The sequence below is a fragment of the Taudactylus pleione genome, unplaced genomic scaffold (assembly GCF_031769625.1).
Source record: "Taudactylus pleione unplaced genomic scaffold, aTauple2 ptg000134l, whole genome shotgun sequence".
Lineage (NCBI taxonomy): Eukaryota > Metazoa > Chordata > Amphibia > Anura > Myobatrachidae > Taudactylus > Taudactylus pleione.
This window is the reverse complement of record NW_028284536.1, coordinates 945,001-1,512,500: the sequence shown is the minus strand read 5'-3', so window position 1 is coordinate 1,512,500 and position 567,500 is coordinate 945,001. Positions and strand designations below refer to the sequence as shown.

Genomic DNA, 567,500 nt, shown 5'->3' with positions numbered 1-567,500 from the left:
TGTAAACCCCAAAGTGCACTCCAAACTAAATAAAAAATAATTTTCTGTTTTTGTGAATTGTGTGCACTGTGGCCGCACGTGCATCAACAAAGTAGCACCAAACGTGCACCTGTGTCATAAGTAAAGGGATGGCTGGCTCATCTGTTAAAGGGTGGTGTAACCCCCAAAGTGCACTCCAAACAAAATAAAAAAATATTTTCTGTGTTTGAGAATTGTGTGCACTCTGGCTGCACGTGCATCAACAAAGGAGCAGTGCCAAGCGTGTGCCTGTGTCCCATAAGTAAAGGGCCGGCTGGCTTGTCCGTTAAAGGGTGCTGTAAAACCCCCAAAGTGCACTCCAAACTAAATAAAAAATTATTTTCTGTTTTTGTGAATTGTGTGCACTGTGGCCGCACGTGCATCAACAAAGTAGCACCAAACGTGCGCCTGTGTCATAAGTAAAGGGACAGCTGGCTCATCCATTAAAGGGTGGTGTAAACCCCAAAGTGCACGCCAAACTAAATAAAAAATAATTTTCTGTTTTTGTGAATTGTGTGCACTGTGGCCGCACGTGCATCAACAAAGTAGCACCAAACGTGCACCTGTGTCATAAGTAAAGGGAAGGCTGGCTCGTCTGTTAAAGGGTGGTGTAACCCACAAAGTGCACTCCAAACAAAATAAAAAAATGTTTTCTTTGTTTGTGAATTGTGTGCACTGTACGTGCATCAACAAAGGAGCAGTGCCAAGCGTGCGCCTGTGTCCCATAAGTCTGTTAAAGGGTGGTGTAACCCCCAAAGTGCACTACACAAAAAATAAACAATTCTTTTTTTTCTGTGTTTGTGCACATGCATAAACATAGCAGCAGCGCCAAGCGTGTGCGTGTGTCTTAAGTCAAGGGCCGGTTTTGACATCTGGTCCGGACTAAAGGACGTGCCAACAATTTCTGACATGTCTACTGTCACTGCATATGATGCTGTGCCCATTGACAGAATGGTGGAGGATTACATTGGTGACAGCATCCAAGTAGGCATGTCAGACAGTCCGTACTTCTACTGGCAGGAAAAAGAGGCAATTTGGAGGCCCTTGTACAAACTGGCTCTATTTAACCTGAGTTGCCCCCCCTCCATTGTGTACTCCGAAAGAGTGTTTAGTGCAGCCGGGAACCTTGTCAGCGAAAGGCGTTGAGGGTTGCTTCCACAAAATGTGGAGAAGATGATGTTCATAAAAATTAATTAGCAACTCTTCCAGGGAGACCAGCTTCCAGAACATACAGAGGGACCTGTGGTGGTGGATTCCAGCGGGGACGAATTAATACTCTGTGAGGATGAGGATGTACACAACACTGAAGAGGGTGAGGAATCAGTGGATGAGGAGGATGAGGATGACATCTTGTCTCCATAGAGCAAGTTTGTGCACGGACAGATTATTTGCCAGTTTGTTTAATGGGGGCCCAAACGAACAAATCATTTCAGCCACAGTCATGTGGCAGACCCTGGCGCTGAAATGATTGGTTTGTTAAAGTGTGCATGTCCTGTTCATACAACATAAGGGTGGGTGGGAGGGCCCAAGGACAATTCCATCTTGCACCTCTTTTTTTTCTTTGCATTCTGTACTGCTTGTGGCCTAGTTTTTCAAACTGCCATCCTGTCTGCCACTGCAGTGTCACTCCTAGATGGACCACGTGTTTGTGCCGCCCACTCGTGTCGCTTAGCATAGTCATCCAGCTACCTCGGTGCAACATTTTGGACATAAAAACACTATTGTGAGGTGTGAGGTGTTCAGAATAGACTGGAAATGAGTGTAAATTAAGGTTATTGAGGTTAATAATAGCATAGGAGCAGAAAAACCCACAAATTCTGTGATTTTAGCTGTTTTTATGCTTTTTTTTAAAAAATACAGATCCAAAACACAAAACCCAGAACACGGAAGGGTGCTTTGGCAAAACCAATCCAGGTCCAAAACACGAAGAAAGATCCTGATCCAAAACCAAAACACAAAACATGAAAAGTGGCCGGTGCACACCCCAAATATATATACATATATATATATATATATATATATATATATATAAATATATATATATATATTATATATAAATAATTCATAGTAGAGTGATCTTACTTTATTTAACATGTTGTATGTAATGTTGGTGCCTACCTGGTGATGCAGCACACTGAGCACAGAGATATTTGGCAGGCAGCCACCACCTCCCTCCACCATCCTCGTGTTTGGCAACTCGCCATTGGATACTGCCTGGCAGCCTGAGCCTGGCACTTTGCTGGCAGCCTGAGCCTGGGGCCATCAATCACTATTGACGGCTCCGCCTCCAACTCTACCGCAGCCCTCCTCCAGCCTCCTCACAGAGATCAATCACACCATGCAGTGTGGAGCAGGGCTGCCAGAAGGGCTGGAGGAGGAGCCATCAGTAGTGATTGACGGTCCCAGGCTCCGCAAAGGCTTCTGGGAGGAGTTGCTGCAGCTGAGCAGCTCCCCCTCAGCCATTTTTTTTTTAAAATTTACTTTATTAATCGTGTGCACTGTGCAGCTGCTGGATAAGCGATCGCGGGGATGGGGCTGCGGAGGCCAGGGGAAGGCAGGACAGTCAGTCAGTAAAGGAAGAGCTGAGTGGCCGCCAGCCACCAAAGGCACCGGCCCAGTGGGAACTGGCCCGGCGTCCCGGCGGCCCAATCCGCCCCTGGCCATCATTTGTACATCATGTTTTGGCCAGTTTTGTATCCTATTCTTCTCTTAGTAAATGTATTGATTCTTGGCCTGATGTTCTAAAGTGTACTAAAGATTTGGTTTCAGCCAGTGTTCCAGCAGTTTTGACTTTAGTAAATGGTATGTTTGCAAATCTGATGGAAAATTTACCAAACACACTAAATTGAACTTTAGTAATATTAACCCTTAGACTTAAGCCATGAAATCCGGTATCTGTTACAGTACCTACCAGGTACATATAAAGTCACAAGTTCTAAAAAAATAAAGATGAAATATTTAAATCAAGTATAAAATAAATTCAATTATAAATAATGGCCATTATACTATGAAAATGAAGATGTTGATAGAAGACGGTAATACACTATATTCAGTGCTATTTTTCAGCAGGAACCTGAACCTCTCATTAAGTATGATGTAATGTGTTGGGGATTTTTCATAAGATACATTTTATCTTAAAGTTCCTTCTGAGGCCTTCTTTACTAAATAATAATATACAGTATGTGTATATATATCATTGTTTTTCTATAGCTCCACCCCCAGTAGCTCTACCCCAGTTTCTAAATAAATTTTTCCAGAGAAATAGCCCTGATTATAATAAGTAACATTTAGTAGATCCTATATTACTGTTATTAGAAAAACAAGAGCAGAACATGGACTCACTGTAAATTAGCCTTTGTTGACAGTCACGTCTTCTGGTGATGGACCACACCAAAATGCCAAGCTTGGATTAATTCTAGTTTCCAAACCTTCCTGCCCCAGGGGATATCCATAAATCCTGTCTGTTTCTGACATCCGAGGAGTTTAGTGAAAACAATCAACGACTCTATACATTTTTATATCATCTCAATTACTTGAGGAATTTATTTTACCTATTGTGGGTGAAAATTTGGCATCATGCTATTTTTATTTAAACATATATTAAGTTGGGTGTTTTGTCTAAGAGTACCAAAATATGTTTTAGTATAAATTCCACCTCTGTGACCATTAGTATTTTTAACTCAAAGCTACCAAATGTATTCAGATTAGTCCCATAAATGTTCTCTTATCCCTACGTTCCTGCCCTTTTCCTGCTCTGTCCCAGTAACCCTGGACACTAGAGAGGAGCAGAGATGCAGCAAAATTCTGCATTTACAAATTTCACTGTGCAGGTGGCACCATCTTTACTGAGGAGATCAGCTGGTGAATGGTGCCAATGGCATTTTCACAGAGATATTGCACATGCTCAGTAGACGGTAACAGAATGCCGGAGTCTTCAGCCCGTGCGCAGAGTGTCCTTCTGAGCTCTACAGGCAAATTTCTATTTGCTGATATATTTTAGTTTATAAATAGAGTCCATTAATTCTGCTCTACAGTGGGGCTTAGGGTGACGAATGGAAATATAGCTACCACTACAAAGCAATCCCAGAGTGATACGTATTGCTGCTCAAGTTCATGAAATTGATTGTGCCTAGTAATACAATATATATTAGAGATGTGCGCGGACCCCCGTGTTTTGGTTTTGGTGTTAATTCATAATTGTTTTTTGGTTGTGGCAAAACCACCCTCATGTGTTTTGGTTCAGAATTGATTTTGGTTCAGTTTTGGATCCCTTTAAAATCAATGAAAATCAATTTTAAAAAAATCAACAAACCAGCTAAATCACGTCATTTGGACCTGTTTGCATGCAATCCAAAACCCCAGTTTTGGTTCCGATCTGACTGTAGAACTGATATGGGATCTGGTTTGTCTCAGAACCCCGAAGTGATTCTGAACTAGGACTTGATTCGACTTAGAAGTTCGGGTGTTTTTGTATTTCAGTAAAACCAAGCCACATATAATAATAATAAAATAATTTAACATTAATATCACTACTAATTATTAAAGTGTTGTGGTCTAGTGGATAATTACTAACACACTTATGCTTTACTGTCAGACATGCTCTGTTCTGTTGCATTTAGTAATATTATTACATGTACTTATGATGGGGTAAAAGTTCTCTTCCTGGTGATTATTACACAGATTTTGGCCACAGCATTTATTTTTTGGGTCATTGACTATGTGATCATTCCCCTCTGAGGAACTTGATCATATCAAAGAAACTCACTAGAGAACATTGTTGGAACTTTATAGAAACAGAGCATTTGGCATATTTAAACAAACATTGGGAGCTCCATCAGGCCAACTGGGGCTCCCCTGCCCACCTCAATCTCTAGACATTGGACCTCTAGACAATAGACTTCTACACATTGGGCCTGTAGACATTGGACCTGCAGACATTGGGCCAGTAGACATTAGACCTGTAGACATGGTGCCTGTAGACATTGGACCTCTAGACATTGGACCTAGCCGTGACTAGATGTGGATTCCTTGCAGCATGGCACTGTGAGTATACATACACTGAATGCTGGAGCATCTGCTTTCACACTACAGTCACCGATGACTCACAGATCCCAGATTATGGATTTTCCTTAAACTGCACAAGTCCACACACAGAGATAGTGACTGTAACTAATGCAGCAGTAACCAATCCATGCTGACCTATGCATCTGTATATACCTGCAATCATACAGTCATCCAATAGTTGTTGGTGGTCTGGGAGTCAGAAGGTGCAGCACTAAATAGTGGCTGCAATGAGCCAATTGCTGCATAAATCTGACTGCGTGTGCACTGACCTGGTAAGATACATTATTCATACGTGATATATTTCATGATTTACAGCTTGTAGATTGACTACATGGTTTGTTTATACTAGAGACCTGTTTTCTTTAATATCTACAGTACAATGTTGCTCCACAGACACCTTGCCCAAAATCTAGCCATATGGCCCAATTTCCCATGTCATGGACTCTGCCACTTAGCCAACTTAGCCACGTCTTGTGATTCTTCTTAATATTTGTTACTTTAAGCTGCAACTACATGTTGGTAGTTTATCCAATCGCTATTGGCGGTACAGCGTCTTAGCCGTGCTGACATCTCGTGCCAAATGTGGCAACAAAGTAAAGGTGTAAGAGGACAAATCTGTACATGTGGAATAATATGGAACTCATCAAAATCCACATACAGAGAATACAATGTTACCATTATGTAATGTACATGGTTATTGCAATTGCACAATGTGAATGCATTTTTTTAGCCATAAGTAGTTGTTTTATTGAATATATTGTTTATATGGTTATAGTCCCGGCTTCTTGCTTCAATTGAAATATTTTTAAGCAATATTGCGGAGTTTTAATGCTTCTTATTGCAGCCCTGGGAAACTGGGCTTAGTGACAATTCACACAAATGCCATTTGTTATATTTTTTGATTTATAATAGTTAATAATTATTACAATTATTTATGTCATTTAATTCCAGGGAGTCTCAATAATGATTTCAATCTCTTGAAGATTACATTATTTGGTTGTTAGTAAATTAATGTAGGTATTCACACAATTTTTTTTTCTTGTGTAGATATATATAAGGACATTTCTGTGTACACACAATCTGCAGAGCACACAATTATGAAACACAGGTGAGAACGTCCCTTCAGTCCAAGTGCAGATTTCTTTAGTTCATGTGTCACTCAGCATCAATCATTGCAGGGCCGTAACTAGGGTAGTGCCTCCTGTGCCATGGCACAGGGCACCGCAGGGCAGGGGGCGCTGTCCGTGTGCCTGTTTATTATCATTCTCACTTTTAGCTTCTTCTTCTTTTATCCCACAGCATCCCCTGGCCTCCGCTATCTCTTCCCTGCCCCCAGCATCTCCTGGCCTCCTCTATCTCTTCCCTGGCCCTTCCCCATATGTGCCTATTTAAGAAATGGGGCACCAAAAAGTCTAGTGATGGCTCTGGCTCATAGCTGAGTATACTTAGTCCAGAGGTATGTGAAGATCCAAAACACACAAGACACGCTCTGCAAGTGGACTTGTGTTCAAGTCTGCATTTGCCTCGATATTTGCTGCACCCTAACTTGACTTGGACTCTTCCTTCTGTTCCTTCCCAAACTATCCTTTAACATTGACTTCCCTAGTGACATATCCAGCATTCTGTCTGTCTGTCCCTGAGAAACCCTCACCTCTGTATCTTATCCATACACAGTGGGGTCTGTCAGTTCTTTCCACTATTTAATATTTCTACTTTGAAATAAAAATAAAAGTAAAATAAATCAGCTTTTGGGTATTAAGGACTTTAATCTTCAATCTCAAGTAGCTGAAATCATTGTTTATTTGGATTGTATAATAAAGTTTTTCAAATCTGAAGCGTCAAAAAGCAAAAAGGTAATTTGGAGATACTACTACTACTACTATTACTACTACTTAAACTACAATACTTATACTACTACTACTTCTACTTAAACTACAATACTTACACTACTACTACTACTACATCTAATTTCATTCAAACTACAATAGTTATACTGCTACTACTTCTTCTAAATCTACAATAACAATACTTATACTACTATTACTACTACTTCTACTACTACTACTACTACTACTACTAAAACTACAATACTTATACTACTACTACTTCAACTAAAACTACTAATTCTACTAAAACTACAATAATAATACTTATAATAATACTACTAATACTAATTCAACTACTACTACTACTTCTACTACAACTACTACCTTACTACAATACTTATACTACTACTGCTTATACTAAAACTACAATACTTATACTAGTACTACTACTAATACTTATACTAAAACTACAATACTTATACTTCTACTACTTCTCCTAAAACTACAAAACTTATACTACTACTACTACTACTACTACTATTATTACTATTTCTACTACAATACTTATACTACTACTACTACAGTTACTACAATACTTATGCTACAACTACTACTACTTCTACTAAAACTACAATACTAATAGTACTACTACTAAAACAATAATACTTATACTACAACTACTATTACTGCTTCTAATAAAAGCACAATTATTATACTACTACTACTATTATTACTACAATACTTATACTACTATTATTTCTACTAAAACTGCAATACTAATACTACTACTACTTCAACTAAAACTACAACACTTATAATACTACTACTACTACTACTACTACTACTACTACTAAAACTACAAAACTTATACTACTACTAATACTACTATTACTACTTCAACTAAAACTACAATACTAATACTATTAATACTTCTACTAAAACAACAAACTTATACTTCTACTGTTATTACTACTTCAACTAAAAAAACAATACTTCTACTACTACTTCTACTACTACTACTACTACTACTACTACTACTACTATTCTTCTGCTTCTAATAAAACCACAATACTAATACTACTACTAGTACTACTACTACATCTACTAAAATTACAATACTTTTACTACTATTACTACTACTACTACTTCTACTAAAACTTCAATACTTATACTTCTACTACTTCTACTAAATCTACAATACTACTACTACTTCTACTAAAACTACAAACTTTATACTACTACTTAAAACAACAATACAAATAATATTACTAATGCTACTACTACTAAAACTTCATTACTTATACTATTACTAATACTAGTACTACTACTACTACTAAAACTACAATACTTATTCTACTGCTACTACTGAAAACACAATACTTATACTACTACTACTACTATTACTACTACTAAAATGACAATATTTATACTACTACTACCACTAGTTATACTGCTGCTTTTACTACTACTACTAAAACTACAATATTTATACTACTACTACTACTATTTATACTAAAATTACAATACTTATACTACTACTACTTCTACTAATACTACAATACTTATACTACTACTTCGAAAAAAACTACAAAACTTATACTACTACTACTACTACTTCTACTAGTAATTCTACTAAACTACAATACTTATTCTAAAACTACTACTAATACCACAATACTTATTCAACTACTACTACTACTTCTATTAAAACTACAATACTTAAACTACTACTACTACTTTTACTCTTTTACTAAAACTTTAATAATTATAATATTACTACTACAACTAAAACTATAACTACAATACTTATAATACTAATAATACTTCTACTAAAACTACATCACTTATACTAATACTACTACTACTACTACTTCTACTAAAACTACAATACTAAATCCACTACTACTTCTACTAAAACTTCAATAATTATACTACTACTGCTACTACTACACTTACTACTAGTACTACTTCTACTAAAAATACAATACTAATACTACTACTACTACATCTACTTTAAATTACGATACTTATTCTGCTATTTCTACTACTATTACTACTACTACTTCTACTTAAACTACAATACTTACACTACTACTACTACATCTAATTTCATTCAAACTACAATAGTTATACTGCTACTACTTCTTCTAAATCTACAATAACAATACTTATACTACTATTACTACTACTTCTACTACTACTACTACTACTACTAAAACTACAATACTTATACTACTACTACTTCAACTAAAACTACTAATTCTACTAAAACTACAATAATAATACTTATAATAATACTACTAATACTAATTCAACTACTACTACTACTTCTACTACAACTACTACCTTACTACAATACTTATACTACTACTGCTTATACTAAAACTACAATACTTATACTAGTACTACTACTAATACTTATACTAAAACTACAATACTTATACTTCTACTACTTCTCCTAAAACTACAAAACTTATACTACTACTACTACTACTATTATTACTATTTCTACTACAATACTTATACTACTACTACTACAGTTACTACAATACTTATGCTACAACTACTACTACTTCTACTAAAACTACAATACTAATAGTACTACTACTAAAACAATAATACTTATACTACAACTACTATTACTGCTTCTAATAAAAGCACAATTATTATACTACTACTATTATTACTACAATACTTATACTACTATTATTTCTACTAAAACTGCAATACTAATACTACTACTACTTCAACTAAAACTACAACACTTATAATACTACTACTACTACTACTACTACTACTACTAAAACTACAAAACTTATACTACTACTAATACTACTATTACTACTTCAACTAAAACTACAATACTACTACTATTAATACTTCTACTAAAACAACAAACTTATACTTCTACTGTTATTACTACTTCAACTAAAAAAACAATACTTCTACTACTACTTCTACTACTACTACTACTACTACTACTACTACTACTACTACTATTCTTCTGCTTCTAATAAAACCACAATACTAATACTACTACTAGTACTACTACTACATCTACTAAAATTACAATACTTTTACTACTATTACTACTACTACTACTTCTACTAAAACTTCAATACTTATACTTCTACTACTTCTACTAAATCTACAATACTACTACTACTTCTACTAAAACTACAAACTTTATACTACTACTTAAAACAACAATACAAATAATATTACTAATGCTACTACTACTAAAACTTCATTACTTATACTATTACTAATACTAGTACTACTACTACTACTAAAACTACAATACTTATTCTACTGCTACTACTGAAAACACAATACTTATACTACTACTACTACTACTACTACTATTACTACTACTAAAATGACAATATTTATACTACTTCTACCACTAGTTATACTGCTACTTTTACTACTACTACTAAAACTACAATATTTATACTACTACTACTACTATTTATACTAAAATTACAATACTTATACTACTACTACTTCTACTAATACTACAATACTTATACTACTACTTCGAAAAAAACTACAAAACTTATACTACTACTACTACTACTTCTACTAGTAATTCTACTAAACTACAATACTTATTCTAAAACTACTACTAATACCACAATACTTATTCAACTACTACTACTACTTCTATTAAAACTACAATACTTAAACTACTACTACTACTTTTACTCTTTTACTAAAACTTTAATAATTATAATATTACTACTACAACTAAAACTATAACTACAATACTTATAATACTAATAATACTTCTACTAAAACTACATCACTTATACTAATACTACTACTACTACTACTACTACTACTTCTACTAAAACTACAATACTAAATCCACTACTACTTCTACTAAAACTTCAATAATTATACTACTACTGCTACTACTACACTTACTACTAGTACTACTTCTACTAAAAATACAATACTAATACTACTACTACTACATCTACTTTAAATTACGATACTTATTCTGCTATTTCTACTACTATTACTACTACTACTTTTACTAAAACTACAATACTTATACTACTTCTACTACTGCTACTACTATTACTATTTCTACTAAAACAGTAGTAGTAAATAGTAAATGGTAGTAAAAGTTATTAGTACTAAAAGCATCATTACTATTAATTGTATTAGCAGTAGAAGCAATAGCATCAGTATTAGCAGTAGTAGAAGTGGAACAAATAGCAGTAATAGTAGTAGTACTAGTAGTATCAGTAGTAAAAACAGCAGTAGCAGCAGTAGTAGCAATAGTAGTAGCAGTAGAACCACTGTCATCAGTAGTAGTAGAAGTATCATTAGTAGTAGTAGTAGTTGTAGTAGTAGTAGTAGTAGTAGTAGTAGTAGTATTTGTGGAAGTATTAGTAGTAGCAGCAGTAGTATTGCTAGTAGTAATAGTGGAAGTAGTAGAAGAAGTAGCAGTAGTAGTAGCAGTAGCAGAAGTAGTAGCATCAGTACTACTATTACCATTAGTAGTAGCAGTAGAAGCACTAGCATCAGTATTAGCAGTAGTAGAAGTGGAACTAATAGCAGTCGTAGAAGTAGTATCAGTAGTAAAAACAGTAGCAGCAGTAGTAGTATCAGTAGAAGTAGCAGTAGTAGTAGCAGAAGTAGCAACAGTAGTAGTCATAGTAGCAGTAGAGTAGTAATAGTGGTAGTTGTAGTAGTAGTAGTAGTAGTAATAGTTGTAGTAGTAGTATTGTTAGTAGTAGAATTAATGGTAGCAGTGGAAGCAGTAGCATCAGTAGTAGTAGAAGTAGTATTAGTAGCATTGTTACTAGTATTAGTAGTAGCAGTAGAAGCACTAGCATCAGTATTAGCAATAGTAGAAGTGGAATAATAGTAGTAGAAGTAGTATCAGTTATTAAAACAGCAGTATCAGCAGCAGTAATAGTAGTAGTAGAAGCAGTAGTATCAGTGATAGCATTAGTAGTAGTAGCACCCTTAATATCAGTAGTAGTAGTCTTAGTATCAGCAGTAGTAGTACTACTAGTAGTAGTAGAATAGTAGTAGTAGTAATATTTGTAGTAGTAGTGATAGTTGTGGAAGTAGTGGTAGTAGCAGTAGTAGTTGCAGTAGTAGTGGAAGTAGTAGTAGTAGTAGAAGTAGTAGAAGAAAAAGTAGTAACAGTAGTAGTTGCAGTAGCATCAGTACTAGTAGTAGCATTAGTATTAGCAGTAGAAGCACTAGCATCAATATTAGCAGTAGTAAACGTAGAAAATTTGCATTAACAGAAGTAGTAAAAACAGAAGTAATAGTAGTAGTAGAAAGAGTAGCAAGTAAAAGTAGTATCAGTTGTAGTCTGTAGTTGCAGCAGTAGCAGTAGTAGAAGTAGTAGTATTAGCAACAGTATTAGTGGTAGTAGTAGCACCCTTAATATCAGTAGTAGTAGTAGTAGTAGTAGTAGTAGTAATTGTAATAGTGGTATTTCTAGTAGTAGTAGTAGCAGTAGTATCAGTAATAGTAGAAGTAGTATCACTAGAAGTAACAGTAGTAGTAGAAGTTGTAGTAGTAGCAGTAGTAGTAGAAGTAGTACTAGTAGTAGTATTTTTGGAAGTAGTAGTAGCAGTAGTAGTAGCATCAGTACTAGTATTACCATTAGTAGTTGCAGTAGAAGCACTAGCATCAGTATTAGCAGTAGTAGAAGTGAAACTAATAGCAGTAGTAGAAGTAGAATCAGTAGGAAAAACAGCAGTAGCAGCAGTAGTAGTATTAGTAATAGTAGCAGAAGAAGTAGCATCAGTAGAAGTAGAAGTAGTATCAATAGATGTAGTAGTAGTAGACATAGTAGCAACAGTAGTAGTAGTAGTAGTAGTAGTAGTAGTAGTAGTAGAAGTAGTACTAGTAGTAGTAGTAGTAGTTGTGGAAGCAGTAGTAGCAGTTATGGTAGCAGTAGTTGCAGAAGTAGTAGTAGTAGTAGTTGCAGAAGTATTGGTATCAGTAGTATTAGCAATATCAGAAGTAGTAGTGGTAGTTGTAGTGCTAGTAGTAGTAGCATCAGTACTAGTATTAAAATTAGCAGTAGCAGTAGAAGCACTAGCATCAGTATTAGACAAATGCTAGTAGTCGCAGCAGTAGAAGTAGTAGTATTAGCAATAGTAGTAGTAGTAGCACCCTTAATATCAGCAGTAGTAGTAGAAGTAATAACAGTAGTAGTCTTAGTATTAGCAGCAGTAGTAGTAGTAGCCATATTTGTAGTTATAGTGGTAACTCTAATAGTAGTAGTAGTAGTATTAGTGGTAGTTGTGGAAGTAATAGTAGTAGCAGTAGCAGCTGCAGTAGTGGTAGTATTAGTAGTAGTACTAGTATTTGTGGAAGTAGTAGTAGTAGAAGTAGTAGTAGAAGTAGTAAAAGCACTAGCATCAGTATTAGTAGTAGTAGTATCAGTTGTAGTTGCAGAAGTAGTTGCAGTAGTAGCAGTAGTAGTAGAAGTAGTAGTATTAGTTACAGTATTTGTACTAGTAGTAGTAGCACCCTTAATATCAGCAGTAGTAGTAGAAGAAATAACAGTAGTAGTCTTAGTATTAGCAGCAGTAGTAGTAGTAGCCATAGTTGTAGTAATAGTTGTAACTCTAGTAGTAGTATTAGTGGTAGTTGTGGAAGTAAGAGTAGTACCAGTAGCAGCTGCAGTAGTGGTAGTATTAGTATTAGTAGTAGTACTAGTATTTGTGGAAGTAGTAGTAGTAGAAGTAATAGTATAAATAGTAGAAGCACTAGCATCAGTATTAGTAGTAGTAGTATTAGTTGTAGTTGCAGAAGTAGTTGCAGTAGTAGAAGTAGTATTATTAGCGACAGTATTTGTACTAGTAGTAGTAGCACCCTTAATATCAGTAGTACTAGTAATAGTGGTGTTTCTAGTAGTAGTAGTATTTGTGGAAGTATAAGTTGTAGCAACAGTAGTAGTAGTAGTTGTGGAAGTAGTAGTAGTAGCTGTAGTAGTAGTGGAACCATCACTATTAGTATTATCATTAGTAGTAGCATTATAATCACTAGCATCAGTATTAGCAGTAGTAGTAGTAAAACAGCAGAAGCATCAGTAGTAGTAAAAGTAGTATCAGTAGAAGTAGCAGAGGTAGTAGTAAAAGTAGTAGTAGTAGTAGAAGAAGAAGAAGAAGAAGAAGAAGAAGAAGAAGAAGAAGAAGAAGAAGAAGAAGAAGAAATAGTAGTAGTAGTATCAGTAGAAATAGCAGCATTGGTAGTAAAAGCAGTAGTAGTATCAGTATCTGTAGAAGTAGCCGTAGTAGTATAAGTAGTAGTAGCAGTATCAGCAGTATTGTTGTGGAAGTAGCAGTAGTAGTTGCAGTAGCAGTGGTAGTAGTAGTAGTAGTAGTAGTAATAGTTGTGGAAGTAGTAATAGTAGAAGTAGTAGTAGATATAGTAGTAGCAGTAGTTGTAGTAAAAACAGCAGTAATAGTAGCAGTAGAAGAATAGCATCAGTAGAAGAAAAAGTAGTATCAGTAGCAGAAGTAGTTGCAGCAGTAGCAGTAGTAGAAGTAGTAGTATTAACTACAGTATTTGTAGTAGTATTAGTAGCACCCTTAATATCAGTAGTAGTAGTAGTAATAGTGGTATTTGTAGTAGTAGTAGTAGTAGTAGCAGTATTTGTGGAAGTATAAGTAGTAGCAACAGTAGTGGTAGTAGTAGTAGTTGTGGAAGTAGTAGTAGTAGCTGTAGCAGTAGTGGTAGCAGCAGTTTTAGTGGTAGCAATGTTAGTAGTAGTAGTAATAGCAGTAGTATTAGCAGTAGTAATAATTGTAACCATAGTAGAGATAGTAGTAGAGTTTTAAGCTGCCATAATAGTAGTGGTGATAGTAGCATTCAACTATTATTAGCAGGAGCATTATAATGTAAGCAGTAGTAGCAGTAGTTTTTTTAAAAGCAGCAGTAATAGTCACAGTAGTAGTAGTAGTAATAGTAGTAGTAGTAGTAGTAGTAGTAGTAGTAGCAGTAGTAGCATCAGTAGTAGTAGCATTAATACAGTATTAATATTAGCAGCAGTATTATAATGTAAGTCTTAGTAACAGTAGTAATTGTAAATGTAGCAGAACTAGTAATAGTAGTAGCTGTAGTAGAAAGAGTAGTAGCAATAGCAGTAGTAGTAATAGCAGTAGTATTAGCAGTAATAGTAGTAGTAGCAGCATTAGTAGGAACATTAATTTAGTACAGTATAGTAGTAGTAGTAGCATCTGAAGCAGTAGTAGCATTAATACAGTATTACTGTTAGCAGCAGTATTATAATGTAAATAGTAGCAGTAGTAATAGCAAATATAGCATAACTAGTAGTAGTAGCAGCAGTAGTAGTAGTTATAATAGCAGTAGTAGTAATAGTAGTAGTATTAGTAGTAGTAGTAGTAGTAGTAGTAGTAGCATCAGTAATAGTAACATTAATATAGTATTAGTATTAGCAGCAGTATTATAATATTAAAAGTAGTAGCAGTAGTAATTGTAAGGGTAGCAGTAGTACAATTAATAGTTGTATTAGCAGTAGTATTAGTAGAAGAAGTAGTAGCAATAGTACCAGCATCATCAGCACTAGTAGTTGAAGCAGTAGTAGTAGTAGTAGTAATAATTACAGCAGTACTAGAAATAATAGTGTCTGAAGCTGTCTTTATAGTAGTAGTGCTGGTGGTAGTAGCAATTAAAATTGTATTAATTTTAGCAGAAGTATTATAATGTAAGTAGCAGTAACAGTAGTAATTGTAACAGTAGTAGTAGTAATAGTAGCAGTAGTAGTAGCATCAGTAGTAGCTGTATTAATATAGTAATAGCATTAGCAGCAGTATTATATTGTTAGTAGTAGTAGTATTTGTTAGGGTAGCAGAACTAGTAGTAGTAGTGGTAGTGGTGGTGGTAGCAGAAGAAGTATCTGTAGAAGCAGTATTGGCAGCAGTATTATAATGTAAGTAGTAGTATTAGTTTTTGTAAAAGCAGCAGTACTAGTCACAGTAGTAGTAGTAGTAGTAGTAGTAGTAGTAGAAGTAGAAGTATCAGCAGTAGTATTTGCAGTAGCATCAGTAGTAGTAGCTTTAATACAGTAATAATATTAGCAGCAGTATTATAATCTATGTAGTAGTAGCAGTTGTAATTGTAAATGTAGCAGAACTAATAACAGTAGAAGCAGTAGTAGTAAGAGTAGAAGAAATAACAGTAGTAGTAATAATAGCAGTAGTAGTAGTAGTAGTAGTAGTAGTAGTAGAAGTAGTGGTAACATCAGTAGTAGTAGCATTAATACAGTATTAATATTAGCAGCAGTATTATAATTTAATTAGTTGTAGCAATAGTAATTGTAAATGTAGCAGATCTTGAAATAGTAGTAGCAGTAGTAGTATGAGTAGTAGCAATAGCAGTAGTAGTAATGAAAGCAGTAGTATTAGCTGTAAAAGTAGTTGTAATTTTAGCAGAAGTATTATAATGTAAGTAGCAGTAACAGCAGTAATTGTAACAGTAGTAGTAGTAATAGTAGCAGTAGTAGTAGCATCAGTAGTAGCTGTATTAATATAGTAATAGCATTAGCAGCAGTATTATATTGTTAGTAGTAGTAGTATTTGTTAGGGTAGCAGAACTAGTAGTAGTAGTGGTAGTGGTGGTGGTAGCAGAAGAAGTATCTGTAGAAGCAGTATTGGCAGCAGTATTATAATGTAAGTAGTAGCATTAGTTTTTGTAAAAGCAGCAGTACTAGTCACAGTAGTAGTAGTAGTAGTAGTAGTAGTAGTAGTAGAAGTAGAAGTATCAGCAGTAGTATTTGCAGTAGCATCAGTAGTAGTAGCTTTAATACAGTAATAATATTAGCAGCAGTATTATAATCTATGTAGTAGTAGCAGTTGTAATTGTAAATGTAGCAGAACTAATAACAGTAGTAGCAGTAGTAGTAAGAGTAGAAGAAATAACAGTAGTAGTAATAATAGCAGTAGTAGTAGTAGTAGTAGTAGTAGTAGTAGTAGAAGTAGTGGTAACATCAGTAGTAGTAGCATTAATACAGTATTAATATTAGCAGCAGTATTATAATTTAATTAGTTGTAGCAATAGTAATTGTAAATGTAGCAGATCTTGAAATAGTAGTAGCAGTAGTAGTATGAGTAGTAGCAATAGCAGTAGTAGTAATGAAAGCAGTAGTATTAGCAGTAAAAGTAGTTGTAGTAGTAGCATTATTAGGAGCATTAATTTAGTATAGTATAGGAGCAGTAGTAGTAGCATTAATAAAAGCATCAGTACTAGTCACAGTAGTGGTGGTAGTAGTAGTAGTATTAGTAGTAGTAGCATTAGTAGGAGCATTAATTTAGTATAGTATAGTTGAAGTAGTAGTAGTAGTAGTAGTAGTAGAATCAGCAGTTGTATCATTAATACAGTATTAATATTAGCAGCAGTATTATAATGTAAGTAGTGGTAGCAGTAGTAATTGTAAATGTAGCAGAACTAGTAGTAGTAGCAGTAGCAGTAGTAAAACCAGTAGTATTAGCAGTAACAGTAGTAGTAGTAGTAGTAGTAGTAGTAGTAATAGTAGTAGCATTAATTTAGTTTAGTTCAATATCAGTGGTACTAGCATCAGTAGTAGTAGTAGTAGTAGTAGTAGTAGTAGTATTAGTAGCATTCATACAGTATTTGTAGCTTGAAATAGTAGTAGCAGTAGTAGTATGAGTAGTAGCAATAGCTGTAGTAGTAATGAAAGCAGTAGTATTAGCAGTAAAAGTAGTTGTAGTAGTAGCATTATTAGGAGCATTAATTTAGTATAGTATAGGAGCAGTTGTAGTAGCATTAATAAAAGAATCAGTACTAGTCACAGTAGTGGTGGTAGTAGTAGTATTAGTAGTAGTAGCATTAGTAGGAGCATTAATTTAGTATAGTATAGTTGAAGTAGTAGTAGTAGTAGTAGTAGTAGTAGTAGTAGTAGTAGTAGAATCAGCAGTTGTATCATTAATACAGTATTAATATTAGCAGCAGTATTATAATGTAAGTAGTGGTAGCAGTAGTAATTGTAAATGTAGCAGAACTAGTAGTAGTAGCAATAGCAGTAGTAAAACCAGTAGTATTAGCAGTAACAGTAGTAGTAGTAGTAGTAGTAGTAGTAGTAGTAGCATTAATTTAGTTTAGTACAATATCAGTGGTACTAGCATCAGTAGTAGTAGTAGTAGTAGTAGTAGTAGTAGTAGTAGTAGTAGTAGTAGCATTCATACAGTATTTTTATTAGTAGCAGTATTATAATGTAAGTAGTAGCAGTAGTAATTGTAAATGTAGCATTAGTTGTAGTAGTAGTAGCAGCTTCAGTAGTAGTAGTAACATTAGTAGTAGTAGTATTAGTAGTACTAGTAGTAGTAGTAGTATTATTAGTAGTAGTAGTAGTAGTAGAAGTAGTAGTAGTAACATCAGTAGTAGTAGCATTAATACAGTATTATTATTAGCAGCAGTATTATAATTTAAGTAGTAGTAGCAATAGTAATTTTAAATGTAGCAGAACTTGTAATAGTAGTAGCAGTAGTAGTTTGAGTAGTAGCAATAGCAGTAGTAATAATGAAAGCAGTAGTAATAGCAGTAAAAGTAGTTGTAGTAGTAGCATTATTAGGAGCATTAATTTAGTGTAGTATAGCAGCAGTAGTAGCATTAATAAAAGCAGCAGTACTGGTCACAGTAGTGGTGGTAGTAGTAGTATTAGTAGTAGTAGCATTAGTAGGATCATTAGTAGGAGCATTAGTTTAGTATAGTATAGTAGTAGTAGTAGTAGTACTAGCATCAGTAGTAGTAGTAGTAGTAGTAGTAGTAGTAGTAGTAGTATTAGTAGCAGTATCATACAGTATTAGTATTAGTAGCAGTATTATAATGTAAGTAGTAGCAGTAGTAATTGTAAATGTAGCAGTAGTAGTAGTAGTAGTAGTAGTAGTAGTAGCAGCATCAGTAGTAGTAACATTAATATAGTATTAGTATTAGCAGCAGTATTATAATATAAAAAGTAGTAGCAGCATTAGTAGTAGTAGTAGTAGTAGCAGCATCAGTAGAAGTAACATTAATATAGTATTAGTATTAGCAGCAGTATTATAATATAAAAAGTAGTAGCAGCAGTAATTGTAAGGGTAGTAGTAGTAGCAGTAGTAGTAGTAGTAGTAGTAGTAGTATTAGTAGCATTCATACAGTATTAGTATTAGTAGCAGTATTATAATGTAAGTAGTAGCAGTAGTAATTGTAAATGTAGCAGTAGTAGTAGTAGTAGTAGTAGTAGTAATAGTAGTAGCATTAATTTAGTTTAGTACAATATCAGTAGTAGTAGCATCAGTAGTAGTAGTAGTAGTAGTAGTAGTAGTAGTAGTAGTAGTAGTAGTAGTAGTATTAGTAGCATTCATACAGTATTAGTATTAGTAGCAGTATTATAATGTAAGTAGTAGCAGTAGTAATTGTAAATGTAGCAGTAGTAGTAGTAGTAGTAGTAGTAGTAGTAGTAGCATCAGTAGTAGTAACATTAATATAGTATTAGTATTAGCAGCAGTATTATAATATAAAAAGTAGCAGCAGCAGTAATTGTAAGGGTAGTAGTAGTAGCAGTAGTAGAATAAATAGTAGTATTAGCAGTAGTATTAGTAGAATTAGTAGCAATAATAGCAGCATCATCAGCAGTAGTAGTTGAAGTAGTAGTAGTAGTAGTAATAATTATAGCAGTAGTAGAAATAATAGTATTGGCTGAAGCTGTCTTTATAGTATTAGTGCTGGTGGTAGAAGCAATTAAAATTGTAATAATTTTAGCAGAAGTATTATAATGTAAATAGTAGTAACAGTAGTAATTGTAACAGTAGTAGTAGCAGTAGTAGTAGCATCAGTAGTAGCAGCATTAATATAGTATTACTAGTAGTAGTAGCAGCAGTCATACAGTATTCGTTTTAGCAGCAGTATTATAATGTAAGTAGTAGCAGTAGTAATTGTAAATGTAGCATAAGTAGTAGTAGTAGTAGCAGATATAATAATAGCAGTAGTAGTAGTAGTAGTAGTAGTAGTAGTAGTAACATCAGTAGTAGTAACATTGATATAGTATTAGTATTAGCAGCTGTATTATAATATAAAAAGTAGTAGTAGCAGTAGTAGAATAAATAGTAGTATTAGTAGAATTAGTAGCAATAATAGCAGCATCATCAGCAGTAGTAGTTGAAGTAGTAGTAGTAGTAGTAATAATTATAGCAGTAGTAGAAATTAATAGTAGTGGCTGAAGCTGTCTTTATAGTATTAGTGCTGGTGGTAGTAGCAATTAAAATTTTATTAATTTTAGCAGAAGTATTATAATGTAAATTGTAGTAATAGTAGTAATTGTAACAGTAGTATTAGCTGTAGAAGCAGTAGTAGTAGTAATAGTAGTAGCATCATTAATATAGTATTAGTATTAGCAGCAGAATAATATTGTAAGTAGTAGTAGTATTAGTATTTGTAAGGGTAGCAGAACTAGTAGTAGTAGGAAGAGTAGTAGTTGTAATAGTAGTAGCAGTAGTAGTAGTAGTAGTAGTGGTGGTAGCAGTAGTAGTAGTGGTGGTAGTAGAAAGTAGCAGTAGAAGTATCTGTAGTAGTAGTAACAGTAGTAGAAGCAGTATTGGCAGCAGTATTATAATGTAAGTAGTAGTAGCAGTAGAAATTGTAAGAGTAGTAATAGTAGTAGCAATAGTAGTAGTATTAGAAACAGAAGTAGTAGTATTAGTATTTGTAAGGGTAGCAGAACTAGTAGTAGTAGGAAGAGTAGTAGTTGTAATAGTAGTAGCAGTAGTAGTAGTAGTAGTGGTGGTAGCAGTAGTAGTAGTGGTGGTAGTAGAAAGTAGCAGTAGAAGTATCTGTAGTAGTAGTAACAGTAGTAGAAGCAGTATTGGCAGCAGTATTATAATGTAAGTAGTAGTAGCAGTAGAAATTGTAAGAGTAGTAATAGTAGTAGCAATAGTAGTAGTATTAGAAACAGAAGCAATAGTAGTAGTAATAGTCATAGCAGTAGTAGTAGCAGTAGTAGTAATAGTCATAGCAGTAGTAGTAGCAGTAGTAGTAGCAGTAGCAGCAGCAGTAGTGTTAGTAGTAGTAATAGTAGTATCAATAGTAGAAGTAGTAGCATCAGCAGTAGCAGTGGTATTACTAGTAGTATAAATAGTAATAGCAATAATAGCAGTAGTAGTAGTAGTAGTAGTAGTAGTAGTAATAGTAGTAGTAGTAGTAGTAGTAGTAGTAGTAGTAGTAGTAGTAGTAGTAGTAGTAGTAACAGTAGTAGTGGTGTTTGTAGTAGCAACAGCAGTAGTAGTAATAATAGTAGTAGTAATAGTAGTAGTAAAAGTAGCAGTAGTAGTATTGGTAACATTAACTGTAGTAGTAGTAGTAGTAGTAGTAGTAGTAGTAATTATGGCAGTAGTAGAAATAGTTTTAGTTGTTGAAGCTGTATTCATAGTAGTGGTGGCGGTATTAGCAAATATATAGTATTAGTAATAGCAGCAGTATTATAATGCTAGTAGTAGTAGCAGTAGTAATGGTAACAGTAGCAGTAATATAAGAACTAAAAGGAAATTTTTAGTTAAAGCTCTGCACTTTGCTTTGATAGACCCAGATGCTAAACAAGTTGTTAGTTGCCCTTGGTGTTTGGAACAGATAAAGCCCCAGGCCCAGATGGCTATAGTAAAAACTTTGTAAAAGTGTTTAAAGATATTGTGGCTCCTGCCTTAGTTCAGGTGTGTAATGAGGCCTTGGATAAGGGTTTCTTCCCACTGGAGATGTTGAAAGCACAAATTTTGGTGTTACCCTAGGTAACTACTTACTGTCTGATGGCATTAATTAACACAGATATTAAAATTCATGCAAATCTAAAGAGTTATCATTGGTTCTTAAACTTCAATAGACCTCCATATACACATCTGCTGTCAATGTCAGGTAGGTGTGCAAACCTTCACAAAATAGAATAAAATGTTTTATTGGCTGAGCTCTTGCATATGTAAATTTGTACATAAACTCCCAAAGTCTGTACTGTATGTTATAATAAAGTCACAATTGTTAATTTGTACAATGTTAAAGTAAAAACTGAAACATAAAATAATAATTTTGGTACATACAGGGAAAAAAGATAATTGTCAAATGACAGTTTCCGGCTGAATGGAGTGAGCGCATTACTCCCGGAGCTCTGCCGCTATCTCCGAACATAAAAGCTTTTTAAAAGGCTGTTATTACAGCCTCCAATGGGTTTCTTCTTTACCCCCGTACTCACCAGCATTCTCCCAATCTTTATGGAAAGATTCTTCTCTATGGTGAACGCAGCTACACAGCTCCAGCCCCGACTGCCCCATCAGGAGAAGCCCAGGGCTGAAAGAAATATGGCGCCGTACATGGACAGTGAAGCAGTTACTCCTGCACACACAAAAAAGCCATGGCTGGGGCTGCAGACAACCCACAGATATGCAGCCATTGATCAGTCTCTCCAGTCTCCTATAATGAAGTGGTAGATGCAAGTAAGTCTACCATGGCCCCTCTTCTAACACAAGATGTTAGTGACATCACCAGTCAACTACAGCAATTGTCTCATAGAGTGACAGACACAGTACACAGAATAGGCTCCCTTTCCCATCACATGGTAGATGTACAAGGCTCCATAATAAAAATGGAAAAGGAGAACTTACAGTGGAAAAATAAGCTTGATGACCTAGAAAATAGGTCTATAAGAAAATGTATAAGACTGGTAGGATTACCCAAATCAGTTAAAGGTCAGGCTCTGGCTCAATTTGTCAAAACCACCCTGCCTTCTCTATTAGTCATTGCCGATGAATGCAAAGATCTGATCATAGAACAGGTTCTTAGAGTGGGCCCCACTCCCCAGAACCACAGACGCCAGACCTAGAGTCATTTTTTTAAAGGCTTAAATTACATCCATAAGGTAGCATTCTGGAGTGCTTCACGAAAGAAATGAAACATCACCTGGGAAGGTTTTAAATTACATATTTTCCAATATTTTTTCAGTGGAGCTCACATGTGCTCGTAAAGCTTTCTCGCCTATCTGCTCATATCTGATAAAAGATCACAAGAAAATTGCATTGATCTATCCTGCTAAGCTTCGCCTCTTCGAAGATGATTCCTTCAAAGATTTCACATGCCCTGAAGATGCTCAAGCATACCTTATAAAGGCAGCACAAGAAAAGTCTATAGATATCACTGACCAGGTTTATGCTTCTCAAACATGAGTTCAAATATCGACTCTTCAGTAATCAGTTTCTAGTCATTTGCTAACTTACCTGCATATTGCTAGTAGATATTTGATGTCAATAATCTGATTGTATTAGATTCATATCCATAATGATATTTATATCACCTGTTTGATATTTCATAGGTGTTATAACTTTCAGCACAGTATTCTGCTTTGCTAGTTCTGAATATCCTTACCGGTTTATTACACTTCCTCCTTTATAAGTGGATCTGAAATTGTATCTTTGGTTTTTAATATAGAGTATGCACTTATTGATATTCACCCAGCCCCCTCCCTCTCCTGTCCCCTACACCATCAGGGCAATGCTTATAAGCTCCGTCCCAGGAAATTTTCTAATACTTATTACAATATATTATTTTTTGGTTCATCAGGAAGTTCTAAAGTTTAGGTATATATACCTACTCTGATACAGGGATGTTATTGTTTTTGCACATTTTATTGTTGTTTCCCCTGTCTAGTCTTGCTTGTCTCTTACCTCTTTGTTTCCTTCCTCCCCTCCTTTACGTACTTTTTACTTTTGAGCTCATATTCACTATACTTACAGTGAAGTATATGAAAATTTTTCAAAAGTATTAACCCACTCATGGTCCACAATGTCTCATTTGAACATATCCAAACTACATATGGATATAGTGTTTCTTCAGGAGACACACTTTACTACCTCTGAAACATGTAAGTTGCAAATGATGCAGTGGTCTCTTGTAGCTTCAGCGCCATATACTTCTAAAAAGAGAGGTGTCATTATATTGGCTAAAAGATCATTATAGTTACAAGTTTCTTCTGTTATTTCAGATCCTGAGGACAGATATGTGATTGCTGAGGTGTTGTTTAATATCAACATGCTCCAAATATTTACTCAAAATGATTTTTACAAAAAGTATTGGCTAAACTTATTGCAAATAGTCACTCAAGATTAATAGTGGGAGGAGATTTGAATCTGATTTCATCTAAATATCTTGACAGATCATCATCTTCTTTGCGATCGTCACCACTCCCTAACTTTGGGGTACCCATTTTTTCTTCTAGGCTTCAATTAATAGATGTCTGGAGAGCTTTAAATCCCACACAAAAAGAATATACATGTGACTCTAGTGCCAACAATATGTTCTCCAGAATAGACTATTTTTTAATTTCTAAATCTGTTTTCCCTGAGATTATAGAATCCCATATTGAACCTATTGTCATATCAGATCATGCATTGATTGGGGTTAGAGTTCACTTCCACACTGACAAAGTTCCATATAGATTATAGCAGTTTCCATCCCATCTTATTCATTCCATATATTTCAGAAATTGACTTGAAGCAGTCTGGGAGGATTTTCACACATATAATCAAGAATACGCTGAGTCCGATCCCCCTATGTTCTGGCAAGCTGCTAAGTCGGTACTAAGAAGTGCTATACTCTCTTATGTAGCTGATTTAAATAAAAAATATTCCTCGTCTTATATTTCTCTCCAAACCGCTCTCACTAACACTTATCGTGATTATCAAATGAACCCTTCCCCATATGAAATAACTCTATCAAATTGAAAAGACTCATTTTGAGGAATTCCTGCATGATATCGGTGATAAATATCTATTTGCTACTAACTATAAGTTCCATAAATTTGGAAACAAGTCAGGATGGATACTCACTAGTTTACTGAATGGCTCCCTCCCCTCTATGTCTGTACATCCACTTAAAACATCTTCTGGATTGCTTACGTCTTCTGACATTCAATTCTCGGATATCATGAGGGAAATCTATACATCATTATACGCTTCTCACAACCACCCTCAGGCACATGCTGACCCACTTATTACAATACATAATACTGCTTGGTCCATGCTTAGTTATCCACAAATTACTGTTGATGAAGCTGAAACTTTAATGGCTCCAATATCCCTGGAGTAAGTTCAAAAAGCAATTCAGAATCTGAAACCTGCAAAAGTTCCGGGCCCTGATGGCTTCGGAAATGACTTTTATTACTTACTTTCCCACAAAATTGCAGATACATTAGTATTAGTCTTTAATCAATTTGTTTCTGGTAAAGCTCTTCCCCTTTATTTTAATCACGCCATTATAAAGGTAATCCCAAAACCAGGTAGAGACCTTTCCTCCCTGGCATCCTATAGGCCAATATCCCTTTTGAACTCTGATTACAAATTACTACCAAAAATAATAGCTGAAAGGGTCAAATTGACCCTGCTGTTTATTATGCATCAACATCAAATAGGCTTCATAAGGTGTTGACATTACGTTCTGAATGTTCGCAGAGTTTTATCGGTCATTCAGCACATGCAACCCAGCAAAGACATTGACTCTAATCCTAATATTATCTTATCACTAGACGCTGAAAAGGCCTTTGACCTCATCACGTGGCCTCACTTATTTCACACGTTGGATCAATTTGGTTTTCCTTACATGTTTAGAAACTTAATCACATTACTTTACACCAATTCACAATCACAAATCTCTAGTAATGGTATTTTATCATCACCGTTCCACATTCAAAAAGGCACCAGACAGGGATGTCCACTTTCTCCGCTCTTATTCGCCATTGCCATAGAACCATTGGCAAATGCCTTTAGGTCTTCTGCTATATTCTCCGGTATTTCCATTAGAGAGGTAACCCTCAAAGTCGCCCTATTTGCAGATGACATGTTACTGTTACTGTTTGTCTCAAATCCGACCCAATCTCTTCAGAAATAATTGAGCTTATTACTTCATTTGGTTCATTTTTAAGCTACAAATTAACTTTTACAAGTCTGAAATTCTCCCTATCTCAGGTTCTTTGTCCTCCCTGGAAGACTTAATCTCAATAAACACTTTCAAACTAAATACATCTTTGATAAAATATCTAGTCATACAAATTCCATCAGTCTTAGTAGACTTGCATAAATTAAATTTTGCACCAGTTATTCCAAAAATATCTACGTTACTAGACAATTGGAAGAAGTTACCATTATCCCTATTGGGTCATATTGCTGTTGTTAAAATGGTGATCTTTCCAAAAATATTTTATCTTATTCAGATGCTCCCTATCAGTTTAACTAAGACAGATCTACATCATATAAATAGTGTGATCTCTAGATTTATTTGGCAGGGAAAAAGACCAAGAATTGCCATGGCAAAATTAACTCTATCTCGACAGAAAGGAGGAGTGGGTTATCCGGACCTACAGGCTTACTCACTTTCAGTTTTTTTCAGGTATATTATTGACTGGCTCCTTGAAAAAAGTGTATATATGGATTTAAAATGAGATATTGCACTATTCCACCCATATTCCCCAGCGGCATTGATACACCCAAAGAGACAATATATACCCACTAATTTCCTCTCACATATTTTTTTTACTGACACTTATTCCACCTGGAAAGTTATTAATAAAAAACTTCATAGGAAACATATTACATCACCCTATAGCCCTCTTTGGGGAAACCCATCATTCCCTCCCACTCTGTCTAATTCTACTTTCACAGTTTGGCGTGAGAAAGGTTTAAGCACTACATCCAAAGTCTTTGACCCAGGGGGGTTCTCTACTTAGATTTAATGAGCTTCAATGGATTTTCAGTCTACTGCACTCAAATTTTTACATGTATTTGCAGGCAAGACACTTCATCTCTTCCATTCCCCGGCCATGGATGTAACCACTTTAAGAGATCCTATTTGTTCACTGTTAATCACATCTCTCACTATTCCATACAAAACCAAAAATTTATATACTTCTCTTATAGATTTCTCTTTTGTCTCTTTGAGAGATAAAACATTGTCACTTTGGAGGTCAGACTGGTCCTCCCTAGACACTAATGTAGATCTGTTTAGGCATTACAATACTGCCCTTAAAATGCTTAAAATGCTACATTCCTCATATCTACAAGAGGTTCATATTCGTACAATCTTTAGAGCCTTCATTACCCCTTTACAAAGACATCACTTTTATACTTTCAGCACTGATGAATGCCTGAAGTGTCATGTTATATCAGCAGGTTTTATGCACTGCATGTGGGAATGCAGAAAGATTAAACAGTTCTTGCACAAATTACATAACTATTTGTCTTCAATCTGATCTTCCTCAGTAAACCCAGACCCTAAAGCATGCTTGTGGTCTAACTTTTCAAGCAGGACATTATATCCTAAAAGGAAACAATTAATCCCATTTCTTACTATAGTGGTGACATTTGTGAGGAGATATTATGTTACTGGACAAAAGTCTCTTCTCCATCCCTCTCTGAGTTAAGTTAAAACTACTCCAACTGTTATATTGGAGGAATAAGAACATTTTATTCCAAATGGTGTTTTTTCATTGAATCCTTAGATACTGATTCCCAGAACCATATTGTCAAAATCTTTGAATCCACAGACTGGTTCTTATATGGACAACTATTAGACAATTCATATACTGCTCCCTACTGATCCTTTATTAAACTGCAATATGTCTTGTTTGATCTTATAAAGTTTGATCTTATAAATTCCTCTGATGCCTCATGGCTAGTTCTAAGTATTGAGCACATAAAAGTAGTTTACTCTATTTCGATCCTTGCATTATAAATCTCCTTTCCTTATGTCTTCTTCCTTTATCATGTTCCCCCCTCTCTTATTTTATAAATTCTGTGTTTCAGCATTTATAGTGATTATTCATGTTCAATAGGTGATTGAAACCGGATATTCACACATTTGGTATTCCAATTGTAATTAGTCACCTCTGGTTCACATCGATTTTATATGACAGGTTTTGATTGACTTACAGACCTGTTTGCCCGAATTCTTAGGCATACGTATGTATTTCATTTTATGGAAGCAATGATGTCTGTATTCCTTTTGTACATTGAATAATTTTGTATCTTGTTTTGATGGTTTTAATATACATAACTGCTGTATAAGAAAATCTTAATAAAACAGATAAATCAAGCGCTGGGTACCTAGACTTCTTTTTGTTGACACAATGGGATCATGTATTAGAGCAATCACAAACCGTTATACTGGAATATTGGCTGCAGATAAAAATAATCCCAGTGGAGCACAAGAGAGTTATTTATGCTGTATGTTTAGCAATGAGCTTCTGGCTCTGGTTAACACAGGGATCCGCAATTGCAGCGTTAATCATCCATGTTACAATATCCAGTACTACATTTGTAGGATATATTGATACATTGTGAGCAATTATTAAAATCTTCTATTTTACTAAGTAAAGTCCTGAGTGTTCCACACACTATCACAGATCCAGTTGTGACTTGTGTGAGGTACACAGCAGGGATCCATGGACACTTAGCCGGAGTGTTATCACCAGGTGCCGGTGATCTTATGCTGTCAGACCATGGATGCAGATTTAGATCTGATTGGCACTTGATCAGTGGGTCCCCTAAAGTCTGGAAGCTGCTCTGTGCAGGGATTGTGTGTAAGAAATTGGGGAAGTCTCTGTATATTATAAAGAGTCAGCTTGTTACGCAGTGTGTGATCAATCCATCTGCACAAAAAAACTGATGATCTTTTAACCAGACTGCATAATGTATTTCAGTGTGTCATGCACCGGTGTATTTAATTGCTTGGATGAGCCCAGCATATGAGAGCAGCAATGCAATTAGTGTTTGTATAGGTGAAAATAAAGCAGGAATATATAAAGGATGAGTAGTTCCAGTAATGTCATATCCATTCTCTATCATCTGCCAGCCATCTTTATATCACTGGGACCTGCTTGCTGGAGTAGACACCATACATTTATCCATGAACAAGGAGAAATCAGTTACTGTAAGTGGAGAAATAAAAAATTGGCTCACAGCAAATGACAATGGTTCCCCTTCAGAGTGACCCAGAATGTGTCAACACTGGAATAGGGGGGAGAGCTGGGGGAATACAATGCAGGGACATGAACACGTCCAACCCAACAAGTAAAACCCCCCGCTCCTGTGACCTCACCGTGCCAATTATCTTGCTAGAGAACCACAAACTACCGCTGCATAGATCCTAGGTGGGCATGAACCAGAAGCAATCCCTACAACCCTTACCACAGGGGACCCATGTGTATCGAATATAAAGTACTAGATGCAGCACCTATTGTGTAAGTCACAATGAAATAATATCACATACCAGGTGCAGGGTGGATTATAGGGGCCACCATGTAATAATATCACGTACCAGGTGCAGGGCAGATTGTAGGGGCCACCATGTAATATCACGTACCAGTTGCAGGGCAGATTGTAGGTGCCAACGTGTAATAATATAATGGACCAGGTACAATGAGGGACTCACATTGTAATAATATATAGTGTACTAGGTGAAGGCACTGAGTGTAGTAGACACAGCATAATAATATAATATACTAGGTGCAGGCACTGAGTATAGGACACACAGTGCAGTAATATAATGTACCAGGTGCAGGCACAGTGTGTGGCAGTTAGCGAGAAATTATATATTGTACCATGTGTTGGCACTGAGTGTAGTAGACCCATCATAATAATATATTAAACCAGGTTTAGGCACTGAGTATAGTAGACACAGGGCCTGATTCAGACCTGCTCGTGAGCACTGAGCGCTCGCAAGTGGGTCGATGTTGGCCCAGTGCGCATGTGCATGACAGAGGCAGCTCCGTCGTGCGCATGCTCGAGACCCGGATAGTGGCTGTGGGCGGGCCAGGGGCATGGCTGTCTAGATGGAGGTGTTCCCATGTGAATGCCTACCATCTGGGGCCGGCCCCACTGACATCACAAGTGATGTCAGTGGGTGGACTTCTTGCTCTGTAAGAGCAAGAAGTCCATTGGGACTTGCAGCAATGAGACTCTACCACAAGGGTCTCGTCACAAGTCCGATGGTCACGATGGTCTTGACCATCACGAACATCATCTTGGCCACTCGCAGTAGCTGTGGGTGGTCACCCACAGCTATGCAAGCGGCCAGGAGGCCGTTCTAAAAATACAATAGGCGTGCACTGATTCAGAGTAAGCGCCCTGAAAGAGCATCTGGCTCTGAATCAAGCCCACAATGCAATACTATAATGCAACAGGTGCATGCACAGCGTGTGGCAGTCACCGTGCAATAGTATAATGTAAAAGTCATAGGCACTGAGTGTAGTTTAAGATGGAATGGAAAGGACTATTCCCAGAGTGACAAAAAAAGGGGGGGGGAGTTGATGCACCCCATTTTACAGTGACCAAGTCCATTTTTTGGAGCATGCGCCTTTGGTGCATGCCCATTTCACAGTACCTCTATATAAATGATCCAGGTGCAGGTGCATATTGTAGGAGTTACCATGTAACATAAAGTATATGAAAGCGGCACTAAGTGTAGTAAACCCCCTCTTCCTTAGACTTTATAAATACGTCCAGCAAACCGCTGCCATTACAGGGACACCCAAAAGATGGTGCCTGGCTCCCCTCAGTCACAAACATCACAACAGCTGCAAGGGAGCAATGGGGAAAAACTGCCTGGCAGCAGACCTTACTGCCCCCTGCAATACCCAGTTCCCGGGCAACATGATAACATGTTATCACAAAACACCCACCCCCTGGTACAATTCCAATGCTCCAGCAACCCACCATAATTAAAGGGCACCCACAAGATGGTCTTGGGTCTGTGTTAGTTGGACATGGTTAAAACCATTGATGGGCAAGTGGCTGGGACTGTAGGGAAAGGTGATTATTATGGCTGCAATGGGAGCCAACTCTGAACATCCACACTTGCTTGCAGCTAGGCCACACCACAGAGCCTGGTTTTTCTAGCAAGGAATACTTTATATGTTTCTCTGGTGTCCTATTTTACTTTTTAATCTAATACTCTCATTCCTACAGCTTACAGTTTTAACATTTTATTTGGACTGATAGATCTTTCCAGAAGAACTTGAAGAGATTTGCAGGTAGGGTCAAACCTAGTGCCCATAGCAGTGCCAACAATATTTCCCAAAAATGAATAGTTGATATTTTTTTAATGAGATCTATGTTTTTGAGCATAAAGTGTGTTAAAGATGAGTTATGCATGAAATTCCCAATGAATGATTATTGCTTTAAACATAGGGACATACTCATATGTACCCACAGCAGCTCCTACTCACAGGTTATTACATTTAGCCATTGATTATCTTGCACTGATGTACCCTCCAATTTTATTCTCACCTAGATGAATATTTTCCAGTTATCCATATCTGGGTATTGTCTTCTACGATATGTGTACTGACTTATTATCCTTATAGAATACCATTTTTATACAATTTCCTGTGTTTCCATGTTCATGGTATATTTTGTTTGTATGATATTTCAATGTACATAATTAAATACATTTGTTCCTCCCTTTTTCAAGCGTAAATTACTAGATCACATTTCTTTCATATCAACATTTAATCATGCATGAGGAACTTGTATATATTTTTATATCCATTACAAGCAATGAAGATTTGTAGATCAATCACATCTAAAAAAGAGACTATAAGTACATTTTCCTTGATATCTTTTTATTTATCTATCTATTTATAAATTTTAAAATGTATTTAGATTTTTTTTATTTTACAGGATGCATTACTTTAGTTCAAGAATTTTATTTTAATATGACATTTTACTTTTTTTTATTCTGTCACCATGATGCAGGATATAATATAAGAAGTTGAGGTAACCTTTTGTGCTATCAGAATTATCCACCTGTACCCTCTCTGATTATGCTTATGTAGAAATTTTAGTGACTTTCTTTGGTTTTAGTTTGAAGCTGCATTTTGGTGTATCATTTTTGCACATCTTCAAACCTTGCAATTTCCAGTCCATCTATAAACCTCAGAAAAACCTTGTGGTGATGATTATTTATTACTTGGATCTGGGGGGGGTTTGCATGTCTAAAGGTGAAGACCTAACAATCAGAGGATCATCATCTCTCTACAGGTAATTTCCAAACAAATATGTTTTACAGGTCATGATGATAATGAGTAGATGAGAACAGGAATTTACTGTGATGCATAAATGGGAGTCAATAACTCTGTAGCTATATATTCATGTAGATTACATATGAGATCCATCTGATTTAATTCATATTTGTATTATTTATTGTAAACACCTGTCAATTCATTTTGATAAATAAGAGAAAACTTAAAGACACAAATCTGCAGGATTTGAATCATGTTTAATAGCTGTGAGTAAAATAGAGAAGCAGTTTCTCTGCTGGACGATGCATTGCTGGTCTGCAGTCACAAATGATAAATGATGCAGCCTCCCATGGATTAAAGTGATAGATTATCCACCTGTATGTGTGATAAAAGAGATTGTGCAGCATTAGTCCCAGTACAGCATAAATACATATATTAATACATTCAATATAAATATGTTATACACATTATAACTCTCAGACTTAGGGTTGTATTCAATTAGCTGTGATAAGCCGTTTTCGGCTAAAAGTTCTCGCAGGTGACACTATTTTTCCAGGCGAAAACTTATCCCCGTATTCAATTCCAAAGACTTTTCACTGGTGCAGAAAATCAATGTATTCGAATAGATGAAAAAGAGATTTGCATATGAAACCCAGCGGAAAAAAGTGCAGAATTGGGGCTTCTGGTTCAAACTTGCGGGAAACATCCTGCACCCTTGGGACAGCTCCCTAAAGGTAAACTGTGTTAAATAAAGTAAAAAAACAAAAACATAAGAACACCCCAAAAAAGTACTTTCATTTTGGGGTTGAAAAAACAAAGTTGGGGGACAATCTTAAAAACTAGCGAAATAGACCCCAGGGGGGCCCCAAGTATTCCCCAGATGGGACTACTTATTTTCTGCAAAAAAACCTGCTAAATGCTATTCTTCACCACTTTTGCAAAGACGCTAATTAGCAGCTAATGATTGCATTTAAGTACCCCAAATACCTTCAGCAGGTCTATTCAGTGGTATCTACTGTATAGTGATCCCAATGTCAGTGCATCTTTTGGGGGGTGTTAAGCTGATTTCCCCTAATTTGACAGGACTTTTCACCAGGTCTGAATTTGCTGGGTCCCGTTTTCACCGAAAATTGCCATTTTCAAAATGAATATCGGGAAAATCAGGGATGAGCACGATTCTTTTTCACATGCAAAACCAGAGTTGTTGGCGAAAAGTCCAGCATGCAGAAAGAATGGGACTTTTCGCGGCTAATTGAATATGTCCCTTAGTGGAAAAAAAAGTTAATGAATAAATAGAAGAGACAATTGTGTGTATATTCAGTGGAATCACAAGGGGGGTAAGGGCCGCACCAAGGTTTCACCCACCCATGAATGACGCCAAAGTGCTGAATTCTCCTCAGTCACAGGACCAGGTGCTGTACTGTAGCATTGCCTATAGCACTTACTCCTGACACAGTGAGGGAGCCGGCAATGCACACAGGCTGGTCCCTGATTCAGTCTGCTTCTCCGAACCCCCAGAATGACTAAAATGAGGGATCAGGCAGATAGGCCACACCCTTATGCAGTAGACCATGCCCCATACCCACGAGACCATGCCCTCTTTTCCCTGGCGCTCCTCTCATGGGACCCATGGGTGAGTGATGCCACTGTAACACTCATAAAGCACTGAAGCCCGAGGGAGTACATGAAAGTGAAGTAAATATATATTGGAAAATTTAATAACTATGTATAATTTACATTATTAATGACAATCTAGCAAAGAATAACCAGTTAATATAATTCATAGGAGTCATGATGTTTATATAACTAAAGATGTGTAATAAAGTTTGCACACAGATAAGATATTTTGTAATTATCGTTAACATACTAAATAATATTAATTTCACATAACATCGTAACTGTGGTTTTAAAATGTTATTATGATGGATTATCATTTATTATATCATTATGTGGGCAACATTTATATAGCCATAAAGTTATAAATAAGAAACAACACAATCACCTAATCACTGGGAAACTCAAAAAATAATAAATGTTGCTAAATTGTAAAAGTATTATTCACTTGAATTTATATTAATCTATATTGCCGTATATTATAATGAATAAATAATATTAATATAATGAAATACTCAATTTGCCCAATAGTATATTAATAAAATAGTATTATCCCATTAGAGAATTATTAATGTCATTTACCTTATTCCATATGTAATGTTTGTCCTCATTATAAGAGTATTGTGGTTCCTCAGCATTTGATTCACATAATTTTAACCGACCCACAGATGTATTAACCATTATTAAGCTTTTAGTTGTTCCCTGAGGTCTAACAATGACCATCAGAACCAATGATTAGTAAATACACTGGCAGACCAATGGGTATTACTGGATGGCAAGGGGGTATTGATATGTAGGGTAAGGTCAGAGAGGGCACGTCTGGGGTGTACAGCAGATGGAATGGCATATGATGCTGAGTTGGGCTATGCAGAGGTCCATCTGATCTCTTACGCCTAGTACAGGGCTGGTGACAGTGTACGCTGATAATAATGACTGTCGGACAGATAGAGGCAGCGCAGTAACATAGATCAGAAGAACATGACAAATATTTGCATTTAGTTCCAGGCACACAGTGTATGCAAAATTACATCCAAATTCAAATGACCCCTATATCATCACATGCACAAACGTCCTGTAATCTGTCTATGATCCATTATAGTGATTACAATGTCTGTATACATGTATATTGCCTGTACTGGAGTGTGGGGAGATTTCCCTTTGTTACAAAGGACAAGGAGGTCAGCAAAAGAGACTAAGGTGGGTCTGAGTGTTCTGATTTATAACCTAAGTTCTGGATGGGACCAAGCGCACAGTAATTCATCATCAAGTCATTGGTATGTGACCTCCCTGCAAGTCTGTGTAGAACTTTGTGTTCTACTGTGTCCTACTGTGGTTATACACCAATAACATATTTTTGTATAAAACCTTTCACAGACCCTGTATGGGGGATGGGAGTCTGTGAGTAGGGAAAAAAAGATTGCCAGGCTTTTGTGTACTGCTAGGGCCAAATATTTATGTGTAAGTGTAATGTTGTGATTACTATATATGGCTGTCAGCCATCTGCGTATTGTAGGTAAATTGAAATCAATTGAATGATGACAGAGAAATATGTAAATTTGACTATGTACCTGGCATAGTCGCATGGGATGTTACTGCTTCCAGATGGGCTGTCTCAGACATTGCTACATCCCACACAACTGTGATCTCCTGAAATATTCCAAAGCTTGTGGAGGCTACATTATAAGGATGTCAGTTCAATGATGTAGAGATAGAACTTGTCAGTAGCAGCAGTTACCGGCCTACCTCCAACACTTAGCAGGACACTGATTTCTGGCCCTCCTAAACAGAATCCTTAACAAAACTCAAATGGGCTCAGCCTCAGACCAGAGATGACATAACACCTCTCTCAGGTGTTACCACTAACCTCCAGCACTGAGGGAACCACCCAGCAGTCAGCCACTATAATAGCAAACTCATTGCACTTCTCCAGAGCCTGAGTATTAGTTGTGTTCTATTTAGGTTCTCCCACTCCAGAACTATGCTCTCCAGTATAAGTTTCTTCCAGTGTTATTTATACTCTGGTGTACATTTTCCTTGACAGCAGCCCATGTATACCAGCATTTCCATCTGTGGTGTTCCCAGGCAAAGTCTCCATACCAGATAAGTACAGTATGTTGTTGCTTTCATGGTGGGAACCAACTACTTTGGGCCATGACCTGGGTCCACATTGAGTAAAACTCATATACTCTTGCAGGGATTCCTGGTGAGGTCTGGTGGGGGTCTAATTCCACCTTTTTGCATTTATCATCTGTTTGTGTAGTCTGATACACTCTGTCTGTTTTCAGATTGAGAGTTATTGCAATAAATTGTGTGTATCTCACTGCATGCTACACACCGTCCCTGCACTGCCAACACATCCGGTCTCTCACTACACATTACACACTGTTTTCTACATGCCAGCACAAACATGTAACTTGTGATATGTTACACACTGTCCAAACAGTGCAACCACTTCCATGTTCCTTATATGCACTGTACAAACAGTGGAGGTCTTAGACTCTGCACCAGGGTATTTTTTGCTCCGATTTGATCTGCTTGCTTTCATCATGTGTGTGTGTGTGTGTACTCTGATACACTTGCTCTCTGTTAGCAGCTCCAAAACTGCTGCAATATACTTTGTGTACTTCTTTGCACTTTGTACTATATACTGCTCCAACAGTGCCAGCATGTGCAGTGGCAAATGCAGGATCTCTAGAAGGGGGTTTCCAAATCCTTGATTTTAGATTGAGTTTGGCCAGTCCATGAAGAGGGCATAATTAGTTATTAACCAGCTTTAATAGGTGTCATACAAACCAGCAATCACAGTAATTAGCCATTTGATGCAGCAGTAGGGCCATCCTGCCTGAGCTGAATGTTTGTACTTTCGATGTGGGCACCATTCCTGAGCATTGTAGCATGTTTGGGGGAGCAAAACCTAGCACTGCCCTGGACATATATGTACATTTTGGGCTCTATAACAGTGCATCCCTAACAGTGCATGTTTTCCAGATCTCCAAGTTAGTGCACAGGTTTTTTATTACTGGCTGATACCTGTTAAAAGATCTACAGGTGGAAGAGCATGCAACACTAGTAAAATGCTATTATATTACTATTTCTACTGTAGTCATGGTGTGTGCTGGGGAGGGGGGTTTCCAGGCAGCTGGAAACCCCCCTGTGTTTGCCTATGACATTTGTGCCTCTTATTGTATGCATACATCTACCTTGCATGCTACATGCTTTCCAAATAGTGCAACCACTTCTGTATACCTAATTGCACACTACATACTGCTCAACCAGTACCAAACATTACATGTACCTTGTTGCATGCTACATGCTGTACAAACAGTGCAAACACATCCTTGTATCTTGTGGCACACTACCAAAATCCCACTATGTTATACACCTCAGGGTTACCACTTCTAGAAGTATCGCAACTATACCTATTTCTGTGTGTTCTCCTGTAGAAACAAAATCCCAAAGCTTCATATGACCGGAGTTTGAATTCCACCTTCATCTTATATATCTGATATTTTAATTTCTCTCTGGCTCCACTTTTTACAACCCCATTTGTTAAGTAAGGCCACCATACACTGTGCGATAAAGCAACCGATCTAATGGATTTGAACGATATCCCTGCTATATTGTTCCTTGTCTGGGTAAGATATCAGGCAGCGCATGCTCCCATGGGATAGTACATCACTCTTCCATATCTTTCTGCATGTTCACTTGATCTGGGGGAGCGATGTATGATCCAATGCAGCACAATGCAGGTGGGGGAGCAGTGGCAAACGCAGGATTTCCAGAGGGGGGACTCCAAATGCTAAATTTTAGAGCGAGTGTGGCCAGTCAATGAAGAGGGTAGAATTAGCACTTATCCAGCTATAATATGTGTCATACAAAGTGTATTGTGTGTCATAATTCCAGCATATACAGGATCATTGATTACAGTAACCCATTATATATGTCATACATAGTGTATTGTGTGTCATAATTCCAGCATATACAGGACCAGCGATCACAGTAACCCATTATATGTGTCATACATAGTGTATTGTGTGTCATAATTCCAGCATATACAGGACCAGCGATCACAGTAACCCATTATGTGTCATACATAGTGTATTGTGTGTCATAATTCCAGTATATACAGGACCAGTAATCACAGTAACCCATTATATGTGTCATACATAGTGTATTGTGTGTCATAATCCCAGCATATACAGGACTATTGCTAATTATTTCATTTGTGATACTGAGAAGAACATGCAGCACTAGTAACAATCTATTATTTTACTATTCCTATTGTGGTCATGGTGTGGGCTGGGGAGGGGGGTTTCCAGGCAGATGGAAACCCCCCCTACATTTGCCTTTGGGGAATGGAGTGCCGGCATATCAGGCGGTCGGCCACCAAATACCTCAGTATGTGTGGGGACCGCCCGATATGTTGGCTGTCGAATCAGCCAACGCAAATAAGGTGCATATTGCACCATGTATAGGGCCCTTTAGACTGCTAAACATACTGATTAACACACCCACCCACAGTACCAGGTGACGCAGTATGTAGTATTTGAAATCATATCTTTCAAAACCTGCAAACAGGCTTTGCCCTGCCATTGTGAAGGCTGCATTATAAGAAAGTAGAGATGAGCAGGTTCAGATCTCAGAGATCCGAACCCACCCGAATTTGAGGGATCCGGGGCAATCCGAGCGACGCTCAGATCTCCCTGCCTGCCCTGGCTCCCTCACCCGAGGCAAAACCTCATGACCCCGCTGTCGGGTCGCAAGGTTTTGTATTGAGCAGCCCTAACGATGATTGTCGACCCCGCTCTGCTGACACTGCTGTCACAGTAAGTGCACTATTGGTGTATCCAACCCAAATTGTCTGATTTCAGCTGTTTTCATGATTTTTTAAGAAAAAAATCCAGATCCATAACCAAAATACGAAAACAAAGCATGGAGGTGAGGTTTTGGCAAAACCAATCCAGATCTAAAACCAGGGGGGATCCATATCCAAAACCAAAACACGAGGGTCGGAGCACATCTCTATAAGAAAGTAACTCAAAAGGAAGTAGAGTTTCAGTTTTAGTTTAAACTGAATTTGTACTGATTGTTGCCCCCCTTTATTATCTAAACAAATGCAACAAATCCTCATGCATTATAGCTCCGGCATGCTGCTACTTACTGTAATTCTCACAACATCTCTTTGTAATATCACACATTGCCGGTAAACATTAAATATTGTTACTCATTTTGCAGGATGGAACCTTTGTTATTAATATTTTCTTGCCCTGTACTACTATCTGCAATACGCTGACTACTTTCAATATCTCTCCATACTGCCCCATTATTAGCTAACCCAGAGGTTCTCAAACTCGGCCCTCAGGACCCCAGACAGTTCACGTTTTCCAGGTCACTTAGCAGATGGACAGGTGTATTCATTACTAACTGACACATTTTAAATGATCCACAGGTGGAGCTAATTATGTCACATGTGATTCTGTGAAGAGACCTGGAAAATATGCACTGTTTGGGGTCCTGAGCAGGGGCTGACTGGTGAATTTTAGCCTGGGGGGCAAGCACACAGCACCAGCCCATGAGCAGTGACTCAACCTTCCCCGTCTCCCTAACTCTTAAGGTGCATACACACTAGACAATATGCTCCCTGAGCGAAATCGTCTAGTGTGTCCCCGGCAGGGTGTGCTCAATGTCGTTCATGACATTGAGCACACCCGCTGAACGATATCATTAACGATATCGTTCAGGGCCGGGCTCTCTCCCCCATTCCCCAACATGCAGCAACCAGACGATGTTGTTAAACCGATGAACGATAATGACGAACGACCCGCGGGAATGCGCGTCGTCGTTATCGTTCATCGTTTTTGTGTTAAAAATGGATGATAAAGTGGACGACTAAACGATAACTATATCGTTATCGTTCAGTCGTCCACTTTAATCGCCCAGTGTGTACGCACCATAACCCTCCCTCCCTGGTGCATAAACCTAACTTCCCCTCCCTGCGCTCGAAAAAGCATCACACTCCCCCCCTTATCTACACCACAGCACTAATTACACACTCCCCTCTCCTCCCTTATCAACACCCCAGCAGCAGTTATACACTCTCCCCTCCCCCTTACCAACACCCCAGCACCAGTTATACACTCTCCCCTCCCCCTTACCAACACCCCAGCACCAGTTATACACTCCCCCCTCCCCCTTACCAACACCCCAGAACCAGTTACACACTGCCCCCTCCCCAGCACCAGTTACACACTGCCCCCTCCCCAGCACCAGTTACACACTCTCCCCTCCCCCTTACCAACACCCCAGCACCAGTTATACACTCTCCCCTCCCCCTTACCAACACCCCAGCACCAGTTATACACTCCCCCCTCCCCCTTACCAACACCCCAGCACCAGTTACACACTGCCCCCTCCCCAGCACCAGTTACACACTGCCCCCTCCCCAGCACCAGTTACACACTGCCCCCTCCCCAACACCAGTTACACACTGCCCCCTCCCCAGCACCAGTTACACACTCCCCCATCCCCCTTACCAACATCCCAGCACCAGATACACACTCCCCCCTCCCCAACACCACATCACCAGCTACACACTCCCCAACACCCCAGCACTAGTTACACACTCCCCCCTCCCCAGCACCAGTTACACACTCCTCTCTCCCCCTTACCAACACCCCAGCACTAGTTACACACTCCCCAACACCCAAGCACTAGTTACACACTACCCCCTCCCCACCACCAGTTACACACTCCCCCCTCCCCTGAACCAGTTACACACTCCCCCCTCCCCAGCACCAGTTACACACTCCCCCCTCCCCAACACCACAGCACCAGTTACACACTCCCCCCTCCCCAACACCACAGCACCAGTTACACTCTCCCCCCTCCCCAACACCACATCACCAGTTACACATTCCCCCCTCCCCAACACCACAGCACCAGTTACACACTCCCCCCTCCCCAACACCACAGCACCAGTTACACACTCCCCCCTCCCCAACACCACATCACCAGTTACACACTCCCACCTCCCCAACACCACTGCACCAGTTACACACTCCCCCCTCCCCAACACCACAGCACCAGTTGCACACTCCCCCCAGCACCAGTTACATACTCCCCCCTCCCCAGCACCAGTTACATACTCCCCCCTCCCCAGCACCAGTTACACACTCCCCCCTCCCCAACACCACATCACCAGTTACACAATCCCCCCTCCCCAACACCACAGCACCAGTTACACACTCCCCCCTCCCCAACACCACAGCACCAGTTACACACTCCCCCCTCCCCAACACCACAGCACCAGTTACACACTCCCCCCTCCCCAACACCACAGCACCAGTTACACACTCCCCTCTCTCCCTTACCAACACCCCAGCACCAGTTACACACTCCCCCCTCCCCAACACCACTGCACAAGTTACACACTCCCCCCTCCCCAACACCACAGCACCAGTTACACACTCCCCCCACCCCAACACCACAGCACCAGTTACACACTCCCCTCTCCCCCTTACCAACACCCCAGCACCAGTTACACACTCCCCCCTCCCCAACACCACTGCACCAGTTACACACTCCCCCCTCCCCAACACCACAGCACCAGTTACACACTCCCCACTCCCCAACACCACAGCACCAGTTACACACTCCCCTCTCCCCCTTACCAACACCCCAGCACCAGTTACACACTCCCCCCTCCCCAACACCACAGCACCAGTTACACACTCCTGCCTCCCCAACACCACATCACCAGTTACACACCCCCCCCTCCCCAACACCACATCATCAGTTACACACTCCCCCGTCCCCAACACCACATCACCAGTTACACACTCCCCCCTCCCCAACACCACATCACCAGTTACACACTCCCCCCTCCCCAACACCACATCACCAGTTACACACTCCCCCCTCCCCAACACCACAGCACCAGTTACACACTCCCCCCTCCCCAACACCACAGCACCAGTTACACACTCCCCCCAGCACCAGTTACATACTCCCCCCCTCCCCAGCACCAGTTACATACTCCCCCCTCCCCAGCACCAGTTACACACTCCCCCCCTCCCCAACACCACATCACCAGTTACACACTCCCCCCTCCCCAACACGACAGCACCAGTTACACAGTCCCCCCTCCCCAACACCACAGCACCAGTTACACACTCCCCCCTCCCCAACACCACAGCACCAGTTACACACTCCCTTCTCCCCCTTACCAACACCCCAGCACCAGTTACACACTCCCCCCTCCCCAACACCACTGCACCAGTTACACACTCCCCCCTCCCCAACACCACAGCACCAGTTACACACTCCCCACTCCCCAACACCACAGCACCAGTTACACACTCCCCCCTCCCCAACACCACAGCACCAGTTACACACTCCCCCCTCCCCAACACCACAGCACCAGTTACACACTCCCCTGTCCCCAACACCACATCACCAGTTACACACTCCCCCCTCCCCAACACCACATCACCAGTTACACACTCCCCCCTCCCCAACACCACATCACCAGTTACACACTCCCCCCTCCCCAACACCACAGCACCAGTTACACACTCCCCTCTCCCCCTTACCAACCCCCCAGCACCAGTTACACACTCCCACCTCCCCAACACCACATCACCAGTTACACACTCCCCCCTCCCCAACACCACAGCACCAGTTACACACTCCCCCCTTACTAACACCAGCAGCATTTACAAACATCCCCCCTTAGCAGCACTATTTAAAAAAAAAAAACTTCCTTACCTGATGCCGGTGACTGCTGCTCTTCCAGTCCAAACACAACAATGCCCGGAGGCTGAGCCTGAGAAGCTCCACCTCCTTGAGCTCTGATGGGAGCTTCCTGGGCATGGCTGCTTTTTCTCCTGCTATATTGGGCAGGATGAACATTATGTGTAACTATTTATACATTGGGTATCCTGATAGTTGCTTTTCATTTTACCATTGTATGTCTTATTTCCATTTATTGCTTATCTTGCACATTTACTGTGATATAATTGGGTGCAATGTTTACCGAGGTAAAAAAAACCTTGTGCCCCCCCATGCCAAATTTTGGATTGTCACAGGTATGTGCGCTCTCGATCCTGTTATTATCCAAAAAAAAAAGTGGTTGCGGGGTCTTCAGAGTTGAAAACTCACTTATCCGGTGGTCTTAGGTATTCTTGTCAGCTTCTGGTGGCCTTCTCTCCATTCTGTCACTGGGAAAGAGGCTGCTGGGAGTCCCTTGGGCTGTTCATAAGCTCAGGGGGCAGCAGGGTGGTGCAAGGGCTGCTGGGAGACTTGTTCTGGTGGTGTGAGAAAAAAGACGCATACAAATGGGATGCAGTGATTTCTATAGTCCCATTTTCAGTCCCCTAATTGGAAAGCAAAATCCCATGGCTGCAGGAAAAACTCTGTGCTGCAGGTTATTTTAAATATCCCACCAACAATTGGATTCCCCCCATTGTACACTATGGAATGAACCTAAAATGGCTGTCTTGTCTGGTACTTGGGTGGGATAGTAAACAAATGATTTGATGAGTTGTCATGTTTTTCAGGCATTGCTTATTCTTCACAGAGTAATCCTATGTAGTCCACCTAAATGGCTGCCTCACCTGCATCCTTCATTGGTAGGAAGACTAACCCTTGGTGTAGCAAAAAAGCTGATTTTGTGTCCGCATGGGCATAACTGCACATGATTGCGTCAGCAGAATCCGTAACTTTCCCTTGTAAATGTATATGTACTGTTGTTTGTGTATAGGAAAAGCATTTTTTTTCTTAAAGAAGTGGGGTTTGATACAGAATAATGTCAATGTACATGTGTCTATCTGTAGGAAGGTGTATTTGTATAATGTCATGCTAAAGTCTAATGTTAGGTGTCAAAACCCTTATTGTAGTTCTTTGAAGCTGAGATGAATGGTAGAAGGGATTTCTTTCCCAAAGCATAATAAAACTTGGTCAACATGTATATCTCACATAAGATAAATGACCCTCAAAAGAACCAGCCATTTGATCAGGCTCTGTCAGGCTCCATTTGGAGTTAGCCAAACTCAAGAACTAGTCTGTGACTGGAGTCATTAAGAAGTCATTAAGAGCTTTGTGTATTGTTCCTGAACAGAGATCAAACCAGTATTGCTTATACCAGAGACACATTGTCTGCTAAGGGTGTGTATTTTTTCACCTTATTCCAGGGGTATGTTTATTGACATAAGCCTTGGAGCTAAACTTCAGAAAGGGCTGAAAGGTAATTAAAATAACCCCTGTCCAAATGAGAGAGAGACCCCAAACATCCAACTAGCTGGACAACCCTCTCTGAGTTGACAAGGGTTAAAATCACCTAAGGGAAGGGGGTCGGGGGTGCCTGGAGAAACAGGCATAAAACTGTAGCTGACTTCTGTGTCAATGTTCTTTTCTGAGGGGCTATCGTCAAAGGTACAGATTGAATCGGCGTTCGTAATTAGGGGCTGCCCTGTCCTTCAAATCATATAAGACACTGGTGGTTTGTTTTTCCCTTTATTTTATTTCTGAAAATGTAAGTAACTTGTATGCAACCTTTTATTTAATATTATTATAATCTTGTAAGTTTTTGTTACTAAGCTTTGAAGGTATTCTTGAATTAAAACATTTAATTCTAGTTCTGGAACTGTGTTTTTATGACCCAAATGCCTCATGTTTGGCATGTTACCTATGTTTAAATATTGATGTTGTGTGTACAGATGAGAGCAGAAGCTTGCCTTATGCTTTAGCATTAAATTGGTTTCCTGCTGGTGGCAGATACTAGAGATAATAACCTCAAGCGATGAGTTAACTGGTCTAAGTCACGGGCGGCAATTCTCAGATTGGCGTATCTGGATAGATCAGCTGGGGGGCCGTTACAATTGGTTAGCAGTGTTTGGATAATAATAAGTGTTTTATTTTTAGAAAAACTTAAGTTAATGAGGAAGTACTCTTAGAGAGGAACCCAAATTCAACAGTTACCAGAACTCATAGCTTATATTAGTAAAAATGTCACAATGTGAAAGCACTTTCTGTTTCCCATACCCTGTTATTTTATACTTTGGTGAGCAATGGCCACAAAGTACAAAAAGCTCAAAAAGGAAGAGCTGGTAACATGGTGTGTGCAGAAAGGTCTGGTCTGGATGGATCATTCTAAGAAGAGATTGATCCAGGATCTAATGGACTATGATGTCATCAGGATGTTTGTCAGTGCTGGAAAGGAGTGCATTGGTGGGGGCTACTGCATTAGCCTGGGATGTACCCGGTTTTACTTACTATGGGAAGTGATAGCAGAAAGTTGGACCCCTATGTTTACTCTTTTCTTACCTATCTGTCCATGGAGATGGCCAGAGCTGAGTGCCTTGCAGAGAGACAGAGAGTTCCATGGCAGATGGGAGTTCTGCAAAATACCAAGCTGAGGGAAAGAATGCATCAGCTGGAGCTACTGCAGAAGTCTGGGATGTACCCTGTTCTGGATTGTTACTTACTGTGGAAAGTAATAGAGTAACATCGGACACAGATGTGGTCTCTACTAGCAAATGGGCGAGAGATATGGAGTTTATCTCAAAGCTGGATCGATATCTAGACTCTGCTTTTAAGTACATGAAAGAGCCCAACCCAGCTATGGTACTGCAGCTTGTGGAGAGGTTCCATACTAAGGAGGCTGCAGAATGTAAGGCACCTATGGACCGGGAGGCTGCAGAGCATAAAGCGGTTCTGGACTGAGAAGACAAGGAGGCTGATCACAGGCTCCGTTTCGAGTTAGCCAAACTCAAGCACCAGTCTGCGACCAGAGTCATGAAAGCCGACAGACTACATACAAAGCATTTCCCTGTTTGAGAATTTGATGGTGAAAGCCCAGCAAATGCTAGCTGTGGTTTGGGCAATCAGACAGCCCTGGACATTATAACAGACACTAGACAGAAATCTGACCCCTCTGTTAATTCCAGGGAGACTGCAGGATGTGTGGCAGCTAGGGAGGCTGCAGATAGCCAATCCATTGCAGCACCAGTTGTTCAGGTTACGTGTTCTTTCCAAGACACCGAGGACTATTTTACCATGATGAGTATGGAGGAATTAGCTGATGAATGTCAGCTGCAAGGTCTCTCCTGCAGCAAAATGATTAGGCAGCTCAGGTGGGCACAAGATGAAGAATACAATGCCTTCAGCCCGTATCACAGGGTGATTCTGTATCTGGATCATAAGATGAGTTCTGCGGAACTGCTGGACCACATGGAGTATTGTTTTCACCTTGCTTTGGAAGTTGCAAAAGATTGGGGAAAGCTCGATACCCCATTCAGGCAATATCGGTGTCGCTGGGTGGATGCTGAAAGGAATTGCCTACAACAACTTCTTTCTCCAGCTGAAGAAGCAATGACTCAGCCTACAGGGGTGCCACTGTGCCCCATGAGGAAAAGGAAACCACACCAGAGTCAGCCACTATGGAATATGATACCGAGATATCACAGTGTGCTCTGCTGGGACAGGTTGTTAGTACGAGCAGCCTACGACCTCAGGCTGCACATAGATGGTGACTGGAGGAACCCACCGGGAAGAAGAAACGACCTGGAGGAGCTGTTCCATTGCCTTCTACTGGAACTATGACTCCTGTTTCAGCACCAGTGAAGCAGGTGGGGGGAAAACCGGTTTGGGCCACGGGCCACCAGTCTTGTGTATGTGATGATCCCAGGCACCTCAGTGCCAGTTGTTCAGTAAAGGAGAAGATGACACCCTCTCCTGCAGGGGCTTCACCAACAAAACCCATGCATGCTGTTTTGTATGCACAAGTGTCCCAGGAGGGTGTCAGCGAGAATCTGCAAGCCATGGTTATAGGAAAGCAGGTAACTGTGGGGCTATGCAACATGGGGACCGATTTTGACTTTAGTGCATCCCACATTATTGGACCTGGAGAACTTTTTTCCTAGAAAGACAATGGCGATACGGGAGGTCAGGGAAATCCACTCTGAAGTAGCCATGGCCCAGGTATACATGGACTGGGAAGTGGGCAGTGATTTCCGAGAGGTGGGTGTGTTGCCCCATGTACCCACCAATGTGTTATTTGGGACTGACCTAGGTCATTTGAGATCAATATATGAATGTGATGTACCCAATGCAATGTTGTCAGTTTTTCCCACTAACCTCATTCCTTCCCAGGTGGCAAGTGAGCCTGATAAAATAGCAATGTCTATGAGTAAGAGTGGGGCAATGATGCCATGTAATGATGAACATACTTGTGTTGATTTACAGGTACCCAAGGAAAATGCACTAGATCAGGTTAAGGTGGTTAATGCTGATACTGTGAGGAATGATGTCTGCTGAGCATGGTGTGTATTCTAATGGAATAGGGATATGTGGAGATGAGAAGTGGATAGGTTACCCCCACAACTATGTGGACTTATGCAAGGAACCCAATATAGGGTGGATTGATGAAGAAACCCCTAATGGTGATATGTTTAAGGAGAGTGCTGTCACACATATACGGCTGGGTTAGAAAGTAAAACTGTTTTTCCCCTGGTGCGAGAGTATCTGGACTTGGAAGAAGGGTGAGGCATTAGGGAGGAGAGGCATGTGCCTACTAATGTGTTGTCAGGGATAGATCTTTGGAAATCGTTGAATGTTCAAGATGAGTGTCCTTTTACCATGATGTGTGCTAATGCCACTTCTCCTCAGGTACCCGTGGATGCCCGTCCAGGCATAAGTAATGATACTAAGGAGAATGGTAATGGGTCTATGTTGATAAATGGCCTGTTAAAACCATTATGCTGTACTGTACTTTCCCCTGAGCTGGCAAAAAATTCTGTGAATGTCTGTGGTATAGGTGACAATGTGTTTGCTGGTAATAGTGTATCAGAGACAGGCAGTCAGAGTAGGAGCCAGGATGCAGTTGATGTGACACTGGGGGAGGTGTCAGTGGCCACTGAGGTCACACAGCCTCCCAGGATTTTTGATGGAGACCTATGTGACTTTGTAGATTCCCCCCTGATGCCACTCTTGCCATCAACTCACTCACACACACAAAAGCAAATCTCTGCCCACCTCTTAAGCCCTCTGTGAAAAGCTTAGCTATTCAGGTGGAACAGGGGTGTGTCTGCAGCACAGGGACAGGATAGGATTGGGTGTGAAACAGAGGTTGCTGTATGTCCCACTGTATGGGAAGAGACAGGACCTTCATTCACCATTGAGGCAGGCATCCCTAGAAGTATGAACAGGGATTTGTTAGCAACCACAGGTATACCAAAATTTGTGGCTGCTGACTCCCTAAAGTGGAGCTCATTAGACTGGTTACCATGGGTAATGAGGAGCCTGATATTGTAACTCATGTGCTAGACTCTACTCATAATAGTATGGAGATTGCCAGTCAAAACATAGGGACAGAGTAGTCTGATCTCCAAGACTTGATGTCTAAATCTTTAGTGAACTAGTTATGTTCCCCATATGTTTCTTATGGGTTATATAGGATTTCTTGAGTATCAGAAACAGCAGGCTGGCAAATGCTGCCTTATGCTGAGATGGTTCCTGAGGGCGGACACTTGTCCAGCCCCCTTGAGCTGCTAGACAAGGACATGCAGGTAATGATAGATGGTAATACCTTGGCCGACACTGCTAAGAAGGCTCTGTCAGAGTCTCAGTCTATAATCCTGGAATCCCCATCCCATGAGCCTGCAACCCAAGAGGACGATAACCACATTTGTAAAAATATGGTGTCTGGGTGTGCTGTCTATGCTGATATAGGTCCCAAGAAACAAGACATGGATGATATTTGCTCTCAGGTGCTATATGTGGAAATGGTAAACCCCAGTCCAGTGGAGACAGGACAGAGGGATAAAGACACCAGGTTCTGGGTGGGCTACAGGAGTCTGAGTAAGCCAACAGTGGTTAATGCCCACACCTTGCCCAGGATGGAGGAACTGTTAGCTCAGCCCATCCAGGCAGGGTAATGACAGATACCATTGTACAGCATGGGAGACTGTGGCATGAGGTGCCAACTGTTCCCCTGCTGATTTTAAAAAAGGGAAGTATAGCAAAAAAGTGGATTTTGCATCCACATGGGCATAACTACACATGATTGCATCAGAAGAATCTATAACTTTCCCTTGTAAATGTATATGTACAGCTGTTTGTGTATAGGAAAATTTATTTTTTTTCTTAAAGAAGTGGGGCCTGATAAAGAATAATGTCAATGTACATGTGTCTCTCTGTAGGAAGGTGTATTTGTATAATGTCATGCTAAAGTCTAATGTGAGGTGTCAAAACCATTAGTGTAGTTCTTTGAAGCTGAGATGAATGGTAGATGATATTTCCTTCCCATAGCATCATAAAACTTGGTCAACATGTATATCTCACATAAGATAAATGACCCTGGAAAGTACCAGTCATTTGACCAGGCTCTGCCAAAAAAAAGTAATTAAGAGCTGTGTGTATTGTTCCTGAACAGAGATCAAAATAGTATTGCTTATACCACAGACACATTGTCTGCTAAGGGTGTGTATTTTTTTACCTAAGTCCAGGGGTATGTTTATTGACATAAGCCTTGGAGCTAAACTTCAGAAAGGGCTAAAATGTAATTAAAATAACACCTGTCCGAATGAGAGAGAGAACCCAAAGATCCAATCAGCTGGGCAACCCTCTCTGAGGTGACAAGTGTTAATATCACCTCAGGGAGGGGGGTAGGGGGGTGCCTGGAGAAAAAGGCTTAAAACTGTAGCTGACTTCTGTGTTAGTGTTCATTTCTGACAACGTTGTTCATATAAGACAACGGTGGTTTGTTTTTCCCTTTATTTTATGTCTGAAATTGTAAGTAACTTGTGTGCTACCTTTTATTTAATATTATTATAATCTTGCAACTTTTTGTAACTAAGCTTTGAAGGTATTCATGAATTAAAACATTAATTCTAGTTCTGGAACTATGTTTTTATGACCCAAATGCCTCATGTTTGGCATGAAGGATATGTTTAAATATTGATAAGTTGTGTGTACAGGTGAGAGAAGAAGCTTGCCTTGCGCTTTAGCATTAAATTGGTCTTATGCTGGTGGCAGATACCAGAGTTAATAACCACCAGCGCTGAGTTAACTGGTAAAAGTCATGTGAGGCGAATCTCAGATTGGTGTCTCTGGAGAGATCGGACAGAGGTTACGTGACACTTGGAATTGGAAAACCCAAAATGGCTGCTTAACATTTTTATACATGGTTTAATATTTCCTGAATTCTGAACCTCTCTACTAAGTTACTTATATCTGTAAAGAACTTTAAGACCTTTTGGGGAAAAGCACTATGACATTTTTTTAGATATCATTTCAAATGGAATGATATTACACAAGCTATCTAGACTTCCAATGCACTTTTTCAAATTCCTTAAACCACTGTAATGATGGAGAAAATAGGCACAAGGGGTGAAATAATACATCTAGTCCTACAATGCACCTTCCCCCATCCTCAGATCACTGTGACCCATGTGGGAGGTAATGATGGAGAAAATAGGCTGCAGTGAGTTACATAATACATCTGGTCCTACAATGAACCTTCAGATCACTGTGACCCATGTGGGAGGAAATGATGGAGGAAATAGGCTGCAGTGGGTGATATAATACATCTAGTCCTACAATGCACCTTCCCCCTTCTTCACATCACTCTGACCCATGTGGGAGGTAATGATGGAGAAAATAGGCTGCAGTGAGTTACATAATACATCTGGTCCTACAATGCACCTTCAAGCATCCTCAGATCACTGTGACCCATGTGGGAGGTAATGATGGAGGAAATATTCTGCAGTGGGTGATATAATACTTCTGGTCCTACAATGCACCTTCCCCCTTCCTCACATCACTGTGAACCATGTGGGAGGTAATGATGGAGGAAATAGGCTGCAGTGGATGATATAATACATCTGATCCTACAATGCACTTTCCCCTTCCTCATATCACTGTGAACCATGTGGGAGGTAATGATGGAGGAAATAGGCTACACTGGGTGATATAATACATCTAGTCCTACAATGCACTTTCCACCATCCTCACATCACTGTGACCCATGTGGGAGGAAATGATAGAGGAAATAGGCTGCAGTGGGTGATATAATACATCTGGTCCTACAATGCACCTTCCCCCATCCTCATATCACTGTAACCCATGTGGGAGGTAATGATGGAGGAAATAGGCTGCAGTGGGTGATATAATACATCTGGTCCTACAATGCACCTTCCCCCATGCACACATCACTGTGACCCATGTGGGAGGTAATGATGGAGAAAATAGGCTGCAGTGAGTTACATAATACATCTGGTCCTACAATGAACCTTCAGATCACTGTGACCCATGTGGGAGGAAATGATGGAGGAAATAGGCTGCAGTGGGTGATATAATACATCTAGTCCTACAATGCACCTTCCCCCTTCTTCACATCACTCTGACCCATGTGGGAGGTAATGATGGAGGAAATAGGCTACAGTGGGTGATATAATACATCTAGTCCTACAATGCACTTTCCCCCTTCCTCACATCACTGTGACCCATGTGGGAGGTAATGATGGAGGAAATAGGCTGCAGTGGATGATATAATACATCTGATCCTACAATGCACCTTCCCCCATCCTCACATCACTGTGACCCATGTGGGAGGTAATGATGGAGAAAATAGGCTGCAGTGAGTTACATAATACATCTGGTCCTACAATGCACCTTCAAGCATCCTCAGATCACTGTGACCCATGTGGGAGGTAATGATGGAGGAAGTAGGCTGCAGTGGGTGATATAATACATCTGGTCCTACAATGCACCTTCCCCCATCTTCACATCACTCTGACCCATGTGGGAGGTAATGAAGGAGGAAATAGGCTACAGTGTGTGATATAATACATCTAGTCCTACAATGCACTTTCCCCCATCCTCACATCACTGTGACCCATGTCGGAGGAAATGATGGAGGAAATAGGCTGCAGTGGGTGATATAATACATCTAGTCCTACAATGCACCTTCCCCCTTCTTCACATCACTCTGACCCATGTGGGAGGTAATGATGGAGGAAATAGGCTACAGTGGGTGATATAATACATCTAGTCCTACAATGCACTTTCCACCATCCTCACATCACTTTGACCCATGTGGGAGGAAATGATGGAGGAAATAGGCTGCAGTGGGTGATATAATACATCTGGTCCTACAATGCACCTTCCCCCATGCACACATCACTGTGACCCATGTAGGATGTAATGATGGAGGAAATAGGCTGCAGTGAGTTACATAATACATCTGGTCATACAATGCACCTTCAAGCATCCTCAGATCACTGTGACCCATGTGGGAGGTAATGATGGAGGAAATAGGCTGCAGTGGATGATATAATACATCTGATCCTACAATGCACTTTCCCCTTCCTCATATCACTGTGAACCATGTGGGATGTAATGATGGAGGAAATAGGCTACAGTGGGTGATATAATACATCTGATATTACAATGCACCTTCCCCACTCCTCACATCACTGTCACCCATATGGGAGGTAATGATGGAGGAAATAGGCTGCAGTGGGTGATGTTTCATCTGATCCTACGTGTGGTAAACAATCCCACGTTGAACGATAAATCCTCCTGACACGTGACCCTGTATAGTCACACTCACGTGATCACTTGTTAGGTGGAATAAGAAAGTTATTTTCCTTACCACCTGTGACATGGGACCACACCGACTCAGGATCATGTATAGATGTGGGATTATGGATATGTAAATATCAAATCCTACTTAGGATTTGATAAAGACGCATATTATGGTGGTCCAAACTTTATATATATTATATGATCCACACGGAATGTCTAAGTTTATTGTTCAGCATTTACTTGACATGTGGAGGATGCTGGTTAACACTTTTTTTTCTCTGTATAACTTTATTGTTCACAAACAAGATGATGCTGTTATACAGCTGTAAACTCAGGGTTAGTTCCCTGTTCTTAAAGTTTTTAAAGTTCTGGTTTCTATTCATAGATATTATATGGTATAGTTTGAATAATTTCTTAGTCATTCAACTTGAAAAAGATGCCTGGAGTGCAACGAAACACGTAGAAAGAGTGATGTTAAAGAGTGTTTTAGTTGTGCATTACCAATCCTGCCCTAGTCCTGTATTATGTTACAGTGTTGGATCCCGGGTTTCATTTTCTTGGATGCCATATGTGACTATATACCACCCGGTATTGATACTTGCTACCTATTCTATTTATATTTTCTGTTTACCTTAGGGGTGAGCGGGTTCGGATTTCTGAAATCCGAGCCCCCCGATCCGAGGCCGATCCGAGTCAGGCTCGAATTTTCAAGCCTGACTCGGATCTGAAATCGAGGCAAAACGTCATCATCCCGCCTTCCGGGTCTCGCGGGTTTTGGATCCTATATAAGGTACCCGCGTCTGCGCCATTTTCTCACTCGGCTGTGGACAGTGAAGAGGGAGGGTGGGAGTTAGGGCTGTCTGGGCTGTGTAGTGTAGTGTTGTAGTGTAGTGTAGTGTAGTGCAGTGTAGTGTTGTGCTGTGCTGTGCAGCGCTGTGCTGCTGTTGTCCATAGGGGCTGTGTCCACTACTTCAAAGTCCATAGGGGCTGGCTGGACTGTGTTGTGCAGTCAGTTGTCCATAGGGGCTGTGTCCAATACAAAGTCCTGTACAGTGTCCCAGTCCTAAAGGGGTGCTGTAGTGTTGTCCATGGGGTGCTCTGTCCCTCAGGGGTGCTCCCCCTAGTGCTAAAAAAAAAAAAAAAAAAATTCTGTGTTTGCGAATTGTGTGCACTGTGGCTGCACGTGCATCAACAAAGGAGCATGCGCCTGTGTCCCATAAGTAAAAGGGCAGCTGGCTTGTCCGTTAAAAGGTGCTGTAACCCCCAAAGGGCACTCCAAACAAAATAAAAATATATATTTTTTTGTGTTTGTGAATTGTGTGCGCAGTAGCCGCACGTGCATCAACAAAGTAGTGCCAAGCGTGCGCCTGTGTCATAAGTAAAGGGCCGACTGGCTTGTCCGGTAAAGGGTGCTGTAACCCCCAAAGTACACTCCAAACAAAATAAAAAAATATTTTCTGTGTTTGTGAATTGTGTGCGCAGTAGCCGCACGTGCATCAACAAAGGAGCAGCGCCAAGCGTGCGCCTGTGTCCCATAAGTAAAGGGCCGGCTGGCTCATTTCTTAAAGGGTGGTGTAACCCACAAAGTGCACTAGTCTCCAACAAAAATAAAAAATTATTTTCTGTGTTTGTGTGCGCCTTAGCCGCACGTATATGTCAATATAACATAAATGGAGGACCAAACTTTCTCCGATAAAAATAAAATAGGGAAAGATCAAGAACCTCTTCCTCCTAGTGCTTAAGCTTCTGCCACTAGTCATGACATAGACGATAACATGCCATCAACGTCGTCTGCCAAGGCCGATGCCCAATGTCATAGTAGAGGGCACATACAATCCCAAATGACAAAGTTCAGGAAAATGACCTTGACAAAAACATTTAAATCATCTGAAGAGAAACATAAACTTGCCAATATGCCATTTACGACATGGAGTAGCAAAGAATGGCTAAGATCTTTCCCTATGTTCATGGCTAGTGGTTCAGCTTCACATGACGATGGAAGCCCTCCTCCCACTAAAAAAAATCAAATGAGTTAAGCTGGCAAAAGCACAGCGAAGAACTGTGCATTCTAAGTAGATATCACAAATCCCCAAGGAGAGTCCAAGTGTGGTGGTGGTTGCGATGCCTGACCTTCCCAGCACTGGATGGGTAGAGGTGGCTCTTTCCACCATTTGCACGCCCCCTGCAAGTGCTGAAAGGAGCACCCACAGTCCACTTGCTGATATGCAAATTGAAGATGTCACTGTTGAAGTACAACAGGATGAGGATACTGGTGTAGCTGGTGCTGAGGAGGAAGTTGGCGAGGAGGATTCTGATGGTTATGTGGTTTGTTTAAATCAGGCTCCAGGGGAGACAGTTGTTGTCCGTGGGATGAAAAAGCCCATCACGGTCATGCCTGGGCAGAAGACCAAACATTCCACCTCTTTGGTCTGGCAATATTTCTATCCAAATCCGGACAACAACTGTTTTGCCATATGTACCATATGTAAAGGTGGAATAAGTAGGGGTAGGGACGTTAACCACCTAGGAACATCCTCCCTTATACGGCACCTGCAGAGCGTTCATAAAAAGTTACTTTCAAGTACAGAAACTTTGGCTAAGACCGTAAGCAGTCCAGGGACACCTAAATCCCTTTGTCCTTTTGTATCCAAGCACCTGCAAACCACACCGTCAACTCCCTCCTCGTCAATTTCCTCCTTAGTTAGGATCGGAAGTAGTCCTGCAGGCCATGTCACTGGCATGACTGACTCTCCTATCCGGGATTCCTCCGGATGATCCTGCGTTGCTACACCTCCTGCTGCCGCTGCTGCTGTTGCTGCTGCTGGGAGTCGTTCATCATCCCAGAGAGGAAGTAGGAACACCACTACTTTTACTAAACAATTGACCCTCCAACAGTCCTTAGCGAGGAGGATGAAGTATGACAGCAGTCATCCTGAAGCAAAACGTATAACTGAGGCCTTGACTGCTATGTTGGTGTTAGACGTGCGTCCGGTATCTGCCATTAGTGCAGTGGGATTTAGACAATTGATGGAGGTAGTGTGTCCCCGGTTCCAAATCCCGTCTAGATTCCACTTCACTAGGCAGGCGATACCGAGACTGTGCAGAAACGTCAGAAAAAGTGTCCTCAGTGTCCTGAAAAATGCCATTGTACCCAATGTCCACTTAACCACGGACATGTGGACAAGTGGAACAGGGCAGACTAAGGACTATATGACTGTGACAGCCCACTGGGTAGATGTATCACGTTATGCAGCAACAGCAGCAGCATCACCAGTAGCAGCATCTCAGAAATGCCAGCTCGTTCCAAGGCAGGCTACGCTGTGTATCACCGGTTTCAGTAAGAGGCACACCGCCGACAACTTCTTAGAGAAACTCAGGGAAATCATCACCCAGTGGCTTACCCCACTTAGACTCTCCTGGGGATTTGTGATATCTGACAACACCACCAATATTGTGCAGGCATTACATCTGGGCAAATTCCAGCACATCCCATGTTTTGCTCATACAATAAACTTGGTGGTGCAGAATTTTCTGAAAAGCGACAGGGGCGTGCAGGAGACGCTTTGGATGGCCCGAAAAATTTCTGGCCACTTTTGCCATTCAGCGACTGCGTGCCGAAGACTGGAGCGCCTGCAAACACTCTTGATCCTGCCCCACCATCACCTGAAGCAAGAGGTTGTGACGCGGTGGAACTCAACCCTCTATATGCTTCAGAGGATGGAGGAGCAGCAAAAGGCCATTCAAGCCTATACATCAACCTATGACATAGGCAAAGGAGGAGGTATGCACCTGACTCAAGCGCAGTGGAGAATGATTTCCGTGTTGTGCAAGGTTCTCCAGCCCTTCGAACTTGCCACACGTAAAGTCAGTTCAGACACTGCCAGCTTGAGTCAGGTCAATCCCCTCATCAGGCTTTTGCAGAAGCAGCTGGAGAAAGTGAAGGAGGAGCTAAGACGGAGTGATTCCGCTCGGCATGTGGGACTTGTGGATGAAACCCTTCATTCGCTTTGCCAGGCTTCCAGGGTTGTCAATCTGTTGAAATCAGACCACTACATTTTGGCCACCGTGCTCGATCCTAAGTTTAAAGCCTATGTAGTGTCTCTCTTTCCGGCTGACACAAGCCTGCAGAGGTGCAAAGACCTGCTGGTGAACACACTGTCAGCTGAAGTGGAACGTGACACGTCAACCGCTCCTTCATCATTTTCTCCCGCAACTGGGACTGCCAGGAAAAAACTTATCTATCCTAAGTAACCCGCTGGTGGTGATGCAGGGCAGGCAGGAACAAGTTTGGACATCTGGTCCGGACTGAAGGACCTGGCAACAATTTCTGAAATGTCTACTGTCACTACATATGATACTGTCACCATTGACAGAATGGTGGAGGATTACATCGGTGACTGCATTCAAGTAGGCATGTCAGACAGTCCATACCTGTACTGGCAGGAAAAAGAGGCAATTTGGAGGCCCCTGTACAAACTGGCTCTATTTTACCTGAGTTGCCCCCCCTCCAGTGTGTACTCCGAAAGAGTGTTTAGTGCAGCCGGGAACCATGTCAGCGAAAGGCATAGGAGGTTGCTTCCACAAAATGTGGAGAAGATGATGTTCATAAAAATGAATTATCAACTCTTCCAGGGAGACCAGCCTCCAGAACGTACAGATGGACCTGTGGTGGTGGATTGCAGTGGGGACGTGTTAATACTCTGTGAGGATGAGGATGTACACAACACTGAAGAGGGTGAGGAATCGGTGGATGAGGAGGATGAGGACGACATCTTGCCTCCGTAGAGCCAGTTTGTGCAGGGACAGATTAATTGCCAGCTTGTTTTGTGGGGGCCCAAACGAACCAATCATTTCAGCAACAGCTGTGTGGCGGTCCCTGGCGCTGAAATTATTGCTTTGTTAAAGTGTGCATGTCCTGTTTATACAACATAAGGGTGGGTGGGAGGGCCCAAGGACAATTCCATCTTGCACCTCTTTTTTTTCTTTGCATTATGTACAGTTTGGGGCCTAGTTTTTCAAATTGCCATCCTGTCTGCCACTGCAGTATCACTCCTAGATGGGTCACGTGTTTGTGCCGCCCACTCGTGTCGCTTAGCATAGTCATCCAGCTACCTCGGTACAACCTTTTGGACATAAAAACACTAATGTGAGGTGTGAGGTGTTCAGAATAGACTGGAAATGAGTGGAAATTAAGGTTATTGAGGTTAATAATAGCATAGGAGCAGAAATACCAACACATTCTGTGATTTTAGCTGTTTTTATGCTTTTTTAAAAAAAAATACAGATCCAAAACACAAAACCCAGAACCCAAAACACGGAAGGGTGGTTTTGGCAAAACCAATCCAGATCCAAAACACGAAGAAAGATCCAGATCCAAAACCAAAACACAAAACACGAAAAGTGGCCGGTGCACACCCCTAGTTTAAATAAATGGATACTGTTTGATCTACACCATTAGTCTGTTTCTCTCCCTATATTTGATACCTTGAACCATACGGGGTTTGGAGAGACAAAGAAACCTTTATGTGTCTGCTGACAATTGTATATATGTAAGCAAACAAGTGAGTATATATATATATATATATATATATATATACTTTCATCATACACAAAGGGTGTATAATTATACCAGCTCAGAGTGCACCCGGCCTTCTAACATCAGACAGAAGCTTCTCCTATGGGAACACTCTTGATTGAACTTTCACATCATAAACACTTTGGTGTTTTCCCTGTAATTGTGTTTTGGAATTCAATACAGTATTTTTGTTTTAGTTCTTTTTTTCATGGTATTGAACTCGATGGATGACTTACACCATATATTAATCATTATTCATCATTACTAAACTTTCCCTGGAGGTAATTAGGTTTAGAACTCGTATAGAGTTCTACCTAATTACCAGAGGATTCATCATTCCTCTTCCCTATAACTATCTATTCCGGTACCTGTCATTTTTGCGATGACAGCTTTTCAGGAAATAGATAGTTATCCCTGTCTACACTACCTTACCGCAGCTGTAATTGTGCTGCGCATACGCTATCACATTCGTTAACCCAGCGCATGCGCAGCACTGCCTATACATGCGGTAAGTTTGTGTCCCCCCCTCTGCTCACCTGCCTCCCTCCCCCCCCGCTCACCCCCCCCTTCAGCACTTATCTGTCTGCACAGCAGTCTCCGGCTCCGTCCTGGTGGTCTGTCTGTCACATGGTCTCCCAGCAGACCACAGTACAGATGGGAAAAAGTTTTTTTTTTTTTTTCTAATCTTTATTGTGTTCTGCTGGGAGAACACAGTATCCAACCAGCCTCCGGAGCCAAAGGATGCACCAGAGCGCCGGTGGGAGACGTCAGGGGACTTGTCCAGCTGGAAGCAGATAAGTTTCACCTGCTATTCGCCACCTCGCAGTGGCGGATAGTACCTCCATCAAATTCCAAAAATTCATAATTTCCACATCACCATACTAATATATTAATGTACCCATACTAATGTACCAATATCCCCATACTAATGTACCCATACTAATGTACTAATGTACTAATGTATGGGGAGTGTGTAAATTAACGCAGGGGGACTTAGCAAGGAGATATCAGTGATATCTCCTGTGCTAAGTGGCTTCATGAATACTAAAATAACGTTATTTAAGGAAAATGTCCTTAAACGTTATATTAGTGTTGATGAATAGGCCCCTGTGTCAGAATTGTTTATAGTCTAGCACATAATTATAGGACAAACCATTTATTGTATGTACTGTATGTGTTTGTATTTGGTGAATCATTGTTGTCTTATCTGCTGCTGTGACCTTTTCTGTACTGTGATCCTGTATAAACATTATTATGTGACATAACGTAGCCCATTGGCCACAAAGGGTAAGATCATGTGAAGATAGCGTCAGCTACCGGGGCCAAAATCCAGAATGCCTTATGTAACAGAGCTTGGTAAATTTGGCATTTTAGCGTCATCATCACAATCCTTGCAATTGAAAATGGGGACCACAACATATATCTGTAATGTGTGATGTGGTCCCTGTACATACATCCTGGGGATACCTAATAATTGTGGGTATCCCCTGATAATGGATGTAGAGTAGTCTCACATTTGACAGTGACATATAATATTCATAAAGCACCAGATGCTCTACACTAGGTCTCTCTTCTATATTCCAGTCCCTGTAACTGGCCCATTACTATTATATTTTTGTTATTATCTTAAGTATAATTAAAAAATAAATATCACAGAGCTGCAATGTAGTACAATCTTTACATACAAATATTAACCTAAAATAATTCCATGATTAAATTAAAATTATTTTCTAGTTTATATTCATAACTGTGACAATTTTATGATTTTGGTAGATTTTTGCCCATAAATTCTCATTATTATGTAATTCGTACCTGGATGATAATAATAACAATGACATGTAAAATGAATGTATAGACCAGATTTTCCCAAACGTGGCCCTCAATGCACAGCAACAGTTCATGTTTTAGAGATTGTGATGGCTGAGCACAGGTGATAAATCAAACTAACTGAGGTACTAATTAAGTCACCTATGGTCATGCATGTATATCCTTAAAACCTGGACTGTTAGAGTGCCTTGAGGACCTTAAGGGAACCTCTATCATAGACCAAGGTACAACCTTCACTACTCCATTGAAATAAAGATAAAGTCATAAACACTGGTGGCTCTAGAGGTGGGGCTGCAGCACTGTCCAGAATCCAAATAGAGGAGCCCCACCAACTGTCACCTCAACTGCTGACAAACATCACTGGCAGTTGGTGAGGCTCCAATGTTTGAATTTTGGAACATGCTGCAGCCTCACCTCTAGAGCCACCACTGGTCATATACTAAGGAGGGGAAAAGATGCAAAGATACTTTTGTCAATCAAATTCTATAGATTTTTGACAGAGTTTCTTGAATTAATTAATAACAGAAGCTTTAGAGAAGATCTGATATACCCAAAGCATTTAGCGATAAATACCAACAATGGCAGGTAAGTCATGATTATTTTTCCTACACTATTTAATCCTAAATTCTGGACTATTTCCTTCATTGGATACAATGTAAATCAGTGCTGTTCTAATAGGTGCATATTGTGATAATTGGACATTGGGACTATCATACTGGATACAGAAGCAATTACAAAGTATTTCATATATTAGATTGGATATTAAGGGGGGAATTCAATTGAACATAATGAAAGTGATGTGCAGCACTGTAATGGGACATCAACTTTTCCCTCACACCCTAAAGTGGTGCAGGGTAATACTGGTGATGTCAGACCTACGGTATATGGCCAATATGTGCACAGTAATTTCTACACTATTACTAAGACTGCGGCATCTGCACCAAGTACACTGGGGAGGGGTAACATCACTATATGGTACTGTATAGACTTACCACATGATGGGCGCGGTGTGCCAGGTGGAGTATCTGTACCAGGGATCTTATCACCATTTAGGGTAACACACCAGCAGTATCCACTGCTTCCGCTACACTGCATAGGAAGGTAGTAGCCATTGTCATCACACTCAGGTATAACAGCTATTATCATTGGTGGCTTCTGTCCAAGTACACGGTCACGTTCCTTTGAGCAGGGTCCTATAAAAATATAATGTTTGGTCAATCTGCATTGTAATTGCTGGACAATACATAGGGTGAAGAGTAAAGCCTATGGGGTTTATTTATCTATTATTGTGTCTAGGTCCAGCAAATTATAATTATTTATTACCACATATCCTGGCAATAGGCAAATAATGATCACCAGCATTCAGCAAAACTCACATCCAGAGATCTGGGCACCATTACCATATAGAACAGGAAATGTAGAAACAACTTGAGTCCAATTTGACCTTTGAAAGAATCACATGGTATTGTGATGAAACGCATTAGTAGGGACGTTAGAACTATTGCAATATAGTTGCATTGATCTTCTTATAGGTTAAACATGTTCCGGATATTATGCTGAAGGTTCATCTGCTGTTTGCCTCAAAGTTGGGCTTTAGTTTTACTGCCCACTGGACGATATGCACCTTACGGGTGGAGATTGAGGCAGTGTATCCTTAACTGGACTACAGATAGCAACACCAGGTGTACTACAGACACCTCCGCTGGTGGTACAGTTTCTAAACAACTCTGGGGAGTGAATGTAAGGGGATCCCCCACACCAGACAGATATTTTTTCCTCCCAAAGAGTTGGAGCACAGACCAGTGATTCATAAGCCAGTAGTCATCTGTTATACCCAGATATCGAGCCTGAATGTTGGGGCCATTGCCGCTGGCTCTATCAGGATTTGTGAATATTATCTTATGTGGACTCTTGATTCGCAGGAGAGTCTGTAAGTAATGACTTATTTTCAATATATGACTATCATTTTGTGACTTTCACCTTCCATTACACACTCATCAAAGGAGGCTGACATACACCAGGCATTAATCACCTAAGTGGTTGGATGTATCATATACAGCCAGATATTTGTGGTATACCTTTAAAGTGGTGGCTTCTGGAACACCAGAAAGGAACCATTGAGTGATACATATTATATTTTGTAAGAGATCTGCAACAATCTTGTTACTATGTTTTTATATAAATTCCTATTGTTTAGTACACTGGTAATGTTATGTGCTTTTTTATATACACAATAGGTTTTTAAGGATTCATTCTCTTTATTTAAATACTAAGGTGAGGTTTTGCCAAAACCAATCCAGATCCAAAACCAAAACACGGAAGTCAGTGCATATCTCTAATTTTGGTATATTTACAACTTTGTTAATTGTCTTTTGAATTTGTTATTTTCCATCAATAATAATTTGAGGATGCACATACTATTCTGTTAAAATATTGTTGTTGAAATTTCAAATTAAGAACAAATTTGTATATATACTTTGCTGCAACCTTTATGTTTAACCCCTTTTAGTACAAGTTCCTACCATTAGGTACACAGTGCTGGGATTGTTGCTATTTGAGTCCAACTTTATAATGCTAAAAAATATTTTACTTAATAACCAAAATGACAGCAATAGATTGCAATTGAGATACTGTATATTCCAAGGACACAGTGTCAAATTAAAGAACTTATATTTTTGATGATAGAAATATAGTCATATCATACCAGCATCATTTATAGAGAAAGGTCACCGGCCACAGCACTAGACTCTAGATTGGCACTACTATGCTAAGCAGGGAAACTGTTTGACTTAGAATTGGTTCTATTATGCTGCACATTGAACGCTTAAGGTTACATATCAGAATATACAGCGCTAACCTTAGTACATGGATTGGGTGCCATTTTTTGTTTTGCAAAGACCCCCATGAGCGGTTTGGATTCCTATAAATCCGAACACACCAGAACTTCCGGGACCCGAGGCATCTGAGCAGCAGCTCGGACCTCCCTGTCTGCTTCATATGCCCACCTGAGCCAAGACCTGCTGTTGGATCTCTTGGGTTTGGCTTGGGCAACAATTTCAAAAGTCCCATTTAAATCAATGGGCTGACTGCTGATTGCCTGAGAGAGCCATCTTTCATGGCTCTCAGCCATTCATTGCTTCCTCATAGACTTCAATATGGTAAACAGACACAAGATGGTGGCCCCACCGCACTGCAGACACCACCACCTGCAGTGCTCATACTGCCAACACCCCCACAGTCCGAAGACATTTGGAGGATGGTCTGGTGTCAAGAAGGGCAGCAAAGAAGCCACTTCTCTCCAGGAAAAACATCAGGAACAGACTGATATTCTGCAAGTTATTTTCTCTGATGAATCCTCTTTCACATTTTTTGGGGCATCTGGAAAAACACTTGTCCGGAGAAGGAAAGGTTAGCGCTACCATCAGTCCTGTGTCATGCCAACAGGAAAACATCCTGAGACCATTCATGTGTGGGGTTGCTTCTCAGCCAAGGGAGTGGGATCACTCACAAGTTTGAATAAGAACACAGCCATGAATAAAGAATGGTACCAAAACATCCTCCAAGAGTAACTTCTCCCAACCATCCAAGTTGGTTTGGTGATGAACAATGCCTTTTCCAGCATGATGGAGCACCTTGCCATGAGGCAAAAGTGATAACTAAGTGGCTCGAGGAACAAAACATCAACATTTTGGGGCCATGGCCAGGAAACTTCCAGACCTTAATCCCATTGAGAACTTGTGGTCAAAACCCCACAAATTCTGACAAACTCCAAGCATTGATTAGGAAAGAATTGGTGGCCATCAGTCAGTATGTGGCCCTGAAGTTGATTGACAGCATGCCAGGGCCAATTGCAGAGGTCTTGAAAAAGAAGGGTCACACTGCAAATATTGACTTAATGTAATTATCAATAAAAGCCTTTGAAACTTAAGAAATGCTGTAATATTACCTTATTATACCATAGTAACATCTGACAAAAAGGTCTAATAACACTGAAGCAGCAAACTTTGTGAAAACCAATACTTGTGTCAGTCTCAAATATTTAGGCCATGGCTGTACATTAAAACATTGTCCCACATTATGTCTGAGATGGTGAAATACACTGTTGTGAAAAATATGTGAAAAACTGAGTTAGTAAAAAATATATCTTACAAATTATGTTCCAGGGGTTGCAAGTATACAAAGTAAAGGTAAGTACTCTCTTTTGTTTGGGGGACACATTCTACCTACATCACTATTTTAAAGTATAACCTTTATTAAATATTAAACCCAAATTTATACATTGTAAAAATGGGGTACAACAAACAACATATAGTATCGTCAAATGGCAAAAAATTATAACGTGGTCAGTTTCATCATGTACCATTCATTCAAAGATAATCTGTAATCATGGGGACCACTTGGTTCAGTCATTGAAATAATAATTGTAATAGGCCGAGGTGACAGCAGAACTGAAGTGTCTTAATCTGTATATCAGAGCAAGTTGCAAAGTTGCCAGAAGTTATTATTAGATTAAATGACATATATTTATTTATTTATTAACAGTTTCTTATATAGCGCAGCATATTCCGTTGCGCTTTACAATTGGAAACATTGATCGAACAAAACAGGGTAATAACAGACAGACATAGAGGTAAGAGGGCCCTGCTTGCAAGCTTACAATCTATAGGGAAATAGGCATTGATACACAAGGATAGGTGCTATATTTATTGCAATTTGGTCTGGCCAGAATGCAGGGTTTCTTGGTGGTCTGCATGATCCAGTCACACAGGAATGTTGGCAAAATGTCAGGAGTATGTGAAAGAAAGACAATATGTGAGGTTATGTGTGGACTGTGAGTGGGGATGTAATAAGACATGGAAGCTATAAAGGTTATGTGGTCGGTTCTGGAATCTGATAAGCTTGTCTGAAGAGGTGAGTTTTCAGGGAACGCTTGAAGGATTGAAGAGTAGAGGTAAGTCTTATTGTGTGTGGTAAGGCATCCAATAGAGTGGGTGCAGCCCGAAGAAAGTCCTGTAACCGTAAATGGGAGCAAGTAATGCGCGGGGATGAGAGACGCAGATCTTGTGCTGAGCGGAGAGGTCGGGTTGGGAGATATTTTGAGAGGAGTGAAGAGATGTATGTTGGTGTAATTCGGTTAATGGCCTTATGTGTAAGTAACAGTATTTTGTATTGAATACAGTAAAAAACTGGCAACCAATGGAGGGACTGACAGAGCGGGGCAGCAGACGATGAACGTTTGGCAAGGAATATAAGCCTTGCAGCTGCATTCATAATGGATTGTAATGGCGATAGCCTGTTTTTGGGAAGACCAGTAAAGAGACTATTGCAATAGTCAATGCGGAAAATAATGAGTGCATGGATTAGAGTTTTTGCAGTGTCTTGTGTGAGATATGGTCGAATTTTGTATATGTTTTTTAGATGTATGTAACATGATTTTGAGACAGATTGAATGTGGGGAACAAAGGACAGTTCAGAATCAAGGATGACACCAAGGCAGCGAGCTTGTGGGGTGGGGTGGACTGTTGAGTTATCAACAGTGATAAAGAGATCAGTTTGGTAACTGTTATTGGCTGGTGGAAATATAATTAATTCTGTTTTAGAAATATTAAGTTTCAGGTAGCGAGATGACATCCAAGATGAAATGGCAGAAATACATTCAGTGACATGGACCAATACAGATGGTGATAAATCTGGAGAGGATAGGTAGATTTGAGTATCATCCGCATACAGATAGTACTGAAATCCAAAAGAGCAGATTAGTTTGCCAAGATAGGTGGTACAGATTGAGAATAGCAAAGGACCTAAGACAGAGCCTTGCGGTACTCCAACTGATAGAGGTAGCGAAGAGGAGGCAGAATCAGAAAAACGAACAGAAAAAGAGCGATCAGATAGGTAGGAAGAGAACCAAGAAAGGGCTGTGTCCTTAAGACCAAGGGATTGTAATATATACGTTGTAATATATACTGTACATATCATTCAATCAAGGTGCTGATTCAGATAATATACAAAGGAAAATGCATAAGTCTGTGTGATTTCTCATAAAATCTCAATTATATGTATAATAGCAGAAATGCAAGCCCATATTAAACAGTAAAACATATGCAGAATGTAGTGAGAGTGGACATAAGATTTCCATGTATCATATCATATCAGGTATTAATGGTAAAGAAAGTATGAACAGATACCACTCACTAACAGTAAGGGGATAGGTGGCTGCTGTGTTCCATGTACATCATGTAGTGAATGGGACATGAGCGGACCAACCACATGTACTATGAGGGTACGATGCAGGAAATGGCATCTGCTGTTCTCCCCCAGCAGTTGTTAAGAAGAAGATGAGTAAGACAGCTCTGGAAGAACCAACTGTCTGCTCGGAGAAATCAAAATCACAAATTCCTGAGTGCAAGTGTGTCTGCGGTTGCCATGTGTGAGCCAGACCTTTCAAATAGTGTACTTGAGGATCATCCTTCCAACATTTGTGTGCCCTCTGTAAATGTGAGGAAGGGCAGTCAACATATTGCTGATGTAGTCATCAAGGATGCTTCTGTGGAATTTCACATGGAGGATGAGGAGGATAATTTGGTAGTTGCCGATAAGGATGATGAGGATGTTGATGATGAGGATGTTGATGATGAAAATGTTGATGCCAAGGATGTCATATTTGTAAGTAAGGCAACAGTTGTTGCATATGGTATGAAAAACACCATTATTGTCATGTCCAGGCAAAAGACAAAAAAATCCACTTCTCACATGTGGAATTATTTCCACCCAAATCCAGACAACAGTTGTCAAGCCATCTGTAACTGATGCCAAGCAAGAGTGAGTAGAAGTAAGGACCTTAACCATCTAGGAACCTCCTCCTTGTTACATCACTTGAAGCGCATTCATCAAATTCCAAAGTATATGCCGCCAAGTTCCAAAACTAAAAATGTAACAATCAATCCGGTGTCACCTACCTGCTCCCTCTCTGTGGGATCCAAGCACCCTCGATCTCCAACACCAACACATGCATCATCAACATCCTCATTCATCATCGGGAGTAGTCCTGCTGCATCCAATGTTGGTATTCCAAACATGATTGACTCCTCTCCTATCCGTGATTCCTCAGAAGGATCCTTCATGACTACGCCTGTTGTTGCTGCTGCTGCTATGAGTGGATCTTCATCCCAGAAGGGGACCAGGAGGAAGACTACTTGTATTACTGTAACCAAACAATTAACTGTCAAACAATCCTTTTCAATGGTAAACAAGTATGACAGCAGTTACCCAGTTACACAGTGGATAATTGATGCCATAACAGATATGCTGGTATTAAATGTGCATCCTGTATCTGCTATTTGCAGTGGGTTTTAGACAGTTAATTGAGGTCCTGTGTCCTCGCTACCAGATCCCTTCTAGATTCCACTTCACTAGAACAGCAATTCCCAGTCTGTACAAGGACATAAAAAAACCTTATTAATGTCCTCCAAAATGCCATTGTACCCACTGTAAACTTGACCACAGATATGTGGACAAGTGGGACAGGGCAAGCTAAAGATTACATGACTGTGACAGCCCACTGGGTAGGTGTATTGCCTACAAGAGCAACAGCAGCAGCAGCATCTACCAAATGCCAGCTGATACAGAGGCAGGCAACTCTGTGTATCACCAGTTTCATTAAGAGGCATACCACTGAGAACCTCTTTGAAAAACTCAGGGAAATCATTGCTAAATGGCTTACCCCACTTGGACTCTCCTCGGGATTTGTGATTTTTGACAATGCCACCAATACTGTGAGAGCATTACATGTGGGTGAATTCCAACACGTCCCATGTTTTGCTCACACAATTAATTTGGTGGTGCAACATTTCTTAAAAAATGACAAGGGTGTACAGGAGATGCTCTCGGTGGCCCAGAAAATTTCAGGACATTTTAGATATTTGGCAACTGCTTGTCGAAGATTACATGACCAGCAGATACTGTTGAAATTGCCCTGCCATCAGCTGGAGCAAGAGGTAGTAACTAGGTAGAATTGTATCCTCTATATGCTTCAGCAGATGGAGGAGCAGCCAAAAGACACCCAGGGCTACACAACGGCCTATGACATAGGCCGTGGAGCAGAACTGCACCTTACTCAAGCGCAGTGGAGAATAATTTCCGTGTTGTGCAAGGTCCTCAAACCCTTTGAACTTGACTAGACATGAAATTAGTTTAGACACTGCCAGCTTGAATCAGGTCATTCCCCTCATCAGACTTTTGCAAAAAAAGCTGGAGAAACTAAAGGAGGAGCTAAAATGGAGTGATTTCACTAAGTATTTTGGACTGGTGGATCAAGCCCTTGATTCGCTTTGCAAGGATCCAAGGGTCGTCAATCTCTTGAAATCAGATCAATATATTTTGGCGACCATGCTTGATCTTTGGTTTAAGTCATACCTGGTGTCTTTTTTTCCAATGGACATAAATCTGAAAAGATGCAAAGAGCTGTAGGTAAAAAAAATTCAGCTGAAGCGGCATGTGACCTGCAGTTCAGTTTTCTGCGGCTGCCACAAAAAAACAAAATTTTCCCTACAGAATCCCTGCTGGTCATGCAGATCAGTCATCAAAAAATGACATCTAGTCAGGCCTGAGAGAACTTCCTACTAATAGTGACATGTCTACCCTGACTGTGGACCTGATTCAGACCCGCTCACGAGCGCTTAGCGCTCGCAAGCGGGTCGATGGCCGAGCAGTGCATGCGCAAGCCCCAGAGTGAGCAAGAAATCACTCGCTCCAGTGCTTGTTTCCAAAAGGGGTGGCTGTTGATGTTGATCGACAGCTCACCCTGTTTAGTAGGTGGGTCGGGGGGGTGGCTGGCCAAATGGGGGCGTTCCCGAAGGGACATCTGCTGTTTGGGGACGGCCCACCGACATCATGAGTGATGTCAGTGGTGAGCATCTGGCTCTATTAGAGCTGGAAGCTCACTGAGGATTGCGGCAGATGAGACCCTACCACAAGGGTCTCGTCACAAGCCATCACCTGGCCGGGAGGCTGAACTGAAAAAAAAAATGCCCTTCAGACCTACGAGCGGGTCTGCATCAGGGCCAATGTCTGATACATCACAAATCCAAATAGGCATGTCAGACAGTCTCTTAAGACTCTTTCAGTACTGGCAAGAAAAAGAGGCAATTTGGAGGCCCAAACACAAACTGGCTTTTCATTACTTAAGATGTCCACCCTCCAATGTGTACTCTGAAAGAGTTTTCAGTGTAGCTGGCAACCTTGTTAGTGATCGGAGTAGGAGTTTACTTCCTCAAAATGTGGAAAAGATGATGTTCATTTAAATTAATTACAAATTCCACGAGGAATCCCTCTAAAAACAATTACATAAAAAAAAATACAGAGGTACCTATAGTGGATTCCAGCGGGGTTGAATGCATATTGTGTGAAGAAGAGGATGTACACACTGATGGGGATGATGATGATGATGATGATGATGAAGACATCTAATATTGTAATGTAAAGCCAGTTTGTGTATGGGGTCATTTCCATGTACACTGCACATTGGTAGCTTGTTTTATGGGGTCCAAACAAACCAATAATTTCAAACACAGGTGGCAATCCCTGTCACTGAAATGATTGGTTTGTTAAATTGTGAATGTCCTGTTTCAGATACAACAGAAGGGTGGGTGGGAGGGCCTAAGGACTATTCCATCTTGCACCTCTTTTCTCTGAATTATGTGCTGTTTGGGGCATTGCTGTCTGACATTTTGAATTTGAGTGTTTATGATTGTCCAGAAATTGTAATGGCCACACTCAGCAGCTCCTGTATGCCCCTTTCATTTTTTAAAAATGGCCACATGTTAGTGCCGCCCACTGCTGTCACTTAGTTTAGTCAGCTAGCTAGCTGGATGCAACATTTTGGCCCTAGGCCTAAACTAGACGAAAAAAATCAATATTGTGAGCTGTAAGGTGGTCAAAATTGACTGCAAATGACTGGATATAAATGTTATTAAGGTTAAAATTACTGTAGGAAAAACAGGCCCAAATTATGTGGTTTTACCTGTTTTTATCATTTGTGAAAAAATATCCAGTTCCAAAACCAAAACACACAAGGGTTTTTTTGCAAAAAAAGATTCAAAACACAAATGAGATACAGATCCAGATGTGCGCCGTACCCCATGATTTGGTTTTGGTTTTGGATATGGATCTACCCTGGTTTTGGATCTGGATTGGTTTTGCCAAAACCTCACCTCTGTGTTTTGTTTTCGTGTTTTGGTTTTGGATCTGGATTTTTTGTTAAAAATCATAAAAACAGCTAAAATCACATAAAATGAGCCTGTTTTTGTTCATACAGTATAATTAACCTCAATAACATTTATAACCAGTAATTTCCTATCAATTTTGACCACCTCACAATATTATTTGCTTCATCTAGGTAAGGCCAAAAGGTTGCATCCAGCTAGCTGGCTGACTAAGCTAAGTGACACAGTGGGTGGCACTAACATGTGGCAGTTCAGTTTCTAATATCCAACATGGAGTATGTTATACAGTGTGGGTTGGATACACCAATAGTGCACTTACTGTGACAGCAGTGTCGACAGAGCGGGATTGCAGGCAGTGTCCTCAGTACATGGAATGGCAGTGCTGCGGTGCTGACAGTGTCCTCAGTGAAGGGTACTGGTGATGTCAGCAGTGTGGGGGTGCCAGTGGTGTCTTAGTGAAGGTTTGCTGGCTGTGTCGGCAGTGCTTGGGGTGCCAGCAGTGTCTTTAGTGCAGGTTTGCTGGCTGTGTCGGCAGTGCGGGGGTGCCAGCACTGTCCTTATTGCAGTTTTCAGACTGTGTTGGCAGTGCAGAGTTGTTCTCAATGCAGGTTGCCGGCGGTGTTGACAGAGTGGGGGTGCCAGCGGTATCCTCAGTGCAGGTTTGATGACTCTGATGGCAGTGCAGGGATGCTGTTGGTGTCCTCTGTGTGGGAGGGTTTGTAGTGTCCTCAGTATGTTGGGCAGGAGTGCAGGAGTGTCGGCAGTAGTGGTATCGACAGCGGGGGTTTCTGCCAGTGGGGGTGCTGGCGGTGTCAGGCTGCGGGGGATGATGGGCACCATCTTCTTTTCTTCTTTTGTGCTGTTTTCAATTGGCTTAACGCTGATTGGCAGAGAGCTATGACATATGGCTCTCTCAGCCAATCAGCATTAAGCCCACAGAAAACAAAACCTTACGACTCGACAGAGGTGTCGCAAGGTTTTGCCTCTGGTCAGGGATCCGGGACAGGCAGGGAGATCCGAGCTGCTCTCATCTTGCCCCGGATCCCCAAAATTCAGGTGGGTTCAAATCTCTTAGATCCGAACCCGCTCATCTTTAATATATATATGTATGTATGTATGTGTGTGTGTGTATATATATATATTTTCTTCTATAACTCCACCCACAGTTCCTGAAGCTATATTTCCAGAAATATATTCCTACCCATATGGCAATCATTGTGACCACAAAGAAGGCACGCCCATGACATACCCATTTCATGCCTATTTATAGCAGATTGGTATCTCAGCTCTTGCAATTGAATCCATGGTCACAGTGTATTGCTTGAGACATTTTATTGTATGTTTGCACTTGGCCGATAATGGAGCTCATTCAGCACTGCAAGTAAGTTTATAATTATTATCTTTGCATGTGCAGAATCTATGCAGCGAATGTGCAGAACGACTTCTGGGTGATCTCAGGCAGCCCCTTCTATGCCTCTGCTTCACTTGCCTGATTGACAGACAGAGGCATTTAAGGGGTGGTGCATGTGCGGGCACTGACGGTATTCCCAGAATTTAGGGCATGTACACTCCATTTTCTGGGAGTGGCAAGGCCAGGGTCTGCGTACACAGACACAGTTTAATTGTCTTGCAAGCTGGCCAGCCTGAGTAATCATAAATGCAGCAAGGAGTAACACACAGTATAGGGAGTCTCATAGAGGGGGTGTGATACAGAGGGTGTCATGCAGAGGGTGTCATACAGGGGGTGTCATACACCTTCTATTGCATTTGCATATTAGCAAGGACGGAATGCAGAGCTGCCTGCATGTATACATCATATATCTATAGCCTGCGTGCATACATCATATATCTATATTTTGCGTGCATACATCATATATCTATAGCATGCGTGTATACATCATATATCTATAGCCTGCGTGCATACATCATATATCTATAGCCTGCGTGTTTACATCATATATCTATAGCCTGTGTGCATACATCATATATCTATAGCCTGCGTGCATACATCATATATCTATAGCCTGAGTGTATACATCATATATCTATAGCCTGCGTGCATACATCATATATCTATAGCCTGAGTGTATACATCACATATCTATAGCCTGCATACATACAGTACATCATAAATCTATAGCCTGCTTGCATACATCATATATCTATAGCCTGCGTGCATACATCATATATCTTTAGCCTGAGTGTATACATCATATATCTATAGCCTGCATGCATACATCATATATCTATAGCCTGAGTGTATACATCACATATCTATAGCCTGCATACATACAGTACATTATATATCTATAGCCTGCTTGCATACATCATATATCTATAGCCTGCGTGTATACATCATAAATCTATAGCCTGCATGTATACATCATAAATCTATAGCCTGTGTGTATACATCATATATCTGTAGCCTGCGTGTATCCATGGGAGGAGGTTGTGTGTGCTGTTGCTCCTACTCTACTGCCATGGCTGTGTGAGAGGGAGGTTCCCTTGCAGGCTTCCCCAGGAAGGATGCCTCTGCCTGGGGGAAGTGTTTAGGCAAGTGTGGTTGTGACCCTGGTGCAGCCTATATGGCTTATTTCTGCCGTTTATATTGGAAATATTTTATTCCCATTTAAAAATCCTGTGCAGTACTTGGCTGGAGAGGCACAGGACAAAGTGCTTATGCCAAGAAAACTTAGAACCCGGGTTCCTGTGGCAGCAGGTCAGCCCGGAGAAATGGACAGCGGTGGGGGGCCAAGCATGGTTACAGAAGACATACTGCAGCAGCCGGAGAAAGAGCCCTTATGCTTTGGAGTAGCAGGTGTGGGAGACCCGGCGGGCACGTCTTACCTGGCGGCCCCAGAGAAGAACAGGGAGCTGGGGTGATGCGGCTTCTGTCCTGGAGCACTCAGAGGCTGTGTTCTCGGCAGTGGAGGTGATTTCTGTGCGGGTGTCATCCATCCCAGCGGCGCTTCCCATGATGAGTAATGCTGCCGGCATCCTGTAGTCCCCACTCCTGGCTAATAATATTCCGTTGGTGACTGTGGGGTTCCCAGCTGCAGGGATCTCAGTGGAGGCTGAGCTGGTGGCTCCAGCAATAGTTCCGGCAGGCCCGCTATTAGCTGAAGGCGTCCAGGTAGGTGCCCAGCAGGTGTCTCAGGTTGCAGTGTATCCTGTCCCAGCGGCCTCTCTCATGGCTGGGAGCATCTCAGCAGGCACCGGGCAGGAGGTGAAGTGTTTGGCAGTTGATAAGAAACAGCAGCACAGGCAGTGGGTGTCCTGGATGATGCAGAGAGGAAAATGCTTACTCAAAGGGCCTTTGATCTAACAGCTTCCCAAAAATTGCCAGTGAGGGAACCCCTGAGTGAGGTAACTCAGGGTGGTGTGTCAGACCCCACTGGCAGTGAAGCAGGGGGAGCACTGTCACTGGATATAAGTGACAGTATGTTAGGTACTGCAGAGTCAGCCCCAGAGAGTGAAGAATGCAGCATGGAGGAGCTGCAGAGAGAGGCAAGGAGACTCTACTCAAAGTTCCATTATAAAATCAGTAAGAAGAATACCTGCTTTTCTGGGAGTGTCCTGTGGTGGAAAATTAGATTTTTACATTGACTACAGCATTGGAGAAAGTTAAAAAAAAATCTGGCTGAGATTAAAAGAATAAAAAAAGAAAGAAAAGATGCAGAGTCTGCTGGAATTTCAGCACCTCAGACAGTGGTTGATGCAAGTACAAATGTTTCTGCTGGACAGCAAATAAGTGAATCAGTTAGTAAAGCTGGGCCAAGCATGGTGAAGAAGGCCAGTATGGTGAATACTGAGTTGGAATTGCTTTGGTGGAAGGAGGGTGGTGATCCAGGAATTGGTGGTGAGACAGGCTACGAGGGTGGGAGGTGCGGTTCTCCATGGCGAGGCTGAGCTGCGGGAAAGTGTTGATTCATGAGGTACTGGGAACACGGTGGGTGTTGGTGCTGCATCCACTGTGCTGGTTGTCCCATGTGAATCAGGACCACCCGCAGTAGAGGCCGGTAACCTGACAGGGGGAGCAATTGGGGGCTGTTTCCAGGTTGCAGGAAGAGGTTACCGATTCAGAGATAGTGCTTGTGGTAGCACTAGTGGAAAGAAGCATGGAGGGGGGCCCCAGGGTTAGACCCGTTGCACCCGAGGTAGATATAGGGGTTCAGTCCTGTGAAGTGCAGGGCATGTTCGGTACAGGTAGCGGTTTGGTCAATTTGGAGCAAACAGCGCAGGGTATGTCTGTGCTGAATATGGAAAATATGTAATCTGAAAAGAGACTGGTTATTGAGACTATTTATGGAGATAATATGTCTGTCCCTATAAGGGCAACAGCAGCTGCTGAGGCAATCGCTAAGGACATGGCAGCAAGAGCTGAGAGGACTGGGAAAAATAGTATGGACAAATCTGTGCCAAGGATTGCTTCATATGCAAGTATGGTCTCCAGGCAGGGTGTAAAAGAAAATCCAACTACGAATGTGGCTACTGGGAGTGCTGGTAGTGTGGGAAAAAAGAAGGAATCTTGTACAGTTTAAGTGGGTGGGGAGATTTCTGAAAATGATTTTTGATGTTGGATTTTCTCCAAGTGATCTGTATGCCTGCATTCACCCATTCTGTGGAGTATGATTTAAGTTTCCTGGCATATCTAGGATTACAGGCCTTCTGGGTGAAGTTTCAGGCGTACAAAAATTCAGAGCCATAGAACAAATTTAAAGCAAACCTGGTTACAAGTCAGGACAAAGTGAAAGCCACTGTATTAGTTAGAAACGAATCATTACCACCTAAAGATGTCTCCCTCTGGCTGTCTAGGTATTGCGATGTGCAATCACACATGGTAAAGGCTGGCCATGAGATGGGAGTGTGGGGGGGAGTTTGGGAGGTATTAATTAATTTGCATCACTCAGATGCCGAGTTTGCGCATGTTCCCTCGGCTGTCTACATAGGATGAGACAGGGTGCAGTGTTTCTACCCTGGGCAGCCGAGGATGTATTTTAAGTGTAGAGACTTTAGGTATCTGAGTGGTGACTGTACCATGATTAAATGTTCACTCTGTGGGAAATTTGGTCATATTTCAAAGGAATGTCATGTTGTGAAATGCAATTTGTGTTGAGAAGAAGGGCACCCTTATAGTAGGTTCCCAGAAGCAAACCATAATTCAGAGCCCATGCAGCCTCAGCAAGAAAGAGGGGGAAGGATGGATAAGGGAAATTAAAGGAAAAGGGAAGTAGAGGTGGTAAGTGAGGAACAAAGCAGGAGGGTGGAGGAGGTGGGAAGGGAAGCGGTGGAGGAAGAGCCTTTTCAAAAAGTTAAAAGTGGGAAGAAAAAGAGGAGGAAAAGAGAAGATATGTCAGTCGTGCTATCAAACAAGTTTAATGTTTTTACGTTTGTTGAAGAAGGTGAGGTAGTAAGAGAGGGAGATTAATTGTTTTTGGTATCGGGGGTCAGCAGAAGGAATGCAAGGAGGATGGCAAAACAGTGAAGAGAGGTGTGATGATAAAGGGAACGGGAAAAAGAGGAAAGGGCCGGAACAGGAGGTAGAGATGTCACAAGAAGAGGATCACTAAGGTATGATATGGGATCTGGTTGGAACTGAGTTAATTGAAGATGTTTTAAAAATTGATGGGGTGGTAGAAAATGCGGTGGACGTTGTCAAGGATTAGAGATGGAGGAGGTGATTAATTCCCCAGTGGGATCAATAGTGGACTCTAGTCAGGTGGCGGGTGGTGTGGTTGTTGATATAAATATTGTATCAAATCACCCAGTTTTATGGCCTTCTGATGGTGGGGGGATTTGTCCCAGGAGTATACTGGAGGTTCCCTTGACTTCGGGTGTGGAAGTTGCTGGCCCATTGGGGGCTGCTATGCAGGGTTAAGTTTTCTTTTGATTGTGCATTTTTTGGTTAGAAGTTTCACGAGGAGAAGTAAAAGTAAGAAAGGTTGTGTTTCCTCTATAATCTATAAATATGGACCCCCAACCTATACGATGCACCACGATTAATGTGGCTTCCGTAGTTTCAGAACATGCTCGTGTGATGGCTTTTGATTTTTTCAACACAGTTGAGTTTGATTTTTTGTTTTTGCAGGAGACTAGGATTAGTAAATTGGATCTCCTTCACAAAGTGAAGCGTGAGTGGAGGAGGGGTCCTTCTTACTTGTCTCTTGCGGCCAAGCCGTACGGTTGGGTGGCAGTACTTTTTACTGTCATGGTAACTATATGCTAGATAACAGAATTGCAGACAGGCAGATGTATGATTTTGGATGTTAACATGAAGGGAAAGGACCTTAGGTTAATCAATATTTATGGTCCTCAGTCACAATCGGAGAGGTAATGTCTCTTTATGGAGATAAAACCTTATCTTTTTATGGTCCAGCAGGTTATTTTTGGTGGTGATTTTAATACCATAATTAGGCTGAAAGACAGAGGGGGCTAAAGGAGACCTCTGGGCTATGACTAACATTTTTTAGTTAGTATGGTTAGACAGACGGGTTTGGTGGATGTACATATTCATCACTCCCCAGACCTCACGGGTTTCACTTTCTTTAGTGGTAGTCATAGGTCTAGGATAGATAGGTTTTTTGTTAAGGAGACTTCTAAAACTTCAGCCCTAGGGGTGAAGTTGGTGGATTTCTCCGACCACAGTTTCTCTTAGTAACTTTGAATACCTCAGAAATACCTCAGAAAGGGCGGGGCCTTTAGCATTTGAACTCAGAGCTTCTGAAAGAAGGGAGAGTTAGGCAGTCTTTCAAGTTTTTCTTTCAATCTCAGGGGATGATTTTGGAGGCTGGTTGGAGTAGGTCTTGTAGCCAAAAGAAACTTAATCATTTCAAAGTGTCTACCATAGACTGAGAAAGAAATTAGATTTCTTGATCTCAAAGGAGGCAGACTGTGGGGAAATCTCCCGAGTGAAAGCTCAGATGAGAGAATTTCAAGGTTTTAGAAAGGGATTATGGTTCGTACCACTCACTAGATCCTTACCAGAGCTGTAAAGTATCAGTTGATGCCAAACATGTTAGAGGACCGGTTGACGAACAGAGTGCTCTTCGTAAGGATAAAAAATGCATTCTGGACATAGTGGTGTCCTACTATTCTGATCTGTTTTCTGAGTAAGCCACTGATTAGAGATGGAGAAAGGTCCTCCTCTGTGAAGTGGTGGCAGGTTCGAGAAGGTTGAGAAGGTTTTGCATACATCTGCCTGGAGGTGGCAGGTAACTGCGGTGGGTAGAGTTAAGTTTGTTAGCTAGTTATGTGATTTAGAATAGGTGATGTGTGTAATAAATCCTTGCTTAGTTTTTCTTTGTAGGGCTTAGATAATGTATGGTTAATTAGGTGATATTTGGTTTGGAGGGGGCATAATATGTGGTAATACTGTATGTGTACCTAAGTTTTTGTTGATGTTATGTATATAATATTATATATATTTTATATTTATGCAATGTATGTATTTTATGTTGCAAGTTTTAAAATAAATGAAGTATTATCATATATCTATAGCCTGCATGTATACATCATATCAATAGCCTGCGTGCATACAGTACATAATATCTATAGCCTGCATGTATATATCATATATCTATAGCCTGTGTGTATACATCATATATATATAGCCTGCATGCGTACATCATAGATCTATAGCCTGCTGCATGCTTACATTGTATCTATAGCCTGCATGTATACATCATATATCTATAGCCTGCATGCGTACATTATAGATCTACAGACTGCTGAATGCATAAATCGTATCTATAGCCTGCGTGCATACATCATATATCTATAGCCTGCATGTATACTTCATATATCTATAGCCTGCATGCATACATCATATATCTATAGCATGCATGCATACATCATATATCTATAGCCTTCGTGTATACTTCATATATCTATAGCCTGCATGCATACATCATATATCTATAGCCTGCATGTATACTTCATATATCTATAGCCTGCATGAATACTTCATATATCTATAGCCTGCGTGTATACTTCATATAGCTATAGCCTGCATGCATACATCATATATCTATAGCCTGCATGCATACATCACATTTCTATAGCCTGCATGTATACTTCATATATCTATAGCCTGCATGTATACTTCATATATCTATAGCCTGCGTATATACTTCATATATCTATAGCCTGCATGCATACATCATATATCTATAGCCTGCATGTATACATCATATATCTATACCCTGCATACATACATCATATATCTATAGCCTGCATGCATACATGGTATCTAATGCATGCATGCAGATCTGCAATTCCATCCTAAGCTAAATTAGCCCCTATATCACAGTAACAATCATGTGTGAATCAGGAATCGGGCTCAATGTTCCTCCATCACTGCATAGTATAAGCTATAATATATTTTTCAATTGTTTCTTTAACAAGTTAAAGCTGTTACATACTTATGTCATAGATTGCATTAACATGCTCTTTATGAAATTATTATTATTTTTTTAAATTAAGATAAGATTATTCATCTGAATTACTTAATTTATTTGATATTAGTAAGAAATTGGAACTTACAAGTATATATATATATATATATATATATATATATATATAGCATTTAATGTACAAAACTCATATGTCTTAAACAAATATAGTAACTAATTTTCTGTACTACGACTATGTTTTATGATTGCCTTCTAGAGATGTGATGATCACTTATAGGAAATTTTTCTAATATTACTAGTTATCCTGGGGTAGCATGTGGGATATCCTAGTGTTGTGTGTCTGCAATGGTCTAAGTGCAGGATCTTTGCTCAGTAACTCGCGAGGTCTCACACCCAAACCCAAAGCTGCCACATCAGTAACACAGGTAGGAATCTATACATGACTGAGCTTTCTTTCCACATTAATGATGTTCATTTACTTTGCTGGCTCCATGTAAATCAGTCCCCAAAGTAAATACGAGTGACAATGGCAATGTCAGTATGGTCTAATATTCCTCTGTGGCTGATGGATCTGCTATTTATGACATTTGGCAGAAATGATGTATATTGTCTATAACAATGTTGGAATGGAGATTTACCAGTCACCAAGATCTAAGTACAATAATAGAACAATAAATGATCTTCTCATTTCATACTCCCCCACCCCCTCACAAACTGAGCAGTGCATCATTTCCTTACATATAGAGTCCTATGAGACTATTGGGGCCCAATGTTCCTCCACGGAACAGTAATTGCAATATAATTGCTCCAATTTTAAGCCTCATAGCCTACAAAACAACTTGGGCAAGTATCCAAATGTCCTCCTGTAACAAAATAGAACAATAAAATTAATAAAACAAATCAACCATCACTAAGGAGAAGGAAAGGGTGGCAGGAAGATGTTAACCTGGTCCAAAATCAAAACCTGAAAAAACCTGTCTCTAGTACAACAACCAATAAAACTCTGAGGTTCAGGGGAGAATCAGGACCACAATGATATCGGTTAGTGGAAAACGTTCTCAAGGTAAACCTAAATAACTGTAAAAATGGCATTTAGGAAATGAAACTACAGGTAAGCTTATGGCTCAATGGATTTAATGTTTACAAATATTGGACTTCATGCAGAAATCCAGACAGTAGCAGCATTAGCAGTGGCCCCAATGTAATACACAGACCCCATAATCTCCAGGGTATAGTTCATGCAGCAGGATCTGAGCTCAAAAACCTAATAAAACTGAGAGACTATAACAGAGGAACCATCAAGATGCATCAACAATGCACCTTCACCAAGAGGACAAGACAAAAAGTATACCTAGGGCCAGGGGCATTTTAAGAGAGAAGTGGGCCCGTGTGCATTCCCCGTGCAGGGCCCCATCCTCTTTCCCCAATGGCCGGCAGAAGACTGATGCGGCTGGCCAGCCACCACAGAAGCATTAAACTCTGGGCACTAGAGTGTGCTCAGAGTACTGCGCATTCGCAGAACGCCGGAAAAATGGCCACGGTGGACATTTTGTGGTGTTCTGTGCAGCGCTGACACACGATGCAGGACCACACACAGGTGTGTTTTAAATAATATGGGTGTGTGGTGTGGGGCCCCCTGGACCCGGGGCCTGTGTGCCACGCACACCCTGCACCCATTATAGATACACCCCTGCCTAGGGTAGTGCCACTGGGCAGGTCCTGGAGTCAGCAAAGGGAGACGGAGGAACCCAGTCACACTGTCCCTTTAATAACTACATGAACCAGAAAGCTTCTAGTGAAGTTGTGCTGCCACAGTAACAAAGAAATACCAACAAGCCATTTGGACATAATTACCCTCAAATTCCCAGTAAAATAAAGACTCCAAATCTTGCAAATCAAAAAGTCTTCCCACTAATACCATGTGGCTTGGTATGTTCTAAGAATCACAGGGGCAATAGAAAACCCCCATATCACATTCTTCTGGCCAGATGATCTGTTAGCAGTTAGAAGAGCATTTGTCACTAACCACATCAGCATCAGAAGCAAGCTCTCTAATCATGTCCCACTGAAATTAAGAGAAGGAATCAGCAATGGAATTCTGCATGCCAGGATCGTGTAGGGTTACAAATATAATGTTACAGTCCACACTAGAAACACTAGCTGCACTAGGAGCCTAATAACCAGCAGTGAAGAGGAGCATCAATGGTTAATGGCCTGGACAACACCTAGGTTGTAACACCAACATATAAAACTTTTATTGTATATGCTCTTTCCCCACAATTCAAAAGCCATTATGATAAAGAACAGCTACAACAACAGAAGGTTCTTGGTGAGACTGCTGACCACCCATTCCTCGGGGCCAAGCAGTGGCTGACCAAGAGCATGCCTACCACGTCAGTGGAAAGCTGAAGCTGCAAGTTCGGTAAGGGCGAGATCAGAAACTAACACTGTTAAATTTGCATAAAAAGGTGTCCCACAATCTTAGGTGCCTCCATTTCTCAGAGGACAGCCTAATGAAATGGTGAATGTTCTGTACACCCATGGTAGCCCACTCAAGTTTGCAGCAAAATACCATACCCAATGGTATGATGCAACTTGTAAATTTGAACAACCCCAACAAAGATTGCTTCTGCTGGAGGGTGAGCTTAACCCCAGCCACAGACAGTAAGATATTATTCTCCATATGTAACCAGCAAGAGACAGTGTCAATCTCAATCGTGAGATATGAATAACAAAAACATGAACCCTCAGACATCTCCACTCTATAAGTGGCCCCAACAAGACACCCAGAGAGAAGAGTAATAATGCACAATAGTCAGGACCAGTGAGACCAACATAGACTCCATCCTTTAGTCAGAAGTCAAACTAGCCCTGAGAGAAAGTACGACGCTAGCAGTTAAAATACAACTTATGGGAAACTCAATTCTCTTATGTTATTCATTAAAAAATGTGGAAAATTAGATTTGTGAGGAATAAAAGGAATTGTTAGTAACAATCTCTAGACATATCATACTCTCCTGAGTTTGCAAAAAACGTATCATAAAAAAGATTGCACCATATTATGTAAATAAAACACCAGCCGACCAGTCACATCTTTCATTTAAATCTGGTAACATATGTTGTATTCTTGCTCTATGCTTCATTGTGTATGAATTGGAATAATCTCTGCAACTAAAGACTACATCATGGTAGGGGTGAGCGGGTTCGGATTTCTGAAATCCGAACCCCCCCGAGCCCCCCCGATCCGAGTCCGATCCGAGTCAGGCTCGACTTTTCCCGCCTGACTCAGATCTGAAATCGAGGCAAAACGTCATCATCCCACCTTCCGAGTCTCGCGGGTTTTGGATCCTATATAAGGTACCCGCGTCGGCGCCATTTTCTCACTCACCTGTGGACAGTGAAGAGGGAGGGTGGGAGTTAGGGCTGTGTAGTGTAGTGTAGTGTAGTGCTGCTGTTGTCCACTACTTCAAAGTCCATAGGGGCTGGCTGTGTTGTGCTGTGCTGCTGTTGTTAATAGGGGCTGTGTCCACTACTTCAAAGTCCATAGGGGCTGGCTGGACTGTGTTGTGCAGTAAGTTCTCCATAGGGGCTGTGTCCACTCCAAAGTCCTGTGCAGTGTCCCAGTCCTAAAGGAGTGCTGTAGTGTTGTCCAGGGGGTGCTCTGTCCATCAGGGGTGCTCCCCCCAAGTGCTAAAAAAATAATATATTTTCTGTGTTTGTGAATTGTGTGCGCAGTAGCCGCACGTGCATCAACAAAGTAGTGCCAAGCGTGCGCCTGTGTCATAAGTAAAGGGCCGGCTGGCTTGACCGTTAAAGGGTGCTGTAACCCCCGAAAGTACACTCCAGTCCAAACCAAAAAAAAATTATTTTCTGTGTTTGTGAATTGTGTGCGCAGTAGCCGCACATGCATCAACAAAGTAGTGCCAAGCGTGCGCCTGTGTCATAAGTAAAGGGCCGGATGGCTTGACCGTTAAAGGGTGCTGTAACCCCCAAAGTACACTCCAATCCAAACCAAAAAAAAAATTATTTTCTGTGTTTGTGAATTGTGTGCACAGTAGCCGCACGTGCATCAACAAAGTAGTGCCAAACGTGCGCCTGTGTCATAAGTAAAGGGCCGGCTGGCTTGACCGTTAAGGGTGCTGTAACCCCCGAAAGTACACTCCAGTCCAAACCAAAAAAAAAATTATTTTCTGTGTTTGTGAATTGTGTGCGCAGTAGCTGCACGTGCATCAACAAAGTAGTGCCAAGCGTGCGCCTGTGTCATAAGTAAAGGGCCGGCTGGCTTGACCGTTAAGGGTGCTGTAACCCCCGAAAGTACACTCCAGTCCAAACCAAAAAAAAAATTATTTTCTGTGTTTGTGAATTGTGTGCGCAGTAGCCGCACGTGCATCAACAAAGTAGTGCCAAGCGTGCGCCTGTGTCATAAGTAAAGGGCCGGCTGGCTTGACCGTTAAGGGTGCTGTAACCCCCGAAAGAACACTCCAGTCCAAACCTAAAAAAAAATTATTTTCTGTGTTTGTGAATTGTGTGCGCAGTAGCCGCACGTGCATCAACAAAGTAGTGCCAAGCGTGCGCCTGTGTCATAAGTAAAGGGCCGGCTGGCTTGACCGTTAAAGGGTGCTGTAACCCCCGAAAGTACACTCCAGTCCAAACCAAAAAAAAATTATTTTCTGTGTTTGTGAATTGTGTGCGCAGTAGCCGCACGTGCATCAACAAAGTAGTGCCAAGCGTGCGCCTGTGTCATAAGTAAAGGGCCGGCTGGCTTGACCGTTAAGGGTGCTGTAACCCCCGAAAGTACACTCCAGTCCAAACCTAAAAAAAAATTATTTTCTGTGTTTGTGAATTGTGTGCGCAGTAGCCGCACGTGCATCAACAAAGTAGTGCCAAGCGTGCGCCTGTGTCATAAGTAAAGGGCCGGCTGGTTTGACCGTTAAGGGTGCTGTAACCCCCGAAAGTACACTCCAGTCCAAACCAAAAAAAAAATTATTTTCTGTGTTTGTGAATTGTGTGCACTGTGGCTGCACGTGCATCAACAAAGGAGCAGCGCCAAGCGTGCGCCTGTGTCCCATAAGTAAAGAGCCGGCTGGCTCATTTCTTAAAGGGTGGTGTAACCCACAAAGTGCACTACTCTCCAGCAAAAATAAAATAATATTTTCTGTGTTTGTGTGCGCTTTAGCCGCACGTATATATATCAATATAACATAAATGGAGGACCAAACTTTCTCCGATAAAAATAAAATAGGGAAAGATCAAGAACCTCTTCCTCCTAGTGCTGTTGCTGCTGCTGGGAGTTGTTCATCATCCCAGAGAGGAAGTAGGAACATCACTACTTTTACTAAACAATTGACCCTCCAACAGTCCCTAGCGATGAGGATGAAGTACGACAGCAGTCATCCTGAAGCAAAACGTATAACTGAGGCCTTGACTGCTATGTTGGTGTTAGACGTGCGTCCGGTATCCGACATTAGTGCAGTGGGATTTAGACAATTGATGGAGGTAGTGTGTCCTCGGTTCCAAATCCCGTCTAGATTCCACCTGCGTCCTCAAAGCAGCAGCGACAAGCGTGCGTCTGTCTGTTAAAGGGTGGTGACACCCTCAAAGTGTGCTACACAAACAATTAAAATATTTTTTCTTTTTTTTCTGTCTTTGTGAATTGTGTGGGCTGTAGCCGCACCTGCATCCTTAAAGCAGCAGCGACAAGCGTGCGTCTGTCTGTTAAAGGGTGGTGACACCCTCAAAGTGTGCTACACAAACAATTAAAATATTGTTCTTTTTTCTGTCTTTGTGAATTGTGTGGGCTGTAGCCGCACCTGCATCCTTAAAGCAGCAGCGACAAGCGTGCGTCTGTCTGTTAAAGGGTGGTGACACCCTCAAAGTGTGCTACACAAACAATTAAAATATTGTTCTTTTTTCTGTCGTTGTGAATTGTGTGGGCTGTAGCCGCACCTGCATCCTTAAAGCAGCAGCGACAAGCGTGCGTCTGTCTGTTAAAGGGTGGTGACACCCTCAAAGTGTGCTACACAAACAATTAAAATATTGTTCTTTTTTTTTTGGTCTTTGTGAAATGTGTGGGCTGTAGCCGCACCTGCATCCTTAAAGCAGCAGCGACAAGCGTGCGTCTGTCTGTTAAAGGGTGGTGACACCCTCAAAGTGTTCTACACAAACAATTAAAATATTGTTCTTTTTTTTTCGGTCTTTGTGAAATGTGTGGGCTGTAGCCGAACCTGCATCCTTAAAGCAGCAGCGACAAGCGTGCGTCTGTCTGTTAAAGGGTGGTGTAACTCTCAAAGTGTTCCAAAAAATAAAAAACTATTTTTTTAATGTGTTTGTGACTTGTGTGCGATGTAGCCACACTTGCATCCTCAAAGCAGCAGCGACAAGCGTGCGTCTGTCTGTTAAAGGGTGGTGACACCCTCAAAGTGTGCTACACAAACAATTAAAATATTGTTCTTTTTTTTTTGGTCTTTGTGAAATGTGTGGGCTGTAGCCGCACCTGCATCCTTAAAGCAGCAGCGACAAGCATGTGTCTGTCTGTTAAAGGGTGGTGTAACTCTCAAAGTGCTCCAAAAAATAAAAAACTATTTTTTTAATGTGTTTGTGACTTGTGTGCGATGTAGCCGCACCTGCATCCTTAAAGCAGCAGCGACAAGCGTGCGTCTGTCTGTTAAAGGGTGGTGTAACCCTCAAAGTGTGCTCCACAAACAATAAAAATATTATTTATTTTTTTCTGTCTTTGTGAATTGTGTGGGCTGTAGCCGCACTTGAATCCTCAAAGCAGCAGCGACAAGCGTGCGTCTGTCTGTTAAAGGATTACATCGGTGACAGCATCCAAGTAGGCATGTCAGACAGTCCGTACCTGTACTGGCAGGAAAAAGAAGCAATTTGGAGGTCCCTGTACAAACTGGCTCTATTTTACCTGAGTTGCCCCCCCTCCAGTGTGTACTCCGAAAGAGTGTTTAGTGCAGCCGGGAACCTTGTCAGCGAAAGGCGTAGGAGGTTGCTTCCACAAAATGTGGAGAAGATGATGTTCATAAAATGAATTATCAACTCTTCCAGGGAGACCAGCCTCCAGAACGTACAGAGGGACCTGTGGTTCCAGCAGGGACGAATTAATACTCTGTGAGGATGAGGATGTACACACTGAAGAGGGTGAGGAATCGGTGGATGAGGAGGATGAGGATGACATCTTGCCTCCGTAGAGCCAGTTTGTGCAGGGACACATTAATTGCCAGCTTGTTTTGTGGGGGCCCAAACGAACCAATCATTTCAGCCACAGTTGTGTGGCAGACCCTGGCGCTGAAATGATTGATTTGTTAAAGTGTGCATGTCCTGTTTATACAACATAAGGGTGGGTGGGAGGGCCCAAGGACAATTCCATCTTGCACTTCTTTTTTTTCTTTGCATTATGTACAGTTTGGGGCCTAGTTTTTCTAACTGCCATCCTGTCTGCCACTGCAGTGTCACTCCTAGATGGGTCACGTGTTTGGGCCGCCCACTCGTGTCGCTTAGCATAGTCATCCAGCTACCTCGGTGCAACCTTTTGGACATGAAAACACTATTGTGAGGTGTGAGGTGTTCAGAATAGACTGGAAATGATTGGAAATTAAGGTTATTGAGGTTAATAATAGCATAGGAGCAGAGAAACCAACAAATTCTGTGATTTTAGCTGTTTTTATGCTTTTTTAAAAAAAAATACAGATCCAAAACACAAAACCCAGAACCCAAAACACGGAAGGGTGGTTTTGGCAAAACCAATCCAGATCCAAAACACGAAGAAAGATCCAGATCCAAAACCAAAACACAAAACACGAAAAGTGGCCGGTGCACACCCCTACATCATGGTGACTTTCTTATGATACACTTTGAATCGGGAGGTGGTCACAGGTATCCTAATTTCTAACTCAACTCCAGTAACCTACAGCAATTAGTCAACAATTAGCTTTCACTGGCTAGCAATAGCTTATACATGCCAATCCAACGTTTCCACTATCACTTGCAGGGGCGCCGAGAGGGGGGGGAGTGGTTACCTATTATTTGCCTGGGCTTGCTGGAGGGGCCCAACGGGGGCCCGGGTCAGGCGCCCGCTCCCTCTTACATCAAAGCAGCCAAGCACATGCTGCACTGGGAGAGTGCTCGCAGCTGCAAAGTAGCAGCCATAGCAGTCTCCTATGCCTGTGGGGAGAGCAATCACACTGATTACAACCCGCACTGGCTTTGCACCAGGCTGAGAGGATCACAGCGCAATTTTTGTTTTCTTTTTCCCAAGAGGGTGTGGCCATGCCTCCTCTGATTAGGCCATGCATCATTCTTTCCCCGAGGCCAGCGCTGCTGTCAGTGTCCCTGATCACTTGAAAATGCCACTGAAATAATGCTCTGGGGAGAGGTAATGTAAGGTTCCAGAGCTGCTAAGCCAGAGGTTCCCAAACCTCAAGGCCAGGGCATTATCTAGGGTGGTGCAACCAGTGCCACCACACAGGACACCGCAGGGCAGGGGGCACTATTTGGGCCTTTCAATTTTATATTTATAATCATTCTCACTTGTAGCTTGCTCTTATTTTATCCACAGCATCTCCTGGTCTCCCCTATCTCTTCCATAGCCCTTCCCCATGAGGCCATGGCCCTCTCTCAGGTGCACTATATTATGTCCCTATTTATCCCCAGCATCTCCTGGCCTCTCCTATCTCTTCCCTGGACCTTCCCCATGAGGCCATGGTCCTCTCTCAGGTGCACTATATTATGTCCCTATTTATGCCCAGCATCTCCTGGCCTCCCTTATCTCTTCCCTGGCCCTTCCCGATGAGGCCATGGCCCTTTCGCAGGTACAATATATTATGTCCCTATTTATCTCCTGGCCTTCTCTATCTCTTCCCTGGCCATTCCCCATGAGGCCATGGCCTTCTCTCAGGTGCACTATATTATGTCCCTATTTATCCCCAGCATCTCCTGGCCTCCCCTATCTCTTCCCTGGCCCTTCCCCATGAGGCCATGGCCCTCTCTCAGGTGCAATATATTTTGTCCCTATTTATCCCAAGCATCTCCTGGCCACTGTTATCTCTTCCCTGGCCCTTCCCCATGAGGCCATGGCCCTCTTTCAGGTGCACTATATTATGTCCTTATATATCCTTAGCATCTCCTGGCCTTCCCTGTCTCTTCCCTGGCCCTTCCCCATGAGGTCATGGCCCTCTCTCAGGTGCACAATATTATATCCCTATTTATCCCCAGCATCTCCTGGCCTCCCCTATCTCTTCCCTGGCCCTTCCCCATGAGGACATGGCCCTTTCTCAGGTGCACTATATTATGTCCTTATTTATCCCCAGCATCTCCTGGCCTCCCCTATCTCTTCCCTGGCCCTTCCCCATGAGGCCTTGGCCCTCTATCAGGTGCACAATATTATGTCCTTATTTATCCCCAGCATCTCCTGACCTCCCATATCTCTTCCCTGGCCCTTCTCCATGAGGCCATGGCCCTCTCTCAGGTGCACAATATTATGTCCCTATTTATCCCCAGCATCTCCTGGCCTCCCCTATCTCTTCCCTGGCCCTTCCCCATGAGGCATTGGCCCTCTCTCAGGTGCACAATAGTATGTCCCTATTTATCCCCAGCATCTCCTGGCCTCCCCTATCTCTTCCCTGGCCCTTCCCCATGAGGCCATGGCCCTCTCTCAGGTGCACAATATTATGTCCCTATTTATCCCCAGCATCTCCTGGCCTCCCCTATCTCTTCACTGGCCCTTCCCCATGAGACCATGGCCCTCTCTCAGGTGCACTATATTATGTCCCTATTTATCCCAGCATCTCCTGGCCTCCCCTATCTCTTTCCTGGCCCTTCCCCATGAGGCCATGGCCCTCTCTCAGGTCCACTATATTATGTTCCTATTTATCCCCAGCATCTGCTGGCTTTCCCTATATCTTTCCTAGCCCTTCTCCATGAGGCCATGCCCATTTTTTGGGTATTTGGTCCCTTTTTGAAAAATAGAGGGGCGCCAATGCTCTTGCAGGTATACGGCACTAAACAGTCTGGTTGCGGCTCTGCTCAACCATGGATATCTGTAACACCTGAATTGTTGGGGAGCCTTGAGGACCGCGATTGTGAAGCTCTGTGCTAAGCATCAATGCTGCCACGTGTTACCCACCACAAGGGCCAGGATGAGCAAGTCTGGGCTTTTAATATTAATCAACTGCTGTTGTTCTCTGCTTTATTACTACACAAGGAAGCCCTGAAAATGTTGCCCCTTTATCCTTCATATAAACACTGTGAACAACATGTACAGTTTTGTGCGCTAAATAAAAAATTATAATTTCTTAATCTTTATCACATTTTCCAATAATGTAAAAACATTAATAAAAACCCTCAGGTCTTCTCATTAGAGGAAGGGTCAGTTTGTTTGGTATCTTCACAGATATATAAAATAAATATCCTTGTTATTAAATGTAATGTGACATTTCTAGGACACTCCCAGGACGGTCAGTGACCACGTATTTTACTTACCAGCAGCTCCATACGCCGAGGTGACCACACAGCTCAGGATGAGGACCAGGAGGGCGCCGGTAACTGGGGACATGTCTGACTGCTGGAGAGGCGTCTGAGTGCCAGGTAGATGCTGGGTGTTTTATAGGGACAGAATAAGGAAGATGGAAGGGAGGAAGAGAGAACAGAAAATTCCCTTATGCAGATATAAAATATAATAATTACCTTTCTACTGAGTATATACAATGACCCAGATTTTATCCACATCTTACTGCATAGGTTTTAAAGGAAAATACAACAGATGTCAAACAACATTGCACAACTGGCATCACCCAGGGGATTGCGTGTCTGGGCCCGTCTGTGCCACCAAATGTGCCGGAACTATTCCTGGCTCTGATAAATCCCTAGACATGGAAATCTATATTTTGACCATACCCTTGTTTTTATCCACACACTATACAGAGGGTCCAGGAAAGTTACATGGTGCACTATGCCAACTACCAATCATAGATATAATGTATGGTCCAGCAATGATTAAATATCATTGGCCTGAATGTTCCTTGTCATTCTACAGTATGTCGTTTGTGTCTCCTTAATGTATAGCTCTATGTAATATGTCAGCTTAATAATAATAATAATAATAATAATAATAATAATAGTAATAATAATAATAATAATAATAATAATAATAATAATAATAATAATACCTGCATGCTTGGCAAAGAGAGAGGTGGTAATTGTATAAAAAATAGTCAGTACTTCACATGTGTGCTATGGTCATGACATACTGTACCTTTATACGGTGGAATGTCAGTACAGTGATTAGCATTGCTGTCTTGCAGCTTTGAACCTTAGGAATTGTATAAACTTAATGTAATAATACTATAAGCTTAGGAGCCCATTTATTAATGATCATATTTGCAATTCAATCTGGGCATAATATTACCACCCATGATGTGTGATGTGCGTTCCATCCCTGCGATGTGCGTTCCATCCCTGCGATGTGCGTGATTCCATCCCTGCAACGTGCGTTCCATTCCTGCGATGTGCGTTCCATCCCCGTGATGTGCGTTCCATCCCTGCAATGTGCGTTCCATCCCTGCGATGTGCGCAATTCCATCCCTGCGATGTGCGCGATTCCATCCCTGCGATGTGGGATTCCATCCCTGCGATTCCATCCCTGCGATGTGCGATTCCATCCCCGCGATGTGCGATTCCATCCCTGCGATGTGCGTTCCATCCCCGCGATGTGCGTTCCATCCCTGCGATTTGGCAGTATTGCATCCCCCATAGAAACCTATGTTGCGGCTGCTGGCGGGTATGGAGAGATCGCACCAAGTATCGGAGATATCTGCTGCCGTCCCTCTGTCATAAATATTTGCTGTTACCCAAAAAAACGGGTGTTTTCTAGGAATAAGCCACAAATATTTAATGATAAATGGGCCCCTTAATGTACTAATACTATTTAATGTACTATATATATAAACTTAATGTAATAATACTATAATCTTAATGTACTAATACCATATGGTTAATGTACTAATAGTATTAACTTAGGGCCTGATTCAGAGCCGGACGTTATTTGCAGTCGTTCGTTCAACAATAAGGGGTGGCTATTCAAATGAACCGTTCGCTCTTTGCGGTCTGTTGACGCCTCTATGTCTGAACGAGCGAACAAAACTTGCGGTTGTAATTTTGAAAAAGATGCCCCCTGGCCGCTCGCACCATACGTCATGTCCGCTATTTATTAGATTAATCGAGTACATCGAACAGCGTATGAACTGCTCGCTATTCTTGTGGTTGGTGTTTGCTACCACAAATTTGCGAGCAGTTCTGGCTATAAAATAACCCAGTGACGTGGTCAATGACGCTCCAGTATTAATTTTGCACACCCTTAAAACGCCCGTTTTGACCTTTAAGCACACCTGCGTTCTGATTTCCACTCCCCATTTTCAAGCACCTTCCCCTGTTACCACCCACATACGCCTCCTCCTGTCACTCAAATTAGCAGGCATTCGCTATTTAGCGAACAAACGATTTTCGGCCGCACTGACTGGTTCGCGCATGCGTATAACGATCCGTACGCATGTGCAGTTGGGCAAACATCGCTCGGAGCGAACGAGCGGCCGCTTTCGAGCGGCTCTGAATCAGGCCCTTAATGTATTAATACTAGTATTAACGTAATGTACTGCTTCTATAGGGCCTGATTCAGACCCTCTCGCGAGCGGCTGTCCGCTCGCAAGTGGGTCGATGTTCTGGACTGAGCATGCGCACGACGGAGGGAGCTCCGTCGTGCGCATGCGCCAGATGCGACGAGCGAAGGAAAGTCCTTCGCTCGTTGTGTCTGATCAAAGGGGGCGTGCTGTCGATGTTGATTGACAGCACGCCCCCTTTGGTAGGCGTGCCGGGGGCGTGCCACCCTGACGGGGGCGTTCCCATGGGAACGCCTCCCGTCAGAAGCCGGCCCACTGACATCACTAGAGATGTCAGTGGGAGTGATTTTTGCTCTGATAGAGCCAAAATCACTCCGGAGCTTGCGGTTGAAAACCTCAACCGCAGGCTCCGGCTCGCAGTTTCAATGGTCGCGATGGTCACGACCATCGCGGCCATCAAAATGCACGCTCGTATAGCCTGTGGGTGGTGACCCACAGCTATACGAGCGTCCAGGAGGACGCTCCATTTTCATGGAGGCCGGCCCTCATTCAGAGCGTGCGCTCTGCTCAGAGCGTACGGCTCTGAATGAGGGCCATAATCTTAATATACTAGTAATATAAACTTAACATATTAATACTGTAAGCTTAATGTAACTAACACTATTGGCTTAATGGACTAAAATAAAGAGACAGAGAGATAGGACCTCATTCAGAGTCAGTCATTGCGGCCGCACGGTCGTAAGGTAAAAGGGGCCGGATAAGCACTGAAACGCTCGCAAGTTGCATCATTAAGATGGGATCGTTAGCTGGACGAGCGAGAGGAGGATGCGGCCATAAGACTAAAAAAACGCCCCCTTCTCGTTCCCATTACACGTCATCTCCGGGCATATAAGGATTAATCGAGACCATCGGGAACCATCGGAGCTGGTCGTAGACCTTAAGGTTGACCATACCCTCTCTTAAGCACTACGATCAAGTCAGTATAAAAACCTCCCATGTCACATGTGCCATGACACTACTTTGTTAATTATGCACTCCCATAAATCGCCGTTTGCATAATTAGGCACGCCTGCGTTCAGATCTCCACTCCCTCGTTCACAAGCACCTTCCCCTGTTACCACCCACAAACGCCTCATCCTGTCACTCAAACTAACGACCTGGCCAAGTTGAAGGAGAGAGCAATTTCTGATCGTAATAGCTAGTATACGCGCATAGCAAATTTTACGCATGTGCAGTTTAGCGAACATCGGTGGCGTACGACCGTGCGGCCGCAACGACCGACTCTAAATGAGGTCCATAATCTTGGCAGAATTAGGTCAGCTATTTATTTAGTTATTATGTAATCAGTTAAACCTGTTTGGTGGGAAGGGAAGGACGCCCAGAACTGAGAAAAATCGAACAACAATATACAAATGCATTGTAGACTAATACCGCCCAAAGTGCCTATGTCAACACAAAATTAGGGAAACCAACTCCCCCTTCTAAACTTCATTACCCATCTTGTGAGGCAGGTGTCGCTGCTCCCATAAGGGTCATGAAGTTTAAAATATAGTCATGGAAGTGACTGAACCCCAAAATAATTAAAACTCTCGCCCGGCCTACTGTGCCGCCATTCTTTCCCACCCAAAATAGCCAAAAAATTTGAAACTACAAACAACTAAGAAACATGAAAGGGAGGGTGGGAAAGCTTCACCAACCAAAGGGCGGGGCCTGTGAGACACAGCTGTACCATAGGCTGGCACAACCATGTGATTGGCACCAGGGCCAACCCCCAGCCTTGTGGTTTAAGCCACTTCATGCATCTTCTGGCTTCAGTTCTTCTTTATCTTTACTCATATTGGGGGTTTATCTCTCTCCAAGCTTTTATGAATACCCCCCATAATTAGGTGTGCACAATGTGCTCCCCACACAAATGCCACCCAAATATGACACAGGGCACCCATATATAGCACAGAGCACCCGTATACGGCACAGAGCACCCATATAAGGCACAGAGCACCCGTATACGGCACAGAGCACCTGTATACGGCACAGAGCACCCATATACAGCACAGAGCACCCATATACAGCACAGGGCACCTTTCTTGCTTCCTCTGACTATCCCGAACCTCCCACACTCAGCTGAGACTCTTGGTACCTCATACTTTTTATTTGTTCCTGAAGGCTATGGGCCTGATTCAGAACAGCACGCAAACCACGGCCAATACCGATTTTAACATTGTTGAGTGATTGCTTACACTGCGCATACACAAAATATTCTGAACCCCCCCACAATGCATGTGGTATCAGAGGCCGAGAGACATCCTAGTGGGTGACTTGGAGGTTAACTGAAGTAAATGGAAAAAACCTGTCCTGTGGGCATTTTAGGGGAATGTTGCAGTTGTGTGAATGAAAGTAGCTGTGTCCTCAGATACAGAGCTGGAAACACTGCACCTGCCATAGGGTACTATAGGTGGAAGTGTTGATGGTGTACACCCTGGTGGATAGTCCAGAAACACCAGTGGTGTCACAGCATGTACAGGCGCTGTAAGTGGGCATGTCAGGGCTGGCTAATCCCGGTGCATGCTAGTATACTTTTTCCTTTGCCAGCAAAATGCTCAGATGTGACTGCATGAGGCTCTAACCTGTGCAGTGTACAGTGACCAGGAACCTCCGGGGAGATGATGTGGAGGTTACAGACACATTCAGTACTTGGAACACTTAGTAAATTGATGATAAATATGTGGATTTGAAGGATCGGTGTGCAGAGGACTGAATGTCGGCCTTATATGGGGCTTGTCTTGGGACAGTTCTCCAACTTGCATCCACCGGGATAACATTGAATGAACACAGCGATAACTCAGAATGTAATAATAACAAAGGGAACATTTAGCAGCTGTTCCATCAATTTCTGTCTCTATTTGCAGCTGTAGTGAGAGTTCTGGAGAAATACTCACAGATTATTGTATATAAGACGTACATGGTGAGGAGCCCTGGAGAAATCACTATTATAGGCAGAGGGGAAGCAGAGTACATCAGGACCTACAGACATGAGGAGCCCTGGAGAAATCACTATTATAGGCAGAGGGGGAGCAGAGTACATCAGGACCTACAGACATGAGGAGTCCTGGAGAAATCACTATTATAGGCAGAGGGGGAGCAGAGTACATCAGGACCTACAGACATGAGGAGTCCTGGAGAAATCACTATTATAGGCAGAGGGGGAGCAGAGTACATCAGGACCTACAGACATGAGGAGCCCGCGGTTATGCTGGTTGGAAGAAGGGGGTTCATTTAATTTGCTGGAATTTGTGGTATAATTCAGGAAGTGCTGGTACATCCATTACAATCCCCCCTCTATCTCCCTCATTGTACTAGGGGCATGGAAATAACAGTACAGGGCAATACTTATCATATAAAAATATATAATAATTCCAGTCACAAAAACAGATATTAATGTAAAGTGGACGTCCTATTCGGAGAGAAAGCTGCCTTTTCCAAGTTTGTACATATTATATAGCAGCAGCATAATGTCTAAGTTAAAGTTAAAAAAAAAAAATATTTGATAGTAAATATGTTCAAGGGTTGGGGCCTAAGGGGGAGATTTAATAAAGCTTGAAGAGAGATAACATTGGAGATAAATAGCCCCAACCAATCAGCTCCTAACTGTCACTTTACAGGCTGTGTTTGAAAAGTGACAGTTAGGAGCTGATTGGTTGGTGTTATTTTCCATGTTTATCTCTCTCCAAGCTTTATTACAACTCCCCCTAAGTGTGAGTAGCTAGATGAACGAATACAATATACAATATATGGAAAAGAGTTTGATGCACTGAACGTACAGGGTCTGACTATGATTTGAGAGAAAAGCAAATAACTTTGCACTAGGGGTGTGCACCGGCCACTTTTCGTGTTTTGTGTTTTGGTTTTGGATCTGGATCTTTCTTCGTGTTTTGGATCTGGATTGGTTTTGCCAAAACCACCCTTCCGTGTTTTGGGTTCTGGGTTTTGTGTTTTGGATCTGTATTTTTTTGAAAAAAAGCATAAAAACAGCTAAAATCACAGAATTTGTAGGTTTTTCTGCTCCTATGCTATTATTAACCTCAATAACCTTAATTTCCACTCATTTCCAGTCTATTCTGAACACCTCACACCTCACAATAGTGTTTTTATGTCCAAAAGGTTGCACCGAGGTAGCTGGATGACTATGCTAAGCGACACGAGTGGGCGGCACAAACACGTGACCCATCTAGGAGTGACACTGCAGTGGCAGGCAGGATGGCAGTTAGAAAAACTAGGCCCCAAACTGTACATAATGCAAAGAAAAAAAGAGGTGCAAGATGGAATTGTCCTTGGGCCCTCCCACCCACCCTTATGTTGTATAAACAGGACATGCACACTTTAACAAATCAATCATTTCAGCGCCAGGGTCTGCCACACAACTGTGGCTGAAATGATTGGTTCGTTTGGGCCCCCACAAAACAAGCTGGCAATTAATGTGTCCCTGCACAAACTGGCTCTACGGAGGCAAGATGTCATCCTCATCCTCCTCATCCACCGATTCCTCACCCTCTTCAGTGTGTACATCCTCATCCTCACAAAGTATTAACTCGTCCCCACTTGAATCCACCACCACAGGTCCCTCTGTACCTTCTGGAGGCTGGTCTCCCTGGAAGAGCTGATAATTCATTTTGATGAACATCATCTTCTCCACATTCTGTGGAAGCAACCTCCTACGCCTTTCGCTGACAAGGTTCCCGGCTGCACTAAACACTCTTTCGGAGTACACACTGGAGGGGGGGCAACTCAGGTAAAATAGAGCCAGTTTGTACAGGGGCCTCCAAATTGCCTCTTTTTCCTGCCAGTACAGGTATGGACTGTCTGACATGCCTACTTGGATGCTGTCACCGATGTAATCCTCCACCATTCTGTCAATGGTGACAGTATCATATGCAGTGACAGTAGACATGTCAGAAATTGTTGCCAGGTCCTTCAGTCCGGACCAGATGTCCAAACTTGGTCCTGCCTGCCCTGCATCACCGCCAGCGGGTTGCTTAGGATACCTAAGTTTTTTCCTGGCAGCCCCAGTTGCGGGAGAAAATGAAGAAGGAGCCGTTGACGTGTCACGTTCCGCTTCAGCTGACAGTGTGTTCACCAGCAGGTCTTTGCACCTCTGCAGGCTTGTGTCGGCCGGAAAGAGAGACACCACATAGGCTTTAAACCTAGGATCGAGCACGGTGGCCAAAATGTAGTGGTCTGATTTCAACAGATTGACCACCCTGGAATCCTGGCAAAGCGAATGAAGGGCTTCATCCACAAGTCCCACATGCCGAGCGGAATCGCTCCGTCTTAGCTCCTCCTTCACTTTCTCCAGCTGCTTCTGCAAAAGCCTGATGAGGGGAATGACCTGACTCAAGCTGGCAGTGTCTGAACTGACTTCACGTGTGGCAAGTTCGAAGGGCTGAAGAACCTTGCACAACACGGAAATCATTCTCCACTGCGCTTGAGTCAGGTGCATACCCCCTCCTTTGCCTATGTCATAGGTGGATGTATAGGCTTGTATGGTCTTTTGCTGCTCCTCCATCCTCTGAAGCATATAGAGGGTTGAGTTCCACCGCGTCACAACCTCTTGCTTCAGGTGATGGCGGGGCAGGTTCAAGAGTGTTTGCTGGCGCTCCAGTCTTCGGCACGCAGTCGCTGAATGGCGAAAGTGGCCAGAAATTTTTCGGGCCACCCAAAGCGTCTCCTGCACGCCCCTGTCGCTTTTCAGAAAATTCTGCACCACCAAGTTTATTGTGTGAGCAAAACATGGGACGTGCTGGAATTTGCCCAGATGTAATGCCCGCACAATATTGGTGGCGTTGTCAGATATCACAAATCCCCAGGAGAGTCTAAGTGGGGTAAGCCACTGGGCGATGATTTCCCTCAGTTTCTCTAAGAGGTTGTCGGCGGTGTGCCTCTTACTGAAACCGGTGATACACAGCGTAGCCTGCCTTGTAACGAGCTGGCGTTTCTGAGATGCTGCTACTGGTGACGCTGCTGCTGTTGCTGCGTAAGGTGATACATCTACCCAGTGGGCTGTCACAGTCATATAGTCCTTAGTCTGCCCTGTTCCACTTGTCCACATGTCCGTGGTTAAGTGGACATTGTGTACAACGGCATTTTTCAGGACACTGAGGACACTTTTTCTGACGTTTCTGTACAGTCTCGGTATCGCCTGCCTAGTGAAGTGGAATCTAGACGGGATTTGGAACCGGGGACACACTACCTCCATCAATTGTCTAAATCCCACTGCACTAATGGCGGATACCGGACGCACGTCTAACACCAACATAGCAGTCAAGGCCTCAGTTATACGTTTTGCTTCAGGATGACTGCTGTCGTACTTCATCCTCCTCGCTAAGGACTGTTGGAGGGTCAATTGTTTAGTAAAAGTAGTGGTGTTCCTACTTCCTCTCTGGGATGATGAACGACTCCCAGCAGCAGCAGCAACAGCAGCAGCGGCAGCAGTAGGCGTAGCAATGCAGGATCCTCCGGAGGAATCCCGGATAGGAGAGTCAGTCATGCCAGTGATATGGCCTGCAGGACTACTTCCGATCCTGACTAAGGAGGAAATTGACGAGGAGGGAGTTGACGGTGTGGTTTGCAGGCGCTTGGATACAACAGGACAACGGGATTTAGGTGTCCCTGGACTGCTTACGGTCTGAGCCAAAGTTTCTGAACTTGACAGTAACTTTTTATGAACGCGCTGCAGGTGCCGTATAAGGGAGGATGTTCCTAGGTGGTTGACGTCCCTACCCCTACTTATTTCACCTTTACATATGGTACATATGGCAAGACAGTTGTTGTCCGGATTTGGATAGAAATATTGCCAGACCAAAGAGGTGGAATGTTTGGTCTTCTGCCCAGGCATGACCGTGATGGGCTTTTTCATCCCACGGACAACAACTGTCTCCCCCGGAGCCTGATTTAAACAAACCACATCACCATCAGAATCCTCCTCGCCAACTTCCTCCTCAGCGCCAGCTACACCAGTATCCTCATCCTGTTGTACTTCAACAGTGACATCTTCAATTTGCATATCAGCAAGTGGACTGTGGGTGCTCCTTTCAGCACTTGCAGGGGGCGTGCAAATGGTGGAAAGAGCCACCTCTTCCCGTCCAGTGCTGGGAAGGTCAGGCATCGCAACCACCACCACACTTGGACTCTCTTTGGGGATTTGTGATATCTTCTTAGAAAGCACAGTTCTTCGCTGTGCTTTTGCCAGCTTAACTCTTTTGATTTTTTTAGTGGGAGGAGTGCTTCCATCGTCATGTGAAGCTGAACCACTAGTCATGAACATACTAGGGATCGACCTTAGCCGTTCCTTGCCACTCCGTGTCGTAAATGGCATATTGGCAAGTTTACGTTTCTCTTCAGCTGATTTAAATGTCTTTTTCAAGTTCATTTTCCTGAACTTTGCCATTTGGGATTGTATGTGCCCTCTACTATGACATTGGGCATCGGCCTTGGCAGACGACGTTGATGGCATGTTATCGTCTATGTCATGACTAGTGGCAGCAGCTTCAGCACTAGGAGGAAGTGGTTCTTGATCTTTCTCTATTTTATTTTTATCGGAGAAAGTTTGGTCCTCCATTTATGTTATATCGATTTGATATATACGTGCGGCTAAACACAGAAAATAAATTTTTTTTTGGTTCGGACTGGAGTGTACTTTGTGGGTTACAGCACCCTTTAACGGTCAAGCCAGCCGGCCCTTTACTTATGACACAGGCGCACTCTTGGCACTACTTTGTTGATGCACGTGCGGCTACTGCGCACACAATTCACAAACACAGAAAATAATTTTTTTTTGGTTTGGACTGGAGTGTACTTTGGGGGTTACAGCACCCTTTAACGGTCAAGCCAGCCGGCCCTTTACTTATGACACAGGCGCACGCTTGGCACTACTTTGTTGATGCACGTGCGGCTACTGCGCACACAATTCACAAACACAGAAAATAATTTTTTTTTAGGTTTGGACTGGAGTGTACTTTCGGGGGTTACAGCACCCTTAACGGTCAAGCCAGCCGGCCCTTTACTTATGACACAGGCGCACGCTTGGCACTACTTTGTTGATGCACGTGCCGCTACTGCGCACACAATTCACAAACACAGAAAATAATTTTTTTTTTGGTTTGGACTGGAGTGTACTTTCGGGGGTTACAGCACCCTTAACGGTCAAGCCAGCCGGCCCTTTACTTATGACACAGGCGCACGCTTGGCACTACTTTGTTGATGCACGTGCGGCTACTGCGCACACAATTCACAAACACAGAAAATAATTTTTTTTTTGGTTTGGACTGGAGTGTACTTTCGGGGGTTACAGCACCCTTAACGGTCAAGCCAGCCGGCCCTTTACTTATGACACAGGCGAACGCTTGACACTACTTTGTTGATGCACGTGCGGCTACTGCGCACACAATTCACAAACACAGAAAATAATTTTTTTTTGGTTTGGACTGGAGTGTACTTTCAGGGGTTACAGCACCCTTTAACGGTCAAGCCAGCCGGCCCTTTACTTATGACACAGGCGCACGCTTGGCACTACTTTGTTGATGCACGTGCGGCTACTGCGCACACAATTCACAAACACAGAAAATAATTTTTTTTTGGTTTGGACTGGAGTGTACTTTCGGGGGTTACAGCACCCTTTAACGGTCAAGCCAGCCGGCCCTTTACTTATGACACAGGGGCACTCTTGGCACTACTTTGTTGATGCACGTGCGGCTACTGCGCACACAATTCACAAACACAGAAAATAATTTTTTTTTAGGTTTGGACTGGAGTGTACTTTCGGGGGTTACAGCACCCTTAACGGTCAAGCCAGCCGGCCCTTTACTTATGACACAGGCGCACGCTTGGCACTACTTTGTTGATGCACGTGCGGCTACTGCGCACACAATTCACAAACACAGAAAATTATTTTTTTTTGGTTTGGACTGGAGTGTACTTTCGGGGGTTACAGCACCCTTTAACGGTCAAGCCAGCCGGCCCTTTACTTATGACACAGGCGCACGCTTGGCACTACTTTGTTGATGCACGTGCGGCTACTGCGCACACAATTCACAAACACAGAAAATATTTTTTTTTTTTGTTTGGACTGGAGTGTACTTTCGGGGGTTACAGCACCCTTAACGGTCAAGCCAGCCGGCCCTTTACTTATGACACAGGCGCACGCTTGGCACTACTTTGTTGATGCACGTGCGGCTACTGCGCACACAATTCACAAACACAGAAAATAATTTTTTTTTTGGTTTGGACTGGAGTGTACTTTCGGGGGTTACAGCACCCTTAACGGTCAAGCCAGCCGGCCCTTTACTTATGACACAGGCGCACGCTTGGCACTACTTTGTTGATGCACGTGCGGCTACTGCGCACACAATTCACAAACACAGAAAATATATTATTTTTTTAGCACTTGGGGGGAGCACCCCTGATGGACAGAGCACCCCCTGGACAACACTACAGCACCCCTTTAGGACTGGGACACTGCACAGGACTTTGGAGTGGACACAGCCCCTATGGAGAACTGACTGCACAACACAGTCCAGCCAGCCCCTATGGACTTTGAAGTAGTGGACACAGCCCCTATTAACAACAGCAGCACAGCACAACACAGCCAGCCCCTATGGACTTTGAAGTAGTGGACAACAGCAGCACTACACTACACTACACTACACAGCACTAACTCCCACCCTCCCTCTTCACTGTCCACAGCCGAGTGAGAAAATGGCGCCGACGCGGGTACCTTATATAGGATCCAAAACCCGCGAGACTCGGAAGGCGGGATGATGACGTTTTGCCTCGATGTCAGATCCGAGTCAGGCGGGAAAAGTCGAGCCTGACTCGGATCGGACTCGGATCGGGGGGGCTCGGGGGGGTTCGGATTTCAGAAATCCGAACCCGCTCACCCCTACTTTGCACCTTGATAAAACTGTGCTGCGCTGCAGGTGGGGCAGATGTGCAGAGACATTAAGATGTCAGAGCGAGGTGACCAAACTCATATCTAAATTGCAGTGTAACAATAAACTTTCCAGAATGTGTGGGCTACATGCAACAGCAGCCAGTATTTACAAATGCAAAAACATGTAAGTGTCAGCCTGGGCATTCCTCTACTTTGTGCGACAGACTGAGCAAACCCTGAGACCCCCACTTTCCATATCTTAGCAATGCTCAGCTGCACTGGTGAATCTGACCAAAGCACCATCAACTCTTTGGACAGCCCCTGTTTGGCGCACAGCCTCCCTTGTAACTTTGTCAAAGTATAACCACTGTGGCTGTGGTGGTATGAAAGAGAACATAGTGGCATACCACAACATGCCCATAACATAACCATGACACCTCCTCTTTTTGCGATCACTTTAGGCCACAGCCCAGATTCTGAAATGCCCACGGGTTCCACGGTATAGTGCTATATGTAATGACAAATCACTGTCATAGAACTGAATTGTGAAGCGCCGATTGGTTGAGGTCACTAGTTCCCATGCTCTTAGCCAATCAGTGCTTTCCCCATTCAGTCCAATGACAGTGACTGGGAATGACGTCATTATACGTAGCACTGTACAGACTGTACAGTGCTGTCTTTGGGGATTGGGTTTGCAGTTTGTTTTTATTTATAGACCATTTAATTACTAAATGCAGAGAAGTGGAGTCAATCCAAAGGTTTAAAGAAAAAGTTTTTTATTATTTTGATAAAGGATTCCAACCTTCTGTGAGAGAGTACTGTCTTTATTTTAATATTTTCTGTACACATTGGACTGCAGGTACCAACATACCCTTCACGTCCAGTCATGCTGGCACTGGTTGTTAATAGGGATGAGTGGGTTTGGTTCCTTGAGAACTGAACCCACCCGAATTTCGGGGATCTGGGGCAATCCGAAACGCCCCTTGGATCTCTCTTCCTGACTCGGATCCCTAATCGAGGCAAAACCTCTCGATCTTCTGTGTCGGATCTCAAGGTTTTGCCTCAAGCGGCCATTATTAAAAATGCTTTTGCCTTCAATGGGCAAAGCGCTGATTTGCTAACAGAGATGTCTGTCACGGCTCTCAGCCAATCAGCATTATGGTGGCCATTTGCATCTAGCATGGACCCGGGAGATGCTACATGCATCTTTGTGATTGACACAGACCTCGGACGGGTCAGTGAGACTCATATTTGCTGCTGTGTATTTCTATGACACAGATGCATGCATGGACCAGGAGATCTGTGCTTCTTGCATCTATGTCATTGACACAGAGCACTGACAGACCCATCAGTGCACCATAACACTGATTGGCTGGCACTGAAGTGCCACTCCTAGATAGGCCACGTACTTGTGCCACCCACTTGTGTCACTTAGCATAGTCATCCAGCTACCTCGGTGCAACCTTTTGGCCTAAAAACAATATTGTGAGTTGTGAGGTGTTCAGAATAGACTGGAAATGAGTGGAAATAAATGTTATTGAGGTCAATAGCATGGGAACAAAAAAAGTCCCATTTTATGTGATTTTAGCAGTTTTTTTTTATTTTTTAAGAAAAAGTCCAGATCCAAAACCAAAACCCGATACAAAACACGGAGGTGCGGTTTTGGCAAAACCAATCCAGATCCAAAACCAGGGGAGATCCAGGTTCAAAACCAAAAACCAAAACCAAAACACAGGGGTCGGCGCACATCTCTAGTTGTTACACAAGTGCTAATATGCCAGGCCAGCCTTGCTAGTACCTCTAGTCTCTCTGTAAAAAACAATATTATAATACATTTTTTACATAAACCCTGCAACCACCTCCCAGAGGGGTGCAGGGTAGTTCTAGAGGAGGGGTTACTCTTTTTTTGGTGGTTCCAGACTTCACAAGGAATTCCAGCCCTGGGTTGTCCAGTTTGTGGCTGGTTAATGTTACAGCAAGGCAGCCTAGGCTGTGTGTCTCCCTGCTATAGCATTATCCCCTCAGCTGGTTCAGCCCAGTGCTGGTTATTGGAATAATAGGGGCAACCCCACACAGATTTTCCCACTATGTTACAATACCAACCCCGACTGAGAGATCTGGAACTGGTTTCTGATTTGGGGATGGGACCCTATGCATTTTTTTATCCCTTTATTTTCTTTTTACCATAATGATGCCTGCACAGATCATACTGATTCCCCATACTCGCCTGTCACAGGCAAGTCAGGCAAGTCTATTGTTTGTGCAGGTTAGCCCTCATCAGGGGCGGATTGGGATGGAAAACCAGCCCGGGAAATTTATGGAAGCAGCACTAATGGGGGCGGGGTCTGTTGAGAGGCACGGGATCCCTCCTGATTCTGAGTTGGACACAGTTGCAGCTGTACTTACATATTCAAGTAATAACAGACAGCACTTAGTGACTTACAAAATTCACAACAGACTCAGGAGCCTATGTATTAAGCCATTTTTACATAAAATTATTTACAAGCTGCAGTTTCTGCATAATTTTACGTATTGATCTTATGTACTAATATCACAATGCAGGATACTTCACAGAAATCTCCTGCAAAGTGCTAATTAGCACTTCAGATCGCAATCCCCTTTAGTATCTAAGGGCCTGATTCATAGCCGCTCATAAGCGGCCGCTCGTTCGTTCCGAGCAATGTTTGCACAACTGTGCATGTGTACGGATCGTCATACGCTTGTGCGAACCAGTCAGTGCGGCCGAAAATCGTTTGTTCGCTAAATATCGAATGACTGCTATTTTGAGTGACAAGAGGAGGCGTATGTGGGTGGTAACAGGGGAAGGTGCTTGAAAACGGGGAGTGGAGATCAGAACGCAGGCGTGCTTAAAGGTCAAAACGGGCGTTTTATGGGTGTGCAGCGTCATTGACCACGTCACTGGATTATTTTATAGTCAGAGCTGCTCGCAAGATTGTGGTAGGAAAAAAACCAACCACAAGAATAGTGAGCAGTTCATACGCTGGTCGATGTACTCGATTAATCTAATAAATAGCGGACATGACGTAGGATGCGAGCGGCCAGGGGGCGTAGTTTTCCAAAAAACGACCGCAAGTTTTGTTCGCTCATTCAGACCTAGAGGCGTGAACAGACCGCAAATAGCGAACTGTTCATTTGAATAGCCACCCCTTTTTTCTGAACGAGCGAGCGCAAATAGCGTCCGGCTCTGAATCAGGCCCTATGATCTGACCCTTACAGTATGTACTAAACTCCAAAAAGCAAAGCTTTTCGGAGTTTAGCACCGGTATTTACACCATCTTCAGATGGTGGAAACTACTGTTTGTCTATGGTGTGTCCAGGGGCAAGAGAGACATCTTTCTACAGTATCACTCTCTCGCAGCCCCTGTCCGGCCCCGTGAGCTGACGCTGTGCGCATGTGCAGCGTCGGCTTTCCCCGGGAAAGTCTTTCACCTCAGTGGAAGACTTATCCAAAATAATGGGGAAATAACTCGTGGGGACAGCGGTTACCGCAACCGCTGTCCCTGCAAGTTCCCGGTAACACATAGCCAAGATATTTTCATTAAAAATTAAAAATTTAAATATTCCTGGTGAGTTGGAGCATTAATAATCACAGCAGAACTGCAATTATTAATACTAGGGGTGAGCGGATTCGGATTTCTGAAATCAGAACCCCCCCGAGCCCCCCGATCCGAGGCTGATCCGAGTCAGGCTCAACTTTTCCCGCCTGACTCGGATCTGAAATCGAGGCAAAACGTCATCATCCCACCTTCCGGGTCTCGCGGGTTTTGGATCCTATATAAGGTACCCGCGTCGGCGCCATTTTCTCACTCGGCTGTGGACAGTGAAGAGGGAGGGTGGGAGTTAGGGCTGGCTGGGCTGTGTAGTGTAGTGGAGTGTTGTAGTGTAGTGTAGTGCAGTGTAGTGTTGTGCTGTGCTGTGCTACACTGTGCTGCTGTTGTCCATAGAGGCTGTGTCCACTACTTCAAAGTCCATAGGGGCTGGCTGGACTGTGTTGTGCAGTCAGTTGTCCATAGGGGCTGTGTCCACTCCAAAGTCATGTGCAGTGTCCCAGTCCTAAAGGGGTGCTGTAGTGTTGTCCAGGGGGTGCTCTCTGTCAGGGGTGCTCCCCCCAAGTGCTAAAAAAAAAAATATTTTTTCTGTGTTTGTGAATTGTGTGCACTGTGGCTGCACGTGCATCAACAAAGAGCAGCGCCAAGCGTGCACCTGTGTCCCATAAGTAAAAGGCCAGCTGGCTTGTCCGTTAAAGGGTGCTGTAACCCCCAAAGGGCACTCCAAACAAAATAAAAAAATATTTTCTGTGTTTGTGAATTGTGTGCGCAGTAGCTGCACGTGCATCAACAAAGTAGTGCCAAGCGTGCGCCTGTGTCCCATAAGTAAAAGGCCAGCTGGCTTGTCCGTTAAAGGGTGCTGTAACCCCCAAAGGGCACTCCAAACAAAATAAAAAAATATTTTCTGTGTTTGTGAATTGTGTGCGCAGTAGCTGCACGTGCATCAACAAAGTAGTGCCAAGCGTGCGCCTGTGTCCCATAAGTAAAAGGCCAGTTGGTTTGTCCATTAAAGGGTGCTGTAACCCCCAAGGGCACTCCAAACAAAATAAAAAAATATATTTTTTTGTTTGTGAATTGTGTGCGCAGTAGCCGCACGTGCATCAACAAAATATTGCCAAGTGTGCGCCTGTGTCATAAGTAAAGGGCTGGCTGGCTTGTCCGCTAAAGGGTGCTGTAACCCCCAAAGTACACTGCAAACAAAATAAAAAAATATTTTCTGTGTTTGTGAATTGTGTGCGCAGTAGCCACACGTGCATCAACAAAATATTGCCAAGCGTGCGCCTGTGTCATAAGTAAAGGGCCAGCTGGCTTGTCCGCTAAAGGGTGCTGTAACCCTCAAAGTACACTCCAAACAAAATAAAAAAATATTTTCTGTGTTTGTGAATTGTGTGCGCAGTAGCCACACGTGCATCAACAAAGTAGTGCCAAGCGTGCGCCTGTGTCCCATAAATAAAGGGAGGGCTGGATTGACCGCTAAAGGGTGCTGTAACCCCCAAAGTACACTCCAAACAAAATAAAAAAATATTTTCTGTGTTTGTGAATTGTGTGCGCAGTAGCCGCACGTGCATCAACAAAGTAGTGCCAAGCGTGCGCCTGTGTCATAAGTAAAGGGCCAGCTGACTTGTCCATTAAAGGGTGCTGTAACCCCCAAAGTACATGCCGAACAAAATAAAAAAATATTTTCTGTGTTTGTGAATTGTGTGCGCAGTAGCCGCACGTGCATCAACAAAGTAGTGCCAAGTGTTCGCCTGTGTCCCATAAATAATGGGCCGGCTGGATTGACCGCTAAAGGGTGCTGTAACCCTCAAAGGGCACTCCAAACAAAATAAAAATATATATTTTTTTGTGTTTGTGAATTGTGTGCGCAGTAGCCGCACGTACATCAACAAAGTAGTGCCAAGCGTGGGCCTGTGTCCCATAAATAAAGGGCCGGCTGGATTGACCACTAAAGGGTGCTGTAACCCCCAAAGGGCACTCCAAACAAAATAAAAAAATAGATTTTTTTGTGTTTGTGAATTGTGTGCGCAGTAGCCGCACGTGCATCAACAAAGTAGTGCCAAGCGTGCACCTGTGTCATAAGTAAAGGTTCGGCTGGCTTGTCCATTAAAGAGTGCTGTAACCCCCAAAGTACACCACAAACAAAATAAAAAAATATTTTCTGTGTTTGTGAATTGTGTGCACTGTGGCTGCACGTGCATCAACAAAGGTGCAGCGCCAAGCGTGCGCCTGTGTCCCATAAGTAAAGGGCCGGCTGGCTCATTTCTTAAAGGGTGGTGTAACCCACAAAGTGCACTAGTCTCCAGCAAAAATAAAAAAATATTTTCTGTGTTTGTGTGCGCCTTAGCTGCACGTATATATCAATATAACATAAATGGAGGACCAAACTTTCTCCGATAAAAATAAAATAGGGAAAGATCAAGAACCACTTCCTCCTAGTGCTGAAGCTGCTGCCACTAGTCATGACATAGACGATAACATGCCATCAACGTCGTCTGCCAAGGCCGATGCCCAATGTCATAGTAGAAGCCACATACAATCCCAATTGACAAAGTTCAGGAAAATGACCTTGAAAAAAACATTTAAATCATCTGAAGAGAAAGGTAAACTTGCCAATATGCCATTTACGACACGGAGTGGCAAGGAATGGCTAAGGTCTTTCCCTATGTTCATGACTAGTGGTTCAGCTTCACATGACGATGGAAGCCCTCCTCCCACTAAAAAAATCAAACGAGTTAAGCTGGCAAAAGCACAGCGAAGAACTGTGTGTTCTAATAAGATATCACAAATCCCCAAGGAGAGTCCAAGTGTGGTGGTGGTTGCGATGCCTGAGCTTCCCAGTACTGGACGGGAAGAGGTGGCTCTTTTCACCATTTGCACGCCCCCTGCAAGTGCTGAAAGGAGCACCCACAGTCCACTTGCTGATATGCAAATTGATGATGTCACTGTTGAAGTACAACAGGATGAGGATACTGGTGTAGCTGGCACTTAGGAGGAAGTTGGCGAGGAGGATTCTGATGGTGATGTGGTTTGTTTAAATAAGGCTCCGGGGGAGACAGTTGTTGTCCGTGGGATGAAAAAGCCCATCACTGTCATGCCTTGGCAGAAGACCAAACATTCCACCTCTTTGGTCTGGCAATATTTCTATCCAAATCCGAACAACAACTGTCTTGCCATATGTACCATATGTAAAGGTGGAATAAGTAGGGGTAGGGACATTAACCACCTAGGAACATCCTCCCTTATACGGCACCTGCAGCACGTTCATAAAAAGTTACTGTCAAGTTCAGAAACTTTGGCTAAGATCGTAAGCAGTCCAGGGACACCTAAATCCCGTTGTCCTGTTGTATTCATGCGCCTGCAAACCACTCCATCAACTCCCTCCTCATCAATTTCCTCCTTAGTCAGGATCGGAAGTAGTCCTGCAGGCCAAGTCACTGGCATGACTGACTCTCCTATCCGGGATTCCTCCGGATGACCGTGCATTGCTATGCCTGCTGCTGCCGCTGCTGCTGTTGCTGCTGCTGGGAGTCATTCATCATCCCAGAGAGGAAGTAGGAACACCACTACTTTTACTAAACAATTGACCCTCCAACAGTCCTTAGCGAGGAGGATGAAGTATGACAGCAGTCATCCTGAAGCAAAACGTATAACTGAGGCCTTGACTGCTATGTTGGTGTTAGACGTGCGTCCGGTATCCGCCATTAGTGCAGTGGGATTTAAACAATTGATGGAGGTAGTGTGTCCCCAGTTCCAAATCCCATCTAGATTCCACTTCACTAGGCAGGCGATACCGAGACTGTACAGAAATGTCAGAAAAAGTGTCCTCAGTGTCCTGAAAAATGCCGTTGTACCCAATGTCCACTTAACCACGGACATGTGGACAAGTGGAACAGGGCAGATTAAGGACTATATGACTGTGACAGCCCACTGGGTAGATGTATCACCTTACGCAGCAACAGCAGCAGCGTCTCCAGTAGTAGCATCTCAGAAACGCCAGCTCATTCCAAGGCAGGCTACGCTGTGTATCACCGGTTTCAGTAAGAGGCACACCGCTGACAACCTCTTAGAGAAACTGAGGGAAATCATCGGCCAGTGGCTTACCCCACTTAGACTCTCCTGGGGATTTGTGATATCTGACAACGCCACCAATATTGTGCGGGCATTACATCTGGGCAAATTCCAGCACGTCCCATGTTTTGCTCACACAATAAACTTGGTGGTGCAGAATTTTCTGAAAAGCGACAGGGGCGTGCAGGAGATGCTTTGGGTGGCCCGAAAAATTTCTGGCCACTTTGGCCATTCAGCAACTGCGTGCCAAAGACTGAAGCGCCAGAAAACACTCTTGAACCTGCCCCGCCATCACTTGAAGCAAGAGGTTGTGACACGGTGGAACTCAACCCTCTATATGCTTCAGAGGATGGAGGAGCAGCAAAAGGTCATTCAAGCCTATACATCCACCTATGACATAGGAAAAGGAGGGAGTATGCACCTGACTCAAGCGCAGTGGAGAATGATTTCCGTGTTGTGCAAGGTTCTCCAGCCCTTCGAACTTGCCACACGTGAAGTCAGTTCAGACACTGCCAGCTTGAGTCAGGTCATTCCCTTCATCAGGCTTTTGCAAAAGCAGCTGGAGAAAGTGAAGGAGAAGCTAAGACGGAGCGATTCCGCTCGGCATGTGGGACTTGTGGATGAAGCCCTTCATTCGCTTTGCCAGGATTCCAGGGTGGTCAATATGTTGAAATCAGACCACTACATTTTGGCCACCATGCTTGATCCTAGGTTTAAAGCTTATGTGGTGTCTCTCTTTCCGGCTGACACAAGCCTGCAGAGGTTCAAAGACCTGATGGTGAACACACTGTCAGCTGAAGCGGAACGTGACACGTCAACAGCTCCTTCTTCATTTTCTCCCACAACTGGGGCTGCCAGGAAAAAACTTAGCTATCCTAAGCAACCCGCTGGCAGTGATACAGGGCAGGCAGGACCAAGTTTGGACATCTGGTCTGGACTGAAGGACCTGGCAACAATTTCTGACATGTCTACTGTCACTACATATGATACAGTCACCATTGACAGAATGGTGGAGGATTACATTGGTGACAGCATCCAAGTAGGCATGTCAGACAGTCCATACCTGTGCTGGCAGGAAAAAGAGGCAATTTGGAGGCCCCTGTACAAACTGGCTCTATTTTACCTGAGTTGCCCCCCCTCCAGTGTGTACTCCAAAAGAGTGTTTAGTGCAGCCGGGAACCTTGTCAGCGAAAGGCGTAGAGGTTGCTTCCACAAAATGTGGAGAAGATAATGTTCATAAAAATGAATTATCAACTCTTCCAGGGAGACCAGCCTCCAGAACGTACAGAAGGACCTGTGGTGGTGGATTGCAGTGGGGACGTGTTAATACTCTGTGAGGATGAGGATGTTCACAACACTGAAGAGGGTGAGGAATTGGTGGATGAGGAGGATGAGGACGACATCTTGCCTCCGTAGAGCCAGTTTGTGCAGGGACAGATTAATTGCCAGCTTGTTTAATGGGGGCCCAAACGAACCAATCATTTCAGCCACAGTCGTGTGGCTGACCCTGGTGCTGAAATGATTGGTTTGTTAAAGTGTGCATGTCCTGTTTATACAACATAATACCAAGGACAATTCCATCTTGCACCTCTTTTTTTTCTTTGCATTATGTACTGTTTGGGGCCTAGTTTTTCAAACTGCCATCCTGTCTGCCACTGCAGTGTCACTCCTAGATGGGCCACGTGTTTGTGCCGCCCACTCGTGTCGCTTAACATAGTCATCCAGCTACCTCGGTGCAACCTTTTGGACATAAAAACACTATTGTTAGGTATGACGTGTCCAGAAGAGACTGGAAATGAGTGGAAATTAAGGTTATTGATGTTAATAATAGCATAGGAGCAGAAAAACCCACAAATTCTGTGATTTTTAGCTGTTTTTATGCTTTTTTTAAAAAAAATACAGATCCAAAACACAAAACCCAAAACACGGAAGGGTGGTTTTGGCAAAACCAATCCAGATCCAAAATACGAAGAAAGATCCAGATGCAAAACCAAAACACAAAACACGAAAAATGGTCGATGCACACCCCTAATATATATATATATATATATATATATATAGTAGTGCAAATGAGACCAGCAGCACACTCTTGGTAGCAGCAACAATGAGGAGTGCAAACACACAATATGATATGTAATAAAGAAAGAAGGAGTCAGCACATCCATATCAATCCATAGAAAATGTATTAATCCAGTAGAGAACAAATGTCGAGGTTATTTGAGGGGCTTGTGAGCAAAGTCATAGCAATAGTTCATCATGGCACAAACAGCAGGCAATCATGAAAATACTCATCACAAGTCCTCCCTCCAGAGAGTAGCGCCCGACAGCCGTTTCGGTGTCAATCCGACACCTTCATCAAGGGCATATCATACAAACCACAACCCCTGCCTACATATACACCCAACAATCAAAGTAAAGCATACTCACCTGTACATAGACGCACAGCGGCGGGTCATGAGACCATAGCTCAGACACACGCCGGATATGCCGGAAGTGACGCTCCTGGACCGGAACTGGTCACAGGTAACCAAGACAACCTAACAACAACGCGAGCACCGGAAGTGACGATCCGAAAAACGGATCGAGTCACCAGTAACCAGGGCAACGCAACTCAATGAACAGTGTAAACTAAATTAATAATAAATAACTCCTTAGGTAATAGCTCAAATAAACACTGTCTACAAAGAGAGCACCAGTATAAAAGCGCCATGTACTCCAAAAGGTTGGTTACTCCAGCATATTGGTACGTAATGTAACGTAGCGAGCATGATCCACATCATTGGTGGGTGTATAATAGACAAAAAGATATTTACAAAAGAAACCCAAAGAAAAAAAGTAGAAAACCATAATACAAAAACAATAACAATACAATGAAAAAAAACAACAACAACATTTCCATAACAGCGAAACCACCAATATAGAGAGACTAAATAAAGTATACAAAAAACTATAAAAAACAACTCAATGACAGCCCCTCATTAAGTCCGTGCGGGGTCACAGTGTTAAGTCGACTAATCCAGAAACATTCACGTTGTAAAAGCAATTTATTACGATCTCCTCCTCTCCTTAATGGAGCAACATGGTCAATAGGAAAAAATAAAAAATCTTTCATAGTGTGACCATATGCTGCAAAGTGTCTCGCTACCGGAGGTGTATTAGCATCAACAGCCCGTAAAGCCTTCTTAATGGACGACCGGTGTAAGGCAATCCTCTCCTTAAGGAGCCTTATGGTTTTACCAACATAGAGCAATAGACAGGGGCACCTGATGAGATAGATAACGAAACGGCTGTCACAGTTCAGATGGTATCCAATATCATATGAAATGTTGGTACTTGGATTAATAAATTGTGCTCCAGTCTGAAGAAACGGGCAGTTCACACAACCATGACATTTGAAAACTCCATTCTTTTGTCGCAACCACGTATTAAGCTTCGTGGCTCCAATGTCGGTTTTAGCCACTGCATCTTTAACATTACTGCTACGTTTGTAGCAGAATAGAGGTTTTTCTTTACAGAGATGTCCTATGGTATCATCAGCTTGAATGATATGCCAATGCTGTAACACAGCAGAATCTGTACATGCATATGTACGAGAATCAACATATTTTTGCACATGAAGAGTTTTCTCAATATATACATTTTTTTGTACGCTATATTGATGACCTATTTTTTGTGTGGACTGGCAGTGTGAGCCTACTCACCGATTTTATTGATTCACTCAATACATTGGACACCAGTATCAGATTTACTTTATCTTACAGTGAAACCACCATTTGTTATTTGGATGTCTGTGTCTATAAATCTGGGGGCAGATTGTCAACTAGATTATTCAGGAAACCCACAGATAAAAACACGTTGTTACAGGCTGATAGCTTTCATCCTCTATCACTTAAAAAAGGACTTCCTCTATCACAACTACTGAGAGTTGTTCGGATTACTTCGGACATTACTGAGGTTCCCTTGGCACTACAACAGATGGGCAAGAGGTTCATAGACAGGGGTTACCCTATTAGTGAGATTCAAGAGGCCATTTCATATTGTGCAACTCTGACGCAGGACGAAGCATTGGTCAGCAGCAACCGTGGTGATCAGATTTCACGTATGGTTTTCACTTCCACTTATTCTATTGCGTCTAAGCGTATACGAGAAGCTGTGTTACAGCATTGGCATATCATTCAAGCTGATGATACCATAGGACATCTCTGTAAAGAAAAACCTCTATTCTGCTACAAACGTAGCAGTAATGTTAAAGATGCAGTGGCTAAAACCGACATTGGAGCCACGAAGCTTAATACGTGGTTGCGACAAAAGAATGGAGTTTTCAAATGTCATGGTTGTGTGAACTGCCCGTTTCTTCAGACTGGAGCACAATTTATTAATCCAAGTACCAACATTTCATATGATATTGGATACCATCTGAACTGTGACAGCCGTTTCGTTATCTATCTCATCAGGTGCCCCTGTCTATTGCTCTATGTTGGTAAAACCATAAGGCTCCTTAAGGAGAGGATTGCCTTACACCGGTCGTCCATTAAGAAGGCTTCACGGGCTGTTGATGCTAATACACCTCCGGTAGCGAGACACTTTGCAGCATATGGTCACACTATGAAAGATTTTTTATTTTTTCCTATTGACCATGTTGCTCCATTAAGGAGAGGAGGAGATCGTAATAAATTGCTTTTACAACGTGAATGTTTCTGGATTAGTCGACTTAACACTGTGACCCCGCACGGACTTAATGAGGGGCTGTCATTGAGTTGTTTTTTATAGTTTTTTGTATACTTTATTTAGTCTCTCTATATTGGTGGTTTCGCTGTTATGGAAATGTTGTTGTTGTTTTTTTTCATTGTATTGTTATTGTTTTTGTATTATGGTTTTCTACTTTTTTTCTTTGGGTTTCTTTTGTAAATATCTTTTTGTCTATTATACACCCACCAATGATGTGGATCATGCTCGCTATGTTACATTACGTACCAATATGCTGGAGTAACCAACCTTTTGGAGTACATGGCGCTTTTATACTGGTGCTCTCTTTGTAGACAGTGTTTATTTGAGCTATTACCTAAGGAGTTATTTATTATTAATTTAGTTTACACTGTTCATTGAGTTGCGTTGCCCTGGTTACTGGTGACTCGATCCGTTTTTCGGATCGTCACTTCCGGTGCTCGCGTTGTTGTTAGGTTGTCTTGGTTACCTGTGACCAGTTCCGGTCCAGGAGCGTCACTTCCGGCATATCCGGCGTGTGTCTGAGCTATGGTCTCATGACCCGCCGCTGTGCGTCTATGTACAGGTGAGTATGCTTTACTTTGATTGTTGGGTGTATATGTAGGCAGGGGTTGTGGTTTGTATGATATGCCCTTGATGAAGGTGTCGGATTGACACCGAAACGGCTGTCGGGCGCTACTCTCTGGAGGGAGGACTTGTGATGAGTATTTTCATGATTGCCTGCTGTTTGTGCCATGATGAACTATTGCTATGACTTTGCTCACAAGCCCCTCAAATAACCTCGACATTTGTTCTCTACTGGATTAATACATTTTCTATGGATTGATATGGATGTGCTGACTCCTTCTTTCTTTATATATATATATATATATATATATATATATATATATTATATATAAATAATACATAGTAGAGTGAACTTACTTTATATAACATGTTGTATATAATGTTGGTGCCTACCTGGTGATGCAGCACTCTGAGCACAGACAAATTTGGCAGGCAGCCACCACCTCCCTCCACCATCCTCGTGTTTGGCAACTCGCCATTGGATACTGCCTGGCAGCCTGAGCCTGGGGCCTATTGACTGCTCCGCCTCCAACTCTCAGCCCTCCTCCAGCCTCCTCACAGAGATCAATCACACCATGCAGTGTGGAGCAGGGGTGCCAGAAGGGCTGGAGGAGGAGCAGTCAGTAGTGATTGACGGTCCCAGGCTCCGCAAAGGCTTCTGGGAGGAGTTGCTGCAGCTGAGCATCTCCCCCGTCGGCCATTTTTTTTAAATTTATTTTATTAATCGTTTGAACTGTACATCTGCTGGATAAGCGATCTCGGGGATGGGGCTGCGGAGGCCAGGAGAAGGCAGGACAGTCAGTCAGTAAAGGAAGAGCTGAGTGGCCACCAGCCACCAAAGGCACCGGCCCAGCGGGAACTGGTCCGGCGTCCCGGCATCCCAATCCGCCCCTGGCCATCGTGTTTTGGCTACTTTTGTATCCTATTCTTCTCTAAGTAAATGTATTGATTCTTGGCCTGATGTTCTAAAGTGTAGTAAAGTTGTGGTTTCAGTCAGTGTTCCAGCAGTTTTGACTTTGGTAAATTTTCCATCAATTTTGCAAACATACCATTTACCAAACACACTAAATTGAACTTTAGTAAATGTAACCCTTAGACTTAAGCCATGAAATCCGGTATCTGTTACAGTACTTACCAGGTACATATAAAGTCACAAGTTCTAAAAAAATAAAGATGAAATATTTAAATCAAGTATAAAATAAATTCAATTATAAATAATGGCCATTATACTATGAAAATGAAGATGTTGATAGAAGACGGTAATACATTATATTCAGTATTTTTCAGCAGGAACAAGCAGGAACCTGAACCTCTCATTAAGTATGATGTAATGTGTTGGGGATTTTTCATAAGATACATTTTATCTTAAAGTTCCTTCTGAGGCCTTACTTACTAAATAATATTCAGTATGTGTGTATATATAATTGTTTTTCTATAGCTCCACACCCAGTAGCTCTACCCCAGTTTCTAAATCAATTTTTCTAGAGAAATAGCCCTGATTATTATAACTAACATTTAGTAGATCCTATATTACTGTTATTAGAAAAACAAGAGCATAACATGGACTCACTGTAAATTAGCCTTTGTTGGCAGTCACGTCTTCTGGTGATGGACCTTGTACAGAATAGACACAGGCTGAGTACACGAGTGTTGGCTGACCTTTATATTTACACCCCACCACACCAAAAAGCCATGCTTGGATTAATTCTAGTTTCCAAACCTTCCTGTCCCAGGGGATATCAATAAATCCTGTCTGTTTCTGACATCCGAGGAGTTTAGTGAAAACAAGCAACGACTCTATACATTTTTATATCATCTCAATTACTTGAGGAATTTATTTTACCTATTGTGGGTGAAAATTTGACATCATACTATTTTTATTTAAACATATATTAAGTTGGGTGTTTTGTCTAAGAGTACCAAAATATGTTTTAGTATAAATTCCACCTCTGTGACTATTAGTATTTTTAACTCAAAGCTACCAAATGTATTCAGATTAGTCCCATAAATGTTCTCTTATCCCTACGTTCCTGCCCTTTTCCTGCTCTGTCCCAGTAACCCTGGACACTAGAGAGGAGCAGAGATGCAGCAAAATTCTGCATTTACAAATTTCACTGTGCTGGTGGCACCATCTTTACTGAGGAGATCAGCTGGTGAATGGTGCCAATGGCATTTTCACAGAGATATTGCACATGCTCAGTAGACGGTAACAGAATGCCGGAGTCTTCAGCCCGTGTGCAGAGAGTCCTTCTGAGCTGTGGAGGCAAATTTGCATTTGCTGATATATTTTAGTTTATAAATGGAGTCCATTAATTCTGCTCTATAGTGGGGCTTAGGGACAAATAGACATAGAGCTACCACTACAAAGCATTCCCAGAGTGATACGTATTGCTGCTCAAGTTCATGAAATTGATTGTGCCTAGTACTACAATAAATATTAGAGATGTGCGCGGACCCCCGTGTTTTGGTTTTAATGCATAATCGTGTTTTGGTTCAGAATTGATTTTGGTTCAGTTTTGGATCCCTTTAAAACCAATGAAAAGCAATTTAAAAAAAAATCACTAAACCAGCTAAAATCACGTCATTTGGACCTGTGTACATGCAATCCAAAACCCCAGTTTTGGTTCCGATCTGACTACACAACTGATACAGGATCTGGTTTGACTCAGAACCCCGAAGTGATTCTGAACTAGGACTTGATTCGATTTGGAAGTTCGGGTGTTTTCATATTTCAGGAAAACCAAACTGCATATTACTAATAATAAAATAATTTAACATTAATATCCCTACTTATTACTAAAGTGTTGAGGTCTGGCTAATTACTAACAAACTTATGCTTTACTGTCAGACATGCTCAGTTCTGTTGCATTTAGTAATATTATTACATGTACTTATGATGGGGTAAATGTTCTCTTCCTGGTGATGATTACACAGATTGTGGCCACAGCATTTATTTTTTGGGTCATTAACGATGTGATCATTCCCCTCTGAGGAACTCGATCATATCAAAGAAACCCGCTAGGTACATTGTTGGAACCTTATACAAGCAGAGCATTTGGTATATTTAAACAAACATTGGATTCTCCATCAGGCCAACTGGGGCTCCCCTGCCCACCTCATTCTCTAGACATTTGACCTCTAGACATTGGATCTCAAGACATTAGACTTCTAGACATTGGACCTGTAGACATTGGGCCTGTAGACATTGGACCTGTAGACATTGGGCCTGTAGACATTGGGCCCATAGACATTGGGCCTGTAGACATTGGACCTGTAGACATTGGGCCTGTAGACATTGGACCTCTAGACATTGGGCCTGTAGACATTGGACCTCTAGACATTGGACCTAGCCATGACTAGATGTGGATTCCTTGCAGCATGGCACTGTGAGTATACATACACTGAATGCTGGAGCATCTGCTTTCACACTACAGTCACCGATGACTCACAAATCCCAGATCATGGATGTTTCTCAAGCTGCACAAGTCCACACACAGAGATAGTGACTGTAACTAATGCAGCAATAACCATTCCATGCTGATCTATGCATCTGTATATACCTGCAATCATACAGTCATCCAATAGTTGTTGGTGGTCTGGGAGTCAGAAGGTGCAGCACTAAATAGTGGCTGCAATGAGCCAATTGCTGCATAAATCTGACTGTGTGTGCACTGACCTGGTAAGATACATTATTCATACGTGATATATTTCATGATTTACAGTGTAGATTGACTACATGGTCTGTTTATACTAGAGACCTGTTTTCTTTAATATCTACAGTACAATGTTGCTCCACCGACAACTTTCCCAAAATCTAGCCATATGGCCCAATTTCCCATGCCATGGACTCTGCCACTTAGCCAACTTAGCCAACTTAGCCACGTCTTGTGATTCTTCTTAATATTTGTTACTTTAATCTGCAACTACATGTTGGTAGTTTATCCAATCGCTATTGGCGGTACAGCGTCTTAGCCGTGCTGACATCTCGTGCCAAATGTGGCAACAAAGTAAAGGTGTAAGAGGACAAATCTGTACATGTGGAATAATATGGAACTCATCAAAATCCACATACAGAGAATACAATGTTACCATTATGTAATGTACATGGTTATTGCAATTGCACAATGTGAATGCATTTTTTTAGCCATAAGTAGTTGCTTTATTGAATATATTGTTTATATGGTTATAGTCCCGGTTTGTTGCTTCAATTGAAATATTTTTCATCAATATTGAGGTATAATAATGCTTCTTATTGCAGCCCTGTGAAATTGGGCTAAGTGATATTTCACACAAATGTCATTTGTTATACAGTATTTTTTGATTTATAATAGATAATATTTATTACAATTGTTTATGTCATTTAATTCCAGGGTGTCTCAATAATGATTTAAATTTTTTGATGATTACATTAGTTGGTTGTCAGTAAATTAATGTAGGAATTCACACAATAATTTTTTTCATGAGTAGATATATAGTATAATGACATTCCTGCGTACACACAATCTGCAGAGTGCACAATTACGAAGCACGTGAGAACGCCTCTTCAGTCCAAGTGCAGATTTGTTTGGTTCATGTGTCCCTCAGCATCGGTCATAGCAGGGCCGTAACTATGGTGGTGTGACCAGTGCCATGACCCAGGGCACCACAGGGCAGGGGACGCTGTCAGTTTGCCTCTTTATTATCATTCTCACTTGTAGCTTCCTCTTCTATTATCCCCAGCATCTCCTGGCCTCCCCTATCTCTTGCCTGGCCCTTCCCCATGAGGCCATGGCCCTCTCTCAGGTGCACTATATTATGTCCTTATTTATCCTCAGCATCTCCTGGCCTCCCCTATCTCTTCCCTGGCCCTTCCCCATGAGGTCATGGCCCTCTCTTAGGTGCACTATATTATGTCCCTATTTATCCCCAGCATCTCCTGGCCTCCCCTATCTCTTCCCTGGCCCTTCCCCATGAGGCCATGGCCCTCTCTCAGGTGCACTATATTATGTCCTTATTTATCCTCAGCATCTCCTGGCCTCCCCTATCTCTTCCCTGGCCCTTCCCCATGAGGCCATGGCCCTCTCTTAGGTGCACTATATTATGTCCCTATTTATCCCCAGCATCTCCTGGCCTCCCCTATCTCTTCCCTGGCCCTTCCCCATGAGGCCATGGCCCTCTCTCAGGTGCACTATATTATGTTCCTATTTATCCCCAGCATCCCCTGGCCTCCCCTACCTCTTCGCTGGCCCTTCCCCATGAGGCCATGGCCCTCTCTTAGGTGCACTATATTATGTCCCTATTTATCCCCAGCATCTCCTGGCCTCCCCTATCTCTTCCCTGGCCCTTCCCCATGAGGCCATGGCCCTCTCTTAGGTGCACTATATTATGTCCCTATTTATCCCCAGCATCTCCTGGACTCCCCTATCTCTTCCCTGGCCCTTCCCCATGAGACCATGGCCCTCTCTCAGGTGCACTATATTATGTCCCTAGTTATCCCCAGCATCTCCTGGCCTCTCCTATCTCTTCCCTGGCCCTTCCCCATGAGGCCATGGCCCTCTCTCAGGTGCACTATATTATGTCCCTAGTTATCCCCAGCATCTCCTGGCCTCTCCTATCTCTTCCCTGGCCCTTCCCCATGAGACCATGGCCCTCTCTCAGGTGCACTATATTATGTCCCTATTTATCCCCAGTATCTCCTGGCCTCCCCTCTCTCTTCCCTGGCCCTTCCCCATGAGGCCATGGCCCTCTCTCAGGTGCACTATATTATGTCCCTATTTATCCCCAGCATCTCCTGGCCTCCCCTATCTCTTCCCTGGCCCTTCCCCATGAGGCCATGGCCCTCTCTCAGGTGCAGTATTTAATGTCCCTATTTATCCCCAGCATCTCCTGGCCTCCCCTATCTCTTCCCTGGCCCTTCCCCATGAGGCCATGGCCCTCTCTCAGGTGCACTATATTATGTCCCTATATATCCCCAGCATCTCCTGGCCTCCCCTATCTCTTCCCTTGCCCTTTCCCATGAGGCCATGGCCCTCCCTCAGGTGCACTATATTATGTCCCTATTTATCCCCAGCATCTCCTGGCCTCCCTTATCTCTTCCCTGGCCCTTTCCCATGAGTCCATGGCCCTCTCTCAGGTGCGCTATATTATGTCCCTATTTATACCCAGCATCTCCTGGCCTCCCCTATCTCTTCCCTGGCCCTTCCCCATGAGTCCATGGCCCTCTCTCAGGTGCGCTATATTATGTCCCTGTTTATCAACAGCATCTCCTGGCCTCCCCTATCTCTTCCCTGGCCCTTCCCCATGAAGCCATGGCCCTTTTTTGGGTGCATTATCTTATGTCCCTATTTAAAAATGGGTTTTGGGGACGCCAATGCTCTCTCAGGCAGACACCAAAAAGTCTAGTGACGGCTCTGACTCATAGCTGAGTATACTTAGTCCCATGGTACTGTATGTACAGAGCCAAAACACACAAGACACGCTCCACAAGTGTACTTATGTTCAACTCTGCATGCACCCCGATATTTAGTGCACCCTAACTTGCCTTGGACTCTTTTTTCTGTTCCTACCCAAACTTTCCTTTAACAATGACTTCCCTAATGACGTATCCAGCATTCCGTCTGTCTGTCCCTGAGAAACCCTCATCTCTGTATCTTATCCCTACACAGTGGGGTCTGTCAGTTCTTTCCACTATTTAATTTTTCTACTTTGATATAAAAATAAAAGTAAAATAAATCACCTTTTGGGTATTAAGGACTTTAATCTTCAATCTCAAGTAGCTGAAATCATTGTTTATTTGGATTGTGTAATAAAGTTTTTCAAATCTGAAGCGTCAAAAAGCAAAAAGGTCATTGCAGCTATGGATCAGTGATCACAGGCTAATGTGTCACATCATCTATTACCTACAGAAGGTTTAATGGGGACAATGAACAATGTATGGTACAAAACAAAGATGAAATTAAACAATGTATAAACTACTAATATTCCCATATTACATGACAGCTTCTGTAGGAGCATCTAGGACATCAGGTTCCTGTATCAGATCCTCATCTGAATATCGATTATCACAGCTCAAAAACTGATTCCTTTGGCCAGGACACTTGTTGTTGTCAGTCAGATAATACTCATACACCTGGGAAATCACAAATCATTAATCATTAAGGGCTCTATTTATTAACATTATTTTTACTAAAATAAAGTGAAAAGGGTTGTTTTGTGTTTTCACACCCTTTTCACATTATTTTAGTATCACCTATAGTTATTACTGGGCAAATGGAGTAGAATTTGGAAAATTCGACTCCAACCCCTAAGTATCACTTATTTTTAGTAAAGCAGATCGCATTTCCCATAACTGTAATGGGAAATGTGATCCGACCAGAGTTACTAAAAATAAATGTGAAAAAAATATCGGGGAAAGCCCTGTGATAATAACACCACCTGGAGGTGGCGTTATTCAGGATCCGCCCTGGTTACCGAACTCCTGCCCTGCTCTAACGGGATGAGCAGAACCGGGAGTCGGTCCCAGTAATCAGCTGTGTGGTCTAAACAGACCGCAAGCTGATTACTGTAAAAAAAAAGAAAAAAAAAATAGTAAAAAAAGAAATTACTTACCTGACTCCAGGGACCGATGATCAGGCCTCCGGTGATGACTCCCCTCTGGTCAGCTGGTCTCCCACAGTGCACTGCTGCCCGGTCATCAGGTGATCGGGCCCCAGTGCAGTATGGGAGATCACCTGACCGGAGGAATGGAGCATGCTGGTAAGTGTAAGTAAGGGGGGGGGGGGTCCGCGATCATGGGGGGTGGGGCTTAGTGCCAGGGGCGGGGCTTAGCACCGGTGGGGGGGTAGCAGCGGCGGTCAGTCAGCGCATGCGCGGGCACTTAATCACAGAATTTTCTGCGAAAATACCGTGATAAGGCTCCAAAGAGGATTCGCAGGGACAGAGCTTTATCACAAGCTCTGTCCCGGCAAGGGATTTGTGGTAAATCCCTGTGATATTGCCTGATTTCGCAATGCGAATTCACTCAGTAATATCACACTACAATCTGCATTACAAATGCGGATTGTAGTAAATAGAGCCCTAAGTATTCAAAGAAATCTAATTACTACCTCAGTGTTGATGGAATCTTATCCCATTCAGCTCTGGAGGTGTTTTGACAACAACATATACACATTTATTATATTGTTCTGGCTAAACTGTGAATAACTCTCATTATTTTCTGTAAATGAATCATGTTACTGTTGTGTCCACACACTGACCCTCATATAGCAGCATATGGGAAATGGGGGCCCCACAGACTGTTAGTAACTTCACCATTCATCCTGCTGTACTTCTTGTACAGAATGTGTATTTATTCCCATTGCTAATGCTACAATAATACAATGCATGAGGACCCTGGACCCTGGCATTGCATGTAGCACCTGTGTGCAACTCAGATACTAACCTGGGAAAACCGAAGAGAGACTATAACGAGTGAGCTGCGCCAATTATCACAGCACACATCATTGTGCTTAATCTGTGACTATATATAGAACCAACTCCATTGTGACAATAAATGCTAATCCAAAGCGCCCAGGACACTATAGGTGACATTGGATGCAGCTACGATGTGACACAGATGCTGACTTCAGAAATAAGTGGTTCCAGGCGCCATAGGGGTGTATGAGGACACAACTGTAATACCTTTTCCTGGAACTTTACTTTTGAAGCATATTAGAACAAATATAGAGAACACAGTAACACATGTTTAATAAATCAGCCCAGAGGTGTCGCTGTAACTGGATGATTGTTCCTTTAGATGACTTCATAAACCTTTGCGACTGTACCCTGTAAAAGTGAACGAGTCTTTCCTTCGCTCTTCATTCTCCCTGCATTGCGCTGAACGTCCATCTGATTTCCAGTGGTCTGCAATTCCCCATCTCAGGAACATTGTGCTCCATAGAAAGCAGTGCAGTACTGACATCAGGGAACCGTGACATGACCGCTTATACCTAGGGAATGTTCTTTCGCAGGTCTAGAGCAAACACAGGTTATTTACTAAAGGACAGGGTGCTGCTTAGCATGACTTATACAGACCTCTGCTAGTGACAGGATTATCTTCTGGACTATAAGAAGTGGATTGATAAGTCATTCCACTATGAATATAGAGAAAATGTTTTTACATAATGTTGTCACATAATCCTCCAGGGAGACCAATTATATCAGTTATCAACTCTTTAACTTCTGCCCTTTCCAAGTATGTGGATACATTCCCAGACCCTCCAACATGAACTATTCTATTAGGTACAAAATACTCTGTTCCTTGTCTTCCCTCTTAGGCCCGTATTCAATTTGAGGCGAAAAGTGCAGACTTTTTGCCTGCTTGACTTTTTGCCTCCTTCACCTGTTTTCCAGGTGGAAAAGTATTGCGTGTGTGCCCGCTATTCCCCATATTCAATTCCAAAGTAGGCGAAATCGGGAACAGGCAAAACTTTGATCGGCGAAAAAATACGGGAATTTTCTGGAAATAATTGTAGGACCCCCCTAAAGATGTCCAGACCTGGGGGATCACTATGGGTACCCCAATTTTTGCTTGCAAAAGAAAGTCAGGTTTTTAAATAGCGGCGGCAGGTGTTTTTTACCCGACTTTGAAGAACTGATGCAGAAGAGCACTTAGCTTTTTTTTTCATTTTTAAACGTGATCCCATCAAATTTGGAGTACCTGAAAATGGGTACTAGCATATTTTTTTTTAAATTCTGCAAAAAAGCACCTGCCGCTAATAGCCTATTCTAAAAAACACCTGCCGCATACTTACAGAACACCCCTGAACCTATTTCACTTTTTTTAATCATTGTTCATTTTTTTTTTTAAATAATTTTTTTGGGGTGTCCCGATATTTTTTTTTTACTTTTTTTGCACATTTAGTTTTAAGGGGCCATTCCCAAGGGTGCGGGCTATTTTTTTAAAGCCTGCACCCCTAAACCCCAATTCTGCACTTTTTTTCACCTGCTAAAGGGAAGTGAAATTTTATCCCTATTTTTTTCAATTGACTTATTGCACCATCTACGAAAAAAAAATGGGATTTTTTGGGAAATGTGCCTGGGACACCCTAAAGATGTCCAGACATAGGGGATCACTATGGGTACCCCCATTTTTGCCTGCTGAAGGAAGTTGGGGTTTGTAATAGCCGCAGCAGGTGCATATTTGCGGATATGAAGAAAGGGTGAAGAATAGCACTTAGTTTTTTTTTTTAAATAAATATTCCTATCAAGTTTGGGGTATATGAAAATGGGGGTAAGCATATTTTTAAGTTCCTAAAGTTAATTTAAAAAATTCTGCAAAAATGCACCTGCCGCTACTCTGCGCAATGAAGAAAACACCTGCCACATGCAAGGGTACCACTCTGGATTTAATTAGTCTATTCTGAAAGTGTTTTTTCATATTTTTTTTTACCCCAAAAAAGTTAATTTTTTGGGGGGGTCCCGATTTTTATTTTTTATTTTTTTTGACACAGTTTATTTTTAAATGACATTCCCAGGGGTGCAGGCTATTTTTTTTTTAAGCCTGCACCCCTAGACACCAATTCTGCACTTTTTTTTCGCCAGCTAAAGGCTGGCGAATATTTATCCCCATTTTTTTTACATTGACTTTTCACCCAGGCGAAAAGTCAATGTAATTGAATACGGGGATAATTGAAATAGACAAAAATGATGTCATTGGTGATAAATTATCGCCGATTCCGACATTTCGCCTCAAATTGAATACAGACCTTAATCTATGATTGCAGCCACCGGTTGTTACACACCTGTCTCATCAATTACCTAGTTCAACACAGGTGACTGCAATCATACATTAGGTGGGAAGTCCAGGAGCAGAGTGTTTTGTACCTAATGGAATGGGTCTTGTTGGAGGGTAGGCATTCGTCCAGGAATGATGATGTCCATGCAAGATGACGTTTTTCCTCTTTCTGAGTTCCGTTTTTTTTGAGGGAAAAATCCGAACTCGGCATGCAAACTCGAACCTATATGAGCCTGCACATCCCTAATTGTTATGGTAATTAATTTTGGTAAATTATACAGGGGGTTCTGCCTTGTGACAACCCATAAGAATATTTAACAAAAAAAGAGAAGATAGGGGTTGTCTTTGGTGGCGCACAAAACAATATTTATTATATTAACATGCTTTTCCAGGATCTAAATTTGCAAGTCTGAAGCTAAGCATCAACTTTACAATCTTCTGTCAGATATCTGTCCAATCTGGCTGGTTGAAATGAAAACCTGGTAATGTATGGGAGCAAATGACAGTTGATCATATGGTTTTAAACACTGAAAAAGTACAAAAAAAAATGTCAAATTGGTTAAAGTTGTGTGTTTTAACCAATTTGTCTGAATAACCATTTTTGGCTATTTTCCAGTTTGGGTGAGCAAATGGACGACTGTCATTTCCTCCCGTACATTACCAGGTTTTCATTTCAACCAGCCAGATTGGACAGATATCTGACAAAAAATTGTATAGTGGATGCCCAGCTTAAGTATATAAACTCTCTCAGTAAATTAATAACTATACACTACTGGGATCCAGTCGAGGCGGTGGCAGATTACAAGCAAACATTGTGATTATGGGATTGGCAGCTGTTATTGATGGAAAACATCCCATCCCATACATTCTGTATAGGGGTTATCGCCTTCTGATAGTGGGTCCCTCAACAGTCAGGAGTCAGTGGGAGGCCCTGGTAAGGAGATAGTGGTAGGCACTGTTAAGGAGTTTAGTGGGAGGCCCTGGTTAGGAGTCAGTGGGTGGCCCTGGTAAGGAGCTAGTGGGAGGCCCTGAATAGGAGTCAGTGGGAAGCCCTGGTAAGGAGTCAGTGTGAGGCCATGGTAAGGAGTCAGTGGCAGGCCTTGGTAAGGAGTCAGTGGGAGGCCATGGTAATGAGTCAATGAGAGGCCCTGGTAAGGTGTCAGTGAGAGGCTTTGGTAAGGAGTCAGTGGGAGGCCCTTGTAAGGTGTCAGTGGGATTCCCTGGTAAGGAGACAGTGGGAGGCCCTGGTAAGAAGATATTGAGAGGCTCTAGCAAAAAGTCAATGGGAGGCCCTGGTAAAGAGTCAGTTGGAGGCCCTGGTAAGAAGTAAGTGGGATGCCCTAGTAAGAAGTCATTTGGAGGCTCTGGTAAGAAGTCAGTGGGAGGCTCTGGTAAGTAGTCAGTGGGAGGCCCTAGTAAGAAGCTAGTGGGAGGCACTGGTAAGTATATAGTGGGAGGCCCTGGTAAGTAGTCAATGGGAGGCTCTGGTAAAGAGATAGTGTGAGGCCCTGGAAAGTATTCAATGGGAGGCCATGGTAAGGAGATAGTGGGAGGATCTGTTAAGGATATAGTGGGATGCCCTGGTAAGGAGATAGTGGTAGGCCCTGGTAAGAAGATAGTGAGAGGTTCTAGCAAATAGTCAATGGGAGGCCCTGGGATGGAGTCAGTGGGAGTCCCTGGTAAAAAGCCAGTGGGAGGCTCTGGTAAGAAGTCAGTGGGAGGCTCTGTTAAGAAGTCAGTGGGAGGCTCTAGTAAGTAGTCAATGGGAGGCCCTGGTCAGAAGCCAGTGGGGGGCCCTGGTAGTATATAGTGGGAGGCCCTGGTAAGTTGTCAGTGGGAGGCTCTGGTAAGGAGATAGTTTGAGGCCCTGGAAAGTAGTCAATGGGAGGCCATGGTAAGGAGATAGTGGGAGGATCTCGTAAGGAGATCATGGGATGCCCTGGTAAGGAGTCAGTGGGAGGCCCTTGTAAGGTGTCAGTGGGATTCCCTGGTAAGGAGACAGTGGGAGGCCCTGGTAAGAAGATAGTGAGAGGCTCTAAAAAAAAGTCAATGGGAGGCCCTGGTAAAGAGTCAGTTGGAGGCCCTGGTAAGGAGTCAGTGGGAGGCCCTGGTAAGAAGCAAGTGGGAGGCTCTGGTAACAAGTCAGTGGGAGGCTCTGTTAAGAAGTCAGTGGGAGGCCCTGGTAAGTATACAGTGGAGGCCCTGGTAGGTAGTTAATGGGAGTCTCTGGTAAGGAGATAGTGTGAGGCCCTGCAAAGTAGTCAATGGGAGGCCATGGTAAGGAGATAGTGGGAGGCCCTGGAAAGGAGATAGTGGGAGCACCCTGATAAGGAGTCAATGCGAGGCCCTGTAAGGAGTTTGTGGAGTCACTGGTTAGGTTTTAAGTGGGAGGCTCTGGTAAGGAGTCAGTGTTAGTCACAGGTTAGGAGTCGGTGGTTGAGCCCACTTATGAGTCAGCAGGAGTCCCTGGTTAGTGTTCAGTGGGAATCACTGTTTAGGAATCAGTATAAGAGTCTGGCGTGTGACCTTGTGGTTTATTTTCTTGCTTTGAAGCCTGTCTGTCACAGATATCAGAGTATAATAGTAATACAGGTTGAGTCTCCCATATCCAAAATGCTTGGGACCAGGGGTATTTTGGATATCAGAATATTCCGTATTTTGGAATATTTGCATAAAATAATGAAATATATTGGGAATGGGACCCTATTCTAAGAACAGAATGCATTTATGATTTATATACACCTTATACACACAGCCTGCAGGTCATTTTCTACTATATTTGTAATATTTTTGTGCATCAAAAAAGTTTGTGTACATACATGAAATTCATTTATGTTTCATATAAACCTTATACACACAGCCTGAAGGTAATGTTATACAATATTTGAAATAATTTGTGCTTTAGACAAAGTTTGTGTACTTTGAACCATCAAAAAGCAAAGGTTTCACTTTCTCAGTCATACTAAAAATATTCCGTATTTCGGAATATTCCGTATTTCGGAATATTTGGATATGGGAGACTCAACCTGTAATGTCAATTTCATCACTTACAGGGTCTGCACATTGCTGGCCACAGGTGTAATTGCAGCACTTCTGACTGCCAGGACAATGGACATCACCACTGCACTGAGTGGACACAGGAGGAGATCGGCACTAGGCATTTACTGCTACACACTTTCCAGCTTTACTTCTTCCTGCATAGACAGAAAGAAGTACAACTTTGCAGATGTGACCTGTAAATGGCACTTATCTCTGGTTAGCTTTCTCTTATACTCGTATTATCACAGAACTCCTCTAGAATGATAAAAACATTGCATAGTGTTGGACAGGTTTCCTATTTACGGTGGGATGTGCACAAAATGCATCTGAACCAGCTTTCTTATGATGATGTCTGTGCCCTGCTGGCAGCACAGGGTAGAGCAGCACTTCTTGTGCTTTGGACGGGTATTGATGCATTTTGCTACAGGTAGAGGGCAGGTCCCACATAAATCCTCATATATCTCACTGCTGCAACCATAGAAATAAGTTTCATCATTAAATATTATTAAAAGTCTCTTACAGCGACTAACAGCCCCCACTAACACTTGCGCTTTACATACAATGAATAAATACACTATCTGGGAGGTACATTTACTAATGGTCACTTTTGCAGACCAACCATAACCACATATCTACTGAAGACAAAACCTTTAGAACAGTTTAGAACATCAGATCTACAATCAATACTTTTACATATATGACTTTATAAACCAGAAATTTACTAATGGTTGGTATTAAAACCGACTGAAACCTGATATCTAACCCAACCTTTGAATAGAGCTGCCTGTGGCAGGTGAATTTGGGAGAAACACTGCACAGACCAGTATAATCTGTGCAGGCTTCAATAGATTAGAAAGTAAACAATTGGTAAAATTGAACAAAACAATTTGTATGGGGTCTTAACTAAATGCATAACCAGCCCCGGTTACTGGAAGATAGCGGGAAAAACTGTGTGGGGTTCCCCCAATTTTCCAATAGCCAGCACCAGGCATAAAATGCCAGGGGGATATTGCCTATAGCAGGTAGACCCACAGCATAGGGTCCCTCTGCCATTGCATTAAACAGCTCCAAACCAGTCACCTAAGGGCTGATTAATGTGATGGCAGCGGGACCCTGTGCTGTGTCCCCCTGCTATTGCATTACTCTTCCCAGCTGATTCAGCCTGGTGCTGGTTATTATAAAATAAGGGGAACTCCATGCCATTTCCACCTTTTTTCCAGTACAAGCCCAAGCTTCGAGGTCCAGGGCAGGTTACAGATTTCGGGGTGGGTGGGGAGTTGATACATTTTAAAAAAAAGTAACTCTTTTTCTATATTTTACCCTAATGAACTCTGCACAGATCATACTGATCTGTGCAGTGTCTCTATTTGGACGTTTTTGCCATCATGTTTGTACTGTACTTCAATGTGACATTGGTGTATAACTCAAAGATTAAAACTGATGGTATTTAGAGCAGCATCTTAATATAATTTTTTTAACATTAAAAGTAAACACTTATCTTGTATAATCAATCAATAATATATCTAAAAAATATAGAATGTGAGAAATATAAGAGGTCTGGCAAACCCAGGCCTCCTTCCATCCATGCAGATTGCATATAAGCATGTCCAATTCTAGGTATTCCAGTCAGAACCAAATGGATGAGTCGGTAATAGGGAGCAGACGTGGCCGCCTGCAAACAGCCACTGGGGGAGAAGAGGAGCAGCTGACAGCGGGTGCCGGGGATCTCCCAACTGCTGTCACATGCCAGCCAGGACTCCAGCATTGCCGGACCAGGTAAGAGCGACCTGGTTTTGGCGGCACTGTGACATTACCCCCTCTTCTAGGGGTGGGCACCAAACCAAACCAAATGGCTTGCAAGGGAACTTTTGATTAAACTTCCGAAGATGTTGGGGTGCACGAATATCTGAAGCCCTAACCCAACATTGCTCTTAAGGATCATATCCCTTCCAATCCACCATGAATTGAACTGCACCTCGGTATATTCTGGAATCTAGAATCTGTTTGACTTCATACTCCTCTTGGTGATCCACTGGAATTGCAGTAGGAGGGTTGCACTGTTTCGAATATCGATTAAGCACCAATGGTTTTAGGAGAAAGGTATCGAACATGTTGGGAACCCTAAGAGTACCAGGAAGTTTTAAATGAACAGCCACTGGATTGATGACCTGCAGAATCTGGAAGGGACCAATGAATCTAGGAGCAAACTTCATGGCGGGAACCTTTAATCGTAAGTGTTTAGTGGATAACCAGACTTTATCGCCAGAAGTCAGTACAGGACTCCTTTTCCTTTTCTTATCTGCCACCCACTTATACCTAGAAGCTTTACACAATTTTTTTTTCACCTCCCTCCAAATCCTGAAGAAGCGACTCGCTGTGCCACCAACAGCTGGGAGAGACACTGACTGAACAGGAGGTACTTCTGGTTTCACGCGATGTAGCCCATACTGAATGAAGAATGGAGAGTATCCCGATGACTCATGGTACAAATTATTGTGAGCGAATTCAGCCCATGGCAACAAGGAAACCCAATCGTCTTGATTAACAGAGACATATATCCGAATGAATTTTTCCAAATCCTGATTTACACACTCCGTTTGACCATTGCTCTGAGGATGGTACGCAGATGAAAAACTCAAGTTGAACCTGGAAGTAAATTGTACCCCACAATCTGAAATAATGTCTTTGGGGAACCCATGTAGCTTGAAGATTTCCTTTATAAATGCCTCAGCCAACTTTGGAGCTGATGGTAACCCTCTTAATGGGACAAAGTGAGTGACTTTGGAGAACCTGTCCACCACTACCCAGATTGTATTGAACCCCTGGCAGGAGGGCAGGTCTGTTATAAAGTCCATGGATATATGGGACCAAGGACAATCAGGTATTGGAAGTGGACATAAAGACCTTGAAGGAAGTTGAGTAGGCACCTTATGATGAGCACAGATAGCACAGGCTGCTGCAAAGTCCTTGATGTCATGACATAGTCAGCCACCAAAAACTCCTAAGAATCAGTTCCAAAGTTCTCCCCATTCCTGCATGACCAGGAAAACGAAAAGAATGGGCCCACTGGAGTAACTTAGACCAGAGTTCGGGTGCTACAAATGTTTTCCCTGGAGGAATTTTGACCTTAGTGACTACGACAAAGCACCCAGGATTTAAAATTGGTTTGTCTTCCTTTACTTCATCCTCCTGGGCCACATTGAATGCTCAAGACAGGGCTTTTACATTCTTGCAACCTTTACAATAGGTAATAACAAAGTTAAAACGGTCAAAAAACGGGGACCACCTGGACTGGCGAAAATTCAGGCAATGCGTAGTTTTGAGATAAGTGAGGTTTTTGTGATCTGTGTAGACTGTCCCCGGAAATTTTGCCCCATCCAGCAACTATCTCCACTCTTGCAACACTAGCTTAATAGCTAGTAATTCCTTATCCCCAACTGCATAATTTTTCTCTGGAGCAGAAAACTTACGAGAAAAGAACCCACAGGAGTACCATTTGCCCCACTCATCCTTCTGTAACAGTACTGCCCCAACTCCCACTGTGGAGGCATCCACCACCTAGAAGAAAGGCAGATCGCAGTCAGGTTGTCTTAGAATAGAGGATGACCTTAAGAACTATTTTAAAAGAACAAAGAACTCTTCAGCTGCGAAAGACCATCTCCGAGTATCTTGTCCTTTTTTGGTGAGTGCAGTAATTGGAGCTGCTATGACTGAGTAATTCTTAATGAACTGGTGATAGAAATTGCAGGATCCCAAGAAGCATTGTATTGCTTCCAACCCAACAGGGCAAGGCCAGTTAGTAATGGCAGCTAGCTTTGCAGGATCCATCTGAAGGCAGGATGCAGAAATAATGTATCTCAGAAACGTTAGCTCCATTTGCTCAAAGGAACTTTTTCCAAGTTTTCAAAACAGCTGGTTGGCCCGAAATCATGTCAGCACTTCACATACATGCAGGGGATGGCTTTTCACATCCTTTGAGAATATTAGGATATCTAGATACACCACAACATATTTATAGAGCAAATCCCTGAAGAAGTGATTCATATATTTTTGGAAGACAGCTGGAGCATTGCTTAACCCAAAAAGCATGACTAGGTACTCAAAGTGACCATCACGAGTATTGAAGGCTATCTTCCACTCATCTCCAGCCCAGATCCTGATCAAATTGTAGGCCCCGCGAAGACCTAGCTTGGTAAAAATCTATGCTCCTTTAATTCGATCGAAAAGTTCGGATATCAGAGGTAATGGAAACCGGTCTTCGATGGTAATAGCATTCAGACCCCGATAATCAATGCATGGTCTCAGGCCCCTGACCTTCTTTTTGACAAAGAATATACCAGCACCCATGGGTGATTTGGACTCTCTGATGAACCCATGTTCCAGATTCTCTTGGATATACTCAGTCACTGATTGGGACTCGGGAAGTGAAAGAGGAAAAGTTATTCCCCGAGGTGGCTCTTTCCCAGGTAATAGATCAATAGTACAATCCCAGTCTCTATGAGCAGTTAGTGCCTCAGCTGCCTTCTTACTAAACACATCTCGGACGGACCTGTATGAAGCTGGAAGCTGAACTTCAGGAGGGATGACTGAACTCCGAATTGCTCACTGGGGAGGTTTGACAGATGACAAACAGGAGCCATGGCATCAAGGACCCCATGCCAGAATTTGAGGTTCCTCCCAATCTAGCACAGGAGAATGTTTGCGAAGCCAAGGAAGACCCAGGATGACAGGACTCTTGGTTGATGGAAGTATGTAGAATGCTATTGATTCTCGATGGAGAGCCCCTACTTGCATGGTAACTTCTGTTGTCTGAGAGTGGATGGTCGCTGTAGGAAGTTTTTTCCCATCCACCCCAATGAAACTGAGACGTGTTTGAAGTGGCATAATAGGAATTCCCTGCTCTTGAACTTTCTTAGCTGTAATGAAGTTGCCATCGGCACCTGAGTACAGGAAAGCCCTAATGACTTCAGAGAACTTTGCCAGGACCAGGGTCACATTAATGGAGAAATGAGGAACTACACAGTTCTTTGGGGTGTGTTGAAATGTACCCAATCTGACCACCCCTCGATCAGTTAGGCCTTCTCATTTCCCAGACGTTTAGGATAGCCAGAGAGAAGGTAACCTGATTCACCACAATATAAACAAATGTTTTTAAACCTCCTTTCTCTCTCTGCGACAGGAAGTTGAGATTTCCCAACCTGCATGGGCTCTTCTGGAGGTTCCACTGGTGCCGTGAAACGTTGAGTGAGTATAAAGGTAAATCGACAAGACCCGGCTACACAGGGAAATCAAGTCATCCAAAGAAGTTTGCAGTTCCCTGGATGTGAGCAAATCTTTGATCTGATTGGACAAACGCTGCATGAAGGTGGCAACTAAAGCTTTGTTATTCCATCCCAATTCTGAAGCAAGGGTACGGAACTGCATAGCATATTGTCCTGTAGATTGATTGCCTTGTTTCAGCTGTAGGATAGCTGAACTTGACAGGGCTCATCGAAGACCCTCCGGAAAACCTTCAGGAACTCTGCACTATTGTTAACCAGAGGATCATTTCTTAACCATAAATGAGAGGCCCAAGCCAAGGCCTGACCGGACATCAACGAGATTACGTATGCCACTTTCATCCATTCTGACAGGAAATTTGCTGCTTGAACCTCAATTTGAATTGAGCACTGGTTCAGGAACCCTCGACTGTCATTTGGGTCCCCATTGTACTTCATGGGATTCGGAATGTGAAGTGGTGCAGAAGCGCTTGCAGCCTGTACAGTCACCGTAGGAGGTTGGACTGATTGTGACGGTGCTGGCTGAGCTGTACTGACTTGTTGCATTAAGGTCTGGAGACACTGCATAATCTGGGCTTGATCTTGATCTTGCTTCTCGACTCTAGCAAGTAGGTTCTCTAGTAAGTCTTGGGGCGATGGGTTACCAGCAGCATCCGTGTTTTTGGGCCAGAGCATTCTGTCACAAACTCACGGGTGGATTGTGGATGCTACCCATATTCAGGGAATTGGCTAGACCTATTCCTGAGGCGTGGAGTCTAATGTGCCAGCGGTTTTCTCCAGGGACCCTTGCTAGAAGGTATGGACTTGGCTGCGTCCGACACACAGGTCACGGCCCTCAGGTTAGGTTTCCTATTAAAGGTGCTGGCAACTTAGGGCCTGATTCAGAGCCGGACGCAATTAGCGCTCACTCGTCCAGAAAATAGGGGTGGCTATTCAAATGAACCGTTCGCTCTTTGCGGTCTGTTCACGCCTCTAGGTCTGAACAAGCGAACAAAACTTGCGGTCGTTTATTGGAAAACTACGCCCCCTGGCCGCTCGTATCCTACGTCATGTCCGCTATTTATTAGATTAATCGAGTACATCGACCAGCGTATGAACTGCTCACTATTCTTGTGTTTGGTTTTTGCTACCACAATCTTGCGAGCAGTTCTGGCTATAAAATAACCCAGTGACGTGGTCAATGACGCTGCTGTTTTAATTATGCACACCCATAAAACGCCCGTTTTGACCTTTAAGCACGCCTGCGTTCGGATCTCCACTCCCCGTTTTCAAGCACCTTCCCCTGTTACCACCCACATATGCCTCCTTCTGTCACTCAAATTTTCAGGCATTCGCTATTTTGCGAGCACATGAATTTCGACCGCACTGACTGGTTCGCGCATGCGTATAATGATCCGTACGCATGCGCAGTTGGGCAAACATCGCTCGGAGCGAACGAGAGGCTGCTTACGAGCGGCTCTGAATCAGGCCCTTAGTCAGTATACATCAGAATTGAACGTAGTCGACTAGCCGGGTCAGAACCAAATGAATAAGATGGTACCAGGGAGCAGACGTAAATGGGTCACAGGGAATAGCTGAGGTCAGAACCAGATATCAATGCAGAACCAGGGGTCAGGCAGAATCAGAGTCAGAAACACGCAAGAGGTCAGAACCAATAATCAGGATATGCACAGGAATGCTGGAGTATGGTAATGGAGCCTATACTCTGACACTGTAGTGCTCCCAGGAACTTCCTTATATAGGTCAAGGTTCAAATCTAGCCCCAATCAGCGCTTCCTATTATGGTGCCTGTCCCTTTAAATCTTTTAGCAGAGTGGCACAAGCGCTCCTAAGGAAGCCGCGGCCACCTGCACATAGCCACTGGGGGAGAAGACGATCAGCTGACAGCGGGTGCTGGGGATCTCCTGCCTGCTGTCACACGCCAGACAGTACTTCAACGTCGCCGGACCATGTAAGAGCGACCTGGATTCGGCAGCGCCGTGACAGAATCACACATAACTGATAACACCCATCTAATATTCATGACCGAAGAACGGCCCATGATGAAACCAGTCTGGTCCTGGTGAATAATAGATGGCAAAAATGTGTTTCATTCTGTCAGCTAATAGTTTGGTCAACAGTTTATAGTCCACGTTAAGTAAAGAAATTGGATGATAAGATCCAGGATCAGTAAGGTCCTTGCTAGGCTTTGGGATTACAATTAAAGTTGCAGAATTAATTGGGCATGTCACATGAATTTAATAACGTATTATACATTGACGTTAAGGTTGGGACTATGCGTGATTATAATATTTTGTATAGTTCTGATGGAAGGCCATCATGGCCAGGAGCTGTTCTCATTTTAAGACCTGAGATTGCTCCTGAAACCTCCAATTCTGTTTTAAGAGCTGTAATAAGAATGTTCTGAGATTCGGAGACCCGGAGGCAATCCCTCCCAAAAGCGTGTGTTAGGGGCAGTACTAAGAGTAATGATTTTCATAAAAAAATTTAAATCTGGGTATTAGAGTTGGTAATGCTGCCGTCCTGCATACGAAGAGGGTGACCATCATCATGGGAGGGTGCTGACTGTTCAACAGATTAGTGAGTAATCTGCCAGGTTTATTACCATGTCTATAAAATCTAAAATCTGACCTAGAGGAGTACTTAGATTCCATTTTAACAAAAATGCCTTAAAATACGCTTTTGGCTTCTGCATATTTAGTTTTAAGCTGTAATGTAGGATGAGCACGATAGGCTTGAAATGCATCAGTCAACATTTGCTGAGTTTGAAAGTAATCTATTTGCAGGTTTTTATACACGGACTAAGTGTAAGATTAGTGTAAGATTATAATCTCTCTCCGGACCACCGTTATTGAGGCCTGCCAGTGCCAGAAGAGGACAGGGTTAGCTGTGGCTGTGGATATATTATTAATCTTATATTCCTCCCAAGCAGCTTCCACTTTTTGCCTAAATTGAAATGAATGAGAAAGAGTAGAAGGGAAGTGCCAAGATCAGTACTGGCCCCCTCTCCAGACCAACACTCAACTCCAACCATACTACTGTGTGATCAGACTTTGCAATATGCCCCATAACCACTTGATATATTTTTGGCATTAAAGAATGAGAAAGCAACAAGTAGTCAATTTTGGACATATTACCACACGCTGCCAAGCGACATGAAAATCCTCTGTCCACTCTCCACATACAGTATCTAATCATTTCAGCCTGTGAGCTAATAAAGGTATGCTTCATTTAGAGGATTTTCCTCCACCCTTGCGCAGAAATTGTCTGTCTAGTTGAACAGATGATATTAAATGAAAGTCCCCAAACACAATAGGTGACATATCACTATAAGTGTAAGGAGAGCTAATAATGTCTAAAAAAGTGACTTAGAAAGATTATACATTTGGAGCATAAATGTTGCATTTTTTTCAATGTCGACATTGCATAATACATAATGACCCTCTGAGTCCATCACCGTGGATTTAACTTCTACAGGGATATTTTCCTTTACCATTATAACAACCCCTCTTACCTTAGAATTAAAGGGAGCTGCTCTTTCCATTTCAGAATATTAAGCTTAAGGTTTTCTTGATATGTTAAATGTGTTTCTTGCAGAAATGTGATGTCTACGTGTAATTTATTCAAGTAAATTAAAATATTTTTCCTCTTTTGTGGGGAATTAATACCTCCCACATTCCAAGAACCTATTTTTAAGCTTGTCATATCAATATAATGTTAAGCATTGTACAGTGAACAAGCCACTGTTGCTTTCTCTCAAATGGAGTACATGGTTGTGATACTATATGAGTGAGATATAAAAGGGTTAAGGTATACAAACATCCCCAAATATACAATGTGAACAAAAAAATGCAAAAGTAAAGACAAACAACAAACAATTGAGGGAGTTTTCCTCTGTGGAAATCCCTGTTTTGCATGAAGCAGAATTCTGGGCATGAGCAAGTTACAAATACATCCAGAGTTAGAGCCAAAACTCCAGGCCAGCCACACCCAAATACATATCATCAAATATCCAAAAGAGCTGATCTTAGCAGATATATTGAATAATATAAATGAATATAATATAATATAAATGAATAACTTGGAAGAACACATACTGAAGGTTAACACTATTCTTTAGTTAAAGAGAATAGGGAATGAGAGTCACGAGGTATTCAGATACATTTTATGATGCATAACTTCTGGGATCTGATTGTAAGCAGAAAACATAAAAGAGGTATTCAGGAAACAAAGAATGTAGTGTCAAAATCTATTCAGGGATCTGAAACATCAGTAATGTTTCCATGACTCTTCGCTTTGTCCAGGAGATAGGCTTCCGCATCCACCACAGACAAAAAATCCACAAAGCAGTAGCATTATATATATGGAGCTTTGCAGGAAAAAGAAGAACACATTTTTTGTTCTCCTGGATTAGTCACTGTCATAGCGGCAAAAACACTTTCCTAGCTTTCGTGAGATCAACTGAATAGCCCTGAAATAACAGAATCTTGTGGATCTCCCATATTATATTGCGATGTTTACGGGATGCTAACCAAATTGCTTCCTTATGTAAGAAATGTAATCAGCACTATGCATGGACACGAGTCTTCATGTGTTTTATAAACACCCATACTGTGGGCTCGTTCAATCACCAGGTCATACCACACATCTTTAAATGGTAACAGCTCAGGCAGTGTGTTACGAAGGAAATCAAAAAGTCTTGCACCTTTGACTGTTTCAGGTAAACCTATTAATCAGAGGATGTTCCTGCACAAACTACATTCAAAATCATCTAATTTGTTTCATATTTTGTAACTGGAATTAGGCTTGGTACACACCTAAAGATTTTCTGTCCAACCATCCAGCTAGTTGATTGGTTGGAATGAAAATCTAGTAAGGTATGAAAGCAAATGACAATCAGCAATTTGCTATTAAATGCCTGAAAATGGATAAAAACTGTTGTTTGAACAAATTGTTTAGATCAAACATTTAACAATCTTGTCTGACGCCATTTTCATCTGTTTTCTGGCATTTAGGAACAAATTACTGATCATCAGTTACTCCCATACATTACCAGATTTTCATTCCAACCAATCAACTAGTTGGATGGTTGGACAGAAAATCTTTACGTGTGTACCCAGCCTTAGTGTTTTCAGCAACAGCTTGCTTCATGTCTGAAACATCTTGAAATATTTCCCCCACATGCTGTTCACTATGCAAAATTCTTTGTGATAGTTGTGATAGTCGCTTTTTAATATTAGCAGTCTGTGCTTGTAATAAGGGACCCATGGCTGTTCTAATGGCATCTACCATATCCCCTTAAGTAACTAGAGCATCTGTAGTGAACAGTATCTGGTCTTCAGGGTCATTGGTGGGGGATCAGCAGCACAAGATGAGGCATCTGGGTCTGGACATGGAGAAGAGCCGGCACTTCCCGAGTCCCTCAAAACATCCTGGACTCAGTATGGCACCTCTCCCTCTCCAGATTCTGGCAGTTTTGCTTGGGTGGCATGAGGGGAGTGAAGTAACGCTTCATAAAGCAGAGGGTTAGCGATGTCAAATGGAGTGTCGGGCAGCTCTGTGTGGAGCCTAAAAAGCCTTATATGTGGCACTAATCGGGCGGGTGGCAGCAGAGCTGTGATCACAAGCTTCCATTCATACTGCAGCCAGAACTGGAAGTCAATTTTCTCTTTTTAAAATAAAACATTAAATTGTTGAGGGACCTCTAATGAGATATCTTATTGTTCATGTCTCATTTATTCACCAGTAACATCAGGAAGTAATTTAATTATTCAAACTGTAGATTTCTAATTTCTTATAAATAATAGTACAGAAATTTCTGGCGCAAAGGAATAGGATTAGAGCTGCCTGTTTCCAAACAGGGTTAACACCCTTTAACCCGAATATAAAATACACCAAACCAGAAAATTGAATGGAGACACTGGCGCTAAACCTTCACCACTAAGTATTCACAGAAATAACACTTCCCTTCTTTTGATTGTCTTCTCTTCCTTATTCCAATTGGAAGTGTTAAAAGATCATGTGTAGCTATGTCCCGTATATGAAAAATATCAAGACATAGAACCGCAACATAGTGCAATAAAATTACATTTTAATATATGAAAATAGCATTAAACAAATATATTCCAAGTTGGTAGATTTCCAACAAATATTAAACAGGGAATGAAATGGAGACTTTTACCAAATAGAGGTGGTATTCAGGCATATAGTTGGTAACAATCTGAGGGATATAGGTTCCGGACACCTCCACTCACTGCCTCTATCACCGGTGTTTGGTTGGGTCTCCACAATCACTTCTCCAAGATGCAGTCCTTCAGTCACCGACCAATGCGTATCGAGCCAAGCTCTTCCTCAGGGAATGTGACAGAATGGCTAGTTCCCCTCTTAAGAGCCGGTGTCTAAATTCAATTTTCTGGTTTGGTGTAGATTTCTAATGTTTTTACAGTGAGAAAAGGAGACAAACTCTACTCTAGCTGTAAGGAGAACAAGGGCCTGAGTCATATTCAATGGCAAACTCAGCACCATCTCATTTAAGCACTGAATGACGCCAATGCCTAAACATTGTATTCTGTATGTCAGTGGTTCCTAAACTCAGTCCTCATAACACCCTAACTGTACAGGTTTTATGGATATCCATGATTAAGCACAGATTAATAAATCAAATTGACTGAGGTACTAGTTCAGTCATCTGTGCCCAAGCATCCTTTAAACCTGCACCATTTGGGTGCCTTTGGGACTGAGATTGGAAACCCATGGTACATGAGGTAAGGGGAAGGGGAAACCAGATACCCTAAGCGCTGCTACCAGTATACAAAAAAATATTACATTAGAGGTAGATATACTCCACAATTGAATATTTAATATACAGTAGGTAATATTTACCAGAAATACAAATGATATATGTGGTATATTATAAATATCAGAACAGTTATTCTAGTGGTCATATACTAGTCAAGCTGGGTCAGCACAGTCTGAGATAATGAAGCTATCAGCTTCTCATTATATATTTGATTATAACCACAGTATCTCCTGTATACCCTCTCAGATCATCATGTTTACGATCTCATATTGTAATCCTATCATGGCAGCTGTTACATTTGCTTCATGATCGTAACATGCATGCCCAGAGTAAACCCTTTAGTGTTGAGCTTATTACATCATTATTGTTAAAACACGTGGAGCATAGTGAAATGCCAATGCGCATTTTGCTTGAGCTTTATCAAGGCTGTAACCAGATTGTCAGCAGGCACCTAGATTTTATACCCGAATTGGCCAATCATTGTCAATTTCCTCTCATGACGTAATCTTTGTATTGTTTCAATGTGTATCATCCTGTGTATTCCAATTGTAAGGATAGGGAAATAATATATTAGAGTAGTTAGTTTACATAGGTCACAATGTGATATGTTCTCCACCATATATATACACAGCATTAAAATATTGTATCCGCATGAATTTACTGATATCAATATGTAACATCCATTAATTTAACATATCTACAATACATAATTATAATAATATATGTTATTACATCAAACACATTATTTACAGGAATCCTACCAAATATGTATACACATATTTATTTATATTTTATATTTTTTCACATATATAACATTCACCTTGCACTTTTATCAAATTAATTTGGAACTGTATTATTTCGCATTGAGTTTTTGTTTCAGTGAGTTATATGTGTCTTTTTAATGAGTACTAATAAAAGTTATATTTTAGAATTTATTGGTCCAAGTGCACTGCCAGATAGACTTCTTTTCTTTCTCCTTTTTGTATTAATTATGAAGTCAGGCGGTGGCACATTCCAGTTAATCCAATGTAATATATGATCTAAATAGAAATTCGGATTATTGGACTCATCTACTATATATACACATATTGTGGGTACATTTGGGGTGTATAGTGTTCTGTGCAGAGACTAATTTTTGTGATTGGTCACTTAGTCTTTTTTGAAGAACCTTCACTTTTCCATGTTTCCTGCATGGTATCTACCCTTATATATACAATAAAATTGAAAGATTAATATATTTTTTATAAATATTTTTTCTTATATTTTTACAAGACACAGATACTTCCTGGGAAATATATTTATCTATTTATTTCTATTAGTTTTGATTCAACAATGGCAGCCTTTAGTCTCAATCCTGAACTTAGTAATAGGCAAAATAGATTGAATGAAGAAGTATTATCAGTATTTGGTGAACCATCTCTTATGGGGAAACCCTGGAAAAACACATGGAATGAGGATCTAATGGATTTTAAAAATCTACTAATTAAACAGACCAAAACATTCTGGAATAGAGCCACCTTTTATAACTATTTGAAGAACTATATGACTCCTAGGGGTTTGAGACCTAAGATCTTCCCAGCCTTTGAGCTGGATGAACAACTCCAACAAGAATGGGAGGGAACTCTGTTAAAATGTGCAACTGAATTAATACATGTTTTAATTAAACATGATAATAAGATGCTAGAGAAGCACACAATTGAGATTACCCAATTAGGAGAAAAATTAAAAGAACATGAAGGTTTGGATGATTTCCAAAAAAGCTACCAGAAATTAAAATCTGATGTGGATCAGTTTGAAAAAACCCTCATTGAAAGAAAACAACAGAAATTTTCCTGTGATAATAATGACTACACACATAATAACATCTTCCAAAGGAGAAATAATTACAAGGATAGGAGTAGAACTAGTAAATCATATGGAAATAAGCATGCTAATTATACTACATCAGAGAGAGATACATCAGAAAGCGAGATATCAGATGGTCCAGGAACCAAAACTAATCCATCTTGGTGGAAAGATTTTTTTAGGACAAGGAATGGATCTCCCAGAAAGGAATCCAGAGTTCCGTAAAAAATTAGACAAGGGAGGAAGAAGCAGAAAAAGATGAGAAAGAGAGGAATGGGAAATAGATCCACAAAGTAAATACAGGACATTCAGGAGGTACAGATTATCAATTTAACTGACAAATTATTTAATATCCATCATGTGAATATACTATCGAAGGGATTATCTTTCTCTCCTAGCCAAAATATGAATCGATTTGAAATAGAGAAAGATCTGAATCTTTTTGCTGGTAAATTGCTTTTAAATAAATTTTATTCAAACAAAAAATCCATTACTAGTGATTCCATGAAATCTACTCAAAATATGGATACTATTTGGAATAGGGAGGAAGAAGAAGCAATAAACAATTTGGAAGGACTTTTGGAAGAACAAAACACCATTATTACATATTCTGACAGAAGATCCACTTCTAATACTTTACGTAAAACATCAACCTTTTCTCCTAATACATATATCTGTCCACAAGTAAAAGTATATACAGACTTAGAGGGGTATTCAATATGAAACATTAACATCACTGTCGAAGATAACGTTTCATATCGGAGTTTTTTTCTGCATTAAGGTATGGTGTGCGCTCCCACTTATCCCCATATTCAATATAAAATTAACAAAAATGGGAAACTCCGAAGTTGGATTTGCGTAAAGTTATGAATTTTTCCTTAAAATAATTTGTATGCGATTGTTTGATTAAAATATTTTACATTTTATACTCAAGTATGATTTATAATATACATATTAAGTGTGATTAATTGAGCTCAGCCAATTTTGTTCCTATTAGCTTTTGAAGTAATTGCACAAATTCTTCTTTTTGGCAGCAGCCTTTCTTTACACTTCAGATCATATAGGAAGCGCTATTTTCTTCAGTTTTTTGTTTGTATCTTGATTACATTATTGTGTTTCTGTTGAAAAAGCTGCACCCTTCTGATCTGACAAACTGTTGTTTAATAATTTAAATATTTAAAGATAAATAATATCTGTATATATTGCTCGAATATGCAATTTGCTTGTTTTAACACTAAAAACAATAGGAAACCAGAAAATTTCAGATTACAGAACAAAGAATCATTAGATGATGACAGCAGATTATATGACCGGGAGTTTTTTAGACAATTCAACAAGATAGAGGATTTACTTAAAAAATATTCCAGACATTGGTGGGATTACACATCACTAACTCTATATTTAGAGAACAATATGATACCTAGAGGTCTTAGGATCCAGAAAACACCCTCGTTTACAGAGAATCCTGAATTTATAGACAAATGGAACTCTGCACTAGACAATTGTTCCCAAACACTTAAGCACATTTTAATTGAACACAGGAAAACACTAGTGCTAGAAATTGAAAAAGAACTTGAAATAACTAAAAAAGATCTTGAAAAATATAAAGATCATCCATTGTTCCATGAAAGAGACACACTTGTAAGCAAGGGAGTGCAAAAATTTGAAAATTAAATTACACAAACAAAAAATATCAAATATTTCAGAGACTCTACGGATTACAAAAACAATCAAATATACACATATAAGAAAATAAATAGACAGTCAGCCTCACAACAGGAACACTATTCAACTAATCATAACCAAAACAGAGCACGAACTTTTACACAGAAAGATCACCATACACCCAAACCAGCTATGGAGACAAAGGAACAATACTTTTTGAACAAACCCAACAACAGATATTCTAACCAGACCACTTTGAGTCCCTACAGATGGCAAGGAGCTAGACCAAAAAAATCCAATGTACACACCAATCACCAAAATCGCCCTTTTCAAAAATCAAATCATACAGATCTAAACCATCAAATAGAGGGACCTTTTTTCCAAAAAAATCGATACGAACCAATACAGTTACTCACACTGAAAAGATTAAGAGAAAGAGAAGGAGAGGAAACAGAGGAGGAGCTAAGACAAATAAGAAAAAATGCAAAAATACAAAAAGACCAAAAGGCATTTACAACTTATCATCCAAAACTCTTACGGACACTCAAATAAAATTATTGATGAAAGGGCTAAAATTTGCACCCTCAAATAGACCCAATCTATTTGAACTCTTTACAGAATTAAATCAATATGTCAGATGTCTATGTAGAAAGAGATTTTTTACTCTAAAAAAGATTAATCAAATGAAAACATCAGACGACTTACAACCTATCATATTAGATTCTACAGACGATCCTTATATTGATATTCTCAATACATTACTTTTAGAAAATTCTAGTCCAAATGATATACTTACTCCCGGGCCTATAACTATATACGACATTAACAATACTGAAAATCTACAGGTACAAAATAAATTCAAATGTAAATCAAGGTTCTTCCCTACAAGTAGTAAGAGTACTCAAATTGACAGATTTAACAAAACAACATTGGAGGAATTTAAAACTCTATGTACCCAAGAGGGGAGAAAAACCACTCTTTATTCGGACAATCTGTCTGGCCAAGAAAGATTAGCCCTCAAACAACTAATGTCGGATGAATCAATCATCACTAAGGCCGCCGACAAAGGTGGAGGGCTTATCATACAAGATAAAACAGATTATCTCAATGAAGCATATCGTCAATTAAAGAATCCAAACTTCTATAAAATATTAGAAAAAGATCCATCCTGTCAATTTCAAAAAGAACTGAGGTCACTCCTTTCTAGGTCATTAGGAGAGGGGGTGATATCCAGAGAAACATTTTATTTTCTGTTGCCCCTTCATCCAGTCACTGCCACTTATTACCACTTACCGAAAATCCATAAATCCATCACTAATCCCCCGGGACGCCCCATCATATCGGGCATAGGATCACTAACATCCAACTTATCATTTTATATTGACTCCCATCTCCAACCTTTAGCTCAGACTCTTAGATCACATATCAAAGATACCACCCAATTTCTAGAAATGATTCAATCTGTACACTGGTTACCTACGTACAAATTTCTCACATGCGATGTACAGGCGCTGTACACAAGCATCCCACACGAATTAGGTATAGAAGCTATAAACCATTTTTTACAGTTAAGCGATACTATGGACCACAATACCAAATTATTCATATTGGACAGCATTTCATTCATACTCACTCATAATCATTTTATTTTCAATGGCCAACATTTCCTTCAAACTTGCGGAACTGCAAAGGGGACCAGGTTTGCTCCGAGCTTCGCCAACCTATACATGGGTCTCCTCGAGGAGAGGCTCCTTTGGGGAGGTGGGTTCGGAGCAAACCTGGTCCTATATGGGAGGTACATAGATGACCTTTTTTCATATGGGACGGAGATGAGGAGTCAAGAGAACAGTTTGTAACACATCTTAATTTCAATCCTTTCCATCTCACATTTACCAGTGTATACAGTTCACTCTCTATCAATTTTCTGGATATCACCCTCTCCATAGTAAGTGGAGAGATCTCCACTTGCACCTTTCAAAAAGAAACTGATTCATATAATTTTATTCCGTTTAATAGCAATCATTATCGTAAATGGCTGCAAAATATACCTGCAGGACTGCTATGTCATATACATAGAAATTGTTCCAATAAAGAAGAATTTAAACAACATTCTAAGAAATTAATCAATGCATTTAAAGACAAAGGATATCCTGAATCCCTTTTAGAAAACTCTTATAAGAAAATTATCACCAATGACAGAAATTCATATTTTAATTTTCAACAAAATAAAGATATCGATAATAAATATCAGAATTATAATCATGCCATTAAGTTTATTGTTAGGTATAACTCAGCAGCCAAAAAAATCAAAACCATTATACACAACAACCAAAAGATCCTTATGGGTGATCCTCTATTAAAATTTGACATAAAAACAGGCACAAGAGTCATTTTCAAAAAAGCCAAAAACTTGGGAAACTTCTTAGCTCCGTCTTTTTTTAAACCCAATCGAGACAAAATAGGACAACATACGTGGTTAAATACAGACATCACGGGCACTTACAAAAGTGGTTCCAATAGATGTATCACATGTGATTACATCTCACATAGAACCAAAGATTATGTATCTACAGTAACCAAAGAAATCTTTCACATCAAGACATTCATAAATTGTAATTCCACATATGTAATATATCTCCTTCAATGTGAGTGCGGTGCACAGTACATCGGTCATACCACACGCAAATTGAAAGACAGACTATTAGAACACAGAAGGAATGTCATTAACAAGAAAACAGAACATTCCGTTTCAAGGCACTGCATTGAAAAACACCAAGGGGAATTCAAATGTATACAAATTATAGGTATAGAACACATAACAAGTACAGCTAGAGGAGGAGACAGATATTCTCGTCTTTGTCTTCGAGAAACCTACTGGATTCACAAAATGCGCACTCTATACCCTGAGGGTCTTAATGAGATGGCGGAGGTGGATTTTGATATATAGCCCCTGTTTCTACCGCAGTTCCCTGTGGGTTTTTGGGACCATTACATTACCACACCAGATCATCATCATAGGAAAAACTATTCCCTCTAATCAGTGACCTTATAATATAAACCTCATTTATGATTTTTCTATTATATTTATATTTTTACACCTCATAATTTGGATATACTCTGTGTAACCGACACAACAGATATTATGGAATATTATATTTTATTTTATTATTGTTGTCTCATCTAACTCTCATAATAATAAATATGTGAGAGATGATAAGAAACTGTATATATAAATGTTTGGATTATAAAAGTGTTCATTTATATAGCTATTTAGAGTTGGGATCAAGTAACCATACCTTAGAATAGAAATAAGACCAACTACAAGTCCTTCTTATACATATATTCCTATTTTTATTTATTTTTTACTATTCCTACCTTGTCTTTATAATTTGGTTTTATATCTTGCTTCTTATGAATTTATTTCATTTATTTATTTACTTATTCAATGGTTTCCATGATCTATAAACACGTAAGGGTTATGAGATCATAACACAAGCAAAAGAGCAAAATCGTTTATTTATTTGATAAAACAACATATTTGGATGATATAATCAGATGAAATAACTTAAGATCATCTTTACACATATAAAAATATGATCTCAGATAAGCTCTGATTTTCCAACAACCATTATGGACATAAAAGATTATAAACAACTCTTGCAATTGTGCAGGATATATGAAAGATCAAATTAAATGTACCTGATTGACATTGCTTGAACTTTCCAGCTGATAAAGATTCTCATTATACTAATTAAGAGAAACAGAATAAAAGGGTTAAATCCCTCTTTCCCAGCATGCTCCTGACGAAGGCGTGTAACACATGGAAACGCGTTGAGCAAACACAGCTGGACTCATGGCATCTGACTTTCCAAGCAAAAATCTTTTCACCCTGAGCAGACCAAACATCCAGACCATTTACAGTTCACCACCCTCTCCAATAGAGGGATTCCGGTCACCACACAAACCGGCACGAAGCCCTTATCGGGAACCACATCTATCCACTGTGACTGCAAGCACCCGCTCCCAAGTGAGTGTATAGCCAAGCCGGCCGGCGGCTCCATCAGCAGCTACACAATACCTGACACTGAACAGAGCAACACCACTGAGAGATCCCGTGTTGAAAGGGAGACAGTTCTCTATCCAATAACGGGCACATGAAGGTATATGCTGCAGCCACTGGGATATATACACAGCAATACACGTGGAATACTGACTTTTTTGATCTGAAGATCACAGACTGACGTACCAGCCAGGAATCGGGTGAGCTCACTGCATGTTGCAGAAACTTAGCAACAATATAACCAAACTGTTGCACATATTTAAAAAATTGCCACAGATACAGCTTATCCAAATATAAGAGGAACACTTGTTTTTCACCTGATACTAACCTAATCAGGAAAATTGACTACACCCATCAAATCTTTTTTCTTTTTTTCCGATATTAATTATATGTTTTATATATATATATATAAAAGGGTTCCACACAGGTATCATATATTTGTATGAGATTGTTTGATTAAAATATTTTACATTTTATACTCAAGTATGATTTATAATATACATATTAAGTGTGATTAATTGAGCGCAGCCAATTTTGTTCCTATTAGAAGATACACTTCTAATACTTTACGTAAAACATCAACCTTTTCTCCTAATACATATATCTGTCTACAAGTAAAAGTATATACAGACTTAGAGGGGTATTCAATATGAAACATTAACTTCACTGTCGAAGTTAACGTTTCATATCAGAGTTTTTTTCTGCGTTAAGGTATGGTGCGCACTCCCACTTATCCCCATATTCAATATAAAATTAACGAAAACGGGAAACTCCGAAGTTGGATTTGCGTAAAGTTATGAATTTTTCCTTAAAATAATTGTAAGACCCCCTAAAGTTGTAAAAACATGGGGGAACACTATGGGTACCCCCGTTTTAGCCTTTATTTGAAAGTCGGGGATTTAAATAGCCGCAGCAGGTGTTTTTTTCCCGACATTGAATAAGTGATGCAGAAGAGCACTTAGGTTATTTTTTTCCTTTCTTTAAGTGGTCCCATCAAATTTGGGGTACATGAAAATGGGTACTAGCATATTTTTAAGTCCCTAAAGTAATTTTTTTAAAATTCTGCATTTGTGCACCTGCCGCTATAATTCTATTCTAGAAAACATCTGCCGCATACTTGCAGAATAGCCCTGAACCTATTTCCCTATTGTTAAACAATTTTTTCCCATTTTTTTTTTCACCCCAATTTTTTAAATAATTTTTTGGGGTGTCCCTATTTTTTTTAAAACTTTTTTTGACACAGTTCTTTTTTACATGTCATTCCCAGGGGTGCAGGCTATTTTTTTTAAGCCTGCACCCCTAAACCCCAATTCTGCACTTTTTTTCGACACCTATTCAATGGTGAAAAGTTATCCCCATTTTTTTATCAAAGACTTTTCAAAACTGCGATAAGTCTTTGAAATTGAATAAGGTGTAAAAGTCAGACCTGCGATAATGACATCAAAAGTGTGATATTAACGCAAAAACGATGTTATCGCTCCCATTTTGAATACCCCAGATATTCTCAAATGATTAAGATTCTCTATATATCACAATTAATATGAATCAGAACTAAAACCTGACTTTAGATGAATGCAAAGCGATGAAAGAAATAGAAGAATGGGGAGATATTGAAATAAAACCTTCCGACAAAGGGGAAAATGTGGTTATCTGGAAGAAAGAGGACTACATAAAGGAAATTCAATGCCAAGTGAATGAGGCAGAATGCTACAAAAGATTGATTTTCAACCCTACAGCAAATTTTGGCAAGGAATATGAAAATATCATAAATATGGTGTATTTTAGGGGCACCATTTCAGAAATGGAATAGGAATATTTGAAGACATCTAATCCCAAAATTGCAACAATATATGCCCTACCAAAAGTGCATAAGAACAAAACCCATCAACCAGGGAGGACAATTGTCTCAGGAATTGGAAGCTTAAGTGAGAAGGAATGCACTTTTGTAGATTTTCATCTCAGGAAATATGTTGCAGAACTTCCATCATATGTCAGGGTTGGGATTGCAAACACTCTTCCGCAATCTATTGTGTGCTAACGTTTCTTGTATGTCAGACCTGCAATTCCAATCTGTTTTTTTTTTTTTTTTTACTGTTCTTCTCTTAAATTTTACTATTAAGTAAAATTCAAAGTATGATCCTCAAACCAGGTACCATCTTATGTACCTGTGATGTAGAGTCACTGTATACCAGCATCCATCACGATACAGGTATTAACACAGCCAACTATTTCCTTCAGATGGGACATGGAATGACTTTGGAGAATTTATTATTCAACTGTTAAAATTTATTTTGACGAAAAATTATTTTGTTTTTTATGAGAAGTTCTACCTACAACCCCGAGGTACAGCTATGGGGACTATGTGTGCTCCGACATATGCTAATCTGTATCTCGGGTGGTGGGAGAAAGAACACATTTTTTATTCCAACAGTTATATGTATACTGACCACATAACAGGCTGGTACAGATACATAGATGACATCCTCATCCTTTAGGAAGATGAGGATTACTTACTGAATGAATTCTTTGAAAGATTGAATCAGAATACATTTAATCTCACATTAACATTGGAGTTGAGTATGGAAAAGATTACTTTTTTGGATCAATTGAAATCACTGAAGAAGGAAGAATTACTACAGATATATATCATAAAAAAACAGCGACAAATAGTATCCTTCACTACAAGAGTTCACATCTCCCTGCAACTATTAAAGGGATACCCAAAGAGGAACTGTTCTGAACCAGAAACATACCATATAAGATTGAAACAACTACGTAATAGATTAAAACAATGCGGGCATAGCAACAAAACCATTAATGAAGGATACAAAAAAGCTGCAGATATTAAGAGGGAATCTCTAATCAATTCTCCCTGCAAATGTGGAACTCAAGAGGAAGGTTCTAAAATAAGATTTGTAAGCACTTATTTCAAGCAATGGAAAGAGATTCAGAAGATAATCCATAAACATATGAATATTCTAACCACAGACAATGACCTATATGAGGCCCTGGGAGACAGTATCAACATGAGTTGGCGGCGATCTCCCAATTTAAGGGACAAACTAGTACATAGTTACCATAGAAAAAGGAGACCTAAAATATTAATATTGGGCAGTCATAAATGTGGGAGTTGTAAAGCATGTAATTACATGACAAGAGCAAATTAATATATCGATAGATTCAATCAGACAAGGAAAATCAGACAATTCATCAATTGTAATACTCAGGGAGTAATCTATTGCCTAAAATGCCCATGTCAGAAAACATATACTGGAATTACATCAAGGCAACTAAAAAGGAGAATTCTGGAACATGTCTGCAACATTAGAAATGCTAGAATTGTTAAACAAAAATTTTCACAACTCACAAGCGTTGCAAGACATTTTCTTCAGGAACATGAAGGAAATCCTAAACATCTGGAGGCCTATGGAATCCTCAAAATCCAAATGGATCTCAGAGGTGGGGATATGAACAAGGAACTTCTAAAACAAGAGTCCAAATATATTTTCTTATTCAATAGTTTAGAATCACAGGGATTGAATGAAAATATTCAATATACAGTTTTTTTTATAAATATACTATAGGAGAAATTCCATAACAACTAGTGTTGTTTTCCTCTTCTTGTTCTTTTTGTCCTTCCCTTTTTTATATACTAAAATACTTCATCTAAAAAACAATTTTGATATCTACTTGTCATTATAGATATCTATTACTAAGTATGCTATATAATATATTTATACATTAAATATGTACTAGGAGAACTCTACATATATATTCTTCATATTTTTATACATGTATAGATGAACAAATTCACGTAGAATTGGTCTAACCTCATGATAGGACATTTTCATGACAATACAAAAGAATATTAATATATAATATGAACTAGACAATATATTGGTTTATGACAAATACCCTTCATAATTGGGGAATTTTTTAGTTTATTATGTAATTTATTTTATATATATATATATATATATATATATATACACAATATATAGATTCCTTTAATTTTATTATTGGCACAGTTAAACTTATTACAAATTTTAACTATACTTATCACCTCCTCTTTTTTCATATTTAAATTAATAATTTCACTTTAATCATATCATTTTCACATATAGGAGTCCACACACTGTAATTTTGACACAGAAAATATTATTATTTTAGCTCACTCATTGATTATATATTGTCTTATGATTTATTAATTCACATGGCACCTATTTCATTATGCAAGTTATATATTTTTCCATCACTGTAACACTACTTTGTTTCTCACAAACTTTTTTAAATTGATATTATAAAAAAATGTTTATTGTATAATTTTAACATAAAGGAGTTTCTTAAACTGTTTGCACATATCATATTAATAAATATTGAAATAATGTATTAAAATATAAATAAATATATGTATAAGTATTTGAAAGGATTCCTGTAAATAATGTGTTTGATGTAATAAAATATATTATAATAATTATACACTGTAGATATGTTAAAATAATGGATGTTACATATTGATATCAGTAAATTCATATGGATATAATTTTTTAATGGTGTGTTGTTGTATATATACATATATATATATATATATATATATATATATATATATATATATATATATATATACACAGGAAATCAGAAAACTCAGCACTCGCCATGTTGAAACACTCACAATAATGTATAAATAAATAAATAATGAGGTTTTAGTTCATGGATTGATCAAGCCTGCAGCCCACATCACGGGACCCCACTTCTCTGCAGGTCCTACACTATCTGTCACACTGATGGAAACCTGGTAGCTGCTATCACATAGTTTAAACTGAAAAAATGTTACCTGGTTTAAAGCTATGTGATAGCAGCTACCAGGTTTCCATCAGTGTGACAGACAATGTAGGACCTGCAGAGAAGAAGGGTCCCATGATGTATGCTGCAGACTTGAATGGTGAGTGCTGAGTTTTCTGATTTTATGTATTTAAGCAATGTGGTCACAAGCCACTTGTACCCCATTCCTGGGAATGGAGAGTGCAGATCTGCACCCCAAATCTCTGGGTTACGAGTGCAGTGGATTTCTGACTTTATATATATATATACATATATATTTGTTATTTTTGTGATCACATTTTCTCATGCACCTCTTTTAACTAGTTTAATGTAACTTGTGTCAGCTGTTTTCCTAGGTGCTTTGCAACAGGTGTGCTTGGTAACTGTCTCACGTTTAAAAGCAAAGTTGCTGTGAGCTTTAAACCTTGAAAGCATACCCTGAGTGTAACACTAATGTGATGGCTATGTCCATGTTATAATTCTGAGCAATAGAGTAGGGACTTGCGGTAGAGTGGGGTCCCGTGACGGGGGCTGCAAGCTTGAATGCATTGATCAATTCATGAACCAAAACCCCACTGTTTATTATGTTTATTATTATTATTGTTGTTAGTTATTATGGTGAGTGCAGAGCCCCTGTGATTTCTATAAGGCTGCCTCAACAGCCCAAAGGCTGCATCACACCCTTAGCCCTTGGCCATGACTAGTCAATGCAAACCAGCCCCCAATGCTGTCATCAGACATTATCTTGTTCAACTAACCCTGAATTCATAACATTGTCACCGGCCCTAAAAAAGGTTACAGAGGCTAATCATGGAACCCGGACAGAATGTGGCTCATATTTTGGCAGCCAAGATTTAGGCACTAACCCAGGAGGTCCAGGAACTTTCCTTCAAAGTTGAGGAGACACAGGCAGCAACCATCCACCCTGCAGCTTGTGAGCCCAAACTTAATCTGCCTGACCGTTTCTCTGGGAATAAAAATGACTTTGTAAATTTTAAGGAAAGCTGCAAGCTTTATTTCAAACTTAGGCCTCAATCATCGAGTTCCAAGGTCCAACGAGTTTGCATCATAATTTCCTTCCTGCAAGGGGACCCGCAGACTTGGGCATTCGGTCTCCTCTCTACTTCTGCAGCGCTTCAAACCATGGACTCCATTTTCTGAGCTCTCAGACTCCTTTACACTGACCCAGACAAGGCACCTCTGGCAGAAGCTAGCCTTTGGTCACTGAGACATATATATATATATATATATATATATATATATATATGGTGGAGAACATATCACATTGTGACCTTTGTAAACTAACTACTCTAAATATATTATTTCCCTATCCTTACAATTGAAATACACAGGATGACACACATTGAAACAAAACAAAGATTAAGTCATGAGGGGAAATTGACAATGATTGGCCAATTCAGGTATAAAATCTAGGCACCTGCTGACAATCTGGTTACAGCCTTGATAAAGTTCAAGCAAAATGCGCATTGGCATTTCACTATGCTCCACGTGTTTTAACAATAATGATGTAATAAGCTCATGAAGCAAATTTAACAGCTGCCATGATAGGATTACAATATGAGATCGTAAACATGATGATCTGAGAGGGTATCCAGGAGATACTGTGGTTATAATCAAATATATAAATCGAAGCTTATAGCTTCATTATCTCAGACTGTGCTGACCCAGCTTGAACAGTATATGACCACTAGAATAACTGTTCTGATATGTATAATATGCCACATATATCTCTTTAAAACTATGCTGATCAAGCCTGTTTGACATGCAATTATTAAAACAAATGTCTTAATATCTGTGATACACTCTATTTAACCCTGCTTTATACTGCTCTAGTGCTAAACTAAATCTATAAAATTGTAGGACACGAGCATATATAAATTAACAGTCTAGATCTATTTAAAAAAAAAAGATGGTCAGGAAAGAACAAACAACAGTTGTTTTATCTTCAACTAAAGACTTACATCACAGAGTGCATTTTGTAATAAATGATGATTGAAATGGGATGATTAATAAAGTGTGTTGTAATTATTTCTTGATACTTTTATTATGTTTTATTATAGGACATTTTGGAAAGTTTGAGATATTTAGAAATCGTAACAAGAGGCATAAGCAATGGGGGTGTTGACATGTAGTTAAATGGTCAAATGCTACAAGCTGTCTCCTAACTGAGCATGACTCATCTGACTCAAAAACATCACATATCTGTTATTGACTGCATGACTGATCAGCTGAAATAACTTCACTTCAAATCAAGAACTTATGGAATCATAATAATAACGTCATGTAGTAGAAGTCAGTGTCAAAGTGAAGTTATTATTGTGATTCCACAAGTTCTTGATTGGAAGTGAAATTATCTAATGTTTTTGTTTTTTTATTTATTGTATCCTTTATTTTATTTGATTATATCATTTGTTTAGATTGTTATGCTAACCCTTGACCTTTTAGGTCTAACAGAGTACAAGTGTTAGGATCTGCAGTTAAGCAGATCATATTGTTTGCAGTTTCCAGCCTTAGTTGCTACTGAGGCACTGCACTAATTACTGCCTGTCTGTGTTCAGTATCAGGTGTACACTAATTGATTCTCCTTTCTGTGCACAGCCCAGGTGCACATAGTCTGTCATTAAGGGAGGCTTCCTCTGGTTGGACCCTGTTTCTGTTAAATTCCAGCCAACCCTTCAGTCCATGCTGGTGATAGAGTTACTCGTGTTTCCAGTTTCCAGTCTCCTGTTTATCAGTCGAGTTCCAGAGACTAGTTCTATTGAGTCCAATCATAGCTGTTTGAACCATCCAGGCGGCTTGGTTCATATTCCACCAGTATGTGTTGCTTATGTCATCTAGGCAGCATGGTGCACTTCTTTACCCTGAAGCATCTGTCAACATCCGATGGCATTCCTGCATCAGGGGTATGCAATCCAGTATACCCATGTCAGTGTCAACCCAGCAGCACTGGTCACAAGTAAGCATCCCTAGTGCACAATCCAGTGCACCACTGCCAATGTCAACCCGGCAGCACTGGTCGCAACTCAGTGTCCACAATGTGCAATCCGGTGCACCATTGCCAGTGTCAACCTGGTGGCACTGGTCACAACTCACCACCCCAAGTGCATAATCTGGCACACCAATGCCAGTATCAACCCGGCGGCACTGGTCACAACTCAGCATCCCAAGTGTGTGTCCAGCGCACCACCACCAGTTTCCACCCAGCAACATTGGTACATCTCCATGTCTTTGTGCACATTTCATCAGAGACTCTTCAGTCCAAATGCTGCATCTCATACTTGGCCTTCAGGCCGCAGCTTGCCAAGGCAGACCAGCTCGCAAGGATGCTTTAGTAGCCCAATGGCTGTATCACCTCCTCGGCCCACAGGCCATGACTAGCAAAGGTAAACCAGCCCTCAAGGCTGCCTCAACAGCCAAAAGGCTGCATCACACCCTTAGCCCTTGGCCATGACTAGCCAATGCAAACCAGCCCCCAATGTTGTCATCAGACATTATCTTGTTCAACTAACCTTGAATTCATATCATAACCTTGAATTCATAACATTGTCACCGGCCCTAAAAAAGGTTACAGAGGCTAATCATGGAACCCGGACAGAATGTGGCTCATATTTTGGCAGCCAAGATTTAGGCACTAACCCAGGAGGTCCAGGAACTTTCCTTCAAAGTTGAGGAGACACAGGCAGCAACCATCCACCCTGCAGCTTGTGAGCCCAAACTTAATCTGCCTGACCGTTTCTCTGGGAATAAAAATGACTTTGTAAATTTTAAGGAAAGCTGCAAGCTTTATTTCAAACTTAGGCCTCAATCATCAAGTTCCAAGGTCCAACGAGTTTGCATCATAATTTCCTTCCTGCAAGGGGACCCGCAGACTTGGGCATTCGGTCTCCTCTCTACTTCTGCAGCGCTTCAAACCATGGACTCCATTTTCTGAACTCTCAGACTCCTTTACACTGACCCAGACAAGGCACCTCTGGCAGAAGCTAGCCTTTGGTCACTGAGACAGAAGAACCGGGCATTGCAGGATTATTGTACAGAGTTACGGAAGTGGACCATGGACTCTAGATGGAATGATCCTGCTCTGCGAAGTCAGTTCCGATCATAACCGACTACAGACATTCCGGTTCAATAGCTCTCCGCAAGCAATTTGGATAACCTAATGAGTCTGGCTATAAAGATTGACACCTCCGGCGAGCGCAGGCTGGAGAATAACCTACCATCTCAAGCTCCTCATTTTCCTCTTTGGTTTCCTTCTACTTAACAGGAGGAACCAATCCAGTTGGGAGCTTTCCTTCTACCTTCTGAAGAAAAATGGAGAAGGCACACACTGGGATTTTGCATGTATTGTGGAGGAAAAGGACATATGGCCCAATGCTGTCCTGTCAAGTCGAGAGAGGCAAGGTCTAGATGGTTGTGGAGAGTTACATCTAGGACTTGCATCCATCTCTCCATAAAATTCAGTCCTTTTCCCATCCTTGCTCAAATCTTTGTATGCTCAGGTCTCAGTCTCTGCCTTCATTGATAGCATGATTGAGCTGCAGAAAATATTATGGACCAGACATTCTTCGAGACCTTGGGTCTTTCTCCTGAACCACTGGATAATCTTGTCACTGTTGTTGGTCTCGATGGTAGGAATCTCTCTTCTGCTCCTATTTCCTTCTAGACACCACCCATACAATTGACCGTTGGTGCTCTTCATCAGGAAGTCCTCTCCTTTCTTCTCCTTCAGTGTCAGATGGCTCCCGTTGTACTGGGATTACCATGGTTAAAGAAACACAACCCACTCATCCAGTGGCAGCCTGGGAAGATTCTACAGTAGGATTCCCCCTGTTTTGTTCATTGTTTGTCTCGTCCTGTTCATCTTGCCGCAGTCATTTCTACTGAGACTCCCATGATTCTTCCTCCATATCGGACCTGACTGAGGTTTTTTATAAGAAGAAAGCCGATGTTCTACCACCTCATCACTTCTATGATTGTGCCATCAATCTATTACCTAATGCCAGACTCCCCAAGGGTAGGCTCTACACCTTATCAGTTCCTGAAAATAAGGATATGCAGGAATATATTCAGAACACCATGGAGAAGGGGTTAATTTGGCCATCCAAGTCCCCATTAGGTTCCAATTTCTTCTTTGTTCAAAAGAAAGATGGATCCCTCTGGCCCTGTGATGAGGGGTGTTTTTCCTTCTTTCTTTTTGTGCACACAGGCCATTGCCAGCTTGTTTAATCCCAATATATCTGAAGCAAATTATTCTATTTTTCATATAATAACTATCAGGTTATACACAACATAAATATATGAACTTTGCAAAGTGTTAACCAGAATTATATACCTTTTAAATCATTTGGATAGTTTCCTTTCATAAAGATAACGATGCACACAACGTGTTATAAGTAAAATGTTTTTATATATCAAATCAATCTTCATAAATCAATGCTTGTTAAAATACAATATAGATGATACAAGATGAGAGAGAGAGAGAGAGAGAAATGGTTGCTGAGAGTGTGAGTGGGGGTTGTTGTTAGGGCTCATATCCTATTGTTCAAACCGCATGGTCTCTGAACACAAACTCCATTTTGAATGTCATAAAAACCCTCAATGAAATCTCCCATAATGCCATAGTTAATTAAATATGCAAGCTGAATATCATATGCCAACACATCAGGCAAACACTTCACCATTTAATATTCCAACATGTACAACACAAGCTGATTCCAATATACAACAATACCATCCTACAACAGACCTCATCCAGTACCCACTAGACCGTGGGGAGGGGGAAGGGCCAAAGCACATGTTTTTCCATTGTTTGCAAGCCTCATGATCCCTAGGCAAACTGCATTATGAAAACTCACATTGAAAACTCCCATAATACACTCCATTTTGAAAATAAGAAAACTTGCATAATGGTGTAATTTCTGTAAATCATATATCCATTAATGATCATAATTATAATATCTATAGCAACCTATTTGTACTATGCAACACCAAAACTGGGTAGAATTATAACTATGATCACAAGACTAGTAATTCACAACTTCCATACTACAATATTTCAACCAGATTCCATTATATAATGTTTCAGAAAGTATAAACTACTAAACAGTGTACATTACTTATAAACTTAGTACAATGCAATTGACCACTACCGAGTTACGGGTTCCTTCATCACCAGCTGATATCAAACAATTATATATCTACAGATTGCAATATTTTACCCAATTTCCATCTTAATCTTAACTACACAATGTTACAGTCAGATCACAAGAATACAACACACACTAAACCTATCTCTCTCAGACAGTGCTATTGTTAAAGCACATGGTGGATCGTATGAACGAACTACAGTCTCCATTAAACACATGTGAATAGACAAAGAATACACCAAATCATCCACTGTATGCATTGCTACATATTCTACATTACAGAGTCACCCATATAGCTTGCTGTTAGTAATTCACTTCACTATTGAATGTTAACCCAGCCTTTTCCGAAACTACAAATCAAACGAGTTACACATATAGTCTACTACAGATTGATTACTACATAAATCACTACAAACTATCTATATAAGCTATAAACAGATCAAATCAAACTAGTTACAAATACCCATATAGGCTAACCACTGTACAGTTTACTTAGCCATATTCCAGGTGTATTTAGTTCCATCTTGGCAGTCTTCTGGGGAGAAGTCTACTGTCCTGTGTCTCCTTGCAAGAATGTGTGTTTCTCCAAGTGTGTGTGCCTGCATCTGTGTGAGATCCTTCCTTTGTCTCTGTGAGAACTTGGGCTATTGTTCTAAGCTTTCCTGTGTGAGGCTAGCTATCTGTGAACTGTGGCTATATGTAAACAAATGATAATTAGCTTGTATTGTGAGTTGGTTTCTGTGTTATCTCTAAGCTCTGGGAAAATCACATTTCATTTATATATTTTGGTTTTAACTATATAAGGAATTAATATTCTATATTTTGTGATTATTATACTATATGTTGATTTTTATATACACACTGTAACACCCTGCATAGACTTATGTGGTCTTAATAAAATCACTGTGAAGAATGCCTATCCTCTGCCTTTGATCTCTGTCCTTTTTGACCAGTTATGGGAGGAATCTATCTTTTCAAAGATTGATTTACACAGAGCCTACAATCTCATCCGCTTCTGCAAAGTAGATGAATGGAAGACAGTTTAAATACTCACTCGGGATATTTTGAGTATCTAGTTATGCCGTTTGGGCTGTCCATACTCCAGCGGTCTTCCAGGACTTTATCAACAAAGTAGTTTACTTGGATAATATCTTTATCTTTTCCAAATTCATGGATCAACATCGACAACATGTGAGACTGATACTGCGAAGACTCTTGGATAATAATCTTTATGCCAAACTGTAGAAATGTGAGTTTGAGGTGGAAGACATATCTTTTTTGGGTTAAATAATCTCCTCCACAGGGTTTCCATGGACCCAAATAAGGTGAAGCTGGTCTTAAATTGGGAGCAGACAATGTCCCTAAAGGCAATACAGACATTTCTTGGATTCTCAAACTATTATCACTGGTTCATTAAGTCCTACTCAACTATTGTCTCTCCCATCGTGGACTCGAATAAAAAAGGGGCAGATGTCTGTAATTGGCCTCCCAAAGCCATACAGGCATTCCCAGAAAGATTTGAAGGACAATAGTTACATCCATGTGCCTTTTTCTCATGGAAATTCCAGGCAGTGGAAAGGAATTACGACGTGGGCAATTATGAGCTTCTGGCCATCAAGTGGGCATTCGAGAATTGGCATCACTGGTTAGAGGGAGCTAACCATGTGGTATCTGTGTTAACAGATCATAAAAATCTGGCATATATCAAGTCTGCCAAAATGTTGAATGCCAGACAAGCATGATGTGCTCTGCTCTTCACCTGTTTCAATTGTATCATCTCCTTTTGGCCTGGGTCTAAGAATGTGAAGGCAGATGCCCTATCACATAGTTTTTCTGTGGAACATTGTCATATTGATGGAGAGGAGACCATCATTTCCTCTGCTCATATTCATTTCACCATGACAAGAACTTTGGCAGACTCGCTCAGGCAGTATCAATCAGAAGCTCCCCTGGAATTTCCCCATATCTTAATTTTTTTACTTGAAAATTCTCAAAATGCAGTCCTTAAGGATTTCCACTCATCCAAGGATGTGGGTCATCCAGGTGTCGCCAGGACTCTAGAACTTCTGTCACATTCTGTTTGGTCGCAGTCCATGCCTCAAGATGTTCGTGAGTTTGTGGCAGCCTGCAATGTCTGTGCTTAGAACAAAACTCTATGTACCTCCCCAGGGGAGCTGAGAGGGGGGGAGTGGGTACAGATTACCCGGGACCGGGCTTCCTGTGGGGCCCAGTGGGGGCCCGGGTTCGGTGCTGCTCCACCCCTCACAGCAGTCCAGCACACAGCATGTGCTGAGCTGCAGTTGGAGACTGCTCGTGGCTGCTGAGCAGCAGCCACAGCAGTCTCCTATGCCTGTGCGGGGGAGCGATCTCACTGATCATGCCCCCCTGGCTTTGCACCAGGCTGAGGGGGCTCAGGGCACACCCCCTCCACAGCGCTTTTTTTTTTTCTCGGCAAGGGGGAGTGGCCACACCTCCCGCGGTTAGGCCACACCCCCTATTACCGGGGACCGCCACGGCTTTTGGCGGGCCTGTACCTCCCTTGTGGGTCTGTTGTGTCCATTGCCTACTACTCTTAAACCATGGACACATATCACAATGGACTTTGTGGTGGATCTGCCAAACTCTGCTCATTGTACAGTCATCTGGACCATTGTCAACAGATTTTCAAAAATGGTGCATTTATTGATTTATTTATTAACAGTTTTTTATATAGCGCAGCATATTCCGTTGCGCTTTACAATTGGAAACATTGATAGAACAAAACAGGGTAATAACAGACAGACATAGAGGTAAGAGGGCCCTGCTTGCAAGCTTACAATCTATAGGGAAACAGGCATTGATACACAAGGATAGGTGCTATATATATTGCAATTTGGTCTGGCCAGAATGCAGAGTTTCTTGGTGGGCTGCATGATCCAGTCACACAGGAATGTCAGCAAAATGTCAGGAGTATGTGAAAGAAAGACAATATGTGAGGTTATGTGTGGACTGTGAGAGGGGATGTGATAAGACATGGAAGCTATGAAGGTTATGTGGTTGGTTCTGGAATCTGATAAGCTTGTCTGAAGAGGTGAGTTTTCAGGGAACGCTTGAAGGATTGAAGAGTAGAGGAAAGTCTTATTGTGTGTGGTAAGGCATTCCATAGAGTGGGTGCAGCCCGAAGAAAGTCCTGTAACCGTAAATGGGAGCAAGTAATGCGTGGGGATGAGAGACGCAGTTCTTGTGCTGAGCGAAGAGGTCGGGTTGGGAGATATTTTGAGATGAGTGAAGAGATGTATGTTGGTGTAATTCGGTTAATGGCCTTATGTGTAAGTAACAGTATTTTGTATTGAATACGGTAGAAAACCGGCAACCAATGGAGGGACTGACAGAGCGGGGCAGCAGACAATGAACATTTGGCAAGGAAGATTAGCCTCGCAGCTGCATTCATAATGGATTGTAATGGCGATAGCCTGTTTTTGGGAAGACCAGTAAGGAGACTATTGCAATAGTCAATGCGGGAAATAATGAGTGCATGGATTAGAGTTTTAGCAGTGTCTTGTGCGAGATATGGTCGAATTTTGTATATGTTTTTTAGATGTATGTAACATGATTTTGAGACAGATTGAATGTGGGGAACAAAGGACAATTCAGAATCAAGGATGACACCAAGGCAGCGAGCTTGTGGGGTGGGGTGGATTGCTGAGTTATCAACAGTGATAAAGAGATCAGATTGGTAACTGTTATTGGCTGGTGGAAATATAATTAATTCTGTTTTAGAAATATTAAGTTTCAGGTAGCGAGATGAGATCCAAGATGAAATGGCAGAAATACATTCAGTGACACGGACCAATACAGATGGTGATAAATCTGGAGAGGATAGGTAGATTTGAGTATCATCCGCATACAGATGGTACTGAAATCCAAAAGAGCGGATTAGTTTGCCAAGAGAGGTGGTTTAGATTGAGAATAGCAAAGGACCTAAGACAGAGCCTTGCGGTACTCCAACTGATAGAGGTAGCGAAGAGGAGGCAGAATCAGAAAAACGAACAGAAAAAGAGCGATCAGATAGGTAGGAAGAGAACCAAGAAAGGGCTGTGTCCTTAAGACCTAGGGATTGTAATGTTTGTACGAGAAGAGAGTGGTCAACAGTGTCAAAAGCAGCAGAGAGATCTAGAAGAATTAGAAGTGAGTAATGGCCTTTAGCCTTGGCAGTGACCAAATCATTTACTACCTTAGTCAGTGCTGTCTCTGTGGAGTGCTGGGAATGGAAGCCAGACTGAAGTGGGTCCAATAAGTTGTGGGTGTTAAGAAAGTGTGTGAGGCGGGTGTAGACAAGTCTCTCCAGTAGCTTGGAGGGGCATGGAAGCTGGGAGATAGGACGGTAATTAGAGAGAGTGCTAAGGTCAGAATTTTGTTTTTTCAGAATGGGAGTAATCACTGCATGCTTGAACAGTGATGGAAAGATGCCAGTAGAAAGAGAGAGATTACAGATTTTAGTTAGGGTTGGGATGAGCACAGGAGACAGAGCTTTACTAATTTGTGAGGGTATAGGATCTAGAGGAGAGGTAATAGAGTAGGAGGATGAGAAGAGTGTAGATACTTCATCTTCATTTGTGAGGTCAAATGAAGAGAATGTGCCAGAGGGTTCAGGTAGGGAATTGAGTAGGTCACTAGCTGAGGAAGAGAATAACATTTCATTTCGGATATTATCAATCTTGTCATTGAAATAGGAAGCAAGATCTTGTGCACAGATAGTAGCAGGTGGCTTGGGTGAGGGAGGGGTAAGAAGCAGTTTAAATGTATTAAAAAGTCGCTTGGGGTTAGAGGCTTGAGCAGAGATAAGAGATTGGAAATATATTTGCTTGGCACTGTCCAGAGCAGTACGATAAGAGTTGTAGATAGACTTATATGTGAGGAAGTCACTTGGAGTGCGAGACTTTCGCCACTGACGTTCTACTTTACGTGAGAGTTTTTGTAGATGCCTTGTAGGTGCATTTCATTTTTCTTAGCAAAGTACCCTCAGCCAAATAACTAGCAGTCCTTTTTGTTCAGCAGGTCTTTAGAACACTTCCTTTAGACATCGTTTCTGACCACAGTACCCAGTTTGTGGCTAGGTTCTTTTGTGCTGATCTGGGCAAAAAGGTCAACCATCTTCAAGATATCATCTGCAGGCCAATGAGCAGACAGAGCGGGCCAATCAATCTGTGGAGAAGTATATCCGTTGCTTCATTGTTAAGTGTCAGAACAACTTGGGGTCTCTCTTGCCATTTGCTGAGTTTCGAATAAAATAATTCTTGCCATTCCACCTCATCTATTTTTCAGTTTTTTTGCAAATTCGGAATTCATCTTAGGAGCAATTCTTTTGAAACTTCATCACACACAGTTTCTACATCTTCATCTGTTTCCTGGTTACGATCTGTCTGGAAGAATCTACATCAGTCTCTTCTGCAGGTGTCTGGTCATTCCAAGGTGTGGGCAGACAGATACTGTAGACCTTGTAGTCTGAAGGTGGGGGATATGGTTTGACTGTCTGCCAAAAACATCAATCTGTGCCAAAGATCACAAAAGTTGGGACCCAAGTTCATCGGGCCATTCAGAATTAATGCTCAAGTTTATCCTGTGGCTTTCTGTTTAAAGTTACCCCAGTCTCCCAGGATCAATAACACTTTCCACTATTCTCTTCTGAAGCCAGTTTTCCTCTCCACCAGATATTCTCCCAGATATTCAATTAGACCACCAACAGTTCTGATTAAGGGACGCCAAGAGTTTATTGGGGAGAAAATCCTGGACTCTAGAATTTCCAGAGGCTGTCTCCAGTTTCTTGTACACTGGGAAGGATATAGACCAGAGTGCTCCTGGATTCCGGAAAGATCATTGCTTGCTCCTGCCCTGAAGAGAAGGTACTTCTTGTAATTTCCAGATAAACCAGGGTTTAGGGATTCCTTAACCACTCATCAAGGGGGAGTACTGTTAGGATCTGCAGTTAAGCAGATCATATTGTTTGCAGTTTCCAGCTTTAGTTGCTACTGAGGCACTGCACTAATTACTGCCTGTCTGTGTTCAGTATCAGGTGCACACTAATTAATTCTCCTGTCTGTTCACAACCTAGGTGCAAACTAGTCTTTCATTAAGGGAGGGTTGCTCTGGTTAGGCCCTGTTTCTGTTAAACTCTAGCCAGCCTTCACTCCATGCTGTTGAAAGAGTTACTCATGCTTACGGTTTCCAGTCTCCTGTTTATCAGTCAAGTTCCAGAGCCTAGTTCTGTTTAGTCCATCCATTGCCATTTGTACCACCCATATGGCTGGGTCCATATTCCACCAGTACGTGCTGCTTGTGTCATCTAGGCAGCATAGTGTGCTTCCTTACTCTGAACCGTCTATCAACATCCGGTGGCATGTGTCAAATTGGCGACACCAGCTGCATGCCTGCATCAGGGGTATGCAATCCAGTGTACCCATGCCAGTGTCAATATGGCAAAACTGGTCTCAACTCAGCATTTCCAGTGTGCAATTTGGTGCACCATCACCAGTGTCAACTGGGTGGCACTGGTTACAACACAGCATCCCAAGTGCGCAATCTGGCACACCACCACCAGTGTCAACCCAGCTGCACTGGTCACAACTCAGCATCCCAAGTGTGCATCTGGCGCACCACCGCCAGTGTCAACCCAGCAACATTGGTACATCTCCATGTCTTTGTGCACATTTCATCAGAGACTCATCAGCCCAAAGGCTGCATCTCATCCTCGGTGCTCAGGCCACAGATAGCCAAGGCAGACCAGTCTTCAAGGCTGCTTCCTCCCCCCAAAGGCTGCATCATACTACGGCTCTCAGGCCACAACTAAGGCAAATCAGCCCTCAAGACTGCTTCCACAGCCCAAAGGCTGCGTCTCACCCACGGCCCATAGGCCACGACTAGCAAAGGAAGACCATCCCTCAAGGCTGTTTCACCAGCCCAATGGCTGCATCATACCCTGGGCCCTCAGGCCACAACTAGCAAAAGCAGATCAGCCCTCAAGGCTGCATCTCCTCCTCGGCCCACAGGCCATGACTAGCAAAGGATGTCAGCCCTCAAGGCTGCCTCAACAGCCCAAAGGCTGCATCATGCCCTTAGATCTTGGCCATGACCCTTCAATGCAAACCAGCTCCCAAGGCTGTCATCAGACATTATCTTATTCAACTAATCCTAAATTCATAACATTACCCTGAATTCATAACAACAAGAACCTATTACAGCTTTTCTTTATATTTTTTGGTGTTATTTTTATCAGTAAAGTTTTTTGCTTTGACCTATACTGTCCATTATTTTGTCAATTTATCATAGCACCCATTACCAGGACCATTCATATGAGAGTTTGAGAGGCACAATTTTCCTTATTTGTTTATTCAGTTTATTAAAGGGTACTGGAGTTCCTTCATCTGCATTTTTGCTGCCTACTTAGTACCCTTTATCTAGTGAGTGCTAGATGTATTTCTGATGTTGTTAATCCTATATATGTTTACAAGACCCATATTAAATACAACACAGTTCCTGAGGATTATTACACGATCTGTAATACTATTGATTTGTCTTAGTATTATTTAGAGATGAGCGGGTTCAGGTTTCCTGGAAACTGAACCCATACACAATTACTCAATCCGAGACAGGACTAGGATCTCCCCGCCATTTTTGGAAAAACTGCAAAAAGTCATCTTTCCAGTGTCAGATCTTGATGTATGTCCCTCCAGTGGTGATTTGGGCACCATTAGACACAGGACAGCTGGAGAGGTTCAAAAAGGCAAAGAATATAAATGAAATGTCCAGAGGTGGTGCACTAGAGAATCCTAATATTAAATAGTAAGGTTAATGATTTAACCACCTTAATGGTTAAAATCATTAACCTAACTATTTAATAGAAATATGTATCCCAAATTGGACTAACATAGATCAACACCATTCCAAGATGCTGATTTATCACAATAATCATCACTATGAGGTAAATACGAGTGAGACTCAGTGATTGATTGCTCTAGTCTTAGAACAATCAGTAGATCGGGGCTCTATTAAAGCTTCCAGCATGTATGTCACACATGCTCAGGAATGAACACAGACATCAGTCCTAATAGGAGTGGCAGGACTAACTGAGGTGGCCAGATATGATTGACTTAAGAAAACTGGTAGGTTCTTGATTGGCCAGACACTCAGGCGGTGTGATTTCATTAGACAGGATCGGATTGATACATGGCTTGCCTTTATAAAACCATAAGCGAAATGCCACATCGGTCCTGCGACGAGCATTGCTACTTCTTACCTTGTCTAAATGTGATATAATGTCTAATTGAGTATATGCCAGTAAAACATGGGAGGGCTTTAATGTGTAATGACAGCATGAGTCTGTGTTGAAGTGCTTAAGAGCTCATCTCTAATAAATAATATGAAAGGCTAAATATAGAATGAATATTCTCCTGCTTTATATACAGACAGAAGACTCTGACACACTGGTTAATTTAGCCACACACTTTCTCCCACTTATTCTTTTTCCAGTGAGAAAGATGATACCAAGTGGTTGTGAATAGAACACCTGGTGTAAGTTTGCATATATTTTTCCCAGAACACACTTCTACCAACGCAACAGGATACACATTCCCTTGTATAGCAGAAAGTGTAATGTTGGGTGAATATTATATATCACATTCCAGCCCTAATTAATGAGGATTAAGATGTGAAAACATTGATTATATTGAAAATACAAGGAATTCATTCTCACCATTAGGGTAACAGCAATTTGGTAGAACTACCCACTAACCATCTATGAACAACAATTGTGTGTATGAATAGATATGTTCATGTTACACTAATTAGTGGCTTCCTACACACTGAACTAAAAACATATAGATTTATGTTATTCTTAGGATCAAGGATTCAACATTGTAAGGAATTAGACAGGAACAGTTCAGTTTATTATAAAAATGCTTTTTGTATAACTATCAACTTTGAATACCATCTAATAAATACTGGATCATCTACCAAATGGCGTTATCGCTTAACATACACAATCTGCCAATAAGAAGCACTATGATTATTTCTTGACCAGTCAAAGAAGGTCTAATTTATTAATTAATGTGAGATACAGATATAATAACAAAGAAAATATAAGCAGCACTATAATGGTGTAAATGAATCACAGATACATATAAGTATAATACGTTATTTGTTAAAAAATATATAACATATTCTATTAAACAACCTATAATCATAAGCATCCTGTACAAAAACTTATTTGTAAACATACAGTGTAAATAAGAATGACATCATCCAGTGTGTGTAACAATCTGTGTGCTTTACACTGGTGGGATAGCAAGGGCGCTGCAACAATTTTAAACACATATTTCGTACTTTCTCACATTTTTTATATATTTTAACCTATTTTTGCTGTTTCTTTGTTATAATTTATATTTTTATCCAAGTAACAATAAAAGTTATGTTTTAATATTAGGATTCTCTAGTGCACCACCTCTGGACATTTCATTTATTTTCTTTGCCTTTTTGATATTCATATAAATATGTCCATGGTTGCACCCCCCTCTCTTTAATTATCGAAACAGATATTGTGGGGAATTTCAGAAATAAATATTAGACACTATAACTCTTATGCAACTTAATCACACCCATTTCAGCTGGAGAGGTTGTACGTTAGATACAGTAGGTGAAGTGAGAACCCACATGTCTCTTAGAATAATAGTGGCTAAGATAGTTTTTGATGTAGACAGTTAGTAAAAATGTTATTTTTTATTTTCTAAATTATTCATTTTTATAGTGCAGGAACATCTACAATATAATATTATTTACACTAGTGCATGACTTCTTGTTGTCAGTGTCATACTGGTGCTAACCTGTAAGAAACTCACAGCCCAGTGCAGTACTCAGTGCAGCATTAACTCTTTATTGGTGCACACTGGTGCCCACAATAAGTGATTTGCAGCAGTGTGTAAAAAATATAGAAAATAAAAAACAAAAAATGTTTTTTGTGTGTGTTCAAAAACCTTCAGTCTGTGATGAAGTGTTTAAGAAAACTAATGGTCAGTATGTCAAGTGCCACAGCCTTATCATCTTTGAAGATATATATTATGACAATCATTCAAAAGAACAGAAGGAGCAGCAATGAAGTACTAGCGCTGCAGCTGCCGCCACATGTCATGACGATACTAGTCCTTTAATGTCATCTACTAAAGCCCGTGCTCAAGGGCATAGAGGATTTAAGTAAGAGCATCTAAAATCAAAACAATATTTTACCTTGCTGAAAAAAACTTCACCTCTAAAAAGGGAAAGTTTCCTGCTAAAAAAACATAAAATTGCCAACATCCCAAGCACCACAAGGAAAGGCTCAGGCTTTGGCCTTTATTTGTGAGTGGTGGTTCTAAAACTGCTGTCAGTCACGCATCTTATTCTACCTTGAATGATGATTTAAAAAACATTCTCACTCAGAGTCTAGAAGAGGTGTCAAACAAATGAAAACAGATAAATCAGTCCTAAAAAAAATCACTACAGCAGAAGAACAAAATGTGTGTTAGAAATGTCACAAATCCCTGAAGAGAGTCTAAGGGTGTCCACAAGTGCTATGTTTGAGCCCGAAATTTGTGAAATAAGACACATAAACAATCCTTCTTCCACCATTTCTGCACCCTCTGCTTATATAGGGATGAGCAGCACAAGTTTAGATGCTGACATTGAGGATGCTACTGAGTAAGTGCAACAGGATGAGGGGTATTTGTGTAGTTGATGCCAATAATGAGGATGTTGAGGATGAGGATCTTGTTTGTGTAAGTCAGGCATCAGTCAAAGCCGGTCTTGCCCATGATAAGAAAAAGGACATTGTCTTGCCTGGGTATACGAGCACAAAACACACCTTTTTTGTGTTGAATAATTTTTACCCAAATTCTGACAAGTTTTAAGCCATCTGTAGAGTTTGTAAAGCCAAGGTAGAGGTAGGGACGTTTGCACCACATTCCTTAAAAGTTTTTGCAATATCTGAAAAGTTGGCTAAAAAGATGATAACAACAAACAGACCAACATCACCTAGCTCCCTTCTCTTAGCTAGATCCCAGCACCTGCAATCTCCTCTGCCAACACCTTCTTTATCAATATCCTCACTAATGATCGGAGGTAGTGCTGCATCCAATTTATTATTTATTATTATTTATCCTTAGGATTCTTCTAAGGAATACTGAATAGGGGAGCTATTCAGGATTCCTTAGAATAATCCTTGAGTGTTAGACCTGTTGCTGAGGATGGATATTCATCCCAGAAGGGAAACAATAATACTAAAACCAGTTTAAAAAAACAATTGACTGTTAAACAATCCTTTCAAAGAGGAAGCAAGAATGACAGCTGTCACCCAGTTGCACAGCAGATTATTAAAGCCAAGAAAGCTACTGTATGCTAGTATTAGGTCTGCATCCAATATCTGCCATTAATATATCTGGTTTTAGACAGTTAATTGAGGTCCTGTGTCCCCACTACCAAATTCTGATTTGGTTCCACTTTACTAATTCCTATCCTGTACCAAGATGTTAAAAAAAACAAATTCTGGGCATACAAATGACATTGTACTCACAGATATGTGGACAATCCGTACTGGCCAAAGAAAAGATTACATGAATGTGAGAGCCCACTGGGTGAGTATCACCTTCAGCAGCAGCAGCAGTAGGCAACTCAAAACTCCAGCTTATTCCCAGGCAGGCTTCACTCTGTATCACAGGCTTCACTCAGTGGCATACCAGTGTTAACATGTTAGAAAACTGAAGGATTGCTATAGCAAAATAGATTACCCCACTAAGACTATCCTCAGGGTTTGTCATTTCTGATAATGCCACAAATATTGTGAAAGGATTAGAGCTGGGTGAATGAGAACACATCCCATGTTTTACTTACACAATCAACTTGATGGTGCAGAATTTATTAAATAAAATGACAGGTGCCCACCATTTTAAGTGATATGTTTATTACTCAAGATCTCATTATTATAACTAGATTTAATTCATATTCTACACAAGGTTATGTATACAGGTCTGAAATTGTGTCTTTGTTCTTCTACCCTCCACAATTTGTTAATGTATATTATTGATACTTGTATATTGCTGAAATATATGTTCTCCTTATACCATGTCACTTATATTTTATTGATGCTGTGCTATTGTTCAATTAAAATATTTTTGGGGGATTGGTGGATTTTGCCATATTTGCAGCTCTGCAGTGCAGCTGTTCATCTTCTTGGCTTCATAAGCTTTGTCAGGGATCCTAAGCTTTTAAAGTTTATTTATTATTTATTTATTACCAGTTATTTATATAGCACACACATATCCACAGTGCTTTACAGAGAATATTTGGCCATTCACATCAGTCCCTGCCCCAGTGGAGCTTACAATCTATATTCCCTAACACACGCTCACACACATACACACTAGGATTAATTTTTGCTGGGAGCCAATTAACCTACCAATATATTTTTGGATTGTGGGAGGAAACCGGAGGACCCCCACGCAAGCACAGGGAGAATATACAAACTTTGCGCAGTTCGGGGCGTGGTGGGAATTGAATCCACAACCTCAGTGCTGTGAGGCAGTAACGCTAACCATTACACCATCTGTGCTGCCCAAAGTTGGATTCTTTTTTGTTTAAAAAATTTTTTTCAAATTAGTAATAGATTAGAACAATAATAAAAATGTTGGTCTATGCAAAAAAGACCATCCCCTATACCCCAATAATAATTTATTTTTTTTATTCCAAAAATGTTAATGTAACTTAAAAATTAAATATTCCTTCCTTTACCTGCCTTCCACTACATACATAATTCCATTAAACCTCTTATCTACTTCTTTATTAATGAAAACATTCTTTGTTTCAACTTTCTGTGGGGTCATATAGTTGATTAAACTGCCATCCTGTTTTACACTGCAGTGCCTCTAGGTTACTAAGCCAGCTACTGTAGCTTGGTGCTGTTTCACTAAATTGGATGAAAATAATGTTTTGTTGTCTAAGGTGTTCAGAATTTACTAGAAATGAGTGGAAATTATTGTGATTGAGGTTAATAATACTGTAAGAACAAAACAGGTGCAAATTACTGTAAGTGATTTTATCTTTTTTAGAATTTTTGTTTAAAAAAAGATCAAAACCAAAACATGTAATGAATTAGATCGAAAAACAAAAAAATTGGGATTGGCTCATATACCTATTATTATTACTAGATATGATGAACATATTGCACTGTTTCTGTATATTATTACTAGACCTATGGTGCTGTATTAGTGATTAAGTATTGTTACTATGCCTATAAAACAATTAATGTTGCTATCATGGATTATTTCTGATCTCAAAATAAAATCAGATAAATACTGTATATAAAGTAATTGACAAAAGTCTGAGCACACCAGTATATTTTAAGGAATTTTCAATTTAACTGCACAGTAATGAAATAAAACCTGTTTTATTGGCTTTGTTTACAAAATAAACAACTGTTTGAACAATAAGAGAACAAAAAAATACTTATTTTGACTTTTAGGCAGTTTTTTTAGGTTGTTTTAGGTAGTCTGCTTTCATTGAAGTGATGACCCTTAGCTCTGATAAGCACTTTGCATATCCTTGGCATCCTATTTACAATTTTTTCCAGCTTTTGACTCTAGCCGCTTTGAAGAGCCTCCCAGAGGCCCTCAGTGTTGGTTGGCATCTGTTTTCGTACTTCCCTGTCTAGTTCTTCCCACAAAAGCTCAGTGGGTGAAACATCTGGTGATTTTGATGGCCATTCCAATTTTGTTACGACTTGAGCATCTTGTTTCTTTTGCAAATCATTAGTACACAACTTAAACGTATGTTTTGGATCATTCTGACTCACAATTCACCTTCCAAAGGGAATCGCATGACGCACTCATATGTTGTGGTACACCTTTTGATCCATTATTCCGTCGATTCTGACTAAGTCACCAACTTGTTTGCCCGTGAAACATCCCCAAACCATCACATTGCCTCCTCCATGCTTAACTGTTGGCCCTACACAGTTTTGGAGAAAGCGCTCACCTGGACGACGATGCACAAAAGCCCAACGATGCGAGCCAAAAAGTACAAATTTCGATTTGTCGGTCCAAAGTACCCTCTTCCACTGTTCTTCAGTCCAATCCTTATGCTTCTTAGCCTATTCGTACCTTTTTGCTATGTTTTTTAGCACATAGAAGTGGTTTTCTTACCGCAACCCTACCACTAAAGCCATATTCCTGCAAGCGCCTGGCCACAATCCTAGCGGACACAGGCTGGGAATGACTTTTCCGCAACTTCCTTCCTATTTCCAGAGTGGTCAAACATCTGTTACGCTTGTTAGTAGTCACAATGAAGTTGTCCTCACAAATAGTTTGTCACAATCCTGGCTAGTTTTTACCTTTTGTGACTTACCTCTGCCAGCTGCTCCATGGATCTGTGTTTGTAATTCTCCTGGGACATCTGCTCTGGCTGAATCATGCTGGCTGTAACATCTCTGTGTGTGTAGACTGCTCTCCCCCCACACTGATTAAACACCTGGACCCTGCTCTGTCTGTGAGCATTGCTAGTCTTAATTGGAATCACAGGTGTGGTCCTGTTTCTCAAGGGCTGCAGAGATGAATACTCCCTCTGCATGCTGTGCCTTGCTCCACTCTGAATGCCACTGCCAGACCACCTGTCTGTATCCACCAATCGCTGCCAGACTCTAGGTATATAGATCCTCCTCTAATAGCACTCAGTGCTTGAACATCGTGTTACATTCCGTGGTGTACTGCTTGTGCTATAGCTGTTCCTCTGTGTGCCAGTATGTCCCAGGCTCCTGCTGGTTCCTAGACCAGTGCTATCCGTAAGCCAGCTGCATTCAGCTATCCACGCTACCAGACTCTCACCTACGGCTCCCAGGCCGCTCCACGTAGCTTCCACGCTACCAGCTTCTCCACACGGCTCCTAGGCCGCACCAAGTAGCTTCCACGCTAATATCTCTCACTCACGGTTCCCAGGCCGCACCAAGTAGCTTTCACGCTACCATCTCTCACCCACGGCTTCCAGGCCACACCAAGTAGCATCCACGCTACAAGCATCTACCCACAGCTATCCAGCCGCTCCCCAAAGCCATCCAGCTACCAACGTCTACCCACAGCTATCCAGCCACTCCACATAGCCACTCAGCTACCAGCGTCTGCCCACGGCTATCCAGCCGCTCCACGTAGCCACTCAGCTACCAGCGTCTACCCACGGCTATCCAGCCACTCCACGTAGCCACCCAGCGACCAGCGTCTACCCACGGCTATCCAGCCGCTCCACGTAGCCACCCAGCTACCAGCGTCTGCCCACGGCTATCCAGCTGCTCCACGTAGCCACCCAGCTTCCAGCATCTACCCACGGCTATCCAGCCGCTCCACGTAGCTATCCAGCCGCTAGCATCTACCCATGGCTATCCAGCCGCTCCACGTAGCCACCCAGCTACCAGCATCTACCCACGGCTAACCAGCCGCTCCACGTAGCCATCCAGATACCAGTCTTCCTGCCGGTCCCAGTCCGGTTCCTCCAAGCCCACTCACCTCACGGCTCGTTTGCTGCACCAAGTAGCTTCCGTGCTACCATCCATCTGCAGGCTCATCTACTGGTACCCCGACCAGCTCAGTCAGCCTACCTGCCGGTCCCAGTCCGGTCCCTCCAAGTTCCTTCTGGTCTCATTCCAACGTCTCCAGTTTCCAGTTCCAGTCACTCATCACCAAAGGCAGTTCTCACTGCTACCCACTTCTTATAATAAAGAGCTATTTATGTTAACCATGGTTCCAGTCCAGCCGGCCTCCAGTGATTCCAGCTCATCACCTGATACAGGTAACTCGCTAGCACCAACTGTGACAGTATGTTCAAGCCTAACGATGGTAGCGGATCAAGCACTTAATCCTGGATCAAGTGCTTTCCGTAACCTAATCACTCGTTTGGATTCACAGGAGGCGGTACAGCATCAAGAACTACAGCTTCTGCAAATTCTGACTAACCGGCTAGATGATACCCAAATCTTACCTGAACCCCTAACTACTTTCCATCAACTGCTGGAACAGCTACAGGCTCTACTCAATAAAATCTTTCAGATCATTCCTGAATTTCTTAGAGCTACCTCTGTCTCAACTAAAAACTCTGTCTTGGAATCTCTAAGAACCAAAGATTCTTCCTTGCCAAGTAAAGTGAGACATCAAAGTTACCCGCGCTCCAAGCTCTCTGTGGCTGAATGCCAGCGGCGTAAAGATTTACATCTCTGTCGCTATTGTGGAGCTTCTGACCACTTTCTCAAAGGCTGTCCCCTTTGCAATTCCAACAGTATAACTATGTGTCAACGTCTCAATGCCTGTTCTGGTCCTGTCCCGGATTCTGCCTGTTCTGGTCCCGTCCCAGATTCTGCCTGTTCCGGTCCCAGCCCGGATTCTGCCTGTTCCAGTCCCAGCCCGGATTCTGCCTGTTCCGGTCCCAGCCCAGATTCTGCCTGTTCCGGTCCCATCCCGGATTCTGCCTGTTCCTGTCCCAGCACGGATTCTGCCTGTTCCGGTCCTGTCCCGGATTCTGCCTGTTCCGGTCCCGTCCCGGATTCTGCCTGTTCCGGTCCCGTCCCGGATTCTGCCTGTTCAGGTCCCATCCCGGATTCTTCCTGTTCCGGTCCAAGCCCGGATTTTGCCTGTTCCGGTCCAAGCCCGGATTTTGCCTGTTCCGGACCCAACCCGGATTCTGCCTGCTCTGGTAGGGGACTTCAGTTGGCTACCCCAGGAGGGTCCTCAAGTCTCGTAACCCAAGAAGGGGTTTTGAGTCACTCACCCCAGGAAGAAGTCTCTGTCCTCACATCCAAAAAGGGGGGTTCATGTTCCATACCCCAAAAGGAAAAGTCGAGTCAGCTTCCCCAGAAGGGGATTTTGGGTCCAATACTCCAACAGGGAGTGTCAAGTTCTGTACTCCTGGAGGGGACCTTAAGTCTCTCACCCCAGGAGAGGGTTACAAGTCTCACACCCCAAGATGGGGTCCCAAGTTTTGCACCCCAAGAGGGGGTCCCAAGTCTCACACCACAAGAGGAGGTCCCAAGTTTCGCACCCCAAGAGGGGGTCCCAAGTCTCTCACCCCAAGAGGGGTCCCAAGTCTCTCACCCCAAGAGGGGGTCCCAAGTCTCGCACCCCAAGAGGGGGTCTCAAGTCTCGCACCCCAAGAGGGGGCCCCAAGTCTCTCACCCCAAGAGGGGGCCCCAAGTCTCGCACCCCAGGAGAGGGTCCCAAGTCTCGCACCCAAGGAAGGGGTCTCAGGTCGCGCACTCCAGGAGGGGGTTTCAAGTCTCGTAACCCAGGAAGGGGTCTCAAGTCTCGCACCCCAGGAGGGTGTCTCAAGTCTCATGCCCCAGGAGTGGGGTCCAGGTTCCAGTTCCCAGGGAGAAGTGTCATGTACTACTAATCCTGATCATGGCTCCTGTTCAGCATCTCCTGAAAATATCGTTCCAGAGGATGACAGTTTCTGTAGCCTGTTCTCAGCCTCAAATGTTGAAGCTGCTGTCTCTGGCACTTCAGGACTCCTTCCAGTTCCTTTAGTTGGTCCAAGTACCGAACAGCTGTCAACTTCAGTTGTTTTGATTCCTCAACAATCAGAGCATTCTCAAGTCTCTTCCAGCCCTGCACCTGAATGAGCTCCACAATCCTCGAACACACAAACTTCATTGGATACTCCAGGATACATATATTTTGATGGGGACTTATCACAATACTTTGCATTACTAACGCAATATGCTGCAATCATGGAAGCAGATCCAGCTTGTGGTATCACTCCTACCAACCTTACTAAGTACCTTCTCTCTTCCTTTAGAGGTAAGGCATTGGACTGGGCCAATCCTCTCATCGAGTCTAAAGATCCTGTGCTTCTAAAAACAAAGACTTTCAGTGAAGCTGTTATTAAAGAATTTGGTCTAAAACCTGTCAAACGAAATTCTAGTTCTGAAAATCGGTCCAAGCAGTCTGTTGGTGCTACTAAAGAATCATCCTCTGCTGAGTCCTCCACTTCCCTGAACATGAGATGTGCGGCCACCTCCTTGTCCTCTCCATACTGCGGTAACTCCCAAAACACCATCAAAATTGGTTATATTTCACTTAGTTCCTCCCAGGAGTCCTATCAATGTTCAAGTCCTACGAAACCTTCGATTTTACCTTTAGATACTGACTCGGAGTCTGAACTTGATCCTGCATATGATAATTCTCCATTCCCTGAAAACCATCTGCCATTTGACCCTGTCCTTTCCAGTCATGTGTTTCCACAGGAGTTACCAGAGATCCATTGTCCATTGGTTGGCACAAAACGTTCTCGCAGCAGAAAGAAGAATCGACGAAGGTCTTGAATCATCCCCTTTGAAGAATTTCCACTTCTGGTATCCCAATAATGCAGAATTAAGAAGATGTCTAAAGAGATGTTTCTAGAGTGATGGTGTTCCTATGTTTGAAGCTCCTGTAATGTCATGTTTGGAAGAAAGTTTTTCAGTTTCCTGGGCGTCTCATTTTTTCATATTCTCCTATGTATTTATTTGGGTGTTCGGAGTCCACCCTTGAAGAGGGGGGTACTGTCACAATCCTGGCTAGTTTTTACCTTTTGTGACTTACCTCTGCCAGCTGCTCCATGGATCTGTGTTTGTAATTCTCCTGGGACATCTGCTCTGGCTGAATCATGCTGGCTGTAACATCTCTGTGTGTGCAGACTGCTCTCCCCCCACACTGATTAAACACCTGGACCCTGCTCTGTCTGTGAGCATTGCTAGTCTTAATTGGAATCACAGGTGTGGTCCTGTTTCTCAAGGGCTGCAGAGATGAATACTCCCTCTGCATGCTGTGCCTTGCTCCACTCTGAATGCCACTGCCAGACCACCTGTCTGTATCCACCAATCGCTGCCAGACTCTAGGTATATAGATCCTCCTCTAATAGCACTCAGTGCTTGAACATCGTGTTACGTTCCATGGTGTACTGCTTGTGCTATAGCTGTTCCTCTGTGTGCCAGTATGTCCCAGGCTCCTGCTGGTTCCTAGACCAGTGCTATCCGTAAGCCTGCTGCATTCAGCTATCCACGCTACCAGACTCTCACCTACGGCTCCCAGGCCGCTCCACGTAGCTTCCACGCTACCAGCTTCTCCACATGGCTCCTAGGCCGCACCAAGTAGCTTCCACGCTACCATCTCTCACCCACGGTTCCCAGGCCGCACCAAGTAGCTTTCACGCTACCATCTCTCACCCACGGCTCCCAGGCCGCAACAAGTAGCTTCCACGCTACCAGCGTCTACCCACGGCTATCCAGCCGCTCCACGTAGCTACCCAGCTACTAGCATCTACCCACTGCTATCCAGCCGCTCCACGTAGCCACCCAGCTACCAGCGTCTACCCACGGCTAACCGGCCGCTCCACGTAGCCATCCAGATACAAGTCTTCCTGCCGGTCCCAGTCCGGTTTCTCCAAGCCCACTCACCTCACGGCTCGTTAGCTGCACCAAGTAGCTTCCGTGCTACCATCCATCTGCAGGCTCATCTACTGGTACCCCGACCAGCTCAGTCAGCCTACCTGCCGGTCCCCGTCCGGTCCCTCCAAGTTCCTTCTGGTCTCATTCCAACGTCTCCAGTTTCCAGTTCCAGTCACTCATCACCAAAGGCAGTTCTCACTGCTACCCACTTCTTATAATAAAGAGCTATTCATGTTAACCATGGTTCCAGTCCAGCCGGCCTCCAGTGATTCCAGCTCATCACCTGATACAGGTAACTCACTAGCACCAACTGTGACAGTATGTTCAAGCCTAACGATGGTAGCGGATCAAGCACTTAATCCTGGATCAAGTGCTTTCCGTAACCTAATCACTCGTTTGGATTCACAGGAGGCGGTACAGCATCAAGTACTACAGCTTCTGCAAATTCTGACTAACCGGCTAGATGATACCCAAATCTTACCTGAACCCCTAACTACTTTCCATCAACTGCTGGAACAGCTACAGGCTCTACTCAATAAAATCTTTCAGATCATTCCTGAATTTCTTAGAGCTACCTCTGTCTCAACTAAAAACTCTGTCTTGGAATCTCTAAGAACCAAAGATTCTTCCTTGCCAAGTAAAGTGAGACATCGAAGTTACCCACGCTCCAAGCTCTCTGTGGCTGAACGCCAGCGGCGTAAAGATTTACATCTCTGTCGCTATTGTGGAGCTTCTGACCACTTTCTCAAAGGCTGTCCCCTTTGCAATTCCAACAGTATAACTATGTGTCAACATCTCAATGCCTGTTCTGGTCCCGTCCCGGATTCTGCCTGTTCTGGTCCCGTCCCAGATTCTGCCTGTTCCGGTCCCAGCCCGGATTCTGCCTGTTCCGGTCCCAGCCCGGATTCTGCCTGTTCCGGTCCCAGCCCGGATTCTGCCTGTTCCGGTCCCAGCCCGGATTCTGCCTGTTCCGGTCCCGTCCCGGATTCTGCCTGTTCCGGTCCCGTCCCGGATTCTGCCTGTTCCTGTCCCAGCACGGATTCTGCCTGTTCCGGTCCCGTCCCGGATTCTGCCTGTTCTGGTCCTGTCCCGGATTCTGCCTGTTCCGGTCCCGTCCCGGATTCTGCCTGTTCAGGTCCCATCCCGGATTCTTCCTGTTCCGGTCCAAGCCCGGATTTTGCCTGTTCCGGTACAAGCCCGGATTTTGCCTGTTCCGGACCCAACCCGGATTCTGCCTGCTCTGGTAGGGGACTTCAGTTTGCTACCCCAGGAGGGTCCTCAAGTCTCGTAACCCAAGAAGGGGTTTTGAGTCACTCACCCCAGGAGGAAGTCTCTGTCCTCGCATCCCAAAAGGGGGGTTCATGTTCCATACCCCAAAAGGAAAAGTCGAGTCAGCTTCCCCAGAAGGGGATTTTGGGTGCCATACTCCAACAGGGAGTGTCAAGTTCTGTACTCCAGGAGGGGACCTTCAGTCTCTCACCCCAGGAGAGGGTTACAAGTCTCACACCCCAAGAGGGGGTCCCAAGTTTCGCACCCCAAGAGGGGGTCCCAAGTCTCACACCACAAGAGGAGGTCCCAAGTTTCGCACCCCAAGAGGGGGTCCCAAGTCTCTCACCCCAAGAGGGGGTCCCAAGTCTCTCACCCAAAGAGGGGGTCCCAAGTCTCGCACCCCAAGAGGGGGTCCCAAGTCTCGCACCCCAAGAGGGGGTCCCAAGTCTTGCACCCCAAGAGGGGGTCCCAAGTCTCTCACCCCAAGAGGGGGCCCCAAGTCTCGCACCCCAGGAGAGGGTCCCAAGTCTCGCACCCAAGGAAGGGGTCTCAGGTCGCGCACCCCAGGAGGGGGTTTCAAGTCTCATACCCCAGGAAGGGGTCTCAAGTCTCGCACCCCAGGAGGGTGTCTCAAGTCTCGCACCCCAGGAAGGGGTCTCAAGTTTCGCACCCCAGGAGGGGGTCTCAGGTCTCGCACCCCAGGAGGTGGTTTCAAGTCTCGCACCCCAGCAAGGGGCCTCAAGTATCGCACCCCAGGAGGTGGTCTCAAGTCTCATGCCCCAGGAGTGGGGTCCAGGTTCCAGTTCCCAGGGAGAAGTGTCATGTACTACTAATCCTGATCATGGCTCCTGTTCAGCATCTCCTGAAAATATCGTTCCAGAGGATGACAGTTTCTGTAGCCTGTTCTCAGCCTCGAATGTTGAAGCTGCTGTCTCTGGCTCTTCAGGACTCCTTCCAGTTCCTTTAGTTGGTCCAAGTACCGAACAGCTGTCAACTTCAGTTGTTTTGATTCCTCAACAATCAGAGCATCCTCAAGTCTCTTCCAGCCCTGCACCTGAATGTGCTCCACAATCCTCGAACACACAAACTTCATTGGATACTCCAGGATACATATATTTTGATGGGGACTTATCGCAATACTTTGCATTACCGATGCAATATGCTGCAATCATGGGAGCAGATCCAGCTTGTGGTATCACTCCAACCAACCTTACTAAGTACCTTCTCTCTTCCTTTAGAGGTAAGGCATTGGACTGGGCCAATCCTCTCATCGAGTCTAAAGATCCTGTGCTTCTAAAAACAAAGACTTTCAGTGAAGCTGTTATTAAAGAATTTGGTCTAAAACCTGTCAAACGAAATTCTAGTTCTGAAAATCGGTCCAAGCAGTCTGTTGGTGCTACTAAAGAATCATCCTCTGCTGAGTCCTCCACTTCCCTGAACATGAGATGTGCGGCCACCTCCTTGTCCTCTCCATACTGCGGTAACTCCCAAAACACCATCAAAATTGGTTATATTTCACTTAGTTCCTCCCAGGAGTCCTATCAATGTTCAAGTCCTACGAAACCTTCGATTTTACCTTTAGATACTGACTCGGAGTCTGAACTTGATCCTGCATATGATAATTCTCCATTCCCTGAAAACCATCTGCCATTTGACCCTGTCCTTTCCAGTCATGTGTTTCCACAGGAGTTACCAGAGATCCATTGTCCATTGGTTGGCACAAAACGTTCTCGCAGCAGAAAGAAGAATCGACGAATGTCTGGAATCATCCCCTTTGAAGAATTTCCACTTCTGGTATCCCAATAATGCAGAATTAAGAAGATGTCTAAAGAGATGTTTCTAGAGTGATGGTGTTCCTATGTTTGAAGCTCCTGTAATGTCATGTTTGGAAGAAAGTTTTTCAGTTTCCTGGGCGTCTCATTTTTTCATATTCTCCTATGTATTTATTTGGGTGTTCGGAGTCCACCCTTGAAGAGGGGGGTACTGTCACAATCCTGGCTAGTTTTTACCTTTTGTGACTTACCTCTGCCAGCTGCTCCATGGATCTGTGTTTGTAATTCTCCTGGGACATCTGCTCTGGCTGAATCATGCTGGCTGTAACATCTCTGTGTGTGCAGACTGCTCTCCCCCCACACTGATTAAACACCTGGACCCTGCTCTGTCTGTGAGCATTGCTAGTCTTAATTGGAATCACAGGTGTGGTCCTGTTTCTCAAGGGCTGCAGAGATGAATACTCCCTCTGCATGCTGTGCCTTGCTCCACTCTGAATGCCACTGCCAGACCACCTGTCTGTATCCACCAATCGCTGCCAGACTCTAGGTATATAGATCCTCCTCTAATAGCACTCAGTGCATGAACATCGTGTTACATTCCGTGGTGTACTGCTTGTGCTATTGCTGTTCCTCTGTGTGCCAGTATGTCCCAGGCTCCTGCTGGTTCCTAGACCAGTGCTATCCGTAAGCCTGCTGCATTCAGCTATCCACGCTACCAGACTCTCACCTACGGCTCCCAGGCCGCTCCACATAGCTTCCACGCTACCAGCTTCTCCACACGGCTCCTAGGCCACACCAAGTAGCTTCCACGCTACCATCTCTCACACACAGTTCCCAGGCCGCACCAAGTAGCTTTCACGCTACCATCTCTCACCCACGGCTCCCAGGCCGCACCAAGTAGCTTCCACGCTACCAGCGTCTACCCACAGCTATCCAGCCGCTCCCCAAAGCCATCCAGCTACCAACGTCTACCCACGGCTATCCAGCCACTCCACGTAGCCACTCAGCTACCAGCATCTGCCCACGGCTATCCTGCCGCTCCACGTAGCCACTCAGCTACCAGTGTCTACCCACGGCTATCCAGCCGCTCCACGTAGCCACCCAGCTACCAGCGTCTACCCACGGCTATCCAGCCGCTCCACGTAGCCACCCAGCTACCAGCGTCTACCCACGGCTATCCAGCCGCTCCACGTAGCCACCCAGCTTCCAGCATCTGCCCACGGCTATCCAGCCGCTCCACGTAGCCACCCAGCTACCAGCATCTACCCACGGCTATCCAGCCGCTCCACGTAGCTACCCAGCTACTAGCATCTACCCACTGCTATCCAGCCGCTCCACGTAGCCACCCAGCTACCAGCGTCTACCCACGGCTAACCGGCCGCTCCACGTAGCCATCCAGATACCAGTCTTCCTGCCGGTCCCAGTCCGGTTTCTCCAAGCCCACTCACCTCACAGCTCGTTAGCTGCACCAAGTAGCTTCCGTGCTACCATCCATCTGCAGGCTCATCTACTGGTACCCCGACCAGCTCAGTCAGCCTACCTGTCGGTCCCAGTCCGGTCCCTCCAAGTTCCTTCTGGTCTCATTCCAACGTCTCCAGTTTCCAGTTCCAGTCACTCATCACCAAAGGCAGTTCTCACTGCTACCCACTTCTTATAATAAAGAGCTATTCATGTTAACCATGGTTCAAGTCCAGCCGGCCTCCAGTGATTCCAGCTCATCACCTGATACAGGTAACTCGCTAGCACCAACTGTGACACAGTTGTTGTTTTTGGATGACCCGTTCATATTCTTGTAACATTTTGACCAGTTTTTTACTCTCGGTCAATAGCCCGATGCACGAAAACAACGAATACCTTCAACCGTTTGTGGATTTGCAGGAAAGAATAACCTTCTTCCCTCCAAACAATGAGTGTGTATGTGTATATGTGGTGGTGTGTGTGTACTGCGTGTGTATATCATTATTATGTGTATAAGTGGCACTGCCACCATGGGCATTTATTATGTATACTGTGTAAGTAGCACTGCTACCTTGGGCATTTATTATGAGTATAAGCGGCACAGCTACTGTGGCCATTATTATAGTTTACTAATTTTTTTACACATTTCTATCGATTTTCCGGGTTGCATCGGTATGGAAATAATATATTTTGTTATTTTTATATTACTCCATTCATACACAAGTAGAAGAATGTACGATAAACAAGATTATTTTCTATTTTAGAGGGTGTGCTCTGACTTTTGACAAGAACTGTACATGTAGATAATCTATGAAAACTTCTCTGGAATGAAAGTTGCTGTTTTATTCTTCCCCTTGGTTTGTACAGTGTATATATGTCTCATTGTTTCTATTACAGTATTTACTTCAACAGTTTGAGAACAAAGAGTAAACATATCTAATGACTTACTTTGATGTTACAGCTGTGCAATACAATCTTATTCTGATACCTCAAAATACAATGTCCAATAATACCAGGATGCAGCTGGAGCCCTGCCTCTGCCCTTACAGCTCCTGGTATAAATATTGGTGGCAGATCCAGAACTCCAGGTCATACCATACACCAGGCATGAGATCAGCTGCTTTATCTCTTCTCCTGGGGCTGGTCCTGCTCTCAGTAGTGACTGCAGGTAAGTGATATACAGTAGTGACTGCCGGTAAGTGACATACAGTAGTGACTGCCGGTAAGTGACATACAGCAGTGACTGTAGGTAAGTGACATACAGTAGTGACTGCAGGTAAGTGACATACAGTAGTGACTGCAGGTAAGTGACATACAGCAGTGACTGCAGGTAAGTGACATACAGTAGTGACTGCAGGTAAGTGACATACAGCAGTGACTGCAGGTAAGTGACATACAGCAGTGACTGCCGGTAAGTGACATACAGTAGTGACTGCCGGTAAGTGACATACAGCAGTGACTGCCGGTAAGTGACATACAGTAGTGACTGCAGGTAAGTGACATACAGCAGTGACTGCAGGTAAGTGACATACAGCAGTGACTGCCGGTAAGTGACATACAGCAGTGACTGCCGGTAAGTGACATACAGTAGTGACTGCCGGTAAGTGACATACAGCAGTGACTGCCGGTAAGTGACATACAGCAGTGACTGCAGGTAAGTGACATACAGTAGTGACTGCAGGTAAGTGACATACAGCAGTGACTGCCGGTAAGTGACATACAGTAGTGACTGCCGGTAAGTGACATACAGTAGTGACTGCCGGTAAGTGACATACAGTAGTGACTGCAGGTAAGTGACATACAGTAGTGACTGCAGGTAAGTGACATACAGCAGTGACTGCCGGTAAGTGACATACAGTAGTGACTGCCGGTAAGTGACATACAGTAGTGACTGCAGGTAAGTGACATACAGCAGTGACTGCCGGTAAGTGACATACAGTAGTGACTGCCGGTAAGTGACATACAGTAGTGACTGCCGGTAAGTGACATACAGTAGTGACTGCAGGTAAGTGACATACAGTAGTGACTGCCGGTAAGTGACATACAGTAGTGACTGCCGGTAAGTGACATACAGTAGTGACTGCAGGTAAGTGACATACAGTAGTGACTGCCGGTAAGTGACATACAGCAGTGACTGCCGGTAAGTGACATACAGCAGTGACTGCAGGTAAGTGACATACAGCAGTGACTGCCGGTAAGTGACATACAGCAGTGTCTGCCGGTAAGTGACATACAGTAGTGACTGCCGGTAAGTGACATACAGTAGTGACTGCAGGTAAGTGACATACAGTAGTGACTGCAGGTAAGTGACATACAGCAGTGACTGCCGGTAAGTGACATACAGCAGTGACTGCCGGTAAGTGACATACAGTAGTTACTGCCGGTAAGTGATATACAGTAGTGACTGCAGGTAAGTGACATACAGTAGTGACTGCAGGCAAGTGACATACAGTAGTGACTGCCGGTAAGTGACATACAGTAGTGACAGCAGGTAAGTGACATACAGTAGTGACTGCAGGTAAGTGACATACAGTAGTGACTGCCGGTAAGTGACATACAGTAGTGACTGCAGGTAAGTGACATACAGCAGTGACTGCCGGTAAGTGACATACAGCAGTGACTGCCGGTAAGTGACATACAGCAGTGACTGCCGGTAAGTGACATACAGCAGTGACTGCCGGTAAGTGACATACAGTAGTGACTGCCGGTAAGTGACATACAGTAGTGACTGCAGGTAAGTGACATACAGTAGTGACTGCAGGTAAGTGACATACAGTAGTGACTGCCGGTAAGTGACATACAGCAGTGACTGCCGGTAAGTGACATACAGCAGTGACTGCCGGTAAGTGACATACAGTAGTGACTGCAGGTAAGTGACATACAGTAGTGACTGCAGGTAAGTGACATACAGTAGTGACTGCAGGCAAGTGACATACAGTAGTGACTGCAGGTAAGTGACATACAGTAGTGACTGCCGGTAAGTGACATACAGCAGTGACTGCCGGTAAGTGACATACAGCAGTGACTGCAGGTAAGTGACATACAGCAGTGACTGCCGGTAAGTGACATACAGCAGTGACTGCCGGTAAGTGACATACAATAGTGACTGCCGGTAAGTGACATACAGTAGTGACTGCAGGTAAGTGACATACAGTAGTGACTGCAGGTAAGTGACATACAGTAGTGACTGCCGGTAAGTGACATACAGCAGTGACTGCCGGTAAGTGACATACAGTAGTGACTGCCGGTAAGTGACATACAGTAGTGACTGCAGGTAAGTGACATACAGTAGTGACTGCAGGTAAGTGACATACAGTAGTGACTGCCGGTAAGTGACATACAGTAGTGACTGCAGGTAAGTGACATACAGTAGTGACTGCAGGTAAGTGACATTCTGTAGTATAAGAGATGTTTTGTTAATCCAGTGTTTTATTCCATGTTCTCTCTTTAGAGTGACCTGTTGATCAGTATGTGCCAGTGATTATCATGACATAATATTTATATTCAAATGATTAGAAAATGCAGTTATATATAATTATTTGGAGAGAGGACAAAGGCCCTCATTCAGAGCCGTACGCTCTGAGCAGAGCGCACGCTCTGAATGAGGGCCGGCCTCCATTTTCAAGGAGCGTCCTCCTGGACGCTCGTATAGCTGTGGGTCACCACCCACAGGCTATACGAGCGTGCATTGTGATGGTCGCGATGGTCGAGACCATCGCGACCATCGAATTTGCGAGCCGGAGCCTGCGGTTGAGGTTTTCAACCGCAAGCTCCGGAGTGATTTTGGCTCTATCAGAGCCAAAATCACTCCCACTGCCGCTCGCGAGTGGGTCTGAATCAGGCCCAATGTTCCTCCAATACTGATTGCATGTTACAAACTAGGATATACTGTGTTTATTTTTGCTTTTAATATTTTTCTAAAATAATTTTGATGCTGTTAAGTACTTATGTCATAGATTGCATTTAATATGCTCTTTATTACAGGATTACATTATCTTTGTATTAAGGTGACAGTATTTGGATGGATGTAATAAGTGATTTGATATTTCTAATAAATTGTGACGTATAAATATTCAGAGAGCATTTTTGGTGCATAGATTTTTGTGGTAGTTTTGACTTTAGATATAATTTGATATTATAAAATCCTCTTTGTCCTACACAAATATAACTACTAATTTTATGTATTACGATCATATTTTGTGATTGGATTCTATAAATGTGATGAACGCTTATAGGAAATTATTCTGATAATACTAGTTATCCTGGGGTAGCATGTGGGATATCCTAGTGTTGTGTGTCTGCAATGGTCTAAGTGCAGGATCTTTGCTCAGTAACTCGCGAGGTCTCACACCCAAACCCAAAGCTGCCACATCAGTAACACAGGAAGAGATCTATACATGACGGAGCTTTCTCTCCATATTAATAATGATTCATTTACTTTGCTGGCTCCATGTAAATCAGTCCCCATAGTAAATAATGTGACAATGGAAAGGTCAGTATGGTCCAATGTTTCTCTGTGGCTGGCAGACCGGCTGTTTGGCAGGAAAAACATATATTGTCTATAACAATGTTCGGGGACAAAGATTACCAGCCACCAAGCTCTGAGTAATAAAACAATAAGGGGGAGATGTGCTATGCCTTGGTGAGTGATAAAGTGCACAGAGATAAAGTACCAACCAATCAGCTCCTAACTGCCATGTTACAGGCTGTATTTGAAAAATGAAAGTTAGGAGCTGATTGGTTGGTATTTTATCACTCTCCACTTTGTAACTCTTAGTACATCTGCCCCTAAATTGTCTTTCTATTTCATCCCCCCACTGAGCTGTGCATCATTTCCCTACACATGAGCACTATGAAATTATCAGGAGTCAATGTGTCTCCATAGAACAGTAACTGGAATATTTGGGGAGTTTATTTCATTTCTTTAATTTAGTCTTTTAAAAAGTGTTTCATCAAAAGCCACTATTGTATATTCACATTATTGTATTATTCTTTATTACCTTACATCTGCCAAATATAAATACATCATGAGTTCATATCGATATCAATATTTTGAAAATGTACACACAAATTATTCTGATTTAGGGAAATTTTATTTTGATGATTATAATTGTTGTATCAAGTTTAATTTATTTTAATGTTCATCACAAACATTAGAACTAACATCCAATTTCAAATCATAAAATATTATTAATAGCCTGGCATGATCCTATAACCAACACCGCAATAACGAGAGCCGATGGCTTTCCTCCAAAATGTGCCTCACTACAGGTTTGTCTTAAATCTGCAAAAATAAGGAGCAATGGTTCTAGATTCAGTTCTCAAATGAATCCTAAACTATATGAAATGGGTTCTGCTGTCATGATGAAGAGAGGGGTGCAATCCTCCCAAACACAGGTATCAAAGGAATTGATGTGACTCTGCAGCAGCTATGATAATGTTCGTAGGGACACGGGGCCTGATTCAGACCTGGTCGCAAGCGCTGAGCCCTCGCAACCGGGTTAATGGTGGCCCAGAGCGCATGCGCACAATGGAGCCGGCTCCATCGTGCGCATGCGCGAGACCCGGATAGCGACGGGCAAGCTGTCGCTCCGGGTCTCGCACCAAAGGGGGCATGCTGTCGATGTTGAGTTACAGCATGTCCCCTTTGGTGGGCGGGCCGGGGGTGTGGCTGCCCAGATGGAGGCATTCCCATGAGAACGCCTACTATCTGGGGGCGGCCCCACTGACATCACAAGTGATGTCAGTGGGAGAGCTTTCGGCTCTGTTTGAGCCAAAAGCTCTCTAGGGCTTGCGGCAACGAGACCCAACCACAAGGGTCTCGTCGCAAGCCCCATCAAGCCCCATCTTCCTAGCTACTCGCTATAGCTGTGGGTGGTCACATAAAATAGTAACATTTTTAAATATTAACCAGAAAGCAATGTTCCACAAAGCACCGGTAGGCAGCTAATAATCAAATAATAAAATAGCAGCAGATTTGGGCAGTTGTGAAAACGAATTACTGATTAAAATATTTCTTTAACAATATATATAAATGTATAAAAATCTAAGCAATGTAAATAATGATACAAACTCTAGAAAATTCTAATTATATTATTGTCCAGCAGTACATAGATTTAGCATTTACAGTGCATCCGGAAAGTATTCACAGCGCGTCACTTTTTCCACATTTTGTTATGTTACAGCCTTATTCCAAAATGGAATAAATTCATTTTTCTCCTCAAAATTCTACACACAATATCCAATAATGACAACGTGCAAAAAGTTTTTTTAGAGATTTTTGAAAATGTAATTAAAAAAAAACAACTAAGAAATCACATGTACATAAGTAGTCACGGCCTTTGTTAAATACTTTGTTGTTGCACCTTTGGCAGCAATTACAGCCTCAAGTCTTTTTGAATATAATGCCACAAGCTTGGCACACCTATCTTTCATCAGTTTTGCCCATTCCTCTTTGCAGCACCTCTCAATTTCCATCAGGATGGATGGGAAGCGTCAGTGTACAGCCATTTTCAAATCTCTCCAGAGATGTTCAATCAGATTCAAGTCTGGGCTCTAGCTTTGCCACTCAAGGACATTCACAGAGTTGTCCTGAAGCCACTCCTTTGATATCTTGGCTGTGTGCTTAGGGTCGTTGTCCTGCTGAAAGATGAACTGTCACCCCAGTCTGAGGTCAAGAGCACTGTGGAGCAGGTTTTCATCCAGGATGTCTCTGTACATTGCTGCATTCATCTTTCCTTCTATCCTGACTAATCTGCCAGTTCCTGCCACTGAAAAACATCCCCACAGCATGATGCTGCCACCACCATGCTTCACTGTAGGGATGGTATTGGCCTGGTGATGAGCGGTGCCTGGTTTCCTCCAAACATAACGCCTGGCATTCCTGCCAAAGAGTTCAATCTTTGGCTCATCAGACCAGAGAATTGTCAGGTGCATTTTGGCAAACTCCAGGCAGGCTGCCATGTGCTTTTTACTAAAATGTGGCTTTCGTCTGGCCACTCTACCATACAGGCCTGATTGGTGGATTGCTGCAGAGATGGTTGTCCTTCTGGAAGGTTCTCCTCTCTCCACAGAGGAATGCTGAAGCTCTGACAGAGTGACCATTGGGTTCTTGGTCACCTCCCTGACTAGTGCCCTTCTCCCCTGATCACTCAGTTTAGACAGCCGGCCAACTCTAGGAAGAGTCCTGGTGATTCCGAACTTCTTCCATTTACAGTTGATGGAGGCCACTGTGCTCATTGGGACCTTCAAAGGAGCAGATATTTTTATGTACCCTTCCCCAGATTTGTGCCTCAAGACAATCCTGTCTTGGAGGTCTACAGACAATTCCTTGGACTTCATGCTTGGTGTGTGCTCTGACATGCACTGACAAGTGTGGGACCTTATATAGACAGGTGTATTGCTTTCAAAATCATGTCCAATCAACTGAATTTACCACAGGTAGACTCCAATTAAACTGTAGGAACATCTCAAGGATAATCAGTGGAAACAGGAAGCACCTGAGCTCAATTTTGAGCTTCCTAGCAAAGGCTGTGAATACTTATGTACATGTGATTTCTTATTTTTTTTATTTTTATTCAATTTGCAAAAATCTCCAAAAAACTTTTTACATGTTGTCATTATGGGGTATTGTGAGTAGAATTTTGAGGAGAAAAATGACTTTATTGCATTGTGTAATAAGGCTGTAGCATAACAAAATGTGGAAAAAGTGACACACAAATGTCCATGAACCATTATGTTTTACTTATTAGAATTTTCAAAGTTTTAAGCAGAAGGATGGTTTCATAAAACTAAAAAAGGGGGGAGATACAGGTAGGAGGGTTCATACTGTACATTACTAAGGATCATAGCAAATATCTATACAATATAACATTCACCTATGGGACTACACCACAAAGTATAGTATACATTATTCAGTCATGAACCTATTCCTAAAGCAGGATGTGTCTCACCTTAGACCACTCTGTTAAAGGGTCATTCAGGGAGAATGCAGAGATCACCAAGGGAATATACATTAATTACAGGACACTCAAGATTAGTAGATTTAAACATATAAACCTGAAGAAAATTATATGTAATAATATTAAAGCTGCCTTTATAGTGTACTTATGCCAAATGCTCCATTCAACCTAGAGGGATGAAACTGAAGTCTCATTTTACAATACAAAAAAACTACTGAAAGCACTTGTGTTAGAGACATAATGCTTTAGAGAGGGTGAGAGGATCTTCCAATATTGGGTGACTTCTGCTTTGGGTAATCAGGTTGGATATGTAGTGAAGAATATCCAATTCTTGGGTTAGAATAATATTAGAATCAATACACTAAACTGATACTGAATACAATTCTTGTAATAAAGACTTGATCACTGGACAATTCTGGGAAATTTGATATAGAGTACATGTGGAAGTTTACTTGGACATTAAAACTTGGTGCCAAGTTGACATGATATAACAAATGATGAGAAACTGTTAGGATTCCTCGAAAGAATCAGCAGTATTACTGTAGAGCCAACTGATGACAGCATTGAGTGCTGGAATGTATTGTACTAGTTGTTGCCAAGGGTTAAGGATTTGGTTGCAGCTGTTGGGCTGTTGGTACTGCTTTGGGGCTGGTTTGTTTTAACGCGTTGTGCTGAGGGCAAGAGGTTTGATACAAGCTGTGGGGTGTAGGAGCAGCCTTGATGGCTGGTTGTGGTCTTTATAGTTGTGGCCAAGGGACTGGTGATGTGAAGCAGCCTTGGGGTTGTTGGAGCAGGCTTGGAGGCTGATTGTGGGCTTTATAGATGCAGCTAAGGGACTGATGGTGTGAAGCAGCCTTTGGGCTGTAGGAGCAGCCTTGGGGGCTGATTGTGGCATTTATAGTTGTGGCCAAGGGACTAATGGTGTGAAGCAGCCTTTGGGCTGTTGCAGCAGCCTTGAGGGCTGATAGAGACCTGGGACCTCAGGACCTTTGCAGCCTTTGGTCTGATGAAACTAAGGTGAGGTATGCAACAAGAATGTGGGGCTGCTATCAGAGCTGCCATGATGACACTGGCGGCGGTGTGCTTAATAGCGCACCTGGAATGCAGAGTTGCAACCTGTGCTGCCGGGATGACAATGGTGATGGTGTGCTAATACAGGTGGAACCACCTGGATGGAATAAATGGCACACACGAAACACAGACTCGAAACTGGAAGTACAAAAAACTCTATCACTGGCATGGAGTGAAGGGCTGGCTGGAATTTAACAGGAACAAGGCCCAACAATGATAATGATAATGATAGACCAGTGTGCAGCTGTGCTCTGCACAGACAGGAGAATCAATCAGCATGCACTGGACACTGCACACAGCCAGGCAGTAATTCATGCAGTGCCTCATGCTGGAAGTTGCAGATCCTGACAGAAAGCTACATCTGCTAAATAGCATCAAATAGGTTCTTTGCATTAGAATGGCCATAATTATGGGCCTGCCCATCGCATCCAGGTGACCTCTATCAGGCAGGTCCCTAACACTCCCATGGAACAAATATAGGGCATGGGACCCCCCAGGCCAACCCAGCAGAACTGCCCCATGGCATCACACTAGTGTGAGATTTACAGTGAGGGTTAAAGAATAATAAAGAAAGCCTGTGTTAAGTCCTACATAAGTAGGAGGTTATAATAAAAAGTGTATAAAGTGCTACATATATAAAAAAACAAAGTAAAGAAGTGCAAAAGTGTACATTATGATGCCATGAAGCAGTCCAGCCCAGAGAGCCCGCACCCCAATACCAGTCCCAAAACTGACACAACATATATATAATAGGTCTTACCCTCAGTGTGCCTCATTAGATGTGCAGTCTTAATAATAATAATAATAATAATAATAATAATAATTTTATTTATATAGCGCTTTTCTCCTAAAGGACTCAAAGTGCTTTACATTTACAGTACAAAATACAAAATAAGCTTAAATAAGGGACATTAGTGAAATGCTTGGGTGAATAGGTGAGTCTTGAGTCTATTTTTGAAGGATTCTAGAGTGGAGGCCTCTCAAACTATGCGGGGATGTGAGTTCCATAAGGTTGGAGCCCCAAAACTGAAAGCTCGACCCCCAGACGAATTCCGTGAGATTCTAGGTACTGTTAATAGTCCTTCATCAATGGATCGCAGTAATCGAGTGGGACAGTAGGGAATCAGAAGCTGCTTCAGGTACCCTGGGCCATGGTCATTAAGGGCTTTGTAAGTTATTAATCCAATCTTGAAAGCAATTTGCCATCTGACAGGCAGCCAGTGAAGGGAGTAGAGGATTGGTGTTATCTGGCTGGAACGGGGCTGGTTGGTTAATAGCCTGGCAGCTGCGTTTTGTACCATCTGCAAGCGGTGTAATTCTTTTGCTGGGAGACCGAGGTAGAGGGCATTGCAGTAGTCTAGGCGTGATGATATAAATGCATGTATGAGTTTAGGCAGATCTTCTGAGGGAATTAAGTGCTTGATTCTGGCCATGTTCCTCAGATGAAAGAATGAGCATTTGATTGTGGCTGATACCTGATGTTTAAGTGTCAAGTCACTATCCAGGACAACACCAAGATTCCGCACATGTTTAGTGTTTTGTAATTCTGAACCCCCAAGCGTAAGTCCTGTTGGTTGGCTATGCTGTAGCCCTGTCCTGTGACCTATCATAAGAACCTCTGTTTTATCAGGGTTCAGTCGCAGCCAACTGGCACTCATCCACACCTGAAGCTCAGCTAGGCAGCCATTTAGGGTTGTTATTGGGTCCTTTGTACCTGGAGCAAAGGACAGGTACAGTTGTGTATCATCTGCATAGCAGTGGTAAACCAGGCCATGACGTCTGATTATTTCACCCAGTGGCAGCATGTATACTGCAAAAAGCATGGAAGATAGTATAGAACCCTGTGGGACACCGCATGGAAGTGACACTGGTGATGAAGAGTTTACTCCAGAAGAAACTCTCTGTGACCTGCCAGTGAGAAATGATTTGAACCATTTAAGGACACTGCCATCCAGTCCACAGAAATTTTTCAGGCGCTCAATTATAATCCCATGGTCCACAGTATCAAATGCTGCTGAGAGATCCAGATGGATTAAGATTGAACAATCACCTCTGTCTCTTGCCCTCAGAAGATCATTAAGCACACATACCAGGGCTGTTTCAGTGCTATGTCTTCTCCTGAATCCTGACTGGAATGGATCATAAATATCATGGGTAGACAGGTGGGTTTCCAGTTGCATTGCCACCACTTTCTCAATAACCTTTCCTAGAAAAGGAAGGTTTGATACTGGTCTTTAGTTGGTTATGCAGTCGGGGTCTAAATGAGGATTTTTAAGAAGTGGTCTAACAGTCTTGGAGTGCAAAGATTTATTTGATAATTAAAAATACCCAGGAACAGGTGGGAGTGGTGCTAATCAAAGTGGAAGGAGTCTCATCCTTCCAGTGTACATACATACACACAGTACAAAATACATAGGGGGAGGGGCCCTAGATTGCACACCCTAAGCACAATGTGAGGTGCTACCTGCTGAGATTGGAGTGCCACAAGCATAAAGACTCAAATGCAAGTGCACACTCTAACCATGCTGAACCTAATAATATAACTGCTAAATAGAATCATAGAGGTTCTTTGCATAATAATGTTCCAAAGGAGTGTTAGGGACCTGCCTGATAGAGGTCACCTGGACGCAGTGGGCAGGCCCATAATTATGGTCATTATTATGCAAAGAACCTCTTTGATGCTATTTAGCAGTTTTATTATTAGGTTCAGCATGGTTAGAGTGTGCACTTGCATTTGTGTCTTTATGCTTGCAGCACTACAAATCTCAGCAGGTAGCACCTCACATTGTGCATAGGGTGTGCAATCTAGGGCCCCTCCCCCTATGGAGAAACTTACATCTGCCTGTAGTACTGTATACCCACCCCTTGAATCAATAAACAGTTAGATGCAAATCTCTGCCAGGACTCATTGCAGTTGTTAGCAGCAGCAGATAACTTGGAGGATGCCCCTTTCGACCTGCTGCAAGACACCAGAGTAGCAAGATTGTGAGTGTTGCTGCTGCAGCGGGTAAGTGATGGCCCAGCTTGACATTGTTACAGTGCCCCCTCCCTATGGGTGGTTTCCAAAACACAAAAGGTTGCTTGTTAGGATTTTTTTTCTAAAATTCATTAGGTAGGTTGGGCATGAACATCTGCAGCCCTTACCCAAGAGCTTCCTCATGACCAAAACCCTTTCTATCATACAAGAAACATAAAAACCTACAAGATATTTTGGAGTCCAGTATTTTATTCATTTCAAATTCTTTTTGATCTTAACTTTAATAGACCACAGAGAGTAGAGAACGGGTTAGGAATTAAGAATACTTAAAGACTTTGGCAGATCTAAACAAAAAACATCAGTTTGTACTTTTGTGATATTTTGAAAACACCAAGAAATTTTGTTGCAAAATTCATTGAAGGAACTTGAATCCATAGTAATATGTGTACAATCAAACTTTATCTACTTTTTTGAGTTATGGAGACATTCTTCTGTTTCTGTCAGCGGAGATTTTATAATGATTCAAGGGTTTAGTAGATTATTCTCTGCTTGCTCTACTTGCTGCAAAACTTCTAAAGAAATGGATTCCAGGCAAGATCCTCAAGAACTGGGAATGAGGATAACACAGGTAACTGTGGAAGCATGTCACAAACTACGAATAATTCTGAAATGCTAGATGATGTATGATGATGGTTGCTATGGTCAAACTTGGCCCAAGGTAGCAAATGAAACCAGTTGTCTTGTGCTTCAGAAATGTAAATTCTAATACAATTCTCAATATCTTGGTTAAGGCTTTCGGTCTGTCCATTTAGAGGGTGACATGCAGTTGAAAAGTTGAGTTTAATTCCAAGATTCTTGATTAATACCCTACTGAACTTTGAGGTAAACCAAGAGCCTCTGTCAGATGCAATCTATATAAGACAGTCATGGAATTGGAATATAGGGGTAAATTTACTAAAGTGAGAGATTTTAGAATTGGAGATGTTGCCCATAGCAACCAATCAGATATCAGATTCCAGCTATTATCTTCTAGAAGGTGCTAGATAAATGTTAAGTAGAATCTGATAGGATGTTATGGGCAACATCACTTTTAAAACTCACTTCTCAAAACTCTTCCTTTAGTAAATGTACCCCATAGTCTCAGAAAACAGGCCAACGTGCCCACTAAAAGATAAAGGACCTCATTCAGAGTCGGTCGAAGCGGCCGCACGGTCGTACGGAAAATGGGGCCGGATATGCAAATGATTCCCTCGCAAGTTGCGTCCCTAATTTCAAATCGGTAGTTGGCCGACCAAGGGGAGGAAGCGGTCGGATGACAAAAAAATACGTCCCCTTCTTGTACGCATTGCACGTCATCTCCGGGAACCATCGGAACTGGTCGTAGAGCTTAAGGTTGACCATACCCTCTCTTAAGCACTACGATCATGTCAGTGTAAAAACCTCCCATGTCACATGTGCCATGACGCTACTTTGTTAATTATGCACTACCATAATCCGTATGCACTCCCATAAAACGCCGTTTGCATAGTCAGGCACGCCTGCGTTTCGATCTCCACTCCCCCATTTTCAAGCACCTTCCCCTGGTACCACCCACAAACGCCTCAATCTGTCACTAAAACTACCGACCTGGCTGTGTTAAAGGAGAGAGAAATTTCTGATCATAGCGGCTAGTTTGCGCACGCGCATTGCGAACTTTACGCCTACGCAGTATAGCGAACATCGGTGGCGTACAACCGTGCGGCCGCTTCGATCGACTCTGAATGAGGTCCAAAATCTTTAAGGGTATGAAGTGACACATCTTCAATCCACTATCCCTATATAGTGTAAAACCCATTCAATTGTGGTAAGTCAGTGACAAAATCCATTCCTACAGATGTGTCCTCATACATCTAGTCTCAATACGCCATGACACATGACTTGCCTGGCATGAATGAGCAGCCAGGTCCTGTGCAACTCTACTAGTATTCAGATGTGGATGCCTACAGGGACCAGAGCAAGGGGTAGGTGAGTATAGATTTTTTTACAGGTGTCATGGATGCTACATGAAGAAGACGATGTGAACAGCTACAGGGATGGAAGGTAAGTATGTGTGTGCATATGTGTGTAATAAACATATACTGTATACTCATGGGCTTGCTGGGACCTCTAGTTCTACTATAAAAGACAATGCTATTATATCTACTTTTAAAACTACACTTTTATACACAATTAATATGGCACCCACTGGCCAGGGCTGTCGGGAATAGCCACGGGCTATCAGCCCATACTTGGGGTGCCCTTGAGAGGGGGACCCCTATATTAGGTGGTTACCACCTATCCAGGGATTCCCAGCCTGGGTTAACTAGTGGTCATGTATAATGCTTTGGCTGGGTGACCCTTTGTAAAAGTTACCCTTGCTGTGGGATTTCACTCCCGCTACATATAGTCCAGTGCTGGTTATGTTAAATACAGGGGACCCCTATGTCATTTGTCCCCTGTATTTTCAAAACCAGCACTGGCTCTAAAAAGTCTGGGGCTGATTGAGCTTTCAGGGGAGGATCTGACATAATTTTTTTTATTTAACACATTACAAGCATGTTTCACACAGACGCATGCACAGATCTCACTGATCTGTGCATGCATCTGTGTCATTCATAACTGCTCCTGCTAAAATTGAAAGCATGAAGCAGGGCTATTATTTTGGGGATTTGAAGTTTGACTTCAAGTTTGATTTGGTATTCCTTTTCAAATCAAAACTTAATAAATGTGTTTTTTTTTTATTGGTTTATCTAAAATTTCTGATGTTTTTCCGGTGTTTTATTTTGAGTGGTATTTGAGTGAAATTCTGTTTTTTGTTAGATGTGGCATTTGACATCAATTTTGCCTTTAGTAAATCATCACATGCAAGATCTAATTGATATCAAAATGTAAAGTCAAACTAAAATCTAAATTGAACCTTAGTAAATATACCCCATAGAGAGGGCATCTACTTTTTCAATCTTGGTTTTTGGATGAAATGTAATAGCAAGATCAAAGTAAGAGAAGAATAATGCCAATATAGATTGCCATGGATTCAACCATTAGGCAGACTGTAAATATAAAAGGTTTTTATGATCTACTGTTTATACATTTTCACATTGAAGGTTGATGCTTCCAACAAATGGCACCACGCCTTCAGAACTAAAATGATAGCCAATACTTTATTTGTAGAGATGTGCACCGACTCCTGTGTTTTGGTTTTGGTTTTGGATCTGTATCTCCTCTTGTTTTGGATCTGGATTGGTTTTGCCAAAACTACCCCTTGCGAGTTTTGTTTTTGGTTTTGTTTTTCGATCTATTTTTCTTACAAAATCATAAAAACAGCTAAAATCACATAATTTGGGCCTGTTTTTGTTTCTACAGTTTTATTAACCTCAATAACAATTATTTACAGTCATTTCCAGTCAATTTTGACCACCTCACAGCTCACAATATTGATTTTTTAAATCTAGTTTAGGGCCAAAAGGTTGCATCCAGCTAGCTGGCTGATTAAGCTAAGCAACAGCAGTAGGTGGCACTAACATGTGGCAGTTTAGCTTCAAACATGTCATCTTTAATCTATGTCACAGAGTGGCATTGCAGTGGTAGACAGGATGGCAGTTTAATAAACTATACAATACCTAGGCATTTTAAAAACCAAGAATGTTTTCCTTAACTAGGTCAGACTTGGAATATGTTGATGGGCTGAAGACAGTGAAAGGACTCAAGGATTGATTCATTTTTAATTAATAAAATGTAATGTTTTGATTCTTAAGAAAAATTATGATGGAAGATCAATCTAGGATCAAGTTCTTCAGTTCCTAAAAGACATCTTTGATCTGGAGTAGTTTTTTTTAAAAATTTTTTACATCTAATAAAAAAATGAGGTGGCCTTGCTTGTGGTGGTGCTGCTAGAATACACTGTAATAGATGTTACCTAGTTTGTGCTCAGGGAAGTTGTTAGGGATAATGGGACCAAGACTTGATGTTTACATCAGAGGAAAGCAGCCTGTAATTCTCCAACTGAATTAGAACTCCCAGTATCTGTGATGTTTGCTGGGCCTACTGGAAGTTATTTGTTAACAACAGTTGCTGTGCTTTAGGTTACATCAGCCTGCTTTTCACACTGTATGTACCAATAAAATATGTATGTATGTGACCAATATACACAACTAATTTTTGTATTAAACAATTTTGCACTTTATTGCACACATCCTGGTAGGAAGATGCTCTGTGCTGCTGCTGCTCATATTTGCCCATACCATCAATTTGGTGGTTCAGAATTGTATTAAAAAAAAAATAAAGGGCCATGCAGGAGATGCTGTATGTGGCCATTACAATTTATGGACATTCATAAACCATAAAATGAAATATGTCAGGCAGCAATGCCCCAACCAGCAAATAATGCAAAGGCAAAATGGAATTGTCTTTGGGCCCTCCAATCCACCCTTATGTTGTATAAACTGGACATTCACAGTTTAACAAACCAATCAATTCAGCGACAGGGACTGTCCCTTGTGGCTGAAATTATTGGATTGTTTGGGCCCCCCACAAAACAAGCTGCCAATGCACAGTGAAACTGGCTTAAGAAAACATACGTAAGATCAGATTTTGTCATCATCGTCATCCCCATCATTGTGTACATCTTCCTCTTCTTCACACAATATTAATTTGTCCCCGCTTAAATCCACCATTACAACTTCTGTATTTTTTTTACTTAATTGCTGGTAAATGTCTTCCTCATGGAATTTGTAATTATTTTTATGAACATCATCTTTTCCACAATTTGGGGAAGTAACCTCCTATGCCGATCACTGACAAGGTTCCCAGCTGCCTCTATTTTTTGCCAATAGTAAAACACACTGCCTGACATGCCTTTTTGGATGCTATCCATAAAATAGTCAACCAAGATTCTCTGAATCTTGGTTGACTATTTTATGGATAGCATATCTGACAAAGTCATGATAGACATGTCACTCATTGCAGGCAGTTCTTTCAGACCCAACCAGATGTCATTAGGTTTTTCTGACTGCCCTGCATCACCACCAGCAGTGGGTCTCTTAGAAAAATGTAGTTTTTTCCTGGCAGAAACTGAAGGAGGATATGCTGCCATGTCACGTGCCGCTTGAGCTGATGATTTTTTCACCAACAGCTCTTTGCATCTTTTCAGATTTATGTAAATCAGAAAGAAATACACAAGGTATGACTTAAACCTAAGATCAAGTTGGGTCGCCAATACATAGTGATCTGATTTCAAGAGATTGATGACCCTTGGATCCTGCAGAGCAAATGAAGGGCTTAATCTACAAGTCCAACATACTTCCCTGAATCACTTCATTTCAGCTCCTCCTTCAGTTTCTCCAGCTGCTTTTGCAAAAGTCTGAATAGGGGAATGACATGACTCAGTCTGGCAGTGTCTAAACTAACATCACATGTGGCAAGTTCAAATGGTTTGAGGACCTTGCACAACACAGAATATATTCTCCAATGCACTTGACTAATGTGCATTCCTGCTCCTTTCCCTATATCATAGGTCATTGTTTAGCCTTGGATGGCCATTTGCTGCTCCTCCACCTGCTGAAGTATATAGAGGGTAGAATTCTACCTAGTTACTAACCCTTGCTTCAGCTGATGGCAGGGCAAATTTCAGAGTACTTGCTGGTGCTGCAATCTTCAACACACAGTTGCTGAATGTTGAAAATATCCTGAAATCTTTTGAGCCACCGAGAGCATCTCCAGCACACCCCTGTAATTTTAAAAAAAAATGTTGCACCACCAACTTCATTGTGTGAGCAAAACATGGGATGTGTTTGAATTTGCCCACATGTAATGCTCACACAATATTGGTGGCATTGTCAGAAATCACAAATCCTGAGAAGAGTCCAAGTGGGGTAAGCAATTTTGCAATAATTTCCCTGAGTTTTTGTAAGAGTTTCTCAGCGGTATGCCTCTTAATGAAACCGGTGATACACAGAGTAGCCAGCCTCTGAATGAGCTGGCATTTGTTAGATGCTGCTGCTCTTTGCACTGTTGGAAGCAATACACCTGCTCAGAAGGCTTACACAGTCATGTAATCTTGAATCAAGAAAAGTTTAAAAGAGCTATTACCATATCCATGGTGATCACGGAAATGTAAACATAAAACACGGCTTCAATCACTATTCCTAACCAAAAAGAAGAGTGACTGTCTCTGGAATGGAGGCCAGGGAGCATCAGGTGTAATTTGAACAATTGTTGGCACATGTAGCCCCAAAATGTGATGTCTTGTAGTTATCCTGGACTCTTCAAACCACAGATTCAGCACCTCTCACAGTCCTGCCCATAGTCGCCTCTAACCAAATTAATGCACTAGGTAAGATTTTGGGTGGTGCCCCCCTCCCTGTGGGATTCTGAAAAAGGGTTTGGACTCACCAAAGGGGTCCTCATTCAGCAAAGCACCCCTTAAACCCAGCACAGCACAGTATCAGCACCCACCCTCACCCTCCACCCCTAACCCAACAGAGCACCCCTATCCCATTTGTGAGCATCCCAGCCCTCTCCCAGTTCCTAACTTACTTTACTAGAGCGCAGCCTGGAGAGATTTCCTACTCAATGTACAGCAAGCTGCAGGCAGCGGACCCAGTTTTCCCATCTCAGGCTGGCAGGCTGCAGCTGTGTGTGATGATTGCTGGAGGCATAGCCCAGAGCCATATGTGTGAGTCACTATTCTGAGCTCCGCAAAAGCCCATGGTGCAGTAGCACTTCAGTGACCACTACTTAAAGTCCTAAATGAGCCTCTTCCCATGCACAGAAGCTCATTCTGATTGTGTGATGCCTCAGAGCAGGCCTGGGGCTAACTATTACCTACTGTCAAGGTGCTCTGCCCCCTCACACTGTGTCTGCCTGCTCACTGTTTTCTGCTAAAATGTGTTTGTGTTAAGTGCTCAAAAAAGGGGGGGACCACAAGGTGGCAGGAGCAGTACTGGAGATGTCCTTACTACAAGGGAAAATTTTAGATAATAGATGTGGGTACTAAGCGCTCACCTATTGGGGATAGAACTAATGATGTTATTGGGTGTTGAATTAATAAATGTATATAAATTGTAAAAATTTATCTAATATATAAAAATAAAGTTGTTTAATAATTTGGCAGATACAATGTTTAAATTTTCAACAACTTATGGGCTTAAAGTCCAAAATCGGGTGTGAGTTCACCATGAGAGTAGCTGACATGACCTAACTTGCTGACCTTACAGCAATACCACTGCTCTGTGTATGCTCAGTGCCTCTTCTATATAGTGCTCCATGCTCTTATGGTGAACTCACACTGTGATAATTTTCCAATTCAATTCCAAGTCACATTGATTTTTTAGAGGAAATTCATATTTTCATGGACAGATAAATCCCGATCATGTTTCTTATCCACCAGATGTTCAGCATCAGAGAGGATTACATTAAGGTATATGCCAGGGGCAGAACTATGGGAGACAATGGAGGCGCCTGCTGCTGGGTGCCAGCACTGAAGGGGCTCCTCCTCCATTGCCCACAATATATTCACCCCACTTAGGGCTGTAAATATGTACCCTGAGTGTACCGTCATGGCCGCCAAATCCCCCACATCAGGTAGTATTCCCCTCCATCAGGGGTATTGGGGGGGCACAAAATTACAACTTGCATCCGGGCATCTGGGATGAACTTACGCCACTGGAATATGCCCACTAGGAGGTGATTGGCTGGTCTACAGGGTATCTACCAGGTTGCAGTGAGACCAGTGCATGGTCTCATGCTGCAAAAGATTCCTCCCATCCCTGCTTTCAGACTCACCCTGCTGCTTACCACAGCACTGGGCACTGCGTAGGAGAAGGGTCCTTCTCCAACTTCTAATACCAAAGTTCCTCCTGCTTAAAAGAACTAAGACTTCACCTGCACTTCCACATCTCTCTCTGGAAACTAACTTTAATGAACAGGAGCACTTAAGTACCCTGGAAACATTGAGTGGTAATCGCAACATAGCAGGACACCACTATTGTATACCACATACAACTGTCATACTGCATATATACTTTGACAATTCTCCGCAGTGAGGGTAATGTATGCTATCTGTGACATGTGGTTAAGACACCCTCCTTACAAGGGAACTCTGACATCCCAATGTGTACAATCATAGATGGAATATTTATATAGTTACACACACAATGTACATAGGTTGACATAAGTAACATATGGAAAGTAACCCTCTAAAGGGGCACAGTCACCACCCAAGTGGTTCCTTTTTAACACTTTGACCACCCAGAGTCAAGTTGCCACACCAGAGGGTGTCTGGAGGGAAATGTTTTGCCGCTTGTAAAATACAGATAGAGGCATCCTAATGGAGCCATTAAAACTCCTTAGCAACTACACCCAGATTTGGACTTCAACCCATAAGTTGTTGAAAATTGGAGCATTGTGTCTGCCAAATTATTCAATATATTAGAGTCACTTAGATTTCTTATTATTTATATATTCATTCATTCCACATCCAGATACATCATTAGTTCCATCCTCAATAGGTGAGTGCTTAGTACCCACATCTATTAACTCACTGTTTCCTGCTGCCAATTCTGATTGGAGCTGTTAGCTGAGTTCTGATCATTGATGCTGGGCAGTGGCAGTAGCGGCTGCCAGAGTCTCTGCCCAGCCAGAAGCACATGCCTTTGCTCTTCCTGCACCAAACCTCCACCAGCCCTAGGCATTTGCTTAGTTTGTCTATATCTAGGGATGGATCTGGTCCTGCAATTTCTCAAAAATATTTCCAGGTTTCAGATCATTTCTCACCTTTGATGCTACTAAAACCATCATCCACTCACTGGTTATCTCCAGATTGGACTACTGTAACCTCTTCCTATCTGGCCTCCCCAACTCCCATCTCTCTCCACTACAATATTTCCTCAATGCTGCTGTTTGGCTCATCTTCCTCTCCAAACATTCTACATCTGCCACCACTCTCCTTTAAGCCCTACACTGACTCCTTTTCCCCTTCAAAACCTAATTCAAGGTTATTACACTCACTTACAAAGCCCTCACCCAATCCTTCCCCATTTACATCTCTGATCTCATCTCCCTTCACACACCAACCTGTCCACTTCACTAACAAATACACACCGCCTCCCCTGCCAACTGATTACTTCCTCCCACTCCCACCTGCAAGATTTTGCCTATGCTGCTCCCTACCACTTGAACTCTCTCCCTATCAGACTATCTACCTCTCTACAAATCATCAGATGGGCTCTCAAGACCCACTTTTTCATCAATACCTTCCAGCTCTCATCCTAAGCTGCTACTACATGCTCTTTTCTCCCTGTCTACCCCATCTATGTCATGCCTGTTTGTCTGCCCCTCCCCTTAGAATTTAAGCTCTTACGCTTCCCTCTCTTTCACCTGCTGCCACCGGGAGCATGGAAGGGATATCTGCTCCCTCTTACCTGTCACAACCCGAACCTGCATAGGAGCTTTCTCTCCCCCACTCCCTCTCACCTCTTGCAGCCACCAGTAGCCTTCATGGTAACATTCTCCCCGCCGCTCCCTCCCACCTGTCGCCATCAAGAGCCTGGAAGGGAGATCTGCTTCCTCTTACTTGCTGCAGGGAGCCTGGAAGGGAGATCTGCTCCCTCTTACCTGCAGCCTGCATAGTAACAATCTCCCCATTGCTCTTTCTCACCTGCAGCCATGGGGAACATGAAAGGGAGCATGCTCTCTCCTCCGCTCCCTCACCTGCCACTGCTGCCTGGAATGAGTAGGAGCAGAAGGCAGTGTGGGCTGCAAAGACACAGGTCTGTGGTGCCCCAGAGCTCTCAGCTCCCAGGGTCCTGCAGTGCAGTTACAGCAGGAATGGATCAAAATAGATCCCACTGCTGGCTGCCATGTCTGCCCTGTAAATCTTCTCAGGCAGCCATGTAAAACAGCAGCCTGTGAGATTATTGGGGGCTGTACATCATCTGAGGATGGCGAATAGTAACACCACCAAGTTTTAAATAAACTGTTTCTTAGGAACTTGGTGACACTTAATTTAAGCAAAAGTATGTGAAAGTGTTAATTTTCACATGCTTTTGTATAAATTAAGTGATGATGAATAGGCTCCACAGAGTGCTACAATAATATGAATAGAAGGTGTGAGGAAAGCATCTTATCACAGATGTAATAATATAAACTACCAATAGATGGTGATAAACTCAGAGGAACAGTATGTAGGCACAAGCAATATCAATGTATGTAGGAGAACTGATAATTAGCACAAAAATGGTGTAATTATGGCAGAAATGGTAATACAATTGAGCTATTACAAAACAATGTAAAGAAAGTACTAAAGGTACGGAACTGAGCAGAGTTACCACTCAGCAGTAAAGGTTGTCCGCCAGAAAATAAAAAATGATAAAATTCTGGAAATGGTGTCCTGCAAAATAGGGATAGACAACCCTCATGCTCATTGTGTTGTGTAGGGAATCTCCATGTATCCACTGTAGAGAAGATTGTAATCCACAGGAGGCAATAAAGACAAAAAGGATCATTCTGGTGCTTAACACTAATACACAAATAAATAAGGTATATAAGACAATATATAAGACTGCAGCAGAAAAACAGACAAAAACAAAAATCTGCGCTGTCACTATATATATGTCAATGTGATCAGTAAAGAATTAAGTGGTATAATAAAAATAATTTAATTAAACAAGCTAAAAATGTTAGCACATATTAATACATACAATATTCACAGTTATAACAGACAAAAAAAGAAAAGAAAATATTTCATTTGCAGATAAAAGTGACAATGTCACTAAAAAGGAGAATTTATACACAAGTTGCAAAAAATGTATCTTTGTGGTAGTAAGTTATTCACTGTAATTGTCGGCCAGATGATTAAATGTCTCCACAAATAGAAATGAAGAGGCAGCTGTGAGCACAATAGATGGATTGTGTAATCTAATAATGCTACTTATTATGCTAGAGTCACACTCCTGTAATATAGTGCAAATTCTTAATTCCTATTTAGGAATGGACAGTGACCCGTTAAGTAAACTTAGTCACAGACTGTCTACCACGCATTTGATACAATCCTGGAGAAATCTATTGGTAATCATATGTAAAAGATCGTCAATAGTACAGAATAAACCTGGCGGTAGCTCTCAGATTCAAATCCAGCGTAATCTGAGGAGTAAACGGTAATCAGTAATATAGGTACACCGTACGCAGCCGCTATACAGGTGAAATACAGACACAGTCACTGCAGGATGATTGCCTTAATGGACTGCATGGCTTATGAAGCCGTGGTATTAACAGTACTCACGATCCGTGGAACTAGCAGTCTTGGGGGCCCCCCTTTGTGATGAAAGTATTCTTTCCACTGGTTCCTAAGTGGGATAGTGAATGTGCATGCAGCCAAATCAGGTGCTGCCGATATAACAGTGCAGCCGCTGGATCTCAGGCATAGGAATGGAGCTGTCAGATCCTTAGTGAGAGCATCCATATTACATGAGTCAACTGACACCGGCAACACTGTATAGTTAGTATGCACGCAGCCAAGTCAAGTGCTGCCGATATATAGCAATACAGCCGCTGGGTCTCAAGCACAGGAGTGGAACTGTCAGATCCTTAGTGGGGATGTCCATGATACTTGTGCCGACTGACACAATTTTTTATTATTTTTATTATTTTTATTATACCACTTCATTCTTTACTGATCACATTGACATATATAGTGACAGCGCAGATTTTTGTTTTTGTCTGTTATCCACAGGAGGCAGTCAGAGAAAAACAAAAACAAGCTCCCAGTAAAGTAGGTAGGATGGGGGAGATGCTGTAGTGAGGGATATCTTTAGGGGAGGTACAGCTGGGTGAGACTGACAGGTAACAGTTGAATGAACAGTACATCAGTCAGGCAAAGGGTTAAAAATGGAAGCAGAGCAATGTTCCATGGCATCAGCAGTAGGTGAGTTTATGGTGAAGGGTCTATAAAGCTGCATCAGAAGTCCCAACAGGCAAAGAGATGGACAAATGGCCAATCCAGCAAACAATGCCTTCAGACAGTCATCGATGGATCGAAACTCCTGAACAGCACCCCGCACAGCGATCACCGGAACCTCCTCTCACAGCACTAAGAACAGCTCTAGGAAGCAGCAGTGTGCAAAAGATAATCCAGAGATCGGGTCCCTTTAGCAAATCTTCCACACTCAGACAATTGGGGGCGGCTCACGCCACCGAGCAGGAAGGCAGGAGTCCAGAGGCTCCGAGCTGCAGAACAGCAGGAGCCAAATGGCACAAGAAAGAAATAGATGCACAGAGATAATTATTGACATAAAAACATTTATTAAATCAAATATATATATATATACACACATTATAAGGGCACAGTTGTGCCTTTATATTAAGGCTGAATAAAAAATACACAATTCTCCCATAGAAACTCCTCAGGGGGGCATGGTGTTTAAGGGGCTACACCTCAAAAGTTATTACAGGTACTGAGATTAAATTTGACATGGGCAGGTAGAACTGTCAATTGGTGCTGCCTGCCAAATTTCAGGGCAAAAATTAAAAAAATGAGGATTTGGGAGTAATCAAAATTTAAACTGTCAGTTTTTTCTAGCACTCTCAGTTAGGACCATTTTTTCTACTGTTCTCTATGGGGGATTTTTGGGAAGGCATAACTCAGGGTAGGGGGCAAATTTAGACTTGGTATTTGTTTTATTAGGTAGCTATTGTTCAAGGGTAGGTGTTTTTGGGGTTCAGTTAAATTAGAACATTACAGTTTTTAAACTATGACCTCACAAATGCATCATTAAAGAGATAGGAAACTTCAACTTGTTGCACAACCTTAGTAGGTGCTTAGTAGGTGCCTTCAGCAGGTGTACTCACTGTTGCTTCACTTTGGTGCACAGAGATAGCTGGCCAGTCTGGGTGGTAGCGGCCATGGGAATCAGGGGAAAGAAGCGGGCATTAGCTGCAGCTGGGACCTGAGGAAAAGGGGGGTAGTGGGCGGTAGCTGTGTCCGGGAACCGGGGAAGGTAGCTTCCATTATCGGTGGCATTCGGGCAGCAGTGCAGGTGGTGGAGGAGTAGTATGCAGGGCCCAGGGGAGGTAGTAGCAGACAGAAGAAGGCTCGGATCAGGAAGATCCATGATACCTGCATCTGTGTATAAATAAAGAAACAAGCAAACACAGAAGCACAGATGGATTAGTGAGATCCATCTGCTTTTGTGCTTAAAAAAAATGAAAACCTGTTTAAAAAAAGAAAAGTGTGCCCCTCCCCTTAAAAGAGCAACCAGCCCCAGTTTCTGGAGCCCCAGTACTGGTTGTGCTAAATACAGGAGAAGAACAAAATAGGGGTCCTCCGTATGAAGCACAACCAGCACCATATTTTTCTGAACCAGTCCTGGTTGCCAAAATAAAGGGGACAAATGACATAGGGGTCCCCTGTATTAAGTGCAACCAGCACTTGGCTCTGAGCCAGTCCTGGTTCTGGAAATACAGTGGAAAAAATGTGTAGGGTTCCCCTGTATTTAACAGAACCAGCACTGGACCCTTTCTAGCAGGGGTAAAGCCACAGCCAGGGGAGTCCTACCACTGGGTCCCCCGGATGAAGCATCATGCCTGAGTTCTAGTCTGCCCAGGCCAAGGATCCCTGGGTATCTGGGGACCCCCCAATAAAGGGATCTCCTTCTCCAGGGCACCCCAGGCCCAGGCTAATAGCCCTTGGCTATCTCTGGCACCTCTGGCCAGTGGGTGCCTGGTTGATATTGTAGTTTGGTGCATCTGATGATAGTTAAAATATTGCCTTTTGCTTTGGACCTGTAATACCCAGAAAGCATCACCTACATGATGGTACTTGGAGAACCACAAGTACCAGCATGCAGGGCATTACAGGCCGGCTGGTACCTGTTGTTCCACAGCAAAATAAATATTAAAATAAACACAATACACACACACCATTGAAAGTCAAAATTTATAAAAACATACTTGCACACACATATGTACACTCACATGAACACACTATCTCACATATTCATCCTAAAGACTATCATGTTGCCTTGTCCAGTAAGAATCCATAGGCTACCTGCAATAAAAAATCCATAATCACCTCCTACTATGCGTTGATTACATCCTCTTCATTCCACTTTGCATCCCCGGGCTTAGTAAAAAAGAAAAACAAAGTATTCAGACCAGTGGACATTAAAGACAGTACTATTAGAGTGATGGCTTCACAGCGGGATTTCACTATAAAAATTCCGGTGCAGATCGCTGATTGGCTGAGGGAGGCAAGCCTTCCACCTCCCAGGCAATGAGCAGTTTTCAACATTGACTACAATGGTGAGAACTGCAAAAGTAAGTTAAGGTTACTTCTGTGCCTATTTCAAAAATGGTGCCTCAGTGCCATTTTTAAAATGTAAACATGGCAGACGTGAGCCAATCACAGCACATGACATCATCGCCCTGCCACCTCGACTGGCTTATATAAGCCAGCACGAGGCAACGGCATGGCAGTCCAACAGTGGGGAGGCAGCAGTGAATACCTACTGAAGAAAGAAGACACCGTTGAAGTCCTGGATCGGCAGTGGCCATGCAAAGAGTTTACAGGCCTCTGCCCTCCAGTTGATGATGACGTGGAAGTCCTGGTGGAGACAGAAGCCTTGTAAAAGAACACATGTGAAGGTACAGAAAAGGTCATTATTAAAACAATCAGTGTTCTTGTTTTCTTTTAATATTTATTTTACAAGAGTTCTAAAGCAAACAGCAGGCCCTTAATCTCCCACTGCTATATGTGGATGAAGGTAATTACCAAATAGACAGTAGGTCGTAATAATGTTCAAATTTCATACAACAACCCTAAAAACCCATGAAAATAAGCATGCACATAATCTAGTAAAATAAAAAATTTAATGTATAAATGGTTCCAATAGAAAAAACTGTTCGGATTTTGGCCAATTTGACCATAATAATAGGTTTAGTCCCATTATGAGAAATAGAGATTCCCCTAAATTCAAAACCCCACTGAGGAGCAATATGAATCATTCTCATCATCATGTTCTTTTTGATTCTCATTATATTGAACCGATGAGAACGACTACTACTAAGAAAGATTATTTAGGAGGCATGACTTTTTAGGAGAATAAGGAGGGGCTCTAGACTGCACACCCTAATAGTAATGAATGGTGCCATCATGATGAGATTTCAAAGTGACATATACAAAAAACAGAGTTGCAGATGCACTATGCGATCATTACTGTATACATTTAAATTTATAATATAGAATTTCAGAGGTAGTTTGCATATCAATGGCCACTGATACGGGCCTGCCCACCAGCGTCAAGGCAATTACAAGTAAGTCCTATTTATATTGTTAGTATCAGTTTATTTGGGGTGAGCGTTTGGGTGTGGGGCTCCCTGAGCTGTTCTGGCTGGAACTCTCCAGGGCATCATCATTTAATACATATAGTCACTTTGTATATCATTTTCATGTTTGTTTATTATTTATGTATTTTTTCACACATATTCTACCCTTATCATTATTATAACACTTGTTAATTACTTTACACACCTGATACTTTAATACTTCACTGTCACCCTTTTTTTATGTGATGACCTGGGGAGGTCTTTGGCTGAGCTGACTTTTGGGGTGCCCTGCGTCCCAGATGTGAACCCCAGAGTGTTAGGGACCTGCTCAATGAGGTGACCTTGATGTTGGTGGGCAGGCCCATATCAGTGGCCATTGATATGCAAACTACCTCTGAAATTTTATATTATAAATTTAAATGTATAGAGTAATGATCGCATAGTGCATCTGCAACTCTGTTTTTTTTATATGACTTTTTAGGAGCCAGACCCAAACACAACAAGGAGATGAGTCGACACTTGGATTTACATCTTTCAGGGTTGCCAAAAAGAAGAAGGGATTCAAGCCCAGAGGTAGGAGAGGAGGGAAGACCACTAAGCGAACATATAAAAAGACTAACATAAGAGGACAAAGAACACCTTTATATGAGACAACCAAAAATAGTAACATTTTTAATATCTCCTCTATAGAATTAGATAATTCCCAATTGTCTTTACTTAATAAAGGCCTGAAATTTTCCCCTATGAGTGAACCCAATATTTTTGACCTATACATTGATCTGAACCACTATATACATACACTCTGCCACAAGAGGCATTTTGCTAAAAAACAGCTTACCCAAACTAATGATTCATCCATACCCATTATATTGCATGAGAGTGATAAGGAATCTTTATTAATGTTGGAGGAGTTGTGGGAAGAGGGGAATGTTGTAGATGGGATTGAGTGTATTCCCACAAATTACCCTGTTCAGGTCTTTGTTAAGATCCCTATAAAAAAAGATCAGAATGTTTTCCTATGAGTGCCAGAAGCAACCATATAGACATGTTTTATAAAATTACACTTGAGGATTTGAAAACTCTATGTATTTCTAAACAAGGTTTGAAATTTACTTCTATTTTATCTAGGGAGGAAAAAAGGGCTATTAGGAGGTTGACTCATGACACATCGATTTATCATCAAGGAAGCTGATAAGGGTGGTGGCCTGGTAGTCATGGATCATACTAAATTTATAGAGGAAGTCCATAGACAGGATGACATATTTTATTCTGTTATCCCCAAAGATCCTACCAATGTTTTTTTACTTGAGCTTAAAGAGTTGTTGATTTTAGCAAAAACTTTAGGAGTGATCTCCAAAGACACTTATAATTTTCTGTTACCTTTCTGTTACCTTCAATTCCAATAACACCCATTTTTTACTTTTTACCCAAGATTCACAAGTCCCTCACTTCACCCCCTGGTCATCCTGTTGTGTCGGGTATTAATTCACTCACATAAAATTTGTCTTTTTATGATGAATCTTTTTCACAATCACGGGTGTGAACACTTAAATCACATCTTAAGGACACAACACATTTCTTGAATACAATTGAACATATTAAGTGGAAGGATTCTTATGCTTTTTTAACATTAGACATCACTGCTCTTTATTCACATATTCCACATTTCAAGGGTGTTGACGTTATTAGAGAACATATAAACAAGATTGAGACCTTTCTGATGATCATGGGCAATTTCTTTTGGACTGTATCTCTTTTATTTTGTCCCATAATTATGTTTTATTTTTGGACACATACTATTGACAGGTTATGGGTACGGTGACGGGGAACAGGTTCAAACCAAGCTATGCCAACCTCTACATGGGTCACTTTGAGGAGACCCATGTTTGGGGGAGCAGCTGGGATGCGAACCTGGTCCTCTATGGCCATTACATTGATGATTTATTTTTCATTTGGGATGGGGATCTCACCACAGTCTCTTCTTTTGTGTACTTTTTAAACACAAATTCACACAATCTATCTTTCACATTCACATATAATCAGACTCTGATAGATTTCTTAGATGTCTCTTTGGCGATTCAGAAAATTAAGATTTGTGCCTCTAATTTTTCTATATCTGTCAATACCAATTCATATCTGCCCTACCAAAGTGCACACTTTGCCCTGTAGAAGATCAACATCCCTAATGGGCAATTGATGTGCCTCCATCATAATTGCAGTAACATAGATGCTTTCACGAACCAAGCAGGAGAAATGATTGATGCTTTCTTGGAATGTGGCTATCCAGATTCACTGCTATCAGAGACCTATAAAGAAGTGTCAAATATGGACAGGTGTACCCTCTTAAATAAACAGGGATCTGGGAAACAGAGATGTCCTAAAAAGTAGAGAATAGAGAAACAGCTTTTGTATACCAGTACAACAATAGTTTTAGGGAAATGAAAAGCATTATTTCACGTAATTATCAATTGCTACGACAGGATAAAATATTAAAAAACATTCTTCCCACCAACCCAGAAATTATTTTCAGAAAGAATAAAACCTTGAAAACCATCCTAACACCCAGTCACCTAAGAACATCTAGAGGTGAGAACCAAAAAGATTTAAATTGGTTAACAGTAAAACTCTTTTAGATGTGGTAAAACACGTTGTACTATGTGTACCCATATTCCAAGACGTACTAAAGAGGTTTCTTTACCTATAAGTAATGACACATGTAAGATTGCCTCATTTATTAATTGTGATTCTAAATATATAATTTATGTACTGTTTTGTGCATTTGGCCGTTATTATATAGGCAGAACCATGAGGTCACTTACGGTTCATTTTATGGAACATCGTAGGAATATTGTTAATAAAAACGTACTACATAGCGTCTCACGCCACTTTACAGACAAACACTGTGGAGATCCTATACAGTTGTCCATTATAGGGTTAGAACATATACCACTCTCTGACCGAGGAGGCGACAGATTTAATAAATTATGCTCTAGAGAGATATTTTGGATGGTAAAGTATAATTCCCTCTTCCCGGATGGCCTCAATGAGGCAATTGAATTGAATGTCATAACATGATGAGCTACTAACTATAGTAATAATCAGTTGTGTTGAGTGCTCATCAGTGTTATGACATATATGGTAATGTCTGGATTATTTATTATTACCGTATATACTCGAGTATAAGCCGAGTTTTTCAGCACAAAAAATGTGCTGAAAAAGTACCCCCTCGGCTTATACTCGAGTCAAGTGTAGCGCTGACCGGACGGAGTTCGGTCAGCGCTACACACTGCCAAACACACAGCCGCCGGAGCCGGCAGCTGCGTGTTTGGTGTAATCAGCAGCCACTGAGAGTCTGTCAGACTCTCAGCGGCTGCTGCTGCTCCCACTGCGGGAGCCATCTTCCGGCTCCCGCAGTGGGTGATGGGAGACACATCATCATGACGACGTCTCTCCCATGCAAAGCGGCAGGAGGAGCGGACAGCGCCGGGACCAGGAGCGGGAGTTACAGGTAAGTGATTATTTTTTTATTCTTGTTACGTCTCTCTCTACTGGGGGGTGGGGACTACAGGGGGCACTACCAGGGGGCGATTACTGCATGGGGCACTAAAAGGGGTATTACCACTGGGGGTAATACCCGGGGGGGGATTACTACAGGGGGCACTACCTGGGGGGAATTACTACAGGGGGGGATTACTACAGGGGGCACTAAAAGGGGGGATTACCACTGGGGGAACTACCAGGGGGGATTACTACAGGGGGCACTACCAGTGGGGGATTACTACAGGGGGCACTAAAAGGGGGGATTACCACTGGCGGTACTACCAGGGGGGGATTACTACTGGAGGCACTGAAAGGGGGGATTTCCACGGGGCACTACCAGGAGGGATTACTACTGGGGGCACAACCAGGGGGAATTACTACTGGGGGCACTACCAGCTCCTGCCATTTCCCACACTAGGCTTATACTCGAGTCAATAAGTTTTCCCAGTTTTTTGAGGTAAAAGTAGGTACCTCGGCTTATATTCGGGTCGGCTTATACTCGAGTATATACGGTATTTATATATCATCTATTGGGGGTATTTTTCATGTCATGATTACATCTTATATAGATATATATTTACCACTGATTTTGGAACTGGAGGGTTGCAATATGGGTATTCTGTAATCTATATTATCTAGTGATCCAATTCATTAATGGATCAGTAGTATTACTAATATTTATATCCTTTCCTCTTCATATTATCTTTTTTTTATATTTTACCATCCACATGTATATGTGTGTGTGTCATGTGCATGCATATGCCCACACATTATATATATATATATATATATATATATATATACATGTTGTTTATGCACATTAGTGTGTTTTCCAGATTAGCAGGTTAATCTCCTGTATACCTTAAATGTGAAGACATATCCGGTTTTCAAGAGTCCCAATCATATAACCGGGAGACGATCAGATGACGAAGCGTGAGGTCCCATGGGAATTGAAGTCCAAATTAGTGGACATAGAACACCCGCGATGAAACATCAACACTAACACCCTCGATCACATGGTCGGACACGTGAATCATGGTGCTGCACAGAGATTCATGGGATCTGTAGTCCCGGGTGTCCACATTGGACACAGCACTGAAAGTGTTTTTACATTAGTTTTTATTCATATCCCGATGTAAAACGCCCTCACGGATTCATATTATTAAGAATAGGATTCCTTCCTTTGTGATTTAAATTCTGTGAGGTATTGGGAGGTTTTTTTCCTCTTTTTCAGACTAAAAACATCTCATTGCCTTATCCAACTTCCGTACCATGTGACCGTGTGTCACATGACGCGGATGTTTCGCTATGAATGGAGAACATTAAGGTAATTCTACCTATAATTTAGAGCTTATTCATTGTCTGACATGTGGGATTCCATATTATTCTTCCACACATTGTATCACTTTAATGGACAGCTGGTTGTTTGTGAATATACACTGATTGTATTGATTTAATTGATTAATTGAGCCACACATGAGCCACAAATAGTTTTTAATTTAGAACTATATATATATATATATAAATATATGGATCATTCTGAGATATGCTCCCGAGGAAGCTGGATAAACTGTGAACCAGGGAAGCGCATTGAGCTTGATATTGCACCTGGAGGCACTCCATTCCACCATTGGCTACCACCACCTTTTGGACTTTAAGAAACCCTTGTTGACTTTGGTTATCTATTGCTTTTCTGGATGAGGATGACAGTCCCACTATCATCTTTATTTGGCCACTGCATGTTGCCAGGGACTGTGGAAAACCAAATCCGGTAAATTATTTTGCCTTAAGGGATATTTAAGTCCTTATTGACTTTATTAGCTTATATGACTATGCTCTTTTGGAAAGAGGATCCACCAATGATTTATTAGATATGATCTATACACACTAATATGTGGCTTTTTTATACATTCATTTATTTATTTTATTAGATTATGTGCATGCTTATTTTCATGTGTTTTTAGGGTTATTGTATTAAATTTGAACATTATTACGACATACTGTCCATTTGGCAATTACCTTCATCCACATATAGTGCTGTTTTTCATTTCTTGTTTAATTTACCTTTAAGGGGCTGACACCCCACTTTTTACCAGCAGCTCTCTGACAGCACTTTGGTTTCTTCTATTTTCCAATTAATTCCCCACTTGCCGGTAATTGTGGTTCTTCAAGTATCATCATGCAGGGGAGGATTGCTTGTTCCTGTAATACTGTAAAAGACAATATTTAAACTATGATATAGACCACATTTATACACAATCAATCCGGCACCCACCGGCTATGGGTGCTGGGAGTAGCCCCGGATATTAGCCTGGGCCTGGGGTGCCCTGTAGCAGAGCTGTAACTGGACTTTTTGGTGCCCTGTGTCAGAGAGAGCTTTGGTACCCCCCTCCAATTTTTTAAATAAGGATATACAGTAAGATAGTGCACCTAAAAAAGGGCCATGGCCTCATGGGGAAGAGCCAGGGAAAAGATACAGGAGGTCAGGAGATGCTGGGGATAAAAATAAAAGGAACCTACAAGTGAGAATGATAATAAACAGGAAAAATGACAGGACCAAACAGTGCCCCCTGCCCTGCGGTGCCCTATGCCTTGGCACTTGTCACACAACCCTAGTTATGGCACTGCCCTTGAGAGGTGTACTCCTTTTTTGAGGGGGTCCCCACCTCCCCAGGGATCTCCATGCATTTTTCCCCCTGTATTTCCATAACCAGGACCTGCTCAGAGCCTAGTTTTGGTTGTGCTTTATACGGGGGCCCCTACATCAATTGTCACCTGTATTTTGGCAACCAGGACTGGTTCTGAAAAGCCCAGTGCTGGTTGTGCTTCATACGGGGGGCCCCCTACATTGTTTGTCCCATGTATTTTAACAACAAGGACCGGCTATGCAATACCCTGGGCTGTTGTGCTTTAGGGAGGAGGAGGAGACACAACTTTTTTTTTATTTACACTTGTTCTAATTGTCCATGCATCTGTGTCTTATTAATTTGTTTTTCTCAAATGCAAGCCGCATGGATTACACTGATCTGTGCATGCATGCCTGAATAATTTATTTTACACAGATGCCTGTATCACGGATCTCACTGATCCATGCATGCAGTCAGCTATCTTTAGATATTGCACAATAGTTCTTATCTCAAAATGTGCTGTTTAAGCACCATATCACGTCCTTGAGTGCCGGGGAGTGATCAAGGGAAATTGTTTATGATATCACATTGTGAGCACATTGTTCCATGTGTAGAGGCCTTAAGAAGCAGTTCAGGGTGGGAACCATCAGTGCCAGTGAGCCCCACTCTCTCCTGCTGCTACACCTGTGCACTGCCCTGCTGCTGCCAGTGCTCCGCACCCTTGCAGCTGCCCCTGTGCACTGCCCCACACGCCTGCAGCTTGCCCCCGAAGCTGTCTCTCCCTCTGCACCCCCAAAAACCTTCCTGTGTGCTGACCTCTCCAACACCAGTGCTAGTGTACCATTTTGTTGCCCTTCTCCTCTGCAGGTGGCCCAGTTTTCTGCTCTTGTCCCTGACAGTTAATAAATTATAAAAAAGCAATGAAATTCCATAGACAAAAAACATTTTGGTTACATTACACATAATCAGAAATTTCACAAAACCTACTGAATTTCTGCCATTCAAACTTAAAAAAACAATGAAATTCCAATTATTAAGGCTGATGCCGTAATGGACATGTTCCTTGCACAATACAGATATGGTATGCCATCACACCCCATGGTAAACTGTAGATTCAACACTCTCACAGAGTGAGATTGCTGTCACTCACAAAATGGTGGACGTGCTAATTCATTATTTATTATAAGAAATGTGTATTGAAATTCCCAAAATCTCCCCAACCCTAAAAACAGTATTTCGTACTTGCGGGTTGGATATAGTGCAGTTTACAGTCCGGGTTAGATGCCACCAATGTTGGAAGCATTAGATTGCTGGCGGTGTCGGCAGTTTGGAGTTAGTGGCAGTGTCCTCAGTCCCGGGGTACCAGCAGTGTTGGCAGTGCAGGAGTACCGGATGTGTTCTGAGGGCCTGATTCAGATTCACATAGCTGCGATTGCATGAAGCCATCTGCATTCAATGTATGCAAATCCCATGATTGCAAGCAAGACATTATTACACCAACTATGATTTGCTGAGTAATTATGGTAAGAAATTAGATACCCACCAGCCTGACACAAGATGCCCACTTGCCCTTAGTAACATACCTCTTCTCCAGGAAGTGTATTAAACAATTGGTAACATCAGTTGACATCAGACCCATACGCAGCCCTTACCCTACCGCAAGCACTGCGACTGCTGCTGTGTTTATTTCAGCCGTGTGATGTCTATGCTGAAAATGTGTCTTAATTATGTACGCCCCTGAAACGGTGTTTTGATGCGCAGACATGCCAGCATTTGCACTACCACACCCCTGTTTCCATCCACTACCCCCTGTTACCACCCACAAATGGCATGTAGGCTTGCAGAGCGTTTCTGTACTGGCTGTGATCGCTTCCCATTCAAAGTGACTGGTTCGCGCAAATGCACTGTGTCTTATATTCATGTGCAGATTGCAAACATTGGCTGGCTGCATGCGAACACAGCCTTGTGACCAAGTCTGAATCAGGCCCCGAGTGCAGAAGTGCCGACAGTGCAGGGTTGCTGGCTGTGTTTGCAATTCAGAGGTGCCAGTAGTGTTAGCAGCATGGGAGTGCTGGCGGTGTTGGCAGTGCAGGAGTTCCGGCACTGTTCTCAGGGTCTCATTCAGACCCGCTCGCAAGTGCTGAGCGCTCACAAGCGGGTCGATGTTGAGGCCCTGCGCATGCGAGAGAGAAATTCTCTTGCTCCGAGGCTCACTACAAAGGGGTGGCTGTTGATGGTGATTGACAGCTTGCACCATTTTGTAGGTGGGGTGGGGGGGTGGTTGGCCAAACGGAGGTGTTCCTGTGATGTCAGTGGTGAGCTTCTGGCTCTATTAGAGCCAAAAGCTCACTGGGGCTTGCGGCAGATGAGACCCTACCACAAGGGTCTTGTCGCAAGTACCGATGGTTGCGATGGTCTTGACCATAGCGATCATCAACCTGGCCACTCGCTAAAGCTATGGGTGGTCACCCACAGCTTAGCGGCCGGCCAGGAGGCTGGCTCATTACAGAGCAGCAGCCGCCCTTATTCAGAGCGAGTGCTCGCATTTTGTGAGCGGCTCTGAATGAGGTCCTCAGTGCGGGACAGTGTTGGCAATCCAAGGGTGCCAGCGGTGTCCTCTGTGAGAATTGCTGGCTGTGTCAGCAGTTCACAGGTGCCAGTATTGTTGGCAGTGCGGGAGTGCTGGGGGTGTCAGCAGTGCTGGGGTGCAGCGGTGTTGGCACTGTGGGTGGTGGTGTTCATGGTGCGGTGGGCCTACCATCTTGCATCTGTTTGCCCTATTGAAGTCTATGGGGAAGTGCTGATTGGCTGAGAGCTGTGAAAGACGGCTCTCTCAGGCAATCAGCAGTCAGCCCATTGATTTCAATTTTATACATAAGTGAAAGTGGGTTATATGAATTGTGTTATTCGGGACATATTTAGGAATGTTAAATACCAACATATTTATGTTGCCCTTAAATGTACAACTACAAAGATATTATAGACCTTTACATTTAGGTAGTCTTAAAACTCCATTTCAGTTACAGTATTGGTCCATTAATTATGTGTGTATATACAGATCTACTGTAATGGGGATAGAGAAGGGTCCTCTATGAGGTTGTGGTGACACGTGTCCCCTAAGACTTAGTAAAGACACACTGTATATAGGCTGTGCCAATTTATGTAGCTAAATGAATTGTTAATTTGCCCTTAATCCAATCCATATATTTAAATGTCCTAGTTACACTTGTCCGATATCCACATATTAACCTATATATTATTGTCCTGTGCACATTAGTTCTTATTTCTGTCTATTGAATGTATAAACTTTGCAGGAGAACTGTATCCATAATTAAAATGAATGTTGCGACTTTTAAAAATCTTAAATGTAGAGAATGAGATCCAACCATTGACTCCTCTTTACTAATTTTAAAAGTGAGTTGAATATTATACAAATATGAATTCAAGTCCTCACAAATAATGTTGCTCATCTTCATTCCCTTCCCCAATAAACATGATGTCGTCTATAAACCGAAACTATTTTTACTATGTTCTTTTGGAATCTATAGCGTCATTTAATCTTGGCTGCATTAGATTGTGCCGCATTGCAGATCTGTCATTTTTTGTATTTATTTAATTACATGTATGACAAGGACTGGTTTAATTATAGATTAGTGAATAGTGAAGAAACACCCAGCAATTGATGCTTTAAGAATGATACATATCACTGACAAATGTGACACTAAGGCTTTATTCTTCACCCTATGAATTGTCCAGCGCTACCTTTCAGCAGACTGACCAGACATTGTATTTTATAGGTCCCTGCTCAGATGAATGTGACCGTGTGCTTAAAAAGAAGCCAGATCTAGGAACTTATGTACCTCAGTGTGATGACAATGGCTACTACCTTCCAATGCAGTGTTTCCCCAGCACCGGGTACTGTTGGTGTGTTACCCTATATGGTAAAATAATCCCTGGTACAAATACCCCACCTGGCAAACCGCACCCATCATGTGGTAAGTCTCCGCCGTACCTCTATAGTGATATCACCCCTCTCCCGGTGTACTGGGTGCAGACATTGCAGCTTTATTACTTGTGTAGAAATCACTGAGACATTTTATAAGCAACTGATTTATATTGATGATATTTGTTCAAATCCGCTGATGCATCTGGATAAATGTATCTTGTAACAAATACTTGAAGTCTGATAATATAAAAGAAAAGTAATATAGAGGGTGTCAGGACTCCATAGCCAGTGATAGTACACTCTGCCTCTATGTTTAAGTCTCTATCTGGATATAAAATGTGGAACCGTTTGGGGGATAATAATACAGAAAACATGAAGCAATAATTACAATAATCAAAAGTAAGGAAAAAGTCATATTAAAAAGTCACCACCCCAGAAAATGTCCCAGTAACAGAATTTATAGTCGTTATCCAGTCCCCACTCAGACTTACCAACCAGTATAGGCTATGCTGCTGGGAATTACAGTATATGGGATAATACAAGAAATACAAAGCATAGTATATGTGATCCAGCATCCTAATCCTATAAACTGAGTTTTGAAATTAGACCAATGTTGTCTCATACCTCTCCTAGGCCAGCAATATAATACATTATATCTGATGCCATGTTATTGTGTAGTCAGGGTCTGATTCAGGTTGGATTGAAAGTGCGATTATGCAAGCAGATGGACAATTGTAGTATTTTGCGCATGCGTGCGCGAATCGGCCACTGTGATCGGTACTGCGATCGCAGGGACTATGCAGACCCATCGCAGAGTAATTGACAGGAAGTGCCATTTGGGGGAGGTAATGGGGATGGTCACAGGCATGTCAGAGAATTTGATTGCCATTAAAGGGGCGTGCATAAAGTAGTCACTGCGATGCCATACTCAGGCCCTGATTCAGAGCCGGACGCTCTGACAAGAGCGCTCACTCTCAATCAGGGCCGTCCTAACTAAAATTGGAGCGGCCTCCTGGCCGCTCGCATAGCTGTGGGTGACCACCCAAAGTTTATGCGAGCGGCCAAAAGGAAGGTCGCGATGGTCAAGACCATCGCGACCATCGTGCTTGCGACGAGACTCTTGCGGTAGGGTCTCGTTGGCCACAAGCCCAGAATGCTTTTGGCTCTATCAGAGCCAAAAACACTGACATCACTAGTGATGTCAGTGGGGCCGGACCCAGATGGTAGGCATTCCCATGGGACCGCCTTCGTCTGGGCAGCCACGCCCCCAGCATGCCCAACAAAGGGGGCATGCTGTCACTCACCATCGACAGCACGCACCCTTTGGTGTGAGACCCGGAGCAATGGCTTCCCCATCGCAAACCGGGTCTCGCGCATGTGCATGACGGAGCAGCCTCTGCCGTGCACATGCAGACTTGGGCAACATTGACCCGCTTGCGAGCACTCAGTGCTTGCGAGTGGGTCTGAATCAGGTCCTCAGCATGAGCTCTCACTGTGTACCGGATAGCAATTTCTGAGTAAGGTCAGACCTTGTGCCAGTGTCCGTGAGGTTCCGATGGTACTCCATGTTACCGATGGCTTTGCAGACTTGCTAAGGATTACGGATGTGTGTAAGGTAATGTGTGCGTCCTTATGTTGTGCTGTGACGACATAGCGATTACAGTGGATTAGCGTATCAGCGCAGTGAGATTGATTAAATTATCACAGCTGTGATTGCACTTGCGATGAAACCTGAATCAGGCCCTCAGTGTAAGGTCTACTAATCACAATACTGTACTGTGTTAATGGCATCATGATCGTGAATAATACATTATATTCTAATCTGTAACCTAAAGCGTTCTATGTGCAGCATAGTAGAACCAATTCTAAGACAAACAGTTTCCCTGCTTAGCTTAATAGTCTCAATCTAGAGTCTAGTCTGCTGGTATAATATGATTATATTTCTATCATCACTACCAATATAAGTTCTTTCATTTGACACTGTGCCCTTGGAATATACAGTATACCAATTGCAATCTATTGCTGTCATTTAGGTTATAAAGTAATATATTTAGGCTCTACTCTTCACCCTATGTATTGTCCAGTGTTTACCATGCAGATTGACCAGACATTGTATTTTATAGGACCCTGCACAAAGGAACGTGACCGTGTGCTTGGACACAAGCCACCAATGATAGGAGTTTTTATACCTCAGTGTGATGACTTTGGCTACTACCTTCCTATGCAGTGTAGCGGCAGTACTGGTTACTGCTGGTGTGTTACCCTAAATGGTGATAAGATCCCTGGTACAGATACTCCACCTGGCAAACCGCGCCCATCATGTGGTAAGTCTATACTGTACCATATAGTGATATCACCCACCCCTCCCCTAGTGTACTTGGTACAGACATCGCAGTTTTAGTAATAGTGTAGAAATTACTGTACAATCATGGAGATTACTTAGCGACAACTTATTTTTTTTATGATGTTTGTCCTGTAGTATTAGAGGGGAATTCAATGCCCAACTATGCACATATTGGTCATGTATGGTAGGTCTGACATTGCCAGTCTTACCCCGCACAACTTTGGTGTGTCAGGGAAAACTTTCAATGACAGTGAACATGATGTCCCATTGCAGTACAGCACATCACTTTCATTGTGTACAATTGAATCCACCCCTTAATGTCCAATCAAATATATATATATAATGTGTAATGGCTCCAGTATCTAGTCTGACAGTCCCAATATCCAGTCATCACAATATGCACCTATTAGACCAGCACTGATTTACATTATATCTGATGAAGGAAAATGTTCCAGAATTTAGGATTATATAGTGTATGAAAAAGGATCATGACTTACCTGCCATTGTTGGTATTTAGTGCTAAATGCGTTGGGTCTATCAGACCTTCTCTAAAGCTTCTGTTATTAATGACTTCAAGAAACTCTTTGTCAGAAATCTAGAATTTAATTTGTTTGACAAAAGTTTCTTTGCATATTTTCCCCTCCTTAGTATATGATCAGTGGTGGCTTTAGAGGTGCAGCTGCAGTATGGTCCAAAATACAAACAGGGGAGCCTCACCAACTGCAAGTGATGTTTGTCAGCAGTTGGGGTGACAGTTGGTGTGGATCCCCTATTTGGATTTTGGACAGTGCTGCAGCCACACCTCTAGAGCCACCAGTATGACTTTAATTTTATTTCAAAGGAGTAGTGAAGGTTGTACCTTGGTCTATGCCAGAGGTTCCCTCAAGGTCCTCAAGGCACTAAAACAGTCCAGATTTTAAGTATATCCATGCTTGACCACAGGTGACATAATTAGTACCACAGTCAGTTTGATTTATCACCTGTGCTCAGCCATCGCTATCTCTAATACATGAACAGTTGTGGTGCCTTGAGGACCGCGTTTGGGAACCTCTGGTGTATACAGTCATATTGCATGTCATTGTTATTATTATCATCCAGGTGCAAATTACATGAGAATGAGAATTTATAGGCACAAATCTACCAAAATCATAAAAATTTTCACATTTATGAATATTAGCCAGAAAATAATTTTAATTTAATCATGGAATTATTTTACTTTAATATTTGTATGTAAAGATTGTACTACATTGCAGCTCTGTGATTTTTCTTTTTTAATTATATTTATGATGATAAAAATTTCATAGTTATGGACCAGATACAGGGACTGGAATATAGAAGAGAGACCTAGTGTAGAGCATCTGGTGCTTTATGAATATTATATGTCACTGTAAAATGAGAGACTACTCTACAACAACTATTATCAGGGGATACCCACAATTATTATGTATCCCCAGGATGTATGTACAGGGACCACAGTCCCCATTTTCAATTGCAAGAATTGTGATGATGACACTAAAATGCCAAATTTACCAAGCTCTGTTACGCATACCTCCCAACTGTCCTGCATTCAGCGGAACAGTCCCATTTTTCAAGGACTGTCCCGCTGTCCCACCTGCAGGCTGCAGTGTCCTGCTGTGGTGGGAAGTTGGGGAAGCATAAACCACTGCTCTGCATAGCAGAGCAGCGTGTTTGCAGAGCAAGAATAAATTATGTGCGCTTGTGCACAGCATCTATTCACAGTATGGGGGGAAGCCCAGCATCTCGGAGATGCTGGGCATGCCCCTCAGTGATGTAAAAGTGGCATGCCACTAAGCCATGCCCCCTTTACGTGTATGCCACACTCCTTTTCGGGAACACACGTGACATCGGCATTATAAAATGTTAGCATTATAATATGTTGGGAGGTATGGTAACGTAAAGCATTTTAGGAGTTTTGCCCCGATACCTAACGCTATCTTCACATGATCTTATCCTTTGTGGCCAATGGGCTACATTTTGCAACAGTTTCTAAGGAAAAGATCTACAGGATCCCTCCCCTGTACTGGCCACTGGCACAGGTGCCATCTGATGACCATGTATGCACAGTATCGTAGCCAGAGTCCAAACACAGAGGTAAAATTATCTCATCTGTGAACTCTTTACTTCTTACATATCTCAGGGATGGGTTTCTGTCGGAGCCCTTTGTGCCAGGATATAATTTTTGTTAAATACCAGGGATCCTAATTTTTAATTACCACATACATGATAACTATAACCCATAGGCTTATTCTTCACTCTATGAATTATCCAGTGTTAGGTTCCTGCTAATTGACCAGAATTTTTATTTTTATAGGCCCCTGTGTAAAGGAACGTGACCGTGTGCTTGGACATAAGCCACCACTAATAGGAGCTTTTGTACCTCAGTGTGATGACAATGGCTATTACCTTCCACTGCAGTGTAGTGGCAGCACCGGTTACTGTTGGTGTGCTACCCTAAGTGGTGATAAGATCCCTGGTACAAATACTCCACCTGGAAAACCGCACCCATTATGTGGTAAGTCTATACAGTACCATAATGTTGATATCACCCCTTCCCAAGTGTACTGGGTGCAGACACCACAGTTTTTGTAATAGGGTAGAAATTACTGTGCAGTCATGGAGATTACTTAGCAAAAAAATGATTTCTATTGATGATGTTTGTTCTGCAGTATTAGAGGGGAATTCAATGCCCCACTGTGCACATATTGGCCATATACGGTAGGTTGGACATTGCCAGTCTTACCCCACACCACTTTGGGGTGTGAGGGAAAACTTTCAATGACAGTGGGCATGATGTCCTGTTCCAGTACAGCACATCACTTCCATTGCGTTCAATTGAATTCACACATTAAATGTCTAGTCTAATATATTAAATATTTGTAATGGCTCCTGTGTCCAGTCTGACAGTCCCAATGCCTAATCATCAAATATGTGCCTATTAGACCAGCACTGATTTACATTATATCTGATGAAGTAAACTATTCCAGAATTTAGGATTAAATAGTATATGAAAAAGGATCATGATTTACCTGCCATTGTTGGTATTTAGCACTAAAGGCGTTGGGTCTGTCAGACCTTCTCTAAAGCTTCTGTTATTAATAATTTCAATAAACTCTTTGTTAGAAATCTAGATTTTAATTTTTTTGACAAAAGTTTCTTTGCATCTATTCCCCTCCTTAGTTTATGACCAGTGTTGGCTCTAGAGGTGCGGCTGCAGCCTGGTTCAAAATTCAAATAGCAGAGCCTCACCAACTGCCAATGATGTTTGTCAGCAGTTGGGGTGACAGTTGGTGGGGCTCGCCTATTTGAATTTTGGACAGTGCAGCAGCCCCACCTCTAGAGCCACCAGTGTTTATGACTTTATTTTTATTTAAATGGAGTAGTGAAGGTTGTACCTCGGTGTATGCCAGTGGTTTATCAAAGCACTCTAAAGGCGGGTATCCACTACCCAATTAAACAGATCAATTGAATGATAAAAACATTGTTGTCGTTCAATCATTTGTTACAGTAATCAGTACAAATTGGGCAGTTTAATGTCAAAGATAACCAGCGATGCTTGCTCCCACTGGTAGTTTTTGACATCTACCATCGCCCGAACATGCTGGTCAATCTTCCAATAACGACAGATTGGCCATGTTCGGGGATGAGGGAGGGTGCCTACACTGAACGACTGATCGTACAGTGTTGGCACAGCACAGACTGTGAAACAACTGCATGATTACAATGTCATAATATTTCAATCAATTCACAGTCTGCTAGTGGTTATGCACTGTGGTGTTTCATCTCAGGAATAATTTCCAGAAATGACTCTATGCAAATGTGTATGTATATATATATATATATATATATACATATATATATATATATAGAACATGCAAATAGATGGGCACTCTCAATAAAAAAAATGGGAAAATGTATTGAGGCTTACATATTCACAAATACATAGTCGACGTTTCAGTCCTCCAGGACCTTTATCAAGACACAGGATATCCAAACAGCACAACCACCACCAAAGACAAATGTGATCTGGTTTGTGTGTCCTCTATTTGACCTGTGATAATACAGACTTGGGAAGAAGGGACAATTCTGTCTTTCTAAAATCAGAATTCGAGAAAATCATCTCTGATCTCTGCAGGCCATAAAGTTTGGGGAGGAGACTGATCCTTTATTTTCACATGGTCAGACTCAGTCAATCCAGTTCACAGGATATAAATCCTTTTAGGATGGAGGAGGGCAGGGATGTATGGTATGTTACCTGCTGACTGGTTTCTAAATCCCCATCCACCCTGTTTCAAGACCTCCTATAGACAATTATGTGGAAAGGTGTGTCCAATTTCTTAATGTCCAGTGTACAGCAAAGAAAGAGTTAAAAATCCCTACAGCTGAGAGGGTATAACTGTGCTTATCCCTCAATGATAGGTGTTCTTGTGCCTAAGGAGAGTCCTGACGACTGACCTGGACCCAATGCTCATGTGTCTCCTTCACAACAGAGTCTAAGAGATGTAAAGACTTTGAGTTTTCTATGATTATAACGCCTTTTATTTTCTGAAACTTATTTGTGATATATTTGTATTGTTCATATTTGTATTACCTTTTCCTGTAACAAACAGCCTTGGAAATATTTTTCAGATTAAACATTCTTAATCCAGTGTATTCTCCATGTTCTTGTCAAATTCATGAGCCTATGAGGTCAAAACTACATACCTACTGTATATATAAGTGATTGTGCAATATTGATATTTGAGGGGAAAACCTAACAACACCCGTGAACTTTGTTGGTGGTGGCAGTACCTTGTTAGATTAACTGCACATGCTAAGGTAACCATAAGTCACTGGTGGCAATTCTCAGATTGAGGTATCTGGAGAATTTTCTGGCTGGTCATGACATGCAGCTTAACAGTCCAGGTTTAAGGATATTCATTCTTGACCACAGGTGATTTAATTAGTACCTCACACCACAAAAAACAAAGAAAATAGGTAGTATGTTGGTGCACCAGTTGAGTAATTTTTAATTAATTTCTAAAAAATTAATTTTATGAAGTATTTTTTTAAATAGAACATTTATTTATATGAACCACATACCATAGTAGAGATAAAACACATTTACAGACATATTTGCTAATAGAATATGTCTTTATAGACAACAAAAATTATTACCTTCACCTGGGCGCTATAAAGTGAGGCAGTAGAAATAGTAAAAACAAGTCACCAAAATCTTGTTAAATACACATATAGAAAAAACTGAGTACAATTACTGGCGCCAAACTTGTATCTTGCAATGGACTATCCACTTTGAGTGAAAATAAAGTTCACATATATAAATCCAAGATGATTTAGGAACAGATCCACTTAATTTTTGCAGTGAATTCTTCAATGTAAAAGTATATAAAATAAAATAGATAAAATATTGTGTGAGTCCTTATTTTACCACTACATACTGTTTATGTAGAATAAGAAAGATTATGTTTCACTCTTCGCCGCTATCATGAAATTGAAAAGTCTCTTACACTTTTAAGTCTCCACAGAGACCACAAATCACAATGAAGTCCTGCACAGGAAAAAGTTCTTTTACTTTCCAATCCAATTCCATTTTTTTGCAATAAATTCCAACTCCAATTCCTTTGTGTTGATTATTGAAGTTTGTGAAGCAGCCTCCTCCTCACGGTCTTCGTGTTTGACCATTGTCTGCAGCAGTCAGCGTGTGAGAAGAGCCTGCAAGTATTCGGGGGTTTCGTGGTGTTTCATCAATACGTCTGTAAGGCTTTTGGCATAAACCCAAATGAAGAATTTGTGATCGCCACAACAAATAGGAAGAAAGTGACTTTCGCAAACTTTAATAATCAACACAAAGGAATTGGAGTTGGAATTTATTGCAAAAAATTGGAATTGGATCGGAAAGCAAAATAATGTTTTCCTGTGGAGGACTTAATTGTGATTTGTGGTCTCTGTGGAGACTTAAAAGTGGAAGAGACTTTTCAATTTCATGATAAAACCAAGGGTGAAACATAATCTTTCTTATATGTATTTAGAGGGCAAGTGATGAGCCTCTTAAATTTTTTCCTGGCTGCAGTCATCATTTGCACATATTTGGAACACTTTATTATATTATATTGTATATGTAGACTAATACACAAATGGTAACCAGATAAGTATCTCCAGTGAACCCATAGTAGTTATGAGGTGCTTACATGAATGCTTACATTCAAACACAGGATAAGTGCATCTAGAGGTTTCTTTTCATCGATAGACACGTGTCAGTAGGCATGCAGAAAAACATACATTAAATGGATGCTCACGGTAAAGGCTTACTTGAAAGTATATATGTCAACATATATATGGGTTTCTTTTTTCCAGTCCCCATTGCAATTCAATTGAGAATCAAATTGAATGGGAAAGAAAGAATGATACTCCTCATGGTGTAATATTTCAAATCCAATTTAATAAAAACATTAATAAAAGTAATAAGATGGGAGGATATACTTTGTACCAAAGGTGAAGAGCTAAATTAGCATATCAGGTAAGTAGATGGATTGCACCCGGGTGTCTCTTACATAGTCAATGCTTCTTAATCTTTGTCAGGTAAGTACATGGAATTATCCCCCCTCACTCCTCTGACATGTTTCGACACTCAGGTGTCTTTTTCATGGATGGAGTGTGTGATGTAAATGCGGGGTTTATATACCCCTATACCGGAACAATTTGGGCTGGAAGTGGATGCTAAATGGGCTAGATACATATAATATACTGCACCTGATAACAAAGTGACACTCGTTGTCTTTTGTATCTAAGCATTATAAGCCAGTAACTAACGGCTTCCCTAGTTCCGCTTCAGAATATATGGGAACCACTTTGTCATTTGTCAATAGAGTTTGGAAAGGAGTACATGACTCCCTCCAGCCACTGTTTTAAAAAGTCATGTTACCAGGATATGTAATCCGAAGTCCGTTATCATGGTAACCGTAACCAATAAACAGGACAATTTGTTTGTACTCGAGTGAGTCACCATGACAACCAGCAAGCATTGACTGCATGCCCGTATGTATATAACATGAATATTGTTGTCCTGGTGACCACCCTGTACCACATATAGTTGAGGTTTGTTATCTAGTATATCACCCTTGATGACATCACATTAGAGACATCTAACAGAATCATGAAGCAATGCCTATTGTCCAGTATACGTGAACCATCAGTAGCATAAACGTCAAGACACTCCCATTGTCATTATACAATGTACACATAAACATACTTAAAAAATTATAATATATAACAACTATCGTATTCCCAATTAACCATATTTGAAATATATAATCAAAAATATGATACATAATATATTGTACATATGGACAAAAGTACATATGAAAAAATAAAACATATGAAAAATAAAAAAAATTATGATCGAGAAGTACATATAAATAAATGATAATATATACATTGTAGAAACCATTTGATTTCAAAATCATGGTGAAAAATAAATTATTCTAAAAAAGAAAAGGACATTTCTGAGAGATAAGAATAGTATTCTAGTATCACCGATCAATGATTCTAAGTTTGAAGGTAACAAATTTATGTTCTTTATCAACCTAAAGGAAAATACCCGCTGACTATGAATCAATACCAACAAAGGATGGCCAAAAATAGAACCAACTTCATTTATCCAAAAAAGCAGATGGCCATCCACAAATACATATTACAATCAACCATCTCCTTGGGACTTAACTTCGGAGAGATTTTGACCCCAAACAGATTTTAAGTTTAAAAGGGTAAGACCTATAGAAAGTGATCATATCAATTATAATCAGCAAAATCAGGGTCCAGATTGGACCACAAAAAATCATCATCAGTCACCAAGGAAATGGAGAATTCCATGAAAGACCTATATAGCCTCAGCTATTAATAAAGGTAAAACCAAAAGGGGTAAAAGAGCAGGGGCAACTAGAATCAAACAAAAGAAACCTAAACATAAGGTCCAATCTCCAAATAGCTTTATGGAGAGTGGGGAGGCCAATTGTGAAATAGAGGCACCACAAAAAATCATTAGTGCGAATAATAATGGTATGGTAAAGATTATAATATGAAACTGAAAGATCAGTACTATCAAAAAGTTTAAAATTTGCCCCACCCAATAGCATTAATTATTTCGATTTATTCATAGATATTAAAAAATTTGTATGCAAGCTTACATTAAAAAAGTTTTTTTGGATTCAAAGAGGAAAACAAAACCAAGGAAGTAGTGATTTCAAAATTTAAAAAGAGATACACTTTCTACCCAACTTATGCAAAAGGTTGTTTTGTAGAATCCTTCCAAAATAATTTAATTAAGGATATAGAAGACCTTCAAAACAAAAATTATAATAATAAAAAATATATCAACAACTTAACACAAAATGAGAGAAGTGCTCTGAAAACACTGCAAGAAATTAGAGAGCTCATTATCAAACTGGCTGAGAAAGGGGGTGGGGTGGTGTTACTTAGTAAAACCAACTACATTAATGAACATTATAGGCAACTCAAAGATGGAATTACCTATCAAATATTGAGAGCATATCCATCACAAAAAAATCTTCAAGCCCTTAAAAATATCATTCAAAGTCACACTGAAAGGGGAACCATCAGTAAAGAAACATCAGAAATCCTTCTGAATGAGGAATATTCCATACCAGTATTGCATTTACTCCACAAAACACATAAGAACACTACCAACCCACCGGGCCACCTGATTATAGCAGGGATTAATTCAATAACTGCGAATCTATCAGCCTATATAGATCATTATCTACAGTCCCTGGTTTGCAAGGAGAAATCCCATTTGAGAGATACAACAGATATCCTCAATAAATTAAAAATCATCAATGGGAGGAGGACTATATATTGGTCACAGCCAATATATCCTCGCTATATACCATCATTGCACATCAGGATGGAATAAAAGCAGTTCAGAGTACTTAGTTGGAACCTGATCTATGTCAGTTCCTTATTTAAGGGATATATTTCATTTTGTTGAATAACTATTTTAATTTCGATGGCCACTTCTATAAGCAGAGTGTTGGCACAGCTATGGGTACCAGGTTCGCGCCCAGTTATGCTAAAATATTCAAGTCCAGGTGGGAGGAGTCCCATATCTGGGCACAGCATGACTGGTGCGCGAACCTGGTGCAGTGGTGGATGTACATAGATGACGTTCTGTTTATATGGAAGGGTGAAAGGTCTGAGTTGGAAGTTTTCTGTAAGTATCTCAATACAAATAATTTGAATATAGTTTTGACATATAAAATTAGTTCTAATATAGAGAAGTTTTTGGATCTGATGATAGAAATTCAGGAGGGTGAAATCATCATTTACAGTTATAATAAACCTACAGATTCCAATACTAATATAAACAAAAATAGTAATGACCTTTCTCAATGGCTTAATGGTATACCTAAAAGCCAGCTGTTAAGATTACGATGAAACTGTACTAAGAAAAAAACTTTTGAAAGTCAGGCAAATAATATGGTAAAGACATTTGTCCAAAAAGGTTACAACAATGACAATATGGTCACCATATTGGATGAAGTGAAATACTTGGATAGAGAACACTCAAATAAGGAAATTTCCAGTTGTAATGATAATTTCCATATGGCATTTTGCACACAATTTAATAAACAATATAAGAAAGTGGAAACTATTAATAAGACAAAACTGGAATATCCTCCTCAAAGATGATATATTGAGTAAGATTTTACCTGAAAGGCCTAAATTAATTTACAGGTGGGCTCCTACACTAAAAGATACCATTACTTCAAGTGCAATACCAATGGATAAAAATAGATTGCTTCCCAGGAACAAGGGTTTCTATAGATGCAGGGATTGCAAATTTTGTAAAACCTGTCACAGCAGTCATTCCAAAATCATGAACTTTGATACCAAAGGAAGAAATTTTGTAATTGCAGACTTTATTACATGAAATACTCGATAAGCTATCCATGCAATTAAGTGTTAATGTAATTTAGTATATGTTGGTAAAAGCAAACGCCAATTGAAGGTGAGATGGGCAGAGCATGCAAGAAACATCATCAAAGGCTTAGATAGTCATCCATTCTCTGCCCATTTTAAAGAAAAACATAATAGTTCCCTTCAAGGCATAAAATGGTTTAGTGGTATTGTTTTAGTGACAGACAATTGGAGAAAGAACAACAAAGACATTAGGTTAGCACAGAAAGAAATGCGTAGCATATATGATTTAAATACACTTTAGCCCTATGGATTAAACCATGATTTTGAAATTAAATGGTTTCTACAGTGAATATGCACCATCTAAAAACACACTGCTAGATAGAAAAGGTATATACAGTACATGTTGACCATATATTTATTTTTTCCTTAAGTTCTTGTATATATTATCATTATTTATGTATGTTCTTCTGGATCATACATTTTTTATTTTTCATATGTTTTATTTTTTCATATGCACTTTTGTCCATATGTGCTTTCTATTATGTACCATATTTTTGATTATATCTCTGTTTTCCAAATATGGTTAATTGGAAATACGATAGTTGTTATATATTATAATTTTTTAAGTATGTTTATGTGTACATTGTATAATCACAACGGGAATGTCTTGACATTTATGCTACTGATGGTTCACGTATGCTGGACAATATGCATTGCATCATGATTCCGTTAGATGTCTCTAATTCTTTACATGATGCGGCTAACATGTTTTGTCAGCAAGGGTGATATACTGGATAATAAACCTCAACTATATGTGGTACAGGGTGGTCACCAGGACAACAATATTCATGTTATATACAGTCAGGTCAATAAATATTGGGACATTGACAGAATTTTCAGATTTTGGCCTCTATTCACCACCACAATGGTTTTGAAATGAAACAAACAAGATGTGCTTTAAATGCAGACTTTCAGATTTAATTTGAGGGTAATTACATCCAAATCGGGTGAACATTGTAGGAATTACAACAGTTTCAATATGTGCCTCCCACTTTTTAAGGGGCCAAAAGTAATGGGACTATCAACTCAAAAGCTATTTCATGGATGAGTGTGGGCTATTCCCTCGTCATTTCATTATCAATTAAGCAGGTAAAAGGTCTGGAGTTGATTCTAGGTGTGACATTTGCATTTGGAATCAGTTGCTGTCAACTCTCAATATGAGATCCAAAGAGCTGTCACTATCAGTGAAGCAAGCCATCATTAGGCTGAAAAATCAAAACAAACCCATCAGAGAGATAGCAAAAACATTAGGTGTGGCCAAATCAACTGTTTGGAATATTCTTAAAAAGAAAGAACGCATCGGAGAGCTCAGCAACACCAAAAGACCCGGAAGACCACGGACAACAACTGTGGTGGACGACAAAAGAATTATTTCCCTGGTGAAGAAAAACCCCTTCACAACAGTTGGCCAAATCAAGAACACTCTACAGGAGGTAGATGTATATGTGTCAAAGTCAACAATCAAGAGAAGACTTCACAAGAGTGAATATAGAGGGTTCACCACAAGATGCAAACCATTGGTGAGCCACAAAACAGGAAGACCAGATTAGAGTTTGCAAACAACATCTGAAAAAGCCATTACAGTTCTGGAACAACATCCTATTGACAGACAAAGACTTGTACCAGAGTGATGGGAAGAGAAGAGAAAGAAAGGAACTGCTCATGATCCAAAACATACCACCTCATCAGTGAAGCATGGTGGTGGTAGTGTCATGGCGTGGGCATGTATGGCTGCCAATGGAACTGGTTCCCTTGTATTTATTGATGATGTGACTGCTGACAAAAGCAGCAGAATGAATTCTGAAGTGTTTCTGGCAATATTATGTGCTCATATTCAGTCAAATGCTTCAGAACTCATTGGACAGTGCTTCACAGTGCAGATGGACAATGACCCAAAGCATACTGCAAAAGCAACCAAAGAGTTTTTTAAGGCTAAAAAGTGGAATGGCCAAGTCAATCCCCTGACCTGAATCTGATTGAGCATGCATTTCACTTGATTAAGACAAAACTGAAGGGAAAATTCCCTAAGAACAAGCAGGAACTGAAGACATTTGCAGTAGAGGCCTGGCAGAGCATCACCAGGGATGAAACCCAGCGTATGGTGATGTCTATGCGTTCCAGACTTCAGGCTGTAATTGCCTGCAAGGATTTGCAACAAAGTATTAAAAAGTGAAAGTTAGATTTAGGATTGTTTAGTTTGTCCCATTACTTTTGGCCCCTTAAAAAGTGGGAGGCACATATAGAAACCATTGTAATTCCTACACCGTTCACCTAATTTGGATGTAATTACCCTCAAATTAAATGTGAAAGTCTGCAGTTAAATCACATCTTGTTTGTTTCATTTCAAAGCCATTGTGGTGGTGAATAGAGGACAAAATATGAAAATTCTGTCAATGTCCCAATATTTATGGACCTGACTGTACATACGGGCATGCGGTCAACGCTTGCCGGTTGTCATGGTGACTCACTCGACTACAAACAAATTGACCTGTTTATCGGTAATCATGATAACAGACTTCGGATTACATATCCTGGTCACATGACTTTTTACAACCTATCAGTGGCTGGAGGGAGTCATGTGCTCCTTTCCAAACTCTCTTGACAAATCACAAAGTGGTTCCAATATACATAAGCGGAAATAGGGAAGCCGTTAGTTACAGGCTTATAATGCTTAGATACAAAAGACAACGAGTGTCACTTTGTTATCATTTGCAGTATATTATATGTATTTAGCCCATTTAGCATCCACTTACGGCCCAAATAGTTCAGGTATAGGGATATATAAACCCCGCATTTCTATCACACACTCCATCCATAAAAATGACACCTGAGTGTCGAAACATGTCAGAAGAGTGAGGGGGGATAATTCCATCTACTTACCTGCCAAAGTGATTAAGAAGGATTGACTACGTAAGAGACACCCGGGTGCCATCCATCTACTTACCTGATATGCTAATTTAGCTCTTTGCCTATGGTACAGAGTATATCCTCCCATCTTATTACTTTTATTTATGTTATTATTAAATTGGATTTGAAATATTACACCATGAGGAGTATCCCTCTTTCTTTCCCATTTGATTTGATTCTCAATTGAATTGCAATGGGTACTGGAAAAAAGAAACCCTTATATATGTTGACAGATATACTTTCAGGTAAGCCTGACCGTGAGCATCCATTTAATGTATGTTTTTCTGCATGCCTACTGACATGTGTCTATCGGTGAAAAGAAACCTCTAGATGCACTTATCCTGTGTTTGAAATGTAAGCATTCATGTAAGCACGTCATAACTTCTATGGGTTCACTTGAGATACTGATCTGGTTACCATTTGGGTATTAGTCTACATATATGTAGTGGTTAAATTAGAACTCACACAATATTTTATCTATTTTATGTTATATACTGTTACATTGAGGACTTCACTGCAAATATGAAGTGGATCTGTTTCTAAATCATCTCGGATTTTTATATGTGAACTATATTTTCACTCAAAGTGGATAGTCCATTGCACGATACAAGTTTGGCGCCAGTAATTGTACTCAGTTTTTTCTATATGTGTATTTAACAAGAATTTGGTGACTTGTTTGTACTATTTCTGCTGCCTCACTTTATAGCGCCAAGGTGAAGGTAATCATATTTTTGTTCCTGTCTATTAGACATATTCTAATAGCCATTATTTCTGCAAATGTGTTTTAGCTCTAATATGCTATGTGGTTCATATAAATAAATGTGTCACTGAAAAATTCCTTCTGTGTCATTTTATTATATCCTTTGTTCACCAGATACAGTAATGAACCTATCCTGTGTGTAGATATTGTTTGCGATGGAAAAGTTCTTTATTGGAATGAGACTGGCTTATTCTCTCATAGGTTGAATCAGTAACCTTACCAGTATATTCTGTCAGTTTTTGCTTTAGCACATTAAGGTTTAAAATGTGGTATTATCCTGCCATAAAACTCACAGCAGATAATGTGAGCTTATTTTAAGATATTGATCTTATATTTGATACTATTATAGTCTGGGACCATAGTAGAGATAAAACATATTTGCAGACATAATCGCTTAATATTTTGGATTAATGATCATAGCTATGATAGTCAAATATTTGGAGTGAGGCTACTAGAATAAGTCTGTCTGATGAAGTGACAAGACCCTCGACACATTATATTAAATTCTTAATTTCTTTCTTTAATCTATATATTTTTAATACTTTGCAATTCATCAACTCCTAGAGGGGCCTTATATTTTAATGTATACTTAATAAAAGTTATTTTATAGAAATTAATTATAAATTACTTGACAGGTTCACCAACATACTACCTCTTTATATGTTTTTTGTTGTTTATATGTATAACGGTAGTAGGTAGCACACCCCCTCTGTGTACACAATACGATAAGTCATTAAGATTATATAAAAATTTTGTACATTTAGGGTAGTTGTCGAATAGAATCTGTGCAGTGTTTCACACTTTCATACATTAATTAATACCTCAGTCAGTTTGATTTATCACCTGTGCTCAGCCATCACTATCTCTAATACAGGAACTGTTGCGGTGCCTTGAGGACCGCGTTTGGGAACCTCTGGTCTATACATTAATTTTGCATGTTATTGTTATTATTATTATCCAGGTGCGAATTACTTGAGAATGTGAATTTATGGGCACAAATCTACCAAAATCATAAAAATTGTTACATTTATGAATATTAACCTGAAAATTATTTTAATTTAATTGTGGAAATATTTTAGTTTAATATTTGTATGTGAAGACTGTGCTACATTGCATCTCTGTGATTTTTCTTATGATAATGCCAAAAATGGAACAGTAATGGGCCAGTTACTGGGACTTGGAATATAGAAGAGAGACCTAGTGTACATCATCTGGTGCTTTATGAATATTATGTCACTGTCAAATATGAGATTACTCTACAACATCCATTATCAGGGGATACCCATACGCCAAATTTACCAAGCTCTGTAACATAAAGCATTCCATGGTTTGGCCCCGGTAGCTGATGCTATCTTCACATGCTGTTATCCTTTGTGGACAGTTTCTAAGGAAAGGATCTGAAGGATCCCTCCCCTGTACTGGCCATGGAGCCTAATTTTTTTATTGCCACATACGTGAAAACTATGGCCCATAGGATTTATTCTTCACTCTTTTAACTGTCCAGTGTTAGGTTCCTGCTAATTGACCAGACTTTATATTTTTATAGGCCCCTGTGCAAAGGAACGTAACCGTGTGCTTGGACAGAATCCACTACCAAGAGGAGCTTTTGTACCTCAGTGTGATGACTATGGATACTACCTTCCACTGCAGTGTAGTGGCAGCACTGGTTACTGTTGGTGTGCTACCCTAAATGGTTATGCGATCCATGGTACAAATACTCCACCTGGCAAACCACGCCCATCATGTGGTAAGTCTATACAGTACCATATAGTGATATCACCCCTTCCCAGTGTACTGGGTGCAGATGCCACAGTTTTAGTATTAGGGTAGAAATTATTGTGCAGTCATGGAGATTACTTAGCGAAAAACTGATTTCTATTGATGATGTTTGTTCTGCAGTATTAGAGGGGAATTCAATGCCCAACTGTGCACATATTGGCCATATACCGTAGGTATGACATTGCCAGTCTTACCCCGCACCACTTTGCTGCATATGACTATTTGCTCTCATAGGCGAATGAGGGAGAAGGTAAATACCGGTACTCATGTGTGCTGAATATGAGACATATATACATGTGCCTTAATAATCATGATCTAACAATGTTATGATGAAGATTTATATTGTGATATAACACTCTGTGCTCCAGACAACAGTGGGATGAGAAGCAGGACAATATTAGTTCTGTATGTAAACGCATGTAAATTAGGACCTAATAGGGGCTATAAACAATCTACTATTTAATATATGGGATCTACAGAAATCCCTAAAGTTGGACCAGGGACTAATCATATTAATTCCCCAATAACAACATAGAAGTATTAATATCTGCGTAGAGTAAAGACAGGAGAGAAAAGATTAATATAACAAAATAGTATGTTAGTTGCCAATTAACGGCCTTTAGTGCAGGAATAACTATACTGGAAGAAGCGACAGAGCTTTGATGATTTGCGATACAGTATTGTTGTGGGATTTGCCTTCATCCCTAATTGAGTTACAATTTTATACTTGTTGCTGACAATCGTAACCTGTGATACTGGTACTACAATATAATATTGCAACAATAGAGTTCCATATGTCTATGATGTAATATCTATGTGGGATTTGCTTCAATATCTAATAAGATGATGATGGAATGTAAGTCATCAGTAACTACTGACTCCAGCTTCAGATGTCACTATACAGTATAATACTATCACCAATTTGTTCAATTGTAATTTAGCATCATTATGGGATATGTTGTTTCCTAATTCAATGATAATAAATCATGTGTTTATATAACCTTTTGGAACATCGCAGGTATGAGACATATAATAATTGAGCTACATACAGTAAGTACATTTGCTCTCTCTGGTTGGAACACGCACCTCATAACAATTAGCGCGGCTCATATGTGAATGAATATATAAACTAATATATATGGGATTGAACTCTTATGAAGAAAGCCAATTTACATGAATATAGCATGACAATGTGATATATAGGAGTAGGCTGTAAGTGACGAGACCCTGGGTCTTGTATTCTAATGACACCCTTCAAATGGACTACAGTAGTCATAATTGTTGGAATAATAATTACAACTTTGAAGAGACACAGACAATAAAGAGACTTTTGCTGGTAATATTTTCATTCACTTTCACACACTACAGTTTATTATGAACAGTGAAGAACTTTATATGATATCCAAAATAACAATATTTTGCTGACCCATTTTAGGATCGAAATAAAGGACATGTTTTAGTCATTTTCTTTTTCAATATACGGCTCAATAGAACTTGTGTATTGTTTAGCCTATAAATACCTCATTAAAGCTACAATTTTGTCTGAAAATGAAATTAGAATTATGTCCGAACTCATCTTCAGTAATGATATGGGTCACTAGATGATAGAAGATACCTACCAAGTAATTGGAAATTATTACAATAGTATCCAATTCATGAGTGAGGAATATCTTTCTTTTTTTCTTAGTTATTATGAAACATACAGTATGAGCCTCGTAGCCTTTGGTAACCTTATTTTGCCTCTTTTAGAATAGAACAACATTTTGAATTCACCCTTTTAATTACAGAATGATAACTGTGTTTAGAGTAGTATATATTTAAAACATGGAATTAATAATACTGTGTGTCGATAAAGCAGCATAAAGCTATATAAATATAGCAAATATAAATAATGAAATGTCAAATTAAAAATCCACCACTCCAGAAAATGTTCCCAGTAACAATACAAATATCCATTATTTAGTCCTCACTCAGACTTACCAGCCAGCATAGGCTATATCCATACTGCTATGAATTATATGTTACAGAGTATATAGTTCTAGGATGGGGACAGATATTTAATTATACTATGTGTTGTGGTTGTGGTTTGGGAGTCTGGAAACCAGGGGAGGGGGTGAGTAGGTACTAATAACACGGGCCCGGGCTTGCTGGAGGGGCCCGGTGCGGGCTGCAGTGGGAGACTGCTCGCAGCTACTGAGCAGTAGTAAGAGCCGTCTCCTCTGCCTGTGGTTGGAGCGATCACACTGATAGCGCTCCCCCCTAGATTTGCGCTGGGCTGAGGGGCTCAGAAGTGCCCCCATGGCACCTTCACGGCGCTGTAACCAAGTTTATTCTTTTGTTTTCTAAGAAGGAGTGGCCATGCCTCCTGCAATTAGGCCACGCCACCTTGGCCCGGACCGGGACGGCTCTTGACAGCCCTTATGGGAACACAAAAGACTAATTTATACCAGCAAAATGTGGGAACATTGGTGGAACAATTTTGAGTAAGTTTCTCATCTCTACTGTGAAACAAATACTACAGCAAATACAAGAAATAAAATGCATTATATAGATAAAAATTGATAAAAACAGCTAAAATGTCCGAATCCAAAACCCAAATTTGTTTTTTAAATCCGAGTTCTGAACTGGCAACAGATCCGAAACCGGGTCACAAAAGTGAATCAGAACCTTAACCTGGTTCTAATTGGAACCCCTAAATTCAGGTGTGTTCAGAATTCAGAAATCCGGACCTGCACACCTACAGTAAAATATAAAATAATAAAACTGAGATTATAAAATCATAACAATACAACATACAGTAATACCCCCAACATCCCAATTACATAGATTTAGTGGTAAGAATAGCACAAAGGTCTCAATGTCTTATATAATAGTATGAATTAATAAGTAATGGCTACTGTCCCAATATCCTATCAGTGGTATGCAGTCATAATCCTGATGCCTGTCATTAGACCTATGCCGGGAGCCCGACGCCCGGCATCCTGATCGAAGGGATGCCTGGTGCCGAGCATGGATAGCCACGGGGGGGATGGTTAGGTTTAGGGCTCCCGGTAGGAATTAGGGTTAGGCAACCCCCTGGGAGGTTAGGTTTAGGATAGGAGGAGGGAGGGTTAGGGTTAGGCACCCCCGGTGGGGATTTAGGGTTAGGCAGTGGGGAATTGGGAGTTAGGTTTAGGCACTTAGAGGGGGGATTAGGTTTAGGCAATTGGGGGGAGGTTAGGGTTAAGCACTCTAAAGGAGGGTTAGGCATAGGGGGTTAGAAATAGGTTAGTAGATACTTACCTTCGACGATCAGGATTTCCTCCTCTGCCGGGATGCCGCTGTCGGGATTCCAACAGCCGAGCATGGGTCCGGCAGTAAATCATACTAATTCCCCTATCAGCACAATGTACCTAATGCCAGCAGTATAATACATTGTATCTAATGCCATGATATTGTGGTCTGAGTGTGGGGTCTGCTCAGGGCTGGTACTACTAGTCACACAACACTCATGCCCTCCTCCCCCCAGCCAAAATCAAACAGCATTTCCTACACACCCCTTCTGCCAGCCTATGGATGCGAACACACAGCACACAAAGAGGCTGACTTCCATCAGAATTACAAGTAATGATGCCACCACACCATCAGGAGTTATGTATAAAGTATGCAAAAAAATGAGCACTGCCTAATAAATCTGTAAAATGGACTTAATTTAATTTAATAAGCTCATCAATGAAGAATACACTTTAGTTTATATAGCTAGTGATAATGGGCTTAATCTTAGTGGGACACAGCAAATAGCGAGTGTTAGTGATGGAGTCTTACACTGAGCATGGGGCTAGTGCAGTGGTTCCCAAACTTTTTTAAATCACGGTGCCCTAGTGCATCAGTATTGTTTTCATGGCACCCCTAAGCCAAACATTTGTTATTGAGAAATTCAGAACAAAATATACTAAAGTGATGTAAATTGTGCTTATATGTCATCCTTAGGCTCAGTTATATAGTGGTGGACAGGTTTGTGCTTCAGTTTGTGCACATGTTTACATTACATAAACCATAAATAATTAGATTTTGTGCTGGACCACCAACCTAAGGCACCCCTGCAAGTGTCCCGAGGCACCCCAGGGTGCAAAAGCGCAGTTTGGGAACCACTGTGCTAGTGTAAGAGTCAGTACAAATGATGTATCTGCGGCTGTGGTTAGGGTATCTCCTGAATGAAGCCACCTGTAGTCTCACATTAGCCCTGCAGAAACTGGCATTAGTAAATCTGGATTCCATGGCTTCCCACAATCGCAGCCACTCTGTAATAGGAAAGAGTTATACCCGGTGTCCACAATCGTAGTCCTCCGTATCAAATCATTAAATATGGAAGCAAACAATGAGAGAGATGCAATAGTGCATTATTCCTTTGCTTACATGCAAGTTTTGTAGGTTATGTACCAGGGAGACTCTGGGCTGAAGCAGAATTGGCTGCATTTAGAACATTGGGCACAATCCTCATATGTTTTAAATCTGTGCATGCGTCAGAGACACTGCACACACTGGGGGGCGCAGATCGGAATTGCATGGAGATGTATGCAATTCTAATAGGCGTTCTTTTGCGGTGACTGGATGGTGGCTTTTATTGGTGGCTTTTATTGGTGGGACATGCCGGTGTCAAGGCCTGGGTTGGAAGACACTTTCCACTGGCACCTAAGACAATGTACCATTGGACATTCTGAGCAACTGTAAGGTTGATGTCTGTTAAACCATGCGACTATTTGCACATTGAAGCAGATTATAGCCTCAGCCAGTGAGCATCTCAGTAGACAGCCCATCGGTTGCCCCATTAACATAAATTCACAGTAGCATCTGCATTAGTGTCTACCTCTGAATTAGGCTGTATCAAGCTTAAGCCATGAGCTACCCTCACCAGAAAGAAGATGGTTTAAGCTTTCAATGTGCAAACAAAGGGCCACTATACAGTGGTGGGAGGGGATGTAACAGACACTTATATACATACATGCACGTGTACAAAGTTACATACACAGAGTCTTGCCGTATCATCCTTTTAATTGGGACACATATAAATTACACAGATTCTGTGTCTGGCTGGTGTCAAGTTTCCATTTCCCCTGGTGTTAATCAGTCACAGAACTTGCGTTCTTCAAGTGTGCCACGACTTAAAGGGTTGACATAGCCAGCCTACATATACTCATATTATATAGATACACTCATATTATATAGATACAATCAGACACTCTAGCGGGGGTGTTTGGGGCTACCCAAAGATTCAGGATCCTCCCTCGATACACATTCTCTTTTATAATGTAAAACATGCCACCTTTTGTTTATTTATACTGTACATTGGTACACATAGACATACACTAGAAAAGCACCTACATACAGATCCTCATATACAAAAACCATGCTCACATGATGTCTTTATAAAAGAGTTTTGGCTCTGAAACATGGTCTGTATGTGTAATTTTTATGACTATTTTTATTTTGACCAAGGTGCTTGCAGGCACCAAAACGTTGACTTGATGTTCATAGATATAACCAATTACATACTTTTTTGCAATAACAAAAACCTGAGTGCCGTCCCTACTTTGATGATGTACATGTGGAGCAGAAAGCAGTTCTTCTTGGACTAGGACACTGGAGCAGAATTTGCATATGGTATTGAGACTGCCGGACTTTACCTACTTTACCAAAAATGATCCGGCACTCAAGAATGTAGTAAGACTTTTTTACCTGCTCCCTTGCCTTCCTTATAGAGGAGACAGCATCCTCATCATACATGCAACACACGAGGCAGCACTCAGAGGCTTGTGGAAATGCAAAACAATACAGTGGTTTTATTCAATCAACAACATTTTGGGGTAACACACCCTTTGATCAGGATGCAAAAACAAGTGTATAATATAAATGCTCACACTCACCCCACGGACATTCTATTTCTGTCTCCACATGCATGCCCATACTTCTGGTCAGCAATGTAGCGAAAAAGCGGATTTTGCCTCCTCATGGGCATAATGTAACTGCACATGATTGTGCCAGAAAACCCGTAACTGAACCTTGTAAATGTACATGTAATGTTATTTGTGTATAGGAAATGACAAGCCTTTGAAGATGACCAGCAAATATTTATCGAAAGGTTACAGGAAATTCTGTTTATGGCATATATGGCACATAAGAAAGATGTCCCTAGAAATTACAAGACATCTGACCAGGCTCTGCTAACATAAGTCATTAAGAGCTTTGTGTACTGTTCCCTAACAGAGATCAAAGCAGGATTGCTTATACCAGATACACATAGTCTTCAAAAGGTGTGGATTCCCTTACCTAAGTCCAGGTCTATGTTTATTGACATAAGTGTTGGAGCTCAACTTCTTACAGAACTGAAGGTAAAATAAAATAACCCCTGCACAAATGACAGAGAGACCCTGGAGCCACAGCTAGAGAGACAATTCACTCTGGGCTAAAACGGGTTAAAATCACTCCGAGGAGGGTGGTGAGGGGAGATGCTGAAGAAACATGCATAAAAATGTAACACACTAGTAGTTCAGTGTTCATTCTGAGAGAGCTATCATAAGGTACAGATGATCCAAACTTTGACATTGGGTTGCCTCATCCCCGAACCACTTTAGTCAATGGTGTGGTTTGTTTGTCCAAATTTGTTATTTTCTTTTCTATCTTGGAACTTGCAAGTAATTGTGTGAACCCTTTTATTTTAATATTACTATAATCTTGTAACTTTTTGTAACTAAGCTTTGAAGATATACTTGAATTAAAACATTAAAAACACAGTTCCAGAACTAGAATTATGACCAATGGCCTCATATGACTCATGTTACCTATTTTTCTAAATATTGATTATTGTGTGTGCAGGTGGGAGCAGATGCCCACCTTATGCTTTAGCATTACCGTTTACTTCTGCTGGTGGCAGCTATCCAGTTTATTTAACCACACATGCTGAGAACTTGTAAAAGTCATAGGCAGTGATTCTCAGATTGGCGTATCTGGAGGGATCGGCTGGCAGACCGTGACAAGCAAGCTTCCGGTCATGGAGCAATCAACGGTCTCAGACGCCACATCATCAGTCCCCATGCGGTGCACAGAGTTGACATTGCAGAGATGTCTCTGTTGTAGTTACCATGGTAACCGCAAAACCAAAAATACATAGATATGTAGTGCATGATATAAAATACATGTTATTACAATGTAATAAATGTAAAAATAGCATAAATAGGCATAAATCTAAACAGACATGACTTATGTTCAATATAATAGCAAAAAGGTGCCACTATATAATAAAAAGTGCCATAGTATACATAGTGAAACATCTCACAAATGTGCAAATCGCTATCCAGACCGTTCATATATAAATCAAACTTTAGAACTTCTAAATCATTGTTAGGATCTGCGGGTAGCGGATCATCTTGGTGGCAGGTTCCAGCCATTGTTGCGACTGGGATATTGCATCTAATCCTGTCTTGTCTGTGTACAGCTCATAGCCTGTCTTTCCTGCCTGTCTGTCTACTGATCTCATGTGCTCATTAACTAGCTGTCTAGATGCAGAGTAGGTACACAAATGCCTTTGATTAGGAATTACTCTCCAGGAATTGTCTCTGATTGGATCCTGCATCTCATAAGTATACAGCCACCCCTGCACTCACTGCCGGTTTTATATGCTGACATGCTGTGTTTGTTGATCTGTTCTACAACTTTTACCATTCCTGTTTATGGAGCCATTTTCCCTGCTTCCAAACTGCACCGTTGCACAAACTGTCTCCTGGCTTCCAAGCAGCACCAGTGCACAGACTGTTTCCTAGCCTCCAAGCTGCACCAGTGCACAGACTGTTTCTCAGCTCACAAACTGCTACATCAGCCTCTTGCCACTACTGGCTCTCCAACCACATCAGCAGCACCTTGCTGCACCAACAGCTCCTAAGCTGCATCATCGGCTCTCTAGCCGAAACATCGGCCTCCGGTCACTCTACTGGCTCTCCAGCCACATCAATGGCTCCTAAGCTGCATCATTGGTTCCCTAGCAGCAACATCAACCTCTGGCCACTCTACTGGCTCTGCATCCACATCAACAGCTCCTAAGCTGCGTCATCGGCTCCCAAGCCATAGCATTTACCTCTGGTCATTCTACTGGCTCTTCTGCCACAGCATCGGCTCCTTAGCTGCACCATCGGCTCCTTAACCGCACCATCAGTTCTGTAGCCACACCATCGGTTCCTTGGCCGTACTATCGGCATTCAGCCACACCATTTGTACTTTGAAATATTCTTTCATACATTCTTGCCTGTTTTTTTGTGACAATAAAGTCACTTAAGTTTATTTCACCTTAAGTCTCCTGGTGTCTCACTCCTTAAGGTATTCTGGTTGTCTGGAGCCCCAGACAACCGTAACAATCATAAAAAACATGATGACCAATACCATCAATCAATTGGTAGTGAACAGACATAATTAGTATATCCTAATTCAATTATTTTATAAACTTAATTTTCTAAACCCACATAGACCATCTACCAATTGAGATAAATTGGTAGATGATCTATATAGGTTTAGAACATTAAGTTTTTTTATAATTGGTTTAGGATACACTCATTATGATGATATAAGGATCATATGATACACTATGATGCTAATGAGGATGTTGAAAATGAATGTGTTGGACAGGAAGAAGTTTATAAAATTTTGAAGGAGGATGCTTTTTGTGTTAAAGCCACCAGTGGCAGAAGTTCTTGCCAGTGATAAGAAGAAGTAGTATATTGTCATGGCTGAACATACAGATGTGTCCTGCTGCATCTTTGCTGTGCATGGTGCGAGGCGTGTGCCCATGAGTGGTTAAGTGTATTGCATTCACATCTGTGCCAGTATAGGAATGCATGGTGCGATCGCAGTGTGCACCTTAGCTTAGCTCAGTGTATGCTGCTGTGGGTAATTGCATGGTGCAATGTGTGTGCACATTTGTAGTATGATCGGCAAAGATGAATTCACATCTCTAAGAAGAAAAAGTCACCTCTTTCAAGTGGAATAATTTTTTCCCAAATCCTAACATTTGTGGAGGTAAGGAATCTAGGCAATTCCTCCTTGTTACATCATTTGCAGCAAGTTCATACAAACTATTTAGAAGAATCTGAAAATATCCTGTAAAATATTAAGCAGTCCTGCATCAACTATCAACAACATGGATAAATAGTGACCAGGTGCAATTCCATCATTTATAAGCTTCAGCGACTGGAGCAACATCAACAAGACATCCAAATAAACATAACATGTCATCATAAAGGGACTGTGAGTGGGGGCAATGTAAATTATTCCAGAACAGTGGAGAATACTCTTCTTTTTATGCAAGCTACTGAAACCATTTCAAATTGTGTAAGATTATTCCCTTAATTAAAAATACTAAATAAGCAACTAGAGAAGCTGAAGGAGGAGATAAAATGAAGTGATTCCCCTAAATTTATTGTAGATCTAGTTTTTTATTCAATTTGCCAAGACCAAAGGGTTTGCAACTTCTTGCAAATGGATCAATATATTTTGGCAACCATACTTGATCCTACATAGGTTTAAGTCATACTTAATGTCTTTCATTCCAACTGATACAGATTTTAAAAGATGCGAAGAGCTCCTCATGAGCAAGTTGTCAGCTCAAGTTGCACATGATTACACAATGACATCTCCTGCTTCAATTTCACCTCCAAATGCTGCTGCTGGGAAAAAAAACAACATTTTCCAAGAGACCAACCAGTGATGAGGATGAGTCAACTATGAAAACTGGTTAGGCTTAAAAGAATTGGCCACAATTATTGACACCTACATAGTGACTCAATCTGATACAATAAGCATCAATAGAATGGTGGATAATTAATTTGATGACAGTGCATGTCCTTTTAAATGTAAAATAAACCAGTGATCACTTAATGGTTGTTTATAACCCTGACGCTACAAATAATGTATATGAATTAAATATAAAGAAAGATTTTTTGTACTTATTGACAGTTATGCTGATAGTCAGAAAAAAATTCTAATCTGGCTTTGATAGACACAAATATACAAAAATGTAATTGGTAGTGTCTGAATATATTTAAAAAATGGTTAGTTATCAGTTTGTTTATATAAAATCGCATGAGTCTTCTCCTATGATGAGATGAATAGATATAAGAGAGATAGAGATTAGAGAGATATGAGATAGATAGATAGATAGATAGATAGATAGACAGACAGACAGACAGACAGACAGACAGACAGATAGATAGATAGATAGATAGATAGATAGATAGATAGATAGATAGATATGGGATAGATATTATATATATATATATATATATATATATATATATATATATATATATATATATATATTAGATAGATAGATAGATAGATAATTTCATCACTCTATTTGGGTATGTATTGTGATAAAATCAGTTTGTATCTTATACTACAACAGCCTTTAAATATAGAAACACATATAACTTTGAGTTCACCCATTGTACACAAAATAATTCCTTATATGTCCTTTACTTAATTCATTACTGCAGCAGTTGGAAGTGGAGATAGTTTACAATTCCATGTAGGGTCCATAATTAGAGAGAGATTCCTCTGTTAGGTGGTAACAGATCTGAGTTCCCGCCTGTTGGTATCAATGTTCCTCGGTTTTAATCCTGCAGAGGTCTCAGCATGTGGCTGGATTACAAGTGTAGGTAGAACCTCCAGTACACACAGGTCCCAGTACACACAGGTCCCAGTACACACAGGTCCCAGTACACTCCACCTCTCGCAATAAGCTGCTGGCTTTAATACTGTGACTGCTCCACTGTTTTGGATATAAATGAAATAAGGAGCTCACTTTACACTAGTGATTCAGCAGTCACACAGCTGTGGCTTCAATCGAATAACAAAGTACAATGTTATCAAGTTCATCATTATATATTGTGGTGTAACAGGTAAACGCTTCCTTGTCTATGTGTCAATGTGTTTCATTCTGTTACATTATTTTCTGCAATGAGAACCCCAGTGGCATAAAGGTCATTCCTCTGTGGTTGGATTGTACTGTATATAAAATGTTTACATCTATACTGCACAAAACTCAGTCTTCAGGAATATTATCCAATTAATATTAAGCTACAAGTACTGTACAGAGGTAGAGTCTTTGAGGATGGTTTGCAATGCCTGGGCACATGGCTGTAAGTATGACTCAAGGTAATTAGCTATGGGTTTAGACACGGAGCCATGCTCAGCAATTATCAGTCACACCTGGGGGTTCCTGTCATTTCTTAAGAACCTTTAGAACCATACAGGTAAAGTAACATTATAATAGGGTGTTCTTTAACTTTGTTTATTACAAAGGTAGAGTAATAATAGAAGCATGCTCAGAATCACTGTAGCTGTAGGTGTGTCCTATTTCTGACATGATATTGCTGGCAACATCCTCATTATTATTAGCTACATTTCAGGTCATACAGGGGCTGATTCTAAGATGATATTAGGTGATAGTATCACTGTTCATTGTAATTCTGATTTGTGCTAGGAAATGTCCCATCCAAACCTCACTCTCTGCCCATGTTCCGTCTCCCCCACCTGCAGGGCAGCATGGTTTTACCAAGGTGCAGGATTACAGGTTTTTTGCTTTGTTCCCACCCCAGAATCAGCCCCACTGCATCAACATAGTAACCGTGCTATAGGAAACAAATAAAGTAACCACCCAGTTCAGTCACAGAATATCTCACCCAGAATAAATAGATAAACAATGCATGGTAATAAATGTGTGTATATATCACCAGGGTGCCTGAAAGATATTATCACAAAATGTTCCCACATTAACCAAATTTCAAGAAAATTTTTGAAAAGAGACAAGATTCTGGCAGTAACTGTCAGCAGGAAATAACTGTACTCATTCATTTCTCTCTAGGGTTCTTGGACATAATACTTAGCAGAAATTATTTCTACCACAGTGGACAATTCTTTTTACAATTGTCTGTTTGTGCAATGGGGTCTAATGTGACCCCAATATATGCCAATGCTTTTACATTTTTGGTTGGAAAATAATTGTTATTTATCAACCAGATAAGTTGCAGGTTAAATGCAGGATAAATTATGGCTAATATTTATTCAACTCATATGGAAATTACATATTTACTATTACAATTTGGGATAGTGGGAGCTCCACCAATTGGTGCTAATAACCACATTTATTTTATAGCACATGCACGATGGATAAAGGGCCTGATTCAGCAATGATTGCAGTTGCAAATGTGCACGTCATCGATCGATTAATTCACATTGCACATGGATCGCAGTGCACGTGCGCGAACTAGCAATTACGATGGGACATGCATTTGCAGAGGCTACGCAGACACCGAGCCCAGTGATTGACAGCAAGTGCCGTTTGTGGGTGGTGACAGGGGGTGGTCAGGCAAATGCAGGTGTGCAAGTGCATTGGACGGTGTTGCAATGGCACGCCTAAATTATCCACTGCAATACCATACGCAGCCTAAGGCCTCATAGCGTGACCTGAAGATAGCAATTCCTGAGTGAGGTCTGACCTGCATAACCTATGCGTATGGGTCCCATGTTACTCAATGTTACAGATTATTTCTCTATGTTGCCAAGTATACGGATGTGTATAAGGGGAGGTGGGCGTCCTTATGGTAAGCTGTGATCGCAATGTGATTGCAAACATTTGCAATTCACCGCTAATAATAGTAACTGCGCTGCGTGCATTCTAGCAGAATAGCGATCCTTGCTGAATCAGGGTCTGTACCCACCTGACCCTGTATGTGGGTATGTATCTATGTGTGTATATACACATACATTATATATATATATATATATACACACACGCACACATATATACATAAACAAAAAAATATACAGCCCCAGAGAAAGCTCCCACAGAGCAGGCAGAGCAGCACCAGATATTACACTGACCTGTGGGGATACATGTGCTATTCCTCTGCTCAGTATGTCCCTTGTCCAGTCTTCTGTAGGCAGCTTAGCCTCTGCTGCTTCACTTTTTTCATCATTTTAGTGTCCACTGCAGTATAAAACTGTCAGCTCATTTACTGATGGATTACTGTGGGGGTAAATGGTAGTTACTTTGGGCTTCCATGAGAGGGTGGAGCTTTAGGCTCACGCGAGTGGGCGTAGCTTCATTGGCCATGAGCGTAACTTTGTACCGGGAGCTGAATTGGTAGGGGTCTGGTGCAGTGGAGCTCCATCTCCATTGTTGTTGAATAGGCAGCGTACACCCCCATGAACGGGGGTGAACGCTAAGTCCAGCCCCCTCACACAAAGGTGATGGCCACAACATAGTGGGCCCCACCGGGGAAATACCCGATTCCTCAGCAGCCCAGTCTGAGCCTGGACATGGTTGCATCCTTTTTTCCCCATAAAAATGCCCAATTGGGGAACAGTGTGACAGTCATGCTGAAATCCTTCTTAGTTAGTTTTTAAATACAAAACTTAAATTCATGAAACTACAAACCCCAGCAAGACCTGACAGTCACTTATTACATGTGCTATAATGCAAAGGTAAAAACAATCCAATTGTATCTAGTAACTATGCCTGACAGCGATATAAGGATATATTTACCAGACATATATTGCACATTTCCCAAATTTTCTATAATACATTGTGAAAGAAAGAGCACAATCACCACAATCACCACAATCACCACCTCAAATAGTCACTTATAGTGCAAGTAATTGATAAGAAACATCACCATAGCAAACAGCATCCTAATATCACATGCACAGGGGCTGTAGTCACTGGCAGCCATGGAAGCCAGATCTACCAACTGATGGTAATGTGAGATTGTATAAGGGTAATGTGGGTGTCTGTGTATACGCAAAGGGAAAGCTTTGCCACCCTCTAATATAATACTGCCCAGCGCATTAGTTTCTGCCAGAACAGGCGTTCCTTCCCCGTATGCACAATACATGCCCACAGCACCCCCATGGCATGCCAACAAGTCATGCCCATTACAGGTGATTGCTATCCCATAACAAAGTTTCTGTACACAAGATGATATTTCATGGAAATACTGATCTGGTCAAGCTGCGTCCACCTCAGAACAGGACAGATAAAAGCAATGATGTGTAAGATTGCCCCTGTGCATGTGCTGTATGCAGACTCTCCATTCACATCAGAGAACAGAGATCCGTGTTACTCAGACTCAGCCCCATTAATGTACAGACACAGGCCCTGATTCAGCAGTGATGGTCGGGAATCTGTGCAGGTACCTGACCTGTACCGCACATGTGCACTGACTGGCAGCAGTCTATCAGTGATTGACAGTCTGCTGCCATTTGTGGGCGGAGAGGGGGCAGCCATGGTCTCTGTATCCCAAAACGGAGGCTTGTTGCTACCATTTGGGGGGCATAGAAGAAGGCGGGATCTAATTAGACTGATGGAAGTTTCCTATCCTTTCTCTCATCTGCTGTGGCCGGCTTATGTGACACCTATGGGTCACTTAGCCGGCTGATGTTCTAGCAGAGTATCTGATGCTGCATTGTACAGCTCAGCTCGGACAAATAATTCATGCAGAGGGCGTAATGCTGCATTACCATAATTGCATGGATGGATTTAAAAAACTGCTTGTGTCCTAAACTGAATCAGGCCCAAAGAGATCTGGAATAAAGTGAGTGACATGTGAGGTAACTAGAGTTACCATAGACTGCGCACCAGGGCATCTCACATGGTGCACAGCTTTCCCAATACACTATACTGTAAGGGCCTGAGTTACCATAGACTGTGCACCAGGGCATCTCACATGGTGCACAGCTTTCCCAATACACTATACTGTAAGGGCCTGAGTTACCATAGACTGTGCACCAGGGCATCTCACATGGTGCACAGCTTTCCCAATACACTATACTGTAAGGGCCTGAGTTACCATAGACTGCGCACCAGGGCATCTCACATGGTGCACAGCTTTCCCAATACACTTTACTGTAAGGGCCTGAGTTACCATAGACTGCGCACCAGGGCATCTCAAATGGTGCACAGCTTTCCCAATACACTATAATGTAAGGGCCTGAGTTACCATAGACTGCGCACCAGGGCATCTCACATGGTGCACAGCTTTCCCAATACACTTTACTGTAAGGGCCTGAGTTACCATAGACTGCGAACCAGGGCATCTCAAATGTTGCACAGCTTTCCCAATACACTATAATGTAAGGGCCTGAGTTACCATAGACTGAGCACCAGGGCATCTCACATGGTGCACAGCTTTCCCAATACACTATACTGTAAGGGCCTGAGTTACCATAGACTGCGCACCAGGGCATCTCACATGGTGCACAGCTTTCCCAATACAATATACTGTAAGGGCCTGAGTTACCATAGACTGCGGAAAAGGGTGTCTCAAATGGTGCACAGCTTTATCAATACACTATACTGTAAGGGCCTGAGTTACCATAGACTGCGCACCAGAGCATCTCATATGGTGCACAGCTTTCCCAATACACTATACTGTAAGGGCCTGAGTTACCATAGACTGCGCACCAGGGCATCTCACATGGTGCTCAGCATTCCCAATACTCTATACTGTAAGGGCCTGAGTTACCATAGACTGCACACCAGGGCATCTCATATGGTGCACAGCTTTCCCAATACACTATACTGTAAGGGCCTGAGTTACCATAGACTGCGCACCAGGGCATCTCACATGGTGCTCAGCATTCCCAATACTCTATACTGTAAGGGCCTGAGTTACCATAGACTGCGCACCAGGGCATCTCACATGGTGCACAGCTTTCCCAATACACTATACTGTAAGGGCCTGAGTTACCATAGACTGCGCACCAGGGCATCTCACATGGTGCTCAGCATTCCCAATACTCTATACTGTAAGGGCCTGAGTTACCATAGACTGCGCACCAAGGCATCTCACTTGGTGCACAGCTTTCCCAATACAATATACTGTAAGGGCCTGAGTTACCATAGACTGCGCACCAGGACATCTCACATGGTGCACAGCTTTCCCAATACACTATACTGTAAGGGCCTGAGCTACCATAGACTGCGCACCAGGACATCTCACGTGGTGCACAGCTTTCCCAATACAATATACTGTAAGGGCCTGAGTTACCATAGACTGCGCACCAGGACATCTCACATGGTGCACAGCTTTCCCAATACACTATACTGTAAGGGCCTGAGTTACCATAGACTGCGCACCAGGGCATATCACATGGTGCACAGCTTTCCCAATACACTATACTGTAAGGGCCTGAGTTACCATAGACTGTGCACCAGGGCATCTCACATGGTGCACAGCTTTCCCAATACACCATACTGTAAGGGCCTGAGTTACCATAGACTGCGCACCAGGGCATCTCACATGGAGCACAGCTTTCCCAGTACAATAAACTGTAAGGGCCTGAGTTACCATAGACTGAGCACCAGGGCATCTCATATTGTGCACAGCTTTCCCAATACAATATACTGTAAGGGCCTGAGTTACCTTAGACTGCGGAAAAGGGTGTCTCAAATGGTACACAGCTTTCTCAATACACTATACTGTAAGGGCCTGAGTTACCGTAGACTGCGCACCAGGGCATCTCACGTGGTGCTCAGCTTTCCCAATACACTATACTTTAAGGGCCTGAGTTACCATAGACTGCACACCAGGGCATCTCACATGGTGCACAGCTTTCCCAATAGACTATACTGTAAGGGCCTGAGTTACCATAGACTGCGCACCAGGGCATCTCACATGGTGCTCAGCTTTCCCAATAGACTATACTGTAAAGGCCTGAGTTACCATAAACTGCGGAACAGGGTGTCTCACATTGTGCACAGCTTTCCCAATACACTATACTGTAAGGGCTTGAGTTACCATAGACTGCACACCAGGGCATCTCACATGGTGCTCAGCTTTCCCATTAGACTATACTGTAAGGGCCTGAGTTACCATAAACTGCAGAACGCCCTGTGTCTCACATTGTGCACAGCTTTCCCCATACACTATACTGTAAGGGCCTGAGTTACCATAGACTGCGCACCAGGACATCTCACATGGTGCACAGCTTTCCCAATACAATATACTGTAAGGGCCTGAGTTACCATAGACTGCGTACAAGGGCATCTCACATGGTGCACAGCTTTCCCAATACACTACACTGTAAGGGCCTGAGTTACCATAGACTGTGCACCAGGGCATCTCACATGGTGCACAGCTTTCCCAATACACTATACTGTAAGGGCCTGAGTTACCATACACTGCGTACCAGGGCATCTCACATGGTGCACAGCTTTCCCAATACACTATACTGTAAGGGCCTGAGTTACCATAGACTGCGCACCAGGACATCTCACATGGTGCACAGCTTTCCCAATACACTATACTGTAAGGGCCTGAGTTACCATAGACTGCACACCATGGCATCTCACATAGTGCACAGCTTTCCCAATAGACTATACTGTAAGGGCCTGAGTTACCGTAGACTGCGCACCAGGGCATCTCACATGGTGCACAGCTTTCCCAATACACTATACTGTAAGGGCCTGAGTTACCATAGACTGCGCACCAGGGCATCTCACATGGTGCACAGCTTTCCCAATACACTATACTGTAAGGGCCTGAGTTACCATAGACTGCGCACCAGGGCATCTCACATGGTGCACAGCTTTCCCAATACACTATTCTGTAAGGGCATGAGTTACCATAGACTGCGCACCAGGGCATCTCACATGGTGCACAGCTTTCCCAATACACTATACTGTAAGGGCCCGAGTTACCATAGACTGCACACCAGGCCGTCTCACATGGTGCACAGCTTTCCCAATACACTATACTGTAAGGGCCTGAGTTACCATAGACTGCGCACCAGGACATCTCACATGGTGCACAGCTTTTCCAATACACTATACTGTAAGGGCCTGAAGAGCTGCAGGCAGTCCTGGCTGTGTGTGTGTATTTAGTAGAGATGTGCGCCGACCCCAGTGTTTTTGTTTTGTTTCAGTTTTGGATTTCTTTAAAAAAAGATTATAAAAAAGCTAAAAATCATTGTAACTTGGACCTATTTTGGTTCCCAGAAATCACAAGGGAGGGATTTACATGCAATCAAAACACATGTGTTTTTATCTGAGATCTGACTTCCTAGAATACCCTAGCCAGGACTCGGTTCTATCCGGAACCCCAAAAGTGATCTAAGGGCCTGATTCAGAGCCGGACGCAAGTGGCTGCTCGTTCGCTCCGAACGATGTTTGCCCAACTGCGCATGCGTACGGATCGTAATACACATGCTCGAACCAGGCAGTGCGGCCGAAAATCGCGTGCTCGCAAAATAGCGAATGCCTGCTATTTTGAGTGACAGAATGAGGCGTATGTGGGTGGTAACAGGGGAAGGTGCTTGAAAACGGGGAGTGGAGATCCGATCGCAGGCGTGTTTAAAGGTCAAAACGGGCGTTTAATGGGTGTGCTTAATTAAAACAGCAGCGTCATTGACAACGTCACTGTGTTTTTTTTTAGCCAGAACTGCTCGCAAAATTGTGGTAGCAAACACCAGCCACAAGTATAGCGAGCAGCTCATTCCCTGTTCGATGTACTCGATTAATCTAATAAATAGCGGACATGACGTAGGATGCGAGCGGCCAGGGGGCGTAGTTTCCCAAAAAACGACCGCAAGTTTTGTTCGCTCGTTCAGACCTAGAGGCGTGAACAGACCGCAAACAGCGAACGGTTCATTTGAATAGCCACCCCTTTTTTCAGGACGGCGAGCGCTAATTGCGTCCGGCTCTGAATCAGGCCCTAAGTCAGGACTCGGTTCAACTCTGAGCTCCAAAGTTCAGGTGTGTTTGGTTTTCATGAAAACCTGGACTGCTCATCTCTCATACGGGTTTTAGCTTTATCTATACTTGTAGCTGAATCGGTGAGAGCAGGAATGGGGCATTTGCAATAGCTCCTAACTATAACCTATAGGGATCAATCTCCAGCCAAATATTTTCATCACCAGACCAGAACATCCTACACATTATACCTGCTGCTGCAACAAGATCATCTAAATAACATTATTGGTGTGTTAGTTTCATTGAAAACATGTGAAAGGTTTGAGAGTTAATTTATATAGTTACAAAGCTTTTCACTCAGGGCAGATCCTTCTCCCGACTGGTAAAAACTCAGCTAAACTGTGATTTGTTACATTTGTGTGGTTTCTGTTTTTGTTTAATCTAAAAGTGATTATAAGTTATATGCCAATAAAATAATGTATCTACACTGTAATACTTACTTCATTTGACTAAAATGTCTTTCAAACTAAGCCAATGTCACTGCTGGTATTAATTTTATTATCCACATACCTGTATAATAGAATTATCAGTGTATTACACCTAATAACCAGGTAATGAGGAATCTTTTTGTTTTTCTACCCAGGTGATAAACCAGGAAGATGTCAGGTGACCCCAACATTAATTGCATGTAAAAAAGACCCTAATCCGGAGTGTGGAAGTGACTGGGACTGTGATGGCAGCAAGAAATGCTGTAACTATGCCTGTCACATACAGTGCATGGATCCTATTGGTAAGTGGAGCTCAGTGTCCTGGTCACACACAGACATGAGGATGAGCTGGAGAATTATTAGCTACATAATATATTATATACACAAGATACACACATTACTACATGGATAGACAGGCTGAAGCCCTGGTTACTTTGATGAGACTTGTTACATTTAAAAAATTTTGTCCAAGCATAAAACAAGACAATTACTTGGACTCACAGCCCAGATATAAATAAAGATTTATAAATATTTATAATCTGTCATATAATTATGGAGACCCATGTATCATATCACAACTCTTGTCCACCAAAAAAGTTGAACTCTTCAATAAACTATAAATAAATATTAAAAATATTGTATACCAGATCCCAAAATTACACTCGATATTTAATGTAGTTAAACTTTCTCACTGATACCCACATGTGTGTATGAGCAAATTATCTGTATAGTATTATCCTATGTACTATAGGTGACTCCGATATCACTGTGTCATGGAGAGTAATGGTGATGTGAGACAGGAGTCTCATAAGATGCAGAGATGCCACAGTATCCATCACTCCTTTAACTTTACCTCCCACATCGGTCACAGTGATGTGAGGAAGGAGGAAGGTGCATTGTAGGACCAGATGTATTATATCACCCACTGCAGCCTATTTCCTCCATCATTACCGACCACATGGGTCACAGTGATATGAGGAAGGGAGAAGGTGCATTGTAGGACCAGATATATTATATCACCCACTGCAGCCTATTTCCTCCATCATTACCTCCCACATGGGTCACAGTGATCTGAGGAAGGAGGAAGGTGCATTGTAGGACCAGATGTATTATATCACCCACTGCAGCCTATTTCCTCCATCATTACCTCCCACATGGGTCACAGTGATATGAGGAAGGGGGAAGGTGCATTGTAGGACCAGATGTATTATATCACCCACTGCAGCCTATTTCCTCCATCATTACCTCCCACATGGGTCACAGTGATATGAGGAAGGGGGAAGGTGCATTGTAGGACCAGATGTATTATATCACCCACTGCAGCCTATTTCCTCCATCATTACCGCCCACATGGGTCACAGTGATATGAGGAAGGGAGAAGGTGCATTGTAGGACCAGTTATATTATATCACCCACTGCAGCCTATTTCCTCCATCATTACCTCCCACATGGGTCACAGTGATATGAGGATAGGGGAAGGTGCATTGTAGGACCAGATGTATTATATCACCCACTGCAGCCTATTTCCTCCATCATTACCGCCCACATGGGTCACAGTGATATGAGGAAGGGAGAAGGTGCATTGTAGGACCAGATATATTATATCACCCACTGCAGCCTATTTCCTCCATCATTACCTCCCACATGGGTCACAGTGATATGAGGAAGGGGGAAGGTGCATTGTAGGACCAGATGTATTATATCACCCACTGCAGCCTATTTCCTCCATCATTACCTCCCACATGGGTCACAGTGATATGAGGAAGGAGGAAGGTGCATTGTAGGACCAGATGTATTATATCACCCACTGCAGCCTATTTCCTCCATCATTACCTCCCACATGGGACACAATGATCTGAGGAAGGAGGAAGGTGCATTGTAGGACCAGATGTATTATATCACCAACTGCAGCCTATTTCCTCCATCACTACCTCCCACATGGGTCACAGTGATGTGAGGATGGGGGAAGGTGCATTGTAGGACCAGATGTATTATATCACCCACTGCAGCCTATTTCCTCCATCATTACCGACCACATGGGTCACAGTGATATGAGGAAGGGAGAAGGTGCATTGTAGGACCAGATATATTATATCACCCACTGCAGCCTATTTCCTCCATCATTACCTCCCACATGGGTCACAGTGATCTGAGGAAGGAGGAAGGTGCATTGTAGGACCAGATGTATTATATCACCCACTGCAGCCTATTTCCTCCATCATTACCTCCCACATGGGTCACAGTGATATGAGGAAGGGGGAAGGTGCATTGTAGGACCAGATGTATTATATCACCCACTGCAGCCTATTTCCTCCATCATTACCTCCCACATGGGTCACAGTGATATGAGGAAGGGGGAAGGTGCATTGTAGGACCAGATGTATTATATCACCCACTGCAGCCTATTTCCTCCATCATTACCGCCCACATGGGTCACAGTGATATGAGGAAGGGAGAAGGTGCATTGTAGGACCAGTTATATTATATCACCCACTGCAGCCTATTTCCTCCATCATTACCGCCCACATGGGTCACAGTGATATGAGGAAGGGAGAAGGTGCATTGTAGGACCAGATATATTATATCACCCACTGCAGCCTATTTCCTCCATCATTACCTCCCACATGGGTCACAGTGATATGAGGAAGGGGGAAGGTGCATTGTAGGACCAGATGTATTATATCACCCACTGCAGCCTATTTCCTCCATCATTACCTCCCACATGGGTCACAGTGATATCAGGAAGGAGGAAGGTGCATTGTAGGACCAGATGTATTATATCACCCACTGCAGCCTATTTCCTCCATCATTACCTCCCACATGGGACACAATGATCTGAGGAAGGAGGAAGGTGCATTGTAGGACCAGATGTATTATATCACCAACTGCAGCCTATTTCCTCCATCACTACCTCCCACATGGGTCACAGTGATGTGAGGATGGGGGAAGGTGCATTGTAGGACCAGATGTATTGTATCACCCACTGCAGCCTATTTCCTCCATTATTACCTCCCACATGGGTCACAGTGATCTGAGGATGGAGGAAGGTGCATTGTAGGACCAGATGTATTATATCACCCACTGCAGCCTATTTCCTCCATCATTACCTCCCACATGGGTCACAGTGATATGAGGAAGGGGGAAGGTGCATTGTAGGACCAGATGTATTATATCACCAACTGCAGCCTATTTCCTCCATCATTACCTCCCACATGGGTCACAGTGTTCTGAGGAAGGAGGAAGGTGCATTGTAGGACCAGATGTATTATATCACCCACTGCAGCCTATTTCCTCCATCATTACCTCCCACATGGGTCACAGTGATATGAGGAAGGGGGAAGGTGCATTGTAGGACCAGATGTATTATATCACCCACTGCAGCCTATTTCCTCCATCATTACCTCCCACATGGGTCCCAGTGATATGAGAAGGGGGAAGGTACATTGTAGGACCAGATGTATTATATCACCCACTGCAGCCTATTTCCTCCATCATTACCTCCCACATGGGTCAGAGTGATGTGAGGAAGGGGGAAGATGCATTGTAGGACCAGATGTATTATATCACCCACTGCAGCCTATTTCCTTGATCATTTCCTCCCACATGGGTCACAGTGATGTGAGGATGGGGGACGGTGCATTGTAGGACCAGATGTATTATATCACCCACTGCAGCCTATTTCCTCCATCATTACCTCCCACATGAGTCACAGTGATCTGAGGAAGGAGGAAGGTGCATTGTAGGACCATATGTATTGTATCACCCACTGCAGCCTATTTCCTCCATCATTACCTCCCACATAGGTCACAGTGCTGTGAGGATGGGGGAAGGTGGATTATAGGACAAGATGTATTATATCACCCACTGCAGCCAAATTCCTCCATTATTACCTACCACATGGGTCACAGTGATATGAGGAAGGGGGAAGGTGCATTGTAGGACCAGATGTATTATGTCACCCACTGCAGCCTATTTCCTTCATCATTACCTCCCATATGGGTCACAGTGATATGAGGAAGGGGGATGGTGCATTGTAGGACCAGATGTATTATATCACCCACTGCAGCCTATTTCCTCCATCATTACCCCCACATGGGTCAGAGTGATGTGAGGATGGGGGAAGGTGCATTGTAGGACCAGATGTATTATATCACCCACTGCAGCCTATTTCCTCCATCATTACCTCCCATATGTGTCACATTGATTAGAGGATGGGGGAAGGTGCATTGTAGGACCAGATGTATTATATCACCCACTGCAGCCAAATTCCTCCATCATTACCTACCACATGGGTCACAGTGATATGAGGAAGGGGAAGGTGCATTGTAGGACCAGATGTATTATATCAGCCACTGCAGCCTATTTCCTTCATCATTACCTCCCATATGGGTCACAGTGATATGAGGAAGGGGGAAGGTGCATTGTAGGACCAGATGTATTATATCACCCACTGCAGCCTATTTCCTCCATCATTACCTCCCACATGGATCACAGTGATGGGAGGATGGGGGAAGGTGCATTGTAGGACCAGATGTATTATATCACCCACTGCAGCCTATTTCCTTCTTCATTACCGCCCACATGGGTCACAGTGATATGAGGAAGGGGGAAGGTGCATTGTAGGACCAGATGTATTATATCACCCACTGCAGCCTATTTCCTCCATCATTACCTCCCACATGGGTCACAGTGATATGAGGAAGGGGGAAGGTGCATTGTAGGACCAGATGTATTATATCACCCACTGCAGCCTATTTCCTCCATCATTACCTCCCACATGGGTCACAGTGATATGAGGAAGGGGGAAGGTGCATTGTAGGACCAGATGTATTATGTCACCCACTGCAGCCTATTTCCTCCATCATTACCTCCCACATGGGTCACAGTGATCTGAGGAAGGAGGAAGGTGCATTGTAGGACCAGATGTATTATATCACCCACTGCAGCCTATTTCCTCCTTCATTACCTCCCACATGGGTCACAGTGATATGAGGAAGGGGGAAGGTGCATTGTAGGACCAGATGTATTATATCACCCACTGCAGCCTATTTCCTCCATCATTACCTCCCACATGGGTCACAGTGATATGAGGAAGGGGGAAGGTGCATTGTAGGACCAGATGTATTATATCACCCACTGCAGCCTATTTCCTCCATCATTACCGCCCACATGGGTCACAGTGATATGAGGAAGGGAGAAGGTGCATTGTAGGACCAGATATATTATATCACCCACTGCAGCCTATTTCCTCCATCATTACCTCCCACATGGGTCACAGTGATATGAGGAAGGGGGAAGGTGCATTGTAGGACCAGATGTATTATATCACCCACAGCAGCCTATTTCCTCCATCATTACCTCCCACATGGGTCACAGTGATATGAGGAAGGGGGAAGGTGCATTGTAGGACCAGATGTATTATTTCACCCACTGCAGCCTATTTCCTCCATCATTACCTCCCACATGGGTCACAATGATCTGAGGAAGGAGGAAGGTGCATTGTAGGACCAGATGTATTATATCACCCACTGCAGCCTATTTCCTCCATCATTACCTCCCACATGGGTCACAGTGATATGAGGAAGGGGGAAGGTGCATTGTAGGACCAGATGTATTATATCACCCACTGCAGCCTATTTCCTCCATCACTACCTCCCACATGGGTCACAGTGATGTGAGGATGGGGGAAGGTGCATTGTAGGACCAGATGTATTATAACACCCACTGCAGCCTATTTCCTCCATCATTACCTCCCACATGGGTCACAGTGATATGAGGAAGGGGGAAGGTGCATTGTAGGACCAGATGTATTATATCACCCACTGCAGCCTATTTCCTCCTTCATTACCTCCCACATGGGTCAGAGTGATGTGAGGAAGGGGGAAGATGCATTGTAGGACCAGATGTATTATATCACCCACTGCAGCCTATTTCCTCCTTCATTACCTCCCACATGGGTCACAGTGATCTGAGGAAGGAGGAAGGTGCATTGTAGGACCATATGTATTATATCACCCACTGCAGCCTATTTCCTCCATCATTACCTCCAAAATGGGTCACAGTGATATGAGGAAGGGGGAAGGTGCATTGTAGGACCAGATGTATTATATCTCCCACTGCAGCCTATTTCCTCCATCACTACCTCTCACATGGGTCACAGTGATGTGAGGATAGGGGAAGGTACATTGTAGAACCAGATGTATTGTATCACCCACTGCAGCCTATTTCCTCCATCATTACCTCCAAAATAGGTCACAGTGCTGTGAGGATGGGGGAAGTTGCATTATAGGACAAAATGTATTATATCACCCACTGCAGCCAAATTCCTCCATTATTACCTACCACATGGGTCACAGTGATATGAGGAAGGGGGAAGGTGCATTGTAGGACCAGATGTATTATATCACCCACTGCAGCCTATTTCCTTCATCATTACCTCCCATATGGGTCACAGTGATATGAGGAAAGGGGAAGGTGCATTGTAGGACCAGATGTATTATATCACCCACTGCAGCCTATTTCCTCCATCATTACCTCCCACATGGGTCACAATGATCTGAGGAATTAGGAAGGTGCATTGTAGGACCAGATGTATTATATCACCCACTGCAGCCTATTTCCTCCATCATTACCTCCCACATGGGTCACAGTGATATGAGGAAGGGGGAAGGTGCATTGTAGGACCAGATGTATTATATCACTCACTGCAGCCTATTTCCTCCATCACTACCTCCCACATGGGTCACAGTGATGTGAGGATGGGGGAAGGTGCATTGTAGAACCAGATGTATTGTATCACCCACTGCAGCCTATTTCCTCCATTATTACCTCCCACATGGATCACAGTGATGTGAGGATGGGGGAAGGTGCATTGTAGGACCAGATGTATTATATCACCCACTGCAGCCTATTTCCTCCATCATTACCGCCCACATGGGTCACAGTGATATGAGGAGGGAGAAGGTGCATTGTAGGACCAGATATATTATATCACCCACTGCAGCCTATTTCCTCCATCATTACCTCCCACATGGGTCACAGTGATCTGAGGAAGGAGGAAGGTGCATTGTAGGACCAGGTGTATTATATCACCCACTGCAGCCTATTTCCTCCATCATTACCTCCCACATGGGTCACAGTGATATGAGGAAGGGGGAAGGTGCATTGTAGGACCAGATGTATTATATCACCAACTGCAGCCTATTTCCTCCATCTTTACCTACCACATGGGTCACAGTGTTCTGAGGAAGGAGGAAGGTGCATTGTAGGACCAGATGTATTATATCACCACTGCAACCTATTTCCTCCATCATTACCTCCCACATGGGTCACAGTGATATGTGGAAGGGGGAAGGTGCATTGTAGGACCAGATGTATTATATCACCAACTGCAGCCTATTTCCTCCATCATTACCTCCCACATGGGTCACAGTGATATGAGGAAGGGGGAAGGTACATTGTAGGACCAGATGTATTATATCACCCACTGCAGCATATTACCTCCATCATTACCTCCCACATGGGTCAGAGTGATGTGAGGAAGGGGGAAGATGCATTGTAGGACCAGATGTATTATATCACCCACTGCAGCCTATTTCCTTCATCATTACCTCCCACATGGGTCACAGTGATGTGAAGATGGGGGAAGGTGCATTGTAGGACCAGATGTATTATATCACCCACTGCAGCCTATTTCCTCCATCATTACCTCCCACATGAGTCACAGTGATCTGAGGAAGGAGTAAGGTGCATTGTAGGACCATATGTATTATATCACCCACTGCAGCCTATTTCCTCCATCATTACCTCCCACATGGGTCACAGTGATATGAGGAAGGGGGAAGGTGCATTGTAGGACCTGATGTATTATATCTCCCACTGCAGCCTATTTCCTCCATCATTACCTCCCACATGGGTCAGAGTGATGTGAGGAAGGGGGAAGATGCATTGTAGAACCAGATGTATTGTATCACCCACTGCAGCCTATTTCCCTCGTCATTACCTCCCATATGGGTCACAGTGATATGAGGATGGGGGAAGGTGCATTGAAGGACCAGATGTATTATATCACCCACTGCAGCCAAATTCCTCCATCATTACCTACCACATGGGTCACAGTGATATGAGGAAGGGGGAAGGTGCATTGTAGGACCAGATGTATTATATCACCCACTGCAGCCTATTTCCTTCATCATTACCTCCCATATGAGTCACAGTGATATGAGGAAGGGGGAAGGTGCATTGTAGGACCAGATGTATTATATCACCCACTGCAGCCTATTTCCTCCATCATTACCTCCCACATTGATCACAGTGATGTGAGGATGGGGGAAGGTGGATTGTAGGACCAGATGTATTATATCACCCACTGCAGCCTATTTCCTCCATCATTACCGCCCACATGGGTCACAGTGATATGAGGAAGGAGGAAGGTGCATTGTAGGACCAGATGTATTATATCACCCACTGCAGCCTATTTCCTCCATCATTACCTCCCACATGGGTCACAGTGATATGAGGATGGGGGAAGGTGCATTGTAGGACCAGATGTATTATATCACCCACTGCAGCCTATTTCCTCCATCATTACCTCCCACATGGGTCACAGTGATATGAGGAAGGGGGAAGGTGCATTGTAGGACCAGATGTATTATATCACCCACTGCAGCCTATTTCCTCCATCTTTACCTCCCACATGGGTCACAGTGATCTGAGGAAGGAGGAAGGTGCATTGTAGGACCAGATGTATTATATCACCCACTGCAGCCTATTTCCTCCATCATTACCTCCCACATGGGTCACAGTGATTTGAGGAAGGGGGAAGGTGCATTGTAGGACCAGATGTATTATATCACCCACTGCAGCCTATTTCCTCCATCATTACCTTCCCACATGGGTCACAGTGATATGAGGAAGGGGGAAGGTGCATTGTAGGACCAGATGTATTATATCACCCACTGCAGCCTATTTCCTCCATCATTACCGCCCACATGGGTCACAGTGATATGAGGAAGGGAGAAGGTGCATTGTAGGACCAGAAATATTATATCACCCACTGCAGCCTATTTCCTCCATCATTACCTCCCACATGGGTCACAGTGATATGAGGAAGGGGGAAGGTGCATTGTAGGACCAGATGTATTATATCACCCACTGCAGCCTATTTCCTCCATCATTACCTCCCACATGGGTCACAGTGATATGAGGAAGGGGGAAGGTGCATTGTAGGACCAGATGTATTATATCACCCACTGCAGCCTATTTCCTCCATCATTACCGCCCACATGGGTCACAGTGATATGAGGAAGGGGGAAGGTGCATTGTAGGACCAGATATATTATATCAGCCACTGCAGCCTATTTCCTCCATCATTACCTCCCACATGGGTCACAGTGATCTGAGGAAGGAGGAAGGTGCATTGTAGGACCAGATGTTTTATATCACCCACTGCAGCCTATTTCCTCCTTCATTACCTCCCACATGGGTCACAGTGATATGAGGAAGGGGGAAGGTGCATTGTAGGACCAGATGTATTATATCAATCACTGCAGCCTATTTCCTCCATCATTACCTCCCACATGGGTCACAGTGATCTGAGTAAGGAGGAAGGTGCATTGTAGGACCATATGTATTATATCACCCACTGCAGCCTATTTCCTCCATCATTACCTCCCACATGGGTCACAGTGATATGAGGAAGGGGGAAGGTGCATTGTAGGACCAGATGTATTATATCTCCCTCTGCAGCCTATTTCCTCCATCATTACCTCCCACATGGGTCACAGTGATGTGAGGATAGGGGAAGGTGCATTGTAGAACCAGATGTATTGTATCACCCACTGCAGCCTATTTCCTCCATCATTACCTCCCACATAGGTCACAGTGATCAGAGGAAGGAGGAAGGTGCATTGTAGGACCAGATGTATATATCACCCACTGCAGCCTATTTCCTCCTTCATTACCTCCCACATGGGTCACAGTGATATGAGGAAGGGGGAAGGTGCATTTTAGGACCAGATGTATTATATCACCAACTGCAGCCTATTTCCTCTATCATTACCTCCCACATGGGTCACAGTGTTCTGAGGAAGGAGGAAGGTGCATTGTAGGACCAGATGTATTATATCACCCACTGCAGCCTATCTCCTCCATCATTACCTCCCACATGGGTCACATTGATATGAGGAAGGGGGAAGGTGCATTGTAGGACCAAATGTATTATATCACCCACTGCAGTCTATTTCCTCCATCATTACCTCCCACATGGGTCAGAGTGATGTGAGGAAGGGAGAAGGTGCATTGTAGGACCAGATATATTATATCACCCACTGCAGCCTATTTCCTCCATCATTACCTCCCACATGGGTCACAGTGATCAGAGGAAGGAGGAAGGTGCATTGTAGGACCAGATGTATTATATCACCCACTGCAGCCTATTTCCTCCATCATTACCGCCCACATGGGTCACAGTGATATGAGGAAGGGAGAAGGTGCATTGTAGGACCAGATATATTATATCACCCACTGCAGCCTATTTCCTCCATCATTACCTCCCACATGGGTCACAGTGATATGAGGAAGGGGGAAGGTGCATTGTAGGACCAGATGTATTATATCACCCACAGCAGCCTATTTCCTCCATCATTACCTCCCACATGGGTCACAGTGATATGAGGAAGGGGGAAGGTGCATTGTAGGACCAGATGTATTATTTCACCCACTGCAGCCTATTTCCTCCATCATTACCTCCCACATGGGTCACAATGATCTGAGGAAGGTGCTTTGTAGGACCAGATGTATTATATCACCCACTGCAGCCTATTTCCTCCATCATTACCTCCCACATGGGTCACAGTGATATGAGGAAGGGGGAAGGTGCATTGTAGGACCAGATGTATTATATCACCCACTGCAGCCTATTTCCTCCATCACTACCTCCCACATGGGTCACAGTGATGTGAGGATGGGGGAAGGTGCATTGTAGGACCAGATGTATTGTATCACCCACTGCAGCCTATTTCCTCCATTATTATCTCCCACATGGATCACAGTGATGTGAGGATGGGGGAAGGTGCATTGTAGGACCAGATGTATTATAACAACCACTGCATCCTATTTCCTCCATCATTACCGCCCACATGGGTCACAGTGATATGAGGAAGGGAGAAGGTGCATTGTAGGACCAGATATATTATATCACCCACTGCAGCCTATTTCCTCCATCATTACCTCCCACATGGGTCACAGTGATCAGAGGAAGGAGGAAGGTGCATTGTTGGACCAGATGTATTATATCACCCACTGCAGCCTATTTCCTCCTTCATTACCTCCCACATGGGTCACAGTGATATGAGGAAGGGGGAAGGTGCATTGTAGGACCAGATGTATTATATCACCAACTGCAGCCTATTTCCTCCATCATTACCTCCCACATGGTTCACAGTGTTCTGAGGAAGGAGGAAGGTGCATTGTAGGACCAGATGTATTATTTCACCCACTGCAGCCTATTTCCTCCATCATTAACTCCCACATGGGTCACAGTGATATGAGGAAGGGGGAAGGTGCATTGTAGGACCAGATGTATTATATCACCCACTGCAGCCTATTTCCTCCATCATTACCTCCCACATGGGTCAGAGTGATGTGAGGAAGGGGGAAGATGCATTGTAGGACCAGATGTATTATATCACCCACTGCAGCCTATTTCCTCCATCATTACCTCCCACATGGGTCACAGTGATCTGAGGAAGGAGGAAGGTGCATTGTAGGACCATATGTATTATATCACCCACTGCAGCCTATTTCCTCCATCATTACCTCCAAAATGGGTCACAGTGATATGAGGAAGGGGGAAGGTGCATTGTAGGATCAGATGTATTATATCTCCCACTGCAGCCTATTTCCTCCATCACTACCTCCCACATGGGTCACAGTGATGTGAGGATAGGGGAAGGTACATTGTAGAACCAGATGTATTGTATCACCCACTGCAGCCTATTTCCTCCATCATTACCTCCAAAATAGGTCACAGTGCTGTGAGGATGGGGGAAGTTGCATTATAGGACAAGATGTATTATATCGCCCACTGCAGCCAAATTCCTCCATTATTACCTACCACATGGGTCACAGTGATATGAGGAAGGGGGAAGGTGTATTGTAGGACCAGATGTATAATATCACCCACTGCAGCCTATTTCCTCCATCATTACCTCCCACATGGGTCACAGTGATGTGAGGATGGGGGACGGTGCATTGTAGGACCAGATATATTATATCACCCACTGCAGCCTATTTCCTCCATCATTTCCTCCCACATGGGTCACAGTGATAGGAGGAAGGGGGAAGGTGCATTGTAGGACCAGATGTATTATATCACCCACTGCAGCCTATTTCCTCCATCATTACCTCCCACATGGGTCACAGTGATATGAGGAAGGGGGAAGGTGCATTGTAGGACCAGATGTATTATATCACCCACTGCAGCCTATTTCCTCCATCATTACCGCCCACATGGGTCACAGTGATATGAGGAAGGGGGAAGGTGCATTGTAGGACCAGATATATTATATCACCCACTGCAGCCTATTTCCTCCATCATTACCTCCCACATGGGTCACAGTGATCTGAGGAAGGAGGAAGGTGCATTGTAGGACCAGATGTATTATATCACCCACTGCAGCCTATTTCCTCCTTCATTACCTCCCACATGGGTCACAGTGATATGAGGAAGGGGGAAGGTGCATTGTAGGACCAGATGTATTGTATCACCCACTGCAGCCTATTTCCTCCATTATTACCTCCCACATGGGTCACAGTGATTTGAGGAAGGAGGAAGGTGCATTGTAGGACCAGATGTATTATATCACCCACTGCAGCCTATTTCCTCCATCATTACCTCCCACATGGGTCACAGTGATATGAGGAAGGGGGAAGGTGCATTGTAGGACCAGATGTATTATATCACCCACTGCAGCCTATTTCCTCCATCATTACCTCCCACATGGGTCACAGTGTTCTGAGGAAGGAGGAAGGTGCATTGTAGGACCAGATGTATTATATCACCCACTGCAGCCTATTTGCTCCATCATTACCTCCCACATGGGTCACAGTGATATGAGGAAGGGGGAAGGTGCATTGTAGGACCAGATGTATTATATCACCCACTGCAGCCTATTTCCTCCATCATTACCTCCCACATGGGTCACAGTGATATGAGGAAGGGGGAAGGTACATTGTAGGACCAGATGTATTATATCACCCACTGCAGCCTATTTCCTCCATCATTACCTCCCACATGGGTCAGAGTGATGTGAGGAAGGGGGAAGATGCATTGTAGGACCAGATGTATTATATCACCCACTGCAGCCTATTTCCTTCATCATTTCCTCCCACATGGGTCACAGTGATGTGAGGATGGGGGACGGTGCATTGTAGGACCAGATGTATTATATCACCCACTGCAGCCTATTTCCTCCATCATTACCTCCCACATGAGTCACAGTGATCTGAGGAAGGAGGAAGGTGCATTGTAGGACCATATGTATTATATCACCCACTGCAGCCTATTTCCTCCATCATTACCTCCCACATGGGTCACAGTGATATGAGGAAGGGGGAAGGTGCATTGTAGGACCAGATGTATTATATCTCCCACTGCAGCCTATTTCCTCCATCATTACCTCCCACATGGGTCACAGTGATGTGAGGAAGGGGGAAGATGCATTGTAGAACCAGATGTATTGTATCACCCACTGCAGCCTATTTCCTCCATCATTACCTCCCACATAGGTCACAGTGCTGTGAGGATGGGGGAAGGTGGATTATAGGACAAGATGTATTATATCACCCACTGCAGCCAAATTCCTCCATTATTACCTACCACATGGGTCACAGTGATATGAGGAAGGGGGAAGGTGCATTGTAGGACCAGATGTATTATGTCACCCACTGCAGCCTATTTCCTTCATCATTACCTCCCATATGGGTCACAGTGATATGAGGAAGGGGGATGGTGCATTGTAGGACCAGATGTATTATATCACCCACTGCAGCCTATTTCCTCCATCATTACCCCCACATGGGTCAGAGTGATGTGAGGATGGTGGAAGGTGCATTGTAGGACCAGATGTATTATATCACCCACTGCAGCCTATTTCCTCCATCATTACCTCCCATATGTGTCACAGTGATATGAGGATGGGGGAAGGTGCATTGTAGGACCAGATGTATTATATCACCCACTGCAGCCAAATTCCTCCATCATTACCTACCACATGGGTCACAGTGATATGAGGAAGGGGAAGGTGCATTGTAGGACCAGATGTATTATATCACCCACTGCAGCCTATTTCCTTCATCATTACCTCCCATATGGGTCACAGTGATATGAGGAAGGGGGAAGGTGCATTGTAGGACCAGATGTATTATATCACCCACTGCAGCCTATTTCCTCCATCATTACCTCCCACATGGATCACAGTGATGGGAGGATGGGGGAAGGTGCATTGTAGGACCAGATGTATTATATCACCCACTGCAGCCTATTTCCTTCTTCATTACCGCCCACATGGGTCACAGTGATATGAGGAAGGGGGAAGGTGCATTGTAGGACCAGATTTATTATATCACCCACTGCAGCCTATTTCCTCCATCATTACCTCCCACATGGGTCACAGTGATATGAGGATGGGGGAAGGTGCATTGTAGGACCAGATGTATTATATCACCCACTGCAGCCTATTTCCTCCATCATTACCTCCCACATGGGTCACAGTGATATGAGGAAGGGGGAAGGTGCATTGTAGGACCAGATGTATTATATCACCCACTGCAGCCTATTTCCTCCATCATTACCTCCCACATGGGTCACAGTGATCTGAGGAAGGAGGAAGGTGCATTGTAGGACCAGATGTATTATATCACCCACTGCAGCCTATTTCCTCCATCATTACCTCCCACATGGGTCACAGTGATCTGAGTAAGGAGGAAGGTGCATTGTAGGACCATATGTATTATATCACCCACTGCAGCCTATTTCCTCCATCATTACCTCCCACATGGGTCACAGTGATATGAGGAAGGGGGAAGGTGCATTGTAGGACCAGATGTATTATATCTCCCTCTGCAGCCTATTTCCTCCATCATTACCTCCCACATGGGTCACAGTGATGTGAGGATAGGGGAAGGTGCATTGTAGAACCAGATGTATTGTATCACCCACTGCAGCCTATTTCCTCCATCATTACCTCCCACATAGGTCACAGTGATCAGAGGAAGGAGGAAGGTGCATTGTAGGACCAGATGTATATATCACCCACTGCAGCCTATTTCCTCCTTCATTACCTCCCACATGGGTCACAGTGATATGAGGAAGGGGGAAGGTGCATTTTAGGACCAGATGTATTATATCACCAACTGCAGCCTATTTCCTCTATCATTACCTCCCACATGGGTCACAGTGTTCTGAGGAAGGAGGAAGGTGCATTGTAGGACCAGATGTATTATATCACCCACTGCAGCCTATCTCCTCCATCATTACCTCCCACATGGGTCACATTGATATGAGGAAGGGGGAAGGTGCATTGTAGGACCAAATGTATTATATCACCCACTGCAGTCTATTTCCTCCATCATTACCTCCCACATGGGTCAGAGTGATGTGAGGAAGGGAGAAGGTGCATTGTAGGACCAGATATATTATATCACCCACTGCAGCCTATTTCCTCCATCATTACCTCCCACATGGGTCACAGTGATCAGAGGAAGGAGGAAGGTGCATTGTAGGACCAGATGTATTATATCACCCACTGCAGCCTATTTCCTCCATCATTACCGCCCACATGGGTCACAGTGATATGAGGAAGGGAGAAGGTGCATTGTAGGACCAGATATATTATATCACCCACTGCAGCCTATTTCCTCCATCATTACCTCCCACATGGGTCACAGTGATATGAGGAAGGGGGAAGGTGCATTGTAGGACCAGATGTATTATATCACCCACAGCAGCCTATTTCCTCCATCATTACCTCCCACATGGGTCACAGTGATATGAGGAAGGGGGAAGGTGCATTGTAGGACCAGATGTATTATTTCACCCACTGCAGCCTATTTCCTCCATCATTACCTCCCACATGGGTCACAATGATCTGAGGAAGGTGCTTTGTAGGACCAGATGTATTATATCACCCACTGCAGCCTATTTCCTCCATCATTACCTCCCACATGGGTCACAGTGATATGAGGAAGGGGGAAGGTGCATTGTAGGACCAGATGTATTATATCACCCACTGCAGCCTATTTCCTCCATCACTACCTCCCACATGGGTCACAGTGATGTGAGGATGGGGGAAGGTGCATTGTAGGACCAGATGTATTGTATCACCCACTGCAGCCTATTTCCTCCATTATTATCTCCCACATGGATCACAGTGATGTGAGGATGGGGGAAGGTGCATTGTAGGACCAGATGTATTATAACAACCACTGCATCCTATTTCCTCCATCATTACCGCCCACATGGGTCACAGTGATATGAGGAAGGGAGAAGGTGCATTGTAGGACCAGATATATTATATCACCCACTGCAGCCTATTTCCTCCATCATTACCTCCCACATGGGTCACAGTGATCAGAGGAAGGAGGAAGGTGCATTGTTGGACCAGATGTATTATATCACCCACTGCAGCCTATTTCCTCCTTCATTACCTCCCACATGGGTCACAGTGATATGAGGAAGGGGGAAGGTGCATTGTAGGACCAGATGTATTATATCACCAACTGCAGCCTATTTCCTCCATCATTACCTCCCACATGGTTCACAGTGTTCTGAGGAAGGAGGAAGGTGCATTGTAGGACCAGATGTATTATTTCACCCACTGCAGCCTATTTCCTCCATCATTAACTCCCACATGGGTCACAGTGATATGAGGAAGGGGGAAGGTGCATTGTAGGACCAGATGTATTATATCACCCACTGCAGCCTATTTCCTCCATCATTACCTCCCACATGGGTCAGAGTGATGTGAGGAAGGGGGAAGATGCATTGTAGGACCAGATGTATTATATCACCCACTGCAGCCTATTTCCTCCATCATTACCTCCCACATGGGTCACAGTGATCTGAGGAAGGAGGAAGGTGCATTGTAGGACCATATGTATTATATCACCCACTGCAGCCTATTTCCTCCATCATTACCTCCAAAATGGGTCACAGTGATATGAGGAAGGGGGAAGGTGCATTGTAGGATCAGATGTATTATATCTCCCACTGCAGCCTATTTCCTCCATCACTACCTCCCACATGGGTCACAGTGATGTGAGGATAGGGGAAGGTACATTGTAGAACCAGATGTATTGTATCACCCACTGCAGCCTATTTCCTCCATCATTACCTCCAAAATAGGTCACAGTGCTGTGAGGATGGGGGAAGTTGCATTATAGGACAAGATGTATTATATCGCCCACTGCAGCCAAATTCCTCCATTATTACCTACCACATGGGTCACAGTGATATGAGGAAGGGGGAAGGTGTATTGTAGGACCAGATGTATAATATCACCCACTGCAGCCTATTTCCTCCATCATTACCTCCCACATGGGTCACAGTGATGTGAGGATGGGGGACGGTGCATTGTAGGACCAGATATATTATATCACCCACTGCAGCCTATTTCCTCCATCATTTCCTCCCACATGGGTCACAGTGATAGGAGGAAGGGGGAAGGTGCATTGTAGGACCAGATGTATTATATCACCCACTGCAGCCTATTTCCTCCATCATTACCTCCCACATGGGTCACAGTGATATGAGGAAGGGGGAAGGTGCATTGTAGGACCAGATGTATTATATCACCCACTGCAGCCTATTTCCTCCATCATTACCGCCCACATGGGTCACAGTGATATGAGGAAGGGGGAAGGTGCATTGTAGGACCAGATATATTATATCACCCACTGCAGCCTATTTCCTCCATCATTACCTCCCACATGGGTCACAGTGATCTGAGGAAGGAGGAAGGTGCATTGTAGGACCAGATGTATTATATCACCCACTGCAGCCTATTTCCTCCTTCATTACCTCCCACATGGGTCACAGTGATATGAGGAAGGGGGAAGGTGCATTGTAGGACCAGATGTATTGTATCACCCACTGCAGCCTATTTCCTCCATTATTACCTCCCACATGGGTCACAGTGATTTGAGGAAGGAGGAAGGTGCATTGTAGGACCAGATGTATTATATCACCCACTGCAGCCTATTTCCTCCATCATTACCTCCCACATGGGTCACAGTGATATGAGGAAGGGGGAAGGTGCATTGTAGGACCAGATGTATTATATCACCCACTGCAGCCTATTTCCTCCATCATTACCTCCCACATGGGTCACAGTGTTCTGAGGAAGGAGGAAGGTGCATTGTAGGACCAGATGTATTATATCACCCACTGCAGCCTATTTGCTCCATCATTACCTCCCACATGGGTCACAGTGATATGAGGAAGGGGGAAGGTGCATTGTAGGACCAGATGTATTATATCACCCACTGCAGCCTATTTCCTCCATCATTACCTCCCACATGGGTCACAGTGATATGAGGAAGGGGGAAGGTACATTGTAGGACCAGATGTATTATATCACCCACTGCAGCCTATTTCCTCCATCATTACCTCCCACATGGGTCAGAGTGATGTGAGGAAGGGGGAAGATGCATTGTAGGACCAGATGTATTATATCACCCACTGCAGCCTATTTCCTTCATCATTTCCTCCCACATGGGTCACAGTGATGTGAGGATGGGGGACGGTGCATTGTAGGACCAGATGTATTATATCACCCACTGCAGCCTATTTCCTCCATCATTACCTCCCACATGAGTCACAGTGATCTGAGGAAGGAGGAAGGTGCATTGTAGGACCATATGTATTATATCACCCACTGCAGCCTATTTCCTCCATCATTACCTCCCACATGGGTCACAGTGATATGAGGAAGGGGGAAGGTGCATTGTAGGACCAGATGTATTATATCTCCCACTGCAGCCTATTTCCTCCATCATTACCTCCCACATGGGTCACAGTGATGTGAGGAAGGGGGAAGATGCATTGTAGAACCAGATGTATTGTATCACCCACTGCAGCCTATTTCCTCCATCATTACCTCCCACATAGGTCACAGTGCTGTGAGGATGGGGGAAGGTGGATTATAGGACAAGATGTATTATATCACCCACTGCAGCCAAATTCCTCCATTATTACCTACCACATGGGTCACAGTGATATGAGGAAGGGGGAAGGTGCATTGTAGGACCAGATGTATTATGTCACCCACTGCAGCCTATTTCCTTCATCATTACCTCCCATATGGGTCACAGTGATATGAGGAAGGGGGATGGTGCATTGTAGGACCAGATGTATTATATCACCCACTGCAGCCTATTTCCTCCATCATTACCCCCACATGGGTCAGAGTGATGTGAGGATGGTGGAAGGTGCATTGTAGGACCAGATGTATTATATCACCCACTGCAGCCTATTTCCTCCATCATTACCTCCCATATGTGTCACAGTGATATGAGGATGGGGGAAGGTGCATTGTAGGACCAGATGTATTATATCACCCACTGCAGCCAAATTCCTCCATCATTACCTACCACATGGGTCACAGTGATATGAGGAAGGGGAAGGTGCATTGTAGGACCAGATGTATTATATCACCCACTGCAGCCTATTTCCTTCATCATTACCTCCCATATGGGTCACAGTGATATGAGGAAGGGGGAAGGTGCATTGTAGGACCAGATGTATTATATCACCCACTGCAGCCTATTTCCTCCATCATTACCTCCCACATGGATCACAGTGATGGGAGGATGGGGGAAGGTGCATTGTAGGACCAGATGTATTATATCACCCACTGCAGCCTATTTCCTTCTTCATTACCGCCCACATGGGTCACAGTGATATGAGGAAGGGGGAAGGTGCATTGTAGGACCAGATTTATTATATCACCCACTGCAGCCTATTTCCTCCATCATTACCTCCCACATGGGTCACAGTGATATGAGGATGGGGGAAGGTGCATTGTAGGACCAGATGTATTATATCACCCACTGCAGCCTATTTCCTCCATCATTACCTCCCACATGGGTCACAGTGATATGAGGAAGGGGGAAGGTGCATTGTAGGACCAGATGTATTATATCACCCACTGCAGCCTATTTCCTCCATCATTACCTCCCACATGGGTCACAGTGATCTGAGGAAGGAGGAAGGTGCATTGTAGGACCAGATGTATTATATCACCCACTGCAGCCTATTTCCTCCTTCATTACCTCCCACATGGGTCACAGTGATATGAGGAAGGGAGAAGGTGCATTGTAGGACCAGATGTATTATATCACCCACTGCAGCCTATTTCCTCCATCATTACCTCCCACATGGGTCACAGTGATATGAGGAAGGGGGAAGGTGCATTGTAGGACCAGATGTATTATATCACCCACTGCAGCCTATTTCCTCCATCATTACCGCCCACATGGGTCACAGTGATATGAGGAAGGGAGAAGGTGCATTGTAGGACCAGATATATTATATCACCCACTGCAGCCTATTTCCTCCATCATTACCTCCCACATGGGTCACAGTGATATGAGGAAGGGGGAAGGTGCATTGTAGGACCAGATGTATTATATCACCCACAGCAGCCTATTTCCTCCATCATTACCTCCCACATGGGTCACAGTGATATGAGGAAGGGGGAAGGTGCATTGTAGGACCAGATGTATTATTTCACCCACTGCAGCCTATTTCCTCCATCATTACCTCCCACATGGGTCACAATGATCTGAGGAAGGTGCTTTGTAGGACCAGATGTATTATATCACCCACTGCAGCCTATTTCCTCCATCATTACCTCCCACATGGGTCACAGTGATATGAGGAAGGGGGAAGGTGCATTGTAGGACCAGATGTATTATATCACCCACTGCAGCCTATTTCCTCCATCACTACCTCCCACATGGGTCACAGTGATGTGAGGATGGGGGAAGGTGCATTGTAGGACCAGATGTATTGTATCACCCACTGCAGCCTATTTCCTCCATTATTATCTCCCACATGGATCACAGTGATGTGAGGATGGGGGAAGGTGCATTGTAGGACCAGATGTATTATAACAACCACTGCATCCTATTTCCTCCATCATTACCGCCCACATGGGTCACAGTGATATGAGGAAGGGAGAAGGTGCATTGTAGGACCAGATATATTATATCACCCACTGCAGCCTATTTCCTCCATCATTACCTCCCACATGGGTCACAGTGATCAGAGGAAGGAGGAAGGTGCATTGTAGGACCAGATGTATTATATCACCCACTGCAGCCTATTTCCTCCTTCATTACCTCCCACATGGGTCACAGTGATATGAGGAAGGGGGAAGGTGCATTGTAGGACCAGATGTATTATATCACCAACTGCAGCCTATTTCCTCCATCATTACCTCCCACATGGGTCACAGTGTTCTGAGGAAGGAGGAAGGTGCATTGTAGGACCAGATGTATTATATCACCCACTGCAGCCTATTTCCTCCATCATTACCTCCCACATGGGTCACAGTGATATGAGGAAGGGGGAAGGTGCATTGTAGGACCAGATGTATTATATCACCCACTGCAGCCTATTTCCTCCATCATTACCTCCCACATGGGTCAGAGTGATGTGAGGAAGGGGGAAGATGCATTGTAGGACCAGATGTATTATATCACCCACTGCAGCCTATTTCCTCCATCATTACCTCCCACATGGGTCACAGTGATCTGAGGAAGGAGGAAGGTGCATTGTAGGACCATATGTATTATATCACCCACTGCAGCCTATTTCCTCCATCATTACCTCCAAAATGGGTCACAGTGATATGAGGAAGGGGGAAGGTGCATTGTAGGATCAGATGTATTATATCTCCCACTGCAGCCTATTTCCTCCATCACTACCTCCCACATGGGTCACAGTGATGTGAGGATAGGGGAAGGTACATTGTAGAACCAGATGTATTGTATCACCCACTGCAGCCTATTTCCTCCATCATTACCTCCAAAATAGGTCACAGTGCTGTGAGGATGGGGGAAGTTGCATTATAGGACAAGATGTATTATATCGCCCACTGCAGCCAAATTCCTCCATTATTACCTACCACATGGGTCACAGTGATATGAGGAAGGGGGAAGGTGCATTGTAGGACCAGATGTATTATATCACCCACTGCAGCCTATTTCCTTCATCATTACCTCCCATATGGGTCACAGTGATATGAGGAAGGGGGAAGGTGTATTGTAGGACCAGATGTATAATATCACCCACTGCAGCCTATTTCCTCCATCATTACCTCCCACATGGGTCACAGTGATAGGAGGAAGGGGGGAAGGTGCATTGTAGGACCAGATGTATTATATCACCCACTGCAGCCTATTTCCTCCATCATTACCTGCCACATGGGTCACAATGATCTGAGGAAGGAGGAAGGTGCATTGTAGGACCAGATGTATTATATCACCCACTGCAGCCTATTTCCTCCATCATTACCTCCCACATGGGTCACAGTGATATGAGGAAGGGGGAAGGTGCATTGTAGGACCAGATGTATTATATCACCCACTGCAGCCTATTTCCTCCATCACTACCTCCCACATGGGTCACAGTGATGTGAGGATGGGGGAAGGTGCATTGTAGGACCAGATGTATTATATCACCCACTGCAGCCTATTTCCTCCATCATTACCGCCCACATGGGTCACAGTGATATGAGGAAGGGGGAAGGTGCATTGTAGGACCAGATATATTATATCACCCACTGCAGCCTATTTCCTCCATCATTACCTCCCACATGGGTCACAGTGATCTGAGGAAGGAGGAAGGTGCATTGTAGGACCAGATGTATTATATCACCCACTGCAGCCTATTTCCTCCTTCATTACCTCCCACATGGGTCACAGTGATATGAGGAAGGGGGAAGGTGCATTGTAGGACCAGATGTATTGTATCACCCACTGCAGCCTATTTCCTCCATTATTACCTCCCACATGGGTCACAGTGATTTGAGGAAGGAGGAAGGTGCATTGTAGGACCAGATGTATTATATCACCCACTGCAGCCTATTTCCTCCATCATTACCTCCCACATGGGTCACAGTGATATGAGGAAGGGGGAAGGTGCATTGTAGGACCAGATGTATTATATCACCCACTGCAGCCTATTTCCTCCATCATTACCTCCCACATGGGTCACAGTGTTCTGAGGAAGGAGGAAGGTGCATTGTAGGACCAGATGTATTATATCACCCACTGCAGCCTATTTACTCCATCATTACCTCCCACATGGGTCACAGTGATATGAGGAAGGGGGAAGGTGCATTGTAGGACCAGATGTATTATATCACCCACTGCAGCCTATTTCCTCCATCATTACCTCCCACATGGGTCACAGTGATATGAGGAAGGGGGAAGGTACATTGTAGGACCAGATGTATTATATCACCCACTGCAGCCTATTTCCTCCATCATTACCTCCCACATGGGTCAGAGTGATGTGAGGAAGGGGGAAGATGCATTGTAGGACCAGATGTATTATATCACCCACTGCAGCCTATTTCCTTCATCATTTCCTCCCACATGGGTCACAGTGATGTGAGGATGGGGGACGGTGCATTGTAGGACCAGATGTATTATATCACCCACTGCAGCCTATTTCCTTCATCATTACCTCCCACATGAGTCACAGTGATCTGAGGAAGGAGGAAGGTGCATTGTAGGACCATATGTATTATATCACCCACTGCAGCCTATTTCCTCCATCATTACCTCCCACATGGGTCACAGTGATATGAGGAAGGGGGAAGGTGCATTGTAGGACCAGATGTATTATATCTCCCACTGCAGCCTATTTCCTCCATCATTACCTCCCACATGGGTCACAGTGATGTGAGGAAGGGGGAAGATGCATTGTAGAACCAGATGTATTGTATCACCCACTGCAGCCTATTTCCTCCATCATTACCTCCCACATAGGTCACAGTGCTGTGAGGATGGGGGAAGGTGGATTATAGGACAAGATGTATTATATCACCCACTGCAGCCAAATTCCTCCATTATTACCTACCACATGGGTCACAGTGATATGAGGAAGGGGGAAGGTGCATTGTAGGACCAGATGTATTATGTCACCCACTGCAGCCTATTTCCTTCATCATTACCTCCCATATGGGTCACAGTGATATGAGGAAGGGGGATGGTGCATTGTAGGACCAGATGTATTATATCACCCACTGCAGCCTATTTCCTCCATCATTACCCCCACATGGGTCAGAGTGATGTGAGGATGTGGGAAGGTGCATTGTAGGACCAGATGTATTATATCACCCACTGCAGCCTATTTCCTCCATCATTACCTCCCATATGTGTCACAGTGATATGAGGATGGGGGAAGGTGCATTGTAGGACCAGATGTATTATATCACCCACTGCAGCCAAATTCCTCCATCATTACCTACCACATGGGTCACAGTGATATGAGGAAGGGGAAGGTGCATTGTAGGACCAGATGTATTATATCACCCACTGCAGCCTATTTCCTTCATCATTACCTCCCATATGGGTCACAGTGATATGAGGAAGGGGGAAGGTTCATTGTAGGACCAGATGTATTATATCACCCACTGCAGCCTATTTCCTCCATCATTACCTCCCATATGGGTCACAGTGATATGAGGAAGGGGGAAGGTGTATTGTAGGACCAGATGTATAATATCACCCACTGCAGCCTATTTCCTCCATCATTACCTCCCACATGGGTCACAGTGATAGGAGGAAGGGGGAAGGTGCATTGTAGGACCAGATGTATTATATCACCCACTGCAGCCTATTTCCTCCATCATTACCTCCCACATGGGTCACAATGATCTGAGGAAGGAGGAAGGTGCATTGTAGGACCAGATGTATTATATCACCCACTGCAGCCTATTTCCTCCATCATTACCTCCCACATGGGTCACAGTGATATGAGGAAGGGGGAAGGTGCATTGTAGGACCAGATGTATTATATCACCCACTGCAGCCTATTTCCTCCATCACTACCTCCCACATGGGTCACAGTGATGTGAGGATGGGGGAAGGTGCATTGTAGGACCAGATGTATTATATCACCCACTGCAGCCTATTTCCTCCATCATTACCGCCCACATGGGTCACAGTGATATGAGGAAGGGGGAAGGTGCATTGTAGGACCAGATATATTATATCACCCACTGCAGCCTATTTCCTCCATCATTACCTCCCACATGGGTCAGAGTGATCTGAGGAAGGAGGAAGGTGCATTGTAGGACCAGATGTATTATATCACCCACTGCAGCCTATTTCCTCCTTCATTACCTCCCATATGGGTCACAGTGATATGAGGAAGGGGGAAGGTGCATTGTAGGACCAGAAGTATTGTATCACCCACTGCAGCCTATTTCCTCCATTATTACCTCCCACATGGGTCACAGTGATTTGAGGAAGGAGGAAGGTGCATTGTAGGACCAGATGTATTATATCACCCACTGCAGCCTATTTCCTCCATCATTACCTCCCACATGGGTCACAGTGATATGAGGAAGGGGGAAGGTGCATTGTAGGACCAGATGTATTATATCACCCACTGCAGCCTATTTCCTCCATCATTACCTCCCACATGGGTCACAGTGTTCTGAGGAAGGAGGAATGTGCATTGTAGGACCAGATGTATTATATCACCCACTGCAGCCTATTTGCTCCATCATTACCTCCCACATGGGTCACAGTGATATGAGGAAGGGGGAAGGTGCATTGTAGGACCAGATGTATTATATCACCCACTGCAGCCTATTTCCTCCATCATTACCTCCCACATGGGTCACAGTGATATGAGGAAGGGGGAAGGTACATTGTAGGACCAGATGTATTATATCACCCACTGCAGCCTATTTCCTCCATCATTACCTCCCACATGGGTCAGAGTGATGTGAGGAAGGGGGAAGATGCATTGTAGGACCAGATGTATTATATCACCCACTGCAGCCTATTTCCTTCATCATTTCCTCCCACATGGGTCACAGTGATGTGAGGATGGGGGACGGTGCATTGTAGGACCAGATGTATTATATCACCCACTGCAGCCTATTTCCTTCATCATTACCTCCCACATGAGTCACAGTGATCTGAGGAAGGAGGAAGGTGCATTGTAGGACCATATGTATTATATCACCCACTGCAGCCTATTTCCTCCATCATTACCTCCCACATGGGTCACAGTGATATGAGGAAGGGGGAAGGTGCATTGTAGGACCAGATGTATTATATCTCCCACTGCAGCCTATTTCCTCCATCATTACCTCCCACATGGGTCACAGTGATGTGAGGAAGGGGGAAGATGCATTGTAGAACCAGATGTATTGTATAACCCACTGCAGCCTATTTCCTCCATCATTACCTCCCACATAGGTCACAGTGCTGTGAGGATGGGGGAAGGTGGATTATAGGACAAGATGTATTATATCACCCACTGCAGCCAAATTCCTCCATTATTACCTACCACATGGGTCACAGTGATATGAGGAAGGGGGAAGGTGCATTGTAGGACCAGATGTATTATGTCACCCACTGCAGCCTATTTCCTTCATCATTACCTCCCATATGGGTCACAGTGATATGAGGAAGGGGGATGGTGCATTGTAGGACCAGATGTATTATATCACCCACTGCAGCCTATTTCCTCCATCATTACCCCCACATGGGTCAGAGTGATGTGAGGATGGGGGAAGGTGCATTGTAGGACCAGATGTATTATATCACCCACTGCAGCCTATTTCCTCCATCATTACCTCCCATATGTGTCACAGTGATATGAGGATGGGGGAAGGTGCATTGTAGGACCAGATGTATTATATCACCCACTGCAGCCAAATTCCTCCATCATTACCTACCACATGGGTCACAGTGATATGAGGAAGGGGAAGGTGCATTGTAGGACCAGATGTATTATATCACCCACTGCAGCCTATTTCCTTCATCATTACCTCCCATATGGGTCACAGTGATATGAGGAAGGGGGAAGGTGCATTGTAGGACCAGATGTATTATATCACCCACTGCAGCCTATTTCCTCCATCATTACCTCCCACATGGATCACAGTGATGGGAGGATGGGGGAAGGTGCATTGTAGGACCAGATGTATTATATCACCCACTGCAGCCTATTTCCTTCTTCATTACCGCCCACATGGGTCACAGTGATATGAGGAAGGGGGAAGGTGCATTGTAGGACCAGATGTATTATATCACCCACTGCAGCCTATTTCCTCCATCATTACCTCCCACATGGGTCACAGTGATATGAGGATGGGGGAAGGTGCATTGTAGGACCAGATGTATTATATCACCCACTGCAGCCTATTTCCTCCATCATTACCTCCCACATGGGTCACAGTGATATGAGGAAGGGGGAAGGTGCATTGTAGGACCAGATGTATTATATCACCCACTGCAGCCTATTTCCTCCATCATTACCTCCCACATGGGTCACAGTGATCTGAGGAAGGAGGAAGGTGCATTGTAGGACCAGATGTATTATATCACCCACTGCAGCCTATTTCCTCCTTCATTACCTCCCACATGGGTCACAGTGATATGAGGAAGGGGGAAGGTGCATTGTAGGACCAGATGTATTATATCACCCACTGCAGCCTATTTCCTCCATCATTACCTCCCACATGGGTCACAGTGATATGAGGAAGGGGGAAGGTGCATTGTAGGACCAGATGTATTATATCACCCACTGCAGCCTATTTCCTCCATCATTACCGCCCACATGGGTCACAGTGATATGAGGAAGGGAGAAGGTGCATTGTAGGACCAGATATATTATATCACCCACTGCAGCCTATTTCCTCCATCATTACCTCCCACATGGGTCACAGTGATATGAGGAAGGGGGAAGGTGCATTGTAGGACCAGATGTATTATATCACCCACAGCAGCCTATTTCCTCCATCATTACCTCCCACATGGGTCACAGTGATATGAGGAAGGGGGAAGGTGCATTGTAGGACCAGATGTATTATTTCACCCACTGCAGCCTATTTCCTCCATCATTACCTCCCACATGGGTCACAATGATCTGAGGAAGGTGCTTTGTAGGACCAGATGTATTATATCACCCACTGCAGCCTATTTCCTCCATCATTACCTCCCACATGGGTCACAGTGATATGAGGAAGGGGGAAGGTGCATTGTAGGACAAGATGTATTATATCACCCACTGCAGCCTATTTCCTCCATCACTACCTCCCACATGGGTCACAGTGATGTGAGGATGGGGGAAGGTGCATTGTAGGACCAGATGTATTGTATCACCCACTGCAGCCTATTTCCTCCATTATTATCTCCCACATGGATCACAGTGATATGAGGATGGGGGAAGGTGCATTGTAGGACCAGATGTATTATAACAACCACTGCATCCTATTTCCTCCATCATTACCGCCCACATGGGTCACAGTGATATGAGGAAGGGAGAAGGTGCATTGTAGGACCAGATATATTATATCACCCACTGCAGCCTATTTCCTCCATCATTACCTCCCACATGGGTCACAGTGATCAGAGGAAGGAGGAAGGTGCATTGTAGGACCAGATGTATTATATCACCCACTGCAGCCTATTTCCTCCTTCATTACCTCCCACATGGGTCACAGTGATATGAGGAAGGGGGAAGGTGCATTGTAGGACCAGATGTATTATATCACCAACTGCAGCCTATTTCCTCCATCATTACCTCCCACATGGGTCACAGTGTTCTGAGGAAGGAGGAAGGTGCATTGTAGGACCAGATGTATTATATCACCCACTGCAGCCTATTTCCTCCATCATTACCTCCCACATGGGTCACAGTGATATGAGGAAGGGGGAAGGTGCATTGTAGGACCAGATGTATTATATCACCCACTGCAGCCTATTTCCTCCATCATTACCTCCCACATGGGTCAGAGTGATGTGAGGAAGGGGGAAGATGCATTGTAGGACCAGATGTATTATATCACCCACTGCAGCCTATTTCCTCCATCATTACCTCCCACATGGGTCACAGTGATCTGAGGAAGGAGGAAGGTGCATTGTAGGACCATATGTATTATATCACCCACTGCAGCCTATTTCCTCCATCATTACCTCCAAAATGGGTCACAGTGATATGAGGAAGGGGGAAGGTGCATTGTAGGATCAGATGTATTATATCTCCCACTGCAGCCTATTTCCTCCATCACTACCTCCCACATGGGTCACAGTGATGTGAGGATAGGGGAAGGTACATTGTAGAACCAGATGTATTGTATCACCCACTGCAGCCTATTTCCTCCATCATTACCTCCAAAATAGGTCACAGTGCTGTGAGGATGGGGGAAGTTGCATTATAGGACAAGATGTATTATATCGCCCACTGCAGCCAAATTCCTCCATTATTACCTACCACATGGGTCACAGTGATATGAGGAAGGGGGAAGGTGCATTGTAGGACCAGATGTATTATATCACCCACTGCAGCCTATTTCCTTCATCATTACCTCCCATATGGGTCACAGTGATATGAGGAAGGGGGAAGGTGTATTGTAGGACCAGATGTATAATATCACCCACTGCAGCCTATTTCCTCCATCATTACCTCCCACATGGGTCACAGTGATAGGAGGAAGGGGGAAGGTGCATTGTAGGACCAGATGTATTATATCACCCACTGCAGCCTATTTCCTCCATCATTACCTCCCACATGGGTCACAATGATCTGAGGAAGGAGGAAGGTGCATTGTAGGACCAGATGTATTATATCACCCACTGCAGCCTATTTCCTCCATCATTACCTCCCACATGGGTCACAGTGATATGAGGAAGGGGGAAGGTGCATTGTAGGACCAGATGTATTATATCACCCACTGCAGCCTATTTCCTCCATCACTACCTCCCACATGGGTCACAGTGATGTGAGGATGGGGGAAGGTGCATTGTAGGACCAGATGTATTGTATCACCCACTGCAGCCTATTTCCTCCATTATTACCTCCCACATGGATCACAGTGATGTGAGGATGGGGGAAGGTGCATTGTAGGACCAGATGTATTATATCACCCACTGCAGCCTATTTCCTCCATCATTACCGCCCACATGGGTCACAGTGATATGAGGAAGGGAGAAGGTGCATTGTAGGACCAGATATATTATATCACCCACTGCAGCCTATTTCCTCCATCATTACCTCCCACATGGGTCACAGTGATCTGAGGAAGGAGGAAGGTGCATTGTAGGACCAGGTGTATTATATCACCCACTGCAGCCTATTTCCTCCATCATTACCTCCCACATGGGTCACAGTGATATGAGGAATGGGGAAGGTGCATTGTAGGACCAGATGTATTATATCACCAACTGCAGCCTATTTCCTCCATCTTTACCTACCACATGGGTCACAGTGTTCTGAGGAAGGAGGAAGGTGCATTGTAGGACCAGATGTATTATATCACCCACTGCAACCTATTTCCTCCATCATTACCTCCCACATGGGTCACAGTGATATGAGGAAGGGGGAAGGTGCATTGTAGGACCAGATGTATTATATCACCCACTGCAGCCTATTTCCTCCATCATTACCTCCCACATGGGTCACAGTGATATGAGGAAGGGGGAAGGTACATTGTAGGACCAGGTGTATTATATCACCCACTGCAGCATATTTCCTCCATCATTACCTCCCACATGGGTCAGAGTGATGTGAGGAAGGGGGAAGATGCATTGTAGGACCAGATGTATTATATCACCCACTGCAGCCTATTTCCTTCATCATTACCTCCCACATGGGTCACAGTGATGTGAGGATGGGGGAAGGTGCATTGTAGGACCAGATGTATTATATCACCCACTGCAGCCTATTTCCTCCATCATTACCTCCCACATGAGTCACAGTGATCTGAGGAAGGAGTAAGGTGCATTGTAGGACCATATGTATTATATCACCCACTGCAGCCTATTTCCTCCATCATTACCTCCCACATGGGTCACAGTGATATGAGGAAGGGGGAAGGTGCATTGTAGGACCTGATGTATTATATCTCCCACTGCAGCCTATTTCCTCCATCATTACCTCCCACATGGGTCAGAGTGATGTGAGGAAGGGGGAAGATGCATTGTAGAACCAGATGTATTGTATCACCCACTGCAGCCTATTTCCCTCGTCATTACCGCCCACATGGGTCACAGTGATATGAGGAAGGGGGAAGGTGCATTGTAGGACCAGATATATTATATCAGCCACTGCAGCCTATTTCCTCCATCATTACCTCCCACATGGTTCACAGTGATCTGAGGAAGGAGGAAGGTGCATTGTAGGACCAGATGTATTATATCACCCACTGCAGCCTATTTCCTCCTTCATTACCTCCCACATGGGTCACAGTGATCTGAGTAAGGAGGAAGGTGCATTGTAGGACCATATGTATTATATCACCCACTGCAGCCTATTTCCTCCATCTTTACCTACCACATGGGTCACAGTGTTCTGAGGAAGGAGGAAGGTGCATTGTAGGACCAGATGTATTATATCACCCACTGCAACCTATTTCCTCCATCATTACCTCCCACATGGGTCACAGTGATATGAGGAAGGGGGAAGGTGCATTGTAGGACCAGATGTATTGTATCACCCACTGCAGCCTATTTCCTCCATCATTACCTCCCACATAGGTCACAGTGATATGAGGATAGGGGAAGGTGCATTGTAGGACCAGATGTATTGTATCACCCACTGCAGCCTATTTCCTCCATTATTACCTCCCACATGGATCACAGTGATGTGAGGATGGGGGAAGGTGCATTGTAGGACCAGATGTATTATATCACCCACTGCAGCCTATTTCCTCCATCATTACCTCCCACATGGGTCACAGTGATATGAGGAAGGGGGAAGGTGCATTGTAGGACCAGGTGTATTATATCACCCACTGCAGCCTATTTCCTCCATCATTACCTCCCACATGGGTCACAGTGATATGAGGAAGGGGGAAGGTGCATTGTAGGACCAGATGTATTATATCACCCACTGCAGCCTATTTCCTCCATCATTACCTCCCACATGGGTCACAGTGATATGAGGAAGGGGGAAGGTGCATTGTAGGACCAGATGTATTATATCACCAACTGCAGCCTATTTCCTCCATCTTTACCTACCACATGGGTCACAGTGTTCTGAGGAAGGAGGAAGGTGCATTGTAGGACCAGATGTATTATATCACCAACTGCAGCCTATTTCCTCCATCATTACCTCCCACATGGGTCACAGTGATCTGAGTAAGGAGGAAGGTGCAATGTAGGACCATATGTATTATATCACCCACTGCAGCCTATTTCCTCCATCATTACCTCCCACATGGGTCACAGTGATATGAGGAAGGGGGAAGGTGCATTGTAGGACCAGATGTATTATATCTCCCTCTGCAGCCTATTTCCTCCATCATTACCTCCCACATGGGTCACAGTGATGTGAGGATAGGGGAAGGTACATTGTAGAACCAGATGTATTGTATCACCCACTGCAGCCTATTTCCTCCATCATTACCTCCCACATAGGTCACAGTGATCAGAGGAAGGAGGAAGGTGCATTGTAGGACCAGATGTATTATATCACCCACTGCAGCCTATTTCCTCCTTCATTACCTCCAACATGGGTCACAGTGATATGAGGAAGGGGGAAGGTGCATTTTAGGACCAGATGTATTATATCACCAACTGCAGCCTATTTCCTCCATCATTACCTCCCACATGGGTCACAGTGTTCTGAGGAAGGAGGAAGGTGCATTGTAGGACCAGATGTATTATATCACCCACTGCAGCCTATTTCCTCCATCATTACCTCCCACATGGGTCACAGTGATATGAGGAAGGGGGAAGGTGCATTGTAGGACCAGATGTATTATATCACCCACTGCAGCCTATTTCCTCCATCACTACCTCCCACATGGGTCACAGTGATGTGAGGATGGGGGAAGGTGCATTGTAGGACCAGATATATTGTATCACCCACTGCAGCCTATTTCCTCCATTATTACCTCCCACATGGATCACAGTGATGTGAGGATGGGGGAAGGTGCATTGTAGGACCAGATGTATTATATCACCCACTGCAGCCTATTTCCTCCATCATTACCGCCCACATGGGTCACAGTGATATGAGGAAGGGAGAAGGTGCATTGTAGGACCAGATATATTATATCACCCACTGCAGCCTATTTCCTCCATCATTACCTCCCACATGGGTCACAGTGATCTGAGGAAGGAGGAAGGTGCATTGTAGGACCAGGTGTATTATATCACCCACTGCAGCCTATTTCCTCCATCATTACCTCCCACATGGGTCACAGTGTTCTGAGGAAGGAGGAAGGTGCATTGTAGGACCAGATGTATTATATCACCCACTGCAACCTATTTCCTCCATCATTACCTCCCACATGGGTCACAGTGATATGAGGAAGGGGGAAGGTGCATTGTAGGACCAGATGTATTATATCACCCACTGCAGCCTATTTCCTCCATCATTACCTCCCACATGGGTCACAGTGATATGAGGAAGGGGGAAGGTACATTGTAGGACCAGATGTATTATATCACCCACTGCAGCATATTTCCTCCATCATTACCTCCCACATGGGTCAGAGTGATGTGAGGAAGGGGGAAGATGCATTGTAGGACCAGATGTATTATATCACCCACTGCAGCCTATTTCCTTCATCATTACCTCCCACATGGGTCACAGTGATGTGAGGATGGGGGAAGGTGCATTGTAGGACCAGATGTATTATATCACCCACTGCAGCCTATTTCCTCCATCATTACCTCCCACATGAGTCACAGTGATCTGAGGAAGGAGTAAGGTGCATTGTAGGACCATATATATTATATCACCCACTGCAGCCTATTTCCTCCATCATTACCTCCCACATGGGTCACAGTGATATGAGGAAGGGGGAAGGTGCATTGTAGGACCTGATGTATTATATCTCCCACTGCAGCCTATTTCCTCCATCATTACCTCCCACATGGGTCAGAGTGATGTGAGGAAGGGGGAAGATGCATTGTAGAACCAGATGTATTGTATCACCCACTGCAGCCTATTTCCCTCGTCATTACCTCCCATATGGGTCACAGTGATATGAGGATGGGGGAAGGTGCATTGAAGGACCAGATGTATTATATCACCCACTGCAGCCAAATTCCTCCATCATTACCTACCACATGGGTCACAGTGATATGAGGAAGGGGGAAGGTGCATTGTAGGACCAGATGTATTATATCACCCACTGCAGCCTATTTCCTTCATCATTACCTCCCATATGGGTCACAGTGATATGAGGAAGGGGGAAGGTGCATTGTAGGACCAGATGTATTATATCACCCACTGCAGCCTATTTCCTCCATCATTACCTCCCACATGGGTCACAGTGATATGAGGAAGGGGGAAGGTGCATTGTAGGACCAGATGTATTATATCACCCACTGCAGCCTGTTTCCTCCATCTTTACCTCCCACATGGGTCACAGTGATCTGAGGAAGGAGGAAGGTGCATTGTAGGACCAGATGTATTATATCACCCACTGCAGCCTATTTCCTCCATCATTACCTCCCACATGGGTCACAGTGATATGAGGAAGGGGGAAGGTGCATTGTAGGACCAGATGTATTATATCACCCACTGCAGCCTATTTCCTCCATCATTACCTTCCCACATGGGTCACAGTGATATGAGGAAGGGGGAAGGTGCATTGTAGGACCAGATGTATTATATCACCCACTGCAGCCTATTTCCTCCATCATTACCTCCCACATGGGTCACAGTGATATGAGGAAGGGGGAAGGTGCATTGTAGGACCAGATATATTATATCAGCCACTGCAGCCTATTTCCTCCATCATTACCTCCCACATGGGTCACAGTGATCTGAGGAAGGAGGAAGGTGCATTGTAGGACCAGATGTATTATATCACCCACTGCAGCCTATTTCCTCCTTCATTACCTCCCACATGGGTCACAGTGATATGAGGAAGGGGGAAGGTGCATTGTAGGACCAGATGTATTATATCAACCACTGCAGCCTATTTCCTCCATCATTACCTCCCACATGGGTCACAGTGATCTGAGTAAGGAGGAAGGTGCATTGTAGGACCATATGTATTATATCACCCACTGCAGCCTATTTCCTCCATCATTACCTCCCACATGGGTCACAGTGATATGAGGAAGGGGGAAGGTGCATTGTAGGACCAGATGTATTATATCTCCCTCTGCAGCCTATTTCCTCCATCATTACCTCCCACATGGGTCACAGTGATGTGAGGATAGGGGAAGGTGCATTGTAGAACCAGATGTATTGTATCACCCACTGCAGCCTATTTCCTCCATCATTACCTCCCACATAGGTCACAGTGATCAGAGGAAGGAGGAAGGTGCATTGTAGGACCAGATGTATTATATCACCCACTGCAGCCTATTTCCTCCTTCATTACCTCCCACATGGGTCACAGTGATATGAGGAAGGGGGAAGGTGCATTTTAGGACCAGATGTATTATATCACCCACTGCAGCCTATTTCCTCCATCATTACCTCCCACATGGGTCACAGTGATATGAGGAAGGGGGAAGGTGCATTGTAGGACCAAATGTATTATATCACCCACTGCAGCCTATTTCCTCCATCATTACCTCCCACATGGGTCAGAGTGATGTGAGGAAGGGAGAAGGTGCATTGTAGGACCAGATATATTATATCACCCACTGCAGCCTATTTCCTCCATCATTACCTCCCACATGGGTCACAGTGATCAGAGGAAGGAGGAAGGTGCATTGTAGGACCAGATGTATTATATCACCCACTGCAGCCTATTTCCTCCTTCATTACCTCCCACATGGGTCACAGTGATATGAGGAAGGGGGAAGGTGCATTGTAGGACCTGATGTATTATATCACCAACTGCAGCCTATTTCCTCCATCATTACCTCCCACATGGGTCACAGTGTTCTGAGGAAGGAGGAAGGTGCATTGTAGGACCAGATGTATTATATCACCCACTGCAGCCTATTTCCTCCATCATTACCTACCACATGGGTCACAGTGATATGAGGAAGGGGGAAGGTGCATTGTAGGACCAGATGTATTATATCACCCACTGCAGCCTATTTCCTCCATCATTACCTCCCACATGGGTCAGAGTGATATGAGGAAGGGGGAAGATGCATTGTAGGACCAGATGTATTATATCACCCACTGCAGCCTATTTCCTCCATCATTACCTCCCACATGGGTCACAGTGATCTGAGGAAGGAGGAAGGTGCATTGTAGGACCATATGTATTATATCACCCACTGCAGCCTATTTCCTCCATCATTACCTCCAAAATGGGTCACAGTGATATGAGGAAGGGGGAAGGTGCATTGTAGGACCAGATGTATTATATCTCCCACTGCAGCCTATTTCCTCCATCACTACCTCCCACATGGGTCACAGTGATGTGAGGATAGGGGAAGGTACATTGTAGAACCAGATGTATTGTATCACCCACTGCAGCCTATTTCCTCCATCATTACCTCCCAAATAGGTCACAGTGCTGTGAGGATGGGGGAAGTTGCATTATTGGACAAGATGTATTATATCACCAACTGCAGCCAAATTCCTCCATTATTACCTACCACATGGGTCACAGTGATATGAGGAAGGGGGAAGGTGCATTGTAGGACCAGATGTATTATATCACCCACTGCAGCCTATTTCCTTCATCATTACCTCCCATATGGGTCACAGTGATATGAGGAAGGGGGAAGGTGCATTGTAGGACCAGATGTATTATATCACCCACTGCAGCCTATTTCCTCCATCATTACCTCCCACATGGGTCACAGTGATAGGAGGAAGGGGGAAGGTGCATTGTAGGACCAGATGTATTATATCACCCACTGCAGCCTATTTCCTCCATCATTACCTCCCACATGGGTCACAATGATCTGAGGAAGGAGGAAGGTGCATTGTAGGACCAGATGTATTATATCACACACTGCAGCCTATTTCCTCCATCATTACCTCCCACATGGGTCACAGTGATATGAGGAAGGGGGAAGGTGCATTGTAGGACCAGATGTATTATATCACCCACTGCAGCCTATTTCCTCCATCACTACCTCCCACATGGGTCACAGTGATGTGAGGATGGGGGAAGGTGCATTGTAGGACCAGATGTATTGTATCACCCACTGCAGCCTATTTCCTCCATTATTACCTCCCACATGGATCACAGTGATGTGAGGATGGGGGAAGGTGCATTGTAGGACCAGATGTATTATATCACCCACTGCAGCCTATTTCCTCCATCATTACCGCCCACATGGGTCACAGTGATATGAGGAAGGGAGAAGGTGCATTGTAGGACCTGATATATTATATCACCCACTGCAGCCTATTTCCTCCATCATTACCTCCCACATGGGTCACAGTGATCTGAGGAAGGAGGAAGGTGCATTGTAGGACCAGATGTATTATATCACCAACTGCAGCCTATTTCCTCCATCATTACCTCCCACATGGGTCAGAGTGATGTGAGGAAGGGGGAAGATGCATTGTAGGACCATATGTATTATATCACCCACTGCAGCCTATTTCCTCCATCATTACCTCCCACATGGGTCACAGTGATATGAGGAAGAGGGAAGGTGCATTGTAGGACCAGATGTATTATATCTCCCTCTGCAGCCTATTTCCTCCATCATTACCTCCCACATGGGTCACAGTGATGTGAGGATAGGGGAAGGTGCATTGTAGAACCAGATGTATTGTATCACCCACTGCAGCCTATTTCCTCCATCATTACCTCCCACATAGGTCACAGTGATCAGAGGAAGGAGGAAGGTGCATTGTAGGACCAGATGTATTATATCACCCACTGCAGCCTATTTCCTCCTTCATTACCTCCCACATGGGTCACAGTGATATGAGGAAGGGGGAAGGTGCATTTTAGGACCAGATGTATTATATCACCAACTGCAGCCTATTTCCTCCATCATTACCTCCCACATGGGTAACAGTGTTCTGAGGAAGGAGGAAGGTGCATTGTAGGACCAGATGTATTATATCACCCACTGCAGCCTATTTCCTCCATCATTACCTCCCACATGGGTCACAGTGATATGAGGAAGGGGGAAGGTGCATTGTAGGACCAGATGTATTATATCATCCACTGCAGCCTATTTCCTCCATCACTACCTCCCACATGGGTCACAGTGATGTGAGGATGGGGGAAGGTGCATTGTAGGACCAGATGTATTGTATCACCCACTGCAGCCTATTTCCTCCATTATTACCTCCCACATGGATCACAGTGATGTGAGGATGGGGGAAGGTGCATTGTAGGACCAGATGTATTATATCACCCACTGCAGCCTATTTCCTCCATCATTACCGCCCACATGGGTCACAGTGATATGAGGAAGGGAGAAGGTGCATTGTAGGACCAGATATATTATATCACCCACTGCAGCCTATTTCCTCCATCATTACCTCCCACATGGGTCACAGTGATCTGAGGAAGGAGGAAGGTGCATTGTAGGACCAGGTGTATTATATCACCCACTGCAGCCTATTTCCTCCATCATTACCTCCCACATGGGTCACAGTGATATGAGGAAGGGGGAAGGTGCATTGTAGGACCAGATGTATTATATCACCAACTGGAGCCTATTTCCTCCATCTTTACCTACCACATGGGTCACAGTGTTCTGAGGAAGGAGGAAGGTGCATTGTAGGACCAGATGTATTATATCACCCACTGCAACCTATTTCCTCCATCATTACCTCCCACATGGGTCACAGTGATATGAGGAAGGGGGAAGGTGCATTGTAGGACCAGATGTATTATATCACCCACTGCAGCCTATTTCCTCCATCATTACCTCCCACATGGGTCACAGTGATATGAGGAAGGGGGAAGGTGCATGGTAGGACCAGATGTATTATATCACCCACTGCAGCCTATTTCCTCCATCATTACCGCCCACATGGGTCACAGTGATATGAGGAAGGGGGAAGATGCATTGTAGGACCAGATATATTATATCAGCCACTGCAGCCTATTTCCTCCATCATTACCTCCCACATGGGTCACAGTGATCTGAGGAAGGAGGAAGGTGAATTGTAGGACCAGATGTATTATATCACCCACTGCAGCCTATTTCCTCCATCATTACCTCCCACATGGGTCACAGTGATATGAGGAAGGGGGAAGGTGCATTGTAGGACCAGATGTATTATATCTCCCTCTGCAGCCTATTTCCTCCATCATTACCTCCCACATGGGTCACAGTGATGTGAGGAAGGGGGAAGGTGCATTTTAGGACCAGATGTATTATATCACCAACTGCAGCCTATTTCCTCCATCATTACCTCCCACATGGTTCACAGTGTTCTGAGGAAGGAGGAAGGTGCATTGTAGGACCAGATGTATTATATCACCCACTGCAGCCTATTTCCTCCATCATTACCTCCCACATGGGTCACAGTGATATGAGGAAGGGGGAAGGTGCATTGTAGGACCAGATGTATTATATCACCCACTGCAGCCTATTTCCTCCATCACTACCTCCCACATGGGTCACAGTGATGTGAGGATGGGGGAAGGTGCATTGTAGGACCAGATGTATTGTATCACCCACTGCAGCCTATTTCCTCCATTATTACCTCCCACATGGATCACAGTGATGTGAGGATGGGGGAAGGTGCATTGTAGGACCAGATGTATTATATCACCCACTGCAGCCTATTTCCTCCATCATTACCGCCCACATGGGTCACAGTGATATGAGGAAGGGAGAAGGTGAATTGTAGGACCAGATATATTATATCACCCACTGCAGCCTATTTCCTCCATCATTACCTCCCACATGGGTCACAGTGATCTGAGGAAGGAGGAAGGTGCATTGTAGGACCAGGTGTATTATATCACCCACTGCAGCCTATTTCCTCCATCATTACCTCCCACATGGGTCACAGTGATATGAGGAAGGGGGAAGGTGCATTGTAGGACCAGATGTATTATATCACCAACTGCAGCCTATTTCCTCCGTCTTTACCTGACACATGGGTCACAGTGTTCTGAGGAAGGAGGAAGGTGCATTGTAGGACCAGATGTATTATATCACCAACTGCAGCCTATTTCCTCCATCATTACCTCCCACATGGGTCACAGTGATCTGAGTAAGGAGGAAGGTGCATTGTAGGACCATATGTATTATATCACCCACTGCAGCCTATTTCCTCCATCATTACCTCCCACATGGGTCACAGTGATATGAGGAAGGGGGAAGGTGCATTGTAGGACCAGATGTATTATATCTCCCTCTGCAGCCTATTTCCTCCATCATTACCTCCCACATGGGTCACAGTGATGTGAGGATAGGGGAAGGTGCATTGTAGAACCAGATGTATTGTATCACCCACTGCAGCCTATTTCCTCCATCATTACCTCCCACATAGGTCACAGTGATCAGAGGAAGGAGGAAGGTGCATTGTAGGACCAGATGTATTATACCACCCACTGCAGCCTATTTCCTCCTTCATTACCTCCCACATGGGTCACAGTGATATGAGGAAGGGGGAAGGTGCATTTTAGGACCAGATGTATTATATCACCAACTGCAGCCTATTTCCTCCATCATTACCTCCCACATTGGTCACAGTGTTCTGAGGAAGGAGGAAGGTGCATTGTAGGACCAGATGTATTATATCACCCACTGCAGCCTATTTCCTCCATCATTACCTCCCACATGGGTCACAGTGATATGAGGAAGGGGGAAGGTGCATTGTAGGACCAGATGTATTATATCACCCACTGCAGCCTATTTCCTCCATCACTACCTCCCACATGGGTCACAGTGATGTGAGGATGGGGGAAGGTGCATTGTAGGACCAGATGTATTGTATCACCCACTGCAGCCTATTTCCTCCATTATTACCTCCCACATGGATCACAGTGATGTGAGGATGGGGGAAGGTGCATTGTAGGACCAGATGTATTATATCACCCACTGCAGCCTATTTCCTCCATCATTACCGCCCACATGGGTCACAGTGATATGAGGAAGGGAGAAGGTGCATTGTAGGACCAGATATATTATATCACCCACTGCAGCCTATTTCCTCCATCATTACCTCCCACATGGGTCACAGTGATCTGAGGAAGGAGGAAGGTGCGTTGTAGGACCAGGTGTATTATATCACCCACTGCAGCGTATTTCCTCCATCATTACCTCCCACATGGGTCACAGTGATATGAGGAAGGGGGAAGGTGCATTGTAGGACCAGATGTATTATATCACCAACTGCAGCTTATTTCCTCCATCTTTACCTACCACATTGGTCACAGTGTTCTGAGGAAGGAGGAAGGTGCATTGTAGGACCAGATGTATTATATCACCCACTGCAACCTATTTCCTCCATCATTACCTCCCACATGGGTCACAGTGATATGAGGAAGGGGGAAGGTGCATTGTAGGACCAGATGTATTATATCACCCACTGCAGCCTATTTCCTCCATCATTACCTCCCACATGGGTCACAGTGATATGCGGAAGGGGGAAGGTACATTGTAGGACCAGATGTATTATATCACCCACTGCAGCATATTTCCTCCATCATTACCTCCCACATGGGTCAGAGTGATGTGAGGAAGGGGGAAGATGCATTGTAGGACCAGATGTATTATATCACCCACTGCAGCCTATTTCCTTCATCATTACCTCCCACATGGGTCACAGTGATGTGAGGATGGGGGAAGGTGCATTGTAGGACCAGATGTATTATATCACCCACTGCAGCCTATTTCCTCCATCATTACCTCCCACATGAGTCACAGTGATCTGAGGAAGGAGTAAGGTGCATTGTAGGACCATATGTATTATATCACCCACTGCAGCCTATTTCCTCCATCATTACCTCCCACATGGGTCACAGTGATATGAGGAAGGGGGAAGGTGCATTGTAGGACCAGATGTATTGTATCACCCACTGCAGCCTATTTCCCTCGTCATTACCTCCCATATGGGTCACAGTGATATGAGGATGGGGGAAGGTGCATTGAAGGACCAGATGTATTATATCACCCACTGCAGCCAAATTCCTCCATCATTACCTACCACATGGGTCACAGTGATATGAGGAAGGGGGAAGGTGCATTGTAGGACCAGATGTATTATATCACCCACTGCAGCCTATTTCCTTCATCATTACCTCCCATATGGGTCACAGTGATATGAGGAAGGGGGATGGTGCATTGTAGGACCAGATGTATTATATCACCCACTGCAGCCTATTTCCTCCATCATTACCTCCCACATGGGTCACAGTGATATGAGGAAGGGGGAAGGTGCATTGTAGGACCAGATGTATTATATCACCCACTGCAGCCTGTTTCCTCCATCTTTACCTCCCACATGGGTCACAGTGATCTGAGGAAGGAGGAAGGTGCATTGTAGGACCAGATGTATTATATCACCCACTGCAGCCTATTTCCTCCATCATTACCTCCCACATGGGTCACAGTGATATGAGGAAGGGGGAAGGTGCATTGTAGGACCAGATGTATTATATCACCCACTGCAGCCTATTTCCTCCATCATTACCTTCCCACATGGGTCACAGTGATATGAGGAAGGGGGAAGGTGCATTGTAGGACCAGATGTATTATATCACCCACTGCAGCCTATTTCCTCCATCATTACCGCCCACATGGGTCACAGTAATATGAGGAAGGGAGAAGGTGCATTGTAGGACCAGATATATTATATCACCCACTGCAGCCTATTTCCTCCATCATTACCTCCCACATGGGTCACAGTGATATGAGGAAGGGGGAAGGTGCATTGTAGGACCAGATGTATTATATCACCCACTGCAGCCAATTTCCTCCATCATTACCTCCCACATGGGTCACAGTGATATGAGGAAGGGGGAAGGTGCATTGTAGGACCAGATGTATTATATCACCCACTGCAGCCTATTTCCTCCATCATTACCGCCCACATGGGTCACAGTGATATGAGGAAGGGGGAAGGTGCATTGTAGGATCAGATATGTTATATCAGCCACTGCAGCCTATTTCCTCCATCATTACCTCCCACATGGGTCACAGTGTTCTGAGGAAGGAGGAAGGTGCATTGTAGGACCAGATGTATTATATCACCCACTGCAGCCTATTTCCTCCATCATTACCTCCCACATGGGTCACAGTGATATGAGGAAGGGGGAAGGTGCATTGTAGGACCAAATGTATTATATCACCCACTGCAGCCTATTTCCTCCATCATTACCTCCCACATGGGTCAGAGTGATGTGAGGAAGGGAGAAGGTGCATTGTAGGACCAGATATATTATATCACCCACTGCAGCCTATTTCCTCCATCATTACCTCCCACATGGGTCACAGTGATCAGAGGAAGGAGGAAGGTGCATTGTAGGACCAGATGTATTATATCACCCACTGCAGCCTATTTCTTCCTTCATTACCTCCCACATGGGTCACAGTGATATGAGGAAGGGGGAAGGTGCATTGTAGGACCAGATGTATTATATCACCAACTGCAGCCTATTTCCTCCAACATTACCTCCCACATGGGTCACAGTGTTCTGAGGAAGGAGGAAGGTGCATTGTAGGACCAGATGTTTTATATCACCCACTGCAGCCTATTTCCTCCATCATTACCTACCACATGGGTCACAGTGATATGAGGAAGGGGGAAGGTGCATTGTAGGACCAGATGTATTATATCACCCACTGCAGCCTATTTCCTCCATCATTACCTCCCACATGGGTCAGAGTGATATGAGGAAGGGGGAAGATGCATTGTAGGACCAGATGTATTATATCACCCACTGCAGCCTATTTCCTCCATCATTACCTCCCACATGGGTCACAGTGATATGAGGAAGGAGGAAGGTGCATTGTAGGACCATATGTATTATATCACCCACTGCAGCCTATTTCCTCCATCATTACCTCCAAAATGGGTCACAGTGATATGAGGAAGGGGGAAGGTGCATTGTAGGACCAGATGTATTATATCTCCCACTGCAGCCTATTTCCTCCATCACTACCTCCCACATGGGTCACAGTGATGTGAGGATAGGGGAAGGTACATTGTAGAACCAGATGTATTGTATCACCCACTGCAGCCTATTTCCTCCATCATTACCTCCCAAATAGGTCACAGTGCTGTGAGGATGGGGGAAGTTGCATTATTGGACAAGATGTATTATATCACCCACTGCAGCCAAATTCCTCCATTATTACCTACCACATGGGTCACAGTGATATGAGGAAGGGGGAAGGTGCATTGTAGGACCAGATGTATTATATCACCCACTGCAGCCTATTTCCTTCATCATTACCTCCCATATGGGTCACAGTGATATGAGGAAGGGGGAAGGTGCATTGTAGGACCAGATGTATTATATCACCCACTGCAGCCTATTTCCTCCATCATTACCTCCCACATGGGTCACAGTGATAGGAGGAAGGGGGAAGGTGCATTGTAGGACCAGATGTATTATATCACCCACTGCAGCCTATTTCCTCCATCATTACGACCCACATGGGTCACAATGATCTGAGGAAGGAGGAAGGTGCATTGTAGGACCAGATGTATTATATCACCCACTGCAGCCTATTTCCTCCATCATTACCTCCCACATGGGTCACAGTGATATGAGGAAGGGGGAAGGTGCATTGTAGGACCAGATGTATTATATCACCCACTGCAGCCTATTTCCTCCATCACTACCTCCCACATGGGTCACAGTGATGTGAGGATGGGGGAAGGTGCATTGTAGGACCAGATGTATTGTATCACCCACTGCAGCCTATTTCCTCCATCATTACCTCCCACATGGGTCACAGTGTTCTGAGGAAGGAGGAAGGTGCATTGTAGGACCAGATGTATTATATCACCCACTGCAGCCTATTTCCTCCATCATTACCTCCCACATGGGTCACAGTGATATGAGGAAGGGGGAAGGTGCATTGTAGGACCAGATGTATTATATCACCCACTGCAGCCTATTTCCTCCATCACTACCTCCCACATGGGTCACAGTGATGTGAGGATGGGGGAAGGTGCATTGTAGGACCAGATGTATTGTATCACCCACTGCAGCCTATTTCCTCCATTATTACCTCCCACATGGATCACAGTGATGTGAGGATGGGGGAAGGTGCATTGTAGGACCAGATGTATTATATCACCCACTGCAGCCTATTTCCTCCATCATTACCGCCCACATGGGTCACAGTGATATGAGGAAGGGAGAAGGTGAATTGTAGGACCAGATATATTATATCACCCACTGCAGCCTATTTCCTCCATCATTACCTCCCACATGGGTCACAGTGATCTGAGGAAGGAGGAAGGTGCATTGTAGGACCAGGTGTATTATATCACCCACTGCAGCCTATTTCCTCCATCATTACCTCCCACATGGGTCACAGTGATATGAGGAAGGGGGAAGGTGCATTGTAGGACCAGATGTATTATATCACCAACTGCAGCCTATTTCCTCCGTCTTTACCTGACACATGGGTCACAGTGTTCTGAGGAAGGAGGAAGGTGCATTGTAGGACCAGATGTATTATATCACCAACTGCAGCCTATTTCCTCCATCATTACCTCCCACATGGGTCACAGTGATCTGAGTAAGGAGGAAGGTGCATTGTAGGACCATATGTATTATATCACCCACTGCAGCCTATTTCCTCCATCATTACCTCCCACATGGGTCACAGTGATATGAGGAAGGGGGAAGGTGCATTGTAGGACCAGATGTATTATATCTCCCTCTGCAGCCTATTTCCTCCATCATTACCTCCCACATGGGTCACAGTGATGTGAGGATAGGGGAAGGTGCATTGTAGAACCAGATGTATTGTATCACCCACTGCAGCCTATTTCCTCCATCATTACCTCCCACATAGGTCACAGTGATCAGAGGAAGGAGGAAGGTGCATTGTAGGACCAGATGTATTATATCACCCACTGCAGCCTATTTCCTCCTTCATTACCTCCCACATGGGTCACAGTGATATGAGGAAGGGGGAAGGTGCATTTTAGGACCAGATGTATTATATCACCAACTGCAGCCTATTTCCTCCATCATTACCTCCCACATTGGTCACAGTGTTCTGAGGAAGGAGGAAGGTGCATTGTAGGACCAGATGTATTATATCACCCACTGCAGCCTATTTCCTCCATCATTACCTCCCACATGGGTCACAGTGATATGAGGAAGGGGGAAGGTGCATTGTAGGACCAGATGTATTATATCACCCACTGCAGCCTATTTCCTCCATCACTACCTCCCACATGGGTCACAGTGATGTGAGGATGGGGGAAGGTGCATTGTAGGACCAGATGTATTGTATCACCCACTGCAGCCTATTTCCTCCATTATTACCTCCCACATGGATCACAGTGATGTGAGGATGGGGGAAGGTGCATTGTAGGACCAGATGTATTATATCACCCACTGCAGCCTATTTCCTCCATCATTACCGCCCACATGGGTCACAGTGATATGAGGAAGGGAGAAGGTGCATTGTAGGACCAGATATATTATATCACCCACTGCAGCCTATTTCCTCCATCATTACCTCCCACATGGGTCACAGTGATCTGAGGAAGGAGGAAGGTGCATTGTAGGACCAGGTGTATTATATCACCCACTGCAGCGTATTTCCTCCATCATTACCTCCCACATGGGTCACAGTGATATGAGGAAGGGGGAAGGTGCATTGTAGGACCAGATGTATTATATCACCAACTGCAGCTTATTTCCTCCATCTTTACCTACCACATTGGTCACAGTGTTCTGAGGAAGGAGGAAGGTGCATTGTAGGACCAGATGTATTATATCACCCACTGCAACCTATTTCCTCCATCATTACCTCCCACATGGGTCACAGTGATATGAGGAAGGGGGAAGGTGCATTGTAGGACCAGATGTATTATATCACCAACTGCAGCTTATTTCCTCCATCTTTACCTACCACATTGGTCACAGTGTTCTGAGGAAGGAGGAAGGTGCATTGTAGGACCAGATGTATTATATCACCCACTGCAACCTATTTCCTCCATCATTACCTCCCACATGGGTCACAGTGATATGAGGAAGGGGGAAGGTGCATTGTAGGACCAGATGTATTATATCACCCACTGCAGCATATTTCCTCCATCATTACCTCCCACATGGGTCAGAGTGATGTGAGGAAGGGGGAAGATGCATTGTAGGACCAGATGTATTATATCACCCACTGCAGCCTATTTCCTTCATCATTACCTCCCACATGGGTCACAGTGATGTGAGGATGGGGGAAGGTGCATTGTAGGACCAGATGTATTATATCACCCACTGCAGCCTATTTCCTCCATCATTACCTCCCACATGAGTCACAGTGATCTGAGGAAGGAGTAAGGTGCATTGTAGGACCATATGTATTATATCACCCACTGCAGCCTATTTCCTCCATCATTACCTCCCACATGGGTCACAGTGATATGAGGAAGGGGGAAGGTGCATTGTAGGACCAGATGTATTGTATCACCCACTGCAGCCTATTTCCCTCGTCATTACCTCCCATATGGGTCACAGTGATATGAGGATGGGGGAAGGTGCATTGAAGGACCAGATGTATTATATCACCCACTGCAGCCAAATTCCTCCATCATTACCTACCACATGGGTCACAGTGATATGAGGAAGGGGGAAGGTGCATTGTAGGACCAGATGTATTATATCACCCACTGCAGCCTATTTCCTTCATCATTACCTCCCATATGGGTCACAGTGATATGAGGAAGGGGGATGGTGCATTGTAGGACCAGATGTATTATATCACCCACTGCAGCCTATTTCCTCCATCATTACCTCCCACATGGGTCACAGTGATATGAGGAAGGGGGAAGGTGCATTGTAGGACCAGATGTATTATATCACCCACTGCAGCCTGTTTCCTCCATCTTTACCTCCCACATGGGTCACAGTGATCTGAGGAAGGAGGAAGGTGCATTGTAGGACCAGATGTATTATATCACCCACTGCAGCCTATTTCCTCCATCATTACCTCCCACATGGGTCACAGTGATATGAGGAAGGGGGAAGGTGCATTGTAGGACCAGATGTATTATATCACCCACTGCAGCCTATTTCCTCCATCATTACCTTCCCACATGGGTCACAGTGATATGAGGAAGGGGGAAGGTGCATTGTAGGACCAGATGTATTATATCACCCACTGCAGCCTATTTCCTCCATCATTACCGCCCACATGGGTCACAGTAATATGAGGAAGGGAGAAGGTGCATTGTAGGACCAGATATATTATATCACCCACTGCAGCCTATTTCCTCCATCATTACCTCCCACATGGGTCACAGTGATATGAGGAAGGGGGAAGGTGCATTGTAGGACCAGATGTATTATATCACCCACTGCAGCCAATTTCCTCCATCATTACCTCCCACATGGGTCACAGTGATATGAGGAAGGGGGAAGGTGCATTGTAGGACCAGATGTATTATATCACCCACTGCAGCCTATTTCCTCCATCATTACCGCCCACATGGGTCACAGTGATATGAGGAAGGGGGAAGGTGCATTGTAGGATCAGATATGTTATATCAGCCACTGCAGCCTATTTCCTCCATCATTACCTCCCACATGGGTCACAGTGATCTGAGGAAGGAGGAAGGTGCATTGTAGGACCAGATGTATTATATCACCCACTGCAGCCTATTTCCTCCTTCATTACCTCCCACATGGGTCACAGTGATATGAGGAAGGGGGAAGGTGCATTGTAGGACCAGATGTATTATATCAACCACTGCAGCCTATTTCCTCCATCATTACCTCCCACATGGGTCACAGTGATCTGAGTAAGGAGGAAGGTGCATTGTAGGACCATATGTATTATATCACCCACTGCAGCCTATTTCCTCCATCATTACCTCCCACATGGGTCACAGTGATATGAGGAAGGGGGAAGGTGCATTGTAGGACCAGATGTATTATATCTCCCTCTGCAGCCTATTTCCTCCATCATTACCTCCCACATGGGTCACAGTGATGTGAGGATAGGGGAAGGTGCATTGTAGAACCAGATGTATTGTATCACCCACTGCAGCCTATTTCCTCCATCATTACCTCCCACATAGGTCACAGTGATCAGAGGAAGGAGGAAGGTGCATTGTAGGACCAGATGTATTATATCACCCACTGCAGCCTATTTCCTCCTTCATTACCTCCCACATGGGTCACAGTGATATGAGGAAGGGGGAAGGTGCATTTTAGGACCAGATGTATTATATCACCAACTGCAGCCTATTTCCTCCATCATTACCTCCCACATGGGTCACAGTGTTCTGAGGAAGGAGGAAGGTGCATTGTAGGACCAGATGTATTATATCACCCACTGCAGCCTATTTCCTCCATCATTACCTCCCACATGGGTCACAGTGATATGAGGAAGGGGGAAGGTGCATTGTAGGACCAAATGTATTATATCACCCACTGCAGCCTATTTCCTCCATCATTACCTCCCACATGGGTCAGAGTGATGTGAGGAAGGGAGAAGGTGCATTGTAGGACCAGATATATTATATCACCCACTGCAGCCTATTTCCTCCATCATTACCTCCCACATGGGTCACAGTGATCAGAGGAAGGAGGAAGGTGCATTGTAGGACCAGATGTATTATATCACCCACTGCAGCCTATTTCCTCCTTCATTACCTCCCACATGGGTCACAGTGATATGAGGAAGGTGGAAGGTGCATTGTAGGACCAGATGTATTATATCACCAACTGCAGCCTATTTCCTCCAACATTACCTCCCACATGGGTCACAGTGTTCTGAGGAAGGAGGAAGGTGCATTGTAGGACCAGATGTTTTATATCACCCACTGCAGCCTATTTCCTCCATCATTACCTACCACATGGGTCACAGTGATATGAGGAAGGGGGAAGGTGCATTGTAGGACCAGATGTATTATATCACCCACTGCAGCCTATTTCCTCCATCATTACCTCCCACATGGGTCAGAGTGATATGAGGAAGGGGGAAGATGCATTGTAGGACCAGATGTATTATATCACCCACTGCAGCCTATTTCCTCCATCATTACCTCCCACATGGGTCACAGTGATATGAGGAAGGAGGAAGGTGCATTGTAGGACCATATGTATTATATCACCCACTGCAGCCTATTTCCTCCATCATTACCTCCAAAATGGGTCACAGTGATATGAGGAAGGGGGAAGGTGCATTGTAGGACCAGATGTATTATATCTCCCACTGCAGCCTATTTCCTCCATCACTACCTCCCACATGGGTCACAGTGATGTGAGGATAGGGGAAGGTACATTGTAGAACCAGATGTATTGTATCACCCACTGCAGCCTATTTCCTCCATCATTACCTCCCAAATAGGTCACAGTGCTGTGAGGATGGGGGAAGTTGCATTATTGGACAAGATGTATTATATCACCCACTGCAGCCAAATTCCTCCATTATTACCTACCACATGGGTCACAGTGATATGAGGAAGGGGGAAGGTGCATTGTAGGACCAGATGTATTATATCACCCACTGCAGCCTATTTCCTTCATCATTACCTCCCATATGGGTCACAGTGATATGAGGAAGGGGGAAGGTGCATTGTAGGACCAGATGTATTATATCACCCACTGCAGCCTATTTCCTCCATCATTACCTCCCACATGGGTCACAGTGATAGGAGGAAGGGGGAAGGTGCATTGTAGGACCAGATGTATTATATCACCCACTGCAGCCTATTTCCTCCATCATTACGACCCACATGGGTCACAATGATCTGAGGAAGGAGGAAGGTGCATTGTAGGACCAGATGTATTATATCACCCACTGCAGCCTATTTCCTCCATCATTACCTCCCACATGGGTCACAGTGATATGAGGAAGGGGGAAGGTGCATTGTAGGACCAGATGTATTATATCACCCACTGCAGCCTATTTCCTCCATCACTACCTCCCACATGGGTCACAGTGATGTGAGGATGGGGGAAGGTGCATTGTAGGACCAGATGTATTGTATCACCCACTGCAGCCTATTTCCTCCATTATTACCTCCCACATGGATCACAGTGATGTGAGGATGGGGGAAGGTGCATTGTAGGACCAGATGTATTATATCACCCACTGCAGCCTATTTCCTCCATCATTACCGCCCACATGGGTCACAGTGATATGAGGAAGGGAGAAGGTGCATTGTAGGACCTGATATATTATATCACCCACTGCAGCCTATTTCCTCCATCATTACCTCCCACATGGGTCACAGTGATCTGAGGAAGGAGGAAGGTGCATTGTAGGACCAGATGTATTATATCACCAACTGCAGCCTATTTCCTCCATCATTACCTCCCACATGGGTCAGAGTGATGTGAGGAAGGGGGAAGATGCATTGTAGGACCATATGTATTATATCACCCACTGCAGCCTATTTCCTTCATCATTACCTCCCACATGGGTCACAGTGATGTGAGGATGGGGGAAGGTGCATTGTAGGACCAGATGTATTATATCACCCACTGCAGCCTATTTCCTCCATCATTACCTCCCACATGAGTCACAGTGATCTGAGGAAGGAGTAAGGTGCATTGTAGGACCATATGTATTATATCACCCACTGCAGCCTATTTCCTCTATCATTACCTCCCACATGGGTCACAGTGATATGAGGAAGGGGGAATGTGCATTGTAGGACCTGATGTATTATATCTCCCACTGCAGCCTATTTCCTCCATCATTACCTCCAACATGGGTCAGAGTGATGTGAGGAAGGGGGAAGATGCATTGTAGAACCAGATGTATTGTATCACCCACTGCAGCCTATTTCCCTCGTCATTACCTCCCATATGGGTCACAGTGATATGAGGATGGGGGAAGGTGCATTGTAGGACCAGATGTATTATATCACCCACTGCAGCCAAATTCCTCCATCATTACCTACCACATGGGTCACAGTGATATGAGGAAGGGGGAAGGTGCATTGTAGGACCAGATGTATTATATCACCCACTGCAGCCTATTTCCTTCATCATTACCTCCCATATGGGTCACAGTGATATAAGGAAGGGGGAAGGTGCATTGTAGAACCAGATGTATTATATCACCCACTGCAGCCTATTTCCTCCATCATTACCTCCCACATGGGTCACAGTGATATGAGGAAGGGGGAAGGTGCATTGTAGGACCAGATGTATTATATCACCCACTGCAGCCTATTTCCTCCATCTTTACCTCCCACATGGGTCACAGTGATCTGAGGAAGGAGGAAGGTGCATTGTAGGACCAGATGTATTATATCACCAACTGCAGCCTATTTCCTCCATCATTACCTCCCACATGGGTCAGAGTGATGTGAGGAAGGGGGAAGATGCATTGTAGGACCATATGTATTATATCACCCACTGCAGCCTATTTCCTTCATCATTACCTCCCACATGGGTCACAGTGATGTGAGGATGGGGGAAGGTGCATTGTAGGACCAGATGTATTATATCACCCACTGCAGCCTATTTCCTCCATCATTACCTCCCACATGAGTCACAGTGATATGAGGAAGGAGTAAGGTGCATTGTAGGACCATATTTATTATATCACCCACTGCAGCCTATTTCCTCTATCATTACCTCCCACATGGGTCACAGTGATATGAGGAAGGGGGAAGGTGCATTGTAGGACCTGATGTATTATATCTCCCACTGCAGCCTATTTCCTCCATCATTACCTCCAACATGGGTCAGAGTGATGTGAGGAAGGGGGAAGATGCATTGTAGAACCAGATGTATTGTATCACCCACTGCAGCCTATTTCCCTCGTCATTACCTCCCATATGGGTCACAGTGATATGAGGATGGGGGAAGGTGCATTGTAGGACCAGATGTATTATATCACCCACTGCAGCCAAATTCCTCCATCATTACCTACCACATGGGTCACAGTGATATGAGGAAGGGGGAAGGTGCATTGTAGGACCAGATGTATTATATCACCCACTGCAGCCTATTTCCTTCATCATTACCTCCCATATGGGTCACAGTGATATGAGGAAGGGGGAAGGTGCATTGTAGAACCAGATGTATTATATCACCCACTGCAGCCTATTTCCTCCATCATTACCTCCCACATGGGTCACAGTGATATGAGGATGGGGGAAGGTGCATTGTAGGACCAGATGTATTATATCACCCACTGCAGCCTATTTCCTCCATCATTACCTCCCACATGGGTCACAGTGATATGAGGAAGGGGGAAGGTGCATTGTAGGACCAGATGTATTATATCACCCACTGCAGCCTATTTCCTCCATCTTTACCTCCCACATGGGTCACAGTGATCTGAGGAAGGAGGAAGGTGCATTGTAGGACCAGATGTATTATATCACCCACTGCAGCCTATTTCCTCCATCATTACCTCCCACATGGGTCACAGTGATATGAGGAAGGGGGAAGGTGCATTGTAGGACCAGATGTATTATATCACCCACTGCAGCCTATTTCCTCCATCATTACCTTCCCACATGGGTCACAGTGATATGTGGAAGGGGGAAGGTGCATTGTAGGACCAGATGTATTATATCACCCACTGCAGCCTATTTCCTCCATCATTACCGCCCACATGGGTCACAGTGATATGAGGAAGGGAGAAGGTGCATTGTAGGACCAGATATATTATATCACCCACTGCAGCCTATTTCCTCCATCATTACCTCCCACATGGGTCACAGTGATATGAGGAAGGGGGAAGGTGCATTGTAGGACCAGATGTATTATATCACCCACTGCAGCCTATTTCCTCCATCATTACCTCCCACATGGGTCACAGTGATATGAGGAAGGGGGAAGGTGCATTGTAGGACCAGATGTATTATATCACCCACTGCAGCCTATTTACTCCTTCATTACCTCCCACATGGGTCACAGTGATATGAGGAAGGGGGAAGGTGCATTGTAGGACCAGATGTATTATATCACCCACTGCAGCCTATTTCCTCCATCATTACGTCCCACATGGGTCACAGTGTTCTAAGGAAGGAGGATGGTGCATTGTAGGACCAGATGTATTATATCACCCACTGCAGCCTATTTCCTCCATCATTACCTCCCACATGGGTCACAGTGATATGAGGAAGGGGGAAGGTGCATTGTAGCACCAGATGTATTATATCACCCACTGCAGCCTATTTCCTCCATTATTACCTCCCACATGGGTCACAGTGATATGAGGAAGGGGGAAGGTACATTGTAGGACCAGATGTATTATATCACCCACTGCAGCCTATTTCCTCCATCATTACCTCCCACATGGGTCACAGTGATCTGAGGAAGGAGGAAGGTGCATTGTAGGACCATATGTATTATATCACCCACTGCAGCCTATTTCCTCCATCATTACCTCCCACATGGGTCACAGTGATATGAGGAAGGGGGAAGGTGCATTGTAGGACCAGATGTATTATATCTCCCTCTGCAGCCTATTTCCTCCATCACTACCTCCCACATGGGTCACAGTGATGTGAGGATAGGGGAAGGTGCATTGTAGAACCAGATGTATTGTATCACCCACTGCAGCCTATTTCCTCCATCATTACCTCCCACATAGGTCACAGTGCTGTGAGGATGGGCGAAGTTGCATTATAGGACCAGATGTATTATATCACCCACTGCAGCCAAATTCCTCCATTATTACCTACCTCATGGGTCACAGTGATATGAGGAAGGGGGAAGGTGCATTGTAGGACCAGATGTATTATATCACCCACTGCAGCCTATTTCCTTCATCATTACCTCCCATATGGGTCACAGTGATATGAGGAAGGGTGAATGTGCATTGTAGGACCAGATGTATTATATCACCCACTGCAGCCTATTTCCTCCATCATTACTGCCCACATGGGTCACAGTGATATGAGGAAGGGAGAAGGTGCATTGTAGGACCAGATATATTATATCACCCACTGCAGCCTATTTCCTCCTTCATTACCTCCCACATGGGTTACAGTGATATGAGGAAGGGGGAAGGTGCATTGTAGGATCAGATGTATTATATCACCCACTGCAGCCTATTTCCTCCATCATTACCTCCCATATGGGTCACAATGATCTGAGGAAGGAGGAAGGTGCATTGTAGGACCAGATGTATTATATCACCCACTGCAGCCTATTTCCTCCATCATTACCTCCCACATGGGTCACAGTGATATGAGGAAGGGGGAAGGTGCATTGTAGGACCAGATGTATTATATCACCCACTGCAGCCTATTTCCTCCATCATTACCGCCCACATGGGTCACAGTGATATGAGGAAGGGAGAAGGTGCATTGTAGGACCAGATATATTATATCACCCACTGAAGCCTATTTCCTCCATCATTACCTCCCACATGGGTCACAATGATCTGAGGAAGGAGGAAGGTGCATTGTAGGTCCAGATGTATTATATCACCCACTGCAGCCTATTTCTTCCTTCATTACCTCCCACATGGGTCACAGTGATATGAGGAAGGGGGAAGGTGCATTGTAGGACCAGATGTATTATATCACCCACTGCAGCCTATTTCCTCCATCATTACCTCCCACATGGGTCACAGTGTTCTGAGGAAGGAGTAAGGTGCATTGTAGGACCAGATGTATTATATCACCCACTGCAGCCTATTTCCTCCATCATTACCTCCCACATGGGTCACAGTGCTGTGAGGATGGGGGAAGGTGCATTGTAGGACCAGATGTATTATATCACCCACTGCAGCCTATTTCCTCCATCATTACCTCCCACATGGGTCACAGTGATCTGAGTAAGGAGGAAGGTGCATTGTAGGACCATATGTATTATATCACCCACTGCAGCCTATTTCCTCCATCATTACCTCCCACATGGGTCACAGTGATATGAGGAAGGGGGAAGGTGCATTGTAGGACCAGATGTATTATATCTCCCTCTGCAGCCTATTTCCTCCATCACTACCTCCCACATGGGTCACAGTGATGTGAGGATAGGGGAAGGTGCATTGTAGAACCAGATGTATTGTATCACCCACCGCAGCCTATTTCCTCCATCATTACCTCCCACATAGGTCACAGTGCTGTGAGGATGGGGGAAGTTGCATTATAGGACCAGATGTATTATATCACCCACTGCAGCCAAATTCCTCCATTATTACCTACCTCATGGGTCACAGTGATATGAGGAAGGGGGAAGGTGCATTGTAGGACCAGATGTATTATATCACCCACTGCAGCCTATTTCCTTCATCATTACCTCCCATATGGGTCACAGTGATATGAGGAAGGGTGAAGGTGCATTGTAGGACCAGATGTATTATATCACCCACTGCAGCCTATTTCCTCCATCATTACTGCCCACATGGGTCACAGTGATATGAGGAAGGGAGAAGGTGCATTGTAGGACCAGATATATTATATCACCCACTGCAGCCAATTTCCTCCTTCATTACCTCCCACATGGGTCACAGTGATATGAGGAAGGGGGAAGGTGCATTGTAGGACCAGATGTATTATATCACCCACTGCAGCCTATTTCCTCCATCATTACCTCCCACATGGTTCACAGTGTTCTGAGGAAGGAGGAAGGTGCATTGTAGGACCAGATGTATTATATCACCCACTGCAGCCTATTTCCTCCATCATTACCTCCCACATAGGTCACAGTGCTGTGAGGATGGGGGAAGTTGCATTATAGGACCAGATGTATTATATCACCCACTGCAGCCAAATTCCTCCATTATTACCTACCTCATGGGTCACAGTGATATGAGGAAGGGGGAAGGTGCATTGTAGGACCAGATGTATTATATCACCCACTGCAGCCTATTTCCTTCATCATTACCTCCCATATGGGTCACAGTGATATGAGGAAGGGTGAAGGTGCATTGTAGGACCAGATGTATTATATCACCCACTGCAGCCTATTTCCTCCATCATTACTGCCCACATGGGTCACAGTGATATGAGGAAGGGAGAAGGTGCATTGTAGGACCAGATATATTATATCACCCACTGCAGCCTATTTCCTCCTTCATTACCTCCCACATGGGTTACAGTGATATGAGGAAGGGGGAAGGTGCATTGTAGGATCAGATGTATTATATCACCCACTGCAGCCTATTTCCTCCATCATTACCTCCCATATGGGTCACAATGATCTGAGGAAGGAGGAAGGTGCATTGTAGGACCAGATGTATTATATCACCCACTGCAGCCTATTTCCTCCATCATTACCTCCCACATGGGTCACAGTGATATGAGGAAGGGGGAAGGTGCATTGTAGGACCAGATGTATTATATCACCCACTGCAGCCTATTTCCTCCATCATTACCGCCCACATGGGTCACAGTGATATGAGGAAGGGAGAAGGTGCATTGTAGGACCAGATATATTATATCACCCACTGAAGCCTATTTCCTCCATCATTACCTCCCACATGGGTCACAATGATCTGAGGAAGGAGGAAGGTGCATTGTAGGTCCAGATGTATTATATCACCCACTGCAGCCTATTTCTTCCTTCATTACCTCCCACATGGGTCACAGTGATATGAGGAAGGGGGAAGGTGCATTGTAGGACCAGATGTATTATATCACCCACTGCAGCCTATTTCCTCCATCATTACCTCCCACATGGGTCACAGTGTTCTGAGGAAGGAGGAAGGTGCATTGTAGGACCAGATGTATTATATCACCCACTGCAGCCTATTTCCTCCATCATTACCTCCCACATGGGTCACAGTGCTGTGAGGATGGGGGAAGGTGCATTGTAGGACCAGATGTATTATATCACCCACTGCAGCCTATTTCCTCCATCATTACCTCCCACATGGGTCACAGTGATCTGAGTAAGGAGGAAGGTGCATTGTAGGACCATATGTATTATATCACCCACTGCAGCCTATTTCCTCCATCATTACCTCCCACATGGGTCACAGTGATATGAGGAAGGGGGAAGGTGCATTGTAGGACCAGATGTATTATATCTCCCTCTGCAGCCTATTTCCTCCATCACTACCTCCCACATGGGTCACAGTGATGTGAGGATAGGGGAAGGTGCATTGTAGAACCAGATGTATTGTATCACCCACTGCAGCCTATTTCCTCCATCATTACCTCCCACATAGGTCACAGTGCTGTGAGGATGGGGGAAGTTGCATTATAGGACCAGATGTATTATATCACCCACTGCAGCCAAATTCCTCCATTATTACCTACCTCATGGGTCACAGTGATATGAGGAAGGGGGAAGGTGCATTGTAGGACCAGATGTATTATATCACCCACTGCAGCCTATTTCCTTCATCATTACCTCCCATATGGGTCACAGTGATATGAGGAAGGGTGAAGGTGCATTGTAGGACCAGATGTATTATATCACCCACTGCAGCCTATTTCCTCCATCATTACTGCCCACATGGGTCACAGTGATATGAGGAAGGGAGAAGGTGCATTGTAGGACCAGATATATTATATCACCCACTGCAGCCAATTTTCTCGTTCATTACCTCCCACATGGGTCACAGTGATATGAGGAAGGGGGAAGGTGCATTGTAGGACCAGATGTATTATATCACCCACTGCAGCCTATTTCCTCCATCATTACCTCCCACATGGTTCACAGTGTTCTGAGGAAGGAGGAAGGTGCATTGTAGGACCAGATGTATTATATCACCCACTGCAGCCTATTTCCTCCATCATTACCTCCCACATAGGTCACAGTGCTGTGAGGATGGGGGAAGTTGCATTATAGGACCAGATGTATTATATCACCCACTGCAGCCAAATTCCTCCATTATTACCTACCTCATGGGTCACAGTGATATGAGGAAGGGGGAAGGTGCATTGTAGGACCAGATGTATTATATCACCCACTGCAGCCTATTTCCTTCATCATTACCTCCCATATGGGTCACAGTGATATGAGGAAGGGTGAAGGTGCATTGTAGGACCAGATGTATTATATCACCCACTGCAGCCTATTTCCTCCATCATTACTGCCCACATGGGTCACAGTGATATGAGGAAGGGAGAAGGTGCATTGTAGGACCAGATATATTATATCACCCACTGCAGCCTATTTCCTCCTTCATTACCTCCCACATGGGTTACAGTGATATGAGGAAGGGGGAAGGTGCATTGTAGGATCAGATGTATTATATCACCCACTGCAGCCTATTTCCTCCATCATTACCTCCCATATGGGTCACAATGATCTGAGGAAGGAGGAAGGTGCATTGTAGGACCAGATGTATTATATCACCCACTGCAGCCTATTTCCTCCATCATTACCTCCCACATGGGTCACAGTGATATGAGGAAGGGGGAAGGTGCATTGTAGGACCAGATGTATTATATCACCCACTGCAGCCTATTTCCTCCATCATTACCGCCCACATGGGTCACAGTGATATGAGGAAGGGAGAAGGTGCATTGTAGGACCAGATATATTATATCACCCACTGAAGCCTATTTCCTCCATCATTACCTCCCACATGGGTCACAATGATCTGAGGAAGGAGGAAGGTGCATTGTAGGACCAGATGTATTATATCACCAACTGCAGCCTATTTCCAACCATCATTACCTCCCACATGGGTCAGAGTGATGTGAGGAAGGGGGAAGATGCATTGTAGGACCATATGTATTATATCACCCACTGCAGCCTATTTCCTTCATCATTACCTCCCACATGGGTCACAGTGATGTGAGGATGGGGGAAGGTGCATTGTAGGACCAGATGTATTATATCACCCACTGCAGCCTATTTCCTCCATCATTACCTCCCACATGAGTCACAGTGATCTGAGGAAGGAGTAAGGTGCATTGTAGGACCATATTTATTATATCACCCACTGCAGCCTATTTCCTCTATCATTACCTCCCACATGGGTCACAGTGATATGAGGAAGGGGGAAGGTGCATTGTAGGACCTGATGTATTATATCTCCCACTGCAGCCTATTTCCTCCATCATTACCTCCAACATGGGTCAGAGTGATGTGAGGAAGGGGGAAGATGCATTGTAGAACCAGATGTATTGTATCACCCACTGCAGCCTATTTCCCTCGTCATTACCTCCCATATGGGTCACAGTGATATGAGGATGGGGGAAGGTGCATTGTAGGACCAGATGTATTATATCACCCACTGCAGCCAAATTCCTCCATCATTACCTACCACATGGGTCACAGTGATATGAGGAAGGGGGAAGGTGCATTGTAGGATCAGATGTATTATATCACCCACTGCAGCCTATTTCCTCCATCATTACCTCCCATATGGGTCACAATGATCTGAGGAAGGAGGAAGGTGCATTGTAGGACCAGATGTATTATATCACCCACTGCAGCCTATTTCCTCCATCATTACCTCCCACATGGGTCACAGTGATATGAGGAAGGGGGAAGGTGCATTGTAGGACCAGATGTATTATATCACCCACTGCAGCCTATTTCCTCCATCATTACCGCCCACATGGGTCACAGTGATATGAGGAAGGGAGAAGGTGCATTGTAGGACCAGATATATTATATCACCCACTGAAGCCTATTTCCTCCATCATTACCTCCCACATGGGTCACAATGATCTGAGGAAGGAGGAAGGTGCATTGTAGGTCCAGATGTATTATATCACCCACTGCAGCCTATTTCTTCCTTCATTACCTCCCACATGGGTCACAGTGATATGAGGAAGGGGGAAGGTGCATTGTAGGACCAGATGTATTATATCACCCACTGCAGCCTATTTCCTCCATCATTACCTCCCACATGGGTCACAGTGTTCTGAGGAAGGAGGAAGGTGCATTGTAGGACCAGATGTATTATATCACCCACTGCAGCCTATTTCCTCCATCATTACCTCCCACATGGGTCACAGTGCTGTGAGGATGGGGGAAGGTGCATTGTAGGACCAGATGTATTATATCACCCACTGCAGCCTATTTCCTCCATCATTACCTCCCACATGGGTCACAGTGATCTGAGTAAGGAGGAAGGTGCATTGTAGGACCATATGTATTATATCACCCACTGCAGCCTATTTCCTCCATCATTACCTCCCACATGGGTCACAGTGATATGAGGAAGGGGGAAGCTGCATTGTAGGACCAGATGTATTATATCTCCCTCTGCAGCCTATTTCCTCCATCACTACCTCCCACATGGGTCACAGTGATGTGAGGATAGGGGAAGGTGCATTGTAGAACCAGATGTATTGTATCACCCACTGCAGCCTATTTCCTCCATCATTACCTCCCACATAGGTCACAGTGCTGTGAGGATGGGGGAAGTTGCATTATAGGACCAGATGTATTATATCACCCACTGCAGCCAAATTCCTCCATTATTACCTACCTCATGGGTCACAGTGATATGAGGAAGGGGGAAGGTGCATTGTAGGACCAGATGTATTATATCACCCACTGCAGCCTATTTCCTTCATCATTACCTCCCATATGGGTCACAGTGATATGAGGAAGGGTGAAGGTGCATTGTAGGACCAGATGTATTATATCACCCACTGCAGCCTATTTCCTCCATCATTACTGCCCACATGGGTCACAGTGATATGAGGAAGGGAGAAGGTGCATTGTAGGACCAGATATATTATATCACCCACTGCAGCCAATTTCCTCCTTCATTACCTCCCACATGGGTCACAGTGATATGAGGAAGGGGGAAGGTGCATTGTAGGACCAGATGTATTATATCACCCACTGCAGCCTATTTCCTCCATCATTACCTCCCACATGGTTCACAGTGTTCTGAGGAAGGAGGAAGGTGCATTGTAGGACCAGATGTATTATATCACCCACTGCAGCCTATTTCCTCCATCATTACCTCCCACATAGGTCACAGTGCTGTGAGGATGGGGGAAGTTGCATTATAGGACCAGATGTATTATATCACCCACTGCAGCCAAATTCCTCCATTATTACCTACCTCATGGGTCACAGTGATATGAGGAAGGGGGAAGGTGCATTGTAGGACCAGATGTATTATATCACCCACTGCAGCCTATTTCCTTCATCATTACCTCCCATATGGGTCACAGTGATATGAGGAAGGGTGAAGGTGCATTGTAGGACCAGATGTATTATATCACCCACTGCAGCCTATTTCCTCCATCATTACTGCCCACATGGGTCACAGTGATATGAGGAAGGGAGAAGGTGCATTGTAGGACCAGATATATTATATCACCCACTGCAGCCTATTTCCTCCTTCATTACCTCCCACATGGGTTACAGTGATATGAGGAAGGGGGAAGGTGCATTGTAGGATCAGATGTATTATATCACCCACTGCAGCCTATTTCCTCCATCATTACCTCCCATATGGGTCACAATGATCTGAGGAAGGAGGAAGGTGCATTGTAGGACCAGATGTATTATATCACCCACTGCAGCCTATTTCCTCCATCATTACCTCCCACATGGGTCACATTGAAATGAGGAAGGGGGAAGGTGCATTGTAGGACCAGATGTATTATATCACCCACTGCAGCCTATTTCCTCCATCATTACCGCCCACATGGGTCACAGTGATATGAGGAAGGGAGAAGGTGCATTGTAGGACCAGATATATTATATCACCCACTGAAGCCTATTTCCTCCATCATTACCTCCCACATGGGTCACAATGATCTGAGGAAGGAGGAAGGTGCATTGTAGGACCAGATGTATTATATCACCAACTGCAGCCTATTTCCTCCATCATTACCTCCCACATGGGTCAGAGTGATGTGAGGAAGGGGGAAGATGCATTGTAGGACCATATGTATTATATCACCCACTGCAGCCTATTTCCTTCATCATTACCTCCCACATGGGTCACAGTGATGTGAGGATGGGGGAAGGTGCATTGTAGGACCAGATGTATTATATCACCCACTGCAGCCTATTTCCTCCATCATTACCTCCCACATGAGTCACAGTGATCTGAGGAAGGAGTAAGGTGCATTGTAGGACCATATTTATTATATCACCCACTGCAGCCTATTTCCTCTATCATTACCTCCCACATGGGTCACAGTGATATGAGGAAGGGGGAAGGTGCATTGTAGGACCTGATGTATTATATCTCCCACTGCAGCCTATTTCCTCCATCATTACCTCCAACATGGGTCAGAGTGATGTGAGGAAGGGGGAAGATGCATTGTAGAACCAGATGTATTGTATCACCCACTGCAGCCTATTTCCCTCGTCATTACCTCCCATATGGGTCACAGTGATATGAGGATGGGGGAAGGTGCATTGTAGGACCAGATGTATTATATCACCCACTGCAGCCAAATTCCTCCATCATTACCTACCACATGGGTCACAGTGATATGAGGAAGGGGGAAGGTGCATTGTAGGACCAGATGTATTATATCACCCACTGCAGCCTATTTCCTTCATCATTACCTCCCATATGGGTCACAGTGATATGAGGAAGGGGGAAGGTGCATTGTAGAACCAGATGTATTATATCACCCACTGCAGCCTATTTCCTCCATCATTACCTCCCACATGGGTCACAGTGATATGAGGATGGGGGAAGGTGCATTGTAGGACCAGATGTATTATATCACCCACTGCAGCCTATTTCCTCCATCATTACCTCCCACATGGGTCACAGTGATATGAGGAAGGGGGAAGGTGCATTGTAGGACCAGATGTATTATATCACCCACTGCAGCCTATTTCCTCCATCATTACCTCCCACATGGGTCACAGTGATATGAGGAAGGGGGAAGGTACATTGTAGGACCAGATGTATTATATCACCCACTGCAGCCTATTTCCTCCATCATTACCTCCCACATGGGTCAGAGTGATGTGAGGAAGGGGGAAGATGCATTGTAGGACCAGATGTATTATATCACCCACTGCAGCCTATTTCCTTCATCATTACCTCCCACATGGGTCACAGTGATGTGAGGATGTAGGAAGGTGCATTGTAGGACCAGATGTATTATATCACCCACTGCAGCCTATTTCCTCCATCATTACATCCCACATGGGTCACAGTGATCTGAGTAAGGAGGAAGGTGCATTGTAGGACCATATGTATTATATCATCCACTGCAGCCTATATCCTCCATCATTACCTCCCACATGGGTCATAGTGATATGCGGAAGGGGGAAGGTGCATTGTAGGACCAGATGTATTATATCTCCCTCTGCAGCCTATTTCCTCCATCACTACCTCCCACATGGGTCACAGTGATGTGAGGATAGGGGAAGGTGCATTGTAGAACCAGATGTATTGTATCACCCACTGCAGCCTATTTCCTCCATCATTACCTCCCACATAGGTCACAGTGCTGTGAGGATGGGGGAAGTTGCAATATAGGACAAGATGTATTATATCACCCACTGCAGCCAAATTCCTCCATTATTACCTACCTCATGGGTCACAGTGATATGAGGAAGGGAGAAGGTGCATTGTAGGACCAGATGTTTTATATCACCCACTGCAGCCTATTTCCTTCATCATTACCTCCCATATGGGTCACAGTGATATGAGGAAGGGGAAGGTGCATTGTAGGACCAGATGTATTATATCACCCACTGCAGCCTATTTCCTCCATCATTACCTCCCACATGGGTCACAGTGATATGAGGAAGGGGGAAGGTGCATTGTAGGACCAGATGTATTATATCACCCACTGCAGCCTCTTTCCTCCATCATTACCTCCCACATTGGTCACAGTGATATGAGGAAGGGTGAAGGTGCATTGTAGGACCAGATGTATTATATCACCCACTGCAGCCTATTTCCTCCATCATTACTGCCCACATGGGTCACAGTGATATGAGGAAGGGAGAAGGTGCATTGTAGGACCAGATATATTATATCACCCACTGCAGCCTATTTCCTCCATCATTACCTCCCGTATGGGTCACAGTGATATGAGGAAGGGGGAAGGTGCATTGTAGGACCAGATGTATTATATCACCCACTGAAGCCTATTTCCTCCATCATTACCTCCCACATGGGTCACAGTGATATGCGGAAGGGGGAAGGTGCATTGTAGGACCAGATGTATTATATCACCCACTGCAGCCTATTTCCTCCATCATTACCTCCCACATGGGTCACAGTGATGTGAGGATAGGGGAAGGTGCATTGTAGAACCAGATGTATTGTATCACCCACTGCAGCCTATTTCCTCCATCATTACCTCCCACATAGGTCACAGTGATCAGAGGAAGGAGGAAGGTGCATTGTAGGACCAGATGTATTATATCACCCACTGCAGCCTATTTCCTCCTTCATTACCTCCCACATGGGTCACAGTGATATGAGGAAGGGGGAAGGTGCATTTTAGGACCAGATGTATTATATCACCCACTGCAGCCTATTTCCTCCATCATTACCTCCCACATGGGTCACAGTGATATGAGGAAGGGGGAAGGTGCATTGTAGGACCAAATGTATTATATCACCCACTGCAGCCTATTTCCTCCATCATTACCTCCCACATGGGTCAGAGTGATGTGAGGAAGGGAGAAGGTGCATTGTAGGACCAGATATATTATATCACCCACTGCAGCCTATTTCCTCCATCATTACCTCCCACATGGGTCACAGTGATCAGAGGAAGGAGGAAGGTGCATTGTAGGACCAGATGTATTATATCACCCACTGCAGCCTATTTCCTCCTTCATTACCTCCCACATGGGTCACAGTGATATGAGGAAGGGGGAAGGTGCATTGTAGGACCAGATGTATTATATCACCAACTGCAGCCTATTTCCTCCATCATTACCTCCCACATGGGTCACAGTGTTCTGAGGGAGGAGGAAGGTGCATTGTAGGACCAGATGTATTATATCACCCACTGCAGCCTATTTCCTCCATCATTACCTACCACATGGGTCACAGTGATATGAGGAAGGGGGAAGGTGCATTGTAGGACCAGATGTATTATATCACCCACTGCAGCCTATTTCCTCCATCATTACCTCCCACATGGGTCAGAGTGATATGAGGAAGGGGGAAGATGCATTGTAGGACCAGATGTATTATATCACCCACTGCAGCCTATTTCCTCCATCATTACCTCCCACATGGGTCACAGTGATCTGAGGAAGGAGGAAGGTGCATTGTAGGACCATATGTATTATATCACCCACTGCAGCCTATTTCCTCCATCATTACCTCCAAAATGGGTCACAGTGATATGAGGAAGGGGGAAGGTGCATTGTAGGACCAGATGTATTATATCTCCCACTGCAGCCTATTTCCTCCATCACTACCTCCCACATGGGTCACAGTGATGTGAGGATAGGGGAAGGTACATTGTAGAACCAGATGTATTGTATCAACCACTGCAGCCTATTTCCTCCATCATTACCTCCCAAATAGGTCACAGTGCTGTGAGGATGGGGGAAGTTGCATTATTGGACAAGATGTATTATATCACCCACTGCAGCCAAATTCCTCCATTATTACCTACCACATGGGTCACAGTGATATGAGGAAGGGGGAAGGTGCATTGTAGGACCAGATGTATTATATCACCCACTGCAGCCTATTTCCTTCATCATTACCTCCCATATGGGTCACAGTGATATGAGGAAGGGGGAAGGTGCATTGTAGGACCAGATGTATAATATCACCCACTGCAGCCTATTTCCTCCATCATTACCTCCCACATGGGTCACAGTGATAGGAGGAAGGGGGAAGGTGCATTGTAGGACCAGATGTATTATATCACCCACTGCAGCCTATTTCCTCCATCATTACCTCCCACATGGGTCACAATGATCTGAGGAAGGAGGAAGGTGCATTGTAGGACCAGATGTATTATATCACCCACTGCAGCCTATTTCCTCCATCATTACCTCCCACATGGGTCACAGTGATATGAGGAAGGGGGAAGGTGCATTGTAGGACCAGATGTATTATATCACCCACTGCAGCCTATTTCCTCCATCACTACCTCCCACATGGGTCACAGTGATGTGAGGATGGGGGAAGGTGCATTGTAGGACCAGATGTATTGTATCACCCACTGCAGCCTATTTCCTCCATTATTACCTCCCACATGGATCACAGTGATGTGAGGATGGGGGAAGGTGCATTGTAGGACCAGATGTATTATATCACCCACTGCAGCCTATTTCCTCCATCATTACCGCCCACATGGGTCACAGTGATATGAGGAAGGGAGAAGGTGCATTGTAGGACCTGATATATTATATCACCCACTGCAGCCTATTTCCTCCATCATTACCTCCCACATGGGTCACAGTGATCTGAGGAAGGAGGAAGGTGCATTGTAGGACCAGATGTATTATATCACCAACTGCAGCCTATTTCCTCCATCATTACCTCCCACATGGGTCAGAGTGATGTGAGGAAGGGGGAAGATGCATTGTAGGACCATATGTATTATATCACCCACTGCAGCCTATTTCCTCCATCATTACCTCCCACATGGGTCACAGTGATATGAGGAAGAGGGAAGGTGCATTGTAGGACCAGATGTATTATATCTCCCTCTGCAGCCTATTTCCTCCATCATTACCTCCCACATGGGTCACAGTGATGTGAGGATAGGGGAAGGTGCATTGTAGAACCAGATGTATTGTATCACCCACTGCAGCCTATTTCCTCCATCATTACCTCCCACATAGGTCACAGTGATCAGAGGAAGGAGGAAGGTGCATTGTAGGACCAGATGTATTATATCACCCACTGCAGCCTATTTCCTCCTTCATTACCTCCCACATGGGTCACAGTGATATGAGGAAGGGGGAAGGTGCATTTTAGGACCAGATGTATTATATCACCAACTGCAGCCTATTTCCTCCATCATTACCTCCCACATGGGTAACAGTGTTCTGAGGAAGGAGGAAGGTGCATTGTAGGACCAGATGTATTATATCACCCACTGCAGCCTATTTCCTCCATCATTACCTCCCACATGGGTCACAGTGATATGAGGAAGGGGGAAGGTGCATTGTAGGACCAGATGTATTATATCATCCACTGCAGCCTATTTCCTCCATCACTACCTCCCACATGGGTCACAGTGATGTGAGGATGGGGGAAGGTGCATTGTAGGACCAGATGTATTGTATCACCCACTGCAGCCTATTTCCTCCATTATTACCTCCCACATGGATCTCAGTGATGTGAGGATGGGGGAAGGTGCATTGTAGGACCAGATGTATTATATCACCCACTGCAGCCTATTTCCTCCATCATTACCGCCCACATGGGTCACAGTGATATGAGGAAGGGAGAAGGTGCATTGTAGGACCAGATATATTATATCACCCACTGCAGCCTATTTCCTCCATCATTACCTCCCACATGGGTCACAGTGATCTGAGGAAGGAGGAAGGTGCATTGTAGGACCAGGTGTATTATATCACCCACTGCAGCCTATTTCCTCCATCATTACCTCCCACATGGGTCACAGTGATATGAGGAAGGGGGAAAGTGCATTGTAGGACCAGATGTATTATATCACCAACTGGAGCCTATTTCCTCCATCTTTACCTACCACATGGGTCACAGTGTTCTGAGGAAGGAGGAAGGTGCATTGTAGGACCAGATGTATTATATCACCCACTGCAACCTATTTCCTCCATCATTACCTCCCACATGGGTCACAGTGATATGAGGAAGGGGGAAGGTGCATTGTAGGACCAGATGTATTATATCACCCACTGCAGCCTATTTCCTCCATCATTACCTCCCACATGGGTCACAGTGATATGAGGAAGGGGGAAGGTGCATGGTAGGACCAGATGTATTATATCACCCACTGCAGCCTATTTCCTCCATCATTACCGCCCACATGGGTCACAGTGATATGAGGAAGGGGGAAGATGCATTGTAGGACCAGATATATTATATCAGCCACTGCAGCCTATTTCCTCCATCATTACCTCCCACATGGGTCACAGTGATCTGAGGAAGGAGGAAGGTGCATTGTAGGACCAGATGTATTATATCACCCACTGCAGCCTATTTCCTCCTTCATTACCTCCCACATGGGTCACAGTGATCTGAGTAAGGAGGAAGGTGCATTTTAGGACCATATGTATTATATCACCCACTGCAGCCTATTTCCTCCATCATTACCTCCCACATGGGTCACAGTGATATGAGGAAGGGGGAAGGTGCATTGTAGGACCAGATGTATTATATCTCCCTCTGCAGCCTATTTCCTCCATCATTACCTCCCACATGGGTCACAGTGATGTGAGGATAGGGGAAGGTGCATTGTAGAACCAGATGTATTGTATCACCCACTGCAGCCTATTTCCTCCATCATTACCTCCCACATAGGTCACAGTGATCAGAGGAAGGAGGAAGGTGCATTGTAGGACCAGATGTATTATATCACCCACTGCAGCCTATTTCCTCCTTCATTACCTCCCACATGGGTCACAGTGATATGAGGAAGGGGGAAGGTGCATTTTAGGACCAGATGTATTATATCACCAACTGCAGCCTATTTCCTCCATCATTACCTCCCACATGGGTCACAGTGTTCTGAGGAAGGAGGAAGGTGCTTTGTAGGACCAGATGTATTATATCACCCACTGCAGCCTATTTCCTCCATCATTACCTCCCACATGGGTCACAGTGATATGAGGAAGGGGGAAGGTGCATTGTAGGACCAGATGTATTATATCACCCACTGCAGCCTATTTCCTCCATCACTACCTCCCACATGGGTCACAGTGATGTGAGGATGGGGGAAGGTGCATTGTAGGACCAGATGTATTGTATCACCCACTGCAGCCTATTTCCTCCATTATTACCTCCCACATGGATCACAGTGATGTGAGGATGGGGGAAGGTGCATTGTAGGACCAGATGTATTATATCACCCACTGCAGCCTATTTCCTCCATCATTACCGCCCACATGGGTCACAGTGATATGAGGAAGGGAGAAGGTGAATTGTAGGACCAGATATATTATATCACCCACTGCAGCCTATTTCCTCCATCATTACCTCCCACATGGGTCACAGTGATCTGAGGAAGGAGGAAGGTGCATTGTAGGACCAGGTGTATTATATCACCCACTGCAGCCTATTTCCTCCATCATTACCTCCCACATGGGTCACAGTGATATGAGGAAGGGGGAAGGTGCATTGTAGGACCAGATGTATTATATCACCAACTGCAGCCTATTTCCTCTGTCTTTACCTGCCACATGGGTCACAGTGTTCTGAGGAAGGAGGAAGGTGCATTGTAGGACCAGATGTATTATATCAACAAATGCAGCCTATTTCCTCCATCATTACCTCCCACATGGGTCACAGTGATCTGAGTAAGGAGGAAGGTGCATTGTAGGACCATATGTATTATATCACCCACTGCAGCCTATTTCCTCCATCATTACCTCCCACATGGGTCACAGTGATATGAGGAAGGGGGAAGGTGCATTGTAGGACCAGATGTATTATATCTCCCTCTGCAGCCTATTTCCTCCATCATTACCTCCCACATGGGTCACAGTGATTTGAGGATAGGGGAAGGTGCATTGTAGAACCAGATGTATTGTATCACCCACTGCAGCCTATTTCCTCCATCATTACCTCCCACATAGGTCACAGTGATCAGAGGAAGGAGGAAGGTGCATTGTAGGACCAGATGAATTATATCACCCACTGCAGCCTATTTCCTCCTTCATTACCTCCCACATGGGTCACAGTGATATGAGGAAGGGGGAAGGTGCATTTTAGGACCAGATGTATTATATCACCAACTGCAGCCTATTTCCTCCATCATTACCTCCCACATTGGTCACAGTGTTCTGAGGAAGGAGGAAGGTGCATTGTAGGACCAGATGTATTATATCACCCACTGCAGCCTATTTCCTCCATCATTACCTCCCACATGGGTCACAGTGATATGAGGAAGGGGGAAGGTGCATTGTAGGACCAGATGTATTATATCACCCACTGCAGCCTATTTCCTCCATCACTACCTCCCACATGGGTCACAGTGATGTGAGGATGGGGGAAGGTGCATTGTAGGACCAGATGTATTGTATCACCCACTGCAGCCTATTTCCTCCATTATTACCTCCCACATGGATCACAGTGATGTGAGGATGGGGGAAGGTGCATTGTAGGACCAGATGTATTATATCACCCACTGCAGCCTATTTCCTCCATCAATACCGCCCACATGGGTCACAGTGATATGAGGAAGGGAGAAGGTGCATTGTAGGACCAGATATATTATATCACCCACTGCAGCCTATTTCCTCCATCATTACCTCCCACATGGGTCACAGTGATCTGAGGAAGGAGGAAGGTGCATTGTAGGACCAGGTGTATTATATCACCCACTGCAGCCTATTTCCTCCATCATTACCTCCCACATGGGTCACAGTGATATGAGGAAGGGGGAAGGTGCATTGTAGGACCAGGTGTATTATATCACCAACTGCAGCTTATTTCCTCCATCTTTACCTACCACATTGGTCACAGTGTTCTGAGGAAGGAGGAAGGTGCATTGTAGGACCAGATGTATTATATCACCCACTGCAACCTATTTCCTCCATCATTACCTCCCACATGGGTCACAGTGATATGAGGAAGGGGGAAGGTGCATTGTAGGACCAGATGTATTATATCACCCACTGCAGCCTATTTCCTCCATCATTACCTCCCACATGGGTCACAGTGATATGCGGAAGGGGGAAGGTACATTGTAGGACCAGATGTATTATATCACCCACTGCAGCATATTTCCTCCATCATTACCTCCCACATGGGTCAGAGTGATGTGAGGAAGGGGGAAGATGCATTGTAGGACCAGATGTATTATATCACCCACTGCAGCCTATTTCCTTCATCATTACCTCCCACATGGGTCACAGTGATGTGAGGATGGGGGAAGGTGCATTGTAGGACCAGATGTATTATATCACCCACTGCAGCCTATTTCCTCCATCATTACCTCCCACATGAGTCACAGTGATCTGAGGAAGGAGTAAGGTGCATTGTAGGACCATATGTATTATATCACCCACTGCAGCCTATTTCCTCCATCATTACCTCCCACATGGGTCACAGTGATATGAGGAAGGGGGAAGGTGCATTGTAGGACCAGATGTATTGTATCACCCACTGCAGCCTATTTCCCTCGTCATTACCTCCCATATGGGTCACAGTGATATGAGGATGGGGGAAGGTGCATTGAAGGACCAGATGTATTATATCACCCACTGCAGCCAAATTCCTCCATCAATACCTACCACATGGGTCACAGTGATATGAGGAAGGGGGAAGGTGCATTGTAGGACCAGATGTATTATATCACCCACTGCAGCCTATTTCCTTCATCATTACCTCCCATATGGGTCACAGTGATATGAGGAAGGGGGATGGTGCATTGTAGGACCAGATGTATTATATCACCCACTGCAGCCTATTTCCTCCATCATTTCCTCCCACATGGGTCACAGTGATATGAGGAAGGGGGAAGGTGCATTGTAGGACCAGATGTATTATATCACCCACTGCAGCCTGTTTCCTCCATCTTTACCTCCCACATGGGTCACAGTGATCTGAGGAAGGAGGAAGGTGCATTGTAGGACCAGATGTATTATATCACCCACTGCAGCCTATTTCCTCCATCATTACCTCCCACATGGGTCACAGTGATATGAGGAAGGGGGAAGGTGCATTGTAGGACCAGATGTATTATATCACCCACTGCAGCCTATTTCCTCCATCATTACCTTCCCACATGGGTCACAGTGATATGAGGAAGGGGGAAGGTGCATTGTAGGACCAGATGTATTATATCACCCACTGCAGCCTATTTCCTCCATCATTACCGCCCACATGGGTCACAGTAATATGAGGAAGGGAGAAGGTGCATTGTAGGACCAGATATATTATATCACCCACTGCAGCCTATTTCCTCCATCATTACCTCCCACATGGGTCACAGTGATATGAGGAAGGGGGAAGGTGCATTGTAGGACCTGATGTATTATATCACCCACTGCAGCCTATTTCCTCCATCATTACCTCCCACATGGGTCACAGTGATATGAGGAAGGGGGAAGGTGCATTGTAGGACCAGATGTATTATATCTCCCTCTGCAGCCTATTTCCTCCATCATTACCTCCCACATGGGTCACAGTGATGTGAGGATAGGGGAAGGTGCATTGTAGAACCAGATGTATTGTATCACCCACTGCAGCCTATTTCCTCCATCATTACCTCCCACATAGGTCACAGTGATCAGAGGAAGGAGGAAGGTGCATTGTAGGACCAGATGTATTATATCACCCACTGCAGCCTATTTCCTCCTTCATTACCTCCCACATGGGTCACAGTGATATGAGGAAGGGGGAAGGTGCATTTTAGGACCAGATGTATTATATCACCAACTGCAGCCTATTTCCTCCATCATTACCTCCCACATGGGTCACAGTGTTCTGAGGAAGGAGGAAGGTGCATTGTAGGACCAGATGTATTATATCACCCACTGCAGCCTATTTCCTCCATCATTACCTCCCACATGGGTCACAGTGATATGAGGAAGGGGGAAGGTGCATTGTAGGACCAAATGTATTATATCACCCACTGCAGCCTATTTCCTCCATCATTACCTCCCACATGTGTCAGAGTGATGTGAGGAAGGGAGAAGGTGCATTGTAGGACCAGATATATTATATCACCCACTGCAGCCTATTTCCTCCATCATTACCTCCCACATGGGTCACAGTGATCAGAGGAAGGAGGAAGGTGCATTGTAGGACCAGATGTATTATATCACCCACTGCAGCCTATTTCCTCCATCATTACCTCCCACATGGGTCACAGTGATATGAGGAAGGGGGAAGGTGCATTGTAGGACCAGATGTATTATATCACCAACTGCAGCCTATTTCCTCCAACATTACCTCCCACATGGGTCACAGTGTTCTGAGGAAGGAGGAAGGTGCATTGTAGGACCAGATGTTTTATATCACCCACTGCAGCCTATTTCCTCCATCATTACCTACCACATGGGTCACAGTGATATGAGGAAGGGGGAAGGTGCATTGTAGGACCAGATGTATTATATCACCCACTGCAGCCTATTTCCTCCATCATTACCTCCCACATGGGTCAGAGTGATATGAGGAAGGGGGAAGATGCATTGTAGGACCAGATGTATTATATCACCCACTGCAGCCTATTTCCTCCATCATTACCTCCCACATGGGTCACAGTGATATGAGGAAGGAGGAAGGTGCATTGTAGGACCATATGTATTATATCACCCACTGCAGCCTATTTCCTCCATCATTACCTCCAAAATGGGTCACAGTGATATGAGGAAGGGGGAAGGTGCATTGTAGGACCAGATGTATTATATCTCCCACTGCAGCCTATTTCCTCCATCACTACCTCCCACATGGGTCACAGTGATGTGAGGATAGGGGAAGGTACATTGTAGAACCAGATGTATTGTATCACCCACTGCAGCCTATTTCCTCCATCATTACCTCCCAAATAGGTCACAGTGCTGTGAGGATGGGGGAAGTTGCATTATTGGACAAGATGTATTATATCACCCACTGCAGCCAAATTCCTCCATTATTACCTACCACATGGGTCACAGTGATATGAGGAAGGGGGAAGGTGCATTGTAGGACCAGATGTATTATATCACCCACTGCAGCCTATTTCCTTCATCATTACCTCCCATATGGGTCACAGTGATATGAGGAAGGGGGAAGGTGCATTGTAGGACCAGATGTATTATATCACCCACTGCAGCCTATTTCCTCCATCATTACCTCCCACATGGGTCACAGTGATAGGAGGAAGGGGGAAGGTGCATTGTAGGACCAGATGTATTATATCACCCACTGCAGCCTATTTCCTCCATCATTACCTCCCACATGGGTCACAATGATCTGAGGAAGGAGGAAGGTGCATTGTAGGACCAGATGTATTATATCACCCACTGCAGCCTATTTCCTCCATCATTACCTCCCACATGGGTCACAGTGATATGAGGAAGGGGGAAGGTGCATTGTAGGACCAGTTGTATTATATCACCCACTGCAGCCTATTTCCTCCATCACTACCTCCCACATGGGTCACAGTGATGTGAGGATGGGGGAAGGTGCATTGTAGGACCAGATGTATTGTATCACCCACTGCAGCCTATTTCCTCCATTATTACCTCCCACATGGATCACAGTGATGTGAGGATGGGGGAAGGTGCATTGTAGGACCAGATGTATTATATCACCCACTGCAGCCTATTTCCTCCATCATTACCGCCCACATGGGTCACAGTGATATGAGGAAGGGAGAAGGTGCATTGTAGGACCTGATATATTATATCACCCACTGCAGCCTATTTCCTCCATCATTACCTCCCACATGGGTCACAGTGATCTGAGGAAGGAGGAAGGTGCATTGTAGGACCAGATGTATTATATCACCAACTGCAGCCTATTTCCTCCATCATTACCTCCCACATGGGTCAGAGTGATGTGAGGAAGGGGGAAGATGCATTGTAGGACCATATGTATTATATCACCCACTGCAGCCTATTTCCTTCATCATTACCTCCCACATGGGTCACAGTGATGTGAGGATGGGGGAAGGTGCATTGTAGGACCAGATGTATTATATCACCCACTGCAGCCTATTTCCTCCATCATTACCTCCCACATGAGTCACAGTGATCTGAGGAAGGAGTAAGGTGCATTGTAGGACCATATGTATTATATCACCCACTGCAGCCTATTTCCTCTATCATTACCTCCCACATGGGTCACAGTGATATGAGGAAGGGGGAATGTGCATTGTAGGACCTGATGTATTATATCTCCCACTGCAGCCTATTTCCTCCATCATTACCTCCAACATGGGTCAGAGTGATGTGAGGAAGGGGGAAGATGCATTGTAGAACCAGATGTATTGTATCACCCACTGCAGCCTATTTCCCTCGTCATTACCTCCCATATGGGTCACAGTGATATGAGGATGGGGGAAGGTGCATTGAAGGACCAGATGTATTATATCACCCACTGCAGCCAAATTCCTCCATCATTACCTACCACATGGGTCACAGTGATATGAGGAAGGGGGAAGGTGCATTGTAGGACCAGATGTATTATATCACCCACTGCAGCCTATTTCCTTCATCATTACCTCCCATATGGGTCACAGTGATATGAGGAAGGGGGATGGTGCATTGTAGGACCAGATATATTATATCACCCACTGCAGCCTATTTCCTCCATCATTACCTCCCACATGGGTCACAGTGATATGAGGAAGGGGGAAGGTGCATTGTAGGACCAGATGTATTATATCACCCACTGCAGCCTGTTTCCTCCATCTTTACCTCCCACATGGGTCACAGTGATCTGAGGAAGGAGGAAGGTGCATTGTAGGACCAGATGTATTATATCACCCACTGCAGCCTATTTCCTCCATCATTACCTTCCCACATGGGTCACAGTGATATGAGGAAGGGGGAAGGTGCATTGTAGGACCAGATGTATTATATCACCCACTGCAGCCTATTTCCTCCATCATTACCGCCCACATGGGTCACAGTAATATGAGGAAGGGAGAAGGTGCATTGTAGGACCAGATATATTATATCACCCACTGCAGCCTATTTCCTCCATCATTACCTCCCACATGGGTCACAGTGATATGAGGAAGGGGGAAGGTGCATTGTAGGACCTGATGTATTATATCACCCACTGCAGCCTATTTCCTCCATCATTACCTCCCACATGGGTCACAGTGATATGAGGAAGGGGGAAGGTGCATTGTAGGACCAGATGTATTATATCACCCACTGCAGCCTATTTCCTCCATCATTACCGCCCACATGGGTCACAGTGATATGAGGAAGGGGGAAGGTGCATTGTAGGACCAGATATGTTATATCAGCCACTGCAGCCTATTTCCTCCATCATTACCTCCCACATGGGTCACAGTGATCTGAGGAAGGAGGAAGGTGCATTGTAGGACCAGATGTATTATATCACCCACTGCAGCCTATTTCCTCCTTCATTACCTCCCACATGGGTCACAGTGATATGAGGAAGGGGGAAGGTGCATTGTAGGACCAGATGTATTATATCAACCACTGCAGCCTATTTCCTCCATCATTACCTCCCACATGGGTCACAGTGATCTGAGTAAGGAGGAAGGTGCATTGTAGGACCATATGTATTATATCACCCACTGCAGCCTATTTCCTCCATCATTACCTCCCACATGGGTCACAGTGATATGAGGAAGGGGGAAGGTGCATTGTAGGACCAGATGTATTATATCTCCCTCTGCAGCCTATTTCCTCCATCATTACCTCCCACATGGGTCACAGTGATGTGAGGATAGGGGAAGGTGCATTGTAGAACCAGATTTATTGTATCACCCACTGCAGCCTATTTCCTCCATCATTACCTCCCACATAGGTCACAGTGATCAGAGGAAGGAGGAAGGTGCATTGTAGGACCAGATGTATTATATCACCCACTGCAGCCTATTTCCTCCTTCATTACCTCCCACATGGGTCACAGTGATATGAGGAAGGGGGAAGGTGCATTTTAGGACCAGATGTATTATATCACCAACTGCAGCCTATTTCCTCCATCATTACCTCCCACATGGGTCACAGTGTTCTGAGGAAGGAGGAAGGTGCATTGTAGGACCAGATGTATTATATCACCCACTGCAGCCTATTTCCTCCATCATTACCTCCCACATGGGTCACAGTGATATGAGGAAGGGGGAAGGTGCATTGTAGGACCAAATGTATTATATCACCCACTGCAGCCTATTTCCTCCATCATTACCTCCCACATGGGTCAGAGTGTTGTGAGGAAGGGAGAAGGTGCATTGTAGGACCAGATATATTATATCACCCACTGCAGCCTATTTCCTCCATCATTACCTCCCACATGGGTCACAGTGATCAGAGGAAGGAGGAAGGTGCATTGTAGGACCAGATGTATTATATCACCCACTGCAGCCTATTTCCTCCATCATTACCTCCCACATGGGTCACAGTGATATGAGGAAGGGGGAAGGTGCATTGTAGGACCAGATGTATTATATCACCAACTGCAGCCTATTTCCTCCAACATTACCTCCCACATGGGTCACAGTGTTCTGAGGAAGGAGGAAGGTGCATTGTAGGACCAGATGTTTTATATCACCCACTGCAGCCTATTTCCTCCATCATTACCTACCACATGGGTCACAGTGATATGAGGAAGGGGGAAGGTGCATTGTAGGACCAGATGTATTATATCACCCACTGCAGCCTATTTCCTCCATCATTACCTCCCACATGGGTCAGAGTGATATGAGGAAGGGGGAAGATGCATTGTAGGACCAGATGTATTATATCACCCACTGCAGCCTATTTCCTCCATCATTACCTCCCACATGGGTCACAGTGATATGAGGAAGGAGGAAGGTGCATTGTAGGACCATATGTATTATATCACCCACTGCAGCCTATTTCCTCCATCATTACCTCCAAAATGGGTCACAGTGATATGAGGAAGGGGGAAGGTGCATTGTAGGACCAGATGTATTATATCTCCCACTGCAGCCTATTTCCTCCATCACTACCTCCCACATGGGTCACAGTGATGTGAGGATAGGGGAAGGTACATTGTAGAACCAGATGTATTGTATCACCCACTGCAGCCTATTTCCTCCATCATTACCTCCCACATGGGTCACAGTGATCTGAGGAAGGAGGAAGGTGCATTGTAGGACCAGATGTATTATATCACCCACTGCAGCCTATTTCCTCCATCATTACCTTCCCACATGGGTCACAGTGATATGAGGAAGGGGGAAGGTGCATTGTAGGACCAGATGTTTTATATCACCCACTGCAGCCTATTTCCTCCATCATTACCTACCACATGGGTCACAGTGATATGAGGAAGGGGGAAGGTGCATTGTAGGACCAGATGTATTATATCACCCACTGCAGCCTATTTCCTCCATCATTACCTCCCACATGGGTCAGAGTGATATGAGGAAGGGGGAAGATGCATTGTAGGACCATATGTATTATATCACCCACTGCAGCCTATTTCCTTCATCATTACCTCCCACATGGGTCACAATGATCTGAGGAAGGAGGAAGGTGCATTGTAGGACCAGATGTATTATATCACCCACTGCAGCCTATTTCCTCCATCATTACCTCCCACATGGGTCACAGTGATATGAGGAAGGGGGAAGGTGCATTGTAGGACCAGTTGTATTATATCACCCACTGCAGCCTATTTCCTCCATCACTACCTCCCACATGGGTCACAGTGATGTGAGGATGGGGGAAGGTGCATTGTAGGACCAGATGTATTGTATCACCCACTGCAGCCTATTTCCTCCATTATTACCTCCCACATGGATCACAGTGATGTGAGGATGGGGGAAGGTGCATTGTAGGACCAGATGTATTATATCACCCACTGCAGCCTATTTCCTCCATCATTACCGCCCACATGGGTCACAGTGATATGAGGAAGGGAGAAGGTGCATTGTAGGACCTGATATATTATATCACCCACTGCAGCCTATTTCCTCCATCATTACCTCCCACATGGGTCACAGTGATCTGAGGAAGGAGGAAGGTGCATTGTAGGACCAGATGTATTATATCACCAACTGCAGCCTATTTCCTCCATCATTACCTCCCACATGGGTCACAGTGATATGAGGAAGGTAGAAGGTGCATTGTAGGACCAGATATATTATAACACCCACTGCAGCCTATTTCCTCCATCATTACCTCCCAAATAGGTCACACTGCTGTGAGGATGGGGGAAGTTGCATTATTGGACAAGATGTATTATATCACCCACTGCAGCCAAATTCCTCCATTATTACCTACCACATGGGTCACAGTGATATGAGGAAGGGGGAAGGTGCATTGTAGGACCATATGTATTATATCACCCACTGCAGCCTATTTCCTTCATCATTACCTCCCATATGGGTCACAGTGATATGAGGAAGGGGGAAGGTGCATTGTAGGACCAGATGTATTATATTACCCACTGCAGCCTATTTCCTCCATCATTACCTCCCACATGGGTCACAGTGATAGGAGGAAGGGGGAAGGTGCATTGTAGGACCAGATGTATTATATCACCCACTGCAGCCTATTTCCTCCATCATTACCTCCCACATGGGTCACAATGATCTGAGGAAGGAGGAAGGTGCATTGTAGGACCAGATGTATTATATCACCCACTGCAGCCTATTTCCTCCATCATTACCTCCCACATGGGTCACAGTGATATGAGGAAGGGGGAAGGTGCATTGTAGGACCAGTTGTATTATATCACCCACTGCAGCCTATTTCCTCCATCACTACCTCCCACATGGGTCACAGTGATGTGAGGATGGGGGAAGGTGCATTGTAGGACCAGATGTATTGTATCACCCACTGCAGCCTATTTCCTCCATTATTACCTCCCACATGGATCACAGTGATGTGAGGATGGGGGAAGGTGCATTGTAGGACCAGATGTATTATATCACCCACTGCAGCCTATTTCCTCCATCATTACCGCCCACATGGGTCACAGTGATATGAGGAAGGGAGAAGGTGCATTGTAGGACCTGATATATTATATCACCCACTGCAGCCTATTTCCTCCATCATTACCTCCCACATGGGTCACAGTGATCTGAGGAAGGAGGAAGGTGCATTGTAGGACCAGATGTATTATATCACCAACTGCAGCCTATTTCCTCCATCATTACCTCCCACATGGGTCAGAGTGATGTGAGGAAGGGGGAAGATGCATTGTAGGACCATATGTATTATATCACCCACTGCAGCCTATTTCCTTCATCATTACCTCCCACATGGGTCACAGTGATGTGAGGATGGGGGAAGGTGCATTGTAGGACCAGATGTATTATATCACCCACTGCAGCCTATTTCCTCCATCATTACCTCCCACATGAGTCACAGTGATCTGAGGAAGGAGTAAGGTGCATTGTAGGACCATATGTATTATATCACCCACTGCAGCCTATTTCCTCTATCATTACCTCCCACATGGGTCACAGTGATATGAGGAAGGGGGAATGTGCATTGTAGGACCTGATGTATTATATCTCCCACTGCAGCCTATTTCCTCCATCATTACCTCCAACATGGGTCAGAGTGATGTGAGGAAGGGGGAAGATGCATTGTAGAACCAGATGTATTGTATCACCCACTGCAGCCTATTTCCCTCGTCATTACCTCCCATATGGGTCACAGTGATATGAGGATGGGGGAAGGTGCATTGTAGGACCAGATGTATTATATCACCCACTGCAGCCAAATTCCTCCATCATTACCTACCACATGGGTCACAGTGATATGAGGAAGGGGGAAGGTGCATTGTAGGACCAGATGTATTATATCACCCACTGCAGCCTATTTCCTTCATCATTACCTCCCATATGGGTCACAGTGATATAAGGAAGGGGGAAGGTGCATTGTAGAACCAGATGTATTATATCACCCACTGCAGCCTATTTCCTCCATCATTACCTCCCACATGGGTCACAGTGATATGAGGAAGGGGGAAGGTGCATTGTAGGACCAGATGTATTATATCACCCACTGCAGCCTATTTCCTCCATCTTTACCTCCCACATGGGTCACAGTGATCTGAGGAAGGAGGAAGGTGCATTGTAGGACCAGATGTATTATATCACCAACTGCAGCCTATTTCCTCCATCATTACCTCCCACATGGGTCAGAGTGATGTGAGGAAGGGGGAAGATGCATTGTAGGACCATATGTATTATATCACCCACTGCAGCCTATTTCCTTCATCATTACCTCCCACATGGGTCACAGTGATGTGAGGATGGGGGAAGGTGCATTGTAGGACCAGATGTATTATATCACCCACTGCAGCCTATTTCCTCCATCATTACCTCCCACATGAGTCACAGTGATCTGAGGAAGGAGTAAGGTGCATTGTAGGACCATATGTATTATATCACCCACTGCAGCCTATTTCCTCTATCATTACCTCCCACATGGGTCACAGTGATATGAAGAAGGGGGAAGGTGCATTGTAGGACCTGATGTATTATATCTCCCACTGCAGCCTATTTCCTCCATCATTACCTCCAACATGGGTCAGAGTGATGTGAGGAAGGGGGAAGATGCATTGTAGAACCAGATGTATTGTATCACCCACTGCAGCCTATTTCCCTCGTCATTACCTCCCATATGGGTCACAGTGATATGAGGATGGGGGAAGGTGCATTGTAGGACCAGATGTATTATATCACCCACTGCAGCCAAATTCCATCATCATTACCTACCACATGGGTCACAGTGATATGAGGAAGGGGGAAGGTGCATTGTAGGACCAGATGTATTATATCACCCACTGCAGCCTATTTCCTTCATCATTACCTCCCATATGGGTCACAGTGATATGAGGAAGGGGGAAGGTGCATTGTAGAACCAGATGTATTATATCACCCACTGCAGCCTATTTCCTCCATCATTACCTCCCACATGGGTCACAGTGATATGAGGATGGGGGAAGGTGCATTGTAGGACCAGATGTATTATATCACCCACTGCAGCCTATTTCCTCCATCATTACCTCCCACATGGGTCACAGTGATATGAGGAAGGGGGAAGGTGCATTGTAGGACCAGATGTATTATATCACCCACTGCAGCCTATTTCCTCCATCTTTACCTCCCACATGGGTCACAGTGATCTGAGGAAGGAGGAAGGTGCATTGTAGGACCAGATGTATTATATCACCCACTGCAGCCTATTTCCTCCATCATTACCTCCCACATGGGTCACAGTGATATGAGGAAGGGGGAAGGTGCATTGTAGGACCAGATGTATTATATCACCCACTGCAGCCTATTTCCTCCATCATTACCTTCCCACATGGGTCACAGTGATATGTGGAAGGGGGAAGGTGCATTGTAGGACCAGATGTATTATATCACCCACTGCAGCCTATTTCCTCCATCATTACCGCCCACATGGGTCACAGTGATATGAGGAAGGGAGAAGGTGCATTGTAGGACCAGATATATTATATCACCCACTGCAGCCTATTTCCTCCATCATTACCTCCCACATGGGTCACAGTGATATGAGGAAGGGGGAAGGTGCATTGTAGGACCAGATGTATTATATCACCCACTGCAGCCTATTTACTCCTTCATTACCTCCCACATGGGTCACAGTGATATGAGGAAGGGGGAAGGTGCATTGTAGGACCAGATGTATTATATCACCCACTGCAGCCTATTTCCTCCATCATTACGTCCCACATGGGTCACAGTGTTCTGAGGAAGGAGGATGGTGCATTGTAGGACCAGATGTATTATATCACCCACTGCAGCCTATTTCCTCCATCATTACCTCCCACATGGGTCACAGTGATATGAGGAAGGGGGAAGGTGCATTGTAGCACCAGATGTATTATATCACCCACTGCAGCCTATTTCCTCCATTATTACCTCCCACATGGGTCACAGTGATATGAGGAAGGGGGAAGGTACATTGTAGGACCAGATGTATTATATCACCCACTGCAGCCTATTTCCTCCATCATTACCTCCCACATGGGTCACAGTGATCTGAGGAAGGAGGAAGGTGCATTGTAGGACCATATGTATTATATCACCCACTGCAGCCTATTTCCTCCATCATTACCTCCCACATGGGTCACAGTGATATGAGGAAGGGGGAAGGTGCATTGTAGGACCAGATGTATTATATCTCCCTCTGCAGCCTATTTCCTCCATCACTACCTCCCACATGGGTCACAGTGATGTGAGGATAGGGGAAGGTGCATTGTAGAACCAGATGTATTGTATCACCCACTGCAGCCTATTTCCTCCATCATTACCTCCCACATAGGTCACAGTGCTGTGAGGATGGGGGAAGTTGCATTATAGGACCAGATGTATTATATCACCCACTGCAGCCAAATTCCTCCATTATTACCTACCTCATGGGTCACAGTGATATGAGGAAGGGGGAAGGTGCATTGTAGGACCAGATGTATTATATCACCCACTGCAGCCTATTTCCTTCATCATTACCTCCCATATGGGTCACAGTGATATGAGGAAGGGTGAATGTGCATTGTAGGACCAGATGTATTATATCACCCACTGCAGCCTATTTCCTCCATCATTACTGCCCACATGGGTCACAGTGATATGAGGAAGGGAGAAGGTGCATTGTAGGACCAGATATATTATATCACCCACTGCAGCCTATTTCCTCCTTCATTACCTCCCACATGGGTTACAGTGATATGAGGAAGGGGGAAGGTGCATTGTAGGATCAGATGTATTATATCACCCACTGCAGCCTATTTCCTCCATCATTACCTCCCATATGGGTCACAATGATCTGAGGAAGGAGGAAGGTGCATTGTAGGACCAGATGTATTATATCACCCACTGCAGCCTATTTCCTCCATCATTACCTCCCACATGGGTCACAGTGATATGAGGAAGGGGGAAGGTGCATTGTAGGACCAGATGTATTATATCACCCACTGCAGCCTATTTCCTCCATCATTACCGCCCACATGGGTCACAGTGATATGAGGAAGGGAGAAGGTGCATTGTAGGACCAGATGTATTATATCACCCACTGCAGCCTATTTCCTCCATCATTACCTCCCACATGGGTCACAATGATCTGAGGAAGGAGGAAGGTGCATTGTAGGACCAGATGTATTATATCACCCACTGCAGCCTATTTCTTCCTTCATTACCTCCCACATGGGTCACAGTGATATGAGGAAGGGGGAAGGTGCATTGTAGGACCAGATGTATTATATCACCCACTGCAGCCTATTTCCTCCATCATTACCTCCCACATGGGTCACAGTGTTCTGAGGAAGGAGGAAGGTGCATTGTAGGACCAGATGTATTATATCACCCACTGCAGCCTATTTCCTCCATCATTACCTCCCACATGGGTCACAGTGCTGTGAGGATGGGGGAAGGTGCATTGTAGGACCAGATGTATTATATCACCCACTGCAGCCTATTTCCTCCATCATTACCTCCCACATGGGTCACAGTGATCTGAGTAAGGAGGAAGGTGCATTGTAGGACCATATGTATTATATCACCCACTGCAGCCTATTTCCTCCATCATTACCTCCCACATGGGTCACAGTGATATGAGGAAGGGGGAAGGTGCATTGTAGGACCAGATGTATTATATCTCCCTCTGCAGCCTATTTCCTCCATCACTACCTCCCACATGGGTCACAGTGATGTGAGGATAGGGGAAGGTGCATTGTAGAACCAGATGTATTGTATCACCCACTGCAGCCTATTTCCTCCATCATTACCTCCCACATAGGTCACAGTGCTGTGAGGATGGGGGAAGTTGCATTATAGGACCAGATGTATTTTATCACCCACTGCAGCCAAATTCCTCCATTATTACCTACCTCATGGGTCACAGTGATATGAGGAAGGGGGAAGGTGCATTGTAGGACCAGATGTATTATATCACCCACTGCAGCCTATTTCCTTCATCATTACCTCCCATATGGGTCACAGTGATATGAGGAAGGGTGAAGGTGCATTGTAGGACCAGATGTATTATATCACCCACTGCAGCCTATTTCCTCCATCATTACTGCCCACATGGGTCACAGTGATATGAGGAAGGGAGAAGGTGCATTGTAGGACCAGATATATTATATCACCCACTGCAGCCTATTTCCTCCTTCATTACCTCCCACATGGGTCACAGTGATATGAGGAAGGGGGAAGGTGCATTGTAGGACCAGATGTATTATATCACCCACTGCAGCCTATTTCCTCCATCATTACCTCCCACATGGTTCACAGTGTTCTGAGGAAGGAGGAAGGTGCATTGTAGGACCAGATGTATTATATCACCCACTGCAGCCTATTTCCTCCATCATTACATCCCACATAGGTCACAGTGCTGTGAGGATGGGGGAAGTTGCATTATAGGACCAGATGTATTATATCACCCACTGCAGCCAAATTCCTCCATTATTACCTACCTCATGGGTCACAGTGATATGAGGAAGGGGGAAGGTGCATTGTAGGACCAGATGTATTATATCACCCACTGCAGCCTATTTCCTTCATCATTACCTCCCATATGGGTCACAGTGATATGAGGAAGGGTGAAGGTGCATTGTAGGACCAGATGTATTATATCACCCACTGCAGCCTATTTCCTCCATCATTACTGCCCACATGGGTCACAGTGATATGAGGAAGGGAGAAGGTGCATTGTAGGACCAGATATATTATATCACCCACTGCAGCCTATTTCCTCCTTCATTACCTCCCACATGGGTCACAGTGATATGAGGAAGGGGGAAGGTGCATTGTAGGACCAGATGTATTATATCACCCACTGCAGCCTATTTCCTCCATCATTACCTCCCACATGGTTCACAGTGTTCTGAGGAAGGAGGAAGGTGCATTGTAGGACCAGATGTATTATATCACCCACTGCAGCCTATTTCCTCCATCATTACCTCCCACATGGGTCACAGTGATATGAGGAAGGGGGAAGGTGCATTGTAGGACCAGATGTATTATATCACCCACTGCAGCCTATTTCCTCCATCATTACCTCCCACATGGGTCACAGTGATATGAGGAAGGGGGAAGGTACATTGTAGGACCAGATGTATTATATCACCCACTGCAGCCTATTTCCTCCATCATTACCTCCCACATGGGTCAGAGTGATGTGAGGAAGGGGGAAGATGCATTGTAGGACCAGATGTATTATATCACCCACTGCAGCCTATTTCCTTCATCATTACCTCCCACATGGGTCACAGTGATGTGAGGATGTAGGAAGGTGCATTGTAGGACCAGATGTATTATATCACCCACTGCAGCCTATTTCCTCCATCATTACATCCCACATGGGTCACAGTGATCTGAGTAAGGAGGAAGGTGCATTGTAGGACCATATGTATTATATCATCCACTGCAGCCTATATCCTCCATCATTACCTCCCACATGGGTCATAGTGATATGAGGAAGGGGGAAGGTGCATTGTAGGACCAGATGTATTATATCTCCCTCTGCAGCCTATTTCCTCCATCACTACCTCCCACATGGGTCACAGTGATGTGAGGATAGGGGAAGGTGCATTGTAGAACCAGATGTATTGTATCACCCACTGCAGCCTATTTCCTCCATCATTACCTCCCACATAGGTCACAGTGCTGTGAGGATGGGGGAAGTTGCAATATAGGACAAGATGTATTATATCACCCACTGCAGCCAAATTCCTCCATTATTACCTACCTCATGGGTCACAGTGATATGAGGAAGGGGGAAGGTGCATTGTAGGACCAGATGTTTTATATCACCCACTGCAGCCTATTTCCTTCATCATTACCTCCCATATGGGTCACAGTGATATGAGGAAGGGGAAGGTGCATTGTAGGACCAGATGTATTATATCACCCACTGCAGCCTATTTCCTCCATCATTACCTCCCACATGGGTCACAGTGATATGAGGAAGGGGGAAGGTGCATTGTAGGACCAGATGTATTATATCACCCACTGCAGCCTCTTTCCTCCATCATTACCTCCCACATTGGTCACAGTGATATGAGGAAGGGTGAAGGTGCATTGTAGGACCAGATGTATTATATCACCCACTGCAGCCTATTTCCTCCATCATTACTGCCCACATGGGTCACAGTGATATGAGGAAGGGAGAAGGTGCATTGTAGGACCAGATATATTATATCACCCACTGCAGCCTATTTCCTCCATCATTACCTCCCGTATGGGTCACAGTGATATGAGGAAGGGGAAAGGTGCATTGTAGGACCAGATGTATTATATCACCCACTGCAGCCTATTTCCTCCATCATTACCTCCCACATGGGTCACAGTGATATGCGGAAGGGGGAAGGTGCATTGTAGGACCAGATGTATTATATCACCCACTGCAGCCTATTTCCTCCATCATTACCTCCCACAAGGGTCACAGTGATATGAGGAAGGGGGAAGGTGCATTGTAGGACCAGATGTATTATATCACCCACTGCAGCCTATTTCCTCCATCACTACCTCCCACATGGGTCACAATGATCTGAGAAAGGAGGATGGTGCATTGTAGGACCAGATGTATTATATCACCCACTGCAGCCTATTTCCTCCATCATTACCTCCCACAAGGGTCACAGTGATATGAGGAAGGGGGAAGGTGCATTGTAGGACCAGATGTATTATATCACCCACTGCAGCCTATTTCCTCCATCACTACCTCCCACATGGGTCACAGTGATGTGAGGATGGGGGAAGGTGCATTGTAGGACCAGATGTATTGTATCACCCACTGCAGCCTATTTCCTCCATTATTACCTCCCACATGGATCACAGTGATGTGAGGATGGGGGAAGGTGCATTGTAGGACCAGATGTATTATATCACCCACTGCAGCCTATTTCCTCCATCATTACCGCCCACATGGGTCACAGTGATATGAGGAAGGTAGAAGGTGCATTGTAGGACCAGATATATTATAACACCCACTGCAGCCTATTTCCTCCATCATTACCTCCCACATGGGTCACAGTGATCTGAGGAAGGAGGAAGGTGCATTGTAGGACCAGATGTATTATATCACCCACTGCGGCCTATTTCCTCCTTCATTACCTCTCACATGGGTCACAGTGTTATGAGGAAGGGGGAAGGTGCATTTTAGGACCAGATGTATTATATCACCAACTACAGCCTTTTTCCTCCATCATTACCTCCCACATGGGTCACAGTGTTCTGAGGAAGGAGGAAGGTGCATTGTAGGACCAGATGTATTATATCACCCACAGCAGCCTATTTCCTCCATCATTACCTCCCATATGGGTCACAGTGATATGAGGATGGGGGAAGGTGCATTGTAGGACCAGATGTATTATATCACCCACTGCAGCCAAATTCCTCCATCATTACCTACCACATGGGTCACAGTGATATGAGGAAGGGGGAAGGTGCATTGTAGGACCAGATGTATTATATCACCCACTGCAGCCTATTTCCTTCATCATTACCTCCCATATGGGTCACAGTGATATGAGGAAGGGGGAAGGTGCATTGTAGGACCAGATGTATTATATCACCCACTGCAGCCTATTTCCTCCATCATTACCTCCCACATGGATCACAGTGATGTGAGGATGGGGGAAGGTGGATTGTAGGACCAGATGTATTATATCACCGACTGCAGCCTATTTCCTCCATCATTACCGCCCACATGGGTCACAGTGATATGAGGAAGGGGGAAGGTGCATTGTAGGACCAGATGTATTATATCACCCACTGCAGCCTATTTCCTCCATCATTACCTCCCACATGGGTCACAGTGATATGAGGATGGGGGAAGGTGCATTGTAGGACCAGATGCATTATATCACCCACTGCAGCCTATTTCCTCCATCATTACCTCCCACATGGGTCACAGTGATATGAGGAAGGGGGAAGGTGCATTGTAGGACCATAAGTATTATATCACCCACTGCAGCCTATTTCCTCCATCATTACCTCCCACATGGTTCACAGTGATCTGAGGAAGGAGGAAGGTGCATTGTAGGACCAGATGTATTATATCACCCACTGCAGCCTATTTCCTCCATCATTACCTCCCACATCGGTCACAGTGATATGAGGAAGGGGGAAGGTGCATTGAAGGACCAGATGTATTATATCACCCACTGCAGCCTATTTCCTCCATCATTACCTCCCACATGGGTCACAGTGATATGAGGAAGGGGGAAGGTGCATTGTAGGACCAGATGTATTATATCACCCACTGCAGCCTATTTCCTCCTTCATTACCGCCCACATGGGTCACAGTGATATGAGGAAGGGAGAAGGTGCATTGTAGGACCAGATATATTATATCACCCACTGCAGCCTATTTCCTCCATCATTACCTCCCACATAGGTCACAGTGATATGAGGAAGGGGGAAGGTGCATTGTAGGACCAGACGTATTATATCACCCACTGCAGCCTATTTCCTCCATCATTTCCGCCCACATGGGTCACAGTGATATGAGGAAGGGAGAAGGTGCATTGTAGGACCAGATATATTATATCACCCACTGCAGCCTATTTCCTCCATCATTACCTCCCACATGGGTCACAGTGATCTGAGGAAGGAGGAAGGTGCATTGTAGGACCAGATGTATTATATCACCCACTGCAGCCTATTTCCTCCTTCATTACCTCCCACATGGGTCACAGTGATATGAGGAAGGGGGAAGGTGCATTGTAGGACCAGATGTATTATATCACCAACTGCAGCCTATTTCCTCCATCATTACCTCCCACATGGGTCACAGTGTTCTGAGGAAGGAGGAAGGTGCATTGTAGGACCAGATGTATTATATCACCCACTGCAGCCTATTTCCTCCATCATTACCTCCCACAAGGGGCACAGTGATATGAGGAAGGGGGAAGGTGCATTGTAGGACCAGATGTATTATATCACCCACTGCAGCCTATTTCCTCCATCATTACCTCCCACATGGGTCACAGTGATATGAGGAAGGGGGAAGGTACATTGTAAGACCAGATGTATTATATCACCCACTGCAGCCTATTTCCTCCATCATTACCTCCCACATGGGTCAGAGTGATGTGAGGAAGGGGGAAGATGCATTGTAGGACCAGATGTATTATATCTCCCTCTGCAGCCTATTTCCTCCATCACTACCTCCCACATGGGTCACAGTGATGTGAGGATAGGGGAAGGTGCATTGTAGAACCAGATGTATTGTATCACCCACTGCAGCCTATTTCCTCCATCATTACCTCCCACATAGGTCACAGTGCTGTGAGGATGGGGGAAGTTGCATTATAGGACAAGATGTATTATATCACCCACTGCAGCCAAATTCCTCCATTATTACCTACCACATGGGTCACAGTGATATGAGGAAGGGGGAAGGTGCATTGTAGGACCAGATGTATTATATCACCCACTGCAGCCTATTTCCTTCATCATTACCTCCCATATGGGTCACAGTGATATGAGGAAGGGGGAAGGTGCATTGTAGAACCAGATGTATTATATCACCCACTGCAGCCTATTTCCTCCATCATTACCTCCCACATGGGTAACAGTGATATGAGGAAGGGGGAAGGTGCATTGTAGGACAAGATGTATTATATCACCCACTGCAGCCTATTTCCTCCATCATTACCTCCCACATGGGTCACAATGATCTGAGGAAGGAGGATGGTGCATTGTAGGACCAGATGTATTATATCACCTACTGCAGCCTATTTCCTCCATCACTACCTCCCACATGGGTCACAGTGATGTGAGGATGGGGGAAGGTGCATTGTAGGACCAGATGTATTGTATCACCCACTGCAGCCTATTTCCTCCATTATTACCTCCCACATGGATCACAGTGATGTGAGGATGGGGGAAGGTGCATTGTAGGACCAGATGTATTATATCACCCACTGCAGCCTATTTCCTCCATCATTACCGCCCACATGGGTCACAGTGATATGAGGAAGGGAGAAGGTGCATTGTAGGACCAGATATATTATATCACCCTCTGCAGCCTATTTCCTCCATCATTACCTCCCTCATGGGTCACAGTGATCTGAGGAAGGAGGAAGGTGCATTGTAGGACCAGATGTATTATATCACCCACTGCAGCCTATTTCCTCCTTCATTACCTCCCACATGGGTCACAGTGATATGAGGAAGGGGGAAGGTGCATTGTAGGACCAGATGTATTATATCACCCACTGCAGCCTATTTCCTCCATCATTACCTCCCACATGGTTCACAGTGTTCTGAGGAAGGAGGAAGGTGCATTGTAGGACCAGATGTATTATATCACCCACTGCAGCCTATTTCCTCCATCATTACCTCCCACATGGGTCACAGTGATATGAGGAAGGGGGAAGGTGCATTGTAGGACCAGATGTATTATATCACCCACTGCAGCCTATTTCCTCCATCATTACCTCCCACATGGGTCACAGTGATATGAGGAAGGGGGAAGGTACATTGTAGGACCAGATGTATTATATCACCCACTGCAGCCTATTTCCTCCATCATTACCTCCCACATGGGTCAGAGTGATGTGAGGAAGGGGGAAGATGCATTGTAGGACCAGATGTATTATATCACCCACTGCAGCCTATTTCCTTCATCATTACCTCCCACATGGGTCACAGTGATGTGAGGATGTAGGAAGGTGCATTGTAGGACCAGATGTATTATATCACCCACTGCAGCCTATTTCCTCCATCATTACATCCCACATGGGTCACAGTGATCTGAGTAAGGAGGAAGGTGCATTGAAGGACCATATGTATTATATCATCCACTGCAGCCTATATCCTCCATCATTACCTCCCACATGGGTCATAGTGATATGAGGAAGGGGGAAGGTGCATTGTAGGACCAGATGTATTATATCTCCCTCTGCAGCCTATTTCCTCCATCACTACCTCCCACATGGGTCACAGTGATGTGAGGATAGGGGAAGGTGCATTGTAGAACCAGATGTATTGTATCACCCACTGCAGCCTATTTCCTCCATCATTACCTCCCACATAGGTCACAGTGCTGTGAGGATGGGGGAAGTTGCAATATAGGACAAGATGTATTATATCACCCACTGCAGCCAAATTCCTCCATTATTACCTACCTCATGGGTCACAGTGATATGAGGAAGGGGGAAGGTGCATTGTAGGACCAGATGTTTTATATCACCCACTGCAGCCTATTTCCTTCATCATTACCTCCCATATGGGTCACAGTGATATGAGGAAGGGGAAGGTGCATTGTAGGACCAGATGTATTATATCACCCACTGCAGCCTATTTCCTCCATCATTACCTCCCACATGGGTCACAGTGATATGAGGAAGGGGGAAGGTGCATTGTAGGACCAGATGTATTATATCACCCACTGCAGCCTCTTTCCTCCATCATTACCTCCCACATTGGTCACAGTGATATGAGGAAGGGTGAAGGTGCATTGTAGGACCAGATGTATTATATCACCCACTGCAGCCTATTTCCTCCATCATTACTGCCCACATGGGTCACAGTGATATGAGGAAGGGAGAAGGTGCATTGTAGGACCAGATATATTATATCACCCACTGCAGCCTATTTCCTCCATCATTACCTCCCGTATGGGTCACAGTGATATGAGGAAGGGAGAAGGTGCATTGTAGGACCAGATATATTATATCACCCACTGCAGCCTATTTCCTCCATCATTACCTCCCACATGGGTCACAGTGATCTGAGGAAGGAGGAAGGTGCATTGTAGGACCAGATGTATTATATCACCCACTGCAGCCTATTTCCACCTTCATTACCTCCCACATGGGTCACAGTGATATGAGGAAGGGGGAAGGTGCATTGTAGGACCAGATGTATTATATCACCAACTGCAGCCTATTTCCTCCATCATTACCTCCCACATGGGTCACAGTGTTCTGAGGAAGGAGGAAGGTGCATTGTAGGACCAGATGTATTATATCACCCACTGCAGCCTATTTCCTCCATCATTACCTCCCACAAGGGTCACAGTGATATGAGGAAGGGGGAAGGTGCATTGTAGGACCAGATGTATTATATCACCCACTGCAGCCTATTTCCTCCATCATTACCTCCCACATGGGTCACAGTGATATGAGGAAGGGGGAAGGTACATTGTAAGACCAGATGTATTATATCACCCACTGCAGCCTATTTCCTCCATCATTACCTCCCACATGGGTCAGAGTGATGTGAGGAAGGGGGAAGATGCATTGTAGGACCAGATGTATTATATCTCCCTCTGCAGCCTATTTCCTCCATCACTACCTCCCACATGGGTCACAGTGATGTGAGGATAGGGGAAGGTGCATTGTAGAACCAGATGTATTGTAATCACCCACTGCAGCCTATTTCCTCCATCATTACCGCCCACATGGGTCACAGTGATATGAGGAAGGGAGAAGGTGCATTGTAGGACCAGATATATTATATCACCCACTGCAGCCTATTTCCTCCATCTTTACCTCCCACATGGGTCACAGTGATCTGAGGAAGGAGGAAGGTGCATTGTAGGACCAGATGTATTATATCACCCACTGCAGCCTATTTCCTCCATCATTACCTCCCACATGGCTAACAGTGATATGAGGAAGGGGGAAGGTGCATTGTAGGACCAGATGTATTATATCACCCACTGCAGCCTATTTCCTCCATCTTTACCTCCCACATGGGTCACAGTGATATGAGGAAGGGGGAAGGTGCATTGTAGGACCAGATGTATTATATCACCCACTGCAGCCTATTTCCTTCATCATTACCTCCCATATGGGTCACAGTGATATGAGGAAGGGGGAAGGTGCATTGTAGAACCAGATGTATTATATCACCCACTGCAGCCTATTTCCTCCATCATTACCTCCCACATGGGTAACAGTGATATGAGGAAGGGGGAAGGTGCATTGTAGGACAAGATGTATTATATCACCCACTGCAGCCTATTTCCTCCATCATTACCTCCCACATGGGTCACAATGATCTGAGGAAGGAGGAAGGTGCATTGTAGGACCAGATGTATTATATCACCTACTGCAGCCTATTTCCTCCATCACTACCTCCCACATGGGTCACAGTGATGTGAGGATGGGGGAAGGTGCATTGTAGGACCAGATGTATTGTATCACCCACTGCAGCCTATTTCCTCCATTATTACCTCCCACATGGATCACAGTGATGTGAGGATGGGGGAAGGTGCATTGTAGGACCAGATGTATTATATCACCCACTGCAGCATATTTCCTCCATCATTACCGCCCACATGGGTCACAGTGATATGAGGAAGGGAGAAGGTGCATTGTAGGACCAGATATATTATATCACCCTCTGCAGCCTATTTCCTCCATCATTACCTCCCTCATGGGTCACAGTGATCTGAGGAAGGAGGAAGGTGCATTGCAGGACCAGATGTATTATATCACCCACTGCAGCCTATTTCCTCCATCATTACCTCCCACATGGGTCACAGTGATATGAGGAAGGGGGAAGGTGCATTGCAGGACCAGATGTATTATATCACCAACTGCAGCCTATTTCCTCCATCATTACCTCCCACATGGGTCACAGTGTTCTGAGGAAGGAGGAAGGTGCATTGTAGGACCAGATGTATTATATCACCCACTGCAGCCTATTTCCTCCATCATTACCTCCCACATGGGTCACAGTGATTTGAGGAAGGGGGAAGGTGCATTGTAGGACCAGATGTATTATATCACCCACTGCAGCCTATTTCCTCCATCATTACCTCCCACATGGGTCATAGTGATATGAGGAAGGGGGAAGGTACATTGTAGGACAAGATGTATTATATCACCCACTGCAGCCTATTTCCTCCATCATTACCTCCCACATGGGTCTGAGTGATGTGAGGAAGGGGGAAGATGCATTGTAGGACCAGATGTATTACATCACCCACTGCAGCCTATTTCCTTCATCATTACCTCCCACATGGGTCACAGTGATGTGAGGATGGGGGAAGGTGCATTGTAGGACCAGATGTATTATATCACCCACTGCAGCCTATTTCCTCCATCATTACCTCCCACATGGGTCACAGTGATCTGAGGAAGGAGTAAGGTGCATTGTAAGACCATATGTATAATATCACCCACTGCAGCCTATTTCCTCCATCACTACCTCCCACATGGGTTACAGTGATGTGAGGATAGGGGAAGGTGCATTGTAGAACCAGATGTATTGTATCACCCACTGCAGCCTATTTCCTCCATCATTACCTCCCACATAGGTCACAGTGCTGTGAGGATAGGGGAAGGTGCATTATAGGACAAGATGTATTATATCACCCACTGCAGCCAAATTCCTCCATTATTACCTACCACATGGGTCACAGTGATATGAGGAAGGGGGAAGGTGCATTGTAGGACCAGATGTATTATATCACCCACTGCAGCCTATTTCCTTCATCATTACCTCCCATATGGGTCACAGTGATATGAGGAAGGGGGAAGGTGCATTGTAGGACCAGATGTTTTATATCACCCACTGCAGCCTATTTCCTCCATCATTACCCCCACATGGGTCACAGTGATGTGAGGATGGGGGAAGGTGCATTGTAGGACCAGATGTATTATATCACCCACTGCAGCCTATTTCCTCCATCATTACCTCCCATATGGGTCACAGTGATATGAGGTTGGGGGAAGGTGCATTGTAGGACCAGATGTATTATATCACCCACTGCAGCCAAATTCCTCCATTATTACCTACCACATGGGTCACAGTGATATGAGGAAGGGGGAAGGTGCATTGTAGGACCAGATGTATTATATCACCCACTGCAGCCTATTTCCTTCATCATTACCTCCCATATGGGTCACAGTGATATGAGGAAGGGGGAAGGTGCATTGTAGGACCAGATGTATTATATCACCCACTGCAGCCTATTTCCTCCATCATTACCTCCCACATGGATCACAGTGATGTGAGGATGGGGGAAGGTGCATTGTAGGACCAGATGTATTATATCACCCACTGCAGCCTATTTCCTCCATCATTACCGCCCACATGGGTCACAGTGATATGAGGAAGGGGGAAGGTGCATTGTAGGACCTGATGTATTATATCACCCACTGCAGCCTATTTCCTCCATCATTACCTCCCACATGGGTCACAGTGATATGAGGATGGGGGTAGGTGCATTGTAGGACCAGATGTATTATATCACCCACTGCAGCCTATTTCCTCCATCATTACCTCCCACATGGGTCACAGTGATATGAGGAAGGGGGAAGGTGCATTGTAGGACCAGATGTATTATATCACCCACTGCAGCCTATTTCCTCCATCATTACCTCCCACATGGGTCACAGTGATATGAGGAAGGGGGAAGGTGCATTGTAGGACCAGATGTATTATATCACCCACTGCAGCCTATTTCCTCCATCACTACCTCCCACATGGGTCACAGTGATGTGAGGATAGGGGAAGGTGCATTGTAGAACCAGATGTATTGTATCACCCACTGCAGCCTATTTCCTCCATCATTACCTCCCACATGGATCACAGTGATGTGAGGATGGGGGAAGGTGCATGGTAGGAACAGATGTATTATATCACCCACTGCAGCCTATTTCCTCCATCATTACCGCCCACATGGGTCACAGTGATATGAGGAAGGGAGAAGGTGCATTGTAGGACCAGATATATTATATCACCCACTGCAGCCTATTTCCTCCATCTTTACCTCCCACATGGGTCACAGTGATCTGAGGAAGGAGGAAGGTGCATTGTAGGACCAGATGTATTATATCACCCACTGCAGCCTATTTCCTGCATCATTACCTCCCACATGGGTAACAGTGATATGAGGAAGGGGGAAGGTGCATTGTAGGACCAGATGTATTATATCACCCACTGCAGCCTATTTCCTCCATCACTACCTCCCACATGGGTCACAGTGATGTGAGGATAGGGGAAGGTGCATTGTAGAACCAGATGTATTGTATCACCCACTGCAGCCTATTTCCTCCATCATTACCTCCCACATGGGTCACAGTGATATGAGGAAGGGGGAAGGTGCATTGTAGGACCAGATGTATTATATCACCCACTGCAGCCTATTTCCTCCATCATTACCTCCCACATGGGTCAGAGTGATGTGAGGAAGGGGGAAGATGCATTGTAGGACCAGATGTATTATATCAACCACTGCAGCCTATTTCCTCCATCATTACCTCCCACATGGGTCACAGTGATCTGAGGAAGGAGGAAGGTGCACTGTAGGACCATATGTATTATATAACCCACTGCAGCCTATTTCCTCCATCATTACCTCCCACATGGGTCACTGTGATATGAGGAAGGGGGAAGGTGCATTGTAGGACAAGATGTATTATATCACCCACTGCAGCCTATTTCCTCCATCACTACCTCCCACATGGGTCACAGTGATGTGAGGATATGGGAAGGTGCATTGTAGAACCAGATGTATTGTATCACCCACTGCAGACTATTTCCTCCATCATTACCTCCCACATAGGTCACAGTGCTGTGAGGATATGGGAAGGTGCATTATAGGACCAGATGTATTATATCACCCACTGCAGCCAAATTCCTCCATCATTACCTACCACATGGGTCACAGTGATATGAGGAAGGGGAAGGTGCATTGTAGGACCAGATGTATTATATCACCCACTGCAGCCTATTTCCTTCATCATTACCTCCCATATGGGTCACATTGATATGAGGAAGGGGGAAGGTGCATTGTAGGACCAGATGTATTATATCACCTACTGCAGCCTATTTCCTCCATCATTACCCCCCACATGGGTCACAGTGATGTGAGGATGGGGGAAGGTGCATTGTAGGACCAGATGTATTGTATCACCCACTGCAGCCTATTTCCTCCATGATTACCTCCCACATGGATCACAATGATGTGAGGATGAGGGAAGGTGCATTGTAGGACAATTTATATTATATCACCCACTGCAGCCTATTTCCTCCATCATTACCTCCCACATGGGTCTCAGTGATCTGAGGAAGGAGGAAGGTGCATTGTAGGACCAGATGTATTATATCACCCACTGCAACCTATTTCCTCCATCATTACCTCCCACATGGGTCACAGTGATCTGAGGAAGGAGGAAGGTGCATTGTAGGACCATATGTATTATATCACCCACTGCAGCCTATTTCCTCCATCATTACCTCCCACATGGGTCACAGTGATATGAGGAAGGGGGAAGGTGCATTGTAGGACCAGATGTATTATATCTCCCTCTGCAACCTATTTCCTCCATCACTACCTCCCACATGGGTCACAGTGATGTGAGGATAGGGGAAGGTGCATTGTAGAACCAGATGTATTGTATCACCCACTGCAGCCTATTTCCTCCATCATTACCTCCCACTTAGGACACAGTGCAGTGAGGATGGGGGAAGTTGCAATATAGGACAAGATGTATTATATCACCCACTGCAGCCAAATTCCTCCATTATTACCTACCACATGGGTCACAGTGATATGAGGAAGGGGGAAGGTGCATTGTAGGACCAGATGTATTATATCACCCACTTCAGCCTATTTCCTTCATCATTACCTCCCATATGGGTCACAGTGATATGAGGAAGGGGGAAGTTGCATTGTAGGACCAGATGTATTATATCACCCACTGCAGCCTATTTCCTCCATCATTACCTCCCACATGGGTCACAGTGATATGAGGAAGGGGGAAGGTGCATTGTAGGACCAGATGTATTATATCACCCACTGCAGCCTATTTCCTCCATCATTACCTCCCACATGGGTCACAGTGATATGAGGAAGGGGGAAGGTGCATTGTAGGACCAGATGTATTATATCACCCACTGCAGCCTATTTCCTCCATCACTACCTCCCACATGGGTCACAGTGATGTGAGGATAGGGGAAGGTGCATTGTAGAACCAGATGTATTGTATCACCCACTGCAGCCTATTTCCTCCATCATTACCTCCCACATGGATCACAGTGATGTGAGGATGGGGGAAGGTGCATGGTAGGAACAGATGTATTATATCACCCACTGCAGCCTATTTCCTCCATCATTACCGCCCACATGGGTCACAGTGATATGAGGAAGGGAGAAGGTGCATTGTAGGACCAGATATATTATATCACCCACTGCAGCCTATTTCCTCCATCTTTACCTCCCACATGGGTCACAGTGATCTGAGGAAGGAGGAAGGTGCATTGTAGGACCAGATGTATTATATCACCCACTGCAGCCTATTTCCTCCATCATTACCTCCCACATGGGTAACAGTGATATGAGGAAGGGGGAAGGTGCATTGTAGGACCAGATGTATTATATCACCCACTGCAGCCTATTTCCTCCATCACTACCTCCCACATGGGTCACAGTGATGTGAGGATAGGGGAAGGTGCATTGTAGAACCAAATGTATTGTATCACCCACTGCAGCCTATTTCCTCCATCATTACCTCCCACATGGGTCACAGTGATATGAGGAAGGGGGAAGGTGCATTGTAGGACCAGATGTATTATATCACCCACTGCAGCCTATTTCCTCCATCATTACCTCCCACATGGGTCAGAGTGATGTGAGGAAGGGGGAAGATGCATTGTAGGACCAGATGTATTATATCAACCACTGCAGCCTATTTCCTCCATCATTACCTCCCACATGGGTCACAGTGATCTGAGGAAGGAGGAAGGTGCACTGTAGGACCATATGTATTATATAACCCACTGCAGCCTATTTCCTCCATCATTACCTCCCACATGGGTCACTGTGATATGAGGAAGGGGGAAGGTGCATTGTAGGACCAGATGTATTATATCACCCACTGCAGCCTATTTCCTCCATCACTACCTCCCACATGGGTCACAGTGATGTGAGGATATGGGAAGGTGCATTGTAGAACCAGATGTATTGTATCACCCACTGCAGACTATTTCCTCCATCATTACCTCCCACATAGGTCACAGTGCTGTGAGGATATGGGAAGGTGCATTATAGGACCAGATGTATTATATCACCCACTGCAGCCAAATTCCTCCATCATTACCTACCACATGGGTCACAGTGATATGAGGAAGGGGAAGGTGCATTGTAGGACCAGATGTATTATATCACCCACTGCAGCCTATTTCCTTCATCATTACCTCCCATATGGGTCACATTGATATGAGGAAGGGGGAAGGTGCATTGTAGGACCAGATGTATTATATCACCTACTGCAGCCTATTGCCTCCATCATTACCCCCCACATGGGTCACAGTGATGTGAGGATGGGGGAAGGTGCATTGTAGGACCAGATGTATTGTATCACCCACTGCAGCCTATTTCCTCCATGATTACCTCCCACATGGATCACAATGATGTGAGGATGAGGGAAGGTGCATTGTAGGACCATATGTATTATATCACCCACTGCAGCCTATTTCCTCCATCATTACCTCCCACATGGGTCACAGTGATATGAGGAAGGGGGAAGGTGCATTGTAGGACCAGATGTATTATATCTCCCTCTGCAACCTATTTCCTCCATCACTACCTCCCACATGGGTCACAGTGATGTGAGGATAGGGGAAGGTGCATTGTAGAACCAGATGTATTGTATCACCCACTGCAGCCTATTTCCTCCATCATTACCTCCCACTTAGGACACAGTGCAGTGAGGATGGGGGAAGTTGCAATATAGGACAAGATGTATTATATCACCCACTGCAGCCAAATTCCTCCATTATTACCTACCACATGGGTCACAGTGATATGAGGAAGGGGGAAGGTGCATTGTAGGACCAGATGTATTATATCACCCACTTCAGCCTATTTCCTTCATCATTACCTCCCATATGGGTCACAGTGATATGAGGAAGGGGGAAGTTGCATTGTAGGACCAGATGTATTATATCACCCACTGCAGCCTATTTCCTCCATCATTACCTCCCACATGGGTCACAGTGATATGAGGAAGGGGGAAGGTGCATTGTAGGACCAGATGTATTATATCCCCCACTGCAGCCTATTTCCTCCATCATTACCTCCCACATGGGTCACAATGATCTGAGGAAGGAGGAAGGTGCATTGTAGGACCAGATGTATTATATCACCCACTGCAGCCTATTTCCTCCATCATTACCTCCCACATGGGTCACAATGATATGAGGAAGGGGGAAGGTGCATTGTAGGACCAGATGTATTATATCACCCACTGCAGCCTATTTCCTCCATCACTACCTCCCACATGGGTCACAGTGATGTGAGGATGGGGGAAGGTGCATTTTAGGACCAGATGTATTGTATCACCCACTGCAGCCTATTTCCTCCATTATTACCTCCCACATGGATCACAGTGATGTGAGGATGGGGGAAGGTGCATTGTAGGACCAGATGTATTATATCAACCACTGCAGCCTATTTCCTTCATCATTACCTCCCACATGGGTCACAGTGATATGAGGAAGTTGGAAGGTGCATTGTAGGACCAGATGTATTATATCACCAACTGCAGCCTATTTCCTCCATCTTTACCTCCCACATGGGTCACAGTGATCTGAGGAAGGAGGAAGGTGCATTGTAGGACCAGATGTATTATATCACCCACTGCAGCCTATTTCCTCCATCATTACCTCCCACATAGGTCACAGTGCTGTGAGGATGGGGGAAGTTGCATTATAGGACAAGATGTATTATATCACCCACTGCAGCCAAATTCCTCCATTATTACCTACCTCATGGGTCACAGTGATATGAGGAAGGGGGAAGGTGCATTGTAGGACCAGATGTATTATATCACCCACTGCAGCCTATTTCCTTCATCATTACCTCCCATATGGGTCACAGTGATATGAGGAAGGGGGAAGGTGCATTGTAGGACCAGATGTATTATATCACCCACTGCAGCCTATTTCCTCCATCATTACCTCAAACATGGATCACAGTGATGTGAGGATGGGGGAAGGTGCATTGTAGGACCAGATGTATTATATCGCCCACTGCAGCATATTTCCTCCATCATTACCGCCCACATGGGTCACAGTGATATGAGGAAAGGGGGAAGGTGCATTGTAGGACCAGATGTATTATATCACCCACTGCAGCCTATTTCCTCCATCACTACCTCCCACATGGGTCACAGTGATGTGAGGATAGGGGAAGGTGCATTGTAGAACCAGATGTATTGTATCACCCACTGCAGCCTATTTCCTCCATCATTACCTCCCACATGGATCACAGTGATGTGAGGATGGGGGAAGGTGCATTGTAGGAACAGATGTATTATATCACCCACTGCAGCCTATTTCCTCCATCAATACCGCCCACATGGGTCACAGTGATATGAGGAAGGGAGAAGGTGCATTGTAGGACCAGATATATTATATCACCCACTGCAGCCTATTTCCTCCATCTTTACCTCCCACATGGGTCACAGTGATCTGAGGAAGGAGGAAGGTGCATTGTAGGACCAGATGTATTATATCACCCACTGCAGCCTATTTCCTCCATCATTACCTCCCACATGGGTAACAGTGATATGAGGAAGGGGGAAGGTGCATTGTAGGACCAGATGTATTATATCACCCACTGCAGCCTATTTCCTCCATCACTACCTCCCACATGGGTCACAGTGATGTGAGGATAGGGGAAGGTGCATTGTAGAACCAGATGTTTTGTATCACCCACTGCAGCCTATTTCCTCCATCATTACCTCCCACATGGGTCACAGTGATATGAGGAAGGGGGAAGGTGCATTGTAGGACCAGATGTATTATATCACCCACTGCAGCCTATTTACTCCATCATTACCTCCCACATGGGTCAGAGTGATGTGAGGAAGTGGGAAGATGCATTGTAGGTCCAGATGTATTATATCAACCACTGCAGCCTATTTCCTCCATCATTACCTCCCACATGGGTCACAGTGATCTGAGGAAGGAGGAAGGTGCATTGTAGGACCATATGTATTATATCACCCACTGCAGCCTATTTCCTCCATCATTACCTCCCACATGGGTCACTGTGATATGAGGAAGGGGGAAGGTGCATTGTAGGACCAGATGTATTATATCACCCACTGCAGCCTATTTCCTCCATCACTACCTCCCACATGGGTCACAGTGATGTGAGGATAGGGGAAGGTGCATTGAAGAACCAGATGTATTGTATCACCCACTGCAGCCTATTTCCTCCATCATTACCTCCCACATAGGTCACAGTGCTGTGAGGATGGGGGAAGGTGCATGGTAGGACCAGATGTATTATATCACCCACTGCAGCCTATTTCCTCCATCATTACCGCCCACATGGGTCACAGTGATATGAGGAAGGGAGAAGGTGCATTGTAGGACCAGATATATTATATCACCCACTGCAGCCTATTTACTCCATCATTACCTCCCATATGAGTCAAAGTGATATGAGGATGGGGGAAGGTGCATTGTAGGACCAGATGTAATATATCACCCACTGCAGCCAAATTCCTCCATCATTACCTACCACATGGGTCACAGTGATATGAGGAAGGGGGAAGGTGCATTGTAGGACCAGATGTATTATATCACCCACTGCAGCCTATTTACTCCATCATTACCTCCCACATGGGTCAGAGTGATGTGAGGAAGTGGGAAGATGCATTGTAGGTCCAGATGTATTATATCAACCACTGCAGCCTATTTCCTCCATCATTACCTCCCACATGGGTCACAGTGATCTGAGGAAGGAGGAAGGTGCATTGTAGGACCATATGTATTATATCACCCACTGCAGCCTATTTCCTCCATCATTACCTCCCACATGGGTCACTGTGATATGAGGAAGGGGGAAGGTGCATTGTAGGACCAGATGTATTATATCACCCACTGCAGCCTATTTCCTCCATCACTACCTCCCACATGGGTCACAGTGATGTGAGGATAGGGGAAGGTGCATTGAAGAACCAGATGTATTGTATCACCCACTGCAGCCTATTTCCTCCATCATTACCTCCCACATAGGTCACAGTGCTGTGAGGATGGGGGAAGGTGCATGGTAGGACCAGATGTATTATATCACCCACTGCAGCCTATTTCCTCCATCATTACCGCCCACATGGGTCACAGTGATATGAGGAAGGGAGAAGGTGCATTGTAGGACCAGATATATTATATCACCCACTGCAGCCTATTTACTCCATCATTACCTCCCATATGAGTCAAAGTGATATGAGGATGGGGGAAGGTGCATTGTAGGACCAGATGTATTGTATCACCCACTGCAGCCTATTTCCTCCATGATTACCTCCCACATGGATCACAATGATGTGAGGATGGGGGAAGGTGCATTGTAGGACAAGATGTATTATATCACCCACTGCAGCCTATTTCCACCATCATTACCGCCCACATGGGTCACAGTGATATGAGGAAGGGGGAAGGTGCATTGTAGGACCAGATGTATTATATCTCCCTCTGCAGCCTATTTCCTCCATCACTACCTCCCACATGGGTCACAGTGATGTGAGGATAGGGGAAGGTGCATTGTAGAACCAGATGTATTGTATCACCCACTGCAGCCTATTTCCTCCATCATTACCTCCCACATAGGTCACAGTGCTGTGAGGATGGGGGAAGTTGCATTATAGGACAAGATGTATTATATCACCCACTGCAGCCAAATTCCTCCATTATTACCTACCTCATGGGTCACAGTGATATGAGGAAGGGGGAAGGTGCATTGTAGGACCAGATGTATTATATCACCCACTGCAGCCTATTTCCTTCATCATTACCTCCCATATGGGTCACAGTGATATGAGGAAGGGGAAGGTGCATTGTAGGACCAGATGTATTATATCACCCACTGCAGCCTATTTCCTCCATCATTACCTCCCACATGGGTCACAGTGATATGAGGAAGGGGGAAGGTGCATTGTAGGACCAGATGTATTATATCACCCACTGCAGCCTATTTCCTCCATCATTACCTCCCACATGGGTCACAATGATCTGAGGAAGGAGGAAGGTGCATTGTAGGACCAGATGTATTATATCACCCACTGCAGCCTATTTCCTCCATCATTACCTCCCACATGGGTCACAGTGATATGAGGAAGGGTGAAGGTGCATTGTAGGACCAGATGTATTATATCACCCACTGCAGCCTATTTCCTCCATCATTACTGCCCACATGGGTCACAGTGATATGAGGAAGGGAGAAGGTGCATTGTAGGACCAGACGTATTATATCACCCACTGCAGCCTCTTTCCTCCATCATTACCTCCCACATTGGTCACAGTGATATGAGGAAGGGTGAAGGTGCATTGTAGGACCAGATGTATTATATCACCCACTGCAGCCTATTTCCTCCATCATTACTGCCCACATGGGTCACAGTGATATGAGGAAGGGAGAAGGTGCATTGTAGGACCAGATATATTATATCACCCACTGCAGCCTATTTCCTCCATCATTACCTCCCACATGGGTCACAGTGATATGAGGAAGGGGGAAGGTGCATTGTAGGACCAGATGTATTATATCACCCACTGCAGCCTATTTCCTCCATCATTACCTCCCACATGGGTCACAGTGATATGCGGAAGGGGGAAGGTGCATTGTAGGACCAGATGTATTATATCACCCACTGCAGCCTATTTCCTCCATCATTACCTCCCACATGGGTCACAATGATCTGAGAAAGGAGGAAGGTGCATTGTAGGACCAGATGTATTATATCACCCACTGCAGCCTATTTCCTCCATCATTACCTCCCACAAGGGTCACAGTGATATGAGGAAGGGGGAAGGTGCATTGTAGGACCAGATGTATTATATCACCCACTGCAGCCTATTTCCTCCATCACTACCTCCCACATGGGTCACAGTGATGTGAGGATGGGGGAAGGTGCATTGTAGGACCAGATGTATTGTATCACCCACTGCAGCCTATTTCCTCCATTATTACCTCCCACATGGATCACAGTGATGTGAGGATGGGGGAAGGTGCATTGTAGGACCAGATGTATTATATCACCCACTGCAGCCTATTTCCTCCATCATTACCGCCCACATGGGTCACAGTGATATGAGGAAGGGAGAAGGTGCATTGTAGGACCAGATATATTATATCACCCACTGCAGCCTATTTCCTCCATCATTACCTCCCACATGGGTCACAGTGATCTGAGGAAGGAGGAAGGTGCATTGTAAGACCAGATGTATTATATCACCCACTGCAGCCTATTTCCTCCTTCATTACCTCCCACATGGGTCACAGTGATATGAGGAAGGGGGAAGGTGCATTTTAGGACCAGATGTTTTATATCACCAACTACATCCTTTTTCCTCCATCATTACCTCCCACATGGGTCACAGTGTTCTGAGGAAGGAGGAAGGTGCATTGTAGGACCAGATGTATTATATCACCCACAGCAGCCTATTTCCTCCATCATTACCTCCCATATGGGTCACAGTGATATGAGGATGGGGGAAGGTGCATTGTAGGACCAGATGTATTATATCACCCACTGCAGCCAAATTCCTCCATCATTACCTACCACATGGGTCACAGTGATATGAGGAAGGGGGAAGGTGCATTGTAGGACCAGATGTATTATATCACCCACTGCAGCCTATTTCCTCCATCTTTACCTCCCACATGGATCACAGTGATGTGAGGATGGGGGAAGGTGGATTGTAGGACCAGATGTATTATATAACCCACTGCAGCCTATTTCCTCCATCATTACCGCCCACATGGGTCACAGTGATATGAGGAAGGGGGAAGGTGCATTGTAGGACCAGATGTATTATATCACCCACTGCAGCCTATTTCCTCCATCTTTACCTCCCACATGGATCACAGTGATGTGAGGATGGGGGAAGGTGGATTGTTGGACCAGATGTATTATATCACCTACTGCAGCCTATTTCCTCCATCACTACCTCCCACATGGGTCACAGTGATGTGAGGATGGGGGAAGGTGCATTGTAGGAACAGATGTATTGTATCACCCACTGCAGCCTATTTCCTCCATTATTACCTCCCACATGGATCACAGTGATGTGAATATGGGGGAAGGTGCATTGTAGGACCAGATGTATTATATCACCCACTGCAGCCTATTTCCTCCATCATTACCGCCCACATGGGTCACAGTGATATGAGGAAGGGAGAAGGTGCATTGTAGGACCAGATATATTATATCACCCACTGCAGCCTATTTCCTCCATCATTACCTCCCTCATGGGTCACAGTGATCTGAGGAAGGAGGAAGGTGCATTGTAGGACCAGATGTATTATATCACCCACTGCAGCCTATTTCCTCCATCATTACCTCCCACATGGGTCACAGTGATATGAGGAAGGGGGAAGGTGCATTGTAGGACCAGATGTATTATATCACCCACTGCAGCCTATTTCCTCCATCATTACCTCCCACATGGGTCACAGTGATATGAGGAAGGGGGAAGGTGCATTGTAGGACCAGATGTATTATATCACCAACTGCAGCCTATTTCCTCCATCATTACCTCCCACATGGGTCACAGTGTTCTGAGGAAGGAGGAAGGTGCATTGTAGGACCAGATGTATTATATCACCCACTGCAGCCTATTTCCTCCATCATTACCTCCCACATGGGTCACAGTGATTTGAGGAAGGGAGAAGGTGCATTGTAGGACCAGATGTATTATATCACCCACTGCAGCCTATTTCCTCCATCATTACCTCCCACATGGGTCATAGTGATATGAGGAAGGGGGAAGGTACATTGTAGGACCAGATGTATTATATCACCCACTGCAGCCTATTTCCTCCATCATTACCTCCCACATGGGTCTGAGTGATGTGAGGAACGGGGAAGATGCATTGTAGGACCAGATGTATTACATCACCCACTGCAGCCTATTTCCTTCATCATTACCTCCCACATGGGTCACAGTGATGTGAGGATGGGGGAAGGTGCATTGAAGGACCAGATGTATTATATCACCCACTGCAGCCTATTTCCTCCATCATTACCTCCCACATGGGTCACAGTGATCTGAGGAAGGAGGAAGGTGCATTGTAGGACCATATGTATAATATCACCCACTGCAGGCTATTTCCTCCATCATTACCTCCCACATGGGTCACAGTGATATGAGGAAGGGGGAAGGTGCATTATAGGACCAGAGGTATTATATCTCCCTCTGCAGCCTATTTCCTCCATCACTACCTCCCACATGGGTCACAGTGATGTGAGGATAGGGGAAGGTGCATTGTAGAACCAGATGTATTGTATCACCCACTGCAGCCTATTTCCTCCATCATTACCTCCCACATAGGTCACAGTGCTGTGAGGATGGGGGAAGGTGCATTATAGGACAAGATGTATTATATCACCCACTGCAGCCAAATTCCTCCATTATTACCTACCACATGGGTCACAGTGATATGAGGAAGGGGGAAGGTGCATTGTAGGACCAGATGTATTATATCACCCACTGCAGCCTATTTCCTTCATCATTACCTCCCATATGGGTCACAGTGATATGAGGAAGGGGGAAGGTGCATTGTAGGACCAGATGTATTATATCACCCACTGCAGCCTATTTCCTCCATCATTACCCCCACATGGGTCACAGTGATGTGAGGATGGGGGAAGGTGCATTGTAGGACCAGATGTATTATATCACCCACTGCAGCCTATTTCCTCCATCATTACCTCCCATATGGGTCACAGTGATATGAGGTTGGGGGAAGGTGCATTGTAGGACCAGATGTATTATATCACCCACTGCAGCCAAATTCCTCCATTATTACCTACCACATGGGTCACAGTGATATGAGGAAGGGGGAAGGTGCATTGTAGGACCAGATGTATTATATCACCCACTGCAGCCTATTTCCTTCATCATTACATCCCATATGGGTCACAGTGATATGAGGAAGGGGGAAGGTGCATTGTAGGACCAGATGTATTATATCACCCACTGCAGCCTATTTCCTCCATCATTACCTCCCACATGGATCACAGTGATGTGAGGATGGGGGAAGGTGCATTGTAGGACCAGATGTATTATATCACCCACTGCAGCCTATTTCCTCCATCATTACCGCCCACATGGGTCACAGTGATATGAGGAAGGGGGAAGGTGCATTGTAGGACCTGATGTATTATATCACCCACTGCAGCCTATTTCCTCCATCATTACCTCCCACATGGGTCACAGTGATATGAGGATGGGGGTAGGTGCATTGTAGGACCAGATGTATTATATCACCCACTGCAGCCTATTTCCTCCATCATTACCTCCCACATGGGTCACAGTGATATGAGGAAGGGGGAAGGTGCATTGTAGGACCAGATGTATTATATCACCCACTGCAGCCTATTTCCTCCATCATTACCTCCCATATGGGTCACAGTGATATGAGGTTGGGGGAAGGTGCATTGTAGGACCAGATGTATTATATCACCCACTGCAGCCAAATTCCTCCATTATTACCTACCACATGGGTCACAGTGATATGAGGAAGGGGGAAGGTGCATTGTAGGACCAGATGTATTATATCACCCACTGCAGCCTATTTCCTTCATCATTACATCCCATATGGGTCACAGTGATATGAGGAAGGGGGAAGGTGCATTGTAGGACCAGATGTATTATATCACCCACTGCAGCCTATTTCCTCCATCATTACCTCCCACATGGATCACAGTGATGTGAGGATGGGGGAAGGTGCATTGTAGGACCAGATGTATTATATCACCCACTGCAGCCTATTTCCTCCATCATTACCGCCCACATGGGTCACAGTGATATGAGGAAGGGGGAAGGTGCATTGTAGGACCTGATGTATTATATCACCCACTGCAGCCTATTTCCTCCATCATTACCTCCCACATGGGTCACAGTGATATGAGGATGGGGGTAGGTGCATTGTAGGACCAGATGTATTATATCACCCACTGCAGCCTATTTCCTCCATCATTACCTCCCACATGGGTCACAGTGATATGAGGAAGGGGGAAGGTGCATTGTAGGACCAGATGTATTATATCACCCACTGCAGCCTATTTCCTCCATCATTACCTCCCACATGGGTCACAGTGATATGAGGATGGGGGTAGGTGCATTGTAGGACCAGATGTATTATATCACCCACTGCAGCCTATTTCCTCCATCATTACCTCCCACATGGGTCACAGTGATATGAGGAAGGGGGAAGGTGCATTGTAGGACCAGATGTATTATATCACCCACTGCAGCCTATTTCCTCCATCACTACCTCCCACATGGGTCACAGTGATGTGAGGATAGGGGAAGGTGCATTGTAGAACCAGATGTATTGTATCACCCACTGCAGCCTATTTCCTCCATCATTACCTCCCACATGGATCACAGTGATGTGAGGATGGGGGAAGGTGCATGGTAGGAACAGATGTATTATATCACCCACTGCAGCCTATTTCCTCCATCATTACCTCCCACATGGGTCACAGTGATATGAGGAAGGGAGAAGGTGCATTGTAGGACCAGATATATTATATCACCCACTGCAGCCTATTTCCTCCATCTTTACCTCCCACATGGGTCACAGTGATCTGAGGAAGGAGGAAGGTGCATTGTAGGACCAGATGTATTATATCACCCACTGCAGCCTATTTCCTCCATCATTACCTCCCACATGGGTAACAGTGATATGAGGAAGGGGGAAGGTGCATTGTAGGACCAGATGTATTATATCACCCACTGCAGCCTATTTCCTCCATCACTACCTCCCACATGGGTCACAGTGATGTGAGGATAGGGGAAGGTGCATTGTAGAACCAGATGTATTGTATCACCCACTGCAGCCTATTTCCTCCATCATTACCTCCCACATGGGTCACAGTGATATGAGGAAGGGGGAAGGTGCATTGTAGGACCAGATGTATTATATCACCCACTGCAGCCTATTTCCTCCATCTTTACCTCCCACATGGGTCATAGTGATCTGAGGAAGGAGGAAGGTGCATTGTAGGACCATATGTATTATATAACCCACTGCAGCCTATTTCCTCCATCATTACCTCCCACATGGGTCACTGTGATATGAGGAAGGGGGAAGGTGCATTGTAGGACCAGATGTATTATATCACCCACTGCAGCCTATTTCCTCCATCACTACCTCCCACATGGGTCACAGTGATGTGAGGATATGGGAAGGTGCATTGTAGAACCAGATGTATTGTATCACCCACTGCAGACTATTTCCTCCATCATTACCTCCCACATAGGTCACAGTGCTGTGAGGATGGGGGAAGGTGCATTATAGGACCAGATATATTATATCACCCACTGCAGCCTATTTCCTTCATCATTACCTCCCATATGGGTCACATTGATATGAGGAAGGGGGAAGGTGCATTGTAGGACCAGATGTATTGTATCACCCACTGCAGCCTATTTCCTCCATGATTACCTCCCACATGGATCACAATGATGTGAGGATGGGGGAAGGTGCATTGTAGGACAAGATGTATTATATCACCCACTGCAGCCTATTTCCTCCATCATTACCGCCCACATGGGTCACAGTGATATGAGGAAGGGAGATGGTGCATTGTAGGACAAGATATATTATATCACCCACTGCAGCCTATTTCCTCCATCATTACCTCCCACATGGGTCTCAGTGATCTGAGGAAGGAGGAAGGTGCATTGTAGGACCAGATGTATTATATCACCCACTGCAGCCTATTTCCTCCATCATTACCTCCCACATGGGTCACAGTGATCTGAGGAAGGAGGAAGGTGCATTGTAGGACCATATGTATTATATCACCCACTGCAGCCTATTTCCTCCATCATTACCTCCCACATGGGTCACAGTGATATGAGGAAGGGGGAAGGTGCATTGTAGGACCAGATGTATTATATCTCCCTCTGCAACCTATTTCCTCCATCACTACCTCCCACATGGGTCACAGTGATGTGAGGATAGGGGAAGGTGCATTGTAGAACCAGATGTATTGTATCACCCACTGCAGCCTATTTCCTCCATCATTACCTCCCACTTAGGTCACAGTGCTGTGAGGATGGGGGAAGTTGCATTATAGGACAAGATGTATTATATCACCCACTGCAGCCAAATTCCTCCATTATTACCTACCACATGGGTCACAGTGATATGAGGAAGGGGGAAGGTGCATTGTAGGACCAGATGTATTATATCACCCACTGCAGCCTATTTCCTTCATCATTACCTCCCATATGGGTCACAGTGATATGAGGAAGGGGGAAGGTGCATTTTAGGACCAGATGTATTATATCACCCACTGCAGCCTATTTCCTCCATCATTACCTCCCACATGGATCACAGTGATGTGAGGATGGGGGAAGGTGCATTGTAGGACCAGATGTATTATATCACCCACTGCAGCCTATTTTCTCCATCATTACCGCCCACATGGGTCACAGTGATATGAGGAAGGGGGAAGGTGCATTGTAGGACCAGATGTATTATATCACCCACTGCAGCCTATTTCCTCCATCACTACCTCCCACATGGGTCACAGTGATGTGAGGATAGGGGAAGGTGCATTGTAGAACCAGATGTATTGTATCACCCACTGCAGCCTATTTCCTCCATCATTACCTACCACATGGGTCACAGTGATATGAGGAAGGGGGAAGGTGCATTGTAGGACCAGATGTATTATATCACCCACTGCAGCCTATTTCCTTCATCATTACCTCCCATATGGGTCACAGTGATATGAGGAAGGGGGAAGGTGCATTGTAGGACCAGATGTATTATATCACCCACTGCAGCCTATTTCCTCCATCATTACCTCCCACATGGATCACAGTGATGTGAGGATGGGGGAAGGTGCATTGTAGGACCAGATGTATTATATCACCCACTGCAGCCTATTTTCTCCATCATTACCGCCCACATGGGTCACAGTGATATGAGGAAGGGGGAAGGTGCATTGTAGGACCAGATGTATTATATCACCCACTGCAGCCTATTTCCTCCATCACTACCTCCCACATGGGTCACAGTGATGTGAGGATAGGGGAAGGTGCAATGTAGAACCAGATGTATTGTATCACCCACTGCAGCCTATTTCCTCCATCATTACCTCCCACATGGATCACAGTGATGTGAGGATGGGGGAAGGTGCATTGTAGGAACAGATGTATTATATCACCCACTGCAGCCTATTTCCTCCATCATTACCGCCCACATGGGTCACAGTGATATGAGGAAGGGAGAAGGTGCATTGTAGGACCAGATATATTATATCACCCACTGCAGCCTATTTCCTCCATCTTTACCTCCCACATGGGTCACAGTGATCTGAGGAAGGAGGAAGGTGCATTGTAGGACCAGATGTATTATATCACCCACTGCAGCCTATTTCCTCCATCATTACCTCCCACATGGGTAACAGTGATATGAGGAAGGAGGAAGGTGCATTGTAGGACCAGATGTATTATATCACCCACTGCAGCCTATTTCCTCCATCACTACCTCCCACATGGGTCACAGTGATGTGAGGATAGGGGAAGGTGCATTGTAGAACCAGATGTTTTGTATCACCCACTGCAGCCTATTTCCTCCATCATTACCTCCCACATGGGTCACAGTGATATGAGGAAGGGGGAAGGTGCATTATAGGACCAGATGTATTATATCACCCACTGCAGCCTATTTCCTCCATCATTAACCCCCACATGGGTCAGAGTGATGTGAGGAAGGGGGAAGATGCATTGTAGGACCAGATGTATTATATCAACCACTGCAGCCTATTTCCTCCATCATTACCTCCCACATGGGTCACAGTGATCTGAGGAAGGAGGAAGGTGCATTGTAGGACCATATGTATTATATCACCCACTGCAGCCTATTTCCTCCATCATTACCTCCCACATGGGTCACTGTGATATGAGGAAGGGGGAAGGTGCATTGTAGGACCTGATGTATTATATCACCCACTGCAGCCTATTTCCTCCATCACTACCTCCCACATGGGTCACAGTGATGTGAGGATAGGGGAAGGTGCATTGAAGAACCAGATGTATTGTATCACCCACTGCAGCCTATTTCCTCCATCATTACCTCCCACATAGGTCACAGTGCTGTGAGGATGGGGGAAGGTGCATTATAGGACCAGATGTATTATATCACCCACTGCAGCCAAATTCCTCCATCATTACCTACCACATGGGTCACAGTGATATGAGGAAGGGGAAGGTGCATTGTAGGACCAGATGTATTATATCACCCACTGCAGCCTATTTCCTTCATCATTACCTCCCATATGGGTCACATTGATATGAGGAAGGGGGAAGGTGCATTGTAGGACCAAATGTATTATATCACCTACTGCAGCCTATTTCCTCCATCATTACCCCCCACATGGGTCACAGTGATGTGAGGATGGGGGAAGGTGCATTGTAGGACCAGATGTATTGTATCACCCACTGCAGCCTATTTCCTCCATGATTACCTCCCACATGGATCACAGTGATGTGAGGATGGGGGAAGGTGCATTGTAGGACAAGATGTATTATATCACCCACTGCAGCCTATTTCCTCCATCATTACCGCCCACATGGGTCACAGTGATATGAGGAAGGGAGATGGTGCATTGTAGGACAAGATATATTATATCACCCACTGCAGCCTATTTCCTCCATCATTACCTCCCTCATGGGTCTCAGTGATCTGAGGAAGGAGGAAGGTGCATTGTAGGACCAGATGTATTATATCACCCACTGCAGCCTATTTCCTCCATCATTACCTCCCACATGGGTCACAGTGATCTGAGGAAGGAGGAAGGTGCATTGTAGGACCATATGTATTATATCACCCACTGCAGCCTATTTCCTCCATCACTACCTCCCACATGGGTCACAGTGATGTGAGGATAGGGGAAGGTGCATTGTAGAACCAGATGTATTGTATCACCCACTGCAGCCTTTTTCCTCCATCATTACCTCCCACATAGGTCACAGTGCTGTGAGGATGGGGGAAGTTGCATTATAGGACAAGATGTATTATATCACCCACTGCAGCCAAATTCCTCCATTATTACCTACCACATGGGTCACAGTGATATGAGGAAGGGGGAAGGTGCATTGTAGGACCAGATGTATTATATCATCCACTGCAGCCTATTTCCTTCATCATTACCTCCCATATGGGTCACAGTGATATGAGGAAGGGGGAAGGTGCATTGTAGGACCAGATGTATTATATCACCCACTGCAGCCTATTTCCTCCATCACTACCTCCCACATGGGTCACAGTGATGTGAGGATAGGGGAAGGTGCATTGTAGAACCAGATGTATTGTATCACCCACTGCAGCCTATTTCCTCCATCATTACCTCCCACATGGATCACAGTGATGTGAGGATGGGGGAAGGTGCATTGTAGGAACAGATGTATTATATCACCCAATGCAGCCTATTTCCTCCATCATTACCGCCCACATGGGTCACAGTGATATGAGGAAGGGAGAAGGTGCATTGTAGGACCAGATATATTATATCACCCACTGCAGCCTATTTCCTCCATCTTTACCTCCCACATGGGTCACAGTGATCTGAGGAAGGAGGAAGGTGCATTGTAGGACCAGATGTTTTATATCACCCACTGCAGCCTATTTCCTCCATCATTACCTCCCACATGGGTAACAGTGATATGAGGAAGGGGGAAGGTGCATTGTAGGACCAGATGTATTATATCACCCACTGCAGCCTATTTCCTCCATCACTACCTCCCACATGGGTCACAGTGATGTGAGGATAGGGGAAGGTGCATTGTAGAACCAGATGTTTTGTATCACCCACTGCAGCCTATTTCCTCCATCATTACCTCCCACATGGGTCACAGTGATATGAGGAAGGGGGAAGGTGCATTGTAGGACCAGATGTATTATATCACCCACTGCAGCCTATTTCCTCCATCATTACCTCCCACATGGGTCAGAGTGATGTGAGGAAGGGGGAAGATGCATTGTAGGACCAGATGTATTATATCAACCACTGCAGCCTATTTCCTCCATCATTACCTCCCACATGGGTCACAGTGATCTGAAGAAGGAGGAAGGTGCATTGTAGGACCATATGTATTATATCACCCACTGCAGCCTATTTCCTCCATCATTACCTCCCACATGGGTCACTGTGATATGAGGAAGGGGGAAGGTGCATTGTAGGACCAGATGTATTATATCACCCACTGCAGCCTATTTCCTCCATCACTACCTCCCACATGGGTCACAGTGATGTGAGGATAGGGGAAGGTGCATTGAAGAACCAGATGTATTGTATCACACACTGCAGCCTATTTCCTCCATCATTACCTCCCACATAGGTCACAGTGCTGTGAGGATGGGGGAAGGTGCATTATAGGACCAGATGTATTATATCACCCACTGCAGCCAAATTCCTCCATCATTACCTACCACATGGGTCACAGTGATATGAGGAAGGGGAAGGTGCATTGTAGGACCAGATGTATTATATCACCCACTGCAGCCTATTTCCTTCATCATTACCTGCCATATGGGTCACATTGATATGAGGAAGGGGGAAGGTGCATTGTAGGACCAGATGTATTATATCACCTACTGCAGCCTATTTCCTCCATCATTACCCCCCACATGGGTCACAGTGATGTGAGGATGGGGGAAGGTGCATTGTAGGACCAGATGTATTGTATCACCCACTGCAGCCTATTTCCTCCATGATTACCTCCCACATGGATCACAGTGATGTGTGGATGGGGGAAGGTGCATTGTAGGACAAGATGTATTATATCACCCACTGCAGCCTATTTCCTCCATCATTACCGCCCACATGGGTCACAGTGATATGAGGAAGGGAAATGGTGCATTGTAGGACAAGATATATTATATCACCCACTGCAGCCTATTTCCTCCATCATTACCTCCCACATGGGTCTCAGTGATCTGAGGAAGGAGGAAGGTGCATTGTAGGACCAGACGTATTATATCACCCACTGCAGCCTATTTCCTCCATCATTACCTCCCACATGGGTCACAGTGATCTGAGGAAGGAGGAAGGTGCATTGTAGGACCATATGTATTATATCACCCACTGCAGCCTATTTCCTCCATCATTACCTCCCACATGGGTCACAGTGATATGAGGAAGGGGGAAGGTGCATTGTAGGACCAGATGTATTATATCTCCCTCTGCAGCCTATTTCCTCCATCACTACCTCCCACATGGGTCACAGTGATGTGAGGATAGGGGAAGGTGCATTGTAGAACCAGATGTATTGTATCACCCACTGCAGCCTATTTCCTCCATCATTACCTCCCACATAGGTCACAGTGCTGTGAGGATGGGGGAAGGTGCATTATAGGACAAGATGTAATATATCACCCACTGCAGCCAAATTCCTCCATTATTACCTACCACATGGGTCACAGTGATATGAGGAAGGGGGAAGGTGCATTGTAGGACCAGATGTATTATATCACCCACTGCAGCCTATTTCCTTCATCATTACCTCCCATATGGGTCACAGTGATATGAGGAAGGGAGAAGGTGCATTGTAGGACCAGATGTATTATATCACCCACTGCAGCCTATTTCCTCCATCATTACCCCCACATGGGTCACAGTGATGTGAGGATTGGGGAAGGTGCATTGTAGGACCAGATGTATTATATCACCCACTGCAGCCTATTTCCTCCATCATTACCTCCCATATGGGTCACAGTGATATGAGGATGGGGGAAGGTGCATTGTAGTACTAGATGTATTATATCACCCACTGCAGCCAAATTCCTCCATCATTACCTACCACATGGGTCACAGTGATATGAGGAAGGGGGAAGGTGCATTGTAGGACCAGATGTATTATATCACCCACTGCAGCCTATTTCCTTCATCATTACCTCCCATATGGGTCACAGTGATATGAGGAAGGGGGAAGGTGCATTGTAGGACCAGATGTATTATATCACCCACTGCAGCCTATTTCCTCCATCATTACCTCCCACATGGATCACAGTGATGTGAGGATGGGGGAAGGTGCATTGTAGGACCAGATGTATTATATCACCCACTGCAGCCTATTTCCTCCATCATTACCGCCCACATGGGTCACAGTGATATGAGGAAGGGGGAAGGTGCATTGTAGGACCAGATGTATTATATCACCCACTGCAGCCTATTTCCTCCATCATTACCTCCCACATGGGTCACAGTGATATGAGGAAGGGGGAAGGTGCATTGTAGGACCAGATGTATTATATCACCCACTGCAGCCTATTTCCTCCATCATTACCTCCCACATGGGTCACAGTGATATGAGGAAGGGGGAAGGTGCATTGTAGGACCAGATGTATTATATCACCCACTGCAGCCTATTTCCTCCATCACTACCTCCCACATGGGTCACAGTGATGTGAGGATAGGGGAAGGTGCATTGTAGAACCAGATGTATTGTATCACCCACTGCAGCCTATTTCCTCCATCATTACCTCCCACATGGATCACAGTGATGTGAGGATGGGGGAAGGTGCATTGTAGGAACAGATGTATTATATCACCCACTGCAGCCTATTTCCTCCATCATTACCGCCCACATGGGTCACAGTGATATGAGGAATGGAGAAGGTGCATTGTAGGACCAGATATATTATATCACCCACTGCAGCCTACTTCCTCCATCTTTACCTCCCACATGGGTCACAGTGATCTGAGGAAGGAGGAAGGTGCATTGTAGGACCAGATGTATTATATCACCCACTGCAGCCTATTTCCTCCATCATTACCTCCCACATGGGTAACAGTGATATGAGGAAGGGGGAAGGTGCATTGTAGGACCAGATGTATTATATCACCCACTGCAGCCTATTTCCTCCATCACTACCTCCCACATGGGTCACAGTGATGTGAGGATAGGGGAAGGTGCATTGTAGAACCAGATGTATTGTATCACCCACTGCAGCCTATTTCCTCCATCATTACCTCCCACATGGGTCACAGTGATATGAGGAAGGGGGAAGGTGCATTGTAGGACCAGATGTATTATATCACCCACTGCAGCCTATTTCCTCCATCATTACCTCCCACATGGGTCAGAGTGATGTGAGGAAGGGGGAAGATGCATTGTAGGACCAGATGTATTATATCAACCACTGCAGCCTATTTCCTCCATCATTACCTCCCACATAGGTCACAGTGATCTGAGGAAGGAGGAAGGTGCATTGTAGGACCATATGTATTATATCACCCACTGCAGCCTATTTCCTCCATCATTACCTCCCACATGGGTCACTGTGATATGAGGAAGGGGGAAGGTGCATTGTAGGACCAGATGTATTATATCACCCACTGTAGCCTATTTCCTCCATCACTACCTCCCACATGGGTCACAGTGATGTGAGGATAGGGGAAGGTGCATTGTAGAACCAGATGTATTGTATCACCCACTGCAGCCTATTTCCTCCATCATTACCTCCCACATAGGTCACAGTGCTGTGAGGATGGGGGAAGGTGCATTATAGGACCAGATGTATTATATCACCCACTGCAGCCTTTTTCCTTCATCATTAACTCCCATATGGGTCACAGTGCTATGAGGAAGGGGGAAGGTGCATTGTAGGACCAGATGTATTATATCACCCACTGCAGCCTATTTCCTCCATCATTACCTCCCACATGGGTCACAGTGATATGAGGAAGGGGGAAGGTGCATTGTAGGACCAGATGTATTATATCACCCACTGCAGCCTATTTCCTCCATCATTACCTCCCACATGGGTCACAATGATCTGAGGAAGGAGGAAGGTGCATTGTAGGACCAGATGTATTATATCACCCACTGCAGCCTATTTCCTCCATCATTACCTCCCACATGGGTCACAGTGATATGAGGAAGGGGGAAGGTGCATTGTAGGACCAGATGTATTATATCACCCACTGCAGCCTATTTCCTCCTTCACTACCTCCCACATGGGTCACAGTGATGTGAGGATGGGGGAAGGTGCATTGTAGGACCAGATGTATTGTATCACCCACTGCAGCCTATTTCCTCCATTATTACCTCCCACATGGATCACAGTGATGTGAGGATGGGGGAAGGTGCATTGTAGGACCAGATGTATTATATCACCCACTGCAGCCTATTTCCACCATCATTACCGCCCATATGGGTCACAGTGATATGAGGAAGGGAGAAGGTGCATTGTAGGACCAGATATATTATATCACCCACTGCAGCCTATTTCCTCCATCATTACCTCCCACATGGGTCACAGTGATCTGAGGAAGGAGGAAGGTGCATTGTAGGACCAGATGTATTATATCACCCACTGCAGCCTATTTCCTCCATCATTACCTCCCACATTGGTCACAGTGATATGAGGAAGTTGGAAGGTGCATTGTAGGACCAGATGTATTATATCACCAACTGCAGCCTATTTCCTCCATCATTACCTCCCACATGGGTCACAGTGTTCTGAGGAAGGAGGAAGGTGCATTGTAGGACCAGATGTATTATATCACCCACTGCAGCCTATTTCCTCCATCATTACCTCCCACATGGGTCACAGTGATATGAGGAAGGGGGAAGGTGCATTGTAGGACCAGATGTATTATATCACCCACTGCAGCCTATTTCCTCCATCATTACCTCAGACATGGGTCACAGTGATATGAGGAAGGGGGAAGGTACATTGTAGGACCAGATGTATTATATCACCCACTGCAGCCTATTTCCTCCATCATTACCTCCCACATGGGTAAGAGTGATGCGAGGAAGGGGGAAGATGCATTGTAGGACCAGATGTATTATATCACCCACTGCAGCCTATTTCCTTCATCATTACCTCCCACATGGGTCACAGTGATGTGAGGATGGGGGAAGGTGCATTGTAGGACCAGATGTATTATATCACCCACTGCAGCCTATTTCCTCCATCATTACCTCCCACATGGGTCACAGTGATCTGAGGAAGGAGGAAGGTGCATTGTAGGACCATATGTATTATATCACCCACTGCAGCCTATTTCCTCCATCATTACCTCCCACATGGGTCACAGTGATATGAGGAAGGGGGAAGGTGCATTGTAGGACCAGATGTATTATATCTCCCACTGCAGCCTATTTCCTCCATCACTACCTCCCACAAGGGTCACAGTGATGTGAGGATAGGGGAAGGTGCATTGTAGAACCAGATGTATTGTATCACCCACTGCAGCCTATTTCCTCCATCATTACCTCCCACATAGGTCACAGTGCTGTGAGGATGGGGGAAGGTGCATTATAGGACAAGATGTATTATATCACCCACTGCAGCCAAATTACTCCATTATTCCCTACCACATGGGTCACAGTGATATGAGGAAGGGGGAAGGTGCATTGTAGGACCAGATGTATTATATCACCCACTGCAGCCTATTTCCTTCATCATTACCTCCCATAAGGGTCACAGTGATATGAGGAAGGGGGAAGGTGCATTGTAGGACCAGATGTATTATATCACCCACTGCAGCCTATTTCCTCCATCATTACCCCCACATGGGTCACAGTGATGTGAGGATGGGGGAAGGTGCATTGTAGGACCAGATGTATTATATCACCCACTGCAGCCTATTTCCACCATCATTACCTCCCATATGGGTCACAGTGATATGAGGATGGGGGAAGGTGCATTGTAGGACCAGATGTATTATATCACCCACTGCAGCCAAATTCCTCCATCATTACCTACCACATGGGTCACAGTGATATGAGGAAGGGGGAAGGTGCATTGTAGGACCAGATGTATTATATCACCCACTGCAGCCTATTTCCTTCATCATTACCTCCCATATGGGTCACAGTGATATGAAGAAGGGGGAAGGTGCATTGTAGGACCAGATGTATTATATCACCCACTGCAGCCTATTTCCTCCATCATTACCTCCCACATGTGCCACAGTGATATGAGGATGGGGGAAGGTGCATTGTAGGACCAGATGTATTATATCACCCACTGCAGCCTATTTCCTCCATCATTACCTCCCACATGGGTCACAGTGATATGAGGAAGGGGGAAGGTGCATTGTAGGACCAGATGTATTATATCACCCACTGCAGTCTATTTCCTCCATCATTACCTCCGACATGGGTCACAGTGATATGAGGAAGGGGGAAGGTGCATTGTAGGACCAGATGTATTATATCACCCACTGCAGCCTATTTCCTCCATCACTACCTCCCACATGGGTCACAGTGATGTGAGGATAGGGGAAGGTGCATTGTAGAACCAGATGTATTGTATCACCCACTACAGCCTATTTCCTCCATCATTACCTCCCACATGGATCACAGTGATGTGAGGATGGGGGAAGGTGCATTGTAGGAACAGATGTATTATATCACCCACTGCAGCCTATTTCCTCCATCATTACCGCCCACATGGGTCACAGTGATATGAGGAAGGGAGAAGGTGCATTGTAGGACCAGATATATTATATCACCCACTGCAGCCTATTTCCTCCATCTTTACCTCCCACATGGGTCACAGTGATCTGAGGAAGGAGGAAGGTGCATTGTAGGACCAGATGTATTATATCACCCACTGCAGCCTATTTCCTCCATCATTACCTCCCACATGGGTCACAGTGATATGAGGAAGGGGGAAGGTGCATTGTAGGACCAGATGTATTATATCACCCACTGCAGCCTATTTCCTCCATCACTACCTCCCACATGGGTCACAGTGATGTGAGGATAGGGGAAGGTGCATTGTAGAACCAGATGTATTGTATCACCCACTGCAGCCTATTTCCTCCATCATTACCTCCCACATAGGTCACAGTGCTGTGAGGATGGGGGAAGTTGCATTATAGGACAAGATGTATTATATCACCCACTGCAGCCAAATTCCTCCATTATTACCTACCACATGGGTCACAGTGATATGAGGAAGGGGGAAGGTGCATTGTAGGACCAGATGTATTATATCACCCACTGCAGCCTATTTCCTCCATCATTACCGCCCACATGGGTCACAGTGATATGAGGAAGGGGGAAGGTGCATTGTAGGACCAGATGTATTATATCACCCACTGCAGCCTATTTCCTCCATCATTACCTCCCACATGGGTCACAGTGATATGAGGATGGGGGAAGGTGCATTGTAGGACCAGATGTATTATATCACCCACTGCAGCCTATTTCCTCCATCATTACCTCCCACATGGGTCACAGTGATATGAGGAAGGGGGAAGGTGCATTGTAGGACCAGATGTATTATATCACCCACTGCAGCCTATTTCCTCCATCATTACCTCCCACATGGGTCAGAGTGATATGAGGAAGGGGGAAGGTGCATTGTAGGACCAGATGTATTATATCACCCACTGCAGCCTATTTCCTCCATCATTACCTCCCACATGGGTCACAGTGATGTGAGGATAGGGGAAGGTGCATTGTAGAACCAGATGTATTGTATCACCCACTGCAGCCTATTTCCTCCATCATTACCTCCCACATGGATCACAGTGATGTGAGGATGGGGGAAGGTGCATTGTAGGAACAGATGTATTATATCACCCACTACAGCGTATTTCCTCCATCATTACCGCCCACACGGGTCACAGTGATATGAGGAAGGGAGAAGGTGCATTGTAGGACCAGATGTATTATATCACCCACTGCAGCCTATTTCCTCCATCATTACCTCCCACCTGGGTCACAGTGATCTGAGGAAGGAGGAAGGTGCATTGTAGGACCAGATGTATTATATGACCCACTGCAGCCTATTTCCTCCTTCATTACCTCCCACATGGGTAACAGTGATATGAGGAAGGGGGAAGGTGCATTGTAGGACCAGATGTATTATATCTCCCACTGCAGCCTATTTCCTCCATCACTACCTCCCACATGGGTCACAGTGATGTGAGGATAGGGGAAGGTGCATTGTAGAACCAGATGTATTGTATCACCCACTGCAGCCTATTTCCTCCATCATTACCTCCCACATGGGTCACAGTGATATGAGGTAGGGGGAAGGTGCATTGTAGGACCAGATGTATTATATCACCCACTGCAGCCTATTTCCTCCATCATTACCTCCCACATGGGTTATAGTGATCTGAGGAATAGGGGAAGGTAGATTGTAGAACCAGATATATTATATCACCCACTGCAGCCTATTTCCTTCATCATTACCTCCCACATGGGTCACAGTGATGTGAGGATGGGGGAAGGTGCATTGTAGGACCAGATGTATTATATCACCCACTGCAGCCTATTTCCTCCATCATTACCTCCCACATGGGTCACAGTGATCTGAGGAAGGAGGAAGGTGCATTGTAGGACCATATGTATTATATCACCCACTGCAGCCTATTTCCTCCATCATTACCTCCCACATGGGTCACAGTGATATGAGGAAGGGGGAAGGTGCATTGTAGGACCAGATGTATTATATCTCCCACTGCAGCCTATTTCCTCCATCACTACCTCCCACAAGGGTCACAGTGATGTGAGGATAGGGGAAGGTGCATTGTAGAACCAGATGTATTGTATCACCCACTGCAGCCTATTTCCTCCATCATTACCTCCCACATAGGTCACAGTGCTGTGAGGATGGGGGAAGGTGCATTATAGGACAAGATGTATTATATCACCCACTGCAGCCAAATTACTCCATTATTCCCTACCACATGGGTCACAGTGATATGAGGAAGGGGGAAGGTGCATTGTAGGACCAGATGTATTATATCACCCACTGCAGCCTATTTCCTTCATCATTACCTCCCATAAGGGTCACAGTGATATGAGGAAGGGGGAAGGTGCATTGTAGGACCAGATGTATTATATCACCCACTGCAGCCTATTTCCTCCATCATTACCTCCCACATGTGCCACAGTGATATGAGGATGGGGGAAGGTGCATTGTAGGACCAGATGTATTATATCACCCACTGCAGCCTATTTCCTCCATCATTACCTCCCACATGGGTCACAGTGATATGAGGAAGGGGGAAGGTGCATTGTAGGACCAGATGTATTATATCACCCACTGCAGCCTATTTCCTCCATCATTACCTCCGACATGGGTCACAGTGATATGAGGAAGGGGGAAGGTGCATTGTAGGACCAGATGTATTATATCACCCACTGCAGCCTATTTCCTCCATCACTACCTCCCACATGGGTCACAGTGATGTGAGGATAGGGGAAGGTGCATTGTAGAACCAGATGTATTGTATCACCCACTGCAGCCTATTTCCTCCATCATTACCTCCCACATGGGTCACAGTGATATGAGGTAGGGGGAAGGTGCATTGTAGGACCAGATGTATTATATCACCCACTGCAGCCTATTTCCTCCATCATTACCTCCCACATGGGTTATAGTGATCTGAGGAATAGGGGAAGGTAGATTGTAGAACCAGATATATTATATCACCCACTGCAGCCTATTTCCTTCATCATTACCTCCCACATGGGTCACAGTGATGTGAGGATGGGGGAAGGTGCATTGTAGGACCAGATGTATTATATCACCCACTGCAGCCTATTTCCTCCATGATTACCTCCCACATGGATCACAGTGATGTGAGGATTGGGGAAGGTGCATTGTAGGACAAGATGTATTATATCACCCACTGCAGCCTATTTCCTCCATCAATACCGCCCACATGGGTCACAGTGATATGAGGAAGGGAGATGGTGCATTGTAGGACAAGATATATTATATCACCCACTGCAGCCTATTTCCTCCATCATTACCTCCCACATGGGTCTCAGTGATCTGAGGAAGGAGGAAGGTGCATTGTAGGACCAGATGTATTATATCACCCACTGTAGCCGATTTCCTCCATCATTACCTCCCACATGGGTCAAAGTGATCTGAGGAAGGAGGAAGGTGCATTGTAGGACCATATGTATTATATCACCCACTGCAGCCTATTTCCTCCATCATTACCTCCCACATGGGTCACTGTGATATGAGGAAGGGGGAAGGTGCATTGTAGGACCAGATGTATTATATCACCCACTGCAGCCTATTTCCTCCATCACTACCTCCCACATGGGTCACAGTGATGTGAGGATAGGGGAAGGTGCATTGTAGAACCAGATGTATTGTATCACCCACTGCAGCCTATTTCCTCCATCATTACCTCCCACATAGGTCACAGTGCTGTGAGGATGGGGGAAGGTGCATTATAGGACCAGATGTATTATCTCACCCACTGCAGCCAAATTCCTCCATCATTACCTACCACATGGGTCACAGTGATATGAGGATGGGGAAGGTGCATTGTAGGACCAGATGTATTATATCACCCACTGCAGCCTATTTCCTTCATCATTACCGCCCACATGGGTCACAGTGATATGAGGAAGGGAGAAGGTGCATTGTAGGACCAGATATATTATATCACCCACTGCAGCCTATTTCCTCCATCTTTACCTCCCACATGGGTCACAGTGATCTGAGGAAGGAGGAAGGTGCATTGTAGGACCAGATGTATTATATCACCCACTGCAGCCTATTTCCTCCATCATTACCTCCCACATGGGTCACAGTGATATGAGGAAGGGGGAAGGTGCATTGTAGGACCAGATGTATTATATCACCCACTGCAGCCTATTTCCTCCATCACTACCTCCCACATGGGTCACAGTGATGTGAGGATAGGGGAAGGTGCATTGTAGAACCAGATGTATTGTATCACCCACTGCAGCCTATTTCCTCCATCATTACCTCCCACATAGGTCACAGTGCTGTGAGGATGGGGGAAGTTGCATTATAGGACAAGATGTATTATATCACCCACTGCAGCCAAATTCCTCCATTATTACCTACCACATGGGTCACAGTGATATGAGGAAGGGGGAAGGTGCATTGTAGGACCAGATGTATTATATCACCCACTGCAGCCTATTTCCTCCATCATTACCGCCCACATGGGTCACAGTGATATGAGGAAGGGGGAAGGTGCATTGTAGGACCAGATGTATTATATCACCCACTGCAGCCTATTTCCTCCATCATTACCTCCCACATGGGTCACAGTGATATGAGGATGGGGGAAGGTGCATTGTAGGACCAGATGTATTATATCACCCACTGCAGCCTATTTCCTCCATCATTACCTCCCACATGGGTCACAGTGATATGAGGAAGGGGGAAGGTGCATTGTAGGACCAGATGTATTATATCACCCACTGCAGCCTATTTCCTCCATCATTACCTCCCACATGGGTCAGAGTGATATGAGGAAGGGGGAAGGTGCATTGTAGGACCAGATGTATTATATCACCCACTGCAGCCTATTTCCTCCATCATTACCTCCCACATGGGTCACAGTGATGTGAGGATAGGGGAAGGTGCATTGTAGAACCAGATGTATTGTATCACCCACTGCAGCCTATTTCCTCCATCATTACCTCCCACATGGATCACAGTGATGTGAGGATGGGGGAAGGTGCATTGTAGGAACAGATGTATTATATCACCCACTACAGCGTATTTCCTCCATCATTACCGCCCACACGGGTCACAGTGATATGAGGAAGGGAGAAGGTGCATTGTAGGACCAGATGTATTATATCACCCACTGCAGCCTATTTCCTCCATCATTACCTCCCACCTGGGTCACAGTGATCTGAGGAAGGAGGAAGGTGCATTGTAGGACCAGATGTATTATATGACCCACTGCAGCCTATTTCCTCCTTCATTACCTCCCACATGGGTAACAGTGATATGAGGAAGGGGGAAGGTGCATTGTAGGACCAGATGTATTATATCTCCCACTGCAGCCTATTTCCTCCATCACTACCTCCCACATGGGTCACAGTGATGTGAGGATAGGGGAAGGTGCATTGTAGAACCAGATGTATTGTATCACCCACTGCAGCCTATTTCCTCCATCATTACCTCCCACATGGGTCACAGTGATATGAGGTAGGGGGAAGGTGCATTGTAGGACCAGATGTATTATATCACCCACTGCAGCCTATTTCCTCCATCATTACCTCCCACATGGGTTATAGTGATCTGAGGAATAGGGGAAGGTAGATTGTAGAACCAGATATATTATATCACCCACTGCAGCCTATTTCCTTCATCATTACCTCCCACATGGGTCACAGTGATGTGAGGATGGGGGAAGGTGCATTGTAGGACCAGATGTATTATATCACCCACTGCAGCCTATTTCCTCCATCATTACCTCCCACATGGGTCACAGTGATCTGAGGAAGGAGGAAGGTGCATTGTAGGACCATATGTATTATATCACCCACTGCAGCCTATTTCCTCCATCATTACCTCCCACATGGGTCACAGTGATATGAGGAAGGGGGAAGGTGCATTGTAGGACCAGATGTATTATATCTCCCACTGCAGCCTATTTCCTCCATCACTACCTCCCACAAGGGTCACAGTGATGTGAGGATAGGGGAAGGTGCATTGTAGAACCAGATGTATTGTATCACCCACTGCAGCCTATTTCCTCCATCATTACCTCCCACATAGGTCACAGTGCTGTGAGGATGGGGGAAGGTGCATTATAGGACAAGATGTATTATATCACCCACTGCAGCCAAATTACTCCATTATTCCCTACCACATGGGTCACAGTGATATGAGGAAGGGGGAAGGTGCATTGTAGGACCAGATGTATTATATCACCCACTGCAGCCTATTTCCTTCATCATTACCTCCCATAAGGGTCACAGTGATATGAGGAAGGGGGAAGGTGCATTGTAGGACCAGATGTATTATATCACCCACTGCAGCCTATTTCCTCCATCATTACCTCCCACATGTGCCACAGTGATATGAGGATGGGGGAAGGTGCATTGTAGGACCAGATGTATTATATCACCCACTGCAGCCTATTTCCTCCATCATTACCTCCCACATGGGTCACAGTGATATGAGGAAGGGGGAAGGTGCATTGTAGGACCAGATGTATTATATCACCCACTGCAGCCTATTTCCTCCATCATTACCTCCGACATGGGTCACAGTGATATGAGGAAGGGGGAAGGTGCATTGTAGGACCAGATGTATTATATCACCCACTGCAGCCTATTTCCTCCATCACTACCTCCCACATGGGTCACAGTGATGTGAGGATAGGGGAAGGTGCATTGTAGAACCAGATGTATTGTATCACCCACTGCAGCCTATTTCCTCCATCATTACCTCCCACATGGGTCACAGTGATATGAGGTAGGGGGAAGGTGCATTGTAGGACCAGATGTATTATATCACCCACTGCAGCCTATTTCCTCCATCATTACCTCCCACATGGGTTATAGTGATCTGAGGAATAGGGGAAGGTAGATTGTAGAACCAGATATATTATATCACCCACTGCAGCCTATTTCCTTCATCATTACCTCCCACATGGGTCACAGTGATGTGAGGATGGGGGAAGGTGCATTGTAGGACCAGATGTATTATATCACCCACTGCAGCCTATTTCCTCCATGATTACCTCCCACATGGATCACAGTGATGTGAGGATTGGGGAAGGTGCATTGTAGGACAAGATGTATTATATCACCCACTGCAGCCTATTTCCTCCATCAATACCGCCCACATGGGTCACAGTGATATGAGGAAGGGAGATGGTGCATTGTAGGACAAGATATATTATATCACCCACTGCAGCCTATTTCCTCCATCATTACCTCCCACATGGGTCTCAGTGATCTGAGGAAGGAGGAAGGTGCATTGTAGGACCAGATGTATTATATCACCCACTGTAGCCGATTTCCTCCATCATTACCTCCCACATGGGTCAAAGTGATCTGAGGAAGGAGGAAGGTGCATTGTAGGACCATATGTATTATATCACCCACTGCAGCCTATTTCCTCCATCATTACCTCCCACATGGGTCACTGTGATATGAGGAAGGGGGAAGGTGCATTGTAGGACCAGATGTATTATATCACCCACTGCAGCCTATTTCCTCCATCACTACCTCCCACATGGGTCACAGTGATGTGAGGATAGGGGAAGGTGCATTGTAGAACCAGATGTATTGTATCACCCACTGCAGCCTATTTCCTCCATCATTACCTCCCACATAGGTCACAGTGCTGTGAGGATGGGGGAAGGTGCATTATAGGACCAGATGTATTATCTCACCCACTGCAGCCAAATTCCTCCATCATTACCTACCACATGGGTCACAGTGATATGAGGATGGGGAAGGTGCATTGTAGGACCAGATGTATTATATCACCCACTGCAGCCTATTTCCTTCATCATTACCTCCCATATGGGTCACATTGATATGAGGAAGGGGGAAGGTGCATTGTAGGACCAGATGTATTATATCACCTACTGCAGCCTATTTCCTCCATCATTACCCCCCACATGGGTCACAGTGATGTGAGGATGGGGGAAGGTGCATTGTAGGACCAGATGTATTGTATCACCCACTGCAGCCTATTTCCTCCATGATTACCTCCCACATGGATCACAGTGATGTGAGGATTGGGGAAGGTGCATTGTAGGACAAGATGTATTATATCACCCACTGCAGCCTATTTCCTCCATCAATACCGCCCACATGGGTCACAGTGATATGAGGAAGGGAGATGGTGCATTGTAGGACAAGATATATTATATCACCCACTGCAGCCTATTTCCTCCATCATTACCTCCCACATGGGTCTCAGTGATCTGAGGAAGGAGGAAGGTGCATTGTAGGACCAGATGTATTATATCACCCACTGCAGCCTATTTCCTCCATCATTACCTCCCACATGGGTCACAGTGATCTGAGGAAGGAGGAAGGTGCATTGTAGGACCATATGTATTATATCACCCACTGCAGCCTATTTCCTCCATCATTACCTCCCACATGGGTCACAGTGATATGAGGAAGGGGGAAGGTGCATTGTAGGACTAGATGTATTATATCTCCCTCTGCAGCCTATTTCCTCCATCACTACCTCCCACATGGGTCACAGTGATGTGAGGATAGGGGAAGGTGCATTGTAGAACCAGATGTATTGTATCACCCACTGCAGCCTATTTCCTCCATCATTACCTCCCACATAGGTCACAGTGCTGTGAGGATGGGGGAAGTTGCATTATAGGACAAGATGTATTATATCACCCACTGCAGCCAAATTCCTCCATTATTACCTACCACATGGGTCACAGTGATATGAGGAAGGGGGAAGGTGCATTGTAGGACCAGATGTATTATATCACCCACTGCAGCCTATTTCCTTCATCATTAACTCCCATATGGGTCACAGTGATATGAGGAAGGTGGAAGGTGCATTGTAGGACCAGATGTATTATATCACCCACTGCAGCCTATTTCCTCCATCATTACCTCCCACATGGGTCACAGTGATATGAGGAAGGGGGAAGGTGCATTGTAGGACCAGATGTATTATATCACCCACTGCAGCCTATTTCCTCCATCATTACCTCCCACATGGGTCACAATGATCTGAGGAAGGAGGAAGGTGCATTGTAGGACCAGATGTATTATATCACCCACTGCAGCCTATTTCCTCCATCATTACCTCCCACATGGGTCACAGTGATATGAGGAAGGGGGAAGGTGCATTGAAGGACCAGATGTATTATATCACCCACTGCAGCCTATTTCCTCCTTCACTACCACCCACATGGGTCACAGTGATGTGAGGATGGGGGAAGGTGCATTGTAGGACCAGATGTATTGTATCACCCACTGGAGCCTATTTCCTCCATTATTACCTCCCACATGGATCACAGTGATGTGAGGATGGGGGAAGGTGCATTGTAGGACCAGATGTATTATATCACCCACTGCAGCCTATTTCCTCCATCATTACCGCCCATATGGGTCACAGTGATATGAGGAAGGGAGAAGGTGCATTGTAGGACCAGATATATTATATCACCCACTGCAGCCTATTTCCTCCATCATTACCTCCCACATGGGTCACAGTGATCTGAGGAAGGAGGAAGGTGCATTGTAGGACCAGATGTATTATATCACCCACTGCAGCCTATTTCCTCCATCATTACCTCCCACATGGGTCACAGTGATATGAGGAAGTTGGAAGGTGCATTGTAGGACCAGATGTATTATATCACCAACTGCAGCCTATTTCCTCCATCATTACCTCCCACATGGGTCACAGTGTTCTGAGGAAGGAGGAAGGTGCATTGTAGGACCAGATGTATTATATCACCCACTGCAGCCTATTTCCTCCATCATTACCTCCCACATGGGTCACAGTGATATGAGGAAGGGGGAAGGTGCATTGTAGGACCAGATGTATTATATCACCCACTGCAGCCTATTTCCTCCATCATTACCTCAGACATGGGTCACAGTGATATGAGGAAGGGGGAAGGTACATTGTAGGACCAGATGTATTATATCACCCACTGCAGCCTATTTCCTCCATCATTACCTCCCACATGGGTAAGAGTGATGCGAGGAAGGGGGAAGATGCATTGTAGGACCAGATGTATTATATCACCCACTGCAGCCTATTTCCTTCATCATTACCTCCCACATGGGTCACAGTGATGTGAGGATGGGGGAAGGTGCATTGTAGGACCAGATGTGTTATATCACCCACTGCAGCCTATTTCCTCCATCATTACCTCCCACATGGGTCACAGTGATCTGAGGAAGGAGGAAGGTGCATTGTAGGACCATATGTATTATATCACCCACTGCAGCCTATTTCCTCCATCATTACCTCCCACATGGGTCACAGTGATATGAGGAAGGGGGAAGGTGCATTGTAGGACCAGATGTATTATATCTCCCACTGCAGCCTATTTCCTCCATCACTACCTCCCACAAGGGTCACAGTGATGTGAGGATAGGGGAAGGTGCATTGTAGAACCAGATGTATTGTATCACCCACTGCAGCCTATTTCCTCCATCATTACCTCCCACATAGGTCACAGTGCTGTGAGGATGGGGGAAGGTGCATTATAGGACAAGATGTATTATATCACCCACTGCAGCCAAATTCCTCCATTATTCCCTACCACATGGGTCACAGTGATATGAGGAAGGGGGAAGGTGCATTGTAGGACCAGATGTATTATATCACCCACTGCAGCCTATTTCCTTCATCATTACCTCCCATAAGGGTCACAGTGATGTGAGGAAGGGGGAAGGTGCATTGTAGGACCAGATGTATTATATCACCCACTGCAGCCTATTTCCTCCATCATTACCCCCACATGGGTCACAGTGATGTGAGGATGGGGGAAGGTGCATTGTAGGACCAGATGTATTATATCACCCACTGCAGCCTATTTCCACCATCATTACCTCCCATATGGGTCACAGTGATATGAGGATGGGGGAAGGTGCATTGTAGGACCAGATGTATTATACCACCCACTGCAGCCAAATTCCTCCATCATTACCTACCACATGGGTCACAGTGATATGAGGAAGGGGGAAGGTGCATTGTAGGACCAGATGTATTATATCACCCACTGCAGCCTATTTCCTTCATCATTACCTCCCATATGGGTCACAGTGATATGAAGAAGGGGGAAGGTGCATTGTAGGACCAGATGTATTATATCACCCACTGCAGCCTATTTCCTCCATCATTACCTCCCACATGTGTCACAGTGATATGAGGATGGGGGAAGGTGCATTGTAGGACCAGATGTATTATATCACCCACTGCAGCCTATTTCCTCCATCATTACCTCCCACATGGGTCACAGTGATATGAGGAAGGGGGAAGGTGCATTGTAGGACCAGATGTATTATATCACCCACTGCAGCCTATTTCCTCCATCATTACCTCCGACATGGGTCACAGTGATATGAGGAAGGGGGAAGGTGCATTGTAGGACCAGATGTATTATATCACCCACTGCAGCCTATATCCTCCATCACTACCTCCCACATGGTTCACAGTGATGTGAGGATAGGGGAAGGTGCATTGTAGAACCAGATGTATTGTATCACCCACTGCAGCCTATTTCCTCCATCATTACCTCCCACATGGATCACAGTGATGTGAGGATGGGGGAAGGTGCATTGTAGGAACAGATGTATTATATCACCCACTGCAGCCTATTTCCTCCATCATTACCGCCCACATGGGTCACAGTGATATGAGGAAGGGAGAAGGTGCATTGTAGGACCAGATATATTATATCACCCACTGCAGCCTATTTCCTCCATCACTACCTCCCACATGGGTCACAGTGATGTGAGGATAGGGGAAGGTGCATTGTAGAACCAGATGTATTGTATCACCCACTGCAGCCTATTTCCTCCATCATTACCTCCCACATAGGTCACAGTGCTGTGAGGATGGGGGAAGTTGCATTATAGGACAAGATGTATTATATCACCCACTGCAGCCAAACTCCTCCATCATTACCTACCACATGGGTCACAGTGATATGAGGAAGGGGGAAGGTGCATTGTAGGACCAGATGTATTATATCACCCACTGCAGCCTATTTCCTCCATCATTACCTCCCACATGTGTCACAGTGATATGAGGATGGGGGAAGGTGCATTGTAGGACCAGATGTATTATATCACCCACTGCAGCCTATTTCCTCCATCATTACCTCCCACATGGGTCACAGTGATATGAGGAAGGGGGAAGGTGCATTGTAGGACCAGATGTATTATATCACCCACTGCAGCCTATTTCCTCCATCATTACCTCCGACATGGGTCACAGTGATATGAGGAAGGGGGAAGGTGCATTGTAGGACCAGATGTATTATATCACCCACTGCAGCCTATATCCTCCATCACTACCTCCCACATGGTTCACAGTGATGTGAGGATAGGGGAAGGTGCATTGTAGAACCAGATGTATTGTATCACCCACTGCAGCCTATTTCCTCCATCATTACCTCCCACATGGATCACAGTGATGTGAGGATGGGGGAAGGTGCATTGTAGGAACAGATGTATTATATCACCCACTGCAGCCTATTTCCTCCATCATTACCGCCCACATGGGTCACAGTGATATGAGGAAGGGAGAAGGTGCATTGTAGGACCAGATATATTATATCACCCACTGCAGCCTATTTCCTCCATCACTACCTCCCACATGGGTCACAGTGATGTGAGGATAGGGGAAGGTGCATTGAAGAACCAGATGTATTGTATCACCCACTGCAGCCTATTTCCTCCATCATTACCTCCCACATAGGTCACAGTGCTGTGAGGATGGGGGAAGTTGCATTATAGGACAAGATGTATTATATCACCCACTGCAGCCAAATTCCTCCATTATTACCTACCACATGGGTCACAGTGATATGAGGAAGGGGGAAGGTGCATTGTAGGACCAGATGTATTATATCACCCACTGCAGCCTATTTCCTTCATCATTAACTCCCATATGGGTCACAGTGATATGAGGAAGGGGGAAGGTGCATTGTAGGACCAAATGTATTATATCACCCACTGCAGCCTATTTCCTCCATCATTACCTCCCACATGGGTCACAGTGATATGAGGAAGGGGGAAGGTGCATTGTAGGACCAGATGTATTATATCACCCACTGCAGCCTATTTCCTCCATCATTACCTCCCACATGGGTCACAATGATCTGAGGAAGGAGGAAGGTGCATTGTAGGACCAGATGTATTATATCACCCACTGCAGCCTATTTCCTCCATCATTACCTCCCACATGGGTCACAGTGATAAGAGGAAGGGGGAAGGTGCATTGTAGGACCAGATGTATTATATCACCCACTGCAGCCTATTTCCTCCATTATTACCTCCCACATGGATCACAGTGATGTGAGGATGGGGGAAGGTGCATTGTAGGACCAGATGTATTATATCACCCACTGCAGCCTATTTCCTCCATCATTACCGCCCATATGGGTCACAGTGATATGAGGAAGGGAGAAGGTGCATTGTAGGACCAGATATATTATATCACCCACTGCAGCCTATTTCCTCCATCATTACCTCCCACATGGGTCACAGTGATCTGAGGAAGGAGGAAGGTGCATTGTAGGACCAGATGTATTATATCACCCACTGCAGCCTATTTCCTCCATCATTACCTCCCACATGAGTCACAGTGATATGAGGAAGTTGGAAGGTGCATTGTAGGACCAGATGTATTATATCACCAACTGCAGCCTATTTCCTCCATCATTACCTCCGACATGGGTCACAGTGATGTGAGGATAGGGGAAGGTGCATTGTAGAACCAGATGTATTGTATCACCCACTGCAGCCTATTTCCTTCATCATTAACTCCCAAATGGGTCACAGTGGTATGAGGAAGGGGGAAGGTGCATTGTAGGACCAGATGTATTATATCACCAACTGCAGCCTATTTCCTCCATCATTACCTCCGACATGGGTCACAGTGTTCTGAGGAAGGAGGAAGGTGCATTGTAGGACCAGATGTATTATATCACCCACTGCAGCCTATTTCCTCCATCATTACCTCCCACATGGGTCACAGTGATATGAGGAAGGGGGAAGGTGCATTGTAGGACCAGATGTATTATATCACCCACTGCAGCCTATTTCCTCCATCATTACCTCAGACATGGGTCACAGTGATATGAGGAAGGGGGAAGGTACATTGTAGGACCAGATGTATTATATCACCCACTGCAGCCTATTTCCTCCATCATTACCTCCCACATGGGTAAGAGTGATGTGAGGAAGGGGGAAGATGCATTGTAGGACCAGATGTATTATATCACCCACTGCAGCCTATTTCCTTCATCATTACCTCCCACATGGGTCACAGTGATGTGAGGATGGGGGAAGGTGCATTGTAGGACCAGATGTATTATATCACCCACTGCAGCCTATTTCCTCCATCATTACCTCCCACATGGGTCACAGTGATCTGAGGAAGGAGGAAGGTGCATTGTAGGACCATATGTATTATATCACCCACTGCAGCCTATTTCCTCCATCATTACCTCCCACATGGGTCACAGTGATATGAGGAAGGGGGAAGGTGCATTGTAGGACCAGATGTATTATATCTCCCACTGCAGCCTATTTCCTCCATCACTACCTCCCACAAGGGTCACAGTGATGTGAGGATAGGGGAAGGTGCATTGTAGAACCAGATGTATTGTATCACCCACTGCAGCCTATTTCCTCCATCATTACCTCCCACATAGGTCACAGTGCTGTGAGGATGGGGGAAGGTGCATTATAGGACAAGATGTATTATATCACCTACTGCAGCCAAATTCCTCCATTATTCCCTACCACATGGGTCACAGTGATATGAGGAAGGGGGAAGGTGCATTGTAGGACCAGATGTATTATATCACCCACTGCAGCCTATTTCCTTCATCATTACCTCCCATAAGGGTCACAGTGATATGAGGAAGGGGGAAGGTGCATTGTAGGACCAGATGTATTATATCACCCACTGCAGCCTATTTCCTCCATCATTACCCCCACATGGGTCACAGTGATGTGAGGATGGGGGAAGGTGCATTTTAGGACCAGATGTATTATATCACCCACTGCAGCCTATTTCCTCCATCATTACCTCCCACATGGGTCACAGTGATATGAGGAAGTTGGAAGGTGCATTGTAGGACCAGATGTATTATATCACCAACTGCAGCCTATTTCCTCCATCATTACCTCCGACATGGGTCACAGTGATGTGAGGATAGGGGAAGGTGCATTGTAGAACCAGATGTATTGTATCACCCACTGCAGCCTATTTCCTTCATCATTAACTCCCAAATGGGTCACAGTGGTATGAGGAAGGGGGAAGGTGCATTGTAGGACCAGATGTATTATATCACCAACTGCAGCCTATTTCCTCCATCATTACCTCCGACATGGGTCACAGTGTTCTGAGGAAGGAGGAAGGTGCATTGTAGGACCAGATGTATTATATCACCCACTGCAGCCTATTTCCTCCATCATTACCTCCCACATGGGTCACAGTGATATGAGGAAGGGGGAAGGTGCATTGTAGGACCAGATGTATTATATCACCCACTGCAGCCTATTTCCTCCATCATTACCTCAGACATGGGTCACAGTGATATGAGGAAGGGGGAAGGTACATTGTAGGACCAGATGTATTATATCACCCACTGCAGCCTATTTCCTCCATCATTACCTCCCACATGGGTAAGAGTGATGTGAGGAAGGGGGAAGATGCATTGTAGGACCAGATGTATTATATCACCCACTGCAGCCTATTTCCTTCATCATTACCTCCCACATGGGTCACAGTGATGTGAGGATGGGGGAAGGTGCATTGTAGGACCAGATGTATTATATCACCCACTGCAGCCTATTTCCTCCATCATTACCTCCCACATGGGTCACAGTGATCTGAGGAAGGAGGAAGGTGCATTGTAGGACCATATGTATTATATCACCCACTGCAGCCTATTTCCTCCATCATTACCTCCCACATGGGTCACAGTGATATGAGGAAGGGGGAAGGTGCATTGTAGGACCAGATGTATTATATCTCCCACTGCAGCCTATTTCCTCCATCACTACCTCCCACAAGGGTCACAGTGATGTGAGGATAGGGGAAGGTGCATTGTAGAACCAGATGTATTGTATCACCCACTGCAGCCTATTTCCTCCATCATTACCTCCCACATAGGTCACAGTGCTGTGAGGATGGGGGAAGGTGCATTATAGGACAAGATGTATTATATCACCTACTGCAGCCAAATTCCTCCATTATTCCCTACCACATGGGTCACAGTGATATGAGGAAGGGGGAAGGTGCATTGTAGGACCAGATGTATTATATCACCCACTGCAGCCTATTTCCTTCATCATTACCTCCCATAAGGGTCACAGTGATATGAGGAAGGGGGAAGGTGCATTGTAGGACCAGATGTATTATATCACCCACTGCAGCCTATTTCCTCCATCATTACCCCCACATGGGTCACAGTGATGTGAGGATGGGGGAAGGTGCATTTTAGGACCAGATGTATTATATCACCCACTGCAGCCTATTTCCTCCATCATTACCTCCCATATGGGTCACAGTGATATGAAGAAGGGGGAAGGTGCATTGTAGGACCAGATGTATTATATCACCCACTGCAGCCTATTTCCTCCATCTTTACCTCCCACATGGGTCACAGTGATCTGAGGAAGGAGGAAAGTGCATTGTAGGACCAGATGTATTATATCACCCACTGCAGCCTATTTCCTCCATCATTACCTCCCACATGGGTCACAGTGATATGAGGAAGGGGGAAGGTGCATTGTAGGACCAGATGTATTATATCACCCACTGCAGCCTATTTCCTCCATCACTACCTCCCACATGGGTCACAGTGATGTGAGGATAGGGGAAGGTGCATTGTAGGACCAGATGTATTGTATCACCCACTGCAGCCTATTTCCTCCATCATTACCTCCCACATGGGTCACAGTGATATGAGGAAGGGGGATGGTGCATTGTAGGACCAGATGTATTATATCACCCACTGCAGCCTATTTCCACCATCATTACCTCCCACATGGGTCACAGTGATGTGAGGAAGGGGGAAGATGCATTGTAGACCAGATGTATTATATCAACCACTGCAGCCTATTTCCTTCATCACTACCTCCCACATGGGTCACAGTGATCTGAGGAAGGAGGAAGGTGCATTGTAGGACCATATGTATTATATCACCCACTGCAGCCTATTTCCTCCATCATTACCTCCCACATGGGTCACAGTGATATGAGGAAGGGGGAAGGTGCATTGTAGGACCAGATGTATTATATCACCCACTGCAGCCTATTTCCTCCATCATTACCTCCCACATGGGTCACAGTGATATGAGGAAGGGGGAAGGTGCATTGTAGGACCAGATATATTATATCACCCACTGCAGCCTATTTCCTCCATCTTTACCTCCCACATGGGTCACAGTGATCTGAGGAAGGAGGAAGGTGCATTGTAGGACCAGATGTATTATATCACCCACTGCAGCCTATTTCCTCCATCATTACCCCCACATGGGTCACAGTGATGTGAGGATGGGGGAAGGTGCATTTTAGGACCAGATGTATTATATCACCCACTGCAGCCTATTTCCTCCATCATTACCTCCCATATGGGTCACAGTGATATGAAGAAGGGGGAAGGTGCATTGTAGGACCAGATGTATTATATCACCCACTGCAGCCTATTTCCTCCATCTTTACCTCCCACATGTGTCACAGTGATATGAGGATGGGGGAAGGTGCATTGTAGGACCAGATGTATTATATCACCCACTGCAGCCTATTTCCTCCATCATTACCTCCCACATGGGTAACAGTGATATGAGGAAGGGGGAAGGTGCATTGTAGGACCAGATGTATTATATCACCCACTGCAGCCTATTTCCTCCATCATTACCTCCGACATGGGTCACAGAGATATGAGGAAGGGGGAAGGTGCATTGTAGGACCAGATGTATTATATCACCCACTGCAGCCTATTTCCTCCATCACTACCTCCCACATGGGTCACAGTGATGTGAGGATAGGGGAAGGTGCATTGTAGAACCAGATGTATTGTATCACCCACTGCAGCCTATTTCCTCCATCATTACCTCCCACATGGATCACAGTGATGTGAGGATGGGGGAAGGTGCATTGTAGGAACAGATGTATTATATCACCCACTGCAGCCTATTTCCTCCATCATTACCGCCCACATGGGTCACAGTGATATGAGGAAGGGAGAAGGTGCATTGTAGGACCAGATATATTATATCACCCACTGCAGCCTATTTCCTCCATCTTTACCTCCCACATGGGTCACAGTGATCTGAGGAAGGAGGAAGGTGCATTGTAGGACCAGATGTATTATATCACCCACTGCAGCCTATTTCCTCCATCATTACCTCCCACATGGGTCACAGTGATATGAGGAAGGGGGAAGGTGCATTGTAGGACCAGATGTATTATATCACCCACTGCAGCCTATTTCCTCCATCACTACCTCCCACATGGGTCACAGTGATGTGAGGATAGGGGAAGGTGCATTGTAGGACCAGATGTATTGTATCACCCACTGCAGCCTATTTCCTCCATCATTACCTCCCACATGGGTCACAGTGATATGAGGAAGGGGGATGGTGCATTGTAGGACCAGATGTATTATATCACCCACTGCAGCCTATTTCCACCATCATTACCTCCCACATGGGTCACAGTGATGTGAGGAAGGGGGAAGATGCATTGTAGACCAGATGTATTATATCAACCACTGCAGCCTATTTCCTTCATCACTACCTCCCACATGGGTCACAGTGATCTGAGGAAGGAGGAAGGTGCATTGTAGGACCATATGTATTATATCACCCACTGCAGCCTATTTCCTCCATCATTACCTCCCACATGGGTCACAGTGATATGAGGAAGGGGGAAGGTGCATTGTAGGACCAGATGTATTATATCACCCACTGCAGCCTATTTCCTCCATCATTACCTCCCACATGGGTCACAGTGATATGAGGAAGGGGGAAGGTGCATTGTAGGACCAGATATATTATATCACCCACTGCAGCCTATTTCCTCCATCTTTACCTCCCACATGGGTCACAGTGATCTGAGGAAGGAGGAAGGTGCATTGTAGGACCAGATGTATTATATCACCCACTGCAGCCTATTTCCTCCATCATTACCTACCACATGGGTCACAGTGATATGAGGAAGGGGGAAGGTGCATTGAAGGACCAGATGTATTATATCTCCCACTGCAGCCTATTTCCTCCATCACTACCTCCCACAAGGGTAACAGTGATGTGAGGAAAGGGGAAGGTGCATTGTAGAACCAGATATATTGTATCACCCACTGCAGCCTATTTCCTCCATCATTACCCCCACATGGGTCACAGTGATGTGAGGATGGGGGAAGGTGCATTGTAGGACCAGATGTATTATATCACCCACTGCAGCCTATTTCCTCCATCATTACCTCCCATATGGGTCACAGTGATATGAGGATGGGGGAAGGTGCATTGTAGGACCAGATGTATTATATCACCAACTGCAGCCTATTTCCTCCATCATTACCGCCCACATGGGTCACAGTGATATGAGGAAGGGGGAAGGTGCATTGTAGGACCAGATGTATTATAGCACCCACTGCAGCCTATTTCCTCCATCATTACCTCCCACATGGGTCTGAGTGATGTGAGGAAGGGGGAAGATGCATTGTAGGACCAGATGTATTATATCACCCACTGCAGCCTATTTCCTTCATCATTACCTCCCACATGGGTCACAGTGATGTGAGGATGGGGGAAGGTGCATTGTAGGACCAGATGTATTATATCACCCACTGCAGCCTATTTCCTCCATCATTACCTCCCACATGGGTCACAGTGATCTGAGGAAGGAGGAAGGTGCATTGTAGGACCATATGTATTATATCACCCACTGCAGCCTATTTCCTCCATCATTACCTCCCACATGGGTCACAGTGATATGAGGAAGGGGGAAGGTGCATTGTAGGACCAGATGTATTATATCTCCCACTGCAGCCTATTTCCTCCATCACTACCTCCCACATGGGTCACAGTGATGTGAGGATAGGGGAAGGTGCATTGTAGAACCAGATGTATTGTATCACCCACTGCAGCCTATTTCCTCCATCATTACCTCCCACATAGGTCACAGTGCTGTGAGGATGGGGGAAGGTGCATTATAGGACAAGATGTATTATATCACCCACTGCAGCCAAATTCCTCCATTATTACCTACCACATGGGTCACAGTGATATGAGGAAGGGGGAAGGTGCATTGTAGGACCAGATGTATTATATCACCCACTGCAGCCTATTTCCTTCATCATTACCTCCCATATGGGTCACAGTGATATGAGGAAGAGGGAAGGTGCATTGTAGGACCAGATGTATTATATCACCCACTGCAGCCTATTTCCTCCATCATTACCCCCACATGGGTCACAGTGATGTGAGGATGGGGGAAGGTGCATTGTAGGACCAGATGTATTATATCACCCACTGCAGCCTATTTCCTCCATCATTACTTCCCATATGGGTCACAGTGATATGAGGATGGGGGAAGGTGCATTGTAGGACCAGATGTATTATATCACCCACTGCAGCCAAATTCCTATATTATTACCTACCACATTGGTCACAGTGATATGAGGAAGGGGGAAGGTGCATTGTAGGACCAGATGTATTATATCACCCACTGCAGCCTATTTCCTTCATCATTACCTCCCATATGGGTCACAGTGATATGAGGAAGGGGGAAGGTGCATTGTAGAACCAGATGTATTATATCACCCACTGCAGCCTATTTCCTCCATCATTACCTCCCACATGGATCACAGTGATGTGAGGATGGGGGAAGGTGCATTGTAGGACCAGATGTATTATATCACCCACTGCAGCCTATTTCCTCCATCATTACCGCCCACATGGGTCACAGTGATATGAGGAAGGGGGAAGGTGCATTGTAGGACCAGATGTATTATATCACCAACTGCAGCCTATTTCCTCCATCATTACCTCCCAAATGGGTCACAGTGATATGAGGATGGGGGAAGGTGCATTGTAGGACCAGATGTATTATATCACCCACTGCAGCCTATTTCCTCCATCATTACCTCCCACATGGGTCACAGTGATATGAGGAAGGGGGAAGGTGCATTGTAGGACCAGATGTATTATATCACCCACTGCAGCCTATTTCCTCCATCATTACCGCCCACATGGGTCACAGTGATATGAGGAAGGGAGAAGGTGCATTGTAGGACCAGATATATTATATCACCCACTGCAGCCTATTTCCTCCATCATTAACTCCCACATGGGTAACAGTGATATGAGGAAGGGGGAAGGTGCATTGTAGGACCAGATGTATTATATCACCCACTGCAGCCTATTTCCTTCATCATTACCTCCCACATGGGTCACAGTGATGTGAGGATGGGGGAAGGTGCATTGTAGGACCAGATGTATTATATCACCCACTGCAGCCTATTTCCTCCATCATTACCTCCCACATGGGTCACAGTGATCTGAGGAAGGAGGAAGGTGCATTGTAGGACCATATGTATTATATCACCCACTGCAGCCTATTTCCTCCATCATTACCTCCCACATGGGTCACAGTGATATGAGGAAGGGGGAAGGTGCATTGTAGGACCAGATGTATTATATCTCCCACTGCAGCCTATTTCCTCCATCACTACCTCCCACATGGGTCACAGTGATGTGAGGATAGGGGAAGGTGCATTGTAGAACCAGATGTATTGTATCACCCACTGCAGCCTATTTCCTCCATCATTACCTCCCACATAGGTCACAGTGCTGTGAGGATGGGGGAAGGTGCATTATAGGACAAGATGTATTATATCACCCACTGCAGCCAAATTCCTCCATTATTACCTACCACATGGGTCACAGTGATATGAGGAAGGGGGAAGGTGCATTGTAGGACCAGATGTATTATATCACCCACTGCAGCCTATTTCCTTCATCATTACCTCCCATATGGGTCACAGTGATATGAGGAAGAGGGAAGGTGCATTGTAGGACCAGATGTATTATATCACCCACTGCAGCCTATTTCCTCCATCATTACCCCCACATGGGTCACAGTGATGTGAGGATGGGGGAAGGTGCATTGTAGGACCAGATGTATTATATCACCCACTGCAGCCTATTTCCTCCATCATTACCTCCCATATGGGTCACAGTGATATGAGGATGGGGGAAGGTGCATTGTAGGACCAGATGTATTATATCACCCACTGCAGCCAAATTCCTATATTATTACCTACCACATTGGTCACAGTGATATGAGGAAGGGGGAAGATGCATTGTAGGACCAGATGTATTATATCACCCACTGCAGCCTATTTCCTCCATCATTACCTCCCACATGGGTCACAGTGATATGAGGAAGGGGGAAGGTGCATTGTAGGACCAGATGTATTATATCACCCACTGCAGCCTATTTCCTCCATCACTACCTCCCACATGGGTCACAGTGATGTGAGGATAGGGGAAGGTGCATTGTAGAACCAGATGTATTGTATCACCCACTGCAGCCTATTTCCTCCATCATTACCTCCCACATGGATCACAGTGATGTGAGGATGGGGGAAGGTGCATTGTAGGAACAGATGTATTATATCACCCACTGCAGCCTATTTCCTCCATCATTACCGCCCACATGGGTCACAGTGATATGAGGAAGGGAGAAGGTGCATTGTAGGACCAGATATATTATATCACCCACTGCAGCCTATTTCCTCCATCATTACCTCCCACATGGGTAACAGTGATATGAGGAAGGGGGAAGGTGCATTGTAGGACCAGATGTATTATATCACCCACTGCAGCCTATTTCCTCCATCACTACCTCCCACATGGGTCACAGTGATGTGAGGATAGGGGAAGGTGCATTGTAGAACCAGATGTATTGTATCACCCACTGCAGCCTATTTCCTCCATCATTACCTCCCACATGGGTCACAGTGATATGAGGAAGGGGGAAGGTGCATTGTAGGACCAGATGTATTATATCACCCACTGCAGCCTATTAACTCCATCATTACCTCCCCTATGGGTAAGAGTGAAGTGAGGAAGGGGGAAGATGCATTGTAGGACCAGATGTATTATATCAACCACTGCAGCCTATTTCCTCCATCATTACCTCCCACATGGGTCACAGTGATCTGAAGAAGGAGGAAGGTGCATTGTAGGACCATATGTATTATATCACCCACTGCAGCCTATTTCCTCCATCATTACCTCCCACATGGGTCACTGTGATATGAGGAAGGGGGAAGGTGCATTGTAGGACCAGATGTATTATATCACCCACTGCAGCCTATTTCCTCCATCACTACCTCCCACATGGGTCACAGTGATGTGAGGATAGGGGAAGGTACATTGTAGAACCAGATGTATTGTATCACCCACTGCAGACTATTTCCTCCATCATTACCTCCCACATAGGTCACAGTGCTGTGAGGATGGGGGAAGGTGCATTATAGGACAAGATGTATTATATCACCCACTGCAGCCAAATTCCTCCATCATTACCTACCACATGGGTCACAGTGATATGAGGAAGGGGAAGGTGCATTGTAGGACCAGATGTATTATATCACCCACTGCAGCCTATTTCCTTCATCATTACCTCCCATATGGGTCACATTGATATGAGGAAGGGGGAAGGTGCATTGTAGGACCAGATGTATTATATCACCTACTGCAGCCTATTTCCTCCATCATTACCCCCCACATGGGTCACAGTGATGTGAGGATGGGGGAAGGTGCATTGTAGGACCAGATGTATAGTATCACCCTCTGCAGCCTATTTCCTCCATGATTACCTCCCACATGGATCACAATGATGTGAGGATGGGGGAAGGTGCATTGTAGGACAAGATGTATTATATCACCCACTGCAGCCTATTTCCTCCATCATTACTGCCCACATGGGTCACAGTGATATGAGGAAGGGAGATGGTGCATTGTAGGACAAGATATATTATATCACCCACTGCAGCCTATTTCCTCCATCATTACCTCCCACATGGGTCTCAGTGATCTGAGGAAGGAGGAAGGTGTATTGTAGGACCAGATGTATTATATCACCCACTGCAGCCTATTTCCTCCATCATTACCTCCCACATGGGTCACAGTGATCTGAGGAAGGAGGAAGGTGCATTGTAGGACCATATGTATTATATCACCCACTGCAGCCTATTTCCTCCATCATTACCTCCCACATGGGTCACAGTGATATGAGGAAGGGGGAAGGTGCATTGTAGGACCAGATGTATTATATCTCCCTCTGCAACCTATTTCCTCCATCACTACCTCCCACATGGGTCACAGTGATGTGAGGATAGGGGAAGGTACATTGTAGAACCAGATGTATTGTATCACCCACTGCAGCCTATTTCCTCCATCATTACCTCCCACATAGGTCACAGTGCTGTGAGGATGGGGGAAGTTGCATTATAGGACAAGATGTATTATATCACCCACTGCAGCCAAATTCCTCCATTATTACCTACCACATGGGTCACAGTGATATGAAGAAGGGGGAAGGTGCATTGTAGGACCAGATGTATTATATCACCCACTGCAGCCTATTTCCTTCATCATTACCTCCCATATGGGTCACAGTGATATGAGGAAGGGGGAAGGTGCATTGTAGGACCAGATGTATTATATCACCCACTGCAGCCTATTTCCTCCATCATTACCTCCCACATGGGTCACAGTGATATGAGGAAGGGGGAAGGTGCATTGTAGGACCAGATGTATTATATCTCCCTCTGCAACCTATTTCCTCCATCACTACCTCCCACATGGGTCACAGTGATGTGAGGATAGGGGAAGGTGCATTGTAGAACCAGATGTATTGTATCACCCACTGCAGCCTATTTCCTCCATCATTACCTCCCACATAGGTCACAGTGCTGTGAGGATGGGGGAAGTTGCATTATAGGACAAGATGTATTATATCACCCACTGCAGCCAAATTCCTCCATTATTACCTACCACATGGGTCACAGTGATATGAGGAAGGGGGAAGGTGCATTGTAGGACCAGATGTATTATATCACCCACTGCAGCCTATTTCCTTCATCATTACCTCCCATATGGGTCACAGTGATATGAGGAAGGGGGAAGGTGCATTGTAGGACCAGATGTATTATATCACCCACTGCAGCCTATTTCCTCCATCATTACCTCCCACATGGGTCACAGAGATATGAGGAAGGGGGAAGGTGCATTGTAGTACCAGATGTATTATATCACCCACTGCAGCCTATTTCCTCCATCATTACCTCCCACATGGGTCACAATGATCTGAGGAAGGAGGAAGGTGCATTGTAGGACCAGATGTATTATACCACCCACTGCAGCCTATTTCCTCCATCATTACCTCCCACATGGGTCACAGTGATATGAGGAAAGGGGAAAGTGCATTGTAGGACCAGATGTATTATATCACCCACTGCAGCCTATTTCCTCCATCACTATCTCCCACATGGGTCACAGTGATGTCAGTATGGGGGAAGGTGCATTTTAGGACCAGATGTATTGTATCACCCACTGCAGCCTATTTCCTCCATTATTACCTCCCACATGGATCACAGTGATGTGAGGATGGGGGAAGGTGCATTGTAGGACCAGATGTATTATATCACCCACTGCAGCCTATTTCCTCCATCATTACCTCCCACATGGGTCACAGTGATATGAGGAAGTTGGAAGGTGCATTGTAGGACCAGATGTATTATATCACCAACTGCAGCCTATTTCCTCCATCATTACCTCCCACATGGGTCACAGTGATCTGAGGAAGGAGGAAGGTGCATTGTAGGACCAGATGTATTATATCACCCACTGCAGCCTATTTCCTCCATCATTACCTCCCACATGGGTCACAGTGATATGAGGAAGGGGGAAGGTGCATTGTAGGACCAGATGTATTATATCACCCACTGCAGCATATTTCCTCCATCATTACCTCCCACATGGGTCACAGTGATATGAGGAAGGGGGAAGGTACATTGTAGGACCAGATGTATTATATCACCCACTGCAGCCTATTTCCTCCATCATTACCTCCCACATGGGTCAGAGTGATGTGAGGAAGGGGGAAGATGCATTGTAGGACCAGATGTATTATATCACCCACTGCAGCCTATTTCCTCCATCATTACCTCCCACATGGGTCACAGTGATATGAGGAAGTGGGAAGGTGCATTGTAGGACCAGATGTATTATATCACCCACTGCAGCCTATTTCCTCCATCATTACCTCCCACATGGGTCACAATGATCTGAGGATGGGGGAAGGTGTATTTTAGGACCAAATGTATTATATCACCCACTGCAGACTATTTCCTCCATCATTACCTCCCACATGGGTTACAATGATCTGAGGATGGGGGAAGGTGTATTTTAGGACTAAATGTATTATATCACCCACTGCAGCCTATTTCCTACATCATTACCTCCCACATGGGTCACATTGATGTGAGGAAGGGGGAAGGTGCATTGTAGGACCAGATGTATTATATCACCCACTGCAGCCTATTTCCTACATCATTACCTCCCACATGGGTCACAGTGATGTGAGGAAGGGGGAAGGTGCATTGTAGGACCAGATGTATTATATCACCCACTGCAGCCAAATTCCTCCATCATTACCTACCACATGGGTCACAGTGATATGAGGAAGGGAGAAGGTGCATTGTAGGACCTGATATATTATATCACCCTCTGCAGCCTATTTCCTACATAATTACCTCCCACATGGTTTACAGTGATCTGCGGAATAGGGGAAGGTGCATTGTAGGACCAGATGTATTATATCACCCACTGCAGCCTTTTTCTTCCATCATTACCTCCCACATGGGTCACAGTGATATGAGGAAGGGGGAAGGTGCATTGTAAGACCAGATGTATTATATCACCCACTGCAGCCTATTTCCTCCATCATTACCTCCCACATGGGACACAGTGATCTGAGGAAGGGGGAAGGGGCATAGTAGGAACAGATGTATTATATCACCCACTGCAGCCTATTTCCTCCATCATTACCTGCCACATAGGTCACAGTGATATGAGGAAGGGGGAAGGTGCATTGTAGGACCAGATGTATTATATCACCCACTGCAGCCTATTTCCTCCATCATTACCTACCATATGGGTCACAGTGATATGAGGATGGGGGATGGTGCATTGTAGGACCAGATGTATTATGTCACCCACTGCAGCCTATTTCCTCCATCATTACATCCCACATGGGTCACAGTGATCTGAGGATGGGGGAGGTGCATTGTAGGACCAGATGTGTTATATCACCCACTGCAGCCTATTTCCTCTATCATTACCTCCCACATGGGTCACAGTGATCTGGGGAAGGCGGAAGGTGCATTGTAAGACCAGATGTATTATATCACCCACTGCAGCCTATTTCCTCTATCATTTCCTCCCACATGGGTCACAGTGGTATGAGGATGGGGGAAGGTGCATTGTAGGACCAGATGTATTATATCAACCACTGCAGGTTGATTTCCTCCAGCATTCCTTAAACACAGGGGTCAAAGTGATCTGAGGATTGGGGAAGGTGCATTGTAGGACCAGATGTATTATATCAACCACTGCAGCCTATTTCCTTCATCATTACCTCCCACATGGGTCACAGTGATCTGAGGAAGGAGGAAGGTGCAATGTAGGACCATATGTATTATAACACCCACTGCAGCCTATTTCCTCCATCATTACCTCCCACATGGGTCACAGTGATATGAGGAAGGGGGAAGGTGCATTGTAGGACTAGATGTATTATATCACCCACTGCAGCCTATTTCCTCCATCATTACCTCCCACATGGGTCACAGTGATATGAGGAAGGGGGAAGGTGCATTGTAGGACCAGATATATTATATCACCCACTGCAGCCTATTTCCTCCATCTTTACCTCCCACATGGGTCACAGTGATCTGAGGAAGGAGGAAGGTGCATTGTAGGACCAGATGTATTATATCACCCACTGCAGCCTATTTCTTCCATCATTACCGCCCACATGGGTCACAGTGATATGAGGAAGGGAGAAGGTGCATTGTAGGACCAGATATATTATATCACCCACTGCAGCCTATTTCCTCCATCTTTACCTCCCACATGGGTCACAGTGATCTGAGGAAGGAGGAAGGTGCATTGTAGGACCAGATGTATTATATCACCCACTGCAGCCTATTTCCTCCATCATTACCTCCCACATGGGTCACAGTGATATGAGGAAGGGGGAAGGTGCATTGTAGGACCAGATGTATTATATCACCCACTGCAGCCTATTTCCTCCTTCACTACCTCCCACATGGGTCACAGTGATGTGAGGATAGGGGAAGGTGCATTGTAGAACCAGATGTATTGTATCACCCACTGCAGCCTATTTCCTCCATCATTACCTCCCACATGGGTTACAGTGATATGAGGAAGGGGGAAGGTGCATTGTAGGACCAGATGTATTATATCACCCACTGCAGCCTATTTCCTCCATCATTACCTCCCACATGGGTCACAGTGATATGAGGAAGGGGGAAGGTGCATTGTAGGACCAGATGTATTATATCACCCACTGCAGCCTATTTCCTCCATCTTTACCTCCCACATGGGTCACAGTGATGTGAGGATAGGGGAAGGTGCATTGTAGAACCAGATGTATTGTATCACCCACTGCAGCCTATTTCCTCCATCATTACCTCCCACATGGGTCACAGTGATATGAGGAAGGGGGAAGGTGCATTGTAGGACCAGATGTATTATATCACCCACTGCAGCCTATTTCCACCATCATTACCTCCCACATGGGTCAGAGTGATGTGAGGAAGGGGGAAGATGCATTGTAGACCAGATGTATTATATCAACCACTGCAGCCTATTTCCTTCATCATTACCTCCCACATGGGTCACAGTGATCTGAGGAAGGAGGAAGGTGCAATGTAGGACCATATGTATTATAACACCCACTGCAGCCTATTTCCTCCATCATTACCTCCCACATGGGTCACAGTGATATGAGGAAGGGGGAAGGTGCATTGTAGGACCAGATGTATTATATCACCCACTGCAGCCTATTTTCTCCATCATTACCTCCCACATGGGTCACAGTGATATGAGGAAGGGGGAAGGTGCATTGTAGGACCAGATATATTATATCACCCACTGCAGCCTATTTCCTCCATCTTTATCTCCCACATGGGTCACAGTGATCTGAGGAAGGAGGAAGGTGCATTGTAGGACCAGATGTATTATATCACCCACTGCAGCCAATTTCCTACATCATTACCTCCCACATGGGTCACAGTGATATGAGGATGGGGGAAGGTGCATTGTAGTTCCAGATGTATTATATCACCCACTGCAGCCTATTTCCTCCATCATTACCTCCAACATTGGTCACTGTGATGTGAGGAAGGGGGAAGGTGCATTGTAGGATCAGAAGTATTATATCACCTACTGCAGCCTATTTCCTCCATCATTACCTCCCTCATGGGTCACAATGACATGAGGATGGGGGAAGGTGCATTGTAGGACCAGATGTATTATATCACCCACTGCAGCCTATTTCCTCCATCATTACCTCCCACATGGGTCACAGTGATATGAGGAAGGGGGAAGGTGCATTGTAGGACCAGATGTATTATATCACCCACTGCAGCATATTTCCTCCATCATTACCTCCCACATGGGTCACAGTGATATGAGGAAGGGGGAAGGTACATTGTAGGACCAGATGTATTATATCACCCACTGCAGCCTATTTCCTCCATCATTACCTCCCACATGGGTCAGAGTGATGTGAGGAAGGGGGAAGGTGCATTGTAGGACCAGATGTATTATATCGCCCACTGCAGCCTATTTCCTCCATCATTACCTCCCACATGGGTCACAATGATCTGAGGATGGGGGAAGGTGTATTTTAGGACCAAATGTATTATATCACCCACTGCAGACTATTTCCTCCATCATTACCTCCCACATGGGTTACAATGATCTGAGGATGGGGGAAGGTGTATTTTAGGACCAGATGTATTATATCACCCACTGCAGCCTATTTCCTACATCATTACCTCCCACATGGGTCACAGTGATGTGATGAAGGGGGAAGGTGCATTGTAGGACCAGATGTATTATATCACCCACTGCAGCCAAATTCCTCCATCATTACCTACCACATGGGTCACAGTGATATGAGGAAGGGAGAAGGTGCATTGTAGGACCTGATATATTATATCACCCTCTGCAGCCTATTTCCTACATAATTACCTCCCACATGGTTTACAGTGATCTGCGGAATAGGGGAAGGTGCATTGTAGGACCAGATGTATTATATCACCCACTGCAGCCTTTTTCTTCCATCATTACCTCCCACATGGGTCACAGTGATATGAGGAAGGGGGAAGGTGCATTGTAAGACCAGATGTATTATATCACCCACTGCAGCCTATTTCCTCCATCATTACATCCCACATGGGTCACAGTGATCTGAGGATGGGGGAGGTGCATTGTAGGACCAGATGTGTTATATCACCCACTGCAGCCTATTTCCTCTATCATTACCTCCCACATGGGTCACAGTGATCTGGGGAAGGCGGAAGGTGCATTGTAAGACCAGATGTATTATATCACCCACTGCAGCCTATTTCCTCTATCATTTCCTCCCACATGTGTCACAGTGGTATGAGGATGGGGGAAGGTGCATTGTAGGACCAGATGTATTATATCAACCACTGCAGGTTGATTTCCTCCAGCATTCCTTAAACACAGGGGTCAAAGTGATCTGAGGATGGGGGAAGGTGCATTGTAGGACCAGATGTTTTATATCACCCACTGCAGCCTATTTCCTCTATCATTACCTCCCACATGGGTCACAGTGATGTGAGGATGGGGGAATGTGCATTGTATGACCAGATGTATTATATCACCCACTGCAGCCTATTTGTTCCATCATTACCTCCCACATGGGTTATAGTGATCTGAGGAATAGGGGAAGGTATTCCTTAAACACAGGGGTCAAAGTGATCTGAGGATGGGGGAAGGTGCATTGTAGGACCAGATGTTTTATATCACCCACTGCAGCCTATTTCCTCTATCATAACTCCCACATGGGTCACAGTGATGTGAGGATGGGGGAATGTGCATTGTATGACCAGATGTATTATATCACCCACTGCAGCCTATTTCTTCCATCATTACCTCCCACATGGGTTATAGTGATCTGAGGAATAGGGGAAGGTAGATTGTAGAACCAGATATATTATATCACCCACTGCAGGATATTTCCTCCATCATTACCTCCCACATGGGTCAGGTTGATGTGAGGATGGGGGAAGGTGCATTGTATGACCAGATGTATTATATCACCCACTGCAGCCTATTTCCTCCATCATTACCTCCTACATGGGTCACAGTGATCTGAGGAATAGGAGAAGGTGCATTGTAGAACAAGATGTATTATATCACCGACTGCAGCCTATTTCTTCCATCATTACCTGCCACATAGGTCACAGTGATGTGAGGAAGGGGGAAGGTGCATTGTAGGACCAGATGTATTATATCACCCACTGCAGCCTATTTCCTCCATCATTACCTACCACATGGGTCACAGTGATATGAGGAAGGGGGAAGGTGCATTGTAGGACCAGATGTATTATATCACCCACTGCAGCCTATTTCCTCCATCACTACCTCCCACATGGGTCACAGTGATGTGAGGAAGGGGAAGGTGCATTGTAGAACCAGATGTATTGTATCACCCACTGCAGCCTATTTCCTCCATCATTACCTCCCACATGGATCACAGTGATGTGAGGATGGGGGAAGGTGCATTGTAGGAACAGATGTATTATATCACCCACTGCAGCCTATTTCTTCCATCATTACCGCCCACATGGGTCACAGTGATATGAGGAAGGGAGAAGGTGCATTGTAGGACCAGATATATTATATCACCCACTGCAGCCTATTTCCTCCATCTTTACCTCCCACATGGGTCACAGTGATCTGAGGAAGGAGGAAGGTGCATTGTAGGACCAGATGTATTATATCACCCACTGCAGCCTATTTCCTCCATCATTACCTCCCACATGGGTCACAGTGATATGAGGAAGGGGGAAGGTGCATTGTAGGACCAGATGTATTATATCACCCACTGCAGCCTATTTCCTCCTTCACTACCTCCCACATGGGTCACAGTGATGTGAGGATAGGGGAAGGTGCATTGTAGAACCAGATGTATTGTATCACCCACTGCAGCCTATTTCCTCCATCATTACCTCCCACATGGGTCACAGTGATATGAGGAAGGGGGAAGGTGCATTGTAGGACCAGATGTATTATATCACCCACTGCAGCCTATTTCCACCATCATTACCTCCCACATGGGTCAGAGTGATGTGAGGAAGGGGGAAGATGCATTGTAGACCAGATGTATTATATCAACCACTGCAGCCTATTTCCTTCATCATTACCTCCCACATGGGTCACAGTGATCTGAGGAAGGAGGAAGGTGCAATGTAGGACCATATGTATTATAACACCCACTGCAGCCTATTTCCTCCATCATTACCTCCCACATGGGTCACAGTGATATGAGGAAGGGGGAAGGTGCATTGTAGGACCAGATGTATTATATCACCCACTGCAGCCTATTTCCTCCATCATTACCTCCCACATGGGTCACAGTGATATGAGGAAGGGGGAAGGTGCATTGTAGGACCAGATATATTATATCACCCACTGCAGCCTATTTCCTCCATCTTTACCTCCCACATGGGTCACAGTGATCTGAGGAAGGAGGAAGGTGCATTGTAGGACCAGATGTATTATATCACCCACTGCAGCCAATTTCCTACATCATTACCTCCCACATGGGTCACAGTGATATGAGGATGGGGGAAGGTGCATTGTAGTTCCAGATGTATTATATCACCCACTGCAGCCTATTTCCTCCATCATTACCTCCAACATTGGTCACTGTGATGTGAGGAAGGGGGAAGGTGCATTGTAGGATCAGAAGTATTATATCACCTACTGCAGCCTATTTCCTCCATTATTACCTCCCTCATGGGTCACAATGACATGAGGATGGGGGAAGGTGCACTGTAGGACCAGATGTATTATATCACCCACTGCAGACTATTTACTCCATCATTACCTCCAACATGGGTCACAATGATTTGAGGATGGAGGAAGGTGCATTGTAGGACCAGAAGTATTATATCACCCACTGTAACTGATTTCCTACATAATTGCCTCCCACATGGATCAAAGTGATCTGAGGAAGGGGGAAGGTGCATTGTAGGACCAGATGTTTTATATCACCCACTGCAGCCTATTTCCTCCATCATTACCTCCCACATGTGTAACAGTGATATGATGAAGGGGGAAGGTGCATTGTAGTAGCAGATGTATTATATCACCCACTGCAGCCTATTTCCTCCATCATCACCTCCCACATGGGTCACAGTGATGTGAGGAAGGGGGAAGGTGCATTGTAGGACCAGATGTAATATATCACCCTCTGCAGCCTATTTCCTTCATCATTACCTTCCACATGGGTCACAGTGATGTGAGCATGGGCGAAGGTGCATTGTAGGATCAGATGTATTACTTTACCCACTGCAGCCTATTTCCTCCATCATCACCTCCCACATGGGTCACAGTGATGTGAGGATGGGGGAAGGTGCATTGTAGGACTAGATGTATTACATCACCCACTGCAGCCTATTTCCTCCATCATTACCTCCCACAAGGCTCACAGTGATCTGAGGATGGGGGAAGGTGCATTGTAGGACCAGATGTATTATATCACCCACTGCAGCCTATTTCCTTCATCATTACCTCCCACATGGGTCTCAGTGATGTGAGGAAGGGGGAAGGTGCATTGTAGGACCAGATGTATTATATCACCCACTGCAGCCTATTTCCTACATCATTACCTCCCTCATGGGTCACAGTGATGTGAGGAAGGGGGATAGTGCATTGTAGGACCAGATGTATTATATCACCCAATGCAGCCTATTTCCTCCATCATTACCTCCCACATGGGTCACATTGATGTGAGGAAGGGGGAAGGTGCATTGTAGGACCAGATGTATTATATCACCCACTGCAGCCTATTTCCTACATCATTACCTCCCACATGGGTCACAGTGATGTGAGGAAGGGGGAAGGTGCATTGTAGGACCAGATGTATTATATAACCCACTGCAGCCAAATTCCTCCATCATTACCTACCACATGGGTCACAGTGATATGAGGAAGGGAGAAGGTGCATTGTAGGACCTGATATATTATATCACCCTCTGCAGCCTATTTCCTACATAATTACCTCCCACATGGTTTACAGTGATCTGCGGAATAGGGGAAGGTGCATTGTAGGACCAGATGTATTATATCACCCACTGCAGCCTTTTTCTTCCATCATTACCTCCCACATGGGTCACAGTGATATGAGGAAGGGGGAAGGTGCATTGTAAGACCAGATGTATTATATCACCCACTGCAGCCTATTTCCTCCATCATTACCTCCCACATGGGACACAGTGATCTGAGGAAGGGGGAAGGGGCATAGTAGGAACAGATGTATTATATCACCCACTGCAGCCTATTTCCTCCATCATTACCTGCCACATAGGTCACAGTGATATGAGGAAGGGGGAAGGTGCATTGTAGGACCAGATGTATTATATCACCCACTGCAGCCTATTTCCTCCATCATTACCTCCCATATGGGTCACAGTGATATGAGGATGGGGGATGGTGCATTGTAGGACCAGATGTATTATGTCACCCACTGCAGCCTATTTCCTCCATCATTACATCCCACATGGGTCACAGTGATCTGAGGATGGGAGAGGTGCATTGTAGGACCAGATGTGTTATATCACCCACTGCAGCCTATTTCCTCTATCATTACCTCCCACATGGGTCACAGTGATCTGGGGAAGGCGGAAGGTGCATTGTAAGACCAGATGTATTATATCACCCACTGCAGCCTATTTCCTCTATCATTTCCTCCCACATGGGTCACAGTGGTATGAGGATGGGGGAAGGTGCATTGTAGGACCAGATGTATTATATCAACCACTGCAGGTTGATTTCCTCCAGCATTCCTTAAACACAGGGGTCAAAGTGATCTGAGGATGGGGGAAGGTGCATTGTAGGACCAGATGTTTTATATCACCCACTGCAGCCTATTTCCTCTATCATTACCTCCCACATGGGTCACAGTGATGTGAGGATGGGGGAATGTGCATTGTATGACCAGATGTATTATATCACCCACTGCAGCCTATTTCTTCCATCATTACCTCCCACATGGGTTATAGTGATCTGAGGAATAGGGGAAGGTATTCCTTAAACACAGGGGTCAAAGTGATCTGAGGATGGGGGAAGGTGCATTGTAGGACCAGATGTTTTATATCACCCACTGCAGCCTATTTCCTCTATCATTACCTCCCACATGGGTCACAGTGATGTGAGGATGGGGGAATGTGCATTGTATGACCAGATGTATTATATCACCCACTGCAGCATATTTCTTCCATCATTACCTCCCACATGGGTTATAGTGATCTGAGGAATAGGGGAAGGTAGATTGTAGAACCAGATATATTATATCACCCACTGCAGGATATTTCCTCCATCATTACCTCCCACATGGGTCAGATTGATGTGAGGATGGGGGAAGGTGCATTGTATGACCAGATGTATTATATCACCCACTGCAGCCTATTTCCTCCATCATTACCTCCTACATGGGTAACAGTGATATGAGGATGGGGGAAGGTGCATTGTAGTTCCAGATGTATTATATCACCCACTGCAGCCTATTTCCTCCATCATTACCTCCCACATGGGTCACAGTGATCTGAGGATGGGGGAAGGTGCATTGTAGGACCAGATGTATTATATCACCCACTGCAGCCTATTTCCTCCATCATTACCTCCTACATGGGTCACAGTGATCTGAGGAATAGGAGAAGGTGCATTGTAGAACCAGATGTATTATATCACCGACTGCAGCCTATTTCTTCCATCATTACCTGCCACATAGGTCACAGTGATGTGAGGAAGGGGGAAGGTGCATTGTAGGACCAGATGTATTATATCACCCACTGCAGCCTATTTCCTCCATCATTACCTACCACATGGGTCACAGTGATATGAGGAAGGGGGAAGGTGCATTGTAGGACCAGATGTATTATATCACCCACTGCAGCCTATTTCCTCCATCACTACCTCCCACATGAGTCACAGTGATGTGAGGATAGGGGAAGGTGCATTGTAGAACCAGATGTATTGTATCACCCACTGCAGCCTATTTCCTCCATCATTACCTCCCACATGGATCACAGTGATGTGAGGATGGGGGAAGGTGCATTGTAGGAACAGATGTATTATATCACCCACTGCAACCTATTTCTTCCATCATTACCGCCCACATGGGTCACAGTGATATGAGGAAGGGAGAAGGTGCATTGTAGGACCAGATATATTATATCACCCACTGCAGCCTATTTCCTCCATCTTTACCTCCCACATGGGTCACAGTGATCTGAGGAAGGAGGAAGGTGCATTGTAGGACCAGATGTATTATATCACCCACTGCAGCCTATTTCCTCCATCATTACCTCCAACATGGGTCACAGTGATATGAGGAAGGGGGAAGGTGCATTGTAGGACCAGATGTATTATATCACCCACTGCAGCCTATTCCCTCCATCACTACCTCCCACATGGGTCACAGTGATGTGAGGATAGGGGAAGGTACATTGTAGAACCAGATGTATTGTATCACCCACTGCAGCCTATTTCCTCCATCATTACCTCCCACATGGGTCACAGTGATATGAGGAAGGGGGAAGGTGCATTGTAGGACCAGATGTATTATATCACCCACTGCAGCCTATTTCCACCATCATTACCTCACACATGGGTCAGAGTGATGTGAGGAAGGGGGAAGATGCATTGTAGACCAGATGTATTATATCAACCACTGCAGCCTATTTCCTTCATCATTACCTCCCACATGGGTCACAGTGATCTGAGGAAGGAGGAAGGTGCATTGTAGGACCATATGTATTATAACACCCACTGCAGCCTATTTCCTCCATCATTACCTCCCACATGGGTCACAGTGATATGAGGAAGGGGGAAGGTGCATTGTAGGACCAGATGTATTATATCACCCACTGCAGCCTATTTCCTCCATCATTACCTCCCACATGGGTCACAGTGATATGAGGAAGGGGGAAGGTGCATTGTAGGACCAGATATATTATATCACCCACTGCAGCCTATTTCCTCCATCTTTACCTCCCACATGGGTCACAGTGATCTGAGGAAGGAGGAAGGTGCATTGTAGGACCAGATGTATTATATCACCCACTGCAGCCTATTTCCTCCATCATTACCTCCCACATGGGTCACAGTGATATGAGGAAGGGGGAAGGTGCATTGTAGTCCAGATGTATTATATCTCCCACTGCAGCCTATTTCCTCCATCACTACCTCCCACAAGGGTAACAGTGATGTGAGGATAGGGGAAGGTGCATTGTAGAACCAGATATATTGTATCACCCACTGCAGCCTATTTCCTCCATCATTACCCCCACATGGGTCACAGTGATGTGAGGAATAGGGGAAGGTGCATTGTAGGACCAGATGTATTATATCACCCACTGCAGCCTATTTCCTCCATCATTACCTCCCATATGGGTCACAGTGATATGAGGATGGGGGAAGGTGCATTGTAGGACCAGATGTATTATATCACCCACTGCAGCCTATTTCCTCCATCATTACCGCCCACATGGGTCACAGTGATATGAGGAAGGGGGAAGGTGCATTGTAGGACCAGATGTATTATAGCACCCACTGCAGCCTATTTCCTCCATCATTACCTCCCACATGGGTCACAGTGATATGAGGATGGGGGAAGGTGCATTGTAGGACCAGATGTATTATATCACCCACTGCAGCCTATTTCCTCCATCATTACCTCCCGCATGGGTCACAGTGATATGAGGAAGGGGGAAGGTGCATTGTAGGACCAGATGTATTATATCACCCACTGCAGCCTATTTCCTCCATCATTACCTCCCACATGGGTCACAGTGATATGAGGAAGGGGGAAGGTGCATTGTAGGACCAGATGTATTATATCACCCACTGCAGCCTATTTCCTCCATCATTACCTCCCACAGGGGTCACAGTGATATGAGGATGGGGGAAGGTGCATTGTAGGACCAGATGTATTATATCACCCACTGCAGCCTTTTTCCTCCATCATTACCTCCCACATGGGTCACAGTGATATGAGGAAGGGGGAAGGTGCATTGTAGGACCAGACATATTATATCACCCACTGCAGCCTATTTCCTCCATCTTTACCTCCCACATGGGTCACAGTGATCTGAGGAAGGAGGAAGGTGCATTGTAGGACCAGATGTATTATATCACCCACTGCAGCCTATTTCCTCCATCATTACCTCCCACATGGGTCACAGTGATATGAGGAAGGGGGAAGGTGCACTGTAGGACCAGATGTATTATATCACCCACTGCAGCCTATTTCCTCCATCACTACCTCCCACATGGGTCACAGTGATGTGAGGATAGGGGAAGGTGCATTGTAGAACCACATGTATTGTATCACCCACTGCAGCCTATTTCCTCCATCATTACCTCCCCCATGGGTCACAGTGATATGAGGAAGGGGGAAGGTGCATTGTAGGACCAGATGTATTATATCACCCACTGCAGCCAATTTCCTACATCATTACCTCCCACATGGGTCACAGTGATATGAGGATGGGGGAAGGTGCATTCTAGTTCCAGATGTATTATATCACCCACTGCAGCCTATTTCCTCCATCATTACCTCCAACATTGGTCACTGTGATGTGAGGAAGGGGGAAGGTGCATAGTAGGATCAGAAGTATTATATCACCCACTGCATCCTATTTACTCCATCATTACCTCCAACATGGGTCACAATGAATGGAGGATGGAGGAAGGTGCATTGTAGGACCAGAAGTATTATATCACCCACTGTAGCTGATTTCCTACATAATTGCCTCCCACATGGATCAAAGTGATATGAGGAAGGGGGAAGGTGCATTGTAGGACCAGAAGTATTATATCACCCACTGCAGCCTATTTCCTCCATCACTACCTCCCACATGGGTCACAGTGATGTGATGATGGGGGAAGGTGCATTTTAGGACCAGATGTATTGTATCACCCACTGCAGCCTATTTCCTCCATCATTACCTCCCACATATGTAACAGTGATATGAGGAAGGGGGAAGGTGCATTGTAGTAGCAGATGTATTATATCACCCACTGCAGCCTATTTCCTCCATCATCACCTCCCACATGGGTCACAGTGATGTGAGGAAGGGGGAAGGTGAATTGTAGGACCAGATGTAATATATCACCCTCTGCAGCCTATTTCCTTCATCATTACCTCCCACATGGGTCACAGTGATGTGAGCATGGGCGAAGGCGCATTGTAGGATCAGATGTATTACTTTACAAACTGCAGCCTATTTCCTCCATCATCACCTCCCACATGGGTCACAGTGATGTGAGGATGGGGGAAGGTGCATTGTAGGACTAGATGTATTATATCACCCACTGCAGCCTATTTCCTCCATCATTACCTCCCACATGGGTCACAGTGATCTGAGGATGGGGGAAGGTGCATTGTAGGACCAGATGTATTATATCACCCACTGCAGCCTATTTCCTCCATCATTACCTCCCACATGGGTCTCAGTGATGTGAGGAAGGGGGAAGGTGCATTGTATGACCAGATGTATTATATCACCCATTGCAGCCTATTTCCTACATCATTACCTCCCTCATGGGTCACAGTGATGTGAGGAAGGGGGATAGTGCATTGTAGGACCAGATGTATTATATCACCCAATGCAGCCTATTTCCTCCATCATTACCTCCCACATGGGACACAGTGATCTGAGGATGGGGGAAGGTGTATATTAGGACAAAATGTATTATATCACCCACTGCAGCCTATTTCCTCCATCATTACCTCCCACATGGGTCACAGTGATGTGAGGAAGGGGGAAGGTGTATTTTAGGACCAAATGTATTATATCACCCACTGCAGCTTATTTCCTCCATCATTACCTCCCACATGGGTCACAGTGATCTGAGGATGGGGGAAGGTGCATTGTAGGACCAGATGTATTATATCACCTAGTGCTGCCTATTTCCTCCATCATTACCTCCCACATGGGTCACAATGATCTGAGGATGGGGGAAGGTGTATTTTAGGACCAACTGTATTATATCACCCACTGCAGCCTATTTCCTACATCATTACCTCCCACATGGGTCACAGTGATGTGAGGATGGGGGAAGGTGTATTTTAGGACCAAATGTATTATATCACCCACTGCAGCCTATTTCCTACATCATTACCTCCCACATGGGTCACATTGATGTGAGGAAGGGGGAAGGTGCATTGTAGGACCAGATGTATTATATCACCCACTGCAGCCTATTTCCTCCATCATTACCTCCCACATGGGTCACAGTGATGTGAGGATGGGGGAAGGTGCATTGTAGTACCAGATGTATTATATCGCCCACTGCAGCCTATTTCCTCCATCATTACCTCCCACATGGGTCACAATGATCTGAGGATGGGGGAAGGTGTATTTTAGGACCAAATGTATTATATCACCCACTGCAGACTATGTCCTCCATCATTACCTCCCACATGGGTTACAATGATCTGAGGATGGGGGAAGGTGTATTTTAGGACCAAATGTATTATATCACCCACTGCAGCCTATTTCCTACATCATTACCTCCCACATGGGTCACATTGATGTGAGGAAGGGGGAAGGTGCATTGTAGGACCAGATGTATTATATCACCCACTGCAGCCTATTTCCTACATCATTACCTCCCACATGGGTCACAGTGATGTGAGGAAGGGGGAAGGTGCATTGTAGGACCAGATGTATTATATCAACCACTGCAGCCAAATTCCTCCATCATTACCTACCACATGGGTCACAGTGATATGAGGAAGGGAGAAGGTGCATTGTAGGACCTGATGTATTATATCACCCTCTGCAGCCTATTTCCTACATAATTACCTCCCACATGGTTTACAGTGATCTGCGGAATAGGGGAAGGTGCATTGTAGGACCAGATGTATTATATCACCCACTGCAGCCTTTTTCTTCCATCATTACCTCCCACATGGGTTACAGTGATATGAGGAAGGGGGAAGGTGCATTGTAAGACCAGATGTATTATATCACCCACTGCAGCCTATTTCCTCCATCATTACCTCCCACATGGGACACAGTGATCTGAGGAAGGGGGAAGGTGCATTGTAGGAACAGATGTATTATATCACCCACTGCAGCCTATTTCCTCCATCATTACCTGCCACATAGCTCACAGTGATATGAGGAAGGGGGAACGTGCATTGTAGGACCAGATGTATTATATCACCCACTGCAGCCTATTTCCTCCATCATTACCTCCCATATGGGTCACAGTGATATGAGGATGGGGGATGGTGCATTGTAGGACCAGATGTATTATATCACCCACTGCAGTCTATTTCCTCCATCATTACATCCCACATGGGTCACAGTGATCTGAGGATGGTGGAGGTGCATTGTAGGACCAGATGTGTTATATCACCCACTGCAGCCTATTTCCTCTATCATTACCTCCCACATTGGTCACAGTGATCTGGGGAAGGGGGAAGGTGCATTGTAAGACCAGATGTATTATATCACCCACTGCAGCCTATTTCCTCTATCATTTCCTCCCACATGGGTCACAGTGGTATGAGGATGGGGGAAGGTGCATTGTAGGACCAGATGTTTTATATCACCCACTGCAGCCTATTTCCTCTATCATTACCTCCCACATGGGTCACAGTGATGTGAGGATGGGGGAATGTGCATTGTATGACCAGATGTATTAAATCACCCACTGCAGCCTATTTCTTCCATCATTACCTCCCACATGGGTTATAGTGATCTGAGGAATAGGGGAAGGTAGATTGTAGAACCAGATATATTATATCACCCACTGCAGGATATTTCCTCCATCATTACCTCCCACATGGGTCAGATTGATGTGAGTATGGAGGAAGGTGCATTGTATGACCAGATGTATTATATCACCCACTGCAGCCTATTTCCTCCATCATTACCTCCTACATGGGTCACAGTGATCTGAGGAATAGGAGAAGGTGCATTGTAGAACCAAATGTATTATATCACCGACTGCAGCCTATTTCTTCCATCATTACCTGCCACATAGGTCACAGTGATGTGAGGAAGGGGGAAGGTGCATTGTAGGACCAGATGTATTATATCACCCACTGCAGCCTATTTCCTCCATCATTACCTACCACATGGGTCACAGTGATATGAGGAAGGGAGAATGTGCATTGTAGGACCTGATGTATTATATCACCCACTGCAGCCTATTTCCTACATCATTACCTCCCACATGTGTCACAGTGATCTGAGGAAGGGGGAAGGTGTATTGTAGGATCAGAAGAATTATATCACCTACTGCAGCCTATTTCCTCCATCATTACCTCCCAAATGGGTCACAGTGATGTGAGGAAGGGGGAAAGTGCATTGTAGGATCAGAAGTATTATATCACCTACTGCAGCCTATTTCCTCCATCATTACCTCCCTCATGGGTCACAAAGACATGAGGATGGGGGAAGGTGCATTGTAGGACCAGATGTATTATATCACCCACTGCAGCCTATTTCCTCCATCATTACCTCCCACATGGGTCACAATGATATGAGGATGGAGGAAGGTGCATTGTAGGTCCAGATGTATTATTTCACCCACTGCAGCCAATTTCCTACATAATTACCTCCCACATGGATCACAGTGATCTGAGGAAGGGGGAAGGTGCATTGTAGGACCAGATGTTTTATATCACCCACTGCAGCCTATTTCCTCCATCATTACCTACCACATGGGTAACAGTGATATGAGGAAGGGGGAAGGTGCATTGTAGCAGCAGATGTATTATATCACCCACTGCAGCCTATTTCCTCCATCATCACCTCCCACATGGGTCACAGTGATGTGAGGAAGGGGGAAGGTGCATTGTAGGACCAGATGTAATATGTCACCCTCTGCAGCCTAATTCCTCCATCATTACCTCCCACATGGGTCACAGTGATGTGAGCATGGGGGAAGGTGCATTGTAGGATCAGATGTATTACTTTACCCACTGCAGCCTATTTCCTCCATCATCACCTCCCACATGGGTCACAGTGATGTGAGGATGGGGGAAGGTGCATTGTAGGACCAGATGTATTATATCACCCACTGCAGCCTATTTCCTCCATCATTACCTCCCACATGGGTCACAGTGATCTGAGGATGGGGGAAGGTGCATTGTAGGACCAGATGTATTATATCACATAGTGCTGCCTATTTCCTCCATCATTACCTCCCACATGGGTCACAATGATCTGAGGATGGGGGAAGGTGTATTTTAGGACCAAATGTATTATATCACCCACTGCAGCCTATTTCCTGCATCATTACCTCCCACATGGGTCTCAGTGATGTGAGGAAGGGGGAAGGTGCATTGAAGGACCAGATGTATTATATCACCCACTGCAGCCTATTTCCTCCATCATTACCTCCCACATGGGTCACAAAGATCTGAGGATGGGGGAAGATGTATTTTAGGACCAAATGTATTATATCACCCACTGCAGCCTATTTCCTCCATCATTACCTCCCACATGGGTCACAATGATCTGAGGATGGGGGAAGGTGTATTTTAGGACCAAATGTATTATATCACCCACTGCAGCCTATTTCCTACATCATTACCTCACACATGGGTCACAGTGATATGAGGAAGGGGGAAGGTGCATTGTAGGACCAGATGTATTATATCACCCACTGCAGCCTATTTCCTACATCATTACCTCCCACATGGGTCACAGTGATGTGAGGATGGGGGAAGGTGCATTGTAGGACCAGATGTATTATATCGCCCACTGCAGCCTATTTCCTCCATCATTACCTTCCACATGGGTCACAGTGATGTGAAGAATGGGGAAGGTGCATTGTAGGACCAGATGTATTATATCACCCACTGCAGCCTAATTCCTCCATCTCTATCTCCCACATGGGTCACAATGATTTTAGGATGGGGGAAGGTGCATTGTAGGACTAGAGACCATGTGTATTATCATGCCTTTTTAATTAATAAAAAAAAAATTTTATAGCGCTTTTCTCGAATAGGTCTTAAAGTGCTCTACTGATACCAGTTACATAATACATAGGTTCAGATTTCAGAAAATACGAAACTATGTATACAATTGTTAAGCAGCCATTTTGGGTTTCTCAATTCTAAATGTTAGTTTTGCTACCCATGAAGGATGCAGGCGAGGCAGCCATTTTAGATAGGTTTCATAGGATTACTCTGTCCTGAATAGGCAATGCTTAATAGACATGACAACTCATCAAAACCATTTGTTGTCTATCCCACAAAAGTAACAGACAAGGCAGCCATTTTAGGTCCAATTATGGATGGGATATTTAAAATACCTTGTGGTGAAGGGTTTTTTCCTGCAGCCATGGGGTTTTGCTATTCAATTAGGGGACTTGAAATGGGATGCCGTGATTTCTATAGAAAACACTGCGTCTTTTCTCTCGCACCACCAGAACAAGTATCCGAGCAGCCCTTGCACCATCTAGCATCCCTCAGAGCCTCCCAGCAGCCCCTTTTCCAGTGACAAGATGGAGGGAAGGCCACCGGGAGCTGAGGAGACCACCTGAGACCCCTGGACAGGTAAGTATTTTTTTTCTACGTCCTGCAGGGTTTTCAACTCTGAAAACCCCTCAACTACTCTTTTTTTAATGGATACCAACTGTTATGAAAAATCCCTGGAGTAATGCAAAATCACAAGGACATGAAATAGTAAACAAAAAAATATTTATTGAGGGTCGGAAATGATGGCAGGGTAATGCAGATGAATTAGAAAAAAGACTAAGCTGGATACACAGGAACCATGCTGGAAACAAAGATCTTGCATGGATAATTGACAGCAGACTGGTCAGTATACACAGATTTCGAAATTGTGAGTGAACTAATGGTTCAGATTTGCAAAATGTCCAGAAACATCCATAGAATGGAAACACAGAGAACTTGCCGGAATACCTTGGTTTTGCAGACAGGAAGATCCCAAAGATTAAGACAGATAGAACTGGATCACAGACCAAATGGAATACAAGGATAACAATGACCAGTACTCCATGCTGGTTGCAAACAGCCTATAAGGCTATCAGACAGGTGTAACTAATGATACAATAAAACAATGATTTACCAGAGAGCAGCACCTCTGGTCAGGACCAGAACTGTAAAACATTACTGACTGATCTGGTGACCCCTGCAGGTAAAAATACAAAAAAGAAAAAACAGACAATACTGACATAATGCCTCCCTCTGGAAGGTGGAATCTAGATGCCTTAAGGTCCTTATTTCCTCTTCTTCCTCTTTTTCTTTTTGATAGAGGGAAAATGTAAATAGGCATTTTATACACTCTGCAGAATAAGAGCAGTCATCCAAGAGGGCAAGGACATTTAGTGGGCTGAATCTTTTCACGACTGCATGGAAAAAAACAATCAGATCCTGTAATATAGGGTTTTTTAGAATCAACTAAAGAAAATCCCCAAGTCATTGATTCTCCTTTGAATCTCATCATCTTATTTGCCACTATATCCTCTTGAGTTAAATCAATTGATTCCAAAAATTGTTGTATAAAAGATTCAAACTTTGACACATCACCATCAAAATAAATAGGCTGACAAGTAGAGGATACATAAACTTGGATCATCCATGTGACTTAAGCATTGCAGAACTCGGCTTCACCTCTAACAAAGTGGACACTAGTAAACTCTCTTGGACCTCTGGCAAGGCAGACACCTCTCAGACCACTGGCAAGGCAGACACCTCTCGGACCTCTGGCAAGGCAGACCCCTCTTAGACCTCTGGCAATACAGACACCTCTTGGACCTCTGCCAAGGCAGACACATCTCGGACCTCTGGCAAGGTAGACACCTCTCAAATCTCTGGCAAGACAGAAAACCCTCAGACCTCTGGCAAGGCAGAAACCCCTCGGACATCTGGCAATGCAGACACCTCTTGGACCTCTGCCAAGGCAGACACATCTCAGACCTCTGGCAAGTTGGAAGTCTTTGGTGACTGGACAACCCTAGAGCCTCACAGCAGAAACCACACCTGAACTGGTGGCCAACATGGCAGCACTCTCCTCAGGCCTGGAGGCCAGGGATTTGGTGTCCTCCGGCCCTGAGGCCATGGCATTAGGGTCCTCAGGCCCAGAGGCCAGGGCATTAGTTTCCTCAGGCCCAGAGGCCAGGGAATTAGGGTCCTCAGGCCAGGGCATTAGGGTCATTTGACTGATAAGTCAGCACCTTTTCAAGAATTAGTAGGATACTTGAAGTCCCCTCTTCAAGCAAAATATTTAGCATTATGCTCAAAGCCTCTTCCCGGGGCATGATACTCACAGACCCCTCCAGGGACAGAATGCCCAGAGACCCTTCTTGAACTGAGGCACTGGCGACCTCTCCTGTGTCAGCAGCTCTGTGAGGAATCTTCAGCTGGACAGCTCTGTTTAAAATAACAAACAGTCCCTCCTTGGGACCAGCAGACAAGACACGAAGTCTCTCCTTGGGACCAGCAGACAAGACACATAGTCCCTCCTTGGGACCAGCAGACAAGACATATAGGACCTCATTCAGAGCCGGTCGCACAGAGCGTGCGGTCGGTCTGAATGAGGGGAGGACATCTTGAATTTTCAAGACGTCCTCCTTTGCGGTGGTAAGCCTTACGACCGCCTAAGGTCATGGCCACGATGGTCAAGACCATCGCGACCATCGGGGCTTACGATGAGACCCTAGGGTAGGATCTCCCTTGTCGTAAGCCCCGGAGAGCTTCTGGCTCTATCTGAGCTGGAAGCTCTCCACTGACATCACTAGTGATGTCAGTGGGGCCGCCCCCAAATGGCAGGCATTCCCATGGGAATGCCCCATTTGGACTGCCACCCCCCCGGCCCGCCTTCCAAATGGGGCGAGCTGTCAATCAACATCGACAGCTCGCCCCCTTTGGATCGAGACCCGCTACGACCGGCGCTGTTGGTCGTAGCGGGTCTCACGCATGCGCACGACGGCACCGGCGCCATCATGCGCATGCTCTGTGGGGGGCCATCGACCCAGTCCGAGCGCATCAGCGCTAACGACCGGGTCTGAATGACCCCCATAGTCCCTCCTTGAGACCAGCAGACAAGACATGAAATCCCTCCTTGGGACCAGCAGAAAAGATATGAAATCCCTCCTTGGGACCAACAGACATAATGGCTCCATCTTAAACTGACACGGAGTAAAATTCTCCTTGAGGAACTAGCTGGGCATGAAGATCCCTTGTGGAACAGACAGGCATGGATCCCATATCAGGGGCTAAACATCCAAAACCTCCTCCAATCCCAGACCTGCGGTAAGGACATGAATGCAGAAAATGTTCAGGACTAGCACAATATATGCACAAATGATTAGATCGGCAAAAAGTTCTCTCGGCTTTAGTAAGGGGAGCATCAGGGCCACTTGAATCCTTGATCACAGTAACCGGTTGCACTGCATCAAAAGCAGCAACAATTCTTGGAACAGAGGTCCTGATTCAGAGCCGGACGCTCTGACAGAGCGCTCACTCTGAATCAGGGCCGTCCTTCTTAATTTTCAGAGCGGCCTCCTGGCCACTCGTATAGCTGTGGGTCTCCACCCACAGCTATAGTGAGCGGCCAGGAAGATGGTCGCGAAGGTCAAGACCATCGCGACCATCGGGCTTGCTACGAGACCCTTGCGGTAGGGTCACGTTGCCACAATCCCTGGAGTGCTTTTGGCTCTATCAGAGCCGAGAGCACTCCCACTGACATCATTTGTGATGTTAGTGGGGCCGGCCCCAGATGGTAGGTGTTCCCATGGGAACGCCTCCATCTGGGCAGCCATGCCCTCAGCACACCCACCAAAGGGGGCGTGCTGTCACTCAACATCGACAGCACGCCCCCTTTGTAGCGAGACCCGGAGCGATGCCTTGGCCGTCGCTATCCGGGTCTCGCGCATGTGCACGACGGAGCCGGCTCCCTCGTTCGCATGCGCACTGGGCCAACATCGACCCGTCTGAATCAGGTCCAGAGTCCCTCTAAGTTGGTGTGGTTAATAGGCCCTGGTTGGGGTGCAGAGGTGTAACTTTCTGCCAGCTGTTCAGGGACAGCAGTTACACTGGAAGGAAAATTAATTTGGACAAATGTAGCAATTTTCTCGAGAACTTGAGGTAAAAAAAGTTCAAATTTGTGCTATCTAAGCACGCAGCAGTATAATTTCTGTCTGCAGATTGTGCAGCGAAACCTATTTAAAATGAGGAATGGTATGATTGAGTAGTTCAGGGAGTTCAGTTACAAGGAGTTTTATTAGAGAATCCATGGTGACAGTATTCTCTTGTTTGTTTTGGCTTGTCATTCTGTTATGGAAAAACCGCTGGAGTAATGCAAAATCACAAGGACATGAAATACAGTAGTAAACACAAAAATATTTATGGAGGGTTGGAAATGATGGCCGGGTAATGCACGTGAATTTGAAAAAAAAGAGTAAACAGAATACACATGAACCATGCTGTAAACACAGAGGGCCTGATTCAGAGCCGGACGCTATTTGCGGACACTCGTTCAGAAAAAGGGGCTGGCTATTTAAATTAAGCGCTCGCTCTTTGCGGTCTGCTGACACCTCTATGTCTGAACAAGCGAACAAAACATGCGCTTGCTATTTTTTAAAAACCGCCCCCTGGCCGCTCGCATCATACGTCATCTCTGCTATTTATTTGATTAATCGAGTACATCGAAAGGCGTATGAACTGCTCGCAGTGCTTGTGGTTGGATTTTCCTACAGCAATCATGCAAACAGTTCAGGCTAAAAGACAACCAAGTGACGTGGTCGATGACGCTGCTTTGTTAATTATGCACACCCTTAAAACACCCGTTTTGACCGTTAGGCACGCCGGCGTTCGGATCTCCACTCCCCGTTTTCAAGCACCTTCCCCTGTTACCACCCACAAACGCCTCATCCTGTCACTCAAATTAGCAGGCATTCGCTATTTTGTGAGCACACGATTTCCGACCGCACTGACTGGTTCGTGCATGCGTATTACAACCAATACGCATGCGCAGTTGTACGAAAATCGCTCGGAGCGAACGAGCAGCTGCTTACGAGCGGCTCTGAATCAGGCCCAGAGCTTGTATGGGGAATTGACAGCAGACTGGTAAGTACACACAGGTTTTAAATCGTGAGTGAACTAATGGTTCAGATTTGCAAAAAGTCCAGAAGCATCCATAGGCTGAAATTGCAGGAATACTTTGGTTTTGCAGACAGAATTGGAACACAGACCAAATGGAACACAAGGATAGTAATGACCAGCACTCCATGCTGGTTGCAAACAGCCTATAAGGCTAGCAGACAGGTGTAACTAATGATACAATAAAACAATGATTTACCAGAGAGCAGCACCTCTGGTCAGGACCAGAACTGTAGAACATTACTGAAGTACAGTATCTGGTTACTCCTGCTGGTAAAAAAGCAAATACAAAAAAGAAAACACAAACTGACTATACTGACACCAACGTTATCGGGAGCATGCATACCCACAAAAAAAGATTCTGTGTGAAGGGCACAAGGTTTTATACCTTGCTAAAACTGTATTGTATCACTCCAAAGTCCAAACGTGCAAGATAAGCTATACATGGAAATAAAACATACAATGTTAGAATAAAAAGCAACTACCAGGATACCCAATGTATTAATAGTTGCACATACTGTTCATCCTGCCCATGAAAGTACCAGGTAATGGAGCCATCTAGAGTCCACACCATGGGTTACACTGGGCATAATGAGCAATTCAGCACGGTGTAACATACAGTTGGGAATTACAGGAAAATAAATACAGTAGGTTGATGAGGGCAAAGATATTGTGTAAGTGGGATTTGGAATTAATGGGGACAGGGGAGGAATTACAGAACAGGGGTTAGATAATAATGGGGCAGTATGGAGAGAAACTGAATGTAGTCAGCGTATTGCAGATAGTAGTACAGGGCAATACAATTATAACAAAGGTTCCATCCTGCAAAACGAGTAACAATAGTCAATGTACCGGCAATGTGTGATAAAACAAGGAGATGTTGTGGGAATTACAGTAAGTAGCAGCATGCCGGAGTTATAATGCCTGAGAATTTGTTGCATTTGTTTAGATTATAAAGGGGGGCAAAATTCAGTACAAATTCAGTTTAAACTGCTATTGAAACTCTACTTCCTTTGAGTTACTTCCTTACAATGGCAGAAGAAATCCTGTTTGCAGGTGTTGAATGATATTATTTTAAATACTACAAACTGCGTCAGCTGGTACTGGGGGTGGGTGTGTTTATCAGTATGTTTAGCAGTCTAAGGGCCATATTCAATTTGAGGCAAAAACCCATTATCGGCGATATTTTATCGCAGATGACGTCATTTTCACCTATTGTCATTATCCCCTTATTAAATTACAAAGTTTTTTCTCCGGTGCGAAAAGTAAGTGTAAAAAAACGGGGATAATTTTTTGCCAGTCTTTAGCTGGCGAAAAAAAGTGCAGAATTTGGATATAGGGGAGCAAGCATAAAAAAAATAGCCTGCACCCCTGGGAATGGACCAAAAAAATTATCTATGTCAAAAATAGTTCTAAAAGAAAATTGGGACACCCCCAAATTTTTTTTTACATTTTGGGGTAAAATAAATAAAATAAGGGAAAAGACTTCTAAAATAGCTAAATGTAATCCAGAGGGGTTCCCCAGTATGCGGTAGGTGTTTTCTTCAATGCGGGTGATAGCGGCAGGTGCATTTTTGCTGAATTTTTATAAATCAGTTTAGGAACTTAAAAATATGCTTGCACCCATTTTCTAGTGCCAAAGTTTGATGGGCATAGTTATTTTTCCCCAGAAAAATGCTAAATGCTCTTCTGCATCACCTTCAAAGCCGCATTTACGCACCTGCCGCGGCTATTTAAAATTCCTACTTCCTTTAGCTAGCAAAAATGGCGGTACCCATAGTGATCCCCCATGTGAGGACATCTTTAGGGGGGGCCAAGGATGATTTCCCGAAAATTCCCGTTTTTTTTGCCGCTTCAAGTTTTGCCGGTTCCCGTTTTCTCGTCCTTTCCAACTGAATACGGGGAATATCGGACATGCGCGCGATACTTTTCCGCCTGGAAAACAGGCGAAGGAGCCGAAAAGTCCAGCAGGCGAAAAGTGTGGACTCTTCATCTCAAATTGAATACGGGCCTAAGTAACAAATGGGGTGTTTCTATGTAGAAAAGATCATAGTTTCAGACAGACAGACTGTTTGGGGTTGTAAAAAGTGGAGCCAGAGAGAAATTAAAATATCAGATATATAAGATGAAGATGGAATTCAAACTCCGGTGATATGAAGCTTTGGGATTTAGCTTCTACAGGAGAACACACAGAAAGAGGTATATGGTAACCCTGAGGTGTATAACAGAGTATGCACAATGTCCAAAGGGACAGCTGATTACACAAAGTTTGGGATTTTGGCAACGTGCCACAAGATACAGGGATTTGTTGACACTGTTTGTACAGCATGTAGCATGCAACAAGGTATATGGAGGGGTTGGTACTGTTTGGGCAGTGTTTAGCATGCAATAAAGCAGACGGAAGAGGTCGCACTGTTTGGATAGCATGTAGCAGGGAAGGTAGATGTATGCAGCAATAAGAGGCACAGAAGTGCTGGCACTGTTGGAGTAGTATATAGCGCAAACTGTAAAGAAGTACATAAAGTATATTGCAGTAATCCTGGAGCTCAAAACAGACAACAAGTGTAGCAGAGAACACACACAGACACACACAGACACACACAGACACACACAGACAAACGCAGACACACGCAGACACACACAGACACACACAGACACACACAGACACACGCAGACACACGCAGACACACACAGACACACGCAGACACACGCAGACACACACAGACAAACACAGACACACACAGACAAACACAGACACACACAGACACACGCAGACACACGCAGACACACGCAGACACACGCAGACACACACAGACAAACACAGACACACGCAGACACACACAGACAAACACAGACAAACACAGACACACACAGACACACACAGACAAACGCAGACACACACAGACACACGCAGACACACACAGACAAACGCAGACACACACAGACACACACAGACACACGCAGACACACGCAGACACACGCAGACAAACGCAGACACACACAGACACACACAGACACACACAGACACACATAGACACACGCAGACACACGCAGACACACACAGACACACGCAGACACACGCAGACACACACAGACACACGCAGACACACGCAGACACACACAGACACACGCAGACACACACAGACACACACGATTAATGCAAACAGGTTAAATTGGAGCAACCAAATACACTGGCGCAGAGTCTAAGACATCCACTGTTTGTACAGCGTGTGGCATGAAACATGGTACACCAATGTGTTGGCACTGTTTGTACAGTGCATTATGTACAATAAGTTGCACTGTTTAGACACTATGTAGCATATAACGACATACATGAATATGCTGGCATGTATGCGTCATGTCCAGTGTTGGCACTGCAGGGACAGTGTGTAGCATTACAAAAAAAAGGAAAAACAAGATCTCCGACGCCCCTGGTGCTGATGCGTGTTTCGGGCTTTTTCAAGGAAGCTCACATGTGTGTTCATTTGGCCGGTTGTAAATACCCTCAAGTAAACAGCGATTGGTCCCATTCATCTGATTGATAGATACATTCACCAACCGCATTGTGAGATGTAGACATGTGAGTTTCCTTGAAAAAGCCTCCGGCAAAACACACGTCGGCACCGCTGAGGGGTACCCCTGTGCGCACAGAGGACCCCTGCAGCATTGACCACTATCCCACAGGGAATCTTTCTGCTAATCACCGACTGTTCTCTCACCAGCTGCGACTGTGATTTGCATCCTGTAATGCTTTGTAACAGGGGGCACTCTTAGTCCAGTGCTGGCAGCAGAAACAGCCTAGTGTTCTGTCACTGAGCCATTGCACAGGACTCTCATTCCCAGTCTGATGTTTGGCAGTACTGGGAAAAGCAGATCCCAGTGTATGTAAATGCACAGTCTAATTTTTCTTCTATTAGTTACTACACTTGAATCATTGTACATTCTACCTGGGACCTCATTCAGAGTCGCTTGCACTGAATGAGGGTGGCCACTTCTCTATAATGAGCCGGCCTCCTAGCCACTCGCTAAGCTGGGTCTTGCGACGAGACCCTTGTAGTCAGGTCTTGTCTGCTGCAAGCCCCACTGAGCTTTCAGCTCTATTAGAGCCGGAAGCTAACCACTGACGAGTGATGTCAGTGGGGCCACGCCCAAATGGCAGAAGTTCCTTTGGGAATGCCTCCATTTGGCCAGCCACCCCCCCCACCCTGCCTACAAAATGGTGCGAGCTGTCGATCATCATCGACAGCTGCCCCTTTTGTAGTGAGCCCCGAAGCAAGAGAATTGCTCGTGCGCAGGACCTCAACATTGACCAGCTTGCGAACACTCAGCGCTTGCTAGTAGGTCTGAAAGAGACCCTTCATGTTAAGCACACTCCACATTCCCATTTATTAGAGGGACGCCTCAAGTAATTATATGTAAATTAATTAATACATTTGAGCATATTAGTGGTCATGTTGCTTTTTAATACGTATGTGTTTTATACATGTGATTTATATATGTTTTGATTTATTTTCACCGTCACCTAATGGTAAATAACTACACCAATTTCCTTTACACTTTATGCACTAATACTCCAATATTTCCCCATTTTTCTTTGATTAATGTTACTTCATTACTGTATGTACTTGTGTATTGTCTGTTGAGCATAGATTACTATGTGACACAATGAGATCTTGTGTTTGATCTCGTGTGTTCTATATTTACTAATTAAGTGATTCCTATATTTTAATTGATTTTCCTATTAAAAGTTATATATTATCGAGGAGTGCCCCTATACATAGGAGTCTTTTTTTACCTTTTTTTGTATAGCTCTATATTGCTCCTTAGGAGCATCCTCATAACAGCAATAACTTTATAAGGTATATTCTATCTTTCTATTAGCATTTATTTGTGTGTGTGATTTTGAGAAAGGCCTAGACATCCTCTGTGTGGTGTATCGTCTTCCCCTCTCTCCCCCTTCCCTACTTGACAAAATACAGTGTGTAGCATGCAGTGATATACACACAATTAATTGCAATAACTTTCATCATAAAAACATACAGATTATAAATGCAAACAGGTGGAATTAGCACAACCACATGTGTGGTGCAGAGTCTCAGACCCCCACCAGACCTCATCAAGAATCCATGCAAGAGTATATAAGTTTTACTCAATGAGAGCCCAGGTCATGTCCCAATGTAGTTGGTTCCACCATGAAAACAACACCATACTGTACTTATCTGGTATGGAGACAATGACTGGAAACACTACAGATGGAAATGCTGGGGATGAATGGGCTTCTGTCAAGGAAAATGTACACCAGAGTTTAAACAACACTGGAAGAAACCTATTGTTATAGTGGCTGGCAGCTGGGCGATTCCCTGCTTGAGTCATCAGTGCTGGAGGTTAGTGCTAACACCTGAGAGAGGTGTTATGGCACCTCTAGTCTGAGGCTGAGCCGAGCTAAATTCTGTTAAGGATTCTATTTTGGAGGGCCAGCAATCAGTGTCCTGCTAAGTGTTGGAGGTAGGCCAGTGGTGTCCATGACTGCTGTTACTGTCAAGTTCTAACTGTATATCATTGAACTGAAATCCTTATAATGTTGCCACACAAGCTTTGGAATATTTCAGGACAGCACAGTTACATGGGATTTTGCAATGTCTGAGACAGCCCATGTGGAAGCAGTCACATTCCATGTGTTTATGCCAGGTATATAGTAATATATCCACCAATTTAAACATTTCCCTGTCATGCTCCAAGTTATTTAAAATGACTTACAATAATTAGCACATAGCAAGATGGTTGACAGCTATATTGTAATCACAACATTACACTTGCACATAAATATTTGGATCTAGAAGTACACAAAAGCCTGGCAATCTTTTTTTCCCTACTCACAGACTCGCTTCCCCCTACAGGTTCTCTGAAAGGTTTTATACAAAAATATATTATTGGTGTATAACCACAGTAGGACACAGTAGAACACAATGCTCTACACAGATCTGCAGGGAGATCACATACCAATGACTTGATGATGAATTACTGTGCGCTTGGTCCCATCCAGAACTTAGGTTATAAATCAGAACACTCAGACCCACCTTAGTCTCTTTTGCTGACCTCCTTGTCCTTTGTAACAAAGGGAAATCTCCCCACACTCCAGTACAGGCAATATACATGTATACAGACATTGTAATCACTATAATGGATCATAGACAGATTACAGGACATTTGTGCATGTGGTGACACAGGGGTCATTTGGATTTGGCTGTAATTTTGCATAAACTGTGTGCCTGGAACTAAGTGCAAATATTTGTCATGTTCTTCCGATCTCTGTTACTGCGCTGCCTCTATCTGTCCGACAGTCATTATTATCAGCGCACACTGTCACCAGCCCTGTACTAGGTGTAAGAGATCAGATGGACCTCTGCATAGCCCAACTCAGCATCATATGCCATTCCATCTGCTGTACACCCCAGACATGCCCTCTCTGACCTTACCCTACATATCAATGCCCCCTTGCCATCCCGTAATACCCATTGATCTGCCAATGGATTTACTATTCATTGGTTCTGACGGTCATTGTTAAACTGCTGGCAAACTCTAAAAGCTTAATAATGGTTAATACATCTACGGGTCGGTTAAAATTATGGTAATCAAATGCTGAGGAACCACAATACTCTTAGAATGAGGACAAGCATTATGTATAGAATAAGGTAAATAACATTAATAATTCTTTAATGGGATAATACTACTTTATTAATATACTATTGAGCAAACTGAGTGTTTCGTTATATAAAAATTATAAATTAATTATAATACACGGCAATATAAACTAATATAAATTAAAGTGAATAATATTTTTACAATTTAGCAATATTTATTATTTTATGAGCTTCCCAGTGATTAGGTGATTGTGTTGTTTCTTATTTATTAATTTATGGCTATATAAATGGCGCCTACATAATGATATAATAAATGATAATCCATCATAATAATATTTTAAAACCACAGTTACGATTTTATGTGAAATTAATATTATTTAGTATGTTAATGATAAATACAAAATATCTTTATCTTTAGTTATATAAACATCATAATTAAAATTATACATAGTTATTAAATGTTCATTTGCTTTACTATCATGTACTCCCTCAAGCTTCAGGGCTTTATTAGTGTTACATATATACAGTGGCGTCACTCACCCGGGGCAGACCCATGAGAGGAGATACTAGTGTGCAAGGAAAAAGGGGGCATGGCCTCGTGGGTATGGAGCATGGCCTCATGGGTAGAGGCATGGCCTATTGGCTGAACCCCCATTTTAGTCACTCCGGGGGTTCAGAGAAGTGGACTGTCCTGAGGACCAGCCTGTGTAAATTGCTGGCTCCATTACTATGTTTGGAGCAAGTGCTGCAGGTAATGTTACAGTACAGCACCTGGCTCCTGTCACTGAGGAGGAGTCGGCACTTTGGTGTCACCCATGGGTGGATTAGCCCGCACCCCCCTTGTGATTCCACTGTATATGTACATAATTTTCTCTTCTATTCATTCAATAACTTTTTATCTCACTAAGTTTGAGAGTTACAATAAGTCTAGGAGTAACAATGGCTGTTATATATTTATATTGAATGTATTAATACATTTGGTTATGTTGTACAGGGACTAATGCTGCACAATCACTGTCTATCACACATACAGGTGGATAATCTATCACTATAATCCATGGGAGGCTGCATCATTTATCATTTGTCACTGCAGACCAGCAATGCATCGTCCAGCAGAGAAACTGCTTCTCTATTTTTGCTCACAGCTATTAAACATGCTTCAAATCCTGCAGATTTGTGTCTTTAAGTTTTCTCTTATTAAGCAAGATGATATGACAAATGTTTACAATAAATACTACAAATATGAATTAAATCAGATGGATCTCATATGTGATATACATGAATATATAGTTACAGAGTTATTAACACTCATTCATGCTTCACAGTAACCTCATGTTCTCATCTACTCATTGTCATCATGACCTGTACAACATATTTGTTTGGACATTACCTGTACAGAGGTGATGATCCCCTGATTGTGAGGTCTTCACCTTTAGTCATGCAAACCCCTGTGCCCCCCCCCCACATCCAAGTAATAAATAGTCATCGCCACAAGGTTTTGCTGAGGTTAATAGATGGATAAAGAATGCAAAGATGATACAACAAAATGCAGCTCTTCAAACCAAGATGCATCTTCAAACTAAAACCAAAGAAAGTCACTAAAAATTCTACATAAACATAATCAAAGAGGGTACAGGTGGATCATGCTGATAGCACAAAAGGTTACCTCAACTACAGTATTTATATTATATCCTGCATCATGGTAATAAAATAAAAAAAAGTAAAATATCATGTTAAAAAGTCTTGAATAAAAGTGATGTGTCCTATAATATAGAAAGAAATATAAATAAATAAACTTAATAGATAGATATGGGAAAGTATTGGCTACTTCCAGTGCCCTTCTCCCATGATGCGGTATTGTCAAGGCCATCACTGGATCCTCTGTGCAGGGCCATAGTCCCTTAGAAAGGAAACAGGTCTAATCTAAAGACTCCTGTAACGACCAGCATGATTGCTGATGTATTAGTCCTGTACATATCATGCTTCAGCAGGAGAAGCCTCACTCAAAGGGAAGAGAAGGTACAACATGGCATTTTACACTTGAGCTCCTATTTAGGACATTGTGCGTGAAAGGTAAGTGAGCACCGGCTGGCAAACTTCCTCAAGTGGGACCCATGGAGACTGCAATATCTTGTTTATTGGGGTAGCTATGCCTTAGAAGCGGTGCTCTGGGATGAAGCTTCCCCAGGCACCTGGAGCTGAGACTTGAGCAAGTGGTGCACCAGCCTCCCAGGTCTTTTAATGTTACCTTATTGTGAATCCACTGAAGGGGGTTCTCTCTCTGGCATCTAAATACTAGTGATATGCAGCAGTGTCATTGATTGTACACCAGGCTTCAGGTGAAAGATGCGAAGCACCTAAAAGGTCCACAACAAAAGCACCTGAAGGCCATGTAGTCACCCAACCCCTAAAGTAGGTGATGATGCTAGTCTGTGAGGCCTCAAGCTGGGCCTAGGCCAAGTTGTTGAAGTTGCACTTTGTGGACCCAGGTTGAGATTCCACAGCATGCCCTCCCAAGGGCCTGGCAGCCACTCTTATGCTTTTTAGAAGCACTGGTTCCGATGGGACCAGCCCAACTTTTTCTGGTATCAGCTTGACTGTTGATTAAATAATCTATTGAAGCTGTGAGCCAGCCACAAGCACATAGCAGCTGCCTTGTAGGGAAGACTGCTGCTCAGAGACTTGCAGTTCTCACCTGAACCAAAAGGGGAGCTACACTTCCCACTCATCCAAATTGGCATTTTGAAAGAGCTTACACTGCTTTTCCCTAGGTTCGTGGAACCAAGATACAGACACAGGGGCCCTAATCCATCTACTATGAGTCCCACAGCCTGCAGAGCTCAGGATACCTGCACAAGTGGTCAAGGAGAAGGCATAGGGGATTGAGAAATTGTGATCCAGCCTCTCCTGTTGCACCCTACTGAACACTTTGACTCACTGCAGTACACAGCAAAAATGATATATATGATCAGCTGTTAAGAGCAGCAAAAGGGGCAAGTGTAAAGATGAGTGACTTTGACAAGTTACACAGATGGGTTTTGACAAGGTAGTAAAATAAATGGAAAAAAAAAACTCTTTTTGGGGCACTTTTATTTTAAAGTCTAAATACAAGGAAAAATAGTAATTATTGTCTCTCAGGTGATATAGAGTACACACATAGAGGCCCTATAAGTATCCTCCTTGATACTCAGATAAATATATAAACAATATAAGAGAATACTGTATATTCATAATGGGCTAATTCTGCAATATTGGTCTGTATATGGGTGAAAAATTCTATTAACTCCAATGCCGGTGTTATTTTGTAGTAATATTTAGGCACATATATCAAGAAATAATTTGTTAATACACAGTATGTTGCACAGGTAACCAGTTTTCTTCAGCATGTGAAAAAAAAAATGGAGCACTGGTGTTATCAAATAGATATTTTCTATTTTAATGTATATCTAATAAAAATTATACTTAACACTTGAAAATAAGAGTGCCCCAAAAAAGAGTTTTGTTTTTCTTTCATTTTGCTTCCTTGTCAAAAAACCCACCTGTATATCTTAGAGATGTAAGCCCCAGTGAGCACCACCAACACACTATTGTTTTCTGGCTATTAACCCCATTAATGTCATGAATACTGTTGGTACAAACTGACCTAATAGTGTTATTTTTCTTTTTATATGTCAAGTTTGATGCAGGATCCTCCCTCTTTTTTGTTCTATATGACTTTGACAAGTTCAAAACTGTTATGGTTAAACAACTGTGTTAGAGCATCTCTAAAGTAGCTGGTCTTGTGGGATGTCCACAGTATCCAGTGGTTAGTACCTACCAAAGGAAGGACAACTGGTGACAGGGTAATTATTATATGTGGGTAGCAAAGTTTAGACTGTCTGATCCTATCCCATAGTAGATCTACTGTAGCACAAATTGTTAAACATTAATGCTAACAATCATAGAAAGATGTCACAACACACAGTGCATTGCAACTTGCTGCATATGAGTCTGCATAGCCATAGACCAGTCAGAGCAGAGTAACCCTTCTGGCCCCTATTTACTGTCAAGAGCACCTACAATGGGCAAGTAGGTATCACAACTACTAGATATGGAACAATGGAATATTGTGGTCTGGTCTGATTAATCACATTTACTTTTACATCATGTGGATGGCTGGGAGCATGCCATCCACAATTATCTGGGGAAGAGATGGCACCAGGATGCACTATGGAAAAAGATCAAGCCGCTGGTGGCAGTATTATGCTCTAGGCAATGTCCTGCTGAGAAAATATTTCGGTCCTTGCATTCATGTGCAATTTACTTTGTCATGTAACATCTACATAAACATTGATGAAGGATAAGAAAACAACTTCATGACAATAGTATTCCCTGATGGCAGTGGTCTCTTTCAGCAGTATTATGCACCCTGCCAAACTGCAAAATAAAAATTTCAGGAACGGTTTGAGGAACATGACAAAGATTTCAAGGTGTTAACTTGGCATCCAATACCCTTATATCTCAATCTCATCTGTGAGATGTACTGGAAAAACAAGTCTGAGTTATGGAGGCTCCACCCTGCAATTTACAGGACTTAAAAGACCCGTTGATGATGATTTGTTCCCAGATTCAGCACCAAACCTTCAGAATTCTTGTGTGCAGTCCATGCCTTGATGGATCAGAGCTGTTTTAAGCCAGAAGAAGATCCACAAAATATTGGGTGGTTTTAATGTTATAGATTATTGGTGTATATGTACACACACATATATATATATATATATATATATATAGGGGATAAAACAGCAGCACTGCGGGATTTGTAGCAGTTAAATAAATGTATTTGTATATGTCCCGAAACGTTGGAAATATACAAATACATTTATTCAACTGCTACAAATCCCGGAGTGCCGCTGTTTTCATCACTATATAACCTTCATGCACGGAGGGCACCCGGGTCTCGTTCACTCATTTGGTGGAGTGCCGGTCTATTGGTACTATATATATATATATATATATATATATATATATATTATATATATATACACATGAGGGTTGTTCAAAAAGTAATGCCTAAATGCTCACAACTCAGATTTTATTATAGACACAGATTTGAAAATTTGCAGTAAAATGCTTTGAAGTCTTAGTAACAGAATGACTACTCAAAATATTCACCATCTGCCCTCAAGCATTTTCTGCACCTCTCAACCCAAGCTGTGGATCCACTTTAGAAAAATTCCAGTGGTTGGTGTTTGACCCAGGAATGTATGGCGTTTTTAACAACCTCTATGTCTTCAAAATGTTGACCCCAGAGACAGTATTTGAGAGGGCCAAACAGATGAAAGTCAGAAGGGACCAAATCAGGACTGTATGGTGGATGTGGCATTATTTCCCACCCCATTTTGGCAATTGCCACAGATGTTGCCATCGAAGTGTGAAGTCTGGCATTGTCGTGGTTTAAGATGACATTTGACAGTGGAATTGCTGACCTTTTTTTGTGGATGGCTTCTTTCAGCTTCTTAAGTGTAAAAATGTATCGAATACTGTTGATTGATTGGTTTGGTTCCAAGTAATCGATTAGAATAACACATTGGCAATCCCAGAAGAATGTGGCCATGACTTTGTTTACGGATTGCTGTGATTTAAACTTTTTTGGCTTAGGTCAATATGGGTGTTTCCATTGCATTGATTGGGTCTTTGTTTCTGGGTCATAAAGGAATACCCAGGTCTCATCTCCTGTAATGACATTTTCCATAAACGTCTCAGGGTTGGCTTTGAAGTTGGTCAAAAGGTCATTGCACACTTCCACCCTCTGGGCCTTTTGATCCCTGGTTAATTGCTTTGTTTTAGCACACACTTTACGATATCTCATTGATTAGTGTTTCTACAGTGCCATCGCTACATTCAAGTTCATCACTGATATCTCTGATGGTCTGATGGTCACACGACGGTCTTTCTGAATCATGGCATCGACTTTGTGTCAGTTCTCTGCTGTCACTGCAGTTGATGGTCTGCCACCACGAGGTTTTTCGCACACGGACGATTCTCCCGATTGAAAACGCTTCACCCACCTTCTGACATTGCTATAGTCCATTGTACGCTCACCATACACTTTTTTCAGTCTTCTGTGGATTTCTGTAGCACTGCAGCATTTTTTTTCAGAAATTCAATGACGGCTCTTTGTTTCGTCTTGGATTATATGGTTTTTCTTGGACTACCTAAACAAAAATACATATATAGGTAGCACACATATTAAACTAAAAACTGACAATGTTTGAAATAAATGTTGCATATTATTTCAGTGTTGTGAGCATTAAGGCATTACTTTTTGGACAACCCTCATGTGTATATATATATATATATATATATATATATATACAGTGGTAGGATGAAGCTAGGTGGCATCGGTGAGCCACTGCTTCTGCGCTTGGATATTGGGATACTCGTACATTGTTTAATAGAGGGTGTGCCCACATCTATGGTCATGTGCAGATTATACAGTCCAGGTGTGGTTGTGCCAGCATAACCAGGCCAGAAAAGCAGTGGGCCAGACCTACAAGAAGCAGACAAGACTCTGTGATTTTATGTTTGCACAGACTACCTACCTCATTAATTAGGGCTGAAAAAGTGAGATAGTGCCCTGCATGGAGGCTAGGCTGTCTGCTAATTTCTGTTTCTTTCTGCTAACAAACAGTAAAGAATATTTTTTTGGTAAACCCAGACAAACTGTGTGGTGACTCTTATTTGAGCTCACAAATACTGCACCACTCACCACTCTATACCCCAACATTTAACATAGCTCACCTACATTAAACCAGGGAGGTAATGAGTGACAGAAAATAAAAATTATGTATATGGGAAGATACAGAAAGTTGATGCAAAATTACTGGAAAACAGTTGGGGGTACTGAGAAAATGTTTTAATAGAGTAAAACCAGAGGTTTTTTTTGTGCTGTAGTGTTTTAATCTGCCTCATAACAGTTGCCTGTGGTGCAGATCAATTAACTTTTCAGTGCCTTTTGCAAAGACAATTCCAATGATAATTATTGTGATCCATCTAATCTAGAAATAAAACAAATATGTTGCCAGACGTTGATTTAAAGTTTTTTTTATCTTATCTGTGATATACTAGACAACTAGTTTCAAGATGTTGCTTGCAAAGTGGTGTTACAGAGAAAGAGAAATGTAAAATGCCAATGCAGTGTATTCACTGTATGGTGCCAGGTTTACTAAGAGAGAACTAAAGCTGGGTACACACGTAAAGATTTTCTGTCCAACCAGCCAACTAGCTGATTGGTTGGAATAAAAATCTGTTAACGTATGGGAGTAACTGATGATCAGCAATTTGCTCCTAAATGCCAGAAAACAGATGAAAATGGCGTCAGACAACTTTGTTAAATGTTTGATCTAAACAATTTGTTCAAACAACAGTTTTTGTCCATTTTACGGTGTTTGGGAGCAAATTGCTGATTGTCATTTGCTTTCATACCTTACCAGATTTTCATTCCAACCAATCAGCTAGTTGGATGGTTGGACAGAAAAGCTTTGTGTGTATGCAGCTTATGGCAGCATGGAAGAAGTAGACCATATGATTAAAATTTTGCATGAAAACCTGTTACTGTACAGTATACTAGTAACTTAAAAAAAAGTCTGCCTAAGGGAAACATTAGCATGAGCAAACAGTTAAGAAATTACAGAGTGACTTTTAGTATCCTCTTTAAAAAATATTTTATACAAGAGGAAGAAAAAAGAGCTGAAAATTAAAGCTTTTAACGAGAAAAATCTCAAAGTTGGCAATTATTTCTAAACTCTTTATGGAGGCTAAAGGGTTAATATCCTGTGCTTCATGAAAATGAAGAGCAAACATTTGCAACAAAAGTGTTTGGTACTTTAGTAGGAAGTGTTAGTATTAGAAGAGTCTCTAAAGAAACATCAATGTGACATAGTGTGCACAAAAGAAAAAGTGACAAAACTAGCTTTGGTGTTGAATGAAAAAGACTTTTTAGTTGTTTCCACACAAGCAGTGTTAATTAGAAAGAGATCATCTAACTTAGGAGCTCCAATAATGCTTTGTGGAAAAATAGGAATATCTCCATATGCTGCAGAATCACGCTCAGTGGGAAAAAGACAGGGATATAAAATAAATGAAGATTGTCTTCAAGCAAGTGTTGAGGAGCAAATACAGGTGTTACAGTCTAATTTGGCTACTTCCAGAACAACTTCAGAGTGTCTTGCCGAAAAAAATATATTTCTGGAGAAATTTTTGCATTAAACATCAGAACAAAGAGAAGTTTTGGAGAAATAACCTTACCATGCACATGAGATAAATGAGGAGTTGCAAGAAGAGAATAAGTACCTTGAAAAATGGGTATCAAAAGCAGTTGCACCATTTCCAGGTGTGGGCATTAGAAAACAAGAGCTTGAGTGTAAAACACAAGTTGTAGAATCTGAAATAGCTGAACAAAAGTCGGAAATTGATAAACTTGAAGAAATAGAGAGCAATCTTTTGCAAACCCAGAACAAGTTGGAAACTGCAATTAAAAAAAGTCACCCAGCTTGACTCTCTGCAAGTTATATCCCTTTCAGATATGAGCAGGGCTGGCCATCAACAGAAATTATGGGTACACCCATACCCATTTTTTAGGGCCCCCCATCCCAGGGTACCTAGCAGGAACAGGCCAGTTGCTCAAGAGTTTGCCTTACCTATATGTGTTTTCTCTAAGGAACCTCTGAGCCCCCACAGTATCCCTCCATGCCCTCAGTGTCCCTCCATGCCCCATTCTTACCTTACTCCATGTTTTTCAACAACATCTCTGCTTGGGTGTCTTTTGTTTGGGTCAGTGCCACTCCTTAGCTCGCCAAGTGCCAGATCCACTCTTGCCTCTCGGTGCTGGCTTGATGTCGCTGGCTACTTGATTCTTGAAGTACTTAACCTAAGCAGCATGGAGGCTGGTATTAGCGCCTTTGAATAAGCATACTTGAGAACATTTTTGAATTATCAGAAAAATATTCACAGGTCACGCATACTGAATAAAGCCTAGATCAGATTTTATATCAACTAGAATAAAAATATTAACAAATGAAAGCAAAACATGGTGGAAAATAGCAACCTTAGAAAAGTACTTAGTCAACCATATCATCCCTAAATGTCTCACTATTAAAAATGATTCTTTAAGTCAAATAGAATCTTTGGAATTTAAAACTGCTTGGAAACATATCTTAGATTCATGTTCATTTGTGCTAACAGAGATATTTATAAAGGAACAAAGAAAAATGTTAGAAAAAGTAAAATAAGAGATAAGCAAATTAAAATTAACAATTGAACCTTTTGGAGATATGGAGGAATATAGAATTTTAGAAGAAGATCTAGAACAGAAAGTAAAAACTAAGCAAGAGGCAATCATACAATGTAAACAAAGAAAATATATTACGGATAGGATTCCCTCACATACACAAGATATTATAGAAAATTTGAAATCCAAATTTCAAAAGAGGAGCTGTAGCTGCTCATCCAGTGTAATAACTGAAAAATCTGAAGAATTTCCACGTAAAGGAGTAGAAAAGAAATTAAGGATAACTCCACAGACTCAACAAACATTTAGTACTACACTATTTCAGAAGGAACATAGAAGAGAGTATGGTGGAAGTAGAAGATGGAAGGAAGAGAACCATTAAAGACAGGGATATGATAAATTGATAGAAGAACTGGTAATAGGAGTGACAATATTTTTGATTACAATTCAAGAAAAAAGGATATCTTTTTTAATTATAACACAAGAAAAAATAGAGAAATAAGACCAATAAATTATATTATCAAAGATGATTGGAATAAAGGAGAACCAACTTCCATCATCAATAGAAATAGATTTGAGGTACTAAGGAATGAAGATTTTTTTAGGACAAGGCAGGAGGAGGATTTATCAAAGAAGATAATATATTATAAAAGAAAGAGAAAGCGAAAGGGGGAAATGAACAACAAAAAAGAAAAAAGGAGGATGGCTAATAGACCCACATAGTGCATTCATAGAACAGAGCATAACCCCCTCTCCAAAAAAAAAGATAATAGGATCTTCAAACTAAGTTCCCATGCCCTAACTAAGGATGAAATAATAGTCCAAAGTGGCCTAAAATATGCACCAGACAGTAGGATCAACAAATTCGGTATGTACCTGTTTATAGACCTACAAACATTTACTCTAAATTTATCATTAAAAAGATATTTTAATACCCAAAAAGAAGCCAGTTCTGAAGTGAGGGATTTATTCAAACTAAAGTCCATGTTCAATCCAACTCCCATGCGAGGTTGTTTTGTAGAAACTTTCAATATATTGGTGAGTGAGGATTTGGAGAAAATACAACCAAACTGTAAAAATAATGGAATATTACAAAATCAGAAAGGGAAGCACTGGAAAATTTAGAAAAAAATGAAAGTGTCAATATTAAACCAGCAGATAAGAGTGCGGGGATTGTGGTACTGAACAAAACAGGTTACGAAAAAGAATTGATGAGACAATTAAATGATAGAACCACTAATAAACTTCTTCGAGGAGACCCCAGTTCAAAAACAGATTAAATAAATGAAGATTATGATGGAAACATTTCTACATAAAAGGTACTTTCATGGAAAAATAAATTAAATTCATCATGAATGAAAACCCCACCCTACCGGTGTTTTACTTACTGCCAATAATCCATAAGGATGTAAGGAATCCCCCAGGGAGAGCCATCATGGCAGAAACCGATTCAATCATGGTGAACCTGTCACAATATGTAGATTACCATTGCCAACCAGAAGAATTGAAAATAAAATCTTACTTAAAAGATACAATGAATGTAATCAATTAATTAATGTGAAATGGGAAAAATGGAGATCTTTTAGTAACAGCAGATGTAAGCTAGCTGTATTCAGTCATAGATCACCTAACCAGAATAGATGTAGTGAAATACAGTCTGGAGAAGAGCGATATGAAGAAACCAAAAATCTATATTTTTGGAAAAAGCAATACATGTTATATTAAAAAAACATTTTTTTCTGGTTCAAAGATTGTTTTTACCAACAAATACAAGGTAGAGCGATGAGCACTAAATTTGCTTTAGTGCAATTTTTATGAGTTATTGGGAGGATAATTAGATTTGGAAAAATATTACCTACTGTATATATAGAATATTAAACTTCTGTTTTACTCTTTTGCATTCTTATTTGTCCAGTTTGATAACACTGATAAGAATACTAAGCTGCTCCTTTGCAACCCAAAAGCACATTTTTGGTTGCTTTTATTCCTTTCATAAATTCAAACAATACTAATTTATTATGTATCATTTATTTATAAATGGGGAAGGTACTTCTTTAGATTATTATTATTATAATTTATTTATATGGCGCCACAAGTGTTCCGCAGCGCCTTACAAAGTACAAAAATAAATTGTATACAAGTGACTTACAGAACAATACAATACAGGACAGGGATAATATATATTGCTACATTAGCGACCATATCACCCAGATAAGCAACAGAGCATAAGCAACCAAGTGTTAGGTGCCCTCGTGGTGAGTAAGAAGTAAATGACACTATAGTAAGGAGAAGCACAAAAGGGTATATGGCCCTGCTCATGAGAGCTTACATTCTAAAAATTCTAAGATTGGGAGCTTTCAATCCTTGTACTGTGTGACCTACACACGACATTGGACAAAAGATCATCATCAGTATATATCATCTCCTCGTCATTCATTTTAAGTACAGATTTATCATTGGAAATTATAATCTACTGGGAGGACTGCACATCTCTTGATATAGCAGGGAGCTAAAAGTCACTACAAGAACAAAGAAGAAAACTCCGCACAGGATAATAAAGAGTATTAGGTCAATCATACATTAACCAACATATGTCTTAGATAATTTGGACAAATCCTTTCTAGTTGAATGGTTGGTGGCGCTACCCCAGAGTTAAACAGAATTCAAGAACAAAAGAAAAGCATCACGGGGAAAGTGTGACTGTGAATTACGTTTCCATCTAGCACACTACACACATCTATAAAAAATAATGATGAATTCATTAGAGTTACGTAAAAACGAAGGTGTTATTATAAGCGATAATTATCACGACTACGTCAAATTGCACATCATTCTCTAAATGACAAAATAAAAGGAGAAGATAGGATAAGGAGATAAACCATTGATATTATTACTCAGTGTTACTGACTATTAAAGAATGCATTTCCTCTGTTTACAATACCATAGGAATGATGATGACCATACGTATGGACTATGGGAAATGTGCTGCTGTTTAATTGAGAGTGTGAAGCAATTAAGCTCATTATCAAAGACTCATTGTATCAGATGCCGGTATACGTATATGTATACAAGGATTTATATAGATGTATACAGATATTGATTTCGCTTGTTAAATCAGGTCAAATTATGACTTCCATGATCTTATATGAGATGCTATTATTCTTTCTTATAACAGTAAAAAGCATATAAAAAATACTCCTTTTATTTACCTAAAAAGCCCTCAAGGGGCTTTGTGAAACACATTGATGTGTATCTAGTTATTCTAGATACTCCAAAAATAGTTATTCTAGATACTCAAAAAATATACTGGTAGGCTAATTGGCTCCCAACAAAAATGACCCCTAGTGTGTATGTGTGCATGTGGTAGGGAATATATATTGTAAGCCCCACTGTGGCAGGGACTGATGTGAATGACCAAATATTCGCTGTAAAGCGCTGCAGGATATGTGTGCGCTATATAAATAACTGGTAGTAGTAATAATAATAATAATACTATAGATCGTTATGATATGTTTATTGCTTTGTGGTTATTACCATGTCTCTCTAAACCACCAGCACAATTTTTTCCTTTGTGGAATAGAGAGATTTTGTGTGTTTAGAAGCTCTGGCCCTCATTCAGAGCCGCTCGTAAGCGGCCGTTCGCTCGTTCCGAGCGATGTTCGCACATCTGCGCATGTGTACGGTTTGTAATACGCATGCGCGAACCAGTCAGTGCGGCCGAAAATCGTTTGTTCGCTAAATAGCGAGTGCCTGCTACTTTGAGTGACAGGATGAGGCGTATGTGGGTGGTAACAGGGGAAGGTGCTTGAAAACGGGGAGTGGAGATCAGATCACAGGCGTGCTTAAAGGTCAAAACGGGCGTTTTATGGGTGTGCATAATTAAAACTGGAGCGTCATTGACCACGTCACTTGTTTTTTTTTTACTCAGAACTGCTCGCAAAATAGCGGTTGAAAAAACAGCCACAAGAATAGCGAGCAGTTCATACGCTGTACGATGTACTTGATTAATCAAATAAATAGCGGACATGACGTATGGTGCGAGCGGCAAGGGGGCGTTTTTGTCAAAATTACAACCGCAAGTTTTGCTCGCTCGTTCAGACTTAGAGGCGTCAACAGACCGCAATGAGCGAACGGTTCATTTGAATAGCCACCCCTTGTTTTTGAACGAACGACCGCAAATAGCGAGCGGCTCTGAATGAGGGCCTCTATCTTTTAAGTGTATATTTAGTAAAAGTTATGTTTTAAACTAATTTCATAATTTCATCTGTTGTAACTATAATAAGCATGACACCAAGAAGGAGTTCTTCTTTATTGTCCTGCTGCAGAGGAGAATATGGTTTTTATTTTAAGCTAAAAGTCACTGCAAAGTATTTTATTTTCATTTTAATTAATATTTATAAAAGCTTCTCTGGGGCATTTTGCAGCTTTGACACACCACTTGTAAATTGGTCAATCATATCAACATAACCAGAATCAAATTAAAGAGGTAAGCCAACTTATTTTCTTTTTCTGCTTTTCCCACTTCAAATTTGTACATTTCCTAATACCCCTTTTACACTTAAACCTAAATCCAAGGTTTTTGTATGCGAACGAACATTGACCAGGGATTTTGGCAAGTGTGAATGCAAACAACCCGGGAGGAAGTCCTGGGTCCCCTCTTTACCAGGGTTGGGCTAAGACCTGGGAAATGGGCAGCTTGATAGAACCAGCAATTTCTCAGCTCTCATATCCAGGCCTGGCGACAGGGGGGGCTTGTACTGGGCCCTGAAGTCCTAGGGAGCAGCAGAGTGTACCACTGCCTGCGCTTCTGCAGCAGTGATCAGCAGGGTGCAGGCATGTACAGGGCCCCTGCTGACCACTCATCAGCAAGTCCAGTGGCAGGGGGAAGCTGGGTACCATTTGCCATCTGGCAAGTAGAAAGTAACTGCAACCATCCGCAAGCTGCACATGCACATAGCAGCAGGGACGGGTCATCTGTGTCACTCTGTCAGTCACTGCTGGCTGGCTGCCAGAGCATTGAGAACCTCAGCACTGTGGTGGGAGTGTGGCTACTGCCTGAAGATTCCTCGATCTTTCAGCCAGTGATGTGAGGAGTCTGATGTGAGCTGAACTGTCACCATAGATCACTGGATGAGAGATCAGAGGAGAAATCAGGCAGCCCTGCCACCCCAACAGTGCTCTGCCTCTCCAGTCATGCCCAGCAGCAGCAGTCATCAGGACTCAGAAGAAGGAATCAACAGAAGTTGCAGAGGAAGATCAAGCAGGTGTGTGTAGGCTGGGGGAGTGTGGGATAGGGTTATAAGACACAGGTTGGGATAACAAAGTACATTGTAGGATGGGGGATAGGAGAGTAGTGTGGGATGGGATAGCACAGTGTGGCATGGGAGGTGGGAGAGCACAGGTGGGGATGTGAGAGCACAGTGTGGGATGGGGTATGAGAGAACAGTGTGGGATGGGATAGCACAGTGGGGAATGGGAGAGCACAATGTGGAATGGGGGATGGGAGATCACAGTGTGGGATGGGGTATGGGAGAGCACAGTGTGATAAGGGATGGGAGAGCACAGTGTGAGATGGGGATGGGAGAGCACAGTGTGAGATGGGGGATGGGAGAGCACAGTGTGAGATGGGGGATGGGAGAGCACAGTGTGAGATGGGGGAAGGGAGAGCACAGTGTGAGATGGGGGATGGGATGGGGGATGGGAGAGCACAGTGTGATATGGGGATGGGAGAGCACAGTGTGAGATGGGGGATGGGATAGCACAGTGTGAGATGGGGATGGGAGAGAACAGTGTGATATGGGGATGGGAGAGCACAGTGTGAGATGGGGGATGGGAAAGCACAGTGTGGGATGGGGGATGGGAGAGCACAGTGTGATATGGGGATGGGAGAGCACAGTGTGATATGGGGGATGGGAGAGAACAGTGTGAGAAGGGGGATGGGAGAGCACAGTGTGAGATGGGGGATGGGAGAGCACAGTGTGGGATGGGGGATGGGAGAGCACAGTGTGGGATGGGGGATGGGAGAGCACAGTGTTAAATGGGGGATGGGAGAGCACAGTTTGGATTAGGGATGGGAGAGCACAGTGTGAGATGGGGGAAGGGAGAGCACAGTGTGAGATGGGGGATGGGAGAGCACAGTGTGAGATGGGGATGGGAGAGCACAGTGTGAGATGGGGGAAGGGAGAGCACAGTTTGAGATGGGGGATGGGAGAGCACAGTGTGGATTAGGGATGGGAGAGCACAGTGTGAGATGGGGGAAGGGAGAGCACAGTGTGAGATGGGGGATGGGAGAGCACAGTGTGGGATGGGGGAAATGAGAGCACAGTGTGGGATGGGGAATGAGAGAGCACAGTGTTAGATGGGGATGGGAGAGCACAGTGTGAGATGGGGGATGGGAGAGCACAGTGTGAGATGGGGAAGGGAGAGCACAGTGTGAGATGAGGGATAGGAGAGCACAGTGTGAGATGGGGAATGGGAGAGCACAGTGTGAGATGGGGGATGGGAGAGCAAAGTGTTAGATGGGGGATGGGATAGCATAGTGTGGGATGCGGGATGGGAGAGCACAGTGTGGGATGGGGGATGGGAGAGCACAGTGTTACATGGGGGATGGGATAGCACAGTGTGAGATGGGGGAAGGGAGAGCACAGTGTGGGATGGGAGAGCACTGTGTTAGATGGGGGATTGGAGAGCACACTGTTAGATGGGGGATGGGATAGCATAGTGTGGGTTGGGGGATTGGAGAGCACAGTGTTAGATGGGGGATGGGATAGCACAGTGTGGGTTGGGGGATTGGAGAGCTCAGTGTGAGATGGGGGATTTGAGAGCTCAGTGTGAGATGGGGGATGGGAGAGCCCAGAGTGGGATGGGGGATGGGAGAGCACTGTGTTAGAAGGGGGATGGGAGAGCACTGTGTGAGATGGGGGATTGGAGAGCACAATTTGGGATGGGGGATGGGAGAGCCCAGAGTGGGATGGGAGAGCAGAGTGTGGGATGGGAGAGCACAGTGTGGGATGGGGGAATGAGACAGCACAGTGTGGGATTGGGGATGGGAAAGCACAGTGTGAGATGGGGATGGGATAGCATAGTGTGGGTTGGGGGATTGGAGAGCTCAGTGTGAGATGAGGGATGGGAGAGCACAGTGTTAGATGGGGGATGGGATAGCACAGTGTGGGTTGGGGGATTGGAGAGCTCAGTGTGAGATGGGGGATTTGAGAGCTCAGTGTGAGATGGGGGATGGGAGAGCCCAGAGTGGGATGGGGGATGGGAGAGCACTGTGTGAGAAGGGGGATGGGAGAGCACTGTGTGAGATGGGGGATTGGAGAGCACAATTTGGGATGGGGGATGGGAGAGCCCAGAGTGGGATGAGAGAGCAGAGTGTGGGATGGGAGAGCACAGTGTGGGATGGGGGAATGAGATAGCACAGTGTGGGATTGGGGATGGGAAAGCACAGTGTGAGATGGGGATGGGATAGCATAGTGTGGGTTGGGGGATTGGAGAGCTCAGTGTGAGATGAGGGAATGGTGAGCTCAGTGTGAGATGGGGGATGGGAGAGCCCAGAGTTGGATGGGGGATGGGAGAGCACTGTGTGAGATGGGGGATTGGAGAGCACAGTGTGAGATAGGGGATGGGAGAGCCCAGAGTGGGATGGGGGATGGGAGAGCACAGTGTGAGAAGGGGGATGGGAGAGCACTGTGTGAGATGGGGGACTGGAAAGCACAGTTTGGGATGGGGGATGGGAGAGCCCAGAGTGGGAAGGGGGATGGGAGAGCACTGTGTGAGATGGGGGATTGGAGAGCACAGTGTGAGACGGGGGATGGGTGAGCACAGTGTGAGATGGGGATGGGAGACCACAGTTTGAGATGGGGGATGGGAGAGCACAGAGTGAGTTGGGGGAAGGTAGAGCACAGTGTGGGATGGGCGATGGGAGAGCACAGTGTTGAATGGGGGATGGGAGAACACAGTGTGGGATGGGCGATGGGAGAGCACAGTGTGGGATGGGCGATGGGAGAGCACAGTGTTGGATGGGGATGGGAGAGCACTTTGTTGGATGGGGATGGGAATTACAGTGTGGGATGGGGGATGGGAGAGCACAGTGTGAGATGGGGGATTGGAGAGCACAATGTTTAAGATGGGGGATGGGAGAGCACAGTGTGGGATGGGCGATGGGAGAGAACAGTGTTGGATGGGGGATGGGAGAACACAGTGTGGGATAGGGGATGGGAGAGCACAGTGTGATGTGGGGGATGGGAGAGCACAGTGTGAGATGGGGAATGGGAGAGCACAGTGTGATATGGGGATGGGAGAGCACAGTGTGATATGGGGGATGGGAGAGCACAGTGTGAGACAGGGATGGGAGAGCACAGTGTGGGATGGGTGATGGGAGAGCACAGTGTGAGATGGGGATGGGAGAGCTCAGTGTGATATGGGGGATGGGAGAGCACAGTGTGAGATGGGGATGGGAGAGCACAGTGTTAGATGGGGATGGGAGAGCACAGTGTGGGATGGGCGATGGGAGAGCACAATGTGAGATGGGGATGGGAGAGCACAGTCTTAGATGGGGGATGGGAGAGCACAGTGTGAGATGGGGATGGGAGAGCACAGTGTTAGATGGGGATGGGAGAGCACAGTGTGAGATGGGGAATGGGAGAGCACAGTCTTAGATGGGGGATGAGAGAGCACAGTCTTAGATGGGGGATGGGAGAGCATAGTGTGGGTAGGGGGATTGGAGAGCTCAGTGTGAGATGGGGGATTGGAGAGCTCAGTGTGAGATGGGGGATGGGAGAGCCCAGAGTGGGATGTGGGATGGGAGAGCACAGTGTGAGATGGGGGATGGGATAGTAGAGTGTGAGATGGGGGACTGGAGAGCACAGTGTGAGATGGGGATGGGAGAGCACAGTGTGAGATGGGGGATGGGAGAGCAGAGTGTGAGATGGGGAATGAGACAGTACAGTGTGAGATTGGGGAAGGGAGAGCAGAGTGTGGGATGGGGAATGAGAGAGCACAGTGTGAGATTGGGGAAGGGAGAGCAGAGTGTGGGATGGTGGATTGAGAAAGCCCAGTCTTAGATGGGGGATGAGAGAGCACAGTGTGGGATTGGGGATGGGAGAGCACAGTGTGAGATGGGGGATTGGAGAGCTCAGTGTGAGATGGGGGAAGGGAGAACCCAGAGTGGGATGGGGGATGGGAGAGCACAGTGTGAGATGGGTGATTGGAGAGCTCAGTGTGAGATGGGGGATGGGATAGCATAGTGTGGGTTGGGGGATTGGAGAGCTCAGTGTGAGATGGGGGATTGGAGAACTCATTGTGAGATGGGGGATGGGAGAGCCCAGAGTGGGATGGGAGATGGGAGAGCACAGTGTGGGATTGGGGATGGGAGAGCACAGTGTGAGATGGGGGATTGGAGAGCTCAGTGTGAGATGGGGGAAGGGAGAACCCAGAGTGGGATGGGGGATGGGAGAGCACAGTGTGAGATGGGTGATTGGAGAGCTCAGTGTGAGATGGGGGATGGGATAGCATAGTGTGGGTTGGGGGATTGGAGAGCTCAGTGTGAGATGGGGGATTGGAGAACTCATTGTGAGATGGGGGATGGGAGAGCCCAGAGTGGGATGGGAGATGGGAGAGCACAGTGTGAGATGGGGGATTGGAGTGCTCAGTGTGAGATGGGGGATGGGAGAGCACAGTGTGAGATGGGGGATTGGAGTGCTCAGTGTTAGATGGGGGATGGGATAGCATAGTGCGGGATGGTGGATGGGAGAGCACAGTGTGAGATGGGGGATTGGAGAGCACAGTGTGAGATGGGGAATTTGAGAGCACAGTGTGAGATGGGGATGGGATAGCATAGTGTTGGATGGGGGATGGGATAGCAAAGTGTGGGATAGGGGATGGGAAAGCACAGTGTGAGATGGGGGATTGGAGTGCTCAGTGTTAGATGGGGGATGGGATAGCATAGTGCGGGATGGTGGATGGGAGAGCACAGTGTGAGATGGGGGATTGGAGAGCACAGTGTGAGATGGGGGATTGGAGAGCACAGTGTGAGATGGGGGATGAGAGAGCACAGTGCGGGATGGGCAATGAGAGAGCACAGTGTGGGATGGGGGATGGGAGAGCACAGTGTGAGATGATGGATTGGAGAGCACAGTGTGAGATGCGGAATTTGAGAGCACGGTGTGGGATGGGGGATGGGATAGCACAGTGTGGGATGGGGGATGAGAGAGCACAGTGTGAGATGGGGGATGGGAGAGTACAGTGTGAGATGGGGGATGGGAGAGCACAGTGTGAGATGGGGATGGGAGAGCACAGTGTGAGATGGGGGATGGGAGAGCACAGTGTGAGATGGTTGATGGGAGAGCACAGTGTGAGATGGGGATGGGAGAGCACAGTGTGGCATGGGGGATGGGAGAGCACAGTGTGGCATGGGGGATGGGAGAGCACAGTGTGGGATGGGGGATGGGAGAGCACATTGTGGGATGGGGGATGAGAGAGCACAGTGTGAGATGGGGGATGTGAGAGCACAGTGTGGGATGGGGGATAGGAGAGCACAGTGTGGGATGGGGGATGGGAGAGCACAATGTGAGATGGGGGATGGGAGAGCACAGTGTGGGATGGGGGATGGGAGAGCACAGTGTGGGATGGGGGATGGGAGAGCACAGTGTGGGATGGGGGATGGGAGAACACAGTGTGGGATGGGGGATGGGAGAGCACAGTGTGGGATGGGGGATGGGAGAGCACAGTGTGAGATGGGGGATGGGAGAGCACAGTGTGGGATGGGGGATGGGAGAGCACAGTGTGGGATGGGGGATGGGAGAGCACAGTGTGAGATGGGGGATGGGAGAGCACAGTGTTGGATGGGGGATGGGAGAGCACAGTGTGGGATGGGGGATGGGAGAGCACAGTGTGAGATGGGGGATGGGAGAGCACAGTGTGAGATGGGGGATGGGAGAGCACAGTGTGGGATGGGGAATGGTAGAGCACAGTGTGAGATGGGGGATGGGAAAGCACATTGTGGTATGGTATACAGTATGAGAGAGTGTGATGGAACAAGCTGTACTCCTAAGTCAGCGTTGCAGAATTAAATGACGGCCATACATGTGAACCAATGTCCCAGTTTCAATTAACCCTTTTACAAGGTACAATGGTTAATGAAAGATGGTTAATTAAAACCATAAAATGGGGTTCAAATGTATGGCTTTTGGACTCTCATTTAATGCTGCAATGCTGACCAAGGAGTGCTGCTCATTTTTTGGCCTTGCACCAGAGCAGGAATTACACATATATGGGAGTGGCAAACATTGGATGTTTATATATATATATATATATATATATATATATAGCATGTAGAAGGAGGCACTCAGAAATCATACTCCATTGCTGGCAGAAATTGGATCAGTATTTTCACACTATTTCTGCCAGCTTTGGTGTACGATTTCTGAGTGCCGCCTTCTACATGCTGTATTTGGATCCCACATTTGGATTCCTAGGAGGGAACATATATACACACATATATATATATATATATATATATATATACATACATACATACATATATATATATATATATATATATAACAAAGATGGATTGCACACATTTAATATTTATGGTGCCAGGTGAAAAGTCAACTAAAATTTATAGCACACATGTCTCACTGTAAAACATGGAGTCAGACCAGCACACTGTAGTGAACATATCCAATCACCTAAAAATTTATATTTTCATTGTCAAAAAATACAGGGTTGAAACAAGCTTCGATAGGTAGAGCAATACTTAGCAATTAGATGCATTTGTATGAAATGGTAGTAACCAGGGAGCCATGCTCTAAACCTGGACAGCCCCGATAGCTGTTTCACATTCCTTCTTTAGGGGACTGACACACACTATACTCAAGCTGGTTTTATACCATGAATACAAATGACAAATAGACTCACCTGTACCATGCCTCAGGTGGCGCCATCATGTCAGAGTTACAGCTTCCACAGCCACGAACAAAACTCCCACGTTACCAGCACCACGCCGGAAGTGATGTGACAGAGGAACCAGGGTAACACCGGATGCCTCTCCATAGAAACCACAGTCCTCACAAAATAATAGATGATGCTGCATGAGCATGGGGCAGGACTAACCAAAGACATACATACAGTCATAATAATACATAGAGACATAATAACAAATTGTGGGCATCATAGATGAATGCCCATATAGAAACACATGAGCAACAATATAATGCTTTCAAGAGAACATGGTGTCACAAGTACACTCAACAACATGACATGAGTGCCAAAACATATTAGCGATACATATCTGTAATAATAGCAGTATTAGTAACAGTGTATAATGCTAATACCACCTTATAGTAGGAAAAGGGGAATGTTCTTACTCTTATATGTGAAAGGCCTGAACCCACCAAAACAAATACCTTGATAAAGCCCATATCTACATCTATTAACCCACAAAGTAAATGTTAATTCTTCATTCAGTCAATGGGGAACAAGGGTCCCAAGCCTATAAATCCACTGACACTCTTGTCTAAGTGGCATCTTATGCCTATCACCTCCTCTACTAGGGGGTGGCATATGATCAATGGGCATATAGCTAAAGTCATTAATTGAATGTCCAGCCAAAACAAAGTGTTTAGCCACAGATGACCTGTGCTTTGAAATATGTTCCTTTAACATGCGGATTGTCTTGCCGACATACTGTATATTTTGTTGCAGGGACACACGATAATATAAGTCACAAATTTCGTGTCACAACACATATGGTATTTGAGACTGTAAATAGTTACTATACTAGGATGAAAAAACGTGTTCTCAGTCCTCATATGTCTACAATTCACACAACCCATGCACCGAAATGCTCCCCTCTGGGGTGTTAGCCAATTAATTGTACCACTTGGTCTGGAACCAACATCTGCACATGATATTTCTTATTTAAAATTGTTGCTATTCTTACAGCAAAAGAGAGGCCAAGATGTTTGCAAACATCCCTTAGGATTGGATCGGTCTGTAATATATGCCAATGTTTTAATATGGTTATTTTAATTAACCCTGAGGTGATTGAATATGTACTGGAAAAACTATCCTTATCCACTGCGTATTTTTAGTTCATGAAGATCTTGTATATTTAGTTGTAGGCACCTTTGTATTGCATGTTCAACTTCCTTTATAGGAAATTTGACTAAATTTGAGCCCAAGAGTATCAAATGCTCCATGAAGACCTTGCCTATCTGAGGTTATTCATACCTCTCTTATAAGCTGCAAAAATGGAAGACATCTTTTAAAGGGGCAAAGGATGAAAACTGGAAGCTGCTAATTAAGTGTTCTGGTCTGTAGGTTTAGCATAGATGGATGTTGAAAACAAACCATCTTTAATCCTAATACATACATCAAGATAATCAATTTTCAATTTTATTTACACTATTATTATAGATACATTTAATAGAGCCTAGTAGTAGGTTTAGGCCCTGCACAAACTCCTTGAGGGCAGTCTCTCCTCCAGTCCACAGACAAAATAAATCATCAATAAATCTCACATAAAATGAAATGTATTGTGAAAAATGTGGATCATTCATGATATGATTTTTCTCAAAATAATACATGTATATATTTGCATAAGAAGGGGCCATATTGGACCCCATAGCGGTCCCTTTTAGCTGCAAATTAAAAGCATTATTAAACGAAAAATTGTTCTTATGTAAGATAACTTTGAACACTGAACGCCCAAAGGTCTGCTGGAGGATGTTACACCAAGCTAGCACTACCCCTTATGGAAAATTCTGTGATTGTGGAGCAGCCAGTTGACCTAACAAGCTTGCCTGCAAGATATGCTGACATCTTCATCAAGAATGCCAGTGATCGGGAACAGCCATTCTTCCTGTATGTGGCCTTGGACCATATGAATGTGCCTCTGTCACCTGTCCCTGTGACCACCCCGCGTGGTCCTCATGAGGAGAGTTTGCAAGAGATGGACCATCTGGATGGAGAGATAAGAGCCAGCTCTGATAACAACACTATCATCTTGTTCACAGGTGACAATGGTCCATGGGCTCAGAAATGCCATCTTGTTGGAAGTGTTGGGCCTTTTGTGGAAGCCCTCCCCTATAGCAGAAGTGCTCACCACCCTCCACAAACACCATTGTTTTCATTTAGGTAATGATTTATTACCCTGGCATTCCCCTGCCCTAGCTCCCTCATTGTGCAGGGCTTAATAAGCCTTTTTATATAATAACACTGTGATGATTACTTCCTCCCACTCCTGCCTCCAAGATTTTGCCCGCATTGCTCCCCACCTCTGGAACTCTCTCCCACTCCCCATCAGACTCTCCACCTCTTTGCAATCCTTCAAATGGGCTCTCAAGACCAGCAACTTCATCAAAGCCTTCCAGCTATCATTCTAACTCCCTGCTACATGCTCCTTCCTCCCCATCTACCCCATCTGTGTCAACCCAGTTTGTCTTCACCCACCTTTTTAGAATGTAAGCTCTCATGAGCAGGGCCATCTACCCTCTTGTGCTTCTCCTTACTATAGTGTCATTTACTTCTTACTCACCACTAGGGCACCTAACACTTGTTGCTTATGCTCTGTTGCTTATCTGGGTGATATGGTCACTAATGTAGCAATATACAGTATATTATCCATGTCTTGTATTGTATTGTTCTGTAAGTCACTTGTCTACAATTTTTTTATGTACTTTGTAAGGCACCGAAGAACACTTGTGGTGCCATATAAATACATCATAATAATAATAATAATAATAATAATAACACTGTTATATCCAAGGTGACCAAATATTCTATGACAGAGTTCCAATGACTGTGACTTAGTTGTCTTCATTGCCTAAAAGTCCTATGTATCAAGGACATACAATTGCTGACACCTTATGTCTGTAGCTATTACAATAATGCTTTACTAGGCAGTGCTGATGGCACTATAGCAATGAGGGAGGGACTAATGTTCAGTACAATTGTATGAACTGTATTGGAAACTCTGTTCTTGTGAAATAAATACTATTCCTACAGTATGTACTGCACAAGTAACACTGTTCTTGTGAATTGTTACTAGACCTGTGATATCAATAATACTATTTCTTTTGTATGTACTGTACTGGTTTCACTGTTCTAGTGAATATTATAGACCTGTGATATTAGTATTGCTATTTCTATGTACTGATACAAGACCTTTAAAACAAATAGCATAGTCCTGTAGGTTATTACTAGACATGGGTTATTAGTAATGCCATATATTTATTTACAAGACCTACATAGATACAAACCTGTTCCTGGGGATTATTACAAGATCTGTGATATTAGTGGTTTGCCTATGTAAAATGTAGAGATGAGAGGTTTCAGTTTACAGGATACTGAATCCACCTGAATTTACCCGATCTGAGTGGATCAAAGCCGGGACATGGATCTACCCACCCTTTTTGGATTCCAAAATGAGACTAAAATGTAATCTTCCATGTCCAATGTCAGATTTTGTGTATTTTGGATCCGATATAAGACCTTCCTGTAGTAATTTGGGTTCAATGAGACATAGGACCACTGGAGGAGTTGGATGTTAGATAGGAAGAGTAAGGACCCACATTTTCCTTATAGTCATACTGGCTGAACTAGTTTTTCATGTAGGTAGTTAGCAAAACAATGTTTTTTTATTTTTATAGTGCTAGCCTATAAGTAACTTAACTTGAACACTGCAGCATTATTACAATAACCGTTTGTACACAACTGCATACTGTGTTTTTGTCACTGCAGCATTAACAGTTCTGGTGTGTTGACATGGATCACAATGATCAATCAATAGAACAGCAGGAGCAGCAACCAAATAATGATGCTGCAGCTACTGCCACAAGTCATGACAAAGGGGGTCATCCAGACCCACTCGCGAGTGGCAATATGCTCGCAAGTGGGTCGATGGTCCCCACTGTGCATGCGCACGATGGAGGGAGCTCCGTCATGCGCATGCGCGACACCTGGCGAGCGAAGGACTTTCCATCGCTCCGGGTCTCGCACCAAAGGGGGCGTGCTGTCGATGTTGATTGACAGCACACCCCCTTTGGTGGGCGTGCCAGGGGCGTGCCTGCCAGACGGAGGTGTTCCTATGGGAACGCCTACCATCTGAAGCCGGCCCCACTGACATCACTAGTGATGTCAGTGGGAGTGATTTTGGCTCTGATAGAGCCAAAATCACTCCTGGCCTTGCGGTTGAGAAACCCGACCACAGGGTTTCACTCGCAAGTCCATATTGTTGGATGCTCGTATATGCTGTTGGTGGTGACCCACAGCTATACGAGCGTCCAGGAGGACGCTCCATTTTAATGGAGGTGGGCCCTGATTCAGAGCAAGCGCTCTGGTCAGAGCGTCCGGCTCTGAATCAGGGCCAATATTAGTAATTCAAACTCATCAAGATGGTGATCAGGTACATAGAGAATTTAAGTGAGCACATCTGAAATCCAAACAATGTTTTACAATGCTGAAAAATATATCAAATCTAATAAAGGGAACATTTTCCCACATTCATTTTTTTTGCCAGTATTACATACACCACATGCAGTGACAATGAAATGTTTAGGTGTTGGCCTTCATTTGTGAGTGGTGGTTCAGCAACTGCAGTCAGTCAGGCATATTCTTTTGCCTCACATGACTATTAAAAATATTTTCACTCAAAGTCTAGAAGAGGTGTAAACAAATTAAAACGCGAAAATCAGTATTGAATAGAAGCACTATGGAAGAAGAACAAACTGTGAGTTCAGAAGTGTCACAAATTATTGAGGAGATACTAACAGTGTCCACAAGTACTATTTGTGAGCCTGACCTTTCTGATATAGGACTCATAAAGAAGCCTTCTTCCACCATTTCTGCACCCTCTGCAAATGTAAGGATGAGTGGCATAAGTTTAGATGCTCACATAAAAATAGAGGATGCTATGGAGAAAGTGCAACAGGATGGGGGATATTTGTGTAGCTAATGCCATTAATGAGGAAGTTGATGATAAGGATGTAAAATGTGTAAGTCAGGCACCAGTTAAAACAGTTCTTGCCTGTGATAACAAAAAGGCCAATGTCATGCCTGGGCATAAGACCATAAAATCCACCTCTAATGTTATAATTATTTTGACCCAAATCTTGACAACAGTTGTCAAGCCATCTGTAGTGTTTGTAAAGTAAAAGGAAGGGACATTAACCATCTAGGAACCTCCTGCCTGTTATGTCAATTGGAGCCTGTTCCTCAAACATTTATTGCAAAATCTAAAAGTAATAAATAATAACAACAATCAGTCCAATGTCAGTTAAGTCCAGTATCTCAGCTAGATTCAAATACCTGCTATCTCCACCACCAGCAATTTCATCTTAAAACTTCTAATTAATGATTAGAGGTAGTTCTGGATCAAATTTGCTAATGCTGAGTCCCCCCATCCAGAATTCCTCAGAAAAATCCTAGAGTACTGCATTGATAGGTGCAATGTGACCGGCACCTATGCATTGCCAACACTGTCAGCACATGTGCACTGAAGACACCACTGGCACCCCTGCTGTGTCAACCCCACCAGCATCCTGCCCTGAGGACACTGCCAGCACCTCTGCACTCCGCACATATTGAGGACACAGGCAGCAACATTTCCCAGCGACTTGCTCATGTGCTATAGACTCTGGGCTCAGTCTAGTGCATAGAGTCTATAAGTGTGCACTGACCACACACCACTCAGTGTGCTGCTGGCTACTGGAGGAAGAGGAGGTGGCCCATGATGGAGACTACACACGAGCCCCCTCCTCTCTAGAAATGCCCCTGACTGTATTCAATCCACACTGTGTCCCACACTGTACCTGACCCATACTGTATCTGACCTGCACTGTATATGACATGCACTGTATCTGACTTGCACTGTATATGACAGGCACGATATCTGACCTGCACTGTACCCTGCACTGTTTCTGACTCACAGGTATGGAGCACTGTTTTTAATGGTTGGAGAGAATTTGGTGAACTGCTCAACAAAAAAGCTGATTGATCGGATCTTTTTATGGGCCAGTCATCTGTGGCAAAGCTCCCCCAGGAGGAAAATACAGATTGGCATGCAAAATTGTGTAGGGGGCATTCATATCTGCTGTTGCTATTTACACATGTTTTAGGGCTTTTTGTTTGCTACTTGTTAGGTATGATTAATTGTTTTGAACAAGGATATTCCATGTACGATTTTTTGTAAATTTATGGGTTGTATTGTTTTCTATTGAACGTACTTGTGAGTTGGTTTGGCCTATGTTGGAGAACAATATTGTGTGAGGTGGTCAAAATTGACTGGAAATGAATGGACATTAATATTATTGAGGTTAAAAGTACTGTAGGAACAAATAAAAAGCTCAAATTATGTGATTTTAGCTGTTTTTATCATTTTTTGATAAAAAATACAGATCCAAAACAAAAACCAAAACAAGCAAGGGGCGGTTTTGGCAACACCAAATCCAGATCCAAAACATGAGGAGATACAGATCCAAAATCAAAACCAAAACACGGGGGTTGGCACATATCCTTAATTATAACTGTGCCCGTAGAAACAGTAATGTTGTTATCATGAATTTCTTTATTTATGAACGCTAAATAAATTGAGACAAATACTGTATATATCAGTAGATAATCTATGAACACTTTTTTTTAAATGGAAGTTGCTGTTTTATTCTTCCCCTTGGTTTGAACAGTGTACAGGGCCGGACTGGCCATCGGGCAATTCTGGCAAATGCCAGAAGGGCCGATGGCCAGATGGGCCGGTTTGGATGTCTGTAAGCATGCCCGGCAACTCTGCCTCCTGGGCAACTTCAGCATGTTTCTTAGCAAGCTAGTAATTGCGGCCGCGTAATTGTGGAATGATGTTATGACGCGGCCACATAGTGACGTCACTGCGTGGCAGCCGGGCATGATAGTAGTGTGGCGGGACTAATCTCAGGGGCAGGCTGGAGTCCAGGAACCCTATGTAGCCTGGGGTGCAGGGCTGCCCAGAAGTATTGTATTAAGAGGAAGGAGGTTCACACTGGCGTGATGAGCTGAGGACGAGGCGGCATTGTCATGGTCATAAGGAGACCAGCGGTGCACGTAGGAGGCAGGGCAGCCAGCAGGACTCAGTTGGGAAGCAGTCTCCCTGGGGAGAGGTGAGTTGCTGTGGGGGGGAGGGGTCACTACTGTTTGGTATAATGTGTTATGGGGGAATTACTATTTGGGCATAATGTTATGGGGCATTACTATTTGGGCATAATGTTATGGAGGCATTATTGTTTGGCCATAATGCCCCATAATGTGTTATGGGGCATTACTGTTTTGACATAATGTGTTATGAGGGCATTACTGTTTGTGCATAATATGTTCTGGGGCATTACTGTTTGGGCATAATGTGTTCTGGGGAATTACTGTTTGGGCATAATGTGTTATGGGGCATTACTGTTTGGGCATAATGTGTTCTGGGGCATTACTGTTTGGGCATAATGTGTTCTGGTGAATTACTGATTGGGCATAATGTGTTCTGGGGAATTACTGTTTGGGCATAATGTGTTCTGGGGAATTATTGTTTGGGCATAATGTGTTATGGGGCATTACTGTTTGGGCATAATGTGTTCTGGGGGCATTACTGTTTGGGCATAATGTGTTCTGGGGGCATTACTGTTTGGGCATAATGTGTTCTGGTGAATTACTGTTTGAGCATAATGTGCTCTGGGGGCATTACTGTTTGGGCATAATGTAGAAGGGGCACTACTACTGCAAGGCATAACGTGAATAAGGGGCACTACTATGTGACATAACAGGAATATGGATCTCCTTTGTGAGACATAACATGAATATGGGGCACTACTGTGTGACGTAACATAAATATGGGGCTCCATTGTACGACGTAACATGAATAAGGTGCACCACTGTGCGGTACAATGTTATGAAGGGGCACCAATGTGTGGTGTAATTTGCATTTGGGGTATGATTGTGTGGTCTGCCCCTTCCCAGCGAGTCCACATCTGTTTTTTTTTTTTACGGGGTAATGTGAAGAAGGGGCACCAATGTGTGGTGTAATTTGCATTTGGGGTATGATTGTGTGGTTTGCCCCTTCCCAACGAGTCCACAACTGGTTTTTTTTGCGCGCGCTCTCATTCCTCCAGTTGTTGCTGGCGGCACCACTGCTCTTTATGTACACAGGGAACCAACATGTGTAATTATGGCTCTGCTTTTGTGTGCACAGATGTGTCATCCTCTGCGTGCAGCACCCCTGCCCTAAAAAATTCCTACAGTAAGCACTATCTAATCCTCAAAAACTGCTAAGATAGGGCTTGGTCAATTGGGAAAATGTCTTCCACTTTCTTTGTATGTGACCTCCACCAATAAAATTCCAGCTTTACCTAATAGAACCAACCAAATACCAAATTTCTGACTATGGCACATGTTTTAATTCCCTGCGGGATGAGCTCTGTTGTGTGTATTTTATTACAGAGAATGATGTTCACTTGTATGGTGTTCTGATATTAATTATATTTGTAAGAGTATAAACTAAGAAGTGGGAGGAGTCAATAATTTTAAGGGGAGGAGTTTATGCCAGGAGCCAGGTGTGAAATCGATGTGGGCCTGTGTGTTGTAAATGCCAGGGCCTATTTTTAGTCCCTGTCCGGCCCTGACAGTGTGAATATGTCTCATTGTTTCTATTACAGTATTTAATTCAACATTTCGAGAACAAAGAGTTAACAACATATCCTATGACTTACTTTGATGCAATCTTATTTTCATTGTCCAATAATACCAGGATGCAGCTGGAGCCCTGCCTCTGCCCTTACAGCTCCTGGTATAAATATTGGTGTCAGATCCGGAACTCCAGGTCATACCATACACCAGGCATGAGATCAGCTGCTTTATCTCTTCTCCTGGGGCTGGTCCTGCTCTCTGTAGTGACTGCCGGTAAGTGACATACAGTAGTGACTGCCGGTAAGTGACATACAGTAGTGACTGCCGGTAAGTGACATACAGTAGTGACATACAGTAGTGACTGCAGGTAAGTGACATACAGTAGTGACTTCAGGTAAGTGACATACAGTAGTGACTGCCGGTAAGTGACATACCGCAGTGACTGCAGGTAAGTGACATTCAGTAGTGACTGCAGGTAAGTGACATACAGCAGTGACTGCCGGTAAGTGACATACAGTAGTGACTGCCGGTAAGAGACATACAGTAGTGACATACAGTAGTGACTGCAGGTAAGTGACATACAGTAGTGACTGCAGGTAAGTGACATACAGTAGTGACTGCAGGTAAGTGACATACAGTAGTGACTGCCGGTCAGTGACATACAGTAGTGACTGCAGGTCAGTGACATACAGCAGTGACTGCAGGTAAGTGACATACAGCAGTGACTGCCGGTAAGTGACATACAGCAGTGAATGCAGGTAAGTGACATACAGCAGTGACTGCCGGTAAGTGACATACAGCAGTGACTGCCGGTAAGTGATATACAGTAGTGACTGCCGGTAAGTGACATACAGTAGTGACTGCCGGTAAGTGACATACAGTAGTGACTGCAGGTAAGTGACATACAGTAGTGACTGCCGGTAAGTGACATACAGTAGTGACTGCAGGTAAGTGACATACAGTAGTGACTGCCGGTCAGTGACATACAGTAGTGACTGCCGGTAAGTGACATACAGTAGTGACTGCAGGTAAGTGACATACAGTAGTGACTGCAGGTAAGTGACATACAGTAGTGACTGCCGGTCAGTGACATACAGTAGTGACTGCCGGTCAGTGACATACAGTAGTGACTGCAGGTAAGTGACATACAGTAGTGACTGCCGGTAAGTGACATACAGTAGTGACTGCCGGTAAGTGACATACAGAAGTGACTGCAGGTAAGTGACATACAGTAGTGATAGCAGGTAAGTGACATACAGTAGTGATTGCAGGTAAGTGATATACAGTAGTGACTGCAGGTAAGTGACATACAGTAGTGACTGCAGGTAAGTGACATACAGTAGTGACTGCAGGTCAGTGACATACAGTAGTGACTGCAGGTCAGTGACATACAGTAGTGACTGCAGGTAAGTGATATACAGTAGTGACTGCAGGTAAGTGACATACAGTAGTGACTGCAGGTAAGTGACATACAGTAGTGACTGCCGGTAAGTGATATACAGTAGTGACTGCAGGTAAGTGACATACAGTCGTGACTGCAGGTAAGTGACATACAGTAGTGACTGCAGGTAAGTGATATACAGTAGTGACTGCAGGTAAGTGACATACAGTAGTGACTGCAGGTAAGTGACATACAGCAGTGACTGCAGGTAAGTGACATACAGTAGTGACTGCAGGTAAGTGATATACAGCAGTGACAGCAGGTAAGTGACATACAGTAGTGACTGCCGGTAAGTGACATACAGCAGTGACTGCAGGTAAGTGACATACAGTAGTGACTGCAGGTAAGTGACATACAGTAGTGACTGCAGGTAAGTGACATACAGCAGTGACTGCAGGTAAGTGACATACAGCAGTGACTGCAGGTAAGTGACATACAGCAGTGACTGCAGGTAAGTGACATACAGTAGTGACTGCCGGTAAGTGACATACAGTAGTGACTGCAGGTAAGTGACATACAGTAGTGACTGCAGGTAAGTGACATACAGCAGTGACTGCAGGTAAGTGACATACAGTAGTGACTGCAGGTAAGTGACATACAGTAGTGACTGCCGGTAAGTGACATACAGTAGTGACTGCCGGTAAGTGACATACAGCAGTGACTGCAGGTAAGTGACATACAGCAGTGACTGCAGGTAAGTGACATACAGCAGTGACTGCCGGTAAGTGATATACAGTAGTGACTGCAGGTAAGTGACATACAGCAGTGACTGCCGGTAAGTGATATACAGTAGTGACTGCAGGTAAGTGATATACAGTAGTGACTGCCGGTAAGTGATATACAGTAGTGACTGCCGGTAAGTGATATACAGTAGTGACTGCCGGTAAGTGACATACAGTAGTGACTGCAGGTAAGTGATATACAGTAGTGACTGCCGGTAAGTGACATACAGTAGTGACTGCAGGTAAGTGACATACAGTAGTGACTGCAGGTAAGTGACATACAGTAGTGATTGCAGGTAAGTGACATACAGTAGTGACTGCCGGTAAGTGACATACAGTAGTGACTGCAGGTAAGTGACATACAGTAGTGACTGCCGGTAAGTGACATACAGTAGTGACTGCAGGTAAGTGACATACAGTAGTGACTGCCGGTCAGTGACATACAGTAGTGACTGCCGGTAAGTGACATACAGTAGTGACTGCAGGTAAGTGACATACAGTAGTGACTGCAGGTAAGTGACATACAGTAGTGACTGCCGGTCAGTGACATACAGTAGTGACTGCCGGTCAGTGACATACAGTAGTGACTGCAGGTAAGTGACATACAGTAGTGACTGCCGGTAAGTGACATACAGTAGTGACTGCCGGTAAGTGACATACAGAAGTGACTGCAGGTAAGTGACATACAGTAGTGACTGCAGGTAAGTGACATACAGTAGTGATTGCAGGTAAGTGATATACAGTAGTGACTGCAGGTAAGTGACATACAGTAGTGACTGCAGGTAAGTGACATACAGTAGTGACTGCAGGTCAGTGACATACAGTAGTGACTGCAGGTCAGTGACATACAGTAGTGACTGCAGGTAAGTGATATACAGTAGTGACTGCAGGTAAGTGACATACAGTAGTGACTGCAGGTAAGTGACATACAGTAGTGACTGCCGGTAAGTGATATACAGTAGTGACTGCAGGTAAGTGACATACAGTCGTGACTGCAGGTAAGTGACATACAGTAGTGACTGCAGGTAAGTGATATACAGTAGTGACTGCAGGTAAGTGACATACAGTAGTGACTGCAGGTAAGTGACATACAGCAGTGACTGCAGGTAAGTGACATACAGTAGTGACTGCAGGTAAGTGATATACAGCAGTGACAGCAGGTAAGTGACATACAGTAGTGACTGCCGGTAAGTGACATACAGCAGTGACTGCAGGTAAGTGACATACAGTAGTGACTGCAGGTAAGTGACATACAGTAGTGACTGCAGGTAAGTGACATACAGCAGTGACTGCAGGTAAGTGACATACAGTAGTGACTGCAGGTAAGTGACATACAGCAGTGACTGCAGGTAAGTGACATACAGCAGTGACTGCAGGTAAGTGACATACAGTAGTGACTGCAGGTAAGTGACATACAGTAGTGACTGCAGGTAAGTGATATACAGTAGTGACTGCAGATAAGTGACATACAGTAGTGACTGCAGGTAAGTGACATACAGTAGTGACTGCAGGTAAGTGACATACAGTAGTGACTGCATGTAAGTGATATACAGCAGTGACTGCAGGTAAGTGACATACAGTAGTGACTGCCGGTAAGTGACATACAGTAGTGACTGCCGGTAAGTGACATACAGTAGTGACTGCAGGTAAGTGACATACAGTAGTGACTACAGGTAAGTGATATACAGCAGTGACTGCCGGTAAGTGACATACAGTAGTGACTGCAGGTAAGTGACATACAGTAGTGACTGCAGGTAAGTGACATACAGCAGTGACTGCAGGTAAGTGACATACAGTAGTGACTGCAGGTAAGTGACATACTGTAGTATAAGAGATGTGACCTGGGTTTTATTCCATGTTCTGTCTTTAGAGTCACCTGTTGATCAGTATGTGCCTATTACGTACATGACATAATATTTCTATTCACGTGATTAGAAAATGCAGTTATATAAAATTTGGAGAGAGGACAATGGCCCTCATTCAGAGCCGTTCGCTATTTGTGGTCGCTCGTTTAAAAACAAGGGGTGGCTATTCAAATGATCCGTACGCACATTGCAGTCTGTTCACACCTCTAAGTCTGAACCAGCGAGCAAAACATACGCTCGTTTATTTGTTAAAAACGCCCCCTGGCCGCTCGCATCCTACGTCATGTCCGCTATTTATTAGATTAATCGAGTACATCGACCAGCGTATGAACTGCTCGCTATTCTTGTGGTTGGTGTTTGCTACCACAAATTTGCGAGCAGTTCTGGCTATAAAATAACCCAGTGACGTGGTCAATGACGCTGCTGTTTTAAATATGCACACCCATAAAACGCCCGTTTTGACCTTTAAGCACGCCTGCGTTCGGATCTCCACTCCCCATTTTCAAGCACCTTCCCCTGTTACCACCCACATACGCCTCATTCTGTCACTCAAAATAGCAGGCCCTCGCTATATTGCGTACCAACGATTTTCGGCCGCACTGACTGGTTCGCGCATGCGTACTAAAAACCGTACGCATGCGCAGATGTGCAAACATCGCTCGGAACGAGCGTACTGCCGCTAACGAGCGGCTCTGAATGAGGGCCAATGTTCCTCCATTAATCGCTGCATTATAGAAACTTAAATATACAGTGGTTTTCTTGCTTTTAATACATTTTTTAAATATCTTAACGCTGTTAGTGTTAAGTACTTAGGGGGTCATTCAGACCCGTTCGCGAGCAAAGGACGCTCGCAAACTGGTCGATGTTGCCCCACTGCACATGCGCACGACGGAGGGAGCTCCGTCGTGTTCATGCGCGAGACCCGGACTGCGACAGCCAAGCTGTCGCTCCGGGTCTTGCACCAAAGGGGGCGTACTGTTGATGTTGATTGACAGCACGCTCCCTTTGGTGGGCGTGCCGGGGGCGTGGCGGCCAGACGGAGGCGTTCCCATGGGAACGCCTACCGTCTGAGGCCGGCCCCACTGACATCACTAGTGATATCAGTGGGAGTGATTTTGGCTCTGATAGAGCCGAAATCACTCCAGGGCTTGCGGCAGCGAGACCCTACCGCAGGGTCTCTGTCGCAAGCCCAATGGTCGCGATGGTCTTGACCATCGCGACCATCATCATGGACGCTCGCTATAGCTGTGGGTGGTCACCCACAGCTTTACGAGCGTCCAGGAGGACGCTCCATTTTCATGGAGGAGGGTCCTGATTCAGAGCGAGCCCTCTGGTCAGAGCGTTCGGCTCTGAATCAGGCCCTTAGGCCATAGATTGCATTTAATATGTTCTTTATTGCAGGATTATATTGTCTTTGTATTAAGGTTTCAGTATTTGTTTGAATTTTTTCATTGATTTGATATTTCTAATAAATTGTGACTTTCAAATATTTAGAGAGCATTTTGGGTGTTGAGAGTTTTGTGTTTTGCTTTGACTTTAGAGATAAATTGTTTTGATATAATAATCATGTATTACACAAATATAACAACTCTATGTACTATGCTCATGTTTCTGGGATAAGGGACTCTCCCTCACACCTTTTATTCATGTTATCGTAGCACATTGTTGGGCCTATTCCTCACCACTTAATGTATAAAAAAGCATGTAAAAATTAACAATCTCACATACTAGCAGAGACAATATATGTAATTCCTGCCAAATAGCCGGTCTGTCAGCCGCAGAGGAATATTGGACCATACTGACCTTACCATTGTCACATTATTTACTTTGGAGAGTGATTTACATGGAGCCAGTAAAGCAACTGAATCATCATTAATATGGAGAGAAAGCTCCGTCATGTATAGATCCCTTCCTGTGTTACTGATGTGGCAGATTTCGGTTTGGGTGTGATACCTCGCTGTTATCTAAAGGACTTATTCATCAAAGTTCCTGTACTTAGGACAAGGAACGCAAGTAGTAATTTGCACGCAACTGGCCAATTGTTGCATTCTGTGTATGCATGAAGTAGCCCCTGGGATCTTTGAAGCAATCGCAGTCTGTACACAGACCCACCCACCAGTGATTGACAGGAAGTGTGTTTTTGGGGTGGTGATGGGGGGTGGTTGGCTCCACGCAGGCGTGCTAGTGCATTGGAACACATTACAGGGGCATGCCTAATTAAGCCCCTGTACTGGCAGCCAGAGCTGTAGATGCACACAGGAAGTCTAGCAATTCCTGAGTGAGAGGAGATCAACCATAATTGTGCATATCGGTCTGATGGTTGTCGATGTTACCAATGTTTTCGCTATCTTGCTATCTATTGTGTAAGTAAGTAAAGGTCAGTGAGTGGCTTTATTTAGCGCTGGGCGTCTGCCTCTTCTGCTGCAGCTGCATTGCGATTGTATTCATTACACACGCGCACGCAGGGGGGGGGGGTTCTGAGTACATAGAAACCCCCCCTGCTAGCTGCTCCTTCGCCGCTGAACTTTTTTTTTTTAATAAAGAGAGTCTCCTCACTCTCCTGCCGAAGCTCAGGCAGCTGTGCCTGCTGTTATACTGTGCTGGCTGTAGGGGGAGCTACAGCGGCAGTACGCAGCCCTCCCAGGCAGTTCACATGAGAGCACCAGCATTGTGAGAGGCTGAGAGTTGCTGCCGGCGTTCTCTCCTGGAGCCGCACCGCAGGTCTGTGTATCGCAGGGTGGGAGGTGTTCTATAAAAAATGATGCCAGAGCTGTATTTATATGTGTTTTAAAGTGAGACGTTTTGTGTGTGTGTGTCAATGTTTGTGTCAGTGTGTGTGTCTGTGTCAATCTTTGTGTCAATGTGTGTGTCTGTGTGTGTCAATGTTTGTGTCAGTGTGTGTGTCTGTGTCAATCTTTGTGTCAATGTGTGTGTCTGCGTAGACTGTGTGTGTCAATGTTTGTGTCAGTGTGTGTGTCAATGTTTGTGTCAGTGTGTGTGTCTGTGTCAATCTTTGTCAGTGTATGTGTCTGCGTAGACTGTGTGTTTCAGTGCTTGTGTAAGTGTGTGTGTCTGTGTAGCCTGTCAGTGTGTGAATGTGTCAATGTTTGTGTCAGTGTTTGTGTCTGTGTAGTTTGTCTGTGTGTGTGTGTCAATGTTTGTGTCAGTGTGTGTGTCTGTGTAAATCTTTGTGTCAGTGTGTGTCTGCATAGACTGTGTGTGTGTCAATGTTTGTGTCAGTGTGTCTGTTTAGCCTGTCTGTGTGTGTCAATGTTTGTGTCAGTGTGTCTGTCTGTGTAGCCTGTCAGTGTGTGTATATGTCAATGTTTGTGTCAGTGTTTGTGTCTGTGTAGTTTGTCTGTGTGTGTATGTCAATGTTTGTGTCCGTGTGTGTGTCTGTGTAAATCTTTGTGTCAGTGTGTGTGTCTGCATAGCCTGTCTGTGTGTCAATGTTTGTGTCAGTGTGTGTGTTTGTGTAGTGTCGGTGTGTGTGTGTGTGTGTGTGTGTCTGTGCTAGTGAGCTTGTCTATGTTTCCAATGAAGGACTCGGTGTCACCTTTTTATTTCTTGGAGAAAAGTTATAATTGAACTAAACCAAACTTCATCCTGAGTGCTGGACTATGGGACTATGCAACAGTATATATATATATTGTGATAGGATCACTGGTAAAGTGGTCTGTGGCAGGTACATTTGTCCCAGATGTGTTCTAAACCCCCAGGAGAAAGTCTGCAGTGTAGCAGGCTTGAGTCTCTGCTTTTTGAAAAGCTGGTTTGGGAACTGGGGGTTGTGGGTGAGAGGAGAGGGAGGGCTCCCCCCACGGCCACTCCAGGTTTTGGTTCTCGCAGCCTGGTAACAGGCTTGTTAGGGTTCCCACCTGAGAGTGGCCAATTTTAGCCTAGTATGTTCAGGGCTGAGTGTCTCACCTGGGAGAGCAGGCAGGGAGTTTGCTCAGAGACACTTGAAAACCTAACTGTGAGTGTTGTGCTGTGCCTTTGTTGCTGGTGAGGGCATTAGGCCCTGCCAGGTTCTGGTAGTGAGGGAACCACCTGTGAAGTTAGTGCCCCGACAGGGCTAGGATTTATGTTTATGTTTTCTTTATGTTGTTATTTCTGTTTTGCACAATAAAGACCGGCGCCGACCAGCTTGTACTCGAATCCAGTCTGGCGTACTGTTTCCCGGCTGCTATGCGTGTGTAAGGAAGGAGTCCTCTACCCAGGAGAGGGACCCCTAATCTGACTGTGTCACAATATGGTGAAGAATGCGGGCACCCACACACACTGAAGTTGCAGCAAGAGGAAAACTTTCCGTTTAAAAATTAAAGGGACAGACACCCAATTTGTGAGTGTGGAAATAACACTGTGTCCTTGGAGTCCCACAGAGGAGGCGTCAGCCAATGCTCAGAGAGGCAAGGTTCAGCTTTCAACCTACACCCCAAGGAAAAAATGGAGGAAATTGTTAAGGCCTTGCTCCAAGCTACAGCAGCTCAGCAGGAATCTACCAGGGCTCAGCAGGAAGCTACAACAGCTCAGCAGGAATCTACCAGGGCTCAGCAGGAATCCACCAGGGTGCAACTGTTGGCCTTGGAGACAGCCCAGAGGCAACAACAGGTCGCCATCGAGGAAACCCGCCAGGCCTTAGCGGAAAACAGCCAGGCCATAAGATAGGTGGTACAGCACCTGGTCACCCGGCCGAGAGATGTTACTACTGGTCCTCCCACCACCACTCACTCCGTACGAGCCAGTCACTTCCTCCAAAAGATGACTTTGGGCGATGATGTGGAGGCCTATCTCACCGCGTTTGAAAGAATGGCCGAAAGGGAGAGTTGGCCCAAGGAGCAGTGGGCAAGTCTGGTGGCACCTTTTTGTCTGGAGAGCCACAAAAGGCCTAATTCGACTTATGCCTGGCTGATGCCAAGGACTATAAAAAACTAAAACAGAAGATCCTAACTCACTTGGGAGTCACCACCTTTGTTCGTGCCCAATGGGTCCACCGCTGGGAGTTCCATAGGGACAAGCCTCCACATTCACAGTTGCATGACCTCGTCCATCTGTCCTCAAAATGGCTACAGCCCGAGACGCTGACGTGACCACAGATCATGGAAAGGGTCATGATGGACCGGTACCTGCGATCATTACCTGTGACTCTGCGCAAATGGGTGAGCCATGCAGACCCTAAGTCCACGGACCAGTTGGTCGAGCTGGTGGAGAGGTACGTGGCGGCTGAGGAGCTGATGAGTATGCCCCACCGAGCCCCGATGGCGCACCGGCGAACTCCCACAGACACTGGTAAGACTGTTCCAGGGGAGAAGGGTGCTGGGCGGTGGAATGTACCTAAGACTGAGGGTGTAGAACCTGGAGACAGGCCTGCTAGGCCAGGAAGGTTCTTGCCCCGTAAACGACTAGACATTAATATGACTCAGTGTTTCCTATGTGGTGGCTTCGGCCATATTGCCGCTAATTGTTCACTTACAACTGGATATGTGATAGGATCACTGGTAAAGTGGTCTGTGGCAGGTACATTTGTCCCAGATTCCTGTCTTATGTGTTCTAAACCCCCAGGAGAAAGTCTGCAGTGTAGCAGGCTTGAGTCTCGGCTTTTTGAAAAGCTGGTTTGGGAACTGGGGGTTGTGGGTGAGAGGAGAGGGAGGGCTCCATCCACGGCCACTCCAGGTTTTGGTTCTCGCAGCCTGGTAACAGGCTTGTTAGGGTTCCCACCTGAGAGTGGCCAATTTTAGCCTAGTATGTTCAGGGCTGAGTGTCTCACCTGGGAAAGCAGGCAGGGAGTTTGCTCAGAGACACTTGAAAACCTAACTGTGAGTGTTGTGCTGTGCCTTTGTTGCTGGTGAGGGCATTAGGCCCTGCCAGGTTCTGGTAGTGAGGGAACCACCTGTGAAGTTAGTGCCCCGACAGGGCTAGGATTTATGTTTATGTTTTCTTTATGTTGTTATTTCTGTTTTGCACAATAAAGACCGGCGCCGACCAGCTTGTACTCGAATCCAGTCTGGCGTACTGTTTCCCGGCTGCTATGCGTGTGTAAGGAAGGAGTCCTCTACCCAGGAGAGGGACCCCTAATCTGACTGTGTCACAATATATATATATATATATATATATATATATATATATTCCCAAAGGAGGCACTCCGGACTCGTAGAAAAAAATCACAAGAGATATGGCATTCAGTGCATTTGGGGTGTCCTGCTCTCTGGATTTGAACCCTAGTATGTTAGGGACCTACCCGAGAGAGGTAACCTGGATATAGTGGGTAGGCCCATAACCTTGGCCATGATTATGCTAAAAACCTCTATTGATTGCAAAATTTTATTGCATTTATATATTATTAATAATTTGGAGTTGTGCACCAGAGATTTGTCTGTTTCTGTGCTTGCAATTAGTCTCATTCATCAGGTAGCACCTCCCATTATATATATATATATATATATATATATATATATATATATATAGTCAGGTTTTGCAGTCCAGAAATCTTTCCCATATACTCCATTTAATGTGCTTTATTGCACTTTTGAGGGAAAGGAGACGCCCTGGATTAGCACCTTTCCTTATTGGTTTAAAAAGCATGGAGTCTGGTATTGTATATGCACACTGGTATTAGGCACAATTCTAGGTAAGTCCTACAAGTTATATACTGTAGTGCAACTTTGTTTCATTTTTAGGGTGTGGGTCCCCCTGGATTGCAATGGTTGATCTGCTTGAGGGCACCACATTGTCACGCCTGAGACTGGAGTAGGAGATGTAGAGGGCCTAGGTTGTGGGAGGAAGTGGAGATGAGGGGCCTGGATATATGTTCTCCTCATCCACAGGTCTTGAGTGTTAGCGAGACCTGGACAAAGGTGCAGAAACTAACCCACAGGATGGTGTTCGCCAGTGACCTCCCCAATTGGGATATGGGCTTAGCTGCACCCGGTGAGCAGGTCGCGGTCCTTTGACCAGGTACCCAAGCCCTGCGGGAATAGAGACACAACATCGGTGGCCCTGAGAGGTAATGCCTAGTTAGGCACTAGCAATACCCTAACCGTAAAATAACTATATCTTGACACGTAGATCAAATATCAATAAGAGGTTCAAGTGGAGAGTCACGGTTACTTGAGAAATTACCAGAGATAGAAGGCACACAGGTAGGGATGGTGTACACTGCTGCACGGATATTCACCAGAGACGGGAGGCACACAGGTAGGGATGGTGTACACTGCTGCACGGATATTCACCAGAGACGGGAGGCACACAGGTAGAGATGGTATTCACTGCTGCACGGATATTCACCAGAGACGGGAGGCACACAGGCAGAGATGGTATACACTGCTGCACGGATATTCACCAGAGACAGGAGGCACACAGGTAGAGATGGTATACACTGCTGCACGGATATTCACCAAAGATGGGAGGCACACAGGTAGAGATGGTATACACTGCTGCACGGATGTTACTAAAGACAGGAGGCACACAGGTAGAGATGATGACACTGCTGCTGTAAGGAAGGTTAGGAACCTGGACTGGGAACTCACTAAAGCAAGCTAGGAGACAACTGTTGTTCAGGCAACTTCCTGTAACCTGTGGAACAGTTATATATCCAGGGGAACCCTTTGATAGATGCACAGCATCAGCTGATCATTCACCTATCCTGGGAAGAAGATACTGTCACATGGGCCGACTGTCATGGCAGCACCCATGTCCAGAATTGCGATGCCAGACACCAGCCCACCAGAAAGCCACTGCATGCGGGAGAATACTCAGCTTCTCCACCGCCACCGCGCCAGCTGCCCAACCACCGAGGATGACAGGGGAAGCCGACGGCATGGTAAGCGGGAGCCGATCCCTGGCTGAGCCATGACAGTACCCCCCCTTTCAGGGTGGACACTGAACACCCATCAGGCTTATCTGGAAATCTCCTATGAAAACTCTGGATTAGTCGCGGATCATGCACATCAGAGGCTTTGATCCAGGCCCTTTCCTCGGGGCCAATGAGATATTGAAGGATGTTAAACCTGTGCCGAGAATCTAGGATCCTCTCCACCTCAAATTCAGTGCCTTGTAACGTTTTAACTTGAGGTAATTTAGGAGAACAATTCTGAAAACGATTGAGCACCAGAGGTCGTAAAAGAGAAATGTGAAAAGTGTTTGAAATCTTCATTTGAGGATGAAGTTCCAATTTATAAGTTACTGGACTGATTACCTTAAGGACACGATATGGCCCAATAAAACGTGGGGCGAGTTTCATGGACGGTACTTTTAACCGAATATTCTTGGAAGACAACCAAACCCTGTCCCCAACTCTCAACAGTGGAACAGCCAAACGTCTCCTGTCTGCAAATTTTTTGTAATTTTTTGAAGATTGCTTTAATGATTTATGAATTTTATTCCACAAAACTGAAAAGGATTGGATCTCTTGGATAACAGCCGGGACATCCATAGATGGAAGCTTTTGGAAATCTGGAACTCGTGGGTGTCTACCAAAAACCGTAAAAAAAGGAGTGTATTTAGAGGAAGAATGGTATTTAAAATTATGAGAGAACTCTGCCCAGGGTAGAAGGTCCACCCAATCATCCTGGGAGGATGACACAAAGAGCCTAATGAAGTTCTCCAGCTCTTGATTGACCCTTTCCATTTGACCATTCGACTGTGGGTGGTAGGCCGAGGAAAAGTTCAGTTTGATTCCACAAGTATTACATAGGACTCTCCAGAATTTGGCTGTAAATTGAATACCTCAATCAGAGACTATTTCCTTTGGGAACCGTGTAATCTGAAGATGTCTCGAATAAAATTTTTTGCTAATTGAGGGGCTGAAGGAAGGCCAACCAGCGGGATAAAATGTGCAATTTTAGAAAAGCGATCCATGACCACCCATACTGTGTTATGCCCTTTGCACCGAGGTAATTCAGAAATGAAATCCATTGAGATGTGGGTCCATGGAGCAGCTGGAATAGCTAAAGGATGTAGAGGACCAACCACCTTTCTACGTGGAGTCTTATGTTGGGCGCATTTAATACAGGACAGGACAAACTCCCTGACATCCTTCTTCATGGTAGGCCACCAGTAAGATCGAAGTAAGAACTGGTAGGTTTTGGTGATTCCAGTGTGACCTGCAAACAAGGATGCATGAGCCCAAACCAGTAGTTTTTTGCGTAAATTAGGAGGTACAAAAATTTTTCCAGGTGGTAGAGACACTACTTGAGTAGGAGCAAACACAATTGGGTCCAAAATGGAACGAACTTGAGAACACTCCTCCTCCTCCAACTTAGTCATAAAGGAGCGAGATAATGCATCAGCTTTTTTGTTCAACATACCTGGACGAAACTGAAGTTTTAAATTAAACCTAGAAAAGAAGACTTGAGCCCCTTGGACTTTGTCAAAAAGTTCTGAAATTAAAGGTAAAGGGTACCGATTCTTTATGGTGATTTGATTTAAGCCTCGGTAATCTATGCAAGGACGGAGTCCTCCATCCTTTTTCCCTACAAAAAAGAAACCTGCCCCTGCAGGAGAAGAAGAGGGCTGAATGAACCCTTTAGCAAGGTTTTCCTTAATGTATTCTTCCATAGCCGCGGTCTCTAGCACGGACAAGGGGTAAACACGGCCACTTTTCCCGGGAGGCCCACAGGTGGAGATGGTATACACTGCTGCATGGATATTCACCAGAGATGGGAGGCACACAGGTAGAGATGGTATACACTGCTGCACGGATATTCACCAAAGACGGGAGGCACACAGGTAGAGATGGTATACACTGCTGCACGGATATTCACCAGAGATGGGAGGCACACAGGTAGAGATGGTATACACTGCTGCATGGATGTTACTAGAGACAGGAGGCACACAGGTAGAGATGATGACACTGCTGCTGTAAGGAAGGTTAGGAACCTGGACCGGGAACTCACTAAAGCACGCTAGGAGACAACAGTTGTTCAGGCAACTTCCTGTAACCTGTGGAACAGTTATATACCCAGGGGAATCCCTTGATAGATGCACAGCGTCAGCTGATCATTCACCTATCCTGGGAAGAAGATACTGTCACATGGGCCAACTGTCATGGCGGCGCCCATGTCTGGAATTGCGATGCCAGACACCAGCCCACCAGGAAGCCACTGCATGCGGGGAGAATACTCAGCTTCTCCCCCGCCGCCGCGCCAGCTGCCCGACCACCCAGGATGACAGGGGAAGCCGGCGGTGCGGTAAGTGGGACCCGATCCCCGGCTGAGCCCTGACACACATTATAACACATTTTCCTTCATTACACATTGTAACCCTTCACTGTGTGTTTAATATATATGTACTTCACTTTTTTATTTTCTTTATTTAGATGCAGCTGTAGTTGATCCAAACTATTTCTTTACACTGCACTTTTCTTACTATGGTGGTGCCCTGGGGCAGCTTGGCTAGGCCAGTTTTGGGGTGTCCTGTGCTCTGGATTTGAACCCTATTATGTTAGGGACCTACCCGAAAGAGGTTACCTGGATATGGTGGGTAGGCACACAACCTTGGCCATGATTATGCTAAAAACCTCTATTAATTATAAAATTTTATTGCATTTATATATTATTAATAATTTGGAGTTGTGCACCTGAGATTTGTCTGTTTCTGTGCCTGTGACTGCAGCTGTATCTGCATTCAAAACATGGCTGTGACACTGGAACGTAGCATTTCACATGCAGATACACCTACAGTCGCATATAGAATATAGACATGTCACATATCATTTTAATAATCAGACACATTTGAAGGTAAAAAATGCTCGGCGCTACTGAGTCACACAATGGCATGGCGCGACTAGGGCTATAGTACAGTATTTATCACACAAGTTTTTAAGATGTATATGGTCAGATGTTTATATACAAAAAGAGTCATACTCTATCAATATTCAACATCTCTTCAGTGGTCTTTTCTATAGTTTTATTGCAGTAACCTTTAGCCATGATATATGTTTTTACTCCTTGGCTTGTTCTTTAAAAAATATTCTGAACAATTCCGTCTTGTCCATTGGACAGACTCTAAGATTATTTGTAATGCTGGGCTTACACTATACAACTATCTGGCTGATCTGTCGATATTGGTTGGATCAGCCAGATAATTGTATAGTGTAAGCCCAGCATAGCCAAGTAATTGCACAGTGTATGCCTATCCGTGGCTGACCAATAGAATATTCCTCTGTTCCCTCACAGGAATGGAGTGGGGAAATGTCTCCTCTCTTGGGGAGGAGCACAGATATCAGTGCCAATACACTGTGCGATATCTCACAGTATGCCCACGATATCTGCAGGGTGACCGGCTTCCAGATAAAATGTCTATCAGTCTGACAGGCATTTTATATGGCAGTGTATGCTCAGCATAAGCCATAAAGAATGGAAATTGCTATAGATGTTTATATAGGAATTGCAGTCCTTTGGTTTACAATACAGTAATTCTTTTAAACAAAGATGATTATTCTGAATGTATAGAATATTCAAAAATGTACGTCCTCTTTACTACCTTTAAAAGTGAGTTGAATATTATACAAAAAAGTATTCAAAAACCTCACAAAAAATGTTGCTCATCTTCATTCCCTAACTAAATAATCATGATGTTGTCTATAAACCAAAACTATTTGACTTTGTTGGAATCTATAGTTTCATGTTATCTTGGCTGCAGTAGAATGTGCCACATTGCTGCTCTGTAATTTTTTCTATATTTAATTACATTTATGACAAGGACTGGAAAGGTATGTTAATGCTGGCCATACACCTACGTGATTTTTGGTCGATTAAATGAAATTCGACTTGCCGTATGATAAATCTTGTAGAAATCGTGCATTTTTTAACTGTGATATGATCTGATGCGCGCTCCCGCAGCCCCTTCAATCAGATCTTATGATCAGATGTGCAGCACATATTATCCGTTGTATTTGTATGCTGAACATGCCTTGTTTTTCAGCATGCGATGCATCATGCATCTGAGCGTCCAAGTCCTGCCACTTGAGTGACAAGTTCCTGTGAACGCCCACTTCAGACAGTGCCCAAAACAGAGAGGAGCAGCATTGGAGCAGGATAGACGATTGTGCAGGTATGTATAGTATATATGAAGGCCACTGGCCACCAATGTTTTTCATATGCATAGCGGTTGTAGCCCTGCACTCACTGAACTCGTCTGTTTACCCAGCAATGCCACCCCTGTTTGCCCAGCAATGCTCATTGGCCACCTATGTGCCCATCAGTGGCCACCATCTACCTATTGTGTCCCCCACAATGCCCACTGGGCACCAATGTTTTGCATTTGCATAGTGGCCATTGCTTTGAATCCTGCACACAATGCCCACCCCTGTTTGCCCAGCAATGCTCATTGGCCACCTATGTGCCCATCAATGGCCACCATCTACCTATTGTGTCCCCCACAATGCTCACTGGGCACCAATGTTTTGCATTTGCATAGTGGCCATTGCTTTGAATCCTGCACACAATGCCCACCCCTGTTTGCCCAGCAATGCTCATTGCCCACCTATGTGCCCAGCAACCACCTTTGTTTTTGAACCTATGTCCATCAGCCACCCCACCCTCCACCGCCAATGTTTTATCAATGTAATCATGGAAAGCATATAGTGATATTGAATTGGTTTTATCCCTCACCCAATAGACAATTATATGCATCTCAAATAAATTACATTCCAATTTTATTAATAACCAAACAACAATTCCACCAAAACACTTAAATACATCATTTTGGGAGCCACATTCCCATAGTTCAATTGCCACCCCCACTGTTGGGGGTGACCGGAATGTAAGTCCACTTGGGGGCCCCATAGTTCAATTGCCACCCCCACTGTTGGGGGTGGCCATATTAAAATCCACAAAATGAATATGTCCTTGGTTTTTTAATTTTTTTTATTTCACCATAGGAAAGTCTCTGGATCGTGAACCAGAATTCATAACTGGATTTATCGAGCTATACAGGCACCATGACTGACTTTGGCATACCAAGTCAAAAATGTACAACAGACAGAAGCGAAACCAGGCCTCACTTCAGTTGTCAGCGTATAGTAAGCCATATCACAATGATGCATCATCCCTAGTGTGGGTGTGCAGTAAGATACAGAATCTGCATATAGCCTTCATTAAACAGCACAAGAAGGTGGAGGACTCCAAACGTTCGGGAGCTGGGACCAACAGCACATACACACCGAGGCTATGGTATTATGACTTGATGATGTTTCTTGTGCAGCAGGATCCCATGAGACCTTCTCTAGAAGTGATGGCTGAGTCAGAGGAGTGCAGCCTGCTGGAAGAGGATGTTGGTGGATTGGCAGAGTCATCTATGGTAAGTTCAAAGTTTTTCAAATAGAATGCTCTTGCCACGACACTGCACCCTACCCATTAAAACAGGCCATATACTCTACCCTGACCTTTTTGGTCAGAGAAGTTCTGGTTTCCATAAATGCAGGTAGCACCACTTAGGGGAATGGAGCAACCTCTTCCGGATTATCGGGGTCATCAACTGCAGGTGTGCCCAATAACCTTTGCTGGGTGGCTTTCTTGTGCATGAGGTTGTGCAGGATATAGCAATCCATTACCACCCAGTCAATCTTCTCCACCTTTAAATTTATGGGGATATGCAAAATCATGAATCGGTTGCTCAAGATCCCAAAGGCGTTACCCACAATACGCCTTGCATGATATAGGCGGTAATTGAACACCCGCTTATTATGATTCAAGGCCCTCTGTGGGAATGTTCATGAAGGGCAAAAGTCTCGTCAGCCACAAAAACTAAATTCAGCCCATGTTTAGTAGCCTCTCTAGCTGGCAAATGAAGGGTGTTAATGGTGAACCTTTCGTAGAATGAGCCACCATCAGAAGAACGGCTGTTCTTCCCCACATCTACAAACAGGAACTCGTAGTTTGCGGTCACCACAGCCATTAGAACAACACTGAAGTACCCCTTATAATTGTAGTAGTATGACCCAGTGTTGGCCGGTGGGATAATCCTAATATGCTTGCCATCGATAGCTCCTCCGCCATTAGGGAAGTGCCAACGGCTCTCAAACTCATCCCCAATGGCTATCCACTCTTCCGTGGTTGTAGGAAACTGAAAAAAATTGAAAATTTTAATTTAAAAAAATATTCTCTATTTATAGACATCAGATATCCCCAGCACCCCGGATCTACTCAGTGGAGAAGATATTAGTGTTGCGAGTCAAAACCCCACCACACAAATTTCCAAAAAACAAAAGCGGAAATCCAAAATTTGGAAAAGGAAGAAGACCCACTAATTCATCAGGCCAGAGAGGCCTTATTGAAACCACCAAATGAATATGACAACTTTGCGGCCTATGTCAGTTCAGCGGTGTGAGGAATGGCCCAGGACCAAAGATTTATATTTGAAAGACTGACATCAGAACTCATATTTAAAGCAAGGCAATGTCTACTGACATCGGACCCTACTATTATTACCCCGCCAGTGGTTCCAACCCCCCCTACACTGACCATGGCAACACCCACCTAATATTCATCCCAAACATACCATCCGCCAATGGGAAACTACCCATCCTGCCTTCCTGATACCCCACCTACCTCCACCTTCCAAACTCTGCATCCACCCACCTCCTTCTACCAAACTCAGCTCCCACCAACCTCCTACTATCTTCCTGCTCCCCCAGCCACCTCCTCCTTCCAAACAACTCAGCCCCCACCAACTTCCTCCTACCAACCAAAAACCCCCACTCACCTCCACCCACCATCCTGCTCCCCCATCCACCTCCTCTTCCACACAACTCAGCCCCCACCCAACTCCTCCTACCCACCTCTTCCCACACCCAACTCCTCCTACCAAACTCAAACCCCACCCACCTCCACCTACCATCCTGCTCCAACAGCCACCTCCTCCTATGAAAATATAACTCCATCCGCAGACTCCTACCAAACTACTTCTAGCCCGCCCTCTCCAACCAATTTATAAACACTATTATGCAAAGCAAATGAGGACAATGAGGATTTATCCTAATTGTTTTGTTTTTCCCAAAAATGTTTACACACTTGTTTGGTACTAATGAAGTTTCATACTCCCTGGTAAGTATGGTGCTAAATGCAGCATGGTGTTTGTGACTCAGACACTCAGGCAGCTAGGAACACAGGCTGGAATTGCATGTCAGTGGGGCCGTGCCCACTGAATTTGCACTTTCTGCATGAGTTTGTGCCCCTGAAATCTGGGCCGCAAACAAAGCCCATGCCGCACCATACTTACCAGGGATTGGGTAACTTGATGATACTTTTAACATTTTAGCCATCTTTATATCTAAATATATATATTATACATAAGTTTCGTATAAGTCTTATTTTTGTATGTAATTTTTCACATAACTAACACACTACAGAAACTTTAATTAAAAAATGTCTCCGGTTTGACAAAAAAAAAATGTCGTGTGTGTTTTATCTTACCTTACAATAACGGAACTGCAGCACCTTCAGGATAGGTTTGCACTTCTCCAGAATAATGCTGCCCAAAGCTTGAGCTGAGATGAGGGTCCCAAACTTTAGGTCCTCAAAGGAGCGTTCCATAGCCAGGTACCTCACCGTAGCCATGAGCCTCTCCTCGGCCATGACGGCCATCCAAAATTTGGTGTCCTGCTTCCGGATATAGGGGTCACCAGACACAACAATTCCTGAAAGGTGGAATCATCCATCCTCAGGAAGTTGTGGTAGTCATCCGGATTGTTCTCCCTTATCTCCATCAGCAGGGGCATATAGGATTGACTCTCCCTCTCCAACAGCCAATCCTTGGTCCAACAGGACCTCATTCTCCTCCTATGCTGGGCCCTCTCCCTCTCCTCACTCAGCTTGACCACAGCAAAGGATAGCAGTGCTCTATAATGGCAGGGATCCATCACCACAAAAAGCAGAAAACAGACCGACCACAAGAAATAGAGCAAGAAGCACTTTGTAAAGCTAGGTAATACAAAGCAATGCACAGTAGCTAGCAATGTGGAGCATTCAGCAGGGTAAAAACCAAGCCTCACTAATCACAGAGCAAACAGGAGTGCACAGAGCTGAAGAGGCAGGCTTTCTTTTATACCCCCAGTGACGCCCAGCCCTCTATTTAAATTTGGGGCCAATCTATCGCATGATTGCATGTTTTTGATGAGGCACACGATCAACTGCGTGTTTGTACGACTGATCTAATGAAAATCATGTGTGAAAAATGCACAAAATTGTGTGGTTAGGACGGCCGGCGAGCTCAGGGGAATTGAAGGGAAATCGTATGATGAATCGGATCTTATGCTGATCGTACTAGTGTATGGCCACCTTAAGTGTATAGAGAAGATACACCCAGTAAACTGACAAATGTGACACTAAGGCTTTATTCTTTACCCTATGAATTGTCCAGTACTAACTTTCAGCAAACTGACCAGAAATTGTATTTTATAGGAACCTGCTCAAAGGATCGTGAACTTTTGCTTAAAAAGAAGCCAGCAGTAATAGGAGCTTATGATCCTCAGTGTGATGACAATGGCTATTACCTTCCTATGCAGTGTCACCCCATCATCGGTTACTGCTGGTGTGTTACCCTAAATGGAAATTTGATCCCTGGTACATATACCCCACCTAGAAAACCGCGCCCTTCATGTGGTAAGTCTCCACCGTACCTCTATAGTGATATCACTCCTCTCCCAGTGTACTGGGTTCAGACACTATAGCTATAGTATTAGTGTAGAATTTACTGTACAGTCATTGAGGGCTCTCTGGTTGTAACACAGGTGCTTCAGTTGTCCTGCTTTAGTGTCAGAAGCTGCTGGACACATGAGCTGTCCAAACTCTATACAGAAAGAGGCACCCTAAAGGAGCCAGCTTAAATTACCTGCAACCTAGGTGTAAGGAGGACATTAAAGTTTGTACAGACCATCCAACCATACAGGATGTTATGCTGTCAGTTTTTTAAGGGAGACATAGGCACACTGTGCTACACAGAAAGAGGCACCAAATAGGAGCCATCTTATTTCACCGAAAACCACCCCAAGCTACGATTCAGGACATTATCAATATCAATATAATTAGTGGTTATGCTGAAACATTGTGTCTTCACGAATAGTGCAATCTAGTAAAAAAACACAGTATTAGAACATTTGATTCATATTTTATTTACTTACACACCTATCATATGTATAACAGATACACAACACATAGGTGAGCACTGGACACATGACCCCAGTGTTTGATTATATAATATATATATATATATATATATATATATATATATATATATATCTCCAGGTAAAGTTAGGCGGCACTCGACCAGAGTAAAAATCCTTTATTGAACCGACATGTTTCGGGGATGTTCCCCATCCTCAGGGACAAAGGTATACTGAGCATAGAAACACAACATCTTTATATCTTTATATACCTGCACCAAACAGTGTGTTACTTATTAAGTGTGCTCACCTGTTGGGGCTGATCCATTCACTCCATGAGCCCGTGCGGGAATCTTGCGTCACGGCAACTGAGCTCATCACAACCCTCCAGGCGGCCCAACATACAAATACAACAAAGCAAACACCCGGTTACTACGGACGCTCTGTGGCTACTATGAGTCACCACACAGTTACATAGAAGCAAATACGTTTCCCCATGCCACAGAGCATCTGAAAAAAGTACCAGAAATAAACAAAAAAGCAAATAAAATGACAAATATCCATAAATAAAGAAGCTAAATTATTAATTAAACCACAAATTGTAAGATGTTGATATGTTTATCTGTACACTGGCTAGAGAACGTGTATCTCATAGACAGCTATTTTGTATCTAACAAAGCTGACTCCATATGTAGACTTAGACTACACACATGAACCAAATTTATATGAAAAAATGCTGAGTGTATGGAATAACCTATCAATACAAATATCTCAATATATATATATATCACAAATACAAAGTATAAGGAATATAAGGAAAGATACAAACTATAAATAAACTAAAAATAAAACAAATTGAATCTACAACCATACAACATATAATCTGTACTATAAAGCACACATTATACACAAATAAATGGTCTACCTGAACAAATATATGAAAAAATAAATCAATGAAAAAATTAATTCATGACTCAATAATAACAATGAACATAATACAAAGTACATAATTCAAAGGTAACTATGTAGTCCCAACGTCTCATTGAGACCTTCTGGAGTCATCGTGTTTAAACAAAAAATCCACCTGGATTCCTTGTGTAATAAGGTCTGACCTCTATCACCTCCCCTTTTATCCAAAGGAATATGATCGATGATCATTGCTCGGATACTGGCAACATTATGTTTAAATTGAAGGCAATGCCTAGCTACCGGTTGGTCACTTCTACCTTTTTCTAATGCCTGCGCTCTTTAATTTACCTCTGGGTATTGCCTATGTCGGCCAACCCACAGGTACATAATAACATATAGACAACGTTAGAAGTGATACAGGTTAGGGCAAAGTTTATTGTATATTTTTTGCCCAAAAAATGTACAATAGAAAATACTAGAAATACAAAGCATAGTATATGTGTTAAAACCTCCTAAACCTTTAAACTGACCTTTAAAATTAGACCAATGGTGTCTCTTACATCTCCTAGGCCAGCACTATAATACAATATATTTGATGCCATGTCATTGTGGAGTCAGTGGAGGTCTACTAAGCACAGTATGGTAGATAAAATGTGTTTTAATGGCTTCATGATCCAGTATAATATATTCTAATCTGTAGCCTAAAGCGTACAATGTGCAGCATAATAGAACCAATTCTAAGCCAAACGGTTCCCTGTTTAGCCTAATAGTCCCAATCTAGAGTCTAGTGCCTTGGCTGGTGACCTTTCTCCATCAGTGCTGCTGGTACCAATATTAGGGCCTGATTCAGAGCCGCTCGTAAGCGGCCGCTCGTTCGTTCCGAGCGATGTTCGCACAACTGCGCATGCGTACGGCTCGTAATACGCATGCGTGAACCAGTCAGTGCGGTCAAAATTCATGTGCTCGCAAAATAGCGAATGCCTGCTAATTTGAGTGACAGGATGAGGCGTTTGTGGGTGGTAACAGGGGAAGGTGCTTGAAAACGGGGGAATGGAGATCTGAACGCAGGCGTGCCAAACGGTCAAAACGGGCGTTTAATGGGTGTGCATAATTAACAAAGCAGCGTCATTGACCATATCACTTGGTTGTCTTTTAGCCAGAACTGCTCGCATGATTGCGGTAGGAAAATGCTACCACAAGAATAGCGAGCAGTTCAGACGCCATTCGATGTACTCGATTAATCTAATAAATACCGGAGATGACGTATGATGCGAGCGGCCAGGGGGCGTTTTTATCAAAATAGCGGCCGCAGGTTTTGTTCGCTCGTTCAGACTTCGAGGCGTCAACAGACCGCAAATAGCGAGCACTTCATTTAAATAGCCAGCCCCTTTTTCAGAACGACCGTCCGCAAATAGCGTACGGCTCTGAATCAGGCCATAAGTCCCTTCATTTGACATTGTGTTCCTGGAATATACAGTATACCAATTGTAATCTATTGCTGTCACTGGTTATAAAGTAAAAGATATTTTTAGCATTATAAAATTGGACTCAAGTTGTTTCCTCATTTCCTGTTTTATGTGGTAATGGCTCCCAGATCTCTAGATGTGATATTTGCTGAATGCTAGTGATCATCATTGTTCTAATGATGGGATATGTGATAATAATTTTTATAGTTATCAGGACCTAAACACAATAATAGATAAATAAGCCCCATAAACTTTACTCTTCACCCTATGTATTGTCCAGAGTTAACTTTGTGCAGATTGACCTGACATATTTTTATAGGACCCTGCTCAACTGAACGTGACCGTGTGCTTGGACAGTATCCACCACTAATATTAGATCATGTACCTCAGTGTGACGACAATGGCTACTTCCTTCCAATGCAGTGTCACCTCAGGAAGGGTTACTGCTGGTGTGCTACCCTAAATGGTGATATGATCCCTGGTACAAATACCCAATTTGACAAAATACTCCCATCATGTGGTAAGTCTATACAGTACGATATAGTGATGTCACCACTCCCCCAGTGTACTGGATGCAGACTCCGCAGTCAAGGTAATAGTGTAGAAATTACTGTGTAGTCATGGAGATTACTTAGCGACCACTGATTTCTATTAAAGAGGTTTGTCCTGCAGTATTAGAGGGGAATTCAATGTCCAACTGTTCACATATTGGCCATATATGGCAGGTCTGACATTGCCAGTCTTACCCCGCACAACTTTGGGGAGTCAGGGAAAATTATGTCCCGTTCCAGTACAGCACATCAAATCCATAGCGTTCAATTGAATTCACCTCTTAATGTACAATCTAATATATCAAATAATTTGTAATGGCTCCTGTGTCCAGTCTGACAGTCCCAATGTCCATTCATCACAATATACAACTATTAGACCAGCACTGATTTACATTATATTTGATGAAGGAAGCTAGTCCAGAATTTAGGATTAAATAGTGTAGGAAAAAGGATCAAGATTTACCTGCCATTGTTGGTATTTAGCGCTAAATGCGATGGGTCTATCAGACCTTCCCTAAAGCTTCTGTTATTATTGACTTTAAGGAACTCTTTGTCAGAAATATAGAATTTTATTTATTTGACAAAGTTTCCTTGCAACTTCTTCCCTCAGTTTTTGACTTTATTTTTATTTCAATGGAGAAGTGTAGGTTGTACTTCGGTCCATGCCAGAGGTTCCCTCAAGATCCTCAAGGCACTTTACAGTCCAGGTTTTAAGGATATCCATGTTTGACCACAGGTGACTTAATTAGAAGCTCAGTCAGTTTAATTTATCACTTGTGTTCATCCATGGGTATGTCTAAAACATGACCTGTTGCGGTGCCTTGAGGGCCACGTTTTGGAATCTCTGGTCTGTACATTCATATTGCATGTCATTGTTATTATAATTATAAAAGGTGTGAATTACATGAGAATGAGATATATGGGTACAAATCTACCAAAAATCATAAAAAATATCACATTTATGAATATTAACCAGAATATAATTTTAATTTAATCATGGAATTATTTTAGTTTAATATTTATATGTAAAGACTGTACAACACTGCAGCTGTGAGATTTTTCTTTTTTAATTACATTGTTGATAATGACAAATATGTAACAGGAATGGACCAGTTACATGTAGTGGAATATAGAACTTAATGTAGAGTATCTGGTGCTTTTGGAATATTATATGTTTCTGTCAAATGTGTGACTACGTTATCAAATAAAATGTGTGGGATATCCCCCTAAAACATCCATTATCAGAAGATACCCCCAGTTATTAGGTATAATCAGGATGTATGTAATGGGGACCACAGCAAACACTGGAGAGATCTGCTATGGTCCCCATTTTCAATTGCAAAGATTGGAATGGGGTTATTAAAATTGCAAATTTGCCAAGCTCTGTAACGTAAAGCAATCTGGATTTTGGCCCTTTTAGCTAACGCTATCTACAAATGATGATATCCATTGTGGTCAAACAGCTACATTCTGCAACAGTTTGTAAGGAAAGGATTTGAAGGATCCCTCTGTCAGTATGCAGCCTGGAATCGGCCGTTACACACATCTGTGATAGAGTCTTTGGGCTCCTAAGGAGTCCTAATGTCAGCTGCAGAGACATTGATGGTTGAATATTCTGCCCAAGGTCTGCTAGAGCCTTCTAAAGTGCGTCCTGGTTTCCGCGTTGCAGTCCTGGGTACTGCCATGTTGGTTTGCGTCACCTGAACAATTTTCTCCTATGGAAGTTCTGCGATCGGTCAGCTTCTGTCTCTGGCCAATGACCAGCTACCAAGGGGTAAATTAGGGCACTTCCTGCAGCAAGAAGTTGCCTGTACAACCTCGCTCCTATAGTAATTTTCTACTGTGTCTGCATCACAAGCTCTGCAGTGTACCTTTCCTGTGTACTCTCTTGTGTATGCTGTCAACAACATTACTCAGTGTCTCACATCAAATTCTGGTTATAACCGCTACTCAGCGTCTCATATCAAGTGCTGGTTATTACATCTACTCAGTGTCTCATATCAAGTGCTGGTTATTACATCTACTCAGTGTCTCATATCAAGTGCTGGTTATTTCCTCTACTCAGCGTCTCACATCCAGTGCTGGTTATAACCTCTACTCATCGTCTTACATCCAGTGATGGTTATTACCTCTACTCAGCGTCTCACATCCAGTGCTGGTTATTTCCTCTACTCAGCGTCTCACATCCAGTGCTGGTTATTTCCTCTACTCAGCGTCTCACATCCAGTGCTGGTTATTACATCTACTCAGCGTATCACATCCAGTGCTGGTTATAACCTCTACTCAGCGTCTCACATCCAGGGCTGCTTATTACATCTACTTAGTGTCTCACATCAGGGGGCAAATGTAATATTGTGAGAGTTTAGACAATGTGGTAGTTTTGCAGTGACCTCTCACATTGGTCGTGTTTTATCTTCAAAATGCGAAAATATCTGGATGAGATTTTAATTCGTGAGAATTTTTTGAGTTTGAATAACATACAAGTTTCCTCTGTTACTTTGGTCTCGGACTCTATTACATTGGCTGAGTTTAAAAAGTGTGAGAAAACTCACATTTTCTAATCTCTCACCCGATTACATTTGGCCCCAAGTGCTTATTATCACAGATATTTAGCATCTCACATCCAATTCTGGTTCTCATTGTTATTCAGTATCTCATATCTAGTACAGCTTACCATCGTCATTCAGTATCTCATATCTAGTACAGCTTACCATCATCATTCAGTATCTCATATCTAGTACAGCTTACCATCGTCATTCAGTATCTCATATCTAGTACAGCTTACCATCGTCATTCAGTATCTCATATAAAGTACAGCTTACCATCATCATTCAGTATCTCATATAAAGTACAGCTTACCATCATCATTCAGTATCTCATATCTAGTACAGCTTACCATCGTCATTCATTATCTCATATAAAGTACAGCTTACCATCGTCATTCATTATCTCATATAAAGTACAGCTTACCATCATCATTCAGTATCTCATATAAAGTACAGCTTACCATCGTCATTCAGTATCTCATATCTAGTACAGCTTACCATCGTCATTCATTATCTCATATAAAGTACAGCTTACCATCGTCATTCATTATCTCATATAAAGTACAGCTTACCATCATCATTCAGTATCTCATATAAAGTACAGCTTACCATCGTCATTCATTATCTCATATAAAGTACAGCTTACCATCATCATTCAGTATCTCATATAAAGTACAGCTTACCATCATCATTCAGTATCTCATATAAAGTACAGCTTACCATCGTCATTCATTATCTCATATAAAGTACAGCTTACCATCATCATTCATTATCTCATATAAAGTACAGCTTACCATCGTCATTCATTATCTCATATAAAGTACAGCTTACCATCGTCATTCAGTATCTCATATCTAGTACAGCTTACCATCATCAGTCAGTATCTCATATAAAGTACAGCTTACCATCGTCATTCAGTAACTCATATAAAGTACAGCTTACCATCGTCATTCATTATCTCATATAAAGTACAGCTTACCATCGTCATTCATTATCTCATATAAAGTACAGCTTACCATCGTCATTCAGTATCTCATATAAAGTACAGCTTACCATCATCATTCATTATCTCATATAAAGTACAGCTTACCATCGTCATTCATTATCTCATATAAAGTACAGCTTACCATCATCATTCATTATCTCATATAAAGTACAGCTTACCATCGTCATTCAGTATCTCATATCTAGTACAGCTTACCATCATCAGTCAGTATCTCATATAAAGTACAGCTTACCATCGTCATTCAGTAACTCATATAAAGTACAGCTTACCATCGTCATTCATTATCTCATATAAAGTACAGCTTACCATCGTCATTCATTATCTCATATAAAGTACAGCTTACCATCGTCATTCAGTATCTCATATAAAGTACAGCTTACCATCATCATTCATTATCTCATATAAAGTACAGCTTACCATCATCATTCATTATCTCATATAAAGTACAGCTTACCATCGTCATTCAGTATCTCATATAAAGTACAGCTTACCATCATCATTCAGTATCTCATATAAAGTACAGCTTACCATCGTCATTCATTATCTCATATAAAGTACAGCTTACCATCATCATTCAGTATCTCATATAAAGTACAGCTTACCATCGTCATTCAGTATCTCATATCTAGTACAGCTTACCATCGTCATTCATTATCTCATATAAAGTACAGCTTACCATCGTCATTCATTATCTCATATAAAGTACAGCTTACCATCGTCATTCAGTATCTCATATAAAGTACAGCTTACCATCGTCATTCATTATCTCATATAAAGTACAGCTTACCATCATCATTCAGTATCTCATATAAAGTACAGCTTACCATCATCATTCAGTATCTCATATAAAGTACAGCTTACCATCGTCATTCATTATCTCATATAAAGTACAGCTTACCATCATCATTCATTATCTCATATAAAGTACAGCTTACCATCGTCATTCATTATCTCATATAAAGTACAGCTTACCATCATCATTCATTATCTCATATAAAGTACAGCTTACCATCATCATTCATTATCTCATATAAAGTACAGCTTACCATCGTCATTCATTATCTCATATAAAGTACAGCTTACCATCGTCATTCAGTATCTCATATCTAGTACAGCTTACCATCATCAGTCAGTATCTCATATAAAGTACAGCTTACCATCGTCATTCATTATCTCATATAAAGTACAGCTTACCATCGTCATTCATTATCTCATATAAAGTACAGCTTACCATCGTCATTCAGTATCTCATATAAAGTACAGCTTACCATCATCATTCATTATCTCATATAAAGTACAGCTTACCATCGTCATTCATTATCTCATATAAAGTACAGCTTACCATCATCATTCATTATCTCATATAAAGTACAGCTTACCATCGTCATTCAGTATCTCATATCTAGTACAGCTTACCATCATCAGTCAGTATCTCATATAAAGTACAGCTTACCATCGTCATTCAGTAACTCATATAAAGTACAGCTTACCATCGTCATTCATTATCTCATATAAAGTACAGCTTACCATCGTCATTCATTATCTCATATAAAGTACAGCTTACCATCGTCATTCAGTATCTCATATAAAGTACAGCTTACCATCATCATTCATTATCTCATATAAAGTACAGCTTACCATCATCATTCATTATCTCATATAAAGTACAGCTTACCATCGTCATTCAGTATCTCATATAAAGTACAGCTTACCATCATCATTCAGTATCTCATATAAAGTACAGCTTACCATCGTCATTCAGTATCTCATATAAAGTACAGCTTACCATCATCATTCAGTATCTCATATCTAGTACAGTTTACCATCATCATTCATTATCTCATATAAAGTACAGCTTACCATCATCATTCATTATCTCATATAAAGTACAGCTTACCATCGTCATTCAGTATCTCATATAAAGTACAGCTTACCATCATCATTCAGTATCTCATATAAAGTACAGCTTACCATCATCATTCATTATCTCATATAAAGTACAGCTTACCATCATCATTCAGTATCTCATATAAAGTACAGCTTACCATCATCATTCAGTATCTCATATAAAGTACAGCTTACCATCATCATTCAGTATCTCATATAAAGTACAGCTTACCATCGTCATTCAGTATCTCATATAAAGTACAGCTTACCATCATCATTCATTATCTCATATAAAGTACAGCTTACCATCATCATTCATTATCTCATATAAAGTACAGCTTACCATCGTCATTCATTATCTCATATAAAGTACAGCTTACCATCATCATTCATTATCTCATATAAAGTACAGCTTACCATCATCATTCAGTAACTCATATAAAGTACAGCTTACCATCGTCATTCAGTATCTCATATAAAGTACAGCTTACCATCGTCATTCATTATCTCATATAAAGTACAGCTTACCATCATCATTCAGTATCTCATATAAAGTACAGCTTACCATCATCATTCAGTATCTCATATAAAGTACAGCTTACCATCATCATTCAGTATCTCATATAAAGTACAGCTTACCATCATCATTCAGTATCTCATATAAAGTACAGCTTACCATCATCATTCATTATCTCATATAAAGTACAGCTTACCATCGTCATTCAGTATCTCATATAAAGTACAGCTTACCATCATCATTCAGTAACTCATATAAAGTACAGCTTACCATCGTCATTCAGTATCTCATATAAAGTACAGCTTACCATCGTCATTCAGTATCTCATATAAAGTACAGCTTACCATCATCATTCAGTATCTCATATAAAGTACAGCTTACCATCGTCATTCAGTATCTCATATAAAGTACAGCTTACCATCGTCATTCATTATCTCATATAAAGTACAGCTTACCATCGTCATTCATTATCTCATATAAAGTACAGCTTACCATCGTCATTCATTATCTCATATAAAGTACAGCTTACCATCGTCATTCAGTATCTCATATAAAGTACAGCTTACCATCGTCATTCAGTATCTCATATAAAGTACAGCTTACCATCGTCATTCAGTATCTCATATAAAGTACAGCTTACCATCATCATTCAGTAACTCATATAAAGTACAGCTTACCATCATCATTCATTATCTCATATAAAGTACAGCTTACCATCATCATTCAGTATCTCATATAAAGTACAGCTTACCATCATTCATTATCTCATATAAAGTACAGCTTACCATCATCATTCATTATCTCATATAAAGTACAGCTTACCATCATCATTCATTATCTCATATAAAGTACAGCTTACCATCATCATTCAGTATCTCATATAAAGTACAGCTTACCATCATCATTCAGTATCTCATATAAAGTACAGCTTACCATCATCATTCATTATCTCATATAAAGTACAGCTTACCATCGTCATTCAGTATCTCATATAAAGTACAGCTTACCATCATCATTCAGTATCTCATATAAAGTACAGCTTACCATCGTCATTCAGTATCTCATATAAAGTACAGCTTACCATCATCATTCATTATCTCATATAAAGTACAGCTTACCATCGTCATTCATTATCTCATATAAAGTACAGCTTACCATCATCATTCATTATCTCATATAAAGTACAGCTTACCATCATCATTCAGTATCTCATATAAAGTACAGCTTACCATCATCATTCAGTATCTCATATAAAGTACAGCTTACCATCGTCATTCATTATCTCATATAAAGTACAGCTTACCATCATCATTCATTATCTCATATAAAGTACAGCTTACCATCGTCATTCAGTATCTCATATAAAGTACAGCTTACCATCATCATTCAGTATCTCATATAAAGTACAGCTTACCATCATCATTCAGTATCTCATATAAAGTACAGCTTACCATCATCATTCATTATCTCATATAAAGTACAGCTTACCATCGTCATTCAGTATCTCATATAAAGTACAGCTTACCATCATCATTCAGTATCTCATATAAAGTACAGCTTACCATCATCATTCATTATCTCATATAAAGTACAGCTTACCATCATCATTCAGTATCTCATATAAAGTACAGCTTACCATCGTCATTCAGTAACTCATATAAAGTACAGCTTACCATCATCATTCAGTATCTCATATAAAGTACAGCTTACCATCGTCATTCAGTAACTCATATAAAGTACAGCTTACCATCGTCAGTCAGTATCTCATATAAAGTACAGCTTACCATCATCATTCAGTATCTCATATAAAGTACAGTTTACCATCGTCATTCATTATCTCATATAAAGTACAGCTTACCATCGTCAGTCAGTATCTCATATAAAGTACAGCTTACCATCATCATTCAGTATCTCATATAAAGTACAGCTTACCATCATCATTCAGTATCTCATATAAAGTACAGCTTACCATCGTCATTCAGTAACTCATATAAAGTACAGCTTACCATCATCATTCATTATCTCATATAAAGTACAGCTTACCATCATCATTCATTATCTCATATAAAGTACAGCTTACCATCATCATTCATTATCTCATATAAAGTACAGCTTACCATCATCATTCATTATCTCATATAAAGTACAGCTTACCATCGTCATTCAGTATCTCATATAAAGTACAGCTTACCATCGTCATTCAGTATCTCATATAAAGTACAGCTTACGATCGTCATTCATTATCTCATATAAAGTACAGCTTACCATCGTCATTCATTATCTCATATAAAGTACAGCTTACCATCGTCATTCATTATCTCATATAAAGTACAGCTTACCATCGTCATTCAGTATCTCATATAAAGTACAGCTTACCATCATCATTCAGTATCTCATATAAAGTACAGCTTACCATCGTCATTCAGTATCTCATATAAAGTACAGCTTACCATCATCATTCAGTAACTCATATAAAGTACAGCTTACCATCGTCATTCAGTAACTCATATAAAGTACAGCTTACCATCGTCATTCAGTATCTCATATAAAGTACAGCTTACCATCGTCATTCATTATCTCATATAAAGTACAGCTTACCATCATCATTCATTATCTCATATAAAGTACAGCTTACCATCATCATTCATTATCTCATATAAAGTACAGCTTACCATCATCATTCAGTATCTCATATAAAGTACAGCTTACCATCATCATTCAGTAACTCATATAAAGTACAGCTTACCATCATCATTCATTATCTCATATAAAGTACAGCTTACCATCATCATTCAGTATCTCATATAAAGTACAGCTTACCATCATCATTCAGTAACTCATATAAAGTACAGCTTACCATCGTCATTCAGTAACTCATATAAAGTACAGCTTACCATCGTCATTCATTATCTCATATAAAGTACAGCTTACCATCGTCATTCATTATCTCATATAAAGTACAGCTTACCATCGTCATTCAGTATCTCATATAAAGTACAGCTTACCATCATCATTCAGTAACTCATATAAAGTACAGCTTACCATCGTCATTCAGTAACTCATATAAAGTACAGCTTACCATCGTCATTCATTATCTCATATAAAGTACAGCTTACCATCGTCATTCATTATCTCATATAAAGTACAGCTTACCATCGTCATTCATTATCTCATATAAAGTACAGCTTACCATCGTCATTCAGTATCTCATATAAAGTACAGCTTACCATCATCATTCATTATCTCATATAAAGTACAGCTTACCATCATCATTCATTATCTCATATAAAGTACAGCTTACCATCATCATTCAGTATCTCATATAAAGTACAGCTTACCATCGTCATTCAGTAACTCATATAAAGTACAGCTTACCATCGTCATTCAGTGTCTCATATAAAGTACAGCTTACCATCATCATTCAGTATCTCATATAAAGTACAGCTTACCATCGTCATTCAGTATCTCATATAAAGTACAGCTTACCATCGTCATTCAGTATCTCATATAAAGTACAGCTTACCATCGTCATTCATTATCTCATATAAAGTACAGCTTACCATCGTCATTCAGTATCTCATATAAAGTACAGCTTACCATCGTCATTCATTATCTCATATAAAGTACAGCTTACCATCGTCATTCAGTGTCTCATATAAAGTACAGCTTACCATCGTCATTCAGTGTCTCATATAAAGTACAGCTTACCATCGTCATTCAGTATCTCATATAAAGTACAGCTTACCATCGTCATTCAGTATCTCATATAAAGTACAGCTTACCATCGTCATTCAGTATCTCATATAAAGTACAGCTTACCATCGTCATTCATTATCTCATATAAAGTACAGCTTACCATCATCATTCATTATCTCATATAAAGTGCAGCTTACCATCGTCATTCATTATCTCATATAAAGTACAGCTTACCATCGTCATTCATTATCTCATATAAAGTACAGCTTACCATCGTCAGTCAGTAACTCATATAAAGTACAGCTTACCATCATCATTCAGTATCTCATATAAAGTACAGCTTACCATCATCATTCAGTATCTCATATAAAGTACAGCTTACCATCGTCATTCAGTATCTCATATAAAGTACAGCTTACCATCATCATTCATTATCTCATATAAAGTACAGCTTACCATCGTCAGTCAGTATCTCATATAAAGTACAGCTTACCATCGTCAGTCAGTATCTCATATAAAGTACAGCTTACCATCGTCATTCATTATCTCATATAAAGTACAGCTTACCATCGTCATTCATTATCTCATATAAAGTACAGCTTACCATCGTCATTCATTATCTCATATAAAGTACAGCTTACCATCATCATTCATTATCTCATATAAAGTACAGCTTACCATCATCATTCAGTATCTCATATAAAGTACAGCTTACCATCGTCATTCAGTATCTCATATAAAGTACAGCTTACCATCATCATTCATTATCTCATATAAAGTACAGCTTACCATCATCATTCAGTATCTCATATAAAGTACAGCTTACCATCGTCATTCAGTATCTCATATAAAGTACAGCTTACCATCGTCATTCATTATCTCATATAAAGTACAGCTTACCATCATCATTCAGTATCTCATATAAAGTACAGCTTACCATCATCATTCAGTATCTCATATAAAGTACAGCTTACCATCATCATTCATTATCTCATATAAAGTGCAGCTTACCATCGTCATTCAGTGTCTCATATAAAGTACAGCTTACCATCATCATTCAGTATCTCATATAAAGTACAGCTTACCATCGTCATTCAGTATCTCATATAAAGTGCAGCTTACCATCATCATTCAGTATCTCATATAAAGTACAGCTTACCATCATCATTCAGTATCTCATATAAAGTACAGCTTACCATCATCATTCAGTATCTCATATAAAGTACAGCTTACCATCGTCATTCAGTGTCTCATATAAAGTACAGCTTACCATCGTCATTCAGTATCTCATATAAAGTACAGCTTACCATCGTCATTCAGTATCTCATATAAAGTACAGCTTACCATCATCATTCATTATCTCATATAAAGTACAGCTTACCATCGTCATTCATTATCTCATATAAAGTACAGCTTACCATCATCATTCATTATCTCATATAAAGTACAGCTTACCATCGTCATTCAGTAACTCATATAAAGTACAGCTTACCATCGTCATTCAGTAACTCATATAAAGTACAGCTTACCATCGTCATTCATTATCTCATATAAAGTACAGCTTACCATCGTCATTCAGTATCTCATATAAAGTACAGCTTACCATCGTCATTCATTATCTCATATAAAGTACAGCTTACCATCGTCATTCAGTATCTCATATAAAGTACAGCTTACCATCGTCATTCAGTGTCTCATATAAAGTACAGCTTACCATCGTCATTCAGTATCTCATATAAAGTACAGCTTACCATCGTCATTCATTATCTCATATAAAGTATAGCTTACCATCGTCATTCAGTATCTCATATAAAGTACAGCTTACCATCATCATTCAGTATCTCATATAAAGTACAGCTTACCATCGTCATTCAGTGTCTCATATAAAGTACAGCTTACCATCGTCATTCAGTGTCTCATATAAAGTACAGCTTACCATCGTCATTCAGTATCTCATATAAAGTACAGCTTACCATCGTCATTCAGTAACTCATATAAAGTACAGCTTACCATCGTCATTCAGTGTCTCATATAAAGTACAGCTTACCATCGTCATTCAGTATCTCATATAAAGTACAGCTTACCATCGTCATTCAGTGTCTCATATAAAGTACAGCTTACCATCGTCATTCAGTAACTCATATAAAGTACAGCTTACCATCGTCATTCAGTGTCTCATATAAAGTACAGCTTACCATCGTCATTCAGTAACTCATATAAAGTACAGCTTACCATCGTCATTCATTATCTCATATAAAGTACAGCTTACCATCGTCATTCAGTATCTCATATAAAGTACAGCTTACCATCGTCATTCAGTAACTCATATCAAGTACAGCTTACCATCATCATTCAGTAACTCATATAAAGTACAGCTTACCATCATCAGTCAGTATCTCATATAAAGTACAGCTTACCATCTTCATTCATTATCTCATATAAAGTACAGCTTACCATCGTCATTCAGTAACTCATATAAAGTACAGCTTACCATCGTCATTCATTATCTCATATAAAGTACAGCTTACCATCATCATTCAGTATCTCATATAAAGTACAGCTTACCATCGTCATTCATTATCTCATATAAAGTACAGCTTACCATCGTCAGTCAGTATCTCATATAAAGTACAGCTTACCATCATCATTCATTATCTCATATAAAGTACAGCTTACCATCATCATTCATTATCTCATATAAAGTACAGCTTACCATCATCATTCAGTATCTCATATAAAGTACAGCTTACCATCATCATTCAGTATCTCATATAAAGTACAGCTTACCATCGTCATTCATTATCTCATATAAAGTACAGCTTACCATCGTCATTCAGTATCTCATATAAAGTACAGCTTACCATCGTCATTCAGTATCTCATATAAAGTACAGCTTACCATCGTCATTCATTATCTCATATAAAGTACAGCTTACCATCGTCATTCAGTATCTCATATAAAGTACAGCTTACCATCGTCATTCATTATCTCATATAAAGTACAGCTTACCATCGTCATTCAGTGTCTCATATAAAGTACAGCTTACCATCGTCATTCAGTATCTCATATAAAGTACAGCTTACCATCGTCATTCAGTATCTCATATAAAGTACAGCTTACCATCATCATTCATTATCTCATATAAAGTGCAGCTTACCATCGTCATTCAGTATCTCATATAAAGTACAGCTTACCATCGTCAGTCAGTATCTCATATAAAGTACAGCTTACCATCGTCATTCAGTATCTCATATAAAGTACAGCTTACCATCGTCATTCAGTAACTCATATAAAGTACAGCTTACCATCGTCAGTCAGTATCTCATATAAAGTACAGCTTACCATCATCATTCAGTATCTCATATAAAGTACAGCTTACCATCGTCATTCAGTGTCTCATATAAAGTACAGCTTACCATCGTCATTTAGTATCTCATATAAAGTACAGCTTACCATCGTCATTCAGTGTCTCATATAAAGTACAGCTTACCATCGTCATTCAGTAACTCATATAAAGTACAGCTTACCATCGTCATTCATTATCTCATATAAAGTACAGCTTACCATCGTCATTCATTATCTCATATAAAGTACAGCTTACCATCGTCATTCATTATCTCATATAAAGTACAGCTTACCATCATCATTCATTATCTCATATAAAGTACAGCTTACCATCGTCATTCAGTATCTCATATAAAGTACAGCTTACCATCGTCATTCAGTATCTCATATAAAGTACAGCTTACCATCGTCATTCATTATCTCATATAAAGTACAGCTTACCATCATCATTCATTATCTCATATAAAGTACAGCTTACCATCGTCATTCAGTATCTCATATAAAGTACAGCTTACCATCGTCATTCAGTATCTCATATAAAGTACAGCTTACCATCGTCATTCATTATCTCATATAAAGTACAGCTTACCATCATCATTCAGTATCTCATATAAAGTACAGCTTACCATCATCATTCATTATCTCATATAAAGTGCAGCTTACCATCGTCATTCAGTATCTCATATAAAGTACAGCTTACCATCGTCATTCAGTGTCTCATATAAAGTACAGCTTACCATCGTCATTCAGTAACTCATATAAAGTACAGCTTACCATCGTCATTCATTATCTCATATAAAGTACAGCTTACCATCGTCATTCATTATCTCATATAAAGTACAGCTTACCATCGTCATTCATTATCTCATATAAAGTACAGCTTACCATCGTCATTCAGTATCTCATATAAAGTACAGCTTACCATCATCATTCAGTATCTCATATAAAGTACAGCTTACCATCGTCATTCAGTATCTCATATAAAGTACAGCTTACCATCATCATTCAGTAACTCATATAAAGTACAGCTTACCATCGTCATTCAGTAACTCATATAAAGTACAGCTTACCATCGTCATTCAGTAACTCATATAAAGTACAGCTTACCATCGTCATTCATTATCTCATATAAAGTACAGCTTACCATCGTCATTCATTATCTCATATAAAGTACAGCTTACCATCGTCATTCAGTATCTCATATAAAGTACAGCTTACCATCATCATTCAGTATCTCATATAAAGTACAGCTTACCATCGTCATTCATTATCTCATATAAAGTACAGCTTACCATCGTCATTCAGTAACTCATATAAAGTACAGCTTACCATCATCATTCATTATCTCATATAAAGTACAGCTTACCATCGTCATTCATTATCTCATATAAAGTACAGCTTACCATCGTCATTCAGTAACTCATATAAAGTACAGCTTACCATCGTCATTCATTATCTCATATAAAGTACAGCTTACCATCGTCATTCATTATCTCATATAAAGTACAGCTTACCATCGTCATTCATTATCTCATATAAAGTACAGCTTACCATCGTCATTCAGTATCTCATATAAAGTACAGCTTACCATCATCATTCAGTATCTCATATAAAGTACAGCTTACCATCATCATTCAGTATCTCATATAAAGTACAGCTTACCATCATCATTCATTATCTCATATAAAGTACAGCTTACCATCATCATTCAGTATCTCATATAAAGTACAGCTTACCATCGTCATTCATTATCTCATATAAAGTACAGCTTACCATCATCATTCATTATCTCATATAAAGTACAGCTTACCATCATCATTCAGTATCTCATATAAAGTACAGCTTACCATCGTCATTCAGTGTCTCATATAAAGTACAGCTTACCATCGTCATTCAGTGTCTCATATAAAGTACAGCTTACCATCGTCATTCAGTAACTCATATAAAGTACAGCTTACCATCGTCATTCAGTATCTCATATAAAGTACAGCTTACCATCGTCATTCAGTAACTCATATCAAGTACAGCTTACCATCGTCATTCAGTAACTCATATAAAGTACAGCTTACCATCATCAGTCAGTATCTCATATAAAGTACAGCTTACCATCGTCATTCATTATCTCATATAAAGTACAGCTTACCATCGTCATTCAGTAACTCATATAAAGTACAGCTTACCATCGTCATTCATTATCTCATATAAAGTACAGCTTACCATCGTCATTCATTATCTCATATAAAGTACAGCTTACCATCATCATTCATTATCTCATATAAAGTACAGCTTACCATCGTCATTCAGTATCTCATATAAAGTACAGCTTACCATCGTCATTCATTATCTCATATAAAGTACAGCTTACCATCGTCATTCAGTAACTCATATAAAGTACAGCTTACCATCGTCATTCAGTATCTCATATAAAGTACAGCTTACCATCGTCAGTCAGTATCTCATATAAAGTACAGCTTACCATCATCATTCATTATCTCATATAAAGTACAGCTTACCATCGTCATTCAGTAACTCATATAAAGTACAGCTTACCATCGTCATTCAGTATCTCATATAAAGTACAGCTTACCATCGTCATTCATTATCTCATATAAAGTACAGCTTACCATCGTCATTCATTATCTCATATAAAGTACAGCTTACCATCATCATTCAGTATCTCATATAAAGTACAGCTTACCATCGTCATTCAGTATCTCATATAAAGTACAGCTTACCATCGTCATTCAGTATCTCATATAAAGTACAGCTTACCATCGTCATTCATTATCTCATATAAAGTACAGCTTACCATCATCATTCATTATCTCATATAAAGTACAGCTTACCATCGTCATTCAGTATCTCATATAAAGTACAGCTTACCATCGTCATTCATTATCTCATATAAAGTACAGCTTACCATCGTCATTCAGTATCTCATATAAAGTACAGCTTACCATCGTCATTCATTATCTCATATAAAGTACAGCTTACCATCATCATTCATTATCTCATATAAAGTACAGCTTACCATCATCATTCAGTATCTCATATAAAGTACAGCTTACCATCGTCATTCATTATCTCATATAAAGTACAGCTTACCATCGTCATTCAGTAACTCATATAAAGTACAGCTTACCATCATCATTCATTATCTCATATAAAGTACAGCTTACCATCGTCATTCATTATCTCATATAAAGTACAGCTTACCATCGTCATTCATTATCTCATATAAAGTACAGCTTACCATCGTCATTCATTATCTCATATAAAGTGCAGCTTACCATCATCATTCAGTATCTCATATAAAGTACAGCTTACCATCGTCATTCATTATCTCATATAAAGTACAGCTTACCATCATCATTCAGTATCTCATATAAAGTACAGCTTACCATCGTCATTCAGTATCTCATATAAAGTACAGCTTACCATCGTCATTCAGTATCTCATATAAAGTACAGCTTACCATCGTCATTCATTATCTCATATAAAGTACAGCTTACCATCATCATTCATTATCTCATATAAAGTACAGCTTACCATCGTCATTCATTATCTCATATAAAGTACAGCTTACCATCATCATTCATTATCTCATATAAAGTACAGCTTACCATCGTCATTCAGTATCTCATATAAAGTACAGCTTACCATCGTCATTCATTATCTCATATAAAGTACAGCTTACCATCATCATTCAGCATCTCATATAAAGTACAGCTTACCATCGTCATTCAGTATCTCATATAAAGTACAGCTTACCATCGTCAGTCAGTATCTCATATAAAGTACAGCTTACCATCGTCATTCAGTGTCTCATATAAAGTACAGCTTACCATCATCATTCATTATCTCATATAAAGTACAGCTTACCATCGTCAGTCAGTAACTCATATAAAGTGCAGCTTACCATCGTCATTCAGTGTCTCATATAAAGTACAGCTTACCATCATCATTCATTATCTCATATCTAGTACAGCTTACCATCGTCATTCATTATCTCATATAAAGTACAGCTTACCATCGTCATTCATTATCTCATATAAAGTACAGCTTACCATCGTCATTCATTATCTCATATCTAGTACTGATTTTCCTCACTAATAGCTTATCAATTTCCTAAGTTCCTTTCTCCGCTCATTGGTTTTGGAATCTATTACAACTCTTCTTCCATCATTGTCAGTGCTTATATAGTCCTTCCATATCTATTGGTTTTCTACAGGTACCTATCCCAGGGGCCGCAGCCTGTTCACCTGGTGCAGCAAAACCCACATCCTGATTGGAGGGATCAGTGGTGAATACCATCAGGTGGCCTAGACTCTGCTCCTTGGGTAGGTGTTGCCAGCACCTGGGAGAGTTGTATGAAGAGGATATATTGCCTTCCTGTTTCCTATCACCGACTGCCCTTGGCCCCCCCGGTCTGTGTTCCAATTACAGAGGCCCTTAAAAACCAGGGCTTGACACCCTCCTCTTTACTGTCCACTGGGCACATGTGCCATCTGATGACCGTGCATGCGCAGTTTCATAGCCAGAATCCTAAACCAGAGGTAAAATAATCTCATCAGTGAACACTTTACTTCTTACATATCTCAGGGATGGGCACCTATCATAGCCCTTTTGTGTCTCCATGTGATTTTTGTTGAATGCCATGGAATCTAAATTTCTTTTCGCCACATACATTCCATAGGCGTATTCTTCACTCTATGAATTGTCCAGTGATAGATTCCTGCTAAATGACCAGACATTGTATTTTATAGGACCCTGCACAAAGGAACGTGACCGTGTGCTTGGACAGAAGCCATCACCAAAAGAAGTTTATGTACCTCAGTGTGATTACGATGGTTACTACCTTCCAACTCAATGTCACCCCAGCATCGGTTACTGCTGGTGTGTTACCCGAAATGGTAATGTGATCCCTGGTACAAATACCGCACCTACCAAACCACACCAATCATGTGGTAAGTTTATACCAAACCTCTATAGTGATATCACCCCTCCCCCAGTGAAGATGTAGTTGACATCAAGGTGATAGAAATGACGGCACTCAGAATACTGATGCCAGCATCCCGACGGTAAGTATTAGGGTTAGGGGAAAGGGTTAGGCACTAGGGGGAGGGTTACGGTAAGGCTGTGGGAAGGAGGTTAGGGTTAGAGGGAGGGTTAGGCAACTTGCATTTAGGCATCTGGATTCTGACTGATTAAATGGTGATCATGCGCGCCTGGATGTAATAATATTAAGCAGCTTTCTTATAAGTGGTCAGACACCTGGCCAATTAAGAGTTAAATTATGTAAAAGAAGCGCTATATAAATAATGAAATATGTTTGAGATGTAGCAGTGACGGTGAAACACACAAACACTCAATAAATACAATATAGATGTTTAAAGCGCTTTCTGTGAAAGGTTAAATATCCTGGAAATCAGTGAAAACCCGTGACTGGCGCGGCGGTGAAGACAGGGTGTGTGAACTGACCCTACCTTTCCCTATGTCCCTCTGTGCGGGGCTTGCTTGGTCCGAGCTGCTGCTGTTGAATCAGCTGTGCACCTGCTCCGTTCACTGCTTGTAAAGTAAACGGTTCGTCGGGGCGGCGTCCTTCTGTAATGTCCCTGTGACCATCTATTAGCTGACCTCTGCTTTCCTGGGGAATCCAATCTCCACGCTCACGGGCTGGTGACGTCAGTCGGGTTGTGAACACCAATGCGTTTCATCCTTTCAGACTTTGTCAAGGTGTCTCAGGAAGGCAATTCTCCTCCTTTTAACCCTGTGTTTGCATGCTGATTGGTTAATTTGTTCTGTCAATGAAATATGCCATTTATCCCGCATTCGTTTTAGCTGGGTGTGGGAAAAAAGGGGGCTAAATCATTGCTTAGTGTGCAAATCCTTGGGTGTATATATATGCAATAAAATACCTTTTATTAAGTGCAAATATAAAAATTGTTAAAAAATTATGTTAAAAAAATTGTATAGTAAAAATCTTTTGAATTATAAAATATGAGTTTTTTTTCACAGATTTCTAGCAAACACATTTATGTTACATTGTCAGTAGAATGTTTATTGTTGTTACACCTCATGCTGGATTGTATCAAATGTTTGTGTGAGGCAAAATGGTAAGACAATAATATGGGTGTGTCCGGAGGCAGGCCACACGGGGTTAATGGCTGCCACAGCACTGAAGGGGTTGACCCCAGTGCTGTGCCACCATTTTTAAAAGGACAAAAAGGCACCAGGCTCCCATTGTAAATGTATACTCTGCGCTACGCACTGTGTTGATAAGTGTGCTTTTAATGATTTATATGCAGCGGCCTGGACTTGCTGCACTGGGGGAGTGTAGGTAGAGTGTGTCATGGCTGCTGAGGGACAGGGAGAGACAGCTCCCACTGCGACCAGTGCTGAAACAGTTAAAGTGGACAGTTTAAAAGCACACTGCACATGGTTTATAATAAACTGTATTAAAGTATATATGTATTGCTGTAATGCACTGTAGCTGATCTGCAATGCATTAGTGCATGAAGCAACGTATGTTTAATAGGCTATGCACTATATGGTTTACATGTATATTTTGTAGAAAAAATGCACTTATAGAAATGTAAAATCTCTTGACCTTTGGAGACAAACTGCTTGTTAGACAGCCTCACCTAGGGATGGATATGGTAATTACCCTAGCCTGGCAGTTGGGGGTTAGGTGGTGACTGAAGAAGCCTTTCTTTTGTAATGCGGGCTAGGGAGACTCCTGTGTGTCTGTATAAGATACCAAGCAAAGTTGTAAAAGACAAGTTGTTTGTGTTTAGGAAGCTTCTATGTTGTGTAAGAGCTTAGAAGGTGCTAAGACTCAGAAAGCCCAAACTGGTTTAGTCATAGACATGTGAAGAGACGAATGCAATAGGAATTTGCATTATATTTACCTTTTCAGAAACAGTATATGCTAACTCAGTTTGTGCTTAGGAAACCAAATGTTTTTGGGTGGTATCAAGGAAATTGATTTAATTTCTGTGAAATGTAAGACGTATTTATTTATGTTTTGTGATATAGCCTGATTGGCTGAAAGGAGTACAGGGTGGATTTGCCCCCCTGTGATGTTGTGTGTAAGAATGACATAAAAAGAGGGACTGTGAGCCCTGTATGTGGTACAACCCTGTACATTCTTTGAGGAGAAGAGCTGCTGATAAGATTCCTGTATGTGGTACATCTTTGAAAATCCTTTGTGGAGAATTGCTGTTTGATTTCTGTGTGATATTCCCCGTCAGACGGAAGGGAGGGTCTTCTTTAAAGACTTTGAGCAAATAAACATCTTGCCTGACTTCAATTGTACCTCAATCCTGCGACCAACAGAATTGCGCAAAACGCTATTCCGTTCTCCTGCTGTTCTGGGTAAGAGCTCTGTGTCTCCAAGTTCAAGCCCTCTGCCAAACTACCGTGCAGACCTGGTCCATTGCGAGGGATCAGGTGGGAACAGCCGACACCAAACAGGAGGTGTGTCCACAGTTAGTCAAACGCATACGCCGGTGAAGCTGTTCCAGGTGCCGACGTAGGAGCCTGATGGTACATAAAAAGCGGTTCCAAACGCCGATGGTAGAGTTTGGTGGTGGCAGCATCGTTATACGCCCACGGCGCAGTGGGCAGAGTCTGTGACATGCGGTCACTGACGGTGAGTGGGAGTCCAAAAGCGCTAACCCATGACCAGGGACTGCCTAGGCGAAAGGCGTCCGGTCACAATGGGTAAGTGGAATATAAAAATATATAGGGACAAATTAATAAATAAAGTCAATAAAATATGATGTGCAATATATAGAATAAATACATATAAATTATATAAGATCTTTTCATCATATCCTCAAAAATGCTCCTAAATCGAAATCTATATTCAGACCTTTTGGGTGTAGTGTTCCAATTTTATAGATCCATTCTGTTTCAGACCTTGAGATTTTTTCAAAATATTGACCACCTCCCAATCTTTCATTATTTTCTTGATTGCCATAAACTTCATTCCTTTTGGGTATTTTTGGTGATGTGTCAAAAAAATGGCTGGACACACTGTGTTTTGTTACACCTTTCTGCACAGACAACGAAACTTTCAAAGAACAAAGTAATTTCCTTAAAAAAACAAAAAAAAAGATTCCTTGAAAGAAACTACTCAGAGAAAAACATTAATGGTTTAAATAAAGTGAAAAAACTAAGAAGGGAAGACCTTTTATCTTATACAAATAAAAAGGAACACAGGGGGTCATTCAGACCCACTTGCGAGTGGCAGGACGCTCGCAAGGGGTCGATGTTCCCCCACTGCGCATGACGGAGGGATCTCCGTCGTGCGCATGCGTGAGACCCGGCGAGCGACGGGCTCTCCATTGCTTCGGGTCTCACACCAAAGGGGGCGTGCTGTCGATGTTGCTTGACAGCATGCCCCCTTTGGTGGGCATGCCGGGGGCGTGCCTGCCAGAAGGAGGCGTTCCCATGGGACCGTCTGAAGCCGGCCCCACTGACATCAGTAGTGATGTCAGTGGGAGTGACTTTGGCTCTGATCGAGCCAAAATCACTCCAGGGCTTGCGGCAGGGAGACCCTACCCCAGGGTCTCCGTCGCAAGCCCGATGGTCGCGATGGTCAAGACCATCATCATGGACGCTCGCATATGCTGTGGGTGGTCACCTACAGCTATGCAAGCGGCTAGGAGGCCGCTCCATTTGCAGGGAGGAGGGCACTGATTCAGAGCGAGCGCTCTTGTCAGAGCGTTCAGCTCTGAATGAGGCCCAAAGTCCATCCAAAACCCTGTTCATTACTCAATATAACAGCTACACCAAAGGTTTGGAAGAAAGTTTGAAGAAACACTGGCACTTATTAGAACTTGATCCAGAACTGAAAAGTAGAGTAACAGAGCCTAAAATTGTGTATAAAAAAAAAAACACAAATCTTGCAAAATTTGCTTACAGAGAGCTGTATACCTCCAATCAGACATGACTCCATACAAAATCAAAAAGGGTTCAGCCACTGTCTAAACTGCAAGGCATGTAAAGAAACAGGAAGCAAGTCCACGAAACCTATTGTACAATTTTGTTCTAATACCAATAATAAGAAATTCACCATCAAACAAAGTTTGAGTTGCCATACGAAAGGTGTGGTTTACCTACTGGAATGTCCATGCGGACTCCAGTATGTGAGCCGCACAATCAGGAAGTTTAAAACAAGAATTGGGGAACACATTTCTAATATACAGAAAGGTGTAACACACAGTGTGTCCAGCCATTTTTTGACACATCACCAAAAAAACCCAAAAGGAATGAAGTTTATGGCAATCAAGAAAATAATGAAAGATTGGGAGGTGGTCAATATTTTGAAAAAATCTCAAGGTCTGAAACAGAATGGATCTATAAAATTGGAACACTACACCCAAAAGGACTGAATATAGATTTCGATTTAGGAGCATTTTTGAGAATATGATGAAAAGATCTTATATAATTTATATGTATTTATTCTATATATTGCACATCATATTTTATTGATTTTATTTATTTATTATTTTCCCCTATATAATTTTATATTCCACTTACCCATATTATTGTCTTACAATTTTGCCTCACACAAACATTTGAAACAATTCAGCATGAGGTGTAACAACAAGAAACATTCTACTGACAATGTAACATAAATGTGTTTGCTAGAAATCTGTGAAAAAAAAAACTCAAATATTTTATAATTCAAAAGATTTTTACTATACAATTTTTTTAATTTCCTTTTTTAACTATTTTAATATTTGCACTTAATAAAAGGTATTTTATTGCATATATATATATATACACCAAAGGATTTCCACACTAAGCAATGATTTAGCCCCCTTTTTTCCCACACCCAGCTAAAACAAATGCGGGATAAATGGCATATTTCATTGACAGAACAAATGAACCAATCAGCATGCAAACACAGGGTTAAAAGGAGGAGAATTGCCTTCCTGAGACACCTTGACAAAGTCCGAAAGGATGAAACGCATTGGTGTTCACAACCCGACTGACGTCACCAGCCAGTGAGCGCGGAGATTGGATTCCCCAGGAAAGCAGAGGTCAGCTAACAGACGGACACAGGGACATTACAGAAGGACGCCGCCCCGACGAGCCTTTTACTTTACAAGCAGTGAACGGAGCAGGCGCACAGCTGATTCAACAGCAGCAGCCCGGACCAAGCAAGCTCCGCACAGAGGGACATAGGGAAAGGTAGGGTCAGTTCACACACCCTGTCTTCACCGCCGCGCCAGTCACGGGTTTTCACTGATTTCCAGGACATTTAACCTCTCACAGAAAGCGCTTTAAACATCTATTGTTGCATATTGTATGTACTGAGTGTTGTTTCTCTGTTTCACCGTCACTGGTACATCTCAAACATATTTCATTATTTATATAGCGCTTCTTTTACATAATTTAATCAGGATTCTGACCGTCGGTATTCTGATCTCTGGCATCCTGACCGCTGGGATGCAATAACCCAACCCCCAGTGTACTGGGTGCGGAAACTGCAACTTTAATACTTTTGTAGGAATGACTGCGGTCACAGAGATTATATATACAAATGATTTATATTGTTCAAACCCACAGATACTGGATGAAATTATATTGTAGCAAATACCTGCAGGCTTATAAAATGATATAATCTTTATACAGAGAGATTAGGGACTCCATGACCAGCTTCACTCAGCCTCTATGTTTATCCCTCTCTCAGGATATAACATAAGGAATATTTAAGGGAAAACAAAGAAAATAATAAAAATATAAAATATCAATACAAGATTTTGTGTTGGTGACTATATATAATCTGTATTATAATAAATCATATGAGCCTCGTAGCCTTTGGTAACCTTATTCTGCCTCTTTAGAATAGAACAACATTTTGAATTCACCCTGAAAATTACAGAATGATAACTGTGTTTTGAGTAATATAAATGTAAATCATAGAATTGATAATACTGTGTATCTATAAGGCAGCATCAAGCTTAGCATACATAAATAACATAAATAACATAAGTAACATAAGTAATGAAATAAGACATATTAAATAGCCCCCACTCCAGAAAATGTTCCCAGTAACAGTACTTATATCCATTATTCAGTCCCCACTCAGACTTACCAGCCAGCATAGGCTATGCCATCACTGCTGGGAATTATACCGGTCACTTCACCATGTTACAGAGTATATAGTGCTAGGATGGGGGACAGACATTACTTTATACTGTGTTGTGTGGTATAATTGAGTAATTTTCTTATTTTTCCTATGAAACAAATACTACAAGAAATAAAATGCATGGTATATATGTAATACATTTGTAAAACATCATAAACCCTGTCTGTGGATGGTAAAACAATGGTCAGAGCACCTCCTGAATGAAGCCATCTGTAGTCTCACATTAGCCCTGCAGAAACTGGCATTAGTAAATCTGGATTCCATGGCTTCCCACAATCACAGCCACTCTGTATGAAATCCAATAGGATAGGGCAGGGGTCTTCAAACTTGGCCCTCCAGATGCTGTGGAACTACACATCCCAGCATGCACTGCACATAGTTTTAGCATGCTGTTATATCAAAAAGGTGGCAGTGCATGCTGGGATGTGTAGTTCCACAGCAGCTGGAGGGCCAAGTTTGAAGACCCCTGGGATAGGGTCACACCCAGTGCCCAAAATCGTAGTCCTCCGTATCAAATAATATAATATGGAATTAAACAATGAGAGAGGTGCAATAGTGCATTATTCCTTTGCTTACATGCAAGTTTTGTAGGTTATGTACCTGGGAGACTGTGGGCCTGAACCCGAATAGGATGCATTTAGAAATATTGGGCACAATCCTCAGATGTTTTAAAACTGTGCATGCGTCAGAGACACTGCACACACTTCCTGATGGTAACCACTAGGGGGCACAAATCAGAACTGCATGGAGATATATGCAATTCCAATAGGTGTTCTTTTGCGGTGACTGGGTGGTGGCTTTTATAGGTGGGCATAGTGGGAACATGCCAGTGTCAGGGACTGGTTTGGAAGACGCTTTGCACTGGCACCTAAGGCAATGTACCATTGGACATTCTGAGCAACCATATGATAGATGTCAGTTCAACCGTGTGACTATTTGTGCACTGAAGCAGATTAGAGCGTCAGCCAGTGGGCATCACAGTAGACAGCCCATCAGTCGCCCCATTAGCATAAATTCACAGTAGCATCTGCATTAGTTCCCACCTCTGAATTAGGCCTCTGTATCAAGCTCAAGTCATGAGTTACCCTCACCAGAAAGAAGATGGTTTAAGCTTTCAATGTGCAAACAAAGGGGGCCACTACACAGGGGGAGGGGGATGTAACAGATACTTATATACATTCATGCATGTGTACATAGTTACATACACATAGGCTTGCCATAAAATCCCTTTAATTAGGGACACATATAAATTACACAGATTCTGTGTCTGGCTGACTTCAAGACTCCATTTCCCCTGGTGTTAATCAGCCACAGAACCTGCGTAATTCCTGTGTGCCACAAATTAAAAGGGTGATATTGCCAGCCTATATATACTGTGACACAGTTAGGTTAGGGGGTCCCTCTCCTGGGTAGAGGACTCCTTCCTTACACACACACACACAGCAGCAGGGAAGCAGCACACCAGTCTGGATGCAAGTACAAGCTGGTCGGCGCCAGTCTTTATTGTACAATGACAGAAATATAAAGAAAACATAAATATAAATCCTAGCACTGTCGGGGCACTAACTTCACAGGTAGTTCCCTCACTACCAGAACCTGGCAGGGCCTAATGCCCTCGCCAGCAACAAAGCACAGCTCAGTACTCACAAATAGGTTTTTCAAGTGTCTCTGAGCAAACTCCCTGTCTGCTCTCCCAGGTGAGACACTCAGCCCTAAACAAACTAGGCTTATATTGGCCACTCTCAGGTGGAAAACTAACAAGCCTGTTACCAGGCTGTGAAAACCAAAACCTGGAGTGGCTGTGGGTGGAGCCCTCCCTCTCCTCTCACCCACAACCCCCAGGTCCCAAACCGGCTTTTCAAAAAGCCGAAACTCAAGCCTGCTACACTGCAGACTTTCTCCTGGGGGTTTAAAACACAAAAGACAGGAATCTGGGACAAATGTACCTGCCACAAACCACTTTACCAGTGATCCTATCACAATACTCTTATTATATAGATACACTCATATTATGTAGATAAACATGTACAGACAAACATAGACTCCTATATATAGATAAACATACATATCATACTTGTCAACATTTTATCACTCCTCCCCAGGAGATGCCTTGAGAGAATCACGTGATTTGGGGTTGGGAGAAACGGCACATTTTAGTATGATTTAGCCCCACTCCTGCCATTCAGAGCAATGATTCCCGGCAACTATCTCCTCATCCTGTCCACTTCACGAGGATGGGATGGGGAAGATCCAGACACTCTTCCATGGGTGAAGGAGGCTACCTGAAATTTCAGTGAAACATGTCACCTCTTGTGTACTTATACTGTATATTGGTACACACAGACATACAGTAGAAAAACACCCACATACAGACCCGTGTATATAAAAAAAAAACACTGACATGATATTTTGGTGAATTTGTTTTGCCTCTGAAACATTGGCAAGCTTTTGCAGTGTCAGCATGGTTTCTGTTTATACCTAGTCCCAGAGTACTGCCCATACGCACATTGCAATATCCTTATTTCAGGAAAAGCACCTGCGATGTTGTATAATTTATTATTGGAGTCCTGGGCATCTATCTGGACAAGATATATAACACACACACACACACACACACACACCTTATAGTCAGCCACTAAGCTGGTTATATAGTTATTGTAAAATACCGGCTGGCTATTTATGTCCCTATCACCTACTAATTACATTGATTTGTCCATGACTTAGTTTATCAGTAACTTATATTTCAGCATTTGAAGATATTAAGAGTGAATTTAGCAGGGGTTATGACATCTAGATGGTGAAGCTATTCTGCAGTATGTCACACAATGAGGTATTCATTATCTGTCAACTTATATGGACTTTTTTTTGGATTGTCTGCTGTTGATGTTGTGAGATCTATTTTACCAATACTCAGTTTCCCTGCCTTTTGACTATTTACAATACTATCGGTTGCCATGACATCGGTTTGGACAATATTGGTTGCTATGGATATCATTGTGTGTTTTAGAAAGTAACGCGTCCTTTGAACCGTGACATCACTTCCCGGTAGCGAGCTTCAGTGGAAGCATTTACCTCTTTGTCAGGTGATTTCAGTATGACCAGCTTCCACGTTCCAGTGGTGGAATGCATGCCGGTGAATTGGCAGCATTTGGAGGTGGGCATGGGGTACTTAAGGAGCCGGCTGGTATAAGGTAGGTGTGGATCCCGATGGGACTGATTTCTTTATAATTGATTGTTCCTGTGATGATGACTTGTTGCAATGCTTGAAAAAGGATTGAACGAAACGTTGCGCTGTGGTCACTATCTTGGTGACCTTATGGTAACTAATAAAACGTGCTAAAGCTGCATCTTGCAAAAATTGGTGAGCGCCATCTATTTCTTATATGTAAGTCAGAAATCCACTACATTCACTACTCCCAGATTTGGGGTTCAGACCTGCACTTCCCATTCCCAGGCACAGGGTGCAAGTGGCTTGGGACCACATTATATATATATATATATATATATATAATCATATACACATACATACACACCATGTGGTTAACTGCAGAGTCAGCAGAGATTGCTGTCACTCAAAATGGTGGAGCTGCTAATTCACAGAATTGTGGGGGATTTTCAAACCCATTTGCTAGGCTGTGTTTGTACGCAGCCGACAAGGACAAGGTATGCAAATTCTATGATCACACAGCCAGCCTTAAGGACGCCCTCTATGTCTTAGCGAGAGACGTCAGAGTTATCGCACGTTGGAGTACTGATGCCCACTTTTCATTCTTAGCACACATCATCTCCAGGAAGTGTTTGAATTTTTAAGTAACCTCAAGAGCGATCAGAGCCACTTGCACCGCTTGAGGTAGACCCTACAATGCCGCATGCAATGCATTCACTGCAGTGTGAAATACAACCAGGTGATGTGTACAATGATGCTCCCATACTAATTATAAATGCCCAAGGAACGCTGTTTTGATGGTCAGACACGTCTGGCTTCATTCATCCACTCCCACGTTTTTCCTGGACCTTCCCCTGTTACTGTCACAACTCAGGTTTCATGGCGTGGAGGTTTGCGGTCCTTACCAGTGAGGGTACTGTGGCATGGTCCTTCTGGCAGGGGAGCTGGCATGTGGAGATTAGAATTGCGTGTATGCAGAGGTCTGCCAGTGTTGGCCCGCACTGACAGGAGTAAGACTAGTGCTCTCAATGCATTACGGCTATCTGGGTGCCACCATGTTGTCTTTGGCCATGTGACATAGCAGGCCAATCATCTGTGGGTCACCTGCTCTCTCTGGTCTATCACGTTCGGTTGGTGGGTTCTTAAGGGTGTTTGGAGCGCCCTGTAGTTGCCAGTGCAACGTGTTTCACAGCGTCAGCTGTGAGAGAGCGTTCCTGTGCTCCTGAACCTGAGACCTGTGCTCCGGTTCTTGCCCTAGCTCCTTGTCTACCTTTGGCTCCTTGCAGTTTGCACCACTCTGCCTTGCCTTGCACTCTGCTGGATATCACCCTGCACCTTCCACCAGACCCACTCCTGCCTGAACCTGTCTCCGCAGTTAAACCCATTCCTGTACAGCCATCATCACAGCATTACCTTTTTCTCCTCTCAGCCATCGTCACAGCATTTCCAGATTCTTCCTTCAGTCATCATAACAGCATTTTCGGATATCCTTCTCAGTCATTACTCTGCATACCCGGATATCCATTTCACCTTTACAGTCTAACTGGATTCACCTTGTTCATCTCTGTTACCATGCTAAACATTTGTTTATTCCCACTCACTACAGTTTCCTCCTGCTAAAGTTATTATTTTGTTAATCCTGGACTTTAGTTATCTTATTGTTCATGTGTACCAACATTCACATTAAACAACCTACTTTTCAGTTTAAGCCTGTTCAGGTGTTTACTCCTTTTACCACCCTGGGTCCACAATAAACATAGACTCTAACAGTTACCACCCACAAACATCACTATCTGTCACTCAAAGTAGCACTCATTCTTTGGGCTATGAGCACATGATTCCAGATCGCAGTAACTGGTTCACGCATGTGCATTGTGATTTAAATGGATGCTGGGTTCCCAGCTCTCCAGGGTTCCCAGCTCTCCAGGGATCCCTGGCCTGGGCTGACTAGCAGTCAGGCTTTGGCTGGAGGTCCCGGTAAAAAAGGGCATAGCTGGCTGTGGCATTACACCCCCACTAGAAAGGGTCCAGTGTTGGTTCTGGTAAATACAGGCTAACCCTACGCATTTTTTCCCTTTATTTCCAGGACCAGGTCAAGCACAGAGCCCAGTGCTGATTGTGCTTAATATGGGGGACCCCTACATCATTTGTTCCCTGTATTTAGCACAACCAATACTAGGTCTCCAAAGCCCGGTGCTGGTTGCACTTTTTGGGTGGGGCACATCTTTTTTTGTACAAAGGTTTTCATTTTTTTTTAAACAGAAGGTCAGACAGATCTCACTGATCCTGTCTGTGCTTCTGTGTTTGTTATTTATACACAGATGCAGGCATCTGTCTTCTGCTTATGCCCGCTACCTCCCCCTATTCCTGCAGCCCACACACCGCTGCTTGCACTGCCACTAACTCCCACACTACCTCCGCCACTAATGCCTGCTTCCTTCCCTGAGTCTTAGCCACAGTTCACACCCACTTCCTTTCCCCGAGTCCCACCACTGCTACCGTCTGCAAAGGACAGCCATCTTTGTGCACCCAAGTGAAGCCACTTTAAGTACACCCCCCTCCTAGAGGCACCTCCTGAGACTATGCAACAAGTTGAAGCTCCCTATCTGTATAATGGCACATTTGTGAGGTAATCTTTTAAAAACTACAACTTTCTAATTTACCTGAACCCCAAAAGCACCTACCCTTGAACAAAAGCTACCTAAATAAAACAAATCTTAAGTTTAATTTTGCCCTGTACCCAGAGTTATGCCTTCCCAAAAAATCCCCTATAGAGAACAGCAGAAAATTGAAAAGTCCTAAATGAGAGTGTCAGAAAAAAGTGACAGTTGGAAGTTTAGATTACTCCCAAATCCTCACTTTTTTTTGCCCTGAAATTTGCATGCAGCAATGAGCAACAGTTCTATCCATCCTTTCCAAATTTCAGCTCAGTACCTCCAATAGCCTTTGAGGTATAGCCCCTTAAACACCCTGCCCCCCCCCCCCCCTTAGGAGTTCTCTGGGAGAATTAAGTTTTTTTTTTATTCAGCATTAATATAAAGGCACAACTCTGCCATTATAATATATATAGTAAAACAGTCTGCTGTTTGTTTGTTTATAGTTAAAAGCATAGGCAAGTACACACACACTCATACTGTATATAGTTACATATACACATTTACATTTGTACATACCAGGTGCACGAGTACAATGAAAACTCTTCATAAATGCCATGTAGGCAATTTACACTATTACCTTAAGCCATCCATATAAATATAACAAATCAACATATAACTTAATTATTAAGAATAAGAACAGAGTGGCATTTAAACTGGTCAGCCTTTTAATTAAATAATCAATAAATCAGTTACAATATGGTGGCGACCAAAGGAAACAGCAGCCATCAAAGGTCAGTGACTATCAAAGATGTAAATAAAACTTTGAGAGCCAAATACCCAGCCAGCCCATAGGTCAAGTGTTACTCCCATATACCTTTGCAGCCTGGTTAGCCAACCAAGGCTGCTGACCCCCTGGCTGCAGTTCTTACCCACCACACACAGCACTGACCAGGATTCAAGCCCACCACCAAAAACCTAACTAAAACTAAACTGTCTAAACCACTGAAAACACTCTCGAAAAAGAGGCACATCCCCATATCAGATAGATGGACACAATCTGCCCAATACAGGTGCACATTAACAAAACTTATGCAGGGATGAAAAATGAGCAAACCTCCCAGAGCTGCCATCATCCTAGCTACAAATGAATAGACCTTATGTCTAGACTTTTCCACCATGACATCAGTGTGACCACCTCGCCAATGCTGCCATGGAATGATGGCGGAACAAAACATTGCACACCAAGGCCACCATTTACCAACCAACTCTTGATTCCGAACAATCGAGAACCTCTAGTCTAGAGACAACCAAGTTCTCAAAATCGTTCCCATCTAGATGGATCACCAAAACTGCCAGTGGACCAAATTCCTCAACCAATAAACAAAGCCTTGGTAGTAATGATTCCCAATGCATACCGCTGAATTAACTACTAAACCCAGGGTACAACTACTGACAAGGAGGACGAATAGACCAAGGGAGATCTAGCAGCCCAAAAACATACAGTATGAATGCCCTATGAACCACATCAAGCACTCTTCCAATTGACCACCTGCAATAAAACAAAAAAAGCATAAACAACATACCAAAGTACAGGACAGATGCTAACCATGTAAGGAAAGAAAGGAGGAGGGGAACAGGTGAGGGAGTGGAGAAGTTGGCCCAAGGTAAAAGCCTAAAAACCTGCTTGGAGAACCATAGCCAATTAGTCTATTATTTTAATAGAATAAAAGGGCAAAATCCCTCAGGGACCCCATTGAGTAATGGTGATGAATGGTAAAAATGCACCCAAGTCAAAATTACAATATGCAAATACAAAATAAATACAAGCAAGTCAGACATTTCCCCTCATCAGCAGATTAAATGGTTACAGGTAGTAGACTTGGATGGCGAAAGTTTGCAAGCAGCAGCATCAGTGACAGGACCTGTTCAAAAGGAATGCATATCAAAATCCTCAGGACATAACCTGAGTTACCGAATACAACACTGAAAGACCCACCTGAACTGGAAGATGGTGACCGGGGAACGATCAGCATGCATCAACAATGCACCCTCAACTGGCGGTCGGGACATAATGTACACCTTAGTAAGCACACTGGGCTCAACCTGGAGGCAGGGCAGGGATGTAATGGAAACCCAGCGACCTTGTCCCAGCTGACAGGTCTTCAAGCAGATAATCTGGCACAATACAGAATCAGCTAAAAGGATATAAGAATGCAATAATGGAGTAAGAGCAATCTTGGAACAAGCAACCAGCTCGCCCCATAAAAGCCATCACAAATGTGATCTGGAAAAGACACAATTTGTAGGAGGCAAAGCAAACTGAAGGAAGTAGTGACCGGACGCCTTTCATCTGGGCCGGCCCTGGTCATGGGTTAGCGCTTTTGGACTCCCACTCACCGTCAGTGACCGCCTGTCACTGACTTCGCCCACTGCACCATGGACATTTACTGAAGCTGCCGTCACCAAGCTCCTTTCAGCAGAACATGGAACTGCTTTTTACGTACAATTTTGGCTCCTACCTCGGCACCTGGTACCGCTTCGCTGCATATGCGTTTGATTAGCTGCGGCCACACCCCCTGATTGGTGTCAGCTGATTCCTCCTGATCCTTCGCAATGGACCAGGTCTGCACGGTAGCTTGGCAGAGGGCTTGAACTTGGAGACACTGAGCTCCTACCCAGAGCAGCCAGAGAACGGAATAGCGCTTGGCACAATTCTGTTGGTTGCAGGATTGAGGCAATTGATATAAAGGCAAATTGTGTTTTATTGCTCAAAGTCTTAAAGAAGACTCAACCTTCTGAATGAAGGGGAATATCACACAGAAATTAAAACAACAATTATTCTCCACAAAGGAAAAACAAGGTTATACAACATACAGGGCTCATAGGCCCTCTTTGTATATATCATTCTTACACACAATATCACAGGGGGTAAGTCCGCCCTGTGTTCCTCTCAACCAATCATGCAGTGTCACAAAATATAAATAACCACGTATAACATTTCAAAGGAGTCGCCCAATTTCCTCCTTTCTAATCTACCACCCAAACTTAAACACAAACTGATTTATCATACATTATAACTGTCTCCTAAAATTTTGATTTAATATTTCACATGAAATAGTAAATGACATTCATCCTTCCCAATGGAAGTATCAATCAGTTTGACATTCCCAACCTTGTGACATCAAAAAGGGTCTTCTTAAGAACAACCAAATTGTCTTTATCAACCTTGCTGGCTATTGCCTTATCAAATGAAGTGCTGTAAATGAAAGGTTTGGCCATACGACACTATTCACACTGAAAACTTCCAGTCAAGCCTTTCTACTCATCAGACCTCCTGCTGGGAATGACAATTAGCATTTAGTTTCTGCACTCACATGCTTGTCATGTCTTATACAGGAATATTCAAGAAGTGCATTTTCTCTACAAAATATACATTTAAAATCAGACATTTTAAATACTTTCACACTTTATGCCTTATATACAGCAACAGGCTTTGTACCCTTTAGCACTGTAGCCCAGGACCTGCTGTCCTGGCTCACTGCTGCACATACCATTTTAAATACATTTTTATCTTTAAACACTTGGCGCCTAGCGCAGAGTATACATTTACAATGGGCGTCTGATGCCTTTTGTCCTTTTAAAAATGGTGCCACAGCACGGGGGTTAACCCCTTCAGTGCCATGGCTGCCACAGAAATGCTAGCACCAAACTGGGTAACAGAGCAGGAGTGATGGGACAATAGCTATCGGCAGAGACAGGAGCTATGCATGCCCACCTTTTAGAGCCCGACTTGCCAAGAAGCTTCTATTAAATCATGCTGACCCCTCAAGTGCAAAAAGAAAGAAATGCCTGCCAGCTGCTGCAAAACCACCATGCGTGAACTACCCGAGAAGTAAAGGTGGCAAACAAAAGAAAGCAAAAACTGATGCAAAGCCTTACATTGAGGCAGGTAACAAAACAGGTGTTAAAACTGAGGCATCTGAACACCAATTGTGCCAATAGTCACAGAACCAGCATTGATGAGGATCATTGAGGGTTCACAGACAGTACCATGTCAAAATTGTCACACCAGAATACTATGTGTCTGTTGTGCTAGCACTCCACAGTTTAATAGCCACCATGATTGGGAATAGCTCTAGCAGAAGATTCTTGGTGAGCCCGCCACTGACCGAATCAGCAGGCGAAACAGCAGCCAACCAAGTACCTTCCAAGTATGCCCCAAAGCAAATGGAACTTGCATCCATACAAAGTTGCAGTTGCAAATTAGACAATGAGGGGCAGTCCAAACATGCAGACCATTAAATTGAGTATACTCCCAAACCACAAGATCATGCTGAATCTCTGCCGACAACCTAATAAAGTGATTTGGCTTGCAGACTCCCACCAGCGCATGCTGAATATTTCTACAGAACACTCTGCCCACTGGAATAATGAGGAATGCAAAATAAAACAAGCCCAGCAGGGACTGGGCTTGGTGCAGACTAACCTTGCCATAAGCCAACACCAAGATGATACCACCATGCAGCTTAACCACTTTCTCCATAGGCAAATGACAACATTGCACGACAGTGTCAATTACAATGCCAAGATAAGAAAGACAGTACACAGTCTTATCCAAGGCAATGGGAACAGAGAATTACATAAACAGGGCATGCAAAGAAAACAACAGTTTCTTGCAAAGGGGGGAACACACAGGACCCAAACACAGGAAGTCATCCAAGTAATACACAATACCCAACTTGCTCATGCCCGTTTCTACACATCAATGTGAGAAACTAAATGGCTCAAAAAAGGCACATAAAACAGAACACCCAGTGGGCAAACATCAATAAAGAATCCGTTCTGAAGCCGAAAACCTATGCTCCAGAAGAAATACGGGTACAATGGCAATAGCCAAAAGGTTGATTCAACATCTTCCTTAGCCAGAAGGACCCCAGGACCAAACTGCACCATTTCCAGGGCATCTTCAAATGACTGATAACAAACCTTCAAGAAGTCAGACAGTATGGTGTCGATCACTGAGACAGATGCTAAATCAAAGAGATTTCCCAGGTGCCTTTTTAGGCACAACACCTACAGATGAAAGAATAAAGTCAAGAAAACGTGAAACAAAAAAAGGCCTGCTATCCAGCCAAGGGCAACCTCCTGCATTACCTGGTCCTTAACAATATCCAGCAACTATAGAGCTGAGTGCAAGTTACTTGGACCACCTCCCACTACTGTTCCAGAGACTGGGAGCCAAAAACCCTCTGAAAAACTGTATAATAAAAATTTTGCATCATCTCACATACGGGATACAATTTCAGCCATTGAGCAATGACAGAAACATGAACTGAGGATGGGGCCTGCTGCTCCTGGCTTAGGGACAATCATGCACTGAGTGTGATGTGCCACATCAGAGACAAAGGTGTCAAAAAACCCACCAAACCCCTGATGCTCAGGAGCTATTATTAAAGGCATAACACCAACCTCTACTTGGGCTGGAACCAGATGCTTTGGATGCACCCACTACCGGTGCAGAAATACGATGCAATCTCAAACCATCCCCTGGACAGGAAACTGCTGGGTGACCTCCAACCAAACCTCCATTTCCTACACCCAAAAGTCACAATCTGGTGGCCATTTTGCTGGTGATGAAACTCTTCTTCATACCGATGCCAAACAGGAGCCCCAGAGGGATGGAAAAGGCAATTAATCAAATGCAAGTAGTGCACTACATTCATGGATTCTCCCTGGCAGGACTTCAAGTAACAACTTGCAAACATTTAAAACACTTACAACCTGCCCATATAAGAGCAGTGCACATCCAAACACTGCCTTTCTCTTTAGCCTCCACCAAAGATTTGCGGGCTTTGGTAGTGAGGGCAAAAAAATCTACTGTACATACTTCCCCTTATGAATACATTCCTTTATTCGCTGTTTCAAACCTCTAAGAACTGCCATGTTAGCACCATGGACCATGTCACCCAGGCTTATAGACAATTCATTCCTAGAAGATCGCCGGCCATGATGGCGCCTCTGACAAGAATGCTGCAAAGCACTGTCCTTATGGAATTACCTATAACGGTTGTGCCTGGAAGAATGGAACCCATCACTGTCAGTAGAGGAGGCACCAGAGGAGCAGAAATTAGATAGCATAAACAGCTCACCTGAGGACACAGTGGAGGAACCACTACGTGGCATGGAAGATGACTGGCCCCCCGACACATCCTCAAAATCGACCATATCAGTCACATCTGAAAAAAAAGAGACAGAAGAAACTGCCCATATACCAGGGGTGCGAGCCCAGAAAATAGAAGCAGAACCAGAACCTGAGACAGGCAACTGAGAGCAAACAGCAGATGGAGGAGGGATAGTAGAAACAGACAGCCCGCACATGGCACTCAGCTGCATGACCAAAGGAACTAATTGGGAGCAGACGTCCCGAGCAGGAGATGCCAGAGACACCCCACAACTGAAATTAGGAACCCAGCAATAGACCCCACATCCATGGCAATAGGAGGTGCCCATGCCACAACACCACCCACTGCCCCAGATGTAGCGGTTCTCCGCAGTCTTAGAATAAAACTTCCTGAAGTGCCCCACTCCTCACCCCTGGGGCGCCCATGTCATAAAATCAGGAATCACAATTGCAAAGCTGCCTGCATGCATCCTTGCTGAATCAGGCCCACAATGCACATACCTGATCCAGATGAAGGAAAAATCTGAACTGAGGCAGATACAGGATGAAGCAACCCTGATAAGTGTTTACCCTAATCCCTAAAACCAACCCAGCAATTCTATTATTGGCTTGACTAGTTAACCCTCCACTAACCAATGCAGCTGAAAACATAATACTATCCTAGTAGCCTAGTCTTCATTCACAGCCCTGCATTGGCTCTTCCTCCTTGTAGTCAGTCAGGTTGTCTTTGCCAAAGGTAGTGGGGAGGAGAGCTTCTCAAGAAGGGTGCCCATGCAACTTTCACAGGAGATGTCAGCACTGTGACAGACTGGGCAATGCTGTTAAGAACAGGCAAGTGTGGGGTAATGGGGTTACAGTAGGTCAGGCAGCACAGCCAGTGCTATTGCCATATTAAAGATGGTCATTGTTCTTTTTTTTTTTTCTAAGGGGATATTGTGGTGCCCTCTGGTGGCTGCAGCTGCCTAATGGTAGTTTCGGCCCAGGGTCTGGTAACCCCAATACAGAATGATAGATCATATGTACATTATATTCTATTATATGGCTGCATAATCCATCCCATAAAATTGATTCTGTAGTCAAACGACTACAAATTAGGACTGCGCTATAAAATACAATATCTCATATGTATCGCTTGTTTGAAATTAATCAACATTCAAGGCTCCTCTAAATATAAAAAGCAGATTTATTCATAACCTACAGTAGATCGAAGTAAAAAATATACATAATAAATAATAAAACAAAAAACATGTATCTAAAACGCACAATAATTGTGTAAAATAACTGGTAACAATTCAATTTAAATCACTTGTGACATGCACATAATCATTCCACATAAAGCTTAGTGCATCAGCAAATGTCCTGAAAGAAAAGAGGGAGATATCTCTCCTTTAGATGGTATATATCTGTCTGTATAAGCACATATTCATCTGAATTTTATCGGTTAAAGAAAGTCTTTTCATACACTGTGAATGCCTTTAGTAGTTAAATTATGCTCTCACCACATTAGTTCAATTGGTAGAAGTAGCGTAGTAACACCATCTGCCTGTGCTAAAAAGCTCTCACACCGGATGTTTTCCTTTGTGCACAGGAGACTCCTTGTAGATTAATGTAGTATTTTTCCAACCGCACTGGATAGTAGCGCAAGTGGGTGAACAGATAAGTATACAGGTAGGTACACAAATCACCGGCAGGGTCACAAGTGGATTTTAAATACCCATGAATGTTGACATGTTTAGCTCCACCAGGGAGCTTTTTCAAGACAGGGGTATGTTGCAAAAGATCCTTACTTACATAGGGAGTTGATTACTTAATCTTTGACATGTGTGTCACTTAATTACTTCATAAATTTAATACATTTGTATTTACATTTCATCACATATACATTTACCAGTTAAATTACAAACTCATAGAGAAGCATTGAATCTCATTAGTTCCTAACATCAATTTATAAATAAATTAATTAATAAAAATTTAATATATTCCTTTCTTTATTTTATTAATCTATTCCAATTTATTAATTTATTTTCCAATTTTTGCTTTATATAAAAAAACATTCACCAGCATAACACAAATAGCTACCACACATAAAGTGTATTTTATATATTTATGAAGGTAGGCAAGCAAAAAAGTTTTTGTATCTATAACAGCATATTGAATAAAGGCTGAATAAATATAATCCTCTATATCTTATCTGAGGGCTAAAAAATGAATAGGAGAAATCTCCATACTCCAGTCTCCCATTCTCTTCTTAACCCTAGTCAGTCATGTTTAGCTTGCCTAACAATCCTTCTCAAGTCAGCTTTTGTCTATTGGCTTGGTGAATAACTCAATTATACATTCATAAATTTATCCCAGTATAACACATATAGTAAACACAGATAAAATAAATCATTTATATCTGTGGAGGTATACAAGCATAAATCTATACATGCTATATACAAACTGAATATACTCATAATTTAATGAGGACTAAGAAATAAAATATATAAAAAGTTATATACATAAAAATAAAACATCAATCAACATTCTGGTCTCACATTCCCTTCTTAACCTAAGGAACGAAGTGACTTTATTTTGGATGCTATCTTATTTACACTCACTCACAATTATTTTCTCTTTGAATCCACTAATTATTTACAAACACTGGGGCTGGCCTTGGGGACCAGATTTGTGCCTAGTTTTGCTAATCTCTATATGGGCCACATTGAGGAAGAATTTATCTGGAGCGGTGCATATAGACATAATCTGGTCCTCTATGGCTATTATTTTGATGATTTGTTTATTATTTGGAATGGAGGTTTGGATTTAGCTCAAAACTTTGTTGATTATTTAAATAATAACACTTTTTATTTAAAATTCACATACACTTTTAATTTAGAACACATTGATTTCCTAGATTTGTCCTTTTATATACTGTAGGTGAGGACAATATTGTAATGTCCTCAAACTCTAAGAAACCAGTTAGTGTTGGCAAGGATTTACACTATCAGAGTACCCATTATTGACCTTGGGTCACAAATATTTCTAAGAATCAAATTCTTTGTCTCAGACGGTACTGTGAAGATGAGAGTGATTTCTTGGTTCAAATGCAGGAAATGTTGGAGAGCTTTAGACAATGGGGTTACCCAGAATCATTACTCATTTAAGCAAAAGCTTATGCCACTAATTTATAGAGATCTGAACTATTGAAGGTCAATGGTCCACATTTGAAACAAGAGACCAGCAGAGGAGCTGTGACCAGTAGTGGGATATGCAATAACAAGAAGGGAGGCAGAATAGGATAATTTGTCCCTTCATTTCTAAGTATAACACCAAATCTGTAGGTAATAAAATAATTTTGAAGTCCAATTTTGACATTCTAAAACATGATCCGATTTTATCCAAGTTCATACAGGAAAGTCCTAACATTATATTCAGGAGAAATAGGAATCTAAAAAACATTTTGGCTCCTAGTACATTAAGAGAAGAAAACACTACAGTAAGGGGGGCTTGGTTATTGGGAGCACCATCTGGATATTTTAAATGTAATAAATCCATTTGCCTACCTTGTAAATATATTCAAAACAAAGCATCAACTATTATATCCACCTTGAGTAAACAACAACTATTTCCCATTACACAATTTCTTACATGTGAGTCTAACTACTCTATATATGTACTTAAATGCCCCTGCTCACTCCAAGAACGATTAAAATAGTGAAAATGAGATTAAGAGAACATAGTAAGAATATTATGATAAAGCTGCAGAGCCATAGAATTTCCAGACATTTCTCACAGGTACATGGTGGGGATCCTATGGGTCTACAGTTTTAGAACAAATTATAGGTACAAAGAGAGGTGGTGATAGGTTCAAATGGTTATGTTTAGGTGAATCTTCTTGGATATTTAAGTTAGATACTATACAACTGAAAGTTTTGAATATAGCTCTGGATTTCACTTGCCTAGATTAATAGCCCTGGATTTCACTTGTTAAGAAGAATTGGAATATTGATCTAGCTGCCATAGTCGTCAGTAGACGTCTGTCACAGTGTATCTTTGACTGCCTCAAACCATATGGATTCCTTTCATTTGATGCAGCCTGGTGCGGTGGTGATTGCGGTTAAAGTATATGTCTGTCACTGCAACCACAGCTAACCTTTACCCCATTAACTGTTTCAATCACGGGTTATATTATTGAAAGGTATGATAGATCTGACATGCGCAAAATAAACCCCAGTGGATCTTGGCAAAATAAAAAGGAGTAATTTCGAACAAATATAGGTGTATATGTCTGATAATATACTGTACACTTATACTGTGCAGAATGACTGAAGCCGCAAGTCTTCTGTATTTCTCATGGTCCACCATCCAATCAGAGGCGTCTCTACATGTAGTGGCCACTGGCTGTAGCCCACGTGCTGTTGAGTGCAGTCTCTTGCTAAAATTACCATAATTGCATGGACGGAACTGCAAAGATACTTGCGTGCAGCTTTGCAATTCTGTCCTAAGCTGAATCAGGCCGATAGAGTTCTGGAATAAAGTTGAGTGAAATGTGAGGTGACTTGGGTTAGGCTGCACAGCTTTTCCAATACAATATACGTACAGTAAGGGCCTAATTTAGAGCTGCAGGCAATCTTGGCCAGGGCTGGATTTCCCGCCAGGCATCCTAGGCGCTAGAGCGGGACCAAAGGGGCCCATGGACGGGCCCCTTTGCCCTTAGAAATCACCGAACACATTGCTCCCAGAGGAGCACTGCGCGAGTACCGCATGACGTCACGCGGTCCCGCCTTTTCTCCCAGAGAGTTAAGCATGGCTGTCTACGTGGAGCTCTCTGAGAGAGAGAGACTCTATGTACGTGGCCACCTACCTGCGCATGAGGGAACGGTGTGCGTGTGCGGACACTGCACACAGTGACTCATCGGGTCTGCGGCCCACCACCCTGTCCCTCCCTGATGGTGAGCCATCAACTGGCTAGCCCCGCCGCGGCCCACCCCAGCAGCAACTGTTCCAGTGCCAGCCTTCCAGGCCCACCGCCCACCAGCATTAAACGCCCCAAGGATTTTCGGGTATGTGATCTATGACCATATGTCTCAAATTAGCCATATTATGTTTTTTCTCACAAAGGTGTCTAGCCACCGGCTGTTCATATATTTTACCACTAAGTGTCATTCTAATAGCGGACCTGTGTAGTGCCATCACTTCTTAGATGTTACCATCAAAAGAGATTGGGTGGTTGGGTGGTATTTGGCAGTGGTTAGTGTGCTTACAGTCTCCGGCTGTGGTAGCTTCCAACACATATCGTCTGTCAGGCATTCTTCAGGGAATTGTGATGAGCACAACAGTGCACCTGGGGGGAAGCAGTCGGGAAACCGAAGGACAAAATCCCAACCGCTGGGGTACCCGACTGTCTAATCCCAGCAGGTGTCTAATGGCAGGCGTCAAAATCCCAATGCCTGTTATTAGACCTACTTTGGGAGCCTGACATCCATCTTAACAATCGAAGGTAAGCAGGGCGCCGGGGGGGAGGGTTAGGTTAGGGGGATCCCAGGGGGGCGGGGGGGGCTTGTTTAGGGTTAGGCTCAGGGTAGGGGGTTAGGTCTAGGCACCCCCGGGGGAAGGTTAGGATTAGGAACCCCCCCCGGGAGATTTAGGGTTAGGCTGCGGGGTAGGGGGAGTTTAGGTTTAGGCACTTAGAGGGGTGGGTTAGTGTTAGGCACTTGGGGGGGGAGGTTAGGGTTGGGCACCGCTAAGGGAGGGTTAGGGGGTAAAAATAGGTTAGTTAGTACTTTTAGCTGTCGGGATCTTCACCTTCACCGGGCTTATGCTGTCGGGATTTGAATACCAATTCTCACCTGGGGGACGCGCTCCACCAGCCCCACTGGACCTTCAGAAAAGTAGACACTTTCAGGACATTGAACAATAAGCTTGCTAGCTAACAGTACTACATACATATAGATTTTAAAAGGACTATAATACTATACTAAATTCTGACATCATGTCATAAAAGCATGAGCTCTGTCTCCAACCTTAACAACAGAGATTATAATATAATAAACAGCTTTGATATATAAGATTTATATCCATATTCCCTTATAGAATTTTTTATACGTGTTGCATATCTACATCTCACCATCCATTACACAACTAGCGCTAACCTCTTCTATAGATTTAAGTCAAAACAGTAGGGACAGGGTACCCTACAAGGTCATGCAGCTAACAAACAAGAACCCTATTACCAAGTGCAGTGCAGGTTTTCTCTCTGAGTAATATATATATATATATATATATATATATATGTGTGTTTTCCTCCCATCTCCCTCTGTTTCCCCCCCCTTTTCCTCTCATATCCCTCTGTTTTCCCCCCCTTTTCCTCCCGTATCCCTCTGTTCATCACTTGTTCTTCCTGTCTCACCCTATCTTTCACCCTTTCTTCCCATTTCCCTCTGCTCTTTCTCCTGTTTTCGCCTGTGACATTCCAAGTGGGATCCAGAGACACCTACTGTAATGTATGCACAGGATTGTTTGAGGGAGGGGGCCCTAAACTGGTATCTTGCCTAGGGCCCCATGAGGTCTAAATCTGGTTCTGATCCTGGCTGTGTATGTACAGTATATTTAGTAGAGATGTGTGTGGACCCTGTGTTTAGTTTTGGATTTCTTTAAAAAAATTATAAAAAATATCTAGCATCATGCAACTTGGACCTGTTTTGGTTTCCATAGTATTTTTAACATCAATACATTAATTTTCAGTCATTTCCAGTAAATTTTGACCAATTTTGGCACCTGACATCACAAGGGAAGGATTTACATGAAAATCAAAAACTCATAAGTTTTGTTTTTTAGATCTGAGATCCATCTTCCAGGAATAATCGAGCCAGGACTCTGTTCTATCTGGAGCCCCAAAAGTGATCCAAGTCAGGACTTTATTCGACTCTAAATGCCAAAGTTTAGGTGTGTTTTGGTTTTCATGAAAACCGGACTGCTCATCTCTCATTCGGGTCTTAGCTGTATCTACACTTCTAGTTGAGAAGGTGAAAGAGAGCAGGAATGGGGCATTTGCAACAGCTCCAAACTATAACCTATAGGGTTCAATATCCAGCCAAATATTTCCATCACCAGACCAGAACATCCTACACATTATACCTGCTGCTTCTGCAACATAATCATCTAAATAACATTATTGGTGTAGAAGAAAAAATGTGACTCAAATAGAAGGCACTAATAAAGAAGAAATAATATTATGTTCGGCTTTTTTTTTTTAAGATAGTGATAACTGTGATGAATGTCAGGGGCAAGATCTTCTCTTTTTTTCTTCCAAATGTGTGAGTGAAGTAAAAAAACAGAAAGAAATTTCAAATGTGTATTACAATTTATTTACATATATAATAAAAGGTCCAAATCAGAGTTTCTTAAAATAAGAAAGATTGATCCAGATAAATCTTTGGAAGAAAAAAAGAGAAGATCTTCCTCCCTGACGTTCATCATAGTCATCACTTTCTTAAAAATAAATAAAAGGTGCTAATAAAGAAAAAAATATAATATTACGTTCCTCTTTTAAGTCACATTTTTTTTCTTCTGTGTAAATATGAAATTTTAGAGATTTCATTTGTTTTAATCAATTTGTTGGACGCTTTTATTTTGCGCCATTCACTGAGGAATTATTTTTGTATGTTGTTTATTGTTTTTTCAACATTATTGGTGTGTTAGTCTCATTGAAACATGTGGTAGGTTTGAGAGTTAAATTATATAAGATACAAAGCTTTTCACTCTGGGCAGATACTTTTCCCGACTGGTAAAAACTCGTCTTAACTGTGATTTGTTACATTTGTGTGGTTTTTGTTTTTATTTAATCTAAAAATTATTATATGTTATTTTACAATAAAATAATATATCTAATACTTATTTCATTTGACTAAAACATTTTTCAAACTAAGCCAATGTCACTGCTTTTATAAGTTTTATCATCCATATATAACAGAATTATAAGCATACTACACCTAATAACCAGATAATGAGGAATCATTTGGTTTTTTTCTACCCAGGTGATAAACCAGGCAAATGTAAGGTGACCCCAACATTGATTGCATGTAAAAAAGACTCTAATCCAGAATGTGAAAAAGACTGGGACTGTGATGGCAGCGAGAAGTGCTGTAACTATGCCTGTCACATACAGTGCACTGATCCAATTGGTAAGTGGAGATGAGTGTACCTGTCACACACAGAAATGAGGATGAGCCAGAGAATTATTTCCTCCATCATTACCTCCCACATGGGTCACAGTTATCTGAGGAAGGGGAAAGGTGCATTGTAGGACCAAATGTAATATATCACCCACTGCAGTCTATTTCCTCCATCATTACCTCCCACATGGATCACAGTGATCTGAGGAAGGGTGAAGGTGCATTATAGGACCAGATGTCACCCACTGCAGCCTATTTCCTCCATCATTACCTCCCACATGGGTCACAGTGATCTGGGAAGGGGCATTGTAGGACCATTTTTAACCAGAAGTTATGTGGTGCCTTACAAATCTTAATTCTAATAAATCAATTTATCAATCAAGCAATCAATTGATCATTCTGATTTTCTACTTAAATGTGGATAGTTCTCAATGGGGTGGTTTAAAAACACTGCTATGGTGTAGGTTAGCCACTTGGTTGCAATTCCAAGCCAATGTTGCTCACCTAGTCAATGGTACTGACAACTCAGATTGGCATAGACTAAAATGGTATGACTTCCACTGGGGTCAGTGAATGGTCATCTTTGACACTCTTGGCCATAGAATGGTTACATCTACTGTAGGTGCCAAGCACAGGGTTTAACCCATAAAAAAACTGTAAGGAGATAATGCCCAAGACAGTCTCCTTGATTTACAGATTTTTTAATTAATTAATCAATCCAAATCAATCATTCAACCATTCTGGTACTCTTCATTACGCTAAGTATTGGCTGTATTTTAGAGGGGATTTGGTGAATATTAGTGCAGCTATACATTTTGTTGACTTCATAAGAATTGTGAGGTTTCCTAGGCTTTTAAATTTGGATTATTTTTAGGTTATAACATATGTTGCATATCAGCAATAGATTAGAGCAATAATAAACAAATAAAATGCTGCTCTATGCAAAAAATACCATCCCCAATGATAAATTAAAAATTCAGAATCAAACACATCTAGCCTAGGACCACTACACTATATACCATGAAGTGTTAGTTCTAGGGAACATTTCTTCATGATTGCTGCCCAGCCTTACCAAAGAGTGTTGTGATGACTAATTGTATTGGTATTTCTTAAGCTGTGCTTCTTTTTATCACCATTCAGAAAAGGTGATCCTGAGATAACCTCTTTTTTTTTTTTTTCCTCTCAACTAATCCAATACAATCCATGTAGAGATCATGATTGGGAACTGTATATGTTTCATTAATGGGTGACCTGGATGCTGCTTAAGGATGGCCACAAAGGCTGATTGTCCCAGCAGTCACTAGGCAACCAGGTACTCCAAGCAGCCGCACTGATACTTGATCCTAGCTGTTGCTCAGTGGCCATGATGCTACTGGGTAAGGGGTAGCATTCAGCTGCATTAGGTATTTCATCTAGAGAGCTGGTCTCTCACTAGACCTGACTGGCCACTGCTCAGTTAAAAGACAGTTAGCCCCACTGTGCCCTGCCAGTGATAGTTTATACTTCGATGCGTCTAGCTGGTCCTGTCCCTGTCACTCTGTGTCCTGAAATATATATACTACTTGCATCTCAGTGCATAACAACATTCCTTGTTTTTCAAGCCTGTACTTGGTTTGTCTATAGCCCTGTCACTATGGATATTCATTATTTTTGTTCAGGCTTGGAGCAACATTAACTCTGTTTGCCCCTGCTTCATTTACCACCTCCAGGATACTCCACCCTTAGCCCAGCTTAACAAACATTTTTGTTTATATATAATTGTCAGGTTGCTTCTCTGGCCAGCCCTATGATTTAGCTTTTATGGGCCCACTTCCCTGGCTTGCTATTGAGGTCAGTCCTGCCTCAGTAATTGTTCTATATCCTCAATTTACAGCATATCATGCTATATCCTGATAATTGTATAAGCCCCTACTGTCTGGAAGGTTAAGACCTGATGGCATCCTAAGTCCTATTGAGTGTATCCAAATCTAAGGGAACAAGTGGCAGTTGTTATAGGCAGAGGCCATTCCTAGCATGACTAGGGGTCTTATACAAATTATTCAGGAGCATCATTACATTATCACTGGCCTTACATCACTGGGCAAAACCCTGACCAAATATTGGAGAACCTGATCCAGATCTTGTCTCAAGTGGTTCAAGATTTGTCTGTTTGGATACTGTTAGATCGGCTCCACCAGTCTAGCTTATCTGAAATGACCGAAGATGCACCTTCATGATTGCTTCACTGGAGACCAGAAAATATTTCTCAACTTTAAAGAAAGCAGCAAGTTATAGTTTTGATTAAGGTCTCATTGTTCCAGTTCTGGAGCCCAGTGAGTGGGACTAATTATTTCCTTGTTACAAGATGACCTGCAGACATGGGTCTTTGTGTTAACCCCTGACCATCCAGTCTTGTAATCGGTAGATGCCTTTTTTTATAGCATTAGGTCTTCTATATGATGAAACAGACAGGATTGGATCAGTGGAGTCACATTTACATGCTCTAAAATGAAGCTGAAGCCTATTGCACTGAAATCAGGCACTGGTCCACTGACAGCAGATGAATGATCCGGCTCTCTGTAGCTAATTCCATCTGGGGTTATCTGAACAAATAAAGGATTCTCTAGTCCAATACCTTGTTCTGGAATCCACAGATACATTCTTGCAGCTTGCCAATTTATTTTATTTTTATTTAGTTTCTTATATAGCGCAGTATATTTCATTGCGCTTTACAATTGGAAACATTTATAGAACAAACCAGGGTAATAACAGACAGACCTAGAGATAAGAGGGCCCTGCTTGCAAGCTTACACTCTATAGGGAAATAGGCATTTATACACAAGGATAGGTGCTATATATTGCAATTTGGTCTGGTCAGAATGCAGAGTTTCTTGGTGGGCTGCATGATCCACTGTGAGTGGGGATGTAATAAGACATGTAAGCTATGAAGGTTATGTGGTCAGTTCTGGAATCTGCTAAGCTTGTCTGAAGTTGTGAGTTTTCAGGGAATGCTTGATGGATTAAAGACTAGAGGTAAGTCTTATTGTGCATGGTAAGACATTCCATAGATTGGGTGCAGCCCAAAGAATGTCCTGTAACCGTAAATGGGAGCAAGGAATGCATGGGGATAAGAGACACAGATCTTGTGCTGAGCAGAGAGCTTGGGTCGGGAGATATTTTGAGATGAGTGAAGAGATGTATGTTGGTGTAATTCTGTTAATGACCTTATGTGTAAGTAACAGTATTTTGTATTGAATACGGTAGAAAACCGGCAACCAATGGAGGGACTGACAGAGCGGGGCAGCAGACGATGAACATTTGGCAAAGAAGATAAGCCTCCCAGCTGCAGTCTTAATGGATTGTAATGGTGATAGCCTGTTTTTGTGAAGAGCAGTAAGGAGACTATTGCAATAGTCAATGCAGGAAATAATGAGTGCATGGATTAGAGTTTTTGCAGTGTCTTGTGTCAGATATGGTCGAATTTTGGATATGTTTTTTAGATGTATGTAACATGATTTTGAGACAGATTGAATGTGGTGAACAAAGGACAGTTCAGAGTCAATGATGACGCCAAGGCAGCAAGCTTGTGGGGTGGGGTGGATTGTTCAGTTATCAAAAGTGATAACCAGATCAGATTGGTAACTGTTGGTAATAGTGGTTGGTTGGTAATATAATTAATTCTGTTTTAGAAATATTACGTTTCAGGTGGAGAGATGACATCCAAGATGAAATGGCAGAAATACATTCAGTGACATGGACCAATACAGATGGTGATAAATCTGGAGAGGATAGGTATATTTGAGTTTCATCCGCATACAGATGGTACTGAAATCCAAAATAGCGGATTAGTTTGCCAAAAGAGGTGGTATAGATTGAGAATAGCAAAGGACCAAAGACACAACATAGAGGTAGCGAAGAGGAGGCAGAATTTGAAAAACAAACAGAAAAAGAGTGATCAGATAGGTAGGAATAGAACCAAGAAAGAGCTGTGTCCTTAAGACCTAGGGATTGTAATATTTGTACGAGAAGAGAGTGGTCAAAAGTGTCAAAAGCAGGAGAGAGATCTAGAATAATTAGGAGTGAGTAATGGCCTTTAGCCTTGGCAGTGACCAGATCATTTGCTACCTTAGTCAGTGCTGTCTCTGTGGAATGCTGGGAATGAAAGCCAGACTGAAGTGGGTCCAATAAGTTGTGGCTGTTAAGAAATTGTGTGAGGCGGGTGTAGACATGTGTCTCCAGTAACTTGGAGGGGCATGGGAGCTGGGCGATAAAACGGTAATTTGAGAGAGTGTTAGGGTCAGAATTTTGTTTTTTCAGAATGGGAGTTATGACTGCATGCTTGAACAGTGATGGAAAGATGCCAGTAGAGAGAGAGAGAGAGATTACAGATTTAAGTTAGGGTTGGAATGAGCACAGGAGACAGAGCTTTACTGATTTGTGAGGGTATAGGATCTAGAGGAGAGGTAAGAGAGTAGGAGGATGAGAAGGTTGTAGATACTTCATCTTCATTTGTGGGGTCAAATGAAGAGAATGTGCCAGAGGGTCCAGGTAGGGAATTGAGTAGGTCACTAGCTGAGGAAGAACATACCATTTAATTTCAGATATTGTCAATCTTATCCTTGAAATAGGACAAAAGATCTTGTGCACAGATAGTGGCAGTTGACTTGGGTGAGGGAGGGTTAAGAAGCATTTTACTTGTATTAAAAAGTCGCTTGGGGTTAGAGGCTTGAGCAGAGATAAGAGATTGGAAATATGTATGTTTGGCTGTGTCAAGAGCAGTACGATAAGAGTTGTAGATAGTCTTGTATGTGAGGAAGTCACATGGAGTCACACTTTCACCACTGACATTCTACTTTATGTGAGCGTTTTTGTAGATACCTTGTTAAGTTAGAATGCCACGGTTGACATCTAAGTCTACGTGGTGTGTGATGGGTAGCTGGAGCCACTTCATCAAGGGATTTTACTAGAATCTGGTTTAGGTGTGATGCAGCAGTCTCCGGAGAAGTGAATGTAGAAATTGGTGAGAGTCATTGTTATAGAGAGGTAGATCATGTTTGAAAGTTAATCACATTAATATTTCTGTGGGTTTTAGTAGGTTTGGTTGATTTCACTGACATTGAGTTTGATGTAATGGAGGAGAGTGTGCAGGTGATAAGGTTGTGATCTGAGAGAGGGAAAGGAGCATTAGTGAAATCAGAAACTGAGCATAGTCGGGTGAATACAAGATCAAGGCAGTGGCCCTCCTGATGTGTAGCAGAGTCAGTCCATTGAGACAAGCAAAGAGAGGAGGTTACAGAGAGGAGGTTACAGAGAGTAGTTTGGAGGCATGAGGAGATTGTGGACTGTCAATGGGGATATTGAAATCACCCATAATGATGGTGAAGATGTCTGAGGATAGGAAGTGAGGGAGCCAGGCTGAAAAATGTTCCAGAAATTGTTGCTGTGGCCCAGGCAAGCGATAGATAGATAGATAGATAGATAGATAGATAGATAGATAGCAGCAACTCACAGAGAGAAAGGGGTGAAAGTCCTGATAGAATGTACTTCAAATGATGAAAATACAAGTGAAGGTACCTGTGGGAGAACTGTGAATGTGAAATATTAGGAGAATAATATTCCTACCCCACCTCCTTTACCTTACCAGGCCTGGAGATGTGTGAGAAGTGTAGGTTAACATATGAAAGTTCAGCAGAGGTCACAGTGTCTGATTATGTGAGCCATGTTTCTGTTATTCCCAGAAGGTAGAGGTTAGTTGAAAAAAAGAGGTCATGGATGGATGTTAGTTTGTTGCAGACAGAGCGTGCATTCCATAAGGCACATGTTAGTGACTTGGAGGGTGAAGGGAGGCATGCAATGTTTATGAGGTTTGCTGGATTTATAGTTCGTTGTGGGTGAGCATGTGGGTCGGGCCTGGATTTGGTGATATGTCACCAGCTAATAGAAGCAACAGGAGCAAGATATAAATATATTTGTGGGATTTGTCTGAATGTTTATTATGGTGTGAGGTTGTGGATGCTAATGTCAATGTACAGATAATTTAAAAAAGTTCATGTATGTTTGTAAGAGGAGAGAAAAGTAATGAGGCAGCAATATGTACAGAAGGATGAGCTTCAGGGAGAGTAAAGGATGTAGTAGTCTTAGAGATGATTCCTTTAAGTGATATCATTAATAGAAGTTTTCAATATATTTTTTCAAAACATTCAAAAATGTACAACACACAAACTACTGTTAAGGAATGGTATTGTAATTACCTTGTCATAGATGTTGTTCAATGTTTGTTCAACTGTTTTTTTATCTGTTTTATAAATTACACTTTGTGTTATTATAACACACTTAGGGCTTCATTCAGAGGCGGCCGTACAGTCTGCGACCATCGCGACCATCACCCTAGCGGTCATTAGAGCTGTGGGTGTAAACCCACAGCCTAACGACTGACACAGAGGCGGCCGGTCAGGATACAAGCGGCCGCCCAGTTTCTGAGCGACCGCTTGCATACTCTGACTGCCTCTGAATGAGGGCCTTAGTGCTTATAATACATGGGTGACATCATCATCCACGACTGCCTCTATGCTGATTCTGAACTTAAAGAAAGTCTGATTGTGACATGCTACAGCTGAGCACAAATGCCAATAAGATTGATAGGCCTACCAAGGAAGATGGAGAAGGTATTTTCTATTCCGCTTGTGCTGCTGTTCTTTTACTATGGTAGATTCAGGGGAACCTATGCAGCTCAAGAGATTCAAACTACCCACTGAAGAGAAGACCAAAAGGTGGACTCTAAGATTATGTCTTTACTATGGCAGCAAAGGTCATCTTGCTCATGACGGTCCCCTTAAGTCAGGAAAAGACAAACCATAAATGATGTGGAAAAGGTTCATTTAGATGTACACTTAGGGGTAAAATTAATAGCAATCATGTATGGCCTTTGTTTGTCTGAGACTAAACATGAGTAGGAATGATCGTACGTGGGTTTTATTTAAAAAAAAAATTAAATATGGAAATTTACTAAGCTTCTGTGTTTATTTCAGTGAGATACACACAAGTTGCTAGTGTGTATTAATGTGTTTATTAAAGGGTTCATTTAAGGAACAAAATGGCTTGGGGGTTCTCCCAAAAGCATAACCAGTCCTGGGCTCCATGAGACAGTGCTTGTTCTAAAAATACAGTTGACAAAATGTTTAGGGTTCCCTTGTATAATATGAACCAGCACTGGGCTCTGTGAGCCAGTCCTGGCTTTAAAAATGTTTGGAAAAAAATGGCGTGGTGTTACCCATTTTTTTAAAAACCAGTGCTGGGCTCAAACTAGCCAGAGTGTAATGCCACAGCCAGGGTACCCTTTCAGTGACAGTGTCCCCTGGCTGCAACAATATACCCCGCCTAGTGGAGCCTGGTGCTGGTTTTAAAAATATTGCCATTTATTCCCCATATGTTTAAAACCAGGACTGGCTCACAGAGCCCAGTGGTGTCTCATTAAATATGTAGAACCCCTAAACATTTTGTCTCCCATATTTTTTGAACCTGGCCTGACTCACACAGCTTTTGAAGTGGGACCCTATGTCATTTTTATACACTTTTTTTTTTTAGACTTTTTTTTTACACAATATACATATGCAGTTTATACTTTATTCACTGATACAGTAAATGCAAGCTGCATGATTGGGAGTGTTTAGTTACAGTCAGGCACAGGGGCATCAGATACACTATAAAAAGCATGATTTAGCAAAATATGTTTCAGCTATCAAAAGTCTCCTGTACTTCAGTGATGCTGTGCATGTTTAAACTCAGGCAATCTCAGACCAGACATGACTATTGGTAAATGTAACCCTTATTATCCAGATATAACAGAATTATCTGTGAACTACGCCTGATAATCAGGTAATGAGGAATATTTTTATTTTTCAACCCAGGTGATAAACCAGGTAAGTGTAAGATGATCCGAACAAGTCCATGTAAAAAAGACCCTAATCCGGAGTGTGGAAGTGACTGGGACTGTGATGGCAGCAAGAAATGCTGTAACTACGCCTGTCACATACAGTGCATGGATCCTATAGGTAAGTGGAGTTCAGTGTCCTTGTCATACAGAGACATGAGGATGAGCTGGAGAATTATTAGCAATATAATAAATTATACGCACACAAGATACACACATTACTACATGGACAGACAGGCTGTAGCCCTAGCTACTTAGATTTAATTTGTTACATTTAAAAATATTGTAATCAAGAAAACATTTGCTCAGCCTCATAGCCCAGATATAAAATACACTTTTTAAATCATTATCATGTGTAATGTCCTCATGATGCCTCTTGGAACCAAACCTCAACTTCTGTCAATGTAATAAGGCAAAGTCTTTTCCACCAAAAAATGTCAAACTCTTAAATAAACTATAAACAAGAATTAAATATATCCTATTCCCAGCGTCGGCTCCAGGGCTAATAGCACCCTGTGCTGGGTGAGTGGTCTGTGCTCCTTATCGTGTGTGACCAAAATTGGGAGTGTGGCCTAATTACCATAGGCCATGCCTCCTTACGTGACATTACCTGAGGGGCGTGCCTCCAAATAACCTCAGGTTGGGGGGAAGCCTCACTATCTGGGCTTCCCCCAGCCCTCTCATGGCACTGAATGACTGCCACATGCATGCATGCAGAATCCATTCAGACTCCGGGGTCCTGAAGGTGGGAGTCCCCAAACCTCCAATTTGACCACCCACGGTCCACTTTGGCCCAAGGGTGGAACAGTGGGACAGTACTGTCCCATTGAAATCTTGATGCTGGGGAATGGTGCGCCCTCAATGGGTGGTACACCTATTTGACCACTCAGGTCGTACACCCCTAGAGCCCCCTGCCTATCGCACATCCCATTGTGCATTGTAGGACCAGATGTATTATATCACCCACTGCAGCCTATTTCCTCCATCATTACCTCCCACATGGGTCAGAGTGATATGAGGAAGGGGGAAGGTGCATTGTAGGACCAGATGTATTATATCACCCACTGCAGCCTATTTCCTCCATCATTACCTCCCACATGGGTCACAGTGAATATCGTTAGTCTATCTACCCAAGAAGGATGCAGATGAGATATCCATTGTTGGTGAACTACATGGCTTACTTTTGCCAGAATCACAACAATTCATTTTTCATCCTACAGAAGAACCAGACAAGGCAGCCATTTTAGATCCACTGTATATAATAGAATGGGGGGGTTCCAATTGTGGGCAGGATATTTAAAAAAACACTATAGCACAGTGTTTATTCCACAGTTATGACATTTTGCTGTTTAATTAAGGGTCTTAAAATGTGATGCAGTTATTTCTATAGAAATTACTGTATTTTTTTCTCACACCTCAAGAACAAGTCACACCAAATGTGTAAGATAAGCAATACATGGAAATAAAACATACAATGGTAAAATGAAAATCAACTAACAGGTTCCCCACTGTATGAATAGTTCCACATGTTGTCCGTCCTGCTAGTGAAAGTACATGGTGATGCAGTCATCTAGAGTCTACTACATGGGTTACAGTGGGACGCCTATGAATTACATTTCTTTGTTATTCTTTGCTTTATGTTAATCAATTATTTTAATTACAAATAGTTATTAAAAGTTAATTTGTATATTTACTATACTATTACTTAAGCCCTCACGGCTTTAGGTCTTTATTAGTGCTACATATATACATATATCTCTCTAAAACTTGGGAAAAAAGCAAAGGATCTTCTGAGCTTCTGGAAACCCTGCAACTCAGCCACCAGCTTCCAATATAACCTGGACCCACCTTTTGCCAACACCCTGCTTCAGCATTCTAAGCACCTACCTGCTCACTGAACATTTAATACTTGTATGTTTGTGTTTCTTCTCTACATTGTTTAAATCATTCCAATACCACTGTCAATTTATCTTTACACCACTGTAGTATCTGCCATTGTTTCACACCTATACGTTTTATTTATTTTTTTAATATATTCTTACTTTATACTAATTCTCTAGTCTTGCTACTTGAACACCTCTAGACTCCTTTTTTGGTTATAATACACTATTGTAGTTGTGCCTTTACATCTTCCAGGACTGTTCTTCCTTTTATCTGATTTTGACCTTTGACCTGTACTGCTTTCTCATCTCACACTCATTACTACTACTGACTTCCCCCCCCCCGACTGCCTCATCTACACGATGTCTCTTTTCTTCTACTCCTCCCTCACTCAGCTGCTACATTATTTTCTCCTCTACCACCAGTTTTCAACTCTTTTCTCCATCCATAGTCCCCTCTATGTTCTCCCCCTCCTTCCCCTCCACTGTCTCTCTTCATCACATATAAGTCTCTCCACTGCATCTCCCACAACTCCAGTATTATTATCTTCTCTTCCACCATGGTCCTGCTGCACCACCACTAAACTCTGCACCCTCTTTTTTCTCCAAGTTACCTATCCTTCCTCCCCCCCACACCACACTATACCTCCACCTTACCCACCACCTGCTGTCACCCTTCCTCATTCAGAAGCCAGCCACATAACCCCACACTCCTTATCCTCCTTCTCTAGATCAATATCACCTCCACACTACATCAACCCTAATAATCTCATTCTCTTCTCGCCTCTTAACTTTGTCCCTCTCTCCTGTTCCCTCTGGAAAGCCAGTTTTGTCTATAATAAACTGGTCTCCATTCATGAGCACTTCATCTGCAATGCCTTGATTCTCCTTGCCATCACCAAACCCTGGCTATACCCCTCTGACACCACTGCTCCTGCAAAATTCCTCCATCACTTGGCTTCCTGTCTCTTAATCTTCAAATGGGCCCTCAAGACCCATTTCTTCCTCAATGCTCTCCAGCGCTCATCCTAACCCACTACTCTATGCTCCTTCCTCACTGTCTAGCCCATCTATGTCACCCCTGTTTGTCTGACCCTCCCCTCAGAATGTAAGCTCTCACGAGCAGGGCCCTCTTTCCTCACCTGCTTCTTCTTGCCTTACTTTTACTTTCATTTACAATGGCACTTAAAACTGATTACTGACACCCTGCTGCTTATTTAGGTGTTATGCAGTATTGTTTATAAATCATGTACTTGTCCTGCATTGTCTGTACTGTTAATAATTGTTGTCTTGTGTGCTCATTTGTTTCTGTACTTTGTAAGGCGCTGCGGAACCCTTGTGGCGCCATATAAATAAAGGATGATAATAATAATAATAATAATAATAATAATAATAATAATAATAATAATACATGTTTTTCTCTTTTATTTTTTTAATCACCTATTAACCTTTTTAAACTTTTTTTAATAACCTTTTTTATTCCAATAATTAAGTGTAGGAGTTAAAGTGTATGTAATAAATTTATGTTGAATGTATTAATACATTTGGTTATGCTATACAGGGACTAATGCTGCACAATCTCTGTCTGTCACACATACAGGTGGATAATCTATCACTATAATCCATGGGAGGCTGCATCATTTATCATTTGTTACTGCAGACCAGCAATACATCGTCCAGTAGACAACTGCTTCTCTATTTTTGCTCAACACAATTAAACATGATTCAAAATCATGTAGATTTGCGTCTTTTTTTTGTTTTCTCTTATTAATTAAATGAAGTGACAAGTGATTACAATAAATAATACAAATAATAATTAAATAAGATGGATCTCATATGTAATATACATGAAGATATAGTTACAGAGACATTGATACCAATTTATGCATCACAGATAATTCATGTTCTCCTCTGCTCATTGTCGTCATGACCTGTACTACATAAATGTTAGGATAGTACCTGTAAAGAGGGGATGCAATTTATAGATCAGCAGACTAAATGCCCCAAGTCTATATCCCGACAGGAGAAGCCCAGCAGGGGAATTAAGATAAGCGTCAAAATACCAATCCCTATCTTGATCCCAAAACCAGAATGCCAAAGGATGATGGCTTAATGCGGTAAGTCCAGGGCATCCTTAGTATTAGCTGCAGGGGTGATGGATAGGTTTAGGGAGTGTAGCAGGGTTTAGGTTAGGTTTTTGGGGAGGATGTTAGGGCTAGGCACCCCCCTCAGGAGTGTTAGGATTAGGGTGCGGGAAGGGGGGTTAGGTTTAAGTACCCCTGGGGGGACTTAATGTTAGGCACCACCCTGAGTGTTTTAGGATTAAGCACCCCCTAAGGGAGGGTTAGGGTATTTAACAGCCGGCATCAGGATCTAAACAGCCACCCATATTTCATACTGAAACCACAGAGAGGTGACGATCCCTTGGTTGTGAGGTCTTCGCCTTAAGACATGCAAACCCCCCAGATTCAAGTAATACAATGTCATCACCACCAGGTTTTGCTTAGGTTTAAAGATGGAAGGGAAACTACAAGGTTTGCAAATATGCAAAAATAATACACCAAAATGCAGCTCTACAAACCAACATGCAGCTTCAAACTAAATCTAAAGAATGTCACTCATAATCCTAAATAAACATAATCAATAAGGGTACAGGTGGATCATGCTGAAAGCACAAAAGGACAGCTCAACTAGATTATATTCTGCATCATGGTCAGTAAAGATTAATTTTAAATTTAGAGTTTGGAATAAAAGTGATGCATCATATAATATAGAAAAATATAAAGAAATAAAATATAGCGAGAGAGTGATAAATGTAAAGAAATAGATATCAATGAAAATATACTTTATAGTCTTTCACATTTCTTGATAAGAGTGTTATAAAATTCTTACTAGTAATGGAGACAAAAAGGAATACATAAAATACACTATTCTGTAACATTCTGATGTCCCTTAGGTATGATTAAATGTTGATATGGAAGAAATGTGATCTAGTACTTTGAATAAGGGAGGAATACATTTATCTATGTAAATGTCATACAAACAAAATAAACCATGAACATGGAAATTCAGGATATTATATAAAAATGGAAATCTATAAGGATTTTAAGTCAGTACCCATTTTGTATAAGACAACACCCAGATCTGGATAACTGGAAAATATCCATCTAGGTGAGACTAAAATTGTAGGGCACATCAGTGCAAGAATATGTAATGTCTTTTCCAACACATTTTGACAATGCAATCAAATAACTATTTAGGAGTTTCAAGCATAACCCCTCTTTCACACACTTCCTACTCAATGGCATAGATCTCAATAAAAAAATAACAGCTATTTTTTCTTTATTGGAATAAATTGTTGGCACTGCCATGGGCACTGGATTTTACCCAAATTATGCAAATATCTTCATGGCTTTCTGGATATACAGTATCTACCAGTCCAATCAAAATGTTAAAGCTGTTGGAATTAGAGTATTAGATTAAAAAATAATATAAAGCACCATGGACACATATAAAGTATACCTTGAAAGAAGAATCAAGCATGTGACCTAGCCTCAAGCAAGTGTGGGTGCTCACAGTTTGAGCTCCAATTGCAGCCATAATGTTTCACCAATCCTTGCAGTCCAAGCCATATGACCATCAATAGTTTTGACCCTGTCCAAATACCACAGACCCAAGACCAATGAGTAAGACTTTGGGGCAGATTTTCACTCACATCCACCACTGCTGCCAAGATCATGAAGATGGCAGTAATTTATACTTGGAGTCACACTTTTCCCCTTGCTGCCACCTCCAAATTCTGAGAAATGCTGGTGCTGGGTAGAGTGTTCCTGGTCATTGCTCCACTAATGGGGACTCTAGTTGTTAACCAGATGCCAGACTGTGATTTGCAAACTCTCTGCTATAAAGAGGAGAAGAATGTGCTTTATCCACCTTCTGTTATCACCATGATGCATGATGTATATATTCTGATTATCTTGTTTCCCTACAGTGGTGCCTTAATTCTTACCTTTAAAGGTATGTCAAATTATTTGGAACTTTTCTTTGTGTTCTGTCAGTGAATATACTATGCCTCTGAAAATCATCATCTCCTATCCTGTCCTGCTTTTTTATTTCTCCACTTATAGTAACTTATTTCTCCTTGTTCATGGATAAATGTATGGTGTCTACTCCTGCAAGCAGGTCCCAGCGATATAAAGGTAGCAGGCAGGAGATAGATAATAGAGATGTAATTACTGGAACTACTGTACTCATCCTTCATATATTCCTGCTTTATTTGCCCCTATACAAATACTAAATGCTGGGCTCATCCAAGCAATTGACTACGAAGGTGCACGACACACTGATATGCATTATGCAGTCTGGTTAAAAGGGCATCAGTTTATTTGTGCAGATGGATTGATCACACACTATGTAACAAGCTGATTCTTTATAATATACAGAGACTTCCCCAATTTCTTACACAAAATCCCTGCATAGAGCAGCTTCCAGCCTTTCGGGGACCCACTGATCAAGTGCCAATCAGATCTAAATCTTGACCCACAGTCTGACAGCAGATGGTCATGGGCACCCAATGATCGCACTCCAGCCAAGTGTCCATGGATCCTTGCTGCATACTTCACACAAGCCATTGGATCTGTGACAGTGCATGGAACACTCAGGACTTTTCTTAGTAAAATAGACTGAAAGTTATTATTCACAATGTATCAATATATCCTACTTATGTAGTGCTGGAAATTGCAACATGGATGATTAACACAGCAATTGTGGATCCTTGTGTTAATCGGAGCCAGAAACTCATTGCTAAACACACAGCAAAATGAATACCCCTTTCAGATATGAGAGCTGGGAAATTGCAGGGTCAATCAACCTGGCAAATTCCTGGGTCCCAGCCTGACCCTGGTAAAGAGCACTCACACTTACATAAATCTCAGGTCAATGCGCGTTCACATGCAAAAACCCAGGATTTAGATGTAAGTGTGAAATGGGTATAACTATTTTGTGCTCCACGGGATTATATTTATCTGTAACCAATAGTCCACTATAATGGTCTGTGATTGTTCTAATTCATGATCCCATTGTTTAAAAAAAGTGTAGGCACCTATCGCTGGGATTTATATGAGAGTGTTATGATACATTACAATTGCTTTCCCCTACATCTGGGATGGGGAACCTCAGGCCTGGGGGCCATATAAGGCCCATGGAATCATTTGGTCTGGCCCTTTGAGCTTTTTCTCCTAGCCTCATTTGACTAGCAGGGTGCCTAGAATGGCACCCTATAGCTAGAATCTGTGTAGCAGTGCTGTCAGGAACATCCTTAGGATGCTTCAGATGGCCACACTGCTGCCCTTACAGCTCCCTGACATCCCATGGAGGGGACATGGCCTGCACCGGGCCCGCAAATAATATTATATATAACAAAATGGCCCTCGGTAGAAAAAATTTCCTCACCGTTGCCCTACAACAATTATCTTTTTTCTCTGTATGAACCAAAATTATTGTTTTATGTTTAGTTTTTACTTTAACTTTATAGAAATTAATAAATGTTAATTTTGTATAACATACAGTAGAGACTTTGGGAGTTTTTGTACACACTTTCATATGCAAAAGCTCAGTTAATAAAACTTTATTACATTTCTTTTTCTGAAGGTTTGCCTACATTCTTGACATTGACAGGAGCTGTTTATATGTAGGTCTAATGAAGTTTAAATGCCAGTGATAACTCTTTATATTTGTATACATTTTAATGTCTGTGGGTCTGATTCAGCAAGGAATGCACATGAGAAAATGCACGCACCCGGCCACTGCGAGAATATGGTAATCAATGCATATGCATGGAGACTGCATCTTGTGTGCTGACGCCCAACCCTATATGAAGCTGCCCATCTCCTTTACTCAAAGCCTGATCAGTACGCAAGATGCATAAACATTGGTAACATCGAGAACCATCTACTACATTTGCATAATAGTGGTTGACCAGACCTCATGCAGGATCTTGGCAACTTCCTGTGTGCACAGAGGCTCATCACTGCGTCCATTGCCGCACTGGCTTAATTTTGGATGCCCCTAAAATGGTGTCCAAATCACTGGCATGCCTGCATTCATCTCACCACCCCCGTCACCACCGACAAATGGCACTTCCTGTCCATCATTATTGGAATGGGTCTGTGAATGCTTACCTGATCGCACTGGCTAGTTTGCACACACACAGTACAATGCATGCACAGTACGAAAACATTGGCCAAGTGTGTGCGTTCTCTCCTTTGCATTGATTGCTGAATCAGACCCTGTGTTCAATAATGTTATCAGATGAAAATTAGAGATCAAGGGTAACACCAAAATCCGTGCCTTCAACATCTCAGGTGGGAAGTAATTTTCTACTATTACTATTAGTTCTTATACTACTGCTACTGCTTACAGTATAATGCTGCTGCTACTACTAATACTAAATTAATGCTACTACCACTGCCACTACTATTAAGACTGCTATTACAACTACTACCATTTTTACTACTGATATGACTGACACTAATATTGCTGTTACTACTACTACTACTACTACTACTACTATTACTACTACTACAGCTACTACTACTATTACTACTACTACAGCTACTACTGTTGCAACTCATGCTGATACTACTACTACTAATACTACTAATAATGTTACAACTATTACAAAAACTGCTAATACTACTACTACTACTACTGTTGCTAATACTACTACAACTAATACTGATAATAATACTACTGTTGCTAATACTACTACAACTAATACTGATAATAATACTACTGTTGCTAATACTACTACAACTAATACTACTAATAATGTTACAACTATTACAAAAACTGCTAATACTACTACTACTACTACTGTTGCTAATACTACTACAACTAATACTGATAATAATACTACTGCTACTAATACTAATGTTACTACTACTACTACTACTACTACTACTACTACTCCTGCAACTACTACTAGTACTACTACTACTACTACTACTACTGCTAGTGTTACAACTAATACTGATACAACTACTGCTGCTACTGATCTACTACTACTGTTCTATTACTACCACTACTATTGATAATACTACCATGGCTGCTGCTGCTACTACTACTTCTACTAATATTACATATACTACAAAAACTGCTACTACAGCTAATACTACTACTACTACTACAGTTACTACTGTTACAACTAATACTGATAATACTACTACTACTCTTACAATTACTACTAATACTAATGTTACAAATAATACTAATACTACTACTACCACTCCTGCCACTGCTACAACAACAACTACTACAACAACTACTACTACTGTTGCAACTCATGCTGATACTACTACTACTAATACTACTAATAATGTTACAACTATTACAAAAACTGCTAATACTACTACTACTACTACTGTTGCTAATACTACTACAACTAATACTGATAATAATACTACTGTTGCTAATACTACTACAACTAATACTGATAATAATACTACTGTTGCTAATACTACTACAACTAATACTACTAATAATGTTACAACTATTACAAAAACTGCTAATACTACTACTACTACTGTTGCTAATACTACTACAACTAATACTGATAATAATACTACTGCTACTAATACTAATGTTACTACTACTACTACTACTACTACTACTACTACTCCTGCAACTACTACTACTACTAGTACTACTACTACTACTACTACTGCTAGTGTTACAACTAATACTGATACAACTACTGCTGCTACTGATCTACTACTACTGTTCTATTACTACCACTACTATTGATAATACTACCATGGCTGCTGCTGCTACTACTACTTCTACTAATATTACATATACTACAAAAACTGCTACTACAGCTAATACTACTACTACTACTACAGTTACTACTGTTACAACTAATACTGATAATACTACTACTACTACTACTCTTACAATTACTACTAATACTAATGTTACAAATAATACTAATACTACTACTACCACTCCTGCCACTGCTACAACAACAACTACTACAACAACTACTACTACTGTTACAACTAAAACTGATAATACCACTACTACTTCTACTACTACTACTACTACTAATACAACTAATATTACTACTACTCCTGCAACTTCCACTACTTCTACTACTGCTAATACTACTAATACTGCTACAACTAATACTGATACTACTACTACTACTACTACTATTACTATTACTACTAATACTACTAATGCTGCTGCTACTGATATACTACTACTATTACTACTACTTTTGCAACTACCACTGTTGCTGATACAACTACTAATACTACTAACACTTCCACTACATCTACTGTTACTACTACTGCCACTGCTGCTATTACTTCTACTGCTATTGCTACTACTATTACTACTACTGCAACTACTGCTACTACTGTTACTACTACTGCAACTACTACTACTACTACTACTACTACTACTGCCACTGCTGCTATTACTTCTACTACTATTACTACTACTGCTACTACTGTTACTACTACTGCTACTACTGTTACTACTACGACTACTTCTACTACTAATAAAAATAGATTTTGTACCATGCGCTCACCTTGTCTATATATCATATTATAGAAAATGTAGCTAAAGTAAAAAATGTGGAGATGACAACAGATCTAATGAATGTTATAAACAATCTTTTATTTATATAGACACCATATACCAATGCGTCTAGTGATATGGATGGCTATTTTAGACTCTTATATGTCTCCTTTCTGGTAGTAGGAGTATGATGGTAAAATAATCTAATAAAAATTATATATGATGATTAAGTCCTATATGGAAGGATCAAGGTATGTCTGGGTGGCAGGTGTGCCCTTTGAGGGGGTTACCTTTCCGTAAATATATACGGTACCCTTATGTTATAATATCAGCTCAGTATTTGTCCATACCGACTAGTAGCCAAGAAAAAGTTAGCCAATAGGACTGATCCCAAGTGGGTAAATAATGTCCGGGTGGTAGGTGTGCCCTTTGAGGGGGTTACCTTCCCGTAAATATATACGGTACCCTATGTCTAAAAAGACAAGTATGTGTATGTCCCTTTGGCTACTTGCAATGTGCTAGGGAAGTGAGGGTAACCTTATGTAGAAAGGTAGCTCTCCGTATGTGGATATCCACGTACGTGTCCCTGCACTGTCTGAAGCAATGTCCCGGTGATAGAGTGAGCCGTGCAAAGTGTGACTGCAGCGTCCCGCTAGCGGGGCTTACCGGTTGGCATCTTCACTGAATGTCACGTGTTGCACTGTCCATGTGGTGTGTGGAGGAGGGGAGCAGTGCGGTATGATTTCAATTGCCGCAGTCAGTCCAGCCGGACCACTCGTTCAACCCTCTGCTTCTAATGCACGCTGCTCTGTAGTATGGCAGAGGAGGGTGCTGTTTCCTGCTGTTTTCTGTTAGGAGGATAAGGAGTAGCAGCGTGAGGCTGTGCACAAGGCTCTCTGCTTCCTTAGTCACGTGTGTGGAAAACTGGGCGTCGACGCGTTTCGGCCAATCAGGCCTTCTTCAAGGATGGGTGTGTTCTGATGCTGGCTGGTTAATATGTTATCAGGCAGCCAATCATCTATGAGGTGGGAGTCTCCCTTAATAATAGGTCTGATGACTCAATCGTCTGTGTAAAAGCATCTTTGGGCTGTTGATCTAACTTTATAAAAATATATAGTAGAAATCTGATATAAATGGTTAAGCAGTCGCTCAATATAGATCACATAAAGAAAAAGAAAAAAAAAAAAAAATTTTGAATATATAGACATGCAAGTGTGAAGATTGAGGAGTCCACAACATACTATTTTAAAGTTGTGGTGTGTCAGACTTTTTCTTTTTTATGGTACTGTGTCCAGTCTCTGAATTTGTCAGATTGTGCTATGTAAGGATAAAAAAGGGGTGGGGAAGGGGAAAAGGAACTACTCTCTCTATGAATTCAGATATATTAATCTTCAACATATATATCCTACACATTATCTATGAATCACTAATCCATAAATCTAAATTCCTATCTTTAATCCATTTCTGATGCACATGAGCACTCAAAGTTAGGTAAATTGAATGATTAATTTAAAAGGAAGAAAATCCTTATATGTTGGTGTTAATTAATTAATTATTATTCTGTTATTGAATTCAATATTCAAACCTTTGGGGGTCATGGTGTGTAAAATGAAAACCCATTTCATTTAATTTTTATCTATAATTCTAAGATGATCTCCCCCCCTCCAATTGACCTGCGGTTGTTCTATGGCCATGAAGAATAAATTGGTAGGATCCGAATTATGTGCTTCTTTGAAATGTTTGGACACGCTATGATTCTCATAGCCAATTTTGATGTTCCTGATATGCTCGTAGATACGATTTTTAAGAGGTCTAATCGTCCGACCCACATATTCGAGGCCGCATTCGCATCTTAAAAGGTAAATCACCCCCCGGGATTCACATGACATATTCTGTCTAATTTTAAAGTTCTTGTCAATTGTTGATGAGTGGAAATGTGTCAATTTTTTACTGATACGGGTGTGTGTAACTTTACACCCTGTACATTTTCCACAGTAGTAGAAACCTCCTGTTTGTGACATATAGGGTAGTTGTTTTTGTACAAATGTGTTTGGAGGAATATGATTTTTGACCAATTTCTGTTTGATATCTGGGGCTTTCCTGTAGATAACTTTAGGTACTCTGCTGAGGACTTTATCCAGATCATCATCTTGTAATAAGATGTCCCAGTGTCTCTTTAGAATCTGTTTAATGTGATATCCCGATTTGTTATATTGAGTGATGAATTGGACATCTTGTTGTTGGGATGCTGATATTGTTTCATCATTATTTTTTGTGTTCAAAATTGTTCTCCTATCCAATTGTCCAGCCTCTAAAAATGCCTGTTGTATTAATTTAGGGTCATAAAGTTTATTAGTGAATTGTGTACTTAATTCACGTCCTTGTTCCTGATAATCCTCAATCTTGGAGCAGTTTCTCCGTATTCTCCTAAATTGTCCCCTAGGTATGTTATCTAGCCAGCTCTTATAGTGGCCACTAGTGGATAGAATATAACTATTCACGTCCACGTTCTTTTTATACGTCCGAGTATGTAGTCTATTGTTATCAATATAAATCTCTAGGTCCAGGAAGACAACTCTATCTCTGCTCATCTGTGTGGTAAAACTGAGATTACGGTCATTATCATTAACATGTTCTAAAAAGGCATCAAGAGTTGCCTTGGTGCCGTTCCATATAAAAATGATGTCGTCTATATATCTCCGCCATAGGATCAAATTTGCCGCAAAGCCATGCCCCCCCCATATGCGCTCCTCCTCCCACTTGCCCATGAACAGGTTGGCATAGCTCGGGGCAACCTTTGATCCCATGGCGGTACCCGTGGTCTGAAGATAGAATGTATCCTCAAACCACAGGTAATTGTGATGCAATATGAAATCAATGGCCTTGATGATGAATTCTATCTGTGCTTGTTCTAATTGTTGGTCTTTTTCAAGAAAGTATTTGGTGCTTTCCAAGCCCTTTGTATGTTTAATAACCGAATAGAGTGAGTACACGTCACTGGTGACTAACCAGTAATCTGAATGCCACTCCACTGTCTCTAAAGTATTAATTATATCTGTGGTATCCCTAATATAGGAAGGTAATCCTTTGACTATATTTTGTAAAAAAGTGTCTGCATACTGTGCCAAACTCGCTGTAAGTGATTTAATGCCAGAAACTATTGGACGCCCGGGTGGGTTCAGTGGATCTTTATGGACCTTGGGGAGAAAGTAAAAAACAGGCGTGACCGGATGTGGGTTATTTAGAAAGTGAAATTCTTGTTTCGAGAGAATACCATCCTGGAGTCCCTGCTTGAGTATGGTGTCTAGTTCTTGTTTGTATTTATGTATGGGATCTCCCTTGAGTATCTGATATGTATCATTATCCCTCAGAATATTGTGGGCTTCTATAATATACTTCTTTTTATCAAGGATCACAATCCCCCCCCCTTGTCCGCTGGTTTAATTACAATATTTTTATCCCTTTCTAGTTCTGTTAACGCTAGTCTCTCTTTTTTAGTAATATTTTGTGATTGCCCCTGCTGTTGTGTCCTCCTATACTTAGTAATTTCAGGTTGTATTTGTTCGAGGTCTTTGATAACCAAAGCCTCAAAAGTTTTGATGTAATGATTTTTCAAATGGCTCGGGAAAAAATCTGATTTAGGTTTGAGATTGGTGTGTTTAAATTTTCCTGTTTCTGAATGATTTTTTATTATTGGGTTATTCATAAAATATTTTTTGAGTGTTAATTTCCTCAAAAATGCCTGTAGATCACAATATATGTCAAATTTATTAGGTGCACGTGTCGGTGCAAATTTTAATCCTTTTGATAGGACTTGTTCATGTTGTGTTGTCAGTTTGGTGTTACTCAAATTAAAAATACACAAGGACTCTTTTTGATCATAGTCATTCATAATCTTTGGTATTATGTCTTTGTTTTTAGCTTTTTTGGAGTGTTTTCCCCCCCTACATCCTCGTCTGACTCTATATTTTTCCTCTTGATTTTTGGTGCATTTATGGTTAGTGGGCTGCAGGCATGAGCGCCTGCCTCCAAGTCTAAAAAACTGTCCCCCCATGGTTTATTAGTAGTTGATTCTATGTTTAGTATTGTGACTTCTTTTGTCTTTGTATCTATATCAAGACTTAATGTATCTTGTTCACATAGATTGATTTTGTCTGTTATGGTATTATGTACGTCTGTTGCTTCAGCCGTGTTTCTCAGTCTCTCTCCTCTTTGTGTGTTGACCCAGCTACCATCCCATGATAGTTTGGTCAATTCGTTGAATGCAGACTCATCATCTATATCATAAATAGAGAATGACGAATCTGAGGATGTAGCCGACTGGTCCTCATCTACATCTGATGTGGATTTAAATGTTACATTATGGAGTATTTGGGATGGTTTGTTTTTGTTTTTATTTTGATGTACCCGTGTCATATATTCTTGATACGTTAATCCAGTGTCTTTATATTTGGGAGGTGAATGCTTAACGCATTGTTTTGTAATCTTCTGATTTTTATGAACGAATTGTCGCTTTTTGGGGGTTTTATGAGAGTGTCTTATATCTCTAGTCTTGAATTTATCCCTGACAATTTTATTAATTTTCATTTGTATCAATGTATTTTCTTTAGTAGTTAATCTCATCTGAGTAATGGATTCAACTTCTGTATATTCTGTGGTCTTTCTAAATGGATCTAACTGTTCATTTGTGATTTGTATTTCCCTAGCCAGAGTGAGTAGGTCTTCCTCATGTTTTCTATTAATCAATCTAATTAATTCAATTGAACAATTATGTAGAATTTTGTTCCACTGTGTCATAAATTTTAGATCTTCTGTGTGGTGGGTGGGAGCCTCTTTAATGCTCAGGCCTTTTGGGATAATGTCCCTGGAAGCATACCAATTGAGTATATATTTGTCCCACCATATCCGTGTCTCTTTATGGAGTAATTTTTCTAAATGACTAAATGTGTCATGCAGACTAATTGAAGTTGTTAGAGTGTCACTTTCTAGAAATCTTAATTCTGTGGCTGCCCTATCTAACCTATTGTGCCTAACATCTAAAATCCCCATATGTGATGGACTGTAGTGGATTATCTTAAGTGCTGCTGATTCACTATGGACTAAATAATATGTTTAGAAATGGAAAATGTGAACAGCGCTCAACAAGATGTTTATTGTTTTAGGGGGCTGCTTGGTACTGGAGATGTCCTGTCTCCAACAAAATTATACTGATAAAAATAGATTTTGTACCATGCGCTCACCTTGTCTATATATCATATTATAGAAAATGTAGCTAAAGTAAAAAATGTGGAGATGACAACAGATCTAATGAATGTTATAAACAATCTTTTATTTATATAGACACCATATACCAATGCGTCTAGTGATATGGATGGCTATTTTAGACTCTTATATGTCTCCTTTCTGGTAGTAGGAGTATGATGGTAAAATAATCTAATAAAAATTATATATGATGATTAAGTCCTATATGGAAGGATCAAGGTATGTCTGGGTGGCAGGTGTGCCCTTTGAGGGGGTTACCTTTCTGTAAATATATACGGTACCCTTATGTTATAATATCAGCTCAGTATTTGTCCATACCGACTAGTAGCCAAGAAAAAGTCAGCCAATAGGACTGATCCCAAGTGGGTAAATAATGTCCGGGTGGTAGGTGTGCCCTTTGAGGGGGTTACCTTCCCGTAAATATATACGGTACCCTATGTCTAAAAAGACAAGTATGTGTATGTCCCTTTGGCTACTTGCAATGTGCTAGGGAAGTGAGGGTAACCTTATGTAGAAAGGTAGCTCTCCGTATGTGGATATCCATGTACGTGTCCCTGCACTGTCTGAAGCAATGTCCCGGTGATAGAGTGAGCCGTGCAAAGTGTGACTGCAGCGTCCCGCTAGCGGGGCTTACCGGTCGGCGTCTTCACTGAATGTCACGTGTTGCACTGTCCATGTGGTGTGTGGAGGAGGGGAGCAGTGCGGTATGATTTCAATTGCCGCAGTCAGTCCAGCCGGACCACTCGCTCAACCCTCTGCTTCTAATGCACGCTGCTCTGTAGTATGGCAGAGGAGGGTGCTGTTTCCTGCTGTTTCCTGTTAGGAGGATAAGGAGTAGCAGCGTGAGGCTGTGCACAAGGCTCTCTGCTTCCTTAGTCACGTGTGTGGAAAACTGGGCGTCGACGCGTTTCGGCCAATCAGGCCTTCTTCAAGGATGGGTGTGTTCTGATGCTGGCTGGTTAATATGTTATCAGGCAGCCAATCATCTATGAGGTGGGAGTCTCCCTTAATAATAGGTCTGATGACTCAATCGTCTGTGTAAAAGCATCTTTGGGCTGTTGTTCTAACTTTATAAAAATATATAGTAGAAATCTGATATAAATGGTTAAGCAGTCGCTCAATATAGATCACATAAAGAAAAAGAAAAAGAAAAAAAAAAAAAAAATTTGAATATATAGACATGCAAGTGTGAAGATTGAGGAGTCCACAACATACTATTTTAAAGTTGTGGTGTGTCAGACTTTTTCTTTTTTATGATACTGTGTCCAGTCTCTGAATTTGTCAGATTGTGCTATGTAAGGATAAAAAAGGGGTGGGGAAGGGGAAAAGGAACTACTCTCTCTATGAATTCAGATATATTAATCTTCAACATATATATCCTACACATTATCTATGAATCACTAATCCATAAATCTAAATTCCTATCTTTAATCCATTTCTGATGCACATGAGCACTCAAAGTTAGGTAAATTGAATGATTAATTTAAAAGGAAGAAAATCCTTATATGTTGGTGTTAATTAATTAATTAATATTCTGTTATTGAATTCAATATTCAAACCTTTGGGGGTCATGGTGTGTAAAATGAAAACCCATTTCATTTCATTTTTATCTATAATTCTAAGATGATCTCCCCCCCTCCAATTGACCTGCGGTTGTTCTATGGCCATGAAGAATAAATTGGTAGGATCCGAATTATGTGCTTCTTTGAAATGTTTGGACACGCTATGATTCTCATAGCCAATTTTGATGTTCCTGATATGCTCGTAGATACGATTTTTAAGAGGTCTAATCGTCCGACCCACATATTCGAGGCCGCATTCGCATCTTAAAAGGTAAATCACCCCCCGGGATTCACATGACATATTCTGTCTAATTTTAAAGTTCTTGTCAATTGTTGATGAGTGGAAATGTGTCAATTTTTTACTGATACGGGTGTGTGTAACTTTACACCCTGTACATTTTCCACAGTAGTAGAAACCTCCTGTTTGTGACATATAGGGTAGTTGTTTTTGTACAAATGTGTTTGGAGGAATATGATTTTTGACCAATTTCTGTTTGATATCTGGGGCTTTCCTGTAGATAACTTTAGGTACTCTGCTGAGGACTTTATCCAGATCATCATCTTGTAATAAGATGTCCCAGTGTCTCTTTAGAATCTGTTTAATGTGATATCCCGATTTGTTATATTGAGTGATGAATTGGACATCTTGTTGTTGGGATGCTGATATTGTTTCATCATTATTTTTTGTGTTCAAAATTGTTCTCCTATCCAATTGTCCAGCCTCTAAAAATGCCTGTTGTATTAATTTAGGGTCATAAAGTTTATTAGTGAATTGTGTACTTAATTCACGTCCTTGTTCCTGATAATCCTCAATCTTGGAGCAGTTTCTCCGTATTCTCCTAAATTGTCCCCTAGGTATGTTATCTAGCCAGCTCTTATAGTGGCCACTAGTGGATAGAATATAACTATTCACGTCCACGTTCTTTTTATACGTCCGAGTATGTAGTCTATTGTTATCAATATAAATCTCTAGGTCCAGGAAGACAACTCTATCTCTGCTCATCTGTGTGGTAAAACTGAGATTAAGGTCATTATCATTAACATGTTCTAAAAAGGCATCAAGAGTTGCCTTGGTGCCGTTCCATATAAAAATGATGTCGTCTATATATCTCCGCCATAGGATCAAATTTGCCCCAAAGCCATGCCCCCCCCATATGCACTCCTCCTCCCACTTGCCCATGAACTACTACTAATAATAATAATAATACTACTACTAATAATGATACTACTACTAATACAACTACTACAACTTCTACTGTTACAACTAATATTACTACTACTCCTGCAACTTCCACTACTTCTACTGTTACTACTACTACTACTACTACTACTGCCACTGCTGCTATTACTACTACTGCTATTGCTACTACTATTACTACTACTGCTGCAACTACTGCTACTACTGTTACTACTACGACTACTTCTACTACTTCTAATAATGATACTACTACTAATACAACTACTACTACTTCTACTGTTACAACTAATATTACTACTACTCCTGCAACTTCCACTACTTCTACTACTGCTAATACTACTAATACTGCTACAACTAATACTGATACTACTACTACTACTACTCCTACTACTATTACTACTAATGCTGCTGCTACTGATATACTACTAATAATAATGTTACAAATGTTACAACTACTACTACTACTACTACTACTACTACTAATAATAATAATAATAATAATAATAATAATAATATTACTATCACTACTTTTGCTACTACTACCACTGCTGGTGATACAACTACTAATACTACTAATACTTCTACTACTGCTACTGTTACAACTAAGACTACTACTACTGCTACTACTGATATACTACTACTGTTACTACTACTGCGACTACTGCTACTGTTACTACTACGACTACTTCTACTACTTCTGCTACTACAACTACTACTAATAATAATAATAATGTTACAACTGTTACAACTACTACTACTACTACTACTAGTAATAATAATAATAATAATAATAATAATAATAATAATAATAATAATATTACTACTTTTGCTACCACTGCTGCTGATACAACTACTAATACTACTAGAATTTCTACTACTACTACTGCTACAGTTACAACTAAGACTACTACTACTGCTACTACTGATCTACTACTACTGTTACTACTACTACTACTACTACTACTACTACTACTACTACTACTGCCACTGCTGCTATTACTACTACAGCTATTGCTACTACTATTACTACTACTGCTGCAACTACTGCTACTACTGTTACTACTACGACTACTTCTACTACTACTACTACTACTACTACTACTACTACTGCTACTGTTACAACTAAGACTACTACTACTGCTACTACAGATCTACTACTACTGCGACTACTGCTACTGTTAAAACTAAGACAACTACTATTACTGCTACTACTGATCTACTACTACTGTTACTACTACTACTACTACTACTGCTATTACTACTACTAATACTACTACTGTTACTACTACTACTACTACTACTGACACTGCTGCTATTGCTACTACTATTACTACTACTGCAACTACTGCTACTACTGTTACAACTACGACTACTTCTATTACTTCTGCTACTACAACTACTACGAATAATAATAATGTTACAAATGTTACAACTACTAATACTACTACTACTTCTACTACTACTTCTAATAATAATAGTAATAATAATATTACTATTACTACTTTTGCTACTACTACCACTGTTGCTGATACAACTACTAATACTACTAATACTTCTAATACTGCTACTACTGCTACTGTTACATCTAAGTCTACTACTATTGCTACTACTGATCTACTACGACTGTTACTACTACTACTACTACTGCCACTGCTGCTTTTACTACTACTGCTATTGCTACTACTATTACTACTACTGCTGCAACTACTGCTACTACTGTTACTACTACGACTACTTCTACTTCTGCTACTAATAATAATAATGTTACTGCTACTGTTAAAACTAAGACTACTACTATTACTGCTACTACTGATCTACTACTACTGTTACTACTATTACTACTACTACAACTACTACTACTACTACTACTTCCACTGCTGCTATTACTACTACTGCTGCAACTACTGCTACTACTGTTACTACTACGACTACTTCTACTACTTCTGCTACTATAACTACTACTAATAATAAGAATGTTACAACTGTTACAACTACTACTACTACTACTACTAATAATAATAATAATAATAATAATAATAATAATAATAATAATAATAATAATAATAATAATAAAAATAATAATAATAATATTAATAATAATAATAATAATAATAATATTACTATTACTACTTTTGCTATTAATACCACTGCTGCTGATACAACTACTAATACTACTAATACTTCTACTACTGCTACTACTGTTACAACTAAGACTACTACTACTGCTGCTACTACTGATCTACTACTACTGTTACTACTACTGCTACTACTGCTACTGTTAAAACTAAGACTACTACTACTACTACTGCTACTACTGATCTACTACAACTGTTACTACTACTAGTACTACTACTGCCACTGCTGCTATTACTACAACTGCTATTGCTACTACTATTACTACTACTGCTGCAACTACTGCTACTACTATTACTACTACGACTACTTCTACTTCTGCTACTACAAATACTACTACTAATAATAATAATGTTACAACTGTTACAACTGAGACTACTACTACTACTGCTGCTACTACTACTGATCTACTAATACTGTTACTACTACTACTACTGCTACTGTTACTAATACTGCTACAACTAATACTGATACTACTACTATTACTACTAATGCTGCTGCTACTACTATACTACTACTATTACTGCTTTTGCTACTACTGCCACTGCTGCTACTACTGTTACTACTACGACTACTTCTACTACTTCTGCTACTATAACTACTACTAATAATAATTATGTTACAACTGTTACAACTACTAATACTACTACTACTTCTACTACTACTACTAATAATAATAATAATAATAAAAATAATAATAATAATAATGCTACAACTGTTACTACTGATCTACTACTACTGTTACTACTACTGCTGCTACTGTTACTAGTACTGCACAACTAATACTGATACTACTACTATTACTACTAATGCTGCTGCTAACACTGCTGCTACTACAACTACTAATAATAATAATAATAATGTTACTACTACTACTACTGCTTCTACTGCTGTTACAACTAATACTGATACTACTACTGAAACTACTACTACTCCTACTGCTACTGTTACAAATAATATTGATACTACTACAGCTACTATTACTAATACTAATACTAATAATGCTACAGATATATTACTACTACCTCTGCTGCTGATCATACTACTAATATTCTACAACTGCTAATACTACTACTGTTACAACTAAGACTACTAATACTACTGCTACTACTGATCTACTACTTCTACTGTTACTACTACTACTACTACTACTACTACTACTACTACTACTACTGCCACTGCTGCTATTACTATTGCTGCTACTTCTACTACTATTACTACTACTGCTGCAACTACTGCTACTACTGTTACTACTATGACTACTACTACTACTACTACTAATAATAATAATAATAATAATGATGTTACAACTGTAACTACTCCTACTACTACTACTACTACTACTACTACTCCTACTACTACTACTACTGCTACTACTGTTACAACTAATACTGATACTATTACTACTACTGCTACTACTACTACTACTACTACTACTACTACTACTGTTACTACTATGTCATATTTCAACTAAAAATGATACTACTACTACTACTGCTACTGTTACAAATAATATTGATACTATTGTTACGACTATGACTACTACTACTACTACTACTAATATTAATAATAATGTCACAACTGTTACTACTACTACTCCTGCTACTACTACTGCTACTACTGTTACAACTAATACTGATACTACTACTAATATTACTACTGACACTGTTACTACAATTTCAACTAATACTGATTCTACTACTATTGCTACTGCTACTGTTACAAATAATATTGATACTACTACTACAGCTACTACAACTCATACTAATACTACTACTACTAATGCTATCACTATTACTGCCTCTGTTTCAATTATTACTGCTATTCCTACTACTAATACTACTTCAACTGCTACTACTGTTACAACCACACACTACTGCTAATACTACTACAAAAACTGCTAATACTGCCAATACTACTACTAACTAATACTGATACTACTACTATTACTAGTGCTGCTACAACTGATTGTCTACTACTGTTTTAACTACTAATAATACTAATGCTAATACTTCTCCTGCAACTGCTTCCACTACTACTGCTAATACTACTACCACTGCTACAACTAATACTGATTCTAATACTACTGCTACTAATACTACTACTACTGGTACTACTACTACTACTACTACTACTACTACTACTACTACTGCTGCTGCTACTGATATACTACTATTACTACTACTATTGCTACTACTACCATTGCTGCTGATACTACTACTAATACTTCTACTAATGGTACTACTACTACTACTGCTACAACAATGATTACTACTACTACTGATCTACTACTACTGTTACTGATACTACTAGTACTATTGCTTCAACTACAAATATTGCTACTACTGCCTCTGATGCTACTAACACTACTACTACTGCTGAAACTACTACTACTACTGTTACTACTACTACTACTACTAATATTACTACTGACACTGTTACTACAATTTCAACTAATACTGATTCTACTACTATTGCTACTGCTACTACTGCTACTGTTACAAATAATATTGATACTACTACAGCTACTACAACTCATACTAATACTACTACTACTACTAATACTATCACTATTACTGCCTCTGTTACAATTATTACTGCTATTCCTACTACTAATACTACTACAACTGCTACTACTGTTACAACCACACACTACTGCTAATACTACTACAAAAACTGCTAATACTGCTAATACTACTACTAACTAATACTGATACTACTACTATTACTAGTGCTGCTACTACTGATTGTCTACTACTGTTTCAACTACTACTAATACTAATGCTAATACTTCTCCTGCAACTGCTTCCACTACTACTACTGCTAATACTACTACTACTGCTACAACTAATACTGATTCTAATACTACTGCTACTAATACTACTACTACTGGTACTACTACTACTACTACTACTACTACTACTAATGCTGCTGCTACTGATATACTACTATTACTACTACTATTGCTACTACTACAATTGCTGCTGATACTACTACTAATACTACTAATACTTCTACTAATGGTACTACTACTACTGCAACAACAATGATTACTACTACTGATTGTCTACTACTGTTTCAACTACTACTAATACTAATGCTAATACTTCTCCTGCAACTGCTTCCACTACTACTACTGCTAATACTACTACTACTGCTACAACTAATACTGATTCTAATACTACTGCTACTAATACTACTACTACTGGTACTACTACTACTACTACTACTACTAATGCTGCTGCTACTGATATACTACTATTACTACTACTATTGCTACTACTACAATTGCTGCTGATACTACTACTAATACTACTAATACTTCTACTAATGGTACTACTACTACTGCAACAACAATGATTACTACTACAACTGATCTACTACTACTGTTACTGATACTACTAGTACTATTGCTTCAACTACAAATATTGCTACTACTGCCTCTGATGCTACTAACACTACTACTACTACTGAAACTACTGCTACTACTGTTACTTCTACTACTACTACTACTACTACTACTACTAATGTTACAACTGTTACTACTACTATTCCTGCTGCTACTACTGTTACACTAATACTAATACTACTACTACTACTACAATTGCTACTGCTACTACTGCTACTGTTACAACTAATATTGATACTACTACAGCTACTACTACTAATAATAACACTACTAATACTATCACTATTACTGCCTCTGTTACAATTATTACTGATTTACCTACTACTAATACTACTACAACTGCTACTACTGTTACAACTACTAACACTACTGATAATACGACTACTACTACTACTACTACTACTACTACTACTACTGAAACTACTATTACTTCTAATACTACTGCTACTACTGTTACAACTAATGCTGATACTATTTCTACTATTACTACTACTACTACTACTACTACTAATGTTACAACTGCTACAAAAACTGCTACTACTACTAATACTACTACTGCTACTACTGTTACAACTAATACTGATAATACTACTACTACGACTAATATTGATACTATTATTACTACTGCTACTGCTGCTACTACTACTAATACTATCACTATTACTGCCACTGTTACAATTAATACTAAAACTTCTTCTAATACTACTACTACTACTGCTACTACTGGTGCAACTACTACTACTACTACTACTATTATGACTACTACTACTATTGCTACTACCACTGCTGCTACTACAAGTACTACTACTACTACTGCTACTGTTACAACTAATATTGATACTACTATTACTACTGATACTACTACTACTAATACTATCACTATTACTGCCACTGTTACAATTAATAAGGATACTCCTACTGCTAATACTACTACAACTGCTACCACTGTTACAACTACTACTACTACTACTACTACTATTACTGAAACTACTACTATTACTACTACTACTACTTCTACTGCTGCTACTACCGGTACTACTTTTACAACTAATACTGATAATTCTACTACTACTACTACTACTGTTATGATGAATATTGATACTATTGCTACTGCTGCTTCTCCTATTAATGTGTTCACTACTTTTTACAATGTTACAATTAATACTACAACTGCTACTACTGTTGCAACTACTATTACTACTACTACTACTACTACTACTATTGCTACTACCACTGCTGCTACCACAAGTACTACTACTACTGCTACTGTTACAACTAATATTGGTACTACTACTACTACTACTGATACTACTACTAATACTATCACTATTTCTGCCACTGTTACAATTAATAAGGATACTCCTACTACTAATACTACTACAACTGCTACCACTGTTACAACTACTACTACTTCTACTACTACTACTACTGAAACTACAACTATTACTAC

General features: G+C 43.1%; 1 protein-coding gene across 1 annotated transcript; it reads left to right on the top strand.

The window, feature by feature from the left end:
• Window positions 1-224,280: 224,280 nt before the first annotated feature.
• On the top strand, window positions 224,281-545,554 carry LOC148523016 (uncharacterized; the record flags this gene model as incomplete). The annotated part of the gene is made up of 6 exons (XM_088473293.1): window positions 224,281-224,374; window positions 237,069-237,269; window positions 256,660-256,806; window positions 533,977-534,123; window positions 542,001-542,144; window positions 545,504-545,554. Coding segments are annotated over 6 exons (741 nt in total), but the record flags the coding sequence as incomplete, so codon positions are not given.
• Window positions 545,555-567,500: the final 21,946 nt, after the last annotated feature.